A 432,749-nucleotide genomic window follows, 5' to 3' on the forward strand; every position below is an offset into this window, starting at 1 on the left:
CACTTAGGGTTGGGTACTCAGTGGCCATTTGCTCTCTGCCTTCTGACCAATTGTGGATTTCTATGATGTTCTCCACAGGTTACAGAAGCTTCTTTGACAGGAGAAGTGTGATGTCTTAGTTCATTTTCCTGTTGCAGTGATGAAATACCCTGGCAAAAATGGCTTAATGGAGAAAAGGTAAGAACAGAGATGTTCAGACAGCAGGAACTGGAAGCAGCTGGCCGCGCCACGCCCACGATGGAGAAGCAGAGAGCAGGGGATGTGTGCCACACCTACAGTCAGGAAGCGGAGAGCAGCAGACGCATGGTGGTGCTCAGCACCCTTCTATCATCTATGCCGTCCAGGATCTCAGCCAGGGAATGGATCGAATATGTTTGAGGTCCATATGTTTCCCCACCTCAGTTAAAATGCCCAAGATAATCCCACATGAGCATACCCAGGGGCACCTTCTCCAGATGATTCTAGATTTTGTTAAGTTGACAACTGATACTAAGCTTCACAGGTGGGTAAATGATTTTCATCAAAATTGGGAGATTTCAGTCATATGTCTTTTCTGTTCCCCCTTCTCACTCCCTTCTATTTAGGATCCCAATTGTTGCACTTTCAACTGGCTGAAATTGTCCCACAAACAAAATATTGAAACACTTTCCCCCAAGACTATAATGTCTCACTGAGAGTCAAAATAGTTCAGCTGGGAGGGGGTTAGACTGAAATTTTTTTCTCTCTGCTTTTCATTTGAGTCTTCCAAATTCAGTTTTTAAAGATCCCTCCTGGACTATTCAATCCTTAAAATCTCTCTTTCATAAACCACAGTTTTTATTTCTAGAAGTTCTCTTTCTCCATAAAACCTGTACAGCGCAGTGACTCCTTTGATGTCTATGTTACTTTCCAAGATCTGCAACAACAAAGTAAGTCCCACACACTTAATGTCTTCGAATTAGTTACATCAGTTTTCTTGTAGTTTGTAAGTCTGGAGGTCTACAACCAAGCTGTAGGCAAGGACATTTACTTTCTTAGAGCTCTGGAGGATGATTCTTTCAGACTCTCCTTGCTTTAGGTAGTTGTCAGCCCTCCTTGTTAGCCCTAGACTTGAACGACTGCAGACTCTCCTCCATCATCAAAAGGCTTTCTCTCCTCATGTGCCTCTCTGTTCAAGTTTTCTTCTTCTTTTAAGTATGTCGATCCTTGGATTGGGATTAATCCAAAATGACCAAAACTTGCCTTCAATATACATAAAGGCTATATCTCAAATAAGGTCTTATCTGCAGATCCTACAAATTAGAAATTGAAGATACCTTTTGGAAGGCACAATTCAACTCATACAACATCCTTGTTTGATAACTTTAGTGTCTTTGCTGGTATTAGATCAATCTGGATTGACTCATTTTTCTTCCTAAAATGAGCTGGCATTTTGTCTGTGTGCGTTGTCTGTTTGGATAGAAGACACTGTAAATGTTACAGTGTTTGGCAATTTGTTTTGCAGCTACGGTGAATACTCTTGCTATTTATTACTAGGTATGCTTAAATGTGGGAGTCCCAGAGAGTGTCACAGCCAACAGCGAAACAATCCATGGAGAGGCAAGACAGAAGCTGGGTTCAGCATGATGTAGCTAGCCAGGCTGGTTCAAACTTCTGGAGTCTGACGCCAAGCAGTTTGTTTGTTTGCTTGTTTTACATATTACAACAAAGTAACTTTGGAAGAACGTTTCCTCCTGACAATTATCCCAGCAAAACTCAGGGCATGACTACATTGTAACTCCCTTGGAAAGTTCCCGGCCTTTGCAGAGCACCTGTGACCTTTTCTACAAGAATGGGTTCTTTTGACTTCGAAACAATGTTTAGAATAAGGTGGTTTGGGAGGAAGGGTTTGTAATAAACACAATAACAAACTCTTTCACAAAGTACATAGGACATCTTTCATGAGGGTGGTTCTAGTGACTCAGAAGTCTTGGGGATGGAGGTGAGGGCTGGAGCCACAGAGCAGCAAAGAGCACCAGTTATCAAATAACAAGTTATCAAATAACAAGTTATCAAATAACAAGAGTTATCAAACAACATCCACTCCAGCCTTCCAGGCAAACAGGCGTCAATTTCTTCCGTTGAAGAAAAAGCCTGTGTGTCTAACAATTCTGGTGTCTTTAGTGCTTTTCAGCGAGCACGTGGACATCGTGCCTTCCTACAGTTAAATTACGTAAAAACAATCTGGCATTGGGCATTTTTTGCTGATTTTGTTTTTAAAACATTTGTTGCAGGTGACTAGAACAGCATTTAAGCTAGAGCTATGCCCTTACCTTTTCTTAGGTAAGACGTTTGGAACACTCAGTCAATGATCCCTGAATTACTCAATGTTTCAGTCTGGTCGATCGGGGTGATTGCTGTTCTGGGTCCTGGGTAAGTGGCAGGTGTCTCCTCCTCTGAGCTTGGGAGACATGTCTCTGTCCAGTTTTAATATCTTCACGTGTGTGTAATAGTTAACAGGCTTCTGAATATTCCATGGGGACCTGTTGTGGTTCTTAGGAATTTTTCTCCACATGGCTTTTTGCTCGCTCTTAATTTGTCACAAAAACTCCATGTACCTCCACTTTCCAAGGCTCTCTAGCCCCTTTCCAAATTCACAGCATTAGTGGGCACTCACTGCCTGTTGTTTCTTTCTCTTTACACCACAGCCAAGACGCTTTTTCGACTGTGGCAATTTTGAGGTTTGTGCCATCGGCTGCCTCACTCTCAGAAAGTACATTCTTTGTCTGATTTGCACTATTGTCCACATGTTCTGAGGAGAAGGCCTATTTGGTTGCTGTGATTCTGCCTTTACTCGGAACACAAGTGGTGTGCTGAAATCTGTAACATTTTAAACCAAGATTCAGACAGCATAGAATTGGTTTAGTAGAGATGATAATGAGAGTAGAATCTTTCAAGCCTAATGGTTTCAACTCAGAAAACTGGAACAAGCTTTCAGGATAACGTGTCCTAATAGCATGCTCAGCGAGTGACTATGGTAATCACTAAAGCAATTCTCTTCCCTTAACATAAATTTTGAGCCAGAAAAAGTACGAGATGACGAATCGATTTAGAAGTGCATTAAGAGAAAAGTGTAGCCATTAAACACACACCCAAATTTCTTTTAAATGTAACAAATAGATGAGACTAGTTACAGAATACAATGTTTTCTTTTATCTGAGAAGAACCATTTACACGGTCCACAGTTCAGAAGGTGGAGTGGTTTTGCATTTTTGTGTCTTATCCTTTTCAAAAGGTGTGGCAGAGGCTGTAGTGCTTGACTACACTCATAATCCTCCATAATGGCTTAACAAATTATTAGTTGCTCACTTTGACCCCAGTGCCTTTGTTTGCAATGTTATAAAATTGCCATAACTATCTAAAATTACAAGTGTATGATAGAGCCGGGCAGTGGTGGCTCACGCTTTTAATGCTGGCACTTGGGAGAAAGAGAAAGGAGGATCTCTGTGAGTTCGAGGCCAGTCTGGTCTACAAGAGCTAGTTCCAGGACAGGCTGGAAAGCAACACAGTGAGACCCTGTCTCAAAAAACCAAAAAATTAAAATTAAAATTAAAAAAGTGTACGATAAAAAGAACATTATGGGATGAGCTATACTTCTACAAGGCAAATGACTAAAATTGCAGTTTGATGGGTGGACAATAACATTGTGGCCATATCATGTCCTTCACTCCGGTTTTTAGAGACTCGTAGATTACATGAAAACTTAAGACATATTATCCAACAATATTTGAGATTGTTTTCTGATGGATTAGAAAGTGGGTTTATTCCTCTTCCATCCAGTCTCAACTAAATCAGAGTAATGGAATATCTTACTTTTATTTTATGTGGCTGTGTTGCAAAAGAGGTTAACTATCTGTGGTGGCCAAATGTAATCACGTAACATCTGAAGCTGTAGGTAGCCATTACTCATGTGTGAAGCTACTTCGTTAGCACCATGTCTGCCTGCATGCCATCATGTCCCAGCACAATGATAATGGACTGGACCTCTGAACCATAAGTGAGCCACCTCTTAAATGTTTTCCTTTAGAAGAGTTGCCATAGTCATGGTGTCTGTGCAGAGCAGCAGAAACCCTAACAAAGACAGAAGTTGGTACCAGGGACTGGGGTATTGCTGTAATAGGCCTGACGGTTTTATTTATGGACTTATTTATTTTTTGAGGAATTTGGATTTTGGTACTTTGGGTTAGAAAAGCAGTGGAATGCTTTAAGCACTGCTTAATTGGTCATATTAACAAGAACATGGGAGACAGTGTGATTTGATGAACTGTGGGGGACTAACTCAAGAGACTGCAGAGGAGAAGAATTCTAGTATGTTGCCTAGAGATCATTCTTATGATATTTTGGTGAAGAATGTGGTTGCATTTTGCCCTTGTCTGAAGTTCTCAGTTAAGTTTTCCAAAAAATTTTTATGTATCATTATTATTGTGAATATGCATGGTGTATGTGTGGTGTTATGGTGTGTGCAATGGCACCTTTGTGGAGGTCAGAGGACAACTTTGTGGAGTTGGTTCTTACCATTTACCTTTCTGTGGATTCTGAGGACTGAGCTCACATTGCCAGGCTAGCCCATCAAACACCTTTACCCAATGATCATCAAATTTGCTCCTCGGTGAGTCTTGAGCAAGGGATTCACATTCAAATTTTGCATTGGGTTTTAAAAATCCTAGAGCCAGTCCTGTTTGAGAGTGGCAACCTAACTTGCTTACACAGAGATGGGGGAGGGAATGGTAAAAATAAATATTTGAGAAGGTTTTGGCATCTATTTTCCGGTAGCCCGGACATGATCAATCCACTGTTGCTGTTTTACGGTGGTATGTGTTTTCAAGGTACCAGCACAATACTTCTGTACTGTCTGCTCAAGACAGCCTTGTTTATCTGCCAATCTATCTGCCTCTCAACAGCTGCTTATATAGAATCTGTCCTCCCTTTCCTGTTCATACCCATTCAGGATGAACTGAATGGAGACGAGTATACCTGTGTTTTCAGGCCGACCCCATTCCAGATCCTCTTCATTGATTAGCCTCTCAGGTTATTTAATATGGCTCAAAAGTATACTCGATGTGACTGTTCAAGGCTCTGGATATGGAATTTGTGCTGCGGGTCTCACAGCCTGTATAGTTGGGTTTTACCAATGAAGTCTTAGTTTAGGCCCTGGTTTTAACCAGCAGGGCTTAATTAAATCTTCAAAGGGAAAATGATCATAAGAAAAAGAAACAAAAACAAGCAAACACACAAGCATTGAGACTAAAATAAAGCCCTGTTGTTTAGGAGACTAATGTTTCAGGCTGAATTTACTTCCAAGCAATTAACATATATTTAGGGCTCCACATGATGAGCAACTGTGGTTGTTTGGATGTATTTGGGTCCTATAAGTTCATAGGGACTGTACTATTAGGAAGTGCGGCTTTGTTGGAATAAATACGGTCTTGTTGGAGGAAGTGTGTCACTGTGGAGGTCGGCTTTGAGGGCTCATATATGCTCAAACCACACCCAGTGTCTCAGTTCACTTCCTGTTGCCTTCAGATCAAGAAGTAGAACTGATTCCTTCTCTAGTACCATGTCTGTCTGCACGCTGCCATGTCCCACCATGATAAAGGACTAATTTCTGAAACCGTAAGCCATGCCATTAAATGTTTTCCTTTAGAAGAGTTGCTGTGATCATGCTGTCTCTTCACAACATTAGAAACCCTAACTACGAGAACAACACATGGGATGCTTCCTGCATGTTAATTTATTTTACTCTCAAAGCAATGTGACTCTTGACCTACTATTCTTTCCCATTGTTGACAGAAGAAATTAAGCACAGAGGAAGTCACTTCTGCCAACCGAGGCATATGACAATAGTTTTTAACTCAATCATGTATATACAATCTTTTTGTTTTTCGAGATAAAGCTTTGTCTTGAATAATGGCTCTGGCTATTTCGGAACTTTCTTTGTAGACCAGGCTGGCCTCAAAGTCACAGAGATCCTCCTGTCTCTCCCTCCTGAGTGCTGGAACTAAAGGCATGAGCCACCATGCTCAGCTCCCAATTTTTAACCATAATGAAGTCAAGTCTGATTTCTTTTTCTGTGGTCCCAGCTGTGGTTTCTGATTTTTTTCTTTACTTGGCCAATATCTCTTTAAAATGGAGTCAACAGAATTGAATACAATTTTATAAATACAGCTGTACAAAAATGTTATCACCAATTAATTCTTGCTAATGTAGTTCAGTTATTCTAGCATTGTGGCAGCACATTTTTGGCAGTGGATCACTTTTATTTCCTAAGGAAGGTTCTCTTCTATGTTTCTACATAAATGCTGGTATAGTGGTCTACCCCAGCATTGTAATGAATTGTCGGCTCCTTCCATTGGTTCTAACTTGAGCAAAAGGACTGTGTTGTTTTTAATCTCTTTGTTATCTTTGTGTCTTGTGTCTAATAGAACGACAAGATTCTAAAATGTTTCGATATGCATATTTGCTAATCTGAATAAATTGATTTGTGAAAGTCAACTGTTAAGAAACAGAGCTAGTATGCCTCTGAAAGCATTGCTTGTATGGCTATTCTGAATTATGTTTCTCTCTGCGTCAGGTGGAGTTTATTCTAGAGGCACAACTGTTGATGCAGATACGTAGGTAAGTCTTTAGAATAATTTATGTTCAAACTGATTAGGAAAAGTCTTTGTGTGAGCAGGGTGGTAATTTGGAAGGAGGAGATGCTTTAAAAGGTCAGATCTTTTGTTTCTAGGCCCATGGGAGAGATTAGGTGGGGAATGCATTATCCTGTGCAGAGTGGTCAGAATAGATAGCCTGTGTCATAAGACAATCTAGTAGCTAGTTCTCAACCTGGGGGTCGTGAAAATGCTCAGTTTCGATAGTCTTAGAACCCCCTAGCAGTGGTGGTGGCGCACGCCTTTATAAATCCAGCACTCGGGAAGCAGAATCAGGTGGATCTCTGTGAGTTTGAGGCCAGCCTGGTCTACATAGAGAGTTCATAGAGGTTCCAAAGCTACAGAGAAACTCTGTCTCAATAAAACAAAAACAAAACAAAACAAAAAAACCTCAACTATCAATCAATCAATCATCAATGCTACTTCATAGCTGTAATTTTGCTACTGAGTGGTGTTTGGATCGCTAGGACCATCAAAGATAGGTTTTCCGATGATTGTGACCCACAGGTTGAGAATCACTGAGAGCTTTCATCTTCTTTCTTTACTTATTTATTTAGATTTTAGGAAAACTTTCATAAGTCATGCAAATTTTGATTGTAGCTTTGGGGAAGGTGAGGTCCTTTATTGGCAGAGTAGAAGGAAAAGACAGACTTTGACGGCCCTAATGGATTTTCACTTCTTAGTTTTTCCAAAGCTCCTTCCTCAAGGTTTTAATCTTCTCATTTTGGCTGAAGCTGCCTCCTCCCCCCCCTCCCCAAGAAAATACTTCTTTCACGTTCTAGTGAGGACGTTACACAGTAGTAATGAACAGATCGCCTCACACTGGATTTGTAGTTTGCCACTAAGCTGTAAGAGTTTAGTCCAGCCACTCTAGGCAGAAAGTGTTTCACTTGATAATTTTCTTTATTCCCCCTCAGTCCCAATCCTTTAAAAGCGATTTTTACATCTCACTGCTGGCTATTACTAATCCTTTGATGTTTCCTAATGAGTAAAACCACACTCACTGCCAAGGTAACATTTGAATTCAGTTTCTTCCAGAAGTTTGAGTCTTCACAGGTTACTCGCCCTTTAAAAAAACAAAATTAGAGTCTGGGGAGAAGGCAGGGCCCTGGATCCGTAAAGACCGCTTATCCAGCTTCTTCCGGGAAAGGAACCTAGAGGCCAGACTCAGAGCATGCTGGGACTTGTAGTTCATCTACTGTCATCGTCGCTGGTCTCTCTCGGTTCTGGGCGCGGGATGAACTACAGCTCCCATAGGGCCAAGCGGCGGCGGCGCGTCCTGTGCTCTAGCCGCGCCTGGGCGGCTAGTTCAAGTTGCCATAGCTGCGAGTCCCGGGTGAGCAGAGTCGGTTGCGCCGCAGCATTGGGTCAGTTGCACCTTCGGGGTCACTGGTAGCCGCGGGAGCCGGGTGGGACCTCGGCAATGATCCGGCGTTAAGAACCTGGAGTCACCTTGGGTCTAAGGTACCTGCCCCATCTGCCCCCTGTCTTTTTTCTCACTTCCCTGAAGAGACATTTATGTCCCACTTCCCCTGTGTCAGGGTGGAGACAGCAGAGCTTCAGGTGGTATGTGGAGTGGGGTCGGGTGTGTCGGTGCAGTGTTTGGCAAGGTGGGGGCGATGGCATGTTTGCACCCCTCAACAGGTCGTCCACGGTCAGGTTCTGGCTGTCTCACTCTGAACGTGCCGTGTCCTGTCTTTGGTGCAGCCCGCCGCGGGCTAGCCTCCTAGAGGCTTTAGCTAACTGACATTTAGTTGACTGCCCCGAGGGTATATTAGCTGATAACTTCTCCTTCCTGTAGTCACTTGTTTTTTTTTCCTTTGCTAATTAGGAGACGCCCCGGTCGTAGCGGTTAGCAACCCAATTCTGGAATTAATTCGTAGAAATGCCAAACTTTGAATTCCAGCTGCATCCTGTATAGGGTTAAAAGGTTCAGTAAAGGTAGATGTTGTAGCGTCCTGTCAGGATTATGCAAAATACTTGGCGCATTGCCTAGCACAAAGCAAATTCTCAACACTTCTTCCTAAAACTGATGGTGTCTAACAGAAATACGAATTGTACAGGTGGTTTTTAGTTTTATGGTACCTGTATTAAAAGTAAAAGCAAACTTCTGCGATCAATCTTAATTTATTTGGCACAGTAGATAAAATATATAAATATAAATATAAAACTCACACACACACACACACACACACACACACACCTTAGACAGGGTCCTACAGTGTAGCCCTGGTTGGTCTGGAACTCATTATTTGGATGGACCAGACAGATCTTCAAGTCACAGAGAACCTCCTGCCTCTGCCTCCACAGCGCTGGATGGAGTCAAATGTGTGTGGCACCACCTGGGTTATATATTATGTTTTTTGAAAATGGTACTGGATGTTCAGAATCTGCTATGTATAAATATTAATACATATTTATAGTGTGTATCAATTTGAACTGGCCAGATTTCCAGAGTCATAGCTGTTTGACTGCTATACTGGACAGCACAGAGGGAAGATGAACTTTGACAGCTGGACCTTGGCAGAGAGCATTGGTTCCCAACTTGTGGGTTGTGACCCCAACTGGGCCCTTTCATAGGGGTTGCCTGAGACCACCGGAAAACACAGATTTTAGATTACAATTCCCACCAGTAGCAAAATTATTGTAGCAGTATAAATAATTTTATGGTTGGGGTTCAGCCCAGCACGAGGAGCTGTATTAAAGGCTTGCAGCATTAGGAAGGTTGAGAGCCTCGGGTGTAGAGAAATTGCCTTGTGCCTAGGGCTCATCATGTAGTAAAGCTTGCTACTCTGTTAGACCAGTGTGTATTACCACTGCTTGACTGGGCTTATTGGTGTGCCCTGACAACGGCTTTCTTAGATGCTTTCCCGGTGGATTCGTACAGTTTTAGGAGGAGTTATAAAGTGTTGAAAACACTCCTGCCCACTGCACTTCTCTTCAACCAAATATATAATACTTTGGCTTATTTGTTTTGCCATTGTGAGGACTGATCAGCCATATATAATATGTCTTTAAAGAGGTGGATGGTGGCCTACACTTACAAATGAGCCAGCAATTTCCGAAAAATATGTTGATTTTATCGCTCAGTTTAGTCTCCCAGTTGACATACTTAGTCTGTACTTTTGTCTAGACTTGGGGTACAATTCATCCCCCTAGCGTTATCTAGAAAGTTCAGTGATGACTAGGCTTGGGCAGAAAATGCCACTTAAAAGGAATTTGCAGGCTGGGCTTTTGGATGACCATAGGAATCTATTTTCACTGTTTCATGGGATTCTCTAATTTATGCATAAGGAGGATGAAATAATTTTCATTAGAATAGTTTCAAGTTATAGTTCTGTTCACTACCTGTTTCACTGGTTTGTAGGTGTTTTGGGGGAAGTGTAGAGGCAACCCAAAACATCATCGACTGGACTGGACCTTTTGCCCGGAATCTCATGAAGAAATGATAGGAGGCAGGCATCCGTGCCTAAGAAGAGCACTGAGCTCAAAGGACAGCAGCCCAGAGTTCTGGGAGTGTACTGTGTAAGTAAGCTTTCTTTGTGAGTTTAGCACCTGAAGACATCTTTTGCATTGTTATATATTCACAGTGGAAAAGGGCATGCTAACGGGAGGATGTCGGGGGGGGGACAAGAAGCTCCTTTTTACTATTAGTATAAAGTTGAGACAGGGTAGCTGTGCATGACACATCAGAGACAATCAGATGAACAGGTAAGTGGTGCTGTCTACTGGACAGACGTTTGGGAACCCATTCTAGTGCAGATCTGGTTGAGGTCCCTTTCCCAGGCTTTACATTCAGTTCTTTTTCATGCTTATCTGCATTTATTAGATCCATGTCAGAGGCGCGGATGGGGTATTTGCTTGCAAATTTTTGAGCCAAAAGAGTGATCTTTATTTCCAGATCTTCCGACTCCAGATTCCCAGTCCTGCCCTGTCCAGGGCCTCGTGGCTGTTTGTAATTGTTCGCTAGTGCACGTGACTGCAACAGTTTAGGATTGATCTCTTTAAATGTTTAAAGGATGCTACTTTTTTTTTCTTTTAAAAAAAAGCACAATAAATAGTCTATTGAAGTAAATAGTTGTAATTCATGATTTCCATAAATTATGTTCAACACAAATTGTCATTGGTTATCAAAGATTTAGTGTTAAAGCTGAATTTTTGTAATATATTCAAAATTCAGGACTTGGGAAAAATGCCTTTTGTTGTATTTTGATGGTGAAAAGGCGCAGCTACACAGAGGCATTTTAAGGCCTTGTGATAAATTTCCACTCAGGACTTCTGATATGCAAAATTCTTAGAATTAAAGATTTAGGAATTCTCATCGGCACAAATTGGTGCAGCTGAAATTACTGTAAAGGTAGCTTTGAGAGCATTCACTGTTGCACCTTTAATATGTTAGGGGGCTCCTTAGGCAGGTTTGAATATAGTCATAATCTTCAGCGCCTGTTTGCCTATGTAACAGTGTATTGTTAAGTGGTCACACAAATAGTGTCGACTGTCTCATTCTCCTTTTGAGGCAAGGTTTGGAATACAGCTTAGTCTTGCCTGGAACTGAGGATCCCTGCCTCAGCCTCCTGAGTGCTATGTTTTAGGTGTGTTCCACTATCTTGGGTCTTACCTCTTTAACTGCTACCTTTGTGGCCTACTGATTAGATGCTTTTAATGTACTCCTTATCAGGGGATTTCTTATAATTCTTAAATGAGATTCTCATAATACATCCTACACATAAGTTGTATACACACATGTACACACACATACATACACACACACATAAACACACGCCCTTTGATTCCTTCAGGCAGTAATCATAGAAGCAGAATTTCTGAGTCAAAGCGTGTACTTTTACTTCGTTTGCCAAGTTATTATCTAGAAAAGCTGTTCTTCATTTTATAGATAATAAATTTCTATTTACTGTTGTGTGTAAGCATTGGGACATGCTATCTGTGCGTAGAAATCAGAGGAGAACTTTTGGAGTTGATGCTTTTCTTCCATTGTGAACTCTCGGGACTGAACTCAGTAGGTCAGACTTGCTTAGACAAGTGTTTTTATCTGCTGAGCCACCCTTTCAGGCTTAATAACTAATACTTATACACGAATGCCCTTGTCAGCCTTGAGGGTGAGAGCTTTGCTCATCTGTCTAAAACAGATAAACAAGGATACCATTTTATTGCTTCAATTTGCAATTCTGCAGTGAGATGAAGTATATTTATGTACTTGTTAGGGACATTTGTACTCTGTGGATTGCCTGTTTATGTATCCTTTGTGACATTTACTACTGGAGTGTCATTACTTTTGTGTGCTTTTTAAAGATCTAATTAATCCCCCAGTTCCCATAGAATGCAAATATACTGAGTTTTTCCTTTGCTTCTGGTGTCTTGTTATGATATTTAGGAATAACTTCAAGAAACTTAGTAAGCCTTTATTAGTATTCATCTTTCTACAATTAATATAACCCTTATCATAAATCTGTATGCTGCTAAATGACTGGAGGATTTTGGAGAAGGCAGCATTTGTGGTTACATGAATCCATTTGGACGTTTAGAATGCTGTGTGCACAGGGTCGCCATGAACCAGGTGCTCCTGAGTGAATGAATGAGTGCTTGTGAATGAGCAAGCTCACGCATGAATGGGCGTGTGAATTAAAGCTGAGCTGGAGCTAGGCTCTTTAGAATGAAGAGCAACGTTGTGGAAGAAGTGGACCCTGACTGTTATTTTAAAGGATGGGTAGTCAATTCTATAGATTGAGGAGAAAAGGAAAAACTTGATGGTTGGCAGATGAAGGCTTTCAAATGCTCAAAATGGGTTTGTTCATGAGCAGCTATTGGTGTGTTGAAACTTTCTGGATGATGAACTCAGCTGATGAAGAGACCATGGAATGTGGAGTGTAGAGCTTGATAGTCCAGGGGATTGAAGACTGTAAGTAGCTGTAAATGGCCGTTATATAATTCAGATGGCTTCACAACTGAGTAGACTTAAGTTTGATCCAGTCACTAGTAAGTTTTAGTATATGGTACATTGATTTGAAATGTTGCCTTGCTTACCATATAGTAGACATGAGTATTAATACTATTTATATTAATAATATGCAGCTCAGCCAATATTGTTTTAAGTCTTCAAATAATTTTACCCACTGTTAATGAAAGTTCTCCATTTAATAATTTGTTAAGTAGTACTTACTATTTGTAAAGCTCTGTACTTTGAACTTTGTTTCTATATGAATAAGACAGAATAATTAAGAAAAGTCTAAAAAGTCTAAAAGTTGCAAATTAATGTGATACTGGTCCAGTACATGCCAGAAACTGCTCAGTGCTGGGCTCCAACCATATCTGAATCCAGTCTGCATTTTTCAAAGAGAATATTTGAGCTGAGTGATTTATAAAAGAAGTAGGTTTATATGGTTCATAATTCCAGTTGTCACAGGGTCCTAGCAGCATGTCCTGTAGGCTGTTCCAAGTCCCAGAAGCACTAATGTCTCAGGACATCATGGTAGGCAGATACGCCTGAGTGGGTCAGGGAAGGTCTTCCCATGAGAGAGGGAGCAGGAGAGTCAGCTGGTAAAGCCAAGCTGGCTTTTTCAGAATCTACTTTTCAGATGTGAAGTCCAGTTGCACAACACCTAACCTCATGGGAGTTGGAGATTAACCGTCCCCACCTTTGAGGGTGCCCTTCAGTGTCTGTCCCCTAGTTCACATCATGTGGAGCATCATTTTTCAACCTGTGTGTCACAGTCCCTGTGGGTGTCACAAATCAGATATCTTGCATGTCAGATATTTACATTACCATTCAGAACAGTAGCAAAATTACAATTATGACATCGCAGTAAAATAATTTCACGGTTGGGGTCACCACAATCTGAAGAACCGTATTTAGGGAATGCAGCATTAGGAAGGTTGAGAACCACTGACGTAAAGATTCCACTGCCTTTCTTATTATTATTTCCATTGCCAATCTTAGAGTTCCAAATTCCTGCAAATGAACTTTTGTGGGGACAAAACATACATAAGCATAGCGAACCATGAGTGGAGCAGTCTTTGTGGAGACTAGAGCCTTTGTAGACAGACAGTAAATAGCCAGTGAGAACTGTCCAGGCTAGGCTGACGTAGTATCTGTCAAAGGAGTGTGGCAGAGAGCACGGGGCCCAGAGAAGGGAGGCTACTAAAGGGTACTTCTTCTGAACTGACCAAGAAATAGGCGTCAAGGATGGATGGTCAGGAACATGGACGGGCCTTTGAGAAAGGTCAGAGAAGGAAAAGAATGTTCTAGGCTGGCACAAGCTTAGGCGTGTTGGTGAGATGAGTGCATGTGTTGGAGTAACTGCAAAAGGATTCCTGGTGCAAATAGTCAGACTCCATGGGGAAGTGTCTTACTTCAGGGATGCAGCCCTGCGATTTCAGAGCTGAGAGGAAAGATTACCTCCGTCTGTAGACAGAAGTGTTCGTAAGATTGTCTTTAGCTGTGCCGGAGGCAATGAGTACATTGATAAAATAAATGAGGACAGTGGGCAAGAGGCTGCTTCGTGGCCTGCGCAAGGGCTGATGCACGTGACTAAGTCATGGAGGCAGAGGGGAGCAGCAAGCTGCTTTAACGACTTAGAGAAGTACTCCAATTTTGTTATTGTAATTTTTTAAAACAAAGTAATTGTGGGTTAGAACTTTACTCAAACTGCCATCTCCCTTTACAGCCTAAGTAAGGTTGTAATTATATCATCTGTACAGGATTGCAATAGAAATCATGAGAAAATGCTAATGAGGATCCTTTCTAGGCTCTTAAAGCAGGGTGTGAACTAAAGGTCAGGGGCATTAGGAGGTGATTTCCTTCCTAGGCTCTAGAGCAGGTGTGCACAGCGGCACCAGGAGATGATTTCCTTCCTAGGCTCTAGAGCAGGTGTGCACAGCGGCACCAGGAGATGATTTCTTTCCTAGGCTCTAGAGCAGGTATGCACAGTGGCACCAGGAGATGACTTCCTTTCTGGGCTCTAGAGCAGGTGTGCACAGTGGCACTAGATGATTTCCTTCCTGGGGTCTAGAGCAGGTGTGCACAGTTGCACCAGGAGATGATTTCCTTTCTAGGCTCTAGAGCAGGTGTGCACAGCGGCACTAGGGGATGATTTCCTTCCTGGGCTCTAGAGCAGGTGTGCACAGTGGCACTAGGGGATGATTTCCTTCCTAGGCTCTAGAGCAGGTGTGCACAGTGGCACCAGGAGATGACTTCCTTTCTTGCAGTTTTTCTTCACTCGGAAATCAAGTAGTTTCTGTTTCCTTTTAAAATTCAAAAGAAGTGAAGTGTGCTTTGTGATGTGGAGAAATAGCATTTTTTGTTTTTATTTTTCTTACAAAACCATGAAATTATTATACTTTTATAATTGCTTTCCCCTCTAAAAATTTAATAGGCTGTCAAGTGCTTCACTACCTGCTTAAGTGTGTGTGTGTATTTTGATATGAGAGCATCCTTTTTCCTTCTGTTTTTGGAAAGGTGTCATATATATCTATATTTGCAGTCTGAACCATTCTGTTTTCTCAAGGAAAGTTGGGTTGAGAGGCAAGTTCAGCAAATAACTCTTTCAGAATCAAATCAAGTCAACTGTTGCACAACCGCCTTAGCTGTAGAACCAACAGAACCTTGGAGACGTACAACAGTAAATGTTCAGTCCTCTACAGCCGTTACCTAAGCTGTCTGCTTAGCGTGGCTCGACTTGTTCAGTTGTCCAGGAGCAGCTGGCTGGCTTGTCGCTCTCGGCTGGAAGACCCGGGACGTTTATGTGTCCTCCCCTTTCTAGCTTGAGAAGAGTTTCAGGAAGTAAGGGGAAAAGATAGAGTAGTCGAGGCAACTGCTGACTATGGGCAAGGGAGGCGCCCACAGTCAGCAGTTAACCACTTAAGGTAGGAGGGAAAGAATATATAGAGGTAGAGATTTTGGGTGAAATTAATGAATTAGCTCCCTTTCTCATTTAGTTTCTTCATGTTAGTGTAAAGCCTTTCTTTGTAGCTTGCTTAAAGTCAAGTAAGAATATTTCATTCCAGGGTTCAAGTCTGCAGGCGTGGATGATTTGAATGTTTGCCAGAGTGTTGGTCTTGCTGTTCTGCCCACCATGGAGACCAGCACTACCGTGCCTTCCTTCTGGTCCGTGTGACAACTAGCCCAGGGGTCTCTACTGATTCCTTCTTCACAGCTGGGCCGCTCATTTTTGCCTGACCAGTTGGGCTCATAAGCTTTGTTCTTTTTAAAAAGAATTGAATTCTTAGTAGGATTACAGATTGAGTTAAGTGGAGCCCGTGAAGTGACTCACTGTGCCGCCGCTGTGGTAGAGATTGGGGCAGACAGGAAGGTGCAGGTCTGCCCGGGGCCTGCTGTGTGCATCCATGCTCCTGTGGAAAATCAGTCCTCGCCATTGGCGGAGCTTTTGATTTTTTTTTTTCCAGAAAACTGGAAATTGGAATTTTCAAGTCTCTTATTTTCAGATCCACGTTTTAAACTAACAGTTATTCCAGATAGACCTTTGTCATCTGGGTTTGTTCTGCAGTCCTCCAAATCCCATTGTCTGAATTAAATAAAAAGATGCCAGAGACTCAGGGGTCCAGCTGCTGTCTGTGCCAGTCTCTTCTTCAATCAATCGGGGCCACTGTGGACACATAATAGTTGTTGCCTGTACTCTCAGAGGGTTTAATTCTGGTCTGTTAGTTTGGGAATGATTGTCTACTTACCTGTTTTATCAGGTAGTAAATACAAGAGTATGATTTTGGCAGTGACTGGAGAGATGGCTCACTGGTTAAGAGCACTGACTGCTCTTTTAGAGGACCTGGGTTCAGTTCCCAGCACCCACATGGCAGCTCAGAGCTGTCTGTAATTCCAGTTCCAGGGGACCTAACACCCTTGTCGAAACACCAATGCATATTAAAAAAATATGATTTTGGGCTCAACACAAGTACTAGACACATTCATTTCAGGTTTAGTAGTAGCCATTGCCATTTCTCTGGAACTCTTTTGCCTTTTGGCTGATGGTTTCAGGGCATCATGGTGGCAGGGCTTGGTGAACAGAGATGTTCACGTCATTGATGTCAAGAAGCAGGGATGGAGCTGGGACAGGCATAGCCCTCAAGGCTGTTCAGTTAGTCACCTGTTTCCTCTAGCTAGGCTGTACCTCATGCCATGTCTAGAACCACCCCAAAAGCACTGCCCACTGGGACCAGCCCTTAATGTATGATTTTTTTTTTATATCTAAACCACAGCTGGGATACTGCGGTATTTGCTTTGGAGAGTGAGAGTTAGGGAATTCTTGGGGTCTGGAGAGATGGCTCAGGGGTTAGCAGCACTGACTGCTTTTCCAGAGGACTCAGGTTCATTTCCCACCATCCACCTGGTGGCTCAGAATCGACTGAAACTCCAGTTCCAGTAGGTCCTGTGCCCTCTTCTGGCCTCCATGAGCACTGCACACATGATACCCAAATGCCTGCAAAACATCAATACACAAAAAACACACATGAAAAACCAGAAAAAGGGAATGGATTCCTTAAGATAGAAATAATGAGTATGGCAGATGCTGATCTGGAGCAGGGAATAAGGGGGCCAACAAGATCGCTCTCTGCTCTCTGGGTACAAGTTTTGCCTTGCAGTGTTGGCATTCGGGCACCTGCTCAGTGAACGTGATTCTTCCTGCACATCTGGCTCTCTCATTTGTGGTCATGCGTTCTGATTAGTAAATCCAGTCTTTCTCTGTTTGGAACCCATTTTAAAGGCTATTTCATGTTGACCTTTAATTTTAAAACCTACTCAACAAAGTTTTATCTTTGAGTTCTAAGGCAAGAACATAATTGTTTCTTCCTTACCCTTAGATGTGGCTGTGCCAGTTTACTGGGTCTTCTGTGGCTGTGATTTAAGTAGCTGTAGAATGGAGACCATTCTTCAAGGCTGGAAACTAACTTCAGAGGGGGTGGCTAATATGCCACTGCAAATCCCCAGGTGGCATTGCTCTGAGCAGTGAGCGGCTTGCTTGTATGACTAACCAGTAGGTGGGTTCTTGTCCTCCCTCCCCCACCTCTTTCTTAATTTTGATTGAGACAGGGTTTTACTATGTAGCCCAGGCTGGTCTTGAACTTGCAGTGAAGTGCTGGGGTTATAGTCATGGGTCACCACACTCAGTTTTATTTCTTCTGTCTTGGGCCTGCCTTGTATTTGTATACCAAATATGTTTCAAACTGAGGCTTCTTTATCCCATGAGAAAACATCCTTTCCGGCTAGTATCCAAAGAAGAAGAAAAAAGCTCACATGTGACTGCCTCTCTCCTTTGCCTCTGCTTCACTGCAGGACCTGGTGGCTTCTCTTTCATTGCTTTGCTGAGACTGTTTTTAATATGCTCACTGACAAGCCCAAGGGAACTTTCCTACTTGGCTATCTGTTGCACTGGTGCACCACAGTTCAGCTTCCCCTCTAAACCAGGACAGTAGCTACCCCACAGTAAGTTCAGTAGGGACAGTTTAGCACTGAGGGCTGGTGAGCTGTGCTCCACAGGCCAAATCCCACCCAGCCACAGGCCACATCATATTGGACCATTCTCTTACATTGTCAGATTCTTTTGCTACAGTTGCAGGGTATAATAAAGTGAGCCAGAGACTGTAGGGTTCACAAGGGTGAAAATGCTTTATAGTTTATGCTGGCTAGTTTTATGTCAACTTGACACAAGCTAGAGTCACTGGGGGGTGCGGTGAGAAGCACCTCAGCTGAGAAAATACCTCCACAAGATTAAGCTATAGGCAAGCCTGTAGGGTATTTTCTTAAGTAGTGATTGATAGTGGAGGGCCTAGTCCATTGTAGGTGGTGCCAACCCTGGACTGGTGGTCTTGGGTTCTATAAGAACAAGTCTCGAGGAGCAAGCCAGTAAGCAGCAACTCTCCATGGCCTCTACATCAGCTCCTGCCTCCAGGTTCCTGCCTGGTTTGCGTTCCTGCCTTGCCTTCCTTCAGTGGACTGTGATTCCAGATATGTAAGCCAAATAAATCCTTTTCTCCCTAAGTTGCTTTCAGTCCTGGTGTTTCAGCATAGTAGAGACCCTAGTTGAGACATGGCTACTCACAGGAAAAGTTTCCGACTCTGATGCTATGAGCTGTCACAGGGTTATCCATATAGGAATGGAGAAAACCTAGAATTCTCATGCCTGAGGGGAAATAGCCAAGGAAGGCATAAACTCGAAGTGTGCTCCTCGGTAGGATCGAGAGCCACAACTTGTTAGGGAAGATGTGGATGCATCATTGAATGGTAGAGAGATTGAGTATCCTTGGCTACAGCTGATCCATAGTCACTGAACAGTTTTTACTCCTGTCTGACGAAAGTGCACAGAGACTGGCCAGATGACTGCTTCCCCCTAAGTCAGGGTTTCAGAGAGCAGCTCCACACTGGCTTTGGAGGTCCTACTATGGGGAAGAGTTAAGGTTGCTAGAAAACATCTGTCAAGATAACTAACTGTCAGCACCTGGCCAGAGAGTGGGGCTCAGGGCTCAAGGCTGCCTGTGGGTTAGATACGTTGAAGGGCAATCATCAAAGCGTCAGGGAAGACACATTTTTATAAGGCTGAAGGGCAATCATATATTATAGGTTTAGGAGTTTAGCAAGGCAGAAAAGGTTGGGAATACATCATGGGGTCACAAGTTCAGCGCAGGTTGTAAAACATGGTTTGCAGGATGGATTAGGCTTAGGGAACAGATGCTTATTCTTGTACGGAGACTTATAACAGCAGTGGGACTCCTGTTTTGGCTTCACATAAGGAGCACTGCTCTTGGATGAGGTGGGATGAGTCTGGTGGTGGGGAACTGACACCTGTTTCAATGGCAGGGAGCTCCTTTCTGGTGTGCTATGGGTTGAAGTGGAGGCACTGACTGCAGATGAAATGAACCCATGAGACACATGTGGTCTGAGCAGGGGAGAGTGCTACTAACCACAACGGGAATGGATGTTACTGGTATCCCTTCCACAAGATTATGGAATAAAAATACAATACAGGGAAAACACTGGGACCCTTCCTCTAGTGCCCACTGCCCACTCCATGATGCTGTTTTCATTATGCCATTCATTTAAATGGAAATATTTAAAATTTGTTTTTCAAGTACTAGGCAATAAAGGGTTTATCTGAGCTGGGACAGTAAAGTAATTGCAAAATTTATGAAAATTCTTTTTTCTCACTTCTTTTAAAGCTTGCTTTTTATAATTGGTTTATCACATCTCTGAGTTTCTCCTTAGCTCTCCTTCTGTCTCATTCACTAGTTCCTTCTCTCTCCCTTGTATGTTGAAGACCTTCCAGGATTCCCCACTGTTCTCTTTCTTTCCTTACTGTATTTATTTAGTCGTCTCAACTTCTTCTGTACTGACCACTCTCAGAGTTTCCTTCACAGCACACTCCCAGGTGCCCGTTAGGTGTCTTCACTGTTTCTCCTTTCCTACACAGTGATTCTCCTCCTGAAGAATGTGCAGCATATTCTTGTGGTCTCTTTCTCTTGAGTAAGCTTCTTGCTGTCTGTTTCATCCATTGTCAGCCAACCAGCAGAACCCAGACCTCAGCTTTGACTGTGTTTAGCTGGGCTCCTTTATTCATCTCCTCTGCCATTGCCGTAGGGTAGCCTCTCTGGAAATTTCTCTGTGGATATGCTTGTTATCATGTTATTCCTCAAGATTTTTTTAACCCCCTTCCAGTGTTGGGGTTCAAATACTTGCTTTTAATTTTAACAGTATTAGAATTCTTTTACAAAACGATTTAAAAAATATCTAATTATGTGTATGTATGTGTGTGTCAGTGTATGGGTATGTGCACATGAATGCAGATTCCTGTGGAGGCCAGAGGCATCCAGGTTCATGGAGGTGGGCTTGTGAGCTACTTGACATAGTTTATGGGAACCAAACTCAGGTCCTCTGCAAGAGCAGTAAGTACTCTTAATTGTTGAGCCATTTCTCCACCCTCCATATTAGAATTCTTAAAAAAAAACAACAAAACAATCCATCCATAGGCTATGGAGCCACAACATGCAGATTAGGTGACAGCAGAGCTGCCCTGGTACAAGGCTGAGAGCTCTGTGGGTGTGGACCCTCGTTAGTTTCTCTGAAACATCTCCTTAGCTGTGTGTCAGACTTCTCATCTTCCATGTTGAGTGAAGGATTCTGGTCTGACTCCTTGATTGTTGTCTTGCTGCTTACCTCTATGATGGAATATTCTTGCCAGTCTTTCTCACCAAGAACTGTGACCTACTTTTCATCTTTGATCGCTCTCTCTCTTTCTAGCAGTGCTGGGATTTGAACCTAGAACTTTGTACATGTTAGGCAATTGCTCTGCCACTGAGCCATATCCTCAGCCCTTAGTCTTTTGAGACGGAGTCTTGCTGAGCTGGTAAGACTGGCCTTGAGCTTTGGATCCTCCTATCTTTCTCCTGATTCTGTGAGGACAAGTGTAGGTGGCCATCCTTGGGCTACCTTTCATTTGTAATGTAGGAGCAATTCAGTCAAGGATGAATGAGTGAGCCTGTCTTCAGTCCTCTGGTTCAGATGCTTATGGAGTACCTTGTTTCCTGCACATGCAGGAACTGGCGGATGGACTGACTGTTGATTTTGATCTTGGGTAAATTTACTGGAAGGGTTTTAGTGAAATTACAGAAAAGCACTGATGCAGAGAAAAAAAAGGAACAACTGACAGTTGTTTGTACATGGCCACCTTTGCTGACTTGGTGACCTTCACTTTCAGGGTGAGCTGCACCCCCAAGTTGTACGGCTGTTGAAACAGGGAGAAACACATTATGAAAATTGAATTTGGTTGATGATTAAGTTTAAAACACATTTCCCTTCTCACTATCAATATCATTACCTTGAACATCTTCTTTGAGGTCAGTTGCCCTGGGTAGGGACAGCTGAGGCACATGGAGGCTATAGAGCCAATCACCCACTTAACATGCTCTAGTCAGGCTTTGTGAAATATCACCCCTGATGCTGGGTGCTTATCTTTTATGGAACAGCTTGCAAATCCTAATTGTTTTAAACTGACTCTGAGGAAAAGAGATTTGAGAATCAATAAATCACAGCTCTCATACATACAAATGTGCCTCATTACAATGAGACCATCTGATGGCTCTTTAGGTCAAATAACAACAGGGGTGGACTGGAGTTTATAAAGGTTCGCTTCAGTCCTCTTTTTACAAGGCTTGAATGCAGTCTTCTCTGGTCCCAGTGTCCAGGGCTGCTTATGGACATTTGTTTAGATGGCATGAATTGATGAGGGTTCATTGCTTGCTCTAGTGGTTGTATGTCTTCTTTATAAGGTTCATTAAGGCAGAAAGAACAATATTTATATCTTTAAGTATCGTTGTGTTGGGAGCAGCTAAATAAACTATTCTAAGAACTGTGCCAGCTGCTATTCAAACACAGCTTTCTCTACAATTTTATAGACTTTTATCCAAGGTCACCCATCTCTGTCCCCTCTTGAGCCTTGGGCACGCTCAGGTCTGAAAAGCAAATAGTATTTTCTTGTTGGAGAGAAGTTTCGCCGCACAGGGAGGTGGTGGTACAGTGCAGACAGGTAGTTCTGTTTTTCTTCTAGCAGAAGGAAGGGCTTTTCTCACCCTCAGCCAGAATTTTGGTGACTCAGTTTCCTTAAGCTGTTCTTCACATTTGACAGTTCCTTCTTGCTGCCATCATGTGTTATGATGAAATTTCTTAAAAGGATGAGAATGGATTTCTCATTTAACTTAATTTTTCTTCCTTTGCCTTCATAAAACAACAATGAGCACTTTCCCTGGGCCCACACAGATGTTTATCTACTCTGTCTCAAAGAAACACTGTCCTGATGCTTCTTTGAGAATCAAATTGCAATATTGACCATGTGTCTGTCACTCATGAACCATTCTCAGTTTGTTCTCCAGAGCAGCATTTGATTGCAAGAAGCTATGTCTGTACATGTTTTCACACAGTACATTGATGTACATGTTCATTCTGGCATTTGGGTTGTAAGCCAGTTTTTAAAATAACTGCCCTTCAGCAAAACTACAAAGAGAATATGCAGCTCAAAGAAGTTTCCTTTAGCTCACAGCTCAGGGTGAGGGCTTTGTGGCTGAAGTGGACTGTAGACAGCCTGGTGGTCCTTTAGCTCACAGCTCAGGGTGAGGGTTCTGTGGCTGAAGTGGACTGTAGACAGCCCCGTGGTCCTTAGGCTCCTCACTTGGTGGAAATGATGAACTTGTCTGGCCTGGGAAGGTTCCAGGAACTAGGGATGAGGTCAGAAAGTTGTCAAGCAGGAAAAGGAAGCAGATACCAAGGGAAAGAGAGTTCTGAGGATGTAGGATGTTAAATTCCATGTTGTCAGCTTGTTAGTTTGCTGTCTTTGAAGGTGATCTTTATGTTTCTTTATTAAGTATATATTATATTTCCTTCTGATGATTTATTAATATAAATTCATTATTGAGAATTCATAAAAGATAGGAGAACAAAAGTGTAAAAGAATACAAATTGGCCACCGGGTGGTAGTGGCGCACGCCTTTAATTCCAGTACTCGGGAGGCAGAGGCAGGCTGATCTCTGTGAGTCTGAGGACAGCCTGGTCTACAAGAGCTAGTTCCTGGACAGGCTCCAAAGCTACAGGAAATCTTGTCTCAAAAAAAAAAAAAAACCAAACCCAAAAACAAAAACAATAAGAAAATAAAAAAAAGAATACAAATTGGCAGTAAACTTTGAAGAGTAAATATACTTTGATATATTTATTCCCTTATTATTCCTCTCATTCCTGTGCCTCTAAATTTACATTCTGGTAATTTTGTGGGCATACCTAGATAATATATAACATTTATTGCAAAACTGGAACTCATGCTTTACCCTGCTTTTCATTAATTGTTCTTTGGAACCAGAAGTTTTTTTCTTCCTTTCTTCCTTTCTTCCTTCCTTCCTTCCTTCCTTCCTTCCTTCCTTCCTTCCTTCCTTTCTTCTTACTTTTGTTTTTACATACCAAACGAAGTTTTTCCTCCTTCCCCTCTTTCCAGTCCTCTGCCCCCCTCTTCCCCCCCGCATCTATCCATGCCCTCTCCACTGTTTCTCTTCAGAAAAGGGCAGGCCTCCCGTGGATATCAGCTAGCCATGATGTATCAAGTTGCAATGAGACTAGGTACCTCCTCTTCTGTTAGGGCTGGAGGAGGCAAGCTGGCAAGAATAGGTCCCAAAGCAGGCAGCACAGTCAGAGACAGCCCCTGTTCTCGCTGTTAGGGTCTCAACATGAAAACCAAGTTACACAACTGTAGCATATATGCAGATGGCATAGGTCAGTTCCATGAAGTCCCAGTCCCTGTTCAGTCTCTGTGAGCCTCTATGAGCCCAAGTTAGTTGGGAACCAGGATTTTTAATGTCTATTTGCTGTCCCATTGCAGACACCATTGTACAGTAATGGCTGTCCCACTGGATGCCCTGTGTTTTACCCATTCTCTTTTAGTTGGAAATTCATGTCATTTTCATGTTCTCTTTAGTACAACTTCACAATAAATATCTTTATATGCAAATTCTCAGTTGAGTTTTGTTTAGGGGTCATTTTTGGTTGTATAATTATTAGGTCAGTGGTACAAACAGTTCTTGGCAGATAGTTTCCTGTCAACAGCCACACAGGTTGTATTAATTTGCACATTCCCACTAGGAGAGTTTGGGAGTACTCTCTCCTGAAACTCAACTCTCTGCAGTTAATGGAAACAGTAGGACAGGAGGGCACCCTCTTGGTTTATTTCAATTTCTTAGACTATTTTTTGAGTGTTTTCTTGGATTTGCATACTTGTTTTCTTTCGTGACCATTCTTAGTGTATTTGTCAACATAAAATGACTTTGACTCTTAGCCATTAGCTAGTTTCACCGGGGAGAAGGTGTTTTGGAGTAACTTATTTAATGCCAGTGATCTTAAGGTATAGCACACTTAAATACTATGTAGTGTAAAACGATGTATTGTTAGTGATGAATAAAGAACGTATGCTACATTTTCTTTTTGGGGCTCAGAATTGTTTTCATGGCTTCTATACATCCACCCCAGCTTTAAAAACACGTTACTAAAATCAAATCATTTCCTTCCATTCCCTATTCCCTTTCCTCCTTCCAGCTCTTCCCATGTCCTGCTCATCCCATTTTCACTCCTCTCAAACTCATGGCTTCCTCCTCTTTGCTATTGTTACACCCCCCCCCCCCACAGGCACAGACATACATACAGAGACACACATACACACCAACAACTACTGAGTCCATTCAGTGCTGCTTGCATGTTCATGATGTCAGTGCTATCCACTTGGTGTTGGATAACCAATTAGAGGGCTCCTCCCTGGGAGACGACTGCTTTCCTAGTCTCAGCATCCCTTAGGTGCCTGTAGTTTTTTTTTTTTTGTCTGAATTGGGATCTGTGAGGTTTTCTTAGTCTGAGTTAGCATGTCTATCTTTGCTTTTGACATATGTGCACACCCCTTGCCAACTTTAGTGGTCAGCGTTTTCTTTGTTTTCCTCCTTTCCCATCAATTCCAGGTCTAGAGAGTGGTTTTTGGCCCATGATAGATTAGTGTCTTTTGGTACGACTGTATCGTTGGCACAATGGCTACTTCCTGTGTTGTGGCACTGAGACTTAGGCCTCCACTCATGTTTGCCATGGGAGTCATTCTTAACCTTTTTTTTTTGGTTAGTAACAGTGAAGAAAGTGCCCAGTTTTACCAGCAATGAAAGTAATTTATTTATATAATTCTATTCTTCTTTTACTTCATTATTTGTAGAATCTAGGTATTACAAATTATGTAGTTGGTTACCAAATGTTCATATGCTTTAGAAAACCCCTGCAATTTCTCAGTACTTACCTTCTTAAATATTGATAACTCTGCAGGAGTTCCACCAGATGCAGGAGTCTGAACAGCTCTCATTGCTCAAAGTAATTGAAGTTAATAGCAGAAGGCTTAGAGTGCACCCAGGAAGCTCATGCCAAACAGTGATCCTATCTTATTGAAAGTATGTAATCCTAGCTGGGGTAAGTAATAGGACTTTTCCTTCTGTGTATGTCATGGTAAGAGGTAATTTAATGTTCTCTTAATTTTATCTGGTTCTACTATGATTTTCTGTTATAGAGTTAAATTCACATACTCCACTGGTCACTTATTAACATATATTAGTCATAATGCATGTTCTGTAAGACTTTGAGAAACCTCTGCAGGTGTTATACTTTTAACAGTGCATGGTTTAGGGTTTCCACATGAGCTCATGTTGTTTGTCTTCCTTGGAGGGGTGGGGCAGAAATAGTAGGGTGGAGGATGTGAAGTGTTAATCTAATCAATCTTTATCGGTAGAAATTGGGAGTCAAATATCAGGGTAAGACCCTGAAAGATCAGAGAAGCAGGGAGCAGCCTCTAGTCACTTCCTACCTCTCCCATTCCTCCATCATAATGTTCTGAATGTTGTATTTTAAAAGTTACAAGCATGTTCCAGTGTTATTTATCATTACTGATAATTAGGTCTAGGGGTGTGTATATGCAGTTTTACTATATTGTTCTCTGTACTAACTATTTTAACTGCTTTCCCAAATAGTGACAAAGAACCATAACAGTTTGGGCTTCAGGTACTCTTAGTCAAGTGGAAGTTCAAATTGTCTATTTATTTAAAGAGTCTGATATGGAATAATATCCAAGGAAATTCTCTGCTCACCCATTTCTTCCAACTATGTCTTCCCTCTTACCCTTTACCACATCCCAACAATGTCATTATAAGTCTATTAAGAAATTAATCCATTAATTATTAGGCCAGAAGTCTTCATAATCTTACTGTATCTAGAAATAATATCCCAGGCACACCCAGAATGTCTCTAATGCCCCAGGAATTTATTAATTATATCAAATTTGAACTTAGAATGAATTCTCATGAGTATCTGTGTGTGAACTTCTTTTTTACATGGGGGGTGTGGGTGGAGTGGGGGCTTAAACAGCTGTGACCTGAGAAAGTCAAAGCCAAGCAGCGCCTTCAGTTTTAGTTTCTCATTCATGTTTTCTAGTATGGGAGGGAGCCCATCGTGGGCACCCTAGTGCTTATACCTACGCGGCAAAGACCTGAGGAGTTGGTCTAGGAGGAAGCCGAGGGGCGTGGGCATGTGAGAGATGAATGTGCTTGCAGGGTGTTCAGGAGCTCTCTGTCTCAGTTTGCATTACGTACTTGGACAGTTCATGGATTCTTTTTCTGAAGTGGTGAAGATAGACTGTAATTTAATTTTGAAAAAAATTTAAATTCACAGCAAGGGTCCTTTATCGTCTCTAGAGACACTATTATGCATTTCAAACTGCAATAAAGATAAAGGTTCAAAGACCGGGAATATTCTGTCTTGAACAAGAAATTGGATCACACTGTATATAATAAGCCAGAAAAAATGTCTGTATAGATTTTAGGAAAATTATAGCAGCTTATATTAAAGACTGAGTTAACCCTCCATTAACTAGAAGATGAAATTATTGGAATATTACTCAATAAACTTTTGGATTTGATCAACTTAGTTTTCTCCAGTGCTGTTTTGTTCTAAATTATTTGATTTCTCTAACTTCTAGTAATAATTTTTCTGAAATAATATTTTCTTGCACAAATAATTTTTTGTATGAATCAGAGAAACAGTTGAGATTAAGTTGGGAGAAAAGCATGTTTAGAGAATTCCCAGTGCTGAAAGTACATTCTGGGAGATGGGCTTTCTATTTTGGTGGAGGTGTTAAAGGTAGTATCTTCTTATAAATGAATTATTGTAAAAATTGTTTCTGCATCATGTTATTTGCTTAATTCTGCAATTGTAAATTAGGGTGTAGGAAAGTTTTTGTTCTGCCACACACTGGAATTTTACTATAGTTCCTACAGGGCATCTGTCGTTTATTTATGTTTAGAGGTAATTCTTATAGCTTAGAAAGGGTATTGACTACTATTAAGAACTGAAAGGTTTTTTTGCATATGTATGTGGTGTGTCACATGTGTGAGGGTGCATGTGAACATGTGGGTGTGTGTTCAGGGCAGAGGTTGACATCCCTTGGTCCCATGCCTTTTTCAATTGCTCCCCACCTTATCTATGTAGTATTGTCTCTTCAACTTAGAGCTTGCAGATTTGGCTATGTTAACTAGCTAGCTTGTTCTGGGGATCCCCCCTGCTCCTCGCTATCCAGCCTTATGTCAGTGGTGGAGGTTAAAATTGTCATCTCGTTGGCTCTTTAGATCTTCAGAGAACGTTTGTTTGGTTTTGTCATGGATAGAGTTGCTGACAATGTTTTGAAACATTGTATATGAAAGTACTTTTAATCCTGACAGCAGAACACAAATCTTAGGAAGTGGTATTTGGAGTTGATAACTCACTGCAACCATATGGGAGTAGTTTTCTCAGAGCTGAGCAGGCCGTGGAAACAGAAATACATGGGAAGTGGCCCTCTGTGTTTTCTTGTGTATCTATTTGCCGGATGACTAATGTAATAGTTAAAACTACCAGAAAGTCAGGAGTGGGTTCCTTACTTGTGTGCTTATTCCTTAATTGACACTGACTTGGATTTATTTTGAAGGATTTGTATACATCGATGGCAGAATCATCCAGTGATTCAGACCACTTCCGCTATCATGACCGATGGAGTCGATGGGCAACCAGGACAGTCCACAGGGAAACTGGTAGTCATCCTACAGTAGATGTCACCGCGGAGGTCAACACTATCACCAGTACTTTACAGGTTAGTTTGACAGTGGTTACCTTAGATAGATTTTTTAAGTAGTCTGAGCTGTGTAATGGTTACAGCCTGTATATTGTTTTATTTTAGTACTGTAATAAATGACCCTCAGGTGACAGTCTCAAAACAACCAAGTTTGCTGTCTCACAGTTCTGTAGGTCCGAAGAAAGAAAATTCTCTTCCTTTGCCCTTTGTAGCTGTTCATGTATCTTGTCTTGGAATTTTCTCAAAGCCAGCTATGATGGTGGTTCTTCCAATTGTGGCATTTGGCTGGCTATGTCCTCCTTTCTGTCTTCCTTTTCCTTTTTTTTTTCTGTTTGTTTTTCTGGTTCTAACCCAAGGCCTTGCGCATGCTATGCAAGTGCTCTCCCTACCGCTGAGCCCCAGTGCCAGCCACCCTTCCTCTTTCTAAGGACACTGTGGCTTCAGCTTGTCCTCTCGGTAGTCCAGGAGGAACTCCACTCTAGGCCACATCTCCAGAATCCCTTTCAACATATAAATCAAGTAGGCAGAGTTCTACCAACTAGGACTCAGAGATTGATGAGGATCATTAGTCTGGTTCCCATGGTGATGATACCTGAACTATCTAATAGGTTGTTGAATGTTTTAGGATAGAACTGCGGGAGTGAAAGTGGTGACACCGATGTTTAGCTTCCTGTGCCCATGACAGTGTGGGGAAGCAGCATGATGCTTTCCGTAGGAAGAGTTTGGAAAGGGCATAGGGCATAGGGCATAGGGCATAGGGCATAGGACAGCCAGTGTGGAAAACAAACCCAGCAGGAATTACTTCCAGCCGACTCATCCCATGCTTTTGATTTAGCCATAAAAACAGGAAATTTGGCTTTGAATTGCTCTGGGTTAGTATGCTTGATGGGAAGAGAGTAATTGTTGGAGGAATAATAATTTTGCATAAGAGTAACAGTACCTGCTTTTTGTGAATTTATTTACGCTACTGTAACAATGGGAGTTTAGAGTCCGAATCCTTCTACCTTCCTGCCAAAGAGACACATTGGCAAGTAGGCATATTCAAAAGAAATTACTCTATTAATCTCTTATGTAAAACCAAGCATATTTAGGTAGAAATTTATGTTTAGGTTAGAGATAAGTGTATTTATTTTTTTTTAAGAAATTAAAGGGAACGTTTTCTCTGTCTTAATCCAGTTCTGGAGTGGGGAATTAGCTGGAGTACGATAGACTTAATGGTTCACTTTGCTTTACACACCTGAGCACATTGTGTCTTCAGGATTCCTTTCTGCTCTTTTCCTTTTTCCTTCCTCCTATCCCTACCTCTCTCTCCCTACCCTCTCTTCTCTCCCTCCCTCCCTTCCCTTTCTTATACTATTTTCTTATACTCACACTATGTTCTTACGGCATAGCCCATCCTGCCTTCCAGTTTGCTGTGCACATGACCCTCTCCACTAACTCTTGATGCTCCAGGTTGCTTTGCTCTAAGAACAATGTGAAGTGCAAAATGCACACATCTCTGAAGGGGATTCTTTTCAATATGTGGTTTTGTTGCCAACTTATTAGGGGACCTTGGATAAGGACTTGTAAATTACATGCTTCAGATATATAAATAAATTGCAGTGTTGTAGTGATTTGATGTGTATGAAGTATGTTGATATCCAAGTTGCCAGGCATATATTGTACTTTATACAAAGTGTCTTTTACAAAATGTTGATTTCGGTTCTTTGACAATGCCAAAATTGTTTGGGATGATTATTTTCTTTCTCCAGGACACCAGTCGGAGCCTTCGACAAGTGGATGAGATGCTTGGGCGATATCGAGACTATAGCATTGGCCAGGCAGGCGCTATTGAGCAGGTGAGGGTGTTTTTGTTTGCACTGTTTCCTTACCTTATGGAAATGTGTATGTGGGGGAAGGGAATATAAGTAAGGCAACTAGGTGATGGTGCGGACAAGCACACATTTAAAGCTGCCTTCCTGATTTCAGTTTAAATTTAGTAAAAGAGCTCAGATTTTTATCCTGGGTTCAACTTAGCTTGAAAGACTTAGTCATAGAAGGAAGAGCTCAGAATAGGAACTAAACAGAGCAGCTGAAGTTGGGCCACAAATACTCATAAAAGGCTGGAATTTTGAGGATGGTTTGTTTTAAAATTACATATGTTCATTACCATTATTATTTTTTAAGATTTAATTATGTTTATGAGTGTTTTATCTGCATGTGTGTATGTGTACCACATGCATACATAACCTGTAAAGTCCACAAGAGGGCATCATATTACCCAGAGCTGGAGTTACAGGCAGTTATGAGCCTCCTGATGTGGGTGCTGGGACTTGAACTTAGCTCCTCTGTTACAACATCAGGTGCTCTTAATACAGAGCCATCTCTTCAGCCCTATGTTCATTATTTTATAAACTAAAACTTTCAAAGCTCCTATAATTCCCACTGCATAGAGGTAACGCTTTTGATAATTTCTTGTTCCAGATACTTTGTACTTTTATGTGCGTGTATCTAACATCTTTAAGAAGTGGGACAGTGCAACATAGGCTCATGATTTTGTTCTGCTGCTGTCCACACAACTTTGTGTGGGTGCGCCTCTGTGATGGTCAGGTTTAATTGTCAACTAGATACAGCTGGAGTCACCTAGGAAGAGAATCTCAATGTGGGATTGACTCTTAGGTCGGACTGTAGGCATACCTGAGGGATTGACTCTGTCAGGTCAGACTGTAGCTTACCTGAGGGATTGACTCTGTCAGGTCGGACTGTAGCTTACCTGAGGGACTGATTGGATCAGGTCGGACTGTAGGCATACCTGAGGGATTGACTAGATCAGGTCAGACTGTAGGCATACCTCTCAGGTATTTTCTTAATTGCCGTAATTGATGTGGAAAGATCCGGGTCATTGTGAGCAGCATCAATTTATGGACTTGGGTTCCTGGACTATATAAGAGAGGGGAAAGCCACTGAGTGCAAGCAAGAAAATGAATTTACACCCATTTATTTCTCTCGGTGCTTGATTGTGCCTGTGATGTGACTGGCTGCTTTAAATTCCTGGGGCTTCTTTAACCAGCTATGATGGCTTATAACCTGGATTGTTAGCTGAAATAAGCCCTTTCTACCCTAAACTGTTTCTTTCTTTTTGTGGGGGCAGGATATTTTATTACAGTGTCAGAAATAAAGCTACTATAACTTTTGAACAGCTGTATAATATTCTGTAGTATTGATGTGGCAAGGTCTTGCTTTAATATAATCAGTATAGTAGTGACTCTCTCTCTCTCTCTCTCTCTCTCTCTCTCTCTCTCTCTCTCTCTCTCTGAGTGTGGAGTGTGTGTGGTGTAGTTGTGTAGTCCTGGAGGAATTCTGGAAGTAAGATGGATGGGTTAAAGAATATGTATACTTACAGGTTTGCTAGATATGTCAAAAAGTGCCATTCAAGGATACATCAGTTTATGTTTAGTTCAGATGCTGTGTAAGAAGGAAAGACACTTCAGAATTTAAGAATAAAGTTAATATTTTTATTAATGTTTTGCTAGATTCTCTATGCTTTTTGAGGGAGAAGGCATGTAAGGTAAAAGAGATGTTTACATTTTACATTGTATGTCAGCTTAGTGAAGGAAATCCGATTGCAATTAGCCTTCTGGCCCTAGCCCATTAGGTTCTTGTGGATTCCCTTGCTCACCTTTAGCAACCCAGTTAAATGTATTTCTTCATTTTGAAGGAAGGAGCAGTACACATTGTAACAAGAAGGATTTACAGTTATACAGTAATGGTTTATATATATCCATGCTGTATCAATTGTTACATAATTCCCACACTGTAATTGATGACTGGCTTTCATCTTACAAAGCAGAACTGTTGTTGTTATTATTTGTTTGTGATTGGAAACTAATTGAGCCAAGGAAACACATCTTCTCTGGTAAAAGTCTGTTCTACTTTCATTTAGAAATCAAATATGAATGTTTTGCACCTACAGGATTTTTATGACTTATGATGTATTTGAAATATGGAGCTTTAAGCTTCATGTATATAGAAGCTCACAAACTGTTTTAGGTTATTTGCTTTATTAATAGTAGAATTTTTTGCTTTAGAATTTGTTTGTGTAAAACTGGGACATTATTCACTAGAAACAGAAAACGGTCCTACTTTGTCACACTGATGGTAGCAGCTAAAGTTGAGCACTACTGAACTCTCTGGAGTGACTAGTCAAACCAACAGCCACTCCAGTGTCTCCAGCCACTCTTAGAAAAAAGACTTAGGAGAGCAAGAGTCTTTTTGCTCATGGCTTTTCCTTAGCCTGGTCTAATTTTCCCTCTCTGGCTTCCTGAAGCTCTTGTTCTGTTCTGACAATTGGTTGTTACGGCTTTTTCATTCCGACCTGTCCGTGGATGATGGCACTAATTGCTCTATGTTCGAACTACTCAGGATAGCAGCAATTTTCTTCTACTGCCTAGGAATTATCAGGAGACAGGCAGCTCAGAGTTTTTCATGAATGATTCTGATGGCAGCTTATTCTGACAGCTGTTTGTAAGATCAGATGCTGTAAGCTGTGTTACTATGACACCAAATGATTTACCTGCATCTTTTTGTTTATTGTCCTCAAATCCTCAAAGTACATGGTAAAATTGTCCATCTTTTAAAAAAGGTCAATTATTATGTTGTGTGTGAGGATGTGTGTTACTTTGTATATGTGAGGACTAACGTGTGTGTGTCTGTGTGTGGGGGGGTCAAAGGACACCCTTTATTGTTATTCCTCAGGAACTGTCTATCTTTTTGAGACAAGGTCTCTCACTGGGATCTGGAGGCTGCTTGGCCAGCAAGTCTTAGGGATTCATCTGTTTCCATCTGTCCAGGTTGAAATTACAGTTATGATATTTACATCAAAGTTTGCTTTTTACATGGGTGCTAGGAATTGGATCAGTTTCTGATGCTTGCATGGCAAGCACTTTAGCAGCCAAGCTGCTTCTCCATCCTCCTGGCTCCTGTCTTCTTTTTTTTTTTTTTAATTACATTTTATTGGGGCTGGAATGATAGCTCAGTGGTTCCAGAGTACTTGCTGTGCTTACAAAGGATTTGAGTTCAGTTCTCAGCCCACACGTGGCAGCTCAAAACCATCTGTAACTATAGTTACAGGGGATCTAATGCCCCCTTCTGGCCTTTGTGGACACCATGCATAAACATGGTACATATACCTACAGGCAAATCACTCATATCCATCAAATAAAATTAAATAAATCTTTAAACATAATTTTATTTATTTATTCAGTGTGTGTGTGTGTGTGTGTGTGTGTGTGTGTGTGTGTGTGTGTGCATGCGCATGTGCCTTACTGTATGTGTTGAAGTCAGGACAACTTGCAGGGATAGGTCTTTCCTTTAACTGTGGGGGCTCCCCCAGGGATGGAATTGGATTATCAGGTTTAGTGACAAAGTGCATTTATAGACTGAGCTTCCTCACCAGCCACTGGAACGTGCTTTTTATTCATATATACTTTATAATAGTATAATATATTTTAACCAGTGGTAGTTCAACTGTTAAAAAATTTCACCATGGTGACTATCTGTTGCCTACCTGAATTAGCATTTTTCTTTTAAAATATAATGTAGTATGAGGGCCGGCTTGTTGGGGTATCTGTCCCGCCCAGTACCCCACAGCAGGCAGGCCCCAAAGAAAATCACACACAAGACTCCATAAGGTTATAAACTGATTGGGCCATTAGGTCAGGCTTCTTGTTAACTCTTATAACTTATATTAACCCATTATTCTCATCTATGTTAGCCATAATGGCTCCGTACCTTTCTCAGCTGGGCAAGTTACATGCTGCCTCTTCGGTGGTCTGCGCAGGAGTGGCTGAGGGCTTCCTGTGTCCCAGAATACTCCCAGTCTCTTTGCTCCACCCCTACGTCCTGTCTGGCTTTCCCGCCTATACTGCCTGCCTGACCAATCAGCGTTTTATTAAAATATGATTGACAGAATACTGACAATTCTCCCGCATCAATATAAAGAGACGCTTCTTAGAGAAACAGAATCAACTCTTCTGCCTTAGGGAGGACTGGCACTCTTATTATTAACTTAGGTTTTATAAATGACTTTTGTTAACCCGCAGCAAATGGATATGTAGTTTGTGTGTTTAAATATTTATTTGTTGTTATTTTAACTCTGTGAAAATAATTTATCAATGGGTGAGGGAAACATTTTGGAAATACAAGTATCTGCTGTGGTGTTTTCTCCTGAGTTGGTTTCTCCTAACAAGGGAATACAGCAAGTGTTCCTTTGGTCTTTTAAAGCCTATGAGGTGTTTAGGCTTTTCCTCGGAACCATCTGTATTTAACTAGTGTTCCCTGACTCTTTATAATAACAATATAACAAACCCTAAATTTGTTTTTTTCATTTCCCTCTAACTTTTTATTTGCTTACTTCAGCTTACAAAGTGTTGGGTTCCTTTGTGCCAGTGTCACGCATCCCTCCCTTCTGCCTTCATCTCCGCTTCCCTCAGCTCTGCTCTGCTTCTCTTAAATACATTTTCTTCAGTTTTAGGTCATTCAGTTCATCTGAGTCAGGCTTAGTTTGCTTGTTGTGGTGATCGCCATTTCCCTGCAAATGATATGAATTCATTTTTCTGCATGGGCTGGAGAAGATACTGCATTGCGTGCATATGTGTGCATTTATAATATGCATTTCTGATATATTTCACATTTTCTTGATCATCTGTTGGTAGATACTGGGCTGAGTCCATGCTTTGGCTCTCGTCAGTAGTCCAGATAAGGCTGTGTTGTTATCTCTGTAGCAACTTGCCTTTGATTCCTTCATCCAACCATAGGCTTAGTTCTTTGCTTATAATCCATGAAGGCACCTGAAGAGTCACAGAGAATGTGTGAGAAGGGTTTGTTTTAATATTTAATGAGTAGATTTGGAACTGTTTTGCTTTTCATATTGGAATATTTGAGGAACTGTGCAGTGGATTAGCCTCATCTTGCTTCTTCTAGAACCTGTGTTGCTGTTAGTGAGACAACAGGGTGTATTCTGGTGCTGATGTAAAGATGGAATCTCATAAAGGCGGAGCATCCAACATGAAATGTTAGTACTGCCTGCAGTAGAAATCTGGGCTGTTGTTGATGAGGCTAAAGTAGTTAATAGTGGGTTATGTTCATTTTTAAGATAAAGATGGGATAAAGACTTAAGATCCGATTATAGCATGGAAACTTGCATTAATAGGTAATTTTTTCCCAATAAGTACTCTGATTAAAGTTTTCCTTTGGGAATAATATGAAGTTACCATCTGGTATGTGAATCAAGAATGTTAAATAAAGTTCAGTCTTTTCTTTTTATGTAATGGATTTCACTTATCAAAAGTGCCCAATGGCATCACAGAAGGTGGTTTAAGCCAGACATTGGCCATTTCTCTTAGCTCAGAGTTGAAGGTCCCTACTCCTATGACTGATACTCACTAATTTATTAGGTGCCTGAGGGTAATAGCTAACCAGTCTTTTAATAATTTTAAGTAATGGTAGTCTATTGTTAAGAAATTTAGAAATTTAAATTAATTTAATAAAATTAAATTAATCAAATTAAGAAATTTAATTAGATACTGTTGAAGACCAGCTTTGACATAATTCATACATTCCAGGGTAGGAGCATGAGGATTAGAATTATTAAGCCAAAGGAATACAGATATAAGAGAAATAAGAAACACAGAGCAGCATTGTGCAGACATTCACTGAATGCTGAATCCACCTTGTTTATTTTTCATACGCTTATATATTTCACTCTAAAAGGGGTGAGGGAGTGCAATAGATTTCATTAACATGATATAAGGAATAGACTTGAATTTTCCGACCTTGGTCCTGGTGGCCGGATCCACCTCTATACCCAAAATACTAATTAACCACACCCTAGGTCAGTTGTCAACAGCTTTGAGAGAGCAAAAATAAGCTCAGATCTGACCTCCAGTCAGGGTGGAGCAGGCTCACAGCTGTGGGCCCCACAAGCTACATGCTCTCAAGTTCATTTTAACAATATACTGCAGAGTTTTGAAGTAGGTTATTATCTTGTTAAAAATTTTATCCTCAAGTTTCTTGTGAAGCTACTAGATCTGAAATTTTTTTTTTCCCCCAGAGGAATGGTGAGGTGGCTCAGAGGGTAAAGGTGCTTGCCATGCAAGTCTGGCAGCCTGAGTTCAGTCCCTGGAACCCACATGGGGAAAAGAGAAACCCAGCTCCAGAAAGTTGTCCTCTGATCTCCCTGCTATGGGCTCTCCAACACACATGTCCTTGTACTCAATGTTGAGAAAAAAGTAATACAAAAAGAATTTTCTTGAGACTTATGGAAGAAATGTAGTCTTTGAAGTCAGAATTGAAATTGAATTCTGATTTTATTTCCTCCTTAGAAATTACGTCAATTACTTTGAACAAGTTACAAAATTTTTTGGAGACAAGGTTTCATTATTTAAAAATTGAACATAATCATGTATACTTTATCATGCAAATATTTAAGTGCTCATAATGTTTTTTTGACATTTTCTAAACATTTATTTGTAATTTCTTAAATTTGTCTGAAAAAAATCACCATTATTAAGCATTTGCTAAACCTCTTTAAAATTTACTTTATTTGTGTGTATATTCATGTACACAGGACACATGCACAGCCCATGGCTACAGTCAGAATACAACTCTCAGGAGTTGGTTCTTTGCTGCCACCTTGCAGCCAGTGCTTTTGCCGAGCCATTTTTCCAGCCCCATATGAAAATTTATAACATTATGTTATGGGATATTTGTACAGTGTGAAAATGTGTCATTGTGATTAGTAAAAAGGTAAATGGTCAATAGCTAGGCAGGAGAGATAGCCAGGACTTCCATGAAAAAGAGAGGAACTAGGGATGAATCAGACGTGGAGGAAGTCTGATATTCAGAATGAAAGAAAAGTAAAAAGCCATGTGACAAATTGTAGATGAATAGGAAAAGGGTAATTTAAGTTATAAGCTAGTAGGACAAGCCTAAGCTAAGGCCAAGCTTTCATAATTAATTACAAGTCTCTGTGTTGTTGGAGAGCTGGTGGTCCCTATGAGAAAGCAAAAATCCATTTGGTATCCCATATTGGGCGCCAAGGTATCTTTTTCTGTTGGCTAAGAGCTGCGCATGAATCTACTGATTTTTTAAATTATTGTCTGCAGTCCCATGACCCTGGCCTGAGACATTGGAAGAGACTCATCTCTTCCTCACCCCAGAACCAAAAGGAAGTGCCAACTCAAGTCACTGCCCTTTTCCCCTGTGCATCTTCTCTATCCACATTGCAGTCTTTTCTATGGTCAATTCTGGTCACCTAATCAATAGCTCTGGCCCCTGATTTAAGGTTTAACTTTATTGGCAAATCTCGGGAGTGTCAGATTGCGATCAAAATATCCCACAACAACATTAGGTTGCATATTATTCTAATTTTTTTCTATTCTGGAGTGATTAATTTGTAGTATCTTTTATTGTTCCTAGATTTTGAAATGATTCTTCATTTCTCTTGTTCTGCAATATTTTTCTGTATATTCTATGGTGGGTCAATTTTTTTTTGAATAACAGGCAGTTTATTATCAACCCAGTGGGTGACCAGTGCCTGGGCACACATATTTAGACAACCATCTTTGCCATAGAAATGGTTGCATTAATTGTTGTACAGTCACAGAATAGAAAAAAACAATTCATACATCATGTATTTCCAAAATGTCTGGTGGAGACGTTATCAAGGGCTTTACAACAGATCACAGAAATCTTACAGGTTTCTCCTACTGTCTTTATGGTATGGTTAGCTTGTAGGTAAGTAAAAACGTATATCTATTAATTAGCACATTCCAACAATTTTGTCTGAACGTGGAAGATATGTTAGATAAATTTCAGAGTGGGTGACTGTTGGAGGAAACAAATATAGCCAATGATGACATTGGCTGTCAGTGTGTTGCATCCGAGTCATAAAAAAGATCATAAAGTCATAAAAATGTCATAAAGAATCTTCAACATAAGTGTGGCTTTTTCAGAGATCATCTGCCAAAAACTATGACTTTGGCATTATACTATATTCTGTAATTTCTTCATCACTTCAATAAACTAAAACCAGGGTTGAAGAAATGACCCTGTGATTAGGAGTACTTGCTTTTCTTGTATTGGACACATGTTTGATTCCCATCTTCCACATAGTAGCTTACAGCTTACACTGTAGCTCTCGCAGTAAAGAATTTCATGCCCTCTTCTGACTTCTCATATCAACAGGCATTCATTCATGTGCTGACCATACATGCCCAAAGGTGAAACACTAATACACACAGGAAGTATCTCTGATCTCTGTCTGTGTGTGTCTTCCCCCATCTCTGTATCTGTCTCTGTGTCTGTTTTTGCCTCTGTCTCCCTCTCTGTCTTATTACCTTTAACTATAGCTTAGTATTTGTTAGCTGGCACCTCCATATCTAAGTGATTTTTGGCATCTTCTGCTTTCTGGACCAGTTTCCTTAGGACCAACTAGAAAGGCGAAGAAAGTGCAGCAATGGTGCTGGCTATGACTCGAGCTGCCGGGGTAGTGCAGAGCTCTGGGGAGAAGAGGAGTCTAGAAGATCAGTCTTGTATGCACAACTCTTTCCTTCTTCAAGGACATAGCTAATTTCAGAGGTGACTTAAAAAAAGAGAGGCTGGAATAAGGAATCATCAGGCAATGAAAAACTTAGATTCGGGCCTTTCAAAAGTCAGCTCTGAACCCAAAGGATAATTTATGAGAAAAGATGAATCAAAACTGAAAACAAACATTAGCCTTCATGGGACAGAATAAAATCAACTCCTACCTGTTTGAGGAGGTTTGGGCTTTCTACTTATTCTAACCCAGCTTCCTACTGGAAGGAAAGTCACATGATCTTCTGAAAGAAGAGGCGTCCTTCACAGCTGTAAATTATTACTTTTGATTTTCATGCTCACTGTCTCTGTATGATAAAAAAATAAGCAGGCACAAGAGAATAGAAAATGTGACTCTCAAGGCAAAGGAAAATGCAGACAGTCAATTATAGTGGAACTATGAAAACCAGTATAATGTATTCAAGAAATTATATGCTATAATTGAAAACTAAATGCGAGTAACTACAAGTAGAACATTCGATGACAGATGACTTAAATAGCCAAGCAACTTTCGATGGAGGGATTGAATCGGAGTCAGTAGGCAGTTGAAAAGAGAACGAACTTAAAGACAGGCCAAAGAAGGTATCCAAAGAGAAGAATGTAAGGATGAAAGGGCAAACCTTACAGAGAAGAGAATGATGGAAGATCAATAGGGTAAGAAAATATGGCATTAAAATAATAATAATAAATACCAGGTGTGGTGGCTCACACATGATGGTAATCACAGCACTCCTGAGGGTGAGGCAGGAAGATTGGCATGAGTCTCAAGCCCGTGTGGGCTACACTGGAAAACCCTGTCTCAACCAAACCAAACCCTTTTGAAGAAGACAATGGACAGGAGGCGATGAGAAGAGAGACTAGGGTAAGATAATGAATTCACAGCACATAAAACATACCAAGTTATCCATTCTGTGATCTCCATGAGTTAAAAAATAGGATCAAACAAATAGAGTTTACACATAGTAAAACAGAGAAACCGTCCTAATGTTTTCTCCAAGGATGGATAAAAATGTGGTTATCACGGTGTGTTGGGGGCAGGTCTTCAGGAATGAAGTAGCTTCAGCTGAAGGGAAAACACAGAGGACTTAATATGAAACAAAAAAGCTAGATTATTTTGCAAGAAACAATAGGAAGAAATGGAAACTAACTTTGCTTCAACGAGTGTGCTCAAATCAGGTTTAGCCAAGTGTAACGAGCTAAAATGAAAATCAGTTTGCTTCATATGTGATCTTTCTGCTTTCCTTGTGGCTGGCCTGGCTAGCTTCTGTACACTTCCCCAGGTTATTAAATACTTGTTGGTACTTTGAATAAGGGGTTCTCTACCTTTTCACTCTGGCAGAGCTTAGGAAGTCTCTTGTCGATCAACTGCCTTGTTTTGACCTTGTTCTCAAAGAGCTGGAGATGATTTGAGATGGATTCATGTGTTATTCATGCTTGCATAATGTCTGAGGTGTCCCAGAAATCAGGGCAGACAGATTTTCTCAGCTTTCTTCTTTGCTTTTTTGGGTGTTAGTTGAGGTTTCTTCTTAGGTCTGCCTAAGACCTTAGGTCTTAGGTTTGTTTGTCTCAATACTATTGCCAGTATTTAGCTTATTTTGTTCTTTATAGATACCTCTTTTACTATTCTAAGTGTGCATGTGTGTGTGTGTGTGTGTGTGTGTGTGTGTGTGTGCACGTGGGTGTTAAAACCACCAATCTTAGTATGTGCTGACATTTGTTCTCACAGTTCTGGCATGTGTCCTCTTTCCATGAATGGACGTGGTGTTCTGATGCTGTTTGGTGGTGCCTCAGTCTCTTCAATAACTGTTCTATGCCTGCTCTTACATGTTGAATTTCTAACAGAATGTTTATAAGAATTCTTTTTGCTTTCATTAAAATGTGTTGACTGGTCATGTGATCTTTCTACACAAATGCGAGTTAGTCATTTAAGTCTAGTTTGCAAGCCCTTGTGTGTGTGTGTGTGTGTGGGGGTATGGTGAGCATCTCTTTTTGGCAATCGGAAGAGGGGATAAGGCAGTGATCGGTACCATTATAAGTCAGACCTTAGCGTTTATTCTTCAAATACTTGCATTTATTAGTTTTTCTATTTCCTAACATAACTCAGTTTAAAATTCCGCTGATAGCATTTTTTTTTCCTGGTAAGTCAGATATTTCAGAAACCACTTTCAGATGTGTCTATTATGCTTAGGGATTTCTTAAGAAGAATAACTCTTGAGCATCTTCTTCAGTTAAAGGAAGATTTGGAGCAGTCAATAAGCCAACTGCGGAGTCAGCGCTTACAGAGAAACTCAGGAGGGAGAAGTGTTTCTGTCACCAGCTTGAGTGCCAGTGATCTTGATGGTGGCGCTGTGGCAGGTAGACCCCTTGTGTGTTCTAAAAGCCTTTTTCCTTGTTGAATTTTAAAAATATGTCTGAAGTACATACTGAATGCTTTAATCTTTAGAGAAATAGAGCATATCCACAAGATTATAGATCTTATAGATTAGATACTACGCACACACAGCACATGCACTTGTTGGACAGTATAGTGCATGTTGTTTTTTAAAGGGTCTTTGAAAGTCTGGGTTTATTAATTTTATTTTCCTCAGGCTGTGTAGACCTGAAGCTTTACTCTACAAAGCTTGGCTTTTAATTGCTGCTCAAACTTCAAAATAAATGCAGAAATACAATTTACTCGGGTATGTTTTCTTTCTAATCTTCTCTTGGCATAGTAGCTTTACAATTTCTGATTGTGAACTATGCTGTAACATGTGTTAAAAGCAGGCGAATTTTTGCCTTGGTGTTCAGCTAGATGCCAATGGTGGCGTTAAAAGTTATTAAGCACTTTGTTTGCCTATAATTAACTCGTATTTCCCTGTAGTACTGAGAATCAGGTTCGAATCGTGCATAAACGTCCTCAGTGATGGGAGTGATTTAGTCGGAGGAACGTTGGTACCTGGAGTTGTGAATACTGCTATTACTCATAATAGCGATTAAAGTTGAACACTATTATATGTTTTTATGTAGTCTGTTTTTATTGATTGTTATGCACTGCTTTGTCTTTAGATTAATTTATTTGACTTTTGCGAGATTTGATGTTATTACTGGGATGTTATATTTTAGGGAGGAATAAAGCTTTTAAGTTTTTAGTAGTTATTTTTATGTAGGAGAAAATGTGTTGCTGCTTTGGACAGTATTAAAAATTGGACTTTTTGTCATGTTCTGTTTTCAGGCTAAGTTTGTTGTTCATTTTATCTACTTTAAAGCAATGCTGTTGTGTTCTTTATGGCTCAGTATATTACTTAGGAAATCTAGGCTAAGAGTGACTGGGTATCTCTATGTCTGGTCTGCAGTTGTCAAGGGAAAATTTAGATTGTTCTTGTGTGGTGTTTTAATGCCCTTTCTTCTTCTTTGTATTGGAAAGAGAGTCTCCGCTTTACACCTACCTCACCTCTGAAGGACTACGAGCCACAGGGTCTTAAACGAAACAGGTCCAGAACTGGTGTTCGGTTTGTTCGGGAGACAGATGACATGGTCCAGGTACTTTGTAACATTGTGTAGTTTATCTGTCGCATGCTCTACTTGCTTATAAATGACTGACTCTTGAATTTTATGTACATATCTCAACTAAGAATTTGATCATCAATAATCTTGCACTGACCCTTTTCTCTTTTTAAGCCAAACATATTTTATATTCAATGTACAAATACTTTTTTATTCCTTACGATTGAGAGGAGTCCCCAGTGCAGACAAGTCACACACATCCCTTCTTCATGCTTTGTCCTTAGCAGCTGCTCCCACCAAGAAGAGCATTTCTTACAATTTCATGAATATTATTTTCAGTATACAAATCTGTATCATCTGTTTTGGATTTTGTTGTGGAGCATTATATTTTGAAGATGTAAAAAAGAGTGTCCTCAAAAAAAGAAATAGAAATGGCTAAGAAATATTTTAAGAAATTCAACATCTGTAGCTGTAAAGGGAATTGCAGGTTAAAGTTGCTTTGATATTAAGATCAGTGAAACAAATGATAACAAATTCACAATACCCAGGATATTGAGACAGTCCAGATGTCCATCAGTAGATGAGTTGATATGGAAATATGGTGTATGTAATAGTAGAACAGTATTCAGCCCTAAAGAAAAATGAAGAATTGAAATTCACAGGCAAATGGATGGAATTGAAATAGTTGCTCTGAGTAAGATAACCAAGACCCACAAAGACAAATATTGTATGTTCTCTGTCATATATTGATGCTGGTTTTGAGTCTTTAGATAATGTGTGTTTAGACTGGGGCAAACATAGAAGTCATGAAGTAAGAGACCATGTGGCAGTGGGTGGATTCAAGTGAGAGAGGGGGATAGAATGCAGGTGATGGGACGCAGGAGAGAGAAATAGTGAAACAGAAAGGCTTAAATGTGGAGGATGACGGGAGGGGTGGATAGACGACAGTATGGGGAAGGATAACTAACAGTGAAGACATTTGAAAAAGCCACATGGAAACCAACTACTAGAGAAACTTCCTAAAAATATGTGTGCATGCAGACCTCCCCCCCCCATACATATACATATGGAGTTCAAGTGGAGTTACCTTTTAGTGGGGACAGTGATACTCCCAGATTCCACAGACTGTCAAATAAGAAATGCTACGTGCCAAGCATGCGATACCTTTTTTTGAGTTGTTGGTCAGTGATATCCCATATTCCCCATCCCAACCCAACACTACAGACTAGTACTGTTGCTCTTGGCTATTCCTGAGTATGGACATGTGAGATAAACTCTGCTGTATTCACAGTGACTAAGAAATGGAGAGCTAGTAATCATCTGGAAAGTTCATCCGTACTGGTTAGCTTTCGATAGTGCTAGGGAGTTCTGTATACAGTGCTGGAGGAGGAAAATAATCAGCAGTCAGTCTTACCCTGCTGTGAACCCTGCAAGCTACAATAGCTACTGGCCTGGCAGAATGACCCCCTGGTACAGCAGTGGCGCCAGTGTCGGGAGTCATCAACACTTTGCAGTTGGGTTTAAGGCCTGTTCCACAAGACGGAGGTTATGTCTGGTATCATACTGAGCTAAAAACACATGATTGCCTAAGTCATAGGAAGAATCTAATGCTATTATTCTGTTAATGGGACATAAAAATAACCTGTCCCCCATCCACCACCCAGGTCATACCCTTAAACCCATAGATTAGAGCATTTGAAACTTTTTTTTTTTCGTAGTGGATGATGATGAATACAGAGACCCTCAGTTGGTCCATATGCGGATAATGAGACTGGGACCCTCAGGTCTAAGGACCTCTATTATACCCTCTCCTGCCGAGGCTCAGGGATCATTATGGAAGCAGTGGCAGAAAGACTGCAAGAGCCTGAGGTCGTAGACATCTGCCGCAACGAGGCCTTTGCACGCAGGCATTCACAGCAGTTATGACCTCATTCTAAAGAGCTACGTAAGATCAAGCCAGTCAGAATCCCAGCACGAAAGGTGGAAAGGCTCATGCAATTCCTCTGTTGGCTGTTAATGGCTCCTGGCATTGTGAGCGCTTTCCTCATGCATGTGATCCTTGAGAGGGTACACATGCTCCAGTGGATAGTCCTATACCCATGCCTAAACAGTACTGTGTAGACTCAGTGCAGTTAAAAGCAAAGCACATGAAGTTAGGAGGGACAGGTGTTGGGGGCATATAGAAGGAACTGAGGGACTGGGAGTAGAGTTGAGTAGATACATTGTATACATGCATGGAACTCTGAAACAATAAAAAGAATTAAAAATTGAGTGTCTTAGGGGTAATACTCTGTGATGAAACACTATGACCAAAGCAGCTTGGGAAGGAAAGGGATTATTTGACTTACATGTTTGTAAGTCACTGGTGGAAGTCAGGGCAGGAACTCAAACAGGGCAGGAACCTGGAGGCAGGAGCTGATGCAGAGACCATGGAGGGTGCCGCTTACTGCCTTGATCCTCCTGGCATTCTCAGCCTTTACTTTTTTATAGAACATGGGGTAGCAGCCCAGGTTTGGTGCCTCTAATAATGGGCTGGGCCCTCCCCCATCAATCACTAATTAAGAAAATGCCTTAGAGCTTGATATGGAGGATTTTCTCAATCCATGTTCCTGCCTTTCAGATAGCTCTAGCTTGTGTCAAATTGACATAAAAGTAGCCAGCACATTGAATTTAGCTGGATCAATTTTCTTTCATTTCCTGTGCAGATGGGTCACTCTTCAGAAAGCCCTACTAGGTTAGCTCATTAGGTTGGAGCAGATATGAGCAAATGCATCAGGTAAACACCTTAAAGATAGCCTTCGAGACACCAAAACGTGTTGGTGTTGCTTTGAGGAAAGAAAACCAGCACTTCCCTTGGGTTAATTTGACCAAAAGTAAGCTCACATTTGAATCCTCCATTTCTTTCCATGTGTCTTCTGTCTGTCTGTAGTTTGTGATTTCTGGCCTGTCTGTTACATATAACTTATGTGTCCCTAGCACCTATCTGTCCATAAAAAAGGGCTTTGCTCTGTAGTTAGTGAATGGTATAGTACAATTTGTGCAGGATTGAGGGACACTTTACAGGAATCTTTAACAGAGTTTTCCAAGTCACTGACTGAAGTCAGCCCCAACTGATCCCAAAGAAGGCAGTACTGCAAATTGTTGTTACCAGCATTTATGGTGGGCGTTCATTGTGTAAGGTTGCTTTTGATCGGTTTTCTGTTTCCAACAAGTGATTAACATATATGAATACATACATATATACACACAATGCATTGTTCTCTGGGTCAGGGGTATGGAAGAATACAGATGAAAGCTATAGATTACATGAGAAATTCAAAGTAAGATAGGTTGATTTTTATATTGTTCTCTTAAAGGCAGGCTAAACAAATGGGCTGAATTCCTACATAGCAGGTGTGCTGCTTGTTTTTTGTAACATGTCTGGGAGGGGGAAATCCTAATTGAGAGAATGCCTCCCTAAGATTGGCCTGTAGGCACGTCTGTATGAACAGTTGATGTGGACGGCTCCACTCACTGTAGGCAGTGCCATCCCTGGGCAGGTGGTCCCAGATGGTGTAAGAGAGTAGGCGGAGCAAGCCAGTGGGCGGCATTCTTCATGGCCTCTGAACCAGCTACAGTCATGGCCTGACTCCCTTTGGACAATGGACTGAAAGGTGAAATAAACTCTACCTTTTGGTCATGGCAATAGAAACCCTAAATAAAACAATCCTGTTTTAATCAGGATTAAGTGTCTTTAATGTCTAAAGTGTCTTCAAGGTGTATTATTAACTCAGCTGTGAGGTCCAGCAAAAGTTTCTATTTCTTTGAATGTAAGAGATATTACCATGAAAGAGTATCACCTTTTGTGTGGTTAATTTACTATTTTTTTCTACTATTGATCTTTTTCTGATTGTTGAGTAATTGATGAAACTACTTTATATTAAGAAATTTGAAAATTTTTTGAAGTATTATAACAGTTTCTATGAATATATTTTATTCCTCTGTTTCTTAAAGTTTTTTTTTCTTTTTTAGAGCTGAATTTTTCCTTTGTTGTCTGTAACATGAAGGGGCCTGCTTGTTGGGGTTTATGTCCCACCTGGTACCTCAAGCTATTTAGCCCCAAAGAAAATCACACAGAGATCTCTATAAGTTATAAAGCTGATTGGCCCATTAGCTCAGGCTTCTTATCTGCTCTTATGACTTATATTAACCCATTATTCTTATCTATTTTAGCCATATGGCTTGGTACCTTTTTCAGCTTGTAGGTCATATCCTGCTTCCTCGGTGGTGGTCTGCGCAGGACTGGGAAGAATCAGCTTTCTCCTTCCCAGAATTCTCCTATTCTCCTTGCATCACCTCTACTTCCTGTCTATATTTCCTGCCTGGCCAATCAGCATTTATTTAAAAGATGATTGACAGAATACAGACAATTCTCCCACACCAGTTGTCTTAGGTAGTTAATAAGGAAAGGGTGGGAACAGTTTCCCGCTTTGTTGTGATCCTTTCAAGATGAGGTGCTTAGAGGTGGCCTCAGAAAACCCATCTGTGACTGTTGCTGTCTTCTGCACATATAAAACAGAATCAGATGCATTAGAAAACACCTTGTAGGAGTTTGCCCCAGACTATTATTTTTAAGTATAACTTGTTAGTACAGACTGTACGATTGAACAGCATAGAGGACTGTTTTAACTTAATTTTTTGTTTTTTGTACTTAGTTTCTATTTTTGTGACAATGCTTGTGTTTGGAATCAGTTGTGAGTGAGACCCCTTTTTTCGTTGAGTTTATATTCTGAATGGCGTAGCTAGGTATTAATCAAGCAATGACATTAGTGCACCTGTAATATGAATTAAGATACATGTTATCATGGAAAGAAACACTGGTCATGGGGCAGGCGGTGTAGTAGACGTGACTTACCAAAAGACTGATCAAAGGAAGATCCAGAAATGGGTAGAGTCATCCGAGATAGGACAGTTGGCTTGGCAAGAGCAAAGACAGCACTGTAAGGCAGGCTACATGCTGAAAGACATCCAAGAGCTGACGGTCACTCTGTCTCAACTGTAGAAAGTAGCCATTGTGCACACATGAATTAGGATAGTCTTGTGTTCAGGTGTGAATTGATGGCCATTTGCATTAGTCTATGTAGAGTTGGAAGGAAGGAAGTAGATTTGAAAGCTATTAAATGGATAACTTGATAGGTTTTGAAGGTTGGATAACTGCATGGGAAAGGCAGGGGTCCTCAGTCTGTTTTACAGATTGGGATTCATGTTCTCCTGATAGCCAAGCTCAGGGGATTCTCTTGTTCATCTGTAAGCCTGTTTTCTCAAGATGCCCTTTAACTCTTTTTACTGTGTGTGTTGTCATATGCTTATTTCCCAGCAGGGAGCCAGCATTGATTAGTTGTTCAACAAGCATTTATTGAAATGGGTATTTCTTTTTTCTATAAATCTCTGTATCTTAAAATTATTTTACTATAAACTGTAGGATACATATTTATATAAAGTATATATATTTATGTCTAAGGCACAATAGATTGAATGCCATGTATTCACCACCCAGGACAAGACATAAACTATTTTACACTAAGTAGGCTCCTTTAAGAAATGGGTATAGCCTGTCTTGATATTAGAAGCAATAAAAAAAAATAAAAAAGTTTTATGTGTGTGGGTGTTTTGTCTGCATGTATGTCTGTGCAACACATGTATGCTTGGTACCTACAGAAGTCAAAAGAAGATGTCTGATCCCTTGGACCTGGAATTGCAGATGGTTGTGAGTCATTATATGATTGTTTGAAATAGAACCCATGTGCTATGGAGCAGCATCCAGTTTTTAGCTGTGAGCCATCTCTCTATCCCTTACATTCATTATTTCTTTGTTTTAAAAAGAAACCTGGCTATGTTTTACTGCTTGTTGCCTGCATGTAACCTATGTATAAACTGAATATTACTGTACATTGTTATGTTTTGCTATCTAGCCTGACTAATGTGCAGTGGTTTTGATGGCATTTGCACTGCTGTGTGATTCTTTCAAAGAAAACATATGAAATATTTTTTTTTTAAATTTTTTCATGATTTATTTATCTTTATTTTATGTGCATTGGTGTGAAGATGTCAGATTCCCTGGAACTGGATTTTCAGACAGTTGTGAGCTGCCATGTGGGTGCTGGGAATTGAACCCGGGTCCTCTGGAAGAGCAGTTACTGCTCTTAACCGCTGAGCCATTTTTCCAGCCCCAAACATATGAAATATTATGTTCTGCTCTGTGGGGTTGAATTTAGCATTCTCGTTAAGAATAATGTGGTTCCTTGCTTTCTTGTACATGGATGTTCACATGTTGGCAAGAGTGTCTTTGCATGTGTGTTGGCCAACTAGGCATGTGGTCTGATGTGGTGAGGTTTTATTGTAATGTAGCATGTTCATTTGCTTTTGGTGAGTTCTGCACTGCAGTGGCAGGGTTGACATCGATTACAGAACTTGCAGTTGTGGAATACATGACATCTCCAGGTCACACACAAGGAGTGAAGCTGCTCTGCTGGGGAGAGTGTGATGGCCATTGTTACTTGTGAAAGACATGTCTTTAATGACATGTATTTATTGATTATTGATGAAGATATAGAATTTGGTTCTTTCTGTGGAAGGGAGTTCCTACTTTGATTGTTTTTTTAATGGAAGAGCTAGTAGAAGCCAAGACTGACTGTGCTTTGCTTCCGTAGCTTCATGCTTTTCACCAGTCCCTCCGAGACCTCAGTAGTGAACAAGTCCGGCTTGGTGATGATTTCAACAGAGAGCTTTCTAGAAGAAGCCGGTAAGACGGGGGCAGGGTTTTCCTGGGAGGTGTGAATTATAAAAGAATAAATTCATTTCTTGACAAAATAATTGACATGTTTACATAGATTAAGGAAATGATGTGCTTTTATATGAGTATTTTAAGATTTTTTTGTGTTTTTATGCATGTATGCATGTGTACATGTGTGTTTCTGTATGTGCAGATGTGTGTGTGTGTGTGCAAATGGAGGCTGTAGGTCACACTTGGGTATACTTAGGAACCAATGCCCTTATTTTTTTTTAAAAGACTTGTTTTTGTTTGTATGTGTGTATGCACCTATTTAATTAATTATTTATTTATTTGTGAAATGAGATGACATTGAAATGTGGAGGAGTAAAACTGAATACTCTGCCTGTACCACTAATTATATTCATGTTTTTAAACATACTGGATAGGAAATAATTTGATTCAGAAGTGTTGGTATTCTCATTTAATTATTTATTAGTTATTTTCTTTCCTTTTTGTTTTTAAGATGGGGTCTCACTATGTAGCTCTGTCTTTTCTGAAACTCACTATGCATACCAGGCTGGCCTTGAACTCACAGAGACCCACCTGCCTTTGCCTTCCAAGTGCTGGAGTTAAAGGTGTACACCATCACGCCTGGCTTAATTTTTTGTTTTTTGACTTTTCAAAAATATATTGAGTTATGAAAGCACAGAGAAGTGAGCTTTAACTTGGGTACCATATGGAAAGCTTGAGAAACTAGTAAACAGCTTTTTCCCTTTATGACGTAAGAAAGGTTGGTTGAGGGAGCTGAGGGGTAGAAATCAAGGGGCTTTCTTGGATATGTTAGGTTTGATATGCCTGTGAGACAGTCAAGAGGAAATGTAAAGAAGTCAATCCTTACGCTAAAAGGAAAAGAAGTCTGTGTGAGACACACGACTTTCAAGAGTGCTTTTCATATAAAAGTGCTGTGGTAGTGGAGGACGTAAAGGGAAGAATTACGGAGAGCATCACAGACAGAGATGAGTGCTAAAGAGGTCAGATATTTAGATGTCTTAGCCATGCTTTGGACCTGGATTGAAGGTCAGATGAGAACTGCAAAACCCGGGAGAGAATGGGAATCTCCAGATCAAGAATAAGTTAAAATGAACACTTTTTCAGAGATTCACAGCTCAGAAATATTAGCTTTTAAGGTACTTCTTTCTGAGAAATTATCTAGATATAAATTATACAAAGACAATAGTATTATAACTAAGAGGAAGATACAAATTAGAAGAAGCAGTGGATACTGTGAAATATAGCAGTCAAAAGTTGTCTTCTCAGATTAACAAGTTATTTCAGCAACTTTGGTGTGCTGGGTTAATGTTACAGAGACAGTTGCTTTCCTGTATACCAGCAATAAGTAATTATAAAGTTAAAAAAATTCATGAAGCAAAAGGGGAAATAGTAACACTATCCTGAGAATGCAGTGAAAATAACCCCAAAATGACAGCCACACAGCAAGCCTGCAAATTCAGCCAGGTTAGAGTCAGAAAGTAAGTGGCCTTTGAGAAGAATGTTGCCAAGGGGCAGGACTAGGCTATGTGTATATGGATGACTCATGCAGAAAGGGGCTTATCAATGGACATGATGAACACCCCCAAATGATGACAAAAATTAGGGGGAAAAACACCCCAGAGTGACGATCCAAGTGTGAGGCTGATTGAAATGTGCAGGATAGAAGGTGAGTCCAAGAGTGAAGGCCGCCCTGTGCAACATGCACTTTGTAAAAGCCCACAGGTAAGTGACAGACGAGCTCACAATAGCAGTAAATAGTCCAGTATCGCCAAGGAGTTAGTGAACGAGGCACTTCAAAACAAGGAGTCACTGGAAAGTATTTGATTGAAAATGATGAAGGTAACAAGCTAGAGGATTCCGAGAGGAGAAGGCATTTGGATGCTAGTCGGGAGTGCATCCAAAGGGAGTAGAGATGGGCTGCAGACCTGTTCTTTCAAGTCTTTTCTGGACTGCATGAGCGCTGCTGTCTCTGATTCACTGCACTAATCAGGATGGAGTTTGTGTCCCTCAAACAGGTTATCAGAGGAGTTTTATTCTTCCTCTGTCTTTTTAGAATTCTATCTTCGTTTCTTCTTAACTTGAAAGTGAGGGCTGCTGGAGCTCAGTGTGGTGGTGGTGCTCAAAGTTGGGGCCCCAGGTCCACAGCTTCAGCATTGTGTAGGAATTTGCAGAACTGCACATTCTTGGACCCCATCCCTGACTTAGTTTTTCCGAGATTTCTTGACAGGGTCTCTGTGGCATGTTTTAACAGGCCCTTGAGAAGAATTCAGTTGAGAAGTGTGAAATAACAATTATTGTGAGGGGTGGGGTTCAGCTGAGGGGTAAAGCACTTACCTAAGAAGTGCCAAACCCTAGTTTTGGCTCCCAGCTCAAAACAGTGACGACATCAACAAAAACCATTATGTCTTTAAAAAAATTAATTAGCTGGAAACTCTTTTACTTTCTTTGCTTAGGTCGGATGCTGAAACAAAAAGGGCTTTGGAAGAATTGACCGAAAAGCTTAATGAAGCCCAGAAGCAAGATGTGGTGAGAAGTCTTTCTTTATAAAGTTTTATTACGTAAGCTGTAATAATGAGTGGTGCTGTGTGCTTGCAATTCCAACACTCAGGAGGCTAAGGCAGACGATCACAAGTTTGAAGCCAGCTTGAGTAGTGTAGATGGTCCTAGACTAGTATGAATGCATAGCAAGGCACTGTTGCTCTCTTCAAAAAAAAAAAAAATCCAAAAAGCAAAAACAAACACCTGAACCAAAGTTTAGTTCCACTTCTAGATAAATAGGAGGGTGGTGACCAGACTGGTCTGACTCTAATGACACTTAGCAGAATAACTTTTTGGATACAATATGTCATTTTGTCAAAACAAATATTCATGTGCTTATTGTGAAATGTTCATGTATTTAATGAATTTAACTCTGAAATCTCATAATAATAATAGATAACACGTAGAATTAATTTATAAATTTTGAAATTGTAGAATTTTTATGAATATCTGAAATATATTTTAAAGTTATGATCAGTGGTTCCTCCTACAGTTTTTATTAAGTTCTGTGCAGCATTTGCTGTTAGGTGACTGTCTCCATGACCCTGTTGTCCGGGTGGGACATCCTTGCTCTCTGTGATGATTAGTATCATTGTCCATGTGACTGGATTTAGAAGCTCCTGAAGATTGGTGAGACACACACTGCCGAGCTTCTGAGGGCTGTTCCAGGGAGGATTAATGGAAGGGAGAGCTCTTCCCTGAGTGTGGGAGATACCACATAATAGGCTGGGGCCCAGACAAAAATGAAAGGGGAGAGAACTAGCCAAGTTCCGGTGTCCTCCTCCCTCTGTCTCTTGACTGTCACGATGTGCGCTGTTTCCTGCTGCACCCGTCCATGCTCTAGTGAATCTTTTGAAAGTGAGAATTCTCCTACCTTAAACTGCTCTCTCAGGTCTTTGGTAACAGTGACAAGAAATGGAATGGTAATTTATTGAATATGATGAGATTTTTAAATTTCCTAGTGACCAAGTTTTATTGTTCATGTATTTATTATTATCAAATCTTTATACCTGAATCTAGTTTAGCCTGGGCTATGTATTTGAGACCCAGTTTCAAAACATCAGACAAAACAAATAATTATTTTACTCTTATTCTGGTTTTCTATTTTTCTTTCTACTTTTTCTTTTCTTTTTTGAAAAACAATAAAAGAAAATTCCACTGAAGTGTTAATAAACTTGTCAGCTCCAGGAGCAATTTTCTCACTTCCCACAGTTTGTTTTCCCAAGATAAGAGAAGTCAACAGATTTTTTTCTCCTAGAATATTATTTTCTAATTTAACTTCCTAGTTTAAACAGACTGTATTTCTTCAGTGAACTGTGTTTATAGTTCCCTTTAGGTAGGCTGAGTTCATCTTGGAGTTTGAATGTAGTAGCTGCGTGTGTCAAGAGATGGATGTCCTCTATCTTCAAAGAGGCGACTCAGTGGCTGCCCTAGTGAAGTGTGCCCATTTCAGAAACAGGAGAACTTTACTATATCACTCACCTTTCCTCCGTGCCATTCATTTCTTTGGGAAGGGCCATAGGAAATCCAAGACTTAATATTTGTCTTCTGTGGAAGTAAGGAGACTCTTACCATTAAGCCTGGGGAGTGGGTGTGTGACCAGGATCTGCATGCTTACATTTTCTCATCTCCTGTTTGAATTGTATCAATTAAAAATGTTTCAAATATCAAGTACTTCAGTCATCTGCCATTTTTGGGACTGGCGAGATGGCTCAGTGGGTACAAACCCTTGCCATGCAAGCTTGAGTTCCATCCCCAGAACCATCTTAGACAGAGAGAACCAGCTGGAATGTTGTCTTCTGACTTCCACAGGTGCACCAGGGCATGCCCCCCACATCAATAACTGTGATAATAGTCATAATAATAATAAATGAAATTCATTTAAAAAGAAGTCTCTTTCTGGTTTGAACATACTGACTTTGTAGTTAACTGAATAGTTACACAGCAAAAATGTCTACGTCGTTGTCTTATTGACACACTAGTTAAGTGTGAGCTGAGTGTAGACATTTAACACCCTCTTCAACTTAGGAAATGATGATTCGGTTTTTTTTTTATAAATTCTGGAATGGAACCTTTCACTTGATAGGACTTCTGAAGCGTTGCATGTTCTTTAAGGTTCTAAAAAAATTGTATTAAGTTAAAATGAACATCTAGAAAGGCCCACATGCCATTGTGCATTTTGGTGGTTTACCACAGCTAACCCACCCAGATCTGAACATGGCACATTTGTAGCATCCTTTGGAAACTCCTTATTGTCCCTTCACATCCCTAGCTCTTCAGTCCTTTCTAGGACTGATGTTTGGATGTTTCATGCTAAGTTAACCCTTCCCCTTATGCGCTCTGAAGTGGAATATACAGGGCATGCTTTACTGTGTGCGGCCCCTTTTGCTACTCATTAGGATTGTACCTGGTCATGGGCAAAGTTTCAGGGTCTTGCACTCTTATATTTGTTTCAGTACTGCGTGGATTTATTGTAATATGTTTTAGCATTCCATGATAAACATGTGAGATATTTCAGAGTTTGGGCTGTTGTGGATAATACAGCTTCTACAACTATTGTTACTTCCTTGTGCATGTGTGCACATTTCTGTTGGTACATTCATTAGGTGCTTTCAAGTTTAGTAGACACCGGTAAATACATTTCTGAGCAGGATGCACTAACTCACCCCTGTGGACAGTCTGATAATTTGTGTGGATCTTTGTGCTTCCTGGCACTCGCCAGCGCTGTCTTTTGGCTAGTGAATCACATTGTCTCACCATGAGTGGCTTTTGCATTTTCGTGATTACTAATGATCTTCTTTTCGAATGTTCGTGGGCTGTTGGAGACTTTTGTATTTCTTGCTCAATTTTCTATTGAGTTAAACTTGTCCTATTTATTTTATGGGTCTCTTTTTGAACCCAGAGTTCTACAATTTTTTGAGGTGTTGACAGCCATCAAGCCCAGCTGACCTCTTCTCTCTCTCTCTCTCTCTCTCTCTCTCTCTCTCTCTCTCTCTCTCTCTCTCTTTTAACTTTTAATTTTGTTTTGGTGTGGATTTAACATCATGAATTCTGATTCCACTTATCTCCTCGTGTCTCCTCACATCTTTTCTCTGCCCTTCCAACCCCCACACCCTGCCAAAAAAAAAAAAAATTAAAAGGAAAACCAAAAACCAGACCAAACCAAACCAAACAAACAAACAAAATAAAAAAAAGAATCTTGTCATAGAAGCTGTGATTTGGTCTGTTGAATCACACAGTTTACCCTTTAGTCCATTAATCTTTACTTGTCTGACTTGAGGCTCTGGCTTCTGCTACATCACTGAAATGGGTTCTCACCGTTGCCCTGTGTTGTGGAGATCCTGCTGTTTCTGATCTGTAGGTTTGTCCCCTAGAAAGGCAGAGCCTTTCTATTAATCGAGAAAATTTGAGATGTCCGATTGTATACTTTGTTGAATTACACACCCGCCAGCTCTTATCAAGTTATATTACAGTTGAGCGTTTCTGCCCTGTGCTGTTAAGTCTGGCTTTCTGGTAAGCGAGGCTTGAGTAAGGGCTTCTCCAGCCTCACGTGGTCTGCAGTCCTGATTAAAACCAGCAATCTTAATCAAAGCCTAAAACAATATTGTTGAATTTTACCCGGCCTTCTGAAGGCCACATGATGTTTGTGCAAAGCTTAATTTAGATTTTGTGACTCACTTATTCCAGCTGATGTCAACTTTTACAGTTGGGACTGGCTGCCATATTGTGCAGTGTCCGTGAATTCTGGGTAGCTTGCTGTCAGAGAAGATGCAGTTTTGTTGTGAGAGCAGTAAACGCCAAGGGATCCGCGACTGGTCTCCCCTCTAGAGCTAAGTTTAAACAGAGTTACAGGTCACTGTGGGGAATTTAAATATTGAATACATGCAGAAGAGAAGATAAATGACGGCCTCCGACTCCGACCAGTTTCCCTTTCTGTTGGTGCTCGTTGTTAATCACATTTATTGTGCATTATTCTGAGGCGACAATTGGTTATTGTGTATTTTTCTCAGTGAATAAAATATATCTTGGAGGTTTATGGAACTCATTTTTCTTTGAGAGACAAAAAGTATTGGTTATTGTCAAACATGCCAAAATATGACTTGTTCATTCTTTGTGAATCATAATTTTGTTGTTGTTGGTGTTTGATCCAAACCATGCATTGGAAAGGAATAGTTATTATTGATAGCATGAATTATGGTGATTTTTTCTGTTAATAGTTAATTGTGATAATCCAAGTTGCATAGCCCTCATAGGAGAAATTTCATTTTATTAGTTGCCTATATTTCACCTTGTCAAGTGCGATTGGAGTATGTATTTTGATTATTTATAGAGAAAAATTTCAACTTACTTTAGTTTTCTATAGTTGGGTTCCTATTAAAACCAAAAGTAGATGCAGCTCTTTGTGATGGTGGCTGTTAGTGGAATTCCGAGAGTTTAGTCTACTACTACCGCATGCAGTCCACCATGGGTGTTGTGTAGACCACAGCAATGGGACAAATAACAAATATTTCTTTAAATAGCATTCTAGTTTCATTCTGCTGCCGGAATGAACACAGTGGCCAGAAGCAATTGAGGGAAAGAAAGGATTTATTTGGCTTACACTTCCAGGCCATAGTTCATGGCTGAGGGAATCAGACTCTGAAGCAGAAGTCTTGGAGGAATGATACCTGTGGTTCACTCCCAGACTCATGTTTTTTTTCTTTTCCTTTTTTTATATTTATTTATTTATTATGTATACAGTATTCTGTCTGCAGGCCAGAAGAGGGCACCAGGCCTCATTACAGATGGTTGTGAGCCACCATGTGGTTGCTGGGAATTGAACTCAGAACCTTTGGAAGAGCAGGGAATGCTCTTAAACGCTGAGCCATCTCTCCAGCCCCCCAGACTTAAGTTTAGCTGGCATTTTTATGCAGCTCAGGACTATCTACCCAGGAAATGGTGCTGTGTACAGTGGGCCAGGCCCTCTTGCATCAATTAATAACCAATATAATACCCTACAGGCCAATCTGATCTAGGAAATCCTTCAATAGAGGCTTTTTTTTCTCAGATGACATAAGGTTGTGTCAAGTTCAAATCATTCCCTTCTCTTTTAGACTTTTGAGACTCATTCTGGCCTCAGACTCCTTATGTAGCCAGGATTGTCCTTGAACTCATGACTCCCCTACTTTTATTCCCCAAGCACTGGAGTTATAGATACGCACCACCAAACCTTGCTTTATATGTCCTTTTAAATGACAGGTTTACTGAGCTATAATTTATCACCATATTAATCTACTCTAATGTGTAATTTAGTACTTTGTTGTAAATTTACTGAGCTGTGCAACTGTCCCACAGTTCAATTTAGATCATTGCTACCAGTCCAGCAAGTTCCCTCATGCATTCTTAAAAAGATAAGTGTCTGTGTGTGTGTGTGTGAGAGAGAGAGACAGAGAGACAGAGAGAGAGAGAGAGAGAGAGAGAGACAGACAGACAGACAGACAGACAGAAAAAGAGACAGAGAGTATACCAAAGTGTGCACATAGGCCCTTTAATATATCTCATATTGTGGTGACACCAAACCATAAAATTTGTTTTCATTGCTATGTCATAACTGTAATCTTGCTACTGTAATGAATCATAGTGTAAATACCTGTGTTTTCCAATGGTCTTAGGTGAATCCTGTGAAAGGTCATTTGAGTCATGACCCACAGGTTGACAAACACTGATGTTGGAGGTCAGAGGACAACTTGAGGTGTTGATCATTGCTTTCTGCCTTGTTTGAGGCAGGGTCTCTTGCTTATGTGTGGAGCTGACTTTACAAAGTCTGTTTGAAAGAAGGGGCTTCATCTTAAGCCATATGATGAGCTGGCACTTACCAGCTCCAGAAGTGTGCTGCAATAGCAGAATTTAAGCCGATACCCTAAGAAATCATCAGTTAAGGGGCAGGGCCACAAAATTTAATGATGTCCAGATGTTGCTGAGAGGCATCCTGTTTTTGAAAATACCTTGTCAGTTATTAATGGCCCTTTGTTAGGATTTTTGTGCCCCCAAACTGACCAATAGTTCCAAATACTACCTTACTCTATGCCCTCCTTACCCAATTCCAATATGGCAGGACATGGACACCCCTGGCTCACCCACCATGCTGGGGTGCTGGAAAGGAGAGGTTCCAACTTGGATTTGTAGAGTAAAGACCCTCATGCACTTTACATCAGAAAGTGGGCTCTGTGAATTCATTTGGGAATCAGTAACGTGGGCAGAACATTTAGAGCTGTGTCTGCCAGGTTGGGTGACCCAGGAGCTCCTGGGATTCTGTGTCCACATCTCATCTTGCTTTAGGAGATCTAGGATCACACATGCTTGTCACTCTGTAGATCTAAGATCACACATGCTTGTCATTCTGTAGATCTAAGATCACACATGCTTGTCACTTTGTAGTCTAGGATCACACATGCCTGTCCCTCTGTAGATCTAGGATCTCACATGCCTGTCACTCTGTAGATCTAGGATCACACATGCCTATCTCTCTGTAAATCTAGGATCACACATGCCTGTCCCTTTGTGGATCTAGGATCACACATGCCTGTCATCTGTAGATCTAGGATCTTACATGTCTGTCACTCTACAGATCTAGGATCTTACATGCCTATCACTCTGTAGATCTGGGATCACACTTGCCTGTCACTCTCTAGATCTAGCATCACACTTGCCTGTCACTCTCTAGATCTAGGATCATACATGTCTGTCACTCTCTAGATCTAGGATCATACATGTCTGTCACTCTACAGATCTAGGATCACACATGCCTGTCACTCTGTGGATCTAGGATCACATATGCCTGTCACTCTGTAAATCTAGGATCATACATGCCTGTCACTCTCTAGATCTGGAATCACACATGCCTGTCCCTCTGCTTTATCATGTGTGTTTTGGGATGTGAGCTCAGGTTCTCGCTGTTGTGTGGCAAGCACCTTAACTACTGACTCATCTCTCTAGCCCCACGAGCAGACCCTTCTTGACTTTTCATGAAGCACAGAACAAGCATCAAAATGTTTTTAATAATAGGGCTTTATTTATTCTTTTCAATGAATACTAGATGTCTATGTTCCCCAGACGTATAAATTGTCAGTGTTAATAATTTTATGGAGATAGATACTGACATATATAAAATCTTTTTGAATTTGCACATTTTATAAAGGAAGATCTTGTGTCATAGAGAAGAATTCTTTCATGTTTGTCTTTGAGTCCTAATTAAATATTTTCCAGTTTGCCTTTAGTGTTTGATCTTTTCAACTTTTTATTTTTAGTAAGTCACAGTTGAGATCCTTGGCAAGCTCACGCAAAGCACCTTGGGTGACATATTGCACACTCACGGCAGGGTCTTCCAGACATCACACTCATGGATAAAAAAGATAGAAAGAAGGAAAGTGATAGGAAGGTTGAATTGGATAATAAAGACAATTGCTGGCATAGTAGTTTTCCACTTTGCATCACCAGAGGGCGCTCTTCTCTTGTTAGTGTGTTTGAATGCTGTGTGGTAGTTTGAAAATTTTGAGCCCTCTTGGTGGGGTCTAGGAGTCCTGCTGATGGGAATCTAGGTTTGGATATTTTTAAAACTGATGATTGATTTTTATTTTAACTTTCAATTAATATTTTAGCCAGGAGTCCTAAATGGTGTCATTAGGAAGGGTTCCATAAACAAGTCAGTGCTTTAGGTGCAGTCTTCCGGGACATCAAGGGTTCTCAGTTTCATCTTGTGCTTGCTCCCTAATGCCACTGTCTCTCTGTTCGTATTGAGGTTTCAGATCGAGTGGAGCGGCGGCTTCAGGAAATAGAGAGGGAGATGCGCACAGAACGGGAGCTGGTGGAGCGACGCCAGGACCAGTTGGGATTCGTGTCCTTGAAGCTTCAGGAGGTTTGTGAGAAGTACTTTCTCGGGATTTGCATTGTTAATTACTCATTGCTAAAATGCCTGTAGTTCTGGGTGGGATGTAGCTTAGTTGGCAGAACACCACAAAAGCGAGGTGTGGTGTTGTCCACCTGTATCCCTGCACTTGGGAGGTGGAGTCGGGCAGACAAGAAGTAGTCATATGCCTGTCATCTGTAGATCTCGGATCGCACATGCCTGTAATGTAATTTATCTTGTAAGAGAAGTATAGCATCCAGTCATAGTTCAGAATGTAGAATGAGGCATTCTATATTTTGTTTTGAAAAGTTTTTGTCCTTCAACACTTTTTGGTTCCAGTTTCCTCCACAGAGAACGGGAGTAATACTCTCTACCTAATCGCATAGGTGAGAAGATAACTGAGTTAAAGCTGGTGAGGCACTTCACATCGTCTGAAATGAGCTCAGCAGTGTGAACCGGAAGGAAAATCGCACTGATTGTTTTGTGGGTAGGGACCAGACACCAGGGAGGGCCACACTATGGCTCATTTTGTAAATAAAATTTTATTGGGTCCCAACTATTCCTGCTCATTCAAGTACCATCCTTGGATACTTATGTGACACAGTCCAGGTTTGAGCTGTGTGACATAAAATGTCCTGCTTACGATATGGTAGTCTGAATTTTGTAGACATTTGCTTATCTGTGACTTAGTTCAGAAGCAGAGGTTAGTTCCTCTTTATGTGTTCATTCTTCTTATATTGAAACTGTAGATTTATAATGTTAAAAAATAGAACAAAGAATTTTTGTTTAATTCATATTTTACTAGACTGACTTTATCATCTTTTCTAATATAGCCAAAGTGTATAGTATTTTGTTTTGAAGTGGTTTTGTCAAGGCTGCAAGTGTAATGTTGTCTTAAGGCCTCTGTCACTGTGATAAAACACCATGACCATAGGCACTTGGGGAACAAAGTGTTTATTCCATCTTGCAGTTCCGCATCATACTCCATCACCGAGGGTCGTCAGGGCAGGAACCTCGAGCCAGGCTTCATGGAGAGACCATGGAACAGGATGCCGTACTGTCTTTCTCCTCATGGCTTACTTAGCCTGCCTTCTCTTAGCACCTAGGCCCACAAGCCCAGGACTGGCTTCACCCACAAGAAGCTGGACTCTTTCACATTGTCAGTCAAGAAAATGCACTACATGCAAATCTTATAGAGACATTTTTCCAACTGAGAGTCCTCCTTCCCCAATAACTCTTAACTTGTGTCAGGCTGACAAAACCCAGGCAGGACAAATGTAAATATATTTACATTAAAGGGCCTTTATAAATAGTTTATATTGTTAGGCCCAAGTAATGCTGCAAGCACAGTTTGAAGTGAAATGGGAAATGATATCTTTCTAGAGACAGGGTTAGATGCTCTAATATGGCAACTAAAGATGTTTCCTTCCTGTGGCAGCAGGCCTGATTCATTCCTGGCTTCTAAGTCACCATTCACAGGTACAACCAAAACAACAGGGTATAAACCACACAGAACAAAACGAATGTGTCCACTATGTGTATGGCTCAGGTAGGACTGGCAATTCAAATCACCTGTACTCAAGGGTACACGTACAAATTTTGTAAGGTCATGTCCGGTCAGAAGGAGTCACTGCCACTCGTGGGTAGCAGCCATTTGCACTTGCATTCCACGTGGGGTGCTCTGTAAAAGCCTGCCGCCGAACCACTGAAGCCAGCCTAGAGCCCAGTGTGTGTCAGCATGTGTTCATGTAGTTTTAGTTGGACGTAGCTGGTTTCTGATTGTCCATCTTGAGCCTGTGCCCCCCTTCAGCGGGTGACCCTTCTTCCACTTCTCCCACATTTGAGCTTACCAGCAACTTTTGTTCCTCCTGACTGTGCTCCATCCTTACTGTAAATATCTGTATTTAGTTTATCTCGTGTGCTTTCTTCAGCAATCCCAGGACAGTGATTGCAGCGATGGGCTTACCACCGTAGAGTGCTGTGACTGTACAGCAGATCTCGTGCAGGTTTGCTAATCATGCTCTTCCTGGGTCCAGGGTGGGAGCTCAGGCCGCATAGTGTTGGTTGATTTCTGCAACAGCGTTTTAGTTTTTAACTGGTGGTAAGTTTATAGGATGCTTTTGATTTTGGGGTTTTTGAACTCTTGGCAGGGAACCCTTGTATTGGGTCCTTTTCAGAACAGAACATCAGAAGTCACGTACTAGTGAGAGCTGCACACTAGACTCGGGTCCACTACAGCACTGCCATTACTCATTTCTCATAGTTTTATGAGGATCATTTTTTCCCCACTAATTGGGGAGGTGTTGTTGGTTTTCTGTGTAACAGTTCTTACTGTAGGTGGTGTCAAATAGTGATCCAAAGCCGCAGCTCTGCCACTGATGCCTGTGACCGGATCTTCTGTACCCACCATCTGTCCGTACCTTCCTGCCGCCCTCCCTCTCTCCCTGTCTGTCCTTCTGTCCATCTTAGTGGAGAGTCCTATTTTGTTCCTTTGATTATATTTATTCCCTGTCATTGAGGATTATTTTATTGAAATTCCTTTTCAGTATTTAATATATCTACAAAGTAATGAGAAAATCAAGAAAAGCAAAGAATCAAAACAAATCTGGAGTTTTATCTCATTTAAAATGCTTTTCCCTAAAAATTTCAAAAATATATGTGGTTACAATTTTTGACCTTGATCAACTGGCAGCTTTTTTCAAATATTAGTAGATGCTGTCAATTCAAACTAGGAAAGAAGATTCTATCCAGAAAGTGTAGTGGAAGCTGAAAGAAAGCATTTCCCTTGCCTATAAAAAATTGCGTTTTTCTTCTCCATTTCTCCAAAGGAGGCATGCCCCTGTACCTGGTAATCGCTTACAGGATGCTTTGTTGAATAATTAGATGGAGCATGTGGATAGCACCCTCCCTTATTTAATCTTGATTTTTATACATTTGTTCTGAAAGCAAATTGCATCTGGTGAGCGTAAGAATAGTACTGAAGTGACAATTGTTCTTTTTTGCAGGAGGAAATTAGAGAAAATTTCCACACTTATTTTCCTCTCTTTGCAGAATGCACTGAATTACAAAGAAAGGGGAGAGGAAGATTGCTTCCCACCCCAGTTCTCGGGAAGCCAAAGCCCGAGTATGTGTGTTGCGATTATCTATTGGCTCAAAGCTGAGCTGGCTGTGGTTTGGATCGCATCTCTGACAGTACAATAGGGGATCACTTGATAAGAAAACTTTAATTTTGTATTTTGTCACTTTAATGTAAGCAGTGACCTATACGTTTTTAAAAGGTGCTTGTGGCTTATAAACAGCGTTGGAAACTGTAAAAAGATTAATTTGGGCTTTTTCCTGTTCCCAAGTTAAATCGCTTAGGGTGCTCTGGAAAGGTCATGTTTAAGGAGGACGCTTTGCTTTCTTTTTCATATTCGAAAATGCTTATGGAAATATCTGTACTAAATGGTAACAGTCACTGGCGTGTTTGTGTCTGACTTTGGTGCGAGTTGACGTCATAAGTGGGTAAGAACACCTGGACTTTTTAGCCATTACACTCCTTTACCTTCTTAAATGTGTATTTCAAAGAGTGAAAAATTATAACCCTTAAAAGTTGTTAAGAAATTAGGAGAACTCACTAAAAACATCCTGGGGGTTGGAGGTTGAAAGTCATTTTCAGCTGGAGCTCCAAGGGGCAGGCCTAATGCAGCAGATGCTTCTGATGGAGAGATGAAGCCCAGGGGCTTCCGCCTCTCTGCATGTAATGAAAAGCAGTGTTAACCACTGGAAATTGGTGGAAGCAAAGTGAATCTCCTTCCTATAGAATTATTTACCTTCTTTCTGTTGCCATAAGCTCTGGGATTTCATTTCCTGTTTGAACACAGTCACCCCTGTTGCAGTGCGTGGATGGCAGGCTTTCTCACAGGAGTAAGGCGTTTCAGAGGCTTTGGGTCCCTGCATCACAACAGCGAGGAAAGTCCCATTGGGATGGCTTGTTGATTATAGTTTGTGAGGTCATCTCTCTGTGTATCCTTTTACATTTTGGGTACTGGTATGAGTCACTTTTGTTGCTGTGCTTAAAGTACCATTACCCAAAATGACTAGCGGAAGAAAGAGTTTATTTGGGCGTGTGGTTTCAGAGGGAGAGTCCATGATGGCAGAGCAGGCATGGCAGCATTTGCCTGAGCAGGAAGCTGGGAGATAGCTTCTACTGCAAGCAGAAAACAGAGCAAGCAAACTGGACAATGTAGTGCTGTTTTGTTTATGATCTAACAGTTAGAGCTTGCCTGAATAACAGAGGGCAGAGCTAAGCCACTAGGTAGCCACAGAGGCCAGGCAATGGTGCACACACTTTAATCCCAGCATGTGGGAGACAGAGGCAGATGGACCTCTGTGAGTTCAGGGCCACCCTGGGCAACACGAGATTGAATCAGTCCAAAAGAGAAACAGAGCTAAGCAGTGCTGGTTCACACTTTAATCCCAGCACTAGGGATTTGGAGACAGGAGTGATATGACTGGACGGAGAGAGGAATGTAAGGAGGGAGGAGACAGGAGCTCAGATGAGTCTGAGGATTCAGTCTGAGAGCAGTCTGAGGTTTCATAGAGAGGATTCATAGAGACCAGATCGTCCCTGTGGTCTGAGCATTGGTAGAGGTAAGAATTCTGGTGGCTGGCTGCTCTGCTTCTCTGACCTTCAGCATTAACCCTTATATCTGACTCTAGGTTTTTATTATTAGACCAATTAGAATTCGTGCTACATCCAGTGAGGCAAAGCCTTGGGAAGAGCAGTTCAGCTTGGGGACGCAGGAGGCCTGACTGTCAAGTGTTGAGTCCCTTCTTGTCACCACTCTTTCCTCACGAGTGAGTCTGTGCAGGTTTTTGCACATTTGTTGGCTGTGCATTGGTGCTTTTGTAGAGCTCTTGTTTATTTTTACTTTTGTGAAATTATTGGACTACTTGAGTTTCCTGAAAGTTTTTTTTTTGTATAAAGTGGAGAAAGAACTTGTGTATTTTCTGTGACTATTAGCTGCCTAAGCATACTGTTTGAGCACTCGCTTTTTCTGCACCGATCGAACACTGTGCCTATTGTGTATCAGTTTCCCACTACATCTGTCTCACAATTGATGTGCTTGCCTGTTGCTATTCCAGTATCATTCTGTCTTAGTCATCATTGCTCTTATTATGATATTGTAAATAATGAAAATGAATATCCTTCATTATGCTCTATGAAAAACCATCTTGGCATTTTGATCATAATTATTTTAAATATATACACTAATTTGAATGGAAGGTCTTTTATAATGTTTTTCAACAATTTTTTGCAAAAATTGTTAATTTGAGGGTCCTGTGCACCTTAAAATTACTCCTTGATTCCCTAGGATCTTTTTTCTTAGTGGGAATGAGATGCATCCTTTCATTGTATCTAACTGGTTATGTAAAGTATACAGACGAGTAGCTAGTTTGTAAATGGCTTTTATATTCAGCAGCCTCGGAGGCATGATGGACTGGTTTTTAATGATCCTTTTATTTCCCCAACTCCCAAGCTGGTCTCCTTCCATGAGTAGAACCTGAGGGGCAATGTGAAATAGAATCACAGTCAGCGTGGATTGTGACCTTATTCTTCTTGATGTGTTTCAGAAGTGTGTCCTCGTCTGGTATCTGCTCCTAGGTTTGAAACAGCCGCTGATCACATAAACATTTCTCTTTGTTCTTTATTTGGCATGAGAATTTTTGTGTCTTTTGATTTCTTATTTTTATTTAAAATCATAATTAGTTATGACAGATGTAGAACCCCCGCTACTTTGTTTTATTTTATGACATCTTCATGTTACTGTTTTTAGTATTGCTGGTGATCAGTAGTTGTTGAGTTTGACTTAAATAGCTGAGAACTTTGTTAATGATATGTTGTATTTACACACTGCTGAATTAATTTGCTGGTTTTTAAAATAGCATTTTTACATTTACATTTATTGCTGTGATCAGTTCATAGCATTTTCTTTGTGCTGCCTTCCCTGATTTTAAGATGCAAGGTTATATCCATACTGGCCACCCTGCACAGAGCTCAACTTCAGATGGATCAAGGACCTCAACAGAAGGCTAGGCCGCTGAACCCGATAGAAGAGAAAGTGGTACATAGTCTTGAACTCATTGACACAGGAAAAAGCTTTCTGAACAGAATACTTGTTAGCATACTCACTAAGATCAACAATCAATAATTGGGACCTCACGAGACTGAAAAGCTTCTGTACAGTAATGACAGCATGATTCAGACAAAGTAGCAGGCTACAGAATGGAAAAAGATTTTTGCCAACTACACACCCTAAAGTGGGCTAATATTTAATATATATATAAAGAACTAATAAAATGGACATCAAGAAAGCAAACAACCCAGTTAAAAATGGGGCACAGCTCTAAACAGAGAATTCTCAAAAGAGAAAACTGAAATGACTGAGAAATACTTAAAAGAAATGTTCAGTATTGTTAGTCAGCAGAAAAATGGAAATCAAAATTACCTTTAGATTTCCTCTTACACCAGTCAGACTGGCCAAGATCAATAAAACAAATGCCATCACATGCTGGCCAGACTGTGTCATTGGGGAAACACTCCTCATTACTGGTGCTAGTGTAAACTTGTGCAATCACTATGCATATCAGCAACAGTTCCTCAGGAAGTCGGGGATAGATTTACTTCAAGATCTAGCTATATCACTCTTGGACATATACTGGAAGGATGTTTCCTTCTACTACAGAGACACTTGCTCAGCCTTGTTCATGGCTGTTCTATTCATAATAGCCAGAAATTTAAAATAGACTGGATATCCATCAGTGAATGAATGGGTAAAGAGAATGTTGTGCCTTTACATAATGGAATATTACTCAGGTAAGTAGATGGAGGTAGAAAAACAAATCATCCTGAGTGAGGGAGCCCAGTGTTTGCTTATATATGGGTGTAATGTCTTTGATAACAGGCTACGGTCTGTACATCCCCAGAGGTTAGGCAGATAGCAAGTGACTAAGGGAGACTTGGATTGCCTTAGGAAGAGGAAATAGAAGAGTTATGAATGAATGAGGGTGGGGGTGTGGGTGATGGGCCTGGAATAGAGGATTAAATGGGTAGGGGGAGTGAAGAGGGAATGGACCAGGTAAATCTAAGAATCATTTGAGGGGTTGCATGAAAACTAATATAGTAGAAGCTTCTTAAAACATATACATATATGAAAGAAATCTAAATGAAATCACCAAATAAAGATTTGGAGAGATGGAGCCCCAACGAGACATTTCTCATCACCAAATGAAATATCCATAGCTGAGAATGTGTAACATCAATGAGCTGTTGGCTGAAGGGGCTTCATAGACACCCTCAAACAACCAGGGGACTGCTGTCTACAAACCGATGGTAAGGCCCTGTTGCTGAAGACGACTCCTGCATAACTCATTGTACTCTGGGAAATTGAGCTGGTGCTTACCTAGATACTAGGTAGAGCCTCCCACCCCTACTAACTAGTGTTCATAATGCTGGGATGTACTCTGAATTCTGAAGAGACACAAATACCAACCCAGCTACAAAACCTTCCATCTACAATGGTGACCTGCCTGCCAGATATGCTGGTGCAATAGTGGCTCAAAGCTTGTTTGGGAATAACCAACAAATCTGATTGTCTTTAAGGTTCATGCCATGAGATGGAACTCATACCCAACACTGCTCTGGGGGTCATGAACCTGAGACTAGATAGGTCACTGACGTAGGGGAAAAAAATGCTACTGTTCTGCTAAAGGAATGTAGCAAAAAAAAAAAATTACACCTAATGACGTTCTGCTATACTCATAGATCAGTATCTTCCTTAACCATCATCAGAGAAGCTGCCTCCTGCAATAGATGGGAACAAATGCAGAGAGCCACAGCTGGAGAGAGTGCAGAGAGTAGAGACCTTGGAACACTCAGTCCTACAAGGTATCTCTTCAGCAAAATCCCCTCAGGGTTCAGAGAACTCTGCAAAAGAGGATGTAGAGAGATTGTAAGAGCCAGAAGGGATGGAGGACACCAAGAAAACAAGACTTTGTAGACACAGCAGGACTGATGAACATATGAACTCAAAGATATTATAACAGTATGCACAGGGCCTGCACAAGTGTAATCTAAATGGGGTCCCAGAGCTGGGAGGGGAAGTGGACATAAGCCCCCATCCCTAACTGTGGTAGTTTAAATGGAATTGCCCCTATAAGCTCATGGGGAGTGGCACTATTCAGAAATGTTGCTCTTTGGCATGGGTAAGGCTTTGTTGGAGGAAGTGTGTCACTGTGGAGGCAGACTTTGGTGACTCATATATGCTCAAGCTATGCCCAGTATCTCAGTCCATTTCCTGTTGCCTTTGGATCAAGATGTAGAATTCTCAGCTCCTTCTCCAGCACCATGTCTGCTGGCATGATGTCATGTCCCACCATGATGATAATGATGAGCTGTAAGCCTCCCAATTAAATGTTTTCCTTTGTAAGAGTTGCTGTGGTCATGGTGTCTCTTAACAGCAATAGAAACCCTATCTAAGACATTAATTTAGAAACTATCTCCAATTGATAACCACTTGCAAAAGATAAATTAGTTTTGTCCAATGGAGTATTACTGGGTATGTAAACCACACTTCATGTCAGGCTCTATGCCTAGCAGTAGATCGGCCAACACAAAGCAAACCTTATTTTTGGAGGTTCTTTGTCTCACAATGCTTTGTCAGGGCCTTTTTTCTTTTACCTTACAGGTGTTTTGTATGTATATGGTTTCTAGTTTTGTGTTCTTAGGGGATTTTTGCCTGCGTCTATATGTGTTTCTTTGTCTTTTTCTTTGGTGCTTTTTCCTTTATTGTTTTATTTTACTTTTTAAAATTATTTAGCTTGATTTCTAAGGAGAGAGGGGGAAAAAAGTGTGTATGTTGGCGGGAGGGAGCTTGGTGAAGACCTGGGAGGAGTAGGGGAGGGGAAAGCCTAATCAAAATATATGAAAAAAGTATTTTCAGTTAAAAAACAGAAAAGAAGCAAGTTACACTGATCTTAGCAAGTGAGTTTGCATATATTTCATCCTTACTGTTCCTGGTTTAATTTGTTTAAGAGAGAGATCCATTTCTTTAATGTTTGTTAGAACTCGAACGTAAAGTCATTTGTTCCTGCCCTTGTTTTGATAGTCGCATACTTGGTTTACAGAGCGTATTGATTTAGAAAGCAGTGATAGGCCTTGGTATTATTAGATATGCTGTTCCCTTTTTCATATACTCTGCTAGAAATCATGACTATATATGTGTGTGTGTGTGTGTGTAATAGTTTTCTTTTTGAGCAACTGTCTATTGTTTCAGCCTCTGCTCTCTGACTTTTCTATTAAAAAGAGTTTTCCATTTTATGTTTTATTCTTGCACATTAAATGCTTTTGTTTTTAAAAAGTCAAAACTTTAAAATTTATCACCAAATGAGCATATGCTGTGATGTCGTATTCTCTTAGGATACTTTCTTTCGAAATCCTTTGCTCTGTAGACCAGCCTGACTTCGAACGCTCAGAAATCCTCCTGCCTTCCAAGTGCTGGGGTTAAAGGCATGAGCTACCACAACCCAGCTATGGTTTTTAAACTCTGTTGGTTTTTTTTTGTAAATTTTTGATTTTTTTGAAATTTAGTGATACTTTCATTTTGACCTTGTTCAATGCTGTTTTTGTAAGGACTCCAGAATCCTTACAAAACCATCCCCTGATTTTCTGCCTTCCTTGGGCCCAGCATTTTATGTGAGAACCTATAGAGGATGTAGATACTGAAGTAGATTCTGTAAGTCTCATTTGTCAGTTTTGTTCTAGTCTTCGGTATTTCTGTTCAATATATCAGGCTCAATTTCTCCCTGTGATTTTTGTCAGTTTTGGTTTTTCTAATTGGTATCTGTGGTTTCTTGAGTATTTTAGTCTCCTGGTCAGTTGTTTTTAGAAACTTGCATGGTGATGGGTGGTATTATTATTATTATTATTATTATCATCATCATTGTTTTGTTTTTAGGCAGGGTCTCACTGGGTGGTCTGGAACTCGCTGTGTAGAACTCACAGAGATCTGCCTCCTAGTTCTTATGCCTCCTGAGTGAGCGCTGGGTGAGTGGGGGTCACCATGCTTGACCCATAGTGAGCTTTATACTAGCACTGTCAAGGTTTCTGTATTTGTGTATGTCTTTTTCCCCCTTTAGTTTAGTCCGTCTGCTCATTTTCTTCATAAGTACCTTATTACTGGACTTAAACAAAGCAATCTCATTAGGTAAGTTTAGCCTTTTTAATATTTTGGAAATATTGTCATCTACCCTCTTTTTCTTGTTACTGTTTTCTATTGGATTGTTTTATACTTTGTATTGACTTTGTTGTTTTAGATTATGTGTCCACTTTTGATGGATACTGTACATTTTTATATGTATACTTGTATGTGTGTGTGCACATGTGTGTGCACATGTGCGTGTGTGTGTGCGCAGATAGGTGTGCTGGCACATGTGTATGTATGTGGAGGGCAAAGGTCAACCTCAGGTGTCATCAGTCAGTATTCACATTTGAGATAGGATTTCTTTCAGAACCCAGAGCTCACCCGTTAGCAAGCTCCAGGAATCCTCGTGTTGGTGCCTCCCCTCTAGTTTCAGGCATATACTGCTGAACTCAGCCTTCTTCTGAGTGTTGTAGGGACTGAATTTATGTCCTTATGCTTGTGTGAGCACTTAACTGACTGAGCCATCTCACCAGCCTTATTCTAAAAATTTAAGCACACCTACTTACATATGTCATTCTGCAAAGCTGTCCTAACCAGAGTGCTTTCTTCTGTTTTATTGGAACATTTTTTATTCCAGTTCAGCTTAACATAACCTTATTGCCACCACCAGATAGGACTTTCTACCCTTCCTCTCTCTCTAACACGGCCTTCCAGTGTCACAGTGTTGCTTACCATGGCGAATAAATTTCTACAGCACTAACACGAACCTCAATTCCTGTTTTCTTACTCCTGTGGTCCTGTGTCTTCTTCCCTCGGATGTGATCTCCTTTGCAGGGACCAGGTTGCTCCTGTCCACCCTTGTCCTGGGACTTGCAATGCTGGGTCAGCAGTGATGTGCACTGTGATGCAGCCAACAGCCCCTGATCAGAGCAGTGGCAGTTTTGGATGTAAAATCCTTGCTGCCCCTAACACGTTTAGGGAAGATGGTCTCCACGTAAAGGCTTTTCCAGAAAAAACAAAGGTGAACTCTGCTCCATGGTGCTTTAATACGAGATCGTCCAAACGCAAAACTAGGACCCTATAAGCATACTCACAATTTAATATTATATGAAGAACATTTTCACATAACAGGCCTGACATTAGGTTGAAAACTTAAAGACACCTGTATGAAGCCCTGTGCTATCCCAAGAATCATGTGCCAATTTAGTATGTAACAGTGTTAGAAAGTTTGGAATGGAGCTACCCCAGATATATGGAGTCTAAGAGTAAGACCTCTCGGACATATTATTTCTGAAAGGACATTTGGTTCTGAGGTTGTAGATAATATGACACAGAATTGTCTCCTTTATAGTTCAACAAATAGATCCTGTGGCTTCCACATTGGAATGTTGTCCAAATAAAGCACAGAAAACAGTAGTGAGGTTGATCTGGAATTTGCCGTAAGCTCCATTGCTGGCATTGTTAAGTATGTGCCCACCATGCTGGGCTTCCAAATACAAACTTAAGGAACTTTGGATGCAGTTCTTTTCTTTAGTGTTTTTCTCCCCGAATGTTTCAATTAAAAATTTTCATATAGTTTGCATTCGGTGTTTCAAATTTGATAAAAATGGTAGGATAACTGCTTGTGAAAGAATTATTGTATTTTTTGACCACTAGGCGTCAGTATTGAACCATCAATGATTAACTGGTACACATTGTTTCTTCAAGTTCTGTGTCTGTTTAAGATGGATTCTCTACAGAATATATATCCCAGCTCTTAGTGTTTCTGGAAACTGTCCTTGACATAAATCTCGCAACTAAAAGCAATATAACTATTTACCTTTTTAAATTTAAATTTGAAACTGTATTGTTTCACAATGTTGGAGAATTAAGTTCTTCAACACCTAGTTTGTGCACATGGACACCTGCTGCGTGTGGCCTCGTTACCGCATCTTTTATGCTCTGTATCCAGGCTTTCCTCCCGCTTTTTCCCTCCTTCCTCCCCTTTCTCTAGGAAGCAATGTGGTTAGAAACAGAAAAGCAGAGGCTGTTGTTATGTGAGAATTAATTTCTATAGTCCTTATTCCTTTCCACTTTTCCTGTTTCTGAGTACGGATCTTAAAAACACTTACTTTCTAGAGTTTTCCCTCTTGCCTTTGTTTGAGACTGTTTCTTTCTCTCAGTGGCCCCTTGCCCCTTGTCTGTCCACTTCCACTGGAGTAATTAGTACTGTTAAGTTTTCCTTAAGCTAATCTTGATTTTTCTTGAAAAGCAGGCATGGTTTATTGCTTATTGCATTTAATTCATTTATATTACTTAGATTCCTGAATTCTTTTTTTTTTGTATAGTAAAACAGGTGCTAATTATTGTATAAGAGGGGAGGAACAGCTTATTTCTAGAACTCAATTGTCTTTTTGTGGGGAAGTTTTTGACCTGTGTTCAGAGCTGTAAAGTTCTTGGTTCAGTTGACGACCTAGGATGGCAGGAAGAGCATAGGCTTAGGGCTGTGACCTGAGAACAAGGTTTCTGCATGGCTCCCTGGCCACCGTCTGCTCAGATAGGGTCACGCCATGCTGATGTTACCTCTCATGACCGCAGTCGGTGAGCACAGACCGAGGCCTGCAGCCTCCTTTCCTGTTTTTGCTTCTGTGACCCAAAAACTTCCAGAAGGGTTAGAGCTTATCCTCTTACATTTTTCATCCAAAGAAATAGATCACACATCTTCTAAAAATGATAGATAATTATCATGATGACAAAAACTTTACATTTAAGTGTTGAGAACCCTGTTTTTCTGTTGTCTTTGCCACCTGCCTTTCCCTCATTCTTCACACCTCATCAACTCTGATTTAGAAACATTTGTGAGAATGGGCACTCTATGTGCTCTGCAGTTCCTGCGACCTGCGGTCTCTGCTGCCGTCTGCTGCTTCTGCAGGCAGAGTAGGCCCTTGACCTCAGGGCTCATTTCTGGGTCTTGACGTTCAAGTAATGCCACATTCTTCTATGGTTCAAGTTCGAACAAATCTAAAAGTCTCCCACTAATAGCCCCTAGGGTCTGGTCCCTGATTTCTTCTCACTGCATTTTTCTGTCGTTCTCGCTCTTGTTAACTGTAGGCCAGTTACGGTGACCCTGGGCCATCCAAATGGCTTAGTGCTACAGGAGCTTGGTGCACAGGGGGATTACCTGAACTCGATCCCCTGAACCCACATGGTGGAATCAGAGAATAATTTTGTAAGTTGTTCTCTGATTTTATCATACAACTCCTCCCTCAAAATACTCAACCTCCTAATCTACATTCTCATAACAGTCCCTATGTTCATAATTTTCCACGCACATTCATTTACGTCCATTACCTCCAGTCCAAGCACGCAGTATGACCCATGTACTCCTAGGAGATACAGATGCATCTCTGTTATACTGGCCTTCTTGCCATTCTGTGGGCATGCTCTGTACTTCCTGCATTGGACATTTGTGCTTCCTGTTTGCAGAGGCAGGTTGATTTCTGAAACAGCTGCATGCCATGTGCCCTCCTGGTCTTTAGAACTCCAGTTCAGAAAACCTTTATTAACCATCAAAGAAAGAGGCCCTCCTTCCCTTTTGAGTTTGTTACATTTATTTCCTTTTTCTTTAGCAATATCTTTTCCATTATCGGTTATCTGTCTGTCCCCTAACCAGGACATAGCCCTTGAGGATGAGCCCTTCATAGCTTCTGCTTTCGTGGCTCTGTAACAGAGCCTGAGAAATAGTAAGACCATGCTAGGTGTTTGCTGAATGAATGACAGACAGAATGGTGCTGTACCCTGCATTCTCAGAACACTGACTAGTAAGTGTTCATTTGGCGAACACTGCTGTGTGCTATGTGCCATGTACTGTGCTGACAACCGTGGGTTTCTGGTTACCTAAGAGACTGTCTTGCCTTTGGGAACTCTTCATAGATACTGTAGGGCAATGCTTCCAGATATGCATGGACTCTAGAAAGCACTGGGGTGGGGAATGTTACCCTTTTAGGCCCTTCATGGGCAAGTTTGTGCTTGAGAAGCCACAGTTTTGCTGAGGCTTAGTGTTTTCCAGTCAGTAGGGAAATGTTTTTATGAGTTTGATTTTAACATGTCGAACGCTTTCTCAGTCCATGGCTGAAGTACTCAAACTCTGACTGACATGCTCTTGGTTCACACCACTGCTCTTTCCCTTATCATTTTGCATCATGTTACTTGATTGTCTTGCTTGTCTGTGTTTGTTATGTATGGATTTTATTATTATTTTTCTTGGCAAAGAGGGAGCAAATGCTGGTCTTTGAAAGGGACATGAGAGTCATCAATGTCTGTACGCTGATGAAAAGGAAATAGATGGAAAATAGCCATCAACTATTATGGGGTTTGCTTTGCAAAGGCGTTTGAACACCCTTATCCAAGATATGTTTGTTCTGTTGTCTTCTTCCTTAGGTTTTTCTTGATTTCCCTCTTTGCATCTCATCTCCTTGTTCAACCTGTAGACTGTTTTCTTGGATTTTGATTATGTCTGATGACACTAAAACCATTCTAACGGGTTTTTTTTTTTCCAGTGTAAAACAGTTCCCCCAGAGATTTTGGGAACAAAACTGGAAATGATTTTGAAAACTCTGGAGTCAACTTTGTAATGGGATTTTATTTCCATCCAGGGAAGCTTAGTGCTTCAGAAACATCGTAGATGGTCTTTCAAGCCACTCGAGCCCTGGGAGATGCTGCCTATGTTAAAGTGTTCCACTGATACAGACCTAGTATTTAAAGATGATAAGACACAAGTTGAAGTTAGAACCTGTTGTGCGGCATAGAAGCAGCAGTGTGCTCCCTGTTACCACTGCTAACTTTTGGATTACTTAGAAAGGGCATTGCACTTAGTGAGGTGGTGTATAGTGTAAGCTGTCCCAGATATCCATCTCCTCTTTGTTATGTCAGCCACACTCATGTCCAGTCTTCTTGGCTTCCAGATTTTGTTTTGTTTTTGTTTCTGAGACAGGGTTTCTCTGTGTAACCCTGGCTGTCCTGGAACTTACTCTGTAGACCAGGCTGGCCTTGAACTCAGAGAACTACCTGCCTGCCTCCCAAATGTTAGGATTAAAGGCGTGTGCCACCACTGCCAGCTAACTTTTCACTTTTTAAAAAAAATTATGTAATCTATTAATTATTAAATGCTTGCAGTGCACTTTCTGCTCCCCCGGCTTCCTCATTCCACTGCCTTACTCTACAATTCTATAGACTATATTAGTTTATACTTTTTAAGTAGTTTGGAAAGTATGCATGTGTGTGTGTGTGTGTGTGTGTGTGTGTGTGTGTTTAGAAATTCTTCTAAGGCAGATTAGTTTTCTTATAGCTTTCTCCTTCCTACTCTGTTAGGAATTACTGGTTTATAGGATCTGATCACTTTTCTGATTAGTCATCTCTTTAGGATTTTGAAGCATTTCAATTCTCTTTATTAGGGCCTCACTTTTTACCTTAAGTGACCTGTTTCTTTCAGCATATGTGTAGGTATTCTGGTAATGACCCCCAATTTGGTGTGAAAGTGTTGGAAGTTAGCGTTATGGATGCTCACTCTTACTGCTACCGTGAGTTTGGTTCAGGCATGGCATACTTTGTGCTCAGACCACGTATTACTAGATCTCAATATATTGGTTAAATCATGTGGTTTTCGCTATTGGCTCCTATTCCCTCCTGTCTCCCTTTTCATTATAAATTATATTAAATAAGGCTAGCCGGAGTCTGTGTCCCTTTGTGCAGGATCAGTGTTGCAGACTTTGTGATGATGACAATGTCTTTTGCCCTTGTTGACTGAACAACTGCCTGACCACAGCCTGTGATTTCTGTGTAAGCAGGATTTGTGAAATCTCTGTATTATGCTTTTCTTAAAGAGGGCCAATGTTTCTGTCTACATCTTTCAGTGAATTTTTGCTAGGCCATCTGTTTATAAAATTCTTTTTCCATCATTATCAATTAATATTTATTGGGCAACTACTGAGTGCATAATATTGTGCAAACAAAAAGCACTCTGCTACAGATAGCTTTATTTATCCACTTGGTTCTCTTTTATTTTTATTAGAAAGTAGTAAAAACCAAAAATCCCCAAGCCGAAAGGAATAAAATAACATTCTCTAACTCTGAACAATGAAAGATGTTGTATGTTTACAGGCTTTTCTGTTCAAAGGCAGATAAACCTTGAGAAGTTCTAATCTAAATTTCCACAATCATCTCTGATCTCCTGTTTGTCAACAGCTCTGGCTCAGTGGTCCCGCCCAGAGTCCAAGTACCACATCGCTCTGGGTTTCTAAGAAAACCACCGGCCTTTTGTTGAGAGGAAACTACCCAGATGAAAACAGACCCTTTGCTAAGAGCGTTTTGCCTTTTGATTCTGAAGGAAATCCTGGAAAGTCCACTTATAGGGCTCACATTTAACTCTCCTTGCAAGTTTTTTATTAAGTAAAAGATTGCATAAAAATACAATCTGTTCCAGTAAAAGCAGTGGCCTTTCAGGGAATAATGCTTATTACCACTGTTGTTTTTGAATTAAAGACATTAAAAGACTTACATGGCATTTCAGCACACCAACTTCTTAAGCAGTAATCAAGCATTTTCTTTATTTATTTATTTGTATTTTTTAGATTGGCAAATTTAGCAACATTTGAAGGCAGAAGTCCCGCCTCTGGTCAGGAGGGTTTTCAATGTTGAATTATTTTCATAGTCATGGTAGTGGAGTTCTGCTGACTCACCAGATCTCTGGCCTCGTCTTCCATGTGAACTTTGGCTAAGGTTTAGGGGTAAAGATTATGGCTGTGGGGCACAGCAAAGTAAACTGGCATTTATGGTGTTTGAGCCCATGACCTTTGGGCCTCATTGGCTCCAGGTGTCCCAAACAGCAACCGACTCCACTAATACATTCTGCCTAGGGCTGAGAGGTGTCTAAGTTCCCTTAGAGAAAGTGGCTCAGAGTAAGTTCTGCTGTATTGTCCTAGTGTATTCCCCTGAGAGCTCTCGGTTCCCCAGCACAGTAAGCCCCTCACCGTGAGAGAAGAGATAAACAGATGCAACCGAGACCTGTGCCTAGAAAAAAACTTGGGGCTCTGTGTTTGAAAGTCTTAGATATCTTTCAGGCTAAGGATTATAATTGCTATCAGATGATGCCTTTCTTCCAATGGCTTCCACTTAACCACATGTACTAGTGTCGGCCATGACCATTAAAAGCCAGGAATACTGTGCCTTATCAGTCACGTCCTTGCCACTCACATCAGGCAGGCCCACAGGTAAACAGTCCTGGAACTCACTCTGTAGACCAGGCTGGCCTCCAACTCAAGAGATTCACCTGCCTCTGCCTCCTAGGTGCTGAGGGTAAAGGCGTGCACCACCACCAGCAGCTCTCAGGACTTTGAGCACTCCTCCTTTACCTCCAAAGCTCATGGATGACAAGGGTGTCACTGTGGCCGTGCACTGGATCCCTCAGGCAGTTCCACTTTAACTTAGCAGGCAGGATTGTGTTTGCTTTAGTCGGAGCTTTAAATGCAGAATTTTCTTTCCTTGATCATGGCTATAAAATAAATTGCTTTTTAACAATTTTAGTAAAAACCACCTAGCTCATTTTGAGTCAGAAACTGTTTGTTTAGGGATGTAGAATATGATTGTATTGTTTTTCGTCTTGAAAGAAACTGTTTTTTTGGGGCATTGGTTTTTGTTGGCACAGAGGATGTTCAACTGGATGGACTTAAAGGCTAAGATTTTCCATGATTTGAACTAGTTCTCATGGGAAGCAATCTCTGACTGGATTTAGGAAAAAACAGCGTTTGGAAATTCGTGGAACTCGATGAACTAAAATCTCCATTAAGTTAAGCAAGGAGCACTTGTTCTCAGCAGCAGTGTCTTGCTGTGCTGCATGACCTCTCTTCCACTGTGCTTCAGTCTCTTTGTTCTGTGCTTTGGAGTTGTATCTAAGTTTCTTCAGAGAATTTCAGAGCCAGCCACCAGGTCTTCTTCTTAAAAAAATTCAGTCTCTATCATAATGTTTTATAAAGTCTCTCTCTTTAATAGAATTTCTTTTTGTCTGGCTAAAAAAGTGTCCTCAAAGATGTTGTTGACATTTATAATATACATAAATGTCAACTTCTAACTTGAATTTATGTATCATGTGGTATAATTTGGGTTATAATTCTATTTTGTTCTAAAAAGATTAAGTTATTTGTTCTCTGACTTTAATTTCATATTTACATGAAGAATTTAATATAAAAATAAAGGAAAAGCAGCTCTTTTCTATTTATCAGTGACATATGTTTATTGTTATTGAAAGGAAAGTTTGACCTGATAATTTGACCTGACAGTTTGTCCTGACAGTTTGTCTCGTGAATATGATGATTCTGACTCATGTTTGAAATGAGTGTAGCATTTTTTCTTTTGTTTTTAGATTTGTGGGTTTATGAGTGAATCATTTTCATGTTCCAGCCTGTGGCCCGAGGTATGCATCGTAGCACTGCTGAGGATGACTCAGGACAAGTGATGTTCATGACTTTCTCTGAGACTCTCAGTGGCCCGGCCCATGGGGGAGTTAGCAGGCAATCTCTACCTAAGGATCCATTGTATTATTATAACCAGATTTGCTGGTCCATTTGCAGCAGACTCAAGGAGCCTGTAATTTCTGTTTGTTCCACATCTTTGAATGTGTCATGTATTAGAGCTACTTGGTAGACATGTTTATTGTGAAAGACGCAGGGGTTTGTGCACACATTTTCTTTGCCCCTTTTTCTCCACTCGCTAAAGGGAAGGCCAAATTCTTGGTAAATACCTAGCAGTAAGTGTTTAGAATCATCGGCCTCTAAAGGACTGTAATAGTTCAGTATTCAATGTGTTCTTCCTTTTAATGAAAATACTCAAGGAAAAAAGAAAAACCGTTGTTATTAAAGATTTAGATGTGCCCCAGGGGCCCTCTATTAAGGCTCGGTGGTATTCCTGTGATCTTAAAACGCCAAAAGACAATGTGAATTCTGGAGCAGGGCATGCTGCAGCTTTATGGACAAGTTGCTCTAAGAAAACCAAGCTTAAAAGGGCAGAACAACACAGTTACAGAACAACACAGTTACAGAACAACACAGTTACAGAACAACACAGTTATAGAACAACACAGTTGCAGACATTCATCGGCAAGCAATGTTTTCTCTTCTTTGTTACTGTTTTTTACCAAGTGCTTTAACGTAATTCTGAGTTGCCTGGTCTCAGATAAATAGATACAGAATCTGGTGTGGGCTTAAAGGAAGTAGATGAGTTAACACTCATGGTTAATACTTAAAGAAATGACTCATAATTTTGATTTATTCATTTGTAAAATGTTTCTCTTTTAGTGTTAACTTGTTTTCAGAAGTTGAAATTGTTCAATACAGACTAAATGGTATAGATTTTCCTGTGTTTTTAGGCTAAGCTACATAAAGTAGAAGAATTGCTTTAATATTCCAGGCTTGAACGTTGCACCTGTGCTGATGTGTCCATTGCTTTGTGCTGCTGCCGTGGAAGCCGTGATGATGTTTGGATGTGACTGCATTTCTCCCCCCCCCCCCCACTTATTTTATTTTATTTTTTCAAACAATCTTTTTTTTATTTTACATACCAATCCCAGTTCCTTCTTCCTCCACTCCTCTTACTCCCCTACCCCACTTTGTTGACAGTCTGTCACATCACTGGAGGCAGAGCAAGGTATCCCTCCATAGGGAATAGGCTCCAAAAAGCCCGTTTATGCACTAGGGATAAATACCGGTTCCATTGCCAGTGGTCCCACAAACTGCCCCAGCTACAGAACTGTCCCCACATTCAGGGGCCCTAGTTTGCTCCTATGCAGGTTCCTCAGCTGTCAGTCCAGAGTCAGTGACTCCCACTAGCTCAGGTCAGCTGTTTCTGTGGCGATGGCATTTCTTGGTGGAGCAGTAGAGTGGTTTGCTCTGATGATTCCTCAGTGCCTTGTATTTGAACTTCTTACTGAAACAATAGAATTTCAGGATCCCATTGACAAAATCTCTAAGTCTTATGTGTCCTTAGACTATTAGAGATATTAAGATATAAAGTTTTAGACAGTAGGTAGACTGCAAGAGAAAACTGTATTGATTTTGAAAAGTGTACAGAAGTGACCCAGCGCTGAAACTGGAGAATGGATAAAGAAGGAGAAATACAAGATTATTTTATGTTCCTGTATATTTGAGAGAAATGGAGGTATTTTGTAAAAAAAAAAACCCAACCTATCCATATGGGAATTTGAATAAAAAAGATAGTTTTAAGTTTATAACTTGATTAAAGTTAGTATCATTGAGTTTTATTTAGTACCAGCTGGAATTATAAGATTTACATTAATCATGAGACATGTAAAGTGGAGTAAATGTCCATTTGTGTGAGCATAAAGATGACTTTTCCATATTGCCCACTAGTGATAAATTCTTTCTTTACAAAGTGGAGAAGCTGAGGTGCTAGGAGTACTTGTGAATATAGATGCTCAGGGTAGATAACCAAGATGGCCGCGGATTGCATGACTCAGGTGGGGTTAGAAGGCTGCCAAGTGTCACAAGCCACAGAGAGACCAACATTCGTACTTGATGAGTTATAAAGGAAGAGATACTATGGCCATAACCACTCTTATAAAGAAAAGCATTTAACTAGGGGTGACTTACAGTTCAGAGATTTAGTCTATTGTCATTATGGCTGGGCACAGGCAGACACAGGGCTGGAGAGGTAGCTGAGAGTTCTGCATCTGGATCAGCAGGCAACAGGAAGAGAGAGTGCCACACTGGGTCAGACTTGAGCATCTGAGACCTCAAAGCCCATTCCAACAAAACCACACCCACACCAAGGCCATACCTTCTAATGGTGCCATTCCTATGGACCTATGGGGACCATTTTTATTCAAATGACCACAGAGACTAACTTTTAACAGATACAGTGTGGAATGGAGAGGAGACGAAATTATTGTAACAAAACTTGGTGAACATCACCTAAATCTATCATCTGAGGGTAACCTTTCCAAAGTCATGACTTGTCCCTTCAATGTGATGTAGTGACAAGGTACTGTAACTATAGTATCTATTCTTTTCCCCACCCCCTTCCAAATTATACCTGACAAGTGTTCTGAAGAAATACTGAGATCATAAACAAGGGGAAACCAGAAACTAACCAGCTACTTGAGTCTAGGGAAAGAAGTGAGCTGAGTGTAGTATGGTAGCGTGGATCAGTTGTTGGAACAAAAAATAGAACATTTAGTGGAGACAGAACCTTAAGCCTACTATGATGTGATTATCTCAGTTTTGGTAAGTCTAATACAGTATGCTATATATTAGTTTAGAAGGAAACTTTTTGAAGAATATGCAAAAATTCAGAGCTATTCTTCTGTATAGTTAACAGTATTTTAATGGAAAATATTTTAAACCACTTAAGGACCTGGCATGGTGGTGCACGCCTTTAGTCCTAGCACCCTGGAGGCAGAGCCTGGCCGCTCTCTGAGTTTGAGGCCAGCCTAGTTACTATGAGTTCCAGGACCAGCCAGGGCTACATAATGAGACCCTGCCTTAAAACCAAAACAAGATAGAAAACTAAAACCAATTAATGAGTTCTTTTTGTTTTTTTACCTAAATGAAAGATAGAAATGATTTCTCACAAGTAGAAAAGGTTATCACCTCTTAAATATAAAAGTAAATACTTAGTTTACATCATCACTGCATTGTTAAAAGTTTCTCAAGGTGGATAACTTGATGCTTGAGAAAACACAGTGATTAAGACAGGAGGGGGAAGGGCTGCAGAGATGGCTCAGTGATGAAGTCCGATTGGGTTCCTAGAATTCTTGTACTGCGGCTCACATCCACATTTTCCTCCAGCTCTGTTGGGAGGGTCTCTGTGAACAGCAAGCATGTCCTGCAGAAGGTGAACTCATGAGAGGCCAGGAGGAAGTTCAGTTCAGCATGACTCGGTGGCTGTTGTTGGTTTAAACTTCGAGTGTCTGGCACTGGACAGTTTATTTTAGGCATGTACAGCACAATTTGGAAAACGACTTCCTAGTGATAATCAGTTCAATTTCGTGTGTACAACAAATGTAAAACATGATTGCACTGAAATTCTTGTAAAGCACAAGAGGCATCCTCCACAAAGATAGGGTCTATAGATCAAGGAAGCATATTCAAGGTAAACAGTGTATATGATAAGGTCTGGGGAAGGAAGCACTGTAGATTGACTGAGATAAACAGGCTAAAGACAGGGTTCTAGGGGAGCCAGTATGGCTTGGCCATACACTACCTTGTGGGTAGGAAACAGGCTATACATCTCTCTCTTTGGAGAAACAACCCTGCATGTATATACCATTCCTGGTTTCCCTATCTCTGAGCACAGGTGCTTATACTCTGTGAGATCTGATGTCCTCTTCTGATCACTGCACATGCCTAGACAGAGATACAGACAGATGTACATAACAAAATAAAACAAAAGTGGGAGAAACTTGGCAAGGCTTCTAGTATGTACAGGACCTACAAAGTGTATGTACATCACCTGTAAAGTGATGTCAGAGAGTATAAAGGAATGTGTATTTGTCCAGCCAATAGCACACTGTACCACCTACTATATGCCAAGTGCTGTCTTAAAAATACAGTGGGACTGGCAGACAGGTTCTGTCTTCTGAAGAGTTCCCTCTAATACAGTGACAGCTTTCTCTTAGCTCTTTGGAAATGTAAGCCTCCCAATAAATGAGAATTGCTTTGAAATAAATAAAATTTCGAATGATTATTTTAAATGTTCATAAATATATCTAAATAAGTTTGCAAATATATAGATATAAGTATTTTTAGTGTATTTGGTCAAACACTACAATAAGCAAGCACTTGGGAAATGTTAACATATCCTTCTTGTTTTTCTGTTCTTAAATGTTACAATTTTTCAAATTTAATTTTTGGAAATCCTGGGAAAAGGAAGAAATGGATAAATTCCAGATGGTAAACTGGAAAATTTCTTCACTGGGGGAATTTTGGGAGTTTATGTTTTTATGGAAATTAAACTCAGAGCATGAGGTTAGGTCAAGTGCACGAAGCTCAGCAGCTGAGGATGACTCCTGCCTCCTCTGTAAGCTGAGGCCAGGGGTGCTGAGCAGCCCTGGAAGGTCATGTCATCCCACACCACTCCCGAGAGTTACAGCATCTTTTCAGTTTGACTTTGAACTCAGCTTTGGAAGGGAATGGTTCTTGTGTCTGGGACGGTCTTGTCTGTTTGGAGGTTAGTTTATTCCCTTGTGCTTTTCATGTTGTGGCTTCAGACGACCTAACCTGGCCTGGCTCAGCCTTCACTGCAGGTTCATTTGGAGCGGTTCCTGATCAGGGCGTTGAATCCAGAAGTGGAAGCTGTTTATAGTTGGATGAAACTTGTCAATTACCTGAAGAAGTCTTTCCTAATCATCCCCTTTGTGCAAACATCCAATTAAAAACCAATCATGTTTTTAAGCCAATGAAGAAGTATTAACAAAAGACAAATGATTTGTCCAAATTAGAGCAAAGGTGTTGTAGAATAAGATGGTTTAGAATTTTCTAGAAGCAATGTTGAAAAAAGTGTATAGGAAGGGAGGGATGTAATCAAAGTGGAGGGATATAATAAAAATACATTGTATATAAATATGAAATTATTGTTTTACTTTTAAGTAAAAAGTGTTTAAAAATGTTGTAACAACTTTGTATCACTTTCCATTACATTTTTATGTGTCTCTCACAGAGACACATACACAGACAGACACATACACACACATACAGAAAGGAAAGACAGGGAGGGAAGGATGGGAAGAGAGAGAGAGAGGGAGAGGGAGAGAGGGGAAAGAAAGGTTGGAGAAGGGACCAAGAAATCATGAAAAAGGTAAGGGTGTCAATAATAATTTTTAGATTTTTGAGATTTTGTTCATGAAAAATATATAAACACATTCCACCATCTAAAATGGAATACATTATATATACAGAATTAAATATCATTGTAAATTCTATTTGTCCTACATTAAAGACCAAATAATTAGATAGCTACCTGGAAGACATTATGATTTTAATACTTCATCATCCTCAATAGTTCAATAATAATAATTTTTGGCTCTTATTGCATATTTGCTACGTGCCAAGCATTAATTTATACTCCTTATGAATACCAGCTAGTTTGCACCACAACCCTCTCAGGTAGATACTGTTTCCTGATGGAGAAGGCTAGTTAAATGGCAGGCTGTCTGAGTCTCATTTTCTCTGTCACTATCTAGAAGTGTGTCTTTGGGCAATTATTTAGTTCTTTATATCCCAATATAAAATGAGTTTAATAACACACATTATTATCATCAAGATTAAATATGGTCTTTAAATATATGTAGTGTGTTTAACATATGTAAGAAGATTTCCTAGACACATTGATCACCATAGAAGTTGTTTATTATTACAGCAAACTACTACTCATTTGATGAAGTTTCTTTGCCTTTTCACCTAGATGGTATTTTGCTAATTAGTGTGAGGAGAATCCATGGTGAAGGGAACTCATTGCTTGAGTTGTGGGGCCATGTGCATTTTACGCTTCCAGAACAGTGTTTGACATACAGGATGTTTAAGATGCATTTGGATATGTAGGCTGATGAAATGATAGTGTATTTACATCAAAGTTCAGTTTTACCACATTTACTTATTTCCTGTTGCTTTAGGAAATACGTTGGAAAAGACTTTAGGTAGTTTGTGTTTCCCCAGTATGTATGGCCTTTGCATAGACCTTACAGAGTATATGTGCTAGGATAGTCTTTCTTTCTTATTTGAACAGAATGCCTTTTAGATATTATGAAAGTCTGTTTTAAATTCTTTCCACTTGTTTAATTTTCTTTTTGACATAGAAACAAATCAAGATGAGCATTTTTGTGGTTAGTTTTTGAAAGAATTTTCTATAGGCTTCTTTTATCATTAAGGAGGGGAAACTAGATGAGAATGGATCTGTTTTCTAGTAGAGTTTGGATGGTCTGGCAAGTTTTGTGTAAGTCGTCTGCATAATGGTGATGCAAGGGGAATGTTTCTCTATTATGAATGGTGTGCTTTTAGAACCCGAAAAACTAGGGACTAGTTAGTTGATGGTGTTAGGTCTAAATCCAGAAGGTTATGTAACCCTTGGTGGTTTGAATAAGAATGGTCCCAGTAGGCACTTTTTTTAAAGGTGCATTTTTTAAAATGCTTAGTCACCAGGGAGTGGAACTGTCTGAAAGGATTAGAAGATTAGGAGGTGTGGCTTTGTTGGAGGAACTGTGTCACTGGGGCAGACTTTCAACTATCAAAACCCAATCCAGGCCTATTGTCTCTCTCTTTCAGTCCGTGTTTCAGGATGTATCTCTTAGCTACATCTCCAGTGCCATCTGTACCACCATGCTCCCTGCCATTATGATAATGGACTAAGCCTTTGAAACTTTGGAAGTGAGCCCTAGTTCAATGCTTTCTTTAATTTGAATTGCCTTGGTCACAGTGTCTCTTCACAACAGCTGATCACTAGGACAACTTTCAATATGATTCTTTGATGGGCAGTAAACTTTGTTTCCATGACGAAGGTTAATAGTTTAACCTCTCTAACTGTGTAGTAAGATTCCCAAAGATGGAGAAAAAGATGAAACTAATGGAAATGATGAGAAAGATCAGGAAGTTGCGTTTGATCTTCATTGAAGTGTTGCTAGGGCTTCTCTGAATGAACAGGCTGGAATGTATTTGTAGATTTTGTGCAACTCAATATTTTCCCGGGTCCTTCCTCAATGCGTCCTGGTGGTGACTTTGAGCCTTGTGCATATCTGGGATAATATACTGTTCTCGTTTGCTTTCGCTCCAGGCACTAAAGAAGCAAGAAGCTAAAGCAGATGAGAATGAGGACGCAATGAGGAACAAGCTGCGACAAACTGAGACTGAGAAGAGCCAGGTAAGACCTTGAAAATCATCCCTCTGTCCGCGTGGTATTTGGGACTCACTGATACTTGTTGAGCATTGCAAAAGGTGTCCCCAAGATCATTTTGTAGAACATACTCTGAGGTGAGGTGGCTTATAACTCTACCTTCATTCTTGAAAATAGACACAGGTCATTTGCTGCCATGTCACCTTTGACCACTCTCCTTTCTGAGAGTTGGATAAACTTTCTATTTCCTTGCTGGAGAACACTGAAAATAAAAAAGCTTGACTGTTGAAGGTTAGTTACAAAAGACCTGCTGTGCAAAGGCTAGACATTTTGTGTGTGTTCATTTTCTTTAGAATAGATACGTGTAGTTAGCAGCTCAGATTTGAAAATATCCTCTACTCTTTGAAAATAGTCCTAGTCACTGTCTTGTGCTGTGAAGAGACACCATGAACAAAACAATGCTTATGAAAGAAAACATTTTTATTAGGGGCTTGCTTATAATTTCAGAGTCCATTATCATCATGACAGGGAACATGGCAGCACACAGGTAGGTCTGGTGTAGTAGCTGAGACGTCTACATCCTGATCTGTAGGCAGAGAGAATGACACTGGGCTTGGAATTGGTTTTGAAACCTCAAAGTCCACTACCAGTAACACATTCTTCCATTAAGGCCACATCTACTCCAACAGGGTCACACCTCCTAATCCTTCTTATCCTTTCAAACAGTTCCACACCCTAGTGACTATGGATTCAAATATATGACCCTACAGAGTACATTATTACCCAGACCACTGTACTCTGCATTCTCAGTAGTTGTTAAGGCCCTTTGAATTCACATCTGTGAATACAGAGTCCAGCACCTTAGCTCTTAAAGGTGATTCAGAGACCAAATAGCCTTTCAGTTTTCAAGTAAGTGGTTTTAAGATAAGGAACTTTGAAGGAAAGTTCCTGCTGTTAGCTCACTCTCCCATTTTTACCTTTACTTTCTGAATGCTAACCATTCTTTATAGACTTTAGTTTTGCTTCCTCACTGCCTTCATGTGATGCAGGGTATGTGAGCCCTTGGGTTTGTCCCTTGGGAGTTGACTGTTGACGTTAGGATGGGTTTCTGACCAGCAGGGGCTTGCTTGATCTCAAAGTCATTTCCCCTGAAGTGTGATTTTTTTTTCCTTCTTTATTTCATCATAGACTCAAGAGAACAAAAATAATATTTTTATGGGTTTGGTGGTAACACATATACTTTATTAGCTATGTGTATAATTTAAAATACTATTGCCTAAATGGATAAAAAAAATTACTTTGGTAACTGGAAAGGTGGGTCAGTAAAGTGTTTATTACATAAACACAAGGTCCTAAACTCATATCTGGAGCATCCAAGTGAAACTTTAGCATGTTGGTGCACCCCAATAATCCCAGTGCTGGAGATGATAGAGGCAGGGGGATCCTGCAGGCTTGCTGGTCAGCCAGTCTAGCCAAATGGAGAGCTCTCGGTTCAGTGAAAGACCTTGTCTCAGAAAGCGAGGTGGCAAGTGATTGAGGTAGATATATGATGCTAACCTTTGATACTAGCATGCGTGTTTTCTAGACTACACACACACACTTGTGTACACATGCACAAACACAAACATATACATGCAGTAGTGTCAGTCCATTGTGAAATGATTATAGAGTCATAGGATGTTTCCAAACAAAATGTATGGAGAGGTTTCTTGTACCTTTCACTCTGTTTCTGTCAGTGATAATACTTTTTATGTAATTGCCTTTGACTATCAAACCAGGAAACTGTCACAGTGATTCTACAGATCTTATTAGCTTATTTTTCATACAGTTGTTAAAGGGTGGTGGTTTGTTTGAATGAAATGATTATTTAAAGTAAACATTTAACTACTTAAAAGCACCTTAATACAAAATTTTGGTATTTCCTTATGTTTCAAAATGTAAACAAGTACAGCACACATAAGCTCCACATAAAGAAAAAAAACAACACCAAAACAATTTACATTCCATTTTATTGCATTCTTCACCTTGAAGTAAGAAGGTATAGTCTGAACTTTTAGGATATTTGCTCAGCTAACTGATGATATTTTCCATGGGTATTTTTCTAGTGTCAATATTATTAATAAAATTTTAAATATCTTTTTTGAATTTAGAAGCTTAAAAAATTTAGGAACACTTTTTGAGTATTAAGAATATAAGAAGTCATGCTAGGTGAAGTATACTCTGAATTATTCAATCTCTAGTTTTTGTTCTAATTTAGAAACGTTGACCATTCTTGTTCAAGAAAGCATTTTTTTATAGTTTTATTAAAATTATTAAGAACTGGATGGGGATATCAAGAGACTGATAAAAATGATTATTTTAGAGATGAATTGAGGCTCGGGGTGGGAATAGGGGGGTTGGATCAGAGTCAAGACGAAACTGATTAGGGCCCCGACCTCTAGCAGGCTTTGTGCAACTCCGTTTCTGTTAGATAATTCACGTAATTTTAATGGAAGTTAAATGTGTGTTCATGCTGAAGTGCCCATCCGTTCCCACTCACTGTGAGCATGTTCTAGAAACTATTTTGTTGTTTTCTTCTTAAATTGCGACCCATTGGGCATATTTTGTTCATTGGGCACAGTTATTTTGTTTCTCATTTTCTGTGTTTTTATCTTGTTGAAACTCTAGCTGGAACAGGAATTGGAGCTCTCGCGCCGGCTGCTGAGTCAATCTGAAGGCAGCAGAGAAACACTTTTGCATCAGGTGAGTCTATCAAACTAAGACAGTCTGCTGTTTTATTAAATCTGGATGGAGTCTCTTCTCTCAAATGTCTTTGAGAGAAGAAAAAAAATCTAGATCTAGAATTTTTTCCCCCTAGGGCATGGATGTTAGCACAGAATGCAGATAGGAAGATTCAGCGAGCTCTCAGAAAAGCCAGCCTTGGTTTCCGCTGTGACAATGTATTTTGCTGACTGCTGCCCTGACTTCCTACTTATCTCTCTCGGCAGAACAGTGTACAAGCTCACTGGATGTGTAAGATAAAATTTCCCAGGAGCTTAATTCTATTCAAGGAGGCACTGGAGAATAAAGAGGAAGGAGAAAATACATTGAATAGACCTTTGACTGTTTAAGTTCCTTTGAATACATCACTGCCTTTGCTCTTGTGGCCAAGATGCAGCTGGCTGCTTTTAACCAAAGATGAGGCTTAGTTGTCAGGTCTAATGCTTTGTGGCCCATTAGACTAATAGGAGTTGGGGGCTTCTGATGTCTAAAGTTGAATAATTTTAAATGGTCAGCTTACATACACTGGGTAAGGGTAGATGTGTTTATAACTGCCTCTCTTCCTGTGTTTACTAAATCTGACCATGTCTCCTTCTGTTTTTCGATGTGGTTTCATATTTTATATGCTCTACAGGCCAGGGTGTCCAGTGTCCTAGGTGCTCAGAAGTCCCTCTGCATCCTCACAGTGGTACTGAAAATGAACGTGGCACCTGCTTTGTGGAGCCTTTAAGATGTTTGTTCTGTAATCAGTGGTCATGAGGAGCTAATGTTGGCAGAGCTCATAGTGTGTTTTCTGGATGTTGGTATATAATTCTATACTGTTTTCTTATATTTTTTAAGTGCCGATTTGTAATATTTTTTTTTTTTTTAGTTTTTGATGCAAGAAACTTCTTTGCACATTGTCATCGTGACTTTAGCCAATTTTTTTTTCCATTGCTTATTTGATTTTGGTTGTTGGGGCTGTGTTTGTTTTTGTGGTCGAAAATTTGCTAGTCTCTTTGTATACATATCAAGACGAATAAGGCAGCCTATGACTTTAGAAGCTTATACGTCAGTGGTCTACTGCTTTCCTGAGGTCTGTTTTGATATTATAATTTGCTAACTCATGGTCCCTTCATTTGAGTTTAATCACCAGCATGGCATGTTTTCATGACAGAAAACAGGTGAAGATTAAGAAAATAAATTAGAGGTAATGACTAGTAGTGACGTCAAATACAGCTGTAGTTGAAGCAGGCATGGTAGCACATAACCTATATGATTGTAATATCAGAACTCAGGAATCTGAGGCAGGAGGATTGCTGCAAGAAACTAACCTGGAATATGTAAGAAAAACCTGTCTGAAAAAGCAGTTTAAAAAGTTAAAATGTACTTAGATTAGTGTGCTAGTCACTGTTCTATTGCTCTGAAGAGACACCGTGACCACAGCACCACCTATAAAGGAAAGCATTGTCCTGGAGGGGAAGCATTACAACGTGCAGGCAGACATGGTGCTGGAGAAACAGCTGAGTGTTCTACATCCAGATCAGAAGGCAGCACAAAGAGAGAGACCCTGGGCCTGTCTTGAGCATTTTAAACCCCAAAGCCCACCCCTAGTGATACACTTCTTCCAACAGGGCCACATCTATCCCAACAAGGACACAGCTCCTAATTCCACTCCCTAAGCATTCAAATAAATGAGCCTATGGGGGGCATTCTTATTCAAACCATCACAATTAGGTTGTTGCTCAGTAGCACACTTGCCTTCTTTAAAACGGTTCTAGGATTCATGGGAGTTTCCCTTCCATCAGGCTTCTACCCATGTCCTCAAAGCTCCCCTTTCAGTCCTCGTTCTCAGCGCTCTCTCTCCACTCACCGCCCCCATCCCAACTCTCATACCAACTACTCACAGTCCAAATAGGGATTTCCTCTATTTCCCCTTCCCTGGGAGATCCATGCATTCCGCTCTTGGACCCTTCTTGTTATTTAGCCTCTCTGGGTCTGTAGATTGTAGCATAAAGTTATCCTTTACTTTAAAGTTAATATCTACTTATGAATGAGTACATACCATGTTTGCCTTTCTGAGTCTGGGTTATCTCACTCAGAATGATTTTTTTCTAGTTCCATCCATTTGCATGCAAATTTCCTGATGTCATTTTTTTTTTTAAGCTGGTACTTTATTGTGTGAATGTACCACATTTTCTTTATCCATTCTTCAGTTGAGAAGGATCTAAATTCTTTCCAGGTTTTGGCTATTATAAATAATGCTTATGGTATGATTGAGCATTCTTTGGATATATGCCAGTAGTGGTATAGCTGAGTCTTGAGGTAGACATACCATCTTTGCTTTAGGTTAGAGTGTGGTAAAGTCCAAGGCTGTAAAAGAAAGTAAGGCCCTGGATCATTTTGAGAAGAACTTGTACAAATATCCTATGGTAACCTTCCCATTTGTATAACTCACATTTCCTCTGTGAGGCTTCCATTGGTCTTTGTTTGTTTGTTTGCTTTGTTTTTTCAAGACAGGATTTCTGTTTAGCTTTGGAGCCTATCCTGGAACTCACCCTATAGACCAGGCTGGCCTCCAACTCACAGAGATCCACCTGCCTCTGCCTCCTGAGTGCTGGGATTAAAGGTGTGTACCACCACCACCCGGCCCATTGGTCTTACTACAAGATACAAAATAACGTTGAACTTGGAAGCCACCCAGTAATTAGACAGTGATTACAATGAGAATGGTCATAATCATTTAGAAATAGAGATATTATGATTTAAAAAAGGCTTCAGGTTAAATTCCTAGAACTAGGAAGGTAAATCTAAGAGGTGTTGAAGTTGTTTGTCACTATGGACACAGAGCAGAAAAAGGCATTCCTTGTGAAAGGAGGCCGTAGGTGGAAAGCATGGATTGGAAACTTCCTTCTATGTGTGGGATAGCCTAGGAACCAAGCTGGGTTTATCTGGTACCACAATAGCCCAGTAGAAGCAGATGTTTCCCCCAGGAAACAGTTTATAGTAATCTGTAAGTTTATTTGCTTTCTGCTTTTGAAAACATAACAGTTTGATTTTGATGAAATGCTTTTAGGTGGAAGAACTACGTACTCAACTTACCAAAGCAGAAGGTGACCGGAAGGGTTTACAGTATCAAGTATCTTCCATTTCCAAGCAACAGTCAAGCCATCAGGAAGATCTAAAGGATGACTGGAGGTTTAGGAGAGGTATAATCCTGCATGCTGCCTGTGTGACCTCCCATCCCCAGAGGTGCACTCCGCATGCTGCACTTATTAATCTTTCTAATGTCTTAATCATCTAGAAGGTTTTACAGCAAGTTCGTCATAGTCTAGAATCTGATTTGAATGTCTATTTTGCTTGATTTCTCAACCGATTTCCATTATCAAACCTTCTTTTCTCATAGGCATTGTCTAAGAAAGAACATCCAAATGTTTTGGTGAAGTTTTCAGTATCATCTGTTTTTTTTTTAATGTGTGTATCTTTGTAATGAAGCTGTAAATGTGCCTTTATTTTATCTTTTCTTTTTTCCCCTACTTTTTAATATGTGAACAATTATTATTTGGAGCCTGTTATCTGGAGATTGGAGAATGGAATCTAGTCTCTGCTTGATTCAATGCTGATCATAGTGAAATTCAGAAGCATCTTTATTACTTAGCTCATTTGTCTGTTTTTGGCTCTTGAAGCTCTTCCACTGCCATTCATGCTCCTGAGCCTTCCTAGTTCTTCTGCCTTAGCTGTCCCTTTGTTCATGTTTTGTGATCAGAGGTTGATTTTGCCTAGTCTCCTATTGATGGCTTTTCTTATTTAGCATTTGTCCCAAGAGCTATTGATCCTATGCTTTAGCTATTACCTGCTAGAATCACCCGAGTCTGCTTCTACTTCTGACTTCTGCCGAGCAGGTGGAGTTGCCGGTTGGTTCCTCCCATGTGCTCATTCAGAATGTGCAGTCAACAGATTGACAACGGAATCCACCCTCTCTCCAAAGCACATTTTTCTAATGCCGTTGGAATTGTATCCTCCAGTATTATGTCTTGTTCCTGCCTTGTGGCATAGTACTGATGATGCCTCGTTTGTTTTGATGATGTTACTATAGAATGCTTTCTCCCGAGGTGATAATTGAGAGGCTAATAAAACCAAATGGTGCCAGGTAACCACTAGAGTAAGAGAAGTTTGCTGTTTTCTGGGGTTTTTAACTTCCTGTTTTTTCTTTCTTTTTTTTTTTTCTGGAAGTCTCAATATTTTTGTACCAATGACTGAGAAAGCTGAAAAAAACTGTTTGCTTGTTGACACATAACATATTACTATTTCTGGTCTTCATATATTCATGTAACTAAATGTTTGAATTGTGGAAACTATAGTCAGCTTTGAAGGAAGTATCCCAATTTTCATTGTTGAGTTGCCTTTGTGCACAAATTGACAGCCATAATGGTCTGGAAACATTTTTATATGATATTGTACAATATAAATAAGTTCTTACTGAAATGAAATATTTTCTAAGTAAAAAGCAAAGGGAGGCCTTTTTCCTCTTTCTTATCTTGATTGATGGTTTCATTCCCTGATCCAGATATTTCAGCCTAAAACACAAACATCTGAAATTATTTCTTTTCTCCACTCATTAATTGGTCCCTGCCTCCAGCCTGTTGTATATCTGTTGTATATCTGTCTGCAGCTCTCTTATTTTATTTTATATTGGAGGCAGGATCTCCTTCTCTTGGTCAGGCTAGCTTTGCAGCTGGGATCACGTGCTGTAGTTTCTGGCTGTTGGATTACAGCTACACGCCACTCGTGGCTTCTGATAACTCTCAAATCTGTCACCTCTCTTTTCCTTATTCTAGCACCCCATCTTTGGCATGTGTCAAATCACTTGTTCTTCCACTTAAACTTGCCTTGCTGTGCTCTGGCTCCCTTAAGCTTGTCTCCCGTACTACTCCTCAGGGCATCCCTCTAAGGCACGAGCTATTTGTTTTATTATCTTCACTAAAACCTCTCACTCCAGTGTGTTGGATTCTTATGAGATTAGAGATATCGCACACTCCCTATACATTGTTTCCCTGATCATAGAATGGTACTGTTCCCCTCAGTGATTAAAGAAAATAAATGTATTTCTCACAGATTTGGCACCTGGGAAGTTCAGATGCAGGGGCTGCATGTGGTGGCAGCCTTGCTGCATAGAATCACAATGGATGGCATCACAAGATGAGAGAAGACTGCCAGGAATGAGAAGGGAAGGGCCAGATGACGTGTCCAGTGGGTGCCGAGGAGGAGGGGAAAGAGAAGGGAGAGGATGAATGAGAATGAACATGAGACTCAGCTTGAAAATGTTCATTTGGGAGGGCAAGACCATTTATAGCAAAGCCATACTCCTAATGATGAACATGCCTGCAGCAGGGCATTGACCCATCCAGAAGAGTGGAACTCTTCTGAGCTACTCAGTTCTTGAAGGTTCTACATCTTACAGTGTTGCACTAGCAGGCTTCAGCATGAATTTTTGATGGCCATTCAGACCATAGGTAAATGTAAATTTGCTTCCACAAACTTGAGTTTCTAATTACTGTCCCATATTGATACTAGCATCTTCCCAGAGTGTCTTATGGTAACTAGTCCATTCTTCTGTGAATAAGGAGTAACCAACGAGCTTTCCATTTACCTCTTAAGGGGTCGAGCGGGAGAAGCAGAGTCTGGAGAGGCAGATGGCGGAACTGCGAGTGCACCTGAACTTCAACGCCATGGCTTCCGAGTTAGAGGAGGTGAAGCGCTGCATGGAGCGGAAAGAGCAGGAGAAAGCAAGTTTGGCAGCACAAGTCGAGGTGACGTCCTACCTTTAATCTCCACTTGAAAGATGATTTTATTCTCCCGAATTGCTTACAGAAATTTTAATCAGAAGTTGTATTATTTTGAGAGCTAGTTTTGGAGATGAAGAATGTAAAGTAAAGCTAACAACTGCTTGACTCCTCTATAGCGCTTCCGTAGAGCTCAGATTTTCTTTCAGGACCCCGGAGTGAGGTCTTTGACTGGTTTCCTTCATTATTTCAAAGTGAAAGCCTTTTCTCTTCTTAGACTTGAAGTCAGTTTTGGACCTGCACAGGATGGACTTCTTTGAGAAAGCAGGTGCTTTATTTTGGGGATGAACGCGGCGGATGACAGTGAGAAGAACCCAGTGAGAGCTCTTCTTTAGGACGCTTCAGGCTCCCATATCTGTAACTGTTTGCTGAAGGGGCACCGCCATGTCCCCCAAAACTGTGTTGTGGGGTGCTCATGAATATGTGGTGACCGTGAATGAACCAAGAGCAGGCACTGCCATTTTCTATGTGTCTTTTATCTAGCACAGATGAGGTAATTATCAGAATATATGAAAAATCAAAGAAAAGGACCTCATGAAAGGAAATAACTTAATTCCAATTATAATTATGCAAATTAGATCAAACATAGATGGCACATTTGGAAATAGATATGTATCAGCTCTCCCTGCATCTGTTTATTAGTGCGGTTGCCTTCTAATACGTTGCCACATTTGAAGAGTTTTCATAATTATAGTGATAGGTAGAAAATTGATGCTCACAGTTCCTGACTTTATATAACCCAAAGGAACCTGTGATGTTTCTTTAGCCTGAGTTTCTCTTTTATCTTGTCAGCATGTCACTAAAAATACCTTTTCGATTTCATTCAAGATTTAGATCACAGAGATAGTAAAGATAAAATTGGCATACTCTTTCCTACGTTTTCTAGATGTTTAATAAATACCAACGATAGCTCCATTACAGCAATATGGCCTCTAAAATTTGCTTCATGGGTATTAGTGTGGCCCTGTTCCTGCTCATGAAAGTGCCCAAGTAGGGCTAGTTAGTAGAAGTTCAGTAGAGGTAAAACAAAGCAATAACTATCAGGGGTCAAAACCAATGTAACAGCACTGCAGTTTCAGCCACAGCGTGTTTGCTGTTTTCTTCTCTTTCCTCCTAGTTTGCTTCATCTTCTTCCTTCCTTCCTTCCTTCCTTCCTTCCTTCTCTTCCTTCCTTCCTTCCTTCCTTCCTTATTTCCATCCTCTCTCCTCCTCTCCCCTCCTTTTTCTTTAAATTTATTTACTTTTTAAAAAATAATCTTTTTCAGTTTATATACCAATCCCAGTTCTCACTTCTTCACCTTCTCCCACTTTCCCCACCTTCCACCCACCCTACCCCCATCCACTCCTCAGAGAGGGTAAGCCTTCCCACGGAGACTCAGCAAAGTCTCACACATCACTTTGAAACAGGACCAAGGCCCTTCCCACTATATCTAGGCTGAGCAAAGTATCACTCCAAAGAGAATGAGCTCCACAAAGCCAGTTCAAGTACTGGGGATAATCCTGGTCTGACTGCCAGGGGCCCCACAGACTGCCCCAGCAATACAACTGTCACCCACTTTCAGAGGGCCTACTTGGATTATCAGCTTCCCCGGCTGTCAGTCAGGAGTCAGTGAGCTCTCATTAGCTTAGGTCAGCTGTTTCAGTGGGTGTCCACATCATGGTCTTGGTCCCTTTACTAATATTATCGCTTCTTTTATTATAGAAATTGGGTGGTGTGGGGGGAAGTCTTGAAATCCACTGGCATTTAAAAATAGTTTATAGTACCTTGATAATGGTCTCAAGGGATCCTGATTCTCTGTTTCAAACTTAGTAATAATCCGTGGGAGTGATTTTTGTATAGGTTAGGCCTGGTTGTACAGGGTTTCTTTGCAAAGCTGTTGGAGAGAGGCCCTTATTCACATACCCGTACCGTCAGTTGCATCTCAGGTGCTCTTGAAACATAGTTGTGTTGTGTCTCCTGCCCCGCTGCCTTCAAGAAGACATTGAAAAGATGTAGTATTCACCTCCAGGAAAAACAGTTTTACTTTTCAGCTCCCTGCTTCTCTGCTCCTCCACCCCACCCCTCCTTCTGAGACATGGTCTGTCTTTGTAACCCAGAGTGGCTTTAGATTCACTATGTAGCCCAGGCTGGTTTCAAACTCCTGCCTCAGCAGTCTAAGTAAATTTCTCTCAGTTGTTTTGGATTTAGCAATATTTCTGATTATGCCTTGTTTGTTTTTCACACCTTGTGGTTCTGTTCTCAAAGTGATATCTGCTACAGGTCTGTGAGAAATAGGGGTTATAGATCACTGAGCTGTAGCTGCTGACAGCTGAGACTACCTCTGAAACGTGGTCAAATGCCCTTTAGTTTCTCAGGCATTTTTATAAAATGTTAGGTAATTTGGGACTGTTGGATTTTTGTTGCCTTATGTACTCTATAACCAGATAGAAATTAACCTGCTGTAATTGCATGTGTGTTTTGTGTGTGTGTGCATGTGTGTGTGTGTGCATGTGTGTGTGTGTGTACACCTGTGTTAGGTGTGTGTACTTGTTTATATGTTTGTAAATGTATGTTTTTTGGTGTGTGTGTGTGTGTATAAGTTTGGTTATTTTTTCCTCTGACAGCTTCTCCACATTAATTTTTTGTACTTTGAAGAACTATATGTTTGGGAGTGGGACCCCCCACATGAAAACACACATTGATCTTGCTGTTGTTCCAGTCTTGTTTGTGCATGCATTTCGAGAAGAGACTGCTTCACAACAGATTTTCTGATATTTTGACTTCTAAAATATTTCTTCCCTTTTTTTCTTGGATGTTCTTTGAGCCATAGAAGCTGGAGCTGTAATATAGGTATGTCTTTGGGGTCCCACCTGTAGCTAATAGATGTAGTCTCCTAATGTCTTCTGGGAGCTTCGCCCTCTGGGTGAGTCTCCTCCAAGGAAGCTTGTTAGCTGTGCACCCACAGCCACACATGTATACACTAGAAATTACATGGACTTGGCAGGTTGTTTGTGTGTGTATATGTGTACATATGTGTGTGTGTATGGATGTGTAAGTGTGTGTGTAACGATAAAAGAAAAACAGATTGCCATCTTTAGAGTGGGGGAATGGGACAGGTTTGAGGGAAGGAAGCCAGGAGTAGCTGGATGAAGCAAAGGGAGGAGGGAACGTGATGTAATTCTAATTAAGTTAGAAACAAATTAAAAAACCAAAAATTATTTACTTATGTATTTACTTATTTATTGTGTGTGTGTCCACATACTACAAAATGGATGGAGGTCAGAGGACAACTTGGAAGAGTCAGTTGTTTCTACCTTGTGGTCTCAGGGATGAACCCCAGTTGCCAGTCTTGCTGTCAGCCCTTTTACAAAGCCGGTGAGTCACCTTGCTGGCTCTCCACTCTATGTATATTTGAGACAGGGTCTCTCACTGTCCTTGGAACTCTCTGATTTAGCTAGGCTGGCCAGTGAGTGATCTTCATGAATCACCTGTCTCTACCCCACCCCATCGCCCAGTGTTGCCCTTACCATGTTATTGTGCTTGTCTTCTACTTGCGTTGTAGGATTGGACTCAGATCCTGATACTTGCACAGTAGGTATTCCCCTCTGAGACAGAACTTCTCTACTTTTTAAAGATCAAATATGTTAAACCAAAATAGATGTACAAAATGAGATTATTGGCCAGCCCAAGAACATGTGTGTGATAGTGGTCCTTGGAATTTCTGCTTTTTAAAAATTTTTTTGTTATGATTTTTTTTTTTTTTGAGACAGGGTCTCTCTGTGTGGCCCTGGCTGTCCTGAAGCTCACTGTGTAGACCAGGCTGGCCTCGAACTCAGAGAGCCACCTGTGCTGGAATATGGTGTGAGCCACCACCACCCAGCTTAGAGTTTGTTTAATAATTGATACCATTTCTTTTTAACCATGATTTTTTCTATAATTCTTTAAAATCTCATATAAAGTCTTGACAAGTAACATTTTTTCTTAAAGTTCAAAAATTTCCATCCTTTATTTTGTCTTTTTTCAGTTTTTCACTGCTTCTGTTTCATTTTGAGGAAATCCTAGCGTATTCCCTCCCCGAAGCCTTTTTGAAGTATCGGGACCTCCAACTGTCTTTTGTCCACATCACTAATATTGTTTTACTAATGCCTTTACATTGGCTTAAAATGATCTGGATATATTTCTTGAAAATTTCCAAGTAGGTCACAATAAAGTAGAAAAGGAGGTAAGGATTAAGCCAGTAGCCTGTCACCAAAATAGAATTGACATGATGTTTTTATCTTGTAAGACATCACATTTGAATATTGTCTTTTTATCTGGAGACGTGTGTTCTGTGTCCTGCCATTAAAGTGCTCCAGATGACTGGCTCCCATCGACAGTGCAGTTCAGCAGAGAGCACGGCACGAGAGTGCTGGTTTGGAACTATCATTAGTCTCTCATTGTCTGTAAAACACTTGCCCGTTGACAGAATGGATGACAACAATAGCTAAAGGGCCGTGTGTTTGTGGCTACAGTGCGGCCTCTACCTCTTTCACATGCTGTTACAGGAATTCTTGCTATTTTCTGTCTTTTCTCCCATAATTTGTTTTACTGACATTGCTTATCTTTCTAAGATTGTTGCACTGTGCTTCCATTCTGATGTTTGTTATTTTATTTCCTTTTATTTTGATATTTTGCTGTGTACAGATTTTGCTGTGGCTATTTACCAGTATGCATTGATGTTAAAATGCAAACTTGTATCATAGTAGGAGCTCCTGTGTGGGTGTGGGTTAAAATCAGGTTTACTGTCTGTGTCGTACTGTGTTATCACACAGTGTATTAGCCTGTAGCATGTGCTCAGTTAGCATTCATTTGTGAATTTTTTTTAAAAAAATATTTTTAAAGCTTCATTTATTTATTATGTACATAGTGTTCTGTCTGCATGTATGTCTGCAGGTCAGAAGAGGGCATTATATCTCATTACAGATGGTTGTGAGCCACCATGTGGATGCTGGGAATTGAACTCAGGACCTCTGGAAGAATTGCCAGTGCTCTTAACCTCTGAGCCATCTCTCCAGCCCTGAATTTTTTAATAGTAAAATCATTTAATTATTTTGAAAATTAACATTTGTTGTTTAGCCCCTTCCTTCCTTGTTTAGCCCCTTCCTTCTTTCCTTCCTTCCTTCCTTCCTTCCTTCCTTCCTTCCTTCCTTCCTTCCTTCCTTCCTGTGATGTGTTGTGGAATAATCTTTTTGTACACTGTGAAGATGTGTCTTTGACAAAGTACCTTCTGGTTGTTATAATAAAGAGCTGAATGACCAATAGCTAGGAAGGAAAAGAGGTTCGATGGGACTTCTGGGGATAGAGAGCCAGAGTCTCCAGTCTGATAGGAAGCAACATGGGCAGTACAGAAAGTAAAGGTATTAAAGTCACAAGACAAAAAGTATTTTCACAAAATGGGTTAAAGCTGTAAGTAATAAGCCTAAGCTATTGGCTGACTTTTTATACTTTATAAGAAGTCTCCATGTGGTTATTTGTGAGTTGACAGATGGGACAAAAAATTCATCTACAGTGGTGTATGTGTGTGTGATATGCATATGTATATATGTAGGTGTGTGTCCCCAGGCAAGCAGAGGGCATCAAATTTCTTGTTCTATCACTTTTCACTTTATTCCCTTGAGAAAGGGTCACTGAACCTGGAGCTGGACTAGAGGCCAGCAAGCACCAGTGACCTTGTCTCCAGCCTTATATGTGGGTGCTGGTGATCTGAATTCAGGTCCTCATATCATCTTTATGCAGCAAGTGTTCAATAGCCACTTCTGGAAAGCACATTGGTTTCTGTAAGAGCTATCAATCTTTGCTTTGTCCAACTATTGCATTAGCTTTATTACTGAGAAAATGTATTCGAAGCAGTTGTTTTATATTGGGGGATAACAGTGAAAGTATATCTTGGGAAATCCAAATGGAAGGAAGCTGTGTTTGAGTTGGTGTAGTCTGAGCTTCAGATTCTACCTAAGAACTTGAGTCTGTAAATGCATGGAAAATAAGAGCATTTTCCACTTCTTCTAAACTCAGGTTGAACCTCATTAACCTTGATGGATTATTTGTATTTATAAGAATTCCAAGCACCCTTGATCAGTGATTCCCCTTGATTTAATCTCCGCCTCCATCTTCCATTGACTTAACTCTTCATGAAAAAATTTGACTTTTAAATTCAGCTCAGAACTTGAAAGAAAATAAAAAGCTTCCAAACCCAACCAAACTAAACCAAGCTGCTGCACATAGCTTAGATTAAATGTTGAGAATAATAACGGAGTGACAACTGACATGATTATTCATAGGGAAAACACTGGGACTGTAGTTCCAGCGTGCACCTTTAACAAAGAGAGGGCAGTGAGAAAGCCAAAACCTAAAACCATGTTTAGTGCACTAGAAACAGAGGAGTCTGGTTCTTAGCATGAGGTCTTTTGAGTCCTATGTTTCTTGTACAGATCTAGTGACTTAGTTGTGAAGGGCCACTATTGTTAAGAGGATTCTTGGAGACAGAGGTCTGAAGACCTTTATTACTCCACGCATAATTCCCTGTTTAAAGACTTGATAGTCCTTTCCTAATCCAAATGTATGTTGTAAAATAAGGCGCTGTTCCTAATTTTTAATATTCAAGATGTATTTTTAAGAAAGCATAGAGGCCAAATTTATTCAACTTGGTAGAGCTTAGTCTTCCTCTAACATTGTGGCAGATGTTAAGTCTGTCAATGCTCTGTGTTCCTGTGTCTTAAAAAGGTATCTCTTGGCAGAGATACTCCACAAGTGAATACACCAAACACAAACTAGAGGGTTTAATTTAATTTCCACATCCTTCTTCCAAATAATAAAACCTAGGAATTTAAGAATTTGTGAAATAAGACAGCCTTTCTATTGTTTAACTCTCTCAGTGGCATGAAGAATTCTGTTGTCCAGAAAGTAGAGGTGGGATGAATGTCTTAGTTTTTTTTCGTTAAGGCATCACTAATATTTACATATTTATCATCTGATGATAGCTAATAAAGAAATAATTCAGAAATGAGAATATTTTCAATTTTTATTTTCTGATATCATTATTTTTGTGACAAGACAGACATAGATAGGGATAAGACTGTGTCTGCGTGTTGTGTTTGTTGTGCATTTGTGTGTGAGTGACACCTGGAGGAAACAGGATAGTAAGTGTGATCCACTAATTGTGAATTTGTAACATGAGGGCCAGCTTGTTGGGGTTTCTGTCTCACTGGGTACCCCACAGCCCGAAAGCCCCAAAGAGAATTACACACAGGACTCCATAAGATTATAAACTGATTGGCACATTAGTTCAGGCTTCTTGTTAGTCCTTGTAACTTATATTAATCCATTATCATTGTCTATGTTAGCCACACGGCTCAGTACCTTTCTCAGTGTGACAGCTCACATGTTGCCTCTTCGGTGATCTGGGCAGGAATGGCAGAGGGAGCTTCCTGTTTCCCAGAATATTCCTGTTCTCATTGCCCCACCTCTACTTCCTGTCTGGCTGACCCACCTATACTTCCTGCCTGGCCAATCAGCGTTTTAATAAAATACATTATTGACAGAATACAGATAATTCTCCCACATCATGAATTATTGACAGCTTCATATTAGTTATAGCTTGACTTAATGTCTAAAGCAATTAAAAAGATAACCTTCAGCTTTGGACATAATAGCTTGACTTGGAAAGATGGGTAGTCTGAAGCAAACAAGATGCTATGTGCAGTATATAAGTCCTTTACTACCACAGATACCATTGAGAGGCATACACAGGCTTTAAACATGCAAATTTAGCTGTTTGTACATTATGACTGCAGTCTTTATTGTTACCTTATCTTTAGAGAAATTTTAATTTGATAGCATATCATTTTAAGTGGCAAATTAAATTGTTTTTTTAGATGTTTGTTTCAAGGAGCTTTCTACAAGGGCATAAAATGAGAAAAGATTGTACTTAGCCTCAGACAAGCATTGGTATCACTGTTACACTCTTTAAAGTTTGGAAATGGTAAAATTATTTCTGTAAAATGTAAAGTTCAATCATTCCTATATATTCTGAAAACTGTTTTAGGTGCTGATAAGTAACATGACTAATCAAACAGAAGTTTGTGCTCGTGATTTTCCTCCTCAAATCCACTGAATGCATTTAATTTGCTGTATTTCACATAGGTAAAGATTGGGTTTATATCTCATGTACGGTCTCTTTTTTAAGGGGACTGCTAATGATATGATATTAGAGGCAAATCTTTGTCAGTTCTGTTTTAAAAAACAGGGTGGTTACCACCCTAATGATGTACTAGGTTTTGGCAGAAAAGCTGTAAGACTTTGTATTAGTTAGGTTTCTAGTTATAACGAAATATTAACCTGACTAAAACGGTCTGTTATGGCAGGGAAGGCATGGCAGCAGGAACCTGAGGCACTTTTCTCCCAGCAATGGGTTGGTGTCATCCATGTTCAGGGTAGGTCTTCCCTCCCTTAGTTAAATCTTTTTGGAAGCAGCCTCTTAGTAATATCCAGAAGTACTTCCCCTTGTGATTCTAAATGTTGTCAGGTTGACAGTTAACATTAGTTACTATAGGAATGTATTTTTAAAACTTTGAAATAATTAGAGATTTATTAACAACTCAAGGAATAGGAAGAGAGACTTCGGGTTTTTGTTTAAATTCCAAGTACAGTGGTGGTTTTGACTTTTTATTTTTTTGCAGTACTTTCTTCCTGTCTGCTGTGTCCTGATTCAGAAATTGGAATCCTATGTGTGCTGTTTCACAAGTTGGAAAGCAGAGGGTAGACATTGGACTCACTAAAGATGCAGGATCCTGGGAAAACTCTCAGACTTTTGCCCTGAGTGTCAGCCTTCTGGAACCTCAGTGAACTGAAAATATACTAAACACAAGGACTGCCACGTTGTAGCCTAGCTTTGAATCTGCTTTCATGCTATGTGTTTCTTTTCCAGTGGTCTCTCCCAACAGAAGCAAGTACTCTGAGGAGGAAGCTATCACTTAGACCTTGTATTATTTATATGATTTGTCATAAAGGGTCTGGCATTCTGTCATCACAATGAAAAAAATCAAAAAATTAAAAATTAAAACATAGCAACCAGAAAATAGAAATAGGCTTATAGCCTCTTTGAATATTAGGTATGGTAGTATCATAAATCAATTTTAAAATAATAGTTATTTGTATGTTAACAAATTAATAATTACAGCAAAATAATTAGAAAGTATAAAGGGAACTTTTCTGAAATCTTTCAACTTACATAAAATAGCTGAACGGGTAGGGCGTGTGGCTTCATGAGGAAGACAGATTTCCTGCTGTCACCACATTGACTCTGTCCTTATTGAGATTTGCTTGGCCTCAGTTTGGCTATTAATTTATTCATCTAGTTATCTATTGCTCTGGTTAGTTTTTATGTTAATTCACACCTGAGAAGTCTCTCTTCTGAGAGAGAAGCCTCAATCAGGTTGGCTTGTGGCCACATCTGTGAGGTATTATTGTCTTGATTGTTAATAGATGTGGGAGGGCCCAGCCAACTGTGGGCAGTACCACACCTATGTAGGTGATTGTGGCTATAGAAGAAGCTAGCTGGTGAATTCGGTGATGAACAATATTCATCCATTTTGACTAGTTCTTGATGAGTTGCTGCCTTCATTTCCCTCAGTGATGGGTTGTGACCTCAGGATATAAACCAAATAAACCCTGTCCTCTCCCTCGCTTTGGTTCTAGCATTTGTCACAGTGACAGAAAAGCGATCTAGGGCGTGTGTGACCAGGGTGTGGGGGCTGTCTCATCATATCATGTAGACATGAATGACTAAGAGGTAGCAGTTGCTTCCGTCCTCAGTTCTTTCTTACTATTGTAGATAAGGATGTTCTACTAGTCTCATATTCTTTCAATTTTTGATCATCTGGGAATATACTTTTTTCATTTTAAAGGACATTTTTGCTGGGTCTGAGGCTTTAATTGTCATTCTTTTAACCACTAGAATATAGTGCATATAAGTTTTCTGGTTTCCACTATGCTTTTGTTTTGTTTGTTTGTTATGTGAGACAGGGCTTTATACAGGCAGGGCTATCCCTGAACTCACTAAGTAGGCAAGGATGACTCTGAATTTCTGGTTCTCCTGCTTGCTTGGATTACAAGGGTGTGCTAGCATGCCAAATGTAAATGACTGGAGATCAAATCCAGAGCTTTGTGCATTTGCGTTCTATCAGCTGAGTAATCTATCAATTGAGATACACCTCAGCTCTTGTTTATGTTTTTTTCTTTTCTTTTTAACTTGGATTATTATTCATTGCATTTATTGGCATCATTAAGGTATCAATATAAAATAACAGATATGATAAACTGACATTTATGAAGGTTGATATGCAGCTTTGGAAGTTAGTCACACTCTGTAGTCCAGGGTAGTCAGGAACTCAGCAAACCAACAAAAACAGAGAAAACACCATTACCACAGAATGAATAAAGAATAAACTTGAGGGGAAGACACAGATATTGCAACAAGTCTTCTCTTTTGCTTAGCACTTTTTCTTTCAGAAATTTGTCTTGCAAATGTATTCAAAAATGTGAATCAAGAGGTTTTTAAAGGAAGAAAAAACTTGTTGGACATGATTGTACATGCTTTTAATCCCAATACTTGGGGGGGGGGTGGAGAGAGAGAGAGAGAGAGAGAGAGAGAGAGAGAGAGAGAGAGAGAGAGAGAGATGATTGCTGTTAGTTCTGGGCTAGCCTGATCTACATAGCAAGTGCCAGACCAGTCAAGGGTACATAGGTAGACTCTGTCTGGAAGAAGAAGGAAGAGCATGAGGAATAAGAAGAGGGGGAGTAGGAAGAGGAAGAGGAAGAGAAGGGAAGGAAGAGAAGGAGGAGGTGGTGGTGGTGGAGGAGGAGGATATGGAGGAGGAGAAGAAGAAGAAGAAGAAGAAGAAGAAGAAGAAGAAGAAGAAGAAGAAGAAGAAGAAGAAGAAGAAGAAGAAGAAGAAGAAGAAGAAAGAAGAAGAAGAAGAAGGAAGAAGAAGAAGAAGAAGAAGAAGAAGAAGAAGAAGAAGAAAAGAAGAAGAAGAAGAAGAATTGCAGTTACAATATTTAATGTATTTATATTTGGCAAAATTAGAGAAAATACTTTATCATCTATTTTGTCTTTGAGAGTCTAAATTTTATATCTCATTTATATTTTAGCATAACTAAGGAAAACTATGATTATAACTATCTAGTCTTCAACTTCATCAAAAACCCCAGAATAATATAATATTACCCAAGTAAACAGGAAGTGCATTGTAAGCAACTTTCAAAACTCTACACATGACAGAGACATCTGGCTTCCTACACAGTCACCCAGTGTTCTTCTGTAATGTTGGGGTATCTATCTTCAACGTGCATGCTCATATTATCTGGCAGACTTTTCAATGATGCAGGAAATTTGAAAGATTATTCCATCTATATTGGTAGTTTGTCAGTCATTTTCTTCTGTTTCCTGTAGAATGTCTGGCAGTTTTTTTCTGTGAAGCAGGAACCCTGAAGGACCATCCTGCCTTGTTTTGACAAAGTTTAGCAGTTATTTTCCAGTGGGTCCTGCATGTCCAGTTTATATAGCATACCGTCAAATAGTCTAGGCAAGAGCAGTTTCTTGCCCAAATGGCTAGCTTTGCCACAATGAGAGCAAACTACATAAGGAGCTTCTTCCATACCCATTATCTTCTTGAGGTAATTGGTGTTGCCAGGATCAGATATGTCTCACTGTCGAGAGAAGTCTAAATTCTTAATACAATTTAAATGCCATATTCTGTAGGTTTTTGAAGTGTTTGAAGATTACCTATCCATTTGAAATATATCTCTGCTTATCTAGAAAACCTAATTAACATGGCTATAAGTTTGACTATTATAGATGACTATTAATTTGTATTTCTTAACTATACACTACATTTTAAAATGAGCCATATAAATGTAATACTTTAAAGAAGAATAGAAATATATAGTATAACAAAGTTGAATTTAAGTTTGTATTAATAATCCAAAATCTATACCAATTTAAAGTATTTTGAGATTAGTAGTTGTCTTTTGATTTAAGGATTTAGATTCAATAAATCTTTCCTTTTCCCTCATTCCTATATTCTATCCCCTTTACTTCTTTTAGAAAGAAATTGACTATGACCATTAACCATTTATAACCAACCCTGTTTAAATGAAAACCATTTATAAACAATATTTTGGGAATGTTGGGCATACTTTTCTATACTACTTCCTGCTGATGGGGGTCACACTGATAATCTTATGGGGATCCTGAAAAAATGTAGAATTATGTTTAAATCTTTGTTGCAATAGTCTGTGAGGCTGCATAATCTCAGCCAATTACCTTGAAGCTGTTCTGGATGTTGGATCACTTGGGCCATCACTCCCATGGCGACCTCTCAGGGGATCTTAATTACAATTATAATTCTCTCATATCTTAGCTAGTCATATTAGGTACAGGACTTAGACTTTCCAGGATATAATCTCTGTTATTTGCCAGTTATGCATATCCAGGACATTTAATATGTTTTTCTTGATTGATGTTGTTCTTGTTGGTTCTAGTTTCATTTTTGTTTATATTATTATCTTTCCTTTCTTCTGCACAATACTGCATCAAACAACTTGATAGTTGTTCTTATTGTGAATAGTTTTATGGTAGGATTAGCACCTTCTTATTTAGAGAAAAAGGGGGGAAATGTGATGGGATTTCCATCCATTTATCCAATGACTTTTGGGGTAGCAAAGAAGCTGAGGGAGAGGTTTGTACATGCTCTCTTGCTCTTATGCTCTCTTGGGTAGTCAGAGCAGAGAAGGTGGCATAGAGATAGCTTGCGGTTGGTTGGTTCTCTACACTGCTGGGCAGAATGGCTGGACAAGGGCAGCTGCATTAGTGACAGCTTCTGATTTTTTTTATATCTGTGATCTTGTATTTTGATTGGTTGTTAGACTTTTGTGAGTTGTCACTTTAGGTAGAAATTGTGCCTTTAGGTCAGGTTATGAGTGGTGCAACTCCTTTGCTCCTGGGCCGTGTTTTTTCTGCTTACTCTGCTGCCCAGATGTTTGTGGTGTCTGCTACAAGCCGTCTTCAGCTTGTCCTGTCTTCGGGCCATGATGGGCTGTACTCTGTGAATTTTGGGCCCAAATAAATCCTCCCCACCTTAAGCTTCTGTTTTTAGGTATTTGGTCACAGCATCTTAACCTTTGAGTTATCTCTCTAGCCTTGAAAGCAAAATATTTTATATAATATATATCCACGTTTTCTGTTCTTTAAAATTTTTAAAATTTGTTTTATTATTTTACACATACAAGTGTTTTGCCTACAAGTATGTATGTGGACCATGTCTATGTCTGATACCCACAGAGTTGAGATTCAGGGTGATAGTTAGGGACAGCAGCATGTAGGTGCTGGGACTGAAACCTCGACAGATGCAACAAGTGCTCTTAGCCACCATGCCACCTCCCCAGCCCTGAATTTTCTTTTTTCAAAGCGTCAAGTTAAACATCAAGAGTTGCATGGATGAAATTATCAGTCCAATGGAGTGTGAAAAGAATTAGGAAAATATAAATGTAATTTAAGATATGTGTGTTATGGTCAGATTTTCCTTATGAATTGCTGGGACCTAGAAGTTAACCATAGTTAAACATTCTGAAGAGATATATATTTAAAATATGTATAATGAACATCACAGTTAATGAAGCAAGTTAATATTTTATTTCTTCATTTAATAAATTGAACATTATTTCTTGTACTTGTCTTAGGCTTGGTATGATTAAAAAGTACAAGTAGCTGAATGAGGCATATGTTCTCTTTGGATGTGTAGAGAAACAATTATTTTTAATCACTAAGACTCAAGGGACCTAATATTTTGGATTAGTGTCCTGTATGTGTCTCTCTACTTATTAGGAAGACAATGATAACAGTGTATGTGGTTAAAGTTATTATGCTAGAAATGGAAAGTTATATAAAACCCATTTGACATGACACTAAAGTAGCCCTTGATGTCTTTCCTTCTCTATAACTTGTTAAAAGTTTGAATCAGTTTAATATGTGTTTTGCATACGGTAAGAATTTGCTCCTGGATTCTAAGTGTGCATTCTACTTGCCATTCCTGTGCTTGAGAAAATCCTTATATATTATGGATTCAGTGAGTGATGTCATAACTTAGCTTCATGTAGATATGTTTCAAAGCTGCAGACTTGCTTTGATTGATTTGAGTTCTTTTGTTCAAAGAGGCTTGTCGTAGTTCTCCTAACTGGACAATTGGTTCTTTCAATACCAGTTCTGTAAAACACCGAAATTATCCTGACATGAGTGAGCTTATCAAGGCATACATACAGTAACACATCAGGCTAATTTCCAGCAGAGCTGAGTGGGGCATAGTTCAACTAAAAATCCAAGAATTTCAGAAGAAATCCTGTCAAATCACTAAAGGTCAGACTTATAATATTGATGCTTATTGTGGGAAGAACTGCTCTGGATATTTTTATAATTCTAGGTGTTGTTAACCTAATTACCACATCTAGGCCTCCAATAAGCATTAGATGTTGATGCTGCAGAACCCTCAGAGGCAAAGGGTGGGCATTCACCCTGGGACAACATGGCATCTCTTTGACCGCCATTAATGACAAAGAGGGAACATTAATATGACCTTTGCCTTACTTCTTCTTTCCAGATCTCTCTATCACATCTGTTTTACAGATCTGATTTGTACCCCAGAAAACCTTAGCTCAGGAGAGTGCTGGAGAGTCTTTGTTCACAGGGTCATTATATCGAAAATTTGTTGAATTTCTTTTAAATGGTAGTTTATTTATATGAAATCCTATTTCCAGTGGTTCGTTGGCCATTGTTTGCTGTAGGTGTTCTGCTTTTTTGTTTTTGAGGAACAAAGCTTTGAATGCCCACGCTTGAGATGTCATTTCTGTTAATGCCTGTGCGTTCAGATATGCACTACTCATTGTACTGTGTTTCAGGAAACTGCCTTGTTGCTCCAGTCATTCTTGGTTGGTTGAAGAGCTTTTATGAGAAATATTGTCAGTAACACTTGTGTTCTTACCAAATATTTGCAGCCAAATAATTATTCTTAAAGCAAACTTAATAAAAATATATTAACTTTAACTCGTTACGATAATTAAAATGTAAAAGTTGTTCTTTATAGTCCATTAAACAACTATAATATAAACATCTGTGTAATTTTATGAAGTACATTTTTTATTGTAGGACATGTATAAACATAAGTTCATAGCTATTACATGTATGTATATATACATACATCACACACACATAAATATATATTTGTGTGTGTGTGTGTGTGTGTGTGTGTGTGTGTGAGAGAGAGAGAGAGAGAGAGAGAGAGAGAGAGAGTATTAGCATATTGTCCTTTAGTGATAATCTTCCTTAGTTACCTGTGTGATCATGTTAAGCCCATGCCAGGAAACCTGTGAAAGTTCCAAGTGGACTTTGTCATCCCTTCAGCTAGGTTTCTGACCTTAGTCTGCAGTCTTTCTTTATCCTTTTGCACCTGTCACTCCTTGTCATCAGCAGGGACTCATGGTGTGGACTCTGTTTTTGTTCATTTCCACTCCTTTACTTGGATCTTCTCCTCTTCACATTTCACATTGCCTGCCAGTCCTCTTGTCTTTCTTCCTGTCCGGAATCTCCTGACCAGCATCATGTGTCTCCTCACTGACATCAGCACGTCTTCCCTCCCAGTCGGCAGTTCTTGTGCTGTCCTTTCCTCAGTGCCCAGCACATGGTCTTTGGTCTTAGGAATTGTAGGTAGTAAGTGTGTACCTCTGGGATGGATCTATCTGTTTATTTATTCATTTATATACTGTTTTGTTTTGAGACAGGGTCTTCCTATGTGTCATAGCTGACTTGGAATTTATTCTGTATACCAAGTGAATTTATTCTGTATCCCATTCTCCTGCCTCAGCTTCCCAAGTATTGCTATTACATGCTTAGCCAGAATGTCTAGCAAGATAGGATTTTTTTTCTTCCTGGTACTAGGTGTTAAACTCAGAGCCTTGCTTTAGTACTTTGACTCTAGCTCCTGGTTTTTATTTAAACTCAAGGTCAAGCTTTATCCTGTGATTCTTCTTCTTTTTTTCCCTACTTTCTATACATTTCTATAAATACCTGTGCACTGGTGTTTATGTAATTCCTATTTCAGGATTCTTTTCTATTTCTGACCTCTTATATAGATATTCAAGTTCTTTAGCCCATATTCAGGTCATTAATACAATGAAATAGCATTTGACTCATAGGGGCTTATGACTAGTCATTTCTATGTCAAATACCCATTTTATCTTGTAATGACCACTCTGCTTCAACTTTCCCTCTCTAAAATGTAGACATTGTAGTACCTTCCTCATCCCAATATGTCCTCTGGTTAGATATAAAAATCTATTCATTTTAAGTTCCTAAAATGTGGCATTCATCTTCACGCACTTTCTAGGTCTTGTGTGGGTTGTGATTCCTCTGAGAGGCTGATACTCTCTGGCTCACTTTGTAAATTGAATAGCTTTGGTTCAGAGAGAATAATCTGCTCCTTTCAGGCCAGAGAGTCCCAGAGCTGGGATTTGAAGTCAAACGTGTGACCCTTAATACTATTTACTTTGCTTAGACATTGTAAATAATGTGTTGAATATCTAGGGTGTTTTGTTTGTGTGCTTTTGTGCTGTAGTTTGAGTTTTGGTATCTGATAGGCAGATGTTGCTTATGTTAATGCCCATGGTTGAAGTTTCTAATAAGTTTTTTTAGCTGGCGACATTTTACAAGTATTGCTAATTCCCTGTTAGAGGGATTGTGCAGTTCATGTTTGACTCCACTTGGAGAGAGGACTGGATTATCACCCCTGTTTTCCCTGGGTTTCAGCCTCTGTCCCCCTTTCCTTTGCTGGTTTTTCTTGGTATCCTTTTATCTTACTAAATTTTATCGTAAGTTTGACTATAAAGTGTTGAGTCCTCTACATCCTTCAAAAACTCCTCAAACCTGAGGTCTTTAATATAACAATCACCATTTTCTCTCCCTTGAAGGATGAGAATAGAAATGGAATCGAGTTCTGAAAAGTTTCAGATTTAGTTGGAAGATCTAATGTTTTGGTAATGTATAAGAAGGAATTCTTAGTTAGATGGGGTTTCTATGCTTTTATAGCATTTAAGTGGGGAATAAATGCCATGAAGCTGTAGGGGCTGAGATAATTCTGTGTCTTCTAAATATAAAAAGTTCTTCCAGTTGCAGCCAGGAACTAGCATTCCTGGTTATTTGTTTACTGATGATAGAGTCCTACAAACATCACAGAAGCAGACAGATGAGTCATTGGTAAGGTTCAGAGTTGTACAGGTTGATGTTTTGGTGGTGTCCTGTCTAGACTGCCTCAATTTACTCTATTCAGGAGAGCTGGGTTGCATATTAAAAGTGGGTGAGAGATGGTAGAATATTAATGAAAGAGTTTGGAATGACCCTTGTCTAAATTGGATGGTGGTGTGGAAAATTTTCTAAGTGCTGATGTGTGGCTCTTAATTTGTGATTGAGTTGACTGTTACTCCTGTGTGATTCCTCCCTGCCCCCCAAGAGATTCAGAGCTTGTGGTAGGGATTAGGAAGCTGCCTAGTTCATCCCAGCTGGTGTTTTTGTTGATGAACAATTTAGAAAGAGTTTGAGACGTCAGCAAGAAAATGACTAAAGTGAAAGAATACAGAGATTAGGAACCCAGGTTTGGAAGGTCACCAAGAGGATGCCAAGGGAGAGTTCCTCTCCTTGACAGTAATCTGGTATAGCAACAGGAAGGGTGTCAAAGAACAGGGAACCTGGATCCAGACTATATCAGGTATCTTTTCATTACCTACAGAGTGTGTGATCTTGGACAGGTTTTTCAGTGTAAATCATACTATGCCCAGTGTCTTTCCTAAAACTACAAAGTGTGCGATTTTGGACAGATTTTTAAGTGTAGCAAGTCTTGGTTGCCTGCCACAAATTGAAACAGCATGGAGGCCTGACTATAGAATGTAGACCTGTAGACAGTTCTGCACCATGTTTAGCGTTTACTGTTGTTGGATGTGATTTAGGGGTTGGTTGTGAACATCTTCCCAACTAAATTGTCAGTTTCTTTGTTATTTACACTGTTTCTAGGAGCCAAATATCTGACACAGGGTGGTTGTAATTGCTCTTCTTTTAAGTTGTTGCCAAAAGAGACAAGAAGGAAACAAGAAGTTCACTTGTTTGTTGCTGTCAAATGTGGACTCATGTGGTTGTTGCTCATTAATAATGTTGATTTCTACAGTATTTGTAAAACTTTTAGAATAAGGGCAAACAGTAAACCACAATCACTAGAGTTTTCTGATCTCTGCTTAGAATTTTCCATGCAAGCAAGTGCACAGTTCTCAGTTTACTGTTTGATTTGGGTGGACAAAGGGGTGACTCATGTCTTCCAGGCTGCCCTGAACTTGGGCAACTGAGCAAATGCAAACCTGTTGCTCTGAACATGAACCTTGTTTTCAAGGCATGGTTATTTGTTTAAAAAGGAATTTTTGTTATAATGTCAAAATGACTTCATTTATGTGAAAAAAATTGTTTTTTTTTCCTCACAGAATATATCCTGGTTATGATTTCCCTTCTCTCTACTCCTCCCAGTTTCCTCCCCAGCTTCCCTCCCATCTGGATCCACCTCGTTTTGGTCTCGCATTAGAAAACAAACAGGCTTCTAAGGGATAATAATAAAATAAGATATAATAAAAGACAAAAGCTAACACATTGGGTTAGGATAAACAAAGAAAAGAACCTAAGGGAAGGCACAAGAATCAGAGACCAACTTGTTTACATGCTCAAGAGCTCACGAACACATTAACCTGGAAGCTGTAACATATGCATAGCGGACTTGGTACAGATCCATGCAGGCCCTGTGCGTGCTGTCTCAGTCTTTGTGAGTTTATAAGACCTTTGTTCCTGTTGATGTAGAGGGCCTTGTTTTCTTGATGGCCTATAGCTCCCCTGACTCTTACACTCTTTTTGCTTTCTCTTCTGCTGGGTTCTTGAGCCCCAAGGGGTGAGTTTTGATAGAGGCATCCCGTTTCGGGCTGAGTGTTCCTGGCTCTCTAACCCTGCATTTTGTCTGGTTGTGGGTCTCTGTGTTTGTTCCTATTTGCTACAGAAAGAAGCTTCTCTGATGATAGCTAAGCAAGACACTGATCTAGAGTATAGCAGGATGTCATTAGAAGTCATTTTATTGTTACTTTTATCTATCTTTTCTTTAAAAAAGTAATATTTGGTTTTGCTCTAGGTCCCTGGGCTATCTAATCTGAGGTTCTTGGTCAAATAAGCAGTGTCAGATATGGGTTACATCTATAGAGTGGGCCTCAAGTCAAATCCGAAATTGATTGGTTAGTCCTACAAGCTCTGTGCCGCCACTGCTCTAGTTTATCCTGTAGGTCAGACTCCATTGTAGCTAAAAGGATTTGTGGCTAGACTGTGTTTATGTTCTCTTTTATTAGCATGCAGAGTGCCTTCCTGTACCAAAGATGGTAGCAGATAGGGGTGAAGGCTCTATGTAGGCCCCAGCTCAGCTTCTCCATGTTCAATGAGTTGTGTTAGGTGTGGTCTTCAGCAGTGGGGCCTTGCTGTCATTGTGTGGAGAGTGACTATTGTCTTGGCCATAGCCTAGGTTGTTTGGTGGTTCCCATGGAACCCCTGTAGCCGACAATTCAATTAGACTAACCTAATCCCAGTACTGGAAGCTTCATTTTGTGACAAGAGATGGCCAGTCGGGGTCCTGTCTCCTCCATTATTTGATGCTTTCATTTTGATTGCCTTTACATATGTATTTATTTTAGGAAGCTTCTACTGTGTTATGTTTCCATATTAGCCCTCCAATGGCCATTATTTATAGCTGTCTCTCCCTGTATTCCCACCTTGGTCCCTCTCTCTTCCCTTCCCCACTTGATTCTCCTGTTCCAGTGTCCCCACCCATCTGTAACTATTCTTTTTTCCCTTCCTAAAGAGATCTTTCTGTCCCCCCTAGATCCTTAATCTGTACCTGTCCTCTGTAGTTCTATGGATGGTAGCTTGGTTATTCTTGTGATGCTTAGTTTTGAGCCACTGATCATGGTTAATGAAACTGAGGCTGAAAAATGCTGCTGCTGAGGCCAGAACTCTGTAAGTACTTCTAGCCTGCCTATTCTTCATTGCCTCAGGTAGATAGATGGTGTTTATTGTTTCTCTGAATCACAGCATCATTTTAGCCTGTTGGGTCCATTATTTTTTGGACCAATGGCATTTTAGAGTTATTTGTCATTTCTAGGTGTAGGAAAGTAACTGTCAGAAGGAATATCTTTTGTGAAACATTGTAAATACTTAATTTCTGTACTTATGACTGCTTTACAAAGTTTTATGAGTAAAATAACCTTGTTTTACTTGTATAAAACCGATTAGTCTCATTTTACATTCAATATTTAATTTTCTTATTATGTATCATTCATCATGTTTTAGTGTAAACTTCCAAATGTAAAAATTACCCACCCCACCCTATTTCAGGAAAGCTAGGTTTAAAGACACTTGCCTTGACTAAAGAAATGTCCTGAATAAGTTTAAGTTTATTTGAAATTGTGTACTGCAGTAGTTCATAACAGCATGAGAGAACTGTTTAGACTTATATTACATTGTTAAAACTGGAAATAACTGTGACCACTTCCCAGGGAATCTTTGAAAGGAACTTTTAAACACAGTGTTATCAACATGAGGTTTCCATCATTAATGCTCATGTTATTGTTACTGATTTATTATTTTATTATAATATGTTTCATGTGCTGCCACATGGTGAAATGCTACATAATTGCTTCTAAGAGTTTTCTAATAATCTGACATATTTTAAATCACTGACTTTGCTTTAGTTGAATAAAGCAGTAGGTAGGTTTTTACTAAAATAACACATTTTTCTCAGCACTGCCTTCTAATTTTGTGACAATTAGAAAGATATAGTGTGAAAGAGAGGTACTAGTTTACCCCAAGTTAATTTGACTGTTAAATACACGGCAATGAACCCGACGTTCTAGATTGATGGTGAATGAAACTGGGTGGTGATGGCTTTTGTCTCAGAGTGTATTGGATAGCATGGTACACACCCAACCTTGACAAGAATTTAATCTTAATATTCCATGTGTTCATTCTAGACTCTAACACGTGACTTGGAGATCAGGGAAAAACAACAACTGCAGATGTTAGATCAACTTAAGGAGATCCAGAATCACTTTGAAACCTGTGAGGCTGATCGTCAGCGCAGTGACCTCCAGATAACAGAGCTGAGTCACCACGCAGAGGATGCGACCAAGCAGGCAGAGCACTACCTTAGTGAGTTCCAGAGATCAGAAGCCCTGAGAGAGGAGGCTGAGAAGAGGAGAGAAGACCTGAAAGTGAAGGCCCAGGACACCATCCGTCAGTGGAAGGTGAAGCATAAGAAGTTGGAGCGGGCACTGGAGAAACAAGCAGAAACCCTGGACCAGCTGACAGATAAGAACAATCAGGTATAAGAGCCAGGTTCCTAGCCTTTGTCCATCCATCCTTTGAAAGAACACCTGAGGACCATGCTAGGTTTACACCTATTGATACACCCTCAGACAAAAAGCCATTATGTATTATTTAGTTGAAGGGAAAACATTATTTTGTGTTTGGATTTTTCAGATCTCCTAAAATATTTTAATATTTGGTGGCTTTTCAGAGTTGAGGGATCTTCTACCTTCTGTCTCAGTTTAGCTTATGAGTTCTCTAATTTGAATTATTTTTCAATATTCTAACTCTCCAGAGGAAAAGTCACTTCATCTCCCTTAGCAAGATGGCTCACTCCCTACTCCATGTACTTTCCAGTCTCATTTCTTTGAGTACCTTGACTGAAGGCCAGGGTGGAAAGGAGAGGGTTAAAGCTGTAGTAGTGACTAATGAATTCTCCAGGGAGGTGCTGGAATCGGCTGAGCTAAAGGGGTGACACTGGCAGCGTCACTGGCAGAGCAGTGCCTTCCGATCACAAGGCTCCTTCTGACTATGTTGTGCTCTCCTAAGAGCAGCAGAAAGCCTGTGCTAATCTTGGTATGTATTCACTGTATCTTGTCTCTTGCACAATCAGTTCCTTCTAATAGATTTAATACCCCTGTGTTGATTTTCAGCTGTATCTTTGGTTTGAACTAGACACAGATGTTAAAAAGTCACGATAGATTTTTGTCCATGTTTGGTCTGGGATTATTGTATATACTTTGTTGTTTGTCAAGAACTCAAAATAGTCCAGAATAATCATTTGCTTAAGTGGACTCTCTTTGGAAATAATACAAATAGCATCAGAAAAGGAAAATTCAGGACAATTATGTTCATAGGATCAGCTGACATCACTTACAATGACAGAGACTTATTTTGGGTCAAATGTCATGAACGTGATGCTTTACCTTTTAAGTATGTATTCTTCAGATTTAAGATCAGGGAAGCCTTTGCTCACTGTGGAGTGCCGTCTGTTTTAACTCATCTGACACACAGTTGCGTGACTGGCTGCCAGGAGGTAAAGTGGTCTCAAAGCTTTTGGACTCGAATCTAAATTGATTTGATCTCAGAAACTTCCTTTACCTTGATTATACTGTTGTCGGCCTGGCCTGGCAACTGGTTCTGTGAATATGCCTGTAAGGGAAGGCAGCCAGAGAGCTGAGAGTTGCTGCTGATTGACCTAGAGTTGTCTGGGGATCTGGCTTTATTAGAGGAAATTTAGAATGGTCCATGTCACCAGGCAGTATCCCAATTTATGGTGCTGAGCACTTATTAGATTGAGTTTTTAGAATACTAAAAATTATTAAACTATCATTTCCCAGAATATTCCTGATAAAATTATTTTTTATCATTTATCATTACTGATGATAAGCAAGAAGTAGTTTTAAAGTGATTTCTGCAGTTAGGATAGGATTACAATTATCACAGCAGGCATTGTAATTTATCCTTTAAAAACCTTAAAAATTAATGTGGCATGTTGCAGTGTGAGCAATGATTAATCAAGGGAGAAAGGCTTAGAAATGTTTCATGGAGGCTCCAAGGGTCCAGTAAATCTGTGATGTACAAATACGTGGTGAATAATTTTGGGAACATTTCATAGTATCTAGCAGCTAGGATGATGGCACATACAAGCTGTACAAGTATGGGAACCTGTGATTGGGTCTTGGGAAGCCATGGAAAAGCTAGGTACAGTGGTACACATCTGTGATCCCAGGACTGAGAACCAGAGACAGGTGCATCTGAGGGCTACCTGACCAGTCGGTTCAGCCAAAACATCAAGCTTCAGGTTCAGTGAGAGACCTGCTCTTAAAATCATAAGGTGGAGAGTAATAGGGGAAGGCATCCTGGTGTTGTACTGGGGTCAGTGATACACGCTTGGCATATTCAGTGCCCTGGGTTCAATTTCCAATAGCACACACATACCCCCCCCCCCCAGAGAGAGAGAGAGAGAGAGAGAGAGAGAGAGAGAGAGAGGGGAAACGCAACTTATTGAATATTGCCTATAAGGAATATTTACTTAAGGTTTAATTTTTAATAAAAATCACAAAGATATCTTAAGACATAATATCTACTTTTTTGTTTTGGGCTAATTATTTTCACAAAACAACTTTTGGGTATACTTGAAAGTGTATTTCAAAGTAAAAATCATACAAATTTAACACCTTGTAGTTTAAGGAATGAATTTAATAAATAATTTTCTAACTTTGTTGATCCATTTTGTGTGCACAACTGATACAGATTTTTTATTTGTAAAATGATTCTATGCCTAGTCTGTTTCTCTTTGTAGCATAATTTATGTACTGCTTTAAAATTTGCCACTTAAAAGTGTGTTAAAAGACTAAGTGCTTCTTTTCTCTTTAAACACTCCCGCCATTTCTTCTATTTTTCTTACGTATGTTTATTGAATCTTGGTCACATGACCAAAACTATTTTACTTGCTAAAGGACATGTAATTTTTAACCCCAAATCATATAATCATAGAAAAATGGCATCAAAAGCAAATAAGATGAGGTCATTTTCTTCCCTTCAATGGGAGCATAAGCAAGGACCAGGGAGCACGGTGCACCTGAGTAGTGTGCATGAACACACAGGGAGACTGCAGGGCATCGCTCTTGTGATCTGGCCGTTAGTCCGGATAGTTTAGTTTCTCGTTTTCTAAGTGCTGTTGGAAATCATTGGTTTTCAGATGAGCTTTGAAAATCAAAGAGGAAGAATTAGAAATCCGAGTTTGATCGTGGTGTGCGCGTTTCTGTTTTTCCTCCAGTTTCCTATACTGTCGTATGACTAGCGTTCCCTGCGTTTCTTTTTTTGTTCCTGCTGAGTTGGCAGAACTTTCAGCTTGCTTGTGTATTCAGCTTTTTGCTTGATCGTGTTTGGCTTTAAGGATCTTCATTTGCCATCTTTTCCATCTATGCATTTCTCCCCTGCCGAGAGATGTTATGGCCTTCTCCTTGAGGTCTGAACTATTTAATAGTTTAAGGTGAGAAGGCGCATTGCTAATGTGTTTCACTTTTCAAGCTTCTGCTGCAGCAGCCTATGAGGTGCAGTTCAGGAATGCACTGGCATTTTCTGCGTTCCTTTCCAAAGGTGAATAACATTAAGCCCTCCGCAGCGAACCTCTTAGTAAATAAAATGGTGCTGTGGACATTGGTGGGGTCTTTGAGGAGTTGTCCCTTTTCTGCTCCTATCAAGGTTTTGGACAATGCCATTCTTGTGCTTACCTGGCTAGAACATTCTTTTCTCTTTCTCATTCCCCACCCCCCCATTATTTTTCCAAATCTCTCAAGGGCTTGACACCTATCCCCCTCCGGTTTCTTAAAAGTAATTCTTGTCGTCAAGAATTACTCAATCTGTCCTGCTCCACAGGGATCTGCAGGTCGCTCCACCCAAGCTGCTGACTCGGACAACTCAGATTATTCTTCGTCTAGAATAGATCTTTGTTTACACCTTCAGTTCCAGAATCTCAGTCCGAGACCTATCAATTCTTTTATTCACCATACCTATCCCTTAGCCAGAAGCAAATATATGAATATTACATAGTTTTCAGGGTCTATATTACCCCAAAGAAAGTTCCAGACCTGACTAGTGTCCTGTAACTCTCCAGCCCGAGCTGTCCTTTCTCATGTGGATTGATAGGATTTTGGAATCCTGGGAAGATGGAGAACTCAGAGAATTGTAAAGTAGCAGATTCTAAGGACAGTCACTAAATCATTGTGTTTCTGGACCTGTTGCGTTGTGAGAAAAAGGAAGATTCTTGCTGTTTAAGCTACTTTCAGGAGGAGGACGTTCTACCAGGTAGAGGTTGTCATGAGACACCAACCTTTATCTCTGTCGGAAAACCTCTTGACTCATGGTTAGCGTGTCTGTGGCAGCTTCCTTTCCAAGCATTAATCCATGTATTTAAGCGGCCTCCTTTTAGAATCTTGCCACATTATCCTTACAGGGTATTTCTATCTTCTTTAGTAAGATGAATGTAATGATTCCCTTAAAATGCTGTATTTGTTATTACAGCTTATATGAGGCTATTGCCTGTTGTAACAGAATGTCACAGACTGAGGGTAAACAATAGAATTCCATTGGACTCAGTTCTGGAGACTGGGAAGCCCAAGAACATGGTTCAAGTATCTAGAGAAAGTCTTTGTGCCGAATCATAAATTATTTTTTCTTTGAAGTTAAATGATTTAAAAATTTAGGCCCATTGACCTATTTATGGCTGACCTGATAAGCAAATTCAGTTTTCCCAGGTCAAAGGCCAGCAGCTTAGACAGTTCCCCCTTTCTTTTTTCCTTTTACTTAATTACACACACATACACACACACACACACACACACACACACACACACACACACACACACACCTACTTTCTTACCTTCCCTGTTTGCTTTGGTCTCCTTTGATTCTCTTCACAGCTTTACCGCTTCATTGGTACATATGTGTGTATATGCATGTGCTTTTATGTAACTTTATAAAGTCTAGGTAACTTTGAGATTCTGAAAGAAGCCTAGTATTTATCTTATTGCATCTCATAAATATATGCAGCATTTTTCTCAGTTCAAAGTAAAAGGGAAAAGCAAAAACTAATGCAACAAAATCTTAGCAAGGAGGGCATTTGAGAACCGGCAGCAAGCATAAGCATTGCTCATGCTCAGCGTGTGTTAGAAACAACTTGGCTCCACTGGCCGCTGTTGTTCGAAATGAATGTGCTGAGAATCAGATGCCAGGATGGTTGGTTCCTGGCCTCTGTCATCCAGTTTACCCTTACCCTCAGGGAATAGATTTCTCTTGAGTACCTTCCCATGGTTAAAGAGCTTATGTTCATCTTTGTGGGATCTCCAGGTTTCTTGGTTGTGTGTTGCTGTGCTTCTTCTCAGACATTGGCATTATTTCATTAGTTTATCACAAGTGATGCACATCATGTATTATAACCTTTATTAGATGTTGTCTAGGTTCCTCATATTATCTTTACCTCTTGGTTTTGTATAATACTGGAATATACATTACTATTTTTTTAAGCAATGTTTTAATGTTTCAGTATGTAGTAAAGTCACAACAGAGGTTTTTTCCCCCCCCTTTATTCCTTTGCTTGATTTTATCTTACATTTGACTAATTGTTGATTATTATAGATTAGTACATTTTGGTAACAGTTGTCTGAAATACATGTTCATATCAGTGTGGTAGTGTAATATGTGATTTTTACATAGCTATAAAGTGTTTATATGCTTATATCTCATTTCCAGCCTAAAATTATTGTTCATTAAAATGGGCAAAATATTATTTAATGAAATTTTCTCCTTATGGATTGAGCTTTATTTTGTTACTTGGAAGATGCATAGTAAATTTTGTAGTAACATTTCCTTGGTTTGGTTTTGTAACCCACTAGCTTCTAAAGGAGAAGGATGAGTTGAAAAGCCAGCTTTATCCAGCCTTACAGCAGATAGAGAATCTCAGAAAGGAGCTCAATGACGTCCTGACCAAGCGTGCCCAGCAGGAGGAGGAGCTGCACTGCAAGGAGAAGAAACTCAGTGACGCTGAGTCTCACCAAGCTGACCTCGAGCTGGAGGTGAAGAATTCCCTAGACACCATCCATCGGCTGGAGAGTGAAGTGAAAAGACAGAGTAAGATGCAAAGCCAGATCAAAGCTGAGAAAATTCACCTGGAGGAAGAAATCGCAGAGCTCAAGGTGAGCCAGGCCCAGGACAAAGCCAAACTTCTTGAGATGCAAGAGGCCATCAAGGACTTGAGCGCCATCCGAGCCGATCTCGCTAATAAACTGGCTGAAGAAGAGAGAGCCAGGAAAGCTGTGCTCAAGAACCTTTCTGAACTGACGGCCCAGGCAAAGTCTAAAGAGGAAGAAACGGCTACCATTATCACACAGTTAAAGTTAGAACGAGACGTTCACCAGAGGGAGCTGGAAGATCTCACATCATCACTGCACAGTGTGAAAACCAAGCATGAACAGAACATCCAGGAGCTGATGAAGCACTTTAAGAAAGAAAAGAGCGAAGCGGAGAATCATATCAGGACACTGAAGGTACCTCTGTTCAATTATCTTGATGAGACTGACAGGATTTTTTTCTGGTGGCTCATGAAGTTAATAGAGCATAAACCTTTAGAGATCATTCTGTATTCCCAAGCATTGCAGGGAAGAGAAAACCAACAGTAGAGAGGTTTATTCATTCCTATTCGGCCAGGTTGAAATGAGTTATAGCAGCTCCTGGGAGCATCTATTTCAGAGCATAGGAGCCCTTTAAAGAGAACATTTAGCTATTTTGGGAGTTCAGGAAAGGTAGAGGTGGCTGTAAGTCCTGTACCTGAAACATGCCCTCATTCAACATTTATGACCTTCTAAAATACAAATGGCAAAGACTTATCAAGGCCGCAGAAGCTATAGCCACAGTCCTTATTTGTATGGTAACTAAAGCTACACAGCCTATATGTTGTGGGAACCCAAGGCCTCTGTGATTTACTCTTTCTGTTTTAAATCAATCTGCTTAGGTAAATCCCTAATTGATATTCTTTCATTTGTTTAAATGCTCTTAAAATCTAATGGTGTTGGCATTGTTACCATGTGGGGCAGTCATTAATCAAGTGGTTGTCACCTGGGTTAAATTTGTCCATCTTCCTACTTTGCTTTTTCTCTATTGTGCATAAATGGTATAGGTTCCATATTACATATTTATGTTTTTAATTTCCATTTGTCAGCGTGAAACTCACGAAAGGTTGGATTTGTTTCAGCTGTATGATCAGAGCCTCAGATAATTTCTGATACCTTGCACATATTTGTTTAATAAGTAAATGAATAGATAAATTGTTAAAGTTTAGCAATCATTTTTCTTCAGAAGTTCTTGCAATGCAGCTACTACTGTAGAAGTCCCTAAGATTAAGAGAACATGATAACCAAGTAATTGATACCCGCAGAACACTGTTTTGTAGGTTCTCTCCCAGTTCTTTCTGGCCTTCTGGCAGTAGCCATCTTAGGACCACTAGCTGATGTGGCAGATCAGAATGAAGGGCAGGCAAATAGGTGAGGTTCCACTAGTGCTCCTTGTCACCACAGTTATAAGATGCACTAAGAAACAAACACCCTATCTTACATGTGCAATTGTGATATGCTGTCAAATAATGTCACATAAGCTAACATCCCAAATGGAAGATGGGAAAATCTAAAAGACATGTATTTCAATATTTATTAAGTAAGGTGCAATAGCTCTTTAGAATGATGAGGACATGAATCAAACTAGAATTAAGGTCATAGAGAAGAGCTCATATTACATGCTGATTGGTTGGCCACTACAGTAATACTGGTAGAAAATATTTTGAGCACTTTGTGTTTCCTGACAGTAGTGTACAACATTGCTTTCTTACTCACAAGGAAATCAAGACAGAAGTGTTAAGTAATAATGTGCCTGCAGAATGGTAGAGACATGATTTGAGTCTATGTGGTAAACTGTTTGAGTTGTTACTTGGCTGTTCTGGGAAAGATTTAGGACTGAAATCAACTTGGTAGTAAGTTTGGTGGGTAGGTGAATAATGTCACATTTTGTGAACTTAGATAGACTATGCAGACAGCACAGAAAATACGGAGAGAAAAATGGCAACTCTAGTTTCTTACTATGTTGAGTAAGGTGGGAGCGTCTTAGACTTAATTATGAAAGTCTAGGTATAGAGCACTTGAGTATATATAGGGTCAGGAGATGAGGGGAATTGAAATAATGTAGGGCAAAATTATGTAGGAACCAGGGACTCATGGGCGATAGGTTCTCTCACAAGATTTGGGCCACTGTTCAAGGAGGAAGATGAGAAAAAAATCTCTAGAATGCCAACATTTATAGAAATAACTGAGAAAGAGATTCTAGAAAATATGAATTAAAGACTAAACAAAAGACAGGAGGAGAATCAGGAGAGATTGATGTCTTGGAAACCCAGCAGGATATTTCAAGAAAAGTATGATCAGTGGGCTGGAGAGATAGCTCAGCAAGTAAAAACACTGGCTGCTCTTCCACAGGACCTGGGTTCAGTTACCAGCACCACACTGTGGCTCACATTGTGTATAACTCCAGTTTAAAGGAACCCAGTGTCCTCTTCTGGCTTCCATGGGCTCCAGTCATGTCTATGTTGCACAAACACACATTCAGACAAAACATCCCTACACATAAATAAATAAAAATAAAATATTGTTGTTCGTGTGATAAGCTAGAAGAAGAAAAAATATTTTCATTCTATTTCACAACAAAAGCTCACAAGGAAATGTGAGGATCCTGGATCTAAGATAGAATGTTCCGTGTTCAGCAGCAGACAAAGCCTCTCTTCCTCTGCAGCCATGGGAAGACAAGGGTGAGGATGTTCACTGATCAGGATTTTCTGGAGGTTGTTGTGGGAGAAGGAGAGTTGAGCAGTAATAGGCAGACACTTGGTGGGCAGGCTGGTATAGACCAGTGTGGGGACTTGTAATCACTGCCGTGCAACTAGAGTGGAAGAAGAAGAATTTCTGGGGGGGGGGGAGGGGAAGGGAGGGAGAGAGGTGGGAGGAGGAGAGAGGCTGGAGCTAAAGGTCCATTTTTAGAGGTTTTTGTTTTTTTTTTCAGTCAGAAATTCTTTGAGGGCAGAATTTTAGAGTTAAGGTCAAGATGGTCATCCAGTGGGTTTTCCTTGTGAATGTGGGTGAATTATTTGAAATAGAATAAGTAATTCTGAAGTTAGCTTGTTGAGTGGCCATTTGGACAATTATGGTACTATTATGAAGGGATTAATTCATCATACGTCAGAAACCTCTATGAAGAGGGCGACTGATCCATGAGCTGTTGTCAGCAAGGACAAGGTGTGGAGGAGTAGTGTAAGCCCCACAGGGAGGCTGGGCTTTGCATGATGGTGATCACAAAATGCCTTGTCAGCTCTACAGGGCAGTGCCTTGGCCAGTGCTTCTTTCCAAGGAGCTTGTAGTTCTGAGTGTCACTGAAGATAAGCGACCTTTCGTTTTATCACTTTTGCTAACCATTCTTTATTTGGCTGTGTGATAAGCTTCATGTTCCTGACCGGGAACTGGTAATAATTTTTCAGTTAAAAGTGTTTTATTCTCTCAAGAACAAAATCATTCAAGGAATGCCAGGAAAACACATATAAATAATTGGAGGACATGAATAAATCCTTTCAAGAAACTAAGAAAGCCAAGAAAAAACAAACAGCTGAAGAAAATGAATAAAACTGTCCAAGATCTGAAAATGGAAATAGAAGCAATAAAGAAAACACAGACTGAGGAGATCTTGGAGATGGAAAACCTACGTAAGCAAACAAGAACTACAGATACAAGAACCAGCAACAGAATGTAAGAGATAGAGGACAGAACTTTAGGCGTAGAAGATACCATAGGAGAAAGTCATCTATCAAAGTGTTAAATATAAAAAATTCCTCATGCAAATCATCCAGGAAATCCAGAACACTGAAAAAAAAAACAAACCCTAAGAATAATAAGAATAAATGAAGGAGAAGAATCCCTGCTCCTAGGCCCAGAAAATATTTTTTAAATAAAATCAGAGAAGAAAATTTTCCTAACCTAAAGAAGGACATGTGTATAAAAGTATAAGAAATTTACAGAACGCCAAATAGATTGGACCAGAATAGAAGCAAAGAGGAGTCAATGAAACAAAGAGTTGTTTCTTTGAGAAAAATCAACTAAATCCAAATTAACTAAAAGACAGAAAAAGAATATCCAAATTAACAAAATAAGAAACAAAAAGGGGGAACGCAACAGACATTAGGTCATAATTAAAAAACCTGTACTCCACAAAATTGAAAAATCTAAAAGAAACTGACAATTTTCTTGATAGATATCATTTACAAAAGCTAAATCAAAATCAGTGAAACAATTTAAATAGACCTATAACTCCTAAGGTAATAGAAGCAGTCATTAAAAGTCTCCCAATCAAAAATGGTCCAGGGTTAGACAGTTTTAGCACAGAATTCTGCCAGACTTTCAAAGAATAACTAACATCAATATTCTTCAATTATTCTCCAAAATAGAAATAGAAGTAATGCTACCAAATTAATTTTATGAAGCTGCAGTCACCCTGATAACCAAACTACAGATAAATTCAACAAAAGATAATTACAAACCAATTTCCCTTATGAACATAGATGAAAAAATACACAATAAAATACTTGTAAAGAGAATCCAAGAATACATCCAGAAGATCATCTTCCATGATCAAGTAGGCTTCATCCCAGAGATGCAGGATGGTTCAATATGAGTAAGTCTATTTAATCCACCATATAGACAAACTGAAAGAAAAGACACATGATCATCTCATTAGATGCTGAAAAGCCTTTGACAAAAATCTAACACTGCTTCATGATGAAAATCTTAGAGCGACTAGGGCCACAAGGGGCTTACCTAAACTTAAATAAAGGCAATATACCCCAAAATGATAGTCAGCATCAAATTAAATGTAGAGAAACTCAAAGCAACTCCACTAAAATCAGGAGCTAGACAAGGCTGTCCACTTTCTCCATATCTATTCAATACAGTGATTGAAGTTCTAGTGAAAGCAATAAGATAACTGAAGGAGATCAGGGGATACAAATTTGAAAGAAGTTGAGGTATCATTAATTGCAGAGGATATGATAGTATATATAAGTGATCTCAAAAATTCTACCAGGAAACTCCTATAACTGATAAAAAACTCCTTTAGTGAAGTTTCTAGATACAAGATTAACTCCATGCCAAACAGTAGCCCTTTTATATACAACTGACAAATGGACTGAGAAAGAAATCAGGCAAACAACACCGTTCACCATAGCCACAAATAATATATAAAATATCTTGGGTTAACTCTAACCAAACAAGTGAAAGACTAGTATGACAAAACATTTAAATATTTAAAGAAAGAAATCGAAGAAGATATTAGAAGATGGAAAGTTCTCCCATGCTCACTAATTGGTAGGATTAACATAGTAAAAATGCCCATTCCACGAAAAACAATCTGTAGATTCAATGCAATCCCCATCAAAATTTAAACATAATTCTTTGCCGACCTTAATAGGACAACACTCACCAACCCTACATCTGACAGAGGGCTAGTATTCCAAATATAAAAAGAACTCAGGAAATCAGTCGTCAAAAAACAAAGTAATACAATTAAAAATTGGAGTACAGATCTAAAAAGAGAATTATCAGTTGAGGAATTTCAAATAGCTGAGAAACACTTAAATGTTTAGCAGCCATTAGGCAAATGCAAAGTCAAAAATTCTTTGAGATTCCATTTTACACCTGTCAGTATGGCTAAGATCAAAAACACAAGTGACAGCTCATGCTGGGGAGGATGTGGAGCAAGGGGAACTCTCCTCCATTGCTGATGGGAGTGAAAACTAGTACAGTCACTATGGAAATCAATATGGAAGTTCCTCAGAAGATTGGGAATTGATCCAACTCAAGACCTCGCTATACCACTGTTGGGAATATACACAAAGGATGCTCCATCCTACCTTAAGGACACTTGCTCAACCATGTTCATTGCCATTTTATTCATAATAGCCAGAAACTGGAAACACATAGATGTCCCTCATATGAAGAATGGATAAGGAAAATATGCATTTATACAATGTGGTAATACTCAGATGTTGAAAACAGCATCATAAAATTTGCAGGCAAATGGATGGAACTAGAAAAGATCTTTCTGAATGAGGTAACTCAGACCCAGAAAGACAAACACGGTTTGTACTCCCTCATAACTGGGCATTAAGTAAAGGACAATCATAGTATAATCCACAGACCCAGAGAGACTAAGTAACAAGAAGGATTCAAAGAGGCATGCATGGATCTCCCTGAGAAAGGGAAATAGAATATAGATTTTGCCAGTGGCCTGTGGTGGTTGTGGATGTGAACAGGATACTTCCAGTGGCGGGTGGGGTGGGAGAGATTGAGGGAGAGAGAACTAGGGGGTAATGCAGAATTCTAGTGTAGTGGTAACTCCTTGGAATCTGTAAGAGTGACCCTAGAGAAACCTATTAGTAATGCACAATATAGAGCCTGGACTGGCCATCTTCTATAACTGACCATCTTCTATAGAAGGCAAGGCTCTTAGCAATGGGATTGGTATATCAACCCAGCCACAAAACGTTATACCTACATTCTGTCTTGCCTGAAAGATGTGCTGGGACAATGGTGGCGCATAACTTGTGGGAGAGGCCAACCCGTGATTGGTCCAACTTGTGGCACTTGCCATGAGAGGAAACCCACGTCTGACATTACCTGGATAGCAGGAACCAGAAACAGAGCATCTTAGAGACCTAGGATAGAACCAAAAAGAACTGGCAAAAACAAAAAAAAAAGTCAGTGAAATGATTCCTAATAATATTCTGCTGTACTCATAGACTGGTGACTAGTCCAGTTGTCAGCAGAGGATCTTCATCTAGCTAGGGAGTAGATACAGAGACCCACAGCCAAACACTAGGTGGAGCTAGGGGAACGCGAAAAAGTGGGGACCATTGTTGGACTAAGAGGGATCAAGAACACCAGGAAAACCAGGCCCACTGAATCCAACTAAGCAGGACTCATAGGGGTACACAGAAACTGAAACAACAAACACAGATCATGACTGGGTCTGAGCTAGGTACTTTGCATATACTTTGTGATTGTGTAGCTTTATGTTCTTGTGGTATTCCTAAGAGTATGAGTGGGAATATCTCTGACTCTTTTGCCTGCTCTTGGGCCTCTTTTCTTTCCCCTGGGTTGACACATCCAGCCCTGATATGAGAGTTGTGCCCAGTTTTATTCTAGCATGTTATGCCATGTTTGGTTGACACCCTGTGACATCTCCTCTCCTCTTTCTCCTCCTCCTCCTTCTTGAAGGGAAACAGAGTAGGAGTTGATCTGGGGGGAGGATCTAGGAGACTGTAGGGAGGGGAAACTGCCACTGGTATGCAATGCATGAAAGAAGAATAAAACTTAAGAGCAAAAGATCACCATTCATACACTTAGATATTCTGGCTTGAGTTAGGATAAAGCTAGAAGTATAATCTCCTTGACAGTATATGAATATATCTGAATATCTCGTGGTATTGACAAAAAAAAACACAGGATGTAGTTCTGAAAACGTACACACACCTCCAAGTGGCTTCTCTTCTTTCTTTTTCTACTTCTAACTTTCCCCCTTCTTCCTTCAAACACCTCATAATTTCTTTTCTGAAAATGGGTATTTGAGTTTAATTTCCTTGACTCTTTGCTGTCCCTAGCCCAGCTTGCCCTCATTTGCCGCCCCCTCCTTGCTTGTGTGTATTGTTCGCTTGTGTATGCTCCACATGCCTCACTGATGGGCTTTCCATTGCTGTCTCTTTGCAATGGTGTTCTCTCATCTACAGCAAAAGAGTTTTGCTCAGTTTGGAAAGTCTGCTGCCATGGCCTGACTCTCATTTGAGGCTGGGGTTCCGTCCTCCAATATTCCTTTAGCACAGTACAGTTAGGCAGCCCTGGGTGTCTGTTAATCTCAAGGCAGATAGTCATCACATCCCAGTCGTCTTTCCGTCTCCCGGTGGGGCCTTGCTTCAGCTTTCGTACATAGAGAAGTTTGTCCAGCGGGTGTCGGATTAAAGTGCCTGGAAAGCTGCAAGTCAGGGAACTTGTTCCTGTCACGCTCTGGGTCATTGTGGTTTGAATTTCAATGTGGTACATGAAAAGATGATTTCCTCGCTTTTTGTTTAGGGGTACTTTGGAATTGTTTACAGTGAGATGACCAAAAACCTGGGAAAGTAACTTGTGTGAAAAATATCATATTGTTCAATCACTCTGGATGTTCAGAATCACTTTGACTTTTTTAAACATGTCAAATCCTGAGATCTGAGCAGGGTGTTGCTCTGTTGGAGAAGCTGAGACTGTGAGGGCCCAGCACTTGTCTACTTTAAGCCAGATCAGTTCTCCCGGGGGAGTGTCACTAATGTCACTCTACTTCCTTTCTTTTTTATATTTAGTAAAATAAGTCGATAGCAAAGTTCTTCACACATTGCCCATCCTGAATGATACACAGGAGAATTTTGGGCTGTTTGTGCTATAATATTAGGTTTTTGTGTCTTTCAACTTCACATAATTTACTACTTTTTGAGAGACTAATCACACTCGGCTACATGGCCTGTGGTTAGTCTCTGTACAGATTTCCCCATCCCATCTCGTCACCGTCCTCACGGCTAGTCTTCAATTGTAAATGTTTATGACATGCTCTGGATGGTGGTAACATTTTCAGAGCATTAGGTTGATTCCCCCTTTCCATAAAGTTGTTCTCAAGAGTCTTATACTAGAGACCAAAGCTGAAGGAGATGGTTTTGCTCTTGTTGACTCTGTAATATTGGTAAAGCTATATCTCTCTTAATGCTTTACCACCAAAACAGGAACAAGAAATGGTTTTATACCACTTGGCTATCGTGAGCACATGACTTTGCAGATCCTCAAGTGAAAAGCAGATATTAAAAAAAAAAAGAACGTCAAAGAAGTAAAGTATTGGGGAAATTAAGAACTGATATCTTGAAAAATAGACTCTGTGTAGAGGAAAAACCTCCAACATGATTTGGCAAGTTCAGTGGTGTGTAGATGTCTGAGTCTTCATAGATTTCAAATGAGGTGTGGTTGCGTAGAAGTGGGGTAGGAAGGAGAAGAGCACAGATGTTGAGGGCCTGAGAGCAGGTGCTAGCATTGCCACTGACCTTCAGGAAAAGTTTCCTATTCACCTGAGCTTTTTATAGGACATAAAGTAAGTAAAAAGCAGTCTACTGAAACTTAAAATTGTAATTGAGCAATTTTCCTGATGAGAGACTTTATTTTGTAAATTTATTTTGGGACTGTAAATACAGAATTGCTCAAAAAAAAAATCAATCCCTTTGTTAATTCAAAGTGGCATCAGGTCTTAGCTAAATTTTGTGGAGGAAATAAAATATAGATTTTGTTTAAAACTCAAAACTTCTTCCAGGAAGTTGTTTCCGGTGATTGTATTCCTACGTGCCTAATTAGTCATGGGTATCAGGCACAATAATAGAGGCAGGGCTGCCTTGTAGCTCAGGCAGAGCACTTGCCTAGTGTACATGTGTGTCCCTGTACATGCATCCCTGTACCAACCATGAAAGAAAAGAGAGCTCACACATCTTAGGTGTTAAAACATATATTTTAAAAAGGATTATATGAAATTGCTTGTCAACTGTTAGTGACTGGTAGATGTGTCAAGTTCCTACTGACACTCTTGTTCAGGTGCTTTTAAAACCTTATGGCTGCATCCCTGTTGAGAACGTGGGTGTTAGGACAAAATCTTGGGTTCAGGTGCTCCGTCTGGTTTTGTTTGCAGTGTACCCGCATAAGTTACTAACAGCTCTAAGCTTAAAACAGGAGTGAATAGCGAGTAATAGCATCTTCCTGCTCAGGATGTTGAGATGATAAAGGGGTAAAACTGTTGCTGACGCGTGGAGTCATGTATGGTGATACCTCCTGCAAAATCTTTTTGTTCAGAATTTTTTTTTTTTTAGTAAATTTTATTAAATTATAAAAGTTTCCATTTCCACCCCCCCTCCCAACACCCTCCCACTCCCCCCACTCCCCCTCCTCCTCCCTCTTCGTCCCCCAGGGCAGTCAGGGTTTCCTGCCCTGTGGGAAGTTCCAGTTCCTTCCCCCTCCCTCCAGGTCCAGGAAGGTGAGTGTCCAAACAGAATTGTTTTGCCTTTCCTTGGTCTTTGTGTTTCCATATGAATTTTAAGATGGTGTGTGTGTGTGTGTGTGTGTGTGTGTGTGTGCGCGCGCGCGCGCGCACTTATATGTGCTACTCATATGACCCTAAAACATGTGTTTTAAAGTCTGAGTTTGATGACCACTCAGAGTGAGCCAAATAAGGTTGACACCAATGAACATGTCCGACGGGATGGGAAAAAACTCCAAACCCTCAACACTACACAGTGAGCTACAGGCAATGGAATAAAGTTGGGGGCAGGAGAGATAGTCCTCTCCAGGGAAGAACATACCAATTACCTGTCCAATGTCAAACTGTCAGCCCTGAGAACACAAATTCAAGGAACATGATATGGACTCAACAGATTAGATTTAGATGAGATTACACACACACACACACACACACACACACACACACACACACACACACAGAGGCATGCAGCAGCAATTAGTGAAAAAAGGGCCATGATTTGATGAAGAATGGGGAGTGGTATTATGGAAGGTTTGGAGGGAGGAAGTGCAATGAAAAAACTTAATTGAATTATAATCTCCAAAATAAATGAATGGAGAAAAAAGTATTGAGTTTGGTCATACCCTAATAAAGGTAGATATGAAGGGACTTTATTATACTGCTGGTGGTAGACAGGTCATTCATATGGTTCTTCTGTGTCCCATGAGAGTCGTATCAATATTCCATTGTGTGAGAAGTATGTGAGTCTTTCCTGATATCCAGGGAGGAGGAGGAGGAGGAAAGTTAAACCACTTTGCAGACGAGGAACCTGACCATTGAGAGCATCATCTTGAAGTGTCCCTTTGGGGATCTTCTCTAATAACACCCTCCTTGCTCAGCAGCTAGCTTCCTCTTTTTGCCAAAATACCCAGGAAGCACCTCTCTTTCACTGATGGCAAACTGACTTGTTGTCTCCGACTTTTGTATGGTTCGTCTCCGTCATCCGCAGCACCTTTCTGTGGTCCCTGTCACTTAGCAAATGTTTGAGATGTACCGAATCCACCCAGAGAACGCTTGCTTTGCGCTCGGTTTCTGTTTCTGAAAAGAGCACTAAACTCCTGCAGTGTTTTCCCCGCTGCTGCTGCTACAGTGTGGACTGTGTGTGGTGTCACCAGGCTGCCGCCAGTCAGCGTTCTCTTTTCTCTCTGTCTTCACCTCAGGCAGAAAGCCTGGAAGATAAGAACATGGCTAAAGCCCACCGCTGTCAACTAGAGAAGCTGAAATCCCAGTGTGAGAAGCTGACAGAGGAATTAGCCCAGAATGAAAACGAGAACAAAAGACTGAAGCTGAAGTACCAGTGTTTGAAGGACCAACTAGAGGAAAAGGTAAAAGCGGAAAAACAGGGATTCCCATTTGAAGGACTAATTGCTTAAAATGTACTTTATTTATGCTACTTAACAAACAGTGGTCTGTGTCTTTAGGAAAATTACATTGGTGCCAGGAAAAAAGGTAGTTTATTAGAATGTTCTGATTTTTATTATTTCCACTGACCAGTCACACTCTGGTATATTTGTTTTAAATTTCTTTCTAGGCTTTCAGATAGGAATTTGCAGGGAAAGTTGAAGTTAGTTTGGAATTTGCAATTAAATATTTATCATTTAGGGATTTCAGTGTATTGTCTTGCCTGCCTACCTATGTGATCTCCCTTTGCCCCCCACTTCCGACTTCCCTCCTCCTCCTCTTCCCCCCTCTTCTCCTCTCTTTCCTCCCCTTCCTTCCCTCTCACTTTCCTTTGTTCATTCCTTCCTTCTTGTTTCTCTCTTCTCTTTTTCTTTCTCTCTTCTCTCTTTCCCTCCCTCTCTCCCTCCCTCCCTCCCTCCCTCCCTCCCTCCCTCCCTCCCTCCCTCTCTCCCTCCCTCCCTTCCTTTCTTCCTTCCTCTGCCTCAGCCTCCTGATTGCTGGGATTCCAGGTATGTGTGGTTACCAGCTGAGCTCTGCTGTTGAGGCCTGCTTTGTTTGGCTTCTCTCTACTACTCTGCATACTTAATATATCTGTGACCAGTGTGTTGTTACTGTGGATATGATGCTACATGTTCCACAATTAAAATATAGTGTGAACTGTTTTATATCCCTTTATCTACATTTAAGAAATATTGTCAAAGGACTAGAGAGACAGCTCAGTGGTTCAGAGTGTTTCTTGCTGTTCCTGAGGACCCTGGTTTGGTTCCCATCACTCACATCAGGCTGCTCACAAACTGCCTGTAGCTCTAGGAGACCCAACCCCTGCTGATGTCCACAGGCACGCACACATGTCACAGCTTACCCTCACAATACGTACAGTTAGAAATAAAAGCATTTATGGCATTTCATTTGTATTTTAATAAATCTTGCCTTAAGATCAGAAAAGTAAAGCAGCCACACAGGCTGGCGTTACAGCCCAGGCGGCCATGACACACACTTAATCCCAGGTGCCACACTAGTTTGCCGTAGAAACCAGGGGTAGTGGTGCACACCTTCTATCCCAGAACTAGAGAGGATTATAAAATGGGAGGAGACAGCTCTTAATCTCATTCTGAGATTCCTGGAGGCAAGATTGCCATTTTTGGACTGAGGTTAAGGTAAGAGCCAGTGGTTGGCTCCTTTCTTTTCTGACCTTCAGGTTGAATCCCAATTTTTCTGTTTTTATTAATCGTGTCAAAAATATTAAAAATTGCTAGAAATGTAGTCAGTTGAAAATGTAAAGTTCACTTTGCTCTACTTAATTTAAATTGTCTTACCTGCTTCTGATGGTGATGTTCCAGATATGTGTATGTTGTCACAGATTTGAAGAATTAATGTTTCCGTTACATTGCTGTGAGTCCAGCATGGTCCCTAGGGCAGGGCTCAGATGAGACACAGTTCCATTATGAACCTTTGCCTTTCATTTGTTAACACCTTATACACATAGACACTTTTTTTTTTGTCTTCATTGACAAATTTTTGGAGTCAGTGTGTTTCTGCTTTTGGAGTTCTCAGATTTTTTTGGGGTGGGGATTCGAGCAGGGTTTTGATGCAAACACATCAAATGGTGTGGGGGGGAAATGCTAGTCAAATAATCTCAAGCTAAGTCCAAATAGAGTATACTAAGATTTTTCTTTATTAAAAAAGGAAACTCACAAAAGAGGAATGGGGGTCCAACATCCAGGTGTGGAGCATGGGAAGAAGAGGGGTGAGTGGGTGGGACTGCAACTTTTTGGCACTCCAAAGCCACACCTTAACCTGGTCCAGCCTCTCAAAGGCCATTGGCTGAAGGAGGTTACCTATCAGGGTTTATCTATAGTTTTTGAAGCCTGTCCTGAAACTAGCTCTTGTAGACCAGGCTGGCTTCAAACTCAAGAGATCCCCCTGCCTCTGGCTACCAAGTGCTGGGTTTAAAGGCATGTACTACCACTGCCTGACTTCAGAATTTTTTTGTTTAGTATTTGCATATACATAATTAGGCACCTTGAGAACAGGAATGAAGTCCAAACACAGGAGGCATTCATGATATATATGTTTTATCTGTGGAACCTAAAAGTAGTTTTATATTTTGGTTGCAAAACATTTCATGAGGTCAGCTGTAGCATTTTTTCACTTGTGATATCTTGCTGTTCTTAAAAGGTGTGAATTTTGGATTTTTTTTTTCAGATTTTGTACTTTTGGATTTGCAGTGTTCAATCTAGTCACATCATGAATGGTGTGTTATAGTGCAGAGCAAATATATCCTGGCACTTTGAAGTTAAGGACACATATGTGATAGATATATCTTTCGTGGTAACAGGGAATTAGATGAACCAGATAGGTGGACCATTTTATGTCCATGCTTGCTGTTGATAGAGAGGAATCACATCTTGGTTATCTTTTATCTATGATGAGGCACATAATATGGGATTTTTCTCTGTATGTTGTGATTACCATTTATAAATTAAAAAAAAACTACTTTGGACCTATAGCAGGGCAGAACTTAGCTAGGTGGGAAAAACTAAACTGAATGCTGGGAGAAAGAAGGGCAGAGTAAAAGAGAAGCCATGTAGCCCTGCTGGAGACAGACGCCAGAACTTTAGCTGGTAAGCCACAGCCACATGGCAGTACACAGATTAATAGAAATAAGTTAAATTAATATGTAAGAATTAGCCAGTGAAAAGCTAGAGCAAATGGGCCAAGCAGTGATTTAATTAATACAGTTTTTGTGTGATTATTTTGGGGCAAAGTGGTTGGGAACCAACAAGCTGCCTTCTTCAGCAGGCACAGAGGTCTAACACATAGTAGGTAAGTGCTAGGTATATATATGTGCACATATATCTATAACAAGGTCGCATGTGAAAACAACAATAACAACAAAATAATATGAACAAACAAAAACCCTGCTGGTAGTGAAGGAAAGGATAAGGACTTTAATTACTATTTAAGCAATGCAGTGACTAGGCTCATGAGGCTTCATGAAGTGAAACAGAGGAGCAAGATTTCCTTTGGCTATATTGTAACCAAAGGGAAATCTCTATTTCATAGTGATATTCTTGCTTGTCCATCTTTAATATTAGCATAACCATGTGGAAACTCTTTCTTATATACAATTTAACACACATACACGTGCAACTTAGTGTCACACACATTTACATACCTTTTAAAATATCATTTTGTTTGCATCCTTTCTTTTGGCTGTATTTATTGTCCGAAGATATGTAAGAAATGCTAGGACTGCATTAAACTTCCTATAGAGCATTAGCAACAGTGATAGATAGTGTTGACGGATGGGGGAGGATTGCCATAAGTCTGTGTGCACCATACTACCTTCCACATTTTCTACTCGTATGTTTAATGGTGATGTTATATTAAAATATGTTTTCTTTAACATGTGATTGTTACTTTGACAAGTGTTATTTTTCCATTTTCCATGACAGGGAACAAGTATTGTATAACCCACAGAACGTTTACACATGTATTTCTGACTTTTATTACGCTTATTATCAGGAAAAATGTTCTTCTGAAATGTTATTGAAATAATTTTCCTGTATGCATAGTGTCATTAAAGTTTATTATTCCTTTTGCTTCAGTTTTACAGGAAAAATTCTTTATTTCTTCCATTGTTCTAAAATGATCTTGTTGATGTTAACCTTTTGATTGTTCTGGCATTTATCTCAAAATTCATAATAGTGTTCATTATATCTGATACTTATTTGTATTGGTTTCACTAGCATATGGGGATCTACCAGAGTTAGAGGGTAATTAGCTCAGCAGCTAAACATAGAGTTTTCACATTGATAGTTTAAATGTCTGAAGTATGCAGCACTGTGTCTGATCGAATTTTAAAAATTTGTGTTCTAAAAGGTAGAGGTTTATGAATGATGCTGTTACTCTAAGAGGTTTCAAAGTGATTGTATAAATTATGTAGCTTGTGAATTATGGTTGATTTTAACGTTAAACATGCTTGCACAATATTTTAGAAATAATTGGGTGCTTAAAATTATGACAGTATTTAATATATTATTATGTTTATATATATGCACATTGCCTTTTTTTTAGTTTGTACATTGTGGCCATATTGTCAAATAACATCTAATAGTTGATGCAGATACATATAAACCTATAAAAATGGTGAAAAAATGAAAGTAATGTTCATTGTTGTTTTTCTAATTTCAGCACAAGCATCAGAAGGACATTTATTTATAATTAGCGATTTTCCTTACTGATTTCTTGTATTTCAGCAATACAAGAAAATGAGAAGTTATATGGGTGGAAAGTATATATTATTCTTGAGTATTCCAACTAGAATTATTGTATATGTTTCTTCTTCCTCACTACCCATAGCCGTGGAAAGGTAGATATACCTCTCGCCACCATTTTCCACTTCTCCTTTAGTCGTTGTCCCCATATGCACTGCTCTCAGGAGTTGCTGTCATATGCATACCTTTAATTAGTTGACTTCATCAATGTTGAGGTTCTTCAGGTCTGTCTAAGATTTATATTCCTCAAAGTCTGTGTGCTAGCATCGCTGTGTTTATTAGGTAACAGTGGACCAGAGGCAAGGGTGGTGTTGCCTAAAACATTATAGGACTCGGCCTGAACGCTCCATCAGCTAGCTTACCCAGTGTGTCTGCCTTTGTCCTTTGGAAGGAGGAGGTACAGTGAGCAACCCTGTTCTTGTCATTTCTATGAGATTTGGTAGGAACCTTCACTGGTCTGCTGGCAGATGCTAATAGTAATACATGAGATGCTCAGCTATCTAAAACAATACTTGCTAATTTCAGTAGCAATCCTGAGCTGTCTGTACAGTACCTTGTTTTTTGCTATGAGTTCCTTAAGGTTGAGATTAACTTCAATGAAACTATCAGGAAATACTTTAAGATCACAGACTGTGAGCCATCGAAGAAATGGGGGCACATGGAACTTAAGTGCTGCTGCATCCTGATTCACAGAGGTGTATTTTTGTTCCCGTGAAATACTTTAAATCATTTATAAAGTGAGGCCTGGCTATATTGGGTAAAACACTGGAGGTAATTTTCTTATACAAATGAGACCTGGCAATTGATAATTACCTTTATATTTGTGCATATTTTTAGTGTTAGACTCTCAGACTGAGAAAATATAATGTCTTGCCTGGCATTGAGATAGAAGCAGGATGAGATAGAGTCACACACAGATTCTCTGCATTTTCTCGTTTATTTAGTGTCACTGAAATGAATCAGGTTTGCGTCCCTTCATGAATTTGTAGCATTGAATCTAGTCCATGGTTACTGCATTTAGCTAGTTTTGTTTTACGTTTATGTGTTTTGAGATGGAAATAATTATTGATTTTTGTTAGAAAAACCAATTAAAATGCATGATTTCCATAGAAAATATATCTGTGAAAGGCAGAAGTGAGTGCTCTGGAGAGGGAAAGAGGGAAAAGTTAGTGCTCTCACAGTGGAGATGATAAACACTGAAGAATTGTGTTTGTCAGTTTGATTTAATCAGTCCGCAATGTGTGTACACTTCTTTAAATGTGTTATACACAATAAAAATACTCAATGTTATCTGTCAGTTAAAAAAACTATAGTTTGTTTCTATTTTGACATCTGTTTGATCTGTTTGTGATTTCTGTGTCTTTTTTTTTTTTGGCCAGTTTTCTCTTTTTACTCAAATCATTTTTAGATAGAATTGGCATTCCACACAATGCATATTTTTCAAGTCCTTTCATCCAAAATTTCATCCATGATCTCTAAATTTGTTAAATACAGTAAATGGCAATGGGTGTATCTCTGCCTGGGGCTTATAGTCTAGATTAGCTGTATTCTTATCTGTCTATCATCTATCTATCTGTCTGTCTGTTTGTCTGTCTGTCTGTCTGTCTATCTATCTATCTGTCTATCTGTCTATCATTTATCTATCATCTATCTATCTATCTGTCTGTCTATCATCTATCTATCTATCTAAAAAACGATCTTTTCTCATTTTATATGCCAATCCCAGTTCCCATTCTCTCCCCTCCTCCTGTTCCCTCTAGCTCTCCTGACCTCACCCCTATCCACTCTTCAGAGAGGGTAAGGCTTCCCATGGGGAGTCAACAAATTCCAGCACATTGCTTTTAGGCAGTACCAAGGCCCTCACCACTAAATCTACGCTGAGCAAGGTATCCCTCCAAAGAGAATGGGTTCCAAAAAGCCAGTACAATCAGTAGGGATAAATCCTGGTCTCACTACCCATGGCCCCTGAAGTCTACCCCAACCATATAACTGTCTCTCACATTCAGAGGGCCTAGTTTGGTCCTATGCTGGTTTCCTCGCTGTCAGGCTAAAGTTGGGTCAACACATCATGGTGTTGACCTCTTTGCTATATTCTCACTCTTCCCACTCTTCTGCTGAACTTTGGGAGCTCTGCATTTGCTTGCATCAGTTGCTAGATGAAGGCTCTATGATGACATTAAGATAGTCATCAATCTGGTTACAGGGTAATGAAAAAATGGATGAATGTAAGATGTGTGCTCTGTATTCGCTACTTTGCAAAAATCACGCCTTCTTGCATTTTGACTTGGCTGTTTGATGACAGCAGGAAGAAGATCTTGATTTCAAAGTTTTCTAGAAGATTGAGGATAAAGAAAACCATATGAGCTACTGACTGTGAGCATTACTATTTCATGCTTTGGACCCCTTTAAGCATACTGTTTTCTTTTTTTGGTATTCAGCTAGACTGACTGGTCAGCAAGCCCCAGGAATCTTCTGTTTTGCTGTGTGTTTGAGACTGGGTGTCTTCTGTCTAGCCCTGGAACTCACTGTGTAGACCAGGCTGACTGGACTAGATGTCCCAGAAATCTGTCTGCTTTTCTCCCAAGTGCTGGGATTGAAGGTGTGTACCACCACGCCTGGCCCAGGAGTCTTGTCTCCGTGTTCCCTTGCTGGGGTTGCAGATGTGTGCGGACAATGTTACACACGTGTGTTGTATGTCTGAGCTTAGGTGCCTGTGCTTTCGGACAGCAAGTATTTTGTCTGCGTAGCCATCTCTTCAGCCACCACAGTGGCTGATTTTAAAAGCACTGGAGTAATAAAGTCCAAGTTTGCCAGTCGCATTAGCTCTTGATTAGGTAGAGCAGCCTGCTACTACTTCACTCAATTCCTGTTGATAGCTACAGGCAGAGGAAAGCAAGTGTGTTGGGCACTCTCCGTGAAAATCCTTCCGTTAGTCTGCTTTTCTTTTCTTCCATAGTTGCATATGATCTCCACAATAAATATCGGGCTAAGTAATGCTAAATATGATTGATTATGGTGTCAAAACAAAGGTCATAGGATGATTTCATATCACACCTGTTTCGGTGATTGCTTTGAAGCTAATTAGGCCTTGCTGGCTCTTCTTGACCTTAAAAGGGGGAACATAAAGTGGCTGCCCATGTTTGTTTTCATTGACTCTTTCTTTTAGTGCTCTTTAAAGTGCTAATGGACTCAATTTATTTCTCATTTGATGATGATCGAGAGTGTTCTGTAGATTTTAGATAAAATCCAATAGGAGTTGTTTCTGTCGTGGATATTCGCTGTGACTGGGTGATTTCCGTTCACACTTTCTTCTGTTCTCTTCCTTGAGAAGTGTTTTACGGGAAGAAGGAGAGGAGGAAATCCTGATGGTTTTTAGAGACATGACTAAGCATGCAAATACTGTTATTTGAGATAGCTTGTAATTTTTTCTCTGAATACTGAACAACACTCATTCCAGATGCATAATTAAAAACCCCATTAGTTTGGTTTTTTTTGTTCATATTTTGTTTTGTAAGTAGAAACTCAACAGAAGTAGCTGACTTTTAAATACCAAATGTTATTTCTGTTTCTAGGCATTTAACAAGAGAAATGTGTAATAATCACAGAGTGATTCTAATAGTGAATGCATAAAGTGCCCAGTGCTGTGGATTGGATGCCAATCCCACCTGGATTTTAATATGCATGAGGTCAGAGCCCGTGTTCTCATGCACTGTCTGTCTTGTGAGCTCTGCTGTGTTATTCAGCATCTCAGGCTAACTCCTTCTGCACTGTTACTTGTAGCTTCCCCATCCTTGGGAGGAAATGATGCAAAGTATGTCTATAAAAGAAACAGAACAGTGTGTATGTAACCTAAAAGTTTTTTTTTGTTTCAGAACACCTGTCTTCTAGTAGAGTTATAGTATTCTTTCATTTGCCTGTTTAAATGTTTATAAAGAATGAGCCTGTTTGTGTACACATGGCCTCAGTGAGTTCAAAATTAATTTGTGACAAAAATACCCCTCCAGAAACAGCGGGACATAAGAGGCTACATTAAGGAAATGCTTGTAAAGGAATAGAAAATAATTTATTAATTGATTGGTATTTGAGATACTTTGTTTGGCAACAAAGAGGAATAGCATCTTTGGCTAAAAGGAGCTCAGATTGGTGAGGGGCCAGACATAAGATGCATATCATGGCAGGTGTTATAGTATGAGGTCATGTGGAGTATCATGGAAATGGCCCAGGTTCCTGTTTGAAGCCTGAAGTTGTATGTTGTTTCTGCAATGTCCATGTGGGCGAGGAAGGCGCATGTTACTGTGCTTTAGCGCAAGTGGAGAATTCTTGGCCTTCCAGAACTTCTCTTTTTCTTCCTCTGTCAGCACTACTGCTCTCAAGAAGACAAGTAGGCATTTGTGAATCTCTGTCTGATTTCTTGAGTTTAAAGTTGCGATTGCTTTTCTATTTAACTTATTATTGTTGTGTGTCTTTGAGTGTATAAATGATGTGTGTGCATGTAGTTCATGTGCCATTGTGTGTATGTGTAAGTCGGGATAACTTGGTAGAATCCGTTCTCTTTTACCTTTGCCCTACTTCTGGGAATTTGGCTTCAGTACTCAAGTTTCCTGAACTTTAATCCACTGAGCCACTTCAAAGGCCTTTTGTTTTGTTTTGCTCATCTTTTTATATCTACATCCATGTATATGACTACTTTGAGTTTACAGAATTTCCTATTGTGTAATATCTGTCTTTAATTAGGTTTGAACAAAGTGGTTATGACGTGACAAGCACCAGAAGGGATTTCCACAAATAATAGTTGTCTTCTGCCTATTTTGCAAGACAGTTGGGGTTGCAGTTTGGTGACGTGGTTTCCACATCTGTAACAAAACTCACAGTGGATGGCTTTTCTCTGTGGGTGACATTTCAGGGTGTTGCAGCTTTCTTGCTGCCACTGGCAGGGAGGGTGGGAGCCTTCCTTACAGAGTCAGGTTAAGAACTTATAGACTGGTCCAAGCTTTGTTCAGGGAGGTTTCATAGTTTGCTTTGTAATGTTACTGTTGAATTTAAAGCTAGAGTCAGCTGCTTCCCTAAGTTCCGGAATATTCCTCATCACAACTTCTTGTCTGATGTGTGTAGCTCCAGTTTAACAAGCCACACTGCCAATAAATCTTAATTAAATCTTACTGGCTTTAGTTCCGCTCTTTGGTAGTGTGTGGTCCCTATGTGTTCTATTTGTTATCTTTCCTCCCCCAGCGATGTGTTAAAGATGGTCTTAGGATGGAAGCATTTCATATTTTCTTATTGAAATTTGTTTTCAAGGTAAAGGAAATGATTATTTTGAAAATTAATGATTTACTTAGGGTATGAGCAGTTTATTTAAAATACATTTTTGTTAAAGTATGTTAAAATTATTTTTAATTTCATGTTATAAGTATTTTGGAAACAAAATGTCATTTTTAGCCTGCCCTCCGTCCGTCTGTCTGTCTGTGTCTGTCTGTCTGTGTCTCTCTGTCTGTCTGTCTGTCTGTCTCTCTCTCTCTCTCTCTCTTTCTCTCTCTCTTTCTCTCTTTTTTTCTTTCTATCTTGTCTGGGTCTCACTATGTAGCCCAGGCTGTCCTGGAACTCACTATATAGACCAGGCTGGCTTCACACTCACAGAAACTGCTTGCTTCTGTTTAGGGAGTGCTCATTGAAGGTGTACATTACCACGCCTAGTTTGTTATTGTTCTTTTCAAATATTTCTTGCCTTTATATTTTGAGACAGTCTCTCTAATTTGCCTATGCTGGCTTTGAATTGCAGTGCAGACAAGAAAGGAATTCAATTCAGTCCTCTTGCCTCACCCTTCAGTGCCTTGAGGTTACATCTGTGTGTCACAGAGCCTGTCAAGAGATCATTTTGGTTTTGTTCTTTATTTCTGAAGCTGTCACATTACTATTAAAGTTATGTTTCCTTACAGTCTTAGAACCATGGAGAAAATGTTATGCAGCATAAAGAATATGTTCAAATATCTATCTACAGTTGTAGCATTATGCCTTGATCATCATGGAATTATAAATTAATGGGTTGAGGTGTGTGTGTGTGTGTGTGTGTGTGTGTGTGTGTGTGACAGAGAGAGAGAGAGAGAGAGAGAGAGAGAGAGAGAGAGAGAGAGAGAATTTGAACTTGTAAGGAGTTTAGTGTTTCTTTTAGACATCCATGTCACTAGTATAAAAATCTCGCAGTGATCCCACTGAAATCAGGAAGAAGACAAGGTTGTCCACTCTCTCCATGTCTATTCGGTATAGTTCTTGAGGTCCTAGCTAGAGCAATAAGACAACAAAAGGAGATCAAGGGGAAACATATTGGAAAAGAAGAAGGCAAGCTCTCACTGTTTGCTGATGATGTGATAGTTTACATAAGCGACCCCAAAAATTCTACCAAGGAATTTCTACAACTCAAACACTTTCAGTAATGTTGCAGGATGCAAGATTAACTCAAAAAAAAATCAGTAGCCCTCCTTTACACAGATGATAAATGGGCTGAGAAAGAAATCAGAGAAACATCCCCCTTCACAATAGCCACAAATAGGATAAAATATTTCAGAGTAACTCGAACTAAGCAAGTGGAAGACCTGTATGACAAGAACTTTAAATCTTTGAATAAAGAAATTGAAGAAGACACCAGAAAGTGGAAAGATCTTCCATGTTCTTGGGTGGGTAGACTTAACATAGTAAAAATGGCAATCTTACCAAAAGCAATCTACAGATTCAATACAATGCCTATCAAAATCTCAGCAAAATTCTTTACAGACCTCGAAAGAATGGAACTCAACTTCATATGGAAAAGAAAAAAAAAACCCAGAATAGCCAAAACAATCCTGTGCATTGAAAGAACTTCTGGAGGCATTACAATCCCTGACTTCAAACTCAACTACAGAGCTACAGTACTGAACAGAGCCTGGTATTGGCATAAGAAGAGACAGGAGGACCAATGGAACTGAACAGAAAACCCAGATATCAATCCACACACCTTTGAAAACCTGGTATTTGACAAAGAAGCAAAAAAAAAAATCAAATGGAAAAAAGAAAGCATATTTAACAAATGATGCTGGCATAACTGGATATCAACACGTAGAAGAATGAAAATAGATCCATGTCTATCACCATGCACAAAACTCAATTCCAAATGGATCAAAGACCTCAACATAAAGCCAGCCACACTGAACCTCATAGAAGAGAAAGCAGGAAGTACACTTGAACTCATTGGCACAGGAGACCACTTCCTAAACATAACCCCAGTAGCACAGATACTGAGAGAAACAATTAATAAATGGGACCTCCTGAAACTGAAAAGCTTCTGTAAAGCAAAGGGCACAGTCAACAAGACAAAATGACAGCTCACAGAATGGAAAAAGATCATCACCAACCCCACATCAGACAGAGGTCTGATCTCCAAAATATACAAAGAACTGAAGAAATTGTTCATCAAAAGAACAAATAATCCAATAAAAAATGGAATACAGACTTAAACAGATAACTCTCAACAGAGGTCTCTAAAATGACTGAAATACACTTAAGGAAATGCTCAACTTCTTTAGTCATCAGAGAAATACAAATCAAAACAATTCTGAGATTCCATCTTTCACCTGTAAGACTGGCCAAGATCAAAAACACGGATGACAGCTTACGCTGAAGAGGTTGTAGGGTAAAGGGAGCACTCCTGCAGTGCTGGTGGGAGTGCAAGCTGATACAGCCCCTTTGAATATTAGTATTGCGATTTCTCAGAAAATTAGAAAACAACCTTCCTCAAGACCCAGTAATACCACTTTTTGGTATATATCCAAAGGATGCTCAATCATGCCACAAGGACATGTGCTCAACTATGTTCATAGCAGCATTGTTTGTCATAGCCAGAACCCTGAAACAACCTAAATGCTCCTGCACCACAGAATGAATAAGGAAAATGTGGTACATTTACACAGTGGAGTACTGCACAGCAGAAAAAAAAAAAAACAAGATCTTGAAATTTGCAGTCAAATTGATGGAGCTAGAAAACATCATATTGAGTGATGTTACCCAGACTCAGAAAGACAATTATCATATGTACTCACTCATAAATGGTTTTCAAAGATAAAGCAAAGAAAACCAGCCCACAAATCACAATCCCAAAGAATCTAGACAACAATGAGAACCCTAAACAGAGACATACATGGATCTAATCTACGTGGGAAGTAGAAAAAGACAAGATCTCCTGAGTAAATTGGGAGCATGGCGACCATGGGAGAGGGCTGAATGGGAGGAGAGAAGAAGGGAGTGTAGCAGAGACAAATATACACCTCAATAAAATAAAATAAAAAGTAAAAGTTAAAAAAAAATACTGCTTGGCCTATTAGCTCAGGCTTCTTATTAACCAACTCTTATATCTTATATCATTTCTATTATTATTATTATTATTATTATTATTATTATTATTATTTCTATTAGTCTGTGTATTGCCATATGGCTGTGGCCTACCGGTAAATTTCCGTCTGCTTAGCACATTCTTAAAGGTTAAGTTAGTCAGGTGACTTCTGTGGGTTTGTAAGTACATTTCCTGTGTAAGTGGATAATCCTTGAACGTTTTGGAGAGTACACATGCCTGATGTGCTTTTGCTTTTGTGTGGACTGTTTTGAATATGGCATCATCTATACCTCCCCCCTCCCCCCAGCCTTTTAATTTAGAAGTTTATTTACAATACTTTGAATTGAACTCAAGGCCTTTTGCACCATGTTATATCTCTGATTGCTTTTCTTTCCTACAATTTTAGTTTGGGACAAAATCTCACTTCATAGTCAAGACAGATGTTAACTTGCACATCTGCCTCAGCCTCCTCAGTGTCTGTAATGACTACAGTGTGCCACCACATTTGGTTGAGTTTTTATTTGTAATGAGGATTGTTCAAGATTGTCAACTCTTTTCCTTCTGTTGAGTTGCTATGTCCAAATTCAATATAATAGTTTTTGCTTCATCTTATTATACTTTATTTTGTTGTGTTTGGTTATCACTTAGAAGCCTGTTCTTTTCTAATCAGAGACAGCAGGGGAGTGGATCCGGAGGGGAGGGAAGATGGGGAGGAAGTGGGAGTAGCAGAGGGAGGGGAGAGTGTAATCCTGATTTATTCTTTGAGAAAGAAAAAGAGATTTATTTATTTTTATCTTATATATTTGAGTGTTTCACCTGAAAGTCTATCTGGCACCATTTGTGTGCCTGGGGCCACAGAGGCCAGAAGAGGGCATCCGATTCCTTGGAACAGAATTAGACAGTTGTAAGTTGTCATGTACATGCTGGGAATTGAACTGAGGTCCACTGGGAGCAGGCAGTGTTCTTACCTGCTGATCCATCTTTCCACCTCCAATCATTAATTTTTAACACCAGTGTTCTTTTCTTTTCTTTTCTTTTTTTTAAAAATAGAGGGCTTTGTACCCGCGTACTTTTTCTGATTTACTTGTGTTTATTAATTGCTGAAGATTACTAGGCTAATGTGTAATGACTAAACATACTAACACCATGAGTATGGTCTGTTATTTCTTCAGTTCTAGTTATTTCATTATCTTACACGGCCTGTGCTATATGGCTTTGAGTTTCTAGCACATGTGTTCAGCACGCTTGAGGTCAGGAGCAGCTCATGTCCTAGAGCTTTTGAGGGTTTCCACTGTTTTTGGTGACTTTCCCAGTTAAGCATTCCTAATTCACAACCCAGAGTGAAGCATTCTCAGTATTGTGTCACTGTTTCTAAAGCTGTGGACTTAGGTGGCATTCAGGATTTTGAGATTTTCCTATCAAGGGTGCTTGTTTTTAATGAAATTGTTTAATTACAACTATTGAGAGTTGTATAATAAGTAGTAATGATCGCAAATTGTTCTGCCTAGAGGAGACCCCAAAGCACTTGTAATCTCTTCAAGGATTCCTGACAAGCCTCTCTTCATTAAATGTATTTGTTTACTTGGAATGTGTTCCCATCTTGGTTTTTATTAAATTTTCATGTTTCAAAAGCATGCGTGTTGTATGATGGCATCGAAAAGATGAGAACTTTGTAGGAGGAGCGTGTTGTGATGGAGTTTAGGTGGTAACACATTGAAAGCAAGCACCATATTTGGTAATTTATATTTCGGTGTTTTACTAATTAATGTTTAGGGTTCACCCCAGATCAATTTATGATTTTAGCTTTTCTTCTGACCCACTGACAGCACTGTTAACAAATCACAAAGGACATTTTCAACATTATTTCTTTTGTTCCTAGAATTTTTGCCAGTTGTTTATACTTGAGTGCTCATGGGATATCTATTGTTCTAAGTGAAGAGATGACTGGTCGTATCTGTTCTAATCCCGTTCTTAGGTTTGCTTGCATAGATACCTGTGTCTTGGCTCTACTTAACAAGGGTCTCTTTTATTTCTCATGCCACAGGAGAAACATATAAGTAATGAAGAGGAGCACTTAAGGAGGATGGAAGAGGCCCGGCTCCAGCTGAAGGATCAACTTCTTTGTTTGGAGACGGAACAGGAATCCATTCTTGGTGTAATAGGAAAGGAAATTGATGCAGCTTGTAAAACGTTCTCCAAAGATTCATTGGAGAAATTGAAAGTAATTATGAGTTCTCAATGTGCCTTAAATTTTCTGTTAGTTTTCAAACTTATAATTATAATGGGATTGTAACCTGTGATTCCATGGGAGTCACACTTTTATTTCAGAAAGTTTTATGAAACAAAATAACTTCTTGAATTGCTTAGGAGTTGGAAACTATTTATAACTACCCAGTTCTGGTGAAAGTGTGATGTTGTTCCACTGAGTTACCCATGTCTCACTCAGTGCAAGAGAACCCGTCAACAAAGAGACAGCAATATTGATGAAGAAAAACATTCTTTGAGCCAAGAAGCTTGGTTTCTGAATTTTCCACCATGGTAGCCTCTTAGTAATGTTGCTACCATCTATTTAATTCTTCTTGAGAGGTTCAATGATAAGTATGATATAGGCTGTGTCTCCCTTAGCCCTTAACGTCAACCCATCTCTCCAGTACTCCATAAAATATAGTGTAGAAAAGTGAAGCAGACGTGGAGGGGCTGGGTACTTGCTCCTACATTCAGTGTGATAAAATCTCAAGGACTTGAAACTTTGTAGACTGACGGGGTCCAGATCAAGCAGACACTTTGTAGACTGACGGGGTCCACACCAAGCAAACACTTTGCTGTTGACTTTCCCTATTGTTCAAATTCTAATCTGTGTGCTTCCCCATATTCAGATGGGTTTATCACTTTCTAATTAATGGTGGTCAGGAGATGATGTATAAAATGTGTGTCCCATGGGTATTTGAATTCCCTGAAGGCTGACCCTTGAGAAGTGTTGCTCTGGCATCGCCGTACCAGTCAGGCTTCTGCCTCAATTTCAGTTGTGTTTATTTCATTTTATGGCATGGCCACACTGAAATGCCGTTTTGTGCTTAGGTGGTTTTCTCTTGCAGCTAGGTTCTTTTTTCTTCCTCTACCAGAGAGAGGCCTTCTGAGGTCTCTTCCCTTTTTCCTGATTTTTTTCCCCTATCTTTCTTTTTCTCTAAGTGATGTTTGAAGAAAATAAAAATATAATCTACTGTTTCAGTTAAAGGCTTCTAAGGCTCCAATTTTCATATAAATATTTCAATTGGTGGAATTAATAGAGTTGGTAGATATTGCACAATCGGCAGTTCCCTTTATGTTCTTTTGAGACAGTATTCAAGTGTCGCTATGGGAAAGTTATGAGACTAAGGTGAGCAGTGTTTGCGTGTAAGTGTGAAACTGACTCTGGGGAGGCCCTGGGTTTTTATGCCACCTTATCCTTTCCCCATCTAATGCTGTTTTCTTCAAGGCTTTTCTGAGTATGTGACTTGTAAACCTTAACTTAATGCAGAGGAACATATATTAGCAATGTTGCATTTACTCCATGTTTAAGTATTTCATTTCATGTAGTTTTCAGTCATGTGTAAGCATTAAAATCAAAGCACATGAGTCATGTTATAAGAAGCATAATAAGCCTTCTTCCATGCAGCTGTTAGAAAACACCCGAGTTTCATGGACAAGAATATTAGTAAATATTGTTTCTTTATGGTAGTGATTCTCAACTTGTGGGTCATGACCCGTTTGGAGTCAACCCTTTCATAAGGTTCACCTAAGACCACTAGAAAACACAGATATTTCCATTACAATTTATAACAGTAGTGAAATTACACTCATGAAGTAGCAAAAAAAAAAAAAATAATCGTATGGTTGGGGGTCACCACAACATGAGAAACTGTATTGAAGGGTTGCAGCGGGAGGAAGGTTGAGAACCACTGCTTTATAGGAAACAAACTGTCCTTTTAATACACCCTGAAAGTAACTCTGTCTTTTGTTGTGTTTAGATCTACATACATGTTTTCTTTTTGTCTTTTTTCCCACAACATGGCTCTGCTACACTGTTCTTGTCACAGTTCTTTGAGTTTACTTTGATGCCATCTTGATGGGCAGTCTTCGTTGTCTACTGAGTGGGCTTTGTGTGCCTGGCAGTGTAGAAACACTTGTGAATTTGATTTCTACTTTGGCCATATATAGTATCTTGTTCCAATGGCCCTGATAGCCTGTAGTTCTGCCACATTTAACTGCTTAAAGATGTTCTTTAAAGCATGAGATCATTTGTAAACCTGTGGAGCAAATCATGAAACACGAGCATTGTTTCTATTTCCTACATCAAAATAAGTATTTATTATTGCTCCAAGTGAAGATTTATTTGAGGCAGTAAAGATTTAATGGAGTCTGTTAGTGAAAAGGGAAGTCTAATTGTGACAAATGGATGCTCACAGATGTTTAGCAACATAGTGCATTGTTGAAAGAGGAAGAAGAAATAGAGAATTTGGGCAATTAGGGAAAGCCTGATTGAAAAGAAATCTATAGAGACAGCTGAACCATGCTTGTGGGAACTCATGAACTCTAGACCAACAGCTGAGGAGCCTCCATGAGACCACTAGACTAGACCCTCTGCATGTGGAAGACAGTAGTGTCGCGTAGTCTGTCTGCTGGGCCCCTGATAGTGGAACCAGAATCTTGCCCTGGTGTGAGCTAGCTCTTTGAAGCCCATTTATTATGGTGGTTTGTGATGTGGGAAGTTCTTTTGTATATGCGTTGCTTTTATTGGTTAATGAATAAAGCTGTTTTGACCAATGGACAGGTGAAAAGTTCAAAGATATTTAGAGAGAAGGTGGAGTCAGGGAGACACCGTGTAACTGCTGGGGAAAGAAGGTGGGAGGTAATAAGCCACAAGCCTCATGGTAAAATATGAACTAATGGAAATGGGTTAATTTATAGATAGAGCTAGTGAGTAAGAAGCCTAAGATATTCAGCGAACAATTGTAACTGATATTTAGCCTCAGAGTGGCTATTTGGGAACAGGTGGGCAGAGAGAAACCTGTCCAGGGACCCAGAGAGATAGAGAATACTTTTAGCTTCAAGAATTGTATGCTCAGCCTTAATGCAGGTGAGAGGGGCTTCCTCTTGCCTTAATCTAATGTGCCATGCTTTGTTGATTCCCAATAGGAAGCATTATTACTTTTTTGGAGGAGTGGGTGGTGGTGGGCTGGGAGGGAGGCCAGGGGATGGGTGAAGAGGAGGAATTGAGAGGAAGGACCATAGTTGGAATGTAAAATGAAGTTTTTTTAAGAAAAAGAAAAAAAAAGGCAGAGAAGCTCAGCCTTAGGTTAGAACTTGTGTGGTGGTTCAGGCCCTTATTTCTAGCATGGGAGCCGCAGAAGAGAGGCCAGCCAGGTCTCCACAGTTCCAGAGAAGCCAGGGGCTACATTGCAACACCCTATTTCAAAACACAAGACAAAATGAAACAAAACAAAAACAGCAGGAGAACTGGGTTAAATGTAGAGAAAAAAGTGATTGAGAGATAGGTTGAGTGTAATACCACAACACCTTTGTATGTGGAATGTGGTGAATACTTGGTATGCATTAAGTATGCATTTAGGTAAATTAGCTACTATTATTCTGACAGAGAAATGTGCACATACATATTGAGATATGGAAACATTTGAGACTAGGAATAGACATCTCTTTATAAAAGAAAAGATGTTTTTAGATAAAACATTGAGAAGTTCTGTGAATATATCTTATATAGCACCGAGTTTAAAAAACTGACAATAATGTAATTTGTGTTTACAATTGTAAAAACATTAACAGCTCTTGACTGTAGAGTCAGCTCAGTAATAAGGCAAAACCAGATGTTGAGTGATTTTATAAATGAGTTGGTATAAAGGAAATCAGAGCAACTAATATAGGCAACAGTTGAATATAAAATTTCGTGTCTGTTTTGTAATCTAAAGCATTGCTTACATAAATTCATTTTGATGAGCTGTCTATTCTTCATAGTCTTTGACAAAACAAAATGGACCCCAAGGTATAAAGATGGATAAACGAGACAGAGTTAAGTTTCTATGTAGGCACATTTAAACCTCTATAGAGTACCTTACACAGAACAGCATTGAGAGGCAGTCACAGGCAGGCTTTAATCAAGGTTGCTCTCCAGATGAAGCCCCATGGGCTCAACTCCAGAGGCTAGTGATAGTAGCCCTTGGCAGCTAGATCATCTTCTGTGTCTGTACCTTACTTGGCTATTTATTGTCATCAAGGAAATACATGCAGAATAGCCACTTAATAACTGCTTTGAAATTGATTGTGTATTTGATAAAATCTTCCACTTTTCTAATCCTGGCATTTAAGGACTGTCATTCATGCTAGAGAAAAATCTATTTTTAACATTCTTTCCTCTTTTTGTAGGTATTTACCTCTGGTCCTGAAATACATTGTGACCCACATCGCTGGTTAGCTGAAAGCAAGGTATTTCATCATGGAATCCTAAATTTTATGATCTTTAATAAGCTGTGTTTTGTGTAGCCATCTCTATCTATCCATCTATCTATCTATCTATCTATCTATCTATCTATCTATCTATCTATCTATCTATCTATCTATCTATCTATCTATCTCCTGTCTGTCTGTCTGTCTGAGTGTCTGTCTGCTTTGATTTTCTGTTGAGGCAGGGTCTCACTGTATAGAGAGACCCTTCCTAGAATTAGCTGTGTAGAGCAGGCTGGCTTCCAACTCACAAAAATCACCTCCCCTCTGCCCCCTGAGTGCCGCTGTCGTCGCTGTGCCTCACCACGGCGGCCTGAACCATCTATTTTGTTGTGTAACAGAGCATGTGATGCTGTGACACGGGCTGCCAGAGAGGAGTAACTGTGGTGCATGTAAGAAGCATCTAAGTTTTTTTTTCTCACTAAATATTTATTTTAAATATATTGTATAGTCAAAGAATTAGAAAATAAAGGGTGATAAAATTTTTGAATTTTGAACCAGATTGTAATGGAGACAATTTTCTAGTTTTTATTTAGTTGGGAATTTCTCTGAACATATCTAAAGGCCAGACTAGCTAGAATTCATGTTCATTTCACACGTATTTATTAAATGCACCTCGATTCTTTTGTGTAAGCTTACAGCCTGCGGACTCTGCTTGTCTCAAGCAAACTCCTTCACTCACTTGGATGTTTTTTACAAGATGAGAAGGGCCTACTGTATGCTCTAAAGATAACTTCTCTCTGTCATCACCAAAAATAGTTATAAGTGAACAGAAGTTAAAAATGAATAATTTTCTATCTTTATTTAAAATTTCTACACTATGCTATGCCATTTTATTGCATGCCAATTACATACATGTATGTGATGTGCTTTAATAACTCTCCCCCTACTTCCTCTCATATTCTGTCCATCACTTTTTGCTATGGGATATAACAACTACTTTTATATGATAGTTCAATTTGTACATTCATTGATTAAAATATATAGGATATTGCTACTATGCATTTGTAGTTTTTGTGAAATATTTTCTTTGAACTTTAAGATACACATATCTAAATCTTTTTATTTTATTTGATTTTCATCATAAAACCACCTGTAGTATAAACTGGGTTAATTGTACTTCCAGTTGTCTAGTTTACTGCATGAAGAGACTTTTAAGTTTGTGGATTGATTATTGATGGATTGATTGCTGTGCTTGAATCGAGGGCTTTATGCATTGTATGCAACACTGGACTACATGCCACATTCCCATTATGCTTACTAAAAAAGGTAAAGAAAGCTAAGTCTCATGGGAGGAAAGTAACTTGTTCATTGCCATGTAAAGAATGGATATTACCTACTGTCTGACTCACAATTAATGCCTTACCACCGGATGTATGGTCATGTAGAGTATTTGCTTATATAGCAATATTCATGTTTCTTTAGTCTTTTGTGTCAGTCACCATGGCTCTCATGTAGTCTCTGGTCTAATATTGAGGTGTGGACAGATTCTAAAACATTCTTTGAAGTGTGTTATGTTATTATAGCAATTTGAAGACATTGCCAAAGAGCATAGAAAAATGTTTGTGTTGGCAAGATGGTGGGATAGAATGTTGCAAGGGTGTCATTATAAGCTACTGGAAGGACAACCCTTAAATTTGGTCTTATAAAAATTATGCAAAGGTGGAGAGATGGATCAACAGTTAAGAGCACTTACTGTTCTTCCAGAGGACCTGAGTTTGGTTCCCAGCACCCACATGGCAGCTCACAGCTGCCTGTAACTCCAGCTGCAGGGAGTGTGAAGCATTTTCTGACCTCCGCAGGCACCAGCAGTAGGAGTGGTACAGAGACAAGACACTGATACACATGGGCAAAACACGCATACACGTAGATACAACACCCATACACATAAAATAAAAAGAATCACGTGGAAGTTAATTGGATGATTATGGATAAAACAGAAATGAGAAGGTGGAAGATTTAAGCGGCCATTGCTGAGGTTGCTGAGGGGCTGCGGGTGGGATGCCATACCAGTGATGTCCTCTGAGGCCAGCGTGCTTTAGTTAGGGGAATAAGAAAATAAAATACTGACAGTGAGTACAGACTTCACCTTGTTTTTAAAATTCTCTTCAGTTCTTTACAAACATCACACCTGTGCATTTCAATCATTTTGTTAGAAATAGATGCAAATTCATATTTTTGCCTTCTGCATTGGAAATGTAGAATGCATGTTTTGGTATCTCAGAATTCCTTGGCTGGGAACTTCGCTTGTGCATTAATTTAACATTTCTCTTCTTCTTTTCCCTAACTCTGCACTTCTGACAACAAGAGCAATGTACTTAGAATTTTCTTTCCAGTTAAAATCTTTATCATTTCTCAACAGAAAGCTTTCACTGCTGTGGTTCAGCTAAATTATGAGAGGCAGAGATGACTCTTAATCATCGCTCTTTAATTTGGGAGCTGGTGAGCAGTTTCCCTTATCATTTAATGGGATTGAACTTCTGATCAGACCAGCTGTAATACTGCATGAGACAACTGTTCCGTCTACAGTGTAAAAGGGTGTGATAAAAAATACCGTGCTGACCAACTGACTGGGGAAGAATTGAATCTATTTACTAGAAAGATGGCTCAGGTTATTGATGGGCTGCAATCCTGTAATGTCCATGAACTATGACTTGACAGCTCTATAAGTATTGGAGATAAGATCTGAAATCAGGGGACAAAAACTGTATGGAAAGTAGAGCTGCTATTCAGCTGGTCCATGCTGACATCTTGCAGTATTGGAAGGACCTCAGAAGACATTTGGTAATTGTTTTCATAAATCTACTAAACGAATTCCTTTTGTTAGTGTTAACTGTAGAAGAGCTAGCAGGCTGGCTGGGTTTTTTTTTTTTATCACTGTTTTGTGGCCAGTGGTGGCGTGACTTAAACGTGAAGTCCAACTGAGTTCATTCAGATTTGCAGATAAAGTAACCAGTGGGGCATCGGAATAAGATGCTCCAGGAAGGAAGGGAGATGAGATAGCTATTAAGGAATGCCAGGCAAGCAGTTTCTATAGGTTAAGGATGAGATTTTGTTGTAAATTCTAACAGGCCATATAGAGGCTGTGGTTTCCTTTGCTTAACAGAGAATAGTATTATGTTCTGGATGCTGTGTTACATTCTATGGCATAAAAATGAATAATCTCTAGAGGAACCTGCTTTACTAGAAAAGGTAGATAAACATGTAGAAACTTTGACTATTATATGAAGAGCTTTGATAGGTATAGGCAGAGGCTGCCATGGAAGTCAAAAGTTGCTCCTGATCCTGAAGGCGCCATGTGGAAGGACACGCATGCAAAGAGAACATGATAAATGCAAACAAACTCCAAGTGGTTTGAACAAATAAAATGAAATGAAATTTATGCTCTCACAATGCTGAAGCATGCATGGGCAACTCATATATGGCGATTCTGTTGAACGTGACCATATTGGGTTGCATGGTCTAAGTCGATGAAGACAACTGACCAGGTCTTTTCCCCAAGAGGCCACCAGATCTCATTACAGATGAGTTGCTGGGAATTGAATTCAGGACCTTTGGAAGAGCAGGCAGTGCTCTTACCTAACCACTGCCATCTCAAGGCAGAAAATGACAGAGGAGACTCCAGGCTGAGCTGAGGAATAGGTTTATGGTGAAAGGCGTTTTATGCCATTTTCAGATCAGCATGTAATGAATACTCAGGAAGGCGTTGAAAAAGGGAGTGACATGCTCATGTTTGTATCACAGAAGAATCACTTTCTAGTGATGTGAGAGTTGGATTAGAGGTGGTAAGACTGACATTAGGGAGACAACCATGCAGGAGGCTGAGGCATACTGATAGTTTGATCTAAAGAGATTATTCAGAAATTTATAGTCACAAAAAGATGGGGAAAGTTTTTCGGCAATAGCATTCAAATAATGATTGTTGTCATATCAGATAGTGGTGGAGACTAAGATTTTCTTTTTTAAGGTCAATCTCAAAGTGCAAGAAAGAATAGATCCACAAATAATATAGAGATACAGTGCAGAGAGTCCCCTATAGTAAGTTAGCTAATAGTGAAATCTATATTTTGAAATACCTGTTTGGATAGTAAAGTCTAAAAAGAAACAAGGACATGTAGGTTTAAATGGAGGGAAATATGAAAAAAATATTTCTTTTTATGAGACAACACGGATAAAGTCCAAATCTAGACAGGCAGGCACTACAGGATGGGGCCACATACTGTTTTAAATCACTGTCTATTGCAGATCTAAATTCCTTTCTTAGAATAGTGCCTTAGTTAGGATTTCTATTCTTGTGAAGAGACACCAGGACCATGGCAACTCTTATAAAGAAAAGCACTTAATTGGGGCTGTCTTGCAGTTCATAGATGTGGCCCATTATTATCATGTTGGGAAGCATGGTTGCATACAGTCAGACATGGTGCTGGAGAGAAAGCTGAGAGTTCTATAGCCAGATCAGCAGCCAGCAGAAAGAGTGCCATACTGAGCCTGACTTGAGCATCTGACACATTCCCTCCAACAAGCCCACACCTACTCCAACAAAGTCAAATTTCCTGCCACTCCCTATGAGCCTATGGGAGCCATTTTCATTCAACCATCACAGACAGTGCGTAAAGAAAAGCTGATGTCTTGCACAAGGCAGAATCCTGAATGCTTTGTGGTTTACATGTTTTCAGCATTCCTTTAACATGCGAAAGCAATCAATTCAGTGTAGAATGTTGCATCCTTTTTTCTTGGTTGTTGTCCCTTGTAACGAATTTCCTTTCACTCCTCTAGCTGATAACCCAATTGAGGCCATTCTGTGTCTGGTTTCCTTGCCACATTTTTCATACTTGCTGCGGTATGCCTCACTAAATGCCCGATAACTTCTTATCCCAAAGAATCACTTACATTGGAGTTTTTACATTTTTGCACTCAAAGTACCTCCTTTGTTTCATAATTAGAGAAGGATGAGCGATGAGCACAGGGAATTTCAGCAGATGTTCTTCCCTGTTATGATTGTAGGCATGGATCACCATTAGCAGCTTTCATTCCATAGTTTAATCGTCAAATATTTCTTTCATTAGTTTATATCCTTAAACTTCAAGATTCTGTAGACAGGAAATACACTTCTACAGTACTGGAGAATTTTCCTGTGTCTTCCTGCTTTGGGATCATTCTCAGAGCCATACTTCTTCTGTTAATACTATCACCTATGCTAGGCATTGGAAAGTCTGCTATTTACTGTGGCCCAGCTCAAATGGTGGGAGAAGATACAGTGTAACTATGTCTGTTCCAGAGCAGAGAATTGAAGCTTCCGTGCTTTTGAGTTTTACCTAGGTACAGAAGCTCTTGAGTTACTGAGAAGGGTTTTGCACTTTGATTACCGAACTCTTTGTTTTTCTATGTTCATTCTGTAGTCCACTTTCAAATAAAACTTTAAATTTTTGGATATTGCCTTTAAAACAATATGTGTCAAAAAGTTCTTGTTAAGGCTATGAATAATTACCTATTCTGTTCTCTCAACACAAATGAAGATATTATACTAAATGTTTTTTTTTCATTTGTTGGAAATATCCTTTAGGGTATATATATATGGAAAATGCAGTTTAGGGGAAACTAAATCTTTAAACATACTGTTGTTGTGGATAACTTTCTTTTTTGTTCATATCTAGAAGTGAAATTGACGAAGGAATTACTTAAAAATTATAATCCTAATTTGAGTCTAGTCTGTAATCCCAGCTACTTAGGAATTTGAGGCAAGAGATCACAGTCAGTTCAAGTATGGACTTAGTGAGACTGTGTCTCAAAATCAAAGTGAAACTGGTCAAAGATTGTCTTAGGGATAGAGCACTTGTCTAGCATGTGTGAGGCCCTAGCTTCGATTCCTAGTGCCACATAAATATGAAAAGTGTACATTTAAATTGGCTTGGTCTGGTTAGGTTTATTTTGGTGACTTAGCATATTGTAAAAAAAATGCCATTCTTTTTTCCCGTTCTTATGTAAGCATTTTTTCTTCAAAATTATTTTTAGAATCTTGATGAGGGAAGCATAGTCGTTAAAGCAGCAAAATTATGGGTCCTAGTGTTCTTGCTGACTACATAGCTGTCATCTCTTATGTGCGCTTTCTGTTTTCTCTGGTTGAGTTTTGGGTCATTGCTTAGTGACTTTGCTGTAGCATGGTAAGTCTCAGTAGAGGGCTCTCACAGAATAGAAAGATCCTTGTGATGGTTTTACTAGCATCTTATGAATATTCCCACCTAATTATGAGCTGGAGCTACAGAGCTAGAAGCTGCCTTCTTTCCAAATCCCCTATATTGGTTTATTTAGCACTGCTTGTTGATGTTGTTAAATAAATGAGTCTATTATGCAATCTGTAAAATGCTCCTGTGAGTGCTTAATAGAAAGCTTTCTGCTGTATGGTTAATAGCCTTGCCTGCTAATTATAATTTGCGATGGTTAAAGTCCTGGGTTCCAAGCCGCTTTTTCACGATACTTAATGAAGATGCTGGGTTATTTATCTAACAAACACGATTTCTCATAATTGATTATTGGTTGATTAAATCTCCATAAATTTTAATTTTAGTTTGGATTATTAATACAGTCTGTATTCATATTCACTTTGTATGAAGTCTCCCAGTATAACTGAATCCTAATTTTGTGTGACAGTAGGATAAACTCTTTGCAGGAGTCGATTAAAGCCATTGGTCACATTATAATCATCTCTTTGACTCATCCTAGCCAAATCCCACAGCCTGGTCCTTTAAACAGTTGACATTTATTTTCTCGTAGTTGGAGAGGTGAGTCCAGATAAAAGTAGTGCTTTGGCTGTCTTCCTGGCTGTGGAGGCTACTTTTTGTCTGTGTCTTTGTCTTCATCTGCCTTCAGTGTACATCCTGTGGGAAAGAGTTTTGGCCTCTTTTCTTCTTACAGAGACATTGGTCTCAAGGTTAAGGCCCTACACTTATAAAATGATTCTCTTCACCTCCCTTGTGGCTCTGTAAATGTGTGTTTAATCTTTTGCTTTAGTGTATATCTTTTGAGAGGATAAAATTTAATCTATAACTGAAGCCTGTTTGATGGCTGGTTTCAGGAATGATTTATTTTTGTTGTTGTTACATGTTGCCATAATTCAGCAGGACAGTACAGATTTATTGATTCTCTATTAACACAGTTCAGTAATACAAGGGATTGTATAGTCAAGTAAGCAGAGGTCACACACTGCGATGAGACTGAACTGAATGGACCCAGAAAATGGAAGTCTCTTCTGAGTGTTTGTCTTTGCAGTTGTATCACTGAAGAAAATCAGGTTAAATGGAAGATTACGAGTGGTGGTCTCAAGTATCTTTTTTTCCCTCTTCTCTCCTTCCTTTCCCCCACTTCACTCCCTCCCTCCCCCCCTCTTTCTTTCCTTCTTTTTTATTTATTTTTTATTTCTTCTTTCTTTTTAAAAATCAAATGTGTTTTAAGGTATTTTAGTGGTAGTGAGTGAGCAGTGAAAATGATGGGAAATATCATGGTTACAATATGAATTTTTTTTTTACTCTTAGAATGTTAGATGTTCTGGTAGAGCAGGGTCTTGTCTTCATGTGCTCAGAAGCCGTGGGAGCCAAGAACATTCTAACTGAGCCTTCCACCGTGGGAGGGAAAGTAATCTTTGAATTTTGTTACATTTATGCTGTTATTTTTTAGAGTTGATTTCAGAAAGGACTGTTGTGTTTCAAACTTCAAAATGTAGTTCAAAATGCTAAACTAGTAAAACAGCAGCCTGAATGAATACTTCCTTTCAAGATCCATGATATTTTCTCTCCTCTGACTTTGTTCATGTTTCCTACCTGTTTTCTGTAGCTCTTTGCTTTGGTCCCATCTAATGTGAACTAATCAAGTTAAGTCCTGTGTTATCTCAGTGATTTATTCCCAGAGTAGGCAGTCTTCTTTTTAATAGAGAGTTGACAGCCTTCTCTCTGTTTGTCACTTTTCACAGGCCTCTTGTACAGCTTGTATTCATTTGTGATATCTTAGTGCACCTTCCTTTTAAATGTCATCTTGTGCATATGAATTTCTTCTGTTTGCATAGTTGTTCCATTTTATTCTGTTCACAGATACTATAGTCACACTACCATATTAATAAATTCATTTCATATTCTGTCATTTAATACTTTTCTATAATATTGAGTAATGCCAGATTTTAGACTAATACTTGAAGAACTAATGTTACTGTATTTCCATTGGCAGTATTAAATTAAAGAATTTAAATATTTCAGTTTCCAGAAAATTTAATTTTGAGCTCTTGACCATGAAATTTGGCCTTTTGTACCACTTCCCCAATTTCTAAGCACATTGGTTAATCCATGATGGTACTAAGTGAAGTAATTTGTTAAGTGCCAACTGGCTGAGAAAAATGAGACTCTAGCTTCACAGTGCCATGCCACAGCAGCTAACACTGTATAAAGGTTTCATTACCCAGCCTGTCCTAGGCACACACTTTAGCCCATCTCTGCTGTGCTGTATTTGGTAGTTCAAATTGATAGTGTGCAGATGTTAATTGTGTTACTTTTGAATGGTCACTAATGTCAGCTAGGACTGTTAATTCTAAAAGAAAAATAGACCTTTTTAGTTCTAAAATGTGACTGTTTTGTTGTTAATATATAAAAAGTAGTGCCTTTTATTTGAGAACATTGTGCATGAGCACTCTATCTGTATCATTCACACTCTCCCTCTTCTCTCAAGTTCCTCCTGTGCTCCACACCATTTAAGGTTTCTCTTTTGATTGGTGTGTGTGTGTGTGTGTGTGTGTGTGTGTGTGTGTGTGTGCGTGTGCACGCACACGCACATACATCAATGTATATATAACCTACTGAGTTCATTTAATGTTGCTCATACATATCTGTGTTTAGAATTAGCCGCTTGAGTTAATTCAACATTATTTGTGGGAGCTCATTCCTGGAGGAAACTAATTCTTCTCTTAGCAACCATTCAGTACTTGGAGCTTTTCATCTAGGTATGGGGCCATGTGGAATTTCTCCTGGCCTCATTGGCATCTCAAATGGAGTTTTCAGTTATGCTGTCTTATTCAGGTAACCCTATTTGTTGAGATTTGTTGGGTGCATTTCTCTTCATGCCTAGAGGACATGTGGTAAATGGTGTCCTGGACTTATACACTGCAAATGTATAAGTTGAGGTTGGACATCCCCACAATCCTGTATTCTCTTTAGTTTGACCAGTGGTCGAGCTCTGTAATAATCTCTATTTGTTGTACAAAGAACTTCTTGGATGAGGATGAGAGCTACACTCATCTGTAATTATAAAGGTTAGTATTTAGAATAGAGTTAAAAGTTATATTGGTTTACAATAATGGCAGCAGTAGGCTTTCCTCCATGACCCTGACTTCTCAATTCATGGATAATTGACTGGGTTTCCAGTTCCAGGCACAGATTTCCTCCTGTTGATCAATTTTTAAGTACAATAAGACAGCTGTTTGTTTTCCATTCCCAAAATAACAGTGCCACTTTGGTGCCATTGAGTCTATCTTGCCAGTCCAGTCATTGTGGTTCATAATGGTTTCAGCTGGGTAGGACTACCAATTCCTCTTTTCATTTTGCAGCTGCAAAGCACCTTCCAATACAGTGAGAATCTGTTCTCAGAAAGTGGTCATCCAGGCCAATCCTAGCTTGATTCCTCCAAGTCCTGTGTTCAAAGTGTATGATATTTTCTACAGTAGACTCTTACCTTTAAGTTCTGAAAGACAATAAAAGTGGCGGTAATAGCCCATGCTGTTCTGAAAGACTATTGTATTACTCTAGCCAGTAGCTTGAGGGGAGGTTTCCTATACCTGATGCTGGGGGCTTTACATGTCTTTTGTATGGTGCATCATGACCAGTGTACTATAGCTCCATTAAGATTATATGTATGTACATAGACATATGCATCAGAAGTATCATTTTAGAACTTAAAACATCTCACTTTTCACTTAATTTCATTTGTGAGATCCTTCAAAGTGTATGGCATCATACTAGTGCCAATGTGTTGACACTGGCCCTTTCTGCAGAAGGTTTTAGGTAAAGATTCAGCATTTTTGCTGTCTGAAAGATCTAAATCCCTTAGAAGGACAAAAATGTATGCTTAAACTACAAAATAGCGGAAAGACTCTTCTACGCAGGCCACTTTTTCTCAAAACTAGATTGACTCTTCTCTTCTACTACATCATGCCAGGAATGGTCTGATGCTCAAGGAAGCTTTTCAGATACTTTGCTTGAGGCAGTAACAAGATTTTGTGAAGTCAAAAAGAAGTCAATGTGTAGTTCAGGTTGTGGTTTTAATATAGATACAGTGTAGGCATTCTTGTGAATTCATTGGTGAATTCATGACTTAGTATTTGAGTCATTTTCAACTGATGTACATCTAGAGTTAGTAGTTGTATAGAGTAACATTTATTACATAATACTTTTAAGTGCATTTTCAATTTAAATATTTTGACCCTGCAAAAATGAGTAGAATAAAATTTGAGTCCTGATCGATCTCCCTTTCTTCCTACCTTGTGTTAGTAGAAACAATCACCATTAATAGTGGGACACTGACTTTTTCCCAGCCCTTTTTGGCTAGATGGAGTGAGATATAGTTACTTTGGTCAAGGATTCTTCTTTTAAAATTGCATAGTGTCCTTACCCTTTCTCCTTAACAGTTCTTGGCTTTGAGAACTTGGTTTTTGAGCTTTGTCACCGTCATTTTGACATTGCCTCCTGTCTTTCAAAGGACACTTTCCTGCTTTATTTTGGGAACTTACGCGTCACATCTTGAACTATTTATTATCTCTTCATCAGTCTTACTGGATAGCTTTATCTGTTTTGAGAACTTCAGCTACCTCCATTGCTGAGCCATATCTGTATCTTCATCCACTTCCCCTGAGCTCTATAACCTTATATGTACCTAGGCATGTTTGCTTCTGTGTCTCATTGGCTCAAGATCTTCATTTTCCAGTCTGACATTGAGTTCTCATGTCCAAGACCTTGTTGCTTCTGGGTTCTTGTTTCACACTTGAATGAGTTAGAAACTTAGCCACCAATATTGCTGCTTTTTTCTCCCTGGCTGTGAGTTTGAAAGAACTGTCAGATCTGAAATCGGCAGGTTTTGACTCATCCCATGTTCTTCTTTTGCTTGCAGCCATATTGCCACTCCTTGATTTTCAGCCTCCAATATATACTCCTTTCTGAATGGAGATTATATTTTCTAAGCAGCAATGATTTTTCTGTCGAATGAGAATAATGATGTCAGCTCAACTCTGTGTTCTTCCTCAGTGCTCGTGGAAATGGTTCTTTTTATCTGTCACGGAGTTGAACATGTGTCCTTGTCTCCTGTCTTGTTGAACTTTTCATGTCTTACTGCTGTCTGGGGGGCCAGCCTCCAGGGCTTTGAGAGTAATCTATAGAATCAGCATAAAGGAGACTTCTATCTGAGGGGGGTTTAGGAAAAGAAGCACTCACACACTCTCTTGAGGGCTTTCTTCTTTCTTCTTTGTTCTCTTATGTTTTTTCTCCGTTCTTTCTATGTATTCTTTTTTTCAAACAGCTTATATACTCCAACAAAGTTTTTAAGGCAATATAGGAATTACACTGTGGTTACATTCTATTTTTCACATGAATGGTTGCAATGAATAGAAAGCAAACAGTAAAAAGCAGCATGTTTCCATATCACTTACATGATTAAACATTTTATATACCACAGGTGAAAAACAAATTATTTCAAGAACTCATACATTTATACCCAAGCAAGGTGTTTTTGTCAGGTCTTTTACTGGCAGGCTGTATTTTGTAGTTATAAAGAAAGGTCCAATTACTTTATTAGTCATCTTAAAATGTAATCTCAGAAGGAGTCCTACAGGAATCACAAACCTAAACCTTCATGTATCAAGAAGAGTCAGTCAGCTCTACTTTAAATCTTTAGGGTCATATCCAATCATCAGTAGTTTTTTATATATCAGGAGATTGAGGGCAAAATGCTTTTAAGGAATTAATTTAATCATCACCTTTGGTCATTAACCAATCTTGGGAAGAATGTTATAGCAGCCAAGAATAATTGGGCTGCTTTGTTCTTGTTCCCATACTTTTACAAGTTCCTCATTCATTCAACTGTGTGTCATTCTAAAACTTAAGTTGTCTTTTGGAGTTTTTTTTACCTCAAACCTATTTGACAAAACATCTTAGTCTAACTTTGTTATTTTCGAAGTTTCGTTTCAGCTGTGATGCGCTCCAAAACCTGTGTACACATCTCCCAATATTAAGGTTAAAAGAATTTGAACTAACTGGGCTACTGGGTCTTAACTGTCAGTCACTAACGTGAGCTACAGGCCATGCAGCTCCTTAGGTGAGACTCACAGACCCCGACTGTGAAACATATCTTTGTATTTAATTCATCAAAACTCTGTAGAAGCTATGATTATTTTTTATCAAATTAGACAGGACAGTGTCAGGAGGGCTCATCTGCTTGACAATCTACAGGTACAAATGCCTAGTAGAACGGGATGTTTCCAAGGGTAAACACATCAGAGAAAGAGAGCTGCAGCAAACATGAAAAGACATAGCAAAACAGAAGCCATTCCTGGGTCTACAGTCCCGTGGCCGTACCGAAACAAGATTGGCCCGTTAGAGAGTTTTCTTCTGGTGGGCTGACACCTGGAACTTTAGTTGCCACCCACTGCTTCTTTGGCATGGTCAATGGCAATGACTTTGTATCTATCAAAATTTTCAATGGAATGTTAGAAAGTAAGGCATGTTTTTTAAATTTGTTTAGTCACAGTTCAATTCCACAGCTCAGTTGAAGTTGAGGGATGTTTATATTTATTCAATGATGGCCAGACAAGACAGGTCCACAGACTGCATAGTAGGGACTTGGAGCCTCATCTGATTTATTCAGGGGGGCTTAATTTTAAGTTTGTTTTTCTAGCTAGTGTTCTATGTCTTTTGATTTTTGATGTTGTTTAAATAATAGATTGCTCAGTCATTCAAGTGATTACCATGCAAGCATGAGAACCTGAGTTCAGATCCCCAGTAGCCATGGAAAAAGCTGGGCCTGTAGTAGGCATACACCTGTAATTCTAGCACTGGGCAAATAGAAATGGAAGGATTCCCTAAGATTGCTGGCCAGTTAATCTCAGTTCATCAGTGAGTTCTTGGTTTGTTCAGGGAATTTTTTCAAGAAGTAACGTGAGAGCTGAGGAGGAAGAAGCTGACATTGGTGTTTACCCTCCATATACACATCATACCTGTGTATGTGGTTCCCTCCCTCCTACATGCTCATGTTTGCATTTGTGTGCACATGCACACACATGCACGCACACACACAAACACACACACACACACATACACAAGCTCAGTTGAGGTATGCCTAGTGTATTTAGTATGTTTATAGAGTTGCATAACCAAAAGCACAAGTTTAAAACACTTTTTCACCTAGAAAGAAGACTAGAACTTTTCACTGTTACCTCCAAGCTTTCAACAGCCTCCAGTGCTGCTCAACCACCTCGTTTCTATTGATTCGTCTGTTGTGGATGGATGGGAAATAAATGCGGTCATGCTAGCATGCTCTTTTGTGATTGTCTTTCCTCAGGCAGAAGAAAGGTGCTGTCAAGGTTTACCCATTTTTGTGTCATGTTGGTTGCCTTTTTATGCTGATGTATCATACATGATTGCTTGGCTAGGCCTCATTTTATTCATCCACTTGTCATTTGATGAGCCTTACGGTTTTGCAGGACTATTGTAAACGTGCTCCTTTGACTGCAGCTGTGTGGCTTTCTCATGGGTGCCAGTTATCTATTCTACTTAGTAGAATTGCTGGGTTAGATGGTAACTCTGTTCTGCAACCTTGATAGTTTTCCAGAACAGAATTCGGATAACATGTACTTTCACCAGCAGACTTTCAGGGCTTCAGTTTCTGCATATACTCCCTAGCAGTTCTCTCTCCCTTGGTGAGCCTGGCTCCCTTTCCATCAGATGCTTTACATGGCTTGCTTCTTCCTACAGTTGAGACTCTGTTGAAAGACAGCTAGGCTTGGACAGCATATCTTGGGAAGTCTCAGCACTTACAGAGTCATTTTATAATGAAAATAGAAAAAGATATTTCTATCACATTCTGCTAGAAACATCTGGGTACTGAAGGTGGGCAAGGTTAGAGTCTTTGCAAAAGCGGTGCATGGGCTAACTTATAACTTAATGATGTGCAGCTGTTGACGTTATTCTCCCTGCCTATACCCTTTCTGTCCGCCATTATTTGTAGGATGTATGACACTGTGTATTTCTAGTCATTTTAACTATGAATATATTCATCCACTTTACTCGATCTCGAAGTTCAAGTTCTATTATGAGGTCTTCTTTAAACTTTTAGATGGCTGTGCTGAATTATCTTACATATCAAGTTAAGGGACTACCACCTCTGTCATGGTTGGCCAAACACTATTCTAGTGTAACAGAGTACACTGGGCATTTTATAAAAATCTTTGACTTTCATAGCTGAATTCCTGAAATAACATTGAACTGCTATAAACTTTTATACAAATAACAGGTTCAAGTTGTGTTTTAATTTGTCTTTATTTTTTGGGATTATTATAGTGTTACTTTCTTGACTCTCTAGATAGGCTGTTGTCTTCTGAACTCTTAGTTCGCTTCTTACTAAGTAGATGTAAATGTCTTTTGCTTTTAGACCAAGCTTCAGTGGCTCTGTGAGGAGCTCAAGGAGAGAGAGAGCAGAGAGAAGACCATGCGGCAGCAGCTGGTGCTCTGCCGCCAGGAGCTCCGGGACCTGACGGAGCACAAAGAGTCTGAGCTCCTGTGTCTGTTCGAGCACATCGAGAGGCAGGAGCAGCTTCTGGAGGAGTTCCACCAGGAGAAGAGAGGTGGGTGCCCGTGCTCCCTCTCCTCCTCCTCTGTCTTCATGGGTCTGTGGGGCTGGAGAAATCCTTACTGGTACTTCTTCACATAGGACTTTTTCAAAATTGTTCTCTCTCCTTACCTCTTGCCTTCTCATCTTTCTTCATGTCTGAAATTATGAGAGCAAGCTGTCGAGTCCTGAAAAATTTTTTTTTGTTCAGTGTCCTCTTCTGTATTTTCAAGATGTATCTGTGCAATGAGTATCAGAATTGACTTGGTAAGACTCTGTCTTCTCCCCTGATGAAAAGATTGAAGTAAAATATCCATTCATTCAACAAATACTTGCTTTGGTATTGGGGAATCTCTTCCTGGTGGTAAGAACATACCAATGAGTAAACCAAAGGAAAGGTTCTTTGTTCAGCTTACGTCATACTTGCTCATAGGAGGTGTAAGATCCCTGTTGAAAATAATGGGTTAAGAAAGGTAGAGTTTGGAAGAATAATGGTAGACTCAAAGGTTGCACAAATTTGAAAAAGTCCATGTATAGTAGTGTTCATCATAACAGGAAAAAGAAAAATGATGCCTGAAGTCTATGAAGTTCAGTCCGGTTGTCCTTAAGCCATTGCTTTATTGCCTTATTGATGAACTTTATTAAGAACCACGTGAAGCTTGTAGTGTCTGCTTAAGAAAATCTGAAACTTAATATAGGACAATGCTTATTCATAGTATTCTTTTTAAGAATAACCTCATTTTCCAGTTTTATATACAAGGAAAGGTTAGGTGTTAAAGGGGAAATCATATCTTAATAGTGTTATGTGGATGCTAGCCATATTTGGAGGACTGTTTCTCCAGGCCAGTTCAGTATTGTTGGCCGTAGCTACAAGAGATATCAAAGGGCGCTTTGCTGGTTTTTCTTAATGACTGACAGTACAATTCCAGTCCTGGCTATGGATGTTTGAGACCATAGCTATATATATTTTCTGTGCTTTATGTAATATTCCTTACTTAACACTAGATTACAGATCTGTTTTATTGTTAGTAAATAGTATTTGACTCTGTCACTATTTCTTTGTGTTCAGGTTAGTGTGTCATACAACATCCAGTGAAGAAAATATTTGTACATATAGCTTTGAAAGGAAAACTACTACTGAGATATAAAGAAGGGAAATTGTCTTGTAGCCTTTGAGAAAGTAAGACCTTTGTAACAGAGAATAATTTCTTAGTTTGTTTTTAGTCGGTGTCTGTTAACATAAAATCCAAGTGGCAGGCAGCAGAGGGAATAAACACTATCTACTTTCCTTTCTGTGTTCAGCTCAACAATTGAGAGTTTCGTCTTAGCAATAGTGGCTGCAGTTGGGGCAAGCATCGAGACAATCCTTACCCAGATGTGTCACCCTTTGTTGTCTCAGTGCACACCCAGCTTATACAGACAAGAAATGTATTGGGTGGATAATGTATCCACTGGCACGTGGAGACGTGGAAACATGGAGGTTTCAGGAAGGCTGTGGTTCGTAAATGTTTGCATAATGCTGTATCTCCAGTGCTAGAGCACTGTGCCCAGTAGGCATTCCAAGTCTTTTGAGTCTGCAAGTGGACAACTACATGCATGAAACAACATTTTCAACAACATAGAAATGGTATAATACTAACCGTTAGTGGAAGAAAAACGTAATTTAAAGAAAGAAGCCTAATTGTGTGTTATATTTTAGTTTTGTAAAGAGATGTTATCTGACCATTAATCCAATTTTTTTTTCCATTTTAAAATTCTTTGGGAATTTATTAAGCAATACAGACATGAAAGACAAATCAGACTGATTAGATAATTGGATGGCATGGTTTCCATTTGTTTAGTGACATTCTGGAATAAATAACAATATCTGTAATTCCTGGTATTTCAGTTTTCTGTTTCATTGTACAGTAGCAGTAGTCCCATGATTTACATTTTTCTTCCTCACCAAGTTCTCTACGGGATTTCTAACTTATTAGGGGCACTATACTATACTTAGTCATTGTGGCCTCACTTTGTTTTATGATTTGACTTGCCTATTGTAACTTAAAAATTTTCAAAGAAGGTGAAAAAGACAAATCTCCTAAGTAAATTGGGAGCATGGGGGTCATGGAAAGGGGAGCAAGGAAGGGAAGTGAAGAAAAATGTATAGCTCAATAGAAACAATAAAAAGAGAAAAAAATACCCCAATGCTAGAAATGCAAATATTAAAACTGTCGATTTTTACAATGGCCTTAGTTCCTAAAAACTAAATGGGCATAACTTTTAGGCTGTTGTACATTTATGAGCATAGGAAAACTTCAGTGTAAATATAAGTATTGACCAGAAGAAGTAACAAATGTTAAGGCTGAAAAGGTAACAGGGAGTTAGATCAGAGTGGATGACCTAAAAAATAAAGGCAGGGAACTGAGTCTTGGGGAAATCAAGACTAAAGGAGTTATAAAGTGTTTTCCATGACCCTTTTAGCTTTTTGAACACACAGATCTTTTATGCAGATTGACTTATGACAATAATATGTGTAGTATTTTCTTAATTTATACTGTCAGCTTGTCAGATTTATGATTTTTAAAGACTAAATGATTTTGACTTTGTGTAAGCTCAAAAAAGAATGAATGTGTACATAGGCTCAGAATAGGCAGTGGAGAATAGATGGAATGAATTTGTAGACAATGGTAGAAGGAATGAGAGGTGGTCACTGGATTTTCACTTAAGATATTTCCCTCTCCTTTGGTTTCTGGAGACTGTCTCACTATTCCAGCCTTGTGTAGCCTGGAACTCAGATCTGCAAACCAGCCTGGCAACCAACCTGTATCATTCTTCCTCAATATATCTATATCAATATCTCTAATTTTAAAATTTCATTTTACATTGCAACCCCTGTTCTTTATTGAAATTGCTTGACAGAATACCCGACTTACAGAGTTTCATGTTGACCTGCCTTACTTTTATATATTATAGGAGAGATCAGGTTTTGGTGTTTGGTTGTTTTGTTTTTCAGATAATTGTTTCTCTACCTCCGTGGGTGGAGTTTCTTTGTGTCCCAGCAGCTGTTTCACAAAGAACCACTCTGAGGCTTATATTAATTACAAATGCTCAGCTGATATTTCGGGCTATCAATTACTAAGGGTTACTAGCAAACCCTTACATTTAAATTAACTCATATTTCTTATTTATGTTTTGTCACGTGGCTTGGTATGTTTTCTCAGTATAGCATGTTTATTTTGCTTCTCCCTGCGTCTGCTCATGAACTCTGAGTCTCCCATGACTCAGCCCTTTCTTCCCCAGCATCCTCCTAGTTTGGTTGTCCTGCCTACACTTCCTGTCTGGGTACTGCCTAGTCAACTTTTTACTAATAATGAGAGCAACAAGTTCTCACAGTGTATAGGATAAATTCTTCTGAGCTAATTTCTATGTTGCCTACACTTCCTGTCTGGGTACTGCCTAGTCAACTTTTTACTAATAATGAGAGCAACAAGTTCTCACAGTGTATAGGATAAACTCTTCTGAGCTGATTTCTATGTGAGGTCTTTCTGTGCTCTTTCTGAAACTGATGGATGATGGCTGAACAGAAGATAAGTTCTTAGAACTCAGTTTTGAGACGGAGAGATTAAGGTAGGGTCCACCAACTGTAGGCCTTTTCTTTATCACATAGATTAACAGTGAGATTCCATTTGAGTTTTGTTTGCACATTATTAATTGACTGTCCAGCCACATTTACCTGTTTGTATTGCTTGCCAAATTTCGCCAGTTTTTCAAAATTGTCGTTAGTCAAAGAAAAATTTATAGTAATGATATTTATAGAAATACTAATTATTGTTGCTTAGTTCAAAGAAAAGCAATATTATGTTTTTTGTTGATAATTCCTATTGGGGTAGCTTGAAACTGGGAAACGTGTTATGGAGTAGTAGATAATAAAGAATAAATTTTCTACAATAAAATGCACGAGGAAGATAAGAGAGAACTAGAGTAAACCCAGACTCAATAACTGGATTGCCGTGAGCCACAGGGTCAGACGGACAGGCAAGCCAACAGCATTTGCCTGTAATTCAGGATAGGATGTATTAAGAAGCTGAACCTTGGATTTTCTTCAGAACTGACATAAAGAGTAAATGAAAGAAAGATCAATAAGGCTACTAGAACAATGTTGGGGTTAGAGTATAAAATTAGGAAAGATGAATTGTGTGGGAACCCCTCCTAAACGAAGACAATCACATGAATACTGAATTTCACATTGTATTTTTCATGTAATAGTAAAATAAAACAAATTTATATTTTTGTATTGAAATGTCAGCAAGTGTCTGACCTCTCTGTTGACTTGCTAAGTTATCACTGGAAATTAACAGTGAAGTCCTCACTGAGAACCCAAATGTGTAAGGTACCATTTGATTTCAGTTTTTTTAGTATGTGTCTTAATTGTTAATGTGAACATAAAATGATTTAAAAGGTTTTCATAGCTTAATCTTAGGTATTTTTCTTTCCCATAGAGTCTAAATTGCACAGATAAAATTTGGTTTGTTTTGTTTGTGAAATTTGTTACCAGTAATTAGAGTTGATGACAAAGAAATCAATTTACCTAAGTTCTTTTTATTATCATGCATGTTATTAATGATTAATTATGGTTATATTATTAAGCATTAAACTGGTTTTGGAGCAAGATAATTTAATGTGTTAATTATCTTGTAGTACCACAGATGTTGGGTTGGAAATGAATAGATTGATGATGAATCACTGTTCAAATTTTTGCACGTTTACGTAGAAAGTAGGCCTTATGGTACCAGATCAAGAGAAGTATCAGCAAGTAATGGTCTTCTTGTTATCTTTGAGTGTATGAGAATTTATGATCTCAGAATCTCTAAAGTCAAAAGTGTAGTATAGAACCAATAGTGATACCCTCCCTGTCTGGCTGTGTGACTATGTGAAAACCTCTGTTTCTGTGTTTTAATTGTCCTGTTTCTACAATCTCAGCCTCTCTGGATTCAGTGCTCTGATGATGGATGGTCTGCGTCCATTTTCTGTAAGTTACTATTTAGTAAAACTTCCCAGAACTCTCTGCAAGATTTCAGCAATAGCTTCCAGTTAGCTCTTCATCTGTTCTCAAGTGACCTGGCAATCCTGCCCTTCTCTGTGAAGTGGGCTTTGTATAGTCTCCCATTGCCTCAGCCAATTAAGACCTTAAAATTAGGCTTTGAGGAACCCTGCCCATGCTTCCAGAAACATAATAGCGCTACTTTCATTGAAGGAGATGAGAAGTGTTTAAGTTTGGCCAGTGAACAAAGCAAGGATAAAAACAAGTGCGAAAATCATAATTAGCCCTGAATATTTTAATGCAAAAAGGGTATCAGTTTTTGGACACTATTTCACCATTATGTTAGATTTTCCTCCGTAATTTATAGTTCACAGTTTTTCCCCTTGCTTCTTATAGGAGCAATTAAGTTATAGAATAAGACAGTTGGAAAAGGATATTACATCCTTCCTTTGGGAGAAAATAGCTTTGCTGTGTTCGATTTAGGCACGAGTCAAGGCATTTCTGTTGCTGTAAGCCTGAGTAACGTTCTAGAATGTAAGTTCTTTAGAGAATCTCTCTTTGATTTGGCAGTGAGTGTGTGTTTTCTCATGGGTTTCGAGCACACATGCATTTCGGTTGATGTGGGTGAACACCCTCATCTCTGTTTGCAGTGGAGTGACTGACGCCTCTCTGGGCTCGTCCTTTGAGGATACTGTCATTTTGCACTGATGAAATTTTTTGCTCACCCTACCATGGTTGATTGGTATTATCATTTATAAAAATTTAAGGAAGAAGTAACTGAACCCTCAACTTTCAAAAGACAGGAGTACACTCCACCCCTGCTTTGGCTTGTTTGTCTGTTGTGAACCAGAGAGGGGTGACAAGATATACGATCCAGTTTCGAGAGCAAAAGTGTTCAGCATAACTTGTTTGTGATACTGACATTGCACCCATAGCCTTCCTTACACATAGAAAGTTAAGAGTTCTATGACTAGGTTACATCCAAGACTCAGCGAAGAAAAATTATATGAATTGCTTGCTTATGTATGAACATTCTGCCTTATGGATAAGAAGTGCTTCAAACAGCTTATTTTTTTTATTTGACTGAGAATGGCAAATTATATTATCTCTGTCACACTAAGTATATTTGCTATGTCTTTTCTTTGAGAATATTAGACTCCAAAGAGCAGAGATAGTTCTTTGGTTTTGTGTTGTTTTGGAGAATTTATAAAGTATGTGCTACCCCAGTGATAAGGGCTTGGCATCGCACGAATGCTAAATATGTGTTCTCCCATATTGATCGTGCCTGCAGCACGGCAAGATGCTGCTTCCCAGCAGTGCTGCTGTGATGATTTTAATGAGATGTTCTTTATGGCCTAAGATACTCCACGCATTGAACAGCATGTCGCTGCATATCCTTATCCCCATGCTCCCTGGTTCTGACTATGCTTGGATTAAGAAGCATGTCCTCCCCATTCATACTGGGTCACCTTGCCTTGTCCAGCCTTAATACATGGGGAGGTGCTCAGTCTCACTACAACTTGATATGCCATGTTTTGTTGATAATCATGGGAGACCTGCCCTCCCCAAAACAGAAATGGATGGGGAGCGGATTGTGGTGGGAACAGAGGAGGGTGTGACGGGGGGACTGGCAGGAGAGGAGGAAGGGGAATACTTCAGCTGGGACATAAAATAAATACAAAATTTATTCAAAAAAGAAAATAAACTCTTAATAGTATAATGGCAAAAAAAGATGAAAGTGTGTACTTTTAAATTTCTTTGTTTCTTCCTTCTTCCTCCCTCCCTCCCTTCCTCTCTCCCTCCCTCTCTCTCTCCCTCCCTCCCTCCCTTCCTTCCTTCCTTCCTTTCTCTCATCTTTCTTTCTTTATCTTTAAAGAGAAGTGCCAGATGCATTTCCTGTGACCCACAAACATTTCATTTAACAATGTGGTCCCAATAAGTATTTATTATCCTTGTTTACCACATGTAATGCTATCTAAAAATGTTTACCTCATAACATCAATTTAGCATGGCCTCAATTATTAAGTGGTATTTTGAAGCAATTTAACTTATACAATTTAATTTAAGTTTTATATATATATATATATATATATATATATATATATATATATATATATATATATAAAACTTTTACCCAACTATTTCTTTCTTAGTTCGTCTCCTCATTTATTCTTCTTCTAGAATATTCTGTAGCAGATTTACATAGTTATTAAAAACTGTTCAAGTGTATGTAGAAGAATGCTGTCCAAAAACAAAGGCTTTAATGTTACCTATAAATATAATTTTAACTTGTCTTATAACAACATTGAAAGGTTGAAAATTAATTTTAATATAGTAACATTGCTATGTATTAATTATGATTATTTTAGTATGTGAACTATTACTGAGGGATTTAACATTCTATCGATTGAGTCTTCAAAATAAGTAGCACATGTTACTCCACAGCACATCTCAGTTTCAAGTAGCTGTCTTTCACATGTCCAGTATCTGTTATGTGTCTCATGGCTTCCTCCTTGGAAAACACCGTTCAGCAGAGGCATCTATAGTAGATGGTGTAGTATTCCTCATAGTTCATTATGAGAGAGCTGTCTGCAGTACAATTGCAATAATAAATGTAAAGTCAAGCTCATATGTTGTATTATTTTGAAAAGTATCTTGTATATTAAAAATTACTAGAGCTTGAACTTGGTGGTGCATGTTTTTAAACCTAAGTCTCAGGAGACAGAGGTAAGAATTCTGTGTTTTTGAGGCCAGCCTGGTCTACATAACAAGTTCCAGGACAGTTAGGATTATATAGAGAAACTCTGCCCCCGAATCAAAACAAAAATAAAATAATCCCAAAATAAAAAATAAATAAACAAAAGACCTGCTAGACACTTTACAATGTAGACAGTTCGTGCCTGCTGTTGCGAACTGTAAGAAGACATTTAAAGTATGTAGACATGATCTTGTTTTGTATTAGATATCTCAGTAGTAGATAAAGATAATAGCAAATCAGAAAGAGGGACATTTCAAGGACATTTAATTTTTTAACCTAGATTTTCTTTGTGTGTACAGAGACTGGCTGAGAATTTCAGCTGGTGTTCTCTATGGAGCTTATTCTTTGGAGTCCACAGGTCTGTGGTTAAGCAGACGGAAGTCAGGAAGTCAGTACATGTTTTGCAGGGCTCGTAGTGCTATGACCTTTAATCCAGGTCCTTATGCTACAGTGACCCCCAACCGTAACATTGTTTTGTTGCTACTTTATAACTGTAATTCTGCTGCTCTTACGAGTTGTAACATAAATATCTGGCATATGATCCCTTTGGTGGTCATGACCTATTTGTTCAGAACCACTATCTTTGACTGTTGTTGCCATAGTTTAGAAACTTAATTTTCCTTCTTAGATCAAATTGTTTGGCTCTAATTTTTTATTTTCCAGAATTCCTGGAATTTGACCCCCTTTATTAGGTTACAGTACAGGAAATAAATGAGAAGGGACCTACTCTTTCCTTCTTAGTACCTATATCATTTGCGACAGGCTATGATAGACTCATTATGTAATTTCACATACATAATGGAAAGATAACTTTCCATTTTTAATCTAGATTTTCTAACAAGGAATGCAAACTCACCAGAAGTGCAACCAGACAGTTGGTCTCTGGATTATTAGAGAGAGACCTCTGTGACTGTGGCTGGCTGCTTGTGTAGAGAACTGTTCTTGACCCTCATTCTTGTCAATCCATGGCCTTTTCTTGCTATTCACGGTCAGCAGATCTAATAATTTATTTTGTGAAAAGGAGTTTACTCCCTGTCTGCTCTACCCCAGTTCTTTAATGACACAGGTTCTTAGGGGGGAAAATGTCCAGGGCTCTTTACTCTGAGTTGTAATGTGCTCCTCCAAGGGTTCTGTTCTCTCTGGCATTAGTTATGAGTGCTAGCATTTGTTTTATAGATACATGTTATGTTGACCTTATGCTTTTGACTCTTGTCTGCTTAGGCCATTTCTGCCTCCAATATTCACATGTATTTCTTCTCCACCTGAAGCCTTTTGTTTCCCCTTCTCTGCTGTGGATTATGGGTTGTGCCTGTGAACCCTCTTTATTTATTTAGAGATTTTATTTATTTATTATTAGAGGTCATGAATCCCCCAACTTGAAGAGGTACTTTCTTGGTGTTCTGTCATTGTTACCTATTAATTTAATTATTTCAAGACTGTTATCATGTGTTAGATCACCCTGGCCCCAGAAACTCATGTATTGAGATCTTCTTTCTGTTGGTGGTGCATTTAAAAGGCATATGAATCATGGGTGTGCTGAATTAATTAATGGATTAATCCATTGATAAATCATCATTGAATGGACAGTTAGTAAATGGAAAGGTCTAACTTGCTTCTGGCCGCTTTCTGCTTCTGGGAGCAGTAGTATGAGGAGCTTTGCTTTAACCTCACACTTCCACCATGACTTCTGCCTCACTGTAGTCCTGAAGGTAATGGAGCGAACTGAGAGTGAAACAATGAGCCAAGATGTTCCATTCCTTCTCCAAGTTGTTTAACCGGGTTTTTCCTGACAGAAAGAAAAATATGTACGGAATAGTTGTTGCTTACTTGTCCAAGTGTGTCACTTAGCCTGTGACACACCCAAGTACACTGACCATACCTTTTGCCCAAACCATAGTAGGTTCACAAGAATTGTGTTGAGAGAAAATTCCTTTTAATTTATGTATTGCACACTAAACTGTTCTTTCTTATTATATGTTTACTCCTCTGCTTCATTTGTTGCTGTTGCTAAATTGTAGGCGGTGTGAATGGGGTAACTTCTAGTTCCCTGATATTTGTGTCAATGGACTTACACAACCTGACGTACAACCTGGAGTGATTTACATGTCCAGCTTTTTATCTGGGCCCACCTTGTTTGATACTTCACAAACAGGAAAGAATACTCTTAAAGTTCCTCCTGATTAGAACATTCAGATTCAAAGTAGAAGAAAAAAAATCCTGTTTTTAAAGCTTTGATCCTTCCATTGAAAAATTATGAATGTCTTTCAGAGCTCATATTTCATACCAAGAGGAGAAAGCAGTTATAGCCATGAAATAAGTCAGTGCTCACGAGCAGCAGCTGTGTGGGCCAGGTGATGGGCTTCCTTGTATCAGACATTCATTCCTGTTGACCCCATGCCCTTTGTGATCTGATATAGCAACATCGTTACCCTTTCCTGAGATTTAGCAAGCTATCAGGTGGCTAACACTCAGGGCCATATGCCTATTATGTACAATAGAGGCTGTCAGTGTAGACTTTGTTTTTCTGTAGTTAAGAATATTCTCAGGATCACGTTTACCTAAATTTGCAAAGTTTGGGAATAATGGTGGATTGTTCCTCCTTTTATGTATTCTGTGTTCGGAGTCCTCACTTGATAAAGTAAGTCACAAAACAATCCCACATCAGTTCAGAATTATGAATAATAAAAGGGTTATTTATTTAAGTGGAAAACTTACGGATCACTGTCCTACACAACAGTCCTTTGCATGAACAGGAACGGAGTCTAGCAGCCAGAAGCAAGAGAGTGGGTGATGCCGCAGGGCGATTGGTAATGAAAAATCCCCAGACTATCTTAATACAAAATATACAGCTTTAATAAACAGAAGTAAGACTTACAACAGCTTACACCAGAATTCAAACGATCTGTCCAGGCACAGGAGCCAGGCAAAAAAGAGAGCTAGTGGAGCTTGCTAGGTTTATAGGCAGGCTTTAGCCTGAGGGCGGCACACCCCAAAAACAATGTGATTGGCTGAACTCCCGCATCAAGTGGGTTCACATTTACTGCTGCTTTTACAGTATAAGAGACCACGCCCAAGTGGGCTGGTATCTTAAAAGCTATTGCCTGAAGGAGCAGAATGTGCTCCCACTGCACTCACTCTAATCTCTTCAATTTTGGAAAATCTAAGAAAATAATCACCCCTTATGTGATGTGTATACAAGGAAACTTTTTTTCTCGGTGTTTCATTGCTTAAATTACTGTATTTTAATCCCTCATAACTTCTCTCTTCATTGAAACTTATATTTAAATTTTATGAGTCAGCATTTAAAAAATGCATTATGAAACATTATTATTCACCTTTTTTAAAAAGTACATGGTTTTGTAAGCATATTTGGTAATATTTAGATGCAAATATGTATTATTGCTTTGTTTAGATGAAAAAAATGATTTAGTTGCCAATTAATTGAAATTAATTTGAGACTGGAGTTAATGAATTGACATGATTAATATCCATAGACCCATTCAGTGGGACCATTTTTTTGCACATTTTGAAAGTTGTTTGATTGCACTTCCTGTTTACTCAAGTAATAATATTTCCCCTCTCAGGTAGATAGTCATAGTTACTTTCCTCTCATGACTTGACCAAGCTATTTTTAATACAAGACTTAGACTCCTAAGTAGAGAATATTTATTGAAACATTTAGTATATGTTTCTTGCTTGATATTGTTTATACTGGTTGGAATTCTAATTTTTATCCTTGATGTTTGTTCTTATTGTATATTTTATTAGACTTAGAACTTTCTTATTTAGACAAAAGGAGGATGTGCTGTGGGAACGCCTTCAGTCAATATCTTTTAAGATACCAAGACACTTGGGCAGGGTCTCTTCTACTATAAATGCAGAAGTTAAGCCTGAGTGCTCTCGTTCCGGGTTGCTGGATTCTGTTCCTGTTCCCAGTTTGTGCAGAGGACTGTGATCTGTGAGTCTACCCCTAAATAAATTACCCTTTATTATACTCAATTCTGAGCTAGTGTGGGATGACTTTATAGTGTCCATCTTCATACACAGATTAGAACAGCTCTTAGAAAGGATGCAGAGGAGTCGAACCTTTATCAAGGAGACAATCATTAAATAAACCATAGAATTACTACAGAATTTAGCACTTCTACTCTTATATATGTGTGTCAGAGAAATGAAAACATACATTCTATGGAAGTTTATACATGCATATTTATGTTCACAGTGGTCTGTGCATTATTATGTTCACAGTGGCTAACAAACCAGTATGGGTGAATGACATACATGATATTTCCAGGATATTGTATCCCTGAACAAACAGTTTGGAGTTGAGGTACATGGATCTGATATTAATAGAGGTAGCTGTGAATGGAACATTTCCAAAGGTGGATGTGAGCCAGAGAGCTGGGAAGGTTTGAGGCTCCTGTGTCTTTGGACCACAAGAGTTATGAACCTTTGTGGGTCCATTTCCTGGTCCCTGCCTGCCTCCATACTGAATAGAGTGCACTTGCCTTGTGCGTGATTTGTCCTTTACTTGTGTCCATGTGGTTGGGGTGGAGGGTTTTGACCCTGACAGCTGGCCTCCTATTACTTCCAACTTACTTCCCTACTATACAACAGTCCTGATAGCTACCTAACTCGTGGGTAAATGCAGCATGAAGTACTCACAAAAGTATTAACATTAAGTAATAAGAATAAATCTAGTCTTAATACATCTCAGTGCATGAATGAATTTTGAAAACATGAGAAATGAATGAAGTCAGTGAGAAAGGGCCATGTTAGATAGCACATGAGTGAACTATTTTGAATAAAGTGAAATCTTTATATACTAATGAGTATGCCATCCACGTAAAAATTGTTCTGTGACCGGTGAGATGGTTAGTGGCTAAAGGCATTTGTTGTCAAACCTCATGATCTGAGTTTGTCCCTGGAACCCCCATGATGGAGAGAACTGAACTGTACATAATGATTCACTAAACAATCCTCTCACCTCTACTTGATGTGTCTCAGATCCATCTTATTCTTTACTGTGGTCCAGATTCATCCTTTGCCCTGCCATTTCTGCATGACTTGAAATTGCTACATTATCTTACTGTAGCCTCCTTCCAGTCTATGATGAATATTAAAAGATTAGAAGACTGCTGTCATCCTCCAGCCTCAGTGGGTACTTTCCAACTCTGTGGTATACAGCTGTAGGCCAAAGTTTCTCTGTAGTTTCCATTACCATTGTTGACAACAATCTGGAAATATGGATCAGAAGTCATCTGCAGTGAAATTACTTATGTTTCAAATATCTTTTATTACTCCACATTGTTATTGTTGTTTTGATTTAGTTGTATTTGCTATTAGTTACTGCTGATCTTTTAGTGTTCATCATTGGCTCCTTATGCTTTAGCATAGGTATGTACATTCAGGTAAAACAGTATATACACTGGAAAATTTGTTACTTTCCCATTTTTTGGCACACATAGAAAAATAAATCTTAGAATGTATGCACCTTGGAAAAGGGGAGGATACTGTAGGTGATATTAACGCTAGAACAGCAGAACTTTATGCACTTTCTACCCTACTCTGCCTAGCTCTGTTCTGTGTTAGTCTCTTTAATCCTCACCACCACTCTTCACTAGGTGCTGCCCTTACCCTCCCTGTTTCATAGAAGTGAGATAATATCCAGAAAAGGACTTAGCTGAAGGTCATGTATCTTGCCAGTGGATTTCATGTACTCCACTCTTGCTTAGCTTACCAGTGACTCTAAGCCTGTGCCCCATTTTACGAAGCTCTGCCTGCTAGTGTCATTTTTGCCTTGGGCTGTTTGTCCTTATATATTCTGCCTGGTATATTTCTCTTAAAATTTTTTTCCCTGGCTTTCTTGATTAGTGTGATTTCTACATAGAGCAACTTTGAAAACCCCCAACTTGGTTCTGGGGATATGGCTCTGTTGTTAGCATGTTTGCAGAGTAAACATCAGGAACTGTGTCTATCTCCATGTTAAAAAATAGAACTGGGCATCTTGGTCCATGCTCATAATACCAGCCCTGGGAAGGCTAAGGCAGGAGAATCCTTGAGGCTTACTAGTCGCTCAGCTTAGCTCAGCTTAGCTAGTTGTCAGGCTCCAGGCCAGTGAGAGACTGACTCAACAAAACAAAGCAAAATACAATGTTCATATCACCCACATAAAGACACCTGGCCTAAAATGTGTGTGTACACGTATATACACACAGACACACACATGCATACACTCCCATCCACATATCTGTAGAAGCATATCCACACACAAACCAAAATAGAAAAAAATCCTTCCAGTTTGCTATGTCTTTGTCATATATTTTTGTGTATTTGTGGGGTGCTATTTATACACGTATGGAAGCCTGTATGTGCAGGCCATCTTGTGTGTCTCTCTTAATCATTCTGCACTTCTTTTGTTTATTTATTTATTTATTAAAAGTTTCCACCTCCTCCCCGCCTCCCCTTTCCCTCCCCCTCCCCACCTCCTCCTCCCTCTCTAGTCCTAGGAATAGTCAGGGTTCCCTGCCCCGTGGGAAGTCCAAGGTCCTCCCCTCTCCATCCAGGTCTATAAAGGTGAGCATCCAAACAAACCAGGCTCCCACAAAATCAGTCCATGCAGTAGAATCAAAACCCAGTGTCACTGTCCTTGGCTTCTCAGTCAGCCCTCATTGTCAGCCACATTCAGAGGGTCCAGTTTGATCACATGCTCCATCACTCCCAGTCCAGCAGGCCTTGGTGAGCTCCCATTAGATCAGTCCCACTGTCTCAGTGGGTGGGCACACCCCTCGTGTCCTGACTTTCTTGCTCATGTTCTCCCTCCTTCTGCTCCTCATTTGGACCTAGGGAGCTCAGTCCAGTGCTCCAATGTGAGTCTCTGTTTCTATCTCCATCCATCGCCAGATGAAGGTTCTATGGTGATATGCAAGATATTCATTAGTGTGACTATGGGACAAGGCCAGTTCAGGCACCCTCTCCTCTGCTGCCCAAGGAACAATCTGGGGACCTCTCTTTGGACCTGGGAACCCCTCTAGAGTCAAGTTTCTTGCAAACCCTAAAATGGCTCCCTTAATTAAGATATTTACTTCCCTGTTCCCATATCCACCCTTCCTCCCAGTAGCACAGACAATAAGAGCAACAATTAATAAATGGGACCTCCTGAAACTGAGAAGCTTCTATAAAGCAAAGGGCACTGTCATTAAGACAAAAAGGCAACCTACTGACTTGGAGAAGATCTTCACCAACCCCACATCAGACAAAGGTCTGATCTCCAAAATATATAAAGAACTCAAGAACCTAGACTTTAAAATGCTAATTAACCCACTTAAAAAAATGGGGCACTAAACAGAACAAAGAATTCTCAACAGAAGAAGTTCGAATGGCCAAAAGACACTTAAGGTCATGTTCAACCTCCTGAGCAATCAGGGAAATGCAAATGAAAGCAACTATGAGATACCATCTTACACCTGTCAGAATAGCTAAAATCAAAAACACCAATGATAGCCTGTGCTGGAGAGGATGTGGAGTAAGGGGAACACTCATCCATTGTTGGTGGGAATTCAAACTTGTGCAACCACTTTGGAAATCATTTTCTCAGGAAACTGGGAGTCAACCTCCCTCAGGACCCAGCAATTCCACTCTTGGGAATATACCCCAGAGATGCCCTATCATACTACAAAAGCATTATGTTCATAGCAACACTATTTGTAATAGTCAGAACCTGGAAACAACCTAAATGCCCCTCAATAGAAGAATGGTTAAAGAAGGTGTGGAACATATACACATTAGAGTTTTATTCAGCGGTTAAAAATAATGACATCTTGAATTTTGCATGCAAATGGATGGAAATAGAAAATACTTTACTGAGTGAGGTAACCCAGCCCCCAAAAGAGGAATATTGTATGTACTCACTCATAAGTGGATTCTAGCCATAACTGAAGGACAATGAGCCTATAATTCATGATCCTAGAGAAGCTAAATAAAAAGGTGAACCCAAAGAAAATCATATAGTTATCCTTCTGGATATTGAAAGTAGACAAGATGCCAGGCAACAGTTGGGTGCATGGTGGGGGGGCGTGGATGTAAAGGGAGATGGGTAGAGAGAAGGGAGAAGGGGAGGATTCGGGAAAGCTTGGGGGAATGGGATGGGTGGGATGGAGGAAGGGTGGATATGAGAGCAGGGAAGTAAATATCTTAATTAAGGGCGCCATTTTAGGGTTTGCAAGAGACTGCACTTACTTCTTGAGAAAGGGTTTCTCACTGACATTTTAACTCATTGATGGGATTCTTTTAGCTTGGCCGATTAGCAAGTCCCAGAGACCTACCCATGAGTTCTAGGGCGTCATATACCTACTGCTGTGCCCAGCTGTTTACCTGGGCTTTGGAGATTCAGACTCCCCACCCAGATCTTGCATGTGTTTTTTCCATTACGTTTACCAGTGTTTGAAATGGTGGTACTTATAAATTTTAATTATATGTCTTTTTGCTCGTGGATTATATCTGACAAATAGTTCAAGCTCATGGCAGTTCTTATTTACTGTCTGAGTTTCTTAGGTGAGTTCGATCTTACTTACTGTGAAATTACTGTGGAGGCTAATTTTCTGGATATTAAATGCATGTAGGAAAGAAAGTATGTCTATAGTATTTACCATAAACATAGTTTCATCTTTTTCAAATTTTATTTTGATTTTGTACTTTATTTTAAAAGTATTATTTTAAAAATAGTAATGATAATTTTCTCAACTATCATGTTCTCTTTCAATTGATTGAAAATTAGAAATTGCCTTTCAGAACATGATATTATTATAATTGTTGCATAAAGACTGCTTCTTCTGTCGTCAGCTGCTATGGATGGAAGTGTGTGTCCAGTGTGGGGAAAGTAGTTTTTGCCTCTTGGTTTTATATGTGCTTTGAGGTGATGCTGTGGTGAGCATGGAGAACATACGGGGCATTTAAGGCTTATGTAACGAAGAGCTGAACTGCTTTCTAGATCCTTCTTATCTGGTTCTAGTGGATTCTGGGCTGAGCCAGTCCAGTGTGTTTGGTGCTTTGTGTTTAGATGGACAAGCACACACACATAGATATACTTCTGTACATTCAGCTAGGAGCCAACACAGCCTTTCTCAGCTGATGAATGGCTTTTTTATAGTAAATGAGAGAATCATGTAGGTATGTGTGTCTTTCTTCCTGAATTAGTGATTCTAATTGGTGTACTTACGAGGAAAATCCAAGATTCCTACTATAGTCACACATCTGAAACAACACACAGACTTAGTTATGGAGAGGAATATTGTATAATTAGATGCCTAAAATTTAATTTTGGAATTTCGCACATATCAGACTTATTGCAAAGAATAAATATTCAATATATTTTTACAAGTAACTATCTTTTCCAGATATTAAAATTGGATCCCATATGGATCAATAATGAGAGAATTAGATTTTCCAGCTTCGGTCTACTCACAGGGTGTGAGATAAACTAGACACTTCTAAAACAATATGAGACTGTAGCATAGAAGGGCTGGTTTCCAGCTGCCTTTTTCATAATTTCTAATAAACATTTTTAATTAATTGAATGCACTTTCATTCAATTAACTTGATTGTGTGTGTGCATGTGCACATGTGTACATATGTAAAACTAAGTTATAGGGTGATAATGTAACTTATGTAAAATAAAAAGAAGATGATTATTATCGGTTCAGTATTTTCATTTTCCCAGAGCTTTAGTGATGTTTAACAGAAGTGTTTGCAGACCCAGTTCGTGGTTTAATGTATGCACTACTTTAAACTGTTTGTGGGAAAAGCAAGGGGCCTTGTCTGCCCTGGAGAAAGTGATAGTCCAATAGTTGAGATGCGTACATTCATGCATCTTTCAGTGTATTGCGCTAGGAATTCCTGAAGATAACCTAAACTCAGCTAGAGAGATACAGTTGTGACTGGGATCCAAAAGGTACTATTTCAGCTTCAGAAAGAGGGTGCTAGGTCAGAGGTCAGTTAGGAACCAGTTTTCCTTTAATACATGTGGAGTTCTCAAAAAGCCACACTTGATATGGAAATGGGGAAAATCCTTAGGTGTGGAGGAGTCGCTTTCCTCAGACGAGAACTGAGGAGGGCAGCAGGAGGAGAGAGACATGTCAGATTAGACAGTCTTCTATATAAGACACCGTGTGTTTCACAGCAAGTCTGATTCATTTTCCTTCTCGGACAGTGCTGGGTGCAAGGGGAAGCATGTTTATCTGTAACAGCCTCCACATAAAGTGCTCCTGTCTTCTTCACAGTGATTTTCTTAGTATTGGTGACAGGCAGCTGTGGTTTGGTTCAACTTGCTAGTATCTTTGCCTTTATTGCTTTATGATATGATTAGATTTAACTTGTGTTCTTTCCAGCTAGGTCAGGTTGTTCATCGTCTGTAGAGAGATGAATTTGGTCCAGACTTGTGTTTCTCAAGTAACAGTTTGTAAGCTTAGTGCATTTGCAAATTGGCTGCATCAGTTGAGGACTGAAAAGCTTTGGAACTTGTTCCCATGGCTTCTAACATCAGTTCACAATATCAGTGTGGAATAAGTGGTGTGTTACTGATTGAGATAGTTTGATAGGGAAATTTATAAAACAGGTAACAGCAAGAAAGTCTTGACTGCTACTATGACTCTCGGTAGCCTCCTTAGGAGACCTGTGAAGTACTTCCTTCATTGTACTTGGGATAAGGCGTTGGGAGAGGGTCATGGGTTTCTGCCAGTCCACTCAGCTGCAGAAGCGCCATCTCCTGTACTGTACTGTGGTTACCCAGGCCCTAGAGTCCTCTGACCATCTGCTTGGAGGAAGTGGGCTCTTTTTTTGTAGGTGTACGCAGATTCCCCCAGAGCTAATGGTGGATGAAAAAAAGTCTATTCTGAGGGTACAGTGGGGTTTGCCTGTGTTCACTGGCTCATTGGTTTTCATTGCTCAGTGCTAGACATGGCTGGTGCTTAAGGAAAACCCCTAAACTATGGACTTCCACTTATGTCATTGAAAACAAAGTCAGCCTGCTCAGATCGTGTAAGCATTTTTGGGGCCCACAGAAATTGAAATGATTAGGAATCTTCAGTAGAACACTTTGGTAAATGTGCGTAGGACTTTTCCTTTGGTTAATCCATCCCAACACCTTGACTGTGACTGAGGCAGATCCTAGTAGGACAATGCCTAATTTTCAAACCTTTTTAAAAAATTATCTTATTAATTTTTAAAGATGTAATTCAAATTAATTTATTTCTAAAGAGTTGTCTTGAATTATCATATTAGGTACTAATTCCCTGAAGATGTCCTTGTGTCATCTATGAAATTAAATTACAAGAAGCAAATTAATTTCATGTATTCATAGCAAAATCAGCTAACCAAAGTGAATTGACATGCAGATAGTTCAGTCAGTAAATATCATTAGCTTGGGGAATGTTTGCACTCCAATTTAAAGAAGAAAGATATCACTCTTGCAGTGTCATGTGTTTCCCCGCTGTGCTAGCCTCTGGCATTTCTGTTCGCAGGAGGGTGCTTAGTTTTATGTTTTTTACCCTATGCAAGTATGTTAGTATAATAAAAATATACACATATGCACAAAATGTGTGAGCAGTCACACATTCATGTGTGTGTGGCACAGTCTTATGAGTTAGTCTTTTGACACATAGACAAAAGGGCAAGTAATAAATAACTAGCATGTGGAGACTTTCTACGTGTTTTCATTGGTCTTATACGGTCTCAGTTGGACATGTGACTCTATCTATGGAGAACATATGACCCCATCTAAGGAAATCATGAAGACCACTAATGAAAGTAGAAAAGCAAAATTAATTAGCTTCTTGTGCTGAAAGAGCATTTTATTTTTAGCAGCTGCATTCAGTTTTCTGCAGTGGATGAATGTTTGTGCTATTTGTTAAGTCACCAAGATTTATTTATGCTCTAGAGTATGCAAGTTAATGCTCTCAGCCAATACTTATTTGCATCACTTAAAAGAAACTATTGGACAATTTACATATCAGATAGTTTATTTCCCAAATCTTATTGTGGTTTCTGAATTTGTCTGGGGTGAATGTTTTTCTAGAATTGGTTTGGCTGTCAAGCCTTGTTATTTTAAATCAGTTCTGATTTTTTTCTTATTCTGCTCAAGAAAGTAACCAATTAAAGTCAATATATATGCTATAAATTTCCTATTTGTGCATCATTTGGATAAGTTGATGTAAGGACAAATTCATTAATTTGATGATTTTAAAAAACAAGATCATTAAAAGCATCCATTTTTCTTTCTTTCTTGAAAATAGATTTTTCTTCCATAATATATCCTGGTTACTGTTTTTCCTCCCTCTACACCCTCTAATTCCCCTCATCTCCCTTACCATCTGAATCTACTTTGTGTCTCTCATTATAAAGCAAACAGGTTTCTAAGGGATAATAGTAAAATATAACAAAATACAAAATATTAAGATAAAACAAAATTGAAAATATCGGAAAACAGCAGGAAAAGAGCTCAAAGGAAGGAACATGAATTAGAGACTCACTTGTTTGCACAGTCAGGGGTTCTATAAAAATACTAAACTGGAAGGTGTAATATATGTATGCAGTGGACCTGTGCTGACCTGTGCAGGACCTGTTCTTGCTGCCTCACCCTCTGTGCGTTCATATGGGTTTTGATCGTGTTGATGTAAAGAGGGCCGTATTTTCTGGATGTCCTCCATCTCTTCCGGCCGTTACATCTTTCTGCCTCTTCTTTCTCACAGTTCCCTGAGCCCTGAGGGGAGGGATTTGCTGGAGATGTGCCATTTAGACCTGTTTATCCCAAGGGCTCTCACTCTCTGCCTGTTGTCTGGCTATGGCTCTCTCTGTGTGATTGTTTCCATCTATTACAGGAGGAAGTTTCTCTGATGATGTCTGTGCAAACACTGTTCTATGAGGATAGAAGAATGTCATTAGAGGACAATTTTATTGCTATATTTTTTAGGACAGTAGTAAAAATATAGGTTTCTTATTTCATTTTATAATCTGTTAAATAACATTTAAGATGTAGAAATATGAATCTACTCTTTTAGTGCTTCATGGTACTCCAAAAACTTTTAAGGATATTTTAGTCACATTATGTAATATCAATAAGTTGTGGTTATTTTTCACTATATATTTTTGTTATTTGGATAGGTGGGTACAGAAATAGGTATAAATCCAATTGATAGGTAAGTGGCTGGGTATAGATACATTTCCTATGTAGGATTAGATGTTCACTTGTTTTCTCTGTATTAAATAGGATTTATCATCACATCCTGTAATTGTGGGCCCTCCTACAAGAATAAGTCAATGAAGTATTGTCTAGTAACAAAGTATCAAGAAAGGGAGGAGTGACCAATGTAACAGCTGGGCAGATGTGTGCGAAGCTCTTCTACTGTTGGAATTTTATTTCTACAAGTTACATCTTTTTATGTTGTCTTAACAAGTAGCCTTAACAAGTAGCCTCAGATATAAGAATAAAGTGCATTTCTGTACCTGAAAGGCCCAGGTTTAAAAAATAATCACTGTTAGTCGAACTAATTTTTGTTTGTTTTTTGCAAAGGAGTTTCTGTTTTGGGTAGTCTCTTGTTCTTAAGTTTTCTCCTACCTTATTGATTTGCTATTGATGTTTTGGAGTATCACATAGAAGCAACTACAGTGTATTCATTTCCAGTTCCTCAGATTCTCAATAATGTCGACAATAAGTAACTAAGCCTTTCATTATAAACAGCCAATGGTAAATAGAATATGAGTACTATTTGAGAATGAAAAATGAAATATGACTAATACATGTCAGATATTGATACTGGGATTCAACCTGAAGACCTGAAAAGCAAAGCAGCCAGCCACTGGTTCTTACCTCAACCTCAGTCCAAAATGGCCATCCTGCTTCCAAGGATCTCAGAATGAGACAGTGTCGGAGAGCTCTCTCCTCCTGTTTCATAATCCTCTTTAGTTCTGGGATTAGAGGTGTGCCCCACGTGGTTTCTCTGGCAACTAGTGTGGCTACTGGGATTAAAGGTGTGTGTTACCAGTGCTGGTCTGTGAGGCTGACTAGTGGGGCTGTTTTATTCTCTGATTTTTAGGTAAGCTTTATTTATTAAAATAAAATTGAAATGCCACTAGAAAAAGAATAAACCAGCTTTGAGTAACTATCTCTAACAAGAAACATCAAAACAGGGCTGGTGATGTAATTGTGTTCAGTTGGTGGTATGCTTGCCTAGTCAGCCCAGGGTCCGAGGTTTAAGGTCACCTGGGACTGCACAGCAAGTCCGAGGCCTTCCTGAGAAAAAGTACACAATGCACATGAAAGATCACTCCCCTTCACCAAGACACCCCAAATATCCTCATAGAATATCATTCAATACAAAGTTAGTTCATTCTTGAACTAATATATTTGCTCTGTACATAGACCCAAGCACATTTGTCTTACACTGGGCATCAGAAAGCTGATTATACAGTTTATTTGTTAGAATGAAAAGGAAGAATATCCAGTAAGACCTGAAAATGGAGAGAAAAATACTAGTTCTGCCAAATATTAAAAGGTAATATAAAACTTCTATAAAAAATGAAAGAACATCCAGTGGTACAGAATAGGAAATCCAGAAATAGGCTTAAATCATGCTTAGAGAAATTTAGTTTACAAAAAAGCTGCAATTTGAAATCATCAGAGGTGGATAGGCTTTCAAATAAAGATGCCATAAAAATTGGATATGTATACAAATATAAAATTTATATTATTAATGACAGTATCTACTAGTATAAGTTTTAAATAGCTCAGATATTTTAAAATATTTAATTTAAATATTTTAATATATAAGCACATGGCTGTATTACCTGCATCAGGCAAAGCTTAACTATTAGCTAGGTTTCATAGGCAGTAATGGAGAAATAAATGAAAGTTTTGGTTGTGTGGAATATGTTTTCAATTGATAGAAAATGCACATTGTAAATAGCATACGGAATTAAAAAGTGTGGTCAATTAGTTAGTTTCTAGTATTTCACAGACCAGACATAGTATATACATAGCATTTGAAGAAGTCCAATTGTGTGACAGTGTCTCTGAGTGAGAGAACATTGTTTATGGGGTTATAAAATGGTATGGCTCTTTTTAAAAAGACTTTGAATATAGTTTCTTTTATTTTTGGATTCTTTAACACTAATGAATCTGTATTAGAGATACAGTGGAAATAATAGAAAGCCTCTAGTAAATAATACTGCTATTATAGCATGGTTTAAATTAAAAACTAGTAGTCAGAATCCAGGTGTTCTGATAATTGCCTCCATTCGTTTGATTGCAATGGTCGGTGTCTTGGGTGTAGATGAAGAGCACTGACTTTGCCTTGATGGTAGTTGTAGGAGGACTGGGTTTCTCAACTGTAGGGTTGATCTGCCTGCCTCCTTTTAAATAGGCATAGAAATTTCCCTGAGTACACTTTTATTAACAAAGGAAGAAATGAAGCTGGAGAGATATAAGGGAGAAGTGAGGGGTAGAAAAGGAGTGAGGAACTTAAAGGTTGACTCTCTGTGTTTCCCGCTTGTGTATTTTCTTTTTTGGATATCCCTCCATTTGTATCCCTAACTTGTAGCCCTAAAATAGCTGAGTGGTGTCTTTACCTTCTGAAGAGCTACCCTGCTCAGCTCTACCCTAACGAACTCTGTACATGGTATCTTTCAGATTCAGATGTGATGGGAAGAATTCGTAAACTTAGAGCAGAGCAGCTGAGTTGGCATGTGTATGTAATCTTCACACATATTATATGTATAAAAAAATCTAGTTTGACATTTCACTTGTTTTATACATGTAGTTGATTATTTTCAGATAGCTAAATTGTAAATTTCATTTAGAGAATGTTACTTGTAATTTTTGCCTAATAAGATTTTTTTAAAATAGTCTTTTGTTTGGAATATATTTGATTAGAATGTTTATCTTAGTTTCTTTTTTACCTTCCAATAAATACTGGCAGCTTATTTCCCAATTTAATCCTAATGAAATCGAACAATCTAAATCAAATACTGATTCCATTGTTTTAAATGTAATTGTGTGATGACCACTGCCTTTCCTAATATATAAGAATTTGCCTTGGTTGAACAAATAGTCCCCAAATTCTAGTAGTTTAAATTTTAACAGCATCTACTTTTAGAGTTTACTTTAAAATGAAATGTTACCACTCACTTAATTTTCTTGGTCTTGTAAACACACACAGGGAGGGAGGTGGTGGTTCTCACTGTAAAGTGCAGGATGAGAGATTCTTGTGATAGAGCTAACTTGATTGACTGTGTCCATAGAAATCTACATATGACAGACAGTTGTTCAGAACCAAACTAAATTGTCTCTGTTTTCTTTTGTCTCTGTTTCTCTTTGTCCATCTCTCTTTCTCTCCACCCCTCTGTTGCAAAAGGAGCGGTGGGCTGTGCTCCCGCCAGGATCCCGACTCCCCAGCCAGTTTACACCCAAAATAATTACTTGGAAACTGTATTCATTTAAACACTGCCTGGCCCATTAGTTCTAGCCTCTTATTGGCTAACTCTCACATATTGATTCAACCCATTTCTAATAATCTGTGTAGCACCATGAGGTGGTGGCTTAGCAGGAAAGATTGAGCATGTCTCACCTGGCAGCTGGCTCCATGGCATCTGCCTGACTCTGCTTCTTTCTCCCAGCATCCTGTTCTGTCTACTCTGCCTATCTAAGCTGCTGTCCTATCAAAAGCCAAGGCAGTTTTTTTATTAACCAATGAAAGTAACACATAGACAGATGACCCTCCTATATCATTTCCCCCTTTTCTGTTTAAACAAAAAAGAAAGGCTTTCACTTTAACATAGTAAAATTACATATAACAAAACAGTTATCAAGCAAGAATTACAGTCTCCATAAGAGTATCAAAACCCCCAACCAGCAGTAAGTAGGCTAGAATACTATGCCCACATTCCCAAAAAAATGGACTATGGATATTTTCCTTTGTTTTTCTTTTAAATTTATTTATTTATTTATTTATTTATTTTTATTTAAAAAGAGGGAGAAGTGGTGTGGGATAATTGTCTGTATTCTGTTGTCAATCATGTTTTAAATAAATGCTGATTGGCCAGGCAGGAAGTATAGCCAGGAAAACCAGACAGGAAGTAGAGGTGGAGCAAAGAGAACAGGAGTATTCTGGGAAGCTAGAAGCTCCCTCCATAGTTCTGCCCAGATCACCGAAGAGGCAAGATGTAAGCTGCCCTGCTGAGAAAGGTACTGAGCCATGTGGCTAACATAGATAAAAATAATGGGCTAACGTAAGTTTAGGAGCTAATAAGTAGCCTGAGCTAATGAGCCAAGCAGTTTATAATCTTATGGAATCCTCTGTGTGATTTTCTTTGGGGCTTGCCGGCTGTGTGGTACCTGGTAGGACAGATACCCCAGCAAGCATACCCCTTCATGTTACACACACACACGTGCATGCTCATACACACACAGTCTTAAAGTTTCTACTGCCATGATAAGTTACCATGACCAAAATTTTTTTGGAAGAAAAAAACTTGTTTCTTCAAGCTTGTAAGTCCATTGCCAGCAGAAGCCAGGGCAGAACCTCAGCCTGGAGTCGGGAGTAGGTTCTGATACCACTGAGGAATGCTGCTTACTGACTTTCTCCCCATGTCTTGACCCCCCTGCTTTCTTATACCATACAAAACCTCTTACCCAGGGTTGGCACTGCTCCCAGCGAGCTGCATACACCCACATCTATCATGAATGAAAATGCCCTACAGACTTTCTTCAGTCCAGTTTTAGGAGACATTTTCTCACTTGATTGTCTTCCCAAGAGGCTTTAGCGTGTGTCAAGTTGACATAGAATTAACCAGCATATTCATGCACACATTAGTGCAAAAAGTATTGTTGCCATCTGAATGAGAAACATGAGTTGTGTCTGTGGAGTTTTCTGGTCTTGACCCTCAGTGTTATTTGCACATAGTGGCATCCATATGTGAAACTGACTGTACAGGCAAGTTTTATGTCAACTTGACACAAGCTAGAGTCATCAAAAAGCCTCACTTGAGAAAATGCCTCCATAAGATCCAGCTGTAAGACATTTTCTTAATTAGAGATCAATGGGGGAGGGCCCAGCCCACAGTAGGTGGCACCAGCCCACAGTAGATGGCACCATCCTTGGGCTGGTTGTCGTGGATTTTATCCTGTCCTGACTTCCTTTGGTGATGAGCAGTGATATGGGAGTATAAGCTGAATACACCCTGTCCTCTCCAGGTTGCCTTTTGGTCATTTTTTTTTTATCCCTCCAATGCAATAGAAACCCATGGACATTGACAAAGGGTCAGAAAAGTCTTCATCATTCTGTATGGCTGTGTATAATTATCCCAAGTTAGAAGAAAACATATCTGTAGTATTTTTAAATTGAAAATTATTGATTTAAGAAAATCAGTTTTTCAACCTAGTTAATAGCACATTTTGCAGTTGTTTTAAGTTTGAATTTTAAAACATTTAAATTAGAATATGACTTGAATTTGGAATTTGGCATATAGCTCCACAAGTAGCACAGTGGGAGAAGAGGACCTGTGTCCCGTCCTAGAGGGCCTTGTTAGAAAGCCCGGCACCGTGACCTGCACTTGTAGTCTCAGCTCCAAGGAGGTGGAGACAGGTGAATCCTGAAGGCTCTCTGCCCAGCCAGCCTGGTCTCCTTGGTAAGCTTTATGCCAATTAGAGACCCTGTCCAAATAAAACATGAAGGGACACAGCACCTGAGGATTATATCCATGAATGTCCTTTGACCTCCCGTGCTTGTGTACACATGCACACACACACACACACACACACACACACACACTGAGACACACATATACATCCACACATCCACACTCAGCAAACCTGATACTGCTTAGCAGAAGTCCCTTAAGTAGTTCATTAAAGTACAAATCATACTTAAAATCTCACTGAAGGCTTTTAAATGGAGGAATATGATCAAATATTTGTACAGAGTTCTTTTTTAAAATCTTTGTTTTTAGAGACGTTAGAGGGTTATTGGGGAGGGTGAGGGCTTTATGTCTTACTTCTTAATCATCTTTATTTCAAGTCAAGGAGTAGACCAGGAAGGGTTGTGAGCTCTCCACCCTCCCCTGTCCCATTCTGCTGTTTTAATATAACGATGAGAGATATTTCCCACCTTTTCTGTCTGGCCTCAATTTCTCTATTTGTATACTTTTATTTTCTGTTTTAAGAACTTTCCCTTTTCCTTTGATTTCAGTTTTTCTGATTATTGTAAAGAATATTTAAAGTAAATAATTTTCATGGTGTATGCATGCTTATCCTTATACATTTTATTTAACATGTTGCTTCATGTATTTGTGTTACTGCACCTTTTAGAACTTTTAGGTTTTGCCTTTTTGTAAAGAGCTAGCTCTAAGTGTAGTAAAAATTCGCACAGTCATCTGCAGTTGCTCTCAGCACCGGCTGGAAATGCCCCAGCCCTGGGGTAAAATTAACCATTTTGTCTGTGAAATCATAAGGACTGGGTTTGAATCCTAGTGCATTGCCACCTCTGGACGCTTTCCCAGAAGTTTTGTCCTTTATTTTCTCTGTTTAGTGCATTGACAATATTTACCTGGTCCCGTACCACAGATAGAAAGTGTATAAAAGAATGTACTCAGTAATTATTAACTGCCGTTTTACTACAAATGTCATGGTTTTTGTCTGATTCTCACTAGACATCACACAGTCCAGAGGCTGAGCTTGAGGTAGGTTGATGATAATAGTAAAAGGGGCTCTTCACAGGAGCACATGCAATGTCAAGGGATGATGGATGAGTATAGGAAATCAGGTCTTTCATTTGTCATAACTTGAGTGTCTTCTAAAATTTTGTTCTAATTTTGAACTAGACATGCATAGAAATCTCTACGGTTGCCAATGCTGCTTGGACTATATTTGGTGAACCCAGAATTTAAAAGCAGTGATATTGAATATATTAAATTATTGCTTGGTGTTATTAGACGGTTGCAGATTGCCTTTCTAATGAGATCAGAGTTAAGTTGAATCCATGGAGAGACTGTTTAGATTGAAGATTGAAAGGCAACAGTATCTGGGAGGTATATATGGCTATCGGGGCTAGAAAGATGGCTCAGTTGTTAAGAGCATTGCCTGTTCTTCGAGTCCTGAGTTCAATTCCCAGCAACCACATGGTGGCTCACAACCATCTATAATGAGATCTGGCGTGCTCTTGAGAAAGAGACCTGATCAGTCATCCTCATCAGCTTAGACCATGAAACCCAATATGGACAAGTTCAACACATATACACGCGCCCATGAGTGCTTCAGCATTGCCAGGGCATAAATTTCATTCATTCACGTATGCCTTTCAGATAAAAGCACCAATGCAAAGGTCTGATATAATTAGTACTTGTGTGAGGAGCCCAGGAAGCCAGACTTCCTGGCAGAATGAGTAGCATTGAGTGTGGTTGTGGGGCTTTTGAGAAAGAATGATCTCAAAGGTGATAACAAAGCTTTCGCTTTGAACAGTTTTAAACATGAGATCCTGTCTGAGATATGGTAGATCAGAAAAGTTAACTAAATGAGAACTAAGCTAAATGCTGGATCAAGTTTAAAATTGAAACTTGATTGAAATCATTCTCATTCGGGTGTCTTGGGCTAGGAGAGCGAAATCTCCTAGTTAACCTTCCCAGTGCTGGGGTACGCAACTTATATCTTTTAAGGGAAGAGAACGCTTGGGCACCTGGTTCCATTAACAGAGTAAAGTTCCTTGTGCATTTTGACTTATTCTGGTATAGTCTGCAGTTGGGCATTCTTCCCATGAAGCAATACTGTTTGTTTTAATTCCCCTCTGTTCCCACTGCCACGTTTAACTCTCCTGGGCCTGCATACACACTCAGTGGGGTTCTACAGAGCACTCTGCACTGCATTGTCCCCAGAGTGTGACTACCTTTCTGTGTGACTGCCAGCTGCTCCCTCTCCCTACTCCCCCTTGGAACTATACTGGAATCAAAGGTCACTCGGTGCATTAAAAACCCCTTGGCTCCTTCTGCCTTTTGGCTGTGCACTGCTGGCAACTTGATAAGGTGTTGGCTTCTGGGACAGCTGGGCAGTTTGTCTCTGTCCGGAAGGGAGCAAAAACTACCAAGGTAGAGCTTCTGTCTTGTCCTCAGTTTTCTTTTCTCCAGTCTAATGTAACAAGCATCCCCTTTTGGGCAGAGCACAGAGAAGGGAAAGTTAATGCCCAGAAGAATTCTCGCTCTGTTTCTTCTCCCCTCAGGCTCTCTTGTAGCCCATGTCAGTCCTGCTGAGATATTCTTTACATTACAACTATTCTACACACAGCTAAATAAGCATGGCTGATTCACTAAAAGCAAATACAGAGAAAACCAGCGGGTCTTTCTGTAGTTGCTGGCCACCTGTCGTGTTTCATGGATCCAACCTATGTATCAGAAAATGTGCCTCACGTTGCTGTTTCCCTTTTAGTCCGTTATGTCACCATGTCTTTTATTACCAAACCAACACAGGATCTTCAGTTACTATACCTTTATTTAGACACATGTGTGCGTGAGCTGACTAGAACCAGTAACACATACTCTGGGAACACGATATAGCCCACTAATGAAAAAATGCAGAAGCACCATATTCATAATCTGAAAAAATTAGTTGGACAATGAAGGGATGCTGAACCAACCTCTGACGTCACAGGAGCTGTGTGGTGGGTGTGGTAGAGCATTTCTCCTGTCACCAGCTTTCCACTACTCCTTCATTCGCACTTACAGGGAAGTCTTATCTGGGTGATCGCCCACTCTGAGGCCTTATGTCAGTTGCAGAAACCAGGGGTCTGTCCTGGCAGATGAGTACCTCAACCCAGCTCACCACCTCATTTCCAAAGGAGCACTGACATTTCAAATAAGCAAATGAGGAGGAATGGGTGTGACTGGGGAAGCGTGTACTTCCCCAGCCACTTTAATTTGGTAGTGGCTTCAATCATTAAGCTTTGGCTGTATTGTCTCATGTCTGCTGAGTAATACATCACTCTTCAAACTTGTAACTTTCCATCGTTTCTTTTGCTGGCATTTAGACCCTGGCCAATAAATCCTACAATCTGTAAGGTTTGAAAGAATGTGTTTGAGGATTTGAGACCCATTTATATCCTTCCCTGCTGGGACACATCCCATGTTTCTTATTGGAAGTGGATACTTTTTCTCAGATTGGAGATTTTCAGCAGTTTGCTTAAAAACCTAGTAGCTTTCTTGCCTCGGGAGACCCTCTGAAACTGTAAGGGAGGTAATGCTGCTCGTGGACCTCCCTGCTTTCCTCAGAGTCTGTAATCCGAATTCAAAACTGGGAAGAGCCATCTTCATGAAGCAGTCAGGAGAGTGGGGTTGTGGCTGACCCTGTCGGTGTGTGTATTACCAGTGATTATAATGTTCACCTAAGTTCCAGCAAGTAATTTTCTGAGTAAGAAAAGCCTTGTACATGAAGTTATAATGTCAATAGTTGTTGGTAGAATTCAACGAAATAGGACAGAGGTATTCACTTTGCAGTAACCCTAGGACAGTCACAAAATACCTCTCTCTAATTGCTGTAAACAGTGGCTTAAATGTGAGACAATGATCTCACTTTACATATCCTTCCGACTTAGGACTGCTCATTTTCTGTGTTACACACGACAGCATAAGTTATCCACTTTGTTTTTCTACATCCTGATCATTTCTACGATGGACATGGAACCCACATCAAAGATTATTGTACTTGATCTTGTTCTAAGCATTTGGTGAATGGCTTTCACACTTCTTGATACCACTTCAGAGTTATAACTAATGGTGACTGTGTCCCTGATAATGTCTAGCTTGTAAATCCTGCAATTCACTGATCCTCTGCTGTTGCTTCTTTCCTCTCCAACCCTTTTTATATAGCAACTGAACCTTTAGGTATTCTGCATGGGCCATTATCTGCCTCCAGTCTGCTATCCAGTACGTGTTCTGTGATGGCAAACCACGTGACTCTTGAAAGTATCTGATGCATAAGGGATGCTTAGAGATGCTAAGGTCTTTTATCAACTCTTCGAAGGTTCATTACAACTGATATCCTAGCAGGCCCCTTGCTCTCTCTTTCCTGAATGATTTGACAACCCCTATAAGTTTCTGTCATTATCCTTGGGAATGCTTTGCCTCACACCCTGTCCTTAACCAATGGTGAGCTTACTGTCTTTAAAAGCTTAGCTTGTGTCATCTTTATTCTCAAAAACATTGCCCACTTCCCGGCCTGTGATCTGGTGTTTCCCAAACCCTAGCTTTTCCTTTATGCAGGGTGATGCATTTGAATGATTGCCATTTCTTTACCCCTCATTTTTTTTTTTACTTTAGGCAGCATCTCTCGTGGACAGAAACAATTGTCCTTACAATAATCTCTACTTTTTTCCCATTGTTTTCCTCCCTATTATCACATAAGCTGTGGATCATGTGATTAACCTATAAGCCAAGCAACAAGAATTCCTCATTTATGACTGATGTGTAAAATTATGCATGATAAATCTACTTTAATAGAAAAGTGAAGTTTATGCTGCCTACATTATGAAGAACAAAACTCTTGTTGAGAAAGCCCCCCACAGAATCCTGGCATATTTCTATTCAACTGATTGTAAACTTCTTATTTGAAGCATTAACTTTCAAGATAAATTGAAAATGAATTTTATTTAATTGCAGTAATTTTCCTTAAATTGTTGGTGAGCCTTTCTGATGTGTATCTATTTTGGCAAGGTAAACACAAATCATTACTTTGGTTATATATATTGATGTAGCCTACAGAAAACTTTGTTTTTAAGTGTATAATTATATTCTAAATTTCAAATAACTGCCTTAGGGTTAAATTTAAGCACATTGTTGAATTTAGAATTGGCTCTGCTATATTATAACTTTTACCTTTCATAACTTACTGTTGGATTTTCATGCTTGCTCATTTGCCCCTTTCTTTTAAGGAAGTGTGCACTCCATTTGATGCCTTGTAAAACTTTTAAAATAAGTGAGGCCTATTTTTCTCAAATGGAAAAAGTGATTCCAATTTTTTAATGATTGAAATGGTTTTTATGTAATATAGGAGAAAATGGAGATTTGAAACAGCATTTTATGCCCTGTTGAGGAATAAAATATTTTTTTCAGACATTGAATATGATTACTCTTTTCCTGAAATAATTGTACAGCATAATTGTACAGCTTTTTAGCATGATCCCCCAGACTCCTGCTAAAACTTAATTTCCACTGTGATGGTGTGATGAGTTGGGCCTTTATGTAATGACACCGTGATGAGAGTTTGATCTGACCACACTGTTTCATTGTGCCATGTGATTCCTCCTGCCATATTATAATTTGTTGTCGCCTGAAATGTCCATTGGCATGTGTTAGCTTCTGCACTTTTCTGTGGATACCCAGGCCCAATCCAGGAGTGCGCTTTCCTGAACCAGGGCCACGAGAATGGATGACTGTCCTAAGGGTTTAAGTAGACAAAGACACAAGAGACCTGCTTGCTTGCCAGAGAGTAAAAAAGCCGCTGTTTATTAAACTCAGGTCGGGTATATATACCAGGAGGCAAGAGGGTTCAAAAGGGCATGGCCCCCTCCCATCAGGAGCAGTAGACTAGATTGATACATTCCCAGAGCCTCAGGCAGGGTCAGCTATGGGGGAGGCAGGCGTGGGAGGCGTGTAGGGCCCGCAGCTGCAACCTTGTTTACAGGTGAAATTACCATAACAAAAACAGCCTTGTTCTTTCTAAGCTACCCTCAAGCCAGTGCTAGTGCAGAATCTCCAGGGGCCAGAGGTCAAACAGCCCTGAGAAATGCCAAGGAAGAAAAGGGAAAAAGACCTGGGTACCTACAAGTCTCCCTTTAAATATATATAAATGTGATGGCAGAAACCTGTCTTAGGTGTCACCAGGATCCAGGACAAATCCGGATCCGTCGTCAGGATCAAGCCTCAGGTCCATACGTGTCCCATGTCTTAGATTGAAAAAGCCTGCCCAGTGATCTAGGCCCGTCTCTGGTTAAAGCCATCCTCCAACGCGTTCAGCCGATGTTATGCTGAAAGATATTCCAAGGCGAATGCCTATTAGGGCTAGGCCATGGCAGACCTGAGAGCCATTGGCCAGATGAAGACGCTCTAGCATACATATAAGCATTCCTGGAAGAGATAGTGCTGATAGAGCCCCTTGAATAGGGCTACAGCACCGGCAAATGGGACCCCCAGCATGACTATTCTAACTAAATCAGAGCCAATTAGTAATTTGTATTCGGGGGTCCGAGGAAAAGCAGCAAAATCTTGACCTGTGACCAGCAGAGGTCAAAATCTACACCCAGTTTGTAAGATCAACTACAGCATCCAATCGAGAATTTAGATTACTTTGAATAGTTATGGTAATTCTGTCTGTCTGGCAAGGTTTTTGCCATGAGCTCCCAACGTTGCAATCAGGGCAGGGGAGGTAGCTGTTTTCCCCTCAGGGGGGCAAGCAGCCTGGGCAGATCAAGGCAGGGGGCTGGGAAAGGGGAAAATCAGGCGCTGGATCCTCTCTCAGGAATCTGCCAACTCCGCCGCAGCCTCCGTCGCCGTGTCCGTGGGAACTCTTGACCTCGCCTCGTCCTCAGGTCTCTGAGTAGGGGAATTCACGGTCCGCACCAGACGTTCAGGGACCCAGATCGGGAGCTCTGCATCCTGTGGAAATATACAAACCGCTCCTCTGCCCCACGTTAAGACCCGGTCCAGACCACACCAAGTGCCGTTTGCCAGATTTTTCCACTTTACTAAGGGCTTCCCGGGGGAGCTAGGCTGCCAGTGATTCTCAGCCACCGTACGGGAGCCAGCATCCACGGTCAGAAAGTTTAAAATATATAAAATGAATGATAGATGCTCTCTGGGGGTAGAACTGTAATTCCCCCTTTTAGTTTTGTGCAGATAAGCTTTAAGAGTTCGGTGGGTCCTCTCTACGACTGCCTGCCTCTGGGGGTTATGGGGTATACCGGTTTTGTGAGAAATATGAAACTCATGGCAGAACTTAGCAAAACCAGCACTGGTATAGGCTGGTCCGTTGTCCGTTTTGAGAGATTTAGGGACCCCCATGTAGGCAAAGGCCTGCAGACAGTGGCTTTTAACATCCCGTAATTTTTCTCCTGTATGAGCTGAGGCAAAGATAAGGTGTGAATATGTGTCCACAGTTACGTGAACATACTGCAAACGTCCAAAAGAAGGAATGTGGGTAACATCTATCTGCCATAAATGGTTGGGAGCCATCCCACGAGGGTTAATTCCCAAATGGGGAGCAGTCAAAAATTCTACACATAAAGGGCACTTCTTAACAATATCAGTGGCTTGCTCCCGAGATATTTTATAATGAAATCTCAAAGACCCAGCATTGAGATGAAAACGATTATGAGCTTCCTTAGCAGCTTCATAAGATTCTTGACTAACTGTATAAACCTGGTGAGTGAGTTCATCATCCAAGGCATTGCCTTCACTCAAGGGGCCAGGAAGATCACTATGCGCCCTCAAATGTCCCACGTAAATGGGAACAGACCTGGCCCAAAGCAATGCCTGAATAGCCAGAAGCTGAATCTGGACTCGAGATACAGAAGCAATATAAGCTGCAGTTTCTAAAGGTGCAAGAATTTTGCTAATATACTGACTGTCAGTATAGAGATTAAATGGAATGTCAGCATATTTTTCCAGAGCCAGTTGTACTGCGGTTAATTCAGTTACCTGAGCTGAGTTAGTATCAACGGTCTGAGTGCAAACATCAGGTGGGGAGAACACCACAGCTCTCCCGGTGGAGGAGCCGTCAGTAAATACATTCCTAGCTCCAGCCAAAGGCCTTAAGGAAATAACTTTAGGGAAACAGACCGGATGATTTTTGAAAAAGGTGACTAGCTTATTAAAAGGGTAATGATAATCAAGCTTACAGGGATTGGTGCATAGAAATAAGTAATAATAATAAATAATAATAAATAATAATAAATAATAATAAACAACGGTTTGGGGTGGCAGAAAATGTTCTTTGCGGAGGAAGCCTAATGGGGGCATCTCTACTAGTGGCCCCGCCTTCCTTCTTCTCTAGCTGTTTGGTTAGAAGTGTGATTTCGCCTTCTGATATTTCCTCTTCCTTATCTAAATTATCAATGCTTTTGACTTCTTGATCCTCAAAACTCCTGATAGAGCTCACAGATTCTACTCTCTGAATTTCCTCAAGGGTTTTGTTCAAAACCTCTAACTGTTCCTTCACTAAAACATCTTCACTAAGGAGGGCATCTCTGATAAGACGCCACAGCGAATAGATCGCTAGGGGGACGACTTTAGTTCCCCGTTCTCTCTGTGCAACACGTAAATCAGCCCTAACTTGTTCCCAGTCCTCGATATTAAGATTTCCTGTTAACGAGAACCAAGGACTGAGCTCTGAAATTACCTTGATGGTCCCTTGTGCTGTGTCACCTTTGATCCTGGTGCCTAGCTTTTCCACGAGCTGCAGTAGCTGATCTGCTAACTGCCCTTCTAACTCCGAAGTGGACATTTCGGCACCCATTTTCCTTTTTTTTTCTTTTTCCTCAAAATCAAGTTTTATTCTCCCCCCTTATCATACGTGCACAATTGCACACTATAAAAACTGGCTAGTTTCCGGATCGTGGGGGGACCCTTACCTCTTTGGGGTTCTCGTGGTGGATCCACAGACGGCAGAACGCGGTTCTTCAGTCCTTCTTTAAGGCAGAACGCGGTTCTTCAGTCCTTCTTTAAGAGCCCACCCAGGGACGCCATCTGTTAGCTTCTGCACTTTTCTGTGGATACCCAGGCCCAATCCAGGAGGGTAGAAAAGAGGCTACCCTGTTTAAGGTATATGCTGCTTATCTTATTTCCCTTTAGCATCCCAAAACATCTTTAGATTTATTTGATGATAACTTCCAAGTCAACACATTTGTAAATTTATATTAAATATTTCTGGGTATAGAAAGTGGAAAAACTTAGTGTCTCAGCAATAAGTGCTCAACTCGGTAACACTCGTTTGCCTTCATTTGTCCTGAGTCCTGGATCTTCCTCGAGATCTTCTACTTTGAACTGTTCTGACCTACTTAAACTACAGTTTGTTTAGACTCTATTGAAAAACAGTTAGTCTTTGAAGAAGGTTTGGTGAATAAATTATCTCTTCCTTTGTTGGAATTTTATAAAGCTAGAAGGGTCTAGATTTTTTTAAGATGTTAATCAAATGTTTTCCTTCCTTTCTCATCCCAGCCTGTCCACACTAAATAACTACTGTCTTTCTAGGCTCTCCATGGTGTAGGTCCTGAGTTCCTGCCCTTCTGGTCACAGCTCTTCCTTCCTGGGGAATCTAATGCTCTCTGAGTGGAGAGAAGATGGTTCAGCTGGTAGGGATTGCTGGCAGTGTTCTCCCCTCACAGATAACCACCCGTGACATTGCTTTTCACTGTATAAGAGAATTAACCCCTCTGTTAAACATCATTTGCCCCTACCAGCTTTTGTAACTTTTGAAGCAAAGTTTGCCCCATTTAAAGATGGAAAACAAAGCATACTGACTGTGTTTGTATCATAATGCCAGGTGCTTAATATTTGTTTAGAAAAGTGGTTCCCAACCTTCCTAATGTCGCAACCCTTCAATACAGTTCCTCATAATGTGGTGACTAGTCTACTTAAGGTAGGGGAGAAGTCACAGAGTGGTATCTGTTTAATGAGTTATCATATATGCTGTTGTCAATAACTATTTGTATTCAATAAATTTGAAATATTCACATATTATTTTGAATTGTAGATGTGATAGATATATTAGTGTGTCACTTGGGTATATGATATAATAATCAATTGAGCATATTATGGACAAGTTTTAAAAGTTAAATGTAGTTGTTTTGTGATGTTACTGTCTGGAGTTTGAGATGAACTTTTATATGTTTAGTATATGAAGACGTGTAGAACTCATACCATTTTCCTTATTCTCTTATATCCAACCTCGTTTGTCTCTATGCATCCTGTTTGGGGTCCCTCCAGTTTGTTTCCTCAGCTTGTACCTCTATGCCATATAAGTGGCAGCTTGTATGCTTGGTTATCTCTTGTTTGGACTGTGAACTTGAGGTAGCCTAAGTATGTAACAGGTTGTGAATGAATCTTTGGAATAATTTTTTGTTCAGGAAATTCTACATTGTGTTTCAGTTTGCCTTTAGTCTCCTCTTCTCCCTCCTTTCCCTCCTTTTCTCCATCCTCTCTCCTCTTCCTTTTCCTCTCTCTTCCTTTTCCTCCACCTGCGCCTCTTCCCCTTCCTCCTCCTCCCTCTGCTCCTCCTCCACCTTCTTATCTTTTCTTAACTGTTCTAATATTTATTTGACACAATTTAGATGTTATAGAATTATATAGATGTAATTATAAAGAAGTTATCACTTTTTAAAGAGTTATAAGAAATTTAATGTTCTCAGATTTGATTGTTTAAAGTGTTATAAAACAAGCAAGGCACCTTCCAGGTATTTGCTTTAAAAAAATGTGCAGTGTTAATTCTGTCGTTAGTTCTCAGTAACTATGCTGGTTATGTTTTATGTCAGCTTGAACAGGCTAGAGTCATTTGGGAAAAGGAAAACCTCAATTGAGAAAATGTTCCCATAAGGGCCTGTTGGACATTTTCTTGTTGTGGGAGGGCACAGACCATAGTGGATGGTGCTGTCTCTGACCACCAGATGATCCTGAGGTGTAGAAGAAAACAGGCTAAAATGTGAGGAGCAAGTGAGTAAGCAGCATCCCTCTACAGGTTATTCAATTCCTGCTTTCAAGATCCTTCCACGAGTTCCTATCCAGACTTCATTCAATGGTGGGCAGTGATATTATAAGCAAAATAAACCTTTTCCTCCCCATGTTGCTTATGGTCATACTGTTTTATCACAGCAATTGAAACACTGACTAAGATAGCGACATTTGATTTTCCTATCCATAATTTTTGTTTCTTGTTCCCCATCATTTTGAGATACAGTCCTGGTGAAGTACAGACTGTCTTTGAGCTAACTGTGCATCTCATGCTGGTCTTGAACTCATTATGATCCTTCTGCCTCAGGCTCTTCAGTGCTGACATGACAAGCATGCATACATACCTGTCCCCTTCCTTTTGTTGCACTCTGCATGCTGGGAAAATGAATGTGAGCTTTTCTGTTTTATGTCTTAGTCTGACGTAGCTTTGGGGGCCATCAATATAAGATAAGTATGAAGTGTGCTGTGCGTAGTGACAGCTAACTCGTTTTGAGGATTATTGCCAAGGGCTTCTTCCTAAAGATGTTATAGTTTAATAAAGAAGATTAAAGAATGTGGATTCATTTTTGTTTGCTATGTGGATATGGTTAGGGTTTTCTGGGGTGTTTGGAGGCCAAGGAATGATACAGAGATCATACCATGCAACAGACCTCACAGAAGACATATATTGGGGTGGGTGGGGCCAAAAGGCTGCCTCTGCGTATAGACTGAAGGGGGACACAATGTTGCGGGTTTTATAAATGTATGCCACTCCTAGTGAGGACTCGGGATGACATGGCTGCTGGTGCTGTGTAGCTGAAGGTGGACTGGGATTCTGGAATGTGGGCAGTCATTCTCTATACTTGTTGACAAGGCTCTTTCCACAGGATGAATTCTGGACTAGACAGTAGACATTAATGATTAAAGAAATCACTAAATCCGGTGTTTGTTTAAAATTTTTTAAAAGTACATCTTGGTAGATGATATATGTAGATGATATATATTAGCAATGTTTTTAAATTGAGATAGAAAGAGTTGAGAAATCTAAACCTCGATGTTTAGGTAGTGCCTTGGTGCATTAAAAGTCAAGCCAGAATAAAGTAAGCTACCTATAAAAGAGGAGGTAAAGTTTCACAGGTTTTTTATTGAGTGACAAAAACCATGTTTTCACTTTTTATACTATGTATTATATATTATAGCAGATTCCTGGAAAATTTTAACATATCTTGAAGTTTTTAAAAATGACATTTTATTGGGTAGCATCTAGAAATCAGATGTTTACTTCCAACATGAGTAAAATATCATTTCTAGGGACAGTTCATTATTATAGTTTCAATTTATATACCCATATATTTTATGTTGAATGATGTAAGGTGTGTTTGATAGATGATCCTTTATCTGATTGCAGCATTTTGAGTGGATTTTATTTCGTAGCAGGATTACAGGTTATCCCCAATGATGGCATCCAAGGAAAAGTGATAGAACATTTTATCTACTGAAAACACGTGCTTCTACTTCATTTTAATTAGCATAGGGCTCTCAGGCCACCTGTGCGAATCTAGCCTAACTGAGGTCAGTTTCAGCTATTGAGTCCTTTTTCCTTGAACCTCCTCCCTCTAACTTGTTTTGTGGAGCAACTGTTCTCATTGAAGTCAGAGGGTTGATAGCACTCCAATCGCCTTTTACTAAACCAGGAAAACCGGATTAATTTCTCGTAGCTTTCTTTGTTATAGGAGTCTGTAATTCCAAAGTGTATGAAAGGCATATAATTCCTAAACACATATTTTTGGCATCCCTAATTGGTACTATTTGCAGCTGGTAGCAACAAGCTATAGTTCATGCTGAGTTTTTAAGACATCAGATTCCGGTTCCAAATATGATCTTTTTTAGCCTCTTATTCTCACGCATACCTTTGTTCTTAATAGCTTACCTGAAAGTACCCAACTGTGCTGAATTTGTTTGTTTCTGTTTTATGTTTCTACTTGCCTGTAACTAAATTTGGACATGTGTTTAATGTACTAACTGTAGTCTTAGCAATTCTATTTTTTAAAATAAACTATGTTATTATTTAAGTCTCCTTCCTTTAAGTATTCCAGATGTTAATGATAATTCACATTTTAGAGAAAAAGATGAAATCTATATCCATCTTGTGAAGATAATGAAATTGTTCTTCCTAGCTTGAGTTTGAATGTAATTAAATTGCATTATATTTTGATTTTCAAAATTAAGCATATAACTATAATTTATAATTAGGTGCTGAATTTCAAGGTCAAAATTTATGTGTCATCTCTTAGTTGTAAATCTGTTTTTCCTTTTACCAAATTGGAATTGTGAAAGGTGCTTTAAATTTCAGAGGCCTGTCAGTTTTGATATGTGAGGATAATTTTGAAGATATAAGATTTTCTCCCACCTGTCCTCTCTGCTCTCTCCTCCCTTCCAAAATGAGAAGTAGAAAACAGATGACTATATATAGACATTACAATAAGGAGGTCAGTGATTTGTGAACAGTAAACCATCAAGCAACATCTCCTATAATAAGTCAAGTCCTTTTCTATGGCTCAGTAAAACAAAGCCTCCTCTTTTCCCAGCTGCCAGCAAAAGTCGTGAGCTTCCTTTAGAACTGTTCACAGAGCCAGACCCTTTCTGGTCTTATAAAGCGTGTGGCATGATTGAGTTTGTTTATTCCTCATAGCATGTCTTTGGCACATAAAGGAGTTTCAACTTTGATTTACTCACAAGAAAGTCTGTGAGTCCTGTTTAAGCCTCGAAACAATGACTGTGGCTCATGGTTTAAAATTTAGAAATGACTGAATTGATCTTAGGTTTAATGATCTCCAGGTGTTCAGCTTATGATATTGTTATTAATGATCAGCCATATATAACTGACAGAGGTTTCAAAAGCCTAGACATTTGTTGATCCTCTGCTAGCCCTGACAACTTTCTTACATATCTGCAATTCCAGTATTCTAGGTCAAGGCCACCCAGCCTATGAAGTGAGCCTCAGTCACAGCCAGCAAACAAACTGACAAACACAATTCAAAGCCACTTAACCATGGAGAAATGATCAGTAATCTCCAGTCTCTATAATTAATTATAAGTTGTAAACATTTTAATATACTGCATTTTTCAGATTCTCATTTTTGTTTCCCTGTAGGAAACGTTTAGCCTTCTAAGTTTTCAGTGTGCTTCACTTGGTAATATCATGATGGAATGCTGGAAGTCATTGTCTGTGTTCTGTGTGGGCCTGTGTTTGATGTGATTATCTCCCATATCCTACAGAGCAACCAGATGATTGTAGGCATTCCCTAATGACCTCGTGGTTTAAGTAAAGATCCGTTGGCTTAATAGAACTTAAAAGTAAGAAGAAAAAAAAGTAGCTAAATCCTCTTACAGCTCAAGGTAACTATTATTGAATCAAAGTGATTTAAAGATTAAACAATGTAGAATCACCCATAAAGAAATATTTTTTAATAATTTAGGTTTATAGTGGTTTTCAGTAGTTACAGATCTTTATAAAATTGAACTGAAGTTTGACGTGTAAATGTGTCCAGTGTCTGTGCATGAGGAGTGTCTGTGTAATTTGCCGGGGTGCCTGCTCTCAGTTGTAGATTAAATGGACGGTCAGTCCCCTGGTCTTTCCTTAGCCTCCAATTGACCTAAATGGTCATGGGTTGTAGATTTCTTCTCTCAGTTTCTGTAGATCCCTTTTATAGTAGACATTTCAGTGACAAGAAGCAATCAATGTAGAAAGAACCGGGAGGAAGCAGCGTTGTGTTTCCCAGAAGCTTTGAGAGAATTTTTTTTTAATTTCTTTTCTTTTCTTTTTTTCTTTTTGGCTTTTTCAGACAGGGTTTCACTGTGTAACAGCCCTCACTGTCCTAGAACTCATTCTGTAGATCAGGCTGGCCTCAAACTCACAGAGATCCGCCTGCCTCTGCCTCCTGAGTGCTAAGATTAAAGGCATGCGCCACCACCGCCCAGCTAGCAATTTTTCTTAAAGAAGCAAAATCTCAATGATGCAAAGAAGTACTGAGGTGTGGAGAGCAGGACATGGGTTCTGCTCTTCCAGATTTCCTTACAGAAACAGTCGCATTGATCTCATAAGTGAGGTCTTGCCGACCCAGAAAGACAAAGATTTAACAATCTCAGTCACAGGCGTCCCTAAGCAGAAGCAGGGTAGCAGGAATGTAAAGCGGTGAGATAGTCTTCAAGGAGTAGAATGTTTCAGTTTTGTAGAATGAATCAATTCTAGAGATCTATTCCGTGGGGTCTGCAGTTAAGGCTGCCTTAGTACATACATGAATTGCCAAGAGAGCTCATTTCAGATGTTCTCAACAGTCATACCTCCACAACATGGGATGATCAATGTTAATAACAAAGTTATGTTCTCAACAGTCATACCTCCACAACATGGGATGATCAATGTTAATAACAAAGTTATGTTCTCAACAGTCATACCTCCACAACATGGGATGATCAATGTTAATAACAAAGTTATAACACTGTGTATATTTAGGCCTGAAACACCAGATTACATTCCTTAAACATGCACATTTGAATTTTTCAATAAATTATAAAAAAGTTTTTCAATATTTTAAATTCTCTCTGTCTCTCTTTCTCTGTGTATGTGTATGTGTGTGCACATGCCATCGTACACATGCACACTGGTGTGTAGGTGCCTGAGACTGGAGGCATTGGATGCCACTTGTGCTGAGTTGTAGGCAGTTGGGATCTGCCTGATATTGGTACTGGAAAGTGAACTTGGGGGCCTCTGTAAGTGCAGCACTTGCTCTTATTCTCCGAGCCACCTCCCCAGTTCTGTCTATCAGCTCTCTTGTAATAAAGTTTGGAGGGAATTCCAGAAATCAACCCATGTTTATCTTTTTCTGCATTTGCTTTTTTTCCATGTGAGAACTATCAAAGACTTAATTTCTAGAGTCAGTTTACAATGAAGTTGGAACAAAACCAACAACTAAATGGAATTCACTTTATTATCTTAGTCCTTACAAAATGGTCCTAACTGAAAGGAACTCATTCGTTTTAATGGATCAAAGACATTGCTCAATCTAGGTTATAGTCCTTTTAGAGGGTAAGATTTGAAACAAGGTTGTGGGTGCTGCCTTATATTTCTTTGTATATAAGCTGTCTGTATCTTTTTGACTGCTCAAGGTATTCATTTCTGATAGCGGTAAGTTAAAATTCTGTAATAAGATTATGTGTGTATCATTTCATTATTCTCAAAATTTTTCCAATTTCTTGATCCTTTATTGTTTAGTATGTACAAGTTCATTATTATCAAGTCTTTGTGGCTTATATTCAAGTTTCTCAAACTTAACTCATGCAAAACTAGTGTAATTTTCTTTGATATTTATAATACCACATGCTTTTGTGTATCTTGTCATTGTGTGCTTTATTTCTTTCTCATCTATTTCGTTTCTATGAAATATTAGATTATATTATATATAACATTAGATTTATAAAGAACAGACAGTGTTCTCCTTGCTACTAAATAGCACCTTTTAGAGCCGCACTCCTCAGCCTTCCTAATGCTGCAACCCTTTTTAATACAGTTCCTCGTGTTGTGGTGACCCCCAATCATAAGGTTATTTTAGTTGCTACCTCATAAGTGTAAAGTTTTTATTATTATAAGTCCTAATGTAAAGATCTGTGTTTTCTGATGGTCTTAGTGAACCCTTTGAAAGGGTCATTCAACCCCAAAGGGGTCACGAGCAACAATTTGAGAAACCCTGTTTTAGGTGGTAAGTTTACTTCATTTACACTGAGTGATTCCAGTCAAGGCGTGGGCTTTTTTTCTGCGCTCCCTTTGCGAACCCCTGATACTCTCTGCCTTTTATCTTCTGTGATCTGAGTAGGACTGATGGCAGTTTGTGTATTTTCCCGTCTATTTCTCTGATATTTTCAAATGTTTAGATTTATCTCTTGTTTCATATTTCAAGAAAGAATCATAAGCTGATTCTGTGGGAAATTTTAGAACATAGGAAGGCCAGTTTCTTTTTTTATTTTAAACTGTATTCATTTAATATAAGCTTCACTTTCTCTGATACCTCCTCTCTTTACTATATAGATAATTCCTTCAAGAATTCTTTTTATTTCCTTGTGATAAGGGTTTGTGAGTAGTAAATTCTTCCTGTGTGAATTTGTCTAGAAATATCTATATTTGGTTTGTGGAGAACAGGCTTCTGGGAAGCAGGATGTCTTTCTGGCCACATCAACTGTTTACTGGAGCCATGCTTGTACCCACACACCATCAAATAATGCCTGGAAGAGTCTCAGGCTGAACATGTTCAACTTAGTGCTTGCTTCTCCCTTCTCATGTCATTGGCCAAAGCCAATCATGTGATCTGTGTCAGTGAAGGACAGAAAGATGTCTGGTGTAGGAGGTCCTTCTGTTTATGTGTTGCTTTCATTGGTTGAATAAAGAAACTGCCTTCGCCTTTTGGTAGGTCAGCACTTAGGTAGGCGGAGTAGACAGAACTGAATGCTCGGAAGAAGGGCAGTGAAAGAAAGCCGCCATGGAGCTGCCAGGTCAGATATGCTGAATCTTTCCTGGTAAGCCATGAGCTCGTGATGACAAACAGATTATTAGAAATGGGTTGAATCATTAGCCAATAAGAGACTAGAACTAATGGGTCAAGCAAAGTGTATATAAATATAGTTTCTGTGTGATTATTTCAGGTGTAAGCTGGCCAGACAGCCAGGACTAAAAGCAGGCCCCCTCTCCCTTCAACAGATGTCCTCTGATGAGAAGGCACAGTGTGATACTGGCTATGGAGTCTCTCCCTTGTACATGAAGTTTGCACTTTTTAAAATGTTAAACATTACAACTGTGTCTTGGAAATCAGGTCAAAAAGGAGAAAAACAGAGTAGTTGTCATTTTTTTCTTCTATGTTTATATTCCTCTGTCAATATGAGCCTTTAATGTTATAGCCTGAATAGTAATATTTTATGGCTTTACTTTGATATTTTTAGTGTTTTTTCTTTGCTAAACTCTCACATTTCAGACAAACTTATTATCTGAGAAATCATAGCCTAAGATTCTCAAGCGTTATTTTATTCCATAATGAGTCTGATGATTTTTTTATTCTCTTCCTTTGGAACTCCTGTAAGAGATAATTGGAACCTCTTAGTTTTCTCTTCTTGTGGCACACTTTGTCTTCAATGCTCTTTTTGACAAGTTCTTTATTTCTGTGTTGTATGTGAATGAGCTCCCTCAGACTCAGAACTTTCTGGTTCCCCAAAATTTGCCATTTACATTTGACTTTTATTGGAAGGACTGTGAATTTCAATTCTCTCTCTCTGTTTATGTACGTATATATTGTTTTTCCAGTGCTTTTTTTTTTGTCTGCATCATTTTTTCTCTGTGTTTATGTCTGTGTATATTGGTGAGTCTGTCATGTGCACATGGCATTCACACGTGTGGTGGTCTGAGGACATTTTCCAAAAGTTAATTCTCTCTTTTCACTATATGAACCCAGGATTGTTCTCAGGTCTTAGACTTCAGGGAAAGAACCTTTGTGTCTCACCAGCCCTCGTTTTGCACAAAGATTCTCTTACTGGTTTGAGGCTTACCAATTTAGGTTAGTCTGATTAGCTTGTGGAGCCCCAGGTATCTGTTAGTCTCTACTTCCCCAGCGTCAGACTTGTAAGCATTTGCCTCCATTCCCTCTTTTTTTTTTTTCTTATTTGACTTCTAAGATTTGAACTAAGGTCCTCATGTGTTCATGGTAAATGCTCCATTGACTGCCTTATCTCCCCAGACCCCAATTCTGCCTCATTGTCTTTCATAATTTATTTATATTCGCAAGGCATTCTAACCCATTTTCTTCCTTAGGAGGGACAGTGTGATATAGCTAAATTTGCAAGCCTTAGTTCCCTGTTGCTTGCCTGCATTTAAATTCTACCCCATCATATAGTAGCTGTGCTATTTTGTAGTCTAGACATTTTGTTTCTGGTCAGTACTGTCTCTTAGCTTGCATTTGTTTCCTTCTGGGACTCATGTTTGTTGGGTTTATATATTTATTTAGGTGCCTTCTTAAGCAGTCTGTCTCTCCACTCGAATATATTAGGCTTTGCTCAGTTTTAGTACCAACATCGTAAAATATTCCCATTATGTATGCAAGGTACTCAGCGAGCCTTTTCAGTGTCAGTTAATGTGGGGGTAGTGTTGTCCTGGGGGGTTTTACTAATGCTGGTCTCCTGTTTACTGTATGCTTGGGACTCTTGTGCACTTCTCAGGTTTGATTGAGAGGCCACATATTTTCCTGGAATTAAGTCTTTCTCTGATTCTTAGAAGACATAAATCTCGAGACTCACAGGTGCTGTCCTGAGCACGAGTCTGTGAGTCTGAATTAGAGCCACAGACAGGACGACTCCAGCTGATCCTAGAGGCTGAGCTTACCAAAGGTCCTCTTACCTTTACTGCCTGTAGACCTGAGCCTGCAAGCAGTCAGTCTCCTTGTCCCAGGATCAGTTGGGTTTTTCTTAGAGACCCCTTTCCCTGGCTGCTGGATATCAGCAAGCGTGATGGAGCCGTAAAGTTCACTTGAAGGGGGCTCATTTTCTCCTGATGTTGAAATATGTCCTGGCAGCTGCTATTTGAAAAGGCCCTCCCAGTGTTCCTGCCTCAGAGGTAACAGTTTGCTCTTGTGATTTGGGTAGTGATTCCCTCTTATTTCATTCTTCTAATTCCACCATGTAAGCTGCTGCAGCGAGTGTCTGCACTTCTGTCAGTGCCTTGCTTTCTGCCTACTTGCACCAGTACAGGCATCTTCTGATTTTGTTGTTGTTGTTATTTTTTCTTGCTTTGTTCTATACCTGACTCTTTATGAGTTAAGGCTTATTGTATGAGGTGAGCAAACAAAGCTGCCTTTTCTTAGTCTTCTTGCTTTCTATTCTCTCACTCGATTTTAGAAAGTTTACCCATCGGATCTCTCTACCTGCCTGTCTCTATAAGGTTAAGGAGTAATCCTTCAGACCCTCGTTCTGATTCCTGTGGTCTACCACATTTTCTTCATGCTTAACCTGGGAATCGTCTCTGTTTTCATTTTATGGAGTTTGAAACTTTTACTGTAGTTGTTGTGACTAAGGTTAAAAATATATTCATGTTTACAGGAATGCGACTTTAAGCCTATCAAATACTCTAGAGCCTGACTTTAAGTAGTAGGTGCTGAAGCCAACTTAGGCCATTAAAGCTAAAGTCCCCTCTTTTCCTTTCAATTTCTGCCGTATGGCTTTTTCCTTAAGTTAATTAACTTCCATGTCTCCTGGTCAACCCACATTAATTGAATCTTCTTTTTTCTCAGCCTGGTGTGTGGTATAGTTGTTATCAAGAAATGAACCTTATTTGTCTTAAGTTATGGGTGGACTGCAGTGTTGTGCCACACGCCTAGCTGATTTTCAGCTGTGAGGAGCAGTACAGCCTGTGGTGGACTTTTGGAACCTAGGGAAGTTAAAAGAATTTACCCCAGACATTTGTAAAAGACATTCAGAAATCCCACTGAGGCAGAACATGACTCTGCGACCTCAAATTCACTTTGTGCATGTGTGCGTAAACACCTCTCTCTCTCTCTCTCTTTCTCTATCTCTCTCTCTGTGTGTGTGTGTGTGTGTGTGTGTGTGTGTTCCATGCTGCTAGAGCAAGACAGCTATAGGACTGTAGACTCTTACCCACCTCTGTATTTCAGACACTTGCTGCCTTAGTAAATAATTTTTCATTGGTATCTTGTTAAAGTCAACCTACTTTGTTCTTGGTATCATTCCATGGCATTGGTGAGCGGCACAGCAATCATGCTAGTGAAGGGAGGGGAATCAAGAGTGCAAAATCCTACATTTACCATAGTAAAGAGCCTCATGGCCTCAAAGCATAAGGCCAGCTACAAAGTCCTTAGTTTTAGACTGGTACTCACCCATATTGGCAGTTTTTCCTCTATTCCTTGTGTGGCAACTGTTTTATTGTGTGAGTCTTCAAACTACATTTCTTCACTTGTACACTTCTTAACACTAGCGTTGCTGGCCTGTGTTTGTCTGCAAAATGAAGGTAAAGAGTCCTTACTTCCTAGATGGGTTGCATGGAGTGGCTAAGTGCAGGGTGTTACAGTTACTTGATCATCCATCCAGTATTTCATTGCTCTCTCTGCCTTGCAACCTGTCCTGCAGGTAGAGCATCCTGCATCCTTCTTCTGGGTGTTTCTTAGCTTGCTCCCTGTTTACTTACCTTGTTGAGCTCTCTAATGCTGTTTTTTAATCTTAGAATTTATCAGTCCAATTATTTTCAAGTCCTTCAAATGGTCAGTTTGATCTGAACTCTTGTCATTCCTTAGTGATGTTTGCTTTCGGGAAGCCTTGGGGCCGCTCTCTGCCAGTCAAGACTGTAATGAAGGATGGTAGAGTATAGAAATGCAGCCATAACACAGATGCAGTTAGCCCTGTGTACCTACACAACAAGCTTAGTCCTCAGTGGTACCTATCACTCAGATGCTCAGTAGTAATGTGTAGATGAATTTCTTTTGGTTTCTTGGGACTTTCGTTTATTTTTAGTCTAATGTTCTATTTGTCTCTTTCAGTTTTTTTTTGAAAAATCTTATTTTTATCTAATAATTACTAATTAAGAAATACGTGCATTTTCAGTAACAGAATACATTTACATTTTTGTTTATGTAGTGCTATATTTCCTTGTAACTGCACATCATCAAAATTAAAGTCAAATATACAACTTTTACTTTCGAGTGGAAAGGGCAGTGATTATTCATGACCTCTGGACTCTTGCAAAGACTATGGGCACAACTGTTTCAAAGATTGTGTTTTAATATGTATTTGTACATATGTGTGTTGATTAAAAATATATGGATGTCATCTCAGTGGCTGGAGAGAGTAAAGTGCTTGTTACAAATGCAAGGTCACTGAGGTTCAGATACCCAGCACCCACAATAACCAGGCCTGTCATCCCAGGTCTGGGAGACAGGGACTTAGGGTAAACTGGCTAACTAGGCCAGGCAAATTGGTTGTCTCTCTCTGTATCTCTGTCTCTGTCTGTCTGTCTGTCTGTCTGTCTTTTAAAAATTACTTTACTGTATTGAATGTATAAAAACATCACACATCTAGGTTATGGTAGCAAGTTCAACAAATACTTTCCCATATTATTTTTTATTTATTACAATTATATTACTTAGAAATTTTATTTTAACTTTAAAATTCAAGGTTCACAAGTATGTTTAATATTTTCTATACTGAGTAGATCTATCTGAGGAAGGAACATGTATGTTAGCTCTTTTCTATGACACAGACTTGAAGCTGCAGGGCGATTGGTAAAGAAAAGTCCCCAGACTATCTTGATACAAAATATACAGCTTTAATAAACAGAAGTAAGACTTACAACAGCTTACACCAGAATCCAACCGATCCTAGTAAGCGCGCTTACTAGGTTTATAGGCAGGCTTTTTCCTGAGGGTGGCATGCCCCGAAAACAGAATATGATTGGCTGAACTCCCCTATCACAGACTAACTAAACTAGTATTCTTGCATATTTCATTGCCTATGGGTGGATTACATATGTATATACACATAAACCTACATAAATGTGTATTATCTGTTTTGCACCGGCTAGTTATCCAGTATATGAGAAGAAGTCCTCTGATGTTGGGGTTATTTGAAATGCCACTGCTATATTTCGTACTCCTTCTGTAGACATCAAGTTGCTCATGTCTGAATCAAGTAGTTCTATAGCAGTTTTAAAAAACCACATTTGTTTGTCTATCCAGAAAGCATTTGTCTCTGATGATAGATTTGATGAAAAGAAATGATATTGTTTCTCAGTGTTCTGTATAATGATGGAAATGCTGTGCTTTGGTCCATTAGCCAATTTTACACACCCTTGCTAATGGTGGTTTGCATTTATATTTTGTTGGTTATTTTTTTAAATTACATTAATTGACTTAGAGATGCAACATTAGTGAAATTTGTGAATTTTAGAACATAAAGTATTCTGGGGAAAATACTTATTATTTAATACATATAGCTGAAGTCTGACTGACTAGAAAAGATCTATTTTAAAAATAAGAATTACCCATCCTTGTAAGGTACACTGCCTTCTATCTCAGTATTCTTGTATTTATGTAACATCTATACATGAAACATTTGATAACTCCTTGCTTTATTTGTGAATGTTCAAGGGCTCTATACCTTTGAAATATATGTCAGGTGTATTGATGATGGCTCTAAGATGTAGAAGTGAACCAGCAGTGATCCAATAGCACAACCAACCATCCTCTAGGCACTTGAGTTTTGAATACATGAAAATGATGTTATACCATAGTTGGAAAATAAGAAAATGAGATATTGTGAGATTCTATTGCTTTTTCTAGTAGAGGAACTTTTTTTTATAGTCTGACTTTCTGCACTTATTCACTTATTTTTATAAGTCTAACTAGATCCATATTTCAACCTTATATTTCTATTCAATAAATGAGCAAACTCAGTTGCAGGGAAGTAATTTTCAATATAGCAAGTGGACCTCTCTGAATCTTGCTCAGTGTCTAGTGCTCTGGCTCATATGCTGAAGGGATTGTAGGAAGGTATGAAACATACAACACTGTGGAGTAGAACAGATTCTCAAGGTGAAGTCGATAATTTAGAAAATTAGAGTATAAGGTGAATATGCCAAAAGCACAGGACAGTTCTAAGGAGTGATTAGGAACATCAACTCAGTTGTACTCCGTCCTGTGGGAATGGCATCAACAACTCTAACCCTCCATTTCCTTTCATGAATAAAGCATGAATAATGATAATACAGTCTTCTCTAGGTGGAAAGATTAAGTGTTACTCTAGCTCTCTTGACAACATGCTGGTGCTGAGAGTTCTTTTCCTTGTACCTACCTACACCTACATATTACAAAGCTGTGCTGTCGTCTTAACTATTTATGATGAAAAGATTAAAAATACTTTATCTTCTAGGAATATATAATACATGAGTGTTAACTAAATTCATGCTGGTATTTAGCAGAGCATAGCATAGCGTTTTGTTCCTATATAACTTAACCATCCAAAATGTTGACCATTATTTCCTTCCCATTGTCTCTGTAACCACCTTTTTCTGTTCAACTTCATGAAATTAACTTTTACATGCGAGTGAGATCATGTGATCCTTGTCTTTTTATGCCTGTGCTTTTCTGCTTAGTATAGTGAACTCCAGTTCTGTCCATGTAGTCACAAATGCCAGGACTTCATTCTCCTGTACGGATGAATAGTGGTCTAAGGATGTTTGTCTATCGTAATATCTTTATTCATGCATTATCGGGAGACACTTCTGCTATAGTGAAGAGTGCTGCAGTGAGCACTTGAGTACAGATTTTGCTTTAAATTATTTATTTTTTTATGGTCATATTCTTCCTACTAGAATTGCAAGATCATGAGTTAGTTCTGTTTTTAATCTTTGAAGGAATCTTTAAAATGTTTTTTATAATAGACCTGTTAATTTATTTTTCACCAGCAGTGTGAAAGGCTGTGTTGTGTTAGTTATAATTTTTCCACATTTATCATTTCAGTCACTTTTTTTTATCACCTGTAATCTATACATGGATCTTTGATAAATTAAGTTTCTGTATGGGTGTTAGTTAGTGCATCCATACTTCTTATTGCATTAATATAATACCAGAAGCAAAGAAAGTTGTCATGGTAATTCAGTAATATGTATAAACTGTAAACCTTTAAGTGTGGTATTTAGAGTGTTATGAGCCCTGTCTCATTATTCAGCCTTTCTATGTATAAAGTTCAGATTATATTATGAATCTTCAGTACGTTTAGAAATAAAGAAACTAAGGGAAAAATAAATGGAGAGATTGTAGATGTCATTATCTTAGTGTTTCTTTTAGTCTACATAAATGAATTACCCATCCATTCATAAGCATTTCTTTGATAAATATAGCCATTAGCACAAACCATTTGGTTCCAGGTAGCTGCTAGTAAATGAACATGGGATTGTGAAAGGTTTAGGGTTTTATTATATCCAGTAGAAAGTCTCTAAAGCCACTAATGAGGGACACAGGTATGTCAGAATTCAGTGCAATATTTGAGAAAGTATAAGTACTAAACATTTGTCATGTGATGGCACATGTGACCTCACAAATGAGTGCTTTCATTATTTAAAATGGCTTTATAGGAGTTAAAAGCAAATGTTAGTAATATGCTCAACAGACCACCAGATCTGGCGTCACTGATTGCCTCTGGCTACTGACACTCATTAAAGTGCAAATGCCTTTGTTATGTTCCCGTGTTGCTTCTTCCATGTCTGACTGACAGCTCCTCAGGTTCTGCCCTTCTTCTGCCTAGCATTCTGTCTGCCCTGAAACTCCTGCTTGGCTATCAGCCTATCAGCTTTTTATTAACCATGAGAGCAAGACATTTTCTCAGTGTATGGAAGGATTATTCCACAGAAAGATCTGTCAGATGTTTGTGTCTGTGTAGATTCTTTTATCCCCCACACCTTATTTGCTGGCTATAGATCTTGGGAATGTCATGTCCTAGGCAAGCGCATATGGCTGAGCTGTGTCACTAGCCCACCTGTTTCAAATTCCTGATCATCTATCACTTATTTCCTCACACGGAAACCACATTTATTGACCCTTGATTATAAGATTCCAGGGAGGAATCTGTAGACTTACGATAATGCAGATGTTCAGTAGCTACATAAATATTAAGATGCCGCATTCATTAATGCTAAGAAACTTGGTGCCCTCCAAAGTAATTGTTCTTTTAAGTATTGTTGCTGAGATATAGTAATCGTTAAGTTAATAAAATAAATACTCAAGCTGCCTGGGTCCAACAGACGAACTCCGAGTCTCTTCAAGGAATGAAGCTGGCAGCCTTTCTAGAAATCAGTTCTTGTCCCTGGGCCAGACATTGGCTTTGATAGATTTAGTCATTGGGGAGTGTGAATGAACAGCTGCCTTTTGAACATAGCCGTGGGAAACTTGCTGACAAGCATAAATATGAATAGGGCAATAAAGCTTGCGAATAACAACAAAAGAATGTTGATGGAGAACTCAAGAAGATTCAGAACCAATTTTCTTTCTCTATCACTTTATGTATCCTCTACCATAGTTCCTCTGTAGCTGCCATGCCCGTAAGCAGTGTCACTCCAGAAATGAAGGATTACATTTTTTAAAATTTGTTCTAGGCGAATCAAAAACCAATTAACTTTTAATTTTTCCCATTGTCCTGCAAGATTTAAATTATCAATCTGAAGTACTCTGCTTTGAGGATAGTGCTTAAAAACTCAAGTCTGAGCAGCGGCATGAGCCGGACTGCACAGAGGACTGTCAAGTCTCACTTGGTGGACTTACACGGCCTTGTCTTCAAAAGATGTTCTTTGGTTTTTGGTTTCTTGATTAAATCATGTTAATAACATAGCACCTAATAATCTATTGGATTAGAAAAGAGTTCTTGTTCTTGTTTAAAGGTGATTCTTGACTGCCTCACTGTGAAGACTTTGAAGTTCCTAACCCTCCCTCCATAAGCATTTTTCATGCTTGTTGTCAAGTGTTAACAGGGGCTAAATAATCACATGCCTAATGGACTTCTTCGTGATATTTCTTTGAGGCTTCAATCTACATTTTCTGTGGCCACCAAATGTAAGGCTATAGAGTTCAGCCTTTTGAGAAAGCAAAACAAAACAATCCAAGTATTTAAAAAGAAAATTTTAAAGGAAAAAATAGAAGGCAAAGACAAATCCTGTCTGTTTGTTCTTTCTTTTTTTTTTTTTTTTTTTGTGGCTCAGTCAGTCAAGTGCTGACCTGACAACCTGAGGACTTGAGTTTGGTCCCCAACTTCTTTGTGGAAATGCCAATTGTAGGGCTGTGCATTTGCAGTCCCAGCTTAGGGGAGGCAGAGACAGATGTATCTGTGGCTAGCTGGCCAGCCAGCCTGGCGAAATTGGCCAGTGCCAGGACAAGGAGAGCCCTTGTTTCAAAAACCACCAATAGTTACCCCAACGTGAATGGGAAAAGCCCACGAGACCTCAAATCTAGGCAAAGAGCTATAGGCAAGTAATAGATGCTAGGAGAAGGAGAAAAATGCCTTCCCCAAGGAAAGAACACACTAATTGGTTTTCTAGTTCTCAGTGGTCAGCCCTGAAAACATACCAAGAAGTAAGATTATACAGACTGAGCTAATTGTATTTAGGTGTTTAGGAAGAGACACATATATAACAACAATTAATGCAAAAAGAGTACATCAATTTGAAAAAGAACAAGGAAGGGTTTATGGGAAGGCTTGGCGGGAAGAAAGGAAAGGGAGAAATGATGTAATCATATCATGATATCAGTAAAATTAGTTTGAAAGAAAGATGGATAGCTCCTGAGCAATGATACCTCAGGTTGTTTTCTGGCCACCTCATGCATGTGCAGTTATCTCTCTCTCTCTCTCTCCCCCTCTCTTACACACACACACACACACACACACACACACACTTTGGTTCATTCTTAGAAAAAAAGTCAAGTTGCAAATAGTAGAACCTGAATGAATGTCCGATTGATGTCTCTAGTTAATTTCAATTCACAACAGATTTGTTAGACTATGGCAGCTCAGGATGGAAAAGATTTGTACCTGTGCATGTAAATTGACCTAGAGATAGTACAAAAAGGGGGTGGGATGGGATAGGGTGGGGTGGGGACTAGATATTAGGAATTGAGCAGAGGAAGGGAATTAAGAAACTCTTAAATACTAGTTTTGATTTCTTTGCCTTAAATTGGTAAATTTGGATTTTATTTTCTATTCACAAATTTCCCATTAGATTTAGGTAACTATATCTAAATTTGATATTATCATAGGTAATTTAGGACTTTCTCTAATATCTGGAAAGTCTCATGATTAATAAGGAATAAACTTTCAAATTGGAGGCTGAAAAATGGAGCCATCCTGTCTCTTCAGTCCTGCTGTGTTTCACCCCTGCTCTCAGTCCTGCTGTGTTCCACCCTGCTCCCTGTACTGCTGTGTTCCACCCCTGCTCTCAGTCCTGCTGTGTTCCACCCCTGCTCTCAGTCCTGCTGTGTTTCACCCCTGCTCCCTGTCCTGCTGTGTTCCACCCCTGCTCTCAGTCCTGCTGTGTTCCACCCCTGCTCTCAGTCCTGCTGTGTTCCACCCCTGCTCCCTGACCTGCTGTGTTCCACCCCTGCTCTCAGTCCTGCTGTGTTCCACCCCTGCTCCCAGTCCTGCTGTGTTCCACCCCTGCTCCCAGTCCTGCTGTGTTCCACCCCTGCTCCCTGACCTGCTGTGTTTCACTCCTGTATTCTAACATGTTGGCCTGCAGCTGCCCTTCCTTTCTGTGAAACTGACCACATGTAACCTGTAACTCAGGCTTCAGGAAGAAGTTAAATGGGAGATTCATGTACTTTTCTAGGGTTTATTAAGAAATAATTAAAGATCCTTAATTTTATATGGATTTTTTTTTTAACTTCATCAAGTCTCACAGTTCAAAGGAGAACGTTTGGAGGATTAACTGCTTTCTCCTCTGGTCTTTAACAGGCTCCATTTTCTTATCTAACTCTGTGACCAGATGTATGTTGCATGGAGTATAAAGTAACACACAGCACAGGAGGTGGTTCAGGCTTATCCACAGCTGACATGAGCAGATTTCATTAGTACCTGGTTAGTTGCATCCTAGGAATGACACATTGAAGATGGCTCACACATGCAGGATAGTTTCTTTGATTCACGCAACCCAGAATGCCTTAGGGTTTATCCAGGCTTGTGCTAGGGAGAGAGTCCAACTGCTTATTACACAGTGCCGGAATAAAGTTGAAAACATGGTCATTTCATAAGTGGTCATTTTTTATTTTATGAATATATGCTTTCCTGTAACTATATAAACTCAAAAAACTAAATGAGAGAAAACACATGATATTTGTGTCTGTAGTATTGATTTAACTCAATTAATATGCTTATATTCCATTGTATCCGTCTTTCTGCAAATGATGGATATTTAGACCATATTTTCCTTATAATTTCCTGATAGGGCAATATAAAGGCTAATAAAAGTTGTCTTTAATGTTAGATAAGGGTTCTGTACATTATTTTAAAAACTATCATTGCAGGATGTACAAAGAAAATGTCAGTAACAAATTTATATTTAGCAGAATTACTCTGACAGCAATCCAAGGAAGATAGACATATTTTAGATAACTGATCTATGGATGCACAGGTCGCTAAATAGTAGTAGCAGTCTAGCAGTAGCCCTCTACTAGATAGTAATAGACTAGATTTATTCCTGAAACAATCGTAGTAGGAGCTAACTCCATGAGACTCGAGTTTGGAAGATAGCTGCAGTGTTTAGAGGGTGTACGGGAGTCCTGTGGAATTTAGAGCACGCAGGGAAATGACATGGACGGCAAAACGTAGCGAACAGAAGGAAAGGGGGATGGCATTAACCTCAAGAAAAATATAGAGTATATTGCAAGATAGGCCATTCCGTTTGGTAGTTAGGCACTCTTGACATTTGACACACTATCACAGACATTAAAGATGGAAACCCTAGTGTACTCTCAGGACGTTTTCTAATGAGAAGAAATTTCCAAGTGTCATTGCTGTACTTCTAGGAAACCTTATCTAGCCCCATGATTTCCGATCCATGCAATTATCTACTATTAAATAATTGTCTCAGTCAGTGTTTAGATAATGTCTGTTATTTTAAAGCAATGGTTTCCCATTGCTTCATGCACAAAAGAAAACAATACACCCAGGATCCAAGGAATCCAGTGAAAAGCAACCTCACATTTAGGTGAACATTGTGTTATTCTGCTATCTACAATTATTCTAGTCAAACTGAAGCTATTGTTTCCTGATTGTGTCTTCTGTTCTGTTACAGTCTTTGTAATCTAAAATATATTGAATGCATTGTTTTTCAGTTAAATTTTATTCATTCTTTTATTCATTCTCTGAACAAATGTTTATGTGTTTACTATGCACTTTTAAAATAACAGGAGAAAATAGATTAGTGCTTTGCAGGAAATACTTAAGTAAGGCCTAGTCACTTCCAAGATGTAACCTTAGAGTGGTTATTATGTTCTTCCTTCACTGCTCTATCTCACTCTTTCCGCTTCTGCAGTATACTTAGACGATGTGTCTTCTGCTTCTCTTTTAACAAGACAAGATACGCTGTTCTTGCAGAAATACTGCCGTATTGCTTCTTTCTTTAGGTACAGAACAGCTGTTCACTATACTTCCTAATTTTGATTTATTTATATATATATATATATTTGTGTATAAAATATGCAAGTGAGAAGTATGTAAGTATATAGATATGTTGGGAGATGTTACTGTTCCCACCACCACATGAAGCTGGGTTTATAAGACAACTCACTCCATTGCACTGCTTTGTTTCACACAGGTTTTAATTCTAACTCCTCATATGGAACTTATTTTAAAAGCTGCAGTCTACACAAAGTGTTTCTCTATCTGTCTTTCTCCCTAAATTTCCACCCAAATTATTCTGTGTCTTTTCTTCTATCAATCAGGTTTCAGAATTTATGATTTTTTTCCCACCCTTAGAGAGAAGAGAGTGATCTATGGCATGAATAAGTCTCACTGGTAAAATTAGAATGGATTCATCTCATCTCCTCATCTTCCTCTTTAAAGTGCACAGCGACTTCCACTTGTACTTTTATAATGATGCGTGTTTCAACATGGGTTACTTCTCATGTAACATAGTTAGCTCACCTTGCAAAGTAATTCATATTGTATCTGATTTCAAACCTTTCTGTTTTCCAGATTTGGGTTTCAAAGCCATCTCTAACAGTCTTAGTAATGTTCGAATAAATTCTTCTCTTGCAAATTGTCGATGTTGACATCCCACTCCTGGTTTAGGAACTGAAACCTGTTTTCCTTTCTCATCTATGTAGCTAGCTTTTCATTTCCTGTATTAACCCTTTCTACTAATGTCCTGATCTTATGCCAGAAAAAAATTAAAACAGTGTTTCTCCAGCCTTTTGGTTCTGTCTCGTGGGCCTCAGAGTCAATGAAGACACATTTTATTTTTTCTGACTGTATTATGTAATGCCAAATAAAACAGAAATAATAATAAATAATAATCATTGGACTTGAAAACCTGGCCAGATCACTTTTGATGTGTGGGTCAGATCTGTATAGAATACAGCCACATTTCACCACCAGCATTGGTGCTTCTGAGGCAAAGAATAAAAGTCCTCACACTCAATGCTGCTTATGAATTTCCTCTGTTTCCTATAAAGTGATGGCTTTCACATAGTTTTGACTATGACCCTCTGTAAGAAATCTCATATATGTTACTAATACACAAGTAGCAATGAACACACACATACACACACACTTGAAACATGGTTATGACAGAGGCAAGTTTTGTGAAATAACACTTTCCTTATGCCAGATTGCAATTAAGAAACAATACTGCATTGTATATAATGAAGAAAGGAAAGGACTAAGTTAATTCATGTCTGCTAATGACTGGTATCCCACAGTTTTGAAGAAGTCTTCAAATGAGACTTGGAAAATTACTCTGCAGTCTGAAACACAGTCACACCTTTCTTCCCCCGGCTCTCTAAAGTTAATATGTGTACTATTAGCAAATAATGCAGAATTTGAAGCCTAATTGCCAAGAGATTCCAATTATTATTGTGTTGGGATCCCACGGTTAGTCCCATAAATAATTTCATGTGTGTTACCAAGAGGCCATTATAATCTGTTTGCAAGGGACTCTTTGTTTCTATGCCATGCTGCTTTATTTTTCTTAAATATAGTTAGTCACTTGGAACAGCGTAGGAAGAAGGTTCACAGAACTTAAAACCTGAATGTGTCATTTTCAGTTAGTAACAATAATGGATTAGTTTGACTTTTTTTTTTGTCATACTTGATTCACTAACATTTAACTCAGTTTCTCTCTATGGAGATAAGATAGATAAATAGTAATGAAATAATATGATGGTAGGAATTAACATTAATGTTAGTTACCTGAGGGAACCTATAGAACATTACCTGTGTATTTCTAACTAATGTATTAGTTTACTACTGAAGTTGAAATTCATCTGTTTATTCATTCATCTTGTAAACATTACATTTATTAAATATTCATTACATATGTAATTATCTTAAACATAGCATAATGAAAACAGAAACACCACTTTTCCTCTGGGAAATTAAATTTTTGGTGTGAACAGAGGCAATAATTCATTTGAGCAGTAATAAACAAGACCATAGTGAACTGTAAGCAAGTTTCTGGTGACGTATGGATAGCATCATGTGATTTCTCCTGTCTTTTCGGGAGTCTAAGAACCTGATCATTTTTCTGGGTCAGTGGAGCAAGTGATGTAAGCAGGGGCAAAAATTTTGATCGGGTAATTTGTACGTTGACGTACAGCACTTGTTCTCTTTCTTTCTTTTTTTCTATTTTGGGAGTGAGGGTGAGAGATTCACATTTAGTAATGGCAGAGAAACACCTGGATTGTAAGTGGGTCAACTCACCTTTATGTTAGTGGGTAGTCACTGCTACAGAAAATTAGTTTGCCTTTTTTGTTGTGAAAAATTGATATGAACCTTTCACATCTATTCATGATTTATATGTTCATATAGATTATGTTCATTGTTTCTTTTTCTCATTTCTTCTTCTGAAAATTACATTCTCTTGTAGAATTGGAGAAACTGACAATTACAAATAAATTTTATATGCCTTAATAGAATCAGAATGAGAGATACAGACACTGTATATAAACAAAATAACCCATGATCTGTGAAATCGTTTCTGTATTTAAGCATAACCCTGGTTCTATAATGATAAGGCAAAGACAACCAAGAGAAAAAAATGCAATAGTTCTCAAAAGCCAGGTGGTGACCAACTAATAGGCACTTGTGAGCATGTTAGCACAGACAGTATGCAGGATGTGACAGCTTGCTTTCCTACTTCTCCTCAAACAATATACCTGAAAAGGTATAAACATTTTTTAAAAAGTGATAGCTTTTTAAAGTTGCCTCTTTAAACTGTCCTTAATAGGATTCCCCCCAAAAGTTGCAGAAGGATATAGATCCACTTGTAAAGTGGAAACAGACAAGATTGCCTGACAAATTTGGGAATATGGGGTTGTGAGAAAAAGGGAGGGTGGAAGGTGAAGAGGAGGGGACAAGGGGAGGGGTGAGGAGAACTTGAGAAAATGGGCTAATCGAGATGGAAGAAGAAGATGAGAGCAAGTAAAGGGATATCTTTATTGAGAGAGCCATTATAGGGTTAGCAAGAAACCTGGCTCTAGAGAAATTCCCAGGAATTCACAAGGATGACCCCACCTAAGACCCTAAGTAATAGAAGAGAGGGGGCCAAATCATGACTTGCCCTGTAATGAGAATGATGAATATCTTAAATATCACCAGAGAACCTTCTTCCAACAACTGATGGAAACAGAGGCAGAGACCCACATCGGAGCACTGGACTGAGCTCCCAAAGTCCAGTTGAAGAGTGGGAGGAATAAGAGTGTGAACAAGGAGGTCAAGACCATGATAGGTTCATCCACTGAAACAGTCTACCTGAGCTAATGGGAGCTCACCAACTCCAGCAGGACTGGGAAGGAACAAGCATAGGACCAAACTAGTCCCTCTGAATGTGGTTGACAGTTGCTTGGCTGGGGCAGACTGGTAGGGTGGAGGGACACTGGCAGTGGCACCAGGATTTATCCCTACTGCTTGTACTGACTTTTTGGGAAGCTATTCTCTTTGGATGGATACCTTGCTCAGCCTAGATATAGTGGGAGGACCTTGGAACTTCCACAAAGCAAAGTGCCTTACCCTCTCTAAGGATTGGATGAGGTTGGGACAGGAGGGTATGTTGAGGGAATGGGATGAGGGGAGGGAGTGGGAACACGGATTGGTATATAATGAAAAGAAAAGATAGTTTGTTTTCTTTTTTAAAAAATAAATAAATAAAAATAAACTGTTATTAATAAGCAATATTAAAGGCAAGAATTAGAAAAATGTAATAGCTGGGATAACATTCCAAATAGTTTTACAATTTCATTTATTTAAGAAAAACCTCATTATCTAAAATGCAGACCCTGTCATGTTCCCAAATCACCTCTGGCACTTTTCTTGCATTATAAACTCAAGGTATATTCAACTCTGAAGGAAAAGTAGAGATTTGTTTCCAGTCAAAGGTGAGTATTCACTGAAGTGTTGCCTAGGACCTGGAAGCATGTCACCCTGTCAAGCTGATACACAAGCTCTCAGGATTCTGCTTTTTTTCCCTTCCACTGAAGAATGACTGACATATACAAAGATCATATATGCAGTAGGTTTTCAGCACTCCAGGGGCTCCCTCCTTTTGGGTCTACTGTAATCTAAATACATCCTCAGCAGTTCAATATTGTGTTTCATCTCTATATCACCAATTAGAAGTTTATACCAGATATCCCCCTTAAAGTTTTGCAGCCCAACACCGCAATGTTTAGCTTGAAATATTCCATATTCATTTTCATCTTCAGCCTGGTGTTGCGATCAACCAGGGAGGTTGATTGTGTGACTAGGACTACAGTCTGGGTAGCCTACCTCACAGTTCTGAAGGTAGTTCTCAGATGATTTTCTTTGTTGTCCTAACACTGGTCTCAAATCAACCAAACCTGTAGGATTAAGTCTTCAGATAGTTGGTGAACCACTGAACTACCTCAGCACCACAATCTTTACCTTTAATATCAATACCAAATAGCCCGCAGTTGTTTATCTTATTTGAAGAAGGCAGCTTGATAGGCAAAACTATCTGGTCCATGCCTGGTGAGGGTTGAATAGAGGGTTCTCTAAAATAATGAAGACCAGCATGAGGTAGACTCCTGACTGGCAGTGATCACGTGCCCATCTTCTTTAACCACCATGTAAAATCGGGCGCACAATTTTTCACAGTGCAACCCGTGTTGGTGAACTTGATCTTGCATAACTACACCCCTTCGCAGGACTTGATCAGGTAGATCAGACCTTTGACCCTGTGCTCAACTCCTGTGGCTACTGTCATCACCAGGCCGCAGTCCCCAGCACTACCATGGCCAGCCCCAGCATGGTGGCATGGAAGCCCTGACTTCCCAGAGAGGCGGAGGTATCCAGAGATGAAGAGCTGGATGCACCTGTGTTAAACTAAACCGCTCCATGCATCCAGGAGCAGTTTTGGAGTTTCAAATTTTATTTTAACATATTTGCCCTCTTTTGAACTGTTCTGTATTTTAATTATTCAGAGAGAGAGAGAGAGATAATGGTCTAGTTTCTTTCTTCTGTAATGAACCATTCATTGATGTACTTTTTTTTCTTCAGTGTAGGTGTTGAACAGATTGATTTGAAATGAAGTGCCTATAGATAAATGCTTTCATTTCTGCATCTAGTTCCTTAATCTACATGCTTATGTTTTTGTGCCCACTTATTGTTTTTGTTATTCTGGCTCTATTCCAGAGGTTCTGTTCAGTTGTACTTTCTTTTTCATTTGATACTAGAAATTATAAAACTTAAAATTTTAGTTAATGACTATCATATAAGAGTACATTTTACAGCCTATTTATTTGTATAATTTCTATACTTTCTCTTGCTTCCTGTCTCTAGCTTTATTAGTCCATGTTCAGATAAAATATAAGAAATTACTTTCACTTTCTTGAATGTATAGCCTTTTTGCTTGTTTTGCTTCCATATTGTTACTTTCAGTCTGTTTGTCTCTTTCCTAATAAGATGTGCTTCTTCTAGTCAATAGACAGTTGACTCATGGTTTGTGATCCGTTCATCCAGTCTAAATCTTGTAAATTAGAGAGTTAAGTTTATTTACATTTAAGGCTATTACTGAAAGGGGCTTACTGATTCCTATAATTTTGTTGGCTATTTTTTTATTGTTTTCTTCTTTTTCTCTTATGTTTTTGTGAGTTTGATGGTCTACTGAGTTGGGCGTAATTTTTTCTTAGTTCTCCTTTGCCCATCTGTGCATCTCATGATATTTATTCATTCTTGTATGGTTAACATTATAATAGGACTATCTTTTTCTCTCAATTTAGAATGTCTTCAAGTATGTTCTTGGTGATTATGAACTGTTGTGTATATATATTGCATCGAATAATCTTTGTTGACACTAGCTTTCTTTCAAGTATTTTTTTTTAATGTGATGGGGTCTTTCTACATAACTCTGACTGTCCTGGAATTCACTTTGTAGACCAGACTGGCCTTCTACTCACAGAGATCCATCTACCTCTGCCTCCTGAGTGCTGAGTGAGGGGATTCAAATTATGTTCCTCAACACCCAGCCCTCTTACCAGTCAGTTGTTTGCTTTTTCTGGCTTTGGGGTTTGTCCCTAATGTCATTCTGATACATTTATCTTTGAGACTCTTCTACTGTAGTTTAAGATACTAAATTCTGTACCTCTTGTTTTTATTTTAGATTCATTTTAGGTTTGTGCTGTACCTATAGATTCTTTATTAGCAGTTATACTGATACTTATTTATCTCTTACTTTTCTTTTTTGATGTGTAAAGGTAACACGTCCTCAGTCTTGACCTAATTTTTCTCCTTCTGCCTGATCTGGTCTGTTGATAGTGGCTACTGTGGTTTGTTTGATTCATTGAGATTATTTTCAACACTCCTTGTTTCTTATTTTTTTGTTTTTGTTTTAATCTAAACTTTCTTGTGGACTCTGTCTTTGATGCTACTGATTTTCTTTCCTATGTCTTGAATGCTCATTTCTTCTTTTAGTCACTAACTAGTTTTATAAGTTGATCATTGAATCCATTTACTGGCCTTTCAACTATTTAATGTCTTTAGATCTGATTATTGAAAGGTTATAATTTATTTAAGAGACATGATGTGGCTTTGTTTCCTCACATTTCTTGAATTTCTTTGCTGTATTTTATTTGTCTTTGTTAGTTTGGATGTCTTTTCCAGTTCTATTTGGAACTCTTAATAAGAAATCCATTTTTAAGTGCTTAACCCTTAGTATTCCTGGGATTAAAATAGACTACTTAGATATGACTTTTGTTCCCTGTCCTCTGACTCTGGTGAGTCAAGGCTGAAACTTCCTACTATGCCTCTCCTTCCTGTTTGCTTTTGTGTTCTTATTTTTATTCTTCACACGTTTCTGCTTTCCTTTTCCCATCATGTGGCTTTTGATGTTTTTGGAACCAAGTCTGTTTTGTTGTTTTCACTTCTGATTCACCATGTTGTGAGGAATCTGCCTTCTTACTCTAGACCATTGACTCTCAACCTTCCTAATGCTGTGACCCCTAAATGCTGTCCCTTACATTGTGATGACCCCCTAACTATGACATTATTTCATCATAACTGTAACTTACTTTAGAGATGTAATTTTGCTGTTATGAATTGTAATATAAATATCTAATATACAATCCCCTTGGGGTTATGACTCACAGGTTGAGAACCACTCCTCTAAAGGGTTAGTATTGCTTGTTGAATTTGTCGTATATATGCCTGATTGGAAGGGAAGTAATAGTAGCTAGCAAGTAATTCATCAGGACACTTGTGACCATGTTGTTATCTCAGTCCATATTCTCTGTACTAAACTAAAAGAATGCTAGATTTATTGTTGCTGAGTATTGTGTAAATATAATATTCTATATATCCATTCTCTAGAAGGCCTAAGAAGCATTCTGTGATATTTTGGCTAACAGCTTTTTTTCCCTCTAAAGTTGCATTATCTTAGTGCAAACATTGTTAACCTGTCTAGTACAAGGACTACAATGAGGTCTTCAATAAGGTGTTTCTCAATCTCTGCAACATTGATATTCTGGGATGTTTACTTCTTTTGGGGGTCAAGCTATGATATGCATTCTAGGCTTTTTATCCACATCCCTTCCATCTACTCAATAGATGCCCGTAGTAAACCTCGTTTGTCCTGTCTTGGCAATCAGAAATGCCTTCAGATGTTGCCCAGTATCCTGTTGTGCAACCCGGGAACAGCAAGCAAGGTACAGAAGGAGTCTTGATAGCTATTCCTTTAGTTAAGGATCAGTAGAGGAGTGAAAATCAATATACAGTTTACTTTGAAAATATCGTAGTTCACGAAAAAGAAAATAGTACTCAAAGACTCAGAGGAAAATCACAGCTTCGAAAATACTGTTCTTTAAGTTTCAAGAAAAAAGTTTCAGAGTATCTTTTGTTTGATATTCAACAGAGTGCCAGATCTCAAGTGAGGGGCTGCAGAATAGGAGTGTGAGTTCCTGTAGAGAATGTAATCTCAAGATCTGGGAGATGTCTCAGCAGGTAGAGAGGTGATTGTGTGCAGACCCAATCAATGGGCTGTGCTCATCCCTGGGATCTGAAAGGTGACAAGAGAGAATTGACGCCTGAGTTCTGATGGCTGACCTCCACACACATCATAGTGTGTGTGCTCTCACACGTATGCGCACATGCACATTAAATCAATCCATAAACAAAAACACCAAGAAAAATTAGGCAGGAATGTAGAGTAAAATTTTATGAACGGAGACAGGTTATAAGGAGATTTTAGCAGGTAATGCTATATTAAACTGTAGTTAAGTGCTCTCAGACACTCTATTTATATCTCCTGAGTTTAATTGTATGTTTATTTATTTTATTGATGCCAAAATGAAAAGATTCTTTAACACAGCATTTCACTTCTGCGACATTGCTGTTAGAAGGACACATGGTTGCTGGTGTGGTCTTTCAATGCCAAGTGAAGTATTCAGTGTTGTCCCGACGAATGAGAACCCTGCGTTGGTCACAGGACATCTGCCTCAGTGTCCTTTGTGGAGCACATGCATTAGAGTAGTTAATGCATTAGTGTACATCCATTTGCAATGATGACTGAGGAACATTTAGTAAGCTGGATAGAAGTTTAGAAAAGCAAGTTACGTATAGTGTAAGCCTTGCTTGGGGTGTTTACTTTGAACATGCTTCTCTTCCTGTCAGATTAGATACAGTGTCAATCACTACCCGTGTTATTTTGAGTGCCTATTGCTGAGTATCCACACGTCACAGCCATGCTATGTTTGTTGCCTAAGGTAGGTGTCCTTCATATTTACTTAGGCCTTTGAGCTGTTCCAGGTATCTCTTGTGGTCTCCACTGGAGTCTGTTACTGATCCAGCAACACCACAATCTCCCCCGAGGCCAGGGCCCTCCAGTGGCACCACTGATGACAACCCCAGAAGCTATGGAGCCACCCAGCATTCCTTTGAGGTTGTGCAACTAAAGAAGCTTCTAAAGCAGTGTTTCTTACTTCATGGGTCAGAAGCATCCCTCACGATTTCAAACAGCATTTAATGATCTTGATGAATGAAGCGGTTCTTTCAAGTTTGTTTCAGATCTCTGTCTTTTCCTGTGAATTTTTCTTGCTTTCTGGACTAGCAATAAATCCTAGTCACATGTCCCATTTTAGAAATTATTCATGTTCAGTAATAGTAAAATTTTGTTGCCAGACAGAGCTCATTGCCTTTTTTTGTCTTTCTAGGAGGTCTCTTGTGTTTTAATCATGTTTTCCTGCTAATCCTTTTCTGCCTGCTGTTTAAATATCTCTGCACTGATAGAAGTCTCAGTAGTTTTTAGATCAAGGTCAAGGTAGAGGAAGCTCCTTCTCATTGTATTTCCCTCACCTAAGCATGTTACTAATTGGAATTGAACTGTATTTCAAAGTTGTTCTGACATGACTATTTTAATTATTACAATAAACCTTCCTTGACTCGTAGGATAAACGGTGCTGACCAGGGAAGGAAAAGCTCTATTTTGACGTTAGAACATTCACACCAGGTCCCAGAATATATTCTATTAACTGCTACGAAGAGTTTGAAAATACGTTTTAAAATTTAAAGTATTTTAATTCAGCAAGCATGAGTTTTTCATGGTGAACACTTATTATATATCGAATTCTAGAGCAAGTTTCTGGGTCCCACCAGTTTGCTTTCCATTGCTGTGATAAATACCATGACCCAAAACACCTTGCTCTGCAAGGTTCTTGTTTTGTTTGTTTTTTCCTCCATATTACAGTTCTCTACTGAAGAAAGCCATGGCAGGAGTTCAGGGCGGGAACCTAGAAGTAGGAAGTGAAGTGGAGACTGTAGAGGCATGATGCTGTCTACTGGCCCGTTCTCTATGACTTGCACAGCATACTTTTTACACAGCCCAGCAAGTCCCAGGGGCTAGCACTGTGTTTGAAAGGCTGAACACTCCCGCATCAGTCGCCTGTCAAGTAAGAGCCCTCCAGACTTGCTTACTAGCCATTCTGATGAAGGCATTTTCTCCATGAAGGGTCCCTCTTCCCAGATGACCCTAGCTTGTGTCAGGTTGACAAAAACTACCCAGCACATCCTATATTCTTGTCTGGGCTGACAGTCAAAAGAGAGAAATGATGTAAAGGATATAGTTGTAGTATATCAGTAAAGCTTGTGGTAGTGGGGAAATGCTAGTCAGTAAAATTGAAAAGACAAGTGAATGCTTCGTTAAAAGGTACTTGTTGTGTGTGGTGTTTTACTCTTTTGGCTTTTTGAGGGCATCATCTCCAAGCTCCCAAATAAATCACAGAGACTTAGTCATGAATGCCTGGCCTTGGGTTGGCTTGTTTCTTAAATTTTTTTTCTTAATTTCATTTTACATTCCATCCACAGTTCTACCCCCCTCCCCCTTCCCAAATCCACTACTTCCAACAGGTATAGGCTCCCATGGGAAGTCAACAAAGTCTGGCTAATCAAGTTGGGGCAGAAACAAGCCCCTCCCCCCTGCCTTTAGACTAATCATGGCATCCCACCATAGGGAACGGGTGCCAATAAGCTAGCTCATGCACCAGGGATAAATTCTGGTCCTATTGCCAGTAGCCCCTCAGATAGTGCTTACCTTGTTTCTTGCCAACTTTTCTTAACTTAAATTATCCCAGCTACCTTTTACATTTAGGCTTTTATCTTTCTCTTTTTCTGTATATCTTTCTTTACTTCTTTCTTTGTGGCTAACTGGGTGGCTGGCCCCTGATGGCCTCCTCCCCTTGTTTTCTTGTTCCTCATTCTTGCTCCTCCTCTTCCTTGTTTCTCCTATTTATACTCTTGTGTGTCAGCTCTGCCTATACTTGCTCCTGCCTTGCTATTGGCCATTCAAATCTTTATTAGACCTTCAGGTGTTTTAGACAGGTAAAGAATCACAGCTTCCCAGAGTTAATCAAATGCAACATAAACAAAAGTCACATGTCTTAAAATAATATTCCCAACAGGCATTCATGCCCCATACTAAAACTATAAACACAGGTGACCCAGTGTACATGGTTGTTTTGGATGTGTAGGGTGGTACTTTAAAGTTTCATTAGAATGGTGGTTCTAAGCATATTGTAATAGAGGAAGATGAAGATGTAATCTAACACAAGAACAGTGCTGTAGGAGGGTATATGGTGGAGCTGGATTTGAACACGATTTGAAGGTAAAGCCTATTACTGTCTAGTTTTGGCTACTCTGAGGAGATCTCATGAGGATCTCAGAAGTTTCCTAACGTGGGTTGTAGTGAGAGAGAAAGAACTTGAAAGATATGTTTATGGAGAACCATTGTGGAATATGCTTAATCCTTGAAGTAAATTCTCAAAAAATATAAATAACTGGAGACCATGTTAGTTTGCCATGATGGAGCTGGAGATTTCTCTTGCTGTGAAGCTCAAGCTTTTGGCTTTGAGGGAGATGAGAGTGCATAGCAACTGTAGTTTTCCATTACATCTTTCAGATCCCTCTGGGTTTCTGCCCTGTGGCATTCTGGAAGACTTTTAGCATTTTGAACTTAAGGTCAGAAAAAGACGTTTATTCAGGGGTGGCCAAATTGGGACATGCGTACAAATGAATTCTTGTTCAAGCCATTTTTAGTATTGTCTAGAAGTCAAGTCTGGAATGAGAAGAAAGTTCTGTATGGAACCCTATCATTTTTAAGGGGTGTTAAAAAGCTTAACCAGGCAGGGTGTTGGTGATGCATTCCTTTAATCCCAGCACTCGGGAGGCAGAGGCAGGTGGATCTTTGTGAGTTCAAGGTCAGCCTGGTCTACAGAGCTAGTTCCAAGACAGCCAGGGATGTTACACAGAGAAACTTTGTCTCAAAAATCTAAAATAAATAAATAAATAAAAATAAGTAGAAAGCTTAACCAGAGAAATGAGGGCTCAGAGAGATAAAATCCGAATGTTGTTGGGAAAGAAAATTTGAGGAGTTGGTCTGTCCACAGGTAAACTTTAGTAAGTCCATTTGAAATCTGTGTTGGACCCATCAGTTGACAGAATATTGTAAGAAATTCACTGAAACAGTTTACCTGAGCTGATGGAAGCCCACCAACTCCAGTTGGACAGGGAAGGAATCAGCATAGGTTCAAACTAGTCTCTCTGAACATGGGTGACAGTTGTATGACTGGGGCAGACTGCAGGGCCTCTGGCAGGGGCACCAGGATTTATCCCCACTATTTATACTGACTTTTTTGGGAACCTATTCTCTTTGGATGGATACCTTGCTCAGCCTAGATATAGGAGGGATGTCCTTAGACTTCCCCTAAGCAATGTGCCTTACCCTCTCTGTGGAGTAGATGGGGAGGGGGTAATGGGAGGAGGAGTGGGATTGGGAACTGGAATTGGTATGTAAAATGAAAAAAGATAGTTTGTTTTCTTTTTTTTAAAAAAAAATAGAGTAAATTAGATGAAAAAAAGAGAAGTTTCAATCCTTTACAGTAGTGGGAGAAATTAATCCTATTAATGCAGTTCTTCCCAAAGGAGTCAGGGTGTTTGCTTTACTTTTCTCTGTTTCTTGCTTTGTCTTTCTCTGTCTTTTATTTTTTAACCCTAGAAAATGAAGGTTGGTCATTTTGAATAGAGGGTGATCAATGTTTCAAAATCGTGCAAACCAAGAATGTTTTCCCCACTGCTGTGTTCAGGCAGATTGTATCAGAACAAAGACTGTGGGTGCCCATGGATATCATTATGGGACCTAACAAATGTCAACAAGAAGTACATTTTAGGTGGACATAGAATACTTCATTGTCTCTTAATCATAGTACAGTGAGTTCACTCCAGGCACACATTGCTGGGGAGAATTCCATGGTTCTAAACTTCCATTTACTTCTTTCTCCACAATCCTTTCTTGGATTATGTATAATACCCTCAAGCTATCTGTAAAATATATTGGAGTTTCTTGCTTCAGCTGTTCTCACATGGTAACTTATCTTAAGTGTTAGCCTTTGCATAGAGTTGTTTAATCTTTACTCACCTTTTGAACCATGTCTTATATCTGACTGAATAAGAATTGTATGAATAACTTTATAAGCAAATATTTTAGCTGTGTGAGAGTAAATGAGTTATTACTTGTGAATAATTTTAATGTAGATTTTTGTTCACTGGGTCATTTTCTACATTCATACCATCTACTGTGAATGTGATCCTGTTTAACTTTGTGCCTTGATTATAACCAAACATTGATTAAAAAGTTAGGCCCTGCATTCCATACTGTGTTACTTTCTTCAGTTTTCACAGTTTTGTAATAGGATGAAAGAAGAAAGTCTGTATCTTTTTAATATCAGGTGGCTTTACAATAAAATGCATTCTGCAGAAAGACAGTGAAGGTTCACTGTTGAAATTGAACTTCTTTATCTTGGTTCAATTCAGCACTAGCCTTTCAAATATTTGTATATACTGCTTTTATTCATTTGTGGTTGGAACCTTCAGTCTCACAAGGGCAATAAAAAGATGAATATTATGCATTCTTAGTAATTGATTCAATTAATATTCACTGTTTTCCACCATGCTGGGGACTGTCTCTGCCCTTTTGAGATTAATGATTTCATTGTGGAAGGGGAAGAAATTTTATCTATCTATCTATCTATCTATCTATCTATCTATCTATCTATCTATCTATCTATATAGAACCATGTAACAATATATGTGTATACACACACACACACAATCAGGTGGTGTGAAAATTATTACACGGTTATGAAAAATGTAAGCAAAGGGATATAAAAGAGGGAACATTTTACGATTAGGCATTGCTGAAAAGGTGACTATGGAGCAACATCTGAGAGAACAGTCCCGTACCCTGGCTGAATGACAGAGCATTCCTTTTCTGTTTTATGTTCAGACTAAGGAATACTAGCAAAAAATAAATAAATAAATAAATAAAACTGAGTGACACCTGTTGCAAAATCAGAAAAAAAAAGTCAGTAGGTTTACAAGTGCATATGCACAAAGTTTTAGAGAACTTACTGTCTTGACCTTTTGGAAGGAAAGGTTTACATGGCTTGAAGCACTTAGAGGTCATCTTCTGGGGGAAATGGTGCTTGACGGAGCTGTAAGCTTTTGTGGTGCATCTAGATAATCCAGTGTAATATTTTCATTTGAAGTTTCTCAGTCATGCTGGCAGGAAGCTGACCATGTAAAGTAATAATCTTATGGGTCAAGAAATAGGACTTAGTGTGTTCTGGGGGAGTCCATGTAGTCCATACTTAGAAGATAAAAATGTTAATGCAGAGATTGACCTTTCATAAACATGATGTGTCTGTATATTTAGAAAATATTTCTTGGTTATCTTCATGTGTTAGACAATATGCAGAGAATGTTTGCCATGGGTACAGTGGGAAGCAAAATATTAAGGTCAGTCTTTGGCCTCAGGGAACCTAGAAATGAGATGAAAGTTGAGAACATGCGATGCTTTGAATCCCTCTGATATGACACTGTTTGAAGACCTCGCTGCCGTCCTCATTGCTCCTCCGTGTGCTCTCCTTTTGTCATTCACTTTTAAGGACCTTCTGATCCTGGGATGAGTCTGGGTAATGCAGAGCGATCCCTTTCTTGAGATCTTCTGTTTCACACACTTAATTCCATGTTCGACCTTAATTCCCCTCTCATATGATGACAATTCATAGTCCAGGGTTAGAATATGAATATTCTCTGTTCCTGAGGAGTAGGGTGTGGAAACTAGCATAGCATGTGGTGTGTTTGTGCACACATGTGTCTGTGTTTGTGTCTCTGTGTGTATGTGCATGTAGAAACCAAAGATTGACATCTAGTGTCTTCTTTAATTGCCCTCTATTGTTTTTAAGACAGTGTCTCTTCCTGAACCTGGAGCTCAGCAGTTCAACCAGTCTCATTGACCAGTCAGCCCCCAGGTAGCCCCAGTATAGATTTCTGAGCCCTGGGAGTATAGGAATGTGTTGTCATGCCTGTCTTTTTACATAGGCTCTGGGAATCGTAACTGGGGAATGTATGGTTGCACGGCATATATTCTACCTACTGAGCCATCTCTGCATCCCAAGAAGTAGGCTTTAAATTATGTGAACATTAATAAGCCTTAAAGTTCTACCAATCCATGTAAGTATCTAACAGCTAATGACTTTGGTGTATAAATATAGTTCCTAATCATTATAGTTATATCTAAAAAGGTCACCCACAGCCACATAATATTTCAGAGGCCAAGAGGACAAAGACATAGTAAATAATAGGAGCCTGGTCAATCCGCAGACCTAAGTCCCTATACTCGCCCAGGAACCCATGAGGATGACCCCAGCTAAGACTCCTAGCAATAGTGTAGAGGGTGCCTAAACTGGCCTTCTTATGTAATCAGATTGGTGACTACCCTAATTGTCATCATACAGCCTTCATCCAGTACCTGATGGAGGTAGATGTAGAGAGCCACAGCCAAGCACTGGGCTGAGCTCTGAGGAAAGGATTTTATGAGCAAAGGGGGATGCCCAGACCATAACAGGAAATCAAAAGACAGCTGACCTGAGCTTGTGGGAACTACAGACTCTGGATGGACAGCTAAGGAGCTGACATGGGACTGATCTAAGCCCCCGATAACTGGGTGACAGTTGTGTAACACATAGCTTGGTCTTTTGTGGGGCCCTTAGCAGTGGAATCAGGACCTGTCCCTGATGCATGAACTCACTGTTTGGAATCTATTCCCTATGTTGGGATGCCTTGTTCAGCCTTGATGCAACAGGGAGGAGCTTGGTCCTGCCTCAACTTGATATGCCATGGTTTGCTGATTCCCATGGGAGACCTTATCCCATCTGAATGGAGATGGAGGAAGAGTGGATTGGGTTGAGCAGACGGGAGGTGGGGGAGGGAATGGAAGGAGAGGAAGGAAGAGAGACTGTGGTTGGTATGTAACATAAATAAAAAATGATGAATCAAAAATTTCTGAGACTACATTTTAATGTAGAACAATACAGTAAACAAACTTTCAGAACCATTTTCAGAACCCTGTGGGTGTGCATGGGAGCCTGCTCTGGTTTCCCTTATATTTTCCCCAGGAGTTGTGGAATTTGGAGAAAGGGTGATGCAGAGGTAGGATGATATAAACCAGCCTGTAATGAATGCCTTTGCTTCAGAATTCAGCACGTCAAGTCTATTACAGGTCAAAGCAAAGGGAAATTCAATTAGCAAGTGCCTTGTCTGTAATTGAGTATTGGCTCCAAGGAGAACATTGTAATGAATTTTCATTGACAGATTAGAGAAGTGATCAGAGATGAATGAGATGAGGCTAGACATATTTCTTTAAGGCTGATGAAGAGCAGGCAATAGGTAGCTAGGAAGAGCAAGCCAAGTAAAAGGATTATCCATAGAAAACTGGCTTCTACAAACAGAGGATTATTGCACTTATTGGTGAGTTTGTAAGTCTGGTGGCACCGAACCTGTGTCCTCTGTTAAGGGCCCTCCACAAATGTGGTGTTTTCACATTGATCATCTAAGCAATGGAAAACTGCTTGGCATTGTAATAAAAAAGGAAAATATTAAAAATGATGAAAGGACATTACCATGATGTCTGTGGCAGGAAATATACTATAGTAGAAAGAAAATATAACTAAATAAATTGCTAGAAATTGTAATTAAAGCATTAGGAAATAGGCCAACATGGTAGCTGAGGAAATGGAAAAATGTTTAACCAGTTCCACAGGAGAACATAGAATGATAGGGTAGAGACAGAGAAAAAGAGCAGAAAAAGGGAAGATAATTCAGATTTTTAGGTTGCTTTTCTTGAACTAGAAGTTGAGGATTGTTATGATTGTTGGAATATTGGGGGAATAATGTTATTAGTATATTTCTCACTTGTACAGTCTGCAACAAAAATGCTAGACTAGAACTCACAAACTGTGCAATACAAAATGCTGGAAAACATACAATAAAAAACATACAAAAAACCATACTTTGCTGGTTTTGATTCCTATTTGTATCTCCATGAGTTATCTATATAGACATCACTGCTATTTGATAAGCATTTAAAATATGCATCTATATATATGTGAGTTAGTGTGTGCGTGCATGCTTGAGTGTGTGTGTATAGAGAGAAACACTAATGCCTCACTTATTTATTAGACTGTTGTTAATACAAGGTCAGAGCTGGCATCACAGATTTCAACAAGAAGCCATATTTTTCCGTGATTTGTACTTCTCTGTAAAGTTTCCTAAGGAATGAATCAGAGACACCAACTATCATGACTACCTTAAGCTTAAAATCTTGCAGTTGTTCCCATTTGTTGCCCAACACAATCTGAACTCAGTAACAACACACAGGGCTCTTTGTGACAGATGTCTATTCTTGTTTGCTTTGTTTCCTCTTTCAGTTTACAGCTGTGTAGAATTGTTGATGTTTCATGTACTATAGAGGAGTTATGTGGCTCAAGAACTCCCATCCTAGATATGAGGTTCTTTGATCTCAGAGACCTCTTTATCATGGTACATCTGCAATTGTTCAGAATTTGGTTACTATGTTTAGGAAAAAGAGTGAATGGATATCATGGGAACATTTGTTCAAATTTGTACCCCTTAGTCATGTATTTATTAAGAAGTGGACTTGAAGGAGACATTGAGATAGTCTGGAAATACACAATATGATTAAGTAGATCTTACTCCCAACGTCATAAGATCTTCAGTCCAGCTGTAGACAGAGTACATAGTTGGAGCTCTTGGGTTAGGGGTATAACTCAATTGGTAGAGCACTTTCCTAGCATGCTCCAGGTGATGAACGTGGTCCCTAGCACCACAAACACTGGAAGTAGGTGGTCCATGTCTATGACTCCTGAAGTCAGAACACTCGGAGTGCAGACAGGAAGATCAGAAGCTTAAGGACATCTTTAGCTATATAGCAAGATCAGAGGCAGTCTGGGCTGCATGGGACACTGTCTTGAAAATACCAAGATGGCAAAACCAGCAGTTCTTAGTTGGAACTCCTTTTTGTCTTCCTAGGTGTGGGAGTAAGGAGTACAAGAAATACATTAGCTATAAGACTGGGGTTTTCATTTCTGAGTGGGAAAATGTGATAGTATATGAAGGATGGAACAAGGCAGGGCAGATGGGGGCGTTGAAAGTGAATTACAAAGATAAAATAGGCTGAAGAGCAAGCAGAGGCTAGTAATAGAATCAAGCGAGCTCGCATGGCACACAAGAAGTGTTAACTTAATTATAGGGCCACTGAGGCACCTTCTGTGCTCTAGGCAAGAGAATTATATGAATGTTTTCACCTCAGTGCTGATGGGCAGACTTTCACAGTGAAACTTTTAGAGTGTGAAGCTTTACTATTAACATAGTAAATGTCTTATATCAAAGCCTAGTATCCCTTTGGAAGAAAGCAATAAAAGAAGACAGATGTTGTGTTTCTTTTGACTTTATCAGATATTTTCCTTTTAAAATCATGTAATAATGTGGTGAGGACTAAACTCTTAGGGCAGCTTTGTAAACAAGCACATTGGAGAATGACTTGGCATCCTATATAAGCTGTATGTACACTTGGCGTGTGACTAGAAATTCCTTTGTAAATATGTAGCCAAGAGAAAGGATCTTGCACATTTGAACCAGGAGGTACTCAGGTGCATATTCACCATGTGTAATCTCTCTCTCTCTCTCTCTCTCTCTCTCTCTCTCTCTCTCTCTCTCTCTCTCTTCCATATTCTTCCCCACCACAGATTAGAACAAGGTGGTGGCACACGTCATTAATCCCAGCACTCCAGAGGCAGAGGCAGGCAGATCTCTGTGAGTTCAAGGTCAGCCTGGTCTACAAGAGCTAGTTTCAGGACATGCTCCAAAAGCTACAGAGAAACCCTGTCTCCAAAAACAAAATAAAATAACAAAAACAAACTTAAAAAAAAATGAAACCTTAAAAATGAATATTTTATATATAGGAATATTTTTACCAACATGGTGAAATCTCAGTAATATAATGTTGTCTAACAAGTCACAGAATATACGTATTATATTCTATTTATATAATATTGAAAGACAAAGTGAAACAGTTTATTATGCCAGGCTATATATAAATCTGTATATGTTAAATGGTAACTGTATTATTTCTTGTCATTTTTCTAACACAGCATGCTTGTGGCTACTTTTCATAGAGATAGTTTACACATTATATGAAAAGCTAATTTTCTTTGGTTTTGCTATTTTCAAACATAGTCATAATTCACAATCCTGGCTGACTTAATACTTGGTATGGAGCTCAGGCTAACCTTGAAATCATGGAAGTCTTCCGGCCTCAACCCTTAGAGTTCTGGGATTTGAGTAATAAGCAAATACTACCAGCCCCAAAAGCCAATTTTTAATCAGAGGATGATTTTGTAACAGTTTATGCAGTAGGGTCATATATCAGATTTGCTAAAATTTGGACTTGTCGTCAGACAGCGCTAGCTTCAGATTTCACCCTGCTGCTCTGCAGTTGTAGGGATTGGGATTCACAATGCTCCTTCTCTAGTGCAATTGTGGGAGGTTGGTTGTGTTAGGAAATTAACCTGTGTGCATTCTCTTTCTACGGAAAGCTCCTCAACAATCCGTTTGTGTTTTATTATCTTTACACATCTGGCATGGAAGTCTAGTGTGCTCTAGGTATGTTTTTTACAACTGAATACCAGTCCAGGGCAGTATTTGGTGAAGGTTAGTTGTCAACTTGCACAAAATAGGAACTCTTTTTCTCATGCCTCAGTTCCCACATCTGTAAAAATTTAAGTCAGACAGAATTGACTCCCTAGGACCCCATTTTGTCTACCAACTGTTCCCTTGGCCTCCTCATTAGCCTGCCACTCAGGACCCAGTATGACAATTCTTTGAAGTTCAGTTACATAAACAATTGAGACTAGACCTCTCTATACTTAGGGAACAAGACACAACACGCATTGCTCCAGACTTTATTTCTTATAGTTATAACTTCAAATCAGAAATGAGCCTTTTAAAGCTTCTGTGACTGGTCCCTTCAGCCATCCCATCGTACATGGAAAGTGCTAGTGGTAATGTTGCCTCCAGTGTGCAGACTGGAGGCGGGTAAACATGCTTTGTCACATACAGGCCTCTTTGTGGCCTCTAATTTTGGATATATTTGTTTTAGTTCTTAGGACAATGTAGCTGAATAGTGTACCCTCTTTTCTCTTCTCTGGAAATTGAGCATTTATTCCTCCTGTCCTGAATGTAACTTCTGTTAATTATTGAAATGTTGATTTTGTTAAACTTTTAGTACACACACATACACACAGACAGACAGACACAATCTCTTTAAGTTTTCAGAGTCAGAATATGTCATATTTTTATGCATGTGTGTGTGCACAAGCATGCATTTGCATGTTACAGAAGACAGTCTTGTATGCATCGTCTGGGTGAAGCCTCCCGCGCATTCATCAGATTCTGAAGCGGATGATCACTACTCTACCATCGTTGGGAATTAGAGTCTTTGGAAGATGGGACTGTTAAAAATAACCAGACAATCTTTGCATATATAGCATCCTGCGTTTTAAATTACACTTAATTTTAGCTCTTTGCTTAAACGGGTATGAATATTATTTGTTTCTTTGTAAACATTTGCTTCTTATGTTTTCTCACAAATGAGAAATAGAAGTCCCACCAAAGCATCTTCTACACGGCTCTGTTCCAGTGTTGGCAGGGTCATTTCCTCCTGCTTATATTTGATTAGCCTGAGCATTTAGAGTGATTGTTTTGTGGCCCTAGAGTCAGTCATTGCTTTGTCTTTTTGTATGTAGATAACTAGGCTTCATTATATTGGCCGGTCCTTATCTAGTGAAACTTCTATATATTCTGCCGTGAGAACAGATTATGTGAATATAACAACAATATTTGTTTATTGGTTTATGGAATTGGTTTATTTATCCTAATAATTTACAACTAATGTGAGTATTGTTGTAACATATAAGATTCTATTGTGATGTGGTATTGACTATATGACTCAGATTATTTCAAAGGCTGAGTTGGGGATATTTCCTCCCAGCTCCTCACTTGTGGTTTATAGCAATGTTCATGTTTTCATTTAAAGTCAATAGGCAGAAAGAATAGCTTAATGAATGTTCCTTCTAGCTAAGTGTAAACTCTACAACCTGGAGAAAAGTACTTAAATATCAGCTAGTCTACCACACTTTCATGGTACTTAATTTTAGTAAAAACACAGTCATTTATAATCACACAAAAAATTCTATAGTGCTTCCAAAATTATAGCTGAATAATTTACAGTAATTGCTCTTAATTGTTGGAACTTAATTTTCACTTATAACCTAAAGCCATGTAATAAAAGTGTCCCCTTAGATGGTAAAGCGTGATCTTTGGTAATAATTAACATTTAAACCTGATGGTCCTGATCATGGTTCACTGATCACCATTCTTCAGTCCTGCTAAGCAGAAGGTGCTGTTTTATTACTTGTTAGTTTTGATGATCATTATATAAAGATGGCGTCCATCTAGGTTGGGCTTTAAGGAGAAAGTTGGAGGTATAAAGAGCTGATATTGAGTTTGTTGTCTTGAGACTCTGCATACTCTTGACACTAAGATATATCACCATTCTGCAAAAGAAAAGTTTGGTATCTTATATTTTATCTACCTGGCATTTCTTTACAACTTAGTTTAATTTGTTACAAAGTTGTTGATTGACCCAATGAATAGCAAACTATTCAATTAGAGCATAATAAATTTATTATAAGCAGATGATTCTATAAAAAAGCAAAAACATGTTGTTAATAGGATAATTAATTTGTGTGTTGTTTCTAGAAATATAGTATCAAAGAAATATGTGAATTAAAAGTTACAGAAACTCAAATTAAGTAAGTTAACCCTTAACCTCTTAATAGCCAATGAGCAATAAAATCTTTGTAGAAAACTGTCATGTGGGGCTGAAGAGGTAATTCAGTGGTTCAGAGCACTGGCTGATCTCCCAGAGGACTCAGGTTCAATTCCCAGCACCCACATGGTAGCTCACACCTGTATGTAACTCCAGTTAATAAGAAACCTTCATACCAAATACTCATAAAATAAAGTTAAATAAATATTTAAAGAAAAGAAAACCTTTATGCATACCTGGGGATTTTTCTCGGAATGTGTCTTACAGCATTGTAATTGTCAAAAGCTTCTTTTATATCTAAGATTTTTTTACTTGGATCTTTTATTAATAACCTATTTCTAAAATTTTATTTCTTAGTCTTCTAGCACAGATTTTTCCATCTGAAAAAGAAATTTATTGATGAGTATATGTTTGTAATGTGAATGTTCATTATCAGAGAAATTTTGTCACTCTACCCATGTAAAAAATATATAAATACATATGTAGAATTTGTCCTGTTTTTTAATATGCCAATTAGCATATAGAAGATGACTTATGTATAAGAAAAAGATATTCTTTTTCTTATACATAAGTATAAGATGTATACTATGCATGTAAGATGCATGTAAGATTATTTATAGATTCTTTTTCACAGTTTGATGCTTGTTGTTATATCTAATGATTTGGCAGTCAAGCTAAACAAAACATTCCCTCTGTCTGTAATTTACAAAGCTATTGATAGGTAATTATGTATGATGCCCCCTGGGATAGGGAGGAAAGGGATCTTCATTAGCAGTCGTTCTTTAAGGTGATAGGTCATTGCTTGAGTTTCACATAAATTCTCAAGGTCATTTCCAACACCATGCACTTGTTGTTGAAAGGGAAGTCACCTTTCAGGGATTAGCTGAGCCTGTGAAACCACCTTATGGGTCTGTACCCGGTGTGCAAAGTTCCCTGAGCTCTCTGTCCTTGCAGTTTACCTGTGTTCCTAATTCACAGGCTTCTGAGACCTAAGGTGCCTTTAAAGGAGCTGTGCTGAGAGGTGCGGACTGGTTTAGACGTACTGACAGCTGGCACTAGGAAACTCTTACGGGGGCTCGAGTGCAACCTGTGGTGCATGGCTCTCCTGTCATGGCTGTGTGGAATCTCGCTCTATTTGCGTTATGTCTCATGCTAAATATTTGGGTGAGCAGTCACTGTTTTTGATGTTAATAAAGATTTTCAAAATAGACTTTCTAATCACTTTTGGAATCCTTTCACAGTTCCCATTAATTCTTGAGTTACACCACTTCCAAGCCTGGTTCTTAAATGAGATTCAAATATATATGCGCCTTTCTACATCGTGACTGCAATGAATGATGCTAATTTAATGAACTGTTCACTCACTAATTTAGCCATCAGATGTTGCTGGAACATTTGCAGTGTGCCTTACAGTGTTCTCGCAGCAACGGTAGCAGCAGCAATGAGATTCTGTACAGAGGTTAAAGTTTTATGTGATATTTGCATCCTATTTTTGTTGCATTTGTGTATTTCTGTAGTATTTGATGGCTGAGAATGACAAAGGTCCATTAAAAGTTGGTCTGACTGGGGAAGTTAATCTAATAACTTTGTGAGAAAATGATGTCTTTTGGGTGTATATTAAATGCTAATTTGTTTTAATTTTTGATTCTTTTAAGAAATAGCTCTTTAGGGGTATTACTTCATTTTAGTTAGTTTCAATCACTGATATTTGTGTCACTGACCACATGAAAATCTGATGAAACCTTTGCTAACTATTCAGGAAAGTACACTTATGCATACGTTTCCTGACTTTAAGATCAGGGAAGCCCTTGTAGCCGTTGATTCTAAGTATGATATTCAGCGCAGATAAATGTGCTTTCTAGGTACATTGCTTTCACTTGATATATATCTGTAGCATGAGGGCCGGCTTGTTGGGGTTTCCGTCCCGCCCGGTACCCCAACAGCCGGCAAATCCCAAAGAGAAATTACACACAGGACTCCATAAGGTTATAAACTGATTGGCCCATCAGATCAGGCTCCTTATTAGTCCTTGTAACTTACATTAATCCATTATCATTATCTATGTTAGCACATGGCTCCGTACCTTTCTCAGCTGGGCAAGTTACATGTTGCATCTTCAGTGGTCTGCGCAGGAGTGCTGGAGGGACCTTCCTCCTCCATAACCTTATTCTATTCTCTTTGCCCCGCCTCTACTTCCTGTCTGGTTGACCCGCCTATACTGCCTGCCTGGCCAATCAGCGTTTTATTAAAATACATGATTGACAGAATACAGATAATTCTCCCGCACCATATATCGTCCTAATCTGGGCAAAGAGCTTGAGGAGAGCAACTGTGTGTACTTAGTGACTTGTTTTTAACTACCTTCTTCATACATTTCAGTTATTGTCCACATGTCTTATAATGCTGTCTGATTCAATGGTATATATCCCAGCCATCTTAAAGAATTAAATCCTCTGAAATCACTGAATCAGGATCGCCGATTATGAGCCTCAGGGTGATTCTGGCTTTGTACAGTGGACTATGTGAAAAGGAGGGTGTAGAACCTGTCCTGCCTGCAGTAGTTGTCATCTGGGCATTTGTTGAAGAGGCCATTGGTTTTTGTTTCCTGTCACTAAATTCAACCAACATTTGTTGACTGTGTCCTGTGCTGATTCATGTAACATTCTGCCTTGCTGTTTTTCTGGTTCATATCTGGGTACATTATGTTTTTGTTGCATGAAATGTGAGTATATACTAGAATATTTTATACCTCTTGACCACAAAATATAAATCATATTTTAGATTCTGGAAATGCTTTATACCCGGAATAAGTGAAGTTGACAGCAGATAGGAAAGCTTGGAGGTGCCCTGGGATAAAAACTGAAACTCGAAGATACCATGTTTGTGTAGATGTGAAAAGGGAACAACAAAAGGCAGGAGGAAAGGAGCAAAAGCGCTTTAATCCGCATACCCGTTTCAGCTGCTGAAACCCCTGAGCAGCTCGCTGACGTCACCCACGTGCTCATGTTCTCCTTCCACCCCATGTCCCTGTCGGTTTCAATCTTCAAAGTTAGGCAAGCAATTCCGTTTCTCTCATTTCTGCCCTTCTCCTCTTGCTTTATAAGAAATGAGCAAATGGAGGGGTGAAAGGTCACAGCATGCACATACCTGCCCCTGAAAGAACCCAAAGCCAAAAGATCTAATTTTAGACTTCCTTCGCTTGGAGATTTCAGACCTGTCACTACCAGGAACTGTTTGGAAGTCAGTAAACAAGGTGCTGTAACAAATGAGTCATTTCAAAAGAAAGGAGGCATGACTCTCATGTGCTATTTAATGGAGAAAGAAACAAGACACCCTTCATAACCAACATAAGGCTTGAATTATCAGTGAAACATGTTGAGGTTAAAGATCCTTTGAAGTCAAAGCAGAACATGTATCACAGCAGATTTAGAATTGACATTTGTGTAACAAGGAAACTGACCAAGCTCACAAACTAAAGTGCTTTCCTCCTGTCTGGCCATCTCTCTTTTTTTTTAATTCATCTGTTTATTTTATGTCCTGTCTGCAGCCTTCCTGCCCCATCCTCCCCTTCCAGTTCCCACCTCCAAATAACCCCCTCCCATCCACTAGTCCCCTCCTCATCCTCCTCATCCAGGAATGGCCAGCTCTCCCGTGAGTATCAATGAAACATGGCATGTCAAGTTGCAGTAAGGCTAAGGAACTCCTCATCTATTCGGGCAAGGCGACCCAGTATGAAAAGTGGGGTCCCAGAAGCCAGTAAAAGTTGGAGACAGCGATAGCCCCTGTTCCCGCTGGTAGGAGTCCCACAAGAGGACCAAGCTACACAACCATCACATACATGCAGAGTGCCCAGGTCATTCCCATGCAGGCTCCCTGGTTGTAGATTCAGTCTCTGTGAGCCCCTGTGTGCCCAGGTTAGGTTGTGTGAGCCTTCTCATGGTGTCCTTGACCGCAATGGCTCCTACACTCCTTTTTCTTCCTTCTTCACAGGGTTCCTAAACTCCACCTGATGTCTGGTGGTGGATCTCTGCGTCTGGGCCAGGCACCAATATGGCCACAGGAGACTTGCCGTCTCCTTTATTTGTTACGTGTCACCTGATTAGTGTACTAGTGTACTGTTACTTCAGATCACCTTACAAGGTTTTGTTTGAACTGTAGAATTTGCTTTTAGTCCCCCACAGTGGCCCTCTTAATGTTATAGACCTCAGATACTCTCTAACCCATATGATGATTTCTGATGGTGGCAGCTCATAGTCTGCCAAGTTAATGCATTCCGAGGGATTCTACCTCTGAGTCACAGGCTGTTAGGTCAGACACAAAAGAGTGTGAAGAATGGCCATGAAGGTTGAATATTTCAAGTCCGGGGGCTACCTCCAGTTTATTCTTTCCACAGTCACTGATGTTCCTAACTAAGCAGCCTTGCAGAAGTCCTGCATAATGTGCAGCCCTTTCCTGAAGTTTCCATTCAGAGTCTGCTTCTGGCCATGGATAACTGCCCTTATAATAAGAACATAACATTTTGGGCTTTTATAATCATAAACACAGTTTATAATCATAAACTTTACACAATCAGAATCTTAGACAAATCAAATGGAAATGAATTGAAACAAATTTGGTGTCCTGGTTTAGCCTGTTGTTCACTGAGCATGCCGTGATAGGTTATGTCTGTCTTTGGAAATAAACATGGTAAATGATTTACTTTTCTAGCTAGCTGAGTCTTTCTTACTATGGCTAGTCACTTAATTTCTTAAGAATTCACAGTGTAATGCTTCAAACATTGCAGTATGCAGAAACAGTAAGTTCCTAGGCACAACCCAGATTTAGAAAGAAGTGACGTTTGCCTTATTTGAATGATGTTCGTGGTGTATATTGATAGACTCCTTCCCTTCTCTCAGTGTTTAGATATGGTTACTACTCTGAACCAGTAACATTCTTAGGTTGCTGTTTATTTAATGTGTGTGTTTTTAACTTGTTTGGTGTGTTCTTTGTTTTTTTTTTTTCATTTTCTTCATTTAAGTTTTGGAATTGTATATATTATTTTAGTAGGATATATATATATATATATATATATATATATATATATATATATATATATATATTCCTGGACTGAGAATGTATGTTGCAAATGGAGCAGCAGGCTGTGTTCCCGCCAGGATCCTGGCTCACTGGCTAGTATACACCCAAAATAATTACATGGACATGGAAACTGTATTCTTTTAAACACTGCCAGGCCCATTAGTTTCAGCCTCTTATTGACTGACTCTCACATCTTGATTAACCGATTTCTAATAATCTGTGTAGCACCACGAGGGGCTTACCAGGAAGGATCTTAACCTATGTCCATCTTGGAGAGGAGAGCTATAGCATCTAACTCACTTCCCTTTTTCCCAGCATTCTATTCTGTCTTCCCTGCCTTCCTATGTTCTGACCTATCAGGCCAAAGCAGTTTTCTTTATTAATTAACCAATGAAACAACAGATGGATAGAAGACTCTCCTACATCAAATGTAGCTCAGTATTAGAACACTACCATTGCCCCAGCAACCCCCAAATCTATCCATCCCTGACTTAAAGCTTACACTGATTCGGTATCGCCACCCTTGGACATGAAGTAGATATTGGGTTCTGTTTCTTTACTGTTGAAAACCACTGTGTCCTCATTCCCTTGCTCTTGCTCTAACACTGAGCTATCTCCTCAGCCCTGCTTTTAATGACTAAAAGGTTTCTCCTCTGTGGAATGTCTGTATTATGCCTTCATTGTTAACTGACTTTTTATCATCTTAGAAAAGCAAGGCTGACAATTATGTTCTGTCAACATTTTAGAAGTTTCTTACTATCTTATGACCTTTGCATTATGATTTATCTTTTGTCAGCAAATTGTCATTTGAACAGATGAGTTTATTTTCCTTCTTTCTGTGTGTGTTTTGCCCGTGGTCCACCATTTTAAGTGCGTAGAATAGCTTCATTTTTCTTTCTTTATTTTTCCTAATTATTTTTTTGTTCATCGTTCTTGGGATTCCGTTCCATTCTGTCATTTTATTTTCTGAAATTACTTTTCTTTATTTTCTATTTTTGTCCTTACTAGAAATTCTATTAACTATCAGCATTGCAATTTCTTAGCATGTATTCATTGTTCTTTGAGATGATTTTCTTATTTTGTCCTCTGTGATGTGTTCTGTTTAATTTCATTTCTATCTAATGCAACACCTGCCCATGGGTGCTACCCATCCCCATTTGTAGATGGGATCCCTGCCTCACAGAAGCTCAGTAATGTCCCCGGGTTCCTTGCTATTAAGTGAAATGAATTTTAAGCCTACTAGAGAGGTAATGTTCTGACAAAATACAGTGCACATTTCCTTTCAGCAAAGGAGAGCAAGCTTTGTGTATCAATTTGACAGTTTCTGTCTTATTCATGCCAGTGGTCACATGGGCAGTTAATTTTAGGCCACTCTGGCCTTGTATGTTTTTAAGTAGGTGGCTTATAAATATATTTTAAATGAATCAGAGAAATGAGTGTTTTGGGTTTTTTTGTTTGTTTGTCTTGTTTTGTTTTTCCAGATGGTCTTTTTTCCCAAAGCATCTTCCATATACTAACTGGTTAGTTTACTTCGCATTATTTTATTCTGCTTGTAGTTTATTATATAGTTTATTCTTTGCAAAACCACTAGCCCATCTATTGGAAGCTTTTGTTCAAGGACTTTAATGATTTCCAGTATGATGAGTCTGAATCATTTGACTAGTATCTGTTTAGAGTCTTTGTCCTGTGCTGGCTAGATTTAGTTGTAATGTACTCTGGTTTTTATGGTTTTTAAACTACAAACTATATCACATGCAAATGTCTTTATAGATCTCATACTCTTAATTAAACAAAAATAACTGTAATAATTTAGGGATTTTTTATGCCAGAGACAGTTAGGTCTTGATGACTTTATCTAAATGTGCCTTTCTTTCCTCACTGAGACTCTTTATCCTGGTAATCTTTAATGTGAGTGTGAAATTCATATTTGGAAAAACTCAAGTAAATTTGGACAGCTTACGTGACCTTTTTAATGTTGGTTCTGAAAAACCCTATTAGCATCCTCCATCATGTCTAGAGATGCAAACACTTGAATTTAAAATGCCATGTCACATAAACCATTTAAATTCAGGTAATTTGACATAACAGAGAGAGTACAGACGCTGAATTCAGACCTGGGTTAGATGCCATCTTTGCTAACTTCCCATTGATATATGGAAGTTTCTCTGTCCACCTGGCCCCTCTCCTGTAAAGTGGAAGAAGTAATTGCTTGCATAATTGGATGAAGATTAAATGAGAAAATGCATAAGCACCCTTAGCACAGTGCACATCATAAATTCCCCTGCTGGCATGTCATTGTCACAGTGATGGCTCCTGCTAAGCGTCTTTCTTTGTATTGGAGCGCTCACTGAATGCACAAACAGGGAAGAAAAAGATTTGATGCTGACACTGAATACAAAATTTTAAATCTTTCTAAGCAATTGAGTCTGGCAAAGACAAAAATTTCATGTAAGCCGAATGAATGAAGCAACCTGAGCCCTTTTGAGGAAGGTGAAAGCCCTTAGTTCCTGTATTTTGTAGCGGTAGCTATTGTCTGTTCAGCTTTTCTGTGCTTAACCGTCTGCTGGTTAGACTGCAGAACGTGACGTAAAATGGGGCAGCCTCTCTCAGTCCTCTGTCAGTGGGCCTATCTGTAACCATCACCTCTGAGCACGTGATCTCGGCCCTGCACTGTTGATTCCTCTGTAGTGTTTTCCCTACTCATCCAGCTAAACCTTCTCCATCCTTCACTCTGCAACAGGGGACTGTAGCTTTTCCATTGTTACCATCCTGCTGAGTTGCCTCTGCCAACGAGTATAGACCTCTGAGTTTTACTGTGAATTATAGTCTATAGCTATCTCATACACTAAGTTTTAATAATATATGCTAGCCCAAGTAATATTATTTGATTACCCTGATGTTTTCCTTTATTTTAGCACCAAATTCTATACTTTTGGTCTCTTTCTAGGACTTCTATTTAATATGATGTTTGTGGAGTTACAAATTTCTAGGCTTTTACAAATTTGTGTGGTTTAGAGTTCCCTTTAAATAAAGGCACATGTGGGCTGGAGAGATGACCCAATGATTAAAAATACATCCGGTTGTTGCAGAGGACCGATGTTTGGTTCCAAGCACCCACATGTGGGCACTCAACTATCTATAACTCCTATTCCAGAACATCTGATGCCCTCTTCTGACCTTCACAGGTACTAGGCAAACACATGGTGCACACATGTTCATGTAGGCAAAGCACCCATACAAATTAACAGCAACAAAATATAGTGATTTTGATATCTAAAACTTGATTTCTAGATGATAGCACTGGGTTCATTTTTTGCAGTGATTAATAAATGTTAACCTGGCTATTGTCATGCGTTACTCTTTATGTTCATGGACTTAGTGCTTATTCCATACTAGTCATTGAGGATACAAAGTCTAATGAAATAGACAATGAAGTCCAGATGTGTTTTATTTTGGTTTATTATTTGGTAGCTTTTTGCAGTCCTTCTATTTTATTTTTAAAAAGGGTTTTAAAAGTTATGTGTCTCCTGAGGTTTTTCTCTTGTTTGGTCTTGCAAGAACTCAGGCATGGTCTCTTTCCTTATTATTATAACATATATATATATATATATATATATATGTATATATATATATAAATATACAAATGCAACTTTTAATATACAAAAGTTCATATTTAATTTCAGTGATGACCACTTCACAGAAGGAGGAGTGGAGGTTTCTAGGAGGGTTTGAAGAGAGGAAAGAGAAAGGGAGAAGATATATAATTACATTTTAATTTAAAAATAAGTCGAAAATTCAAATAATGTGAATGAGTGATTTCCATGTAGTGTACTAAATGCTGTTGCATGAGTAGATCTCCTCATAATTGTAGAGAACAGCAGCTGGGTACTAGGGATTCATTACATTTTCTCAGAAGAATGACACTATATCTGAACTTTAAATGGCACATAATAATTCTCCAACCACAAAAGGGCATTCAGAAGAGAGGGCAACACTGTGAAGATGGTGTGCCAGCATACAGCCTGCATGGGTGGACAGGCGTGTCTGTGGCTGCTGAGCTGAGGTTAGGCCCCTTGTATTCTGGATTCATGCCTACAAAGACCTTGGGCATTAACTTGAAATGTTTAACGGAGGTCCTACCCAGTCAAGGATAAGCATTATTTGAGCTTTAGCTGAAACATTTATATTTTATATGTCGTTATATATGTTTGTTAAGCGACACCAGTAAAACATAAAAAATTGTGTTTAATTCCTATAAAATTTAAGATTTAATGTAAACTTAATATTTCTATTGTCTTCACAACTGCAGAGTATTTCTAAATTGTATTTTTGTTACAAATTTTTTTTCCTTTTATTGAAAATAGATTCTTTTTTCATTAGTTTTCTCTCCTGTTCTCCTAGTTCCTTCCCACGTCCCCTCCCATCTGGATCAACTCCTTTTCTTTCTCTCATTAGAAAAGAAACAGGCTTCTATGGGATAATACTAAGATAAGATAAAGCAAAAGTAATACATTGAAGTTAGACATGGCAGTCCATCAGAAGGATGAGAGCCCAAGAGAAGTCACAAGAATCAGAGACCCTCTTGTTCACACATCAGGAATCCCATTACAGCACTAAACTGAAAGCCATGATATGTACTTGTAGTACAGACTCCTGTAGGCCTTTTGCTTACTGGTTCAGTTTCTGAGTTCATATGAACTTTGCTCATGTTTTTTTAAAGGGGCTCATTCTCCTGGTGTCCTCCATCCCCTCTGGCTCTTAAATGTGTTCTGCTTCCTCTTTCACAGGGTTCCCTGAGCTTTGAGGGGAGGGATTTGATGGCGACATCCATTCCGGCTGTTTGTTCCTAGGTTTCTATCTCTCTCTGTGTGAATGTGTAATCTCTGGCTGTGAGTGTCTGTTTGTTTCCATCTGCTGCAGGAGGAAGCTTCTCTGATGGTGGTTAAATAAGACACTGATTTAAGAATATTGCAGAATATCACTGGGAGTCATTTTATCACTACTTAAAATTTTTAATTTAGTTTTCTAAAGACTGGTGGTAATTGGTTTTACCCTAGATTTCTGAACTATCCAGTCTCTGGTTCTTGATCCCTCAAGCAGTGTCGGGTATGGGTTCTATCTCATGGAGTGGGCCCTTCAGTCAGATTGGCTAGTTACTCCCACAGGCTTTGTGCCATCATTGTCCTAGCATAATTTGCAGGTAGGACAGCTTTGTAGATCACAGGGTTTGTGACTAGTTCCTAGTTCGATTTTTCTTTCGGTAGCCTACAGAGTACCTTCCCAAAGCTACTAGAACATAGGAATGAAGGTGCTGTATAGGCGCAAGCTTGACTATTTCATGTTTAGTGTGATGTATAGTGTTGTCTTTGGCAATAGGGCTTTGCTGTCAGTTTGTGGAGAGCAACTTATTGTCTTGGCAAAACCTGGTTGTTTGGGAACTTTCATAGGACCCCTTTGGTCACGAACATGATTCTTAAAAGATCTTTTGAGTGACCAAAAAGACATGAGGGGTCTCTAGCAGGCAGCATCACACCAGCAGAATGTGGAGTAAGCAGCTGGTGTTGAAGTGGAGTTCCTGTAAGCAAGTACCACAGAGATTCCAACTTGAAAAGTATCTGCTATTTAGCAACAGTAATGGTAACAATTTTATAGGAGAAAATGAACTCTATTGTTTCTATGTCATTTGTGCGTTGTAAGGCATTGTCCTCTTTTTAATTCTCTTTCAGCCACTTTAATATTTTTCTTTCCATTTTACTTGTATCTTCAATGTTTTGATCTTTCATTTTTACAGCTTTTTAACATCTAATCCATCTCCTGTATCACTTAAAAATTGAGTCTTGTTAAATAAAAAGAGAATATTCTATAATGGAATATTGTGGTTAAATATCTTCTGCAATCACTGGTTATCTTTATGTAAGCCGCAATTCCATGGCGACTGTATGTGTGACTTTGTAGTGTATAAGTGTGGCTGTGAGAACATTCTTCCTTCCCACTATGTGGTTTGCTTTCTAGGCCTCTGAACAATGTTGTGCTTTCTCTCAGCTGGAGGGACTTTAGAAACTTCTTTGCGGGTGTGATTTGATCCATTGGAGCTCTCCTGACAGACTCAGCTGAATTCAGTGTTGTCAGCTCCAATTCAGAATGTCTTGGTACCTAATTTTTTTCAATACTACTAAGATGTCTATTCTTAAGATACCTAAAATATATGACGTCCGTATTTCTTCTAAAGATGACTTTTGGTTATTAAAGTATTTTATTCTAACAGAGATATAATTGCCAAGATATGATATCATTAACTACCTCAGTCTTCCAGAGACTGCCATTATCCTTTGGTGTAGTACCACTTTGCACCACCAGGGCCAAGTCTGACTTCCACCTGTTTGATAAATGTTCCCCTAATGAGCTACACTTCTAGACCTAATTTTTTTATGCTGAAACTTTTTTGAAAACTGAAGGACACCATTAAGCAAACAGGAATTATAATGTTCTTCTCTATTAAGGACTAATATAATATTTATCCCTCTTCCATCCCTAAGAAGAGTATGATATTGATTCTTTATTTTCTCTATTCCTAATCTTCTGTTTTAAAAATCTTTAATTCTTTTATCACAAACAGACACAGACACACACACACACACCTATAGTCTATTTTTTACCATTTTCTTTAATCTAATCATTTTTTAAAAATATTTCATTAGATAATAATGATATGATATGATAATAATAACTCTGATATGTCCCAAACACATCTGATGAGCAATTCTTGTCACTTCAGAACGTTTGAAGGTTCTCTTGGCTTTTACTCCATAGAGCCACGAGATTGTAGCCATGAGTCTGCTTTACAGCATTATTATGCCAATATACCAGATTCTTGTCTGCCCAAACTTTCAAGAACAATACTTACTGACATTGCTTATATTTATACTATTTAATTTTCTTTTGCAGCTTAATTACATGAAATACTCAAAGCTATAATAACCATAACCTAAGATGTTAAAACACTCTTTTACTAAAATTAGATTATCTCTTTTTATTTGTCTTAAAGTTTGCTAAATTTCCTGTTCATTAACATGACCCTAATCTACAATGAACAAATAACTTTCATTCCAATATAAAATTTATCTTAGGTAAAACATTAAAATTATTGCTCTTCTTGTCATTAATACATGGTACTGTCTTCTTTGTTTTAGTCAATAAATCAGAGCTTTGTAATATCTTTGCTATTACTTCTTGAGGGTTTAATTAAAGCTTAATGGAATAATTTAATAATAAATGTGAAATTCCCTAATCTGAGTGCTTTAGGAATTTCACAGGGCCTAAACTTTAATCATTGAGTTGAAGTAAGACACAATGGAAGTTATCCTGAAAAACCCAACATGTAACTCTAGTTTTGCCAATGAATTTCACACATTTTCCTCTTTATTCTCCCACAAATAACTTATGTGTATATGAACAAGCAATAGTGTACGTTCCCTGTTGATTGACTTTTACTGAGGAACATGTGTGTTTACTCTTCAACTGGTCATCCTGCTTTTTTTCTAATTCTTTGAGAATTTTTCATATCATTATATAAAGTGTACACATTTTTCTTCTTTCTTTTTAAAAATTATTAATTAAATTTATTCATTTAGTTTACATCCCGACTGTAGTTTCCCCTCCCTCCTCTCCTCTCATTCCCTTCCCCTATGTTCCTCCTGCCCCCACCCAATCCACTCCTTATCTGTTGCTATTTAGAAATGGTAAGGCCTCCCATGGCTGTCAACAAAGCATGGCATATGATGTTGAGGTAGGACTGAGCTCCTCTCCTTGTATTAAGACTGGGCAAGGCAACCCAGTATGAGGAATAGGTTTCTGGAAGCCCACCAAAGCTTTAGAGGCAGGCCCTGCTCCCACCACTAGGAGTCCCACAAGTAGATCAAGCTACACTAATGTCACATCCATGTTTAGGGCCGAGGTTGGTCCCATAAAGTCTCCATAGCTGTGGGTCCAGAGACTGTGAGCTCTTATGAACCCAGGTTAGTTTTTTTCCCCCTCCGGGGGGTGTGTGCCCATTTGATGACCTTGATAGTCGTCCCCCCACTGCCTGTATACTCCTTCCTCCTTCTCTTCAATAGTATTCCCTGCACCTAGCTCAGTGCTTGGCTGTAGATCTCTGCACCTGTTTCCATCAGTCCCTGAATAAAGTCTCTTTGATGACAATTGAGGTAGTTATCAATCTGATTATAGGAGACAGCCAGTTCAGGCTACCTGTCCACTAGTGCTAGGAGACTTAGCTGGAGTTATCCTTGTAGATTCGTGGGAGTTTCCCTTGCACCGGGTTTCTACCTGACCCCAAATGCCCCCTCCACCAAGGCATCCCTTTCCTTTCTCCTCTTTCACCCACTTCCTCCCAACCCAGTCCCTCATGTTCCCCTCTTTTCCGGCTCCCAGGCTACCCAGCAGATCTCTTCTATTCCCCTTGCCAGGGCTGTGGAGTGAAGCAGGGTTATCCTTTACTTTACAACTAATATCCACTTATGAATGAATATATGCCATGTTTGTCTTCCTGAATCTAGGTTGCCTCACTCAGGATGATTTTTTTTGTAGTTCCATCCATTTGCCTTCAAATTTCCTAATGCCATTGTTTTTAACACCTGAGTTATTACTTCATTTTTTAAATGTACCACATTTTCTTTATCCATTCAACTGAGGGCATCTAGGTTGTTTTTAGGTTCTGGCTATTACTAATAATGTTGCTATGAACATAGTTGAACAAATGTCCTTGTGGAATGTTTCAGCATCCTTTTGGTATATGCCCAAGAGTGTATAGCTTGGTCTTGAAGTAGATTGATTCCCAATTTTCTGAGAAACTGCCATATGGATTTCCAAAGTGGCTTACAAGTTTGTACTCCCACCAGCAGTGGAGGAGTGTTCCTCTTGTTCTACGTCCTCTCCAGTGTAGCATGAGGGGGCCGGCCTGTTGGGGTTTCTGTCCCGCCCGGTACCCCACAACTGGCAACTCCTAACGAAAATCAATCACAGGACTCCATAAGGTTATAAACTGATTGGCCCACTAGGTCAGGCTACTTATTAGTTCTTACAACTTTTTTTCCCCCTTATTCTTATCTACGTTAGCCCATGGCTCCGTACCTTTCTCAGCTGGGCAAGTTACATGCTGTCTCTTCGGTGGTCTGCACAGGAATGGCTGAGGGAGCTTTCTCCTCCCTAGCCTTATCCTATTCTCATTGCTCTGCCTCTACTTCCTGTCTGGTTGACCCGCCTATACTTCCTGCCTGACCAATCAGCGTTTTATTAAAATACATGATTGACAGAATACAGATAATTTTCCCGCACCACTCCAGCATAACTTGTCATTAGTATTTTTGATTTTAGCTGTTCTATCCCAGAGTTGTTTTGATTTGCATTTCCCTAGTAGCTAACGATGTTGAACAATTCTTTGTTTCTCATCATTTCAGATTCTTTTGTTGAGAATTCTCTGTTACATTTGTTCCTCAATTTAAAAATTGGAATATATGATATTTTGATATTTAGCTTCTTGAGTTCTTTATATATTTTGGAGATCAGCCCTCTGTCTCTTTCCTACTTTCTCTTCTATGGGGTTCAGTGTAACTGGATTTATGTTGAGGTCTTTAATCCACTGTGTGTCTTGAGTTTGTGCAGAGTGATAGATATGGATCTACTTGCATTCTTCTACATGCCCATATCCAGTCACTCTGATACCCAAGCCTCACAAAGACTCAACAAAGAGAGAAAATTACAGACAGATTTCTTTCTTGAACACTGATACAAAAGTACTCAATAACATATTCACAAACCAAATTCAGGAAGACATCCACCATGGTCAAATGGGCTTCATCCCAGAGATACAGGGATGGTTCAACATACAAATATATATGTAAGCAATCCACTGCATAAACAAACTGAGAGAAAAATCATATGATCGCATTAGATGCTGAAAAGACCTTTAACAAATTTCAACACTCCATGATAAAGATCTTGGGGACATCAGGGATATAAGGAACATACCTAAACATAGTAAAAGCAATGTACAACAAGCCAACAGCCAATATCAAATTAAATGGAGAGAAACTCAAAGCAATTCCACTAAAATCAGGAACAAGATAAGGTTGTCAACCTTTTCCATATCTATTCAAGTAATTGAAATTCTAACTAGAGCAATAAGACAACAAAAGGAGATCAAGGCAATGCAAATTGGAAAGGAAGAAATCAAAGTTCATTACTCACCAGTGATATTATAAAATACATAAACGACCCCAAAAATTCTACCAGGGAACTCCTACAGCTGATAAACATCTTCAGTGAAGTGGCTGGATATAAGATTAACTAAAAAAAATTACTAGTCCTCTTGTATACAAATAATAAATGGTCTGAGAAAGAAATAAGTGAAACAACACCCTTCATAATAGCCACAAATAATATAAAATATCTTGGGGTAATGCTAGCCAAATAAGTGTATGACAAGAAAGTCTTTGAAGAAAAAAAATTAGAAAAGATATTGGAAGATGGAAAAAATTTTCATGTTCATAGATCAGTAGGATTAACATAGTAAAATTCGCCATCTTATCAAAAGCAGTCTTGTAACATGATTAATAAAAACCCAGAGTCAGGTTTTGGCTTTCAACCTGAAGGCCAGAAAAGCAAAACAGCCAGCCACTGTCTCTTACCTCTACCTCAGTAAAAAATGGCGATACTGCCTCCAGGAGTCTTCAGAATGAGACTGTGTCTGAGAGCTGTCTTCTCCCATTTTGTGTTCCTCTCTATGGCTAGGATTAAAGGTGTGTACTACTACCATCCGGTTTCTGTGTCAAACTAGTGTGGCTACTGGAATTAAAGGTGTGTGTCACCATTGTTTGAGCTGTAAGGCTGACCAGTGAGGCTGGTTTTCTCTTTGATCTTCAGGCAAGCTTTAGTTATTACAATGCAAAAGAAGGGGCTGGCGAGAAGGTTCAGTGGTTAAGAGCACTGACTGCTCCTCCAGAAGACCCAGGTTCAATTCCCAGCACCCACATGGCAGCTCACAGCCGTCTGTAACTCCAGTTCCAGAGAATCTGACATTATACCAATGTGCATGAAATAAAGTTAAATAAGGTTTTAAAAAAATACAAATGAAATGCCACTATACAATCTACAGAGTCAATGCAATGCCCATCAAAATTCCAACACAATTCTTACAGATCTTGAAAGAACAGTACTCAGCATCATATGGAAAAACAAAGAGATAAAACACCAGGATAGCTAAAATGATACTGTACAACAACGAAACGTCTGGAGGAATCAACGCCCCTAATTTTAAGGTGTACTACAGTGCTATAGTAATAAATCCAGCTTTGTATTGGCATAAAAACACACAGATGGATCAGTGGAATTGAATGGAAGATGCTGATATAAATCCTCCCACCTATGGACACTGATTTTTGACAAAGAAGCAAAATTATACGGTGGAAAAAAGAAAGCATATTCCAGAAATGGTGCTGGCATAACTAGTTTCACATTGGCTTTAATACCAGTGAAGAAGATCTATGATATATACCATAATTCATTTTATGTTTCCCTACTGATCTTATTTTTTCTCAGTTTTTACTGTAGCCAGCAGTGACTAACAACTTAGTTAATACATTAAGTAAACTAGTTACTAAATGAATTCCCAAGTCAAATTTGAAGTCAATGCATGTATGGATAGACAAGTTAGATAAAGTTTACATCATTTTCTTCCATAATATTGTTTACTTGTTTGTACTTTTACTCTGAATGGGTGAAAACCACTTCTACATTCATGATGTGTTTATGCTTTGGTTTGTCGTTAAAGCAAATGTTTTTATCCCTAAGTCAGGTATCTACACTTAAGCTTCAAGACCGTGAATGATCGCTTCTATCATTTCCATGATGGTACTACACTAAGCAGTCTTCCTACCGGATGTCCACTACTAGAGTTATCGTAAATCGAGAGCAATGGTAATCCATGGCCATTATAAGTGACTAAAGTGAAGAAGAGTATCATAGTGTTGTTTCAAGGAAGTAGGAAATGGTGGACAATCCTAGGAATGATTTTAAGCCAACTAGAGGTTTCTCTGATGGGAATAAACAGGTAAAACACACTGATATTGCCAGCAGAATAAATTGAAATTAAAGCAAATGTTTGTCATCTAAACTTTGTGCATACATAACTTGCCAACATCCAATTAGTGGGAAAGATAGTTGCACACACATGTTACCCACATGTACCTCAACACAGGTACCCTGAAATGGAACATAATTTGAAAGCGATTCATTTTTGAGACTTCTGGGAGATGCGTGGACTGTATTTAAGTGTCATCAAGTGAAGCTTGCTTTTTCCCTCCACCCCCTGTTCTCATTGTTTAAAATTATTTTTGTTCATGTACACATGTATAAAAACAAATGAGCAAGTTGAAAGGGGAAAAACAGAGAAAAGAAAGAAACCCATATGTGTGTGATCCAAAAAATATGACACTCCAGGTGTTCCCATCTTATTGCATTTTTCCAGAGAAACTGATTTCTCTGAGAGATGGAATGTTGTGCTATTTTTGCCTGCTATTTACATTGAGGTTAGCTTTGCTGGTTAGAGTGTACTGGTAATGACACCAATGACATGGTTTTATTTCCATGTGGTTCCACTAACTTTTTCCACTGTCGCAGACTGTTCCCATAATTATGTCTGAAATGTGTTCCTGGTCTAAGGAAGACTTTAGGAAGCCCAGTGCAAACTGCCATCATGATGGGAAAATGAACACCCAGATGCCCATCCAACTGATGGGACATTAGGCAGCTGACAGCCATCTCAGTAGGATTCCCAAATTTACATCTTTAAAATATGAAATTCCTATTATTCGTGTTGTGTAGTTGAAGATTCATGACTTAATGTTGGTGTTAGTAGGTTCAAAGTCAGTTACAGGCTCAGTTTATAGGCAAATCCTGAAATATTAAGCAAGGTTACTTTTTTAAAAAGTGAGTCATGCCCAGCCCATCCCAATTACATAATATTTACTTATCCAAATGATTTGCTGGGTTTAAAATATCTGTCTTATATTTGAAATTACATGTGACAAATATTTAATTAAGTGATTTATTGTAAATTAATCTGTAATGCAGAAATTTAAAACTTTCATTTTTATAACATCTTAACATGTCAATGTTCTCAAATATCCAAAAGTATATATTTAAAATTTTTAGTATAAATACTTATTCTACATTTGTACAGTTAATATTCATCATTAATGACTTCTAGACATGGTGTTGAGTAAATACGAGGGGATCCCTGACAGTTCCTAAAGCACTTTCAAATAATGAGAGAAATGGAGTCAAATAAATCAGGAATAAATATATAATTATGTTGTAAAATAGTGTGAAATGTGGTGTTAAAACGTGAAAGAAGATATTGACGAGGAAAACAATTACCAAGAGCATCTTGCTGATGTGGGGAAACTGCTGGAATTTGAAGAATAGAAAATTAGAATCATTTTCCACTGTACTATAACAAAATGCTTTGGACTGGGTACTTTATTAACAACATAAATTTGTTGTTGCACAGTTACGGAGGTTGAGAATTCTTAAGATGAAAACACTTTTATCCTTTATGGTACAACCCAGGTGTCTGCGTCCAAGAGCCTCCTGTGTGGAGGCGGAACTTACCACTATGTCCTCCTAAGTCAAGAGAGGGGGAATGAAAGTCAACGGGACCAAACTAGTTTCCTCAAATATCTGTATAATATTGCTATGGGAATTTGATCCATTTCGGCCAATGCCGGGTCTTGTGGGTTCTCACTTCATAATGTCTCTGTTCTCATCCATGAATATTCTACCTTCCTTATGCATTCACTTCCTAAGGGCCCGTCATGTAGGGATTATAACACCATGATGTAGGGATTTAAATTTAATGAGTACATTTGGAAGGACATGTGTGTTCAGATGCATCAGGGAATCAAGGTAGGACTCTCTGGCAGAAGTCTTAGGTTAAGTTCAGTGGAGCATGGTACATTTAACTGTCCATAAAGGACTTTTAAAATAGCATGTTCTGAATAACAACCGTATATTGAAAGCCTTTGCAAATGGTTAGGGTAAAACATTGTGTTCTGTGAATTTTAGTTTTCATGAGCAGGAAAGATAACAATGGAGTATAAATTCAACATGTATTTAATGAGCACCCCTTAGGAGCCCAGTACTGGTCTAGATGTCCGAATATCCAGTGACTCGGGGAAACAAAATCAGTGTTACCATGGTGCTCAGATAGATAATGTTCCAGAAAAGAGCATGGAAATGTCAAAGAAGGGCCAGGTGTGTATGTGATGCTTTAGAGCTCTATATCTCAAAGCAGTTCATACTGGTTAAGAACTGAGTGAAGCAAGGGTTCCACAAAGGGTGCCCCAGGCAGAACTAGTCTTGGCAAACCCACAGCTTGGTATTCCTGGTAGGTTCACAGAACTGCAGGCAAGCCATGGTACTGAAGCTGAGATGACAAGGTAAGTTACCATAGGTGAGAATCAGAGAGAGGGAGGGTTCCTTAGGATGGTTGAAGGTGTGTGTATAGAGCCTGAAGTGAGGTATCTTTGGAAGGGAAGTCAAAACTGGTAAGGAAGCTATAAATTTAAGAGATCAGAGTTAGACTGTCAAATTGCAGAATCATTCCTTGGGAGTTGTACTAGTCAGGGTTCTCAAAGGGAACATGAAACATGATTAATAAAAACTCAGAGAGAAAATGGAGTTCAACCTGAAGACCAGAAAAATAAAGCAGCCACTGGCTCTTACCTTGACCTCAGTCCAAAATGGCAATCCTGCCTCTAGGAAACCTCAGAAGGAGACTGTGTCTGAGAGCTGTCTTTTTCTGTTTTATAACCCTCTCTAGGGCTGGGATTAAAGGCATGCACCACCCAGTTTCTATGGCAACTAGTATAGCTCCTGGAATTAAAGGTGTGTGTTACCACTACCTGGTCTGTAAGGCTGACCAGTGCGGCTGTTTTACTTTCAGGTAGTCCAACACTGGAGAGAGTGAGAATCTGGTAGTTATCCAATCCACGAGGTCGGCTGTCTCCACAGTCCCAAACTATCCCTGGAGCCCCAGGGGATTCCTGGAGAGCAGCTGGATGTTAGTGTACACTGTAATCCTGGAGATGCTGAGTGAAAGCAAGGGGACAAAATAAAGCCGCCTCCTCCATTCTTTGTCTTTTTATCTGTGCAGCTATCAGAAGGTGCTGCCTAAGGTTAGGGCCAGTCTTCCTGTTTCAGATAATCTGATCATGAAAGGCTCTCACGGGAGTGCCCAGTGGCTTCTGTTTTAGTTGATTCCAGATCCATTTAACTTGACAATCAAGATTATCTATCATAAAAGACTAACAGCTTTCAGGTCCACATAGATTTTTTTTTGGAGGGCTTTATATTTACTATGACATACCTAAAATATACAGTCTAGCTTGGTACAAGTAGGCAGTTCTAATCCTTCACTTAAAGATTGAGTTGGTGCTTTAGATCTCAACCAAGGGGGATCTTTCTCTTAAAAGCTAGTCACAACTCCCCATGCTGGGTTACCTCACCCAGCCTTGATCCACGGGGAGGCGCTTGGTCTTGCCTCAACTCCATGTGCCATACTCCCTGTGCTATGTGCCCCATTAAGGAATTAACAGCTATTTCCACCAGCTCATCAAGCCTGAAACTCACCACTCAAGACCCTTCACAATCTGAGCAAACCTCTGTCTCTACCCCCTTTTCCCTTAAGGATTTTTTTTTATTGATTTTATTGAGTTCTACATTTTTCTCTGCTCCTCTCCCTGTCTCTCCCCTCCCCTTCAACCCTCTCGCATGGTCCCCATGCTCTCAATTTACTCAGGAGATCTTGTCTTTTTCCACTTCCCCTGTAGATTAAATCCATGTATGTCTCTCTTAGGGTCCTCATTATTGTCTAGGTTTTCTGGGATTGTGATTTGTAGGATAGTTTTCTTTGCTTTATGTTTAAAATCCACTTATGAGTGAGTATATATGATAATTGCCTCTCTGGGTCTGGGTTACTTCATTCAATATGATGTTTCTAGCTCCATCATTTGCCTGCAAATTTCAAGTTGTTGGTATTTTTTTTATTGTGTAGTACATCGATTGGACTGTAAAATAAATGTAAAAAAATAATTAATAATAACAAAAACAGAGCCAGGCACAATTCGTCTCTCCTTCTCCCTGCTGTTGCTGTGCTTGTCACTGGTTCTCACTGTCTCACTCCCTGCTGCCTCTAATTGTGTGTTTCTGTCTGCCCTGCTTCTGGTCATGTTTATTATGCATCTTCAGTCTATTCTCCTTAGTGTGTATATTATTTGAAAACAAACTGCATGTATTTGTTCTTGATATTATTGATAAATGTGTTACATATACAGTAAGTGTTTGTGTGCATATATACATGTATATATACCAAAATAGGAAAGGATTTAGGAAACAAAGATTGCTGGCATTATATTTGGCCAATTTAGATCTTGGAAGTTCTTACTGACAAGATGCTTTTTGAGAAAGGTTGTGCATATTACCCATATATGTTGATCGAGTTTACTGTCCCTTCTGGTTCTGCAGTCATTCAGTCCCAAAGAAATACACAGAGGTCTACATTAATCATAAACTAGTTGGCGTAGTAGCTCAGGCTTTTTATTAATTAGTCCTTACATCTTACATTAACCCATTATTCTTGTCTGTGTTAGCCATGTGACTTGTAACCTTTGTTGGTGAGGCAGTTACATCTTACTATCTTGCTTCCTCTGTGGCTGTGTCACAACTGCAGACTGAAACTTCCCTCTTTCCATAATTCTTGTGGTTCCACCTCTACTTCCTGCCTGGTCACCCCACCTATACTTCATGCATAACTACTGACCAATCAGCATTTATTTAAAATACAAGTGACAGGGTACAGGCCATTGTCCCACAGCACATGCAGCACAACACTTAGGCGTCAGGCTCTTCTTGCCTCTACACATTTCTGTAAAAATGTGCTGGGCAAAGAGGTCATTGCTTGAGTTTGGAAACTTTGCTGTATGTTTTAAACTCAGTTCTACTTAAACCTTAGGGATTAGCCTGCAAGAACCGGATATTTTGTTTTCCAAACAGAGATAACATTTTCTACTTTAGGAAATCTGAACAATGAACATTTTTCTTTTCTGTTCCCAGTTTTATAAGCCCCAGCCCTCTCTAGCTTGTCAGTTATGATTATCTGTAATGGTCACAGCTAATGCAAATAAAAGAAGCTGCTGATTGAAGGGGGGAATTTGAAAGAGACTTCTAGAAATATTGTGGTAACATGAAATCTATTTTTTCAGTGTGCTGGTGGGAGTTCACAGAGATGGCACCTTTGTGCCTAGGACTCACTTCCACTCTCTAATTTGGGGAATTTACATTTATTTAATGATTTACATTGCCTTCATCTCCTTTTCACTCAAAACTGTGTAGAGACAGAAGCTAAAAAAGGCAAAATGCCTCGGTTGCTGTTTAATAATCCACCCCAGCAGGGAAGGAAAAGTTAATTAAAATCTATGAAAATGAAACAAGTAACCTTTAAAGATAGGCGGCGCAACAAGGCACTGTTAATGTGACAATTTGTTAATGGACTAGACAGTTGTAATCAGTATTAAAAATTACTTGAAGCTTTCTTATGTTTATGAAAGTTACTAATTAAAGAAAACAATGACCTGTAAGACTAGCCAGGCAAACCGTTTGCCATCTGAGCATAGCATAAACGAAAGCGCTCACTCGCTTTCACGCCAGTAATCTTGCGTTTACTTCTATTCTTTAGCTTGCTGTTTGGTCCCTTCCATTGAAACAAGACTCACATTTTTAAATTCTCATTGATAGTAAGGAGCAGCAACCATCAAAACCCCAACCCTTCCTCTTCTTAAACCGGGTTTGTTATGCTTGACTGCCCTTTAGAAGTTCTCTCTGATGTCTGGTTTGGGGAAAGCTGTCCTTTGAAGACCTTCGGAGTCTTTTATTGCCTTGACACTGGAGTAAAAGACACCGATTTAACAAATGAAAATTTTTGTGTTATATAATCCATTTGTGTGGTGAAAAATCTATTTTGTGCTATTTCAGCTTTCCAAAGAAACAGTGATTTAATTTGTTTATTGGAACTTGAAGGACCTGGATAAGTTATAGAGGAAGAAAAAGGGAAGATTTGTGATTATGTAAAGCGCGTTTACTCTAGGTATAAAAGAAAGCAGATATTAGAGGTGAATGGGAATGATTTGTCATGATGCTCGATATCTACGAGTGGGCCCAACAGTGACAGTAATTACTGAGACTAAGTGAAGAATTTGTTAATGTGTTTCTACAGAGTTTTTTGAGAAATGATTGCTACCCATATTCATCAAAGTAATTATTCTTCATACTTACTGAGTAACTCGACTAAGATATTTAGATACCAAAGCGCAGTGCTTAACATTCCCGAACTAGAAACAAGTATGTCACACACTGTAAAATTGCTAATAATAAAATCACATGATTTTACTCACACTTATAACATTGAGGCCAAGAAGCATTAAATTGCCATTTTGACAAGTCTGCTCAAGTAGCCAATGGCAGCAGGAAAGCCCTGCTCTGCTCTCTTGGATTCTGGTACCTTGGTGCCATGCTAGGCTTGGTGCAAAGTGTCTCACTGCAGACCTACAACCGTGCATTCTGTTCTTATTGACCTAGTTGTCAGGTCACCCACATTTCAGATCTGACTGGCTCCTTTTAATCTTTGCCAAGGATAACTACTGTGGAAATAACGGTGCACAGACTAAAGCAGAAGATGCAGAGACAGCAGTAAGGGTACTGATAAAATAATACTGTAACTTTAATAACAGACTGGTTATTTTATTTGGCAATTCGTCTAACTTACTTTTTCATTGTTTTCATCTGATGTTCTATCTTGGGATGCAGGATAGCAAGCTACTGACCTCAGATATCAGAGTAAAGATTTAGAGAACAAAATAAAACAAAGTCAGAGTTGATGTTTTGCATTTTCTCTCCAACTCTGTAGACAATTTTCAGATAGTTTTCTTTCTGTTCTTTACCTACAATGTCATGGTTGCTGACACAACTCAGAGTTGAATGCTTCTTTAATATTGGGTTTAATCCCCTTCAGAAAAAAAAAAACAAATCATGAAGCAAACAGGTCTTAACTAAATAATATTCAGAACCAACACTTCTGAATCTGAGGCCAGAGAATTGAAGTCATTGAAATGTAGGGAACCTATGAGAATAAACTGTGCTAGAATAATTGCATGACTGAAGTAGAAGCAAGATAATCCAAGAACACAGAAGATGTTTGAGTGGACTTTGCGCTGTATTATGCATTGTCTCTGAAACTTCTCCAGAGACTGTATGTAATGTTGAGGAAACTTGCTGGATGAGTGTCCAGCCCAAGGGAATTAATTTATTGGCAGTGGATCTTTAAGGTGGTATTGAGACACGGATCTCTCCCTTTCAGCTTCTCTCCAACTGAGGCGAACAGCTTTGCCCTGGCACATATGCCCCTCCCAGGGTCATATACTGCTCAACTAAAGATGCCAACCAGTGTGTCCAGCTGGTTATGGAATGAAATCTCAGAACCCACAGCCAAAATAAACTTTCCCTCTTACAATTTTATTTTTGCAGGCATTTTGTTACAGCATCATTTCTGAAAGCTGATAGGGGAGATTTGCTTTGAGCTGGTACTACAGTCATTACAGGAAGGGTATTTTGTTGTTGTTGTTTTTGAGACTGGTGGTAATTCTTTTGAAAGTAAACTTCAGGCATTTCTACAAGTCATGTGCTAAGGAGTCTGGACAATACTAGCACAAGAAATATTGGCTGTTTTTTGCTCTTGTGCCCTTCTTCAATTATTTACAGAGGCTATCATAACAGAATTAATTTCCTTGGAGTTTAATAAACTGTTTATGTTATGGCTTGAGTGTGAAATGCCTCTCTCCATGCCCAGGATTTAAACATCTTCCCTGAAACTGGTGGTGATGTGTTGTGAGGTTCTAAAACCATTAAGGAACAGGGCCTGACTGGTGGACCTGGGTTTCTCACTGGTGGTAGGTTTTTGAAGTTTATAGCCATCCTATCCATGTTTCTGGTCCAGTCATCTGCCTCTTGGTTCACATCATGTGTATGGCTCTGCCTAACACTATCTGCCATGCATTTCCCCCACGATGGGCTAAAGTCCCCTGAAACAGTGAGCCATGAGTTCTTCCTCAAGTTGTTTTGGTTCTGTGTTTACAGATCATCAGGAAAGTTATGAATATACCTTTCTATTCTTGATGATAATCATTTTTCAAATCCAATCTGATAAATAGTTCTCAACCACAGTGTGTCTTTAAATAAAACATATTAAGAAATTCTGCTTAAGATCAACAGTCTGAGAAAGTTTAGGCGAGGGGTTAGGGAGACTAAAGTAAGAACAGGAAGGATACTGCAATGTCAGGATGTGGGAATCATAAGTTAGCATTTGGAAGCAGAGTGAGTGTATGCTCTAGAAATAAAATAAAGGTGTAGGACCTGAGGATCCCACTCCTTCCTGAGAATTCTTTGTGTGTATGTGTGTAAATGACAGATTGACAATGGACATCTTCTCTCTCTCCTCCTCACTCTTTGAGACAAGGTTTGTCTGCTGGAGCTTGACATTTCAGCTATACTCCTTGCCTACTAGTACCAGATTCTCTCCTATCTTCTCTGTGTCCCTCACCCTCAAGCCCCCAGAGTTACAGACCTGTGATGCCACAACTAACTTTTTTATCTGGAGCCAAGGTGTCTGAACTCATTCCTACGTGCTTCATGTTTGTAAAGTAAACGCTTTACTCTGCACCATCTTTGTAGTCCTGCAATATTTTAGGAAGCATTTTGACTTTTTTCAGATCATCCTCTGGCATTTAACTAAACTACATCGTTTCACAACTTTCTCGGCTTGTTCTCCACACACTCAACTCAGCAACAGGACTTTTTAGTTAATGAGGTCTCAGGAGAGAAAGACTATATGTTTTAGCCTATCAATTTCAGAAAAGAATAGGATATCTGTGAATGTGTGGGTGGTTTTTAATCTTATTGATAGCATGTATTGATAACATGGTTTCTGTTCTGTGCGAGTTCAGTAGTCTTCAAGACATTTTACTATGTAATGGATAATGATAATTATCATCATTTCTGCAAATTGGTATGATAAAGTTAATTATTAGTTGAAAGAAGTGTGTACATCATCTCATTTAAATATTAAAATAATCCTTTAATTTTTGCATTCTTATTTCTTTTACTTTTTGAGATTATAATTGCATTATTTACTCCCTCCTTTTATTCCCCAAATCCTTCCATATAGTCTTTTTTTTCATTATTTGTTGTTACATACATGTATACATTTATGCAGCACCTGGGTGCTGGGAATCTTTATATTGCAAACCCTCTGTGTCATCCTCCTTATTCCCAAATGCATATATACAATCTATTCTGTCTATAATGTTACTTGTATGTTCGTTTTCAAGACTATTTGGTGTCAGATGCTCAGCTGATATGCACTCTTTCCTAGAGAAGGCTATTTCTTCTGCTGTCAGCATTCCCTAGCTGTCTCTAGTTTTTTCTGTGTGATTGAAGTCTCCTGGACATTCTCCAATCCGCATTAGCATATCTGTTGTAGTTGTCCTTGTTCAGCCCATGTTTAGACAGTCATATGGTGAGACTTTATGGGTCTAGCTTCTCACATTCCTAAGAGACACAATGTGACAGCAAACTCCCTAATTCTTTGTCTCTTAAATCTTTCTGCCTCTTCTCCTGCAAGAATCACTGAGCCTGAGGTACAGGAGTTGTTTTGTAGATGGACTGAGCTACACAACTCTGGATTTTAATTGGTTGTAGTTTTCTGTAAAGGCTCTGTATATCGCAAGAAGTTTTGTTGATGAGGGGTGAGGACTATTTCTGTGCATAATGACAAATGTTTGTAATGTAGATAGGGATTATGCTGGTTTAGTAAGATGGGTTTATAGATTCTCCAATGTCTATGAGTTCACTAAACCTGAATAGGTGATTAGGTTTCTAGTAGCAGGCATGATTTCTCTCTTGAGCAGGCTTAAGTCCAATTAGAGAACAATTGGTTACCACCCAAAGTATGTATGCCACTAATGCACCCTTAAGGTTATCAAACCAGGCTGGTGGTTGTGTTTCATAGGCATCATAAGGTAGTAGGACTGTTGGGTGCTTCCCTCCTTCAGAAGCTTGCATGGTGCCTTCTGGTATCATGAAAACTAGTCATCAGGAAGGGGGCTTTCAGATATCTCCAGCTCCAGGAGTTCTGGGTCTTGTGTCTGAAGTTAATAGTGTCTCCAATAACAAGGACTTACCTTCCGCTTCTGGGTAGCAACCAAGGTCAATAACAATAACCTGTACTATTTTGGAAGTCTCTTAGACAACCCTGACCAACAAATCAAAAGAAGGCTTCTCAAGCTTGCTGTTGGGTTTTTTAGATGATCATTGGCTCTTGGAAGGAGCATATGTATATATAGAAAGCCTTTCTATTTAAATTATATATGTATATATAGAAAGTCTTTCTATTTAAATTATACATGTATATTTAGACACAGATGTACATGTGTTACAGACTTTTTAGTTAGAAGATAGATAGTAGCTAGATAGACAGATAGATAGCTATAATAGTACCATCCTTATGTCTTATTTCTTGATTACCATTCGAGAAGTGGAAAGAGGATTTGTGATTTTGTATCCAAGTCATTTTGACACCAATGCTCATGTCTATATTTCATTCATACAGGGGATGGTAGGCCCAAGATTGTATTTTCAAAAGTAAGATTCACACAAAACAATGATCTACTTTTAAGGGTCCATTTTTTGTATATTTTTAAGTTTTTACAATCATTGCTTCTGTCTAATTCCAGACACAAACCTAATTAGGTCCCCAGAGTTATGAGCACACTTCCATTCTCTTCCCTCTACCTTCTTGTTATTTCCCAGTATACATTTTGTCTGTGAGTAGGCTATCTAGCCTTTTCATAGAACCAAATGATATGACATGTGTTTAAGTACCACTTTTGTTTACTCGTTCTTCCTTTGATGCATAGTTGGGGTTGTTTCCTGATTTTGGATCTCAGATATGCTGCTGGCTACAAAAGCCTCTGTCTAGTTTGCTGAACCATATTCCAAAGCCAGATCTTGTGGAGATATTTTGTTTGTGCTTTAACAAATAAAGCTTGCCTGAGGGGCTAACCACACTAGTTAACCATAGAAAACAGCAGTGGTGGCACAGAACTTCAATCCCAGCACTTGGGTACAGAGGCAGACAGATATCTATGAGTTTAGGCTACCCTGGGCTATACTAGATTAAATCAGTCTAAAAGAGAAACAGAGTCTAGTAGTGGTAGCTCATACCTTTAATGCCAGCACTATGGAGGTGGAGTTTTTATTATTAAGACCAATTAGAATTCGATTCAAGCAACAACAGCACATGAAGGGCCTCATTGAGAAGTAGTACAAGGAATTCCTGGGCCTCATTGAGAAGTAGTACAAGGAATTCCTCCCATGATGCCTAGGAGCTCTTTGGAAAATAAACTCTGAATACACTGTCTTTGTTCTTCTTGCTGTGACAACATTCCAGGACAAAAGCCATGTTTTGGGAGAAAGGGTTTGCCTTTGGCTCCAAGCTCCAGGTTATAGACCATCACTGCACTGAAACCACAGCAGCAGAAGCTCGGGGGAGCAGGTCACCCTGAATCTATTGTCAAGAAACAAAGAACTCTGAATGCTTGTGTTCTCTTGCATTTTTTGTTGTTGAGTTTTGTTGTTGTTGTTGTTGTTGTTTTTATTTCATACGGCTCAGGACCAAGCCAAGTGAATGATACCATTCACTTTTAAGGTGAATCTTCATGACTTAACCTTATCAAGATTAGCCCTCACAGGCAGGCCCAGGGCTAACCTAATGAAATAGCCTATCCCAGCTATTCCCAGAGGCTTGTCTCTTAGGTGAGTTTATAACCTGTCAAGTTCACGATTATTACTGGCAAACTACCTTAATAAATTCACTGAAATCATGAATTTGGCATATGGTTTTTTAATCACTTTTGAGACATTTCCTAAATTTCCTTCCTCTACTGATTTGTATGTATGTGTGTGTGCTACATGTGGGAAATGGGGGTGCATGTGCTTTCCTGTGCATGTACATGTAGAAGCCAGAGGTTGTCAACTTTTGTTTTGTTAGTTATTCGCCATCTTACTGTTTTTGGCCACAGGGTCTCTCAGTTGGCCTGAGTAGGCTAGCTTCTCCCAGGAATAGGGCTCCCCAGCACTGGAGTTAACAAGTGTGTGCCACTGTCCCTGACTTTTTAGTGTTGATTCTGGTTAATCTAATTCTTAGACCCCATGCTTACACAGCAAGTCCTTCACCAACAGAACTGTCTCCTTAGGCTCTGGAACTCAAGGTTTTGCTTCTGTCTTTCCTTGCTGTAAACTCAGATTCTTTCTCTGTACATTTCCTTCCCATTTAGAGACCTTCCTTTAGGCTCCTGGATACATATTAATTTAATCTTTCTTTGGAAATAAGTCTTAGCTTCACCTTTATTCCTAAAACATTAACTAAATAGAAGGTTGCTAGCCATTTTCCTTTAACATTTAAAAAAAATGATGCTTCTTTACGGATTCGGTGATTTCTAATAGGAACAATCTGTGTTTTTCTGATTATTTCCCCCTAGAGTTAAATGGTTTTTTTTTTTTTCCTTATTGCTTTTAAGATGTTTTATCTTTGGTTTCCAGGAACTTTGGGTATGAGGTGTCTCAGTATGTGCTGCCTTGGGTTTATTCTGTTTAGCATTCCCATGGTTTCTTCAATCTGAAGTTTTTGTGTTTATCAAAATTTGGAAATTTTCCAGTGTGTGAGCACATGATTGCTATCTGATGGTGAGTTACCGATTCTGTTTGGATTCTTGTCTGTGCCTTGTTTTTGTCTTGGCATTATGCAGAACTGTACTACAACTGCTCATTCTTTGTCCTGTTAACTGTTAATCGCGTGTCTTCTTTTCCTGCTCTTTATATGGCATTTATATTTTTGAATTTGTAATCTTAATACAGAATAATTAATGCAGGTAAAATGTTCAGTTAATATAAATGTGTCTTCATTGTTTTTGATAATAGCATACATCTGACAGTTATGACTCAGAATCTTATGAATGTCTTCATTATTTAAAAAAATTACATGTGAATACCAGGTAGATTGTGAGGCAGGCATTCAAGCAGGTGCTGGAGACATGCTAAGGAGCGGTTTCTTCCCTTGGACTATTTTACACTACCCTGTATCTTCTTGTTCACATCAGCATGCTCCTTTTAGAGGAATTTCCTAATTGTATACCTTTGTCTGGATAATTATACTCCAGCATAGGGTTAGCACTAGGGGTAATTTTTGAAAACATTATTAAAAACTTTTGGAGGATCTAAAGATAGGACTCTTCTTTGGAGTCATCAGTTATGACAAATGTAACATTTAAAAATTTGCCTTGAAGGACCGTATTTTGATTGTTGCTACTTTGCTACAGTACTTTGCAAGGCCTTTATTCAATTCTGTGCATCTCCTTAGTGTCCTCTGTACCATAGGAATGACATGTTGATTACCTACTCCCATGATTGCTGGTCAAGCATGCCCTTAAATTTGTTCTTTGTAGAATATATTACTTCTTTTTTAAAATTTAATTTATTTTTTATAAAGAAACTATGTTTTTTTTCATTTTACATACCATTCCCTCTCCTCCTTCCATCCCCTCCACTTTTTCCCTCATTCCATCCCCTATCCACTCTCAAAGATGCTAAGGCACATAGCTTTGGGGAAGGTCCAAGACCCTCCCTACTATATCTAGACTGAGCAAGGTATCCATCCAAAGAGAATAGGTTTCCAAAAATCCAGTATAAGCAGTAGAGATAAATCATGGTGCCACTGCCTGTGGTCCTGCAGTCTGCCCCAGCCATGCAACTGTCACTCACATTCAGAGGGACTAGTTTGGACCTGTGCTGGTTCCTTTCTTGTCTGACTTGTGTTGATGAGCTCCCATTAGCTTAGGTAAACTGTTTCAGTGGGTGTGCCCATCATAGTCTTGACTTCTTTGCTCATATTCTCAATCCTCCCACTCTTCAGCTGGACTTTGGGAGTTCAGTCCAGTGCTCCGATGTGGGTTTCTGCCTGTTTCCATCAGTTGCTGAATGAAGGTTCTGTGGTGATATTTAAGATATTCATCAGCCTGACTACAGGACAAGGCCAGTTGAGGCACCCTCTCTATTGCTTAGGGTCTTAGGTGGGGTCATTCTTGTGGATTCCTGGGAATTTCTCTAGTCCCAGGATTTTTGCTAGCCCCATAATGTCTCTCTCAATCAAGATATGTCTTTCCTTGCTCTCATATCTGTCCTTCCTCCATCTCGATTCCTTCAAGTTCTCCTCCCCTCTTCCCTTCTCCCCTCCTGTTTCCCTTCCTTCCTCTCTTCTCCCCCCACCCCCATGCTCCCAATTTTGTCAGCAAAATATATCACTTCTTAAAACTTTTAAATTGTGTGGCTTTCCTATTCTGCTATATTACATGTCACAAACTTAGTGGATGAAAAGAACACCAGTTTATTACATGACTGATCTGCAGGTCTGAATTGGCATGGACAGAAGTCAAGACTGCTCTCCTTCTTGTCTTTTCTAGCTTCTAGAGGTTATGCCAAGCCTCCTTCATTTGCAAAGTCAGCACTGACACGTAGATACATGCTGTCTGTGGGAATTCCCAAAGCAGACACTGTTGGTATTTGATGTTTAATTGTACTTTGTAACAAGCATGCTCTACTCCTTTCCAGCATTCCCCTTTCAGGGTCTGTTTACAGCTAAATCATAGTATGTGCAGAAATCTGAGAAGTTTCTTCTAAAAGCTCAAATTTGGTTTGGCTCTAGAGTGGACCCTGTGTTAGGTCTCTAACCCTGGGCAAATGACTAACTAAGGTGCTTATTAACATATCAAAGCAGATACTGTCTGCCAGCCTCAAGAAGCATAGCCAGTACCTGTCATAGTGACATCCGGCCTGGCATAACCCACAGTCCTGGAAAAATTGCCTTCTAACCTAAGGAATTGAGATTCAAAGTCCTTACTCTGTGAACAGTTCAGAAGTAGTATCTGTAGGAATAGGCACGACTTGATGCCCTCCTTTGGTCATAAGAGACTTAACCTTGAAGGAGTGTTTACAGTCAATCACCCAGTCACCCATTTCTCTTTTACGTTTTGTTAGTCACACATCTTTTAAAGCAATTTGGACCAATTTAAGACGGTGATTTATTGTTTAGTGGACACAGCCTTACTTTCTCTTTTTGTCTTTAAGCCTAATTGTTGGTTGCACCAGAACTTTCATTCTGTAGCTTGGTTTTGTTCAACCCCAGAGCTAGGAAGTAGCAAGGTGGAATGGCGTAAACTATTATGCTTTTTCTGTACTGTTGAAGTTTGGGGAATGTTTCCCCAAAAATAAATTAGCTTAAAATGAAAGCATGAGTACCTGTGTTTATATGTCTTGCCACATAACCAAGACAGACAGTGGCCTGTAAACCATTTGTTTATTGAACTACCATGTACTGGGCTGGCTCAGCCCCACCTGTGGACTAGTATGTTGTTTTAGTGTCTCACAAGCCACAAAGGATAGACAGAGGTTTTGTGCTGCTCTTTTTAACCTGTGTTTTCTGTGCTCCAGTCTGGTGAAGAAACTTAGCTCATTGTGGCATGTTCACTGATAGACAGTTGGTGACCGTAGAAATGACTGAGTTTTAATAATGTAGCCTGCTGTCTTATGTGGAGTGTCGAAACAATGTGCTGAATGTCCTCTTCGGTTTGTTTAAAATTATAGCTGATACCTTTTATACATTTTATTAATTTTTACAAGGGATACTTAGGGTAAGTTAAAAAATAGCAACATGTCTCATTTTTATTATGTACCTGCCACTATTCTAAGTGGTTTTGTATATGTACTTGTCTCAGTACATGCTGGGGATTCATTTACATAGAAACTAAAATCTGGTAGTATTAAGGTAGTATTATATAACCATCTCAGTGATATTATCCCTCCATTTCTTATAATAGCCAACACAATGCAAATGACACATAAATAGTTGCTATGTTATCTTTTTAGGGCACATTGACAACATTAGGAAAGACCTGTAAATGTTCACTGCATACATAGCTATAAAAGAACATTGTAAAGCCATGGTTGACTTAGCACATGAATATGGAACCCAGAGAGTCAACAGTGTTAATTTAAAGTCAAACATATCTGATTATTTTTACCTTAATACCTTGACTAGTATAATGAAATAGGAAGAATATTTGCTGGCCCATGTCATTTTAAGCTGGAAAATTATTCAATGTTCGTTGAACGACAACCAGACCCTTTTCCTTATGCTTTGTTTCATAATATGTTGTGTTTGCTATATGCTGAGTATTCTAAATGGCTGCTTTCTCAACTGTTTGAGTATTTGCTTCCTGTCAGTCACATGTTGTTAACACTACCTGGACTGGAGGACCTTCAGTGTAGACACCTAGGCATTGGTGGCCTTGTCCCAGAATTTTGGGCTTCTGTGATGTTTTTCATTCCATTTGGGGAAGAATTAGACAGTGTAAAAGCATGTGTGGTTGAAGAGGAATGAGATAACATTTCAGTAAAAGTCTTTAAATGTAGAGGAGGGTAGTCTTTGTTTGTGTGAAAACCAAGGTTCATGGAACTCAGTCCTTATCTGTATAATATGAGATTAACTTAGATCGGGGGCTCTCAAATTACTGTCATTTGAAGCATACAGTCCCACCATGACACTATGGTGGTCTATCTCAAAATAGGGGGGAGGCTTAGTGGATGGTCACCAGGTACCCCTTTCAGTTTCACCTAAAGCAGCTTCCTTTCAGCCTTCTGAATCATGTGTTAGAGGTATAGACTAGATATGTGTATTTCACTTATAAATAGAGCTCTTTTCTTTAGAGAAAATGAGAATTTTGGCTTACATTATTTCTGTTCTCTCTCCTACTCTCTTTCTTTCTTTTTTCTTTTGTTTTTTCTTTTGTTTTTGTTTTTGAGACAGGGTTTCCTGTGTGTCCCTGGCTGTCCTGAACTCCTTCTGTAGACCAGGCTGGTCTCAAACTCATAGTGATCCTCCTGCCTCTGCCTCCCAAGTGCTGGGATTAAAGGTGTGCGTCACCACCGCCTAGCTTCTTCTATTCTTAAAATGCCAATAATTACAATATCTGGATATTCAAGGAAGAAAGAAGATAAAATCACCATTGTTTCATGTATACAGCTAATGTCTCAATTATCAGGAGTACACCACACCTATAAGAGATTAAATCTATTATTTGTCGGCCCTTGTGGGATGCTATGTGCTTTTTGATTTTATTGGTTTTATTACATCGTGATTACTGTCCACAAACAAAGATACATGACTAAATTTGAAAATCAAACTTTTGAGACTTTGTATTATCCACTGTTCTTAGTAAAGGACAAGACAAACAAGTACATGTAGTAGGGCCTCTTCATGACTGACTACATACCGCACCTCACAGAGAAAGCTTCTGTCTAAACTCCAATATTCTTCTGCCCAAAGTGTTATCACAAATGCCGTTGTATCTTAAGTGTCTTCCTGCCCAGTATCACCTGCCCTATGTTAGGGAGGGAATGAAATGTTTTACACTAATAGATTAAAGGGAAAAAATTATATCTAAGTTGAACTTCAGCTTTTTTAAGAAGAATTAAGTTACCAACTAGGTGTCTTGGTCATGCTGCTTTATGAAGCCAGGAAAAAGGTAAATAAGATAAGACAGTGTCTAATTTCATTAAATAGCCAGTGACAAAGGAAGTGGTACAAAAACATCTTACCAAAACTGATGCCATGATGTGTAACCTAACAGAACATGAAGTGGAACCAAATGAAGCTAGAGTCTTCAGTTCCCATCTATGCTTTCCTGCTTTTTTCTAGGAGAGATTTCTCCTCCAAACACTATGTATCAGAATGAGTTAGCATCAGCTAATTTAAAAGCTGGTGCCAGTCCAAAAAAAGCACTCAGGCTGCCCCCCTTTTTCCCTAAATCCTTTTTGTTAAGGACTGTCGATAGACACTGTTCAGTCACAGCCGCTTCTCTGGCAGGTGGTTGTCATCAGATAATAAAGGAGACCGTGAGCTTAAGATTTCTTGTTAGGATGAGGGGCCAGTCCTAGACACACGAGTGGGAGAACACTGTGTTCCTCCCACCCTGTCTTACTGTGTTCTTCTAGCTCCCTTCTGTTGGCATTAGAGTATTGCTTCTCAGCCATGAGCAGGAGCTAGGTTTCTCCAGCACAGGCTCATAATCCCAGTTTTCATTCCCTTCAAAGGTTATCTGAACAATGCAATTTGGAAGTTTTAAGTTAACTTTCAAAGGAAGAGCAGCAGTTGTTAGAAAGATGGGGAAGTCTTGACTGTTGATATCAGAAGGTTCCTAAAGCAAGTCAGAGGAACGTAAATGCGTGCACTTTTCAAATATTATGTAACAGGGGGCTGGAGAGGTGGCTCAGAGGTTAAGAGCACTGACTGCTCTTCCAGAGATCCTGAGTTCAATTCCTGGCAACCACATGGTGGCTACAACCATCGGTATTAGAATTTGATGCCCTCTTCTGGCCTGCAGGTGTACATGCAGAGCACATAAAAATATATAAATAAAATTTAAAAAATAGAATCAATTTTTTAAAAAAAATTATATAACCAAGCCAGGCTGTGGTTATACCCACTTTTATCCCAGCACTCTGGTGGTAGACAGGCGTATTGCTTTGAGTTTTAAGCTAGCCTAATCTACAGAGGAAACCTTGTCTCACGTGTGTGTGTGTGTGTGTGTGTGTGTGTGCACATATATACACACACATATATTTAGCTATTATATATATATGTATATATATTTTAATTTTTCTTTCTAGACATACACACACATACAAACACACAAACAGGCTTTTTCTTTTTGATCACCAATCAGCTCCCAAATCATGACACAGACACTTAATAATTTTGAATGTTTGGCCTAGCTTAGACTCATTTTTGATTAGTTCTTTTAACTTAAAATAACATGTTTCTCTTTATTTCTCCTTTGCCTTGGGACTTACTACCTTTCTTCCTTCTGTATATGTTACTTTCACTGCTTTTCTTGTCTGGTTGACTGGCAGCTGCCTAGTTTCTGGCCCTGGGCATCTCTCTCATTCTCTCCTCCTTCTGTTGTTCTTCCTGTTTCGAGCCTAGAGTCCTCCTCCTATTTATTCTCTCTCCCTGCCAGCTTTGCCTATCCCTCCCCCCCCCCCTTATTTTGCTTAGCTATTGGCTATTCACCTCCTTATTCGACCAATCAGGTGTCTTAGGCAGGCAAGAGGAAACAAATGCATCACATCTTTTCACAATTAAATAAATACAGTACAAACAAAAGTAACACATCTTTAAATCATTATCAAAGACAGCAGAAACAAGTCTAACACATCTTCATGTAGTTAAGTAATATTCTGTAGCATGAACATCTTTGCCTAGTTAAAATAATATTCCGAGAGAGAGAGAGAGAGAGAGAAGAATATAATTAAGTACTGAGTGGTGCAAGTGAGTGTGTGCTATGCTAGATAGGTTATAAGTTATGAGAACAAGGCTCTCAGCTTGGCTTTAACACTACATAGGTTAGTTATGATTTTATATATTCACTGTGAGATTAAAGATGGCCTTCTGTATTTATTGTGAAAACAACAAAATTATTCATTATAGCAAGGTGCACTATTCACACTCGGTGGGGACAGTATCATGTTCCTTCACGTCTTTGGCCATCTTCTTCTGTATTTTCCTAGATTCATTCCTATTTTTTATATGCCTTTTTGCTAAGAAACCTGTAATGCCAATGAAAACTCTCTCCCAAAATGTGCTCTAAAGCAGTGCTATGCTGCTTTACCATTTATTCGCTTTATTGTGGGAGGCTGTGGCAGTAGAGCATCATTGCTTCTCAGATATGACCAGGAGCTAGGCTTCTGCAAAACAGGTTCCTGGTCCCATTCTCAAATCCATGATTCTCTAGTTGGACCAACTCAACTGGGCAGTTTGTGTACTCTCTGTTGGGCATCAGTTTTAGTCATCCGTAGTCACCTTAAGATCAGCTGGGCAGCTCTGCTTCTGGGCATTTCCTGGCTGCCTGTTGGAGCAGCCTTCGGGATGACAGGAGTAGGAAGCATCCTGGGACATGAGTCTCATGTCATTAGCAGATTGTGTGGGGCTGGTTCACATGGTAATGCCAGTTCCATGTGAAAAATTACAAATCTGTAAAAACCCGTGAGAGAGGTTTTATGTGAAATTGGGTCAAACGGCTAGTCTAGAGTCAGAAAGTAGCTCCCTGTGCAATGGTAGAGGGGCTGGATAGCTGAGGACACTGGCCAATCCAGTTTGTTTCCATACATTGTTGCTAAGAAACGGAAATGTCAATGAAAATCTGCTTCCAAATTTACCCCCAAGCAGGACTTTTCTGCCTTATGTTTATTCACTTTTCAATTGGGGAGGCTTTTGGAGTCAAACTCGGTTCCTTTAGAGAATACAGAGCAGAAACGTCCTGTGAGTCTCCAGTGCAGCACTGCATCTTATGGGGACGGCCTTCCACCTCTGCAGCCTTCTTAGTGCCATCTCAAAGGGGCATTGCCATCCATTCTCACCTACCTGCTCCACAGTTCTGGGCCACAGCTGTGGGGTGTGACCTACACCAGGCTCACTTTTACTCCTTCCCGCTGCATCAAGTTTCGCACTTGCTAAAATGTTTGTGTCTGCCTTTCTGATATGTTTGTCGGGTCTCTTCCAGTATGCAGCACAGCCTCTAGTAAGGTAAACCAGGCGCAGTGTAAGTGCCAATGCCACTTCTAATGTGCACTGGTAAAGGTGATTCTTGACAGTTCCATCCAAGCTCTGACTCATCCCAACCTTCCTTAGGTTTGTGAAATCTGCTAAGATTGTAGCACAGTGTGGTGTAGCTGGAGGCAGAAATTTTGCTTGCCAAACGTATTTTCCTTTATAGCAAGTGCATAAATCAATGCACCGGGAGCTATGACTGTCTTCGTGCAGTGAGGTGCATTGCTCTCTTCAGCTGATTGCTTTCCCTTCTCCCATTCGGTTCTTGGAGACTGTGCCAAGCTCTTGGTCAGATAGACCTGTAATACCTCCCACTCTCAGTATAAAATGATAATTAATAATGCTGTGACTTTATAGTTGACATGGTGTTCTGCTTCCATTCATAGCACTCGCCATTTCAGGGTGTTGTGATTTCGTTATAAAAATTGACCTGGGGGATGGGACTTGGCTTGAGAACTTAAGAGAAAGTAGCTTGTACCTTAATTTTTTTTTAAAGTAATTTTGGGTTACTTGTCAGTTACGTAATGATTGGATCAAATGATTCAGATATCAGTAAGTTATTTTGGTGTCTAATTGAGCTGTTATGAGTCTTTCATCTGGCTTTGGGTTGACAGGGTTAAGAGTTAAGAGTACTTGCACAGTTGGAAGCAGAGGGCATAGACACTGTTTCTTGTACCTTGACAAGCCTTTGGTTTAAGAAGTAACCCATTTTTACATTGCATTTTCATGGGTGTTTATATTCTTATTGTAGGTCTGTTGGAAGAAACTCACAAAAAAGATGAAGAAATGGAAACTCTACAGGTAAATTCAATTCTCAGATAGGACAAGTATCATTGTGATAAAAACATTTGTTTTTCTCATCTGCTATCTCTTCTTATTACCATATTCAGACTGTTCCAGCACATGAGGTGACAAGTACCATATAGGAATATTAAAGTTGAAGTCTGAATTTGCTTCCCTTAGTTGTCTTTGAGAATGCTTACCATCAAAAAAGGCAAGCAGCTCAACCCCTAGGCTACTCTTGAAAAACTGGTATGCCTTGATGTGATATAATTGGTACCTTGGCATTCAGAGATGAACACAACATGCTCCCTGAAAGCAGAGCTGGCTAATGAGAATGCATTTTTATATTTTCAATTAAAAGTCAAACTAATTCTTCCTCAGTGGACATCATATACCAGTGATGAACTAGGAACACTACCACATCCATGGAAGGCAGGGTTTGCCTTGAATAGACTCCCACCTTGCCATGGGTGCATGCACATTTCTCAGACTGGAAAATTATGTTTGAAAGGTTTTGTTAGACTTCTAATGAAGAGTTCCATGGTCTAAGCAATTGCTGTTCCATCAGCATCTAAAAGAACTCCCTCCCTGCTTTCCCACAGGGCTGACTTACAAATGGGTAATCCACCTGTCTGTCTTCATTAGAGCAGATATAATCACCCTACTCACCTGACAGAAGGAGTTCGCTTAATGTCATGTTGGAGATTAAGCACTGTAAATACTTGGGGCATTTAGAGATCTTTGTGGGTCTTGAGCAGTAAAGCCAGACTGGAGGATAAATTAATGAGCTAGAGCGAGTGCTTTAGGGGTGAATATGTTTGCTTTTGGTAAATGAAGAATGGGTCAGGTTAACCACAGCAAGCAAGGGAAATGGTTTTTGGTTGGATTTTCTTCATTTGATGATGTTTCCATTAGCAGAAAACTGTATATGCTCGGTATAGAAAATGCTTGGTATAGTTCTGGACATGTAGTAAGTGTGACATTTGTTAGCTATGGATAGCTTTGTATAGATTAAGGGTTTTAAAAAATATCTTTGTCTATTAAATTGAGGTGTAAAAACTGAACAAACACGAAGCAAGGAAGAATATTCAGTATTTCCACTCCACTCACTCTGAAGTTAGTACCAGTGGTGCTTATTGCTATTATAGAAAGCACTGTGTTACAGTCACCACTTACCGCAGAATAGCATGTGTAAGCTTATCTATTAGATATACCTAGCCTTTTAAAATGGTAGCACAGGTCATTTATGCCTCTCCTAATATGAATGTTGTAGTTGTCTCCTTAAATGTAGTATCCTATGTTGCTCCTCAAATGTTTATTGATTATTGGTACTATTTTTACCAAAATGTCCACCACTGCAAAATGACAAACCAGCCAACTCTCCATGGGCACTTACAGATAAACATTGTACACCATGATATTCTGCAACAGGAGAGAAAAACATTGCCACCACTTTTCCTGGTGCTAATATCTGATACTACGTATTTCAGTAGAGGGAGATGACACCTCAAAATGAGAACAGTTCATAGGCACATTGCAGAGAAGACTTATTTAACTGGCAAAGAATAGAGGAAAAGCCCATGGAGCTGGTAATATATCCCTAAATTTCTGTGCTCCAGAAATTCATAGGTGAGAATCCAGAAAGGGCCACTTAAGTATGTAAGCTGAGTTCTTAACCCAGTACTTCTGTGGTAAGAAATGCTTTCCAAAGAACATTGACAGCAAAGAGTAGAAGTCAGGAGCTTGGGTTTTAATGCTTGGGTGTGCCCCTGAATATTTGGGTAATCTTGGGCAACTCCCTAAAGTGTTTAATTTAGTTTAGACCAGCCCAAAATAGTAACTTATTATCATCTTAAAAGGGTGTGTATACTTATGGGAAACAGTCTGTCTACATTTAATACTTTCCTAAGTATTGGTGAGTGTTCTCTGTCCTTAAACCTAATCAGTTTCTATACTGACTCACCGAGCAAATATTAACTGAACAAAAATATTGTACATGTCACTAGGGTACTAGGTAGTTAGATAAGGTAGTTAGGTACACGTGTCTGTACTGCAGATATATTCCTACCTTTAGTATCAGAAGTCATGGATCACCATTAAATGGATGCTCACAATGAAATATTGGAAAATGCTCTTAGAGGAAATGTATTGGTGTCGACATGTAGTAAGGATGCTAGTCCTTGTTTGTTGTCAGTAGGGCCGATGAACAGATGGAAAGCAGGTTGACCTGCCATGGGATGATGATCGGAGTGGGCTTCCCAAAGCCAGTGTGTAAGTGAATAATGTGAGTTATCTAGGCAAGCTTGGGAAGCTGGGAAAAGTTTAGGTGCTGGGGAAGCTGTGGTAGAAGAGCACACTCCCAGCTTTATGGAGCTGTTTGTAGTTCTTTGTGAAGGAGAGTCATGCATGACAGAGGAGAGGCAGACAGGAGTGCAGAGTAAACACAGGCCCAGTGACTTTGTACATATTTGGACTTTACATTTGATGTATGTAAAACCCGTGGAGGGTTTAAAGCATAGAAACAGTGTGATGGAATTTGTATCGTGAATGTATCTGATTGTAAAGTTGGAAATAACTGGGGGCAGGTTAAGACTGAATGCGAAGAGGGCACTCAAGCTAGCAGTTGTGAGTCTCTTGCCAAGGGACGGTGGTGCCTTACATTAGGTGACAGCAGCCAGTATGAGGAGGGGTAGGGACTTCTTATTGTATGTTGTGATTGAGAAAGGAGGGAGAGAGGAGGAAAGGAAAGAGAAGGAAGGAAATAAGGAAATGGAAGTAGAAAAATAAAAAATGGGTTAATCTTTAGGAAGTAAAAATATATTAAGCAAAGCTCTTGGCTTGCATGATGACACCCCTTCATGATGGTTATATTCATTAATAAGTGTCAGAGCCTGGTTGTTTTAGTTACTGATATGTTGAAATGTCCAGGGTAGGGCGTGTTTATGTGATGATCCCGGGCCTACAACTCAGAGGGGTTTGAAGTGGGCATGAAGAGTTGGATGTCACTGACACTGCTGTCCACAGCAGCTGGGTGATCTAACAGTCACAGAAATATGGCGAATGAGAAAAAATGAAAGCCTAGGCTGGATCACAGGGAATACCAATATTTACATCACAGATAAAGACAAAAACCTATTAAGTTGTCAAAGACGTAAAGTAGAAAACTTCAAAAGAACACAGTATCATGCAGCTTACTGTCTGTGTTTTTTTCATATCAAGGGGAAGTAGATAAGAGAACTGAATAAATATTTGTTGTATCTATGATTCTTTTTAGCTCTGTGAACGAAAATTTACTCCCCTTTAATCCTGTTATGCCTGTTGTATAACTCTCCTGCATTTCATTTTCTAAGTATGTAATGGTGAGCACGGGCCTGGCCATAGTGTGTTCCTGGTAAGTTTCTACAGCCTGAGCAGATGAGCAGCCCCCACTCACCTCCTCAAGGCCCACCCACTGGAAAATTACCCTCACCCTGTCATTGTTCATTTAAAAACTTTAACGAGGACACTCAGTTTCTTCCCTCACTCCTCTTCCATCTGCTTCTTGCTTTCTCTCTTCCCTCCTTACCCTGTCTGCCGTCCCCTCCTCCTATTCTGCCCTTCTTCTCCTTTAGCTGCACTCAGTGCGTCCTTGGAAGTGTATGAAGAGACACCAGACAAGGATAAAATGGCAGGAGGAGAATACTACCTGTCAGTCTTCCAAAGAATCACAAACGGTGGAGATAATGGGTGACAGCCAGATGTTTCCAATGTAGTTTGTAATTACCAAAAATTTGTCACTGGCGCTTCATATTGCCTGGCTTCCTTTTGTGACATTCATTTGCAGTTACATGCGTGTTGTTCTTCCTAAAGCCAAGTATGGTGTGTGGTGCAATATCACAGTCCTATTACATGTGGTGTTGAGATACATAGAAGGAAACGGAGCTCATCCTCAATCTCAATACTGGTAGAAACCCAAATGTAATCATTTTTCATTAATTTATTGAAATGTGTGCCCTGGCTTGGCATCTTGCTGGTGATGGCTGGTTTTGTTTTATTTACTCAGGTATCAACCTATATGACTCATTTCTCAATGACTTATATTTTTTCCTTTATGTTGCTATACAAACCCCACAATACAAAAGTACACTTGATTAAGAAAGCACCACAGGGCTCTCAGAAAAATGCTGTGGAATGCATGTAGAAGCTGGCTGCCTTGGTGGTATACCCCAGTATTGGGAGGCAGGCAGGCGGATCCTTGTCTGCCCAGCGTGCTAGCCTTCTTGGTGAATTCAGACAAGTAAGAGATTCTGCATCAATAAATAAATAATAAATAATAAGTAAAATGTGAGCAGCTTCTGAGGAAATGCACTTGATGTTGTCCTCTGGCCTCCATGTGCACACATGTGAGCCTGCACACACATTGGAAACACACTCACACAAGTAGCAGCTCAGAGTGCTAGCAAGGAGCCACAAGCAGAGAACCCAACAACTCTTAGGCCCCTCCTCATTTGCTCATTTACAGTCATCTTTCTTTCCATTTTATTTGAAATGGGTTAAAGTTTAGATGAAGTGAGTTTCCTTTTTATTTTCCCTCATGTTTTGGGGTGGCATTACATATCTTCTGAATTAGGAGTGCAGGGAGTTCTAACTTCTGCACTCCAGGCAGAAGGGGACCTTGTTGCCCGGCAGGTCCTCACTGAGTTTGAATTCTACATGTTCAGTGTGTTCTTGTACCTGATGCATGGCAGATGTGGTGCCTTGATCTGAGATACAGCATCAAAGTACCCAAATGAAGTTCTTGTCCAAGTGGAATCCCTCGTACACTGCCCCCCTATCTCCTCCCCTTTCTCTTCTTTCTCCCTCTTTCCTCCTCTCTTCTATTCCTCCAGCTCTCTTTTCTTTGCTGTCATTTGTCTTCCATGAACAGTCTTGTAATTGAAATTTGTATTAGGAGAGAGCATGCTGAAGGAAGTAAGGTATTTGGCTATTTATGAAATCAAAGAAGAATCAAAAAACAGGCATAAAGGATAGGGTTGATTGTGGATCTGGATAAGAGCGCCAGTTCCACCATTTTGGAAGAGTGTGGGAGCCTTAGTAGAGGTATCTGTAAATGTTGCCACAAGTGTTTGGGGGCACATTATTGAAAGTTTCACTGGAAATGAAAGCTAATCTTTTCTTTTAAATAGAGTTTTGTTTGTTTGTTTATTAAGTAAATCATTAGAAGGTCTTTTTTCTGAGCTATGCCCTGAAGAATATTACTGACATTCTACTTTTCAGATGATCCATAGTAATATTTAATTTCTGTATTTGTTGGCTTTAACAGTTTTGAATCTTCTGTTTGAATCATTTGATGATAATGATGATTGCTTTTGCAAGCATTTTAGAGTTGGAGGAGTAGGTAATAACATTTGGTTTTGTCACCTCTGTAGTACTTAGGCAAATTATTTACAATGAATAGGAAAAAGAAGATAATATTTTCTGAATCCATTACTTTATGCTAGCTACTTAGGAGCAGCCTGTAGCAGCACCGAGTATAAAGAGAAAAAAAATAGAATAAGGAATGAATTTCTAGGTTTTTATTTTTTTTTTTAAACAAGCCTGACAAATACTTATCTAGAGCAGGGTTCTCAACCTTCCTAATGCTGCAACACTTTAATACAGTTTCTCATGTTGTGGTGACTCCCAGTATAAATTATTTCATTGCTGTTTCAGAACTGTAATTTTGCTGCTATTATTAATTGCAATGTAAATATCTGTATTTTCTGATGGTCTTAGGTGAACCTCCCCCCAGTGTGAAAGGGTTGTTTGACCCCAAAAGGTTTGTGACCCACAGGTTGAGAATCACTGATCTAGGAGGTTTTATAATAGAGGATATCAATATAGAGTTAGCAGGTACATTGCTGAAGATAACTGAACAAGAAAAGGCAGCATAAATGTTACTGACACATGGAAATAAATGCCCTAGCAAAAGCTGATATGATAGTACATCAATATTTCAGTGGACTTAGGAGATTGCCTGTCCCACTCCTCAACAGCCAAGGGAGAAACTGAACTGGTAACAGGTCGCTTTGGTCATTTCCAGGCTTCTACTGTGCCTGTAGAATACTTAAAGCTTGTGCTTTCTCTCAGTCCACAAATGAAGAAGTTGAGACATCTACTAAGAGGCCTTCAAAATGCCTTTCAAAAGGAGGTAGTGCAGAAGTAGATTCTGTTCTCTCCACAGACAACCTAGAGCTAGTCACACCCCAGAAATACTCATTTTCTTGGGAGATGTGAAGGGGATTTTGAGAATTCTCAGCTTGAAAAATTGACAAACTGGGTTTAAGTGTTTAAGGTTTTTTAAATCCAAAAACCCGTGTGGTAGGGATTCCTGATCCTAGGAGTCCTCTTGAGAGTGAGAGTGGAGCTTCCATTCACCTAGAAACCAGAAAGTATCACATCACACACATATTACACATTGCCTTCCCAGGATGCATCCTGTCAACTCAGGAAATGACTGTTCATCTGTTCAGGGACATTGGGGGTGGAGGGGTGGTCCTAAGCAATGGCATCAGCAAAAATAAGCATGAATGGTTATGGGCGTGGAGTGCCCGGCCTTCCTTTGCCACTTTGAAGGCAAGACAATTAATAGCTCATTAAAGTGACTATTTCCTCAAGAGGTGAAGAGACTTACCAAGGCTCACATTCGGCATGAGGTCTCAGCAGAGACGAACATCAGCAGCCTGTCTTGGGGTGAAGCAGGGTCTCAGCTCATTAGATCTGCACACTGCAATTTACTACATCAAGAGGCCTCCAGAGAGCAGGGAAACGAGCTCAGTAAAGTGGATTCCACCTGATATTTTAGTGGTCATTAAATTTTATCACCCTATTTTATCTGAAACTTGCAACTTAATTTTAATTCCAATTTATGACAGAATAAAACTTGAAAATAGAATACCCCAAGAGAAGTCTTCTATCATCTAATATATTGATGTTGATTGACCAGGCTGTTTTCTTTTGAGAATAAAAGTAATGTAAAAGCGTGCTGGTCTTTGTTTATTTACCAGTATGAAAAGCACACATCCTCAGGACTCAGCAGTTTTGAGTCTAGTCAATAAGAAAGCCTCCTAAAAGAAAGAAAAACTATTTGGAAACATTTGCAAAGTGTGAGACAAAGAATAGTCTTTAAAAAGCTCCAATTTTACTCTGGAGCCAAGTTTACTAGAATACTTTCAGTGGTGTCCTTTTCGGACTTTATAAATTGCTCTCTCACGAGGCAGGATGGGCTTATGGGACTTCATGCCCCTCATCCCTGGCAGCTGACTTCACAGAGGTCACCCACATTCCTCAGTGGCTCACTCAGGACTGGCTCTGGGCTCCAGAGCCACAGGGCTTGATGTAAATAGCAGCTTGTGTGTTCTGAAAAGGGAGAAATCTTCTCAGCTCCTTGTGGTGTTTCATGGTGTTGAGTTTGTCTGGGAAAGTCTACAAGTTCAGAGCCAACAGTCTCCTTACCCCCCCCCCCCCCAGGGCATTTCCACTTCTGTCACTGGGGTTCGGTGATCATTTCAGCCTTGTGCTCCTAAAGAGTTTACTGCTTGTGCATGTCATATGACACCCTTAAACAGGCCTAACCTGTGAGAAGGCAGCCATGTTTTGTCTTCCGCTGTCTGTTAACAATGGCAGTTGTGAGGTGCAACATTTTAAATAATTACTACTGTAAATAGCCAACTTGGAAACGAATATCTAAGATCTTCCTAATAACTAATACCTTTCTGGTCAGAGCACATTTCCATCGACCAATAAGATGAATGAGTTTGTAAATGTGAAATGGACATTACTAAAAGAAACTATAATTGTCATTTCTAGGTTCTCACCCTTTTCAGTCTCTGACTGACTTTCTATAATGTGAATAAATACTTCAGACAATTTCTGGGTATGGGATATTCCACACACTCTTTAAATTGAGCAAGCATTTCTGTGGCAGTTACTAATTCCTGTCAGGATGGGGCTATATAAACCTAGGCATGGTGGCCCCCAGGTTCAAGGCCAGTCTACCAGAGTTGAGACCTGTCTCCAAAGCAGAGACAGCTCCACTAACAGCAAAGAGATTGTGTTAAGTCATCCCAGAGTGATGTTCTGTGCATCAAGTTGGGGCGGGGGGGAACACCCTGAATCGGGGGAATTCTGAATTGATAGCCACACAGCAGTTCTTTATTTGATGCACTGTGCTGTTTGTAAGTCTATACCATTCAGTCCTCACACGGTCCTCCACTGTAGATACTGCTGTCCTCGTTGATGGATGGAAACACTAAAGCTGTGTGGCCGGTGGAAGTCCACTGGCTCCTGTGAGCACAATGACCACTACGACCCCTCTGGTTAGGTTCCTGTTTCTTTCTTTTATTACTATTCTCCTTATTATTCTCTCGTTTTTTTTAAAGAAGACTGATTGATTGACAGACACAGAATATTTACTGCTTAAAACCCTGGGATTCTACTTCCTCAAAATAAAAGGCCATAGGCAATTTTGTGGAGTTTTTTTTTTTTCACATTAAAGTCGTCTGACAACACTAAGGACTTACCATTAAGGAAGTATCTTACTGATCTTCTATAACTTTAAAACTACCCAGGAGCCCTTAGACACCAAGTTTACACACATACAATGATGAGGACAATGTTAAACGGTTTGGCTTCTAACAGTCAAGCAGGATTACAACTCTTGGTTCAAGATGCTGAACAATCCAGAAACCTCAAACACTTCTAGGAAGGAGAAAGGATCATTTTTCCTTTTTCAATTCTGCACCTTTTCTCTGTGCTTATTCATCATGTTTTAAATAAACAGACTGAAGAAGTTGTTATTCAAACTCTCCCAAGGCTTCTTCAGTTTCAGTCTGAAACCAAGTTCAAAATATTCTGGCATAAATTAAAGGCACCATTCAAACATTTCCATAAATTTTAAATTGTGTAAAAAGTGGTAAAACTAAAATGAGCTGGAAAAATGACTAATAAGCATTTCCTCATCTCATAATCCATGATTGTTTTCAGATTCTGAAATTAGCTCTAATGTACCCTTGCTTTTCAGAGTCTCTGTACTATATCTCTTTCTGAATTTATTTATTTTTTCACATTTGACTCTTTTGGTGTGTCCATAAAGAACATGCAATGTCTTTAATATCATAGTGTTCATTCACGAAGGGAGGTGGAAACGCTGCCTACTTGCTATTTTCTACCTTTATTACCCATCCCGGTGGAATAGATGTCATTTTTAGGAGAGAGCCAATCTATAGAGTTGCCATGATTATGGGCAGGATTGGAGGATTTGAGCTCCCCAATAGTGAAGAGCATTCTGTAGTCTACATCTCAAAGAAGTGGGGTGCCCGCACAGTAGCAGTGTTGTGTAACTGCATGGTGTCTAGGCTAGTTAAGCTTAGGATTGCTCCTTTACCCTTTTGCTGTTTCCCCAGTGAATTTGAACCCATTTGTTAAAGTTTGCCTATTATTGGAACCAACTTAAAACACAAAGCAAAATCACATTCCCTTTTTATTATGTAGTGAAGTAAGTATAAAAAGATGTACAGATAACTGTTTTTATTTGAGCATTAAAGGTTATTGTGATGCTGTATGCATTTTGTTGCACTGTCATCTGATAGCGCTTAAAATGGGGTTCAGGAGTGCTCTTCTGGCTTAAGGAAGTTTAAGGATGAGGTCTCAGAAGCGTTTTCCAGTGGATCTCTAAACCTGCACACAAAATAGTCATGGTAACTAGGAAGTATTTAGTACTTGTTTGCTCACAAAACCTCATTGTCAGCCTATTGTGTTTCCATTGGCTTCATTTCTCAGACCGTCAAGAAGGGGATTTGGTCAACTTGTTGTTTCCCAAGAGTGGGTAGAGTAAAACTTGGGAGACTGGGACAGGGGGATTGTAAGTTTGAGGGTAGCCTAGCGTACATACCAAGATCCTGTCTCAATGAAGAGGAAAAGGAGAGAGAGACACAGAGCATGAATTAGATGAATTTGATTTGACTAGACTTGTATTACAGACTGAGCTCGATCATTTAAACATGATAGGAAATTCAGCACTAATGTTTTTAGTCTAATTTTTACTTTAAATGATAAATTAAATTACTACTAATTGTAGTAATCTGTTCTTGGGAGTCTAGGGAAATATTAAAATTAAAAACATATGTTAAAAATAGCTAATACAACTTTTGGTATCCAAACGTTGAAAAATCAGTGTTGCTATTTGATGTGGACAACTGAAAGAGATGCTTCAGCAGGCAACACAGTGAGTGCACTGTGTCCCTCTTGTTCTCAGACCTTAGAATTGAGGAAAATCTTTCCAATCTCTGGACCTTTATGTTGCTGCTCACCCCCTGTAATTTACTTTTCCCTGCATCTCTCAATACATTCTCATTTCCATCCTTTAAACATCACCTCAGATATCGCCTCTTTATAAGGCCTGGCCCTGACCAGCCTGTGCAGAGTAAACCTTCACCCATACATACCCCAGGCACAATCTCTAGGCACCTTCTTTATTTATATTGTTCCTGCCTCCTTTGAAATGTGAGCTCCACCAAAAAAAAAAAAATACAATTATCTCCCTTATTAATGCCATGTCTAACATGGTGCCTGTCTCAATAATGTGAATGAATTAAGTACAGAAATTAGTGGAAATGAAGGAGGAGGAAAGAAAAGAAACAAGGCATTGGAAAGAAATGAAAAATAGAAATTGGTATAAGGAGGGAGCAATGACCTGAGGAATAGTTTGTAGTGTGGGATTGGTATTTATGCATGCTCAACTTGTAAAGAGTGTTTTCAAGTTGAGTAAAAATACTATGGCACCTTTCTCTCCTCTCTTCTCTCTCTCCTCTCCCTTCTTCCCACTACCGTGTGTCTGTGTGTGTCTCTCTCTCTGTGTAGGTGTGTGTACATCTTATCTTCCCCAGAAACACACAGTGACCTTTTGAAGCAGAAAGTAATTCTTAACAGGAACCAATATCTTTCCATAGTCACCACGCTTTGCTGAAAGGTCCAGATTCTAAATGCCTTGTGATGTGCATGTCTTATGCTCACACTTTTCATTGTGTCATGGAGAAGGCCATAGATAAGGCATAAGCAATCACTAGGCTATGTTCCAGTAAAGTTTTGTTTATGGACCGAAATTTTGATTTCCTGCAATCTCATGTAGTATTATTCTGCTTTGGTTTTGTTCAACCAAAAGAGAAATATAAAGACCATTTCAGTGCATGATCCTATGATACAGGTAGCTGGCTGGATCTGGTCAACTCTCTTGGCTCCTGGACTAGCTTCATGGTAATCTAAGGGAAAAATGCTCACCGTTTGCAAGACAACTGGCACAGGGGAGTAAGGAATAAGTCTTCCACTTCTACAAGGATAAAATTTCTGCTGGTAAAATTTAGGGTAATTTGGCAGATGGAGGAAGAGTCTGATGTCATATGATCAGACCTTCCTGGTATACAGTCACTCAGCATCCGGGAGGGTCCATTATCCACGGTGAAGTTGAGAGTCTGAGCAGCCCACATGGTAGGGGAACCGCCCGGGGCTGGCTACTGAAAACCCATAATTCTACTTAGTCCCTCTCTTCTCAGACTTGCAGAAAGAGTATCTCCATCTTTCAGTACAGTTTTGTGAAATCAAGATGTGGGCACATTAAAGTAACTCACTGTATTCTTTATCACCCTGGAGGGGTCACTATGGAATTTCATGTGATGATTTTTCTAGACTTCATGGTTTTAAATCGGATAAGGACTTATCTGGGGAACCATTTTAAAACACTGCATGGTATCATTTTCTCTAAATGTAGAAATTAAAAAATTAGTTGGAAATTATGGTCTGTGTTCATGTTATTTTATAGCTATACTATTTTGAGCATCCCAATAATTTTAAGATAAGAGAGTTCCACAACTCTTTGATAACTCACATCTCTCTCAAACAGCCGAATCTGCTATTTAAACTTCCACCTTGGGAAGAAGCTAGTCAGTCTGCAGTGAAAACTCAGAATGCAGCTCAATTTGAAGATAAAGCAGTTAAGTATGTCATAGATAGGAATATCTAGGATATTGAAATTGAATAGCCGAAAAACACATCTGTTTTATTTTATGGCATACAGGATAACCCAGCTTCAGGTATGCTTCCCATGGGGATATGTAAACAAATCATTCGTTTGTGTTTTTTTCTTATATCATTAAATATAAAGAATAGCTTCCTATTGGTTGCCTAAGGGCAAGGAATTGCAGGTTTATTTTGCATTCATTAACTTCCTTTCTTTCGTACCTGTCTGTGTGTATTAGAAAATACCAATTAATAATAGTATTTTAATTAAGTCAAACTGAATAGGAAGAAGAAAATGTGACGTAAAATCAACCAAATAGATGGTTTTAAAACTTCCAGCTCAGGTCTTGATTTCTCTCAGATGCAGTCCCTCTGACATGTAACACTGAGAAGTAGCTATGCACAGGAACACACGTGAGGAATGTGGTATCGAAAGGTGTGCAATTACCTGATATGCTTCCTGCAGAGTGTCGAGTAAATAATTGCATATAAAATAGGATGTACATTATTGGAATTGTACAGGGATGGACCATTTCATCATCAAGTGGACTGTGTGGTCCACTTGATTCAACTGTGTGGCATACAGGACAGGTAAGGATATGGCTAATTCAGTCCTCAGGAGGAAGGGGCTTAGGCAAAGGGTCCTATGCTTATGCTTATAATGATTTTCTTGTGATAATTTTCTTCCAAGAAGCCTCAGAGTTATGTGCCTTTGAGGGAAATAAAGGAGATGTGATACTTACGGTTTTCCTTGGGCCAGCTTCCTTTAGAGGCCGTCTGGTGCATATCTGTTTTCTACCTGAAAACACAAGCATACTCTATTATTTTCTACACATTCTCCATGGCATAGTCCTGTTCCTAAGCCATGGCATCATCATCATTGCAGTATGACCTGCTTTGGCTTCAGAGCATTTTTGCAAACGTGTGGCTAATCTCACAGCTGGAGACCTGTACTCTATTTTTTAAAGTGTAAATCCCTGGAAAAGTTATGATGTGTTGTTTTCTGAGTTGCTGGCTTTCTTCCTCTACTACCCAACTGCTGTTCTTACATCTCTCTCTGGGAATAGTCAATCTTAGGAATCATATCAGCTTTCATTTACATTGCCCCAGACACCACCACTATATTTTATCTGCTGATAATTTTTATTTGTACTGTATCCCAGATGCCACACAGTGACCAAAATGCCTTTGTTTCCTGCTGGTAGTCATTTCAGTGTGGAATTAGAAACTCCCAGGAGAACAATAATTCCGTCTTCTACCTTCATTTTTTTCCCTTAAGGTACATTTTGTGGACACATGCCTACATACCCCATTAGATTGTATCTTAAAGAAGGAATCTTGAAATGACCCTTGATTTGAAAAGATTGCTTCTTGATTTTGAAATAGAGTGAATAAACCTAACTTTGGAACTAGTTTCATAGAATTAAGTGCTAGAATTTATAACATCTTGAAGCAACCCGCCCCCCATTTCTTTTCTGACTATATTTTCCAGTCCAAAATCTAGAGGCAAATCACACAGCTTCATTTATCTGCTCCATTTGCCTTCTCCACTCCATACACCATCACTCAGGCCCTTCTGCATTTCCCTTACAGTAGATTCGAAATTACATGGCATCCTTGTGAGACTCCAGTGCCACCCTCTCTGTAACAGCCAGCTGATTTGTGTTGATCAGTAATGACCTCATACCAAGCAAAACCACAAACCTAAGTGCTAATCCGAGAGCACAGCAGAAGGCAGGCACAGAAGCCAGCTGCAGGCTCAGTTATACCCTACCCAAGGAATGTACTAGAAATGTGGAAGAGACACGTTGAGTCTGCTTTTAAATTCTGTGATTGTCTCTGCATCTCAGACACTTGCCACGCCAGGCCAAATGATAAGCAATATTATTAGATACTAGTCCAGGCCTGGATTTGACATGTCCCTTTAGACTGACTTCTCTTGGTAAGTATAAGTTGTCATTTAGTGACAACATTTTAAGATGAAACCTTCACTTGTGGTTTTTTCATTTCATTCATTAGTTCTGATTTGTTGTTTTGGAACCTAAGTAGGTTAATTTGGAAAAAAGCATGTAAGTAGCTATTAAAATAACCAATATACTCATAGTATCTAGTGTGATGAGGTAGCAGTAAACAATAGTACCTATTGTTGGGTAAATTGAAAAGTGGATGGCTGGTACATCAGTGCAAACTTCTCTGATACCATCCATCCTCAAGAAAGTCAAGAGTAACTGTTCTTGACTCCTGAAAGGAGTGTGCAATTTCATGTTTAGATCATAATTTTGTATTCAGAACCAACTCATGCTATATTGTATATGTTTTTTGATGTCGCTGTGTTGAAATTGTGTTTTTTTTGTTTTTTTTTTTTTAGTAAATTTTATTAAATTATAAAAGTTTCCATTTCCACCCCCCCTCCCAACACCCTCCCACTCCCCCTACTCCCCCTCCTCCTCCCTCTTCGTCCCCCAGGGCAGTCAGGGTTTCCTGCCCTGTGGGAAGTTCCAGTTCCTTCCCCCTCCCTCCAGGTCCAGGAAGGTGAGTGTCCAAACAGACTGGATCCCCAAAATCCATTATATGTAGAGGAAACAGGTCCCAGTGTCATAGTCAATGGCTTTTCAGAAAGACTTCGGGTCAGCCACAGTCAGAGAATCCGGCCAAATTCGGAGAGTCTGGTTAGATCACGTCCTCTTTCAGTCCCAGTCCAACTGGCCTTGGTAAACTCTCATCAGATCCGTTCCCTTGTATCAGTGGGTGATAGCATCCCTCGCAGTACTGATTTTGTTTTTCATGTTCTTCCTCCTTCTGCTCCTCATTTGGACCTCGGGGGGCTCAGTCCGGTGCTGCAATATGGGTCACCGACTGTATCGCCGTCCTTCGTCAGATGCAGGATCTATGGTGATAAGCAAAATATACATCAGTATGGACATGGGCCACGGCCGATTCAGGCACCCACTCCTCTGTCCAGAGAGCAATCTGGGGGATCTCTCCTTGGACCTGGGATCCCATATATAATCAAGTCTCCTGTAAACCCTAAAATGGGTCCCTTAGTTGAAATATAATCTTCCCTGATCCCATATTCATCCTTCCTCCCTCCCCCCCCATCCCAGGCCACCAAGCTTTCCCCTTTCTTCCCCTACTCCCTTCTCTCTAACCTTCTCCCCTTCCATCGACCCTCCCTCCCCCCCATGCACCCGAGGTTACCTGGGACTCTTGTCTATTTCCTACCTCCTGGTGGATAGCTAAATAATCTTCATCAGGTTCATCTTCTTATTTAGCTTCTCTAGGATCACGAATAATAGGCTCAAAGACCTTTAATTATGGTTAGAATCCACTTATGAGTGAATACATACCGTGTTCCTCTTTTTGGGTCTGGCTTACCTCACTCAGTAAAGCGTTTTCTATTTCCATCCATTTGCATGCAAAATTCAAGATGTCATTGTTTTTTACCGCTGAGTAAAACTCTAATGTGTATATGTTCCACACCTTTTTTAACCATTCTTCTATTGAGGGGCACCTAGGCTGTTTCCAGGTTCTGGCTATTACAAATAGTGCTGCTATGAACATAGTAGAACAAATGCTTTTGTAGTATGTTAGGGAATCTTTAGGGTATATTCCCAAGAGTGGAATTGCTGGGTCCTGAGGGAGGTTGACTCCCAGTTTCCTGAGAAACCGCCACACTGATTTCCACAGTGGCTGCACGAGTTTGCATTCCCACCAACAATGGATGAGTGTTCCCCTCACCCCACATCCTCTCCAGCATAGGATATCATTGGTGTTTTTGACTTTAGCTATTCTGACAGGTGTAAGATGGTATCTCAAAGTGGTTTTGATTTGCATTTCCCTGATCGCTAAGGAGGTTGAGCATGACCTTAAGTGTCTTCTGGCCATTCGAAGTTCATCTGTTGTGAATTCTCTGTTAAGTTCAGTACCCCATTTTTTAATTGGGTTAATTAGAGTTTTAGTGCCTAGTTTCTTGAGTTCTTTGTATATTTTGGAGATCAGACCTTTGTCTGATGAGGGGTTGGTGAAGATCTTCTCCCAGTCAGAAGGCAGCCTTTTTGTCCTACTGACAGTGTCCTTTGCTTTACAGAAGCTTCCCAGTTTCAGTAGATCCCATTTATTCATTGTTTCTCTTATTGTCTGTGCTGCTGGGGTCCTGCTTAGGAAGAGGCCTCCTGTGCCTAAATCTTGTAGACTACTTCCCACTTTCTCTTCTATCAGGTTCAAAGTGGACGGATTAATGTTGATGTCTTTAATCCATTTGGACTTGATTTTTGTGCATGGTGATAGATATGGATCTACTTTCATTTTTTTACAGGTTGACATCCAGTTATGCCAGCACCATTTGTTAAAGATGCTTTCCTTCTTCCATTGTATACCTTTAGCTCCCTTGTCGAAAATTAGGTGTTCATAAGTTTGTGGGTTAATATCTGGGTCTTCTATTCGATTCCATAGGTCGACTTCTCTGTTCTTATGCCAATACCAAGCTGTTTTCAATACTGTAGCTCTATAATAGAGTTTGAAGTCAGGGATGGTAATGCCTCCAGAAGTTCTTTTATTATATAAGATTGTTTTGGCTATCCTGGGTTTTTTGTTTTGCCATATAAACTTGATTATTGTTCTCTCAAGGTCTGTGAAGAAGTTTGATGGGATTTTGATGGGGATTGCATTGAATCTATAGATTGCTTTTGGTAGAATTGCCATTTTTCCTATGTTGATTCTCCCAATCCAAGAGCAGGGGAGGTCTTTCCATTTTCTGGTATCCTCCTCAATTTCTTTCTTCAAAGACTTAAAGTTTTTGTCAAATAGGTCTTTCACTTCCTTGGTTAGAGTAACCCCAAGATATTTTATGCTATTTGTGGCTATCATGAAAGGTGATGCTTCTCTGATTAACCTCTCTGCTTCTTTATCCTTTGTGTATAGGAGGGCCACTGATTTTTTGGAGTTGATCTTGTATCCTGCCACGTTACTAAAGGTGTTTATCAGCTGTAGGAGTTCTTTGGTAGAGTTTTTGGGGTCACTTATGTAAACTATCATATCGTCAGCAAATAACGAAAGTTTAACTTCATCCTTTCCAATTCGAATCCCCTTGATCTCCTTATGTTGTCTTATTGCTATTGCTAGAACTTCAAGCACTATATTGAAGAGGTATGGAGGAGTGGACAGCCTTGTCGCGTTCCTGATTTTAGTGGAAAGGCTTTGAGTTTCTCTCCATTCAGTTTGATGTTAGCTGTCGGCTTGCTGTATATTGCTTTTATTATATTTAGGTATGATCCTTGTATCCACAGTCTCTCCAACACCTTTATCATAAATGGGTGTTGAATTTTGTCAAATGCTTTTTCAGCATCTAGTGAGATGATCATATGTTTTTTTTCTTTCAGTTTATTTATATGATGGATTACATTGATAGATTTGCGTATGTTGAACCAGCCCTGCATCTCTGGAATGAAGCCGACTTGATCATAATGGATAATTTTTCTAATGTGCTCTTGGATTCGGTTTGCCAGTATTTTATTGAGAATTTTCGCGTCGATGTTCATGAGTGAGACTGGCCTGTAATTCTCTTTCTTGGTTGTGTCTTTGTGTGGTTTTGGTATTAGGGTAACTGTAGCTTCATAAAAGGAGTTAGGCAATGACTCTTCTGTTTCTATATTGTGGAATACGTTAAGGAGTATAGGTATTAGCTCTTCCTGGAAGTTCTGGTAGAATTCTGCATTGAAACCATCTGGTCCTGGGCTTTTTTTGGTAGGGAGATTTTTGATAACAGCTTCTAATTCTTCGCGACTAACAGGTCTATTTAGATTGTTCACCTGTTCTTGGTTCAACTTTGGTATATGGTACTTATCTAAAAAAATGTCCATTTCTTTTACATTTTCCAACTTTGTGGCATATAAACTTTCATAGTAAGATCTAATGATTCTCTGAATTTCCTCTGTGTCTGTGGTTATGTCCCCCTTTTCATTTCTGATCTTATTAATTTGCATGTTCTCTCTCTGCCGTTTGATTAACTTGGCTAGGGGTTTGTCAATCTTGTTGATTTTCTCCAAGAACCAGCTTTTTGATTCATTGATTCTTTGGATTGTTTTCTCTGTTTCTATTTTGTTGATTTCAGCCCTCAGTTTGATTATTTCCAGTCTTCTAGACCTCCTGGGTGAATCAGCTTCTTTTTTTTCTAGATCTTTCAATTGTGCTGTTAATTCTCCAATGTGTGCTTTCTCCGCTTTCTTTAATTGGGCACTTAGTGCTATGAACTTTCCTCTTAGCACTGCTTTCATAGTGTCCCATAGGTTTGAGTATGTTGTGTCTTTGTTTTCATTAAATTCAAGGAAGAGTTTAATTTCTTTCTTTATTTCTTCCTTGACCCAGGGGTGATTTAGTAGTTGACTGTTCAGTTTCCATGAGTTTGTTGGCTTCCTGGGGGGAGCATTGTTGTTGAATTCTAATTTTAGTCCATGGTGATCTGACAAGACACAGGTAATTACTAATATTTTTTTGTATCTGTGGAAGTTTACTTTGTTACCAAGTATGTGGTCAATTTTCGAGAAGGTTCCATGAGCTGCAGAGAAAAAGGTATATTCTTTCCTATTTGGGTGGAGTGTTCTATAGATGTCTGTTAAGTCCATTTGATTCAATACCTCCAATAGGTCTCTCAATTCTCTGTTTGGTTTCTGTCTGATTGACCTGTCCATTGGTGAGAGAGGAGTGTTGAAGTCTCCTACTATTAGTGTGTGTGGTTTGATGACCGCCTTGAGTTCTAGAAGAGTTTCTTTTACATATGTGGGTGCCTTTATATTAGGAGCATAGATATTCAGGATTGAGACTTCCTCCTGATGAATTGTTCCAGTTATGAGTATGAAATGTCCATCTCCATTTCTTCTGATTGATTTTAGTTTGAAGTCGATTTTGTTAGATATTAGAATGGCCACGCCCGCTTGTTTCTTAGGTCCATTTGCTTGGAAAACCTTTTCCCAACCCTTTACTCTGAGTAGGTGTCTGTCTTTGTGGTTGAGGTGTGTTTCTTGTAAACAGCAGAATGTTGGATCCTGTTTTCGTATCCAATCTCTAAGTCTGTGCCTCTTTATAGGTGAATTGAGTCCATTGATATTAAGTGATATTAATGACCAGTGGTTGTTGACTCCGGTCATTTTTTTTTTGTTAGGTAGTAGAGTATATGTGTTTTTCTTCTTTAATTTGTGTTTGTGAATGGTCGCTAGATGTTCGAGTTATTGTAGGCCGTGTTGGGAATGTTGGATTCCTTCGGTAGTGATTTTCCTTCTAATATTCTCTGTAAGGCTGGATTAGTAGCTACGTATTGTTTAAATTTGTTTTTATCCTGGAATATTTTGTTTTCTCCGTTGATAGTGAACAGTAGCTTGGCAGGGTATATTAGTCTGGGTTTGCATCCATGGTCTCTTAGTTTCTGCAGTACCTCTATCCAGGATCTTCTGGCTTTCATGGTTTCCATAGAGAAATCCGGTGTAAGCCTGATAGGTTTACCTTTATAAGTTACTTGACCTTTTTCCTTTGCAGCTCTTAAAATTTTTTCTTTAATATTTATGTTTTGTGTTTTGATTATTATATGACGCGGGGATGTTTTTTTCTGATCCAATCTATTCGGTGTTCTGTGTGCTTCTTGAACCTTCATAGGAATATCGTTCTTTAGGTTGGGAAAGTTTTCTTCTATAATTTTGTTGAATATATTTTCTGGGCCTTTGATCTGCAGTTCTTCTCCTTCTTCAATCCCTATTATTCTTAGATTTGGTTTTTTTATTGTGTCCCAGATTTCCTGAATGTTTTGTGAAGAGAATTTGTTGGATTTGCCGTTTTCTCTGACCAGAGCATTTATTTTCTCTATGGTATCTTCAGAATCTGAGATTCGTTCTTCTATCTCTTGTATTCTATTGGTTATGCTTGATTCTGTAGTCTCCGTTCGTTTACCTAGGTTTTCCATATCCAGCCGGTTCTCGTTTTGTGTTTTCTTCATTGCCTCCATTTCAGTTTTCAATTCTTGGACTGTTTCCTTTACTTGTTTGATTGTTTTTTCTTGGTTTCTCAGGGTATCACTCACGGATTTACTTATTTCTTCAAACTTTTTGTTATATTTCTCATCCATTTCTATACTCATTTCCTCAAACTTTTTGTTATACTTCTCGACCAGTTCCTTAAGGGAGTTATTCATATCCTGTTTAAGGGACTCTATCGCTTTCATAATGGCACTTTTTTCCACTTCATCTGGGTTAGAGTGCTCAAATCCTTCTGTTGTAGGGTCGTTGGGATCTGATATTTTCATGTTGTTTTTCAGATTGTTGGAGGAGGTCTTGCCTTGGCGTCTGCCCATCTCTTCGATCCAATGCTCTCTATTGGAACTTCTGGTATCGGGTCAGGTTCCCTTGTTGGGCAGGGAGTTCACTGACAGAATGCCTACCTTTCCCCAGGCAGGGTATTGAAGCACAGGCACTCCCTCTTTCCGGGATGCCCCTACAGAGCAGGCCCAGTGTGCAAGGCAGCTGAACTGGGGAAATTTTATGGCCTCAGTGGGAGGGGAGAAATATAGAAATTTGTACCTGGATGGAAGCTGGGATGGCAGGCGGGAGAGCCTAGCAGTGTGGACACAGCACTGCAGGCTGACCTGGGAGTCTATGGGGTCGGGGAAAGTCCTAGCTCCCCCTCGCTGGGCCCCTGCCGCGGGCCCGAATCAACTCACCACTCCGAAGGCCCTCTGGATGGAAGCTGGGATGGCTGTCGGGAAGCTAGCAGGGTGGAGCAGGTAGAGCAGGCTGACCTGGGGGTCTATGGGGTCGGGGAAAGTCCTAGCTCCCCCTCGCCGGGCCCCTGCCGTGGCCCGAATCAACTCACCACTCGGAAGGCCCTCTGGATGGAAGCTGGGATGGCTGGCGGGAAGCTAGCAGGGTGGAGCCAGCAGGGCAGGCTGACCTGGGAGTCTATGGGGTCGGGGAAAGTCCTAGCTTCCCCTCGCCGGGGCCCCTGCCGTGGCCCGAATCAACTCACCACTCGGGAAGGCCCTCTGGATGGAAGCTGGGATGGCTGGCAGGAAGCTAGCAGGGTGGAGCCAGCAGGGCAGGCTGACCTGGGTGTCTATGGGGTCGGGGAAAGTCCTAGCTCCCCCTCGCCGGGGCCCCTGCCGTGGCCCGAATCAACTCACCACTCGGAAGGCCCTCTGGATGGAAGCTGGGATGGCTGGCGGGAAGCTAGCAGGGTAGAGCCAGCAGGGCAGGCTGACCTGGGAGTCTATGGGGTCGGGGAAAGTCCTAGCTCCCCCTCGCCGGGCCCCTGCCGTGGCCCGAATCAACTCACCACTCGGAAGGCCCTCTGGATGGAAGCTGGGATGGCTGGCGGGAAGCTAGCAGGGTGGAGCCAGCAGGGCAGGCTAACCTGGGAGTCTATGGGGTCGGGGAAAGTCCTAGTTCCTCCTTGCTGGGCCCCTGCCGCGGGCCCGAATCAACTCACCACTCGGAAGGCCCTCTGGATGGAAGCTGGGATGGCTGGCGGGAAGCTAGCAGGGTGGAGCAGGTAGAGCAGGCTGACCTGGGTGTCTATGGGGTCGGGGAAAGTCCTAGCTCCCCCTCGCCGGGGCCCCTGCCGTGGCCCGAATCAACTCACCACTCCGAAGGCCCTCTGGATGGAAGCTGGGATGGCTGGCGGGAAGCTAGCAGGGTGGAGCCAGCAGGGCAGGCTGACCTGGGAGTCTATGGGGTCGGGGAAAGTCCTAGCTCCCCCTCGCCGGGCCCCTGCCGTGGCCCGAATCAACTCACCACTCGGAAGGCCCTCTGGATGGAAGCTGGGATGGCTGGCGGGAAGCTAGCAGGGTGGAGCCCGAAATTGTGTTTTTTTTTTAACCTTCATTTTATTTCAGTTTATTTTAAATCCCTCTAGGAGATGCTTATCGTGTTAGTGATAGTCAATAAAAGCTTTGTTCTTACTTTGTACTATCTTGACATTTGGGAAAGAATGTGTTTGAAGTTCTTTCTACTTTTTTTAGTTATTAAACTATGACTAACTACTAAATGCAACTATTTGCTATGAGGAAATGCCTAGAAAGATAAAATGTATATACCTCTTGCATTTTGTTCCATTCGTATATCCTCTGTTAAAGGTGTAGCATGTACAGTATGTTTGCCCACTAGATAGAATTGACATTGGGCCTGGGTGAGATGGCTCACTTGGCAATGTGCCCTCTGTGCAAGCTTGGGGACCTGATTTCCATTCCCACTTACAAAATTGAACATTTGAGTATATGAGAGTAACCAAAGAGATGGTGAGCTGGAGAGAGGAGGATCTTTCAGGCTTGCTGGCTCGTTAATGTAGCCAAGTGATGAGTTCCACATTCAGAATATCCTATCTTAAAAACTAAGGTGTAAAGTGATTAAGGAAAATGCCCAACATTGACTCCTGCTCTCTACATGTGCACACACAGGCACACATCTACATATTCTCTCCACATGTGCACACACAGGGACACATCTACATATTCTCTCCACATGTGCACACACACACAGGCACACGTCTACATATTCTCTCCACATGTGCACACACACACAGGCACACGTCTACATATTCTCTCCACATGTGCACACACAGGCACATATCTACATATTTTCTCCACATGTGCACACACCGGCACACATGTGTGTATATATATATACTCACAGAAGCCTTGGTGCTGACAAGAGGAGTGGTCTTTGGGGTGAAACTGAGTAGTTACCCTTCTGGAACAGGCTATGTGATTTTAGTGGGAATGTGTCCTTACTGTTGGATTATCGTTTTGAAAACTGTTAGCCATCATAATCCTTCTTTCTAAAGAAGATTACAAAATTCTTTTACTTGAAAAGCTTTGACCTGTAAAAAGAAGATTCACCTTATGTTTGTATGCCAGTGCTGTTTTTCTCCTGTGTTCATGGTACCTCTACAGGCCTTCTCTGAAAGTGCTGTGTGATTGTGATGAGGGCATGAGAATTCTTCAACTCTCCTTTTCTACAGCAAAATAATTCTTGTTATTTTAATCTGTAAGCTTCTAATTCATCTGTTAAATGTGATAGCTAATTTAATGTGTCTAATTGATTGGTTCAGCTGATTCAAGTGAACTGTTAGTGATCTGCCATTCAGATACTAGTGATCCATTTCACGCTCATTTCCAACCTGGCCGACAGTCCTTTCCCATCTGCAGTGATGTTAATGAATTTGCCTCGGTACATTCCTGAATCCTAATGCACACTCCATTGCAACCATCAGTAAATGAATATTTATGGTTCACAGCAGAGCATTCACCTCATCTTAAAAAGTTAAAATACATTTTAACAGTATACATACTGTAAGCTTCCTCCCAACTATATCTCTGCCTGCATGGCTTGTCAAACCCAGAATAAATTAGAACACAGTGTCTAGCTGCATTATTGTCACTAGATAGTTTCTAATGACTGTGTGTGAGAATAACTGTTAGCTCTGTACATTTAAGCCAGTGACTGTCCAGCTCCGTGGGAATCCTGTATATATTAAAATCATTATTTGTTTTCCACTGTAGATGTTTCTGAAACTTTACTTTATAATTAAAGAGTGGTAGAAATGAATTATCTAACCACAAAAAAATCCCAGTGATAACATTGGAGTCTTTATCATCCCTAAACTTTGTTTCTTCAAAATATTTGAAGGAACTTTTCCCTTTTATTTCTATTTTGATATTGTTGTTTAATCTTGTATTTCCCTCAGAAATTCATATTTTTGCTTCTGCGTTAGTCTTAATTTTGTTCTTATTCCTGGTGTTAGTTATTCAGAAACATTTCCTTAAAGAGAAGTAGATTTGTTTAATAGAGTAGTTTATTTGTATGCTACTCCCACGTCTTATTTTATGTTTCTATCTGAAGTAAGAACTGGAAGTTCTTAGAGAACTTTGGAGATTCTGCCATTGTCTTAAAAGCATAAAAAATTATGTGTATAAGTCTGTTATATATAATGTCCATTTTCTCTAGAAGATTTATTTTCAGCTAACGCTCAAATCTATGACTGTAAAGATAAAGTTATTCATTCTAATCCATCACCTAAAATAATTTGGTTACCATGACAGTATCTTCATTACTGTGGAGGTTGCCTTCCCTCTCCCAGTCTTCAACCTTTAACTACACCTTTAATGTTACTATGCTTTTCAACGTTTAGACTTGAAAATAAGGACTTTAAAGGGTGTTGATCCTATGTGGAGCCTGAAGATAAAATTTATGGAATCAAAATTTGGCAGTTCAAACAGAAAAAGAAAGAACACCAACTCATCAGTGAAGGTCTTAATAGAGAAATTGATTACATTTGTGGTCAGCTATGGTTTTCTACATTCGTAAGTTTTTAAGTCACCTTAATTGAAAAAGATAATTGTCTTTTTTATCTCCTACAATTGAGACTTTAAACCTATGTGGTTTAGACCATGCACTGGTGGAAACAATGACCTTATTATCTGCTAGTATTAGCTGCTGTTGTGTTGTTTGACAACTTGAATTAATAAAATTTAGGTTAATAAGAACCTCCTATTTCTTTAATGTCCTCATTTAACAAATCCACTTTCATTTTTTTGTGTTTGTGTGTGGAGTCACTCCTGTAAATGTCTCAGGATAACACCTAAGGATTGACTGTCTCATTCTACCCTGTGTTTCCCAGATCAAACTTTGGATCAGGCTTATTGGCAAGCACTACCCATAAACCACCTCACAGGCTTTTCCTGGCTCTTTTTATTTATTTTTCATTTTCTATGGCATCCTGATTCCATTACCACTAAGGAAGAAAGCAGGCTGTAGGCAGGTAGGCATTAGTAAGACACAGAAGATGTAGTGCTCTTTGGCTTTATGTTTTAAACAGATGGTGTAATTTGACTGTGTTTTTTGTCCATAGTTCTATAGAGTAGGCTCATGTTTACAAGTTATACAAATATTTAGAGATAATTCAGACATATAGCATAAATCAGTTTATCTTTGCCATAAGTGTGATAAGGGTGAAAGCAGATGGATAGAATTCAGGCATAGCATAAATCAGAATGATACCTTTGCCATAAGTGTGATAAAAATTAAAGCAGATGGAGATTAAGCTCTTCTGTTTTGATATTCTTCTGTTTTCACATTATATGAATTTTCTTATTTCAAGTCAGTTATATGTGTTTTGTTACAATATAGTAACCTTAAACATTATCAGGCACAGAGCATGGTATGGGGAATCTTCAAGTTCATGTAAGGGTTGTAGATATTCGAATTCCCTATGCAGTGGCTTATATAAGGTGACCATGGCTGCTGTCTGCTCAGTCTGCACAGGACAGTGACACATTGCTGAAAGGTGATGCTCCAGGTTTTCTATGACTAGGAAGCCTACAGTAGCAGCAGAGTAGAGGCTCTTTCGGGTGCCATATGCATTTGAGATCACATTCAAACGTGACATTTCATAAGTCACCATGGAATATTGATTTATGAAAATAATGGTGGTAAGGGGAAGTCCTACCAAGTATACCAATAAAAGGTAATTAAACGAATTATGTTGCTTAGCAGCCAGCTTTGGGTTGTGTTCCATAGTGTATGGTGTTGATATGCTAAGTTGTGCCTGCATAACCAAATGCTTACAGGCTGTTGAACTCAGTTTCTCAGTGTGGAGACTGGGAGACAACTCATAGAATTCCTCTGAGAAAAGCCCTCAGTTTCTGGTGAGCTGAAACAATGTAAGTGAATCTAATTAAAGAAAAAGATTCCTAATTCCATAGATTTTCTCTAGTTGCCCAAAATGTTAGAAGAGCAACACGTGGCCTTGTCCCCCTAGAAAATCTGACATTCCATCTTGACCTTCTGGCTTAGCTTCCTCTCAAATCCAGTTTTTAAACTTGGTGAATATGTCCAGTTTCCCCATTTAACCTCTAGATAGTTGTGAGTATAGTTATTGAGTTCAAAACTTTTTTTCCTCAATCATTTGGCTTGTTAAATAGTGTTGTCCCAGACTCCTTTAAAACCAGCATTTCTGTAAACTAGACTCTGTAGTTACTCTGTAGAATGAACTGTATAGCAGGGCCCTCGGCTGCATAGAAATCTTTATCATTCAATATTTGTCCATGATCTTTAACTGTTTAAGTTAAATCTAAATTTTTCTAGATCACACACTTCAGTGTTTGCCTAATGAGTCTAGTGTGTGTTGTGCCTTCTGCATGCCACTGCTACCACCCAGCTGTGATTCGTGTGTTTACATTTATCTCACACTTACATATCCTTAAGGGGATAATTTTAGCAGTACAGTGGAGATACGAGCTATTCTTCTCAGTAACTGGATCTGAATTCGTCGCATTTTCTATTAAGTTAAGCCCTGAGGTCCCATCCATCGGTAGGTACAATAAGAAAAGGCATTGGAGTTCTTTTCTGCCTGCTTTTCTGTTGCTGAGCTCATTTGATAATGGAGTTTTAATTTTTATATTTTTAAAATAATATTTTGCTAATAGCAGGTAGATAGAAAAACCTGCAAACAAAGTCGGCTTACCACTTTGCTTTAATAACCTGTCTTATGCTTCATTTGCAGGGCCGTGTAAATGCTTTAGAAATGGTAAGTGGGGGCATTTTCCTTCTTGTATCAGAATTACTGCTCTCTGATGTGGATTTCAGAGCCCACCAAAGGAAGCAGTTCCAGAAAGCATTTCTAGAACTACCGCTAAGATTGAGAGTGGGGAAGGCACTAAACTGTGTCTAAAAGGTATGTGGCCGTAGACTTCTTGGTGAAACCTCTCAAAAGGGAAGTATGAATTGTGGAGAGGACTGCAGCTGTCTCGGCAGAGGCAAGCCAAGAGGAACTACTCTGGAAAACAGGGTCGGTGTGAATATGATCCATGCATTGTCTGCCCTTTCTGCATTCCGCCATCACTGGAAATGCTGATTAGCAAGCATTTTTGAAGTTCAAGTTTTTAATATATTGTTTTTAGTTTTTACCATTGTCCAAAGAGAATGATAAAAACTGGTCAGCCTTTTTCTGACAATCTTACGTGAACAAATCTACTATTGGGGAATGGTTTTAAATATCTAGCTATAAACACTGCCTGATTGTATTTATTTATTAGAAAAATAATTAATTTTAAAATATAAGAGAGAAACCAACATATTTACAGTTGAAGAACATAGATGAAGTGCAGCATTGTAACTCACCATGCTGTGGTCATCATAAAAGAGGCTTATGTTATAACTTCAAATAAAAACTAAGTTAAGACGCAAACTCCCATGACTTCAGTGGTGGTCTACATACCTAAGACACAGAAGGGTGGGAGAGCACACAGCAGGCACTTGCCAGGTACAAATTAAGTTTTGTGAGTATGTTTTTTTGCTTACCAGGTTTAGAAAATATGGTTGTTTTGATTTGGTAAGTATTTCTGCACAGTAGCATGTGAATCAGAAGCACGGGGCTTGCGGTGTGTGCTCCACTGGTCAGTTATTTAACTGGCACGTGCAAGACTCTGGATTCGTCTCCAGCACCACAGTCATAAAGGGAAGCAGAGAAACAGTAGAATAAACTACAGTACTGCTTTATGGCAAAATATTATGCAGCAATAAAAAGACATATTTAAAGAAGTAAAGATGTAAAAAAAAAGTAAAGTAAAAATTGCCGTGCTATTATGGGGGGGAGTATACCAATGTATAAACTTTGATACAAATACTAGATATGCATATTTTTGCATTAAACAGTCATTAAGAAACTACACAAAATATTAGCAGTGTCTTGGGAACAGTGGTGATTTTTCTTTTGGTAAATTTTTAATGTACAGGGAGGAATGAAACTCCTTTAAGCAATAAAGCTAGTACAAAAAGTCTCTTAGCTTAACTTTATGAATAGAAATAAAGGAGTCTGTTTTTATAAAGTGACACTGTCCAGACTTGGGAATTTCTTCCTTTGGGTTAACCCTCAAAAAGTTCACACACCTTCCCCCTTCCGGTGTGACACCATTAGAGGCATACAGTGTCTGCCTTTTCCTCTGCATTTTTACTTTTAGGAGTGTCTTGCCAACAAGCTTATGACTTAAGTATTCTCTTTTAAAACACGAGTAAAATGACAATGTGTGTATTTGGAGACAGACTGAGAGCATGAAATACTATCCAACACGTCTATAAAGATACATCTTCATTGACTCTGCATCTGTAAAATTTTAGCAAGTCTTGATACCAGAGAAGGAAAAAGCTTAGAAAAATAGAAAAGCCTAGTATTGGGTTGCCATTATCATTGTGATCATGTGTTAACTGTGTTTTTTTTTAATATTACAATTTTGTCAGTGTGATTTCCAAAATGACAGGTTACATCAAGGCAAAGTCTTTATTGTTTCCTTGTATTTGTTTATCTTTTTCTATACCTAACATATTTTTCTAGTGAAGTATGATTCGGTAGAATCTTAAAGACCTTTTCCGAGGTGTCCCCTGGAACCTAAGTTAAAAATTAAAAGTCATTGTGAGAAAAATAAAAATGACTAAATGGACTGGGGTTGGTAAGGTAACAGTTTTCTCAAAAATAATTACCATAAATAAAGCCATAAAAATTAAAGTACTTGATGATAATTTTAATGCTCAAATATTATGAAGTCCTTTGACTTCATATGGCATTATAAGAAGCGGAATTTAATTCACTAGGTGGGCTCCTCAACTGATAAAGTATTTTATAGTTCATAAAATCAAGTATGCTGAAACAGTTTGAATCATTTATTATTCTCTCGTAATTCCGACTCTAGAGTAAGGCACATACTGGTGTCTCCCACTTGTCTCTGGTTCTGAAAGTCACAGGCGTCACATGCAGGGTGTGTGCTGTGGGGCAGCAGATGTCACTTTGCCGTTCACCATTCCCTTAGGGGTACTAGTGATTGATTGTTTTACGTGTTCAGGTAGTTAATACCCAAAAGCAGTGTGTGTATTTTTTTTTATTGGTCTTATTGAGCTATACATTTTTTCTGCTCCCCTCCCTGCTTCCGCCTCCCCTTCGGCCCTCTGCAGCATGTTTCTTTATCATCCCGTGATGTCATTTGAGAGTTGCCACCATTGAACTCTGCTTGTGTGTTTATTCTTCCTCGTTCCTCTCATTCACTATCAGACAAGCTCCTTGGATTTCAAATTATGCTTTTTTTGTAAACAAATCCCCAATATCTGTCAAAGATTCATTTACATGGCAGGCATTTAGTAAATATGTGTTGATGGAAAATGTTGAACTCTATCTTACTCTTGTACAAGACTGTACATAGCAAACTAAGTATAAATACTATCAATCCAGTAGTTAAGGGGGAAATTTTCCCAGAAGTATGTTAATTAGTTTCTGGGTCTTTTGTTATGGCACCATATACTATTTAAGGTTTTACTGAGCACAAACCATTTTCCTGTTTACATGGAGTTTTGCTTAAAAGGAAACCCCTTCAACCAAAATGTGGCAAGTTGATCTCCCAAATAAAAAGAAGTGATTACCTGAAGAAAACTCTGGATGAAAATCCTCCACTCATAGGCAGGGGAAATATGAGACGTTTGTGTTTTCTGGGCACCCTCAAGGTGATGTGTTGTCAGGTGGAGGAGAGGTGTCACTTGCATATCAGTGAGGACTGCTGGGAGGTAAGTGGACTGCTCGGAGCACTCTGGTGGGAGAGAGTGCACGGTGCAGCTGCTGTTACAAAGATGGGTAGGATAAATGAGAGCAGCATTGTGTCTGGGAACATCACAAAAGTGATAGATTTTGTAGTCTGAAGACCTGAGGAGGAGGAGAGAACTATCTGTGACATATGAAGAGTTTGGTAGTGTCCTGCAGAAGGAGCCAGAGGAGGCATCCAGACAAAGGGTGTAATGGAAATGAGCGTAGGGTTTGTCAATAATACTTTAAAGAGTTGATATCATGATTGTCCTGTGCTTAATAAAATATGCTTCTGTGAAATTTGCTTATTTAACTGCTAAATGATGGCAGGAACAGGGTATTATAACTGATTCAAAAGAACAAAGAAGTGCAGGGAGAGGGGCGCGTTGGACAGAAAAAAGGACCAAGGGGTGGGTCCTGAAGTGAACTGGCTTCTTCCCGAGTAGAAAATAAAATCAATTGAAACTAGCCTAAATGTATCATCTGTAAATGGGACTCATTTTCTGTCAGTGTCTACAACTGGGAATTGTACAAAGTCAATGGCAGTGCCAGGTGTAGGCCAAGTGCAGCGATCTGGTAAGGTCAGAAAGTCCCAGAGGCTGTGCTCAGCAGAAACTGCTGAAACACCTGACTTTTGTTTCCTTTCAGAGCTTTCCTATTTCCTCAGGGTCCCTTACAGTCGGCAGCATGGGTCACAGCTGTGTGGTGTTAGCAGTCTCGGTCTGTGAAATGCAAACTTTGGGCTTGATCTGCTGTGACACCAGAGGTACAAGTGGCTTCCTTTTGAGAACCAGTTTCTACTGGTTGGCACTGAAAGCTGAGACTTGGGAGGAATTTTAACTTTTCCTTGGGGATAAATTTGGGAGCCAAAGAGTAGGAAACTTTCTTTTATTCCATAGAGAGCTGTCAATGGCTTCTGTGCCCTCGCCTGTGGTGTGAGATGCAGTGTGAAGACATAGGGTGTAGTCTCCCTGCCCCTGACAGAGTGGTGTGCTGAGTGAGAGACTGGAAATAAAGTGGGGGAGGAGGGCTCCTTGGATGAAAACCAGCTTTGTAAACACACTTGAAAAAATGAAGGACTGGAAGCTCTAAATGATGTCACTGTTCTAAGAACGGACTAGCACACTCAGTAAGTGGAAGCTAGGGCCCAGGGAAGGAGAGAAAGTAAGGAATTAAAAGAGAATTTACAGCAATTCAACTTAGATCATTTTTCAAGTATTTTACGAGTCTCTCTTTATTGTTATTTTATGAACACCTGGATACTTTAGATTCTCACATTCTGTTATTGAAACTTGGCGTGACTGTAGCAGCCCAGACATCCCATATAATAGTGTGGAATCATTAAGATAAAGTTCATTTTCAGTAGCAGGCCAAGCTTAGTGAGTACTTGGAACAATGGTGCCATGGCTGAGTCTCAGAGTCCCAGCCTCCATGTGTTCTGCCTTGTCCATCTGTGCTCCTTATGACTGCATTACAAATAGTAAAAGGAATCTTGGGAGATAAAAGAATGTACCGTTTGCAGGGTGGTAGTGGCACACACCTTCAACCCAGCACTTGGGAGCCAGAGGCAGGTGGATCTCTCTGACTTGGAGGCCAGCATGGTCTACAAGAGCTAGGACTGTTACACAAAGAAACATTGTCTCATAAAACCAAAAAAAGAAAAAAGAAAAGAAAAGAAAGAAAGAAAAAAGGAAAGAAACAGAATGTATAGTTCATTCAATGGTGTTGGAAAGTTGTATACATATGTATATATGTCTTTCCATATGCCTGGGCCAGAATTTAATAACATAGCCATACATAGCTCTAAGGTTAAAAAAATAACTGCACATTTCAAACATCCCACAATTTAAAACATAAATTGTAGTGGGAATTTTAAAATGTATAGAAGGGGATGATAATGATGTATTTGAGTGTGCCAGCATAGCAGGAATGATGCTTAGTGAGAAATGTAAGCACTTACTTAGATGCTTACATAAATAAGAAGAGATGAAAATGCAAAATAATATGAAAAAGATAATAAATGTAGAGAAATCACAGAAAAATAAAAACCTAGGAAAGAAGTAGAAATTAATTCACTGTGAAGAAACAGTCGTGCAGTGGGCTGGCGAAGTGACGTCGGTGACTTTGCCTGCGAATGTGCTCTGACCAGCCTGCCTTGTGCGAGTGACCATTGCTACGCCTCGTGAAGACACGAGCCCAGAAGCTGGAGTGCTGTGTAAGCCATAACCGGAATATCAGGGGAAGTGACCAAGTTCCTCGGTAATGTAATTTCTTGAACTAAGAATAAATTTAATAAATAGACTAATGACTGAATTCTAAAATGATGCTTAATTCTGTCTTAATAAAAAATTTCTTCCAAAGAGTCCACAAGCCAGAATAATCTTATATTAAACTTTTCAAGTGTTGCAGAAAGAGTTAAGTTTCATGAAAACTTTCCCTGAGACTAGGAAAAAAAGGCAGATGCACAGCTCATGTTATAAGCCACATGATTTTATTGCAAAACCAGACAGAGTGTAAATAAAGAAAATTGGTGTCTTTTCAATTATTACCATGTATACAAAATTAATGGACCAAATTATTAGAAAAATAAATTTTTAATGTTTTATATACAGCCTTATTTAAAAAGCATAATCATGAATAAATTGAAGTTATTCCTGGAATATGGGTTGGTTTAGCATCAGAAAATTCACCAATGTAATTCACCATACTGATAGGTTAGTTAGGGCTCCTTAAGATGTTCATCTTTAGTAGTAATTAGGGGAATGATAGTGAAAATACACAGAACTGTCATTTTCGTTAGCCGGTACATATATTATACCCTTGTTTTCTGTCCACAGTGTCTTTTACCAAAAACAAGGAGAATTGAAACATGTTATCAGAACCTAGGGTTTTTTGGTTTTATTTTGTTTTTACTTCAAAATGATTATTGCCACCTCCAACAGTGATGTCCAAAGATAACTAGTGAGGGTGTGACTTCCTGGTGGGGTAATATGCTCCCCAGGACATTCCAGGCTCTTCCAAAGAATTTCAGGCACAAACAGTATAAAGACAACTGCATTTCCCGCCTCAGCTCTCTGCATACGCTCTTCCTACACTGTGCTGCTTGAACAGGCTGCCCTAGCTCTCAGAAAGCCTCCTCCCTGACAGCAAGGGTCCGGGCACTTACGAGTGCCAACGGCAAAGTGTTCAGTAAGCATCTCTCATAGATCTCCCAAACCAGAAAATGAATGCTTAGTAACCACGCTGCAGTCCTTCGGTTCATCCGATGCTTTTTCGGCCTTTGCTTTCAATGAAGTCAAACAGTAATTTAGTCAATCTGATAAATCATCATAATTAATTTTGGATGACATATCCATATCTGTCACAATTCAGTAATTGTCATAAAAATAGACAGTCAAGAAAATAAGGTGGATATGTGAACACTGCTTTCATTTGTTTGTTTGTTGTTTTGGTTTTTTGAGACAGGGTTTCTCTGTGTAACGGTTCTAGCTGTTCTGGAACTAGCTCTTGTATGTCAGACTGGCCTTGAACTGTCAGAGATCTGCCAGCCTTGCCTCCTGAATGCTGTGGTCAACACCACCCGGTTCCATGTACGTTTATGTGAATAAAATTCCTCAATGATTAAATTTTTTTTCTTTAAATTTTATTAAATTATAAAAGTTTCCATTTCCGCCCCCCCTCCCAACACCCTCCCACTCCCCCCACTCCCCCCCTCCTTCCCCTCCGTCCCCCAGGGCAGTCAGGGTTTCCTGCCCTGTGGGAAGCTCCAGCTCCCTCCCCCTCCCTCCAGGTCCAGGAAGGCGAGCGTCCAAACAGACTGGATCCCCAAAATCCAGCATATGCAGAGGAAACAGGTCCCAGTGTCATAGTCAATGGCTTTTCAGAAAGACCCCGGGCCAGCCACAGTCATAGAATCCGGCCAAATTCCGAGAATCTGGCTAGATCACGTCCTCGTTCAGTCCCAGTCCGGCTGGCCCTGGTAAACTCTCATCAGATCCGTTCCCTTGTATCAGTGGGTGATAGCATCCCTCGCAGTACTGATTTCGTTTTTCATGTTCCTCCTCCTTCCGCTCCCCCTCCGGACCTCGGGGGGCTCAATCCGGTGCTCCAATGTGGGCCTCCGACTGCATAGCCGTCCTTCGCCAGAGGAAGGATCTGGGACTCATGTATATTAAATCTAAGGAAATAAACTAAAAAGAAATACAGCGGAACCCTGACTTACTGAAGCAGAATCAGCCTTCACTCCTGAACACACAGGCTAATTAAATACAGGGACAGGCATTATTCTCATTCCATCAATGATACACTTTGATTTCTTCCTTCCTTCCTTCCTTCCTTCCTTCCTTCCTTCCTTCCTTCCTTCCTTCCTTCCTTCCTTCCTTCCTCCTTTCTTCCGTCCCTTCTTTTTATTTTTTGCTAACATTTCATATGTAAGAATTTTTCTTAAAATTTCTTGCTTAGAATAATAATCTAGCTCACAAAAGTTATGTAGCATCCACTTAGACTTTGTGGTCACCAGAAATTTTAGAATGCAGTTGGTCTCTATATTTGTATTGGTATGTTTTTAATGAAAAGTATGACAGAGTAACAAATATATTAGTTTAGGACTATAAGGAAAAAATATTACGAATATAAAGGGAAGGGGCAGTGACAAAATTAGTGTTTTTCATGTTTTCTTTTAAAATTGTTTTTAGCCTTTGAAAATTTCCTCTGAGTGCATGTTGAGCACACCTTTCAAATGAATGTATGTTTATCATCACACCTACCTTCACTTCCTTCCTTCAGCACCTCTAGGCCCCAGCACATCTCCCTCTAAATCCTGCATTTACAGTTTTTATGAAAATATTAAAGTCACAGAGTCCAATTCATGTTGCCCATGTATGCATGGGTGTGGGTCCATCCACTTAGTATAAGCAATACCAGTGGCTAGAACCTGAAAGAAAAGTACTGTCCCTCTGTCCCTCCGCCAGCAGCCCTCAGCTGCCAATGGCTCCTCAGCTAGGGGTGGAAGCCTTGGGTTCCCCTCCCCCATCATACTAGAGTTTTAATTGACTTGATCTGGTGCAATTAACCGCCTGCTCTGTGCTCTCGATAGTGCGCTAGCCACGTCACGGCCAGAAGACTGCGTTCACAGCACTCGTCCCCATCCTCCTTTCCTTCCTTCTTTCCCTTCCCTCTTCTAGTGTTCTCTGTGTCTCCAATGGCAGAGATGCTCTGAACGTAGCTGAGAACTCACAGTCAAATCACGTATTCTGAGCGCTTAGTCCTGTTATGCTTCTCTCCCCTGACTGATGCCCACTGCAAGAGACTCTTCTGATGAAGCTTGAGAGCAGCGCTAACTCTATGGGTGTGAACAAAATCTTTAGAATGCAGTTTGACTGGATAGCCATTTAGCAAAATAGCAGGAATAGGCTCCTTTCTAGGACCTGCAGTCTCTCTAGCCATAGGCTTTTCAGCAGGTTTACAGTATCAGGCATGAAATCCCTTCTATAAAGTAGATTTCATATCCTGTAAGAAAAAGGTTGGGTATTCTCGTACACATTGTGAACTATTGTACAAGTTGGCACATCTTGCCTGATGGGTCTGTGTTGTAGCTTGCAGGATACAGTGATGGGTAAAACCACTGACGTCTTCTCTCTCCTTGCGACCTGCATAGTGCTTTCCAGAACTGTGAAACTAGTCAACAGGGACAGTTCACAGTTGATTTCTGTGTTCTACAACCCAAGTTATATTCAGCAATTGAATCTTAGCATCTAGTTAGCGTCCAAGAGGATGGATGGCAATAGCTGGGGTTTGGGGGCTTCTAGGACCTCCCTGACTATTAGCCGGTAGGGAGGGAAATGGTGCTCTGTGATTGTCATTTAGCAAACTATCTTTTGGGACATCCTTGTCCCCTGTGTCTACCTATGCAGCATGACTCTGTACGAACTCATAGTTTTTAATTATGTTTTATTAGCTTATAAACTAGTGGATTTTCATAAGGATAAGGTTTTATCTTTCTTTATTTTGTGTAACTTCCAATTTTTTCATTTCTCCCACTATCATACATTAATTACACATAATAATAGGTTTCATTATGGTGTTTCCAGACGTATACTTGCCGTATTTTAATAATTTATCCCATTAACCTCTTTCTTCCTCCCACTACATCTGATGCCCTTCCTTATTCTATCCACTTTCTTTCTACTCTCAGATTTTTTTTAAATGCAATATATTCTGATCACAATTTCCCCTTATTCCTCTCCTTCCAGATCCTCCCAAGTCCCCACTGGTCCAACTCCACACTTTCTTTGTCTTCAGAAAACAAACAGGCAAATTAAAAAAAAATAAAATAGAATAGAATAAAACAAACAAATATAAGGAATAAAACCAAACAAAGAAAATGCACAAGAAGCAAATACAGATGCATAGACATACAGAAAACCCAGTAAAACTCAAAATCAGAAGCCATAATATATAAACAAAACACTAGTAAGAATTTTTTTTAAGAAGTGCCCAGACTAACCACTGTGAGACCAAAAAATAAAAAAGTAAAAATAAATAAATAGGAAAGAAAGCAAGAAAGGAAAAAGAAAAAGGAAAAAAATTTCCAAAATTATTGAGTTCATTTAGTGTTGGCCATCTATTGCTGGGTCTGAGGCTTGCTCTTAAGTATGGTTAATGTACTCAGACTCCATTAGAGAAAGCTAATTTTTCTCTTACAAGTGGCCATCAGTTGTGGATAGCCGCTGGGTTAGGGTTGGGGATAGGTATCCACCTCTCTTCTCAGTTTTGGGACTCTATCTGGCCTGGACCTGTACAGCTCCTGTTCATGCTGCTGGCAGTCTCTGTGATTCATACATGTCTCAGTCTATTGTATCAAGAAGGTCTTGTTTCCCTGCTGCCTTCCAACCCCACCGACTCTTCCCTGAGCTCTGAAGGGAGGGAGGGGTTTAATAGAGATTTCCCATTTAGGACTAGGTATTCCAAGGTCTCTCACTCTGCATGTTGCCAGCTGTGGGATTTCATGTGTTTCCTTAGTATCAGATGAATTTCCTTACTGTCATTTTCAGGAACATGAGCTCCTTAAGTGACTGTATCAACTGTTAACCACTTATAAATGCTTGAGAAAGAGTGAGGCTCCATGAGAATCTCCCTACTCCATGACATGCTGTTGATGGGCCCGATCTTGTACAGACCTTGTTCAGTTAATGTCATTCCTGGAAGTCAGCATTCCTACCTCCGATTCACACTTCTTTCATCTCTTACATTCCTTCTGCCCCTTCTTCTATGATGTTCCCTAAGCTTTGAAGAGGACTATATAGATGTTCTGTGGCAGGCTGGACATTCAGTCGTCCTAGATTAATCTAAGAGTCTTTAGTCACTTCTGGCCAGTACAGAAAGAATCTTCTTTGACCAAAATTTGTAACAGCACCATCTTATGTGTGTAAACACAGTTGTCAGGAGGCAGTTTGACAGCCATACTGTGTCCATGTAGAAAACAGTCGCTCGCTAAGGCTTATCAACTCCTAGCCATTGGCTTTTGACTAGATTTACAGTTCGAGGGCTGAGCAGCCCCTGGGAAGAAGGAAGTCATCAAACCCAGTGAGAAAACAGTTAGTTACTCTTATGACAGTCTTGGCAGTCTTGTAGTGGTAAACTCATCTTCCATGTTCATTTGGTATTGTTGCACGAAGTTGCACAGCTGAATATGATTTGATGACAGTGTTCCCTCAGAAGTCCAAGTCTCTCACCATGGAGCCCTCTGGGGGCTTCTTATGAGGGAGAAAGCTTGTACCCCCCATTCCAGCTCATTTTCCCTATATCCTGTGATCAAGGTGTGTGATCAATCTTCAGCAATAGAGGCTTACATAATTCTGGTCGCAGTCAACTGCAGCAGAAATTGCCCATATTGTTTTGGGGCCTTATGGCCATCTGTTGGTAGGGAGGTAGTATACCCCTAGCACTGGAATTTTCCTTTAGTAACTTATGACTTCTGGGAATAATTCTATTTATCTTCACACACTACTTAAATTGTCTTTTAAAATATCAAATATAGTTTTTGTTGTCTCTCCCAAAATTGCTTTAAGATTTTTTTTAATTTTTAAGCAAATAAATAGTGTGAAAGTAATACTGAGATAAAAATGTACCTAATAAGTATAAATGAGATATACATATAGTGTTACTTGAAAGTGCCACTATTAATATATAAGGAATAGATGGCTCAGCCGGTACAGAGTTTGGTGCATAACTCCAGTTCTGATCTCCTACATCTCCGTCAATAGCCAACCGTGGCGAGGGAGACGGAAACAGGAGGATTATTGGGTTGTTCTAGCCAGGCTGTCTGACCTTATCTGTGACTTCCAGGTTCCATGAAAGATTATTTCAAAGAGTAAGATTAAGACTCATTGTGAGACAACCAGTTTTTCCCTCTGGCTTCACATGTGTACATGCACACAACGCTCATATACACGAATGCACATTCAGTGTGTGTACCCAGCAACATACACACAGACACTACCACCCACAGAGGAAATGCTAGAGGTGGAAATGTGACCTTTTGCAATTGCATAAACTTGTGATGCAAACATCTAAACAACATTAAAACCTATGTATGTGTTTATATGTTGGTACCTAAATAGTTTAAATAATTACCTTAGAAAGTAATTAACATTTTTGAAAACCATCGAGTGGAAGCAGAGATATAGTCACAAAGACGCAGTGGGTTAGCATTCAGTTTGCTATTGAATACTTAAAATCATCTGATTTACCTTGGTTTGGGATATCTAGTTATAAGTTCTAACCTAGCACTATTCAAAAAATTATAAACCCCACTGGAAAATTAAGAAATATTATTTTTAAAACCCCTATGGTCTCATCAAAAATTCTGTAAAGACCTAAAGAATTCCTTCTGCTGGGCTAACATAAGTGAACTACATACACACTGATGACCGTGGATGATGTCCAGTCAGTGTTTACACCAAATTTACAAGGGTGTGTTCTGTGTCCTTCTGAAGATCATAACGTACTGCCTTATATGCTTGCTTTTCCTATGTGTAGCGGGGTGGCCAGTTGTTATGACTTTCTTTCTTTGTTATCCTGACTCTTACACTAATTATTCATCATTGATGACATTTGCACAGAATTCTGCAGGCTCATCAGTGAAGGAACAGTCATCCTTTGTTAACAAGATGAATTGTGCCCTAGACACTTGGGAGTATATGGTCACCAATGAGTTAATGTTCTTACTAAGAGCCCCTGCTGTGCCCAGGAAACACTGACCTGAGTATGTGAATCTGAATCAGGCCAGATAACTGTTAATTATTTCAGTGCCTCTCCTCAGGATTTGCAAGGACCTTGAAGCTAAGTGAAAGTTGGCTTTATCTCTTTACAAAACCCAAACTTGCTGTTTCAATCCCAAAGATGAAGCCATGTTCATTTTTGGTTTTGCCAGGACTATGAGCTTCTCATTGAAGTTGCCTGAGAGGTTCAGTCCAATTGGATTTTCACCAAATAAAACGCAGTGTGCTCTGTACGCTTTTGACCCAGAATCAGGTGAATCTCAGCAGTCTTGGCTAAGCCACATTGTAAAATTTTGGATTTGTTTGGACTTGACACTTCCTGGGAACACATTCAAACTGAAACCGGAAAAGGGTTTTGCACAAATCCTGTCTCAGCTTGCCCTGCCAAGGTTCCCACTGCTCCAGCGTTGGTCCACCTTCTGTGCATTCGCATCGAGGGCAGACGGAAATATCTCATGAATCTCTCATGAGGGACCTCGAGCGAAACAATCTAGATGTTCTCCTTCATCCACTTTCTCCCCAAATGCAGAAGCTGGGGGTCTGTGTTTGTCAGTACTAAAATACTTGCCTTTCCCGATCCTGGGGTCATCTTCCAAGGGTTAGCCTCCAAAAGATGACTGTCATGCTCAAGTCCAGTAACACTGCTGGAGCCCGTGGCCTGTTTATAGTCACAACCCGGGGAGAGGTGATGGTCAAGTTAAAAATAGAAGTTATCTTCCAGCCTGAAAACGAATGTTCTTTACAGGCTCGTCAGGTTTTTTATAAAAGTGCAGACACAGGGAGTGTAGAGAAGGTTTAGTAGCGTTATGGGACTGTGCACTGTTTGGAGACTGGGCTGGCAGCTTGCTGTTTGGTGTCAGTCTTGTCAAAATGCCTTGCTTGTGTTTTCTAGTCATGGTCTACAACATTATCAGTAAAAAACTGCATTCTCCAGATAAAACACTCTTGCTGTATAGTGTGACAATTATAAACATACTTTATAAAGGGAAGTCAAAACATCTTTCTGAAAATGTAGCGTGCTTAAGAAACGCCTTCTCTCTTTAAAAGAACATATCAGAGTAAACCTGCAGTGTAGTGTGTGAGGCTTTTATTTTAGATCTCAAGTCAACTAGAGAAAAATAACATCACACTTTCAGTATGTCATATGTAGGAGTAGTATATCTTAGGAACATTTTTTGGAATTAGGATTTAGAAACCTGATTTGGGGTATTGCCATTGTATGTATGTACCTGAAAAAAATTTACAAGTTTTGAGCGATAACTGCTTTGTTTTTCAATGATGGGTACAGATTTGTAAAAATGATACCTGGTTAACCAGGAGAAAGTCTAGGTGCTGGTCACATTGTCGTGACGGCCATTTACATGACCCTGGGTGAGTTTTTAATGTTCTCTTCATTTCATGTATACTTGTTTTTATTTTTGTGATGATTGGGGTGGAACTGGAAACATTATAAAAGCTCCTTCCTCGTTTTGGCCTGGTCTAGACTAGCAGAATCTATATAAGAGTTTCATGAAATGTCTACCCTGCTGGTATTTGTTATCAAGCACTCTATACTGGTTTAATCATGAGATAGTGTCAATCAGATACCTTCCTAGCCCCTGCTATGGTTCACTTGCCACGTAGGTACAGCCAACTGGCTCCTGGACCAGTAGCCTCACATTTTTGAAAATGTTCCAACTGGACGGAGTCTTAAAAGTCACTGTAACACATGCTTGATCTGTACGGGGGTAGTTTATACGCCAGGAAGCTCATGACTTCGTGAGTCAGGCACCTGGAGTTAGAACTAAGTGCCCAGATTAGTGGCAATATTCTTTTCATTCTGGATTCTCTGCAAGTGCCAATAAATGCATGCAGATGGGACTCTTCAAGTTGCCTTAGGACTTATACAAAGTAAGAGGAAGAATATTAGTTACTAGTTTCTACACTTATCTTAAAAAAGACTACTTTTTTAAAAAAAAGTAGAGAGAAATGAGGGGTTGACATCCGTGGACCATATTTGGAATTTGCCCTAAACTTGCTGGTAAACAGAGTTCCACTAGGCAGCTTTGATCTGTACTTTCTCCTTGCTTGTAAATGTTGATGTGCCCCTAGGCTGCAGTACTAGTTCTGTCTTGAATTTGTTCCATTCTATTAAACACCTCAGTTGATCTTTTTTTACTTTATGCATCTGCATAACAGCTCTAATACCACTTTCACAAGTGTTTATAAGTTTTGTTTGGGGCTTTTAATAAACTTTGATCTCAGATGAAAGGCTGGAGACAGTATAAATTGTCACTATTAGCATTATTAATATAAATACCCTAGATGGCCTCATGTTAATTATTAAACCTTAATGGACGATTTCAACCTATCATTGCCCCCAACTGTATTATATTTGAACATCAAACAGTAAAAGTCAAACCATTAAAGTAGCCCTTCCCTCATTATCCTTCTGGGTGCTCCTAATTATTTTGCATAGCTGACTTTCTGTGAGTGTATTTCTGGGACATTTCATTATTTTTTCTCTATACCCCTCCCTTCTACATGTGGCCACTGTGAAGGGTAATGGAGCATGTCCTCAACAGGCTTATTGTTGTCAGACACAAGATGCCTGTGTCAAGCAGGCCGACTCATTGACTACCACTGCATTCCATGAAATCCTGTCTTCCGTTCAGAGCGTGTCTTGTTCTCATCTCCACTCCTGTCGATGTCACCGAGAACTCATCTTATCCTGTAATGCCTCAATGCCCTGATTTGGGAGTTAGTTTTTCCAGCTTGTTTTGGGCGTGTAAGTTCTGTGTCAAGTCAGGCAAAGTCAAGTAAGGTTCAGATGTCCAGGGAATGGCTGGGATTTGGTACACAGGAGTTAGAAGGCTTAGTTAGAAATTCGGGCACAGCACACAGTAGCTCACCTAGCCTCTCTCAACCCAGTTTCTGCTATTGTGAAATGAATCTAATGTTTGTCCATATATCTCACAAGCTGAAAAGATCCAATGAGATCATGGGTAGGAAATATTTTTCTAATTTTTTAAATGTCTGTTACCAGACACAAGAACAATATTCGGGTAGAAAAGGGTTGACTTATTAACCTGAACATTCCCATTTGACTCTGGGTTTTGTCACACTGGGCATCCTGACATTTCCTAAATCTTACCTCCAAAATTCTATGGTGTTAACTTGGACTTAGCCTTCTTACAGAAACTCAGTAGCCTTTGTTCTACACACCCCAGCCTCCTATCTGTCTCTACAGATGGCAGTAACACACGATAATTTTTGGTTGCTGCATTGGGTCTTCCCATGTTGTCTTCATTTTTTGTTGTCACTCAGTGAGTTTTATTTCTTCTGTGCTGAGGCCATTGAACATTTGACACCTGGCTGAGTTAGAGCCCTGCAAGGAGAGATCGGCCATAAACCGTCACTCTAGCAGCAAAGTGTTTCTGTTTGAACCAAGTATGCTCTATTAGTGAGAATTCCGTGACGTTTAATTGGATTTGGGTGGTTTAAAAATATACTCCGCTTCTGTCTGCTTTGACCAGTCACCAAAGGGGATGTCTTGTACAAAAAGTATGGCAGTATTTCTGAGTGTTCCTATAAAGGATTAATTATGAAAGCAAGTGTTAAAAATATAGACAGTTTATCTCAGTTACTGTTGAATTAGTTCTCAGAGCTACAGTGTTAAAAATAAGACACACCTTGCCTGATTTCTATTTAGATCTGATCTGCCTGTCACAGGAAAGTCATCCATGTGGGGGATTAGCTGTTCAGAAGCTCTTTCAACACCCAGGCACTGTGTGTGGAGCAATAGAACATGATTAATGCGTTTTGCCGTTTTCTTAAGAATATAGAACACCTTTTAAAAAGGAAATGCCCCTTCCCTCTGAAAGCACAGATTAGTTATGGTCACCTCGCCCCAGTGTTTTAGATGAATTAGTCTCACTAGAACTAAAATCATTCCATGTCATTGTTCTGTATCGGGGCCCTCTGCTCTGTGTTAAATGTGAACAAGATAATATGATTGTGTGCCTCGTTGTGTGCTGGTCCTGTGGGAAGCATGGCTGGAAAGCAATGAGCATTCTGTGGTCTCTGCCCTCCACAGTGCCCCCATCCTTGGCCAGCGTAGTCAAACCCCTCTCTTGCTCCCACATAGGAAGCAGGCTGCTCTTCCAGTCCACACTCCCTGCACTGTATTCTTGTGCCCTGGTTTTTACCTCGGCCCACACTATTTAATTTGACCTCACCATCTCCTTCTTTAGGGTCATTTTTTTCTTGGGTTTTGAGTTTATTTAGAAATAGTCTCTATCCTTCAAAAATAAATTTTAAGTTCTATAGCTTAGAAGTAATTTTGCTTTCTTTAAAAAATTAATATTTCTGATTTCTAATTATCTTCATCCTCTTGATGGGGCTTTTTACCCTCATGAGAATAAAAATGTTGAGCTTTGCATTTATGCAAATATGCAATTGTCAGGTCCCATTTGCTTGTACTCAGCCCTAAAGACATATGACACTGGCCTTTCTTTGCGGAAACTTACTGTCTACTTACGCATGCACATAATGAATTGATTTGGCATGTGACAGGAGACATATATTCAGATTCCTATGTTCATAACTCATAGTTTAAGAGGAAATTTCATGAAATAATAACTATTGTTAACACTGTAATTGCAGCTAGTGTGTGTGGCCTGCTTGCTACCTGCAGGCCCTGCTCTGCGTACGTACCTGCTAATGTACTTGCTACTCATGACACTACACGAGAGGTATTTTTACCATTTCTATTTATAAGTGAGGGAAGAGTTCCAAGTTTTCCCGTGCATTAGGAACTTCCCTAAGGACTCATAGCAAGTAAGTGACTAACCCAGTATTTAAACTTAGACAGATGGCTTAAGAGCCCATGCCTTTTAAATGCCATGTTAGAGGGAGTGGTGGCCCAGGCAAATCCCTCAGGATACTCGGGAGCTAATTAAAGCTCTGTATATAGAAAAACACAGCACTCTGGGCAGATGGGCCTTGGTGCACAAAGTCATCAGGGCACAGACACTTTGGGGAGAGAAATTAACACTGGTGGCAATAGTACTGGAAGCTCGGCTGTAGATAAGTGACATGATTTTTCTTGTTGTTAGGCCAGATATAAAGTGGAAGAGTGGAAGGTTTTTGTCTGCTTTTAGAAACATCATTTAAAAACCTGTCAAGTGACAAATATTTAGAGTTCATAGTTTGGGTGCAAACACCCAAGGGGGCGGACGTCTATTTGTCTATTTGCGGTCCTTTCTACCACTTGTGTCTTTGGCTGCACAGGTGTTCTTGGGTAAAGAGCCACTAGCAATCTGATCACAGAGTTGCTTTTCCACTTTATCTTTGGAGTGAATAACCACAGCAGATACACACACACACACACACACACACACACACACACACGAACACACATACCACACACACACACACACACACACATACACACTTTCCAGCCTTTTTAACCTACCATGGGAAGAACTTAAGCCTATTGTGACCTAAATAAAGAATAGAACAAAAGTCATTAGTGTGTTCAAATCTGAACTTCTCATGTTCAGGATTTGAAAACTGAGGCCCATAGGTTGAATAATTTGCCCAGATTCATGCAACTTGGCTTTGTCAACACTGTGATAAACCACTGTGTCTCCTGGTTACTAACTAGTGTTTCATTTCCACTGCATTTTGCCATGTTCCTTGTGGTGATATTTTGTTTGTGCTCTAACAAGTAAAACTTGCCTGCCTACCTATCAGAGGGTGGAGCAAATCACTAGTTAACCATAGAGGCCAGGTACTGGTGGCACACACCTTTAATCCCAGCACCTGGGAGAAGGAAACAGGAAATGATATGGCTAGACAGAAAGAGTTAGTGCTAAGGCAGGGCAGAGACAGGAGCTTGACCCTGTTTTGGCTAAGAAGTTGGCAAGGTGGCTGTAGCTGGCTTCTTTGCTCTGTGATCTTTCAGAATTTACCCCAATATCTGACTCTGGATTTGTATCATTAAAACCAATTAGAATTTGCGCTTCAGTTCCTTAAATAGAAAGCTATTGGAAAAGAAAAGGAAAAGTGTTATACGTACAGAAGGTAGTTTGGGAACAGTTGACATCCTCAGAACTTTACGTCACGATCTTGAACTGTGAGATTTTTGTGTTTAATTGGGGGCTCTGGGGTGACACCTGTGGCCTCTTGGGAATTCCCACCAGATCTTTCACAGACTAACATACCAGTGGCCCCTCTCAGAACCTCTATGTTGTTTATCAGGTCCCCAGCCTTCCTTGTGATTGAATGACTGAGTAATGGCCTAGTGGCATCGCATTTTCCTGACCTGTGCAAGGCTCTGGGTACTTTCCCTAGAAGTGCTAAATAAACAAACAAAAATCAAATCCCGAGCTCCACAAATTCCACTCTTAATTAGGAGTCAGGGGCTGACAGTCTTCTCTAAATAACATCCAGAGCACTTATTTTAGAGTAAGAGACCTCACCCTTCTCACTCTACTTGGGTGGTGTGTGTGAACACTGAAACTTGACCACGGCCTCAAATGCTGTCTGAGTTCTTGCTCCAGGCATCTTTGCTCTCACCTTGACCTCACTGGGTTTATACCCACCTGGCCATGCCAGGTTCTCAGGCATTTATTCCTGCAGGTTAAAAGGCAGGACGCTTCTGTGGTGCTTTCGTTCTTAGTTTGGTCTATCCCAAATGTTCAGCAGCTGATGCAGGGGCATTCTTATAACTCATTCTCACCTTCATTTTACTCTAAAGCATTCAACCCAGGGGCTGGTGGGTATTAGCAGGTGTTTAAAATGACACCCTGATCTTCCCTGCCACATTGCCCTGGTTCTAGTCTTCCCTGGCAGAGTGTGTTTTAGGAATTGTTTCTTTCCACAAGATAATGTAGCCCTCCTGAGGACAGTCAGATTTTTATCTTGCTTACTCACCTGTAGGACAGTGTTCCCTGCAGAGTAGATATTCAGTAAAAGTTGTAGGCGATCTAAATATGAAAATCTTTCTTCCATTGGGCAATCATTTATTCATTGAAAAAATCTTTTGTTGACTATCTCACGTTTGCAAACATTGAGTTGCATGTTGGGAAAATATTTTCTATACTTGTTATGATTACTTTCTTGAGACCAACAGTTATATAGATAAATATACTTGTCTTCTGATAAATGATACCAAAGTAAGATTAACAAGGTAATGGAGAGTTCCTTTGATAGAATCAAAGAAGGCAAGGGAGCCTTCTCTATGGAAGCATAGCTGAACTGTGATATAAAACAACAGCTAGCCTGTTCCCTCAAGATTTCATATTCTATTATATGTAAACTTCATACTTAAACAATACACCAAAGACTAAGGAGATAGCTCAGTTAATATAGTACTTGCCAGACAAGCATGAAGACCTGAGTTCAACTCCCAGCAACCCTATAAAAAACCATACATGGTAGAACACACTTAAAATTCTTGTGCTGAGGAGGCAGAGAAACAAAAAGGTCCCCGAGTCTAGTTGGCTATCCAGCATAGCCAACTCAGTGTGCCCCATGTCCCAGTGAAAGATAGTACAGCTAGTAAAAATAATATCTCCTGAGGAACAATACTCAAAGTTTGTCTTCGGCCTTCACATGCACATGTACACATAGGCATCTCACATACTCACTAACATGTACACACATGGGAAAAATGTACACTAGTATTACACTGGAATTAATGGTATACATGCCAAAGTTGCTAGAGGGTGTGCACTAAAGTACTCTGTTAATTTACTCTTGAAATATACCCAAAATATAAATTGGAGACTTCATTTATTTTAAATTTTTGATAAAAATGGTTGACATGTGAAATAGCAGATGCAACAATACTATTAGCATCAGGTGATGGTTATGCATATGATCTCTATACATTTCTTGTTTCCTATGTGCTTGGAAATGCTCATTTATTCCAGCATGGAAGCAGTTTCTTGAATTTTCATAGTTTTGCATAACAAAGAAAGTCATAAATCAAAGCAAGTTTAAAGTACATTGGTGGGTCCTTCAGAGAAGTAGGTGCAGCAGGTTGGGAGAAGCTTTCCTGTTGGCCTCAGTGCTGTCTGTGCTATTTGGAGCCTTTGAGGCGGTGGGAGTTAGAGGTCTGCTATTAATAGATTTGAAAAGATTTTTATCTGCTACTAACGGATGCTAGTTCTGACACTGAGTTGAGCCAGGAAGGCTAAGTAAACCCCAGATAAGGTACACATGACATGATTTCTTTACCTAAAATGAAGATAATCAGAAATACAGTTTGCCTAGTAGAGTGGAGATAGCAGATAAAGGAAGCATGGACTTTAAATAACCAAAATAACATTTTTAAAGAACTAATCTGATTCTATGTTCCTCCAATTATACAGTTATTATCTTACTAATATTTGAATAGTTATAAGTGAGACTCTGGGCAGAGACACCGCAGTATTGTCCTCTGTTTTTATTAGCAAGAAAACTTAAACTCTATTCAATTAATTTCCAAATGTTGGCTAATTATACTATGGGACAATGTCAGTTTAATTAAAAACATCATTCCTTAAGGTATAAAACATGAATGTTGTTTTAGAAATTGATATCATCTTTATAATTTTAATAAGAAGAGTTAACCCAAATATTTGTGTATCTATTGCTACAGTAAATGGATTTAAAGTTTTATTTAAAAACTATATTTTTTAACCCAGATTATACTGAATATATGTATTGAATTAATTGAATATGTATTTAACTATATATTGAATGTATATATTGAAAACACTTGAATCTTTTAAACATTAATACTAATTTTGAATAAGGTAAGGATTTAGGGCAAGAAGCCATGGCAAAGAACACAATGAAATTAAGATTATAACATCATCTTCATGTGTTACTTCATTAAAACAAGTTTGGTATTATTTTATCACTTAGAAATATTTCATTGGGTGATTAACTATTATGAACAATATATTTAAATCTCATTATAAAATTATTTAATAAAAATAAAAAGTGACAGAAATATTAGGTAACTTGGGTATGTGAATATCAGTGGCGTTGAAGATGACCGTCACCCACCACTGTCGCCGTCCCAGCGAATGTGCTCCCAGATGGTGCAACCAGTTTATCATCTGATTTCATAGTCCAGACATGAAAGTCCTAATGTTTTAATCAAAGCGGAGATTTTAAAGTGATGTCTGGTTTTCTTTGTCCTTTGAGGAAGACTGTGTTTTTCCAGGTCATAGTCACTCAAATTTGATTCTAGAATAAACTATTTCAGAGAGAGAGAGAGAGAGAGATCATTTTGGTAGAAGAAAAGGTAAAAAAAAGTGTTCTCCAAATAAAGAGGAGAGTACCATGTGTTCAAAATGTATGTGGTATTCTTCCTTTATATTTTTAAATAATGTCTATATAATGTCAGGTACATTTCTAAAAGTTACTTGTTTCTCTGCATTGCCCTTTTTGCTTAGTCTTTATTTGCTGCAATTATAGATTGATGTTCAGTGCCTCTCTGCTATTTGGAAGTTACTATAGTTGATGGTGCCTCCGATTCAATATTTTTTTCTGTACTTGATGTTTGGAAAGTACTTGACAGTTTCCAGTGCACTTACATGTCCAGTCTTTTCCGGCTAATCACAACTGCTGCCGATGGGTACAGGATGATCAAGACTCCCATTATTTCTCCCCATTAAAAATAAAAGAATGTGGCTTAGAAGGACAGGGCTAAGTGATATTCCCCAAACCACAAAATACATGTAAGGAACATTCCCGGAACTATGAGTCCCCTCAGTAAAGGCTGGTAACGTCAGTTCCCTCCCCAGTGTTCAGTTTCCCTCCTTGTGAGTGCCTTTAGTTTCAATTTGAAGAAATAAAATTATTTCCGCTAAAAAAAAAAAAAATAGAACATCCGTTGACAAGAATCTGTAAGTAGCTAACATATTGTTCAGCACACAGAAGGAACTGTGTTCTTCATAGCAGGGAGTGGCAAGAACAATAATTATAGAGACAATCTGGGGTATTTCTAACAAAGAAACATGATACTTTGTTCCCCATCTTCTCATCGTTCACTTCATTCTTGGTGTTTTCTTGTCTGGGAAAATCCCTCAAACCACTTACTTGGAAAGAGCTCTGTGTCATTTGTAAGCTAATAAAAAGGTAATAGATTGACTCTAATTTATAATCTAGAATGAGAAATCTGTTTGAAAATGTATCTTCTCTTTCTAAAAAAAATATTCACTCTTTATCATCACTTATTCATTGCTCCATCTTCTTCCAATTCCTCCTCTCTGTTCCTCCCCGAACTTCTGGTCATCTTCTGAATTTTGTTGTTTGTTTATTAACTCAATGACTATAGTGTTCCCTGTGTTTGTGTGGGTAACCATCTAGGGATAATACCCCTGCAGAAAACTGACCCTCCCTCCATCAGCTGCCCTCAATTGCCAGTAGCTCTCAGCTAGAGGCGGGCTATCATGAGCCTCTCCCATATTTATGCTGGATGTTGACTGGCTCTATCTTGTGCAGGTCTTACGCAATCATCCACAGCTGTTGTAGGTACGGTCTTGTCATGTCCAGAAGGCACAGCTCCGCAGCACTCTTCCCTATCTCTTAACCATTAGAATCTGAACATTTCCCTCCTTTGCAGTATCCTGGGCAGAGGGAGTCTGATACAGAAGTCTCTTTTAGATTTAAACACTGTAAAGTCAACCTTTCTCTGACCAGCAGCTGTGGGTCTTTGTTTGAACCTCTACTCACTGCAAAAAGAAGCTTCTTTAGCGAGGGCTGGAAGCTGTACTAATCTGTGGGTATAAGGACAAGTATCTAGAGGGCAGGTTGGTGCTATGTCCAGTTAACAAGTAACAGATGTAGGTTCTCCATCAGGCTTCTTAGGGTGTCCACAGCGTTTATAGTGGCAAATGGAACACAGAGACTTTTGGCATTTGGAGGAATCCACACAGCTTTCCTCTTGGGGCCTCTTGCTGGATGTCATCAATGGCACCAGGCTTTGCAGGGCCACGAAGTGTATAAATGGAGGATTCTTTTAGTGTCTGGAGGAGGCCACACAGCCTTCTCCTCGGGGCCTCCTGAAGGATGTGCAGCAGCAGCACCAGGATTTGCAGGCCTGTTCTCGGCTACTGTTCGGGTGGATTCCAGAGAGTGTTAGACAGTTTGGATAAAAACAGGACCCTTCAATGCCAATACAGCTGTGCTGGATCGAGTCACCAGCAGTGAAAGGCATACAGTTCGTCCTCTATGTGAGCTCACCCTTCCTCTCCTTGAGCCATGTTTACTCAGGTCTTTTCACCACCGTTCAGCCATTTGTCAGGAAAGTTCTGCAGTAGGTTTCTTTCCAAATGAAATAGAATTGCATTTTTGAACCCAAATAAATTGCTTCATAACCTTGTTTATTTAACATGTACGTTGTGCCAGAAATATCCGCAGTCTCAAAAATATAGACAAATTCTCCTTCATCTTCTACACATATGAGTTCAATATGTATAAGAAAATTATATTTATTATATATTAATAAAATTAAGCAGATGTGCATTTTTACAAAGAGAAGTATTACAGCCTATGGTCAAATTTGTTCCATGGGTTTTCTCCACAGGAGACAGGGTCTAATATTTGTAATGAATTCCTCTCTTTAATCCTAATGGATCCTACTTATGCTGTCATGAGATATTATTCAATTTCCTTCTGGTCTGAAACAAAGGAAGATCTGAGGGAACAGTTCTATAGGCCAGTTCAAATTTCTCAGCTCCATAGGCGTCTGATGTGTGTTGAAATTTTGGAAGAGTAAAGCTGGCAGCTTGTGCTTTACCTTTGTTGACAGACATGTGAACACATCTGTAAGGGGCAAGCCACAGGGGCTCGCAGACAGGGTTTCTAAATTCCAGTTTCTTCTATCACTTACACTCTTAGGAGAAAATAAAAGCAAATGACAGACTTTTTGGCGTTTATGAAAAATGCATGAGTATTTTAGACTGTTTAGAGCATGCTAACTGCATTTGTTTTTGTTCAGTCAACATTTATTTGAGGAAACTCTTGTGAGCTTTATGCTCTAGTCCCGCACATTATGATATCCAGACTTTTATATGTGTGTGTGTCTGTCTGTCTGTCTTTCTTACTGTTGTGCATATGCATGGATATTTAGATACACATGGTCCTGAGCATAGAAGATGAAATTCTTCATGATTTCCTCTCAAAACACCTCTAACGAAAACAGTTTCATCAAAGCACATGTCTTCAGAGAGTGGCTGAAAAGTGTTGATAGTTGGAAAGGGGTTGGAAATAAGACAGCCGCAATTAAAGCTTCTGGATTCTTCCATGCCATTTGGATATACACCCAAATATCACCGTCATAATAAACTGATATGGGAGCTTGCAAAAACAAAATAGAGAGTGATCACAAAATCACTTGGTTGGTTGAAAATTACTCAGGTTTTATAGAGGTTATCTGCTTATTTTGAGAAAGAAATGAGTTTAAAATACTTAATCCAGGTTCAGAGGATCACTCCCAAATGAGAAGAAAACATGAGGTTAAAAAAGAAAAAGGAAATAAAATTTTAGTGCTGAAAGTCTATTAGTTTCTGCTTATGGAAAGGGTTTTATTCATTGCACAGTTTTGTCTTAAAATAGTCAGTCGTCAGAGCTTTGCTTTGTGTTTTATTTCCAAGAGTTATTATAGTTCTTAAATATCTCTAATTTTATTACTTAAGTAAATATAGCTTACAAAGTGACTAAAAACCAACAACAACAACAAAAAAAAAACCCCAGCTTTCTGAAACTTACATGTTGTATCCTATGTTAAGAAAAATGTCATCTTGATGAGTCTTTCCAACCCATGGAAAAATTAAGTGAAGCCATTTAAAATGTATGGCAGTTTAAGTAAGTACACAAAGCAGAAAAACTGACAATAATATAAATGTTAAGCAGAAGGGACAAAATACTAAATCTTTTAAATAGACCCTGAGAAAGAACACTTTGCTAACTTGGAACAGCACAAAACAAGTTCCTGTTCAAAAATGGCGGTGGCTGCGTTCTCTTTGCTCTCTACAGGCTTCTGAAGAACAGGAGCACAGATTTGTATATGACAAAGCCAGAAAACAGCTGGAGCTTCAAAACACTGAAGAAGTCACATAGAACTCAGAACAGGAAAGGCAAGGGAGTCGCTCTGCAGAATTCCAGCTAGGCTTTTGATTGAGCTCATTAGTGCAGTTACTGAAGAAGGAGGAGGTGGGAAGGGGTGAACTGAAGTATGTTGAACAAAGGCATCCCATTCTTGTATCCATCCATTGCCATGCCCAGCGGCTGTGGGACACATAGTTTGGACTCAGAAAAAAAATGGTCTTGGTCAGGCCCTGGTGGGAGATGCCAGGCAGCGCACAGAACCTCTGAAATGGAGTACAAATCAAGGCGGAGACTGAGTGGAGAGCAATGAACTCTTCTCAAAGAAAAACTTCTGCCATGCCTGTAAGTCAGACCTAACCACCCAATCAAAAGCCAGGTCATCTGTAGCCCGATTAATAAAAACCCAGAGACAGATGTTGGGGTTCAGCCTGAAGTTCACAAAAACAAAACAGCCAGCCTCTGGCTCTTATGTCTACCTTAGTCCGAAATGGTGATCCGGCCTCGAGGACTCTCAGAATGGACTGTGTATGAGAGCTGTCTACTCCTGTCTCTAGTTCTGGGATTAAGGGTGTGCACCATTACGGCCCAGTTTCTATGGCAAACTAGTGTGGCTACTAGGATTAAAGGTGTGTGTCATCACTGCCTGGTCTGTAAGGCTGACCAGGCAGCTGTTTTACTCTCTGATCTTCAGGCAATCTTTATTTATCAAAATAGAAATGAAATATCACAGCCATATGACTTGCTTCCTTTAGTGACTTAATCCGCCGCATAGATATCACTTGAGCTAATTACTGTTGGGCCATGTGTTGGTGAATACCAAACCTAAAATACAGCTTAACAAAGCTAAAGTTGTTTCACTCACACGAAACCCAACATGGTGGCCAGTTCTCCTGTCTCAGAGCAGACCATCTGGAGCTTGTGACTCCTGCAGTCCCCCAGCAATTCCACTCTTGGGAATATACCCAAGAGATGCCCTATCATACTACAAAAGCATTTGTTCAACTATGTTCATAGCAGCACTATTTGTAATAGCCAGAACCTGGAAACAGCCTAGGTGCCCCTCAATAGAAGAATAATTAAAGCAGGTGTGGAACATATACACATTAGAGTTTTACTCAGCGGTAAAAAACAATGACATCTTGAATTTTGCATGCAAATGGATGGAAATAGAAAACCCTTTACTGAGCGTGAGAATCTCATTGCTAAATCCAGTGACACTCCCAGACACTAACTGATCTGCCGCTCTGAGACTTAGGCCCTGAGCATACATCACCTGTGGGTTTTTGTTTTTGTTTTGTTAATTAAAATTCCTTTCCAATTAAAAAGCTAACACTGGTTACCTGTATATACACCATCTTTAACTCAAGGTAGTTCTAACCACTGAGCGTCCAGGAGGTTATTTTAAGATCATTCCCTCTTGATATTCACATTGGTGGGTGTAACAGAACCAGCTATTCAATAGCTTTGTAATAACTTATTGATTTATAATCAGCAGTCTTATGCCTCTGTTACAGATGTTTGATTTCAGACATTTCTTCTGTCTTTTGAGAACTGCTCTGTATTTGCTTCTTTCCTAAAAATAATTGTTGAGAACTCTTTTTATGGTAATGACAACATTTGAGGGTGTCGAATGGGCCCTGTAGAAATGCAACTGCAAACTCATCTCTCCTCACTATCACCTGGTGCTTAGTTTTTGGTGTTCACTGAAGCAATTTTTGTAAATTAATGCAAATATGAAATGCTCTATAGAAAATTTCACAGTGTGTCAGTTGAAAGCAATTATCTAGGAAGCGTTTTAAAGGAGTCAGGTTTGCAAATGCATCTCATATACTTTGTGAAAGGGACTAATTCTCCTGATTTAAAAGATCTATTAAAAATATTTATTCTTATTTGACTCTAAATTTGTAGTTTAATTTGCTGGTGGTGTGTCTTGTTTTCAGTGTTCAGATTCTTAAAATATTAATTTTTGATCGAGTCCCCTTATGCTTTGTTTTGTTCTTTTCCTAGAGTACCCGAGTGGCCTTAGACCATCTGGAGTCTGTGCCTGAGAAACTGAGCCTTCTAGAGGATTTCAAAGACTTCAGAGTGAGCAGGAGTTGGCTTGTCTCTTTCATTATTTTTGTCTGAGTTGGGATGCTTGACATCTTCCTGATGTGCAAGCAAACTTGTGGGAAGGGAGGAAGTCCTGAAAAACACTGGGGATTTTAACGGTGCCATCTTACCAGAGTTCACTGACATTTATGAAGTCGGGGATGAAAATAACCAAACTTCTGTATTAAGATAGCATAGAAAAATAGATACTTTTATCTTACTATTAGAAATTTACCTTTTCTCTCTAATCGTGTAACAATAACTTAGAAAACCCTAAGAATTAAAGGGGGTGACACACTCCAGTGACAACAGGAAGATGAGATACTTTCTGTTTTAGAGACATTGTATTTCCTAGTTATTCCTCTCCCGTGGCATGTGAAATCCAGTTCATGATCGTTTAGAGTTCATTTCTTCTCGTGTCCCTTTAGGGGATGCAAATGGAAAGTATAGCCTTAGCAATTTATAGCTTGTTACAGCGTCAACACACTAGATACAAATAAAAGATTAAAACTAAAAGTGATGTGGTGTTCATGTTGTGAACATGTAGTCTCTTGTTTCAAATTGGCCTTAAAATCACTAAAAATATGACTTACGTAATATTTAGGTTCTCTATAAATACTGCATATTATTTGATGATACATTTGAGGAGTAAATGTCAGCATGCAATAGCATGGGTGTGTTACAATCAATGATATGGTGCATATCTCAAAATATAATGAGTATTTTTGATGATTTCATAACTGAACTATTTTTAGCATGGTCCAAGAGTCGGCTGATGCATCCTGAAGCTGGGCAGTTGCAAAGCGGATAAAACAAGTGTTCCTTGTTTATTGTGTTGATTCTCTCGCACGCTGTGAATGTGTATTTCTGGTTTAAATCTCTACCAGACAGTTAGGACACCAACATACAGAGCCCTGTGGTTTCCCTTCACCTTCATTCAACTCAGTGTGGAGAATGTTTCCCACCATCTGTACTAGTGTCACCTATATGAATGAAGGATGAGTAAGATACAGATGCCCACTTTAGACCAGGATAAACCTGTGACGTAGGCTCCCAGGAAAAGCTCACTTGTCCCTCTGTGCGCTTACTGAACAGAATGCTTACGAGTGCAGTCCAGAAGTTTTGTTTTCTGATCAGAAGTTCTATCATTATCACTCAAAGTCTATCGGTGGCCTAGAAGCCTGGCATACACATGCACAGACTCCAATATGAGGATATGTTTATACTGAATTTTTCAGGGAGAATGTGTTTTCAAGTTCAGAGTTGTACATTCCAATTTTTTAAAAGTGAAACCTGGATCCTGAAAAGAGACATGCTTGTTAGCTGGTTTTGTTTGCTATCAAATGTAGCAAGTATTTTTTATAACTTTTATTGCACTATGTAGTTAACAGTAGCTAAATCCATTGTGAATTTCTTTGATATTCAGAAATATTTTTTCTGTTTTACTTATGAGGAGATTGAAGCTTTGAGTTTTCAAATTAGCTGGGAGATCTAATTTGTCTCTTCTTTTCACTGTTGCCTTCATCTTGAAACCCATTCCATATGTTCATGTGTATTCCAAAGACATCTATGCAATTAAAAATAGCTTATTTATATCACTTTCATGAAATATATATAGCCTTAGATGAAAATATAGAAAGCCTTCATATTATTAAATATGGATTATATTTACACATGTACATATGCACACATGTATATCAGTATGATATAAATAAGAATTCAAAGGCCTACATGTTTATCTAAATTCAAGTTCATGCCCCAGATGGCATAATGTCTCAGGGAATACTTTATTTTTTTATTATCCACCCCAGGGAATATTTTCTGAATATAAACTGAAGGACATAAATACTGTTATCTGTGCCACCACTAACATATACACAAAAAATGCACTTTACAATTGTATTTTCTGATTGTCCCATAGTTATGACTACATAGAAACTCCATCCTACATTGATACACTTGACTTTATTCTTTCTTGAATATGACTGTTTTGTCCCTCTTAGTCTCCCTTCTTCTTTTAACCCCATTTTTGAAAACAGAAATGCTTCAGCTCTGTCACCTGAATTTAAAGATTGCTTATTTGGTAGAGTGGAATGGGTATGGCACTGAGTTCCAATCCAGATCTGCCACAAATTACCTTGCTCTGGCCAAGTATTCATGACTTTATGAGCAGCTTTTTTTTTCTTTCCTTTGCTGCCCTCATGAAAATGAAAAGCTTGGAACTGGATTTCCAAGTTCCCTTCCCCACTTGAACCACCAATAAGATGAAGGTTCTGTGGAAATATTTCAGACTCTACCTACTATAGATAATTGTACACACCAAAATCATTTATCCTCATTGTCTTCTAAATTGTCCCACAAATATTAAATGTCTAAATAATTGACTATCAGAGGTAATTCCTGTGTTCCTTCTTTCTCCTGAAGGTGAAGAGAAAGAAAAAAACATAGAATAAGGGTCCTGAACATGCTGCTTTCTTAATTTATTTGTTCTCTGGATTTGTATGATTATGAAGAAAAATGAAATATTAAATTTGAAAATATATGCGATCCATTGGCGCATAACCCCTTCCCCAGCTGTGGAGCAATTGGTAGTTGTTAGCAGCTGGAAAGGGAGGGTTAGTGTTCTCTAAGTATATCACATCCATCTTATACCTGTGACCAAGTACAGCATGGCCGTTTTCTTCTTTTTCTTTGGTCGCCTTTTTTTTTTTTTGTATGTATCTCTTGAAATAGTTATTTTTCTGTACTCCAGTATTTCCTTGCTCTTATTTTCAAGCACTGATTGTTCTTTCATTTACCAATTTTGAACCCTATCATTTTTTTCAGGTTTCCTCCAGTTTATCTGAGAAAACTGATGGCAGATATTATAAATACAGAATGCACAGAGATTCTGTTCAACAGCGCCGAGATGACACCAGATACAAAATCAAGAGCCTTAAAGTAATGTTCTTTATACAGTTTTGAAAACTTGGGTCATTAACTATCTCTAAGTCTATACAGCTTGTAAGCAGCTGCGTCAGTGTGTGTGTCAGAGTACTTGGGAAAGGAAAGATTGCACTCGATTTCACTGTTATGACAGCATGTCGTCTGTCCATAGAAATGAATGCCACATAAGAAATCCTGAGCCAGGAAAACCCTGGTCACTTGGTTGGCCAAAGATATTGTAAATGACTGCCCTCCTTCATGTGTAAGACAAGGTGTCCCTGGGACAGAAGTTCAGTATCCTGTGCTATTGAACCTGAGGCCTTTGTATTTCTAGTTATTCTCTTAGGCAGGATAATCCTGTGCTAGGACTTCAGATCTATAAATGTGTAACCAGAAAATCGGTGAGTGAGATGATTTAATCACGTTGACAAAAATGTACCATTTCCTAGTCTTGCCCCCATATCTGAGGGCAGACCAGTGAGCCCGCTTAGCCTTTATCTTCGTTAGGGTTTCTGTTGCTGTGAAAGACACCATGACCCTGACAATCTTAGAAAGAAGACATTTAATCATAGTGGCTCGCTTATCGTTCAGAGGTGTAGTGGGACATGGCATGCGGCTATCCGTGGTTCTGGAGAGGGAGCTGCTACTTGTTGATATGCAGGCAACAGGAAGTAGACTGTGGCACTGGGAGTAGCTTAAGAAAAGGAGACCTCAAAGCCAATCAGCACAGTGACACACTTCCTCAAACAGGGCCACACCTACTCAAACAAAGCCACACCTCCTGATAGTGCCATTCCCTTTGGGCGCCAATTTTTTTCAAACCACCACAGCCCTGAAGGATCTTAGTTCAGAACCAAGTATCTTGACTTGAACATTGTGATATTCTGGCCAGGTAATTTTTGTTGCAGAGGTGACATTATGCATTAAAGGATGGCTGGCAGCATGCCTGAAGTTTATTCAGTTTAGCATTACCCTTGATTGCCAGTAGCACACCTACCCAAATTGTGACATCCAGAAAGATCTCCAGGAATTGCAAGATAATTCCTGCAGGACAAAATTAACACCCCCAACACACATGTGCTCGCTCTCTCTCTCTCTCTCTCTCTCTCTCTCTCTCTCTCTCTCTCTCTTTCTCTCACATACACACACACTCACACACGAAGAATGCTGACCTATAGAGAATCCATCTATGCTCAGATGTGTACTTACAATTACAGAAAAACAAAAATAAAAAGTGTCCATTTTACACACTTTAATACTAATGAATATTCATTACACAGTATGTATTCACATATTACAGCCAAGTATTATTTCTACGGAGCATCCTCCCTCCTAATATAATTGGATAGAGTATCCAGTGATAGATAGTACTCATTTCAATAAATCTTCCTTAGCAGAGTTATACTGTTGATACCTTCAAAATTAAGAGAATTTCTCATGATTCTACTACTTTTTACAAATTTTTAAAGTTAGAATGATTAGCTACACTGGTAAAATTTTTGTCTTGTATATATGACAATTTTTAAATCATCATCTAACATTCCTGTATTGTACCCTACATCCTGAATTATTCATTTCTCCTTCAATGGAATTTAATGTGCAAGCAATAGGAGCTAGTGATAATTACTACTCACTGAGTGTGTCAGAACAGACTTTCCCAGGTATTGCATGTTTTATGTGAAGTCATGCCTACCCCTACAGCAACTGTCAAATTGGTACTATTCATCTCCTGTATTCCTGAAGAAAGTAAGGTTATGGAGTGGTTCAATGTTTGAATCCATATTTAAACCTAAATCTACCTAAGTGCAATATTCTATGTTCTTGACTGCTGTGCTATATCTATGTTTGGTTTTCATATGGCTCACAGTCACAAAACATAGGTATTTTTAATGTGTTGTGAAAGTTTTCTCTAAAACTACATGATTACATTATCATCAGTTAACAGAGGTCTGGATGCATACTAAACTTTTAAAACATTATTTCTCAATAAAGCATGATTTGCTATGTGGTGAATTTGTGCTATCTAGTGGTGTCAAACTGCTATAAATCAGTGCTGTCTTCATAATAGCATATGGCAAAGGCATGAATGTTTAACACGGGTAGCAAGTAGCTGCGCAATTTTATGTAAAACTGGATCTTCAGCTGAAGGCAATCAGGCCTGTTTATAGAATGGGTTAAACTTGGAAATATGAGAAAATAAGCTTGAGAATTTTAGAAATAGATGGTATAAGTGTAGCAGAGGCCCACAAATTCTATTTTACGAAGGCCATGCTCTGGAATAATACTCTGTAAACATTTTTACATATTTATCCATTCTTGTGATAAATATATAAATCATCACCAAATTCAGCAGATGCATGCCCTAAATAATGCAGTAGACTGACATTTTGTGATTCTATCTTGCCAGTTATGGACGCCAATAGTCATTTTTACAAATAAATTTAAAGAGACTGAGAGCAGAGGTCTGTGCTAGTTAGATTTTGTCAACTTGACACGAGTTAGAATCACTTACGAAGAGGAAAACTTAACTGCAAGAATGCCCACTCTGACTAGTTTTTTTGTCACTGTGACACAAGGTAGGGTCATCAGAAAGGAGGGAGAACCAACTGAGAAAATATTTCCATATGATTGTGCCATTGGTGAACCTACAGGGCATTTCCTAGCGATTGTTGATGGGGGGCTCAACATACTGTGGGTGTGGCCATTGCTGGGCTAGCGGTCCTGGATTCTTTAAGAAAGCAGGCTGAACAAGCCATGAGGAGCAAGCCAATAGGCTTGAATCTTTAATGCCCTCTGCATCAGCTCCACCTCCAGGTTCCTGCTCTGCCTCTGAGTTCCTGTCCTGATCTCTTCAGTGGTGAAGGGTGGTATGGAAGCATAAGCCAAATAAACCCTCGCCCTCTCAGCTTGCTGTGCTCATGGTGTTCCGTCACAGCAATAGTGACACTAACCAAGACAATGGCGGTGCTGCATTTTCTTCATTAGTGATTGGTGTGAGAAGGCCCAGCTCACTATGGGCAGTGCTTCCCCTGACCTGGTAGTTCTGGGGTGTGTAAGCAAGAAGCAAGCCATAAGGAACAACCAGTAAGCAGCACTCCTCCATGGCCTCTGCATCAGCTCCTGTGTCCAGGTTCCTTTCTTGCCTGAGTTCCTTCCCTAACTTTTCTCAGTGACTTTGACCAGGAGGTGAAAGATAAAATAAACCCTTTCCTCCCCAAGTTAGTTAAACCTAACTAAGATAAAGTCAGCTCTGAAGTTTTATTGGAATACAAACACACTCAGTTGTTACAAATTATCTAGGGTTGCTTTTGTGCTTCACTGTATGGTTTGGCTGCACAGTGGAAGCTATAGGGTCTATACATCCTAAAATATTTACTATTGACCTTCTATGAAAAAAAAATCTGCCAATTTCTAACTTGAAAACAGAAAACTTGACACTCTAGTCTCTCTTCCCTTACACACTATAGAATCTTTTTCTTTGTCAGTCAAATAAATACTTCCCAAGCTTTTTGAAAAAATTCTTCCTCTCATGTGTATACTGTATGTTGTCTATTTGCCTAGAATGTTTTTAGATATACTTGACTCAAATAAGGGAGCATTTAGGGAGCTTCTCTTCTAATTGGAACTTATTTACATTTATTATTTTTCTGGATCCAACATTCAGTGAACATTAATTTAGTTTTTACTAATATATATATATATATATATATATATATATATATATACACACACACACACACACACACACACACACCACTGTAGTAAGCCCTCAAGAGATTCGCACACTAAGGGAAGAACCGTCCCAGCTCTTAGCAATTTATATCCTTCTGATAGGCAGTGATGGTGCAGTTGAGAAGGTCTAGATGCAACAAAGGTGATCCTCATCAGCTTCGCTGGGGATTTAGGGCAAGGTTGCCGAATCTTTAGGAAGATGCTTGTAATGACAAGATGCAGAGACGTGTTTTGTTTATGCCTTAATTTGGAAGAGGTTGTTTACTAGCATTCATTTGTATTGCTGATGACAAATAGCTGTGGGAACTGCAAAACCTTATTGGCATCTGCCTTCTCTCCTGTTATTGCTGTCATGTAAGAAAGAAATGCAACATCATGCGTGACCACACCATTGCAGGGAAAGAAGTGTGAGCAGGAAGCAGGCAAATTAGATTCTCCTTCTACCGAGGCCCAGAGCCCCTCTCCTTCTGTCTACCCCTGTGACACCAACAGGACAAAAAGTATCCAATTTCTAGAAACCTGTCAAGAGTCCAGGCAACCCAGTGCGGACAACTTTAAGAGCACGATGTTTAATATAAAAATATGAGAATATAATAATGTACTAAGCTGACCAAGCTGATGGAACAGAGCCTGGTCTCCATTTATATTTAGAATTCAAGTCAAAGTCAAGCCCAGCACACTCTCCCTGACTCTCTGTAGACAACAGAAGCATTTCATGGCCTCTTTTCCACCCAGCCTAATTGAGTTTCTGTAGGAAATGCAGTCTTCCTCACAGCCCCAGCTGTTTCAAATAGAACAGAATGTCCACAGTGAGCCAGTAACACAGCATCACTAATCTGAATTCACGGAGGAGCATGGTTTGCTCAAAAACCCCTCCATTTGTTACCTTTATCCATACTAAATATATGATTTTAATTAACATTGGAATTTTTAGTAAACTCACAGACGGTGTACCCCTTTCCATTCTTCCTCTTTCTGAGAAGAAAACGGTGGGTTTTTTTTTTTTTTTTTTTTTTTAGTTTACAGTTGAAGACTTGGTGTGCCGCTTCTATTTGAAGAAGCAGCTGTTTCACAGGATTAGAGGAGCGAGGTGCAGTGTTGATAATGGCTTCCCACAGTCTTTATGAAGGGAAGGCAGACGTTCCCCAGGCCCTCGGCCGTGTTTGTTCAGTGTAAGCATGTGTGTGATATAAGTCCCTGGATTGCTCCTGGAAGTCACTTCTCTCTCACTGAATCTCTCTGTAATTTGTTTATGCCTTGCTCATAACAATTAATAGCATTCTGCACTTTCTCGAGTCAGCTCTTTCTGGCTCAAATCTGCAACACTAGCTTCTAAAACATGCTGTGTGCAACTAGTGCAATCCAAGATTGTAGGTAATGCATAAACATTGATACTCTAAAATAAATGACCAGTGTAGTATTCACACAAGTTCGTGGACATTGCTTGGAAACAGTAGGAGCAAACACAGGAGAGTTTAAGAGAGCATTAACCCTTTTATCACTATTGTGTCATTTGTAGCTACCTTTTCCCATCTTTACATTTGATAGGAAACTAAATGTAAATTGCTATGCAGATTTATCACTGTGAATCCCTTAACCCAACCAATTTGTCACTCTTTGGAGAGAGCCTTACATAGTGTGTGAAGTAAAATTTTAAGAACATATAAAAACAATAGTATAAATGTAAATGAATATGGAAGTTTAAGAAATGCCCTTTGTTGTATGGCATGGCATTTTAGTACAGGCACTGTCTGTTTTACCCCAGAATAAAGAGCAAGCATACATAATAAATTGTTGATTACATTCTATGTTAAAACAGTGTAGAAGTCTATTGAAAGTATAATTGCCATTTTTTTTTCCCAATAATTCTTGGGTGAAACATCCCAAACTTTGTTTGGAAATCAAATCAAATCATGTGGAAATCATTGTATTCCTTTAACATCATCTGGACTTACATGCTGCCATGATTTCATTTCATTTTTTTCTTTTTTAATTAATTAATTTATTTATTTATTAAAAATTTCCACCTCCTCCCCACCTCCATTTTTCCTCCCTCTCCCCACCTCCCCCTCCCTCTCTAGTCCTAAGAGCAGTCAGGGTTCCCTGCCCCATGGGAAGTCCAAGGTCCTCCCCCCTCCATACAGGTCTATAAAGGTGAGCATCCAAACAAACCAGGCTCCCACTAAGTCAGTCCATGCAGTAGAATCAAAACCCAATGCCATCATCCTTGGCTTCTCAGTCAGCCTTCATTGATAGCAACTTTCAGAGAGTCCGGTTTGATCACATGCTCCATCACTCCCAGTTCAGCTGACCTTGGTGAGCTCCCATTAGATCAGTCCCACCGTCTCAGTGGGTGGACGTACCCCTCGTGGTCCTGACTTCCTTGCTCATGTTCTCCCTCCTTCTGCTCCTCATTTGGACCTTGGGAGCTCAGTCCAGAGCTCCAATGTGGGTCTCTGTCTCTAACTCCATCCGTCGCCAGATGAAGGTTCTATGGAGAAATGCAAGATACTCATCAGTGTGGCTATGGGACAAGGCCAGTTCAGGCACCCTCTCCTCTGCTGCCCAAGGAACAGTCAGGGGACCTCTCCTTGGACCTGGAAACCCCTCTAGAGTCAAGTCTCTTGCAAACCCTAAAATGGCTCCCTTAATTAAAATATTTACTTCCCTGCTTCAATGTCCACCCTTCCTCTATCCCACCCATCCCATTCTCCCAAGCTCTCCCGACATCCTGTTTTTTTTTTAAGTTAAACAAAAAAATTTTAAAAGATCCAAATTAAACTGGAATTTTTTTTTCTTAATCTGAAAACAGGTATGGATCAGAAGTGATAACTCAGTTAAACACATTAATTTTTTTATCCTACTATATCTTTATGCTATATATCCTAGTTCTTTGGCAGAGAACATAAAATTTTATACAACTGTCAATAATGAAATAATTACATTTGCTAATATTGATAGAAAAGTCCTAAAGTGGTCTTATCTACCACCGTCTTTTCTTGTTTTTTATTAGTTCTTTAAGAATTGCATACAAAATACTTTGATCAGATCCAACCCCCCAGCAGTCCTCCCAGATTGACCCAGCCTTCACTACATGCAAAATTTGGTGTCCTTTTTCTTTTTTCTTTTTAAACTCATTAAGTCCAGTTTATCAAACAGTATTTCCATGGGTCTTTAACTCTATTGATGAAGGTTGCCAATGTGAGGTTTATAGCATTGTTGAATCGGTATAGATTTCCTGTAGAAAAGTTGGTTGCATAGTTGACAGTTACATTCAAATCAGATAAAGTATTAGTAGGGATACTACTTAGAGGTGATCTGGTATAATGCCTTTGGTGTGGGAGAACTGTCAGTATTCTGTCAATCATATTTTAAATAAACTCTGATTGGCCAGGTAGGAAGTATAGGTGAGAAAACCAGACAGGAAGTAGAGGTGATGCAATGAGAACAGGAGAATTCTGGGAAGGAAGAAGCTGATTCCTCCCAGTCCTGCACAGACCACCAAGGAAGCAGGATGTGACCTGCCAGCTGAAAAAGGTACCGAGCCATATGGCTAAAATAGATCAGAATAATGGGTTAATATAAGTCATGAGAGTTAATAAGAAGCCTGAGCTAATGGGCCAATCAGTTTATAACTTAAGAGACCTCTGTGTGATAATGTGATTTTCTTTGAGGCTAAACAGCTGTGGGAACCGTGTAGGACAGAAAACCCCAATAAGCATGACCTCGTGTTACACTCCTTAAGTGTAGCTGCTACTCAGGATGGCTCATACTTGTAGCTCCTGTATTCAATACTGGGGTAGTGGGATTATAAGTTAAAGGCAGCCTAGGCTACATGACTTTCTCAACAAAGAAAAAGAGAAAAGACTACCAAAAGAACCTGCAGCTGTAAGAATAACCATCACCTATGTGCCAACATACACTCTGTAAGCAGATTTTAATTTCAGTGTATCATCATATATTGCTATTCCCCTCTTACTACAAGTGACACTTTGGTAAGGAGGATTTTGGGTAGATAGGTAGAAAGGTGGGTTGCTGGTGAAAGTCAGAGCCCCACCCTGGTGATTAAAACCTGAACTGGTACAAATTGAGACCTGAAGTGCAAAGTGTAGGGGAATGTCCAGTTTGAACTTTCCAACAGAATGAAGTTTGCTGAGGAAGAAGCTGACCTCTCTGGAACACGGATGGGATGCAGATGGTCATAGTGGAGTGGAAACAGAGGGAGTGCTTTGACAAAAGGAGTTTAGGAAAACATTCCTGCCACAGATCCAGAAATACAGGCGTTTTAGTTTCCTTCTGTCCAGGGGGAAGAGATTGATAAAACCTTAAAAGTAAATGTGTCACTTAGAAACTTTGAGCTGACAGTGTCCCTCGGAGGGAAGCATTCGGTGTACATCTCTAGATAGCAGTCATCACATGCCACCTTAGCAGAGGAACTCAGTCAAGTTGGAACTGCTTTGAGGAAACCAATTACAATGCGAGTTATGAAAGAGAAGTGGAAGAAGCCCAGGGAAAATACTAGAAAATGCAAGTTCTTTCATCCATTGAATTTTGCAGAGAGTTCTGGCTAACTGGGTTATTCAGACTTAAGACAGCAATAAAAACAGGGCCTTGTTTTAAGGATAAAAGAATTTTTATAAAGCAGAAGCCAGGATTATTAACATTGCAAAGAATCTTCCTTTTTAATAAGTATTTTCTCCTTGGTACTAAAGTGCTTCATTACATATAAATAGGAATTAAAACGAAGCGTTGAATTTTTGATCACCTTGTAAAATATATTTAAATTGAGATTCCACAGATTAACTAGCAATATAGGAGTGCAGGAGCAATGTAGGAAAAGAAGGTACTCTTTTCATGCTCTGGCATGTTGATTGTTGAAAGGGATTATGAAATAATTTTCTTTTATAATTCAGTTTGACTGATTAATTTTGCTGGTTCTGTTTCAAGATGATATGGAAAATTTGAACAATTTTTAGAAGATTTTATTTTAGTTTTTGTGTGTGTGTGTGTGAGTAAGAGTGTGTAAGTGTGTGTAAGTACTTGTGAAGGTCAGAAGGGGGTGTTAATCCTCTCTTTCTGAGGTTACAGGGCTTCTGAGCCACCTGACGTAGGCACAGGCAATTAAATTTACATCTGGACTCTTAATGGCTAGGTCATCTCTTTAGCTCTCTCTGACAGTATTTTGAAGCTGTGGAATGTTAAAACTTAAAATATGTAGTTAAGCCTCCGCAGTTCTTGCATGTAAAGAAAGGAAGTATGAATATTTGAGTCATGAGTAAGCCATGTGGAAGGAAGGAGTAATTCTTCCAGGGGAGCCTTGAAATACCTGGAGCAACAGCTACCAGCAGAACGATAAACAACAGCAAGCCTAGACTTTGAAATGTTACCATTTCTTTTCCCATAATTGATGCCATTAGCAGAAGAATCAATGAAGAATAAAGTTGATTCCAACTTTATTGGAATACCAACCAACAACAGCTAACTGAAACTTTCAAAAAGTCCTCCAGCACTAGGCAAAGTATATACTAAACATTCTCCAAAGTAGACTGGGTGATAAAAATTATTTTAAAAAATTTAAGATGATTAAAATTATAAAGATTATCCACAGTGAGAGAACAACCAAAAATCAATAACAAAAATCTGTCTGGGAAATACCCAACTACTTAGAAATTAAACATCATACTTGTAACTAACCCATTATGGCCCAAAGGAGCAAGCCAGAGGAAGCTAAAAATAATTGACTTTATTAAAATAAAAGCACAACTTGTGAAATTTGTGGTATCAACAACTGCAATGAAGCATGACAAATATGCCATCTAGTGATTTCACATCTAGGAAATTACAGTATGAAGAAGCCTCTTGTAGCAATGCGTCTATCATAGGGTTTGCTTATAGTACGAATAACAACCTGACTAAACCATAAGAGTGTAAATTAAGCTATGATATAGTATGGTGATGATGGAGATACAGTGATTTTAGGAAAAGCAGGAGGTTTGTGGAGATGTGTAATAGATCCTGTGCTCTATTACATCTATGCAGTGACTTGAGGAATGAGAGGGAAACAAGAATCACCTTATAGAAGTATTTATATGTGCATATACTTTTTATTTTTACCTTTTTGTTTATTTACATTTATGTACAGTATATGTGTTCCAAAAAACAAGCAACCAAACAAAAAGCTGGTTGAGGTTCAAGAAACGGCAGTGAATTCATCAGGTACATGCGGCCTTCCTACATGGAGGATTGCATTTGAGACATCTCTTTAGACCATCTTGCTGACAGTTGCTAGATGTGAACTCTCCAGACACCAGCTGCCTTTAGCCAGTCTGGTTTTCCCACTGTGTTCTTCAGGTGTTAGACCCACCTTATCACCATCCTTCTCTTTACACAACTTGTGTTTTCTTCCAATGATACTTAAGACATTTAACTTTGGACCAGCATGATGACTCACTGGATTGAGGCCTTTGCAATCAGACCTAATGATATGAGTCTCATCCCCAGATTCCACAAAGATATAAGGGGAATACCAACTCTAGAGATCTGTCTTCCAATCTCCACACACACGCACAGCCTCAAATGCTTTGACCTTTGGGTGTACACACAAATATATTAATTTAAAAATTAAATTTTCAAGTAAAAAATGTAGCCTCTGCCCACACTTAGACTTCACTTCAGAATGCTATGACCACGAACAAGGTCCTCTTCCTTCACTTCCTAAGCTCTTTCTGAGTCACTCCGTCTTAGACATGCAGAGAACATATAGTAAATGTGTCTCTAAAGCCCTTTTATGTATGTGTCATGAAGAAGGCTGGAAAGAAATGTCATGCTCACAGAAATGAGTGTTTTCTTTCTTCTTCATATATATATATATGCCTTGAGCCATTTGTTTTAGTTTTGACAATGATGGTTATCACTAAGCTGTGCATGTGTAAGGTAGCTTGTGTATTAGGGTCCAGTTTCATGGTCAGTATATTTACATGATGCTCTTTTGTCCATGCATCTTTTGATCATGGAACTGAAATGTGGTGCTTTCTTTCTCAGGACGACAGGCCCTTTTCTGGAGGTTCCCACATCCATGGCCTAGATCACTCAACCTCTTGGCAGGATGGCAGTTACTTCCTGTCTAGTCCACACTTTAACTGTAAGTAATAAAGTCTATTACCAGTTATTAAATTGGATTTGTAAAAAAAAAGTATAACTCATGGGGAAATTAAATTTTAAGGCTAGTACGTGATAGTAATATTCATGCTAAAGTTTGAGAAAGTTTTTATTATGAATTATAAAAATTTTTTAAAAAGTTTCCCAAGAGCACCACTGATGGTACCCAACTCACTGAATTGAAACATGGAGTTTGTTTTTCAACTTTAAACTTTTTAAAGAAAACTTAGAGTAAATTATGCAAAGTAAAAATGTCTGTTAAATCAATTTTTGGTTTAAAGATTGTTAACTGTAGATGAGCAGATAAAGTTAACTTCTAATAAAATGGAAATAATCAAAACAAGAAGGTATTTGCATGTAACTATTCATAAATATTTATTTGTACAAAGAGTAAGAATGCATACATGCCTACACACTAAATTTCACTGTTTCTACCCTGTGGCAACAGTAAGATGTGATTCGGTAGCCCAGGACCCAGTTACCAGGGTGCTTTCTCTCCTCTTGCCTTCTGCAGTGGGTCTCTTCCACAACATTCAGCGTCTATGCGTTATACTTGAAGTGATGTGGGATTCCCCTCTGTATGCTGTGAATGTTTTATTGCCATTAGTTAATAAAGATGCTGCTTTCAGCCAATAGCTTAACAGAATAGAGCTAGACAGGAAAACTAAACAATGCTGGGAGAAAGTAGGCGGGGTCAGTGAGAAGCCATGTAGCCACCAATGGAGACAGATGCCTCCACTGGAGCCCACTGAAACTTTGCTGATAGGCCATGACCTCATGGTGATGCACAGATTAATGGAGATGGGTTATTTTAGGATGTAAGAGCTACCTAGCAATATGCTTAAGCTACTGGCCAAACAGTATTGCAAATAATATAGTTTCTGAGTGATTATTTCAAGTCAGGGCTGTTGGGAAATTAGCTAGCGGCCTCCAACAACATTGAAGAAGTCATGAGCCCTATGGTTTTACAAGTGTTTTCTATTTTAAACACCCAAAACTCAATACAAAATTTTTAAATAGGACAACAAATAGATTTTTTATAATTTTAGTAACTTTTCATTTATTGATTTTTAAATCCCCTCCACCACAGACTGAACTCAGTGACGGCACAAGTGATGTCTGCTTTGTTCACCGTTGCTTCCTTAGCTCGCCACATAATTTTTGGCACATATTAAAAGCCCAATTAATGTTCAATTAAATTAGGTAAATGAATATACAAGTCTTTTTTGAAGTCTACTTTTATCTAAGCCATCGGGATTCAAATATTATTTAATAGATTCTAATTTGCATAATAATTTAGTTCTTCAATTTATCATGGGCCTGGAGGGTTATACATTAAATTTGATAATTCTGTCATTTAAAATAGCTAGCCTGCTATAAAATAATATATCAGAATAAGTCTAAAGAAGTAGGTCAAATTTAAAGGTGATATCTCTCATTTTTACTTATTTATATTCATGGATTCATTTAATAAATATTTATCAGTTTCTGACAAATCGTTTGGTTTTCGTTATATCATGATTATTTTATTCCCAAAGCTAAGCATTTTCTCTTTCCCATCTTAATCATTTTACCAAGTGATTTTGTATCTGTGTGAACCGTCTGCTATTCTGATGTTGTGGCCACTCTTCAATATGGATTACAACTCATGTTGGATGTACTGTCACGGAATCGTGTGTATAGCCCTGCCAGAATTTATGTCTCTCACATTAAGTAATGTAAAATTTTCCTCGGGTAACATGGACATTAGAAGTCCCGCCCATTGATATACTGAAGAGCCTGGAGGTAGCGACCACGAGTAGAGAAGAGCAGCCATTTTCCTCTGCTGCTCAATCCTGTTGAAATGGCTCCTAAAACAAAGTGGTTAGAAGAATGTTGTAGGAACTATCAAGGCTGTTAGATTTATATATAATATTACATAATAGGCATTCAGAGACTACATTTAGCTCTTGATTGTACCATCTTGTAACCATCCTTGATCGTTTTTCTAATTAAGATATATTTCTCATAAGCAGATGTGGGATTCTATGCAAATGTAGTAGTTCAAAAGTAAATAAAATTATTAAATATAGGAAAAGTTATCATTGCAACATTGTCTGAATGAAGAAATACTTGTCACTGATTATATTATAGGATGTACAAAAATTAATTAAATTCCTCCATTTATTATTTGAGCCTTATGGTTTACTCTTTATTGACAAGTTTTATTTATGATTTTTCTGCCATGGTTGTCTCCATCTTCTCAGTACTTTTCAAAATTTAGTTAACACTGAATACTTCTGCTTTTGTCACAGACTAATTCCACTTAGAAAAATTATCCTCTAACTTCTGCTTTTACTGAACACCCTTAAATGGAAAGCTGCCATGCCCAGCAGAGAATAGAGCAGCACCTTTGTCTAATAAGATAATCAGAAGTGTCCTCAGATACTAAAGCTAGAGACTAGAAGAGGGAATACAGGCTTTCAAAGGTCTCAGAATTATAAAATAGGACATAAAAGTGAAAGAAACTAGACAGTTGGGAAATAAAATCTAGGAAAACATGAAGTAAAAGAAGTGGGGGCAGGAAGAAGAATGGAATAATAGAAAAAATTAGGTTTTTAGAAAACCAAGGGATGACAAGATAGTTCAAATGGGTCAAGTCACTTGCCACTAAACCTGATGACCAAAGTTCAATCCCTGGGGCCCACATGATGAAAAGAAAGAACAAATGTTCGCAGTCTGTGCACTGACCTCCACCTGTATACCGTGGCACGTGTGTAACTACAAACACGTGTTCTGTCTCTGTCTCTGTCTCTGTCTCTGTCTCTCTCTCTCTCTCTCTCTTTCTAACACACAGACACACACACATACATATACACACTAATAAATGTAATTTATAAATTTGGAATTCAGGGAGGGACTGGGGAGATGGCTCCCTGGCTCTTCTTTCAGATGACCTGAGTTTCAGTTCCCAGCATTCACACTGTGGCTCACAGCTGTCTGTAACTCCAGTTCCAGGGGATCCAAGTTTCTTGTTCTGGCCTCTGCAGGCACCAAGTATGCACATGGTGCACAGACATATATGCAGGCAGAACACTAATAAACACAATAAAACAGTAAAACAAACCTTTAAAATTCAGTTAAGAATAGACAAGACACGGTTCACAGATTTGGAGTTTGGGAAGAACAAAGGAAGCATGCAGACCAAGGGTGAAAGGGCTTGTCCAGCAGTCTGTGATGCATATGGCGCCAGACACTTTCTGGGGCCTTTCTTTCCTCACCCCTTGCTTCTATGGAAATACATTGAGGAGAGAGAGGTTCATGTTTTTCATCTTTGTGTCCCTGAAAATGGAATCTTCCATTGACACTTGATCGAGGCTTTGGCTGACTATGCAATTCTAAGTTTGACCAGCTACAGAATTCCAAGTTGAAAATTATTTTCCTTTGAGGTCATTGAAAAAAATACTTCTCCCAATCCAAGATTGCTGTTGAAAATGATAAATATATTTCTCCTGCCTTTTGATGTCCTCTTCTGTCTTCTCCACACCGTTCCCTTCTGTATCTGGTTTCCCTTTTCTCTCCTGGCCTGGGAAACTTGGAAGAGCACTGCTAGTGAAGCCCAGGACTTTGTGGTTTTGTGTTATTCATTCTTTTGTCTTCAGGATTGGTGAGCCCTTAAATGGCCACTCACCTTTGTCCTTTTATTGGAAATAGTTTTTCTCATATAATATATCCTGATTATGGTTTCTCCTCCCTCTACTCCTCTAAGCTGCTTTCTACCTCCCTTCTCTTTCTATCTCTACCCTATTTTTATCTGCCACTAGGAAAAAAAAGCCTTCTGTGGGATAGTAATAAAAATAAATATAATAAGATAAAACAAAAGCTAACACATTGGAATTGGACAAAACAAACCAACAGAAGGAAAAGAGCCCAAAAGAAGGCACAAGAAACAGAGAACCACTCATTCACACACCCAGGAATCCCATGGAAACAGCAAACTGGAAGGTATGATGTTAGTGCAGAGGACCTGATACAGAGCCATGAAGGCCCTGTGCCTCAGGCTCTGTGAGTTCATATGACTTTTGAGCCTTTTGATTTAGAAGGCCTTCTTTTCCTGGTGTCCTCCATTCCCTGTGACTCTTAGACTCTTTCTGCCTCTTATGCAGGGTTCCCTGAGCCCTGAGGGGAGAGACTTGATGGAGACATCCTGCTTAGGACTGAATGGCCGAAGGTCTCTTACTCTCCACATTGTGTCTGCCTGTGAGTCTCTATATTTGTTCCCATCTGCTTCCCTAGGCCCAAGACAGTACTCACACCGTTTTCTTTTAAACATTTTTTTTTCTTGATTCTTTGGGAATTTCACACCAGGTATCCCAATATCAATCATTTTCCAATATCTCTGCATGTACCTTTCATCTTTGTAGCATCCCCCCCAAAATGAAACATTTAAAAGAAATAATAAAAAATAAAATATAAATAAAAATACAAATAAGAATATTATTAAAATACAAGCCAACAAAAACAAAAAACCCAGAAGACAAAAAAAATATAAAAGCAAGCAAACAAAAGAGCAGAGAGCTGTCCTACCCCTCCCCAGCTGCAGCACTCAGGAGAGCGGCCTCTGCACCTCGCCTGGACAACACAGTAGAGCTGGTTCTGAAGCTGTAGGTGTGGGAGAGTGGACCCTGAGGGCATGAAAGAAGGAGAACCAGTCATTGTTGCTAGGGGTGAACTAGCCTGGACAATGCCAGCTCACCCTGCTCATGAGTCATGAGGATAGGAGAGAGCTGGCAGGCTGGCCAACAACTCTACAACTACCCAAGCCCAGAACTAGGGCTACGAGTTGGCCCACCCCCAAATCCACCCCATCTCTCATCTGCTGGAGCACATGAAAGGGCTGTACCTGTGAACCTAAAACTACAGGATCCTCACAACACAGGGCAACAACAAGATGTCCAAGTGGAGTCCCAGTGAGGACCCAGCACCAATAGTGTAGTAGAAACCAGAGTCCTTGAACCAGACCAATGACTCTTTGGAATGAACACTTCCTAGTAAAGAAATATGGATAAAAAGGTAAACGGTGTGACTCACTGTGTCATACTGCAGCTTCTTTTTTTTTCTCTTAAATTTTATTTTATCTTATTTTTTTGGGGGGGAGGAGGTTGCAAGGGCAGAGGGCAGATATGAAGGAATAGGGAGATGAATGGGGTTGAGATGCATGATGTGAACGGCACAAAGAAAGAATTTTTAAAAAGTTATAAGGCAAACAATTCCCTCCTTCATCTTGACTGCCTCTCCATCTTCTCACCATTCATCTTAGTGGCATTGGGAGCTTTGGCGTGTTACGAAGTACACACTTTTGTCCAGACAGCTTTACTTGCAATATTCATTGTGTAAAGTGTTGTTGGTTGGGTTCCAGGTCTCTTGCTTCTGGTACACCATCAATACTGTATCCTCACCAAAACTCCTGTAAGATATTCTTCTGCTGCCGGAATCATGGGGATCTTGTGGCCGTGGTTCCTCAGGACCCATCCCTTCACAAAGTACAGCACATCATAGATGGGGTAGATGTTGCGGAGACTAACCCAAGTCATGCATGTGTGCCTGGGTGGGAGCTGAGCTGGTCAGTCCAGGTCGCTGGGGTCATCCCCCTCCGGTGAGGGGTGGAGCCAGCTCGTCCACACTCATGCTTAATAAATCTTCTCATAGTAAACAGAGATTCTATTGAGAAAATCCTTAGGAAGCAAAGAAATTGCAGATTATCTTGTGCAACTTAAGACTTAGGAAGGAAAAAAAATAAAACCTCCAAAAAAGAAATGTGGAAGAGTTAATTGAGCCATTGGGGACAAATAGTCGTAGAACAAAAGCATATTAAAATTAACATGAGTCAGTTAATAAACTTGGGGAGAGAAATAAGAAGAGAAACGTTGTCACAGTCTACCTATTGGGTGTTTTCTGAGCTGTGTTTATTTACATGGTCATGAAAATATAAACACTCAGTATTGACATAACTGAAACTTCAGCAATAGCTATTTTAGGAGGATGGGTGTGAAGAAGTAGGTGGGTGTGGATAATGTCTAAAAATGATAAATCAGAAAATAGCATTTTAGACTTTTTTTATATAAATGGAGCGAAGAATGACATTTAAAGAATTGCTTGTGTTTGCCTCTGGAGGATTCCAAGTGATGCAGTGGGAGACTCCCAGTGTTCTCTACTCAACTTGAAACTCTATCATGTAAAGATGTACACTTTGGTCAGACATGAGTCTTATAAAGACAAATGCTACCACAGAAACCTCAGTTTTTATATCTGACCAGCAAATGTCCAATTTTCTTATTAACTTGTAAATTGAGTGTAAAATCTGGCTTTGGAGCTCTGAACCATTTCAACCTGTGTGGAAACTTGGCGAAGAGATGACTACAGCCCTGTCGACGTGGATGGACATTGCTTTCCCGGTCCACAGAGCAGGCACTTATTGCTTGTGATGGAATATGAACTATGAGGCCGCTTTTGTCCCGTGCCATGGAGGCCAAGGCACTCATTCTGCCGACGTAGGGTTCTGTCAAACTGTGACCAAACCGAGCACAGAAACATGGACCATGGAAAAAACAAAGGAAATGGGAAAACACTGCATAATTTGTGGTCTCTCAAATGCTCCAGCATTAATGAAAGTTTGTTTAAAGAAGTAATTTATGTCAGCTTTGTGTAGTTCAGGTCAATTCATGAGAAGGTAGATTCCCTCTGCCAGGAAGAAGGGAAGAAATGTATAAATTGTAAGTTTATATTGCCATTGGAAATAAGAACACAGAAATCCATTATTAAAAGCATGATCACTAGCAAATTTATCCTGGCTGGCTGGAAGCTGTTGCCCTGAGTCAGGATCCTCTTTTAGAAGACTGGTTCCATTACCTTCAGCCTGGAGACAGTGGGGGCTTAGTCAAGAGAGCGTCACAATGTCGGCTTTGGGAGCCGTCATTTTCACTTTTTATAAGTGGTGACTGGCCTCTGGTCTTCATGTGTAGCTCCTTTGAGATGAAAGGCACACGACCCCAGGGCAGGTCCCTCTCAGGGCTGAGACTAGTCTAGACTTGAATGAGGTCTATAGCACTTTGGTGACTTCTAGAACTCTCCAGCCTTTTGAGACTAACATGCTTAATTTCTGTGGAATTGGTGTTTCCAAACCAAATTTTAAAATAAACCTAGATTGCAAATTGTCTGTAATCTTAAACTATCCCAAAGAGTAGATTTTTTAAAAAATAAATGAGTGGACCTAAGAAAAGGACTGTGGCTTTTTTTTTGCAGTAGGGCAAAACATTATCTAGAATTATTATAGAACTTAGAGGTGAGCTATAGATTTTACTCTAACTTGATACTTTAAGAAAAACAGTTCAGTAAAAGTTGCCTTCAAACACTATTTTACCTCTTACTTCAGTTTAGCTTGCTAAGAAACTTAAGCTTGGCATCTTGGTTTGTATTTTGAAGGACATTTTATATCTTTTGAATGAAAAGTAGTTTGTCCCCAGAGTAACAGAAAATAATTACTATACTAATGGTTCAAAGTCTGCCTAGTTAACTGTGAACTGCTTCTTTTTACATGATCTATCATATAGGGTCAGTTTCAACAATATGTGGCAATAAAAATGTTAGGGGTGCTGTTAACATAAGAATGATGGTTTCCTCTCCATCAAAGGATTATTTATTCCTTGGAAGCATAACATATCTGCCTCTTTTATTTGCTTATTTTATGAAACTAGGCTTTGGTTTTGTATGTTAATCAGTTATTTTTAAATGATTGAGTTCTGGTTTTGTAATTTTACAAAAGGGTTTCTTTCTGCCTGCTCTCTAGAAAACATCTAAAATGTTTGCAATTGGCTGTCTCTTTAAAAGTCTCTTAGTGTGTTCACTTGCATCAGCTTGAGTGGCTTGTATGCAAGGCTTTGAGATCACATTTGAAGAAGGCAGTAATGACAGACAAAGTCATTTCATCTCAAGGAGAAATACATGGTGAACAAAAAGGGTGGATGGTACCTCAAAGGAGAGTGAGGAAGGGACCCCAGGACAGGAGCATGAAGCGGGTGATCATGGGGTGCGTCTCTGAGAAAGCTACAGTTGACCTCAAACTCGGAAAAAAGAAAAGAGTAAAATGAGCCAGCTGAGTTGAAACTGGGTGGGAAAAGAGACCCTTGTATCAGAGCAGAATGTTCAAATAGTCTGGGGAAAGGGGGCGTGGTTTGCCAGGATGCAATGATACAGGGAGACAGTGAGGGGGGCAGCCACTGGTAGGGGCCTCGATTTCATTCTAACTTCACCAGAAGCACAAAGGTTGGGAGGCTGTGCAGGAACAGAGCGTCCCGTGGGTTTACTTTTTAGAAGGTAATTCTGATTAATCTGGTTGAGAAGCAAGGTAAAAGACAGAGAGGAAATGGCAGCCTGGGCTGAAGAGACAGGGATGGCGTAAAGGGAGACACAGGTGAGTCCTGGAGACCGGATTGTGAGGACTCACTCCTAGATGACATAGAAGGGGCAGACAGACAAAAGCAGACTCCCGGAACCTGTGTGGGTGGACATATTGGTTCTAAGACAGAATTTTGTTATAATACATACTATATTATTGGTTTCTAAGAGTAGTGGATGAGCAGGGATCTAAGAGCTGAAACCTGGAGGGAAAAGATCACAGTAACAGTGAGATTCTGGCCTCAAGCTTTGAAAGGAGATAAGAAAAACAGCAAAGCTGAATTCTGGGTGTATTGCTAGTAGCCCAGAGGGTGTAACACAGAGGATTCCATGAAAGGAGGCCTTCGGATTTTCTCCCTGTAAATTCTTTGTGCTTGTGTCATGGTATTCTGACAAAGCATACTTCTCCCACTCTCAGATACAAATTAAAAAACTCAATTTTAAAATCAACTGTGCTTTTGAAAATGGGCTGATTTTGTTTATGTTAAAGGTCTGCTACTCTGTGTAAAGTTCAGTTATAGAAAACTAAATTAAATATGATGTTTAATTAACTAACTTCTACAAGATTATTTTTTGGCCCAAGTTTTATATTCACATTGGTTTATTTTTCTCTTTCCTCTAGCCTTGCCAGCATTTACCAAAAGAGCCATTACCCCAGATCCAGCTTCACTTAAGGAAGATGCCACAAGTTTACCAGTGAATGGAACAACTCCACAGTCCAAGAAGGAGGAATATGAGAGCAAAAAATGCAAAATGTAATTCACAACCTTCCTTGAGTATTTTACAAATAGCGCCCTATGGTTCTTTTTGCCATTTGGCTCAGATTATCCAAAGACACCCTGTGACTTTGGCTCCTTGGAACTGCCAGGCACTGACTAACGTGGCATCACAGTCGGTCTTTGTGCGTGAGAGTAAGTTTAACCAGTGGAAGTAATCTCAGCATATGAATGGTGCACAGCTCACTTAGAGGCAACTCATAAAGGCAGAGAAAGCCATCATTTTTTGCTCTATATTTTCCCAATTTTCAGTGGCATACTTTTCCAGCCCAGCCTTGAATTTATAACTGATGCCTTTCAAAATTGACTGGCTGAAAGGGGTGGGGGAAATGTTCCCTTCAGGTAAAGGTTCCCAGCAGTTTAGGTTCAGGAGCATTTGGACGTGATTGATTTTTAAATGTTTTCTCCCTAATCAGTTCTCCTGTGTTGTAACCTATCATGGAGATGCCCATATAACATGAGACTGCCCTTTAAATCTTCAGCCTTTGGTCATCTCAGCAGTCTATTACTACGTGTAATTTCTTATAACTACTCCAATCATCATTTTTAATTGCAAAAATTTATAAATGATAGCTGAACCGTAGAGCACTGTGAAGAAGCCATAGCACCATTTATTTATTTGTCATGGCCAAATGTCCCACTGTGATCACCCCAGGCATAGCCTGGATAATGTCCGGTTTGTTCTGACTCAAGTCCCAGCACCACTCTCCTGTGACAGTGGGGTTCGCTCCGCAAGAGCCCCTGTATACCTTGGTACTACCTGACCCCTCCTCCCATCCCAGCACTGTCGCCATCATCGTGTTTGTAAGACCTCGTGCCTTTCCATATCCATCTACCAGTGAGGAAAATTTTATATTAAGATGCTAAATAATGGTCACCATCCAGGAAGTGAGTCCCACTGGGCCAAAATAGAAAGACTCTGCACAGATACAGAAACAATAAAGCAATCCTTTGTAATGTACATTGCATGTTGTGTCTGTTAAAACGCATGTGTTTGTTGCATTTCTCACATTTCGTGAAACTGCTGTATTTTCACTCAAAATATGTCTTGCTAACTTACTATGACACTTGGTGTGTAGAAGAAATGAGCCTTCTCTTTTTGTGAATGAGTGCAGCTCTTACAACAGGACATGGAGCTCTCTCACATCGAATAATTTCCACACTCTGCATAAACTCTGAGACCATTTAGTGCAGAGCCCTCTTCCTGACGGCTTATCACTATGTGTTAGTGATAAGAAAAGAAGTTACCAAAGCCGGTGTGCCTGTCCTCAAGCACACCTGCTGTTACACATGGGAAGTGGGGAAATGTGTTTAGGCCAGCTAGAAATAAATCTGAGTTCAACAGCTTTGGGTTTGGCTTCTCTATCCCCAGAGGGACTCAGCAGGAGGAACTCATTTGAAGAAGTAGCTCTCTGCCATCTGCTGTGACCTATAGCATCTAGGATAAGATTTGGGTGCTCTGAGAAACTAGTATTTGTACTGATCTTTGACTAGCACTAAATTTTAAAAATATTTTTTTAATTTTCGGAAGGTTTATGTATTTCTACAATGTACGTTGGTTATATCTATCACCCACTACCTCACTCACAATCCCCCAGTGGTCTCTACCCCTAGTTTCACGTCCTGCATATGCCAGGAGGTGTAAGGCCATCTGGTGAGGCATGGGCATCTTTCCAGCAGCCACATCTCAAAGGAGAATAACCCTCCCTCTCTCAGAAGCTTGTAGCACGATTAAGAAAAACCCAGAAACATAAATTGCAGTTCAACCTGAAGGTCAGAAAAGCAAAACAGCCAGCCAGTGGCTCTTACCTCTGCCTCAGTCCAAAATGGCGATCCTGCCTCCAGGAATCTGAGAATGAGACTGGCTGAGAGCTGTCTCTTCCCATCTTATATTTCTCTCTAGTGCTGAGATTAAAGGTGTGCACCACTACCGCCCGGTTTCTATGGCAAACTAGTGTGGCTACCAGGATTAAAGGTGTGTGTTACCACTCCTGGTCTGTAAGGCCGACCAGTGGGGCTGTTTTACTCTCTAATCTCCAGGCATGTTTTATTTATTAAAATATAAATGGAATATCACTACAGTTTTTATCGGTTGCCAATTGCGCGTCAAATAGGAATGGGGCCTCTAGGCCTTTACCACATTCCATGTTGTACTTTTGGCCGCCTTGATCTTAAACAGTTCTTGTTCAGGTCGACATAGCTGCTATGAGCTGATGCATACAGCAGGCGTCTGTCAGGAAGTCAGTACTTCACTGTACCGTTTCCCGTCCTCCAGCTCTCCCACTCTTTCTGTTCCCTTCCTTCACAAAGTTCCCCGAACCCTGGATGGTGGGCACTGATCTAGCCGAGCACTCAGAATTACTTCTCCTGTGTACTTTGACCAGTTATGAGTCTCTTTGTTAACCATTACCCACTGCAAAGAGAACAGGGAAGTGAAGGTTCTCTGACCGAAGTTAAGAAAAACACAGGCCTATGTGTATGAACGTAAATATTTAGTTGCAGTTTGAGGGTGTGACCATGTACAAAGGTCATTTGTGGGTTCCCCCAAAGACCTATGACCTCCCTAGCTATACTTTTTTTCAACAAGTTTACATTACCAGGCATGAGACCCCCACTATGGAGCAGGCTTTAATTTTACCTCCCAAAGCCAGCAACTTTTTCCCTTCCCTCCTTTGGCAGGGTAGCCTGGACTACATGTGGTAAGAGCCTCCCTTAAGTTCTAGGGGGTCAGCCATGCTGCCGGTAGCACTGGGACTTTGGGAGGGTCCATCCTTCTGCAGTGCACCTGGTCCAAAACTTAATTTGAAGTTTGACCTTTTTGGTTTAATAATTTTGATTCTTCTGGCCATCTTTCTCCCTAAACACGCTAAACTTCAATTGAAGTTGCTGAAGGCCACAGAGGGAAGGAACACAGCTGGGAGAATTCTGGCTTGCTGTTTTTCCCCCTGGCTGAGGTCATATTATTCCCCTGACCAGTGTCTGACTTGACGGTTGGAAACCAATTGGTTATATAACGTTTTCTGTACCCAGTTTCCCAGAACTAACTTTATTCTTAGTATAGCTTATTGATGTTCCCAGCGGAGAGATAAAGCTAATAGCATAGTAAAGCAGTATGTGATATCGTTTAAAGGTTGCTCATGTAGAAGGTATATATCCACTTAAGAAGCCTTTCTTCCTTGTGCCTATGGTAGATGTGGGCTTATATTTTAAATCCCAACTCAGTGATGTGGCTTGTATTCACAACACATTTCATTGAAGGGTAGGAAAACCGCTTGTATGAGAAGCATTTTCATTCTAGTCTGTCGTAATTGGGACCAAATTTTTACAAATAAGATGGTCTGTTTACTAAGCAAAGCCATTTCCACTTCTGTTGTTTTCCTCAGGACTTGGGTGCACACTATAAACGCAAGTATACATCGAATGACAGCCAGGAATGTGAATGAACACTGAGTCAAATTCCTTTTTGAAAATTCTGATGCCCCCCCCAAGCAAATTATCCCAATATTTTCTCCCCATTTTAGACAAAATAAACAAAGTTTGTGATTTTCACGGCCTTCAAATGAGGAAGCGGTTCTCACGAAAGCAGCTGGCTTTCTTGGCTCGAAACTAAAGCACAAGCCGTAAGCTGGAAAGCAAATCGAAGCATTTGTATATAAAGGCATTCCACCCTCCAACGTATGATATAAAAATAGTTACCTCTTTCAACTTTTAACTCCTCAAATATTTAGCAACAGAAAAATAACTTATTTTTATTTGAGGAAAGATATCTAGACCATGGAAGATCTCACTTAGTCTCTTTTTCATATAAACACAACACATGTAACTGAAGGGTCGGGAAAAAAATGCTTATATGAGAAGCAGGGCTTCAGATTCCAAGCCCCCAGATGCATTCATCGAAGAGGTCACCCTTGCTTTTGATGAGAAGCAAAGCAATCCAGTCTGTACTGTCTGGACAAACCAGCTCCACCCTCCCTCCAACACAGCCTCCCTCCTGCCCCACCTTAACTGCTGTTACATTTATGTCCATGTCTCACCTGAATCCACTCCCAACATGTGTCTTTGTACTTTCCCAAGCCAGTTGGCCTCCAGTGTCTCCTAGCCATGCAGTTCACATGGATAAACTGGCTGGTGGGGGTGGGGAAAGATGACGGGTATAGCACCTCAGTTCTTTCTAGTCAGTATGCATATATGCCATATGCATATATGTAGAAATGAGAGGTTCATGTCAGGGGTCTCTTTTTCAATTGCTTCTCTGCCTCATTTTTGGAGACAGGTTTCTTATTTAGCCTGAAACTCATTGATGCTGCTAGCCTGGCTGGCCAGCAAAGCCTCGAGATTTGCCTGGCTACTGCCCCAGTCCTGGCCTTACAGGTTGCTGGGATCAAAGTAAAGGCCTCATATGTTCAAGATCTTCTGAGACCCCCACCCCTAGAAAAGTCTTTGTTTGTTTAACCACACAATTTTTAGTCCTCCTGTGGTTGAAATCCTAGGAGTGCTGTAGCTGGCAATCTTTTCTTCCCTTGCATAGCTCTCCATAGGCTAACTGCAAAGAGCCTGTGAATATAAAGTTTCCACCTTTAATTTTGTTCAACTGCCATACCCTACAATTGCTGCTGTTTTCCCCTCATTATATACAGCCATTTTCACATTGTATTTATTTGTACATCAAGTCTCTGTGAGCCTATTTATATTGCTTTCTTTGCCTTATAGCAAAAAGGAACAGGTCCAAAATATGGGAAGAGCTGCAGATGAGATTTAAAATTTTAATTTTGAAATCGATGCCCTCTGTAAATTTTTCCCTTTCTCTGATCATCCTGCATAACTCTTACTCAGTGTTCTCCCTAGGGTGGTGGTAATACCCATTTGCCCATGTTTGCTGAGCACTTCGCGGCGTAAGGCACTGAAGGATGTCAGGAATGCTGTAAAATGAGATCAACAGAGGTGGCTGGGTTGCCTTCAACAACACATTTTGAACTGTTTGTTGGTCAGGAAGAAAACTGTCTCTGAGGAAGGCTGTGGGGGTGCAGAGCTTTGTGAGGAGCCCCGTTGAGCTGTATGCACGCTGTAAAGTTAGTATCTGCTCAATACTGCACTAATCTGTAATAGTATTTCTATACCTCTTGCTGGCAGCTCGGATATGGATGCAAATGGCCTTCTTCCTAGTAGTTTTTTGTCTGGGTGTCTCATGCCTGTCTGTCACTTTGGATTTTTGTTTTATTTATGCTGCCATTAATCCCACTGGGAATGAAGGTACACGCTTGATTTATGACTGAGCATTTTCAGAACTTCCCATCGCAATGAACCTCAAGATGTCAGTCACCAGAAGCTGAGCAGCCATAGTGGCAAAGCCATCCACCAAGGTGGCTTTGAAAGGGTGGGTGTTAAAAGAGATTTGGAGCAATCGGGGAGGTTTTTTTTGTTTTGTTTTGTTTGCCTTTTTTTCCCCCTCCCGTCTATGTAGATGTATCGATTCTAAGATTCTAATAAGGTACTTCCTGCCTAGAGTCACAGGCAAAGGAGACTCCGCCCAACAGCTGCAGACTGGAGAGACCTCACATTGCTGGCCAAGGTTCATTCGGTGCTTTGCCTGCGACCACAGCCAATAAAGCCAGTCAGTGTGTGCGGTGGAAAGAGTTTCCCATTTTTTTCCATTGGAGAAGGCTTTTGTGAGGTTAGTTTGACTGTTCTGAATTAACAGTGGTCAGTGTTTTAATTTTAGCTCCATGTAGTAAGCCTGCTGATTAGATTCCACTGAGGGCAATCATAGTTTGGTGAGGACAATACATATCCTTAAAGCATGTGTTCTCAAAGTGTGGCCACAAAACTAGCAATAGCCTATCACCTTGGAACCTGCTAGAACTAGGAACTCTGACTATCCTTACATCTACTGACTGGGGCCCTTTGGAGGCAGAGCCAGCAGCCAGTACTGTGCTAAATCCTGTGCTAAATACTGTGTTGGGTGGTTGGTTTCAAGAACTACACTTTAATATTCATTTGATGTTAACCTTCCTGGTCTTTTTTCTCAGGCAATGTACAAAATTATTATTTAACATTGGTTCCCAGTATTCCATATTGCCACCGGGAGTCCCAGCTCTGACTCCAGTTCTGAAGTTCTCAGAGTGAGGGACCTAAGGCAGCTTTCAAGGATGCCCAACTTCACCTGCTTCTCCTAGTTGATTTCTATTAGCCAGGACTCCGTCTTCTAATTAGAAACCATCACTAAAGCACCCACTTAAGACAGGACCTATACTGTAAGGCTCACTATTATTTGAATCATGCTCTCTGGTTACTTAAGGGGTGTAATTATTTATATAGTGCTTTCAAAATGAAACTTCAAGGCTTAAAAAACGCATATGATTCTACTTCCCATCCTCTGCCAGAGTTTGGTGATGAATGGGGTCTTATGTCAGAAAGTACATACTGTTGCTTGGGACTTGCCCTTTCACCTGAAAAAAAAATCACTTTTTCCACAATTTGGTTAATTATATTCACTTCCAATTGTGAAGCTATTGTTTACTAAGTCTTGTTTACTTGGCTAAAAGAATCTTCAATATACATTACCACTCAAACTTTTAATTTTTAAGAATTTCAAATTTTAAGCACTTGATACATGTATAAAGTCGATTAGTGAGTGTATATGGTTGAATATGCATATGTTCTAGGAGCTGTAACTCCTTGAATATACTAAACTTTCACCGCCTGTCAACATTATCCTGTGCAGCCTTCTTGTCTGAAATGCACATACAATGAGCTTTTTGAAAGAAAGCACCTGAAAGTTCTCATCACATGAAAGCCAATCAGAGGGAAGAAAGCTAAGTCCCTGAACTCATCATCGATCCTATCATTGACGTTTCGAAGGCAGATGCCGCATAGGTTGGATGGAACTATACAATCTCCAAATTAATGTTCTTGTTTCAGTGTGTTGCTTTTGGGCAACCTTTACATTCCAAAAGGTATGACCTGATATGTTTGAAATAATTTTCCATCCGGGGGTACCGTGTGAAGATTAGGGTTCCATTCTCCATGCTATTGCTGGATATGGGCTGAGCTAGCTTTTTGTAGACAGCTCCCATGTGAGAGCAGGCCAGTTCAGAGTCCCTGAGCTCCACATGTCCTGCAAAACAGCTGCCGCGAGTCTGCTGTTGCGTCAAGAGCTTTGCTTCTGAACTTGAACCATGTGTTGTGCATTCCTTAGACCAATGCCCATGGTTTAAGTCCATTGTTCTCTCTCTTTAATTTTGCCCCCAAGGGACTGACAATGGGATGTACGGTCACAGATTCTGGGACCACAGACCAGTTACAGAAAACCTTTCCCATGCATGTTCATGCAAGTAAATGATCATGCTCAATGTTTACTCCCCTTAAATATTTAGTGTTTATTACTCTTCTCTAAGGGTGACTGCAAATGAATTAGAAACAGAACACCCAAGAGAGAATAAGTTAACATCCTGTGGGGAATGCAGCCATTCTGTTGAAAAACTTAAATGTGTGGAGGATCTGTGTGTTCTGCAACATGGCAGGCATTTGAAATCTCCCAGCTTTCCTAGTGTGATAACTGTTGCCCACTAACATGGTAAGTACCAGAGTAGAATCCATGTTCATCCCAACTCATCTCAATGCTGTGATCTTGTACATGCCTGATCAGTTTAGCAAAAGAAACACCCCCGCCTTTCTGTACCGAATAATAACTTAACCTATTACCAGCACCATCGTGGAAGTTTATTTAAGTTACCCACTATTTGGATGAAGAGCCAATTATAAAATTTATAATCCAAGTAGAGTCTGGAAAAGTCAGACCAAAGTAAATTATCATCACCTTAATATCTACAGTGTGTTTTACAATTGTTAGCCAGAAGCCATATACAAATCTAGTTAATTAGAAACATGATTAGAATATTAACTGTTTTCTCATCTGTTTCAGTAAATATTGTGTCCACTGTTAGAACCTTGAGAGCAGCGTAGGAAGCTTCCAAATGCAGCCAATGGCATCTAACCATAGCTCACTCATTGCAGTAGGCGTAGGCATGATAAATATGGAGCTCAGTCTACATCACAGGGTGCCTCACTGGACCCTTTGATATTTGGGGTCTGTTTCTGCCTAATGAAGTAGCTGGTGTAGGCCAAGTGTTCAAAACATATTTTTTAATTGGACCGACCGCACCCACACTTTTCTACCTTTCCCACATACAGTCAATAAAAGTGTTTACTAACCCATCTGGAAAGGCAATTCACGACTTCAATACTGAGGAGAACCAGTGGCCCTACTGCTTTCATTTAATTCAGACTACAGTGCTGTTCTTACAATGTCAGCCTGAGGTTTAAAACATACATTGAGTGCCATGAATGTCATGGAAACTGCCAATCAGTTAATAATTCCACATCACTATTATTAACTGTTGATAAATGTCCTGAACATGAAATATTCTGCTTTCTCCATAATGCTTGTCAGTAAAATATGTGTGGTCCTGGAGCGGGAGAATTGTCTGTATTCTGTCAATCATGTAGAAATGATGCAATGAGAACAGGAGAATTCTGGGAAAGAGGAAGCTGATTCCTCCCACTCCTGCCCAGATCATCAAAGCAGCAGGATGTGATCTGCCCCACTGAAAGAAGTACTGAGCCATATGGCAAACATACATCAGAAAAATAGGTTAATCAAGATGTGAGAGTTAGTTAATAAGAAGGTAGAGCTAATGGGCCAATCAGTTTATAATTTATGGAGACCTCTGTGTAATTTTCTTTTTTTTTAGTAATTAATTTATTTGTTTATAAAAATTTCCACTTCCTCCCCTCCTCCCCCTACCCTCCCATTCTCCCCACTCCCTCTCCTCCTCCCCCCCACTCCCACCCCTCCTTTCTCACCAGTCCTAAGAGCAGTCAGGGTTTCCTGCCCTGTGGGAAGTTCAAGTTCCTCCCCTCTCCCTCCAGGTCTAGGAAGGTGAGCATCCAAACAGACTAGGATCCCAGAAAGCTAGTACATGCAGACAAAACAAGACCCAGTGCCATTGACAATGGCTTCTCAGTCAGCCCCCATGTCAGTCACATTTAGAGACTCTGGTTTGATCACATGCTCGTTCAGTCCCAGTCCAACTGGCCTTGGTGAGCTCTCATTCGATCAGTCCCCTTGTATCCGAGGGTGAACGCATCCCACAGGAAACTGGGAGTCAACCTCCCTCAGGACCCAGCAATTCCACTCTTGGGAATATACCCAAGAGATGCCCTATCATACTACAAAAGCATTTGTTCAACTATGTTTATAGCAGCACTCTTTGTAATAGCCAGAACCTGGAAACAGCGTAGGTACCCCTCTGTGTGATTTTCTTTGGGGCAAAATGGCTGGGGGACCAGGCAGGACAAAAACCCCCAGCAAACAAGCGGCCCCCTCATGTTACATTGTCCCATGTTCCATTTCTTTTGTGTTTGTACAAGTGTAGATATTGGCCATCACCATGATGTTAGCACCAATTGCTCCACAGCTGTGGCTGCCTTACTATATTTGAGAAGTTGAACTTCCCTCCTATACAGCGAAGCTTTGCTACATCCTAGATCTGCCCCTAGCAGCTAATGTGCATCTGGCTGTGCTTTACTTGCCTGTTTGTCCCACCGGTGTCCCCTCATTCTCACATATTTGATGTGGAAAACTAGGCTCATTCATATGCCAATTCCTTATTTAGTAGTTGCTTTTCCATCAGGACTGTATTTAACTTCTGTGCTCACATAAGATGCAACTATTTCAGAAATTTGCTTGAATTTAAAAAAAGGAAAGCTCCGAAATATAAACTCTATCAGCCTTTCTTCTAGGGAAATGCAGATACACCTTGTCTGTGCAAAGAATTTTTAAATTACTCTGATGAGCTTTTAAAACTTGAATCTTAAAGTAGGAAATGGGGTAGGTATTTAATGTGAACTGAAACCTACGTACATCTATAGGGATCTCACACAAGAATGTCTCCATGGGTCATCTTAATTGCTGTAAGGGTTCTGTTAGGGTCAGGTGTTCGACTGTTTGTGCCACTAATTGCCTGGATGACACTGGGTGTACAAGTCTCACAGATGCTAGCTGAGGAAGCTGAGCTCAGTGATCTTCTGGTCGCTTCCCATCTATGATAATCTGTAGGTCAGCTGTTGAGACACTCAGCAACAGCATTCTTCACTTGACTGAAAACAGACAGGGCATAGTTTGAATCTGTGCTTCAAAGCTAAATCTGAGAAGCTAAACCATCTCTGAATTACAAATTTTATTTTTCAATGGCCTTGTCAATATTGACCTTTTGGAAAGCCGGTTTATTGGCATAATCTACCTTCCTCCTGCTCTCTACATACAGTTGTATGCTTTAAAATTGTGTTAGGTTAGAATCCTGTCTCTATCATTAACTTGCAAGCTCTGTGACTTGGGACAATTTAATTAGCACTTCTAACTCTCATTTTTTTCACCTCTATAATCATCCTGTGACTACCTTCAGCGTTATCTGACTTACGTGCTGTGATACATAAAGCACCGAGTTCAGAACTTGGACATGGTGGTCAACCATAAATGTTTCCTAATTCTCTGGGTTTGACTAACTTACCCCATGAACTAGATTCTGCTCCATTTACTAAGCAGCAGTACACCATGGAAACTATGGGTATCAGTGATAAAGCTGACCTCATGTTTTGAATTGGCATATTTATTCTTTCAGATTGCATTGATAAGTACTTACCAAATGCCTGTTAATACATCTACTGCTCCAAATATGTCTTCAGATTTTGTTTTTCCTTTTTTTCTTTTTCTAAATTTATTTTATTTATAAAAAGAAAACAAGCTATCTTTTTTCATTTTACATACCAATCCCAGTTCCCATTCCCTCCCCTCCTCCCATTTCCTCCACCTATCCCCCCACCACACACACACCCATCTACTCCTCAGAAAGGCTAAGGCACATTGCTTTGGGGAAGGTCCAAGGTCCTCCCTACTATATGTAGGCTGAGCAAGGTATTCATCCAAAAAGAACAGGTTCCCAAAAACCAGTACAAACAGTAGAGATAAATCCTGGTGCCACTGCCAGTGGCCCTGCAGTCTGCCCCAGCCATGCAACTGTCAACCACATCCAGAGGGACTAGTTTGAACCTATGCTGGTTCCTTCCCTGTCTGACTGGAGTTGGTAAGCTTCCATTAGCTCAGGTAAATGGTTTCAGTGGGTGTCCCGATCATGGTCTTGACCTCTTTGCTCATATTCTTACTCCTCCCACTCTTCAACTGGACTTTGGGAGCTCAGCCCAGTGCTCCGCTGTGGGTCTCTGCCTCTGTTTACATCAATTGCTGGATGAAGGTTCTATGGTGACATTTAAGATATTCATTAGTCTGACTACAGGGCAAGGCCGTCTTGCCTATTGACCGTCTCCTCTATTGCTTAGGGTCTTAGCTGGAGTCATCAACGGGATTCAAATAGGAAAGAAAGAAGTCAAACTTTCGCTCTTTGCAGATAATATGATAGTATACACAAATGACCCCAAAAACTTTACCAGGGAACTCCTACAGCTGATAAATAACTTCAGTGATGTGATGTGGCAGGATACAAGATCAACTCAAAAAAGCAGTAGCCCTCCTATATACATATGATAAAGAAGCTAAGAAAGAAATCAGAAAAACATCACCCTTCACAGTGGCCAAAAATAACATAAAATATCTTGAGGTAACACTAACTGAAGAAGTAAAAGATCTCCAAGATCTTTAAGCCTTTGAAGAACAAAATTAAAGATGCTACCAGAATGTGGAAAGATTTTACATGCTCTTAGATAGGTAGGATCAGCATAATGAAAGTGGCAGTCCTGCCAAAAGCAATCTATAGATTCATTGCAATCCCCATCAAAATCCCTGGTGTGGGAGAATTGTCTGTATTCTGTCAATCATGTATTTTAATAAACACTGATTGGCCATGCAGGAAGTATAGGCGGGTCAACCAGACAGGAAGTAGAGGCAGGCTATGAGAACAGGAGAAGGCTAGGAAGGAGGAAGAGCATTCCTCCATTCCTGCCCAGATCACCTAAGAAGCAACATGTGAGCTGACAGATGAAAAAGGTACCAAGCCATATGGCTAACGTAGATAAGGATAATGGGGTAATATATGTTATAAGAGCTAATAAGTAGCCTGAGCTAAGGGCCAATCAGTTTATAATATTATGGAGTCCTGTGTGTGATTTTCTTTGGGATTTACCAGCTGTGGGGTACCGAGTCGGACAGAAACCCCAACAAGCCAGCCCTCATGTTACAAATCCCAACACAATTCTTCACAGACCTTGAAAGAACAATAATCAACTTCATATAGAAAAACAAAAAACTCAGGATAGCCAAAACAATCCTGTACAAAAAAGGAACTTCCTAAGGCATCACCATCCCTGACATCAAGCTCTATTATAGAGCTACAGTAATGAAAACAGCATGGTATTGGTATAAAAACAGAGACATTGATCAATGGAACCAAATTGAAGACCTGGATATTAATCCCCACACCTATGAACACCTGATTTTTAACAAAGAAGCTAAAATTATACAATGGAAAAAAGAAAGCATCTTCAACAAATAGTGCTGACATAACTGGATGTCAACCAGTAGAAGAATCAAAATAGATCCATATCCATCACCATGGACAAAACTCAAGTCCAAATGGATAAAAGACTTCAATATAAATCTGACCACACTGAACCCTATAGAAGAGAAAGTGGGAAGTATCCTTGAGTGCATGGGCACAGGAGACCACTTCCTAAAAATAACCCCAGTAGCACAGACACTGAGAGCAACAATCAATAAATGGGACCTCCTGAAACTGAAAGGCTTCTGTAAAGCAAAGGACACAGTCAATAATACTAAAAGGCAGCCTACTGAATGGGAAAAGATCTTCACCAACCCCATGTCTTCAGATTCTCATTTGTGTGAGATGTGATACAAATACCATGGTCTTGTTGCATTGTATGCTCACTAGCACCCAATGAGACTGGCATGTGACCTTTTTATTGGAGGATATATCTCACATGAGGAAACTGAGGTACAGGGAGACAGGTTTGCCAAGATCACATATTACAGACAGAGCCCAAATGTGAATGCAGATTGCGGCTTCTGACAGATTCCACGTGTGTTGTCACTCAGCTGCCTACATACGTTGTCGCTTGAAAATTATCTTGGACTGAGAGTGTGTTCTGGAAAGAGAGTTCTGTGCCTTTTGTGTGTGAGTTCCAGCACAAGAAAGGGGATAGACAGAGAGGTCATCATACGGAAGCACTAGTACTTGGGTGTTTCTTCTCCTGTGGGGTGAATTAAACAGCATTTTGAGGAGAGCTGCTTTCCACACCAGCCAATTTGATGATCCATCGGGGTGATGTCCCCACTTTTTCTCTCACAAACAAGGAGGAAAGCAGCTGGAGGGGAAGGGGAGATGGTGTTGAGCTCAGCCCTGCTGCAGTCTGAACATACCAGCCTGCCAGGTGACTTTAGAATTTAAATACTCTTCTGTTCTAAAAAAACCACTGTGCCGTGGGCTTGGAGAAGCCTCTGCTAGTAAAAGTGGCTTTTGGCCAGGCGGTTGGTGGTACAGGCCTTTAATCTCAGCACTTGGGTGACAGAGACAGGTGGTTCTTTGTGAGTTCGAGGTCAACCTGGTCTACAGAACAAGTTCTAGGACTACCAGGGCTACACAGAGAAACCCTGTCTTGGGAAAAAAGGAAAGAAAGAGGGGGGGGGAGGAAGAAGGGTGGGAAGGAGGGAGGGGAAAGAAAAGAAGAAAAGAGAAGAAAAGAAAAGATAAAAGAGGCTTTTGGTGCAGACAAAAGAATGAGATTGGTTATGGAGGGAGCTGAGCGGGGGGGGGGGGTCCTGTGAATGGGAAGTTTGTTTCTCTGTGGCCTCACATCCTGTGTGAGTGGAGCCAGCTGGATTTTGTAAGCAAATGTGGAATTTTGACACCAAATTCTTCCCTCCATAGCTAATATGCTCATGGGATATTAATATTAATCCAAGGAAAAAGGCCCTGGGTGAAGAGAAATTATTTTCCCTGTCAGGGGCAGATTTTTTTTCCAATGACAATGGAGTTGAATGGCTTTCGAAAGGGCTAGGAGAATATTAAGCACCTCATTAGACAAGAGCAACTCGCAGTTCATTCTGAAGGGTGAGAAGGAACCTGGTATCCCAGCCCTGTCAAAGGCCTCCCGTTTGTAGGCCGTTGAGGCTTTCTGTGGCATGTAGGCCTTCCGTCTTTGTCATTATGCTGGCCCAATTAAGATTGTCACCTTAGGAACTTGTTGCAGTCTATGCCACTAACTTGACTGTATGGGTGACTCCCCCGGTGGTATGCCTCTCAACTCTACCACCTCATTATGAGGGAATCTATAGCTTACCTGAATCACTTGGAGCATTCTGACAGAGCCAAAATGAAAGCTTTTCTCAAGCTAATGAGACTTGATGGACAACGAAAGATCCAGTTTCAAAAGCTGTTGCTTATTTAAAAACAAACAAACAAACAAATAAGCAAATCCCCAAAGCACCATATCGGTCCCATAACTGGAATATAATTTTTCCAAGGTGGGAAAAGCAAAAGCATATTTACTAGAACATGTTATATTTTAAAATAAGAGCAGCTACAGTTTCGTGAAGTGTATTAATTATGTTTTGTTTGTTTCCACGTCCTGTGCCTCCGTGATTTTTTAATTGTATGGCATGGCTTATCTTCATTTTCTAACATGATGGGAACACCAATAATGTCCCTTTGAATTTTGTGCCTGTAAGAGTAAACATTAAACATCTAATCACAAGATACAATCACATAGCCATGACTAGACTCTTCACATGTGATTTACAATACAATTTTCCCACAGCTGAAGGTGGGACAGTTAACTGAGCTTCTTTTTCAGTTAAACTGGGATAAATAAACACTGTGAAAAATGTAAACAGCCTGAGATTACAGTCTTCCCTCTGGGCAACTGAAAGGCAGGATCATATAGTCAATTAAAGAAGAAGCTGATATTTATACTGACTTGCCACATATTTGGAGACAAATCATGGGAACAGGGCCCTTTAGGTGTATTCAAAAGACAGAGCTGTAACTCTTCGGATGATAAAATAAATCTCCAGATGCTTTGAATTTTTGGGACTTGAGGGGCTACAGTTAATTGCATTTTGTGTTTGAATTAGGACGATGAGAAATGCATTCTGGCCTCAACTCTGTTAACAGAAAAAATCTTCCCAAAATGTATGAGTCAATTTTGTCAGGTAGCAAGACAATGAATTGTATCAATCTATCTTTTATGATTTAGACCTCACATGCTGCGGGGATGTAATTCTTGATATCAATCACCATTGAACAGTATGATAAATATGGATAGCACAAAGACTATGGGATGGTTTGCGTTACTGGCCTCTGAATGGTGTGCACTCAGTCCCTGGAAGGACTATCACAGCCCAGCCCCACGAAGATGTCTGGAAGGGAAAAAAATCCCAATTCTTTGTGAAAGGGAGGCGTCTTGTGCATTGTAAAATGTTCACCAGAGTCTTTGACTGTTTTCTCAGAAGCAGAGTCGACAGATACACTTCCTGTGAGTGGAAGTGTATTTCATGACATGGAAACAGCAGAGATTGTCACAGCGATTGGATAGAGGAGGCAGGCCATGAGCAAGGCCTTAAAGGGTGTTCAGTGTTGGTAAGTGTCCCTACGGCTAGCTTGCTAAGGAAGGGCACTGGATTTTTAGTAAGGAAGCCATTGGTAATCGTGAGAAAAGTCATAAGACACTGCAGTAATGCTCGCAGGGTTACGGATGCTCGGCACAAAGCATCCCTGTGCTGTCAGGTGTGCACTGAAGAGCATGGGATAAATGCTCTTTTCCCCATACGGAAGATGCCCAGTTTCAGACCTGTTGCTCATTAAAAATTCCAAGTGTGAGTATTGACCACCCAGCTGAAGTGTAACCATGACTCCCGAGTCTTAATCCTTCTTTCCCTGCCTTTTCTGTCTTGTCTTCCTCTTCCATCTTTTGCTGGACTTGTGTTTCCAGTTGCTCCTCCTCTTCTTCTCTCATTTCTTCCTTTCTTTATAGGCAAGGGTAAATCATGTAGGCCCGAGAGAGGAGAATTCCCAGGCATTACCAGTGCCTTGGTTTTCCTATAACAGCTAAAACAAAATTACTATAAACTAGAGCCAGTTTCACTGAACAAAACCAAGGTGTCAGCTCCATGGGCGATCTACTCCTTGCTTCTCCAAGGTCTGGTTACTGACAGCATTCCATGACCTGTGGCCATATCATTCCAATTTCTGCTTCTGTCCTCACACAACTTTCTGTGTGCCAGATTTCCCATTGCACCCTATTACAAGAATACCTGTGATAACAGATTTACAGAAAATCTAGAATGATCTCTCCAATATGAAGATCCTCAACCCAATTTGTACCTGAAAAGATGTTTTTCCAAGTAAGGTAATATATACTAGTCTCAGGGACTCACATATGGGGACTTTTAACTTAATAACTGACTTATAACCCCGTCTTGAGACCGGACTGGCCTCAGTCTTTCGATGTCTTCCAGTATCTACCTCCCAGGTGCTGGGATTGCAGGCATGTGCCACCATGTCTAGCAGCATGTGCTATATTTGGTCATTATTGTGCCACACACTGCAGTCAGATCATTGACTGCAGACTCCCTTGTTTGACTTCTAGTAAGTAGCCTTGATGTTGGTGCAGAAGTCAGGTGGATCTCATCTAAAAGCATGAGAATGGAGACAGATTCCCCCCACGCAACTTCTGCCTGTGAGAACAGCGTTCAGTGTTTGGGCTGCACCTCTCTGCCAAAAACTGAAAAGGAGAAAGGATTTGTGCCCAGAACTGAGCGCCTATCATGGCCTAAGTGGCAAAAGTCAAGCACCGCTGTGTGTTTATTATTTGAGGGGTGGGAGTCGTCTTCAGACTTCAGAAGATGGTTTGGCTGGTTTCTGTTGCTTAACACGGATGGACAGCTTGACAGTATCTAGTATCACCCCAGAGACATGGGCATGCTCTGTGAGCGACTTTCTGGATTACCTTAGTTGAGGCAGGAAGACCTACGATAAATGTGGGCGGTGCCGTTCCATGGGTTGGGGTTGGAGATTAAATCAAGAGGAGACCGTCAGCTGAGACCAAGTGCCCTCCTCTTTCTACTGCTTCACCATGGATGCGGCGGGACAAACTGCCTTAAGCTCTTGTCGCTGTTCCTTCCCCACCGCGAGGGATTTCTGTTCCGACTGTAATCCCAAACAATTCATTCCTCCATCAAGTTGTTTTCAGGTGTGTGGTCATGATCACAACAAAGAGAAATGTAGTGAGGGCACCGTGTTGACCTTGACTGTACTTCCAGGCCTTTGGGACTGGTCTTCAGTAGAAATAGTGATGGGTTCGGAACTTTGAACTAGAACCTGGTAAAAATGCTCTAGGAAGAATCTAATGGGCCATTCCAGTCAGTGCTGGAATAGTTGTCTTTTTGTTAGCTCGACATAAACACGAGCTGTCTGGGAAGAGGGAACCTAAATTGAGATGCCTCTGTCATACTGCCCGGAGGCAGTCTGTAGGACATTTTCTTGATTGCTGTGGGAAGGCTGAGCCCACTAAGGGCGGTGCCAAGCTGGGCAGATGGTCTTGAGTAGTTTAAGAGAGAAAGCTGAGCAGGTAGGAGAGCTCAAACTACGCTGCTTCTTCGGTTCCTATCTCATGCTTGAACCCTCCGACCTGGTGATGGGCTGTAAGATGAAAAACCCTTTCCTCCGCAAGTTGCTTTTGGCCATGATGTTTGTCACAGCAATAAGAAGAAGCAAACCAGGGCAGGAGGGGTTTTGGAAAACTAGGTTGCTTAGAGCATTGGCTCTCAACCTTCCTAAAGCTTTGACCCTTAGTGCCCTTCCTCATGATGTGGTGACTCCCAACCATAAAATTATCTTCATTGCTACCCTATGATTGTCATTTTGCTACTGTTATGCAATTGCGATGTAAATATCTTTGGGGACAGAGATTTGCCACAGGGTTCATAACCCACAGGTTGAGAACCCCTGATTAGGTAGAAGCCTAGCCTATGATATTTCAGAAAATTTAGCAAAAATATTCTTGGTTCATTCTGGCAAAGAATCTGATTACATTTTACCCATGCCCTGAAAACTTGCATTAGGCTGAATTAGAACGTAATAGAGGGGCCAGTAAGATGCCACAGCTGGCAAAGATGTTTACTGTCAAGTTCAGTGACCTGAATTCAGTTCCTGAGACCCACATAATAGGAGGGGAGAACTGACTTCTACAAGTTCTTACCTCTGCCCTCTGCTCATTCACGACTGTACCACGCGCGCGCGCGCGCGCACACACACACACACACACACACACACACACACACACAGAGAGAGAGAGAGAGAGAGAGAGAGAGATAAATAATAAATAAATGAAAAGGAATAATGAGTGAATCGCTCTGGCAGAGCAAATTTCAGGACAGGAGAGGATTTAGTGGGTGGCATGGCGACTACTCACTGCTCATATGCAGATCTACAGTGAGAGAGAGAGAGCAAGTATGGAAACCATGAAGTTTGGCAAAAGAAGATGGGGGAGCATATTTAAGGCTGAAGACAGTAGGTAGCAACCCAGTCGAGGCTGTAATGTGTTAGAAGTCTCTAAGTGCATTGGAACAAAAGGAACCTCAACAGGGAATGCCGCTGAAGGGCTTTCTAACCCACAACCAAGATGTCTTGGCAACTGTGGCTCAAAGGGAACAGACTGCAAAACTTGATGGTGTCATCTGTGTGGTGCTGGTTTTATAGAGATATTTGTGTAAGAATAAGGGGGCAATGAAAGTCTATACCGAAGTCCCAGAAGGCTATTGAGTCAGGTAAATGTGGCAGGGTAAGTCACCTTTCCTGAACGGTGACCCTGGGAAGGTGAAGCCTAAGCTGAGATGCAGCTAAGGAAAGCTGGACGCACAGAGCATGTATATTCAAGAGAAAAGCCGTGTATGCTGCAGGGAGTAGACCTGCGTGGTGGAATGCCCGCAAGCCCTTCAGTGTTTAGATAATTTCTTCACAAGCTCCAAGGCTTGATATGGAACTGTAGGATTTGCTGTTTGTCCTGCTGGGTTTTCAATGTTCTTTGGTCCATTGGTTCATTGCTGTGCCTTCATTCCTCACTTATGGAAGAGGAATGTTCACTGTGTGGTATTAAATGTTGGAGTTATGTAACATGGTGTTTTTGCTTTATTTTTGTGTGTATGAGTGTGCACACATGGACATGCACGCTGGGGGTGACATAGAGGCCACATTTTGCTTGTAGAAGTCAGAGAACCGCTTTGTGTGGTTGGTTCTCTCTTTCTACCTCTCCTTGGGTTCTGGAAATAAACTTAGGACTCCAGGGTTTTCTGGCAAGAGCTTTTACAGGCTGAACCATCTTGTTGGTCTTGTAGCTTGTTGTCATGCCCTGGAGCATTTAAAGGATTGCCAGCATCCCAGAAGACTGTACTTGAACAATGTTTAACTATTAACGGATTAGGGGGCCATCTGAAATGAGACTGAATTTACTTAGCTTTATAAAGTGGCTAGGAACTTAGGAAAATCAAGGATGTTAGGTTATATCTTTAAAGTGGTACCTTTTTTGTTTGTTTTGTTTTGTTTTGTCATGCTGTGATGATTTATGTTGGTTTTTATTTTTTATTTTTATTGCTTTATAAATAATACCATTCAAAATTTCCACCTCCTCCCATTTCCCTCCCACTTCCCCACTCACTCTTCCCCCCCTCTCCAGTCCTAAGAGAGGGCAGGGTACCCTGCCCTGTGGGAAGTCCAAGGCCCTACCCCCTCCATCCAGGCCTAGGAAGCTGTGCAACCAAACAGACTAGGATCCCAAAAAACCTATACATGCAGTAGAGACAAATCCCAATGTAATTATCATTGGCTTCTCAGTCAGCCCCTATTGTCAGCCACATTCAGAGAGTCCGGTTTGATCACATGCTCATTCAGTCCCAGTCCAGCTGGCCTTGGTGACTTCCTTGCTCATCTTCTCTCTCCTTCTGCTCTTCAATTGGACCTTGGGGGCTCAGTTCAGTGCTCCAATGTGGGTCTCTGTCTCTATCTTCATTCATCGTTGGATAAAGATTCTATGGTAATATTCAAGATATTCATCAGTGTGGCTATGAGACAAGGTCAGTTCAGGCACTCTCTCCTCTACTGTCCAAGGACCTAGCTGGGGACATACCCGTGGACACCTGGGAACCCCTCTAGAGCCAAGTCTCTTGCCAACCCTAAAAAGGCTCTTTTAATTAAGATATCTTCCCTGCTCTCATATCTGCCCTTCTTCCATCTCAACCATATCACTCCCCAAAACGTTCCCCAATCCTCCCCTTCTCCCTTCTCTCCCCCTCTCTTCTTCCCCAACCCCATCCCCACCCTCATGCTCCCAACTTTTGCCTGGTGATCTTCTCTGCTTCCAATTTCCAGGAAGATCTATATATATGTTTTTCTTTGGGTTCACCTTATTACTTAACTTCTCTAGGATGGCAAACTATAGGCTCAATGTCTTTTGTTTATGGCTAGAATCCACTAATGAGTGAGTACATACCATATTCATCTTTTTGGGTCTGGGTTATCTCACTCAGGATAGTGTTTTCTACTTCCATCCATTTGCATGCAAAATTAAAGATGTCATTTTTTTTCCTGCTGAGTAGTACTCTAATGTGTATATGAATCACCTTGGAGACAAATTTATGGGTGTATCTGCTGGGCATTTTCTATATGAGGTTAGTTGATGTGGGGATACCCGTGCTAAAGGTGAATGCCAGCATTCCATGGGCTGGGGTTCTAAACTGTACAAAAGGAAACAAAACAAACAAATGAACAAAAACCTTGAGATCCAACATTCACTTCTCTCTATTTTCTGATGTTGGAAGCAGTTTGGCCAGCTGCTCACATTCCCGCCACCATGCCTTCCTGGTGATAATGATGATCCCTCAAAATGCCAGCCAGAATAATCCCCCTCATTTTTCTTTTTTCTGTATGTGTTCACAGAAGCAAAACAAACAATACAGATTCCTGTTTTGTTGTGAGGACAGGTGTTTCCCATGGTTTAGCACGCTCTTGCTCAAGTGACCTATGCATCCTATTCAACTCAAGCTGGAGAAAATATGGAGGACCTGCAGGAAGGACTGACCAGGCTTTGGTCCAGTGAAAGAGCAGCTCCACTTGCAACAACAGATACACAGAGAAACTTTGAACCCTGCTTCTTTAGCTTTCTGTAATCTCACTACCCAGAATGCATCTGAACATACTGAGCAAGACCAACATATAGAGAAATCTGAACATGCTTGCTCACATGCCTTCTTGTCCAGTGTCCGTTATAGGTGACCATACAATCTAACTTCATGGGTTTCCTGAAAATTCAGATAAACTTGCAGGTGTCATCTTCATCATCATCATCATTTTATTAAAATCTTTGATCTCTGAAACCATCAGTGCCCCTTTAGTCACATATTTTCAAAATTCTTCAGCATTTTTTTCTGTTTGTTCAAGTGCACACGTGTAGAGGCCAAATAACATCCTCAGTTGTCATTGCTTAATGACATCCTTCTTGTTTTGTGACACAGAACCTCTCACTTGCCTGGACCTCATCAGATAGGTGAGTCTGGTTGATCAACCCTCTTATGGATCTACTTGTCCCTGCATGCACCATCCTCTGTGGGTCTTGTTCTGTGGGTCCTGGGGGTCAAACACTGCTCCTCATTCTTGAAAGAAAATGCTTTACTAGCCGAGGCACCTCTTCAGTTGTTTCTTTTGTTTTGAAATGGGGTCTCGTGGAGCCCAGGTTGGCTCTCTTCTGGCTATATAGCCAAGAATGACCTTGAAGTCCTGTCACCATTTTCTACCTCCAGAGTGACTACAGAAGTGTGTCACCATCCTCAACTTTCCGTAGATTTTAGAGTAGTCATTTTGCCTGGAAATAAAGCAGATCTTTAAAGGAGTATTGAAAACAAACAAAAGTCGTCCTGAAGTACTAAAATGCTGTGTATCCTACTACGTTCCTTACTTCCTTTGGTTTGAATGTACTAGCACTGAATAGGCACCATTTCTGTAGGATGCCTGACTTTTCAGCACTCTCTGGTTGCTAGAGTTAGGTTTTGCTCCATGGAGGAAACACCATAAAATATTTACAGACAAAGGGTAACATTTTAAGGTCAGTATTTCTTAGTTCAGCAACACTGCCATTTTGAAATGGACAGTTCTTTACTGTGGGGGCTAGCTTGTGTATTTTAGAATATTTACCAATATCCCAGCCTCCTGATTCTAAGCATATCTCCTTGCTAAATTATTATAATCAAAAATGTCTCCAGACCTTGTAGAATGTTCCCTGGAGATCAAATCGCCACAACTGAGGACTACGGGTCTGTTTACATTATTTATCCATTTACTAATAGCATTTGTGGACTGCTTATTAGGTGCCAGTTGGTCTGTCTGCCAAGTACTTACTTGTAACTACTTCTGTGACTGAACTTTACAATAGCTCACGTGATAAATGCTATTAGTCTCCTAAGGAAAAGAAGGCACAAAATTAGCAGAATGAGGGAAGGTGTTGACCCCAAATTGAGTTCAGAATCATCAATAGGGTAACCCACGGCCTTATAGCTACTGCCCAGCGCTTGTCTAATAATGGGCTGCTACAGTCTTCACAAACACTTTCCTTAAACATCGGAAACAGATTAGCATAGCCGAGAGGACCAGTTCTTGCTGGTGATGGAGCTTCCCTCTCAACACTTTTATGTAAGTTATTTCATTTAGTCCTCAGAGTAGCCCTTATGAGTTCACATTATCATATATATGTTAATTTGTGGAAGAACACGGATCCAAAAAGCTTAGTATTTTAACCCAAGCTATATGCTGATCTAATGCAGAAATGGAACTCTGCCAAGAGTTTTCCAGCTTTTAAGGCTATGTTCTTTCCGTTTTCCTCATATGTTACAAAGATATGGAGGGTGCTTTCTATATGTATTAACTTCAGTATTCTATTACAAATGCCTAAATAGTTAGGCCTTGGAGATCTTGCCACTTTCTTTGTTCTTCCATCCATCCCCTCTGACAGGGAGTAGGGATGTATACATCCATGGGTAGGTGGACCAGAACTTCTCAGACTGGCTGTGGTCCTGATTCTGCCAATCCTCTGTTCTGAGATTGTGGGCCTGTAACCTAGCAACTGGAGATTCACTTCTCTTCCTATGAAGGGGAGTGTAGTGAACATGGGAGTGGAGCATTGGAGCATAGATCTCAGCAGTAATGTGTGAACACGCTCTTATTAGTTGGTACCATTTGGGCCATTAAATTTGTTAACTATGTCTTTGGCTTATTTTATGCCCTGTCAAGATTTTCACCCCAGTTTCTCGACCATTATGAATGGAATCTGGAAGCCTGACTTCTTAAAATCATGGGTTCCTTTTATTATTATTAAATTGAAGCTGTCTTGGCAGGGAGACAAAGCAGTTAAAGTCTTATTAACAAAACATACTTTGAAAAGACTTCTTTGGGCACCAGGAGAGGAGAGGTCACAGCAGAGAAACAAGAATTTTGCAAGATTTGACATTCAGGCTGCCCAAATGCAAAGGATCAGCATGAAAAATTACATACTGGGTGCTGTGTATCCATAGAGGTCAACATTCAAACCAGGTGCTTGTTTTTTACTTTTAATATTTTCATATAATCATGACGTTCCCCTTTCCTCCTCCCTCCTAACCCTCCCACATACTCCTCTTTACTCCCTTTCAGATTCATGGCTTCTTCTTTCATTAATTGTTATGACATTCTTCCTTAGCCTATATAATGTTACTCTTAAGTATATTTTTCAGGACAGACCATTTGATACTCACTGGATGACGAATTGGGGTGCTCCTCCCTGGGGAAGACTTTCTCCTGTTCTCAGCATTCTTCAGTTGCCCAGAGTTGTTCATGTAGGGTCCAGGTGTAGAATTGTCTACTTTGAAATATCCATTGGTGGTGTTCTTGTTCCGCTCATATTTGGGGAGACATATTGACGAAACTTTATGGGTGTATCTTCTGATGCTACCAGGAGACACAGTTTCATAGCAACTCCCTAATCGGGCACTTACCATTTTTATCCCCTCTGCCTCAATGTCCCCAAGCCTTAGGTGAGGGAATGTTTCATAGATGTATCATTCAGGACTGGGCTCCACAGTTCTGCATTTGAAATGATGCTTTTTTTCTGTAAGTCCATGTTCTTCAGAGAGAACTTCATTTTTTTTTTTTTTTAAATCAAAGCCCAACATTTTTGTTAGCCATGGGGAAGTTGATGTAGAACTTAGGTTTTTTAACTACAAATGAAGAAATACATAGAAAAGTATATGGTTTGGATGATAGAGAGTAGAAAAATGTCCAAGAAAAGCTGAGGAATATAGCTCGCTGGGCTGCAACTCAAACGTGTGGATGTGAATGAAATCCTTGGTTTTGATAAATTGAGTAAAGAAAATACTCAGTTTTTAGAAACATGTATCATGTGTGCATGATGTGAGGAACTGGAACTTTGCAATGAGACCCATTAATAAGGGAGTCATTAAAATGGCATTTAAAATAAAATCAATGCCGCAAAAGGCATTTTTGTATCTGGTTGCTTAGTATAGAATGGGGGTCATAGCCAATGGAGGTACCTAAAGCAATGTGATAATACCCTGTGTCTACTCAAGGGCAGACAGTAGAAATGTTCTCCATTTAAAACATTTGATATTTGATGAAGGGTTCGTCCATTGAAATAGTCTACCTGAGCTAATGGGGGCTCACCAACTCCAGCTGGACTGGGAAGGAATCAGCATAGGACCAAACTAGTCCCTCTGAATGTGGCTGACAGTTGTATGACTGGGGCAGACTGAGGGGCCTCTGGCAGTGGCACTGAGATTTATCTCTACTGCATGTACTGACTTTTAGGGATCCTAGTCTCTTTGGATGTATACCTTGCCCAACCTAGATGTAGTAGGGAGAGCCTTGGACTTTCCCCAAAGCAAAGTGCCTTATCCACTCTTAGGATTAGAGGGGAGTGGGGTGAGAAGGTGTGTGGACGGAATGGAAGGAGAGGAGGGTGTAGGAACTTGGATTGGTATTGTTTTTTTTTTTAAAGAAAAAATCTAATAAAAAATAAAAAGGAAGTCTGAGGGAGACATTCAGAGCAAGTGGGAAGGAGGGGATGTAGTGATTTCAAGATAATTGTTAGTATGCTATAAATTTATTGTTGAAATGTTAAATCTTGCTACTAATCAAATTTCATTAAAATAAAGAATAGAGGAGAAATATTTATCTGGGATATAGAAGGCAGTAAAATGTAGTGAAATGCGATTATTAAAAGATGTACTTTTACACTGCTGTGTACAGGTCAAGGTATAAAAATTAAGAAATAAATAACATTAGAATCTGGCTATTATAAATGTTCATGATGATATTATATATCCAATTTCATATATATTATAATGATTTTTGTTAAAAAGGTAGTAACCGAGTGAGCATAAATAGCCTACCATCTTTTCAACAATAACATTGCAATAGCCAAATTTTTCTTAACTTTTTCTTTTTCCTTTACTCAATATTGGATATAATAAAATTTCACACAAAGAATGGAACTCAGAACTCTGTCTATTAAGACAGAAGTTAACCTGAATGTTTATGTGCACAGTCACGAATCGAAGATGAAATGATAAGGAAAATTATTCTAGTTATTGCTATCTGGGAGTCATATAGATTCATTCTATAATATAGTATGGGAAACTGGAGATAAAATAGTTTTTCTCATTTTTAAAAAGATATAACCTATAGTTTGAACTGTGTTAGAAGAAATTTTACATTAGGTAGCCAGGGGGGAAAGAAGATTACAAAAAGAAAATATTGCTTACCTGGGTAGAAAGTTCAAAGAGAAAAAGAGATGATAAATTGATCAGTATCTTGGTGGGAAGCTATTTGGAAGACAAGATTGGGGTACAGCTCTGTAGGCTGAGTTTTCCTTCTGGCAGTGGCATGCCCGTCAGGGAGACGATCTCTCTAGAACAGAGCCATGTTAAGGCTATCACCTGCAGGTAGGTGAGGAGAGTAGGTAGCCTCCCTTAGACTCTTAGGAGAGACAAGACAAGCAATGTGAGAAAGGAGCAAGAAGCTAAAGAGGACAGGGAAGGCACTGTCTCCTGCTGTCACTCTGGGACTCTTAAATGGGCACATCTGCTCAGGATACACATGACAGGTGCTGGACAAGTTGAAAGGTTAATGTTTGAGCGACACGGATTGGAGACAGCTTCAAAGGCATTGAAAGCAGAAGGCAATCAGTGTGGCAGAGGCTATCTGAAGTCTAGATAGAGACTACAGGTCTGGTGCTTGTCTTGCTCTGTCACCCTCTCTCTTCCTCTGTTCCTCCCTCTTTCTTCACTCTTCAAGTCTTGTGCCAATTTCAGACGGTATTTAAAGCTCCAAGAAAATGAGAAGGTTAGGTAAGTCTGGGATCGACTGATCAGTATTTGCATGTATGTGGTATATTTCAATAGCTGTCCCTTGGGACAAGAGTAATTAATAATTACAGGGACTGGCATTCCTGAGGCACTATATATGTTTAGTAGACTGACTTGAGGTATCTCTCACTGATAATGAGTTCACAAATACACTTTAAAAGACCAGGGGAGAATGCATGGCAATCAGGGTGAGTTCACAGCTCCCCCTCATTCTGGGCACACTGGAACTCATGACACTTAGGCATTAATTTGTAGTCCCAGTAGTCTGGAGGTATAAGGAAGGATCTCTGTGAGTTCAAGACCAGCCTGGTCTGCAGCAGTGAATTCTAAGACAGTGGGAGGTACACAGTGAGACCCTATCTCAAAACAATACAAGAAGGAAAAGTAAATCTGGCCATGGCTCTTCAGACTGGAGTGCACGCTGTGATTCCCACACCACTTTTAAGGTTCCCCAGGAAGAGTGGCTTATTGTAGTCTAAGGAGGCAAACTTCAGATAAATTCCTCTCTGGAACTGTGTTCTTGTCAAGATCAGAAAATGAAAAGATTAACCTACAGATGAAGAAATTACAATTTCTGAAAGAATGATGCCTCAGTTGTGAGCATTTCACATATTAATGTGGAGCTGCACTGACTTCTGGCATAGTGCTTTACTTGAGTGATGAGACCAACTACATCATTAGAACATGCAAATTGGGTCCAGTGATCAGCTCTCTCGATTTCCAGGCCTTTTGTGAAGAGATAGCCAATTTATTTCCCTTGTTATCATATTTAAGGGACTGGGATGAGGAGACAAAGCCCTTAGATGCCATTGTTTGCTAGTTCAGATGTTAATGTAGTGATTATTGTGTAATTTGGAGTTCATGATAAATGGTTATCAATTCTAAACTGTCCAATAAAAATATGCTCCGATGCATTCTGGGACTAAAGCCAGAGAATATAAGGCTTTATTTCTGGTTGTGAATAAAGATCAGAACGATTGATAGATGATTTTAGACAATGATATTGTCTGAGCTGGTTCCTTGGGAGGCTATGTATCTAAGAAGAAAATTAATTCCAAATAAGATATAATTCCATAATAAATAATATAATATGCTTTTGTTCATTTTAAATCATTTTAGAAGGTAGACTGGGGAAACCTCAGTGAAAAAACTAAGTTTCTCATGATTTATGCCTTTCCTTTAATCTTATAATTAATAATAGTCACCAGAGGAAGAAGTCTCTAATAAAGCTTATTGGAAGAATCCTGTTGACTTTAGAGGGAAATCACAATGACATATATTTAATTGTGGTAGCTTCATGGTTCCTTGATGCTCCCAAACTCCCATGGGGCTGGCCAAGAAACTATTTTCACCAAGGGAGTGGATGGCAGAGGAATAGGGTGTAACTGAAACTGTGGGGTAAATGTAGGTGTTTGATAAGATTCTAGCTTTTGAGAGTGGAAGGTGAGAGTTCTCAGGTGTTCAATATGTTGTTAGTAACATATTACTGTCGTGTTGCAAGAGTCTTAGTTTCTATTTTTCTTCTAGACATCAATAAGAGCAGAAAATTCCCATAAAGTACTTACTTCTAAATGCCATCAAGACAGACCCTTGTGTTATATGTAAACTTTTCAGTGTAGCCTTGCAATATAAGTTCATCTAAAACAGTTACCTCCAGGCATTTAGAAGGAAATCCTAAATATACAAACTTTTTATGTAGTTCATAATGTCTTTGAATACCAACACACAAAGTAAGCATGTTTATATGTGAGATATATATATGTGTGTGTGTGTATATATATATATATATACATATATGGGTAAAATATGTATATATTACTTTGAGTACATACATATATAATCTGCTTAGTTATTACTAATGCTACTGTTTTATACACATACATACACATAAATTATCATATATTTATATAAAGGTTTTTATTTCCCAAATACTTGCTACAACCCATCTTATTCTGAACTTCATAATCACTCTGTACAGAGGTTACATGACCTATCCAAATTCACACTTAATAACTGCCAAGGCCAGGACCAGCAATGAAGTTTCCGGATGCTTAGCCAAGAGTTCTTTCCATTCCAACAGCTGTCTGCAGTCACTGGGAAGGCCAAGGGGAGCAGCAAATGTCGCATCTCCAAAGTTGGGAATGATGGGGGTGACTGCATTTATGAATTAGTGATTAATAACAAATATCAACGTTATTTCAAGGTTAAAAATCAGCAAATCATCGTTTTTTTTTTTAAAAAAGCACACTCCTTTTGAAAACTCTTGTTTGTCTAATTCATAGTTGTGTCCAGTATCAGAAATAAGGCAAGTTGGAATATCTTTACATTATTCAAACAGGATTCACTGACAGTGTTAGAAAGAAATGAAAACAACTACCCCTTCACTATAAACAAAAACCCAATCACATCAAAAACCAAGTCGACGATTAAGGATCAACCATGCAAAATTCTACTATTACCTATTGTACCAAACAGGGAAAATCCTCCAGAAATAACCTTGATGTGATGTTGTATATTTTCAAAGTTTGCTTGACACATAAGTGTTTATTTAAAAATATGTCATGTAGATTTCATAGAACATTTTTTTCTTGAAAATAAAAAGGGTAAATTCAGTATTCTTTGGGCTAATGCTTGAGATGCGATATATAATACAGACCCCTCCCGATGGGATGGCTTATATAGGTAGATATGTATTTTTCTTATGTGTTAGTTTGACCCGTTCAGGTGGCGAACTTTACCCACTTCACCACATCATTCCCGTACTCAGGGTCCTGCTGTGCCCATTTAGTGATGTGCCCTGAACAGCATGCTCCTCCATGTTGCTGAAGCTGAATCACCACTGTGTCTATGTTACAAGCCGTTAAAGAAGACCAGGGGAGAGTCCAAGGCAGGTGACCCTTGCTAGTTCCACACCTCTTCCATTGACTGGAACCTCATCACATGAACATACTTTGCTTCAAGGAATGTTGGGAAATGTAGTCTGTAGCTGGGAATTCGATTTATTACAAGTGATGTGGAATTATGTAGGTTCAGTCACTAAAAACAAGATTGGTGTATCAGTCAGGGTCTACAATGGCTATCAGATATGGTTATTCAAGTCAGAAGAGTGGAAGATGATTCAAAGAAAATAACAAAGCAATGAATTAATACAAGGAACACTGGGATTCTTTAGAAATTGTAATTCTGTAGACAGGATATGGCTCATCTGTGAAGAGCACATACTACTTTTGCAGAAGACCTTTTATTCACTTTCCAGCACCCACATCAGGTGTCTCACAACCATCTATAACTCCAGTTCCAAGAACCTGATATCCTCTGACCTCTTCAGGCGTCTGCACACACAGGTACCTGCACACACAGACACCTGCTCACACACATAATAAATAAAAAAACACTTTAGAAGAAATGTGATTCGGAAGTTCTGTGCAAACTATCTCTTGGCAAAAAATGCAGATCTCCTCTTCTTTTTTGTGCTTCCAGCTTTACTGTTTATGAGCTAACAAGAAGGTAGGTATTCACTTTCAAAACAATACAAGTAAATCAGAGACATACTCATTTTTAACAGAATGATTTAAGAGAATGAATACTCATTTTGAAGAATGCACTGTTCTAAGCAAACCAACTCTCCAAATAATGAAAACTTGATATTTATAATTTCATCTTAAAAGATAGTATCTTTTTCATGTATGCAGTAAGCATTTGAGTTATAAATTTTAATTTCCTAATTTTATTTTTTATTCATTTTACATACCAACCACAGTTCCCCTTCCCACCCCTCCTCTCACTCCCTCTCACTCCCCTCACTCACATCCCACAACCCACCCCCATCCACTCCATTGAAGGGATAAGGCCTCCCATGGGGAGTCAACATTGCCTGGCACTTTAAGTTGAGGCAGGATCAAGCCCCTCACCCCTGCATCAAAGCTGAGCAAGGCATTCCACCACCATCAGGAACAGCTGGGGAGCCTATTATATGGGACTGAACTAGGCCCTATACATGTGGGTGACAGTTGTGTAGCTTGGTCTGTTTGAGAGCCCCCTGGCAATGGGAGCAGGATCTATCCCTGGTGCATGAGCTGGCTTTTTGGAGCCCATTCCCTATGCATTTTTTAAAAATGGGATGCAGTTAGTTTAGTTGAATTAACTCGTTCTTTAATGTAATGTGCATTTAGTTCCTACTATGTCTACCTTGCATGTGGTTGGTACAAGGTTTCATGTTTGCCCTTTTCAACAATTCATTGAGGCAGATCCTCTTTTCTTGTTTTACATAAACAAACAAACAAACAAACAAACAAATAAACAGATCAGTCCAATTTCAAAAGTTCCAGTAGTCTTAACTGTTTCAACAATTCAGAATTCAAAGTCTCTTCTGGAATTCACTGCATTCTCTTATGTGAGCTCCTGTAATATGTACATATTTAGCTATGTACTTCCAATATTCAGCGGCATGAACAAAACCTTCCGTTTTCCAAATGAGATGCGGAGACATGATCAGAACAAAGCAAGAATGAAAACGCACAGGGAAAAACCAAACCCTGGAGTTCCACATATGGCATCTGGGGCTTGTGGTGGTATCATCTGAGCTCCGAGGAGCTTGTGTGGTCTCACCCTTACAGCCCCACCACCACCCTTACAGCCCCACCACCACCCTTACAGCCCCCCCACCCTTACAGCCCCCCCACCACCCTTACAGCCCCACCACCACCCTTACAGCCCCACCACCAGCAGCACACATGGGGTCGCTTAAGCCCTCTTTAGTCAGTGCCTACAGATCTGTTCGACAGATGTGCCACATCCTGGCATTTCCAAACATCTTGGTATCTCCATCACAACTTAGTCTCCTGATTAACAACTTCACACATAGGCCTCTCAGGGTTTCTCTTCAGGGAATCCAATCACATTGCACATTTTCTGACTTTCAGCAATCTTCTGAAGCCTTGCCTCAAGGCTCCATGAGCCTGTAACTCTTGCCAGGTTCTGCTGCGAGCTCAGAATGTGGCTTGCCAAGTAGACCTGAGACAGCAAACTCCAAGGGAGCAGATCAAAGCACAGGAGCCCTGTGCTATCTCCAGGAACATGGAGTAACCAACGGGGTAACTAGAACTGTGGCATCGACTGTATCACAAGGAACAACCATCTGAGCTTTGGATTCTTTGGCATCTAGAAGATTAATCAACAGAATCTCAGACAGCCCCAACCACTTCTATTAGAGGAAAAGATGAGTAGGAATGGTAAAAACACATACAGCACCACAAAGAGCAACACAACACCAGCAAAACCTAAAGACCCTACAACAGCAAGACTTGAACAACCAAATAAAGATGAAGCAGAAGAAAATGACCTAAAAAGTAACTTCAAGAGAATGTTTGGAACTCTTAAAAAGGAAAAGAGAGATTCCCTTAAAGAAATGGAGGAAAAGACAAACAAGAAAACCAAGAAAAAGAAATCAAACATATGAAAGACACTATTCAAGACTTGAAAATTGAAATAGAAACAAAGAAAACACAAGCCGAGGGAATTATAGAAACAGAAATCATGAGAAAATGATCAGGAATCACAAATGCAAGCATGAACAGAAGAATACAGGAGATGGAAGAGAGAATCTCAAGCGCTGAAGATACAATAGAGGAAATAGACTCATCAGTTAAAGAAAACATTAAATCTAACAAAAGCTTAACCCAAAATATGCAGGTAAATGGACACCATGAAAAGGCCAAAACTAAGAATAATAGGTATAGAAGAAGGAGAAGAAGTTCAACTCAAAAGCAAAGAAAATATATTTAAGAAAATCATAAAATGAAACCTCATTCACAATTTCAGGGCATACATAAAATATCTAGATTCTTTGCTGTAATCTAATATGAATTGCATGTAGCACAGTTTCTGAATCTTTGTTTTACCAATTCTAATATCTCGTGCAGCTAGATTTTACTGTCTACATTTCTATTATCATTCTGGTTTTTATATTCTACAATCTCCCATTATACTCTGCATTCTAGTATTCTAGGGATTCTGCAACTCATCCATATGTCTTCCACACTTTAATTCCAAAATCCTCTGAGGTACAATTTCAGGAGTATTACATTAACGAAATCACTTCTTATACTCATGTTCTGGGTTGCTCTTCTCAAGACTAATGGAGTACCTAACAGAAGTGACCGTAGTGGAATAATTTATTTTGATTCATACTTTGAGTGGCTTCAGTCCATCATGGGATTTGGAAGACCAGAAGTAGAGACAGCCTTCACCTTTCAGTTTATGCCCCGTTGGTCCTACATCCGCCCTGCTTCTGTGAGCTAGGCATCATGTCTGAGTGACTCCACAACCTCTCATGGCCAAGGATCAATCCATGAGGTTGGCATTCACCTTTAAACCATAACGGGAACATTATCAACTATGTATGAGCTCCAGCTAATTCTATTCACTTCCTTCTCCTTCTCTCCACTTGCTTCATTCATCAATGAAGCATTGATGAAGCATTGAATGAAGTCTACCTAAGCAATGTTAATGAGTCAGGCAGTAAGTTAGATGGTTTTGTGTGGCTCACTCTTTTTTAAACTCAAAACAAAGTCATGAAGTAGAATTTGTCCTCCCCCGCCCCCATTTTTAGAGTGCATCCCATGTTTCAGAAGAGGAATGCATTTTACCTGACCCTGTGGAGTAATAGGTGAAACAGATGGGATATTTCCCCTTGGAACTCGCCTTTGTAGATGGCACTTCAAGGAGTCACTTAGACATAGTGCGTTCTCTAACTCCCCCACCCCTCCCACATTCCTCCCATTTCTCTTGTGAAAATGTCTAGCTATTCAACGTCCCATAGTAGCTTGACTTTAAATCGTTTAGGATACTGGTCCAGCATAAATCTCCTAACAGGTCTCCTTATAATGGAATTACCTTTTCCTATTCCAGCCACTACATTTTCACGATATAATGAACCCCAAATATGTAAAACATGCCCTTGCAGTGTTTTGCCCTTTGATGCTAAGAACCCCCAAATTACTGTCTTGAGCTAACGGACTTCAGTTCATTGGAGGAAAGGCAAGGCTCTTCTCAGTTCCCTGCAGCTGTAGCTTCATCTTTCATCACTCCTCCGACACCCGAAGTGAAGTCTACCTATGCCAAACATTTCGCTAATTTCAAAGTCATCTGCTTTTCCTTGCCTCTGTCCTTTGGTGCACAATGTTCTGATGACCTAGAGGAGGTTTCCATTTTGTTTCCTGCCTGGAAAATTTTTTTACATGATCTTAAAGTCACAATTATGCTTTTAAAAGTATAAAGTTACTGTCTGAAAATAAAATTGGTCGCCCATCTTTGGTCCCACAGTCCTCCTGTGTATCTTACTGAAGTACAAAAAGTGCCGATGTAATTACGTGCCTCTTGACAGCTATTATCACCTGGGCCCTTACACAATGCCTGCACAGTGTGAACGCATTTTATTGGGAACAACTGACCGAGTATTCAGTTGCCAGACACAACAAAGTGACGTTGGGATGTACCGGCCATTTAACAATAAAACAAGATATTTGTTCAGTGAGTGCTTATTCTAGATAAATTACTGGGCTTGGTGTTCCAATGGAATCCAGTAATTATAAACAAAATCTCGCCCTAAATGACAGCTTATAATTTAATGGAGAAGCTAAGACTACGTTGGAAGTTAGCACATTCATGCCCTGTCTTAATTGTTCATGGTTGTTGCTATTAGGCTAAAGACTCACTGGGGATGAGTTCTATTTTCATCATTGTTTCTGGATGCAAGAAAGACACACTGGGAAATATGAATTACGACTAATGTATAAAACAAGCACGGTAGCTTCTGTTTTTATTGGAGGTGAGATGAGACTAGAGGCAGTTAAAATAGATTTTTGTTATTGAAGACACAGGAAGAATTTAACAAAATTAAGGAAGTTGAAGAAACCAGCATGGGAAATGTGCCAATCAGCTCATGTCTCATAAATACTGTTAGTGAACCATCCCAAACCCAATGCCTTATAAGAACAAACATTTTTTTCCCTCAGTCCTAGATCTGCTGATCCAGATTTAGTCAATTTCAGACTGCCCATACCTGAGTTGTGGTTGACTCCAGACTGTGGTTAGGTTTAGTTCTTTTCTATATATCCCCACCCTTGCTGTTGGTGTCTTGCGAAAAGATTAAGTGTACTTTGGGTATAGGAAGACTGACCAAGAGAAAGGGCTGTACATTGATTTATTGATTGTTTCCATACCAATTGTATGCCTGGTGCCTGTGGAGGTCAGAAAGAAGTGCTGGTTCCCCTTGGAATGGTGCTATGGATTATTGTGAGTCCCCTTGTGGGTGCAGGAAACTAAACCCAGGTCCTCTGTAAGAACATTAAATGGTCTTAACCATCCAGTCAGTGTTTCATTGTTTTAGCCCCACCCCTGTCCCTAACTTGTTTCTAATTTCACACATAATAAGCCCAGTATTGCTATGTAGCCTAAGACTGTTTTTTGTTTTTTTTTTTTTTTTTGGTCAGTTCCATGATTTCATTAGGGAGTATACTCTGTTATTAAACCATGTTTTTAAATTTTATGATCAAGCTTGTAGAAAAAAAATAACTGCTGTATTTCTGTCCATCATGCCCTCAGATGACTAAAGCCACAGGTAAGGGAGAAATCCTAGTATATGGTAATCTCTTTTTTGTATGTATGTATGTAGTGTGTGTGTATGTGCATGTGTGCATGTGTGCATGAGTGAGTAAGCTTATGGAGGCCAGAGCTTGACCTTCCTATGTTTTTCCCAATTGCCTTTTCACCTTCAGTTTTAAGACAGTCGTTTCATTGAATCTGGGACTGACAATTTTGACTGACGTGGCCAGCCAGGGAGTTCCCAGGATCCACTTCTTTAGAATCCCAGCACTCGGGTTAGACACAGGCACCACCTCGACTGGCTTTTTACACGGATGGTGAGGATCTGAACTGAAATCATCGTGTGTGTACAAGACTAATTCTACCTACCTAGCTATCAGCCCTGCTCCCTATGGAAATATTTTCACGAGTGTCCTCTCCTCTAAGTTTGCTTCCAATTTTTGTGTTCAGAATTAGTAAATCCTGATCCCACCATGACAGTCAGTGTGGAATTATCATAATTTGCTTGGGCTACTCCCTTGGAGATGGAATAAATAATGATGGTTAAGCCTTTACCACAATCCAGAAAAAAATCATCAATGCCTTGCGTAATGGATGCTGTTTACAACAAGACCTCAAACCCAAACCAGGCCAAGTAGTCAGAACAAACTTTTTTCTGGACTCTTTGGGAAATATTTGTTTTCCTATAAAGACATCCTAATCAGAACATAAGACAGAGATATTTAACTAACATTTCAAGTTTACTCATAAAGAGAATTAATATTTGACTGTCTCTGATATGACAGGTAATATTCTGGGCAGTTTACACAGGAGACTTCCTTACAAAGGAAGGATAAGACTTCCTTTATCCTTCTCAAGAAGCTGATGAAGTGATAATATTTCTGTATCCATTTTTTTTGAAGAACAAAAGTCCAGACCCAATTTACTTGATGAAGATCACAAAGCAATTTTTGCCCCTCTCCAGTGGCTGTGTAATTCTTCTACAAGTTTATGAAATAAAATAAAAGTATATCTTATGCCTCCAGTTGGATCTGTATGCTTGAGCCTTTTAAAGGTATTTTGAAAAAGGTAGCTTGCTTCAATCTCGATGCCCAGATCTCATTTTTGGCTTCCAAAGGCTCACAGGCAATATGAAAAGCAATAATCTTCAAATTGAACAAATAAAGACCTGAAGTGATAAATTACCTAGAAGCAGACTCCAGGGGCATAGCTCTTCTGTTTGACAACTCGCATGTAATAATGGCAGTACCTAATTATTTTTAAAATACTTTGGTGGAAGAGGGTGTTGTCATGTAGATATTAAGGGACTCCTCTTTTTTTTGAGAGAGAGAAAGAAGTGTTATGAGAGCCAAAGTCCACGAAATTATACAGTGTTCCATTAGACGTTATTTATTCCACTCACTTCGCAGTTTCGTCTTTGTGTTTTTAACCTCTGTCTCAGTGTGTTCTCAAAACTGATATTGACCCAGCCATAGCTGCTGAGATGTGAAATTAGGTGATTTAAGGATTCAGTCCCGATTCCCAAGATATGCTTGAGGGCATCGTGTGATGCGCTTTAGGGCGTAAAATGACCTCAAGCTGGGGCTAGCAGAGGGGAAACAAAATCTCCACAGCAAAATAAGTATTGCACAGTGGGTTAGTGGCTAGAGAATCTTGCTCTTCAAAATGTTTCTGCAGCCACCCTTTCCACAGATCTCGTCCCAAGGCAGAGACCTTCACTATATCTACTGTTGACTCGTCATACAATGGAAGCAGCCGGAGTTGTTCAACATCTTCTCATCAGTTCAAAGATCGAATTCACTTTATTATTTCCTCCTAAACAATTTTAGATCCAATGTGTGGAGCAGAAAATAAACATAAAACCTTTGGGGAGTTTTGTTCCATCCAGATCTAATTTGTTCATGGTAATGAGCGGAAAAGGAGATGGTTAGGCCTTGATTGTCTGCTTTGAAAGAATCAAGTGTTGGTGTAGAAAACAAGATAATCGTTCTGGGGCTTTGATTGATCTGCCATTTGCATAATCAGGAGTGAAGTCTGGTCTTGGAATATAGTCTTCCAAATTACTTTTATCTGTGCTTCCAGAAAACAATGAAACACTGACTCAATACTTCCTGAACGTGTTCCTTTCTATCCCTTGGCAGAGCTTCTATAAGCAGAACCATCAGAAGTAGGGGAGGAAAGTAGGCAGAAAGAGAGGCAAGGAATCTGGGTACATTTCCAAGCTGAATAATCAGCTTCCTCCTCCGAAAGGGAATTGGCAAGGCTGTATGGACGGACCCACGATTCCTTCTCTCTGATTGTGGCAGCAGTGTGTAAGCTGGCAAAAGGGCCCTGCAGATACTATGGATGGACATAATCATCTCTCAAAGGCTCCCATTTAACTCACTATAATTTAAGATTACACAGCCCTACTTGCCCTGCATACATCTTCTTCTGGGGTAAGTCTATAACTTTGCTTGAGAACCTGACAATCTTCGTTCTGAATGGTGTGTTAACATGGAATGTTTGATAGTTTGTGATACACTTGGGAATTTGCAAGCTTGGCAATAAAAAGCCTTCTTCCCTCTCTTAATCTTGGAAAAAGTTGGTGCCAAGCCCAGTGGCTCATACCCCTTGCATTCTCTTTGCCTACCTTCTTGTTATAAGTAACAAGAGAGAGAGAGAGAGAGAGAGAGAGAGAGACAGAGAGACAGAGAGAGAGAGACAGAGAGAGAGAGACAGAGAGAGAGACAGAGAAAGATAGAGAGAGAAGAGAGGGAGAGGGAGAGGGGAGAGAGATTTATTGCTCATTTGTGTTGCTCTTGACCAAAAGACAGCTAAGATTTAACAAAGATATCTTGACTGAGTCCCACACATCCTACATGCTTTCCAAAGGAGTAAGAGAGTATTTGAATTCTTTTAGACGAATGAACTGTGATCACCTGTTTGCTTAATTTTCACATAAGCAAGTAGAATTCAGAAGGTTTAATGAGTTAGCCCCAATCACACAGCTCATGTCCGAGCCTGAGCTATCATGACTGTTAGACTGAAGCCCATGTCTTTCGCCCTGCATTATACTTCTACCTCTCAAGTCTACATCAAGGGGAAAAGTAGGTACTGGGAAAGAAAGAGGAAAAGATATCTTCAAGGAGAGCATTGACTAACATGTAGAAATCATGCAATCATTCTTGAATTAAGAGAAACAAGTAGGAAACAATTGATTTCTGGGCTTACTTTATCCTGGATACCTTTCTTCTTTTACACTGTATTGTTTATATTAATGTGTTGCACGCTTATATATATAGGTTCACATGCACACACAAATGCATGCATAGGAAGGCTCAAGGTTGACATTAGGAGTCCTTATCATTCACTCTCTATTTGCTTTTTTCAAATAAGGCATCTCAATAAACCATAGAGTGTATTACTCAGCTAGGCTGGTCTACCAGTGAACTCCAGAGATCCTCTTGCCTCTGCCTCGCTAGTGCTGAGATTAACCTACCATACATTGCCTTGTGTTTGGGTGTTAGGCACCTGACCTAAGGCTCACATGCTTGTGCAGTAAGCACTGTAGAGACTGGGAAATCTTTCCAGCCTCCTCTCCTTTTATTGCTTTTATTGTTTTCTTGTCAAATTATTCAAATCAAACACTCACTACTTTTACAGCTAATGGGAAGGAGAAAGAGCTAGGCATGATGATAAATGCCTGTAATTCTAGCACTTGGGATGGGAAGAGACAGGAAAAGTAGTGAACGCGAGGCCAGTCTGGGCTATATGAGATTATGTCTCAACTAGGAGTCAGACGGGTTAAGGACATTGCAAGAAAACAGTCCACGGAATCTACTAACCAGAGCTCATAGGGATTCACAGAGAGTAAACTAACAGAGAGGGAGTCTGGATGGGTCTGACCTAGGTCCTCTGCATATCCGTTATGGTTGTAGGTGTTCTTATGGGACTCCTAACAGTGAGAGTGGGAGTTTTTTCTGACTCTTGCCTTCTTTTGGGGCCGCTTTCACCCTCCTGTGTTGCCTCATCCAGCCATAATATGAAGAGATGTAGGAGATATGCCTAATCTTATTGTAAACTTTGCTGCGGAGCGCCTCCCGCTCCTTCAGTCAATAACCGCCAAGATACCAGCCCATGGGACGTGGTCTATTTCTCTTTAAAAAAGGGCAGCAGTTTTCTGCTCTCTCTCTCTCCCTCCCTCCCTCCCTCCCTCCCTCCCTCCCTCCCTCCCTCCCTCCCTCCTTCCCTCCCTCCCTCTCTCTCTCTCTCTCTCTCTCTCTCTCTCTCTCGGTTCCTGCTCTTGGTTCTGGTGCTTGCTCCAGCAACTAGCCTCCTTTTCCTGGCTGACGGTGTTCTGTAAGTTTTCCCCTAAAATAAATATCCCCTTTGAATCCAAACTGGTGTGGGATTGGTTCGCGCATTTTAACTTGATATGCCAGGCTTGATTGATGTCTTATCTCTGGAAGGACTGCCCCTTTGTGAAGGGCAACAGAGGGAGAATGGATCTTGGGAAGAAGGGAGTGAGTGTGGAGGGACTGTGAGTGTGGAGGGGCTGTGAGGAGAGGAATGAGGGAAAACTGTAGGAAATCTAGCATTGCAGGCTTGAATCACCACAGTTTGCTTTTTATGTGGGTTTCAGGGATTGAACTCATGGTGTCAGGCACGTGCAGGAGGAGCCTTTAGCTGTTGTTTCATTTTACTGAGCATGGGACAGCATCCAATAGATAACCATTACTTCCTGAGATGATTTTCAGACACAAGGATGGTCCAATTATGGAGTTGATTGGCACCAGGTTATATTGGAGCATGTGTCACTTGGATTGTGATGCTTTTTCAGGATACATGTCTCTACTCCTCCTGTTGTCATAGAGTCATTCTGGTGTTGTGATGTCTAGTTAGATGTCAGCTTGACCCAGGTTATAGTCATCTGACAGAAAGGAACCTATACTGAGAAAACTCTTTCCATAGTATAAGACTGTTGGAAAGCCCGTAGAACATTTTCTTTATTTGTAATTGATGGGGGAGGGCTGAAACAATTATGGGTGGTACCACCCTAGGTTGGTAGCCTTGGGTTGAACAAGTCATGAGGAGCAATGAGCTGGAGTCCTCTGAGCTCTGAATCAGCTCCTGCCTCATGGTTCCTGCCTAGTTGGGTTCTTCACTTGGCTTTCCTTAATGGACTCTAAGCCAAACAAACCCTTTCCTCCTCAAGTCATTTTTTTGTACATGGTGTTTCATCATAGCAATACTAACCATAAATAAGATAGATGGCAATAAGGCTGCCTGCATCAATGACTCCCCCCCCCCTCTTGTAACTGTTTTCGTAGGTTTCATTTGACGTTAGAATTGATGAAAATCGTAATTTGTTTTAACATTAAATAAAACAAGTGATTAGTGCTCCAAATGAAAAGAACAAGATGTTGAGGAAACTTCACAATGTTAATGTTTTTTTACTTGGAATGAAGCTGGGACTTTAAACTTAAACTTGTGGACTTTACGGAGACATCCAGGCACAGACTCACGGGGAAGAGTGATCACCCAGAGCAGAGGCAGTTCACCAGAACCCTGGTCTGCAAAGAATCAGAGGAACACTGCTTCAAACATGGCATAGTGCATGGTCATTCAAGACTTTTATCCTAACGGCAACACGAGCAAAGTGAATATTTAATCAGAGGTGTGGGAGGACACATCTCAAAAAAAGGAGACTAGATCAGAAAATATGCAAATCGGTCATTTCAGTAATATCAGTGAACTTATGATAGAAGCCTCCCACAAAGTCATGGCAGTAAGGATGGAGTAAAAAAGCGAGATGCATAAGATATGTCTAGCGGATAAAAAGAATTTCTGCTATCTGTTTCCTTTGTCATCTCTTTTCTCATGATGAAGGAAATGGGCTTTGAAAAGGAGCTAGTAGCCAGAGCAATCAAAGTGTGCCCAATCTCATCACATGATTTGTCAGGTTGATTTTTCTCTTTTGAGACAAAAAGTTTCCCTATGTAGCTCAGGCTGTCTCAAACTGCCACAAGTTTTGGACTTGCTTGCTGAAATTATACGTCTGTACTACCACACATGGCCAACATGAGTTTATTCATTCATTCATTTATGTTTAATCTCTCGCTGTGTGCTTGTTTGTTTGTTGGTGTTTGCATGTTTGTGAATACAGGTGCATATAATATGGTACGTGTGTGGGGGTCAGAAGACAGCCTTGGATTTTGGTCTTTGCTTTCCACCTTGCTTGAGTTATAATGTCTCTTGTGGTATGCCAATGTGCATAACAGGCTATCTGGCACATGAACTTTTGGTTTTTTTTTTCCTGTTTCTGCCTCCTCTCTTACTGAAAGAGTGCTGAGAATACAGATGTATGCTACTCTATTGCTATACATGTGTCCTGAGAATCCAAACTCAGGGTATAATGCTTGCATGGCAAACACGCTACTCCCTCAGTCATACCCTTCCAGCCCCCAATGAGTTTTAGACTATTTATTTTATTTCTAATTATATTTTTATGCGTCTATGTCTGGGTATGTGTATGTGCAGGTACCACCATCACCTGGAGCTGGTGTTAGTGGGATTTCTGAGCTTTCTGACTTGAGTGCTAGGAACTGATCTCCCTGTTTACTCCCTACCACCCTCAGATTTCTGGTACACTGTTGATTAATTTTTATATGTCCTCTGACCATGGCTTTTTACCACTATTTTGCGTATTGATATCTAGTTGTTCCATGAACCTTTTGTCAGAGGGACAACTCTTCCTCAACTTTAGCTGTCTTGACACTGATCAATTGAAAACTCAACTGTCCCCAAATGTTAGATTTTATTTCTAAATTTTTGGTTCTATGGTGTTTATCTATTCACCTGTCCCTGTGCTGACACTACACCATCTCGATAACAGCAGCTGTTCATTAGATTTCTAAACTGATATGTGTAATTCTTCTAAATTTCAAATTTGGGATGGTGTAGTGTAGCTCCTCTTTATCCATCTGGCATCTTCCCCTGTGTATCTGTATGAAGTTTAGTTTGAGCTTTTCGATTGATAGAGAAAAGGCCAACTTTTGTTTTGGTAGGATATATAAGGGGTCTGTAGATTAACTTAAGGTAACTCTTAGCAATATTAAATTTTCTAGCCTGTGAATGTGAGAGACCATTCTCTTTTACATATTTCCTGACAGTATTTTGCAGTCAATAATATATATATATTTCTTTTGGTTAAGGTTATTCCAGTATGTTTTAGAACATATCCACTGTCAGAGTTTGAACAGCAAAAAGAGGAAGAACACAGGGCGGACTTGCTTTTTTAGATCTCCAATAAAATGAGTCATCTCTCCCTTTCTGAGGGCAGGAGAGAAGGCTATGGAAATGAGGGATGGAAAGAGATGTAAGAACATGGCTTGAGTTCCTCTCCAGGAGCAGAGAGTCCTCTTAGGTAATGCGGCTGGGGGAGGAGGATATGTAATCATGGTTCAGACTGAATACCTATGAAAGAATGTTTTGCAGAAGCAAAATTATATTACTTGACTATATTTGATGTACGATGCCAATGAAATATGTTGTAGCATGTCAGTTAAGATGATTGTATTGTTGAATGGATAGTTATGGACCTCACATCAGGCTATGGGAAAAGCAAATCTGGATTCATCAACATATGGCTGGAAAAGTTGTTTGGACAGCAGAAATCATTCGGGTCAAGTTTTTGGTGTTAGGACAACGCCATCATTTGCTGAGTGGATAGGGGGAATGGGCCAGAGGAAACTGAGACGATGGTAGGTGAAAACCAGGAATCTGCTGACCTGGTGTCAAGAAAGAGTATGCTGGGTACCATGGAAACATTACTAAGGAGGTAGACAAACTAAATTTGCTAACATAATAGTTATTGGTAAGCTGGGAATGTGACAGGTATCTGCAAACATAGCGCTGGGAAAGGAGAGACAGGTGAAGCTTAGGAACTTTCTAGTCAGTCAGTCTAGCTAATTGGTAAGCTCTAGGTTCAGTAGAGAGCCTTTCTCAAAACAAATAATATAGATAATGGTAGAAGACACTTATTTGACATCAACTTCTTGATTTCATATGTGTATCCATACAGGTGTATGTAATTTTCACATGCTTGCACATTTGTACATATGTACATGCAGAGAAAGAGAGACAGAGAGAGAGAGAGGGAGGGAGAGACAGACAGACAGACAGAGAGAGAGAGAGAGAGAGAGAGAGAGAGCAGGGAGAAGGAGGGATAGGAAAAGGATGAGGGGAGAGAATTGGTCATTGGTGACCTTGGAAGTTTTGATGGAAGTGAGGATAATATTCTGAGGAACTAATGCCAAAGAAAGAAAGAAAAACCAGGAATGGTAACTGTAAATTAAAAAACATACAGTGGACCAAGGTTGGTAATGGAGGACATAAAGGCATTTAAAAGATCTTTTTCTTTGAGAATAAGGCAAACTTGAGGTCCCTTAAATGCTTAAATGTTGATATCAAGAAAGCCACAGAAAGGAAAAGCTGAAAGTGATAATGAAATGGGAAATTCCATAGGGTACAGCCTGAGAGAACAAAAGACATTAGGGGTTCAAAGACAGCTGGAAGGGTTATGCTCTTTAATGAGCATCCATCCTCACTGTAGAAGAGAATGCTATATGTCAGTGCATATCCAGTGTGATTGGCTGTCAGGACATTGTTGACAGGGCTTCCCCTTTCTCTGTATGAAGTAGGAGGATAGCATTCATTTAACTGAAAAGTAAGAGCTGGGTCATGGGCAGTGGGGATGGGTTTGACCATTTCTCATGATGAATGGGAGAGTGCTTCAGCAGAAGAGACCACACAGTACTGGCTGATGGTACCGAGGACTGTATTCCTGTGTACCATAGTGGGTGTCACTGTGGGAGAGGTCAACAAGAGATGTCATAGATCCTAACTACAGAGAACCAGGAAAACCCTGATGTAAGGAAGGATTGTATTTTGCCTGAGGTTTTTTACAATCCTCTCTTCAACATAAGAAGGGGGCACCATCAGTAACATTGCCCTCCATTTGCAGTGTGAGCCTTTGAGAAACACCTGTTGGTTTTCAGCCAGTGAGACAGCCAAATGCTCTCTTAATGTTCCTACAAGGCTGTATAGTGTTTCCCGTTCTGTTCTGCTACAAAAAGCCAAGGATGATTTCCTCTCCCAGCTGCCTGGTGCTGACAGCCTGAAGTATTTTCTTACAGTCATATGACTGGTAATACAATTCAGGATAAGACTCCAGACAGGAATTTGTGCCATCAAATTAGACAAGGTCATTGTGCTAATCCTGAACAGGGATGGGAGTGGAGCAAGAAGAAACTGGCCAGCAAGACACAACTGGCAAGGCTGATTTTTGCCGTGTGGTGTGAAAGGGCATGTGGCAAGGAGGTGGTCCCAGCTTAATTTAAAATAAGTATTTATAACCTATAACCTCCGGTTCTCACCAGATGTGTGAGGAGAAGAGGTTGTGCATCCTGAATTATCGTCAGAGTAGTCGTTAGAATTTCAGAATAACACAGGTGGCCCCACTGTGCTTCTGTATGTGTGTGTATGACTATGTACCTTGGCAATTTCAGAGTCACGTTGTAAGTCAAGTTGCAGTGGGAACATTTATCACATTATGTGTGGAAGAAAACATCTGAGAGCTAAAGAATGAGCTAAAGAAAGTAGAGCAGGCATCACTAATCAAAAAGTTGAGTTGCTAACCACGAGATAATGTTCATATGTTGAACACATTGTTGCTGGGCTAAGTACTAAGTGTGTTTTCTTGGGTGTGTTTGAAAGAAAATGAGTAATATGTCTTAGTGTTTTGTTAGGAAATACAATTGGTAATACAGCATAAATTATTTTGGTGTAAAATCAGATTTTCTTTAATACTAATTCCCCAGGCTTCTTTAAATATCAGATATTTCAAAGTGACACAAACTCATATTTGATTATCAGGGATGCAGACATTTAGTTGAATAATTCACTCAAGTTAAATGATGGAAAAATTACTAGTTGGTTGGTATTAGTAAAAATTATGTCAATAATAGTTATTTGAGCTATTGTTACTAAGCACTTTATATGCATCTTATCAACTAAGCTATAAAGCTGGACTGCTATTTATGGAATTTAGTCCAGAGATGTCTATTTAGGGAACAAGGAAACGGAGGCTCACCAAGGAATAGGTCACTGGAGTCTGTTTCTCAGTTTTGTTCCATCTGGCCACTTAACTTGCTTTTTGATTATACTGTCCCCGTGCCTCCCTTTCCCATGTATGAAGTAAGAATGGCTGATAGCATTTAATCTCTTTGAGGTTTAAAGATAAATTGAGTTACTATGTGGAAGACTTGGATAATGATGTTAAATATATGGAAAATAATCAAGCAAATATTGGTTATTCTCATTGGTCCATTGCTGGAGTAGATTATTACGGCTGTTAGAAGGAGAAATGTCCTCAATAGGCTCACATACTTGAATACTTGATCCCAGGTCAGTGGCACTATTTGTGGGAGGTTATGTATGAACCTTGCTGGAGGAAGTAAGTCACTGTGGGTGGGCCGAGAGTTTGTAGCCCTCTCTGCTCTCAGTTTGCTCTTTATGGTTGATGCTTTTGGTTAAAGATGTGATCTTTTTGCTTTCTGGTCCAACTACATGCTGCAAGCCTCCCCTGTCATTGTGAACTTAATGAACTCTATCTCTGAAACCATAAGCCCAAATAATTTTTTTCTTCTACTTTATATCTAACTTGGGAACACCATTGGCAAGAAAAGAAAAAAATCTGTGGGCAATTGCTATAATGGAGATGCATTTTAAAATTATCATTGTCCAACCTGAAAAACTAGGAAAAGACAACACGTTGTATTATTTCAATAAATTTAAATCTAAAAAGAAATAAAATTGATCTAAAATACCTTTTCTTGTGATGAGATTTTTTGTCTTACATTTAGATTTTATTTATTTTTTATTTATGTGTAACACATGTTAGCTGTCTCTGTGCTGGTATGCTCATATAAGTGTGGATGCCCTTAATGGTCAAGGAAAGGTACTGGCTTTCCTGGAGTTGAAGTTGTAGGAGGTGGGAGGATATCCCATCGTATAAGAGCAAATGGTACCGAACCACTGAGCCATTTCTCCAGCCCCAAGAAAGATTTTAACAGTCATGGTTTTGCAAATGCATACATATATTAGGACCTAACAAATAATACACTCCAATGTGTATGGTTTATTAAACTTTATGCCTTGAAATGTTTTTCAAATCCCAGAAAGTACTTTTGACATAATTTTAATCATTTTCCTTAATATCCATTATTTATTCATTTATTTTTTTTCTTTAAGGACATTGGGATTATAACTGAGTACCAAACTTATATTGATACTAGAATTTGGAAAAAGCTTTACTTATGCACACATGGCTGTCCACTCCCCATTCAACACTACAATCCTGCCTGCTATTTTAATATATTTAAACATGGTGGAACATGACTTTAATTCCAGCAGCTGGGCAGCAGAGGCAGGCAGATTTCTGAGCTCCAGGTCAGCCAGATCTACAGAGTGAATTCTGGGACAGCCGGAGCTACACAAGGAAATCCTGTCTTTAAAAAATGCTCAGTATTTCATTACTTTTTGACCTTCAACACCCACATCTTAGGGGTGGTATAAGTAGAGAGTATCTACATTTGACATCAAATAGATGGAGTTAGATTGGAGTTAAAGACCTCATAGTCAAGAGTATATTTATTGCTATAGTATCTGTCGGACACCAAGCATAGTTTAGTTAAAATTAAGAAAATAATTGGGTAAGATGAAAAAATACCTTCAAGAGGTTTGAAGTGAAAGAGGAAGATTGAAGTCTCAAAAGATTATGTAAAAAAATGATAGAAAATATGGACAGCCTTGGGGCAAACCAGAATCGAGCTGGAAATAATAGGAGGAACCAACAATGCTCACTATTTTTCTCAAGTTATAAAAATAGATCCATGTTATCTAGGCAATGCCTGCATTTCTTGTGCCGTAGAGGAAAAAGGGTATAGAAGGAGGAATGTTTGCTTTGAAAGCTACAGATGATGTTCTCTTTCAAGGTAAAGAAAACATCACACTCAAATCCCATGTACTCTTTTATAATTTCCTTTTAAAACTGGGGCTCAGGTTAAAGTAGCTCTTATGTGTAATGTTGGCTTTGTGAAAAAAGGTGTCTCCTTAAGAGTTTTTTTTTAAGTTAAGCATTTGGCTATTACAGAAGTGTATAGGAATCTATGAGTTAACAAATTATAAAAAGAGAAAGGTGAAAGAGAAAAAATAACTATTTTGTGATATGTTCTCCTACTAGGATTAAGTAAACATGAAAAAGATTATAAAGGGTTTAAGTTGTATTTTGAAGTTTAAGTGTCCAATCACATAGTGTTGCTAACTCATAAACCAAAGTGAGTTTGACCCCAAGTTCTAATACCACAAAGTAGTGGTCAGTTTCCTCTGTTATTATTGGGACTCCTTCCCTCCTACAGTATCATGTGAGGACTCTTCAGCCAAGAAGGTTTCTTTTAAATTTATTTGATTTTCTTTTTTTTTTTAAAAAAAATACCAATCCAAGTTCCCACTCCCTCTTCTCCTCCCATTTCCTCCACACACCCTACCACCACACCATCATCTAATCCTCAGAGAGGGTAAGGCACACTGCTTTGTACAAAGGTCCAAGGTCCTCCCTACTATCTCTAGGCTGAGCAAGGTATACATACAAAGAGAATAGGATCTTAAAAAACTAGTTCATGCAGTAGGGATAAATCCTGGTGCCACTGCCAGTGGCCCCTCATTATGCCCCACCCATGCAATCACATTCAGTGGGATTAGTTTGGTCCTATGCTTGTTCCTTCCCAGTCCGGCTGAAGTTGGTGAGCTCCTATTAGCTCAGGTAAACTGTTTCAGTGGATGAACCCATCATGGTCTTGACCTCTTTGCTCATATTTTCATTCCTTCCACTCTTCAACTGGACTTTGGGAGCTCAGTCCAGTGCTCCAATGTGGGTCTCTGCCTCTGTTTCCATCAGTTGCTGGATGAAGGTTCTATGATGATCTTTAAAATAATCATCGATCTGATTACAGGACAAGTCAAGATTGGGCCCTGTCTCCTCTATTGCTTAGGGTCTTAGGCAGAGTCATTCTTGTGGGTTCCTGGGAGTTTCTCTAGAGCCAGGATTCTGCTAACCCTATAATGGCTCCCTCAATCAAGATATCTCTTTCCTTGCTCTCATCTCTGTCCTTTTTCCATCTCGACCATCCTATTCTCTCAAGTTCTCCACAACCCTTCCTTTCTCCCCTCCTCTTCCCCTTCTGCCTCCCTTCTCGCCCCACTCCCATGCTTCCAATTTTGTCAGGAAATCTTGTCTGGTTTCAATTTTTAGGTGGTTCTCTATATGCTTTTCTTTGAGTTCACTTTGTTACTTAGCTTCTTTAGAATCATGAACTATTGACTCATTGTCCTTTGTTTATAGCTAGTATCCACTTATGAGTGAATATTTACCATATTCATCTTTTTGGGTCTAGGTTACCTCACTTATTATAGTGTTTTCCACTTCCATCCATCTGCATGCAAAATTCAAGATGTCACTTTTTTCCATTCAAAAATTTACACTTCCTCCTCTCCTCCCATTCCCCTCCCACTCTCCCACTCACCCTTCTCCCTCATCCTCCTTCCTTAAGAGAGGGCAGGGTACCCTGCCCTGTGGGAAGTCCAAGGCCCCCCCCCCATCCAGGCCTAGAAAACTTGCATCCAAAATAGACTAGGGTCCCAAAAAGCCAGTACATGCAGTAGAAACAAGTCCCAGTGCCTTTATCAATGACTTCTCAGTCAGCTCCTATTGTCAGCCACATTCAGAGGGTCGGGTTTGATCCCATGCTCATTCAGTCCCTGTCCAGTTGGATTTGGTGAGCTCCCATTAGAACAGGCACACTGCCTCAGTGGGTGGACCAACCCCTCGCTGTCCTGCCTTTTTTGCTCATCTTCTACCTCCTTTTGCCCTTGAACTGGACCTTGGGAGCTCAGTCCATTGCTCTGATGAGGGTCTCTGTCTCTATCTCCATCTGTAGCCGGGCAAAGATTCTATGGTGATATTCAAGATAATCATCAGTGTGATAGTAGATCAAGGCCAGTTCAGGCACCCTCTGCTCTGCTGTCCAAGGACCTAGCTGGGGAAGTCCCTGTGGACACCTGGGATCCCCTCTAGAGCCAAGTCTCTTGCCAACCCTAAAGTGGCTCCCTTAATGTAGATATCTTCTTCCCTGTTCCTATATCCGCCTTTCCTCTATCTCCACTCTCCCACTCCCCCAAGCTCTATTCAGTCTTTCCCTTTTCCCTTCTCTCTCCCCCTCTCCCCTTTCACTAGCCCCACACCCACCCCCATGCTCCCAACTTTTGCCCGGCTATCGTGTTTGCTTTCAATTTCCAGGAGGATCTATGTGTGGTTTTCTTTGGGTTCACCTTGATATTTGGCTTCTCTGGGCTTGTGAACTATAGGCTTGATGTCCTTTGTTTATGGCTAGAGTCAACTAATGAGTGAGTACATACCATATTCATCTTTTTGAGTCTGGGTTATCTTACTCAGGATAGTTTTTTTCTACTTCCATCTATTTGCATGCAAAATTCAAGATGACATTTTTTTTTCTGCTAAGTAGTACTCTAATGTATAAATGTGCCACATTTTCTTTATCCATTCTTTGGTTGAGGGGCATCTATGTTGTTTACAATTTCTGGCTATTACAAATAATGCTGCTATGGCCATAAATGAACAAATGTCCTTGTAGTATGATCGAGCATCTTTTCGGCATATTCCCAAGAGTGGTACTGCTGGATCCTGAGGTAGGTTGATTCCCAACTTTCTGAGAAAACTGCCATACTGATTTCCAAAGTGGTTGTACAAGTTTGCATTCCCACCAGCAATGGAGGGGTGTTTCCCTTACTCCATATCCTCTCCAGCATTAGTGTTTTTGATCTTAGCCATTCTGACAAGTGTAAGATGGTATCTCAGAGTTGTTTTTATTTGCAATTCCCTGATATCTAAAGATGTTTAACATTTTCTTAAGTATCTTTTGGCCATTAGAGATTCTTCTGTTGAGAATTCTCTGTTTAGTTCTGTACCCCATGTTTTAATTGGGTTATTTAGAATTTTAATGTCTAATTTCTTGAGTTTTTATTAACTTTTATTGATTTTTATTGAGTTATACATTTTCTCTGCTCCCCTGCCTTATTCTCCCCCTTTCAACCCTTCTCCAAGGTCCCCATGCTCCCAATTTACTCAGGAGATCTTAATATTTTTCTATTTCCCATGTAGATTAGATTTTATGTAAGTCTCTCTTAGTGTCCTCATTGTTATCTAAGTTCTCTGGGATTGTAGTTTGTAAGCTGGTTTTTGTTTTTTATATATTTTGGAGATCAGTTCATTGTCCAGTGTGGGCAAAGATCTTTTCCAATTCAGTAGTCTGCCTTTTTGTCTTTTTGATTGTGTCCTTTGCTTTACAGAAGCCTCTCAGTTTCAGGAGTTCCCATTTATTTATTGTTGCTCTTAGTGTCTGTGCTACTGGGGTTATATTTAAGAAGTGGTCTCCTGTGCCCAAGCATTGAAGACTACTTCCCATTTTCTCTTCTATCAGGTTCAGTGTGATTAAATTTATATTGAAGTTTTTAATACATCTGGATTTGAGTTTTGTGCATGGCGATAGATATGGATCTATTTTCATTCTTCTACATGTTGACATCCAGTTATGCCAGCACCATTTTTTTTGGAGATGCTTTCTTCTTTCCATTGTATAATTTTAGTTTCTTTGTCAAAAATCAGGTGTTCATAGGTGTGTGGATTAATATCCGGGTCTTTGATTTGATTCCATTGGTCAACCTCTCTGTTTTTATGCCAATACCAAGCTGTTTTCATTACAGTAGCTCTGTAATAGAGCTTGATGTCAGGGATTGTGATGCCTCTGGAAGTTTATTGTGCTGGGTTGTTTGGGTTATCCTAGGTTTTTTGTTTTTCCATATGAAGTTGATAATTGTTCTTTTAAGGTCTTTGAAGAATTGTGTTGGGTTTTTGATGGGAATTGCATTGGGTCTATAGACTGCTTTTGGTAGAATTGCCATTTTTACTATATTGATCCTACCTATCCAAGAGCATGTGAGATCTTTTCATTTTCTGGTATCTTCTTCAGTTTTTTTTCTTCAAAGACTTAAAGTTCCTGTCAAATAGATCTTTCACTTCTTTAGTTAGTATTACCCCAAGATATTTTATGTTATTTGTGGTTACTGTGAAAGGTGATGTTTCTCTGATTTCCCTCTCAGCTTCTTTATCTTTTGTGTATAGGAAGGCTATTGCATTTTTTTTAGTTGATCTTGTATCCTGCCACATCACTGGAGGTATTTATCAGCTGTAGGAGTTCTCTTGTAGAGTTTTTAGGATCATTTATATACACTATCATATTATCTGCAAATAGCAAAAGTTTGACTTCTTCCTTTCCAATTTGAATCCCCTTGATCTCCTTTTGTTGTATTATCGCTATTGCTAAAACTTCAAGAACTATGTTGAAGAGATATGGAGAGAATGGACAGCCTCATCTTGTTCCTGATTTTAGTGGAATCACTTTGAGTTTCTCTCCATTTAATTTGATGTTGGCTGTCGGCTTGCTGTATATTGCTTTTATTATATTTAGATATGTTTCTTGTATCCCTGATCTCTCCAAGACCTTTATCCTGAAGGAGTTTGTCAAATGCCCTTTCAGCATCTAATGAAATGATCATGTGTTTTTTCTTTCACTTTATTTATACAATGGATTACATTGATAGATTTTCATATGCTGAACCAGCCATGCATTTTTGGGATGAAGCCGACTTGATCATGGTGGATGATTTTTTTGATGTGTTCTTAGATTCGGTTTGCCAAATTTTATTGAGTATTTTTGCAACCATGTTCATAAGTGAGATTGACTCTTTCTTGGTTGAATCTTTGTGTGGTTTTGGTATCAGGGTAACTATAGCCTTATAAAAAATGTTTGGCAATGTTCCTTCTGTTTCTATTATGTGGAACATTTTGTGGAGTATAGGTATTAGCTCCTCTTGGAAGTTCTGGTAGAATTCTGCACTAGAACCATCCAGCCCTGGGCATTTTTTGGTTGGGAGGTTTTTTGATGACAGCTTCTATTCCCTTGCAGTTTATAGGCCTATTTAAATTGCTCATCTGGTCTTGATTTAATTTTGGTATATGCTATCTATCTAAAAAATTGTCCATTTCTTTTACATTTTTTTCAATTTTGTAGAGTATGTGTTTTTGTAGTATGACCCAATGATTCTCTGAATTTCCTCAATGTCTGTTGTTATACCTCTTTTCATTTCTGATTTTGAGAAAAATCAACAACATAGACAAACCCTTATACAAAGTAATCAAAAGGCAGAGAGAGAACATCCAAATTAGCAAAATCATGTTGTTAAATTCTAACTTTACTCCATGGTGATCCGATAAGACACAGGTGGTTACTCCAATTTTTTGTATTTGTGGAGATTTGCTTTTTTACCGAGTATGTGATCAATTTTAGAGAGTGTTCCATGAGGTACTGAGAAGAAGATACATTATTTTGTGTTTGGGTAGAATGTTCTATAGATGTCTGTTAAGTCCATTTGTTTCATGACATCTGTTAGTTCTCTTATTTCTCTGTTAAGTCTCTGGTTGACCTGTCCATTGGCAAGAGTGGAGTATTGAAGTCTTCTACTATTAGTGTGTGGGGTTTGATATGTGATTTATGTTTTAGTAATGTTTCTTTTACATATGTGGGTACTCTTGTATTAGGGGCATAGATTTTCAGGATTGAGACTTCATCTTGATGAATTGTTCCTATTGTGAGTATAGAGTGTCCTTTTCCATCTCTTCTGACTGACTTTAGTTTCTTAGGTCAGTTTTATTGGAAAACCTTTTCCCAACCTTTTACTCTGAGGTAGTGTCTGCCTTTGAGGTTGAAGTGTGTTTCTTGTATACAGCATAAGACTGGATCCTGTTTTCATATCCATTCTCTTAGCCTGTGTCTTTTTATAGGTGAATTGAGTCTATTGATATCAAGCGATATTAATAACTAATGATTGTTAATTCCAGTTATTTTCAGTGGTAGTGTTTGTATGTTTTCCTTCTTTGGGTTATGCAGGTAGGGGGGTTATCAAATGCCTGTGTTTTGTGGATGCAGTTAGCTTCCTTGCATTGGAGTTTTCCTTCTAGTACTTTCTGTAAGGCTTTGTTTGTGGATACATATTGTTTAAATCTGTTTTTGTCTTGGAATATCTTGTTTTCTCCATCTATGGTGAATGAAAGCTTTGCTGGGTATCGTAATCTGGGCTTGCATCCATGGTCTCTTAGTGTATGCAGCACATCTATCCAAGACCTTTTGACTTTCATGATTTCCACTGAAAAGTCAGGTGTAATTCTCATAGATTTACTTTTATATGTTACTTGACCATTTTCCTTTGTAGCTCTTAATATTTTTTATTCTGTATATTTTGTGTTTTAATTGTTATACAGTGAGGGGATGTTATTTTTTAATCCAGTCTATTTGTTATTGTGTAAACTTCTTGTACCTTTATAGGGATATCCTTCTTTAGGTTGGGGAAGTTTTCTTCTATGATTTTGCCAAATATATTTTCTATGCCTTTGAGCTAGAGTTCTCCCTCTTCTCATGTTGTCCCAGATTTCCTGGATATTTTGTTAAGAATTTGTTGGATTTCATGGGTTTTTTTGACTATTGAGTCTATTTCCTCCATAGTATCTTCAGTGCCCGAGAGTCTTTCTTTTATCTCTTGTATTCTGTTGATTATACTTGTCTTTGTAGTTCCCATTCATTTACCCAGATTTTCCATATCCAGAATTCCCTCTGTTTGTGTTTTCTTTATTACCTCTATTTCAGTCTTCATGTCTTGAAGTGTTTTCTTCCCCTCTTTGATTGTTTGTTTTTGGTTTTTTTTTGAGGAATTTATTAATTTCTTCCAATTTTTTGTCTGTCGTCTCCATTTCCTTAAGGGAGTTTTTTATTTCCTCTTTAAAGGTCTCCATCATTTTAATAAAGTTACATTGAAAGTTGTTTTCTTCTACTTCTTCTAGGTAAGGATGATAAAGTCTTCCTGTTGTGTGACCATTGGGTTCTGGTGTTACCATGTTGCTTTTTAGGTCATTGAAGAAATTCTTGCTTTGGTGCCTACCCATCTCTTCCTTCAAATGAGGCCAGCAGTGTCTTTGCATCTCAGGCTAATCCTTGCAGTGGCTTTCTGAGTGTTTGGGTGTTTTCCTTGGTCAGTTCTGTACTGTCAATGCCTGTCTCAGAAGAAAATATGGAATGCTTTACAAATTTGCTGTTATCCTTGCACAGGGGCCATGATAATCTTTTCTGTATTATTCCAATTTTAGTATATGTGCTGCCGAAGCAAGCACCCAAGAAGAGTTTTGTAGGAAATTTTCAATTGGATTTCTACTGACAAGTCCAATATTTCCCAAAGTCACAGGGCCTCCTGGAGTTTATGTGGAGCTCTTGAGGCTTAGTAATGTTAACTAAGGTTTAACCAAGTCTAGTCTCAACTTTCCTATCAAGAAGCCATCTCCATCTTCTCTTTATCTCCATATTAAATTCAAACTTTTGCTTTAGATTCCTCAAAAGTATCATTCAAGTTATTGTCCAAAGGAAGTGTATGACTGTGACCTCTTGATAATAGAAAAGAGTAAGTAAGATTCTAGGAGATGGTAGGTCCACGCATACATTGTGCTGACATATTATTATGTATTCTTTTGTGACACTTTGTCTATCTCACATGGGCCACATAACATGTCTATTGAATCGTAAGTATAATGAACTTTTTGCCTCTCACCCCCCCCTAAAGCATCTGATTTTTGTAACTGGCAGTCCCACAATGGCCATTTCCCACTAGACAGGCCCAGAATATGGTAATTGTTCAGTTCATAAGGCTGGGTATCTTGGAAGTTTCCATATAGTACGTAAGGCATAGAGGATTTCTGGAGAGAAACTGGTCTTCCGTCTGTATTGGAGGTCCAAAGAAGTTGACTGTAAGATCAGCAAAAGAGGCAAAACTGGCATCATCAGGATTGATGAACGTGTATGCAAGAGTGAAAGGAAGTTGGCCCAAAGTAAGATTTCTTTCACTTCCCTTATATTTTTATTTTATTTTCTTATGTTTTGACATTGGAAAGTGCTCCCCACACTTAGGGTGGCTTTTCCCATTTCAAATAATCAGATCAAGAAAATCTCTCACAGAGATGCCAGATGGATTGCCTTTTAGTTGATTCTTGATCTAGTCAACTGGACAACCAGGATTCACCGTCAGCTTAGGATAGAATGAGTAGGTTGAGCTTTGATAATTTCAAAGCTATAGACAACCCTTGATTGCCTGGTACCTGGCTCTGGATCATCAAGTGGATGGATATTTGCTTCCCTCAGATGGACAGGCAGGGCAGGAAATACAGTTCTGGTAAATGGGTTACTTTGGATATTAAAGACACAATCCCTTCTGAGCCTTTAGCTGTCTCTAAGGCCAGTATAATCCTTGGAAGTTAGACTACTAATTTTTCAAAAAGCTGTCAAAACATTCTATATGGAAATTTTAAATGCATTCATTATAAAGAACATTAAGGAAGAAAAAATAAACTCCCCCAGAAAGCTGCAGGTAACCAGGAGCAGCATACCACTCAAAACAGGTTCACCCTTCTCTTCTCTGTGTTGTAGTCTTTGTTTAGACCCCAGGCCATCAATCCAGAAGGCTATGAGAAGACTATGAAGGCTGATGGACTAGAGGGGATCAAGGATACTGAAAAGACACTGTCACCATAAATCTACCATTGGAATGCAGATTTACATAATGATCCACATTTCTGGATTCTCATTCCCTTGCTTATTCTCAGGGATCCTATGCCATTAGGATTCTGATCTACCAGTGTTCAGATAGATTATAAGAGCCATTTGGTAGTATTCAGAAAGACTGTCATGTTCTCGCCAGGTCATTCTTTATGTTGATAACTGCCTTTTTTTTTAACATTTTTGTTTCCTATATACTTGGTACCACTGATCTGGTTTTCCTTCTTCAAGTTTGCAACTTCCTAATTAGCTTTCAGACTCAACCATGACTTTCTACTTAACAATCATACTCAAATAACAACAGGAATCTTATTTCATAAAGTTCTTTTTATCATAGCTTTAGCCCTTGACCCAACTATATTCACAAACTTGCTTTTATTTCTGCCCTTCTCCACTCCCATTAGTCCTTTCTTTTCTTGGATTTGATTCTACATATCCTTTGAGAACCAGGGTAGATCCTGTTTTCAGTTCTAAACATGCATCAGCACATGAATGTTCCTTTGCTTGAAGGAACTCTACCGTCCTGCATATTTACTTGAGATGGATTGTATAAAAAAGCATGGATTGTGAGGAAAAACACAAATTGAAGTTCTTATGAATGTATGGGAGATACAGATGATAAATGCATAATTCTCAAAGAGATGGCTTCAAGTTCAGTTTTAAATGCCATCTGCAGCAGAGTCAGAGAAGTAAGGATGTTGGGGGAGGCGAAGATGGGGAGTGTCTTAGTTATTGTTCTGTTGCTGTGATGAAATACCATGATCAAGGCAACTCATAAAATGAAGCATTTAATTGGGGACTTTCTTAGAGTTCCAGAGGGTAAGTCCATGTCATGCTTCCTTCCACGGCAGGAAACAGGACAACAGGCAGGCAGGCATGGTGCTGGAGCAGTAGCTGAGAGCTTGTATGCTGAGAGCAACAAGCAAAGAGAGAGACTGTTCCTAGCATGGGGTTTTGCAACCTTAAAGTTCACCCCTCTTCCAGTGGCACACCTCTACCAACAGGGCCATGCTTCACAATCATTCCTGGCAGTTTTACCAACCGGGGACCAAGCATCTAAGCATATGAGCCTATGGGAGCTGTTCTCATTCAAACCAACATAGGGGGCTAACCTGGAAAGTGTGGTAGTCAGGGGAGAGTTTGTTCTGCTGATTTTAGTTGGTATCTTATCTATGATGTGAACTTTCTACTACTCTAATATTGGCCTTGCACATCCTTATACTGGTATGGAGAGGAAGACAGCTTTACAATCGATATTTCCTTTGTGGATGGGTATGTTTCTTTTATGGACGCTTCCTCTATTCTGATTCAGATCGTCTACTCTGTCTGTATTTCCTTTAGATAATCATCTTAAAATAATCCTCATGCCAACAAGGTATATTTTGGGGTGGCATTGTCTGGTCTCTTACAGTTGTATTTTAGAATATCATAGTCTAGTCTCTAATACCAGGGAAGATCCATTGCTAGGTTACTGAGAAATACGTCAGCTCCTTTTATGTTCTGTTGGCTTCACTAGTTTCATATATTTTCATTTAGTTGTTCTGACCATATAGACAACAGCTTGACGATGGGACTGCTTTGAGAGTTCTATGTAGGACAAGTTGGTTAATAAAGGGAGCTGCATTAAATAAAAAAATGTCGTCAGGATGCAGAGTATAGGGGAATGAGCAGAGCTGATGAGGCTCATCAGAGATGGTTTCCAAAGACAGTCATTTCGTAAGGGCTTTTTTCCTTCTTTTTCCAAAGTCTTAAAAAGGTAGGGATGGGAAGGGAAAATTCAAGTATTATATGGTCCTCTGTGTCATTTGGTGAAAACACCCCAGGGAAACTGAAACCAGGAATCTTCCATGAGCCTTCCAATTATATTGTGCTAATCTGGAGCATGTCATATTTTCTTTTATTTCTCAGAATTCCTGTAATTATTAATAGTGGAGATCATCCAAGGGCAAAGAATGTGTGGTCCTTCTGGAGGGCCTAGGTTCCATAAATAAAATATCTTCCTAATTACGCTTTCTTCCATCTTCAATCCACGTTGGCTACCCCAGTGAGGTACCCACATTAAGAATATTACTGTTTTACTGAAATTCTGGGCTGAATTTAGTATTAATTTAAATTCCCCAGGAGACTTTGAAGAGATTATGGAGCCACCATTGTCTGGCCAGAAGTGGTAACAATAATCTCATGGAAACTGCTTCAGCCTTCATGGCTGTTTCTCTTTCAAAGGTGACCTGAATAGTGGTTGTTTTCTTTATTGATTGTAGTCTTTCTTTTTATCTTGTTTCAAACTTTTATTTACTTCCTTTGTATATGAGCATACATGCTGCAGTGTGTGAGTACAGGAGGAAAGAGGACTTTAGGGACTTCGTTCTCCTTTCCAATGTGAGTTTCTGGGATCAAATTCAGGTCACCAGTCTTACAGAAATCATCATTGCCCACTGGACTATCTCACGTGATTATATTACCGTCTTTATTTTCAGGGAGAGAATTGACAATGAAGGGGGTGCATTGAAACATCCCAATACAAGCCTCAACTCTACAATACACTGAACTCTATAGCTCCTTTAAAAGATATTCACATCTATATTAAGGTTTAATTCCTAAATTAGGTACCATAAGAGATTGACAGTAACTAATAATAAAATGGAATAATTTTGTTATAATGAAAGTCATGTGACTGTGGTCTCTCCCATAAACACCACAGTACAGGTGGTGTAAGCAGTGTGAATATGAAGACAAAGAGATGATTTACGCTCAGGCTGGCCAGCGAGGAAACTTGTGAGATTTCGTCTTTCTACTCAGAATGGCAAATTGAAACTTAAGAACTGTTTATTTCTGGAATTTCCACTAATATTTTCACACCAGGGTTGACTAAGTAACTGCAACCACAGGAACTAAAATTTCAGACAAGAAGGTGTTACTATAATTCTGTTACTGTTTTAGGGCTTAGGCATGTAAACAGTGAACTCCCCTGAAGTTCACATAGACTACGTAAGAGTTATATAGTCAGCAGAGCTCATAGGAAAGATGAACTGGCTTATCTTGTTTATATGAACTAGAAATCCTTTGGGAGCTTGGTAAAGTTTATGAACCACTTGTATACTAATTAATAAGCTTCTGTTTTCAGTTCTAGACGCCCTGTCTTCATTGTGAGGATGAGGCTAGGGCTTTAGGCTCTATTTTCTCCTGGCCAAGTACCTCCAAGGGAGGCTATGCCAACAGGGGGCAGTAGAGGAAGGCATGGCAAGATTGCACAGAGAAGTCATTTTTCTCCTTCCTGTTAACTTCCTGCTTGGGCAGTACTTCCGCATAACAGCAACAGCATCTTACGCATTTGCAACCATTTTACTGTTTTGCTCACTCTTAAATAATTGGCTCATACTCTCTTAGGCAGAGGCATCAACACTAGCCAGTTTCTCAAAAATGGAGTTCAGATACATGGGGCATTTCTTGTAGTTTTCTGAGTTTGAAACTTCTCTCCTTTGTTCCCCAAAGAGTATGGCTATGTTCTGTGAGTGTTGTCTCTATGACATCTTCTAGCAGGGTTGGGTTAACTAGTTTCCATGTTGCCTGTGGCTACTTTTGTCCCAGCAAAAGAAGAGGGCGGTACTTGACATCATATTACTACAAAGCCAAAAATATGTATCATAGGCACCTTTGCACAAAATGTTTAAGAATGTTGACTTAAGTGATGTAGTTTAGACTTTTAAAAAATTATTTTTTTCAGAGCTGAGAATCAAACCCAGTTTAGGCAAGCCCTCTACTACCAAATTACAGCCCAACCTTGTTTTGAACTTTTTAATTAACAAATATAGTATAAATTGCCTGGATATTCAATTTCTTGCATCAAATAACTGATATGTTTTCTGTCTCCTTTGTTGGACCCTGAATAGACACACCAAAATATGGTTTGGGAATTGTTTTTTTTTTTTAAATCATGTTCTTGGTATAAATATAATACTGATATCTGGTGTTAGCAATGCATAATAGCCAATACTGTTCCATTTAATCAGATCAGCACCCATGATTAATGATGATGAAGTGTCTAAAAAGCTGCTGAACTTAACTGTGAAGGGAATAAGAGTGGTTGCTTGGACTTTGGTGTAGGGTAAATTTTGCAGCCACGTTGTAGCTCTCATAGAAAGGAAATAGTAAACTCCACACTCAGTGAACTCCCATTGCTTTTTTAAATGTGTGTGTGTATGTGTGTGTGTGAGTGTGAGTGTATGTGTGTGTGTGTGTGTGTGGTGTAGGCACAAGAATAACACTGCTAAAATTTATCTGAACAGGTCACATAATTATGGCAAAAGTTTAATTTGTCCCTGTTCCAGATTGCTTACGTCCAGAAGCTCTCTGACACGGGAAGTAGCTTAGCCCTACTAGTCCAGTGGGATTCACGAACCCTTTGCCTTTATTGCTTTTAGTTGCATTAAGTACAACATATAGAACAACAACAACAACCTTCAAGCACTAATAATATTAAATGCAGTAATCAAAAGAAAAATGTAAATATAATTTAAATTGGTGTTTTATGAAACAAAATCTATCAGTAGGAAGTCTAGAAAGTGCCTGATTTTGAGCACTTCACGAGACTATTGCCTCAACTTTAGTTTTGTATGAAATACCTCCAATTTGTATTTTGACAAAACTATGCGTAAAGATAATACTGCTATGTTTTTCTTTTCTTTGTTCCAAATTCTTATTATTGAAAGGATGTTAAGTTTTGGTTAGAGATTAAGGGAAGAAAGATATAATTGGTTTTCTCTTCTTTGAGTTCACTGATCTTCAAAATTAAATCCATGTATCCTACATTAAGCATCCCTGTTTTAGCAGTCTACAAGTCTCAAGGATTGAGAAGTGAGCTAAATGGGGAAAAATTCATAAGGACCAATGTTGGGGACCCATATAGAAGTTTTCTTTGAACTCTTGCTCTCTTTCTAACATTTTCATACCGAATCTCTTTGTCAAGAAACAGGCTGTGGCTCACCTCCTGCGTACGTGTCTCTAGTATCTAGGGCTTATGCTATCTACTGTCTAATGAAGGCATCGAGACTACAAGGTCTTGGATTTTACAGAACATGTCCTCTTTTCTGATGTTGTATTTCTACCACAGAAAGTGCCCCACAATGGAGGCTCCATTCATAATTGTGAACTGAAAAATAACAACCAAGACAAAATTCACTCATTTCTCTCATTTGTGGCCAAAGATCTTGGCTAAGTATTAAAAAACATATGGACATGATAGAGATAGAAAATATGAATGAATGGTATGGTGTACATCATTCGGAACACAATTTGATGTTGAATTGTGACTTTGCTATAATACATATTTCGCCTATTGGGTAGACACCAGATGTTTACCCAGGACTTCTTCCTCTGTTTTCTTTACAAATAAATAACTATTTATCTAACCTGACAAATGTGGCTCTATGGACGCCAACAGTTGCAAGGTTCTATCTCTCCTTAGCTGTGGGATTGGGTGTTAGTGACGGTCAAGCTAGTCTAATGGCCACAGTTTTCTTTGACAGTCTTCCATTTAGGATTGGGCATGCGATACCATTATGGAAAGTGAAACATTTGGGAAAGGGCAAAGGATTTCCATGAGATATAACAGTCCTCCCTTTAGATATCGTGACAAGAGAGTCAGTGTAGAGATCCAGAGTGGTAATGAGGGCAGCAGGTACACCAAGAAGGGCAGTGTGGAGAATGGGTCATTGTTGATGTTGTCAAGACACTGTGAGAAACAACGCTAAACCTGTTTTACAACAACAGATGTCTTCCTGGCTTAAGCCAATTTGGGGGCAGGACTTGGCGTTTCAATTTTATTTTTAAAACTTGAATTGTTTTTCTACGTCTGATGCTTGACGCCTCACCTTCACATGTAAAGGATACCTCTGCTAATTCCCAAACATAGATGTGGCAGGGAACATTTGAGATCCCTTGAGATCTTGATGCTGAGCAGTAACAGAAGTTCACCATAGTATAGAGAAATCCTTTTAGAGACCCAGCATTCTAGCAGACTAATTTAGCGAATGGGTAGGCTGCCAGCCATTCAGGAACCTCGTCAAATGAGCACATTTAAATCTGGCTGATAGGCATAGAAGCATGAGTAGGTAGACTAACCTCCAAACACCTTTTCTGAAACCCAAGTATGCTTCTGGCAGGCACCCTCCTGCAGCATGCTATGTGTTACCATGTTATGAAACTGGCTTTGACATTTGGATGCCTACCACTTGGTGAGTGGTTAGTTATAAAATGCTATTGGTTCAACAGATTATACCTCTGGAATACAGCCTGGACTTCTGGGATCTTTTTAGTGGCTGGCTTATTTGTATTTCCAAGGCCATTTTTTCAACAAGCCAACACAATCAAATTACATGCAGCTTTGAAGACATTCTACCTTACAGTTTGACATTTTAATTAGAACTTTAAAGAGATAATAATCACTGCCCACAACTTCCCTAATGTTACCTAGAAATGGGTCAGCTAATTAGGATCCCAGAAAAACCACCACATACATTTCTTTTTAATTGTTTTTCCAAACTTCCATCACCACATCTCTTGGCTTCATCTCAGACCAAATCAAACAAACAGCAGGGAAGGGTTCAGTCTCTCCAGTCGTCAGAAAAGTCCAAGGGCAAAAATAAGGAGGCCAGTTTGTGTCTGGCATCTGAAAAATTTTGTTTCAGCCAGTCTCAGAACTTTTTCTTTCATTTCCAGATTGCTTGAAAAGGAAAGCTACCCCAGTTCATTGCATTAGAACAGGCTCAAGAAAAGTCATGAAGATCTTGTTCTCCGGGTTCCTTTGATTCCTGTATCTATATTTCATTTTTCTGTCCTTCTCCTAGGGTAGGGCTGTTGATGGAGTGCCCTACTAAGTAATTTTTGTAATGCTCTCTTTTAATACCTGCCTTCAATTCTTACTAAGTGGATTTTTACAAGGTGGAAGGAAAATCGAGTCCATCTATAATTGAGAAACCAAGGGGCCCAGGATGTAATTGCAATTCAAGAAATGAATTTCGTTCTCTCAGAGAGACTGAATGTAACAGGATGCTCCTCACCAAGCCTCACCCTGTGCTGCTCTATAATAAGATAAACAAGAACAGAGCCATGGCAAATGCCTGCATTGTTTTTCTAACGCTCTGATGTATCTTGACACATTCGAACGGAAAGGTGGTTGCTGCTTCCCAGAAAGGGCATAAAGACTGGAACAATATGCACCTCTGTCTTACAGCAGGTCAGACTCATTTCTGAACTGATTGACAGGTCCCTCAGCCCCCAGGTGGATGATCAACTGTGGCAACTATGTGACTTCCAGATAGCCAAGAACTACATGCTTGGCCTAGTTAATACTGCTGGGCTGTAGGTGGTTAACTCGGAAGAGATCCTCAACTTGCAACTTTGATGTTCACTTCCTTTTCAACATCCTGCTAAATATGTGTGCTTCTTCTTCTGCTTTCAGAGGCAGGGGCCCAATGAAGCAAATAAGATATTCAAGGACCCTTAGCTTGTATAAACTTTTGGAGGTCTCTGGTAAAAGCTCTTGTAATGTATTCACATGATCATATTTTTTTAAAAGTTTGAAATACAAGACATTCTAACAATAATCAATAACGACCTCTGTATTTTCATAGCCAGTTTTGTGCTTCCAATTTCATAATATTTTTCTTCTAGAAGGACTCCCAAGTTGCATCATCGAGGCCTAGAAATCCAAGTCTATCTCATTCTTTATGCAAGTACTTTATTTAGCGATGTAGGCTCTGAATTGGAAAAGTGCCTGGGTAGGCTCAAAGTAGTTGCGTGTGCAAAGATGTATTGGAGAAGCAGGCAGAAGTTGTTTGGTGAGCTCTTATATTCCTGTATCTTTGTTTCTCTAAAATATTTCTCGAGTTTTGGAAGTTGATATAATTCAAGATATGTAGCATTCAGGACATGAACGCACACGGTAAGCCGTCAGAGAATGCGTGCTCTAACAATAACCATCAGTACGCTCATTTCCTCCGTATTTTAAGTCTGGTGTATCTCCTTTTCTACCACTCTTCACCCAAAGGACTTCCTTGCTTGTCTTTCTTCCTGAGAACCGGCTCTATTACCTAGATGATCACTTAGGGTTTTTTCCTCCTATTAAAAAGATTTCTCATAATTTATAGCCCTAATAAATTTCTTCATGATGGATCACCAGAAGCTGATGATTACTTAACTCAGTGCCCCACAGTGATAGAGCAGAAGAGCATAGGCTCAGAGTGATGCTCCATCATCAGCTATCAAGGTGATAACTCTTACATTGCTCCGTTTATCTGGGGAAAAAAAGAGATGATTAATGGATGGTGCTGTCTTTGCAGGGACATTCTGAAGAATGTGTGTGGACAGCATAGGTCACAGCATCTAGACTTGACTATGTACTCACTCGGAGGATGGTCAGCATTATTTGATCAGGTTAACCTTGAGGGTGATGTGTTAGGCCCCCAAGATAGACATCTTCAAGAGGAACTGAGGTGAGTTTTTGTTAACTAGTTAAAGATCCAGAACCACGATGACTTAAAATCTATATCTTGCATTTGGTAGAATGAACGTGTCTATGCTTATGTGTCCTGTGGTGTGGAAAGGAGAACAATGGGAAGACAAACATTCTGTTCTGTTTAATGACTGATGTGAAGTCATAGGCTGTCTTTATAGCGTTCTAATAAAATTCCTCCAAACTACTGCCAATGGACTCTAGGGCCTACTACAATTTCATAAACTTGTCAACAGAAATTATGTATTTATTTGTTCAACTAATAGGGATTTGTATAAAAAATTCCATAATGAGTGCTAATGGCTAATGATTAATGAGAAAGAACCCACAGGTAGATGTGCTCCTTGAATGCTTTTGGAATCTCATGCCAATCATATTTACAGGTGGTAACTTGAGCCAATGACTTCTACGCTACCTGAAATACTTAAGAAAACTAGTTATAGTATTTCTTTTATTTGCTCAAAGAAATGATTTATTACTATTGTTTTATTCTGTCTCTATGTGAAATAGATATTCTAATACATTCTTCATTTAGTGGAACTGGAAGTAATCTATAATTTTGAATGTGCTAGGAAAATCTGGGCATATACAAACAATGTGAACAACTTGCTTTCCAGAAGCATATGCAGCCTTTTGAACATGTTTGGACTATGTTTGGACTATGAGCTTCTTATAAGGGAATCATATCAAAGAATGACTGAAACAGGGCAGACGTTTAATAGATGTTAGTCAAATGTCATTGGCTGAAAGTGAAAAGATGATTCAGTAGGGAGAGTCCCTCTGTGGCTATTTCATTACCCCTAGAAAAGCAAGAGAATTGAGGTTTTAGTTTAGTGAAATGGCAAACCATCTACCACACTTTACATCCGAGAGGCAGTAACTTCTATAAGTTAGTAGTAACAATGTCAGACGGTATACAGGTCAAAATGAGGTCTGCCTGAGAACACCCCTTATGTTGCATCTCTTCAAAAAATTAACAGATCATAAGCAGAATTTATGGAATGACACTGGCAACGAGTTCTGTGCCAACGTCAAGACGAGGTTTCTGCTCAAACCACACATGCTTACTTAAAGTTTTTCTCATTCAGCCTAACTCGAATTGCCCAGATAATCCTGTTTTACAGGAGGCCCATTGTACCGTGTGTGTTGCTTGAGAGAGACAAGCATTGTTGGGAGGTTTGGAAACGTCTGTCTCTCAAAGGCTTCTCCTCTAACAGGGTCTGACCCACATCAAGCATGTGATGGAAAGAGTAAATATAGAAAGAGGCGAGGACCGGGAAGTCAGCTTCACACAATGGACCAGACTGAATCACTACCACCCATGTGGCTCCAATCACCACTAAACCTTGTTTTGTTGGAAAGAAAAAGACAGGATGGAGCAAAAAGGGCCAAGGTACTGAAGCAAAGAAACGCGCCCCTCCCAGAAGAAGACTGTGTGTGTCAACTGCCGTGTGCTTTCCTTAACCTGGTGTGTTTGACCTCCACATTTCCACACCTAACTACTTGCCTACATGGCCAAGGCAGCAAACGATAGTAATGCTGAGTATATGCCAACTTAAAAATGCTCGACTTGCTTAAATCAAAAGGAAATTTAACCTTACACAGACTTTTGACTTCCTCGGCGCAGCCTTTGGGACTAATTCTTCATTAAGGAAGTTCAGTCCATTGGTACCAGTTAGGCCATCTGGAGTGTTTGACCTGGCGGTCTGTCCATCTTTGTTTTGAAGTCTGCTGGATAGCAAGCTACACTCCAGCTCAAACTGGTGATCTAGAGAGTTGGGATGGCATACCGGATTAAATAGTGTTTCCTTAAAAAGAGGCTTCTTGGTGGTAAAGAGAAGATGGCAGGGAAAGTTACAGAATTCAGGCATGTCAAAAGCATTATCGATGTTTTGCCAGCATGAGACGAGCCATGGCGACAGGTGGAAAATATTAAATTACTATTTTTGTACCTTTCTTCCTACTGCCCTCAAAAGTCCTGGCACAGATAGAGCTATAGACTGCCGCCCTTACTAAAAACAAATTCTAAAAAAAAAAAAAAAAGAAAAGAAAAAAAAGAAAAAAATTAAAGGAAAGGAGTAAAAAGGAGAAAGAAAGAAGGACAAATTCCCAAGGTATATTCAGGTCAGCATCTAGATGTGTGTTGTGTTGAGCCTCGCTGAGCAAATGTTAATTTTCAGTGAGATAATTTCTTTTTATTGGAAATAAATTTGATGACTTTGAGATGAACATCATTGGTTGCCCTTATGAAAATAGGAAAGGGATGAAGTTCACAAAATATTAAAAATGATTGAGCCATAACAAAAGGAGAAATTTTGTTAAGAGTCCAATCATTTTATATCTCTCTATCTATCTATCTATCTATCTATCATCTATCTATCTATCTATCTATCTATCTATCTATCTATCTATCTATCTATCTATCTATCATCTCTCTATCTAATCTATCTAAAACCTTCTCCTGTTATAAGAACTGCTTCTGAAGTGTGGCCTGTACTAACTTTGGGAGTTAGCTTTTCCTTTGGGAGGGCCTTTTTCTTTTCCCCAAACATTCATTTACGTTCTCAGCTTGGGAAAACTGAGCCAACAAACAAATGTCACTTTTAAAGGTATATAGTGCCTCTGTGGCTCCTGCTAAAGAAAGAAGAACCGTCCATTCACATAAAATCTTGTCTTGTTGCTGTGCCAAAGTCAGGAGTTGCTCGCAATGTTAAAGGAGCTAAGGAGGGTGGAAATTATCTGTGACATTCAGCTTTAGATCGGACGAACCGCATTGGCTCTATGCTTTTAGTATATTGCATTTTCCTTGCCTGAGTCTTTAATCCTTTCAACATTCCCTTTGCCCTGTTACCTGTAAGAAATTTCCCTAGGTATTTACAGTAATTGGGAGGGGGATATATCTTAAATTATTATATGTTTCTTATCTGTATCTCCATGGCTTATCCTGAGTTAGCCAGTGAATGATCAAGAGAGATGGCGTTTTCCAATCTTGAGGAATATGTTTTATTAATTCCTTTTCAAATTCTTTTCAACTCCGTGAGTGGCTCAGAAGACAAACGCTCAGATTCAGGTGAAGAGAGTCATACTGAATACTTGCCAGACCACAAGAACTCCAGCTGCCCAAGTTTAAGGCTGATTTTAGTCCTGTAAGACTTTGGGGATGATGAAAACACTGTTTGTCACGAACTTGTAGCAATTCTGCATATGTCAGGAGGCCAAGGATCCTGTCCGTCACTCACTCACATAAAGAACCACTCACCAGGCGGTCTGTTTGTTGCCTCTCCCCTCTATATCTCTTCTCATCCCTGTTCAGGCTGTTGGTAGTTTGCAGACCCATCAGCATCAGTCTGGAAATGACCCTGGAGACGACCCGGTTCTGGCTTGATCGTGCTGCTCAGGGGAAGAGGCTTCGCTGTGATTTGCTTTTCTCTTTCTTGGGCTTGAGTGTGTTCATGCCCCAGCTCACTTCTTCTCTTAAAAATAAATGTACATTCGAGTCCCTGGAAAGCTTGTCAGACCGTGCCCGGTGAGTTCTCTGAGCAGTTTATTATTTGGTAGGTCCAGCATGAGGTTTGAGAATGTTTGCTTTTCTGAGTGGCTCCCGGGTGTGGCTGACACTGATGTCTGTCTCTAAGCAGCCACTGAAGCCCACGCCCAACAGCATACCACATTGCTTTTATTCACCGGTCATTTCCTTCCATTCTGTTTGTCCTCATTGGCAAACATTTCCCTCTCATTTTATTGAGACTCTAAAAATGCTAAACAAGTGAAAGATCTATCATTTTATAAAAGCATTCAGAGAGAGTTTCTTCTTCAAAATATTCACCTATGCACTGAATAGATGTAGCTTTACCTTTTTGTTTGTTTGTTTGTTCATTTATTTGATTAATTTAGTGTGTGGGCCTATGCGAGTGTTGTCTATGAACACATATACACATATACACTTAGGTGCACATATCGAAGCCAGCGGAGGATGCTGGGTGTCTTCTTCCATTAGGATCCACTTTTTTTTTTTTTTTAATAGACATACTCTCTCGCTAAACCTGAAACTCACTCTTTAGGATAGGCTGATGGACCAGCAAATTCCTGGGAGCCGCCAGTTCTTCACAGCCTCAAACTTGGAGTTACAAACACATACAGTAATAATGCCTGGCTTTTTTGTGGGTGCTGAGAATTTGAACTTGGGTCCTCTTGCTTTCAGAGTCATTGCTTTCATTCACCAAACCATCTCACCAGTTCGGCACCAATATAACCTAAGGATGTTTCAATAACTAGAACTATTAAAACCAATATTAAATCATGCACACTTAACCAAGATCAAGTTTATGGTTGCTGTAGAATCCTATTTTGGGGTGTGCATTTATTTCTTTACTATAGGGACTTCTTAGCACCAATTTAGTCATTTGTTTATCATTTCAACCTCTAGGAGTCAGTAGAGGGGTTCAGAATCATTGCTTCAGAAGACAGAAGTTTTTCTATAGCCATATATTGATTGTTTTCCAAGTACTTTTGGATCAGTTTTGTCCAGGTCATTTAGGATCTTAAAGTATATCCTTAAGTTGCCCATTACCAGTGGCTAAGAGATAAATGTAATCCACCCTACATATAAAAGTAAAATCCAGGCGGATAGCTAAATAATCTTCATCAGGTTCATCTTCTTATTTAGCTTCTCTAGGATCACGAATAATAGGCTCAAAGACCTTTAATTATGGTTAGAATCCACTTATGAGTGAATACATACCGTGTTCCTCTTTTTGGGTCTGGCTTACCTCACTCAGTAAAGCGTTTTCTATTTCCATCCATTTGCATGCAAAATTCAAGATGTCATTGTTTTTTACCACTGAGTAAAACTCTAATGTGTATATGTTCCACACCTTTTTTAACCATTCTTCTATTGAGGGGCACCTAGGCTATTTCCAGGTTCTGGCTATTACAAATAGTGCTGCTATGAACATAGTTGAACAAATGCTTTTGTAGTATGATAGGGCATCTCTTGGGTATATTCCCAAGAGTGAAATTGCTGGGTCCTGAGGGAGGTTGACTCCCAGTTTCCTGAGAAACCGCCACACTGATTTCCACAGTGGCTGCACAAGTTTGCATTCCCACCAACAATGGATGAGTGTTCCCCTCACCCCACATCCTCTCCAGCTTAGCTATCCGCCAGGAGGTAGGAAATAGACAAGAGTCCCAGGTAACCTCGGGTGCATGGGGTGGGTGGGAGGGTTGATGGAAGGGGAGAGGGTTAGAGAGAAGGGAGTAGGGGAGGAATGGGGAAAGCTCGGTGGCCTGGGATGGTGGGGGGGGGGAGGAAGGATGAATATGGGATCAGGGAAGAATATATTTCAACTAAGGGAGTCATTTTAGGGTTTACAGGAGACTTGATTATATATGGGATCCCAGGTCCAAGGAGAGATCCCCCAGATTGTTCTCTGGACAGAGGAGAGGGTGCCTGAATCGGCCGTGGCCCATAACCATACTGATGTATATTTTGCTTATCACCATAGATCCTTCATCTGGCGAAGGACGGCGATACAGACGGAGACCCACATTGGAGCACCGGACTGAGCCCCCTAAGGTCCAAATGAGGAACAGAAGGAGGAAGAACATGAAAAACGAAATCAGGACTCCGAGGGATGCTATCACCCACTGATACAAGGGAACGGATCTAATGAGAGTTTACCTAGGCCAGTTGGACTGGGACTGAACGAGGACGTGATCTAACCAGATTCTCGGAATTTGGCCGGATTCTCTGAATGTGGCTGGCCCGAAGTCTTTCTGAAAAGCCATTGACTATGATACTGGGACTTGTTTCCTCTGCATATACTGGATTTTGGGGATCCAGTCTGTTTGGATACTCACCTTCCTGGACCTGGAGGGAGGGGGGAGGAACTTGAACTTCCCACAGGGCAGGAAACCCTGACTGCTCTTAGGGATGGAGAGGGAGGAGGAGAGGGAGTGGAGAGAGTGGGAGGGTATTGGGAAGAGGGGCGGAAATGGAAACTTTTACAATTTAATAAGATTTACTTTCAAAAAAAAAAAAAGTAAAATCCAAACAAGCAGTTTGTCCTGCTATGTTCCACCAAGGATGAGCAGCACAGCAGCTACAGACCTAGGGCCCAGAATACTAGTTTTAGGGCATTCTAAAACTCCTGGAGGTGTCCCCACCTGCAGGTGAACCTTGCATATGACCCAGAGACAACACAAATATAAATGACAAAGGGTCTGTGGGAGGGAGTCCTGTTTGCAGGGGCAAGCCTCAGCTCCACGTGTTTTCTTCCATCTCTTCAGCAGAGACCATCAACTACCTGGGTGATCAGCTACACCATTTAGCAGCAAGTACAAGTACTTGTGATTCCCAAGAGCAGAGAACATGTATAAAGAATAGCCATGTACCAGTTTAAAAGGACAGAGTTGCCAACAAAGGTAGGTTTCTTTGGCGGGGATCAGATCTTTGTAGTTGTACACAGTTTTATATGTAATCACACAGCATTCTTTATTACCATGCCCCAGCACTGGGCATACCGATGTTCATCTTTTTCTAACATTTTTAACTGGAGAATTTATTTCCGCATCTTCCTCTGAGTCTCTCGTTTCTCTGTCTTCCTTTATGTCCTCTGTTTCTCTTACCTCTGTCAATTTCTTCTTCTCTTTGCTTAGAAGCCTGTGCTTTAATTTAGATAATTGCTTTGTTTGTTTGTGGTTTGGTTCCCTGACTGTAACATATGGTATTTTTAGGTGGGCTTTTCTAGAGGGGGAGAACTACCAGTGTTGCAACCTTAACTCTAGGACACAGAGTCAAACTAGCTCTGCCTGCCTACAATTTGGGCGGGAGGGAGTAATGCCTGTCCTACAGAGTTGGTGACGTTTTTACCAACTGCACTTGTCACAGTCAACAATTGTAGATATTTGATGGATGAATGGGCCACTACCTCACTCCTTCACTGAAATTAAACCTCTGTGAAAAGGACGGCTACCTGTTTTGCTCGTAGCTGAACCGCTGATGC

At 39.6% G+C, this 432,749-nt stretch overlaps 1 protein-coding gene, 1 non-coding gene and 1 pseudogene across 8 annotated transcripts; 1 reads left to right on the forward strand and 2 right to left on the reverse strand.

Annotated features, from left to right (window-relative positions):
- Positions 1-7,940: 7,940 nt before the first annotated feature.
- On the forward strand, positions 7,941-362,271 carry Cep128 (centrosomal protein 128). Of its 7 annotated transcripts, none has more exons than XM_085697793.2 (27): positions 7,941-8,035; positions 10,036-10,193; positions 25,519-25,659; positions 28,202-28,363; positions 30,097-30,183; positions 41,188-41,314; positions 42,363-42,478; positions 49,132-49,223; positions 51,698-51,770; positions 59,560-59,676; positions 85,662-85,748; positions 88,389-88,463; positions 91,537-91,669; positions 94,119-94,270; positions 115,464-115,814; positions 121,197-121,847; positions 132,678-132,842; positions 147,599-147,775; positions 151,972-152,031; positions 166,720-166,912; positions 284,163-284,212; positions 296,109-296,198; positions 310,763-310,786; positions 338,203-338,280; positions 341,113-341,226; positions 351,985-352,084; positions 361,157-362,271. In XM_085697793.2, exons 4-27 carry the CDS (start codon positions 28,217-28,219, stop codon positions 361,291-361,293), a joined length of 3,396 nt encoding a protein of 1,131 aa, XP_085553919.2. In that variant the 5' UTR covers positions 7,941-8,035; positions 10,036-10,193; positions 25,519-25,659; positions 28,202-28,216; the 3' UTR covers positions 361,294-362,271. The 7 variants fall into 7 exon arrangements, with proteins under 7 accessions (XP_085553919.2, XP_085553921.2, XP_085553918.2 ...); XM_048449352.3 differs by having other exon boundaries at positions 7,961-8,132; XM_085697795.2 differs by lacking the exon at positions 132,678-132,842 and having other exon boundaries at positions 7,959-8,132.
- Positions 227,702-283,477, reverse strand: LOC125409890 (mitochondrial amidoxime reducing component 2 pseudogene; annotated as a pseudogene).
- A 53,424-nt stretch (positions 362,272-415,695) lies between the features above and the next one.
- LOC125410124 (U6 spliceosomal RNA) lies at positions 415,696-415,801 on the reverse strand. Its single transcript, XR_007234987.2, has one exon. It is a non-coding gene; the product is annotated as a U6 spliceosomal RNA (small nuclear RNA).
- Positions 415,802-432,749: the final 16,948 nt, after the last annotated feature.

Source organism: Myodes glareolus, chromosome 11 (genome assembly GCF_982192425.1).
Source record: "Myodes glareolus chromosome 11, mMyoGla1.1, whole genome shotgun sequence".
Classification (NCBI taxonomy): Eukaryota; Metazoa; Chordata; class Mammalia; order Rodentia; family Cricetidae; genus Myodes; species Myodes glareolus.

What these genes read in the sequence shown, in the direction of transcription:
- Cep128 (XM_085697793.2), top strand. Translation starts at nt 28,217, where the DNA reads ATGGCAGAATCATCCAGTGATTCAGACCACTTCCGCTATCATGACCGA. An exon ending in CTGAGACTGAGAAGAGCCAG is followed by an intron (nt 85,749 to 88,388) that starts GTAAGACCTTGA and finishes TTGAAACTCTAG; the next exon opens with CTGGAACAGGAATTGGAGCT. An exon ending in GCTGGTTAGCTGAAAGCAAG is followed by an intron (nt 152,032 to 166,719) that starts GTATTTCATCAT and finishes TTTTGCTTTTAG; the next exon opens with ACCAAGCTTCAGTGGCTCTG.